At 37.8% G+C, this 576716-nt stretch overlaps 5 protein-coding genes and 2 non-coding genes across 20 annotated transcripts in view; 4 read left to right on the top strand and 3 right to left on the bottom strand.

The window, feature by feature from the left end:
- NIPBL (NIPBL cohesin loading factor) overlaps nt 1-101539 on the top strand; it is a 205463-nt gene extending 103924 nt beyond the window's left edge. Inside the window, exons 7-47 of one of the 4 annotated variants that reach the window (NM_001206584.2) lie at nt 1-28; nt 928-1024; nt 4330-4956; nt 10259-11884; nt 33146-33328; nt 37748-37945; nt 38189-38260; nt 38357-38446; nt 40032-40135; nt 42974-43060; nt 45360-45591; nt 46430-46581; nt 47143-47223; nt 47666-47766; nt 49126-49264; nt 52058-52140; nt 52730-52862; nt 53855-53998; nt 56123-56212; nt 57057-57271; nt 57382-57484; nt 58103-58201; nt 58303-58449; nt 60352-60486; nt 61657-61755; nt 62936-62989; nt 76841-76949; nt 78411-78547; nt 81819-81959; nt 82092-82185; nt 82661-82815; nt 83595-83685; nt 85483-85656; nt 86020-86210; nt 88085-88192; nt 88676-88876; nt 92251-92397; nt 94096-94370; nt 96203-96377; nt 99490-99678; nt 100239-101539. The exon at nt 1-28 is cut by the window's left edge and continues 133 nt beyond it. In NM_001206584.2, coding sequence (NP_001193513.1) covers nt 1-28; nt 928-1024; nt 4330-4956; nt 10259-11884; nt 33146-33328; nt 37748-37945; nt 38189-38260; nt 38357-38446; nt 40032-40135; nt 42974-43060; nt 45360-45591; nt 46430-46581; nt 47143-47223; nt 47666-47766; nt 49126-49264; nt 52058-52140; nt 52730-52862; nt 53855-53998; nt 56123-56212; nt 57057-57271; nt 57382-57484; nt 58103-58201; nt 58303-58449; nt 60352-60486; nt 61657-61755; nt 62936-62989; nt 76841-76949; nt 78411-78547; nt 81819-81959; nt 82092-82185; nt 82661-82815; nt 83595-83685; nt 85483-85656; nt 86020-86210; nt 88085-88192; nt 88676-88876; nt 92251-92397; nt 94096-94370; nt 96203-96377; nt 99490-99678; nt 100239-100604 — 7672 coding nt within the window. In that variant the 3' untranslated portion in view covers nt 100605-101539. The other 3 variants (XM_005221614.4, XM_015459095.3, XM_059878768.1) reach the window with 3 other exon arrangements.
- A 14449-nt stretch (nt 101540-115988) lies between these two features.
- Nucleotides 115989-224272, bottom strand: CPLANE1 (ciliogenesis and planar polarity effector complex subunit 1). 9 transcript variants are annotated; one of them, XM_059878889.1, is made up of 55 exons: nt 224221-224272; nt 223314-223548; nt 221224-221350; nt 219611-219746; nt 219373-219492; nt 218754-218986; nt 217589-217695; nt 216227-216383; nt 215698-215801; nt 212278-212460; nt 209795-210044; nt 209166-209321; nt 208216-208985; nt 207421-207629; nt 207137-207217; nt 204251-204415; nt 200450-200623; nt 199402-199630; nt 197625-197764; nt 195044-195261; nt 192709-192873; nt 186208-186346; nt 185415-185524; nt 185097-185255; nt 184889-184997; nt 182841-183141; nt 180463-181372; nt 179410-179558; nt 178655-178818; nt 178059-178150; nt 176775-176857; nt 175637-175714; nt 173676-173868; nt 170475-170768; nt 169520-170290; nt 167937-168103; nt 166540-166669; nt 165522-165576; nt 159668-159772; nt 158557-158622; nt 157494-157603; nt 156968-157163; nt 156599-156748; nt 153838-154091; nt 148723-148810; nt 139308-139430; nt 135287-135317; nt 134647-134778; nt 131988-132153; nt 130076-130134; nt 129263-129424; nt 128109-128236; nt 122524-122613; nt 117006-117178; nt 115989-116498 (listed from the first exon to the last, which is right to left on the bottom strand). In XM_059878889.1, the coding sequence occupies exons 3-55, from the start codon at nt 221302-221304 to the stop codon at nt 116325-116327; spliced, it is 9789 nt and encodes a 3262-aa protein (XP_059734872.1). In that variant the 5' UTR covers nt 221305-221350; nt 223314-223548; nt 224221-224272; the 3' UTR covers nt 115989-116324. The 9 variants fall into 9 exon arrangements, with proteins under 9 accessions (XP_059734872.1, XP_059734874.1, XP_059734875.1 ...); XM_059878891.1 differs by having other exon boundaries at nt 139308-139427; XM_059878892.1 differs by having other exon boundaries at nt 158557-158619.
- Nucleotides 223211-224993, top strand: LOC132343195 (uncharacterized). The gene is made up of 2 exons (XM_059878818.1): nt 223211-223263; nt 223843-224993. Exons 1-2 carry the CDS (start codon nt 223211-223213, stop codon nt 224708-224710), a joined length of 921 nt encoding a protein of 306 aa, XP_059734801.1. The 3' UTR covers nt 224711-224993.
- Nucleotides 224358-224427, top strand: MIR2360 (microRNA mir-2360). The gene has a single exon (NR_030946.1). It is a non-coding gene; the product is annotated as a microRNA mir-2360 (primary transcript).
- A 15287-nt stretch (nt 224994-240280) lies between the features above and the next one.
- On the bottom strand, nt 240281-291997 carry NUP155 (nucleoporin 155). 3 transcript variants are annotated; one of them, XM_024981235.2, is made up of 36 exons: nt 291714-291997; nt 288413-288550; nt 286753-286849; nt 284959-285029; nt 282908-283000; nt 281902-282068; nt 280075-280180; nt 279187-279260; nt 278804-278895; nt 276751-276848; nt 276124-276276; nt 273958-274058; nt 271263-271433; nt 269627-269737; nt 268360-268454; nt 267525-267613; nt 266779-266841; nt 266118-266265; nt 265019-265085; nt 263867-263982; nt 262280-262377; nt 260301-260431; nt 257643-257834; nt 256850-256988; nt 256058-256193; nt 255015-255168; nt 254703-254807; nt 253914-254068; nt 250885-251014; nt 249598-249711; nt 248805-248925; nt 248053-248163; nt 244974-245110; nt 243488-243594; nt 242714-242857; nt 240281-242167 (listed from the first exon to the last, which is right to left on the bottom strand). In XM_024981235.2, exons 1-35 carry the CDS (start codon nt 291868-291870, stop codon nt 242719-242721), a joined length of 4176 nt encoding a protein of 1391 aa, XP_024837003.2. In that variant the 5' UTR covers nt 291871-291997; the 3' UTR covers nt 240281-242167; nt 242714-242718. The 3 variants fall into 3 exon arrangements, with proteins under 3 accessions (XP_024837003.2, NP_001179036.1, XP_024837004.2); NM_001192107.3 differs by lacking the exon at nt 240281-242167 and having other exon boundaries at nt 242268-242857; nt 291714-291980; XM_024981236.2 differs by lacking the exons at nt 240281-242167; nt 248053-248163 and having other exon boundaries at nt 242314-242857.
- Nucleotides 291998-297523: 5526 nt separating this feature from the next.
- On the top strand, nt 297524-576062 carry WDR70 (WD repeat domain 70). Its single transcript, NM_001076238.2, is given in 18 exon segments — nt 297524-297604; nt 297711-297770; nt 302439-302522; nt 309726-309846; nt 314336-314531; nt 351271-351330; nt 355501-355634; nt 382834-382987; nt 403656-403732; nt 475857-476031; nt 527647-527746; nt 531103-531187; nt 533295-533433; nt 554128-554228; nt 555853-555932; nt 557701-557817; nt 559862-560024; nt 575887-576062. Coding segments are annotated over 18 exon segments (1959 nt in total). The 5' UTR covers nt 297524-297579; the 3' UTR covers nt 575975-576062.
- Nucleotides 385561-385632, bottom strand: TRNAG-UCC (transfer RNA glycine (anticodon UCC)). Its single transcript has one exon. It is a non-coding gene; the product is annotated as a tRNA-Gly (tRNA).
- Nucleotides 576063-576716: the final 654 nt, after the last annotated feature.

The raw sequence follows: 576716 nt of genomic DNA, 5'->3' as shown, positions 1-576716 counted from the left end.
ACACATGGTGCACAGGATAAGTAGTGACGTATGTAATCATATTAGTTACATTAAGGTAATGAAATAGTTCTAATATTTGTCACATAACCCAGTATTTCAATTCTATAATATAAAGGAAATCTGTCTTTTTTTTTGTGGGTTATACTACGTCTGAGAATTTAGCTGTACTCCTAGAGCTTAATCTAGAGAAGGGTTTGCTAAACTTGCCAGTAGTCTGATCCACAAACTAAGAATGATTTTCATAGTTTAAGAGAACAACAGCAACAAGTAACTTTATGTGACAAACTGTGTATGACCCAGAAAACTTGTGCATTATCTGTCTCTTTATAGAAAAAGTTTGCCAACCTGTGGTCTAGAGGTTTAGGTCCTTAATGAAATCACACTTCATCTTAAAGTATTTGCTCACAAAAAGATGTCTTCTTATGAGCCTTTATATATTAGTACTTAGCTCTTTTTCCCTCTAAGACTTGTAAAAACCATTTTTCCCTGAAATTTAATGTTACGTTAATGTTATTGAAATAATCCACATACTAGAGATTTGTTATTTGTTTGGTGGTATTATCACATGTTACACGTATTTAAGTTGAACAAAGATGACATTGGACTCTGCCTTCAAGACATTTATTTACATTTATGACCTAGTAGGATATTCAGAGCTCCTTTTGTAGAAAACAGTAAACAAAAATGGAGCATACCAGTAATACCAGTTCTCTTATTCATTGCCATGCTTAGGCTGTTGATTGTTTTGGATACAGTTTCAATTCTTCTAAGATATACCATGAAGAAAACAGGAAAGTGCAGAAGAATTATGCTTTTGAATACCAACACTTTACCTGTCAGTAATTTATGTCTTTTATTGGTTCTCTTTAAGATTTCTATAAAGCCTCATCCATTATTCCAGGTATAACTGTTATACTCTGTTCCTAGGATGGAGATTCTTCAACAATGAGGAATGCTGCGTCTTTTCCCTTGAGGTCTCCACAGCCAGTATGTTCCCCTGCTGGAAGTGATGGGACTCCAAAAGGTATCATTGTAACTAAAATTTCCTTAATTTTTCAGATTTCAAGTTGAGTAAAGAATTCAAACTTCTTAATGCAGGTACCAAAAAATTATTCTTTATGACTTTTCATTTATTGTAGGAAAAAAAGGAACCTGTACTTACTGTTTTCAGATATATATAGTATCATTCTTACTGATTATCCAATGGTCTTTTCAAACCATAATCCTTTTAATATTTCTTAAATATTTGAAATTATTGATCTTTCTCTCTTTGGCCTCCAAAACTTATTCTGTAGTGAATCCACCTGCTTTCCTTGTTTTTTCATTGTCATTTTTCCCTTCATTAGCTCTTTGTTCTCTCATTTCTCAAGATTTCTATCATTATATTTTTATCTTCTATTTTACTTTTTTCCTTGACTGTTTTACTCAGTTTTGGTAGTAGCATTAGTTATTTTTGTGAACAGGACACCAAAATCAATGTCTTTGCTTCCAGTTCTATCTCTCAAATTGTAATTTTTCATTCCAGACAAACCTCTTCACATCTAGCTGATATTTCAAATTCATGTTCAAAATTTTTCTTGATGTTCTTTCTGCCATTTTTGTTGGTCTTAATGATATTTCAATCCTGAATTGTCTTAATCTTCTCTCACTTCTTAGATAGTCATTTATCAAAATCTGGCCTGTTCTCTGTGAATTACTTCATTTGATCTCGTACATCTACTTTATTTCTGCTTATTAAAATCATATTAATTCTTCAAGTTCTAAGTTAAATGGCTGATCTTCTATGGACTCTCTCCTAGTGTCTCTAAGATGTTTATATTTTTTCTAATAACTTATTTATGAACATGAATTTCATTTTCTGTATCTTCTAATTCCCAAAGAACCTTGTGTGGTCTTGTGTGCATAGTAAAGTCACAAAATTCTGAGTTTAAATCCAGGTTTGAGCTATTTTAAAAAATACTTAAAACTGGGCTTCCTCAGTGGCTCAGTCTTGGAAGAATCTGCCTGCAAATGCAGGAGACACTGCATTGGCAGTGTTTGATCCCACATCTGGAAGATCCCACATACAGTGGGGCAGCTAAGCCCAAGCACCACACCTACTGAGCCCACACTCTATGGAGTCTGCAAGGTGTAACTGAGGCCTGTGTGTCCTAGAGGCCATGCTCTGCAACAGAAGACGTCTACACCACCACCGAAGAGTAGCCCCTGCTTGTCACAACCTCAGAAAAGCCTGTGCGACAAGAAGGAGCCAGCATGGTCAAAAATAAATAAGTCTTAGTTTAAAAAAAAGACTTAAAACTAAAGTCCAAACTTAAAAAGAAAAACTTAAAACGTCCGATTTTGTTGGAGAATATCATATCCACTTTAGAGAATTCGCTTTTAATTAATTGCAGTATAGCTGATAATAAATTTTAACTATTCATGAGAATTTCTAATTGTGGCCATCTAAAACATGGACTGGGCTGCCTCACTGTAAAAATTTCTTTTTCATAGTTTATGTTCCAGGTCTTTGATTTGGGATATCCTTCATGAGGTGAAAGCTGAACTTTTATGAGCCATTCTAATTCAATAATTCTAATTCAATAATTAGAATTTTGAGCCATTCTAATTCTTTAATTCTATGAATTTTCAGGGATTAAAATAACCGAGTTTGTGAAAAAGAGAACAACTTCCAACTCCGTTTGTAGGTTAGGTGTCAAAGTTAGGTACAAATCTTACAGGTATTTTCAGAGTGAGAAATATTTAGACTGCCAGGGAGGAGAGTAGCAGTGGAATAGCTGGTTATTCTGGATAATGAGACCATTTTCTCTGTAACTCTTGAGGGTGGATAGATGAATAAATGGATGGTTAGATGGATAGATAACTTTAGATAGAAAGAGAAGAAAACTAGAACAATTAAGCTCACGAACTTTCCTCCTCAGAAGCCTCTATTTCTGCTCATGCGGTTGTTTTCCAACTAGTTTTGAATGTTGAATGCATCTTCAGTAAGCCTAGTTTGATTTTTAGATTAATTGTTGGAATTTAAAGTTTGTTCTAAAATATATAATTTGACAGATAAATTTTAAGTGAAAAGACAATATGATGTATTATAATTCACACATTAGACAGATCTGGGTTTAAATTTTTGGTTTGCTAGCTATTTAATATTGGGAAAATTTCTTAATCTCTATAAATGTCGTGTTAGTTTCTGCAAAATAGTTATAATACTCATCAAGATTGTTGTAAATCATTTAAATGAATTGATGTGCAAAGTACTTTGCACAAGCTCTGGCACAAAATAAGTGGTCCCAGAGTGTTCGTTTCATTTCTTTTTAATGTCTCCATAAAAGCTCCACCTGAAATCAGTCTATCTTTGATGTAACTTCAAACTAACATTTGTAGTAAAAACACTGAAACAATTTAAGACAAGCCTAGGTTTAAGTTCATTCTATAAAGCACTTTTACCTTGACTGATTTTTATTATTTCTCATGGTCTTTTAAAATTTTTACAAGTAGTCTAATTGACAAGTAATGTATATACTATTCAGATGCAGTTATACATTTGTTTCTAAAGCATGTCAATACAATTTTTCACCATTGAAACTTGTTAACAAAAAATTTTCCCATTTGTTTAGCTTATTTTTAGCACTTCCTTATATAGTGTTTAATTTAATGGACTCTGGGCTGAACATGTTTTATTGAGCATTGAAATTTGCTCAACCTGCATATTTTTCTAATAAAAGGAGGATTAGCAAGCTGAAGAGAGTATGTAAATGGTGTTAAGTGAGGGAAAAAGAGACGACCTCATAAAGGTATAAGTTAATACTTTACCACCAATTTGTTAAATAAGTGAAGACTGATCCCTGTAATTTTTCCCACTTCCTTTTTCTTATACCATTAAGTATTCCTGTGAGCGTAGTCTCTAGGATTAATTTGTAACCTTTTTGTAATTTGACAGACTTATTCTTGCTTTAGACATGTCAGTTTTTCTAGATAATAAGTGAGAGTATAGAGATTATCATTCTTAAAATATTTGTGTTGCATCTTTAGAAATAGTGAACTCTTTTGATGTTTTCAAGCTAAGTACTTATACTTTTTAGGTGAAAAAATAAAGATAATACTGATCTGGAAGATGAAAACCCATTCTTTAATTCAGACCTGAGTCATCTGGCAACAAGCTGAAAGACCATGGGGACATATCGTTAGGCTTTCATACTCTGTAAATAAGTAGCCAGATGAAATACTTTACATTTTTTCTAGCAGTACTATATTGTTGCTTATTTAATGTATCACATGTCTGAAAATGTAAAACTAGCACAACTGTTCATTCCTGTTGAATTGTTTTTCTAGGATCAAGACCATCTTTAATCCTGCAGTCTCAGTCTCTACCTTGTTCATCACCTCGAGATGTTCCACCAGACATCTTGTTAGATTCTCCAGAAAGAAAGCAAAAGAAGCAAAAGAAAATGAAATTAGGCAAAGATGAAAAAGACCAGAATGAGAAGGCTGCAATGTATGATATCATTAGCTCTCCATCCAAGGACTCCACTAAACTTACGTTAAGACTTACTCGTGTAAGATCTTCAGACATGGACCAGCAAGAGGATATGCTTTCTGGTATGGAAAATAGCAATGTTTCAGAAAATGATATTCCTTTTAATGTGCAGTACCCAGGACAGACTTCAAAAACACCCATTACTCCACAGGATGTAAACCGCCCACTAAATGCTGCTCAGTGTTTGTCGCAGCAAGAACAAACAGCATTCCTTCCAGCAAATCAAGTGCCTGTTTTACAACAGAACACTTCAGTTGCTACAAAACAGCCCCAGACTTCTGTGGTACTGAATCAGCAACAGGTATCACAACAGGGACCTATATATGATGAAGTGGAATTGGATGCATTGGCTGAAATTGAGCGAATAGAGAGAGAATCAGCTATTGAAAGGGAGCGTTTTTCAAAAGAAGTTCAAGATAAAGGTAAAATAATCTCATTACTATCACTTCATACCCTTGGTGAATATATAATTATATAATGTCCTAACACGTTTTTAATATTATGTCTTTTTTCTTATTTTATGATTTTTAATGTTTCTCAATTGTGGTTTTGTTACTAATGCTCATCCTTCAGAATGAAATTCTTAATTTCATTTTTTATTTGAAAGAACTATCTGAGGTTTGGTAATTCTGTAAAACCAAATAGGTCTATCACCTATTATATATCAAATGATTTTATCTGTGCTCATCTTCCAAAGTGATTGTTTCCACAAGTTATGTTAACATAATTTTGCATCTTTACCTTTTTTCTACCTAATCAAGGTTAACCACTATAGATTATTTTGAATCAGTGCTTTTAAGGAAAAATTGTGTGTATGTTTGTTATGCAGTTAGATTTTTCCCTTGGTTTATAATTTGGTCATCTCAATGTGAATTTTTTTAAGTAAAAAAATGAAGAAAGAATTTTAAGTTAGTATTAAATAGCAATAAGAATTAAGAATCTTTTGTTGGTGATTATAGTTAAGTGTTCCCTTTTGTCTGACTGGTGTATTAGGATGAATTTACAAGACACCTGTTCTGTAAGTTTATGGACTTTCTTTTTGTGCTTTATAAAAAATTATAGTGAAAGTAAATCCTGTTAAGTTCTTAGTTGTTTGGTTTGGTGAACATTATGTTTAAAATCTCTTGAAAATTTGGAGAGAGACTAATAAATCAGTAGTTATAAAGTTAGTTATTTATAAATTTTATGTCTCTACAGTAGGTGCATATACATATTTGACCATCCAAACCAAAGAATACTTTGGTTTAATTTTATAGTTAAATATTCTAGATTTAGTTATAGTTCTTCTAGTTTCTCTTTGGTCATTATAAAACAAAACTTCTTGATGTTGACTTGAAGTCATTTTTATATATGATCTTGCTCATCATGTGACAGGATCACTTGTAGATCATTCTGTACCTATGTTGAGAAACATGCAAAAGATCATACTGTGTTTCCTGCCTATCATGACGGCTGTTTTAATGTTACTGGAAGAATAAACTGTACTTGGTAATTGTTACATTACCATCTTTGCTAAGTGCAGAAATCACAGGTAGATGCAGATAAAAAAATTGCTAGACGTCTTCATTTTATTGACTCAGAAACTTTTTTTTTAACTAGCAGATCATAGACATTAAAGATGAAATAAAGTGTCACTTGCCCTTTTTCTCTTTGCTTAGTAGTTTGGGGTTCAGGAAACAATTCTATAGGTTCCAAAATGTATCTTTTCCTCCAGCCTCTCATAAAAGTATATGCATATCAAGTGAAGAGAGCAATATTATTCAGCTACTCTTGATAATATTACCTTATTCCATTTCCTGAATCCTGTGACAGTTTTGTAAAAAAACATGTGCTGTTGTAATTTCTTTGCCAAGAAATATTAGTTGCCTTGAGAACTTTTGCATGACATTTTAATTTGTGTTTTTAAAAATTGCATTCTTTTAAAAAGAGTATGATTCTTTTTTAATGACTTAATTGTTGGAACGAAAGCAGAGAAAATGGTGAGCTTTTTTCCTTACTTTTTTGAACTTTTACTATATCCTATTTGTTGAAACCATAGTTTTTACGTTTAAAAACTGAATGGAAATAAGGATAGTAAAATACTAGTTGCATGTTAGCAAGTATTTTAGACTGCTAACTTTTCTTTGGGAAAATAAAAGAAAATCAAAAAACAGAATACTGTTCTTCCTAAAACTTGTTATGTATATTTAAATTTTTATTATCCATCTTCTCTGTCATCTGTGATGCTGTGACTAAAACAAAGATATTTGAAAAGCTGAGTGACCACAATTGACTTACAATTTGAAATAATGTAAGCTACCTTACAGAGGCAGCTGGTTCTGTAAGGATTTAAGGGAAAAGATGAACTGTCTGATTTTGTTTGATTTAGATGATTTTTCTCAAATTGGTTATGCAGATTTCACTGATCTTATATTAATGCTGTCATCTCTAGCCTTCTGAGAGCCATGTCCCCATGACTTTATTTGAAAAAGTTTGGAATTTAGGTACTAGCTGACACCTTTGATTTAAATCTCGTCATTTTGTATTCAATTTCTGAATTTTGTAATGAGATAGTGTTTTATATATAAACAGTTATATTGAGATTTTGAAAAGATTAAAGGTTTGGTATATTGCTCTAAGTTTGTAGTTGAGGTCATAAATTAAAGTTTTCTAAAGTGGTATCCCTTAAGAGATGAAATACTTCAAAGAAGTATTGAATGAATTTATCACTAGTTACTGCTACATCTTAGATATTGTAAAATTGGTATTTACTGTATTCTGAGGCTTGGCACTGAGTACTTTTTTATAACTTTTATTGCTGGTAGTAGGAACAAAGAAGACTACTTGTCTGGTCTACGTGGTTTTGCTCAGAGCTCTGCTCTAGGTTATGAGCTTGTTTCCCATCATATTTGTTTGTTATAAATGAATGAATGAAGCATTCCCCTCAGTTGACCAGAAGTCAGAAACCTTTACCTTATGAATAAGATTAGAAAGTTCAGCAAACAAGATTGTTTTGATAATTGTGGAATTCAAGAAAAGGGACAGAATACTCTTAGAAATATTTCACATAGGCTGTGGTATAACCTAATACACTGCTGTTCCACACACAGAAGATGCTTTCCTGGCTGCTGTATATTCATGTTCCTTTGGCCTGTTCTCTCTTCTTTGGATAGTTTTACATACACCGACAGGTTAATTCTGTGCAACCTAATATTTTATAATATTCCTAAAGGACCTTCTTCTCAATCTTTTGCTCAACCTTTTAACATCTTTAATTACATAAATTAATTTTAAAGGGCTATTTTTCTTTGCTTCTGGGATGAGCTGTCATAGACATTAATATCTCCATGTGCTGAAAATACCTGCTTTCTGTTGTTAAAGAGGGGGTTTCTTTGTTCATCTTTGCCTGTTTCATCTTTTCCGAAGGTCCACTTTCCATGTTAGCAAGTTTAAGGAATGGCCTAGCTTCACTAATGTTTTTTATGATGTTAAAATATTCTTGCACTGTAACCCTTATTAGAAGTAAATTATTACCCATTGCCATTTGAAATAAGAGACTGGGATTTGGGACAGGAATAGGACAGTCACTTAGCCTGTACTTTGGTTTAGGGATGGGATGTTTTCTTTTTTTTTATAATTAGCTACTCTGTGTACAGTTGCTCTGCTTGTTTTGCTTTAAGTGTTTTCAGTTATCACTTGTAGTAGACTTAGGCAGGTGATATAGTTTGTTTCTTATAAGCATAATTGAGTTTACCGTTTCTGTAAGGGTCAGATCTTATTTTCAAAATATCAGCATCAAGATGACAAATGTTGGTCTCAAAATTAAGATGTGTTTTCACATGCATTTTCTTCGGGAATACCTAAAGTTTAATACCATAACTTACTAATTCCAGTTCTTTAGAAAGCTTACAGGTGTTGCAAATATTAAAATTATTCTTAATAGAGATGGCTTTCATTCATTAGGTGAAGGTCATGTAGTGAAGACCAATAATGAAAGTGAATAGACAAAAGTGACCTGTGTGGATTCAGAGCCACTTTACAGGAATAAGTTCTTGGTGGAGCTGAATCAGATTGAGTGAATCAGAGTCTGCATGCTTTTAACATATCCAAGAATCTTTGCAGTAGTAATGGCATTGTTCTGGGTTTTACAGAAGAGGTGAAGTACCCTTCAATAGTTCAAAAATTAAAACTGTGTATTTAGCAATATTTTATGCATTGTAGAAAAAATTATAAGTTCTTCCCCAAACTTAACACATCACTCATGTGCAAATGCTTAAGTATTTTGTAATCTTTTAAAATTTAGCCTTAATGATATTTTAATGTTTTTCTAAAAGACAGATTGTTCATATTAGTAAAAGGATGAGCCACACATCTCTTGAGAGGTCTCCAGATGCTTGAGATCTATGTCAATAATTCTTAGATTCTTAGGTTACCATTTTAATGGCTTTCATAAAGCATATTTCATTGAAAAATATAAAAATCTTGGATTATGCTCATTTAAATTTCTAGATGCTTAGATTTTTTTTCTAAATGCTTATAAAAGTTTAAGGGATAAGTATAAGGTTATAAAGCATCCTGTTTTTGAGGTAATTATTTGGTGTGCCCTTTGACAAGATATAAAAGTTGTTTTGTATGGCAGAACAGTCAGACGCAAAATTCTTTAAATTAGTATTCTGAGTGCTTTTTTCCTTAGATACTGATACAAAAAGCTTCATACAAGTTTCTGCCAGGTTAGTTTTAACTAGGGAAAACAGTTTAATGATAACATAATTTATTATCATCATCATGTAGTTACTTTGCAAATGGAGGAAATGTAGTGATAGATTTGACTTCTGAATAACTGAAAAAGCAGAATGATTAGTTCTTTAAAAAAATTACTGGCAAACATCTAAAATAAATTTTAGTAATATTTGGTTAGATTATAAACTGTAAGTGGCTGCTGCTTCATGTTTTGAAAACAAAATGATGGAATTTTGATGTATAAAAGCATCATTACTATTAAAAATGTTCCCCCCCCCCAGAACTTGGTTCTGTCATATTTAAGGGGTTGCTTTTAGTGGTAATTTGGACTTTTCACTGTTTGATCCTCTTTTTCTTAAATAATACTTTATCATATTAATGAATACTATAAGAGAGTATAAAGATGGTCCTAAAAAAAATTAAAAATAACTGTTAAAATAGCCAGACAATTCAGCAAGTATCATTAAGGCAAAGTCTCAAGCTCTGTCATGTTATATATTTTATAAACTGTGCATTAGCTTTTAAATTACATTTGTGCTGTTGACACCTTGAAGAATTTGAATACTGGATCAAAGCTTAATACCTATTACGTTCTTTTTTTCCTCTCTTTCCTCATATACTTTTTTTTTTTTTCAGTGACATGATTTCTGTTTTCTTTTGGGTTTTATTCTTTTTCATACTTTCCTTACATGTGGCAAAAGCACCCTGTTTTGTATGTTGGCATTTTGGGGTTCTTTGTAGTTTTTATTAGATTAGCAGTTTAAATTATCTTTTTACTCTAGTCACAAAAATTTCTTGAGGTACAGCAGATGTGAATATTTCCTCAAACCTTGGTTTAAAAGTATTATGCCATTCATGCCTACTATTTTATATATGCATATTGACATTTGCATTCACCACATTTTTTTAAAGTGTGACTTTAAAATAGTCAAAGTCCATATGGTTTTTAATAAGATAAGAATATATGTCTATTACTGATACTGAATATTTATCTTTGAATTTCAGATAAGCCTTTGAAAAAAAGAAAACAAGATTCTTACCCACAGGAGGCTGGGGGTGCTACAGGAGGTAATAGACCAGCTTCTCAGGAGACGGGTTCTACGGGAAATGGGTCAAGGCCAGCATTAATGGTTAGCATTGATCTTCATCAGGCAGGAAGAGTGGACTCTCAGGCCTCTATAACTCAGGATTCAGACTCCATTAAAAAGCCTGAAGAAATCAAACAATGTAATGACACACCTATTTCTGTTCTTCAGGAAGATATTATTGGAAATCTTAAATCTACACCAGAAAACCATCCTGAGACTCCTAAAAAAAAGTCTGATCCTGAGCTTTTAAAGAGTGAAGTGAAACAGAATGAAAGTAGATTGGCAGAGTCTAAACCAAATGAAAACAGGTTGGTAGAGACAAAATCTAGTGAAACTAAGTTAGAAACTAAAATTGAGGTACCAACAGAAGAACCTAAACAGAATGAGAACAGAATGATTGAATCCAGACAAAATGAGAGCAGCACAGCCGAGCCTAAACAAAATGAAAATAGACTGCCGGACACAAAACCAAATGACAACAAACAAAATAATGGCAGATCAGAAACAACAAAATCAAGACCCGAAACCCCAAAGCAAAAGGGTGAAAGCCGACCTGAAACTCCAAAACAAAAGAGTGATGGGCGTCCTGAAACCCCCAAACAAAAGGGTGATGGACGGCCTGAAACTCCAAAGCAGAAAGGTGAGGGCCGACCTGAAACTCCAAAGCAAAAAAATGAAGGTCGGCCTGAAACACCGAAACATAGACATGAAAATAGGAGGGATTCTGGAAAGCCATCAACAGAGAAAAAACCTGAAGTGTCTAAACATAAACAGGACATTAAATCTGATTCACCTCGGTTAAAATCAGAAAGAGCTGAAGCCTTAAAGCAGAGACCTGATGGGCGATCCATCTCTGAGTCACTAAGACGTGATCATGACAGTAAACAAAAGTCAGATGACAGGAGTGAATCTGAACGACATCGAGGGGATCAATCTAGGGTTCGAAGACCAGAAACATTGAGATCCTCTAGTAGAAATGACCATGGCATTAAATCTGATGGTTCAAAACCTGATAAACTAGAAAGAAAACACAGACATGAATCAGGGGACTCAAGGGAAAGACCATCTTCTGGGGAACAAAAGTCAAGACCTGACAGTCCTCGTGTTAAACAAGGAGATTCTAATAAATCAAGACCTGATAAGCCTGGTTTTAAATCTCCAAATAGTAAGGATGACAGAAGGACAGAGGGTAACAAGAGTAAAGTAGACAGTAATAAAACGCACCCTGATAATAAGGCAGAATTTCCAAGTTATTTGCTGGGGGGCAGGTCTGGTGCGTTGAAAAATTTTGTCATTCCAAAAATCAAGAGGGATAAAGATGGCAATATTACTCAGGAGACAAAGAAAATGGAAATGAAAGGAGAGCAGAAAGACAAAGTAGAAAAAATGGGATTAGTTGAAGATCTAAATAAAGGAGCTAAGCCTGTAGTTGTCCTGCAAAAACTGTCTTTGGATGATGTTCAAAAACTTATTAAAGATAGAGAGGATAAATCAAGAAGTTCCCTTAAACCTATCAAGAATAAACCATCAAAGTCAAATAAAGGTAAGAATACTTACTCGATGTCATCTGTATTCTAGTGAGTTTTCTTTTAAGTTCTAGGTTTACTATGGATTTAAAAATGGAAATTTAGAAAAATTGAAACAGTACTGCATGAAAACAATATAAAACAGCAGTGAATTGTTTGTGGTAACATAGACAAAAAGTTCTCATTGAAAATTCTTTCTCTCCCACCTCTACTACTCACCATAGTTGTGACTTTTACTGTTGGTTCACAGAGAAAAGTTCCTTTTGCTGTTTAATTATTTCAGCAGTTGTGAAAGTTGCTTGCTAATCAAGTGAATGATTAGAATGCATGATTAACATAGGTGTATTTAACAACTTTTTAAAAAGTTATTTTGACTGTAGAGATAATCCATTCTGTAGTGAGGTAGTAAATTGACTGAATTTAATTTCTAAAGTCTCAGTAAAGCTATATCGTATACAAAAGTCTATATTACAAATTCTTTTAAGAATATTAAATGTCTTTTAATATATATTAATATATATTATCAGTTAATTATTAAAGATTATTAAAATTAATTATTCATTAATTAATGGTTTGAGTGTATATAGTTTAAAAAGTTGTGTAAAAGGTTATTTCATCTTTTTATGGAGAAGATGATTAGTTAATGAATGTTTTATTTTTTTAAATACAGAGCTTTGGTCTTTTCTATGGAAGAGTAATAGGGAATGGTGTTTATGTCTTAAATTGGGTTAAATCATCAGTTTTAAACATTTCTGGTGTTTTTAATTTGTTTGGATGTGTTTTTATTTTCTGTTCTGGGTTTTTTTGGGGGGTTTTTGCATGGTTTCTGAGTTAAATTCTCTAGTTACATAAATAGTATTGTTTCTAGGAGGAAAAGAAAAGTCAAGTGCTGAAAAAACAGCAGTTTGTACAGAAAATATAATTTTGTGGGTTTTGTATACTCTTTTGTATATTTATGTAAAATTTGATGATGCTATGTGGTTAGACTTATTTAGCCTGTACAATGTAAATAGGTTGGGATATAGTTTTTAAGGTAACAGAAGTGATTCTTTGTTTGATTTTTAAGTTCACATCCTGTGAAAGAAGGTCATTAAGAACCTAGATTTCTACTTATTAATAAATACATTAAACTCTATAGAATTGTGCTGTCCAATATGATAGTTAATAGCCTCTTTAGGCTATTTGCTTCAAACTATATAAAATTTAAAAATTTACATCCCCAGTAGCCAAATGTGGCAAGTGCTGATGTTATTAACACAGAGAGGACATTTGCATCATCACAGAATGTTGTGTTGTATAACTACATGTGATGTATTAGGAGATATAGAAGGTATATTGCTTATTATCTTTGTAAAATGCTGTTGTGTCTTTTCTACCAAAAAACGTTAATTGAAAACATAGTATTATTACTAAGAACTCTTTATTCAAAGAAATAACTTGTTAAGACTAATCTGTTTTTATTCTTGTCTTCTCGTATGTTTACCTTCTCACTGTCAGTTATTTGGTTTTGTCTTTCAAAAATGAAAAAAGATTGCCTCTGAATCACTAATATTTGTACTAGTTTAAGTGAAGCTTTCAAATTTTAAATTATGGCTGTGAGACCTATAAAAATTAAAGTCTTAGCTTTAATAAATGAATAGTCTTTAGTATTTAACTTGAATGCATCTTTTCAGAATTGTTTATGTAAAAGAGGTTGTTGCAGTATAGTGGCTAGCACCAAAATTGTTTTCTTTTAGATAGAGATTGTCTTTATTAATTTTCACTGAGAGTTTGAGAGTGGCTTATATATATAAACTAAAGAGTATAGTTATACAATTATAGAAGAGTCAGATGGAAAGATGGAAAGTGGTACCCTCTTGTCCCCTTGATCTGGACCATCTTTTTCTCCCTGCCCCTCTGTCAGCTTATTTATGCCAGCCTGCTTTTCTAAACTCTGTTCTAACAAAGAATCCTTACAACTAAATATCAAGAAATGAATATAGTTCCTAATTAGTAACTGCTGTATTATTTCTCTTGGTTTTTTCACGTGTAATTTCATTGCCTGTGAATATAAACTTTTAGTACTAATCCAATGTTTTTCCTAAGTATACCTTTAACACAAATGCATATACTTGATATGTTGATATTAGTAACTAATCTGGGTATGTCTGCCTGCTAAGAGTGTGGTGTCTGTGTGTATGCATGTGCATGTATGTGTATACACACACATATATCAATGCATATACAACTGAAAGTGAACCTTTTCATCAAATTTTAGATTCATTTCAGGATACTACGTGGATATCTTTTGGCTTTATTTATACCATACGTTTAATATCTGTTTTTCAGTAATGGACTAATTTTGGTTTTATTTTAGATCTCTGCTGTTAGGTTAGCAATAGCAGAGGTATATAATTGTGTATTTTTTAAATTACTTGCATAGGAATGCCAGTTGTGGATTACTGACCCTTTGTAGTATACATTATTTGGGATTTTATTTGGAGTCACAGAAAATCATTATCTGACATATTTATGTTTTCTGAGTAAAAACTGAGTATTGCTGGGATATTTTGTTGTTGATTCCTTGGGCCAAAATTCTTGGTAGGTTTTCTTTTCTTGAAAGAGCCATAAGCTTTAATGCGATATCCATACTTAAAATATTTATTCTTTAGGGTAATTTTAAATTCCATGAATATGCTTTGAGCTGATAAATTTTGAATGGTAGGGGTATAGGTTTATGACTCCCAGTATAGGTTACATATTTTTGTCTTTATGTGAACAATGTAAAGTGATGTTACATTTAAATTTATTTTTATGGGGATATGTGTATATTCCTGTTAATAGTGCCTCACATAATACCTAGTACATAAAAAGATCATGGTAAATACCTGTTAAGTAAATAGATTGTGTTGCTCACATCTTAGAAAAGTCTTTTGTGTGCAGTTTAAAATTGTGTATTCATCTTTTATGATCCCACCAGTAGACCCTAGCTCAAGAGCTATGTAATTTTCACATGTTACCTAAACTTTCCACCCTGTCAATTACCTGCTTTTTGTTAAGCTCCAAAGGAGACTGACTTATAGTCATGTCTGTTTAATCATTCTTTACCTTAATTTTGCTGTATACCTGTTACAAGATTGAATCCATTCTGTTCTCATTTCCTACTTCTGTTATCTTCCCCTTCTTTTTACCATCACCTTGTTTCTTCCTTGCCAAGAAGAGATGAGTGGTGAACCAATATAACCTTTGTAAAACCTTTAAATTAAAAAAAAAACTATTAAAATATACTTTAGACAGTATATTAAATTCCAAAATAATATCTTTATGGTTAAAGTATACCCTAAGGTACAATATGTCTCCAAATTAAAATAATAAATTGTACCATCTTTAGGCTTCCCAAGTGCTGCTACTGGTAAAGAACCTGCCTGCCAATGCAGGAGACATAAGAGACATGGGTTTGATCCCTGGTTCAGAACAATCCCCTGGAGAAGCAAATGATAACCCACTCCAGTATTCTTGGCTAGAGAATTCCATGGACAGAGGAGCCTGAAGGGCTGCAGTCCAGAGTCACAAAGAGTTGGACACAACTGAAGCGACTTAGCATGCACACACACATACCATCTCTAAGTCTAGGCATGATCCTCAACTAACATGAATTATGTTGCTGACAGCTTATTGTTAGTAATTACACTTTAACAGTTTGGTTTTGGCCTTTTGCAGTTCCAGTGTATCTCAAAATACTTTAGTTTCATATTCAAAGAAATCACTTTTTATTCTTGCTCCCCTGTTTCCTTCTAAATAGAATATTATTTTCCATCATTTGCACTTACTGCTTTCAAGAAATATCACGTGCTATCTGTTATTTGAGATCAAGGCCTTTAAAGAGTTATCTAACAGTTCTCATAGTCAGCAGTGTTTAAAATATAGTGCTCATTTGACCAGTTAATGATTGCAGTCATTATTAGAGGCAGTTATTTCATCTTAGTTACTACTGTAGTAAAAGATTGATCTCTAAAGTTGGGTTTTGCCTTTTATGTTGCATTAACCAATCTATTTGGATTGTGTTTAGGACTCTAGGTTTCTGTAGTTGTGAGAGAATGTACTGTTTCTAACTGAATTTTTGGCATAGTTTTTGAATTCCTAAGTTGAGAAATTCTCAGTAGTTATGATTGTCATATTCAGAATCCTTAATAATGCTGCAGTACAAATTTACTTTGGCTCATTTGAACAATATATAAAAAGTTTTTCTAAATAAATTTTTAATTTCCATAAAGACTTTATTATTGGCGATATCTTTGGGAAATTTTAGAGAATATTTGTTACAGAAATTGGCATAATACATACTTGGCTCTTATGATTTCAGAGCAATTCTTTGAAAATTTTTCTCCATGATTTCTATTCATAGAATTTCTCTGATCCAAGCATTGCTTAGTAGATAATGGAAATTAATATTGATTTAAAGAGATTCATTAAATATAATTTTTTCATAAAAGTTAAATGTATTAAAGTTTGCTAGTGGTAGTCTCTTTCATTCCCATTTATTATCTCAAACCAGCCAAGGACACAGCTTCTATAAGGTTTTGCTATCTATAGAAATAGATAACACGATTAAAGGGGCAAGAAACAAATGATTAATTTGAGAGAACTTACTCCAGTTTATAAGAGAATACTCATTATTCTAACACACTGAATTCCCTCTCATTCTAAAAAATGTTACTGAAATCCTCTCCTGTAAGAGCCTGATACAGATATTAAGATAATGGATACCTACTTGATACTGTAAGATAGTTAAGTATATCATAGCATTATATTACGTAGTTACTACAATATTTTAATATTATAGTATATAATTAATCTTATGTGTATAATGTATTATAGTATAATATCAAGTAGGTATTCATTATCTTAATATCTGTCTCAATTTCTTGTACAAGAAAGTTTTCAATAGCTTTTTTAAGAATAAAGGAATTCAGTATGTTAGCGTAATATGTATTAGAGTTAATGGTATATGTGTACTGTACTATGACATAATATGATACAATATAATCTGAATTTTTTAACATGGATCCTCTTCTCCACCCACAGAAACATTGCCTTTCTCTGGCTACTAACATACTAACTTAAAAATTCTCCATTAAACCCATTACACATTGTGTAGTTCAAAGATCACTGGTCTCAGAGCCTTCAACAAATCATAGCTATGATTTGTTCAAAGATATGATTCAAAGTTCATTCACTTTTAAAATGGAGAAACCAGTTTCCTTCCCACTTTATGCAGTCATGCAAACCAAAGTGAATCTAATTGTAAGAGTTAAAATTTGTCCAATTTTTTAATATAGAGAAATGCTTTCATCCTATTTTTAATTGAATTTATCCCATAAGAAAGTAATTTTGAAGATGTCTCATTTGTGTATACATACACTATGTATATCTGAAGGCATTGCTGTTACCATTTATGTCATTCAGTTTTATTGAGATAAAATTAACATATAGCATTATAGTCATTTAAGTGTATAAAATAATGATTTGATATGTAGCTGTTCCCTCAGTATCTGCAGGAGTTGGTGCCAGGACCCCTCCCAGATGCTTCCAAGCCCCTTATATATTGTAAAAGAGTATAGTACAGTAAGCTCTTTGAATCTGCAGATTGCTCATCCACAGATACGAAGGGTTGACTGTACGTGTTTATTGTGAAGTGATTACCACAGTGAGTTTCGTTAACATCCATCACCTCACACTGTACATTGCCTTCCCAGAACATATATCTGAAAAGTTTTACCTTTTGACTGCCTTTACCCATTTCACCCACCTCCTACTTGTGGCAAAGATCAATCTCTGCTTATGAATTTTGTCTTTTTTTTAGATTCTACATATAAGTGAAATTATATAGTATTTGTAACTTACATATCTTAGCATAATGCCCTTAAAGTCCAACCATATTGTTGCAAAAATGGCAGGGTTTCCTTTTTTTTTTTTCTGGTTGGATAATATTCCATTGTGTATATATACCACATGTTTTTTATCTGTTTACCCATCAATAGACGAATCAGAGAAGGCAATGGCACGCCACTCCAGTACTCTTGCCTAGAAAATCCCATGGACAGAGGAGCCTGGTGGCTGCAGTCCATGGGGTCGCTAAGAGTCGGACACAACTCAGCGACTTCACTTTCACTTTTCACTTTTGTGCACTGGAGGAGGAAATGGCAACCCACTCCAGTGTTCTTGCCTGGAGAATCCCAGGGACGAGGGAGCCTGGTGGGCTGCCATCTGTGGGGTCGCACAGAGTCAGACACGACTGAGGCGACTTAGCAGCAGCAGCAGACTAAATAACTTGTGTTTTTTTCCATGTCTTAGCTACCATAAATACTGTTACAGTGAAAGTGGAGGTGCATGTATCTTTGAGATGGTGGTTCTATGTCCTTTGGATATATAACCAAGAGTAGAATTGCCCAATATACCCTGAGAAAGCCATAATTGAAAAAGACACATGTATCCCAATGTTCATAACAGCACTGTTTACAATAGATAGGACATGAAAGCAACCAAGATGTCTACCAACAGTTGAATGAATAAAGAAGATGTGGTATATGTGTGTGTGTGTTTATACTGGAATATTACTCAGCCATAAAAAGAACAAATTTCAGTCAGTTTTAGTGAGGTGGATGAAGCTAGAACCTGTTATATACAGTAAAGTAAGTCTGAAACAGGAAAACAGATATATATTAATGCATATGTATATGGAATCTAGAAAAATGGTATTAATGAACCTGTTAGCAGGGAAGGAATGGAGATGCAGAGATAGAGAACAGACTTGTGCACACAGTGGCAGAAGGAAAGAGTGGGATGAATGGAGGAAGTAGCATCAACATATATATGCCACCACGGGTAAAAAAGATGGCTGGTGAGAATTTGCTGTATAACAGAGGGAGCCAGCTTGGTGTTCTGTGATGACCTAGAGGGGTGGGATGGTGAGAGTGGAGGGAGGTTTAAGAGAGAGGTGTTTTATGTGTAATTATGGCTCATTTGTGTCATTGTACAGCAGAAACCAACACAACATTGTTGTGTTGTAAAGCAGTTTTCCTCTAATTAAAAAGATAAGTTAAAAAATAAAAATTTTAAAAAAGTAGAATTGCCCAGTCATATGGTAGTTGTTAATTTTTGAGGAACCTCCATACCGTTTATCATAGTGGCCGTACCCATTTACATTCCCACCAACAGTGCACACAGGAGAGTGTGGACATTCACATCAGCACTTCTTATTTATTGTCTTTGTTATAGTAGTCCTTGTGGCAGGTATGAGGTGATATCTAATGGTTTGGGTTTACATTTCCCTCATGAATAGTAATGTTAAGTACCTTTTCATATACTTGCTGGCCATATGTATGTCTTCTCTGAAAAAATGTCTATTTAGATCCTCTGCCTATTTTTTAATTGGATTGTTTGGTTACTTTAGATACTGAGTTGTATCATTTCTTTATATGTTTTACATATTAGCCCTTTGTCAGATACTGGATTTGTAAATGTTTTCTCCCATTCAGTAGGTTGCCTTCTCATTTTGTTGATGGTTTCCTTTGCTGTGCGAAAGCTTTTGTTTGATGTAGTTCTATTTGTTTATTTTTGTTGCCTTCAGTTTTAGTATCAGCTCCAAAAAAAATCATTGTCAGGACCAGTGTCAAGATCCTTACTGCCTGTTTTCTCTTTTTAGGAATTTCATGGTTTGGGGTTTTACATTCAAATCTATAATCCATTTTGAGTTGATTTTTTAGTATTAGTGGTCCAGTTTCAGTCTTTTGCCCGTGGCTTTCCAGTTTGTCCAACACCATTTGATGGATTGACTGTCATTTTCCCATTGAATATTCTTGGCGCCTTTTTAGTAAATTAATTGACCATATATACATGAGTTTATTTCTGAACTCTCTGTTCTTGTCCATTGATCTTTGTGTCTGTTTTTATGCCAATCCATACCAATTTAATTCTATAGTTTTATAATGTAGTTTGAAATCAGGAGGTATGGTTTCCCCAGCTTTGTTCTTTCTCAAGATTGCTTTGACTATTTCGCTATTTTGTGATTCTGTACAAGTTTCAGGATTATTTCTCTGAAAAATGTCATTGGAATTTTGATAAAGATTGGATTGCAGTGCATCTGTAGATTACTTTGGCTTGTATGGATATTACCTGTATGCAGGTGAAAAAGCAACAGTTAGAACCAGACATGGAACAACGGACTGGTTCAAAATTGGGAAAGGAGTATGCTGAGGCTACAGATTGTCACCCTTCTTATTTAACTTATATGCAGAGTACATCATGTGAAATGGAATTGGATGAAGAACAAGTTTGAATCAAAATTGCTGGAAGAAATATCAGTAACCTCAGATATGCAGATGATACCACCCTACTGGCGAAAGCAGAAATGAAGAAAAGAGTCTCTTGATGAAGGAGAGTGGAAAAACTGGCTTAAAACTCAACATTCTGAAAACTAGGATCATGGCATCCGGTCCCATCACTTCATGGCAAATAGATGGGGAAACAATGAAAACAATGACAGGCTTTATTTTGGGGGGCTCCAAAATCATTGTGGATAGGGACTGCAGCCATGAAATTAAAAGACGCTTGCTCCTTGGGAAAAAAGCTATGATGAACTTAGTGTATTAAAAAGCAGAGACATCACCTTGAACATAAAGGTCCATATAGTCAAAGCTATGGGGATTGCCAAGATCCCCTGGAGAAGGGAATGGCAACCCACTCCAGTATTCTTGCCTGGAGAATTTCATGGACAGAGGATCCTGGCAGGCCACTGTCCATGGGGTTGCAAAGAGTTGGACATGACTGAGTGACTAACATATACAGTACACGCATCGTTTTTTGAATAGTCATGTACAGATGTGAGAGTTGGACCATAAAGAAGGCTGAGTGCTGAAGAGTTGGTGCTTTTGAATTATGGTGCTGGAGAAGACTCTTGAGAGTCCCTTGAACAGCAAGGAGATCTAACCAGTCAATCCTAAAGAAAATCAACACTGTATTTTCATTGGAAGGATTGATGCTGAACTGAAGCTCTAATACTTTGGCCACCTGATGTGAAGAGCCAACTCATTGGAAAAGACTTTGATGCTGGGAAAGATTGAGGGCAGGAGGAGAAGAGGGCAACAGAGGATGAGATGGTTGGATGGTATCACTGACTCAATGGACATGAGTTTGAGCAGACTCCAGGAGATAGTGAAGGACAGGAAATGTCCATGTGGTTGCAGTCAGCCACGATTGAGTGACTGAACAACAAAATTTTCCAGTCCAGCTGTGTCTTACAGTTTTTAGTATACATCTCTTTTATCTCTGTGGTTAAGTTTATTCCTAGGTATTTTATTATTTTTGTTACAGTTGTAAATGAGATTATCTTAATTTCTCTTTCTGATAGTTTATTGTTAGTGTATCAGAATACAACTGAATTTTGTGTATTGAATTTTTATCCTGCAACTTTTCTGAATTTGTTTATTAGTTCTAACAATTTTAGTGGAGTCTTTAGGGTTTTCTATATATAATATGTCATCTGCAAATACTGACAGTTGTCCTTCTTCCTTTCTGATTTAGATGTCTTTTATTTCTTTTTCTTGGCTAATTACTCTAGCTAGGATTTTCAGTACTGTGTTGTATAAAAGGGGCAAGAGTGGCCATCCTTATCTTCTTCCTGTGATCTCAGAGTGAAAGCTTTCAGCTTTTTGCCATTGAGTGTAATGTTATCTGTGGGCTTCTCTATGTTCATGTACATTCCCTCTACATCCAGTTTGTTGTGAGTTTTTATTGTGAATGGATGTTGAATTTTGTCAAATGTTTTTTCGGCATCTATTGAGATAATTATTTTTTATCATTCATTTTGTTAATTTGGTATATCATCCATTGTTTTTTGTATGTTGAACCATCCTTTCCTCCCTGTAATACATCACATTTGATCATAGTGTATGATCTTTTTATTGCTAATATTTTTTTGAAGACTTTTGGTTCCCTGTTCATCAGGGAATTTGCCCTGTGGTTTTTCTTGCAGTTTGTCTGCTTTTAGTATAGGGTAATGCTAGCTTTGTAAAACGAGCTTGGAGGTTTTTCCTCTTCTCTTTTTAGAAGAGTTTGAGAAGGATTGGTGTTTAAATGTGTGATAGAATTCACCAGTGAAGTCCTGGACTTTTCTTTGTTGGGCGGTTTTTGGGATCTGCCACCTAGTGATTGGTCTATTCAGATTTTGTATTTCTTCATGATTTAATCTCACTAGATTATGTTCCTAGGAATTTATTCATTCTTCCAGGTTGTCCAGTTTGTTTGTATAAAATTATTCATAGTAGTCTCTTACAGTCCTTTTTATGGTATTAGTTGTAATGTCTCCCCTTTACTTTTTAATTTTGAGTCTTTTTTTTTCTTGGTAAGCACCTAAAGTCTTGTTAATTCATCATTTCAGAAATCTAACTCTTACTTTCATTTATCTTTTCTGTTCTCTTTTTAGCCTCAGTTTCATTTATTTCTTTTATGGTCTTTGTTATTTCCTTGTACTAACTTTGGGTTTAGTTTATTCTTTCTGTAGTTCCTTGAGGCAAGTTAGGTTGTAGTTATGAAAGAGGAGAGTGAAAAAGCTGGTTTAAAGCTCAACATTCAGAAAACTAAGATCATGGCATCTGGTCCCATCACTTCATGGCACATAGATGGGGAAACAGTGGAAACAGTGTCAGACTTTATTTTGGGGGGCTCCAAAGTCACTGCAGGTGGTGATTGCAGCCATAAAATTAAAAGACGCTTACTCCTTGGAGGGAAAGTTATGACCAACCTAGATAGCATATTGAAAAGCGGAGACATTACTTTGCCAACAAAGGTCCGTCTAGTCAAGGCTGTGGTTTTTCCTGTGATCATGTATGGATGTGAGAGATGGACTGTGAAGAAAGCTGAGCACCGAAGAACGGATGCTTTTGAACTGTGATGTTGGAGAAGACTCTTGAGAGTCCCTTGGACTGCAAGGAGATCCAACCAGTCCATTCTAAAGGAGATCAGTCCTGGGTGTTCTTTGGAAGGAATGATGCTAAAGCTGAAACTCCAGTACTTTGGCCACCTCATGCGAAGAGTTGACTCATTGGAAAAGACTCTGATGCTGGGACGGATTGGGGGCAGGAGGAGAAGGGAACGACAGAGGATGAGATGGCTGGATGGCATCACTGACTCGATGGACATGAGTCTGAGTGAACTCCAGGAGTTTGTGGTGGACAGGGAGGCCTGGCGTACTGCAGTTCATGGGGTCACAAAGAGTCGGACACGACTGAGCAACTGAACTGAACTGAACTGATATACTGTTTATTTTTCTCACTGTGTGTATATATGAAAGAAGGGATCTTATGATCTCTGCTCCTTTCTATATTAGATAGTAGTAAATTATCATTTACATTATACACTTCCTAATATTAAAAAAAAATGTTTCTTTTTGTAATTTTTCCTCATAGTAGTTTGACAGCTACACACTGATGAAATCTTTGAGGTGCTAGTCAGTATCAATACATGATGCTTAAAGCAAGATTTTTCTTAAAATCTTTTCTTCTGCATACTTCATTTATAATAGTGTTCTTTCGGTTGCTATAAACCAATTTCTTGGCATTTTGTCTTCATTAAATAAACTGATTTGCAATGACCTAAACTATGTAGAATATAACTATATAGACTGCACTTGCAGAGTGAGTGGCACTTTGCCTCATATTGAGTAAAGTGTGTCATAATATCAACCAGGGGGCAGCAAACTTGTTGCATAAAGGTCAGATAGTAAATATGTTAGGCTTTGTGTCCCATTTAGATCTCTAATACTGTAGTAGAAAAGCAGCCCAAAACAATATGTGAATGAATGACTGTGTGTCACTGTATTTTAATGAAACCTTATGTACAAAAATGGGTGGTGAGGCAGATTTAACCCCACAGGCTTTAGTTGTTGAACATAATATAAATATAAAATTGAAGTTTTATATGGGTGGATATGATAGCTAGATTCCTTATTCTGTAGCCAATGAGACTCAAAATTTTAATGTGAATAAAAAGACTGATCTAGATTTGAATTATTTTCCTTTTTGTCTAAGATTTATAAATGTAATACGACATTAGCTAAGTACAGTATTTTTGCCAGGATATTTAATATTTGTATTTTTATGTAGTAGAATTATACATAAATTATTAATATATTAATATATAATTGATATATTTAAAACATTTAACAAGTGTGTACAGACTGAAATTACCTTTAAATATTTTACACTTGTTGCAAGTCAATTATGAAATCTTCTCTTCAGTCTCTTCTTTTTGTGGGTAGCTTCTCTATAATTGTCAAATAGAACAACTGACAACTGCTTTCAGGATATAAAAAAGAATTTTCAGCTGGAAAAATTTCTGGGAAGACCACAAACTTATTCTAATGATTACACTGCTGCTGCTCCTGCTAAGTCGCTTCAATCGTGTCCAACTCTGTGTGACCCCATACACAGCAGCCTACCAGGCTCCTCCGTCCCTGGGATTCTCCAGGCAAGAACACTGGAGTGGGTTGCCATTTCCTTCTCCAATGCATGAAAGTGAAAAGTGAAAGTGAAGTCGCTCAGTCGTGTCCGGCGCCTAGCGACCCCATGGACTGCAGCCTACCAGGCTCCTCCATCCATGGGATTTTCCAAGCAAGAGTACTGGAGTGGGGTGCCATTGCCTTCTCCGATCATCAGTAAATATTTATGGCCGTCTTCAACATCCCATGCACTCAGCTAGATTCTGCAACTGCAACACAGTCTTATGGCTTTATCAAGATTATGGTCTTATGGAGAATATGGATAACTAAAGATGTAGTGACAGTGTAATACTCTTTAAAAAAAGGTGCTCTGTAAATCCCAAGGAATATGATTCACATGTGTATTTAGCACAAGGGCAGTAGGAAAAAGCACTATAAGTTTAAAGAAGTTAAACATTTGGCTAATTAAGAGAACAATGTGGAAGAAGTAAGGTGAGAGTAGATTAGTTAAAATTAAAAATCGTTTTACAGCCATTGATAGTAATAACATAATCAGAAAATATGTCATTTCTAGTGTGTTAGAAAATGTCTTTGTAGAATGCTATAAAATAAATGTTGCTAATTCTCTACATATTTAGCCTAATGTAATAGTAATTAGTTGAGTAACTAATAACCTGATCAGATTGATTCAGATATCAATGTGTGAATTTTGTTTTGCTCGATTCCATATTTTCTGGTTTCTTCATGGTCTTAAACATGTTAAATAGTTGTTTTGAACTAAATATTCTATTCTGAAGTTTGGTTTGCTAAGTGTATACCAGTATCACTTTTCAAAAATGGTTAAATTCATAGCATCTACTTTCTCTTCTCTCTTACCTTTCACATGGTGGTTGTTCAATCGCTCAGTCATGTCCGACTCTTTGCGACCCCATGGACTGCAGCACACCAGGCTTTCCTGTCCTTCAACTCCTGGAGCTTACTCAAACTCATGTTTGAGTCGGTGATGCCATCCAACCATCTAATCCTCTGTTAGCCCCTTTTTTTGCCTTCCGTCTTTCCCAGCTTCAGGGTCTTCCAATGAGTTGGCTCTTTGTATCAGGTGGCCAAACTGTTGGGACCTTCAGCTTCAGCATCAGTCCTTCCAGTGAATATTCAGGATTGATTTCCTTTAGGATTGACTGGTTTGATCTCCTTGCTGTCCAAGGGACTCTCAGGTGTCTTCTCCAACACCATAGTTTGAAGGTACCTTTGACATAGACATAGTAACTATCTCTTAGAAGATTTTCTTTCTAGTGTCTTTCACCTTCCAGGCCATCCCACAAATCACTGCTACAGTAACTTTTCTAAAGTACATTCTGATTCTTTCCCTCCTTAAAAAGACTGTTACATCTGAACCTTACCTACTTTTTCTCCCTATTGAATATCATGCTCTGTCCAGAGCAGACACAGCTGGAATGCTCCTAAATGGCCTCCAACTCCTAGTTCTCGGCTCCTGTCCTCCATCCTCCACCTCACTCCACCACATTGCTGTGAAAACCTACTGTGTTCATGAAATATCTTCTAACCGCTCACAAATAATCATTGACCTTTTTCTTGTTTCCATAAAATGTAGCTTCTATTTCTTTAGGAAAATTCACCTCTTAAGTTAGTATAATGTTAGCATTTGTTTTGTTCAACTCCTGGTACAATTATCTTTTACAAACGTACAGTGTGTATAATTGTCATTTTGCATTCTCTTTTCTTTACATTCACTATCTCTCTGTACTAGCATCATTCATAATTATATCTAATGTGATTTACTGTGGTCCCCTATTGTTGGACATTTTAATGTTAAAATAGATAAAAGTGATCTAAACATCTTTCTTCATAGAGCTTTTTGTTGTGTTATATACAAATTTCCTTGGAATAAATTTCCAAGAGTCGTATAAATGGATTGAAGGATTTGAACAGTTTTCTGTGTTATATATTCTATACTATTAGCAGAATCTGAGTGTCCACCTTTCAACTAATTGCAAGCACACGTAAAGAATTCAGAAGAAAAGCATAAATCATTTTATATTATTTTAAAACAGCCTTATGCATAGCAGTTAACTCCTAAAGGCATTGCCATATAAATGTAGTAGAAAACTTGATCTTTTCAATAGCGATCATGAGTCAAAGTTATCTTGTTAAAAAATGATGGATATGATGCTTCCCCGATATCTTGGTTGATAAAAAAATCCATCTGCAATGCAGGATACCTGGATTCAATTCCTGAGTCGGGAAGATCCGCTGAAGGAATAGGCTACACTCCAGTATACTTGGGCTTCCCTGATGGCTCAGCTGGTAAAGAATCTGCCTGCAATGCAGGAGACCTGGATTGGGAAGATCCCCTGGAGAAGGGAAAAACTACCCACTCCAGTATTCTGGCCTGGAGAATTCCATGGCCTGTATATATAGTCCATGGGGTCACAGAGAGTTGGACATGACTTAGTGACTTTGACTTTCATGGTGCATTTTAGAAATATTTACATAAAAATAAATGTAATTTCTGAGTAATCCAAGATTTTATTGTAACGTGGCTTCAAAACAGTAACATGGGCTACTTTTATATCAGACTTATAAACATAGATAATTAAGCTCTCTGATACAAGATAGTGAATATTGTATCAACTTAGAATGGGTAAAATCAATTTAATTTGAGTATATTATTCAAATTATTGTTTATTTTTCACTGAACCTATAGTTTAAGAAACGATGGGCTAGGAATTCCTGAGCGGTCCAGTGGTTAGGACTCCATGCTTCCACTGCAGGGGGCATAGGTTTGATCTCTGGTCACGGAACTAAAATCCCACAAGCTGTAGCATGGCCAAAAAAAACTGGGTAGATTAACTTAGAAGAACCCTTTCCATCTGTATTTTTTCCTGTTTTTATAGTTTAAAAACTTTCAAACTCCTTTGATTGTGAACTAAGGCAAGAAAAAAAATGCATGTTGTGATCTAATACACTCATACATACACATAATAACATCTACCTTTACTACTGGCACGTTTTCTCTTTCATTTTAAGCACATTGCTAGTTAAGAGCTACAAAACTGACTCAACAACTTGCTTATGGGTCACAATAGGCAACTTGAAAATTGCCAGCTAAAATTTAAAGGGAGACTTACCAGTAATTAGTTTAACACAGTCTTTATGTAGTGATTATATAACAATTCACATTAGTTTCAGGATGGTCTTCTCAAATACCATCAGAAAGAGAATAGCTTCAGATTTGACCCTGATGACCCCCACAGTCACAAATGAATGGTCTTTCTTCATATATATATATATATATTTTTTTTTTTTTTAATTTTGTAATCCTGAACAAGTTTCTAGCTAATGCTTGGGATTTCTGCCTCTTTACCAAAATTATGACAACTTTAGACCTGATTATCTCATACTTTTTATCCTAAATCATTAAAAAAAGCAAACCCTTCAGTAGTGTCTTTCTCCTAGTTTGCTGTTACTCTCTCCAAATATTAATAAAATAAGTTCTTCCTCTAAGGTCAACTGTGACCACAAAACTTTTCCTCATCAGTGCCCCTACATTCGCTTTGAATTTTGGTTCCTAGCACACAATTTTTATCTTTACCCCTCTTCTGCATCAGGTTAGGTAACCTTGCAGCTGCCTCTGGAAGGAACATTTCATGTCCTGGTCTCATAGTTGAACCCCACATTTTTCTAGCTTCTCTTCACATTCATTGCCTCCCTTTGTTTCTACGGCCCAAGTGTTAACTTTTTTCAGGGATATGTCATCAGCATTTCATACTCTTTGGATGTATTTTCTATCAGTGGTGATTTCAAATTAAGAAGTTGGCTTGCATTTAGAAACCATTTGCACCAAAAAAATACGTCTTCAAACCATATTAACTACAGGATTCCAAGAGAGGCAGAGTGACAGCCTGCACTGCTCAACTTTTACTTTTTTTTTCTTTTTCTTCTTTTTACCCCTGATTGAAGTAAAAGATCCATTTATGGTTCAGTTCAGTTCAGTTCAGTCGCTCAGTCATGTCCGACTCTCTGTGACCCTGTGAACTGCAGAACACAAGGCCTCCCTGTCCATCACCAAACCCATGTCCATTGAGTTGGTGATGCCATTCAACCATCTCATCCTCTGTTATCCCCTTCTCCTCCTGCCCTCAGTCTTTCCCAACGTCAGGGTCTTTTCAAATGAGTCAGCTCTTTGCATGAGGTGGCCAAAGGACTGGAGTTTCAGCTTTAGCATCATTCCCTCCAAAGAAATCCCAGGGCTGATCTCCTTCAGAATGGACTGGTTGGATCTCCTTGCAGTCCAAGGGACTCTCAAGAGTCTTCTCCAACACCACAGTTCAAAAGCATCCATTCTTTGGCTCTCAGCTTTCTTTATAGTCCCAACTCTCACATCCATACATGACTACTGGAAAAACCATAGCTTTTACTAGACAGGCCTTTGTTGGCAAAGTAATGTCAGTGCTTTTTAATATGCTGTCTAGGTTGGTCATAACTTTCCTTCCAAGGAGTAAGTGTCTTTTAATTTCATGGCTGCAATCACCATCTGCAGTGATTTTGGAGCCCAAGAAAATATAGTCAGCCACTGTTTGCACTGTTTCCCCATCTATTTGCCATGAAGTGATGGGACTGGATGCCATGATCCTAGTTTTCTGAATGTTGAGCTTTAAGCCAACTTTTTCATTCTCCTCTTTCACTTTCATCAAGAGGCTCTTTAGTTCTTTTTCACTTTCTGCCATACAGGTGGTGTCATCTGCGTATCTGAGGTTATTGATACTTCTCCTGGCAATCTTGATTCCAGCTTGTGCTTCCTCCAGCCCAGCGTTTCTCATGATGTATTCTGCATATAAGTTAAATAAGCAGGGTGACAGTATACAGCCTTGATGTACCCCTTTTCCTATTTGGAACCAGTCTATTGTTCCATGTCCAGTTCTAACTGTTGCTTCCTGACCTGCATATAGGTTTCTCAAGAGGCAGGTCAGGTGGTCTGGTATTCCCATCTCTTGAAGAATTTTCCGCAGTTTATTGTCATCCACAGTCAAGGCTTTGGCGTAGTCAATAAAGCAGAAATAGATGTTTTTCTGGAACTCGCTTGCTTTTTCGATGATCCAGCAGATGTTGGCAATTTGATCTCTGGTTCCTCTGCCTTGCCTAAAACCAGCTTGAACATCTGGAAGTTCACAGTTCACTTATTGCTGAAGCCTGGCTTGGAGAATTTTGAGCATTAGTTTACTAGCGTGTGAGATGAGTGCAATTGTGTGGTAGTTTGAGCATTCTTTGGCATTGCCTTTCTTTGGAATTGGAATGAAAACTGACCTTTTCCAGTCCTTTGGCCACTGCTGAGTTTTCCAAATTTGCTGACATATTAAATGCAGCACCTTCACAGCATCAGTTTTTATGGTACTCCTCTGTAATATTGGTAGGTTACTGGAGCTACATTTTGCCTACCTAAAATGTTTTTTATGACATAAAATTTGGAGGTTTATGTGAGTTTCCTGGTTTGTTTCTACATGTAACCGGCTTCCATTCTCTGAAACTCCAATCCTAAAGAGTCCATTGATTGAGGTTGTTTATTTTAATCTCAGGATTGTTTCTCCATTTTAAAAAAACATACATAACACAGTGTTAGTTATTAAATTAGTGACTTTTGGGGACTTTTAATCATTTGATAACTTCTCATTTTAGTAATCCAGTAAGTGTCCTAGTGTGAGTGATTTATACTAGGAATTCAAGATTGCTAAAATGTAGCACACCTAGAAGTAAATTTATTCTTTAGCTTTAATAGAGCCAGAAAATAAAGATGCACTATATCCAATGGAATATCCATCTACAGAAGTGTGGTACCTCACCAAATTAACTACCTGGCACTATCCCTCAAGCCAGTAACTTAAAATTTTGTGGTGGTTCAAATAACCTAATTTAAAGCATAAAGTAGTTGGCATGAGAGAAAAGAGGTGAGAAAGATGATCATAAAGGATCTGCAGTCTCAGGGTTTTAAGAATAAATAACTCAACAAACAACAATAGTCTGTAAAATCATCAACATATTAAGATGTAGCCAGTGAAACATTGTTTTTGCATTATTTAAAGGATGGTTTTCTAATTCAGGTAAACGATCATAACCAAATATGTTCTAGTGATCATTTACAGTACTCACTGTTTATTCATTTCTGTTGAAACTGAGTCAGTTATCCAGTTTTCAGTGTGTTAAAGATTCTGACATAGTAATGTCAAGCATTTTATTGCTTACCCTACATAATCAAGGGGCCTTGCTGAGTCCATTTATAAAGTATTTGATGAAAACGAAGAAATACAGAAAATACATAAATCTGTGAAATAGATATATCTGTTCAAAATGAGGAGGTCCACTTTTGGAGGACAGTACATTGAGAGACATTAACCATTGCTGGACTTTCTTCTTTTAGTTGGATGATCTTTAGAAATGAAACACGAAGTCTTTAAATTGTGTTGCTGTAACTTTCAGCTTTATGCAGAAGTTAAAATGATGTACAGAATAGTAGAGGTCTTAAATCTGATAGTATTATTTTTAATTTAAGGAATTAGAAATGGTAAACTACAATGATAATCTTTGTTACCTGCTTTATCAGATATAAGGTATAAATTTTCCATGTTTGGCTATTGTGATTTTTTTTTTTTTTTTAAAGAAAAAATGAAGAGAGCAAAGTCCCTGTTCTTGGGATATAATGAACCATTGTAAAGAGAGAGCAAGTACCCATATATATCTTAACCCTTGATTATTTATTGTATATTTATCTGAAGAATAATTCTATGATATTTTATCAAGTCAGCATATCTTTATGAATGGAAATTTTAATCTTAAGTAGAACATAACAGGCAAATCTGCTTCTTCAGAAAATCTCATAGTGAAAAAAAAAAAAAAGAAAATCTCATGGTGAACTAAAAGCTAGATACTTTTTGGATTATCCATATTTATAAATCCCCAAAAGTTATAATGTTTCATGTAATACAAAAAGAAAGAATTTCCATCTTTAAAAAATTTGGAGCTATCTTCATTTGTATAAAATACAGCAATTCTGAAACTATACAGGTGGTACATCTGTAAGTGAACATAAGAAATTGTGAACCACAGAGTCAGAAATCACTTAACTGACCATTTCATATACATACTTAATATTATAGATGTAGAAAGGGGAAAGTATATACTAGAAGACATGATCCTTCCATCAAAAAACCACATATTTAGTTGGAGGTGTTAAGAGCATTAAGAATTTGTAAATGAGATGAAGAGTATGTTCACCTTGGCACTGAAGATGATCCAAAACTGAAATTGATTTTTTTTTTACCTCTACTAATATTCTAGAAAGTGAACCTCACTGATACAATACAGTTAAATTAAGAAAGAGCAAGGGAATATTACATGATTTGAAAATGACATATATAGATAAAGTTCAACATTAGTATGTCACAATTCTAAGCAATGAAGTCTTTGGGATTTTACTCATCATGAGTTTTATATCTTTGTTGGGTAAATTGTTGTTATTCGTGTATTTGGACGAATAGAGGTTAATCAGTTACCGAAATAACTCCTTCTTCATGATGAATAAAAGGATTATTTGTCATTTGAGACTGATAGTTTATGTCTCGTCATCTTAAATTATTAGTGTTGTATATTCTTGTGATGTTTAAATTGTCTTAACCAGTACCTATTTATTTTTGGGATGATTTATATTTAATCTTTACATAAGCACTATTATCATTTGAATGTTATGGTCTTAATGTTGATTATAGTTACTAATATTACTGCTGTAAACCACTAAGGTACTCTTCACTCCCAGTTCTTAAAATTTAGGTAAGACATCATTTTTATACTTCCAGTCAAAGATTTACATGGGTAAGTAAAGTAAGTTAAAATTGTCATCTTCAGTAGTCATCAAGGACAAATTATCCTGAGTAAATAACTTTTGCTAGTTCTACTTTATTTTTAAGCTCTCAACAGGATGTTAAGGATTGATTTCTTCTTAGCAGCTATTTGTATGTTTGTGTATATGTGTGTAGGATTAAATAGTAAATATTATGTTAATAGTTCTAATAGTATTCTGTATTCTTTCATGGAAAAATATGAGTTTATTTCATAACAGATTTGAATTTACCCTTTTCAGTTGACATTTATATTTTAAAATGCTTTTTTCTATTTATCTTGCCTTTCATGTTCCTGTTATCTTCAGTTAAACACATATTTTGGTTTAGCTGTTTGAGGAAATTTTCTGTAATAGTAAAGGTATTACTGTGCCTCTCATAGACAAAGATAGGTAAAAGCATATGAAATCTTGTCCCAGACACCATACACAACCACCAGGATCATATAGAAGAAAATGAGGTGACAGGTATCCTCTCCAACTCTTAACATTTATATTGAGGGATGTAATCACTTTCAAACTAACTGCTCCAGAACTCTAAAACAAATTTGAGTGCTACCAAGAATGTGAGGTATACACCCTACTACAGATACACCTGAAAATGCAAGTGGGTCTCAGTCAATGCAGAGAAACGAAGGCACTAATTATATCAAAAATTGATAATATAACTACCCTCTATTGCTATGATAGCAAGAATCTGTTTTTAAAGTTGTTTATGCCGATAATATGTATAAAAACTGCATTATCAGTTTAGGGTTAAGACTATAAATATGAATGTGTTTTGTTAAAATACAAATATAACTTAGAAAACTTACATAATATTTCATTTTGTGTTTTAACAGTTAAAATTTCCCTTTTATCTTCAGATTTATGTTTTTTCTTACCTTTTATTAATAGGTAGTATAGATCAATCAGTGTTAAAAGAATTACCCCCTGAACTCCTGGCAGAAATTGAATCCACCATGCCACTTTGTGAACGTGTGAAAATGAATAAACGCAAGCGTAGCACAGTTAATGAAAAACCAAAATATGCTGAAATCAGTTCAGATGAAGATAATGATAGTGATGAAACTTTTGAATGTAAGTATCACATGAGTTTATTATTACTTTAGAATTAAAAAGCAGATTGATGTATTTGTTTCATTTATAATTTTTTGGGTTAGCAAGAGAATAGTGATCTTAATAAATAGTATAGCAAGTTTTTACTTTATACTTAAAATATGTGTGAAAGATGAGATCAGTTGGCACCAAGAAAAGAATTTTTTAATGAGTTATAATAAGTGTCAGGTAACACAGGTATGTTTCTATATGCATTTAGCAAACATTTATTGAGCTCCCACTATATCTTAGGCAGTGAGAATAAAAATATAGCAAGTATGTGACCCCACCTTTGAAGAATCTTCAGTCTAATGGGGGAAATATGTAAACAGTTAAAGTACAGTGAGGCGTACAGCAATGATAATAGTAAATCCAGGGTGCTGTGGGAGCACATTGGATTAATTGGATTGGCATCAAAATTATACTGGGGTTCAGAGAGCGCTTACTGGAAGAGGTGACACTAGAGTTGAGTCTTGAAGGACACGTAGGAGATAGCCAGATGAAGAAATATTTTAAACCATACTATCACTAAATTATGAATGGATTAGCCACATTGCCAATTATCTGTGTGGTTTGGACCTGGCTTCTCCTTTTTGCCCAGCTGTGTCCTGGAATTCCTCCCTTGTTTCACTGTTTTCCAGAGCTGGCTTCTTCACTACACAGCTACCTCTCTACAACACTGTGATCACCTGTCTTTGCACTAGACTTGCTATTCCTCGCCTGTCTTCCTACTGGTCCACTGAAAAAGTTCTTCTCTTTTATCCCTATCTTCCTTCTACTGGAGCAAGAGAATTGAGCCTAGCCAAGAGGGGTCAGCAACCTTGTTTGACTTAAACGGCATTCAGTGGAAACAGACTATGGGAGATCTTCACTTGTGTGCCAACTGACTTAGTCATTATGACCAAAAGAAGTGGGAAGACCACCAGTGTGTTCTACCTTTTCCACCTAGTATCTGTAGATTGAGGTGTGACAAGCAAGGGCAGGAAGGACAGATGCATGCTGCCATTTTTAAATGTATTATTGTTGATGGAAGCCCTTCACCTCCAAAGTTTTTGATCAATGTTCATTTATTCTGATCTTCTCAATATTGTGAGCTCTTGAGCTATGAACAGTAGACTATGAATACTGAACAACTCTGAATACAGTTTTAAAATTGAAATAAAATGCAGCAAAATTAATCTGACATTTAATTATATGTATAATTGTTATTGTATTATAATGAGATGTATTTATATGCAGTATATTTCAATGGCTAAAGGTAATACGTTTTTATTATAATTAAATATTTTGTTTATATGGGAACATATGGTCTGGAAAGGGAGAGGAGAAAGGAGATCTGGTGGCCCAGAAACTCACTGCCCTTAATATACATACCTCTGCTTCACTTTCCCTCTCTTCCCCTAATACCCCATCTATTTCTAAAGGGAGTAACTAAGGAGTTCCTTAATTGCAGACTGGTTTCAAGTCACACTTCAACTCCAGTTAATTGAGAGTGGCTGCCTGCATTGCTAAGCTGGTGAGAATTCTGAAGCTACCTCACAGTCAAGTAAAAAGGGTAGCATAATCAGAAAAGCCCATCAAATGGAAAATAGAGGACAGAGCCTCACATGCCTCATGTTTGTTGTCATTGCAGCCTCTGTTCTCTTCTTTGCTTTCTGTGATGAGAGATGTTGTCTCATGGGAGCACATAATTTCATCTTAAAAGCCATGGATCTCATATATATGTCTGAGGATATTGAACCTAATATTAGTTAGGGAACCTGAGCTTCAACTTCTGCTTGGGAAAAGGGGAGTGTCTCTGGGTTTTTCAGGAGATCTTAGAATAGCTTCCTGGTTTTTTGGGTTTATTTCTATACAAGTAACTAGAAAAGTTGACTCTGTGGCCACTGATTTGAGTGATGAAAGAATTCCAATTCGTAGCTGTCATAAACAGTCAAATTGTCATCATTATACCATAGCAAAAAATTAGTGAAACGGAGTACAGTACAAAATGTGAAACTATTACGAGAACTTAAGTGGCAACCATTATGCTGCTTTGAGGGAGAGAGATGTTTATGAAACAAAATTTTATTGCAGTTCAATCAAATTGGTTTCCTAAAAATCTAAAACTAAGAAAATAATTTTGTTGAAAGATAGGGGGAACTATTAAGGGTTAACTTTAAAAGTTGGGCCACACAGATATGGATAGTCATGTACAATTATAAAGTCAACTTGGTTGCGGGGGAAGAAGGAGGGGAGATCTAAGATGCTAAAGGGGCACATAGGTGAAATTTAGAAAGGGAGCATGGAAAACGCCCAAGTCGTATTTTACACACCCTATTGAGTTATGCTGGGTTCTTCCCCTACTTTTTCCAAGATAACAAATGATATAAGAATGGACAGATTAATCATAATAAATTGGGATCTTGATAGAACCTTGTTTCTATATACACTGTTTCATAGAAGTTGAATTTTTCCCCTTAATTTGCCATTCTTTTTTTTTTTTCCCAACTTTCTTAGTTTAATGGATGTGAAACAGAAATTTCCAAGACCTATAAAAATTACCACCAATACAGCATATTATTGTTGTTGTTTAGTTAGTCATGTCCAACTCTTTGTGACCCCATGGAATGCTGCATACCGGGCTTCCCTGTCCTTCAGCATATTATATCTACTTGCTAACTATAAAGTTTTTCAAGCATTTCCTACTCATAGAATTGAAGGCTTGAAATAGATTTCTTATGAAATTATATAAAAACTCATAAGTCATATTTGAGATCAAAGAATACTACTTTCTGAATGAACTCACTTGTTAATTATCATTCTTCAAAGTAAGTATTTCAGTACTTTTTGAAAAAATATTTAATGAATGCTATATATAAGCAAAAGGCTTCCCAGGTGGCACTAGTGGTAAAGAACTCTCCTGCCAGTACAGGAGATATAAGAGACACGGGTTCGATCCCTGGGTCGGGAGCATCCCCTGGAGAAGAGCATAGCAGCCCACTCTGGTATTCTGGCCTGGAGAATCCCATGGACAGAGGAGCCTGGTGGGCTATAATCCATGGGGTCACAGAGTCGGACACTACTTGAAGTAACTGAGCACGCATAGACATTGCTTATCCACACATAAGACATTGGCACAAGTGTAGATTGAGTACATGAACCAAAGATTGGCATCCTTAAATATAAGCCAAGTAGAGGACTAGGGACTCAAGCAACAGTTTCTTGTGAAGAACTTGGGTATTGGTCATAGTTAGGATTTAAAATAGAAGCAAGTCACAAGATAAGCAAAGGAGTCAGGTTCAGGACTACAGACTAGAAAGTAATTCACTGTCAGCAACAAGTGGTCACTTCAACAACCAGTGTATGATCACAGGATGTAGAACACATCAGTTCTCTATCCTGGTTTTAACTTGATATTGTTATATCCTAGAACAGATGTGCTGAATATTTTTCACTTGTATTCCTTCCGAGTCTCGCTGGACAGACATTTTTAATCAGTCTTTCTTGCTGAAATATGGTGCTTTGTCTCAGGGCTCAGAATTATTCTCAACATTCTGCTCTGGGCAGCTACTACTGGTTGATCAGAGTTGATGTGTCAGATGAAATCTGTTTGCCAGTTCTGCCTAGAGGCTCCTGTCAGTACTGGTGATTTTAGCAGAATGCTTATACCTCTGGAAGGATGGGGAAGGGATTGAAGGTAACATACATAAATATGCTTATCTAGCATGCATAAACTTAAAAGCTGTCTTTTTGGGTTTAAGCAAGTATATTGTTGGAGAACTGAATTCAGTGTGTGGGTATTTACAACTATATAGGTTTATTGTGTCTTTGTATTGGTAGCTCGTGATGTTAGGTTATCAACTCTGTTGAATTTATAGCTATGTTGTGGGCTTAACTTGGCTGTTAATTGATAGTATACATGGTTACCCACAGTCTGTAACGGTTTCTCAAAAGTTTACTTTTCCTCCAAACCCCACTTCCCACCAGCAATCCAAATGTTTTAAAGTGTTTCTGGTTTTTATCAAATTCTAGATAAAGTTTGTTTTACATGCCTTAATTAATCCTGAGTTTTAGATATTATTGACTCACCAAATATCTCTTTAAAATGAACAGTGTGATTTAATTTCCACAATATTCCTATCTATATTCATTAGCAAACCAAGTTCATGTAAAATTTTCTAAATCTAGATAAATGCTAAAATAAGTGATACCATTTCTGTACCATAATTTATATTTCTGGTTAATCAGAATGACTCAGAATTTCCTAGTCTCACACAAATGAAGATTCTACCTCCCCATCCCGCCGCCGCCCGCCCCGCCCCCCCCCCCGCCCCCGCCCCATGTGGTTCATTTTTAAAGTACAAGTTTTAATAGTCTTTTAAGTGAGGTAAATTATTTGTCATGGGGATTTGCTTCTAGCCTCTAGGAAACGACATAAAAAAGATGATGATAAAGCTTGGGAATATGAAGAGCGTGACAGAAGAAGCTCTGGGGATCATAGGAGAAGTGGCCACTCTCATGAAGGAAGAAGAAGTTCAGGTGGTGGTCGTTATCGAAACCGAAGCCCATCAGATTCTGACATGGAAGATTATTCTCCTCCTCCCAGCCTTAGTGAGGGTAATTCATCAGTGTCAATGGATTTCTTACTTAAGCTGATGTTAAATTTAAGGTTTTAACTTCGAAGAATTTTTATACCTTTTTATGAGCTAATTAACAACTCCTAATTTTTAATGAAGACAAAATTTGTGTATTAGCAGTGATTATTGTTCAAGTTTTTAATTAATGTTCAGGAAGAAAGTAGACATAGAAGTATTTTAGGTTGTTATTACTGCATTTCAGTATTTCTTTTTGTTCATTTAGTCGCTAGAAAAATGAAGAAAAAAGAAAAACAGAAGAAGCGGAAAGCTTATGAACCAAAACTAACACCCGAAGGTAACATTTTAGTTTGTCTTTATTCATAGTCATCAATTTCAGTTTTCTACTTGGAGTGTGGATGATTAAGTTTTGGATTTTTTTCTTCCTTTGCAGAAATGATGGATTCTTCAACTTTTAAGAGATTCACAGCCTCAATAGAGAATATTTTGGATAACTTAGAAGATATGGATTTTACTGCATTTGGTAAAATCATTTAAAATATATTTATTTACCTCTAAATATAAACTCAATTTAAAATGTATTTACTTACCTGTGTGTTAAGATTTCTGCCAGTTATTCTAGTAGATTCAGAGGGATGATATGTGCTCTTAAGAAGTTGAAACCTAGTGTGGCATCAAATCTAGTCTGTGTTATCAAGTAACTGAAAATGTTGGTATAAAATTCAAGTGTTAAATTAGTTTAGTACTGATAGTGTTTTAAGAGTCCTGAGAGTACAGCTACCATAGTAGATTAGGGAAGCCTTTATGCAGATGAAACTTGAGTAGGTCCTAGAGAAGAAGGGTACTAATATGAGCAAAGATGCAGAAATGAGAACCTACCTAATTTATTCTAAAAGACAGTATTTATTGAATAATTACTGGTTGTCAGTAGTATGTTAAGTGCTAGAGATGCAAACATAAATACCCCAGCCCCAGGCTTTACGTATGTATTACATACATATTCCGTATCCAGTGTGGGAAACAAAATTGTAAAGCAATTAGAATACAATAGGGTTAATGTAATGTTGTGTTAAATTTATAATAATATATATGGGTCATACCTACAGATGTAAAAATGTTAGGTTTATTTTTTTAAAAAGCTGCTTACATTGTTTAAAGCTGCTCTCAACAATTTTATTCCACTTTCAGTAGATACAAACACTAGTGCCTAATTTATACAAAAGCTAGATGGAGTACAGTAATTCTAGTATGAGTACATCTGTTTAAAAATGCATTAAAAGGTATATTACCTTTATTTTAAAAGTATTTGTGACAGTTACTTGTGTAAGTATCATTAATTCTTTCCCTGATTACTTAGAATATCCACTTCATCATTTCCAAAACTTTAGAATTGTGTGCTGGAAAACTGTCTTCCATGTCATTTAAGATACCAACAAGAAGTCATATGGCATTCTCAAATTAAAATAATTTGAGTAGTTACTTACAAAGAGACCAAGATTACAAAGATAGGGGCAGAATAGAGCGGAAACCCAAAGTTAACAGACTTGGAACTGTTACCACCCCTGTACCCAAAGGAGCAAGGGTAAACAGAAGTCAATAGAACTCAGTCAATAAATAGGAAAAGAAAAAGTTTTAGAATAGGTTGCCCTGTAAAAACAAGTGTTCTTTTGGTCAGAGGACATGAGCAGCTTGAGGAGACCTTGCAAGGAAGGAGTCAGGAATAGAAATACCCTGACCTCACTCTCCTTCTCTTTGATCTTCTGACAGGGCATCCCACTGGCTGAACCCAAACAGAAGCCAGAGGGCATGGGAGACTGTTGATGTAGTCCATACAGGTCAGCCTGCTGGGGCAGAAAGTTTGCTTGAGAAGGGTCATAAAGTAGTAAAGATAAGATATCTATCTCCTCTTCCCATCTTAGTCAGAAGTCTAATTGTAATCTTTGTCCTCTTTTATTCAGGGTTTGCTTGAGGTTTATGGAGGCCTCCTAGGATATTATTTTTGTTTGTTTACATCTGTTTGTATATATGCAGAAATTTTATTAACTAAAGCTAACTATTTTGAGCTATTTATTTTACCTAAACTATGTATGTTTGAATTGGTTTTTCAGGTGATGATGATGAAATTCCTCAGGAACTGCTCTTAGGAAAACATCAGCTTAATGAACTTGGCAGTGAATCTGCTAAAATTAAAGCAATGGGTATAATGGATAAGGTATCTCACTAAAGTAAAATTTATAAATTTACTTACTATTTCATGTTTGAAATTAAAGTTTTAAAGGTAAATTGCAAAGTTTATATAAAGTAAGTAATGATGAAAAGACAATTCATTGTTTCTTTCTGAGAATCTGACAGAATTATTTCTTTAAAAAATGACAAGGCTTGAATCAAAGGCATATTCTGCAAACTATTCTAAAGAAAAATCATATTTTTGCATTCAAAGTGACACAGTCCTAGATTTTTTTGTCACTGTTTATTTTTTCATTGTCTCAAATATTTAAAGTATTTAAATACAGAAATACACTAAATTTTTCTTTAACATTTCCTTTAGTCATTTACATTGATTGAAAGAGTTAAGCCATGGTTTTAACACAGTAATTGTTGGGGGGTTTTTTTTGGTTTATTTTATTAAAATATAGTTGATTTACAATGTTGTGTTACTTTCTGCTGTACAACAGAGTGATTCAGTTACACATCTGTAAACATTCTTTTCCATTATGGTTTATCACAGGATATTGAAAATGGTTCCTGGTGCTATACCTTGTTCTTTATACGTCCTATATTAATAGCTTGCAACTGACAATCCCAAACTCCCAATCCTTCCCTCCCCTACCACCTCTCCCCCGTGGCAACCACAAATCTATTCTCTGTGTCTGTTAACACATTAATTGTTAATAAGTACAGAATCTCATTGTTGCAGGCTTCATAATAACTTCTATGGATTGTCTTTCCTGTGAGCTGTCTGTTGCCAAGTAGTCTCATTGCACTAATGGAATAACAGAAATTTTTTTCCTTAATAATACTTCAAACAATAGTGACAACATCAAGATTGGCTTCCCATGATCTTTATGATCCAGCAGTCACCTCCTAAACTACTGCATGATTACTATGCAAATACAGTTTCAAAAAAATCCTCTTCCCTCCTTATCAGGCTCCTCTTTTACAAAATTTTGTACTCTTAGTCTGTAATGTATAGATAATGATTTGTTCTTCAAGCATAGTAAAAGATTTAATGAAAGATTATATTTATCTGAAGAATTTGTTTTGTCAAAAATTAAACTTACTTAGTTTTAAAGTAGACTGGGAAATATTTTTATATTCTTTACAAAGTTAAAATATCAGTTATTCATTTTGTATTCATTTATATTAGTTTCAGGAGTTCAGTGTAACCAATCAATATTTGTGTGTATTGGAAAAGGATACAAAGTAAATCTAGTTAACATCATGGCCACACACAGTTACAGTTGCATTATTTTTTTTTATTATGAGAATAATAAGAATTAAGAGTTCTATTCTCTTGACAACTTGCAGATATAAATCATAGTATTGTTACCTATATTCATCATGCCTTGCATTACATTCCCAGGACTGACTTATAACTGGAAATTTGTACCTTTTAACCACCTTCATCTACTTCACCCACCCCCACTTCGCACCTTTAGCAACCACCAATCTGTTCTTTGTATTTATAAATTCTTTTTTTCTTAAGATTCCACATACAGGTGAGATCATATGGCATTTTTTTCCCTCTGTCTGACTTATTTCTGTTAGAATCATGCCATCAAGGTCCATGCATATTGTTGCAGATGACAAGATTTCATTCTTTTCATGGCTAAATATACACACACACACACATACCACATTTTCTTTATCCATTCATCTATGAATGGACACGGTTGCTTCCATGTCTTGACTATTATAAATAATGCTACAGTAAAAATGGGAATGCATATATTTTACGAAGTTAGTGCTTTTGTTTTCTTCAGATACGTACCTAGAGGTGGAATCACTTGATTATGACAGATTGGTTTTTTACTTTTTTAAGGACCCTCTATACTGGTTTTCCATAGTGGCAGCACCAATTCACATTCCCACTGAGAGTGCCAAAAGTTTTATGAGTTAGGATTTTAAAGCTATACAGACATTTCACATGATTACCCAAGAATTAATGTACTATTGGTTCACATTGATATTACTATGTGCAGTGAGGAATATATTGATTTCTTTTGTATATACAAATATGGCATCAGTTTTCCGAAATGCCAATGCCCCCTTTAGGTTTTATGTCATAAGTCCTATAGTGTTTCTATTTCAAAATATGTAGTGTTTCTGTTTCAAAAAAGTGCATTTACTGAGTATTTTCAAAGCATGGATAATTTACCAAAAGTTTCAGTAGTTTAATCTGTTGTGAAATTATCTAAAGCAATATATTTGGGGGAAATTTTTTCTATACACCAGTATAGAAATAATGAAAATATACCTGATGTCACTTTGATCCTCCCATATTACTTTTCTGACTGATTCCATTGAGAGTCCTAGCTACCTGATAGGGATCTAAAAGGAGACTTAGTCAAAGGAATGGGTAATGGTTGCTTCCTGGTAGAACCTCTACAATGACTACTAATTTTTTAAATACAGAAAACATTATTTGTAAGAAATTAAATAGGTGTTTTTAAAAATAAAAAATCAACAAAGGAAATATTTAGAGAGAGTGTGTGGGTGCCTCTGCGATCATATGCATGTTCAGTGTCACTTTCACAGAGCAGAGGGCCAGAACAAATGCAGTCTTAACTAGCTATATGGTGAGATTTGCCTTAGAAACGTACATATGTGCCCATTCCGTTTGCTGTTCTTTCAAAAATAAGTAATTAATTCTCTACATAATTCAGATCTGAGTGGAGGAGCTAAGTGAGAAAATTTTATTTTTCCACTCTGTGAGCGAATGTTAATGCTGTATAATCCATAAGCTAAGGGGAATAATTGTACAGAATATTTCTTGAGTAATTTATTATGTTTACCAATGATTGGTAAAAGAATTTTTGCTTCTGTTCAGCTTTCCACTGACAAAACTGTGAAAGTCCTAAATATCTTGGAAAAGAATATTCAAGATGGGTCAAAGCTCTCCACTTTGTTAAATCATGTAAGTTTAAAATCTGTATTGTTAATTTTACTCTATTAAATTATACAGTTTTTCATAAGGAACTTTGATTTATAGGGAAAATTCCAAATTTTATTAATTTGAACTTGTTGCCACTATTTACTAGTTCACATTTAGCCTTGCAGTTAGAATTTAATAGAACATTAAAATTAATGTTACACATTATCAGTTGACAGCTTTGATATAAATAAATATGATGACAGATGTAAATTCATTCAGTTCAAAGGATCATTCTTTAATCTTACATTATGCTCTTCCTTTTGTAAGTGGATGAGTCTTTAAAATGTCTTTTCATTTATAAAATGTTGGTAGGAAGTAATTATTTTTCTTGACCTTCCCTTGAGAACTAAATAGTTGGAAACCATATGGTGATTTCTTAATGTATTCTAAAATATTGATCCTTATGTGTTATTTTTATATCTAGCTCAAATGTTTGTTGGAGGGATGTTTCTTCAATTAATTCATGTAACCTGCTTAACAGTGTCTGGTACATTGTAAGTTCTCAATAAATGTTAACTGCAGCTGTCATTACATTTTAGTGTGCTTTATCAAAAGCGGTAGCAACATGGTATAATAATGGTTTATATAAACCAGGGTCTGCGTTTCTAACCTTTATAGCAGACTTTCAAAACCGTATGTGCATTTGAATTGATCCTGGTGTCTCTTTAACAATTAATAAATTCAAACACTAATGCTTATAGGAATTTAATGTAAAAGATAAGAATTTGGGAATATTTTGAGTGAATGAAATTTATTTTTAAATGACTGATAATAAAAATAGTATATTATAGAAAATTTTCGAAACAGAAAAAGGTCCAATTTTCATCCAACGAGAAGCACTGGTAGCAAGTATTATTGATAGATAATACTTCCATTCTCATATATACATACATAGTATATATGTTTAGCACATGAACTGGATTATATCTCAGAAAGGAAGTGTTCTTGATGTTTTCAAAAGGCACAGGAGTGCTAAGTGATTTACATGGAATTTAGAAAAGTAATCTCAGTTGGTATTTCTGTGGTTTATTAAATATATCCGTGTTTTTCCAATGCCCTTTTAAAATAATTCTTGAATCATATAAACCTAAGGGATTAGAGAAACTATAGTGACAGTATATTGGTTGGCCAAAAAGTTTGTTCGGGTTTTCCCATACGATATTACAAAAACCCAAACAAACCTTTGGGCCAACCCAATACTACATCTTTAGTCTTAAAAGGGGGGGGTGTGTGTGTGTGTGTGTGTGTGTGTTTAATATTTTAGCAAGAAACTGTGGTAAATAGCAAGAATCTAGAGTTCAAAGTTCTGGAGAACTTGCTGAGTCGCTTTTAATGAAATTATTTTTATTCCTGAAAACCTTAGCACTTTTTAGTGTGTTGCTTTTAAGCCTTAATGTTTGACATGAGTGATGAACCTCTGTAACTGACTATTCCAAATAAAAGTTTCAGTATCAAAGAAAAGTTATTTTGTGTTACTTTTTTAGTGGATGTATAAGTAGTAAAATGAAAGAAAGCTAGAGATGGAGTTTTTTGGCCTTAGTATAAAAGCCCTGCTCTGCTTTACATATATTATGCTTTTAGCATGCATATGAAAATATTCCTAGAATATAAAGTCGATATCTTATAACTAAGGATGTGATAGAAGGATTTTCACTTTAAAAGTAAGATTAAAGTCACTTTTTCCCAATTGTAATGCATATTGCTGATGTATAAATTAAAACGTAGTCTATCAGTTGTTGAGTTATCTATTTTAGAAAATAAAATATGTTTTTAGTAGTCTGCATAGTCACTTTTTAATCTCAGTTTCAAAAATACAGTGTTGTTGAAAAATAGATATTAGAAATGATTGAGTCAGTAACATTTTACTTACTTTTAAAATAAGTCTATCACAGAAGATAAACATAACTAAAACTTTGTTATTAGGATGTCACTTAATGGTGAAATTAGAAAGTAGAGTACATTATGTTTCAAAACATTAACACAAAAATCATACCTAATATAAGTATTTGTACTTCATTCCTGATATTCTTTAAATAGACACACATCAAAACTCTTACCAAGTTTTCCACTGTGCGTGCTCAGTCACTCAGTTATGTCCGACTCTGCAACCCCATGGCATTTTCCAGGCAAGAATATTGAAGTGGGTTGCCATTTCCTACTCTAGGGAATCTTCCCGACACAGAGTTTTACAGGGAAGGTCAAATATATTATAATATTTAAAAAATATTTTAACCTATAAATGTGTTTATTTCAGTTTCATTAACAGTGTGTTGTTTTACAGAATAATGATACTGAAGAAGAAGAAAGGTTATGGAGAGACCTTATTATGGAGAGAGTGACAAAATCAGCAGATGCCTGTCTTACAACTATAAACATCATGACATCCCCTAACATGCCAAAAGCTGTATATATTGAGGATGTAATCGAAAGAGTTATACAGTACACTAAATTTCATTTGCAGAATACACTTTATCCTCAGTATGATCCTGTTTACAGATTAGATCCTCATGGAGGTTGGTTTGCCCTTTTATACTGATAATTTTTTAGTTTAATATCAAAATTACCTGTAATATAATTTTGCCATGTTGGATGGGTCAGAATGCAGTGACTTCAAATGGCACCAAAATTACTAGATTATAAAATTGTAATAAACACTGCCCTTCATTTGACTGGAATATAGAAATTTTTCAGTCTGGTACTTGTTCAGTTATAATTTCTTTAGCAACTGTTTACATATAATAACAAGTAATTTTACTTATCTGGCAATCGTAGATAATGTTAATATTCACTTCTGGTTCTATTTAGCACTTCACCCTAATTTTGCCTAAAATATTATCTACAAAATGGGTTGATTAAAAATGTATATTCTTAGCAGTTATCCTTCAATAAAAAATAAATTAATTAAAAAATGTATATTCTTTCTCTTACTGATAATCTTTACAAATGAGTCAAGTATATTAACATGTTTACATTTGAAGAGAGGAGGGCAAACTTGAATCATGAATATCCTAAATTAATTATCTGTAGTTTAATTATTGCAAGTTGATTTAAGGGGAATATCATCTTACTATCCTGCTCCAGTCAATGGAAAAAAAAAAATGAAATAAATTTATACTTAAGATACAAGAATTTAATAGCCATTGAAAATCTGTTCTAACAGTGTCGACTTTCTGAGTATTCCGTAGAGAATAATTTTCTCTTCAATAAATAAATAGCTTTGTTTGCCAAGTTATATTTTTATATAGGGAAGAAAAAACAGATGTGTTCTTTTAATTCAGGAAGCAGTTTCATTGCTATAACAGATTATTAAAAGTTGACATAAGCCTTGTTTTGATTTTTTTTTCATTTTAGGAGGCTTACTAAGTTCAAAGGCAAAACGGGCTAAATGTTCTACCCATAAGCAGAGAGTAATAGTAATGCTTTATAATAAAGTTTGTGACATTGTTAGCAGCTTATCAGAACTACTAGAAATACAACTTCTAACAGACACAACAATCCTTCAGGTAAGTTTTTTTCAAGCATTTTCCATATTTCTAGATCAAATAATTTAAGGATAAAGGACCTAATTGGGTTCAGTTTAACCTTGAGCACTCAATAATAATACCAGCACTACGTTAATTTTTTTCATTCTGAGTATATTATATCTAAATGGAAGAAGTAAAAGTGTAGGGAAGTTTTAAAAAGAACCACTTGGGGCAGAAGAAAGGTAAATGTAGTGTAAATTCTAAAATCTAAATTATTTGAAAGTTATTATTTCCTTTAAAATATGTTAGGATATTTCTTCCAGAATAGTGAATTATGTTTTGTTTTTTTGCATTCCTGTGACATTTATCAGTCTAAAAGTTGGTAATTAGAGGAATGGCATCTGTGAAGGAAGGTATGTACTAATTTTCTTGAGGATGAAAGGGAACAAAGGGAAAACTAGATGTCGATTGATGAGGGAAAAGAAAATGCTCTCTCATTGTTTTTCAGTAAGTTTTTTAGTGTTTTGGGATTTAGTAAGGTAGAATGTTACTGAAATCTATTACAGATGTATCCTATCGTTACTCTCTGTGTCTGTGCAGGTATCTTCAATGGGAATAACACCATTTTTTGTGGAAAATGTCAGTGAACTACAATTGTGTGCCATTAAATTAGTTACTGCAGTAAGTATAATCAGTTCACATTTTTAGTTATCCCCCAGAAAAATAATATTGATATCGTTCAATACAAATTTGCAAAAACTAATGCAGATTTGAGTTTTCCACGAGGGCTATTTTATGCCTTAGATTTTAAGCACTTCTAAGTATTTAAAAATATTTAATAATTTCTTAATAAAATCAGGTATTTTAAATCATTTAAATCTTGTCTTACTTTCCATACCTAAAATACCATATTCCTCTGCATGAAACTAGTATACTATGACTTCTATAAGAATGTTACAATTAATGATAGAAAGGTTGAGTAAATTAAGTCATTACTGTTGAAGTTGTTGAAAACATTTTCATTCTAAATGGCAGATTAGGTTTTTATTACATAGTATAGTATCATTTTTGTTTGTTTTCGAATAATTATAACTTAAGTTGAAATCTTATAATTGCTAAATAGGTATTCTCAAGATATGAAAAACATAGGCAGTTAATTTTGGAAGAAATTTTTACTTCACTGGCAAGATTACCTACCAGCAAGAGGAGCTTAAGGAACTTCAGGTAACTAACTATAGCAAACACCAAGTTTATGATGAAGAACCCCATTATACTGTAGCCATCATATATTTATTCTTTATCATTTCTGACTTTTGTTTTAATCATCGAATAAAAGGCAGTTCTGTGTCAGAACAGCATGAAGAATAGCTTAAATGTGTGAAATAACAATACACTCTTGAGAGACTTAAAGGCTCAGTGATTGTCAAGTATAAAAATCTTTGGCAGGGAATTTCAGTCTTGGCATAACTGACATATTGAGCCAGATAATACTTTGCAGTGCTGGCCTGTACATTGTAAGATGCTTAGCAGCATCCTTGGCCCCCGCCTACTAGATAACCAAAAGAAATGTACGCTTTCCAATTATGATCACCAAAATTTTCACTAGACACGGGCAAAGGTCCCCTGAAGGGCAGAGTCATCCCTGTTTAAGAACCATTGGTCTGTGAGAAGAGCAGTAGGAAATACGGCTCCAAAGCGTCAGAGGCAGTTCAGGGATTTTACAAGGCTTATTAGGAACTTGAACTTAATCTTTTATACAGTAGTAAGTCATTATATAATATTTTTTAAGAGAGCTGAAAAATTGCTCTAATGGCAATATAGACAATAGACATGAGTTTAAATTACTAAGCACAGAGTAAGAAATGTTATCCACTATTGTTAGCAATATTGCCTTTGTTGGCATAGATCATCATCATAATTTCCATGACTATCATAATATTCCTGGGTGATTAAATGTGTTGACCTAGCATATAGGGTTATATTTAGATTGCTTTGAAGGTTGTCTTCTATAAAATAATTGTTTTTATCTTACTTTTTTTGGACCACTTGTGTTTTGATTAACATCTATTGTCTACTAAAACCTGAAGAAAAGCTACCAATATATAAAGGAATACTCTTTTAAACGAAAAGATTTAAAATCTGGTTTTTTACATTCTGTGTCACAGACCTCATACTCTTAACGTATGATCAAGAACTGACTATGGAGCAGATTTTAATAATAAAAGAAATATCAGAATGCCTCGGCATTGTGAAATCTTGAAGACTTGTCATTTTAAAAATCACTTTGAAAAATATTTGATGTTTTACATTACAGTTTTCAATCTTCAGTACATATAAAGTATAGAATTTTATATACTGCATTTTTCCTGTGATTATTTTAATGATCTATACATAGACATTTAGTTGGTATTTTTCCTAACTTCCCCAAAATAATTAACTTAAGGTCACTGTTATAAGCACTAAGGATAATACCTAGAAATTTTGGTAAATAAAGCATCCTGAAACTTGCAGATCATAAGTAACATGTAAAATGAAATTCTCTTCATATGCTGTATGATTAAAATATTTTCTTCTCCTTTAAAGGTTAAATAGTAGTGATATGGATGGAGAGCCTATGTATATTCAGATGGTTACAGCACTGGTTTTACAACTAATTCAGTGTGTAGTACACTTACCATCATCAGAGAAGGACTCTAATTCAGAAGAGGACTCAAATAAAAAAGTAAGGAATCATTTGTAAGTTTTAGAACTGTTTGCTTTTGTAGGAAGAAGTACCTGTATTCTCTGCCATTCTTATAAAACTGAAGGTGTTAATTAGGGTTTTGTGACTGGGCTTTCAGATCCTTGTCGAGCATTAGACTAAGTTTTAGGAGACTTGAGTTCTAGTATACACCATTCATGAAACATACAAATTGTTTTAATCTTGTTTCTTTATAAAATGGGAATGATAATACCTAACAAGCCTACTATTACAAATTGTAAGGTTCAAGTAAGATACTGAATTTGAAAATGAATATTATAGTATGCAGTATCTATAGTCACATGTAACAAATAATTTTAATGTAATTAATGTTTAATTCATGCTGAAAATGAATTTATGCCTTCTCTATTGAGTACTTGGGGGCTCCCCTGGTGGCTCAACAGTAGAGAATTCACCTGCCAATTCTTGAGTTCAGAAGATCCCTTAGAGAAGGAAACGGCAACCCACTCAGTATTCTTGCTTGGGAAATTCCATGGACAGATGAGCCTGGCAGCCTACAGTCCATGGGGTCGTAAAAGGGTCAGATACAACTTAGAGACTAAACAACAACAATTTGAGTAACTTACAGCTATGATTTGCTTTTGGTTTTGTAGCTTTTACCCATCAACACTTAACATTTTGCCAGGTTCTATAGTTTTACCTCCAAAAAATTCGAAAGAGGTTTAATTTTATTTCTTTATTATAATCAGAAAGGTGCAAAGTATAAAACAAATATCAAAAAGGTTGAGGTCCTATTCTCCGCTTCTTCTAACCTTGTTCTCTTTTCATAGTCTTTCCTTATCATTGTGAATGTTTATCTTCTTTCATTTAGTTATTTATCTGCATATTTGATAAAGTTTTAATTTACATAAATGATATAATGACATTTACAGCAAATTTCTTCACTCACCATTGTTTTTAATATGTGTAGCTAATGCTAGATTCTTTTTGACTTGGGTTAAATACATCATATGTGACACACAACTTGAAGCATAAGTTTCTCTAGGTATACTTAGAAGTAGAATATTAAATCATAATTTACATGCACTTTTAACTTAATGAAACTGGTCAGTTTGCTCTAAAGTGATATTCTAGTTTACATTCATACTTTTTGATTTTTGCCTAGTCTGGTTAGTGTAAAATGATACCATGTTTTATTTCTCATTCTTCTGGTTACTACTGAGTTTTTTTAATGTTTATTTGTGTATCAGGTTTCTACAACTTTGAATTAACTATATACTGATCTTTAAATTTCTAATGATGGAGTTGAATTTTATTTAGTATTATATTCCAGCATTTCATAAACTTTGAACCTGCAAATTTTTTTGAAATTCTTTTTGTATTTTTGATCAATATTGTTCTGACCTAGATCATGATAAACAACCATTGGTATTTCATTTGTTACACACGTTTCTCATTCTTAACATATGTTAAGAATGAAGCATATTGGATGAAGCACAAGCTGGTATCAAGATTACTGGGAGAAATATCAATAACCTCAGATGACACCACCCTAATGGCAGAAAGCAACGAGGAACTAAAGAGTCTCTTGATGAAGGTGAAAAGAGGAGAGTGAAAAAGCTGACTTAAAATTCTCCATTCAAAAAATGAAGATCATGGCATCCCGTCCTGTCATTTCGTGGCAAATAGGTGGGGAAGCAATGGAAACAATGACAGAATTTATTTTCTTGGGCTCCAGAATCACTGTGGATGGTGACTGCAGCCATGAAATTAAAAGACACTTGATCCTTGGAAGAAAAGCTATGACGAACCTAGACAGCCTATTAAAAAGCAGAGACACTACTTTGCCAACAAAGGTGCGTCTAGTCAAAGCTATGGTTTTTCCAGTAGTCGTGTATGGATGTGAGAGTTGGATCATAAAGAAGTCTGAGCTTCAAAGAATTGATACATTCAAACTGTGAGAAGACTCTTGAGAGTCCCTTGGACTGCAGGGAGATCAAACCAGCTAATCCTAAAGGAAATCAACACTGAATATTAATTGGAAGAACAGGTGCTGAAGCTGAAGCTCCAGTACTTTGGCCACTTGATGCAGAGAGCTGACTGATTGGAAAAGACCCCAATGCTGGGAAAGATTGAAGGCAGGAGGAGAAGGGGACGACAGGATGAGATGGTTGGATGGCATCACTGAGTCAGTGGACATAAGTTTGAACAAACTCCAGGAGCTAGTTAAGGAAATGCAACACTGGCGTGCTGCCTTACATGGAATCACAGAGTCAGACATGACTGAGGGACTGAACAACAACAATGCTAATTGTATCTTCTCTTACATATAAGAGTATAGTTAAAGTTTTAGTATTTTTAAAAATTATTTATTTTATTTTTGGTTGTGCTGGGTCTTCATTGCTGTGAGCAGGTTCTCTGTAGTTGTGAGAGTGCTCGCTACTCTCTAGTCACAGTGCGTAGGTTTCTCGTTGCGGTGTCTTCTCTTATTGCAGAGCACAAGCTCAAGGGTGTGCTGGCTTCAGTAGTTGGGATTCATAGGCACAGTAATTGTGACTCCCGGCCTCTATGGTGCCGGCTCTGTACTTGTGGTGCACAGGCTCCGTGGCATGTAGGGTCTTTCCAGATCAGGGATTGAACCTGTGTCCCCTACATTGACAGGCAGATTCTTATCCACTGTACCACCAGGGAAGTTCATAAAGTTTTAGTATTTAATTGTATTGCCCTTATAGTCAGTATTAACATGGTAGTAGCAACTGAAATAATTTGTTGGTTATTTCTTATATGTATATCCATTCATTTTTCTCAATCTAGGTTGATCAAGATGTTATCATTACCAATTCTTATGAAACAGCCATGCGAACAGCCCAAAACTTCCTTTCCATCTTCCTTAAAAAGTGAGTAAAGTTAACATAATCTGATTTTTATTTTCCCCATGGAGAGAATAGTTCATTTCTTTTATGTAAAAGATTAATCGAACTTCCTTCCATAATCTAAACCTGACTATATCTCCCTGACTCCTGATATCCTTATCTTTAAAATGAGGCAGTTGGAATATTATAAAATCTAAAGTTTCATGAACTTTCTTGTGTGTTGAATTCTAGAAGCTAAAGTACAAGATTGAAATTCTTTAATTTTTCATTGAATTTTCGGACATTCTGGTTGAATAGGAAAGTTTAGGGATAGAGGTTTACTTAGTTTTCAGAAGAATTTATAGTAATCTCATAGAAGAACAGTGGTCATTATTTAAAATGTATTATGCTTGCCAGAAAGTAATGTTAATATTAGTCAGTAAATGAATTTCCTGTAATAGGGGGGAAAATGAAATTTGAGAAATAGATTCATTTTAAACCATATTTTATTTAATGTGCTCTGTTACACCTTGTTTAGGTATACAAGTTGAGAAACTTAGTTAACAAAATTTCAGTCATATTGGTGAACATGTCACCTAAACTCACAGCTTTTTCATTATTTATCTTTGAACAGATGTGGTAGTAAGCAAGGTGAAGAAGATTACAGACCACTATTTGAAAATTTTGTTCAAGACCTTCTTTCAACAGTCAATAAGCCTGAATGGCCAGCTGCTGAACTACTCCTTAGTTTGTTAGGGAGACTGTTGGTAAGAGTATAGCATTTAAAGATTATTAGATTACTAGAAGACAACATAATGAGGATGTACTCTGATTCACAGATGATGAATTCTTTAAAAATGTGTAAGGAAATACGACCATTGCATCTCTATTTTTGCATGTGCATTACTGTACATAATACTGTCGGTACCTTGTATAAAATTTTGAAATGTTGTGACTTTTGGTGCTTTCGTTTCATTACATAAGATAACAGTGCTTTAAAAAACTCCTTTTATTTATTTGAAAGTATTATTAGTTAAAAGCATCTCAACACAGAGTCATGTTATTATAGTTAATTCATTTCAAAGCATGAAACTAATGAATATGAGCTCTGTCATCTTTAAGAGTACTTCTAAAAACATGACACATTTTAGTCCTCATGTAATACCGTATTAGGGAAATAAATACAACGAAATGCTATTGTGGTTTTTATTTTTAAACTGCATTTGGACTCGTGTAGTTGTTACAGAGCTTTGGGGGCCTTACTTTCTGTCAGTTGGAAAATATATTAATACTATTCTGAAGCCAAGATATTTTTTATAGACTTTGAAATTCCAGCCTAAGAAGTTCTTAGTCGGTTATAATCCCATTTTATACAGTTGAGCCTACATTTAAAGAAAGTGACTGTGTTCTTAGGAAGACTTAGTTATAATTTTTTTTTCTTTTTAATGAAAATGTTAAAATTCTGGAAACTCAAAAGGCAATTAATGGGAGTTCCGTGGTGGCCTAGTAGTTGGTATTCTGGGTTTTTACTGCCATGGCCCAGGTTTAGTCAATGGTCAGGGAACTGAGATCCTGCAAGCTGCAAGATGTGGCCAAAAAAATATACCAAAAAATTTTTAAAGGGTAATTACTTTGTGGGACAATACGACGGGAAAAAAATGTTTAAATTTCAAGTAAAACAGCATAGATACGGAATTTATGTAAATTGCTATTAAAAATATTTTAACTTGATTAAGTTAAAATTATTTTTCATATGCAGGTTCATCAGTTCAGTAATAAGTCAACAGAGATGGCTTTAAGAGTGGCATCCCTTGATTACCTTGGAACTGTCGCTGCACGACTGAGGAAAGATGCTGTTACAAGCAAAATGGATCAAGGGTCTATAGAACGAATTTTAAAACAGGTATTGAGATAAAGAGTTTACATTATGGGGATAAGTCATAAGTAGTTAAGAACTTTTTAAGGTATTCTTATGTTAGTGTTGCATTTCATTTTGTAGATTCAGAATAAAATCATCTGAAAGTGCCACAGAGCAAATATATACCTTAGAGTGAATTCTGTATAACAGGAACTTTCAAATGATTTATATAATTCTTAGTTGTGTGTGTGAACTTCTGTTATGAATGTATGATACTAGTTTCTATTTGGTTTAACTTTTATTTTAAACTGTGGAGGAGGTGATAGTAATACTAAGATAACTTAAGAAAATTGATAGGTAAATGATATGTGTAGGCTCAGTCACTTAGTTGTATCCAACTCTTTGTGACCCCATGGACTGTAGCCCGCCAGGCTGCTCTGTCCATGGGGATTCTCCAGGCACGAATACTGGAGTGGGTTACCATGCCCCCTTCCAGGGGATCTTCCTAAGCCAGGGATCGAACCCAGGTCTCCCACACTATAGGCGGATTCTTTACCGTCTCAGCCACCAAGTAGCCCAGATGATCTGTAATCCAACCATGTAAAGCTTTTTTCATTTTCTTTATACTCTTTTTTATTTTTTTAATGTCCATAACCATATCCATGCTGGCCGTGACAAATGCCTCTAACTTACAGAAGAGTTTGAAGAATAGCACAAAAAGCTCCCACAAATCTTTCATCCAGATTTCTTTAGTGGTTAGCATTTGCTTTATTATTCTCTTTTAGAATATACATACATATGTGTCTGTATATTCATTTTTATTTTCTTTTGAACCATTTTGAGCAGACAGGATGTCCCCATTACCCTAGAATTTCAAAATATGATTCCCTGGACAAGCAGCACCAACTTTTATATCACCTAGGAACTTGTTAGAAATGCAGATTCTCAGGACTCTCCCTAGAATTACTGAATCAGGTATACACAACTATATTTAAAATGGATAACCAACAAAGTCCCACTGTGTACTATAGAAACTTCTGCTCAGTGTTAATGTGGCAGCCTGTATGGAAGGGTAGTTTGGGCAGAAATGGATACATTTATATGTAGGCTGAGTCCTTTTGCTGTCTCCCTGACCCTGTCACAACACTGTTAATCAGCTATACTCCAATTGAAAATTGAAAATTTAAAAAAGAAAAATCGATATCCCAGATGCAACTAAATAAAAACCATTCTGAATATATCCATTTTACTACACTCTCAGAACATAGGTTATTCTTATCTTTGTTTTCTGCTTACATATAGTCTAAACCATATATTTGGCATTTCACACAGGTAAAACCAGAGTATAAGCTATAGACATGAATGTCAACTCAGAGTTAATTTCCTGCTCTGTATTGTTCTTGAAAGTGCTTCCCTGGTAGCTCAGTGGTAAAATATCTCCCTACCCAGTGCAGGAGCCAAAGGTTCAATCCCTAGGTCTAGAAGATTCCCTGGAGAAAGAAATGGCAACTCACTCCAGTATTCTTGCCTGAAAAATCCCATGAACAAAGGAACCTGACAGGCTACAGTTCATGGGGTCTCAAAAGAGTTGGACACAACTTAGCAACTAAACAACAACATTGTTCTTGACAGGACCTAAAGACTCGGTCTCTTTCTGCTTCCAGATCAAATGAACAGCTTAAATATACCTACTGTATATTTGATCTACATGACGTAAAGTATTTTGTATTAATTACAAATAAAAATATTTCCCTTTCAGAATGTTCTTTTTAAATAATATCTCAAAGATACCCATAATACATAATAATACAGGTAACAGTTTCCATTTACTAGATTAGAAGTTTGGAGGTTTCTCTTACCAAATAGAAAACCAGTGTTAGTAGGTTCCTACCTCTGAAGATTTACATACACATTTTTCTAATAATTATGTCAGCTCCCTATGAGCTTCTTTATAAAAAGTTAACATGTAATTCATAAAAGTAACCTGAGCTATCAGTATATAATGTTTTTCAAAAAACAGTATTCTTCTGTTTCTTCCTTTTACTTAACTATACCTATACATTTTTTATCATTTATAAGATTTTTTCCCTCAGATTTCTGTTTGTGAGTGGATGATTTATTAAAATATATTAGTAATATCTTTGTGTTATGACCTGGTTTGTTTTATAGGTTTCAGGAGGGGAAGATGAAATACAGCAATTACAAAAAGCATTGCTTGATTACTTGGATGAAAACACGGAGACTGATCCTTCACTGGTGGTAGGATTCTGTTCCTTATTTTGTAATGTTCACATGTTTATTTCAAATTTGGTCTGAAAGAAAACTGAGAATGTCATGAAGAGGAGAGTAGTATTGGAATATTAATTTTTGAAATAGAAATGTGTGGTAGTCAAATTCTGATACAGATATTGTTGTTTCCTAATATTATGTGACTTGGGTAATCCAAAATCTTGCAATGTTTTATCTTTGAGACAAAGATCATTGACCCCGGTAGTGTATGAGATAATCTATTAGCATATAAAAAGTGAATTTTTATAAAATGATTAGAATTTTATATGTATATTTTAAATATCCTTAATTCTGTTTTTTTTTTTAAATATATTATATATCCAAATATTAGTAAAATAAGCTTGTATGTAAAATTTATACACTATATTGGGGCACTTTTAATTTTTTTTAATTGATGGGATATGCATCTACAGAAGTTGGAGAATTAAATAAAAATAAAGAGGTTGGAGATAGCTAAAGCTCTTCAGCCAACTACTATAGGTTTTCAGTCTTTGTGGAAAGGAACAGACTCTACAATGATGTATGTCAATTATTTCTCAATAAACTGGAGGGGAAAAAACTCAGGAACAGATTATACATGTACCTCAGTGTTAATATAGTTCAGTAATAATTGGTTGTATATTTCTTGAAGAAATAAGGTAAAATTTTGAAAGTAACTATAGTCTTCTACCTTCAGCATTTTATCCATGTGTTCTAAACTCTTCTTTTTAAAGTAAACCTTGATAATTGTGTTTCTGATTGTAAACACTTTGTCAGTAGGTTGGAAATTTTGTTACTAATTTCATCAAACTCAAGTCTTAAAATTTCTTTCCAGTTTTCTCGTAAATTCTATATTGCCCAGTGGTTCCGTGATACAACACTGGAAACAGAAAAAGCAATGAAATCACAAAAAGATGAAGAATCATCTGAAGGATCACATCATGCAAAGGAAGTTGAGACAACTGGTCAAATTATGCATCGAGCTGAAAACCGGAAGAAGTTTCTTAGAAGCATTATCAAAACCACACCTTCTCAGTTCAGCACATTAAAGTAAGATCCAAAAACAAAAGATCCAGTGTTTTCAGTTGTCTCTTTGATATCTATTTACCTACTTTACAAAAAAATTTAATTAATTATAATTTAATGACCTTTCGTTGCAGAATGAACTCTGATACTGTGGACTATGATGATGCTTGTTTGATTGTTCGATACTTGGCCTCTATGAGGCCGTTTGCCCAGAGCTTTGATATTTATTTGACACAGGTAAACTGGACAAGAATTTCTTATACAGTGATACTGATTTTTCTAATTCTGGAAACTTGTGTGTGATGTCTGTTCATTGTTGAGAACAGATATTTTTAAAAAATGATGAAAATAACATTTGTTTCTTTGTTCCATATTTGTTAAAATGTTTGTTCTGCATGCCTTTACCTGTTGATTCTTGTTTTACAGATAAGTGGATATGTATCTGTATGGTACAGGTAGAGTGATGGTATAGTTAGAGTGATTGATGTTATAAAAACAAATTATTCAGTTATCAGAATTATTATTTAAATGATACTAAGTATCCTTGATTAAAGTTAGACATAGAAAGTTTTCAGTGGGCCTACAGTTTCTTGCAAATGAAGCATAGCAATAAAAAACAGGTTTAATTGAGAATGACAGAAGAAAGGAAAGGCCATAAAGTATAAAACACCATACCTTAATGTTTTAAGTGAAAACTTTGGATCAGTATGATAACAGATCTTTTTACTTACATATATAAAAATTGAAGGAAAGTAAATTCGATATTTCTATATTTTTTTGCATGTTTTCTTTCTGTGTTTTGTTAAAAAGCTATATGTTCTAAAGTTGATGAAAATGTTAATATTTGCTTGGCAGATCCTTCGAGTCCTTGGTGAAAATGCAATTGCCGTTCGAACAAAAGCCATGAAGTGTTTATCTGAGGTTGTTGCTGTAGACCCCAGTATTCTAGCAAGGGTAAAGAGGAACACAAATTATTCTTTTTATGTGACTTTTATATTCAAATTAAAATATTAGCTCTACTTAGTATAAGTTATAATTTCTTTATTTTTCTTCAGCTGGATATGCAGCGAGGAGTTCATGGACGATTAATGGATAACTCCACTAGTGTCAGAGAAGCAGCAGTGGAATTACTAGGTCGATTTGTCCTTTGTCGACCTCAGCTTGCTGAGCAGTATTATGATATGCTGATTGAAAGAATATTGGTATGCTTGTTTTGTCACTTTTATTATAATTTATGAATATAATTTTGCCTTCCTAATATCACTTTTTAAAAATGTTAAGATAGAAAGGTAGATATCAATTCTGTATTTTTATCTAACCTAATATATAAACTGTAGCAACTTTCTAAAGAAGAACATATTTCAAGAGGAGGGCTGCTTAATATTGTAAAGCACATCTTTGGTAAAAATTGGATTCCCTTTACCAGTTACTATTAGTTTTTGATTATGCTGGTATACAAAGAGTAAATGATAGGAGCTACATGACACAGTTAAGTATTTTGGATAGGATTCTAGAGTAATTATAAATATATATGTATATAAACAGGAAGAATTATTTCAGTGAGAGCTATATATGGAATTTTGGTGTCTGACAGTATTTTTGGTTATTATGTGTATTTGCATATTTCTTTAAAGCTGAATTATAACAGACTCAGATACCTGCAAGCTAAATAAAGTCATTTGAGTTTTAAGAGCAAACATAAGAAATGCTATTCTAAGATATTCTTTTCTTCTATGGCATTGAATTCTGTGGCCCTGAAGTATTTCCTTGGAAATGAAAGGAAACATTGGCATTACAAAATATCTGTTGAAATTCCATACCACCCACTGCAGGGTTATTGACTTCTTCTATAACTCAACAGAGATTCATTAGGTACAGGATTTCGGTATTCTTAAACTGACAAGAATTTATCACTTTTAGCCCAATATTTAAATACTGTGGGACTGAGAGTTACAGATAATTTCATCTCCAACTAGCATAAAATCTTGATGGAAACAAAGAATTTTAAGGAAAAAGTAGAAGAATTTTTTCACTTTTAATGTCTTACTCTTTTCAAGAGTGAAGGACAAACAACAGGATTTTCAGGTATAATGAACTCTGACAGCATCTACCTTAGCAATATATCCTAAAATATTTTCATGTTTGCTAAACTACAAAATGGAGATAATTTTGCACAATGGGTATTCAGTACTTCTTACTTAAAGATGATTTAGTTATGAAAATCTGTTAAGTTAAAAATAGTACAGTTAACATCCATGTATCCACCACAATATTTCATCTCTATTTTATTTAGAGTATTCTCTAACTCTTTCTTACACATGCCACCATGACAGAGAGATTTAAAAAGGCAAGCCAGTCTTGTTATTTTTTCATGGTTTTGTTTCCTTTGATCTGTTCCTTTTTTCCTTATATTTGCTATAAATTATAAAATAGTGATACTGGTTTGAAAGATTTGTTAAACATTTTTGTTATATATACTTCATATGCTGTTTAAGTGCCAAACAATATCCTCAAAGTTTCATGTTTGTTACTCCATTTAATTTTGGCAGGCTTATATGCTCCTCTTGTGTTCAGTGCGATTTAATATTTTCCATATGTTGGATATTACATTTTAAAAGCAAAGACAGCATAATAAAATAACTCATATTTATAATAAGATTAATATAAATGTGTTTTAAAATATATATATGGACCATGTTTATCATGTTAATCGGAGAAGGTAATGGCACCCCACTCCAGTACTCTTGCCTGGAAAATCCCATGGATGGAGGAGCCTGGTAGGTTGCAGTCCATGGGGTCGCTAAGAGTTGGACACGACTGAGCGACTTCACTTTCACTTTTCACTTTCATGCATTGGAGAAGGAAATGGCAACCCACTCCAGTGTTCTTGCCTGGAGAATCCCAGGGACGGGGAAGCCTGGTGGGCTGCCATCTATGGGGTCACACACAGTCGGACACGACTGAAGTGACTTAGCATAGCATAGCATATCATGTTAATAAATGTATGTATACTGTTTCTTGGTATTTTCTAATTTTATTTATCAAATTTCATACACCTTGGCATCTCAGTTTTTCTGACATTTAGAATATCTTTCTGTTCCTAGGATACTGGTATCAGTGTCAGAAAAAGGGTGATAAAGATTCTAAGAGACATCTGTATTGAACAACCGACATTTCCAAAAATTACAGAAATGTGTGTAAAAATGATTCGCAGGGTAAATGATGAAGAGGGCATTAAGGTAAGTTAAAAACATTGACTACTTTAAAAATTCATTTTTCATTAATGTTTTACATGTGTGTGCATGCTCAGTCACTTCAGTTGTGTCCAGCTCTTTGCAACTGTATGGACTGTAGCCCACCAGGCTCCTCTGTAGTCCATGGGATTCTCCAGGCAAGAATACTGGAGTGGGTTGCCATGACCTCCTCCGGGGGAATCTTCCCAACCTGGGGATCGAATCCAAGTCTCCTCTATCTCCTGCAGTGCAGGCAGATTCTTTACCGCTGAGCCACCAGGAAAGCCCAAGTAATTTAAATGTTTGCTTTATATATATAAGTTTTGTTAATTATGTATATATAAAATCTACACAAGTAAGTCAATATTATAGACTATAAATTGAAGAAAAAGACATGTTTAGGTATTTTTTTTCTAGGTCCTGCATTAGTTAATAAAATCTGATCTTATCAAACCAATTTGGCAATTGTAATATTTAATGTCATTGTAGAGATTACATTGTATATAGGAAATTTATTTCAAATTAAATTGATTTTCAAATGGTATGTGCTTGGTTTTCTAAATTAGTAAATACTTTGTTGAAAGTTAGAGTTCATTAGTGAATCTATGTATATGTGATTGTCCCTATATTTCTTTTTTGGGTTTTGATTTTGTTTAGTTTTTTAACAACTTCTACCAAAGCAGCAAAAGTATTTTTTAGTTTGATCAAAAGCATTTAAGTGCATTATATCCAGAAGTTCTATACTAGACATAGTATTGTGTTAAGTCGCTTCAGTCGTGTCCGACTCTTTGTGACCCTATGGACTGTAGCCCTCCAGGCTCCTCTGTCCATGGGATTCTTCAGGTAAGAATACTGAAGTGATCTCCTTCAGGGGATCTTCCTGACCCAAGGATCAAACCCAAGTCTTTCTTACATCTCCTGCATCGGCATATTATTAACCCATTTAAAATCTTTGCCAAACTGAAAAAAATTTATAATTTTTATAATTGATCTTTTTGAAACTGAGGATGTCATACCAGAAATTTCAGGGTTTTATATATATATGTGTGTGTGTGTGTTTGTATATATATATATACACACACATATACTTTCGCTTTGGGCTTTAATGAGAATTTGGGATTAAGAATTTTGCCACATTTATTGTACTTATTAGTTTGAAATTTTTCTTTCTTCTAGAAATTAGTAAATGAAACATTCCAAAAACTCTGGTTTACTCCAACTCCACACAATGACAAAGAAGCAATGACAAGGAAGATTTTAAATATCACTGATGTGGTAAGGAAGGACTGAAACAAGGGTGATTCCTGTGGGTACAAACCTCACTGAGGCCTGCCTTGTCTTATAAAGGGAGAGACAATAACAAGATATTTGGTTATCCTCTGATACTTCCCTTATTATATGTTTCTGGAGATAACTCAAGGGATGCAAATAAGATGAGAGTAGTATTTCTACCTATCCCCACTTTTTTTTTAGCATCCATTGTCTTAAGCACTGATATTAAAATTCTCCAGACTCTTCCAGTGATTGAAAATGGAAAGGGAAGTGAGAAGTAGATAAAAAGATACAATAACACATGAATAGCAGCCTGAAATGAGACTGTAATTTCTACTTTTTCCAGAATACATGAATTAAAATTAATTTCATTATGTTTTATTATACACATAAACTATAATTTTTTTTGACCCAGAATGCTTTTCATGTTTTAGACTTAAGAATTTTTATATTATGGATTACATGATCATCTCTGTTTTACTAATGTCTTTAAATCTTCTACCTAGAAGGAAAATAAGAAGCAAACATTTGCATTTTTATTGTTTTAGACCTTACAGATTTCCTGATAGTGTGTGATTCAATATACCATTCAGAATACCATTTTTAATTTTAATACATTAAGTGAATATTTTGAATGGCTTCTAATGTACTTTTGGAATAAAGTTCTTTAACATGGTAGATTATTGGCTCACTGAAAAAAATAGTTTATTTGAAAATAATTTTTTTTGAGTTCTAATCATTTAATCCACACTTTTTTTTAATTTTTCTTTTATTTTTCTTTTTATTTTTTATTGAAGCATAATTGCTTTACATAATTTTGTTTTCTGTCAAACCTCAACATGAATCTGCCATAGGTATACATATATCCCTTCCCTTTTGAACCTCCCTCTCATCTCCCACCCTATCCCACCCTCTAGATTGAAACAGAGCCCCTGTTTTAGTTTCCTGAGTCACACAGCAAATTCCCATTGGCTATCTATTTTACACATGGTAATGTAAGTTTCCACGTTACTCTTTCCATACATCTCACCCTCTCCTCCCCTCTCCCTATGTCCATAAGTATGAAAATAATTTTTTTAATTTAGAACTTTGAACATTTTTATTCTTGAGACTATAGCATAGCAAAAGTATGTTTTAATGTAAATTTCTAATTTTGATAGGTGCACCATATTTTTCCCCTTAGGTTGCAGCATGCAGAGATACTGGATATGACTGGTTTGAGCAGCTTCTTCAAAATGTGAGTGTTTGTAGACTTCATGATTTGAAAGAAATTTTTCAGTTTTTTTTTTTAAGTGTTTACTTTGTGGTAGGGAAAATTTATTTCAACATATTAGGGTGAATGTTTTGTTTAATACCCCTATTTAATCAGTTATTCAATTGCTTGCTACAAGTTTTCTGAATAAGTAATATTCTCTCTTCTCATCCTTCTAGATAATTTTTTAATCCCTTTAATCTAGATGATAGACATGAGATCTATAGATAGGTACATAGATTGCATTAAATATATGTTTACATTATTTGACATGTTTTAAAATATATAGAATGTCCTATAGAAGTATAGGATTAAACCACAATTAGTGTTCTTTAAAAATTTTATACATGGAAATATTTAGCTCCTTATGAATTTTTTTATTTAAGGATTTTCAAATAGAAGTACTCATTACCCAGCTTCAAAAGTTGTTAGTATTTTCCTAATATCCTGTTTATCTCTTTCCCACCCCCATATATTTTTTTTTTTAATTTAACTTTCTTTGGCTGTAACACTTTTAAAGAAAATCCCATACTTTATATCATTTCACTCATAAATACTTTAATGTCTGTCTCTAACAGAGATGACTTTTTTAAAAAAAACCAGAGTATCTTTGTCATCTGATTCAAAATAACTATTAATAAAATTATTTCCAAACATGTAATAATTATTCCATGTTCACATTTCCCTGATTGTCTCAAAAATGTGTTTTTATAGTTGAATTGCTGTTGCTTTGGTTGTCATGACTCTTAAGTCTTAGTCTATAAAAGTCAACTTTCACTGTTTCATTTCTCATGCTGCTTACGTTTTCCTGTGGAGTGTCCCATATTCTAGATATCATAGATCTCTTCTTTCTGGTGTCATTCTAGTGTTCCTCTGGCCACCATTTTTTTTTCTGTAAACTCTTAAGTTAGATTAGAGGTTTACTGATATTGAAGTTCAGTTTTCAGAAAACAGACAAGAATACTTCACAAGTGACGCTAAATATTGTTGCCTCACATCAAAAGGCACGTTATGTTTGGTTGTCCCATTTTCAGTGATTTTGACTGTGTTCTTAATCTTTCATAAAGTCTTTCATGATAGGTTTTGAATGATCATTACCTAGGTTCATTATTTTCATTACAAATTGCAAAATGCTGATTTTTTCCAAATTATTTTATTTATCCCATATTAATTGGCAGGGATTCTTCTTGAAAGAGGAATTTTGTCCTGAAAATTTAGTTACTGTGAAATACAGTTTGTACCAGAAAGGCAGGGAAAGTACTCTATTCTTTTCCGTTACTTACCAGTTTTCAGAATAATGAGTTTTCCCTTCAAATTGATTTTGTACCTTTTTGGTGTAACCTCATTGCTCTTTTGTAACCTGATTACTTTCTGTCTCTACAAGATTCCCCAGATTTGGCTTGTACATTTTCTGTCCCAAATCTGAACTCAGCCATTTTTTCCTAAGAGCCCTGATTGCCTTTTGTGGGAATAATCTGGATGCTGTGAATATTCATTGCTAATGGGTTATCATAGCTTTGGACTTTTTCAGAGGATAGAGCTAGAAATATATATATTTATTTAGAAAGAAAAAATAAATTAAGAATTAATATTTTTAATTCAAATTTAAGACTATGAGATTCTGCTCCTTTTATTTTATTATTTCTTTTAGGCTAAAAATCTTATTTCCAAAGATAATTTCCTATTGCTGCTGCTGCTAAGTCGCTTCAGTCATGTCCGACTCTGTGCAACCCCATAGTTGGCAGCCCACCAGGCTTCCCCGTCCCTGGGATCCTCCAGGCAAGAATACTGGAGTGGATTGCCATTTCCTTCTCTAATGCATGAAAGTGAAAAGTGAAAGTAAAGTCGCTCAGTCGTGTCCGACCCTTAGCGACCCCATGGACTGCAGCCTACCAGGCTCCTCTGTCCATGGGATTTTCCAGGCAAGAGTATTGGAGTGGGTTGTCATTGCCTTCTCCAAATTTCCTATTAGCTTTGCCCTATTATATTAACATTAAGATTACTAGATACAGTTTAAGACTTTTTTTACATTTCTTTTTATCTATAGCTCACTAAACACATACCATTAAAAGTCTATCGTGAAATAGTTTTTTCTGTTTGATATGCCAACAATTTACTATCTGTTCTGTTTGTTTACTTTTTAATTTTTAACAGTACTTTTAGTTAAACTATATTTAGCAATATTTTTAATAATCAACCAAATTATTTTATTGAAACATAATTTATATGCATAAATGTTAACCAATTTTAGGTGTGCAACTTGACTAATTTTAGTAATTATTTACAATGATGTAAATATTTAAACATAATTTATATGCATAAATGTTAACCAATTTTAGGTGTGCAACTTGACTAATTTTAGTAATTATTTACAATGATGTAAAGAATATCACTCTTAAAAAGTTTTCTTGTGCCTCTTTGTAGTAGTTGATCTTCTCCCCCAACCCTGGGAAACCACTCATTCACTTTTTGTCACTATATAGTTGTCCCCTTTGTAGAATTTCATGTCCAGAGAATCATACAGCATGTAGTCTTTTGTGTTTGACTTCTAGCAGAATGTTGCTGGTATATTGTTTTATTCCTTTTTATTGCTGAGTAGTAGCAATAGTATGGATGTATCATAATTTCTCTGTTAATTCACAAACTTACAGACTTACAAGTTGTTTCCAGTTCGGGCTGTAATGAATAATGCTGCTTGTGTGCATGTTCTTGTGAGGTTGGGTGTTTTCATTTCTTTTGGGTAAATTCCCATGGTTGTGATTACTGGGTCATGTGAGTGAGAAACTGCCAGGCTGTTTTTCCAAAATGGCTGAACCATTTTGCATTTCCACCAGCAATATTCCAGTTGATCCACATTCTCATCAATACTTGGTATTGTCAGTCTTTTTAAGTTTAACCCTTTGGTAGTGTTTAGTAATATGTTACCTTTAAAAAAATTTTAAGACACCTTTTTTAAGCACCCTCATGGTGTTTGCTTACGTTATCCAGTCTGTAACATCTTAGGCTCTCTTTATCAATCATCTTCCATTTTATAATTTTACATGATATATTTGATACCCTTTCCCCCATAAGTCAAATAATTAGCTGTATTATAGAGCCTTATGACCATCTTAGTTATGTCAACCATTCCAAAGGGGACACAATAATTTCTAGAAAGCTCTATACCCATGTTTCATATGATACTAGTATAGCTCTCAGAAATGTCCTTAGTAAAAAGAATCTAAGGTAATATTCCTATGTGTTATTGGCAGGTTGGAAGTAGATAAGTGAACACTAGATTTATAACTTCTTAGCTGTAGTTTTATACTCTTTATATCTTTACTCTCTAGTCCTCTTTTAAGCTCATTGCTCTTTCCATTCCTCCCTGTTTTTTGCTTTCCTACTTTAGTTTCTGCCAACAATTTAATTTACCAAAATGACATTGTGACTTTCTGGATATAGTCATTAAACTAGCAGAGTTTAGTTTTATGAAGTAAAGAACATTTTATTAAAATATTTATATAAATACACGATGGAGGTATAATCGCTCTTAGTGGTAATAAAAACACTGCATAAATTTGAAGAAAAGCTGAGGATACAAAGAAGGGACTACTGGAATTATCTTAAATCCTTGAATCAAAAATAATCAACATTCTTATTATTTCCACATGAGCTCATGTATACACATTGCCTTCTGTCCAATTTTAGATACGTCTCATTATTTTTGTGTTGGATCGACTTCATATAGATAGTGATTCCTAATTCATGGAATGTGATAGCCTTGGGAAGTTTTAAGTACTACATGAAATAACTTCATATTTACATAGGCATCAAACTCTGTCCGCTGACTACATAATGTTAGAATGTCACATATATATATAAAAGTATACACGCAAACATACACAAATTTTTTTAATGTATGGAAACTCATGTCCCTTTTAACTTTTAATGAATTCGTGGTTTCTTTTTAATTTTTTCAGTAGTGTGTGAAAAAGTTCAATCATGAAAGTCCTTCCATTTTTTTTTTTTTTTCTAAAAAGTGGTTCAGTCAGTGTAAATCACTATCATAGCCTATAGTGGGTACACAAAATTAATTTTGCAATGCCATTCATTTTCATTGCTTATGTTCTAAGACTACAGCCCCCACTTTTTTTTTTTAGTTTACAAGAAAATGCAGGCAATGAAAAAACTTAAATAGCCTACATTTCATCTTTTCCTGGCCTTTGTAATCCAAAATAAGATCTGCCTCTTGAAGTTTACAATCAAATACTCTTATTGCCATCAATCAGTGAATGAATAGAAAAATGACTGTATCAATATTCATATAATTTGATAGTGCTCCACATCGTAGAAGCACAGACTGCTAATACATACAGCAGTATAGACATTTATTAAAGCACTCTGCAGAATGAAGGAAGCCTTACACAGGAGAGTACATATTCTGATACCATTTATATGAAGTTTAAGGAGAGGCAAAACTAATTTGTATTGAAAAAATTCAGAAGAGTAATTTCAGGGGGCCAGGGATTTACTCAGAAAGGATATGTATCAGTCATCTCTTCTAGAATATTATATTCTTCATAGAAGCAGAACCAACCAAATACTGAAAAAGAGAGACAGAGAAAAGATTTATTGTAGGAACTGTCTTGTGTGATTGTTTTTGTCATTTAGTCACTAAGTGAAGCCTGACTCTTGTGCAACCATGGATTGTAGCCTGCCATCCCAGGCAAGAATACTGGAGTGGATTGCCATTTCTTTCCCAAGAAATCTTCCCAATGCAGCGACTGGAGCCATGTCTCCTCCATGCAGGCGGATTCTTTACTACTGAGCCACTAGGGAAGCCCCTCACATGATTATAGAGCCTCTTAAATCCCGCAATCTGTCGACAAACTGGAGACCCAGAAAAGCCCCTAGTGTGTAGTTTGTTCTGTGTCCTAAAGCCTGAACCACAGAAGCAGATAGTATAAATCCCAGTTCAAATGTGAAAGAAGACCAGTGGTCCCAGCTCAGGTAATCAGAGAATGGTAGGATTCTTCCTTCCTCTACCTTTTGTTCTTTTCAGGCCCACCCACATTGGAGAGGGCAATCTGCTATGCTGACTCCACCAATTCAAGTGCTAATCTCATTTAGAACTACCCTCACTCACCAACACATACAGTAAAAATGTTTAACCAGATAACTGGGCATCCTTTGGCCCAACCAAGTTAACGCTTAAAATTAATCATCACAGCTCTACCCTTTGTTAACTTGGCACCCGTATATTGATACATCTCCTTATACCATACTGAATCTCCAAATAAAGACAATAACAAAGTCATGATTCTATCTAACATGATACAGTTATCCTGCATACAACCAAAACTGCACTAACCCCTTTCCCAGAAGAAGTCCTTGAGTAATGTTTACTCTTCTCTTGACATCCTGTAATTTAATTACAACCATGTCAGTTTATAATAACATTTAAATACTTTGATATGAAATCAATATACTTTATGTTCTGTGGTAAGGAAATAGAAGGTGGGCGGGAAGAAACACATTTTCTCACTTTCCCTCCCTCAGTCTCTCTCTTCCTGTCCCTGTCCCCAACTTGCGTACACATAACACACACACGTATTTATGACAAAATAAGCAGGAAATACTCATGACAAAGTCCTTGTATCTATAACTGATGATGTGGTCATAGCTGGTATTTATTACTAAGGGATGGCCTGTGGGATCTCTTGCGTTCCAAACACACTCTTATGTACCTCCACTGTGGAATATTGCACTAGTTTCTTCTTGGTGCCTGCATGTTCAGTTGTTTCCAACTCTGTGGCCTTTTGGACTGTAGCCCACCAGGCTCCTCTGTCCAGGGCATTCTCTAGCAAGAATACTGAAGTGGTTGCCATGCCCTCCTCCAGGGAATCTTCCCGACCCAGGGATCAAACCTTCATCTTGTAGCTCTCTTGGATTGGCAGACAGTTCTTTACCACCTGGAAAGCCCAACTCCTTTCTTTACTTGTTGATTCAGAGGCATAAAGAGTGCATGGTAGTTGACTAACAGTCTTTCAGTTCAGTGGGATTTTTGTTATGTCTTCTGGTACAAAAATTCCTCTCTCTGGAACCTCTCTCTAGGCCAGCAGAGCATAAAGTCACTGGAATGGAAGCAAAAATTTTGCTAATCACTCATATTAGCAAATGATTGATTAGCAAATTTGAGTGAGTGATGCCTTTCAAATTTCCACCTTTTGATTCCTGGACCATGAATCCTGGCTATAGACAAAACAGCACCATGTATTGGATGCTGATTCAGAGCATAGGAGCCTGCTGGAGAATCTTGCCCCAGCCACAGCAAGATATTGCCCCCTATCTGATGCTGTAACTGAGTTTGTAAAAGGCTGTTTCCACCTTCTGTCAAGTCAGCTGTTTCAGAATGGTGGGAAACATGGAATATGAGCATGGGCTCACTGCTGTACTTCTTTTGCGCTGAAGTGCTTTTCTTAACCAAAGCAGTTTTGTGTGGAGTTATGGCAAGAGGAGAAGAGGATGACAGAGGATGAGATGGTTGGATGGCATCACTGACTCAGTGGACATGAGTTTGAGCAAAGTCAGGGAGGTAGTGATGGACAGAGAAGCCGAGAGTGCTGCAGTTACGGGGTCGCAGAGTCAGACGGCTTAGAGCCTGAACAACAAATATTATGGTAGATAAAGTGTCCTCTAAGTCCATAGGTGGTAGTTTTGGTAGAAGTATTGCATACAGAAAAGGCAAAAATATATCAAGAGTGCCTGTTTCAGTATGAACAAAATGCTGCCCCTTCCATGATGGAGGCAGCCTAATTGTAATCAACCTGCCACCAGGTTGCTGGCTGGTAATCCCTGGGAGTCATTCCATATCAGAAACTCAGTGTTGTTCTCTACTGCTGGCCGAGTGGACCATAGATAGTGTGGCCTTGGTGAGTAGAAGTCCATGTTGCTGAGCTTAAGTGTGACTTCCGTCTCTGCCACAACACATAGTCTGTTCATGAGCCCGTTGGGTGAGGACAGGAGTGGCTGCAGAAAGAGGCTGTTACCTTGGAGAAGGTATCTGCAGAGCAAGTCGTCTGCTGAGGCCACCCTTTGGTGAACATTCATATGGAATATAAATATTTTACCATTCAGAGATGCCTCTTTTCCAGATTCCCTTGTCACCAACTTTGATCATTTGTCTTTCCAAGCAAAGTGAATGAGATGCACATCTTGAAGTTCTGCCCAATGGGGAATTTTTTTTCACCACTGTCCTTCAGGGATGTCCCAGAAAGGGGCTGTATTGCTGCACTGTCCACTTTTGGGTGATCCCTGCATGTTGTGTAGACCAATCTGTAAACCAGGGATATTCCCTGTGGTCAACTGAGGCCAGAGGTGCAGGCTGAGAGAAGGCAGTGTAGCAGAATGGGAACCATAGGCATTTTGGCCACTTTTTCATGTAATTAACTTGTGCCCTTCAGCCTGCTCTGGCCTAATCGTGTATACACCGCTTCCCTTTGATGATATAATGCTGCTTTACACACCCAACTTTGTGGCTTGGTGAGGCAGCCACCCGGTTTATGATTGATAGCTCAGAATGCATGATGATTTTGGTGGCCCATGGGTAGGCATTCAGTATCGACTAAGGCCAAGTAGCGTGCCAAGAGCTGTTTCTCAAAAAGTAAGTGGTTGTTCCCAGAGGGTGGCAGGGCTTTGTTCCAAAATCCTGAGGACCTATGCTGCAGTTCATTTATAGAGGCTTGGCAGAGGCTCCAGTCAGCAGCCATATCTGCCACTGACACCTCAGTGCTGCTGGTCTGTGGCATGAGTGACAAAGCAGCTAGCACAGCAGCCTGGACCTGCCTTTCCAGAGCTGCCTTCTCTTCTATGCCCCATTCAGCACTGGCAGCTTCTCAGGTCACTCAGTAAATGGGCCAGAATCATATACCTAAATGAGGTATAATGAGAATAATATACCCAAATAAGCCTCCAAAATTCAAAGAAACTCTCTAAAGCATTGAGTTCTTTTTTGGTTATAGAAAGGACCAAGTGCAACATCTTCTTCTTTGCTTACAGTGGACATCACACCATGTCCCACACCACTAAGCCCCCAGGAATTTCTTCAAAGTAGAAGACCCCTAAATTTTTGTTGGATATATTCCCCACCCTTTCACATGCACATTCTACGAATAAGTCCAGTGTACTTGTTCCTTTTTGCTTACTATGTGCAGTTGGCATAATGTCATCAATGTAATGGGCCAGTGTGATGTCATGTTAAAGTGAAAGATAATCAGCGTCATACAAACTAAATTATAATGTAAGACTGGGGAGTTAAGATACCCCTGCGACAGTGCAATACATTTCTGGCCTTGCCAGTTAAAAGCAAACTGCTTCTGGGGGCTTTTGACAAGGATGAGGAAAAAAGGTATCTCCCAGATCATTAGCTGTACACCAGGTTCCAGAGGATGTTAATTTGTTCAAGCACTAACATCTCATCTGGTACAGGAGCTGCAGTTGGAGTCCTGACCTGGTTAAGCTTATGCTAATAATTCAGGGTCTTTTCTAATGAGTCGGTTCTTTACATCAGGTAGCCAAAGTATTGGAGCTTCAGCGTCAGTCCTTCCAATGATTTCTTTTAGGATTGACTGGTTTGATCTCCTTGCAGTCCAAGGGACTCAAGAGTCTTCTCCAACACCACAGTTCAAAAGCATCAATTCTTTGATGCTCAGCCTTCTTTATGGTCCAACTCTCACATCCATGCATGACTACTGGCAAAACCATAGCTTTGACTAGATGGACCTTTGTTGGCAAAGTGATGTCTCTGCCTTTTTTTTTTTTCCCTTTACTGTTATTTGCATTTATTTTTTGTGGCCTTTATTCCCGGGTCATAAGTTTTTGTTTCTTCACTTTCTTCTGGGATATCTTTTTCTTCTGTGCAACCTCCTCTTCTGGTTTAGGAACAATCTGTTCTTTTTCAGTAAGGATCATCTCAGTGTGGCAGGGAGAGCTCATGTAGGGGTTGATTGACTACGAGCTCTGTAAGTCCTGTGCCGCATCTCGTGGGCTTTGTTCACCTGGATGTGCTCAGTGACCAGAGATTCTGCGTCTAAGCCCTTAAGTTCCGCATGACTCTCTGCATTTTTGAGCATGTGCTGTAAAAATTCAGCACCCTTTTTGGGTCACTGATCCTGCATCCAGCCCTCCTGTTTGGCCTGTGCACACCTACCAACTCCACCACTGTAACAATGGAGTGGCACACATTGCTTCTTTAAAGTGACGTCCTTCAGATACTTGGAGGCTTTTCGGATATGCAAACCCTTTATGGCCTGGGCAATTTTCAGGAATGTTCTTAAAGTGAGCATGAAGATTTGAACCTCTTGATTTGGATGATTTTGTGGGGTTTTCTGGGTCGAGTGAATAGCGCATCACTTTTAGAGGTCACTGCAGCCTGCTTATCAGAAAAGTAATGTCTCTGCTTTTTAATACGCTGTCTAGGGTTGTCATAGCTTTTCTTCCAAGGAGCAAGCATCTTTTAATTTCATGGCTGCAGTCATCATAGGAAACCAAGAAAATAAAGTCTGTCACTGTTTCCTTTGTTTCCCCACCTATTCACCATGAATTGATGGGATCAGATTCCATGATCTTAGTTTTTTGAGAGTTTTAAGGCAGCTTTTTCAATCTCCTCTTTCACCTTCATTAGAAGTCTCTTCAAATTAGAGTCTCTTCAAAGCAAAGAGACTCTAATTGCTCTTTGCTTTCTGCCATAAGGGTGGTATCATCTGCATATCTGAGGTTATTGATATTTCTCCCAGCAATCTTGATTCCAGCTTGTGCTTCATCCAGCCTGGTATTTCGCATGATGTACTCTACATGTAAGTTAAATAAGCAGAGTGACAATATACAGCCTTGACGTACTACTCCTTTGCTAATGTGGAACCAGTCCATTGTTCCATGTCCATTTCTAACTGTTGCTTCTTGACCTGCCTACACATTTCTCAGGATGTATATAATCATGTACAAAATTTTGGTAAAATTATGGATGGTTAAAGGCTATTGTGATGTGGTCTCAGATGCAAATGAAGAAATGCTGTTGGACAACAGAGAAAAGTCTGTCCTCGTAATTTGACGAAGCACTTGGCTAAATTGTGTTCCTTTTCTAGTGTTTGGTGAAGGGAAGACTTCAAGTGATGAAATTGGATGTTTAGCTGAGGAGATTTCTAAGCAAAGGGTTGAAGGTGCAGCTTGATTTCTTGTGCCCGAGTTTACAGTCAAATAGTGTCTTTGTCTCCATCAACCAGTGAATGGCTAAAGAAAACCTGATGTATCTATATAGCTAAATAGTACAGCATGTCAAAAGGAACAAACTACTGATACTTAACAGCAAAGTAGGTAAATAATAAAAACATTACACAAAGTGACAAGAGTCTTATACAGAAGAGTACAGGTTATGATTCTATTTATACGAAGCTCTAGGAGAGGCTATACTAATCTGTATGGAAAAAAATCAGAAGAGTGGTTGCAGGGAGCCATGGATCGAATGGAAAGGAACATGAGGGAATTTTCAAAGGTGATGGTAATAATCTATATCAGTAGTTTTAAAAGTTAACAAGATTATCTGTGACTTGTTAGAAGTAAAATTTTAAGACTTTTGTCCAGATTTAATTAATCAGTAACTCTGAAGTTGGGGCCCACCATTCTATAGTTTAGCAGTCTCCAGATGATTCTAATGTAAGTTAAAGATGGAGAAAGTTTGTCCTCTATCTTGGTAGAGTGTTTGAGTTATAAAGGGTAATGCACTTAACAAAACTGGGCAACTGTAGATTTGTACATATCATTTCATGTAAATTTTATCTCAAAAGGAAAAGGTAGAGAGTATATTGATGTCTACAGCTTATTTACCCATCAAAAAGTTGGACAGAGATGTGTATATGTTTATACTATATATATTATATATGCATACATATATATGTACATCTGTGCATGCATATTGTGGGGCTGGTTTAGCATCAGCACGTGTGTGTATGATTTAACATTAAACAAAAAATAAGTAATCATATCAGAGGATACAAAAGAAATTGTTGATAAAATTTAATACCCTTGAATGAATAACGTCTAGTAAACTAGAAGTAAAATCTGACAGAGAATAAACTGTAAAACCTAAAGTAAAAATCATGCAAAATGGGAAGATGTTAAAAGAGATCTCATCAAAATCAAGAATAGAAAATATTTATCAAGCATGTCAAGGTGTTCTTAAACCATATATGGAAAAGTAAAGAGTTGAAAATAATCATCACTTCTGAAAATGCAGGAGCACTAATGTGTCTTAACAGGTACCAGGACTTATTAAAGATTGAGTAATTAAGATGGCTTGAACTTTTCAATAAATGGGACTGGAACAAGTGGCTACCCATAAGGGTTGTTTTTTACTTTTTTAAAAAATTCTTCAACTCAGCAAAGAGTCCGGGCATGACTGAGTGTGCACACACACAAACATGCATAGATTAAAGGAAATCTTTTAAACTTTTAGAAGACAGTATTTATGTGCGAGCTAAGTCGCTTCAGTTGTGTCCAACTCTGTGCAACTCTTTGGACTGTAGCCTGCTAGGCTACTTTGTCTATGGGATTCTCCAGGCAAGAATACTGGAGTAGGTTGCTATGCCCTCCACCAGGGTATCTTCCCGACCCAGGGATCAACCCGCGTCTCTTATGTCTCCTGCGTTGGCAGGCTGGTTCTTTATCTCTAGCGCCACCTGGGAAGCCCCAGAAGACAGTATATGTATTAATATATTTTTGACTTTTCTTAATGAAGGATTTCTTGAGTCCCAGAAAACCAATAACCTGAAAAGACTGATAAATTTCACTGCCTTAAAATGAAGAACACTTGTGAATCCAGAAAAAACACACTAAGTGGGACAGATATTTGATACACATACAACTGACAAAGGAATGTTGTTAAAAAATATAAAGAGCTGCTTTCCTACAAACCAGTATAAGGCAAGAGTCTCAGTAGGAAAACAGGAGAAAGTAATGAGTGGGCATTTCATAAAGAAAAAAACACATGTGACTTAAGGTATTCAGCCTCATTCATAATATGGGAAATGCAAATCAAGACTCTTTTTAAACTTAGCATTATTTCATAGAGTTGAACATTCATATTACCCATGACCCAGGAATTCCATGCCAAGGTACACACCCGAGAGAATCTTACATATGTGTACCAGGAGACAAATAAAAATGCTCATTATGCCACTAAAGTTATAATTAACTTGTCTTCAGTAGAATGGATGAATGAATTGCAGTACAGACACAACACCTATTTTATAGTAGCAAAAATGAGTTAAGTAACAGTTTCATGCAACAACCTGGATTACAGTTAGTGACATATTAAATGGAAAAGGCCAATCCCAGAAGACTGCATCCAGCATGATACCTTTTAGAAAATTGAAAATCCAGCAAAACTAGAATAACTTTTTTTTTTAAGTGAAGAAATGGAAAAAGTTCTGATAAGTGGTACTTTGAAAGTGAAACAGGAAGATGGGATAAAGGAAGGAGCACATTGAGAAATATAAGTTATTGGAGATACTCTTAAGTTAGGTTCATAATGCATCATTATATTTTATTTTATAAAATATTCATTATATTTTATAATCAAAGAAAAGGGCGTATAACCAGTACTGGCAGTGTGTCATAACCCAAAATTTATGGTTAATACTTTTGTGTGTACTTGATGTCTTGGAGAGCAAAAACAAGGGTAAAGAGCCTGTTTTCTACCCCTTCCCAAAAAAGAACAAGGTAGCATATAATATTAATAGCTGCTTAAGGTTGAGTTACAGAGCAGGACATGGAGAACTTGCTGTTTAGAGCTAAAACTGGGTAAATTGAAGTTACCTTGATTTGATTTATTTCTTTAAATTGGAAGGAGTAGGGGAAATGTGTGTGATAACGTTACTCTGATTGCTATCAGTTGTAGTCATCCACACATCTTGTAGTGAAAGTTTAAACTAAATCTTCTCTGTCCTATACTAGCCACGTGTGATTTTTCATTTCATTTGAATTTTTATTTATTTTTAATTCCTCAGTTATACTAGCTACATTTCAAGTGTTTAGTAGCTGCATGTGGCTTGTGGCAGCAATACTGTACAGCACAGATATAAAACATATCCATCATTGCAGAAAGTTATAATTGTACAGCGTTGGAACCCTTGACAGGAATTACACATTTTTAACTTCTTTAATAACCCAAGAATTGTATTAGCTATTCTTTATTAACAAAACAGATGTATCTTAGGTGACATTACCATTGACCTCTGATTATTAAAGATTGTATTTATTTTCCAGCTATAATTAGACTTATCTCTTTTCTCATATCATTATTTGTAGCACATCTCTATCAGTTGGTAAAAGATAACACAGGGAAGAAATCCAGCCTTGTGTTTTATAATTGCAGATTTTAAGGTGCAAGTCAGATGTAGTTACAGCTATTTTAAAAATGTCATTAACCCATAATAAACTTTTTTGAGAAATCAAGAACTTGAAATGATGAGGGATGAAATTCTAAGTCTTTAAAATCACTCAACTAGCATTGAGGGGTAATCTTAAGGGAAGGTCAGTGTTCTCATTTCTCTCATATTCTGCCTTAGGTTCTATACATAGCAATTTAAATAACTTCATACTAAAATTGTTTGGAATATCTTTAATTACTGGTTATATTTTAAAATATTTGTTCTATATTTTTTATTTGTGAATTTGCATTTTCAGTATTGTTAGTAACCAATTGAAAATCTTATTACTTATGGACACATTTTGATGCATTTATATTATTATTGTCTAATGAATTATACTGGGATTTTTTTTTTCATATATATACACTTATAGTTGTTGAAGTCTGAAGAGGATTCCTCATATAAACCTGTGAAGAAAGCTTGTACTCAACTTGTTGATAACCTAGTTGAGCACATTCTTAAATATGAGGAATCTCTAGCTGGTAAGACATTTTATATGTTGGTCATTAAGTTGATTTTATAAGATGTTAAAATACTTTGTGCACATTTCTTATTTTTGCCTCTCACTCTGCTTAGCCTAATAATTAACTACTTCACTTTTAAATGAACTCTGTTTTTTGTTGTGTTGAATCCCAGGTTATTGTTACGTTATAGTTGACTGGTATTATTTACAGCAATGTAATAGAAGCATGGGACTCATCTCTTTCACATATCTTTCAATAGAATATAATTTTAGATGTCATATGAGCAAGAATTAAAGTAAGTCCAGGGACTAATGTATGTAGGTAAATGTGCTTATCCAAAAACTGTTCAGTATCTTTCAAATTATATAAAAATTTCTATCAAAATGAAGTTAATTAGTATAAAAATGTTTTTAAAAGATTTATAGTGCCTTCCTAATACCATTTATAATTATATAAAATGTGCTTAACCTTGACCTAGAAAGATGTTAGTAATTTTTAAATTGACAAGTTTGTTAAATCTTTAATATTATATATTATCTATCAGTCACAAAATTGAAGTTATTAATGAAAATATAAATGATTATAAAATCATAAAAGTCATAATTGTTATCTATTGCTTGAAAGCACACAAGACTAACATTACTTCCCATCCCCTAATATATATTAATCAGGAACAACAGGCAGCCTCAGTCAATTTTCAGAATTGGGGGCCATTTACCTCTTACAGAGGTACCATTTATGGTAAAAATTGTTGATATTCTTTATATTTTAATGCAGTCTTTTTTATTTTTTCATTTTCCATGTTTACCTCTTTTTCTTTGTATCTTCTGTTCTGCTTCCCAGTTTTCCCCTTTCCTAGATTTTAAAGGTGATACTGTTGTCACTTAATGTTAAACAGTTGCTAATCTCCTCTAAAAATGCCCAGGAACTAAGACACATTGTATCTTCTAGCTAGCTACACTTTTCTCTTAGCTGAACAGCATTTACTTGTCTTAATACAGCACTGGTCCACTTATGCATCATTCCTGTCTTCTGACATTTTACCACAGCAGCATCTTTTTTCCCCAGTACCCTTAAACACAGTATCACCTCAGCTAAATTGTTTTTGTCCTCCTTTGCTAATTTCTTTCCCATTCTCATTTCCATGCATTTTTAGATACTAACCAATACTATGTTTATTCTCAGAATTCCATCTCTAAACTTCCCAACTTTGATTCTGCTTTTTACTTCAGTCCTCCTCCCCTTGATGTGAAACTTGCCTTCCAAAGTGCAGCCTTTTTGCCCTTTATCCTTAATACATGTAATTTTATATAAGATAGAAAGGCAAGAAGTCTAGTATCATAAGGAATGCTAATCTGTTGTATTGAGGCATGTACTGAATCTATTCAGAGGATAGTATTGAGTAATTTGAATAATATTCTGTATCATTTCCACTGCCTTGTCATATTTTAGTGTCTTATTTTCTGTTTGTTTTTCCAGACTCTGACAATAAAGGTGTGAATTCTGGAAGATTGGTAGCTTGCATAACCACTTTGTTCTTATTCAGCAAAATAAGACCCCAGCTCATGGTTAAACATGCCATGACTATGCAGCCATATCTTACCACTAAATGTAGTGTAAGTATAGAGCTGTCTGTCCTGTTTTTCTCTCTTATCTAAACCATGTAGTAACTATTTTAAATTTAGAGTTCGCATTGTGTCATCCACCTTTTCACTGACAGATGACAGTCATTTTCACTGAAAGATCAACTGGGTTATGTACTCAAATATAGGTTCTAATATTTGTAGCAAGTTATCTACAAACATCATTTTTCTGATGTATTATAAATAAATTTCAGGTTTCATCTCTCTGTAAGCTCCTCAAGTTAAACTCTCAGTAATGCTTAATAAATGTAACCATTATTAGGACTTAAACAGTGAGTGAGCAAAGTTCTTGTCACTGAGAAATTTACTGTCATTTGGATTCTGGTTTTGCTTTTCATTTGTTATTTTTGATGTATTTTATTTATATAATGTATTTATATACTGAATATGAAAAATAAAGGATCATCAGAGATGTTAGGTTTTTAAGTTAATATTACACTTGTTCTCCTAAAATCGAATGTGAAGATTAACTACTGCTTGAGTCAGATAATCCAGCAGTTTATATGACAGCATGGTAAATTCAATGGCTTATTACAACAGTAAATTTTAAAATACTCTAAAAATCTATGAATGTAGTTATTTTTTTACTTCCTATGTTCCAAGCTTCCTAAGGAGCTAATTTTAACTGTTTACTAAGTTTGTTTTGCTGCTATGGTCAGTTTTTTTGGTGATCTAAATTAATAAATTCTAGGTGAAAAACTTCAGGATGTCCTGAGGAATTTTAAAACCAGAGAAAAGTATCAGAAGATAAATACATTAAAAATAATATATAATACTTCTGAAACAAACATTTAAGACAACATATTTCTGTCTTTAGGGCTTGTGTTAGATGCAGATATAAACTGATTAATATGTAATCTGTGACTAATAATAATAGTTAATAGTTTTTGAGCACAGTGCCAAACACTAAAAAATTTTGCATGCAGCATCTCATTTACATTATGAAGTTAGTACCATTATTATCCTGGTTTTACAGATAAGGAAATGGAAGCTTAGAGAATATAAATAATTTGCCCAGTGTCATAGCTAATGAGTCCCAAAGCTAGAATTCAATACCATGTCTGTTTGCTTGAAGAATTTAAACAACAAAGGAGCCTTGATTATCCTCATTTAAATCGATATTTTTTAAAGCAAGGTTACTTGAAAACATTTTCTATAGTTTGTTATGCATACACACACTAATATAAAGTTTTATGTAAATAAGGTTATCTCATATATACGATAGACACCTTTTTTTTTTTTTTTAACGTTTTTTGTTGTTGTTTTTTATATCCTACCCTCGTTTCAGGATAAGCAATCTGGAGTGTCCTTGCACATTTTATCCATGTTTCTATAATTGCAGACACACATTATACAAATGGTTAACCAGATTTTTTAAAAATCACATCATGTTATATATGTATCTGTCAGGCATTTTTACTAATCTCAAAACAACTGATATATATTCATCCTTTTGAATAGCTGTATATTATTCATCTTATGGACATCTTATGATTTGTTTAACCATTTTCCCATCTAATTGAGTATTTATTTTTTATTTACATTGTTTCCTGTTGATAGCCACTACAACCAATTCCTTAATAGTCATTCCTATTCATATACTTTTAAATATTCATGCTTCTTTTTCTTTGACATAGTCTGAGGAATTGACTTCCCAGATTGAAGGAATGTTTTTGCAGTTTTGATTTTGTTTCTGAGTAGCTCTTGTCAAATTGCTGGTGGACATGTTTCATAGCCACTTTGGAAACCAGTGAATGATGCTCTGTGTCATTTTTGTACTCTTTGCCAGGCTAACAGATGTAAAAGAATGTAGTTGTTTGTTGCTTCAGCTTCTCTTCCTTGATTTCCAAGAGGTTTAGCATCTTTTTTATGGCATTAACCAGTTGAACTTCATTTTCCTTAATTTGACTGTTCTTATCCTTTGCTTATTTTACCTTTGAACTGTGGACCTTTTTTTGGTAAACTCTTTAAAAAATGTTTGAGATATTGACCTATCTTATGTATATTCATTCCAGATATTTCAGGTATTCTACAGCTCTTTTCCTTCATGATTTTCATCTTCATTTAAATTTTTCTTTTAGATTTTAAGATACTTTATTTACTTGATTTTTCAAGTCAGTTATGTTTCAAAAAATTTTTACTGCATTTTTAAAGTAAGATTCTGTCAGTGATTTTCAAATGAATTTATCTTGAGAAAAACTAATTTACCCCTTCACCCACTTTAATCACCTGTTGCCTACAATTTTTAATCAGTTTTAAAACCTCTAAAATTTAAAAAAATTGTAATGTTAACATTTTAAATTTTAAAATAAAGGAGACTTATACCTAATTCTGGGATTCTGTGTTTTCCTCTATCATAAAAGGGGTTAACACAGCACTATTGTTAGCACTCAACTTCAGCACTGTTGACACTCAGGACCTGGTTATTCTTTGTTTTCAAGAGCTTTTCTGCATGTTATAGGATGTTTGGCAATATCCTTGGCCTCTGTCCACTGGATGCGAGTAGTACCCTCATGCCAGTGTTATGACAACCAAAATTGTCTCCATATATTGCCAGATATCCATTGGGGACAAAGTGAAAGTGAAAATATCAGTTGCTCAGTTGTGTCCGACTCTGCCACCCCATGGACTATATAACCTGCCAGACTCCTCTGTCCATGGAATTCTCCAGGCAGGGATAATGGAGTGGGTTGCCATTTTCTCCAGGGGATCTTCCCAACCCAGGAATTAAACCTGGGTCTCCTGCATTGCAGGCAGATTCTTTACCATCTGAGCCACCAGGAAAGTCACCCTCAATTGAGAGATACTGCACTGTTATTATCCTAGTTTGAAAAATATTAATCTTAAAAATTGTACCAGTCTTTGGTAAAATACTCTGTTAAATATTTAAACACCATTGTTCAGAACTGTTAGTGCATATTAGGGAGAAAAACAGTAACTGTAGCATTATGACTAAGTGACTAAAAGATCACATGGTAAGTTAGTGACAGAGCTAGAATAAAATCCAGGTTCCTGTCACTATCTGCTCCTCTTCCCTTCATACTTTAAAAAAGCTCTTTCCTAATGCTGTTTTGGGTTTTTTTTTGGGGGGGAGGGGAAGCTATTATGTGTGTGTGTGTGTGTATATATATATATATGTATATAATATACCTATAAAATAATACCAAAACCTCAAATACACAAAGCTGCATATAGTTTCTTTTCAGATTTTGATATTCATAAAGCTTTGATTTTATCCTTATAGACACAAAATGATTTCATGGTTATCTGCAATGTTGCAAAAATTCTAGAACTAGTTGTACCACTGATGGAACATCCGAGTGAAACTTTCCTTGCCACTATTGAAGAAGATCTAATGAAGCTTATCATCAAATATGGCATGACTGTAAGCATTCACTTTACCACCTCTGTGTTGACCAATATGCAATTCACAAATCATGTGTTTTTAAATCACTTTATCATGCTTTTACCTTTGTTTTTAACTTTTATCTAAACAGTAATATTTTTTCTCTTTTAGGTAGTGCAACATTGTGTAAGCTGTCTTGGGGCTGTTGTAAATAAAGTGACACAAAATTTTAAATTTGTGTGGGCCTGTTTCAATAGATACTATGGTAAGTTCACTGCCTGGGCTTTAAAATTATTTTGCTAGATCCTGCAGTGTCCAGTTCCTTTTTAACATATCTGATAAAAGATAAGGGAATTATAAGAGGTTTGATTGTCCTCTGTAGTCCATTCTCAGAAGCAATACTTCCTGGTATCTTTTATATTCCCTCAATAACCCAATGTGATTACTTCAGAAATTTATCTTCTCATAAGTGAATGTTGATAAGTTTTTTGCCTACTATGTCAAATAAAATTTAAATACCATTTTTTTTCTTAGTTCTTTTAGGCTCACTTGGAATGTCCTCATATTTCTAGGCATGTTTAATACTTAGAAAAGTTTAATTTTAGTAAATTTTAATTGAATTTATATTAATTTTAGTAAAATTTAGTTTTAGTTTATTAGCAGTAATTATTTGAGCATAACAGTTTAAGAATAGAGGGTTTATTATAAATAATATAAATAAATGTTACTTATTTTACTAGGTGCCATTTCAAAATTAAAAAGTCAACACCAAGAGGACCCAAATAACACTTCACTGCTAACAAACAAACCAGCACTTTTGAGATCCCTATTCACTGTTGGGGCACTGTGTCGGCATTTTGATTTTGATCTGGAAGATTTTAAAGGCAACAGTAAGGTAAAGATCCTAATATTATTATTTAATATCCTGAAAAAATAGAACTGTGTGACCTGTGCATTAAAAAATGACTGTAATGACCCAGGATGAGCAGCATTAGAGTAGTCTGGGTTTTGGTGTTGTTTTGTTTTAATTTTATTGTATTTTATTTTCTATTTTTTGGATATGCGGCATGTGAAAGGGCTTTCCAGGTGGCACTCGTGGTAAAGAACCTGCCTGCTAATGCAGGAGATGTAAGAGACGCAGGATTGATCCCTGGGTCAGGAAGATCCCCTGGAAGAGGGCAGGGCAACCCACTCCAGTATTGCCTGGAGAATCCTATGGACAGAGGAGCCTCGCAGGCTGCAGTCCATAGGGTCGTACAGAGTCGGACACGACCAAAGCAACTTAGCATGCACACATGGAGTGTGGGATCTTCGTTCCCTAACCCAGGATTGAACCTGCACCCCCTCCATTGGAAGCATGTAGTCTTAACCACTGACAGACCAGGGAAGTCTCTAGAGTTGTCTGGTTTAATTCTAAAACAATGCTTTTCAAAACATGGTCTGTGAAGCCAATCGGTTAGTTACCAGTCTGATAAATTAATGCAAGTTATATCTGCAAACTGTCCCAATGAATGAGATTGTTCTAAAATTTATGGACTTATACATGTATTGGTGATTTATTCTTTAGTAAAGTTTACATGCAGAAGTTTGCTTTTAGATATTTTTTCCCTTCACAGTTGAAAGCGGATCTAAGCTACTCTTCCTTATACACTTTAATGTGTTTTTCCCCCTTAGGTTAACATAAAGGATAAAGTACTTGAACTATTGATGTATTTTACAAAGCATTCAGATGAAGAAGTGCAAACAAAAGCCATCATTGGTCTAGGTAAATTAAGTCTAGATTTCTTCCTAGTTCTTAGCTGTTTGAGAGGTTGAGGAAGTTTTAAAAATTTTGTGAGTCTAAAACATTGATTTACTTAAGTATGTTTCTGTTTAAAGTAGGATCTGGTGTCTAGAGTATACTTCTGGGGGTTAAAACAACGGGGTTCCATTTTTGGCTCATCCAGTGACTTCCTGGGTGACTTTCAGCAAGTCATGTAACTTGTATGTCAGTTTCCTCATTAGTAAAATAGAGGTGACAATACTTTTTTCAACCCCTACTTTATAGGGTTCAAAGTTCTTTAATTAAGAAAAGTGATGTAGAAAAATTTGTACTGTTGTGTATTTTTTTAATTGTTACTTTTCTTTGCAATGTTTTGTCAGTGTATGTGTCTGCCTCTTCTAAAGTCAAAACAGAGGGCAGTCTACAGACTTCTATTTATTAGTATATAGATAACACATAGTAACCAACCACATAGGAACAGCTGGATGTATACTTTTTCTCTATTATTTTTCCAAGAGCATTGATGTAATAAATACATGTGGTTAGGTTAGGTCTTTGAGGTTTATCTGGAAGGATATTGGAATATGGGCGAAATTTGAGAAGGATAGCCTTAAAGTCTTGATACCTGAACTAAATGCACTAAAAAAAATTAGAAGAGCACTCTCTTCATGTTTTTGTGCTGTTGTTTTTTTGTTGTTGTTGTTGTTTGTTTTGTTTTACTCTGTACAGATACAGAGTATCTTAATATCTTATTTCCTCTTCATCTCTTTCAGAAAATTACATATAGCAAATAGAGTAAAAATTCATATACCACTTACTAGGGAGTTGTATTGGTAGAGTATTACCTTTCAAGTCAAATATGTACTTCAGTCTGGACATACATTCTATAAAACAGCAAAAACTAATAGTGTTACATCTAATTCAGAGAACAAAGAATGTAAATTTTAATTTGAAGCAGTACTATGCAGAAAATAGTGCCTTTAGACCAGTTAATAAAAGTTGCCTGGGCCATTGTTATCCTGTGTCACCTTGGGCTAGTTATCTGATCACTCTATGCTTTGAATTTAGTTTGTTATTTGGCATCCATAATATTTGCTCTCATCAAAGATCTTCGTTTCATCTCATAAATAAGCATTTTGTATAAATAAACATGGGTAATACTATTTTGGGTAATAAATATGGGTAATTTGTGATTATAGAATTCAACATTGTGGCTTCATTATAACAACATATAGAAATAGATACAAGATTTTTAGCTTTATTTTAGAAGTACTTCATTTCATCAGATGAATATATTTTAATAGCACCAAGGTTAGTACCTTCCACTAGGGATCTAAAAAGGCACACATTACCTCTTAAATCCTGAAAATATCCCCTTGAGGTAGGTGGGTGGTAAATATTATTGTCCCCATTTTACAGATGGAGAATTGAGGCACAGAGAGATTATGTGACTCACCCAAGGTCACACTACAAGTCAGTGGTGGAGCCAGGAATAGAACCCAAGACTCCTGACTCCTAGTCCACTCCCTTAGCCACTAGGCCCTGCTCCCTCCTCAAGGTTTCCTCTTGAGTGAAATTCTCCTTTGAAATGCAATTTCTTGTTTTTAATTCATGGGGGAAGAAGTACCTGCTCTAATACTTCTCTAGGTAAGGCCACCAGCATATTCTTCCAGTCATTTTAAGTTTTAATTTTTGAAATAAGATACTCTTTATATACTTTATCAACATTTTCAATAAATGTTATATTTAATTTTAATATTAATATATCAAGAGAATTTTTGTTTTTTTCATCTTCTTTAGGATTTGCCTTTATTCAGCACCCAAGTCTAATGTTTGAGCAAGAGGTGAAAAATCTATACAATAATATTTTATCTGATAAAAACTCCTCAGTAAATTTAAAAATACAAGTGTTAAAAAACCTCCAGACCTACCTACAAGAAGAAGATACACGTATGCAGCAGGCAGATAGAGACTGTAAGTGAAAATATATTTTCAAAGTTCACAGTGGGGCTGCAGTTAGCATACTGTGTGACTCTTTTTTAATCCAGATACCTACTTAGCCTATATTAGATAAAGGAGTTGAGTTAAAGAAGATACTTCATAAACTCCCTAAAGTAGTTTATAAATTGAATGTGCATGCAGACTTTAACATTTTGACAGAGGGAAAGGGATTATACTTTCTCATCATGTTCTCCAAGGGGTCTCTAACAGACCTAAAAAAATTTAAAAATTAAGGACCAATGAGTCAGCTGTCACATTTTGTGCTTTTGTGACTTAATTTAGAATAGTTAGTAAAGTTAATATACATATTCTTAGTATGTTTACTTCCTTTTGTAGGGAAGAAGGTTGCAAAACAGGAAGATTTGAAAGAAATGGGTGATGTTTCCTCAGGGATGAGTAGTTCCATCATGCAGCTTTACCTCAAACAGGTGCTTGAGGCGTTTTTTCACACCCAATCAAGTGTACGCCACTTCGCCCTCAATGTCATTGCATTGACTCTAAACCAAGGTCTTATTCATCCAGTTCAGGTAAGTATGTTTTACAGCAATAGCACTTACGGAAGGAGCCAAGAATTTGTTGCCACTTGAAGACATTGTGATTAGAAAATAAGTAGTTCTTTATTCCTCTTAGTTGTCAATTTCGGGGGTGAGGGGGACCATCCAAAACTCTTAGGAATCCAAGTTTTAGTCCATCTTTTAGGTTGTTTTTAACTGCAAAGTACATATATATTCATAATGTTGATTCTATTATACAAACTTTATATTTGCACAGTATGTACTCAGTATTACTTCTTCTAAGTAGGGATAATAGATTTGATTTAATTCACGTTGACGCTTACCTCTAAAATCCAACAACAGCGTGTAATATAAATGGAGTTAAGGGTATAATCTATCTTAACAGTGTGGATTTTAGTCCACAGAAAAGTCACCTGTATAATCTGAACTCTGTTCCTTCATCTTTAATTGGAACTAAGATCAAGCACCAAATACCTTAAAACATGGATTTGTAGACTAGATGATGTACTCAAGACATATTTGTACTACAAGGGATTGGCAGCTAATGTTTATGTTGTAGTATTCACCATCTGACACATTCAGGAGAGTGCCATAGGCTGCAGAAGTGAATTTGTTAAATAACAGCCTGTACCCTTCAAGATTTTTATTTCGGCTGTTCTGTTTAACTTTTAAAAAATATATTCTTGATTATTATGCTGTGTTATTCTCTGTATCCTGAAACAAAACACACTAATGAATATTCAGTCTGTTCTTTGTGACTCAGGGCAGGATTACTTAATAAAATGTACAGTACTCTGTTGATACTCTTGACTATTTTAGATACTTAGGGCTCTTTGCTGATATGCTTAGTAGTCTTAGGTTTTGCTTTTATTGTATCTTTTTTTAAACTTTAAACTTCTATATTTATAAAAAATTGCAGGAGTGGCACATTAAGCCCTTCATACTCTTTACGTATATTTTGTTGCCATTTTGCCACATTTGCTTTCTCTCTGCATACACACATGAAACCATTTGATAGTAAGTTTGAGATATCATGATTCTTTACCTCTAAATACTCAACATACATTTTTTTAAGAACAGAAACATTCTCTTATAAAACCATAATGCAGTCAATCAAATTTAGGAAATTTAACATTGATACAATAATATGTAATGTATTTTCATATTTTACAAGTTAAGCTAATAATGTTTTTTGTGAGCCTCCCCCCACCCTGCAATTCAGGGTTTGATTCTTGATGACCCATTTCATTCAGTGCTATGTCTACTTTTTTATTTGTTTGTTGCTATTTTTCTGGCTTCCTCACCTCTAATTCAGAGTCACCTAACATAGTAGTGACTGGTGTTTCCTGACCAGTGAGTATGGCTGTTATCAGATTACTACCTATCCAGCTGTCAGACTACTGAAGCCGTATCTAAAATCAGCATAATAGGGAGGAAATTTATATTTTTCTGGTGTTGAGTATGGAAGACAAATTTTTTCACCCTTTATTTTCTTTACAAAGAAAATTCAGTCAGGCCTAAAAAATTATTGGATTATTAATTTGTAGTATATATCATACTTTTAAATGAATATTCTTAGTTTGGGAGCCCTTTTTTTTTTTTAATAAAAGAACTTTAAACTCACGTTGAAATTGCTTGAAGTTGACCACATCACTTTTTTTGTTTTTAATTTTTTGCTGATGCTCCAGTGCTTTTTTACTTTTAGCTAAATCTAAGGGCAGATTAATAAATTTTAAAAGAATACTAAAACATGGCATTCATTTATAGGAAAGCCAGTGAGCTAAATTCATATGTCCCAGATATATAGCAAGTTTTAATATACGTCAAGATACATACAGAGCTTTTACTACTATGATGTCTCATGAATTCTTTATTTTTATTTCCAGTGTGTGCCGTATTTAATTGCTATGGGCACAGACCCAGAACCAGCTATGCGGAACAAGGCTGATCAGCAGCTTGTGGAAATAGACAAAAAATATGCTGGATTCATTCACGTATGTATTTTTAAATTGTGCAGCCTAAATTTAAATATTGTTCTTTGGTAAACCATTTCTTTGGCAAATGTCCTACCCAGATTCATATTCGAATAAAATATTTTGCTTACTAATTACTTCTAAACATGAATCTAAGTTTGTCCCCCAAGGTGTTTATTCTTTTTAAAATTAACTCTCTAAGATTGAGCTGGAAGTAACAGTATAGCATGCACTCTGGATGAAACCAGGATGCATGGGTTCTAGGGCCTACTGTGTATCTTGGCAGTGATGGCTCCTCTGGGTCTCCACTTTTTTCTTCTATAAAAATGAGCAGATTACAATAGATGATCTCTAATATTCCTTCCAGTGCTTGCATTCTATGCTTTTTATTATTTTAAATAAAACCAAATTATAAACTTCACCTCTAACTATAATGCTCAAATTTATATTTTTAATTTGGCTCTTTTAATTTCTGTGACAAAAACAAGGCTTTATTGATTTCAGATGAAAGCAGTGGCTGGCATGAAGATGTCTTACCAGGTACAACAGGCAATCAACACGTGCCTAAAAGATCCTGTAAGGGGTTTCCGGCAGGACGAGTCCTCCAGTGCTTTGTGTTCACACCTTTACTCCATGATCCGTGGAAACCGCCAGCACAGACGCGCCTTTCTGATTTCTTTACTCAACCTCTTTGATGACACAGCAGTAAGCATTAAAAACTTCTTATTTTAAGAAGATAAATGTTCTATAAATTGTGTGCCTAAAGTAGTCAACATTTTAAAAATATTATCATTTTAATAAATAATAGTGACTATCTTAAATGTGTTTATTTAGGTCTATGTTAACTACATTGTATTGAAGAGGAAGTTTAGCATGAAAATAAAATGAGGGATAAAGTATAATTTTGTCTCCATACTGAGTATGTTACAGACTTGATGGCAGTTCCTTTAAGCATGCTTTCACATAAACTATGTTACTAAACTGTCACTTCTTGAGGTGGGTGGATGGATGGATAGATAGATAAAGTGAAATTCCACTTGTTTATATCAGACTCGAACCTTTTAGAGTAACTGTCCTGGGTTTTAGGCTGTTGAGATCCTTGCTTGTTCAACCTGACCTCGTTTAATGAAAAGCCCACTTTTGTGTAATTACAGTTTTGATCCTTTAGGAGCTATTGTACAAGTTGCATTGGCCAAGACTATAAGGCAGGAAAATAAAATATCCCATTCTTTAATTTTACCTCTGAATGTTTTCATTCATTTTACAACAGTATTCAGCATACGCGTTATGGTAGCCATTGTGCTAGAAGATGAAGATGTGGTATCTTTCCACATAGAACCAGTTCTTGTGTGAAGCTTTAAAAATAAAAATTTTTTTTCGTATTTTAATCACTTGACTTGACTTTGTTGCTGTTCCGACACCAGATTATTTCAGTGAAGTAAAATTAAAATTATGTGTTGGTCGCTCAGTCGTGTCCGACTCTTTGCAACCCCATAGACTGTAGCCCACCAGGCTCCTCTGTCCGTGGAATTCACCAGGCAAGAATACTGGAGTGGGTTGCCATGCCCTTCTCCAGGGGATCTAAAAGTTACCAGAATACAGATGCCTTATTAGACCTTTTCTTTTTAAATAGTACATGAAATTTTTGGTTGTATTATCTAACAAATAAATATAATACCCTTCTATTTTAGAAACGCTTGGAATATAATTTAATCATCATCAGGACTGTCACCAGTATTAAGCTTTCATTGTGTGTAAGAGGTTTAGATAGGAGTACATAATGATAAGATAAGGTGCTCTTGTCATCATTGGATCTTGCTTCCTGTAAGACAGCGGTTAACATTAGCATAGTCTGAGTCCCAGATGGTTTGTATTTGTATCGCCCTTTCTCTTGGGCTTCCCTGGTGGCTCAGATAGTAAAGCATCTGTCTACAACGTGGGAGACCCGGGTTCGATCCCTGGGTTGGAAAGATCCCCTGGAGAAGGAAATGGCAATCCAGTCCAGTCTTTCTCTTCTTCTTGAGCTTCATTCCTACATGATTTCATTGCTTGCTGTATGTCATTAGCTGGATGTTCTGTCACCCCAGCATGTAACATGCTAAATTGGAAATCTAGTTTTCATAATACAGTGCTTTCTTCTGACTACCTCCAACAGAAGATGTCAGAGGAGAAACAAATTACTGAAGATGTAGGGGAATAAGATGGATCTACTATTTAAGACAGAGCAGGTGTAAAAACATAAATAAAGGTACAAAGATAAGAATGGGTGGGAAATAATGAATAGATTCATTATTTAGACCAGCAAGGTCATAGTGAGACATGGTTTATGGAGGATCTTCGGTAATACCTCAGCTGGTAAAAAATCCGCCTGCAGTGCGGGAGCCTGTGTTCACACCGAAGGTAATAAGGGATTGAGTTCTTATGATGAGAGTTGGAAGGAAAAGAATGGATGGAAGGAAAGAAGAAACACTGAGGAAGGAATAAATTATATGAGACATTGTGAGAAGAGTCAAAGGATAACTGGAATATTTTTGTCCTGTTGTTGAGTCCCCTAGTCATGTCCACCTCTTTGCAGCCCCATGGACTACAGATGCCAGGCCTCTCTGTCCCTCACCATCTCCCGAATTTGCCCAAGTCCATGTCCATTGCATCGTTGATGCCATGCAGCCATCTCATCCTTTGATGCCCCTCCATCTTTCCCAGCATCAGGGACTTTTCCAATGAGTCAGCTGTTCACATCAGATGACAAAAATACAGCTTCAGCATCAGTCCTCCCAATGAGTATTTAGGATTGATTTCCCTTAAGATTGACTGGTTTGATCTCCTTGTAGTCCGAGGGACTCTCAGGGCTTCTAAGCACACAAAAAATAGAATGTTGCTAAAAGCAGTTTGAAAAGGAGTTGGTTTGAGAAGGAAATAGAAGAGGAATAGTCAAAGAGCTAGGAAGAGAAAACTAAGGAAAAAGGTTTCAGGGAGGCAAGGGTGGTTGTCTGTATTTTCCCAACTTTAACATGTACATATTGATACATATTTAAAAATAAAAAATAGAGTGGGAGTTTCATGAATACTAATAGCAAGTTCATTCCATCTGTCCTTTGGGATTTTTTGTTGTTTGCTACCACTGATATGGCATTTTATGTTGTTTGGGCAGCAGGATAAGGGAGATGGTAGGAAGGTGTGTTTGGGGAGGGATTTTAGGGAAGCGTTTGACCATGCTTCAGGCAATGCGGAATCTTAGTTCCCCAAACAGGGATTAAACCCCTGCCCCCTTGCAGTGTAAGCACAGTGTCTTAACCACCAAACCACCTGGGAAGTACCTGGAAGTAGTGTTTTTAATGGCCTGTTTTTTTTTTTTAAAGCTATAAGTATTTTTAAAGGAATTTAAATATTAATATGTCTTTCTGTTTATATTCCGTATGATCATGAAGTTCTGAAAAAAAGTCTCTGTTACTTCTTTTAAAAGCAAACAAGTATTAGTAACCATAATGTGCCAACATCAGAGTTTTTATGGTGTGAATCTTTGGCAACTCTGTCAGAATGACTCTGATATTTTAAATTATACACACACAGGAAACTGACAATTATTTTAAGAGTACATGAACTTGGATTTTTTTAATCCACATGTTTGAACTATAATTATTACCTCTTACTTTTGAAGACTGTGTGTAACTGATCTCTCCATATGGGTTAAACTTTTAGAGGCACAATGATAAATAATCATGAATTCATATGTGTACTTTCTGATGTGGTATGGATTTATCGTAAAGATTCTATATACTCTATAAGAAAACTTCCGGGACTTCCACTTGGGTGCACTGAAAAAACATTCACCTCTTCCCTTTTTAAGGTACCATGGTTTAAGTCATTAGGAAATCTGTTAAAATGGATTTAAGATTATTCTGTAAAATCCATTTCTCTTCTGCTTCCTCCTTCATCTTCCTTCTTTCTCTCCCTGTCCCTTCCTTTCTGAAACATTAGCTGAGGTGAAAGTACCCTGTAATATTTTTTCTAAAAAGGTTTTTATGATGGATTTCTGGATTATCTACTAAATGTGTACTTTTTTTTTTTTTAATTTACAGAAAACAGAAGTGAATATGCTCTTGTATATAGCAGACAATCTAGCCTGTTTTCCATACCAGACACAGGAAGAGCCGTTGTTTATAATGCATCATATAGACATTACACTCTCTGTTTCTGGTAGTAACCTACTGCAGTCATTCAAGGAGGTAAGTTACACACATTGCTATTCTTAATGCATCTTTCAGAATGCAGGCACGCTATTTTCACTGTTTTGTTTCTCATTGTTCTTTTTATTGTTTTCACAGGTATATAAAACCTTGGTAAATAAACTTACTGAAATCTAAATAGTGCTTGAGTTGGAGAGAGGAAATGAGTTGCCATTTCATTTCCATTAAGAAAGTTCTTAAAACCATTTCATTCCAGATCATTTAGGTGAAATTTATACATGCACATACTTACGTGCATGCACACGTGTGCACACACACACACATGCATGCATGCATGCATGCATACGTGGATTGTTCTGTTGATAAGCCATCCCATGTCTTTATTTCTCCCACTTTAAGCACTGACCTTAAATGTTCACTGTCCATTCATATATTCATTTAAACCTCATTTTAAAAACTCCTTGCTCTTTTATAAATCTGAAAATACGGTAGATAACACTAGTACACTTGAAGAGATACAGATATGAATATAAATAGCTTACTTACAAGGAACACAGAAAATTTATACTATTGATTTCCTTATCCCTGAACACCAGAATCATTGGTGTATTGTATGCCCAAAATCTTTACTAAGTTTTTTGTTGTGAACTTTATATCTTTTCTTTCATGGTTTTTAAGAAGAAAATATAGTTGGTTTAATTGTAAAAGCAACTGGTGTAGCCCTGGGAATACAGTAGGTGCACTCAGTAATTTACATTATTTTAAATTAGTTGGAATATTTTCATGTACCTGATGATACAAGTAAATATTCTCATTTTATAGTATCATTGTGCCCAAAACTCAGCCTGGTCAAACTCATAAATCAGGGAGATTATTTTAATACCTAAAAGTTAGAATTACAGAGGTATCTGAACCCTACTTGAAGTGCAGACCAGAACCAGTAGCACCAGCCTCACCTGAGAGCTTGTTAGACATGTAGAACCTTAGGTCCCACCCTAGACCTGCTGACACAGTGTTTGCATTGTTAATAAAATGCCTAGGTGTTTAATATGCACATTGAAGTTTAAGAGGTTAATAATTTCCCAGGAACTTGATCCATCATGTTATCTTATTTTACTTCATTAACTGTTGTAAATATACTTGTTCATGTTTCTCCTGTTTTATTTCTTAACAGCTATATTTTGAATATTGCTTTGTAATCTTTTCCACCTCTGGAAACCAGTTGGCTTTGTTTCTTTTAAAAAGCTAACGGTTTCGTAAAGTACAAAGAAACAATTTAATTTTTTAAGAAAAACTGCATGTTATCTTGCTGAAAAGTTCTTAAATGGGAGAGTTTAAAAGAAGGTGGGGGAATTCAAGACCTATTATATTTTCCTCAGTTAAATTATAATTACTTCTTTTCCTCTGTAATGGCTTACCTATATACCAAATTGTTACTTCTATAATTTATCTTTCATTGCTATCATATAAGAAAATTCTTTCCCTTGGAATGATATTCCAGAAGGGTTTAGGGAGGGTGGCACAGTAGTTGGAGGAGCGGATTTTATTTAGTCTTAGAACATTATTTTCTCCCTAAGGGTTACAACCCCAGTTGTTAACAGAAAGTCAGAGAGTTTTGATATATGAAACACTAAATTGCGGATACTTTTGAAGCTGTTGAAGGGAGCATATGTATAGTTCTTAGTGGTATTTTCATTTTATTATTTTTTAGACAGAATAATTTCCTCTTTTTTTCAGTCCATGGTAAAAGACAAAAGGAAAGAGAGAAAATCATCTCCTGGTAAGGAAAATGAGTCAAGCGAGAGTGAAGAAGAAGTCTCTAGGCCTCGAAAGTCACGGAAACGTGTAGATTCAGATTCAGATTCGGATTCAGAAGATGATATAAATTCGGTGATGAAATGTTTGCCAGAAAATTCAGCTCCTTTAATTGAGTTTGCAAATGTCTCCCAGGGTATTTTATTGCTTCTGATGTTAAAGCAACATTTGAAGAATCTCTGTGGATTTTCTGATAGGTAAGATTATATAAGCGGTGAAAGAAAAACTTGCTGTCTTCAAATAATGAAGAAATATGAAACTCAGTTTTGATTGCATGCTGAATATTAAAAATGCTCCTTTTTTATAAAAAGGAGTTTGTTCCTTTTAACTGCTATATAGTGTTTTTGTTGTACAATATACTATAATTTGTACATTCTGTTATTGAAGAGAGGAAAGCTATATTCTTCTATTTGGAGATAATGCATCATAAATTAAAAGACTTATTATGTTGGCTTCCCTAAAAAGATATTAGAGAATTAGGCTAACCCCAAAAATAGATGGCAGGGACTTCCCAGGTGGTCCAGTGGCTAAGACTCTGCACTCCCAATGCAGGAGGCCTGGGTTTGATCCTTTGTCAGGGAAGTAGATCCCACATGCCACAACCAAGACCCAGCACAGCAAAATAAATCAATAAAAGTAAATATTAAAAAAAATAGATGGCAAATTCAAGTTTTTAAAGAGCTATGAATGAAGAATAAATAGATGTAGACCAGCTAGGCTAAGTTCTAACAGGATCCAGTAGTCTTTAATGTACACTATCAAGGTAAGAGATAGAAAAGTACTAATAACTTTGAATGCGCTATAATTTTATTCATCATCAATCACTACACTGCTTGTACCCGTGGAATTTTGGACATTTTTCACATTCATTGAATCCTTATGAAGTTAAATGTTCATAGGGACAGATAACGAAATGAATAAAGTGGACCCGGGTAGGTCACTGGCAAAATGAACACATTTGGGGTTCAGATATTCATCAGCTTGTTGCCATGGGAGAAAGTGGGAACAATGTGGCCAGAGCTTCCATTTTTTTCAAGGGAAACTAGAAAATCCAGATTTTAATGAGAAATACCTTGATGTTAAATGTTGGCAACTGTAGGACCTACTGTGTTATATTGCGCTTCACAGATACTACATTTTATACAGATTGAAGGTTTGTGGCTGTCTCGCTTCACACAAGTCTGTTGGCTCCATTTTTCCAACAGCACTTGTTCCCTTTGTGTGTCTCACATTTTGTAGTTATTCAACAATATTTAAATATTTTTCATTGTTATTTTTATTGTGGTCTTTGATCAGTCATCTTCAATGTTATGATTGCCAAAAGATTACAATTCACTGAAGACTCAAGATACTTTTTAGCAATAAAGTATTTTTTAATTAAGATATATACGATTTTCAACATAATGCTGTTGCACACTTTAAATAGACTACAGTACGTTGTAAAGGTAACCTTTATATTCATTGGGAAACAAAAAATTGGGTTCACTTTATTGCAATAATTGCTTTATTGCAATGGTCTGGAACCAAACCCGTAATGTCTCCAAGGTATTGCCTGTAATTCAAAATAATTTAAAACCTTGTAAAATCTTGGGGCAGTGCTAAGGAGATGGAAAGATTTTGAAATAGAGTTGTTAATAATATGAAGCAGGTTTGTAAACAATCATTCTGGCTGTGTAGAGAATGAAAAATCTTAGAGAAGGTAAACCAGTTAGGTAGTACTGAGTAATTATATTAAAACTGCCCTACAGTCACAATCATGGTACTAAAAAATGGACATGAGAAGCTACTTTGATTTAAAGGATGCCTCGATTCAAGACAAGTACTGAGGAAAACAGGAGAATATTACTCTTTAATCTTTGATTTTGTGTCTTTACTTCCCTTTTAAAATTTATTTTGTATACAGTTTCACTGGTTAAAATCTATATGACAAAAAGTTTAATTATAAGTAAATAAAACTTAACTAGAATCCATTTAAATGTAAATGTCTGAAAAAAATTTTTACATTAATGGTTTTATTTTCCTAAAACAGTAAAATTCAGAAATACTCTCCATCCGAATCTGCAAAAGTGTATGATAAAGCGATAAACCGGAAAACAGGAGTTCATTTTCATCCCAAGCAAACACTGGACTTCCTGCGGAGTGATATGGCTAATTCCAAAATCACTGAAGATGTGAAGAGGAGTATAGTAAAACAGTACCTAGATGTGAGTAGTAAAACCAAAATATATTTCATTTTGATAATGACTTTTTTAAATGTGAATACTTTTGAGAGGGCTACCGTCTTTAGCCATTTCTGTTCCTCTTCCTTCTGGCAATCAATATCACAACTTTTTCATGTTTTCTTACAGAAGAAGTACAAGTATATAAATATACACACACATACGTATATATATGTATATATATACCCATTTAATAAGTGTGTATGTGAGTGTATTAATTATGCTTTTAAAATGTCTTTAAGAATAGGCAAATGCAGGGAATTCCCTGGTGGTCCAGTGGTTAAGACTCCACACCTTCACTGCTGAGGGCTCAGGGTTCGATCCCTGGTCAGGGAACTTAGATCCTGAAAGCCATGTGGAGCATCTGGGAAAAAAAATAAGGGGGGCAGATTCAGAAAATAGAACCGAAGTCTGCAGGGCCTGTGGGGAGGGAGGAATCAGATCAGACCAGTCGCTCAGTTGTGTCCAACTCTTTGCGACGCCATGAATCGCGCAACGCCAGGCCTCCCTGTCCATCACCAACTCCCAGAGTTCACTGAGACTCATATCCATCGAGTCAGTGATGCCATCCAGCCATCTCATCCTCTGTCGTCCCCTTCTCCTCCTGCCCCCAATCCCTCCCAGCATCAGAGTCTTTTCCAATAAGTCAACTCTTCTCATGAGGTGGCCAAAGTACTGGAGTTTCAGCTTTAGCATCATTCCTTCCAAAGAAATCCCAGGGCTGCTCTCCTTCAGAATGGACTGGTTGGATCTCCTTGCAGTCCAAGAGACTCTCAAGAGTCTTCTCCAACACCACAGTTCAAAAGCATCAATTCTTCGGTGCTCGGCCTTCTTCACAGTCCAACTCTCACGTCCATACATGACCACAGGAAAAACCATAGCCTTGACTAGATGAACCTTTGTTGGCAAAGTAATGTCTCTGCTTTTGAATATGCTATCTAGGTTGGTCATAACTTTCCTTCCAAGGAGTAAGCGTCTTTTAATTTCATGGCTGCAGTCACCATCTGCAGTGATTTTGGAGCCCAGAAAAATAAAGTTGGACACTGTTTCCACTGTTTCCCCATCTATTTCCCATGAAGTGATGGGACCTGATGCCATGATCTTCATTTTCTGAATGTTGAGCTTTAAGCCAACTTTTTCACTCTCCACTTTCATCTTCATCAAGAGGCTTTTTAGTTCCTCTTCACTGTCTGCCATGAGGGTGGTGTCATCTGCATATCTGAGGTTATTGATACTTCTCCCGGCAATCTTGATTCCAGCTGTGTTTCTTCCAGTCCAGCATTTCTCATGTTTGTACTCTGCATATAAGTTAAATAAACAGGGTGACAATATACAGCCTTGATGTACTCCTTTTCCTATTTGGAACCAGTCTGTTGTTCCATGTCCAGTTCTAACTGTTGCTTCCTGACCTGCATACAGGTTTCTCAAGAGGCAGATCAGATGGTCTGGTATTCCCATCTCTTTCAGAATTTTCCACAGATTATTGTGATCCACACAGTCAAAGGCTTTGGCATAGTCAATAAAGCAGAAATAGATGTTTTTCTGGAACTCTCTTGCTTTTTGCATGATCCAGCAGATGTTGGCAATTTGATCTCTGGTTCCTCTGCCTTTTCTAAAACCAACTTGAACATCAGAAAGTTCACGGTTCACGTGTTGCTGAAGCCTGGCTTGGAGAATTTTGAGCATTACTTTACTAGCGTGTGAGATGAGTACAATTGTGGGGTAGTTTGAGCATTCTTTGGCATTGCCTTTCTTTGGGATTGGAATGAAAACAGACCTTTTCCAGTCCTGTGGCCACTGCTGAGTTTTCCAAATTTGCTGGCATATTGAGTGCGACACTTTCACAGCATCATCTTTCAGGATTTGGAATAGCTCAACTGGAATTCTATCACCTCCACTAGATTTGTTCTAGTGATGCTTTCTAAGGCCCACTTGACTTCACATTCCAGGATGTCTGGCTCTAGGTCAGTGATCACACCATCGTGATTATCTGGGTCATGAAGATCTTTTTTGTACAGTTCTGTGTATTTTTGCCATCTCTTCTTAATATCTTCTGCTTCTGTTAGGTTCATACCATTTCTGTCCTTTATCGAGCCCATCCTTGCATGAAATGTTCCTTTGGTATCTCTGATTTTCTTGAAGAGATCTCTAGTCTTTCCCCTTCTGTTGTTTTCCTCTATTTCTTTGCATTGATCGCTGAAGAAGACTTTCTTATCTCTTCTTGCTATTCTTTGAAACTCTGCATTCAGATGTTTATATCTTTCCTTTTCTCCTTTGCTTTTGGCTTCTCTTCTTTTCACAGGTATTTGTAAGGGAGGAATGGGGAGTATTAAATGGGTACAGATTGAGTTTCTTTTGGGAATGATGTAAAAGTTTTAGAAATAATGGTAGTGATGGTTATGCAACATTTGAATATACTTCATGTGAATGACTTAAGGACTTTAAAATAAAGTGGTAAATTTTGTGTTTTACCACAATAAAATTTTTTTAATGTTTTAAAAAATGTTTTTCAAGATTGTCCTAAAAAGTAAAAATAAAGTCTTTAAATTTAATCTACTTAAAGCTGGTAGTTGAATATAACTACTCATGATTTTCTTGACTACAAATGTAAGCTACACAATGGTTTTCATATCATTCATAGACTGCAAACCTTATACTTTAAATTTAGCATTTATTTTAGTTCTTTAAAGTTGTTTGACATCTTTCATTTATTCTTATATCCTCTTGGTGGAAAGCAGAAGGAGCAGAAAATGTTTAAATGTCTGTCAGTAATTAGTAATCACTGGCTGCTTGATAATTTGGATCAGTGTCAGTGACATCTTGCTTGTAGGCGAAATCTGGTCAGCTGCCTGTTGGTGTAAAATAAAGTTTTATTGAAACAGCTATGCACATTCATTTCTGTATTGCATTTTAGCCTGCAGAGCCAAAAATACTTCCAATCTGGCTCTTTAGAAAAAACGTTTTCGAGCACCCAAGTTGGACAGTAGCTAAAGTCTTTCACCAAAATCAAACCACTGCCATGGAAAACATTTAGGAATTTGACAGTCTTGTTTGAAATGTTTACCTCAAATTCTAAGTTAATATCTAATTTTTGTAGTTCAAACTTCTCATGGAACATCTGGACCCTGATGAAGAGGAAGAAGAAGGGGAGGTGTCAGCCAGCACAAATGCTCGGAACAAAGCAATTACCTCGCTGCTTGGAGGAGGCAGCCCTAAAAATAATGCAGCAGCAGAGACAGAAGATGATGAAAGTGATGGGGAGGATAGAGGAGGAGGCACTTCAGGGGTGAGGCGGAGGAGGAGTCAACGTATTTCGCAGCGTATTACGTAAAATGATTTTTATGTGCTTATATATGTCAGTCTATTCAATGTACACCAAGTAATGTAATACTTATGAGAGAAAACATTTTGTAGATAGAAATTCTCTACTTAACCATTTATACATCTTTTTGTAGAAAGTTTAACATAAAAGACAATAAAAAAGAAAAAACAGAAATGAGATTTATCCAGCATAAAAGGTTATTAATTTTTCTTTGGATTGTATTAATGTGTGTTATCCTTTTTTATTGTTGCTAAATTTTATGTAGCTTTATGGTTCACATGTATATATAATTTTATATATCAATAAGAGTAAAGACACGGGTACAAATTAAGAGATACATGGTTTTACAAATATATGTTAACCCCTTGGCGCTGGCGGTCACGGTGCGTCTCATTGCCGGCAATGGAAGTGTGCTGGGATATCCCAACTCCCGGCGTCAAGGGATTAAAAGCAATAAAAACAATAATTTCACTAAAATTATTTTGTGTAACACTTGGTCTTTTTTCCCCCTCCCAATGTTTTAGTCATTGAGAAGGTCAAAACGAAATTCAGACTCTACGGAGTTGGCAGCACAGATGAATGAAAGTGTTGACGTCATGGATGTCATCGCTATTTGCTGTCCAAAGTACAAAGACCGACCACAGATTGCAAGAGTAGTACAGAAAACCAGCAGTGGCTTCAGTGTTCAGTGGATGGCAGGCTCCTACAGTGGCTCCTGGACTGAGGCTAAGCGCCGTGATGGCCGCAAACTGGTGCCTTGGGTAGACACTATTAAAGAGTCAGACATTATTTACAAAAAAATTGCTCTAACGAGTGCTAATAAGCTGACTAATAAAGTTGTTCAGACTTTACGATCCCTGTATGCCGCCAAGGATGGGACTTCCAGCTAATGAATTTGTACATGCAGCCAAATTTACAGGAGTTTTTTTTAAAGGCAGAAAAACTTGAATATCAACATTCTGGCAAAAAAAAAAAAAAAAAATCAGTTTTATGAAGAGTAAGAATGGAACCTGGGATGCAGGAACAAAAGAAGGAAATGTTGGGCAAACATTTTTGTGGGAGCTCCCTTCGCTGTTGTGCAGCAGAAACAGATTCTCAGTTCATTTTTACTCCCACTGTATTATAGTTTAACAAAAATTGTTTATATCTTGGAAAAAAAAACTTTCTGTTTAAAAATAAACAAGTGAATGTTGGAAATTAGTCTGTTAATGTTCTTAATAAAGTGTTCTTGGAGTTTAACCTAGCAGCGGATGGCTTTCTTTAGCTTAGCCCAGTTTCCAGGGAAGCATTGTTTTTTCCAGGCTGTAAAATGGCAGAATCTCCTGGATATATAATTTATTCTGTTGGAAAAAAAAAAAAGCATGCAGTATCTATGACCTATCTGCAGAAGGAGTTTTTGTAAATGTAGATTTTGATGTATTAGGTCACCCTGAAAACAATACAAGAAAAGGGATCCCCAGACTACCTGGTGGAGCGAATACTGCAATAAATTTTTTTACTTCTCTTTGTTACTTGTCTGTTTCCATTTGAATTTCTTATTGTAAAGATCTGTTTAAATCCATTTATATTATTTTGCAGTCTTTTATGTAAAATTTATTATATCACTGGTTTTCAAGACAAAACATAAAATATTGTTTATACAATTTGTATAGGCTGACTTCTGAATAATTGGTATCTATTATTTTCATTCCCATAAGAGGGTGTAAACAATTAACTCCAGGGTTTTATTGTATCCTACAATATTTAGTATTAACTATATATGATTTAGCACTGTGCCAAACACATTTTCAAGAGTACATTTTGATATAAAAAGAAACTATAGTTTGTTCCTTGTATGCTTCAATTTCTTTCTAGTGATGTCATGATGGTAATATTTATTTTTTAAACCTCGGGGGAAAAGTTACAGTTTTGGGAAAAGGTAACAATCATGCTATTTTGGGAAACTAGCATTTCTCTTAGTTAAAATTATGCCATGTGTTATTTTCAAAATAGAATTGAGATGCCTATAACACTTCATAATAACATTACATTTTTCACGAGTTATTTTTTAATGCTGAAAAAGGAGTAATTTTACTAGTTGAGATGTTTATTCATTTTCTATTCTAAATGTTTTATACATCTTTGGGGAGCAGTTGTCATTTATTTGTTTGTTATTACAGATGGGGAGGTGGGTATTTAATTAGTTGATTTGCATAGTTGATGCTCAGAAATAGTAATGCCTAAATTTACAGAGGATGAGGTCTGTTTCAGATTTAAATCTTTTTAAAAATATGTACTATTTTTTAAGTCAGCTTTTTAAAACTGACCTCTAGAATGTTAAGTTTTATGAAATTGGCCAATAAATGAAGATACTCAATTTGTGAGGAAGAGTGACATTGCCATAAAATACGTTTCTGTGAACTCCTATTAAACCACTATGAAAAGAACTTTACAGGATCTATTTCCTATGTGGGATTATTTCAGAACATTTTCTTGAAGGAAATGTTTTCTCATTCTTCTTTTTCTTCCACTTAATTGCATGTTTCCTCTTCCTTTTTACTGTGAAGTATGTGGGACAAAACTAGATTGGGTTTCCCCCCACCCCGCACCTTTGGAGTTTTATCAGCAAAAGGTTAAGGTGACTTTTGAAAACAATAATGATATATCAGTAAGAGTAAAATACCAGTTAGGAAAAATTGATAGAATATAAAGTCCAGCCTCTAGATTTCTAAGACTGAAGCTGTGGATTTAAAAAGCCAGTTTTGAATGCTGATGTTTAATGATGTATGCTGTCTTAATTTCTTTAAACACTCTGGTAGTTAAATGTGTTATCCCCATTTTGTAGATAAGAAAAACTGAGGCGCAACAGGGTTCAGTAATCTGCTTTTAAGTGTTATAATAGGGATTTAAATTTAGCATTGGAGTAATTGCATCTCACTACTCTATGCTGATTGCTCACCAGCATTAAAGATGATCCTTTTTGAAAGTGAACCAGTTCTTAAAAAGACGCTTGGAGTATACTTAGGGATCCTATTTACCCCAGTTAACCTCAGTTGGTCATAGATGAATTGTGTGTTTAGGAATTTTCCATATAGTCTAAGCTTCAATGTTTGAGCTGTTAATTAAAGAAATGTCGATGTAACGTGGGGCCTCCCAGGTAGGTGACTCAGTGTTAAAGAATCTGCCTGCCAAGGCCGAAGATGTCAGACTGACCAAACCTTCACTTTTTACATTAATATGAAACCTAGTATTTTCTTACTTATCTACTAATATTCTGATAAAGAATGGGTTTTTAAAAAACAAATTCATACCGAAGTACAGATACAGTAAACAGAATTTAGTAATCTCTAGTAGAAGAAGTAGTATAGTATATAGCTTATTCAGTTAATATGTCGAGTATTTGAATTGTTAGCAGGTAACTGAAGCACACAGCAGTTTTTTAACAACTGTAGTCCACTTCATGAAGACAGGTAAGTCAAGCTTTTTTGTCCAATGTTGGTTTCATGGCCAGGAAGCAAATTTATCCTGTGTTCATTTAGAAAGTGAACTTATCCAAGAAAGTATATGGTTCTCCCTCCCCACACACCATGCTTAGTTACATAAAGTACTCATCTTCGTCACTACCTTGATGTCTAGGTGGTCTGCATCTTCAGAACTATTGTATCAACCAGAATAAGATTACTTGGGCAAATATAAAATGCATCAGATTACCCATTTAAAATAATTTGAAACATTTTATAATTTTTGCTCTATAAAAGTTCTACTTATTTGAACCTTTCACTGTTTGCCTTGCTCATTCTAAAACTAAAGTTCAACTTATATAATTTTTCATCATAGGTATTAATTATACAAATGATGTGAATTCTTTTTTAATGGCACTGCCCTGTTGGTCTCATTTGAGTATAAATTTGGTATGATAGAAAGGTCACTGCCCAAATTCCAGTTTGTATAGTTTGTTGACCAAGTGGTCATAAAATCTCATGTTTTGCATTATAGCCAAGTAAAAACCACCACTCATCCTTCCTTCTTCAGACCAGTTGTGTATGGTTCCATTGCTCAGAGTGATGCTGTATGCACACAATTTTATTTTATCATAATTTTTTAAAACTTCTAATTTTTGTTATAGAACCAGCATGTACTAACTACTCAGTTTCAGTCGGTTCTGAATTTCTGATCAATCTTGTTTGAGCTATATCTGTATACTCCTCTCTCTCATTTTTCTGAAACAAATCCCAGGCATCATGTTACTTTACCTGTAAAGATATCTTTAAATACTAAATAACTTCTTGACCTCAAATATCCGGTAACTTTTCAGTTTTCTCAAAACATTTTTTGGTCTTAATGTTTCTTCATCTGTCTTTTACTCTGCAAATTTTTTATGATGAAACTTGTTTGTCCTTGGATACGTAAGAAAATAGTTAATTCTAAATAACATTTTCTGCTTTTTAATCCTTTTGCTTACCTTAATTTATTGTAGGCTTGAGAGGCATTAGGGTTGACTCATTGGAAAAGACTGATGCTGGGAGGGATTGGGGGCAGGAGGAGAAGGGGACGACAGAGGATGAGATGGCTGGATGGCATCACTGACTCGATGGACCTGAGTCTGGGTTAACTCTGGGAGTTGGTGATGGACAGGGAGTCCTGGCGTGCTGCAATTCATGGGGTCGCAAAGAGTCGGACATGACTGAGCAACTGAACTGAACTGAACTGAGAGGCATTGTCTCTCATTCATACTTGGGCCTGCATAACTAGAACAGAGGTACCAGTACAGAGGTAATGAACAAGGAGATAGGTCTAGTTTTCAGAAAGGTGGTGATAAACATCCTTTCCATTTTAGTTAGCAAATGCCAAGCAGGCAATTGGAGATGAAGACCTGAAGAAAGGAAACAAGTTTAAATAGATAACAGAGGATACTCTGGGATTATAGCTCCTCTGTTAGTCAGAAACTGTACTTAATTATTGCTTGAAATAAATGGATTCACAGGCTGTGTTATTGTGGTTCATTCGCTCAGTCATGTTCAACTGTGCAACCCCATGGACTGCAGCACACTAGGATTCCCTGTCCTTCACTATCTCCCAGAATTTGCTCAAACCCATGTCCATTGAGTCGATGATGCCACCTAACCATCTCATCCTCTGTCATCCCCTTCTCCTGCCTTCAGTCTTTCCCAAGTCTTTTCCAGTGAGTTAGCTCTTTGCATCAGGTGGCCAAAGTATTGGAGCTTCAGCATCAGTCCTTCCAATGAATATTCAGGGTTGATTTCCTTTAGGATTGACTGGCTTTATCTCTCTGCTGTCCAAGGGACTCTCAGAGAGTCTTCTCCAGCACCACAGTTTGAAAGCATCGATTCTTCAGCACTCAGCCTTCTTTATATCCAACTCGCACATCCGTACATGACCACTGGAAAAACCACAGCTTTGACTAGATGGACATTTGTCCACAAAATGATGTCTTTGCTTTTTAATATGCTGTCTAGGTTTGTCGTAGCTTTTCTTCCAAGGAGCAGTGAATTGTGAAAGTCGCTCAGTTGTGTCCAACTCTGTGACCCCGTGGACTATACAGTCCGTGGAATTCTCTAGGCCAGAATACTGGAGTCAAGTGTTTTAATTTTGTGGCTGCAATCACTGTCCTCAGTGATTTTGGAGCCCAAGAAAATAAATTCTGTCACTGTTTCCATTTTTTCCCCATCTGTTGCCATGAAGTGATGGGACTAGATGTCATGATCCTTGTGTTTTGAATGTTGAGTTCTAAGCCAGCCTTTTACTACTCTTGCACCTTTGTCAAGAGGCTCTTTTAGTTCCTCTTTCTTTTTTGGTGTTTAGGATGATGCCATCTACATATCTGAGGTTATTTATATTTCTTCCAGCTTGTGATTGATCCAGCCCAGAATTTCGCATGATGTACTCTACATGTAAGTTAAATAAGCAGGGTGACAATATACAGCCTTGACGTACTCCTTCCCAACTTGGAACTAGTCTGCTCATGTCTGGTTCTAACTGTTGCTTCTTGACCTGCATAGAGGTTTCTTAACAGGCAGGTAAGGTGGTCTGGTATTTGCAGCTCTTGAAGAATTTTCCACAGTTTATTTTAATCTACACAGTTAAAGGCTTTAGCATAGTCAGTGAAGCAGACGTAGGTGTTCTTTTGGAATTCCCTTTTTCTATGATCCAGTAGATGTTGCCGATTTGATCTCTGGTTCCTCTGCCTTTTCTAAATCTAGCTTGAACATCTGGAAGTTCTCAGTTCACGTTCTGTTGAAGCCTAGCTTGAAGGATTTTGAGCATTACCATGCTAGCTGTGAAATGAGTACAATTGTGTAGTAATTTGAACATTCTTTGGCATCGCCTTTCTTTGGGATTGGAATGAAAACTGACCTTTTCCAGTCCTGTGGCCACTGCTGAGTTTTCCAAATTTGCTGATATACTGAGCACTTTAACAGTATCATCTTTTAGGATTTGAAATAACTCAGCTGAAATTCTATCACCTCCACTAGCTTTGTTTGTAGTAATGCTTCCTAAGGCCCACTTGATGTCACATTCCAGGATGTCTGGCTCCAGGTGAGTGACCACACCATTGTTTGTTTGTTTCGTAAAAAAAAAATATATATATATATATTACTATATAATTGAAAGACATTACAGTTTTTGCTGAATGGAATTTTGTCTCCGTGTGACTTTTTTCAGTCATTATTTAATCTCAGTTATGCAGAACCTTAGAAATGAAAAGTTATTTGTGTTAATTTGTCAAATAGTTCTAAGGTCTTCATCTCTGAAATTAGCCTTTTTCTACTAAAATGTGTCAGTATAAGCTTTGCTTGATCATAACTCACCTAGAATTATAATTTAGGATTCTCCTCATTAGATTTAGATTGTGGAACAAAGAGAAAAGTAATTATAGTCTCCATTTGCCATAAAAACTAAAATGAACAGTGAATCTGCACATTGCATAGTTTTAAAAATATTTATATAGTTATAAAGGATCTGAGAAATCCTTTAAATGTTCTTAACTACTTTGTAATTCATAAACTTCTTTGAGAAGAACATGATGAAAACCATGAACTCTCTCCTTAGAAAACTGAACAAATTAATATCTGAATTTGTGCATGCAATTTCTAAAGATTCATGGTCATCCCACCTAGGTCAATGTACAAATTCCATGACTTGAAAATTCACAGATTATAAATTAGAAGATCTTTCTATTTCAAATTCTTCTTTTTAAGAAGGTGAAATTGAAACTCAAAAGAGGCGATGTGATTATAAGCTACACGCCTACTTAGAGCCAACCATGGGCAACACTTGGGGCTCTTATTTCCTAGGTCAGATAATGAGAAAGATTTCATCTGTAAGGTCATTCTTCTGTCACCCAGTAAGATCTGAATGTAGGCTTTTTGATGACTTAATAACTTTTGAGATGCCTACCATCCTGCTAGTTAAATGGATATAGTAAGATGTAATATTTTATGTGTTCTGTTTTTAATTACTTTTTGCATTACCTAGTGTGATGCAGAAGACTAAAACTTGGATTGGTGAGGAGTCAGAAAACATAGTCTGAAGCCATGCATGTTTGAAGTTTCATAAATAAAATCACTTAGCTAGGTTATGTGGAAACCTGAAGTGTGAGCATCACAGGGTGTTGATAGTAAAATATCAAAAGATGAAGTTAGAGAAATAGAGATAAGTGTACAATTTTGAGAATTTAAATGCACAGGCAGTGGAAGGACCTCAAGCTAGGGACTACTAAAAGCTCACTCTGGCTGCTACTAGAGGATAGATCTGAGGGTGTCAAGAAGAGGACACGCATGCAGTATCCTCTCAGTGACGGTGAGAGCCTGATGTAGGACAATGATGGTAGTAGGGATAAAGAAGACTGGAGAATGCAGATGTATTCAGGAACAAAAACAGCAAAACTCAACAGTTGACTGATGAGGTAAAGACAGCCATCTGGAATAGCTATCAGGGTTTCTACTTTAGATGACTAGGTTGATTTTAAATATGTTGTGAGTGAGTGCCTATCGGTTGTTCAGGTGATGTCCAGAAGGTGGGAATATACACAAGCAGGATACTTTCGGGGGAAAGTTTGGGCGGGGGCTATGTTTGGGACTCATCAGCCATGTGAGTCACAGTAAGCAGTGCACAGCCAAAGAAGAACCTTAGAGACTACCAACATATAAGATGCAGGGGGGGGAAAAAAATGCAGTTGAAATGGAGACAAGAAATGACCAGAGGAGTCTAGAAACAATCCAGAACTAGGGGATTAAGAGAGTTTCAGGAAGGTGGAGAGCAACACTTGAAATGCCACAGTAAAACAGACTGAAAAATGCTTGATCCCACCATTCAGCATGTAAATAGAAATCTTTAGGGAGAGTTGTTTCAGAGAGGATGAGAGCAAAGCCACATTGTGGTTGAGTTGAAAAACAAACGAGAAATGGGAAGAGCAGCAGTTTAAGAGTTTGGAAGGGCTTTAGAATAAATATCCTCAGGGTGGTAGTTCAGAAAGATACTCACTGGCTGCCACATGGAGGATTGTGAATATGCCAAACTGCATTATTTGTCTCCAGCAGTGCTCAGCTGCACAGCAAAAGTGATTAATCAATGAGCCAAGAGTGTGAGTTTGTTGGAGGTATAGTCGAAGAGCTAGGTTGAGAGAAAATGGATCAAAGTTCAGAGGTCTCCGTGAAGCAGAGGAGCAAGTAAAATGAGAGTGGCAGAGTGAAAGTGATGAAGTCAGAGGATATGGAGTAGCTCTGGAAACCAGGTACAGCGTGTGAATGTAGGAATGAATGAGTCAACTGAAGAGGGGCAGCTGGGTATTGGAGCGACGCAGGAATCACAGGTTACATTCTACACTCCTTTCCTGAACTTAAAACACTGGATTCTAACTTTCTTTCCTGTCATCCTGTTTGTCTCGGAGATAGCTTGGTATTGACACTGGTTCATTAGTTTTTGCTAATTCAGTCATTTGACAAGTATTTGCTGAGTGCCCTACTGCGAGCAATCAACTGTACTGGACCCACTGGCAACAAGCTTGTGTTCTAACGGGAGAAATAGGAAATGAACCGCAAAGCACACAATTGTACAGTCATTAAATTACAGTTGAAATGAGTGCTTAAAAGGAAAATAACAGAAATTATGAGAGTATGTAGCACTGAAATAATCTGGAGGGCTGGGGGAGACCAGAAAGTCTTCCTTCTCCAAGTGAAACTAATCCTTAGATAAAGCCTAATATGCAACTGGTATTATAGATACCAAATAATGTTGGGTGAACCGTTGATAAAAGGGAAATTTTTTTTTGTTTCCAGCAGTTCATTCCTTAGGGACATGATGGTTGAACTCTAAAGTCTGAGGAAAGGAAAAAAAAAAAAAAGCGTATGCAAGAAGAATTTATTACACAGCATATGCAAAGGGCCTGAAGAAAGCATATTGCTTTCAAAAGCTTCGCAGTTCTTGTGAATGACAGAGAAAAAATGAGAGTAGAATGATGATGCTAATGAAATAAATGGGACAAATCGTCCCTTTGTAGGCCATGTTAAGGATGTCCTGTGAGCAATGGGGAGCCATTAAGGTAGGTGGGAAGTGGAACAGGGATTAGCATTTGTGAAGTCAGACTTGCCTTTTCTAAAGAGCTCTGACAGTGATAAGAGGGGAGCCAAAATGCTCTGCAGAAGATGATGCCAACTCCAGCTGGGGTGGTGGCAGTGGAAGGAGTTGTTCAGCCGTTCAGTCGTGTCTGACTTTTTTGTGACCTAGGGGCTCATCAGTGTCATATCCTTTTGCCTTTTCATACTGTTTATGGGGCTCTCAAGGCAAGAATGCTGAAGTGATTTGCCATTCCCTTCTCCAATAGTGGAAGGAGAGAACTGGCCTAATGTATTTGTAGAATTGATTAGGATGTTTAAATTAATCATATAGCTTTGGTTGACTAAAATAGTGGCCAGTGCTTTAAATTGTAATGAGGAGAGAACAGGTGTGAATTTCCTTAGTAAGATTTAGTGAGTTGAAGGTAGAGAACCACATAAAAGACAACATGACTTACCCTGCTTCATCCGGAGGAAGCCCATGAGGAATCACCGTGATGTGAAGTGTGGAAAGGAGCCAAAGAAGAATAGTCTTGCATCTCTGCTTGGCTTAAAACTGTCCACTGAATCTTTAAAATCCTGCCTTTTATATAGTTTATAGTAATTCCAAGATAAAAATGTTATTGAGGCAGGCTTTTAATATAATAACATTTCTATTATTTAGGGGTTTTTTTCTAATTAAAGAAAGAATCCCTTGTTAATTCAGGCAACCATTCTGATCTCTGAATAGCTGAACATGTATTTCTAAAGAATATACTATTGTAATTTATTCATTCTACTCCTTAGATATTATATTATGATCTATTGATTTTTTATGATAAAGACTTGGCTCTCAGGCTTATTCCCTCTCGTCCCAATATGGATATCACTATATTTAATGAGCATTTCTGTAATATAAAACTAATTATAAAACTAATGTAAATATTATTGTATATAAAACTAATGTAAATATTATTCAATCAGAACTAATGTTTAGTTTACTATGAATGCATTTCCTTTATTTCCTTGTTTTCCCTTTAGTGAGGTTGCTTTGCTGTTCAACTTACATAATTTCCACAAAGAATGGTCTTTCAGATCACTCCTTTGGGTCTTCTCCTCACTGCCCCTCCCCTATATTTCCATCAAGAAATGCCTTCCTGGAGCTATTCTTACCTTTGCACCTATCTGGACTGATTTTTTAGGACTGCTACCAAAGTGTTCTACCTGGGGGTAGACTTTTCCTACCCCTGTTCTGGTTGGATCCAGGACCTGTGACTGGAACCTTAACTTTTCTCCTTTTTGCTTAAAAATGTTCGGTTTGCTTGAGTATATCCTGCAGTAGTTTCCTAAGAACAGACACACAGGAACAAAATTTTTGAATCATTGAATGTTTGAAAATATGTTTATCCTCACCTCGTGGTTGATAACTGGGTCTAAAATTCCAAATTGAAATTTTTCCCTTTGAAAATACTTTCGCTATAATCTAGCCTGTGTTGCTGTTAAGAGGGCTGCCACGATATTGATTTATTGTTCCTCTGCATATGATCTTTGCTTTCCCTTTCTAGAAACTTAGTTTCTGTATTTCTCATATTGTAAAATTTCACTGTGATGTTTCTTAGTGGATCTCTAAAAATTCATTTTTCAGGGTATGTTATAGACTTTTGATCCGTGTTCTTAGTTATGGAGAATTTTCTTTGATAATTTCTTTCCCTTTAGTTTCTTTCTCTGTAATTTGTTAGATATTATTCTTCCTGGACTCATCTCCTCAGTTATGTTTTTTGCTCTTTTCTTGGGTCTTTTGATGCTATATTTGAGAACTTTTCAACTTTATCTTCTAACTCTCCTATTAACTTTCTTTCAAAGAGCTTCTTCTTGTTCTCTGGTTGCCTCTTTCATACAGTAACTTGTTCTTATTTTGTGAATGCAACATCTCATATCAATCTATCAGATTAAAAAGTAAACTTCTCAGTTGCCATTTGGTGCCCTGAGCTCAAGCCACAGCCAATGCATCCTATGTTCAGATTTAAGGAGGTTGAAAAATCACATTCCCTCACTCCTTGGAATTCTGATAAGAATTACAAACTGAAGTCAGACAGATGGAGATAAAATTAACAGCTTTATTGTCAGCAGAGCCAGGGTAGAGGTACTGTAGCATGGACCTGCAATCACAATCAAGCTTGCTGCCATTTGCCCCAAATCTAGACATATATCCATCTGCTGGTGGAGTATTCTGCAAGGAAAATACATAATCTACTTAGCTTCCTGCCTGAATGAGAAACCACTATCCTTCACTCAAGAGTCAAGAGTAGGGACAATGGGAATGAAGCCACACATATACTTGGTAAATACATGTATACTCCTTTTTTAAATGGGAATCAATTGATGTTGAACTCCTACCACTCATCAGTTAGAAATATCAATCTGCTTTATTAACAAAAATAACCTCATAGGAATTCTCACAATAGGGATTCCTCTGTCATTGTTGGAGCCTTCCAATTCATTAGTTGTAAAAACCATTTCTTCTTTGGTTAACAAACCAGATCTCTCTGTTATTTTGCTCATTTAATTTGGACTGTCTCTTTCATGAAGAGGGTTTCTTCCTGCAAGTCAAGTGATGCCTAACTGTCCCTTCAGGTTTAAAGCAGGGTACTAGAAAGTTTATTGGAGCTCTGAATGTATAGGTGGATTTCATCTGGTGGGCTCAAGTCTACAGCAGTGATTCGCAAACTTTTTCTGTAAAGAATCAGAAAATAAGTATTTTAGGCTTTGCAAGTCACATGGTCTGTGTAGCAAAAATGCATCTCTGCCTCTGCTGTGCAAAAGCAGCACAGATAACATATAAATGGATGGGCAGGTTGTCTTTCAGTAAAACTTTATTTAAAAGAACAGAAAGCAGGCCAGATTCGCTGCTGTCTACTCTAAGGTGGGCTGCAGTCCATGGGGTCGCTAAGAGTTGGACACGACTGAGCGACTTCACTTTCACTTTCCACTTTCATGCATTGGAGAAGGAAATGGCAACCCACTCCAGTGTTCTTGCTTGGAGAATCCCAGGGACGGGGGAGCCTGGTGGGCTGCCGTCTATGGGGCCACACAGAGTCGGACATGACTGAAGCGACTTAGCAGCAGCAGCAGCTCTAAGGTCATCAGATGGGAAGCTGGACTCTTGCCTGGGGCATAGATGCTGGGAGTTCTATGCACAAGGGATAGAGAGATAAGGAGTTGCAACTGTTCTAATAAGACTTACACCATGATTGTCTCACCACATCTCCCTTTTTGTACTTGTCAGCTCTGAGTCTTAAGTACACTGTTTATCATTACCCTTTTCTGCACAAATTATATTATGGCTTCCTCCACCCTCTTAGACCTCCTGTGACTTCTCTTCTCCAGTAATATCTCCTGTCCAATTCTCTTAACTTGTGTTGATTTATACATTTTAATATTCCTTTATTATCCTTTCATTTAGGTCTTAGAAGAAATAAAAATAATTTATCAAATGGTAAAATATTTTATTTACCATTTTAAAGTTCTTAACACTGAAGTTATTTTAATTACCTTGTTCTTATATTTCCTGGATTTGAAAATAGTTTAAATAATTATTTTCAAATTAGTATCAATTTTATAAAATCCTATATAAAAACTTTCCCTTCAGCTAGGCAACTCCCCACAGAAGTTGGTCCTACGCCCCACATACATAGATTCATTCCCAACCTATACACCAACCTTACCTAACAAGGGTTCTTTTCTTCTCACATTCCCCAGATTCAATCTTCATGAAAATGAAAGCATTAGTTTCTGTTGCTGCTAAGTTGCTTCAGTCATGTCCGACTCTGTGCGACCCCATAGGCGGCAGCCCACCAGGCTCCCCCGTCCCTGGGATTCTCCAGGCAAGAACACTGGAGTGGGTTGCCATTTCCTTCTCCAGTGCAGGAAAGTGAAAAGCGAAAGGGAAGTTGCTCAGTCGTATCCGACTCTTCGCGACCCCACGGACTGCAGCCCACCAGGCTCCTCCGTCCATGGGATTTTCCAGGCAAGAGTGCTGGAGTGGGGTGCCATTGCCTTCTCTGTAGTTTCTGTTAGGGTCTCCTTAATGACACACAGTCACAGTCTGGATGCTGAAGACACACGAAGGGTCAGGATACGAGCAGTGCCTACAGGAAAGTGGAGTTCTGGAGGGCTACCAGTGTGACTGCTACACCATTCCTGTCTCTATTTCTTCAGTAAGATCCAAGGATTGGTTTCTTATAGAAAAGCTAAACAAGACACAAATAATTACTTGAATTGTTGGGAAATGAAAAAAGGTTTAAGCTATAATGGCTTTTCATGAAGCCATCAAATATGTGAGCATGTACTAGGGCTAGAAATAATAGGCTGAAGTCAGTGATATTCACCCAGGTCCATGGATGTAATTTCTTGGCAGAAGTCTTGTGTTTGAGCTTCCTTTGTTTACAGATTCCAAACTCAGCCAGAATAAAGAGTAGGACACTCAGATGTGGCTTTGGTTTAGTGCTGCATGCTATTAAATGCTGTATAACATATTTTCTAATAAAAATGTGAGTAAAATTATATTGTTTTGATAAGTTAGGAATCCTTTTGATAACTGTAACCGCAAGTATGGTAAGTGCCAAAATCTAGATGTGGAAACTGTTTCTTTTAACCTATGTTTGGAAGGTACACAGTCTAGACCGTTCCTTGGAAGGATGTTTTCTGTGTCAGGCACACAAATTATACTGCAGTTTTTTGAAGACCATAAGAACACATTCAAGCTAGATGCTGGAGACTGCCTAGGACCATCAGTCCTCTACTGACACGTTCTACCCCCTTCAGTCCTCTTTCAGGTTTGCAAAGTTCACCGAGACCAGAGAAGACTTCCGCTTCTAGCTATGACAGAATAATTGATACAGGACTAGCCTTGCTGCTTTAACCATAAAACTGGACGAAGTATATGTGAGGCAGCTGCTTTTAGACACTGGACAGCATACAAGAGATGGTGATCCCTGAGGGAAGAGAAGCTCGCAAGGTAAGTCTCACCGGTGCTTGGCTTTTTAAGTGTATCATCACGAGTCCAGCATAACAAGTTATGTCCAAGGAGACCACAGCAGTCCCGCTGAGGAGGCAGAAGTCGAAGTGTAGGGTGGTAACCATTGACCAGACTCTGTAAGGCCTCGTGTGGGGGCTCCCTGGGTGTCCTTGGACAAGAGTTGAGCTGCTCATATCCAGTTCTGTGCAAGAGTACAAGAGGCTTTACCAGAAAGCTGTTACTATAATAAAACGTTGAGAGACAACAGTCTCCGGGGGATGTTGGAGGCCCAGCTAAGCTACAACGTGGAGAGATCTTGCTGACAGCCTATTAACATTCCAGGCATCCAGTTTATACAACGGGAAGGCCCTCTTAGAAGTAAAGACCTGGCCCTAGAATAACTGCTGCAAAAATACCCTTAAAAAATGACAGTGAAAGATAATAGTTCGTCAGTGAAACCTGAGAGAATTGCCAGATCTTCACAAGAAGAAACACTAATGATCTTCAGTCAGAAGAGAAATACTACGCATAAATATGGATCTAAAGGGAGAAATGAAAAAACACTGGAGGCAATACCCTCAAAAGCCAACCGAATGTTTAAATCAGAACAGGAGTGAACAGGTGTAACTCCAGTTTATTGTGAAGTAGTGAGAGTGAAATGTCACTATTGACTCTATATAGTCTGAAAAGACCTTGATGCTGGGAAAGATTTAAGGCAGGAGAAGAAGGGGATGACAGAGAATGAGATGGAGATTGCATCACCAACTCAAAGAACATGAGTTTGAGCAAGCTCAGAGATGAACAGGGAAGTCTGGCGAGCTGCAGTCCACAGGGCACAGAGTCCGACATGACTGAGTTACTGAACAACAAAAGTCTGGTGGGCTCAGTTCACATTGTTAGTGCTAAAGCAGCAGTTCTTAAACTTTTTGTTCTCTTTATACTCAAGGTTATTGAGGAGCCCAAAGAGCTTTAACGTAGGTATATCTGTCAATATTTATGTCAGAAATGAAAACTGAGAAAAATGTTTAAATTACAATAACCCCCATTCAATGTTAACATGTGATGCATGGCAATGTTTGAAAGTTTTACAAGTATCTTCATTTCTGGTTTAACAGATGACTGCTGAATTCTCAAACCAGTTTCTGCATTGATGTCTTTTGAGTTGAAGTGTATGAAAAAAGTCTGGCATCACACAGGTAGGTAGTTGGAAAAGAAGGAATATTTAACATTCTTTTTCAGATAATATTCTTTGATACGGCACTAAATATGGACAAATATGTGAAGGTTTTTAGGTTTTTTCTCATAAAAAATTATTTCCAAGATTGTGACGCTGTTTGGGTGCAGCACCAGAATTACCCAGGTCTCTGCCCCTCGGTTCTCATGAAGTTAACATGCGCCTTCCAGAGTCAGGAGTCACGGTCTCTTTCTTCCCCACCCAAATCATCCATTTCCTTTTCTTCCTCCAAGTCTTTTTCAGCTGAGGACAGAGGACAGGAGATCTGGACGACATGAAATGTGGTTTATTTAGAAGTTCAGAATTGGTGGAAGGTGGTTAGTTCCTTTTTACTCCTAGGTCAAGCCCTATACAATTTTAGGATATGTTTTAAATGGAGTTCATTATAGAGTGTCTCAGGTGAGAGAGTGAACTTCACCTCAATGAAAGAATTTTTTTTTCTATCAGATTTACCCACATAAGGTTGTTTCTCAAAACTCAGGAGATAAAGGAAGATGCAAGATAGATTTTTATTGAAAGTAGCTTAAATATAAGTTTGGCTTGAAAGGTACTGTTTATTTCATCATTTAAAAAATTATACCTAAAGATAATAAGTCAAATGCAAAAACATATCATACGACTATAGTTAACCCTTTTCCTTTGAAGGTAAAATCATTGAGAAATGTTTATTTTCCTTATTAAAATGTCTAATCCAAGTAAGGGTGCCTACAGGTGGTAAATTCACATTGCTTCCTCCATTGCTTCTCTCCCTTAAACCCACAAAGTCTTGCTGAACTTCATCGCTGAGTTGTGGGCCTTCACGTGGAGGCAGAGCGGTGTTTGGGTCTTACAGGTCCAGGGCCCAGCGGACAGAGAGGCTCTTATCCTCCACGCCGGCCACCATGTCTTCCACAGCATCCCAGTCAAGCTTGCTCAGGATGCTGCCTGTGCTCTCGGACAAGCTCTCCGTGCCACCTACCCCCAAAGGAGCCTCTGACTTTTCTTCAGTTGGTGAGGAGTCCTATCAAATTAAGAAAAACAGTGAATTGTGGTCCTGAGGAAAAAAAAATAAATGGCACATGAGCTAAGTTTTCCAAAGGCCCTAGAGCTGCTCATCCACCAAAGAGTGACGGAAATGTGAAGAGAACCAGGGCTGTCGCTGCCCAGCACATCTGGACTGGCGATGGGACCACTTGACACAACGAGATGCTGGCACCAGGCCTGAGGAGTAGACAGCGGACTGTCGCACCTAGAGTACAATATTCTGTTCTTACATTTTTGTTGTGTTTTGTTTGGGTTGTGTTTTTGTTGTTAAAAAGAAAATACGCAGTCAAGGAAAATTCTGAAAGACAAATGCTGGAGTATTCAGCCCAAAGTGTAGATGCTTTGAATCACAACTTCAAACTGACCTAACAACCCTGAAGTATGTCTACATCCCACACACACACAAATAAGTAAATATGCAAAGACAAAATCCTTAAGAATACAAATAATCACCAGGCAAACTGCAACTTGGAGTAATGCATACCTGTAGCAGGGAACTGTGACTCTCGTGGAGAATCGCACGGATGTCTGAAGGTACCAACCACGGGCTCACCACAGTCTCTTCTCTCTCATACTCTATACACACCTCCTTGGTTTGAGGCGCGAGCCCAGCGCTTCTGTGACTTTTTATACAGTGCTGACAGGGAGCATTGGGGCCTTTCCAGGGAAAAGAACAAAGCATACTTTAGGACAGATTCATTGCTAAGTTTGTTCCTTATTGTGACTCTTACTGTCAAATCCAAGGCAGCCAATCTCATCTAATATTGGAATCACAAGGTCTGCTTGGCTTTAGGATTCTAGCAATTCCTGTTCTGTTGGTGTGAGAGAAGGAAACTGAATTCTGGCCAACTTTTTAACTTTTTATTTTACATTGGAGTATGGTTGATTAGGAAAGAAAAGTGAAATCGCTCAGTCATATCTGACTCTTTGTGCACCCATGGACTACCAGGCTCCTCTGTCCATGGGATTTTCCAGACAAGAGTACTGGAATGGGTTGCCATTTCCTTCTCCAGGTTGATTAACAATATTTGAGTAGCAGTTAACAATGTTTGATTAACAATATTGTGTTAGTTTTCAGGTGTATACCAAAGTGATTCAGTTGTACATATACATGTATCTCTCACATCCATACATGACCACTGGAAAAACCATAGCCTTGACTAGACGGACCTTTGTGGGCAAAGTAATGTCTCTGCTTTTTAATATGCTATCTAGGTTGGTCATAACTTTCCTTCCAAGGAGTAAGCATCTTTTAATTTCATGGCTGCAATCACCATCTGCAGTGATTTTGGAGCCCCCCAAAATAAAGTCTGACACTGTTTCCACTGTTTCCCCATCTATTTCCCACGAAGTGATGGGACCAGATGCCATGATCTTTGTTTTCTGAATATTGAGCTTTAAGCCAACTTTTTCACTCTCCTCTTCACTTTCTGCCATAAGGGTGGTGTCATCTGCATAATCTGAGCTATGGCTATGGTTTTTCCAGTAGTCATGTATGGATATGAGAGTCAGACTGTGAAGAAAGCTGAGCACCAAAGAATTGATGCTTTTGACCTGTGGTGCTGTGAAGACTCTTGAGAGTCCCTTGGACTATAAGGAAATCCAACCAGTCCATCCTAAAGGAGACCAGTCCTGGGTGTTCATTGGAAGGACTGATGGGTCAACAGTGGCCCATTGTGGGGACCAGGGCATTGGCAGCAGCAGTCCTGGGATATGTGTCTTGGCATAAGTCCTCTTGGAGGTCACCATTAGCCCTACCATAAAGCCAGGAGATCAAAAAGATCAAATTGCCAACATCCGCTGGATCAGAAAATCATCTATTTCTGCTTTATTGACTATGACAAAGCCTTTGACTGTGTGGATCACAATACACTGTGGAAAATTCTGAAAGAGATGGGCATACCAGACCACCTGACCTGCCTCTTGAGAAACCTGTATGCAGGTCAGGAAGCAACAGTTAGAAATGGACATGGAACAACAGACTGGCTCCAAATAGGAAAAGGATACTCAAGGCTGTATATTGTCACCCTACTTATTTAACTTATATGCAGAGTACATCATGAGAAATGCTGGGCTGGATGAAGCACAAGCTGCAATCAAGACTGCTGGGAGAAATATCAATAACCTCAGATATGCAGATGACACCACCCGTATGGCAGAAAGTGAAGAAGAACTAAAAAGCCTCTTGATGAAAGTGAAAGAGGAGAGTGAAAAAGTTGGCTTAAAGCTCAACATTCAGAAAACGAAGATCATGGTATCTGTCCCATCACGTCATGGGAAATAGATGGGGAAACAATGCAAACAGTGTCAGATTTTATTTTGGGGGGCTCCAAAATCACTGCAGATGGTGACTGCAGCCATGAAATTAAAAGACGCTTACTCCTTGGAAGGAAAGTTATGACCAACCTAGATAGCATATTGAAAAGCAGAGACTACTTTGCCAACAAAGGTCCATCTAGTCAAGGCTATGGTTTTTCCAGCGGTCATATATGTATGTGAGAGTTGGACTGTGAAGAAAGCTTAGCGCCAAAGAATTGATGCTTTTGAACTGTGGTGCTGGAGAAGACCCTTGAGTCCCTTGGACTGCAAGGAGATCTAACCAGTCCATCCTAAAGGAGACCAGTCCTGGGTGTTCATTGGAGGGACTCATGTTGAAGCTGAAACTCCAATACTTTGGTCACCTCATGCGAAGAGTTGACTCATTGGAAAAGACCCTGATGCTGGGAGGGATTGGGGGCAGGAGGAGAAGGGGACAGCAGAGGATGAGATGGCTGGATGGCATCACCAACTCAATGGACATGAGTCTGGGTAAACTCTGGGAGTTGGTGATGGACAGGGAGACCTGGCGTGCTGTGATTCATGGGGTCGCAAAGAGTCGGATACGACTGAGCGACTGAACTGAACTGAAAGCCAGGAGACTCCAGGATTGGGATGCCTTAGGCCAAACAACTAACCGGGAGGAAGCACAGCCCCACCCATCAGCAGACACTTGGATTGAAATTTTACTGAGCACAGCCCTGCCCACCAGAGCAAGACCCCCATTTTCCCCAGCAGCCAGTCCTTCCCATCCAGAAGCTGGCATAGGCCTCTTATCCTCATTCACCAGAGGGCAGACAGAAGAAACAAGAACTATAGCCTCCAAACCAAAAACTACAATCACGGAAAGCTAACCAAAATAAAAAGAAATAGGATTATGTCCCAGATGAAGGAACAAGGTAAATCTCCAGAAAAACAAATAAATTAAGTGCAGCTAGGCAACCTTCCATAAAAAGAATGTAGAATAATGATAGTGAAGATAATCTAGGATATTGGAAAAATAATGGAGAAGATGCAAGAAATGTTTACCAAAGACGTAGAAGAATGAACAGAAATGAACAGTAGACGAGAGGGAATCCATAGCAGAATAACTGAGGCAGAACAACAGGTAAGTGACATGAAAGACAGAATGGTGGAAATTACTGCTGCGAAACAGAATATAGAAAAAAGAATGAAAATAAATGAAGACAGCCTAAGAGACCTCTGGGACAACATTAAACACACCAATATTTGCATTATATGGGTCCCAGAAGGAGAAGAGAGAAAGGACCTGAGAAAATATTTGAAGAGATAATAGCTGAAAACATCCCTAAAAGGAAATAGTCAACCAAGTACAGGAGGCACAAAGTCCCAGGCAGGATAAACTCAAGGAAGAATACACTGAGACATGTAGTAATCAAACTGACAAAAATTAAAAACAAAGATAAAAATGTAAAAGCAAGAAGGGAAATAAAGACAACATACAATGGAAATCCCACAAGATTATCAGCTGATTTCTCAACAGAACCTCTACAAGCCAGAAGGGAATGGCATGATATATTTCAAGTGATGAAAGGGAAGAACTTTTAACCAAGAACACTCTACTCAGCAAGATTCTCGATCAGATTTGATGGGAGAAATCAAAAGCTTTCCATACAAGCAGAAGTTAAGAGAATTCAGCACCATTAAACCAGTTTTACAACAAATGCTAAGGGAAATTCTCTAGGCATGAAAAACCCTTGCATCCCTGGGATAAATCCCACTTGATCATGGTGTATGATCCTTTTAAGGTATTGCTAGTATTTTGTTGAGTATTTTTGCATCTATGTTCATTGGTGATATTGTCCTGTCATTTTCTTTTTTTGTGTGCCATCTTTGTCTGGTTTTGGTATCAGGGTGATGGTGGCTTCACAGAATGAGTTTGGGAGTATTCTTTCCATGGCACTCTTTTGGAATAGTTTCAGAAAGACAGTTTTGTTAACTCTTCTCCAATTGTTTGATACAACTCACCTGTGAAGCCATCTGGTCCTGGACTTGAGTTTGTTGGAAGTTTTAAAATCAGTTTCAATTCAGTACTTGTGATCGGTTTGTTCATATTTTCTATTTCCTGATTTAGTCTTCAGAGATTGTACTTTTCTAAGAATGTGTCCATTTCTTCTAGGTTGTCCATTTTATTGTCATATAGTTGCTTGTAGTAATCTCTTATGATCCTCTGTATTTCTGCAGTGTCCACTGTAACTTCTTTTTCATTTCAAATTTTATTGATTTAAGCCCTCTCCCTTTTTTTCTTGAGTCTGGTTTATCACTTTTGTTTATCTTTTCAAAGAACCAGCTTTTAGTTTCATTGATCTTTTTCAACTGTTTGCTTCATCTCTTTCATTTATTTCTGCTCTGATCTTTATGATTTCTTTCATTCTACTGACTTTGGATTTTGTTTGTTCTTCTGTCTGTAGTTGCTTTAGTTGTAAGGTTCGATTGTTATCTGAAACTTTTCTTATTTCCTGAGGTAGGACTGTATTTCTGGAAACCTCCCTCTTAGAACTGTGTCCCATGGGTTTGGATCACTGTGCCTTCACTGCCGTTTTTCTCTATGCCTTGGTTTCTTTAGTGACTCATTGGCTGTTTAGTAGCATACTGTTTAGCTTCCACATATTGGTGTTTTTTCCAGTTTTTTTTCCTTGTAGTTGATTTCTAATCTCATAGTGTTGTGGTCAGAAAAGATGCTTGATATAATTTCAATTTTCTTAAATTTACGAAGGCTTGCTTTGTAGCCCAGCATGTGATCAATCCTGGAGAATATTCCATGTGCACGTGAGAAGAATGTGTATTCTGCTGCTTTTGGATGGGATGCTCTGTAAATATTAGTTAAGTCCATCTGGTCTATGTGTCATTTAAGAACTGTGAGTCTTCATTGATTTTCTGTCTGGATGATCTATCCACTGATGAAAGTGGGGTGTTAGAATCCCCTACTATTATTGTGTTATTGTCAATTTCTCCTGTTATGGCTGCTAGTATTTGCCTTATATATTGAGGTGCTCCTATGTTTGCAATTGTTATATCTTATCTTGGATTATTATGTAGTGTTCTTCTCTCTTGTAATATTCTTTAAAGTTTGTCTGATATGTTAGGGTTAGGGTTCTATTTTGTCTGATATGAGTATTTCTACTCCACCTTTCTTTTGATTTCCATTTACAAGGAATATCTTTTTCCATCCCCTTACTTTCAGTCTGTAGCTGTTCTTTCTACTGTTCTAAGGCTATGTGAGGAGGCCACTTCTCTGCATTAGTTTGCTCAGCTTAAGATGGGGATAAGAGTTGCCCTACCAACCTGGCATTGTTAACAACCTGAGAGTTAAAATGAGGATGAATGTGAAACTGTGTTTTAAATTGTGAAAAGTAACAGCAGTTGAGGGATGGGCTGGAGGAGATGTCAGGAATTGAGATAATGAGTTATAATTTCCTTCTCTCTAGCTGATCAGACGAGAGCTAATTTGGCCATACTTATGGGTCTATGTGCTCTATGGCTATGTGAGCACAGCACCTTCCTGACTACTTGTTTTTATGTTGAGCAGTACGCTTATTAAGCCCATTACCACCATCCAGCCACACTCTTCATACTAAAATCTGTATTTGACATTTCTAAGAGTGATTTATGATTTAAAAATTTTTAGTATTAAGCCTCAGAACTTTCTATCCTTTATCCCATACCTTTTCGGATGATAACTGGAGATTGTACAACCTTTCTAACCACCATTTTGGCTGCACCAGCTTTTCTCTGTGTGGTAAAAGTAGCAGTTTCTACAAAGACAGGAAAACTCCTTCAACTTTCCGTATGTATGTGTAATTTTTCATCTTTCAAGTTGTAAATTCACTGAGGACAGAAATATGATTAGTAGAGGCCCAATGGCTCAGCAGTAAAAAGTCCACCTGCAATGCAGAAGACATGGGTTCAACCCCTAGATAGGGAAGATGCTCTGAAGGAGGGCATGGCAATCCACTCCAGTATTCTTGCCTGAAAAATCTCATGAATCTCATGGATAGAGGAGCCTGGTAGGCTACAGCTCATGGGGTTGAAAAGAGGTGGACATGACTTAAGCAACTGAGCACAGTAAAAGATGGCTGATTTGAACCAAGAAAGCAAAACAAGAGTGTAGCTGAAGGAAGGGAAAGTCTACTTTGAGGCTTGGTATCTCTATAGGACAACCACAGCCCTTTCTCATCTGGCACATGTGCCTCAACAACATCTCTGGCAACTGGAAAATCCAGGCATATAAGCCTATTCCCAGTGGAATACCTAGGCAAAATGCGAAGAGAAGGATCAATTAAGGGTTCTTAAATTCCAGGATTGGTAGCATCCATTTACTGTATATGTTATTGAAAATACTTTACTTGTAATCCTCAACAACTCTATGAGGTAGATTTTTAAAAACATATCTGATGACACAAAGTAAGCAAGGGAGCTGGGCTATGAACCTGGATAATTTCAAAGGCTAGACCCTATTATTTATGCCTATAATGCCTCTCAGATACTTATATAGTCTCTATATATTATTTTTGATAGAATTAACCATAAAACAAGGGGAAGAAAAGACGCTTACCTTTAACAGTTTGTACACAGGGCTGAATAAAATAGCCAAAAAAACCACTGTATACTGCTTTATAAAAGACAGATAGCAACATATATAGTCAAACCCACAAGTATTTTTAGGAAAATTTCTTTTACAGAAGAACTTCAGGGAATCGTTAAATCTTGATGGATCCAAACTTCTCATCTGTACAATGACTAAACTTGCCTCAGTGGGGTCAAGTTGACTGTTACACTGACTGGGTTTCTCCATTGCCTCTGAATGCTGCCAGGGGAACGGCTGGTTCTGGGTGTGGCAGAGGCAGTCAGGAAGGTCATTGTGTTCACAGTCCCTCAAGCTGCCTCTACTACCTTACCTTTAGAGATCTAGGGAAGCTAAGTGACAGGCCCTCGGATAACAGCTAGTCATATACTGTTCTATGATTACTGTGTAAGTACTATAATATCTACCCATTAATATACTTGAACAATAATTAGTTTATAAATAGCTATTTTTAGGCAAAAAACTAGATAGTTTTTTCCCCCATTTATCTAATTATTCAATTATGCTAAAGCTTTTGACTGTATGGATCAAACTGTGGAAAATTCTTCAAGAGATGGGAATACCAGACCACCTTACCTGCATCCTGAGAAACCTGCATGCAGGTCAAGAAGCAACAGTTAGAACTGGACATGGAACAATGGACTGGTTCCAAATTGGGAAAGGAATACATCAAGGCTGTATATTGTCACCCTGCTTATTTAACTTCTATGAAGAGTACATCATGCAAAATGCTGGGGTGGATGAAGCAGAAGCTGGAATCGAGATTTCCCGAAGTATCAGTAACCTCAGATATGCAGATGATACAATACCAGTGGCAGAAAGGGAAAGAAACTAGAGAGTCTCTTGATGAGGGTAAAAGAGCAGAGGGAAAAAGTTGGCTTAAACTCAATATCCAAAAAATGAAGATCATGGCATCCAGTCCCATCACTTCATTGCGGATAGATGGATAAAAAGTGGAAACGGTGACAGATTTTATTTTCTTGGGTTCCCAAATCACTGCAGACGGTGACTGCAGTCGTGAAAATAAAGGATGCTTGCTCCTTGTAAGGAAAACTATGACAAACCTAGACAGCATATTAAAAAGCAAAGACATCACTTTGCTGATAAAGGTCCATAGAGTCAAAGCTATGGTTTTTCCAGTAATCATGTATGGATGTAAGAGATCATAAAGAAGACTAAGCACCAAAGAATTGATGCTTTTGAACTGTGGTGCTGGAGAAGACTCTTGAGAGTCCCTTGGACACCAAGGAGATCAAACCCGTCAATCCTAAAGAAAATCAACCTTGAATATTCATTGGAAAGACTGATGCTAAAGCTCCAATAAGGTAGCTACCTTATTTGAAGAGATGACTCACTGGAAAACACCCTGATGCTGGGAAAGACCGAGGGCAGGAGGAGAAGGGGGTGCCTGAGGATGAGATGGTGAGATGGTATCATCGACAAAATGGACATGAGTTTGAGCAAACTCCAGGAGATAGTGAAGGACAGGGAAGCCTGGCGTGTAGCAGTCCATGGGTTTGCAAAGAGTAGGACATGACTTAGCAACTGAATACCACCACCACCACAAGATGAAGAGAGTCTTGCTACCCTCAAAACATTTAGTCTATAATGGGACAAAACCAACTTTATACATGACTACGACATAAGGCCCGTTGCAGTAGTGCCTCAGAAGGGGCAGAAACACTGGATTGAGGATTCAGAGAACAAATAAAAAAACCTGATTTGTTACCAGAGCTACTGTGCTACTGAGCTCAGTTGCTCAGTCATATCCAATTCTTTGTGACCACAGAGACTACAGCCCACCAGGCTCCTCTGTCCATGGGATCATCCCAGCAAGAATACTGGAGTGGGTTGCCATTTCCTCCTTCAGGGGATCTTCCCGATCCAGGGATCAAACCCACACCTCCTGCACTGGCAGGCAGGTTCTTTCCCACGGAGCCACCTTTGGGAGGTCCCCCCCAATGCTACTACTATTTGTCTCTACTGTTCACACCACTGTGCAAGTTAAGTATTAGCCAATTTAAAAATGAAAATAGATGTTAAAATCATTACATCAGGTTAGAACAGCTAAATAACTGAAATTAGGGATGTCTTCCAAGACACTGGAAGGGTATCATTACGGTAATAAGGGGAAATTTGAGTGCTGGAATGGGAGCACACAGCATGTGTTTGGAAAACAAGCCTGCAAGTGTCGTGGGTTATCTGGATGTTATGGAGGAAGGAGGCTAAGGAAACCGATGGGGAAGACACCTTGCAGGCTAGGGAGAGGGTCTGGACTTATCTGCACAGGCTGGGGGTTACTGAGGACTTCTGTGCGCCTCAGCAGCAGGAACACCTCCTCAAGCATAGCTCAGCAAGAGGGAGCACGTAATGGGTCCAAAGGGGGCCGAGGTCTCAGCCCAGTCAAGTGCAACGTAACAATACAAGCCTAACACTGGACAGGTCCAAGAAAAAAGACGTATTTCCACATAATCCAAGACTTTTCCATATGACGTTAAGAAACCATGATTCAAGTTTAAAATCCTCTCCAATTTTGGATATTTAATTTTTGTAAATTTATAAGGTATAAAATTTTTTTAAAAAGTTTTTAAAGGTTACTATTTTGAAATTCTAGTTTTAAAAAGAACAGTTTTCTTATTGTAATCTGTCAACCAAAATCAAGAGTTAACAAAATTATAAAATTTTATCTAAAGGATTGTGATTTATGGAAACTCCAATTTTCTCAACTGAGGCAGCATACTAAAGGTCACGTTTTAGATGTGGCCCTGACTGGGTTTGAATACAGACTCTACCACTTCCTAGATATCTGATCTTGGGGAGTTATTTCAACTTTCTCTGCCTTAGCTTTCTGATGCTTAAAATGGGAACACAGTACTACCTTTCTAACAGAGTTGTAGAGAAATAAAAATAAATGGGAGAAAATAATAGCAAATGAAGCAACTGACAAACAACTAATCTCAAAAATATACAAGCAACTCCTCCAGCTCAACTCCAGAAAAATAAATGACCCAATCAAAAAATGGGCCAAAGATCTAAATAGACATTTCTCCAAAGAAGACATACAGATGGCTAACAAACACATGAAAAGATGCTCAACATCACTCATTATCAGAGAAATGCAAATCAAAACCACTATGAGATACCATTTCACACCAGTCAGAATGGCTGCGATCCAAAAGTCTACAAATAATAAATGCTGGAGAGGGTGTGGAGAAAAGGGAACCCTCTTACACTGTTGGTGGGAATGCAAACTAGTACAGCCACTATGGAGAACAGTGTGGAGATTCCTTAAAAAACTGGAAATAGAACTGCCTTATGATCCAGCAATCCCACTGCTGGGCATACACACTGAGGAAACCAGAAGGGAAAGAGACACGTGTACCCCAATGTTCATCGCAGTACTGTTTATAATAGCCAGGACATGGAAGCAACCTAGATGCCCATCAGCAGATGAATGGATAAGAAAGCTGTGGTACATATACACAATGGAGTATTACTCAGCCATTAAAAAGAATACATTTGAATCAGTTCTAATGAGGTGGATGAAACTGGAGCCTATTATACAGAGTGAAGTAAGCCAGAAGGAAAAACACCAATACAGTATACTAACGCATATATATGGAATTTAGAAAGATGGTAACGATAACCCTGTATACGAGACAGCAAAAGAGACACTGATGTATAGAACAGGCTTATGGACTCTGTGGGAGAGGGAGAGGGTGGCAAGATTTGGGAGAATGGCATTGAAACATGTGAAATGTCATGTATGAAACGAGATGCCAGTCCAGGTTCAATGCACGATGCTGGATGCTTGGGACTGGTGCACTGGGACGACCCAGAGGGATGGTATGGGGAGGGAGGAGGGAGGAGGGTTCAGGATGGATTTTCAAAAAATTACCAAAAAAAAAAAAAAAGTTTTATTAAAGTATAACAGAGTTGTAATTCTAATAATTAAATAGAACCTGGCTCACTAGTTATTATTATACAGTCTTAGCTGTACATATTTATACTACATGTTAGCTATGATTATACATTTTTAAACAAATAAATATGTTTTACTTTAGTAACAAAAACCCAAATATGGCAAAATTAATTAAAGGATGGCTAGTCCAGGCCAGGACACTGGAGTGGGTACTCTTTCCCTTCTCCAGGGGATCTTACCAACCCAGGGATCGAACCCAGGTCTCCTGCATTGCAGGCAGATTCTTTACCAGCTGAGCTACCAGGGAAGCCCACCAATAAGTAAATAACAGATGTTATATGTTTAAATATGGAAAAGAATATTCAAAAATGGTAAAAACATTATTTCCATCTGAGCCTCTTCTATTCCTCCTCTTTGATATATCCATCCTGTAATCTATTAGAAGTTTATTGTAAAAATGCCTACATCTTTAACCAGACACATCAAAGAAACTGATTCCCAAATAAGTCATATCACACAGAATTAAAGGCCATTAGTTTATGTAGATTCCTAGGGTCTTCTCATTTCAAAGTAATAGAACAAAATTCCAGTACAGCTAAATCTTCATCAGTCTCTTGCATTCTGTTGAAATGGGAACTGCTTTTAACTGAGATTTAAAACTTTTCACTAATGAAAACACAACTCTGGAACCAAGAAAGAATAGGTCCAAATTACACAAGATAAAAGAAAGCTCTCAATCTTACCACGTGGCCAAGGTGAGCCTTGAGATTGCCCAAAAGGTCTCCCCTTTTGGGTATAACTTGGTTTGGTGGATGTATGTCTGACTTTTCCAGGTCTGTATATTGGAAAATTGTGACCATGTCGATTCTCTCTGAAGTAGAAATCACATAATTATATTCTAGACTCTTCTATCAGTGATATATTTCAAAAATCCAAATTTCAGCTCAGATTAATACATTCATTTGACTTGGCTTATTCTGCACCTCAGTGGTCATTTAGTGTATAGTAACTTATACCTCAAAGTTTACTCATTTTTTCCCAAAGAAATTGGTTTTTATTATCTCTCTAATCATTTCAAAAGCTGTATACATTTGCCAGTTATTTATGTATTAAATAGTGTGCATTATTCTAAGAAATATTCAAAGAGAATCTCTGCTATTTTGATTACACCTCAAATTACACACAAGTAATATGATTACATCTAGGTTTGCGTTGGGTAGCATTTCCTCTAGGTTCTTAAGTTACGAGATCATGTTTACAAACCTAATCAGTTATTTTGTCAAAGGTGGTAATTTTTAACAACATTAAACTGCTAATTCATTTCCTCCTTATGTGTCACTAACAAATTTTGTGTTTGTGTGCCATATGAGAAACTTTACTCTTGGGTGCTTTTCTTTAGCATCCATGTTTAATTAATCCTTGCCTACTGAACTCATATCCAAACTGAGTGCAGGTCATTAATTTAAGAAACATGACAGTATCTACAACTGAATCGGCAATAACTCGGAGGGGACAGCAGAAGAAGCAGTAAGCTGATGAGGACCATCGTTTTCCTACAAGAGTGGAACCAACTGGAGAAACAGGGAGAGCAGCTAGGAGGCAAATTACAGAAGGAATGTCACAAAAACTACAGAAAGGAAGAAAACAGGATTGAATGGATATAAAGACTGTATTAGGCACTCAGAAGTGCTTTGCTATGTCTTAATTAGATATTTAATGCCATTTTCGTCCTTTTCCTTGGTGATTCTATAAACTGATGAAAACTAACGATGGCACTGTTCCCCTTCACTTTATCACCACATTTCAGAGCGAACACATGGAACCCGAGTCACATCGGCGCTCCACACTATCACGCCTGGCGTTATCTTGCCAAGTGACACGCCAGACCTCGTCTTACCCTCTTGGAGAAGGAGAGAGTTGCCTTCTGGGAATGTGGGCTTTTCTGTTAGGCAATGGTTTCTGAGCAGCTGCTGGAAGTTGTACTGATTCAGATAACAGTTCATTCATCAGAGTGTATGCTTGTGAGATTCGACGACTATAATGGTCTGAGAGTAGCAATCTTTAAAATAAAAAATTAAATAACATTTAGTAAGAGAGTCCCTTTCACTTCATATTTCTAGAGGGAACACGGTGTTTGAAGACCACCTAGTACTGATTTTCTTCAATGCAGTTCAATGCAAATTCAAATGTCAGATTTCTGAAAATTAGGAGGTATTATTAAAGGCACCTGTAGGCTGCAATCCTTGGGGTCGCTAAGAGTCAGACACGACTGAGCGACTTCACTTTCACCTTTCACTTTCATGCATTGGAGAAGGATATGGCAACCCACTCCGGTGTTCTTGCCTGGAGAATCCCAGGGACGGGGGAGATTCTGGGGGATGCCGTCTATGGGGTCGCACAGAGTTGGACACGACTGAAGCGACTTAGCAGAGGCAGCAGTGGGGTGCTTAAAAAACACACACACGTATTTGGATTGGGAGAGGGAGAGGGATTTCAGAAATAAGTTATAAAAATTGAATGGAATAAACAACATTTGAAAGCAAATTCCTAAAAAGGATAGTGGAATCTAATTATTTTCCCTGCAGTTATCTCCCATACTTTTCTATTTATCAACAAAAAGGGACTACTGTGAAAACTAGAGTGCCTAAGGCATTACCTATGGTCTCGAGTGAGTGAGGGAGAATGATCAGGGTGTAACTACCAAACTCACCTGTCTTTTTCATGCTTCATCTTTTGTCTCAGCCTGATTTCCCTTGAAGTCATGTAAAACTGCACAAGAAATAACCAGTTAGTTCATTACCATTCAGTTCAAATAATTAAACCATTACAATCCACGGAAAACATGAAAATTCTACTAATAAATTTTAATAGGAAGCTAAAATATAATTTTGCTATTTAGGAACAGTATAAAACATTGTCATATTTGATGAATCTTGCCTACTCCAGCCCAAAACATGAAAATGTTAAAGCATCATGTAATTAAAATAAAATCCAATTTAATAAATAGAGTACAAAGTCTATTTTAGCAGCTAAATTCATATATTTTCTCAAAAGGAGAGATCCTTATCAGCTGCAACTTAAAATGGAGAACAGGCACATTTCAGGATGGAGACACCTATACTTGGTACTCTGTCTTGTGATTAATCTCACCAAGAGCTTGGTTGATAAAAGCAGAAATGAGTGAGGCATTCAAAACCATCATTTTAATGTTTTAAAATGTTTGCCAGAAACCTACTACAGTAGGTTTATTGTGACTTGTAAAGTCTTCAAAATGCACGCGACACAAGATAAACTGGCCAACATCAGCTATAAATATGTCTTATTCCGAAATACTGAGTTACTGTTGAATTACTAATGAGGGTAAGTCCTTTCACAGGGATGACTGTATATAAAAACATACACAGAGAAGTGAATTCACTTTCTCAAGGTCCTACATAGTAGTCAATAATAAACGCAATGTTATATTGATTTCTAATAAAAATGTAAATTTTAAATTACATTAATCCCTCACTAGTTCCATATCTTTACCCAAATAGAAACTAAAAATTTACCTGCAATACTGAAGGAGATGTCACAAAGTCTAAGAACAAAACAGTCCCAACACCCTCAGAGTTAATTTATTCTAAATTTGGATATAATTCTAACCATCTGGGGTATCTGTTTGGCTGATGGGAGGGTGATATGGGAACTCACCCTCCATGGGGTGGAAGAATACACATATACACACGCACTGTAAGATTCTGGTCTTCAAGCTCTGAAGGTCATTATCATGTCTCCAGAGCTATCAACAAAATGTCGTCTAGTGTTAGCATGCCTTCTCCAGACACAGGTAAATAAATGACATTAAGTAATAGTTCACCTACTTTTGCACATTTGGTGCTTAAATGTGATAATCTTTCTTGGAAGATTCACTTATTTTATAAAATGTGTTTCCCTAATGATGGTGAAAAAAATAAAGTATCATATTTATTTCAGATTACAAAGTAAAAGATACACTATAATCCAAATGTAATGTAAATGTGACTTTCATAGTTATATAATCATCCAAGTAATACTGCCTTATTTCATCTTCTGAAGCAGAACACTTCTGACCTAGCCATGGTGATATCCATAGTCAGGACTCGGTAAACAAAAGCTGACAGTTTAAAGGAAAGCTTTACACACACAGAAGTGCCACTGCTCTGTTGGCACACGACTGGACCATACTTTAAAAAGGTTTTCTTGTAGACAACTTACAGAGAGAAAACTGATTTTTAAAACGCCTTTACTACATACATAATCAAGTTGTTCGACTGCAACTGACTTTCATTGAAAATTAAGGGAGTGACTTCAGTTGGTCGCCCAATCCCTTGATCTCTTCATTCAATGGTTAAAATGTTAGAGCCATGATTAGCCTCATGGAGAAAAAATATTTAAGACAGTTTAATCAAACATGGTTTATAGTCCCTTGCTACATTTTGTTAAGGTAATTTCTTAATTTTCCCTGACTTAAGTAAAATGCTGACTTTTCTATCAAATAATAAATGATTCTGAATTATGTTCATCCTTCTCTTGAATACCTGCCAGGAAAAAGTTATGCATATTCTGTGATAATTCCATTACCCTTGATACTGCAGACTTACTGGGTTATTCCTGGGGCAGAAAGGATCGTGTTCTTGCCCTCTCTTCTCTGCCAGCTGATTTAAGTACTCTGCCATTCTTTCTTTTCGTTTTCTTTTCATCCAGACTTGAATCTCTCTTCTCTCCTTCTCAGTTCTTTGTGGACGTCTACCTGAGGGATGCTGCATCCTGAGAAATTTAACCAGCAGTGCATCACTTGATTTTAAATTTGTTATGGAGATAGTACACATACCCCAGTGTTCACTGCAGCACTATTTACAACTGCCAGGACATGGAAGCAACTTGAATGTCCACTGATAGATGAATGGATAAAGAAGATGTGGTACATACATACAATGGGATATTGCTGCTGCTGCTACTGCTGCTAAGTCGCTTCAGTCGTGTCCGACTGTGCGACCCTTAGACGGCAGCCCACCAGGCTCCCCAGTCCCTGGGATTCTCCAGGCAAGAACACTGGAGTGGGTTGCCATTTCCTTCTCCAATGCATGAAAGTGAAAAGTGAAAGTGAAGTCGCTCAGTTGTGTCCGACTCTTAGCGACCCCATAGACTGCAGCCTGCTAGGCTCCTCCATCCATGGGATTTTTCAGGCAAGAGTACTGGAGTGGGGTGCCATTGCCTTCTCCACCATGGGATATTACTCAGTCAGATATAAAGGAATTGAGTCAGTTGTAGTGATGTGAATGGATCCAGAGCCTTGTCATACAGAGTAAGTCAGAAAGTGAGAAACAAATATTGTATATTAATGAATATATGTGAAGTCTAGAAAAATGGTGCTGATGAACATATTTGCAGGTCAGGAACAGAGGTACCAATGTGGGGAATGGACCTGTGGACACAGCTGGGGAAGGAGAGATTAAGATGAATTGCGAAAGCAGCACTGATGGATACACACCACCATGAGTATGTCGGACAGCTGGTGGGAGACTGCTGTACAGCACAGGGAGCTCAGCTCAGTGCCCTGGGATGACCCAGAGGGGTGGAATCGGGGTTGGTGGGGGGGCAGGGGTGGGAGAGAGGCTCCAGAGAGAGGGAATACATGCATACATATGGGCTTCCCTGGTGGCTCAGACAGTAAAGAATCTGTCTGCAATGCAGGAAACCTGGGTTCAGTCCTTGGGTTGGGAAGATCCCCTGGAGGAGGGCATGACATCCCACTCCAGTATTCTTTTGGGTTTTCCTGGTGGCTCAGATGGTAAAGAATCCGCCTGCAATGTGGGAGACCTGGGTTGGATCTCTGGATTGGGAAGATCCCCTGGAGAAGGGAATGGCTACCCACTCCAGTCATATGCTTTGATGTCTAGTCAATTTGCTCCAACCTGTCTCCTGAAATCCACTGACAAAAATCTCAGGTCACCAAGAGCCTCTTCAGTCTTCCTCCTACTGGACTTCTCTATAGTATCTGGTGCAACTGGCTTCTCCTTTCTGCTTTAAACGCTCTCTTACCTGGGTCTTTTTCTCACTCTCAAAACACAACACAGCCTCTTATACTGGGCATCCTTCTCTGCTCACCACCAATATGAATGTTTCTAAAGGTTCTGGACTTCTTCATCGATCTATTCCTGGACCATCTCAATCACTCCCAAAACTTACTACACAGAGATGACCTCTAAACTGCAGCCCTCCTGGACCCGGATCTGGCCTCAGGTTCCTGCTCAGGCTGTACTTCCCAGGGTCCAACCTGAGCTAATGAGGAGCATGGCAGGGATGCTGTGGCTGGCCCTGACCTATAAGAGACAGGACTCCTCTGAAGTTGACTCTGGCTTGATGTCTCACCACTGACCCAGCTGAAGCTTTCCTAGAACCACACTGTACTCTGGACTTAACTGACTCAGCCTTCTCTCCTCCACAGGGAGGGGCCAGACTTGCACTGTGGTCTGATGCCTCACTTCTGATCTTCTTCCTCTCAGGAGTTTTCTCGATACAGCTTTTGTACATCTAATCCCATCCTGGCTTCTACACAAACAGCACTAACAGTGGCCCAAGAAACAAGGTGGTGTGAGACAGCGGTTCAGGGCCGACTCAAACACACAGCGTGGGAAGAAGACACCATCCTAACGTGAAGACGGGTTATGGACAGAGACAGTGTGGTTTCACACTAGACACCTGCTTTTCTTCTGGGAGTCTGGACTCTTGGGATGCTCCAGGCAGAGAGTACCCTATCCAACCAACCCCCAATGAATCAATGAGCCAAAAGGTGTATGTATCCCAAGGAAGCATCAATAGAAGAGGCAGCCTTTATTCTATCAAAAACCAGTTCATGGCCCAGGAAAGGCAACAAGGAAAAACATTTTAACATAATGTTCCAAGAAAAGCTATTTAAAATGTATTCTAAATGTTCATGTCTAGGGTAAAGTACTATGAACTAAATTATTAATTACTTTAAGAAGAAACAGGATTATATTTATGTTGTACTCAGAGCGATGAGACCTTCAGAAAACTCAGGATACAGACGTGCTGTATTAGTTACAGAAGCCAGTCTATGATTGTTGGAGGAAGGGAGGAATGACATATAAACATCACAAAATCTATTCACAGAGAAAAAAAATCTATGTAAGCTTTGAATCTGTTTTCTAAAAAATCACCAAAAATGGTCATTTTTTTTTAATACTCTTAAACCATAATCATTTAAAACAGGTTAAAAATGAATTATTCAATGATTACCTGGAGATGCTCCTAGCCTGTTGCTCTGTTAGGCCGAGCTCTTCACTGGAAACTCCATCTTTTGTTATAAGGTCATTGATAATGTCTGCAATATCAGTCAGTTCACTCATCTGGAGTGGATCTACCGAAGCACTTCATTCCCAAATGCAATATGAGAAATACAAATCAGTACCCACAACTTACTTATATTAAGCAAAAATAAGCATTTAAAACTACGCTCTCCAAGAGCATAAATGAACACAAAAAATGATAAGCATATAACTAATTTCATTCTATTGCTTTAATCTCATTAATCCTCAGTGGAAAAGCATAATCATCAGTAATTGACAACTTCATATGTACTCTCAAAGGAGCAAACGTAAGGCCTAGAAGACAGCTTCTAATCTGTCCTGCCTATTGCAATTTAATACATATGCAGTAGAAGAAAATGCAGCAGATACTCTACCTACCTACTCTAAAACAGTGAGATACAACATAACAATCATCAGTTTCTTAAAAGATCCCATTCCCAATGGGAATTACATTCCTTTAATCCACAAAAAATATTTAGTGTAAAGTTTACATACATATGAACAACAAAATTTCCAGAACATATGATTTGTACCTAACTGCAAGTAAAACTATGAATTAAGATAGTTACCTTTCAAATAATTCATCACTGTTGTTCACACCTTAAAAAAAAAGAAACATTACTATGAATTAAAATTTCAGGTCAGTTATTTTTTTCTATTTTAAATTATTAGCCTGATCTAGAAATTATATGTCCACAAACTGAAATATTTTTAAACCTCCATTTGGTGGTGAATAGTGTCCACATTTTAAGATTACTTGTCTATCCAGAGCACTCTGAACAATACATGTTAGGAGGTATAATCTACTTTGCTTCATACACGGTTTAGAATACTGGAGTGTGATTTACTTTTTAAAAAGAAAAGAAAACAAAAAAACTTTTGATGATCTGAAGTGAATACTGTGTAGAAAACATCTAATTTAATCCCAAAAGCCTTTACATGAAAGAACATGACTCAAAGAATGATTTTTAAACCTTGTCCAGTATTAATAACATGTCTTTAGAGCAAAACATAACCTTTTCAGCTTTCTGTGTTTAACCCTCAAAGAGAACTGAGTTAACAGAGAGAAAAGTGTCCTGACATCTCTTCTCAAAAACATTTCCTTAAGATTTTCTAATACTAAGATAAACCCACCTTGCCTCTATGACTGAGACATCCCCATGTTTTTAATATCAAATAATTTTGCTTTCTTAAGCACATTTTTTGTTTTTTAATCCTCACATCAAGAATTTCACATTATCTTTGGTCTCTGAGTCTGGTCATTTGTGAGTTCTTCAATAATGGTGTAAGTACAGACTTGTTTATATAGTTGCTAAGTCATGTCTGACCCCAAGAACTGTAACCCCCCTCCCAGGCTCCTCTGTCCATGGGATTTCCCAGGCAAGAATACTGGAGTGGGTGCCATTTCCTTCTCCTGGGACTCTTCCTGACCAGGGATCGAGCCTGCATCTACTGTAGCGGCAGGCCGACTCTCTAGCCCGCGACACCAGGGAAGCCCTAAGTGTAGACTAATCAGATATAAAAGATCTAAGAAATGAACGATTTTGATAAAATGATTCTTTTTATCAAAAGGCAGAAAAGTGTTATAGTCAAATAACTTTTAAAAGTAGTTACGCAGGAAGATTCTATCCTTCATTTTCAAACCACCTTTGGATTTCTTCTATGGGATGGCCTTTATAATTTACTAACACACGCAACAGATGAGCTTCATTCCTTGATGGTCACAGTTCCTTTTTGAAAAAATGCCAAACAGTGCACTCAGCCTGATCATCGACTTCACTTATTAGGAATACCGATAGGTCTTAAAGTGCTCAAAAAAACTCAGTCTTCTTTCTTAACTTTCTGGTGGCCTGTGAAACTGTCAGGGATTCACTGTTTCTTGAAAGTCCCTTCACCAGAGGCTGCTCATCCGCTTCCCTCACTGGGTGGGGTGGGCTCCTCCTGCTCTCTGATGGATGACATTTCTCAGGCTGGTCCTAAGCATTTCCCCATTTTCCATCAATATTAACTATATAATTAGGGAAAAGGCTCTTCTGTTTTTTAGCCTAAACCTCTCAGCAAGCTCTAATTGCTTATCAAAAGCTAGGTCCTAAATATGATATGAATATTGCCTGAAATGCTACATCTGGTTGAAGGTGCTCTAAGAGTTTGACATTAAGACCTGGTGATATCCTTGCTCTTAGTCTGACAATGCTAACCAGCCATTTGCGTTCTCCTTCTCCACCCATGCCATCCACTTAGTCAGTGAGTATCAGTTCAGTTCAGTCGCTCAGTCATTTCCGACTCTTGCGACGCCGTGAACCGCAGCATGCCAGGCTCCTAGTCCATCACCAACTCCCAGACTTTACCCAAACTCATGTCCATAGAGTCAGTGATGCCATCCAGCCATCTCATCCTCTGTTGTCCCCTTCTCCTCCTGCCCTCAATCTTTCCCAGCATCAGGGTCTTTTCCAATGAGTCAGCTCTTCACATCAGGTGGACAAAGTATTGGAGTTTCAACTTCAACATCAGTCCTTCCAATGAACACCCAGGACTGATCTCCTTTAGGATGGACTGATTGGATTTCCTTGCAGTCCAAGGGACTCTCAAGAGTCTTCTCCAACACCACAGTTCAAAAGCATCAATTCTTCAGTGCTCAGCTTTCTTTATAGTCCAATGCTCACATCCATACATGACCACTGGAAAAACCATAACCTTGACTAGATGGACCTTTGTTGGCAAAGTAATGTCTCTGCTTTCTAATATGCTGTCTAGGTTGGTCATAACTTTCCTTCCAAGCAGTAAGGGTCTTTTAATCTCATGACTACAATCACCATCTCCAGTGATTTTGGAGAAAATAAAGTCTGCCACTGTTTCCACTGTTTCCCCATCTATTCGCCATGAAGTGATGGGACCGGATGCCATGATCTTAGTTTTCTGAATGTTGAGCTTTAAGCCATCAGCTGCCTGTTCAGAATGTCTCATTTCTTCTCCTTTCCCACAACACTGCCCAGACCCTCATCACTGCCCAGGTCACATTAATTTAAAAGTTCACTAACTGACCTAGACCTCCATCCTAGTGTTCTTCCAAACCTCTCCTGCTCAAAATTTGTCAGTGATTCCCAAGTACCAAATGTAGTTTAAACTTCTCAGATACAATCAGAATCCACTAAGGCCTCTTTAACTACATTTCTCAATTCTCCCTTCCATAAGAGGAAAGAGGAAAGATACTGGTGAGCAAGAACCTATAGGAATCAAACAGATTCTCAGCTAAATGCTTTATATACAGTAATTAATCTTCGCAACAACTCAGTGAATAAAAATGATTATCTCCATATGATGATGACTGAAATATGAACAGAATCTAGAAAGAGTTTAGAGAAAAATACAAAGCTTAAAAACAGCTTAATAGTTTTTATTTAAACAACAGCAATGCCATTTAAAAATAGCATTTCTAACTGCTTATATAACTTTAATAATGGTAATAAAACATATTGCAAGCATTCAATAAAATCACCCTTATTGACCATAAGTATCTGAGGGCAAAAAAGGTATTTCAAGGCCACCATTAGAGTTCCAACTGTGATACGCAGTATGCCCTGCTATTACTATGACACAAAATATCACTTAGGACTAAGGAATAGCATTTTGAACTGTCAGCTCTAAAAGAAAAGAATGAACAATGGCCCTGAATTTCTCTAAGCCTCAATATTCTCAACTGTAAAATGGGAGAATGGTAGCTAGATCACAGGTCAGGCTTACACCAGAGTCAACACACATAAAACAGTGATGTCTGGCATGTGGAAGAGGCCCACAAAATCACAGTCATTATTTTGTTTCCAAATCAAAACTCTTAAAATTGACAGAGTTTTAATTCCTCAATTTTTATACAAATCAAACAGTATAGTAGTATAGTATAATATACCAGTGTAATACTGTAATGTTTCAGTTGCTATGTATTTAACGGGGCTTTCCAGGTGGCGCTCGTGGTAAAGAACCCAACTTGGGTTTGAGCCCTGGGTCGGGAAGATCCCCTGGAGGAGGGCATGGCAACTACTCTAGTATGCTTGCCTGGAGAATCCCATGGACAGAGGAGCCTGAATTACACAGAGATATGACACATCTTGTGGAGAAGGCAATGGCACCCCACTCCAGTACTCTTGCCTGGAAAATCCATGGACGGAGGAGCCTGGTGGGCTGCAGTCCATGAGGTCAGTAAGAGTCGGACACGACTGAGTGATTCACTTTGACTTTCACTTTCATGCACTGGAGAAGGAAATGGCAACCCACTCCAGTGTTCTTGCCTGGAGAATCCTAGGGACGGGGGAGCCTGGTGGGCTGCCGTCTATGGGGTCGCACAGAGTCAGACACGACTGAAGCGACTTAGCAGTAGCGGCAGCATGACACATCTTGTAGAGTATCTTATGAAAGTGACACGATAATGTAGTACTACATGTACATGGCACAATTTTTAACTTTCTTTTCCCTGAAACTTACGAATATTGCAATGGCTTCACAAATCCTTCACAACTATATTCCCAGTAAAGTAAGTACTCTTCAGTAACAGTATCTTGGAAAATAAGAGTAAAGGAAAAAAGTTAAGAGCAATACCAAGAGAAGTCACATTCTGGTCACTGGGAAGGCTGACGGCTGAGTGAGCCGAAGGAAGCACACAGGTCTTCTGGCGAGGGTAAGTTTCTGTTACTGAAATCTCTTCTTTGTCCCTCTGATCTTCTTTATTCATATAAGTCAGGAAGTGCATTAATCCAGAGAACATGTATTACAATAAAAAGAAAATAATGATAATGGGAAAAAAATCACATGGAAAAGACATTATTCTGGTAACTTTCTTACTGCATAATAAAATAATTTAATACAGTATTAAGTTTAAACTGTCTCATAGTAAGAAAATTTATTATCTACTACTAAATTTATTATCAACTTCAGAAAACACAACAGATGGAGCTGCAGTGAATAGGCCCATTACCTGTATAAAACACAGAAGAAATGGTGAATTAAAAAAAAAGCATACACAACCAATTAAACTTGTAAGTAAAATAAGTCTCCTGGTGTCGTAAAATAAAAAGGAATTCAAATCTGGGCACTAAATGGACAATGCTGCTGGTATAGCCCGAGGAGGAACAGGAGACCTGGTTCCTACAGACACAGTGAGAGGAAGTGAGAACGCTGAAGGACAGTTCTGTCCATAAAGTGGGGATAAGAAAAATTCTGCCCTAGAGAAACAGCAAACTTTTTTATCTCCCTGGGTAGTGGATGGGAAAAAAACAAAAGTTAACTCTGAGAAAACAGACACCCACCCTGTCTTGCTATACTACAGGCAGGTGTGGGATCTGAATGTACACTATCTATGTGGTACAGCAACTCCAAGCCAAAAAAAAGATCGTAAAACCATGTCCCCACTTTTTTCTACTTCAGTAACAGCAAGAAGAAAATAACAAAATCATGCCAAAGAAAAACATACACAACCTAGCAGAACTACCCCCTAAATAAGCTCCATATAAAAAATTACAACTCACACAAAAGAATAAGCAGCCCAGAGCATCAGTATACACATCTGACAATTGAAAATATGCACACACAAAATAAAATAATCTGAAAGGGCATAAAATATTACTAAAATGATTAAACTGATAAAATAAGGTATAGAAACCACAGTAAAAGAAAAGGACAGTACATCCAAAGAACAGAGAGATTTGAAAAAGAAAGAAATCTTCTGGACATTAAGAATGTAGTCACCAAAATTAAAATCCTACAGCAAAGAAGACACAGCAGTAGAGAGAATGAGTAGACTAAGAGAAAGAGTTCTGAGGAAATATCCTGGAGCACATCACTGAGAGAAAAGGGAGACCCTGAGGGTGGTTAGGAGACAGGGAATAGACTGAGAAGTCCCAGCACACCTCTAACAAGAGCTTTAGAAAAAGCAATACTCCAAAAGAAGCCAGGTAAGACTTCCCAGTGTTAAAACTGCAAATTAACAAGCCATCCCTACTCCCATATAGAATAAATAAAAGGAATTATACACCTAGACACACCGTTTCAACATGCAAAATAAACCCAAAATAAAGATGAAAACTGTAAAAGTGATCAGAGATAAAACAACAGCAATTTAGACATCACATGGGTATTATACACTCAGCAATTAGAAATGTCAATGGAAAAATGGAATAATATCTTAAAAGACTGAGGGAAGATAAGCAGCGACCTAGCATTCTGATCTCAGCTGTGAGCCATCACTCACACACTGCAGTAAAATCACAACTGTTCTCAAAGGCTGGGCGAGCTGGCTACTGACAGACTCTAGTCAACTAGAGAACTAATACAGGAAGGAGGAAGGAAACAGTCCTCAACGAAGTGGATGCAAGGAGCAACTCTGGCAATAACCGCACAAAAGAGAAAATGCCAGACTGCACCTTGGGGAATGACGACAAGTATTATTTGATGAAACCTGTGTTTTTGTCTAATATACTTATTTTTTACATATGTACATCATTCAGTTTACAATGTCTTTGAAAAAAAGAAGCAACTGAGGGGAAATAAACTGGCAAACATGCTGATAAATTCAAATTAGTACAGACATATAAAAATAAAAGACAAAGGAGACTAAGTGGGCAGGTTAAAAACAAGGTACAGATCTGAAATATTAGAAAACAGTATCAGAGAAGATGTGAAGAGGCATGTGTATATGTGTGCAGAGTCATGTGCAAATCTTTGCAAACCCATGGACTGCAGCACGCCAGGTTCCTCTGTCCAAGAAATTTTCCAGGCAGCAATACTAGAGTGGGTTGGCATTTCCTCCTCCAGGGGATCTTCCTAGCCAAGGATTGAACCTGCATCTCCAGTGTCCCCTGTATTAGCAGGCGGATTCTTTACCACTGAGCCCCTGGAATACCAGTGCTAAAAGCTCTAACATAAGACCTTATGTTGCTTGTGAGGTAAATATATTCATCTCAACACTCAATTCTGAATGTTGAAAATTGAAGAATATGTCCTAAGGGAATAAAAATAGAATGTATAATTTCTGAACAAATAGAGAGGGAAAGAGTGGATACAGAAAACTCAATCCAACAGAAGGAAAGAAAAAAGGACAAAAAGTAAACAAAAGAGAGAGTAAATAGGAAGCACAAAATAAGATAATAGAAGCAAGCACAAATGTATCAGTAATCACAATAAACAGCTGCTTATATCTTATAATTAAAACACAAAGTATGTAATTATTTGAAGAATGAAATCTAGCCATATTTGCTGAACACATCTATAACACAGTCACTCATCTTGAAAGTAAAGGGATGTCTAATGACAGGAAATAAAGGGAACAGAAGAACGTAAATGACACCACAGAGACACAATTAACAAAATGTAGACCCTGAAAAATACTTCAGGACAAACAACCAAGTTTCTTCAACAATAAACCAGAAGGGGAAAAAGAGAGAAAAAAAGAGGAACCCAGAAATTAAAAGAGAATTATAAGCCATCAACCAAATGCCATGTATGGACCTTATCTGGACTCCAACTGGACCAAATACACTATTTTTTAAAATGCGCCAAATGGCAATAGCTGAACACTTATTAGGTATGTGACAGTATCAAGACTTTTTAAAAAAAAGAGGTGATGATGTTGTTACTATTTTTAAAATAGACCTTGTCTTTTAGAGAATGTTAAAATATTTATGGATAAAATAATGTGCTGTCTGGAATTTGCTTTAAAATAATTCAGGAAAAGGTAGAAAGAGTGGGTGGGATATATAAAACAGGACTGGCCATGGGTTGATACTTGTAAAGGTGATTGTTGGGAACATGAAGGTTAATTATACTATTTTGTCTTCTACTGAACTATGCCTGAAACTTACCATTAAAATTTTTAATAAAAAGTATCAAAAAAGATATACCAGGCAAAAGCAAACAGAAATGGACATATTCAACAAAATTGACTTTGAGCCTAAACAACATTATTGAGAATAAAGATAGTCATTACTTAATAATATTTCACTCAATCATGTCCAACTCTTTGCGACTCCATGGACTGCAGCACGCCAGGCTTCCCTGTCCATCACTAACTCCAGGAACTTACTCAAACTCATGTCCATCGAGTCGGTGATGCCATCCAACCATCTCATCCTCTGTCGTCCCCTTCTCCTCCTGACCTCAATCTTTCCCAACATCAGTTCAGTTCAGTTCAGTTGCTCAGTCGTGTCCAACTCTTTGTGACCCTATGAATCGCAGCACGCCAGGCCTCCCTGTCCATCACCAACTCCCGGAGTCTACACAAACCCATGTCCATTGAGTAGGTGATGCCATCCAGCCATCTCATCCTCTGTCATCCCCTTCTTCTCCTGCCCCCAATCCTTCCCAGCATTAGGGTCTTTTCCAATGAGTCAACTCGTTGCATGAGGTGGCCAAAGTATTGGAGTTTCAGCTTCAACATCAGTTCTTCCAATGAACACCCAGGACTGATCTCCTTTGGGATGGACTGGTTGGATCTTCTTGCAGTCCAAGGGACTCTCAAGAGTCTTCACGGCACCACAGTTCAAAAGCATCAGTTCTTCAGTGCTCAGCTTTCTTTATAGTCCAACTCTCACATACATACGTGACTACTGGAAAAACCAGAGCTTTGACTAGACGGACCTTTGTTGGCAAAGTAATATCTCTGCTTTTTAATATGCTGTCTAGGCTGGTCCTAACTTTTCTTCCAAGGAGCAAGTGTCTTTTAATTTCCTGGCTGCAGTCACCATCTGCAGTGATTTTGGAGCCCCCCAAAATAAGGTCTCTCACTGTTTCCATTGTTTCCCCATCAATTTGCCATGAAGTGATGGGACCAGATGCCATGATCTCAGTTTTCTGAATGTTGAGTTTTAAGCCAACTTTTTGGAATGGGTGAATTTAACTCAGATGACCATTATATTCACTACTGTGGGCAAGAATCCCTTAGAAGAAATGGAGTAGCCATCATAGTCAACAAAAGAGTCCAAAATGAGGTACTTGGATGCAATCTCAAAAACAAAAGAAATGATCTCTGTTCATTTCCAAGGCAAACCATTCAATATCATAGTAATTCAAGTCTATGCCCCGACCAGTAACGCTGAAGAAGCCGAAGTTGAACGGTTCTATGAAGACCTATAAGACCTTCTAGAACTAATACCCAAAAAAGATGTTCTTTTCATTATAGGGAACTGGAATGCAAAAGTAGGAAGTCAAAAGATACCTGGAGAATCAGGCAAATCTGGCCTTGGAGTACAAAACGAAGCAGGTCAAAGGCTAACAAGAGTTTTGCCAAGAGAATACACTAGTCATAGCAAACACACTCTTCCAACAACACAAGGGAAGACTCTACACATGGACATCACCAGATGGTCAATACTAAAATCAGATTGATAATATTCTTTGCAGTCAAAGATGAAGAAGCTTTATACAGTCAGCAAAAACAAGACCGGGAGCTGACTGTGGCTCAGATCATGAACTCCTGATTGCCAAATTCAGACTTAAATTAAAGAAAGTAGGGAAAACCACTAGACCATTCAGGTATGACCTAAATCAAATCCCTTACGATTATACAATGAAAATGACAAATAGATTCAAGGGATTAGATCTGATAGACAGAGTGCCTGAAGAACTATGGACAGAGGTTTGTGACACTGTACAGGAGGCAGTGATCAAGACCATTCCCAAGAAAAAAGGAATGCAAAAAGGCAAAATGGTTGTCTGAGGAGGTGTTACAAATTGCTGAGAAAAGAAGAGAAGCTAAAGACAAAGGAGAAAAGGAAAGATATATCCATTTGAATACAGAGTTCCAAAGAACAGCAAGGAGAGATAAGAAAGCCTTCCTCAGTGATCAATGCAAAAAAATAGAGGAAAACAATAAAATGGGAAAGACTAGAGATCTCTTCAAGAAAATTATAGAGATACCAAGGGAATATTTCATGCAAAGATGGACACAATGAAGGACAGAAATGATATGGACCTAACAGAAGAAGAAGATATTAAGAAGAGGTGGCAAGAATACACAGAGAACTGTACAAAAAAGATCTTCATGACCCAGATAACCACGATGATGTGATCACTCACCTGGAGCCAGACATCCAGGAATGTGAAGTCAAGTGGGCCTTAGGAACATCACTACGAACAAAGCTAGTGGAGGTGATAGAATTCCAGTTGAGCTATTTCAAATCCTAAAAGATGATGCTGGGAAAGTGCTGCACTGAATATGCCAGCAAATTTGGGAAAACTCAGCAGTGGCCACAGGACTGGAAAAGGTCAGTTTTCATTCCAATCCCAAAGAAAGCCAATGCCAAAGTATGTTCAAACTACCACACAATTGTACTCATCTCACACGCTAGCAAAGTAATGCTCAAACTTCTCCAAGCCAGGATTCAAAAGTACGTGAACTGTGAACTTCCAGATGTTCAAGCTGGATTTAGAAAAGGCAGAGGAACCAGAGATCAAATTGCCAACATCCACTGGATCATCGAAAAAGAAACAGAGTTCCAAAAAACATTTACCTCTACTTTATTGACTATGCCAAAGCCTTTGACTTTGTGGATCACAACACACTGGAAAATTCTTAAAAAAGATGGGAATTCCAGACCACCTGACCTGCCTCCTAAGAAATCTGTATGCAGGTCAAGAAGCTACAGTTAGAACTAGACATGAAACAACAGACTGGTTCCAAATCAGGAAAGGAGTATGTCAAGGCTGTATACTTAATGATAAAACAGATAAAATTCAAGAAAAGTAATCATCATTAACTATATTCATTTTATAACATAGCCTAAACTACATAAGATATACCCATAGCCTGAACCACATAATATATACCCAATTGAATGCAGCGTTCCAAAGAATAGCTAGGAAAGATAAGAAAGCCTTTTTAAGTGAACAATGCAAAGAAATAATAGAACACAACTCAAAGGGAAAAACTAAAGATCTCTTCAAGAAAACTGGAGATACCAAGGGAACATTTCATGCAAGGATGGTCATGATAAAGGACAGAAGTTTTAAGGACCTAACAGAAGCAGAAGAGATTAAGAAGAGGTGCATAGAATACATAGAAGAACTGTACAAAAAAGGTCTTAATGACTTGAATTACCGCAAGGCTGTGGTCACTCACCTAGAGACAGACATCCTGTAGTGTGAAGTTAAATGAACCTTAGGAAGCATTAGTACAAACAAAACCAGTGGAGGTGATGGAATTCCAGCTGAGATATTTCAAATCCTAAAAGCTGATATTGTTAAAGTGATGCACTCAATATGTCAACAAATTTGGAAAAGCCAGCAGTGGCCACAGGACTGAAAAAGGTCAGTTTTTATTCCAAACCCAAAGAAAGGCAATCCCAAAGAATGTCCCAGCTACCAAACAGTTGCACTCATTTCACGTGCTAGCAAGGCAATTCTCAAAATCCTTCATGCTAGGCTTCAACAGTACGTGAACTGAGAACTTCCAGATGTATAAGCTGGATTTAGAAAAGGCAGAGGAACCAGAGATCAAGTTGCCAACATTCACTGGATCATAGAAAAAGTAAAGGATTTCCAGGAAAATATCTATTTCTGCTTCATTGACTACACTAAAGTCTTTGACTTTGTGGATCACAACAAACTGTGGAAAACTCTTAAAGAGATGGGAATACCAGACCACCTTATCTGTCTCCCTGAGAAACCTGTATGCAGGTCAAGAAGCAACAGTTAGAACTGGTTCCAAATTGGGAAAGGAGTATATCAAGGCTGTATATTGTCACCCTGCTTATTTAACTTATATGCAGAATGCATCATGTGAAATGTCAGGCTGGATGAAGCACAAGCTGGAATCAATAGCTGGGAGAAATATCAATAACCTCAGATATGCAGATACCACCACCCTTATGGCAGAAAGCAAAGAAGAACTAAAGAGCCTCTTGATGAAAGTGAAAGATGAGAGTGAAAAAGTTGGCTTAAAACTCAACATTCAGAAAACTAAGATAATGGCAACTGGTCCCAACACTTCATGGCAAATAGATGGAGAAACAATGGAAACAGTGAGAGCCTTTATTTTGGGGGGATCCAAAATTACTGCAGATGGTGACTGCAGCCATGAAATTAAAAGATGCTTGCTCCTTGGAAGAAAAGCTATGAGAAAGCTAGACAGCATATTCAAAAGCAGGGATATCACTTTGCTGACAAAGGTCTGCATAGTCAAAGCAATCGCTTTTCCAGCAGTCATATATGGATATGAAAGTTGGAGCATATAAGAAGGCTAAGTGCCAAAGAATTGACTCTTTTGATCATGGTGCTGGAGAAGACTCTTTGAGAGTCCCTTGGAAAGCAAGGAGATCAAACCAGTCAATCCTAAATGAAATCAAACTGAATATTCACTGAAAGGACTAATGCTGAAGCTGAAGTCTGAAAGTTTGGCCACCTGATATGAAGAGCCAACTCATTAGAAAAGACCCTGACACTAGGAAAGACTGAGGGCAGGAGGAGAAGGGGGTGACGACAGAGGATGAGATGGTTAGCATAATCAACTCAATGGACACGAGTCTGAGCTAACTCTGCATGATAGAGAAGAACAGGGATGCCTGGCATGCTGCAGTCCATGTGGTGGCAAAGAGTCAGACATGAGCTGGTGACTGAACAACAAAAAAACAAGTACATAAAGAAACATTTAACAGAATTACAAAGAGAAATAAACAATTCCAAATCATTGCAGGTAATTTTTAATGCGCCCTTCTGAACAGTGTAATTTAGAAGTCTGACTATGATATATGTGTATGTGACTACACACACACACATCTCCTACATAAACAGAAAATGCTCACTCTTTTCAAATAAACAGAATATTTACAAAAACTGACTATATATCCTAAGCCTCAACCGAAATTTTAACAAATATCTAAGAGTGATATAAATTGGAAGGACTGATGCTGAAGCTGAAGCTTCAATACTTTGGCCACCTGATGCGAAGAACTGACTCACTGGAAAAGACCTTGATGCTGGGAAAGATTGAAGGCAGGAGGAGAAGGGGATGCCAGAGGATAAGATGGCTGGATGGCACCACCGACTCAATGGACATGTGTTTGAGCAAGCTCCGGGAGTTGGTGATGGACAGGGAAGCCTGGTGTGCTGCAGTCCATGGGGTTACAAAAAGTCAGACACGACTGAGCAACTAAGCTGAACTGAAGAATGATATTATCATACACTCATCTAATCACAATACAATGAAAATGGAAATAAATTACAAAAATATAGCCCAAGCCCCATAATATTTGGAAGCTAAAAAGTCTTTTTACGAGCTGAAGAATAAATCTTAATATAAATTGAATACCACCAAAAGATATAACAGCAGCACCCTTATCTGGGTCCTTGAATAAACACATTCAGCCTCAAATGCATTTATTAGAAAAAAACAAAGTATGAAGTTAGGAAAAATCCCACAAAGTAAGCCTCCAAGAGCAGAAGAAATAATAAAGCTAAAGAGTAGAAATTTGTGAAAAAGAACATTAAGAAACAATAAAGAGAATCAATAAACCAAACCCCGTTTTCTGGCAAAATGCATTAAACTGCTGACTAGACTAAATGAAAGAAAGAATATAGATACTAACAATCATAGATATAGTAGACATTTAAAAAAATACCCAAATTCTCATTCTTAAAATAAGAAATGCCAAAGCTTAATAACTTCACCGTTGCCAGGCCACTGAACCTGAACTTCAGGCTCCGGCTCCTCTGATGACCGCAGGCAGACACCACCTCAGCACAAGATCTGTGATTCTCAGCGGTCACGCAGCCAGTGGTGCGGAGTCACATAACCGCGGTCCAGCCCACACTGCCTCATTCTGGGGCAAAGGCCAGAGGAGGTCACGGCATCAGCTTCTCAGGAAATAAACTGGCCTGAGGTGGGGGCCCATTATGTTATCACAAAATGAATCCTCATCTAAAAATAAGGGGACCGATGGCTTCAGCTCACATAAGAAGACTATTTCTGGCGCACACACATCCTTCCCAAGAAAGGCTTCAGTCCCACCCTGGACCCCTCACAAACCTTCTTCAGAAATGCTAATGGTTTTTGAAGGGAATGTTTTTTCAGATTCAGGGCCAGAAGACAGTTCAATGGGACCCACAGGTTCAACCTATAGAAAAACATACACCACAAAAAAATGGTTACAAATTTTATAGTCTGATTATTTCAAAATACCATAAATAATTTTACATAGGTTTTTCATATTTGCATTGGAAGAATGCAAATATGAAAGATGAAAGAAGAGGATTGAATCCAATACGAGTTAAATGGTGAGGTTTTTTTAAAGAGGAATAAATTTTTACTTATTTTGTATCTTAACCAATTTAACCTTTTAAGAAGCTCAGGAAAACTGCATCACAAATTTTAGAATGGGGAGGAATGTTAACTGCCATCAAGACAAAACTTTCCCTTTTATTTACACAGTTCACCTTTACTTTACTGATTTTTTAATTGAAGTATAATTGACTTACAATGTTATATTAGCTTCAGATGTATACTACAGTAATTCAATATTTTTATACACTACTCACCATATAAAGCTACACAACATTATTCACTATTCTCCCTGTGCTGTACATTGTATCACTGACTTATCTTTACAATTGGTAATTTGTACCTCTTAATCCCCTTCACCTATTTCACCCATCTCCCACCCACCTCTCTTCTGGCAACCACTGGTTTGTTCTCTGTGTCAATGAGTCTGTTTCTGTTTTGTGTTTCAGATAGTCTCTTCAGCAAAAAGTGTCGGGAAAACTGCTGCTGCTGCTGCTAAGTCGCTTCAGTCGTGTTCGACTCTGTGCGACCCCATAGATGGCAGCCCACCAGGCTTGTCCGTCCATGGGATCTCCAGGCAAGAACACTGGAGTGGGTTGCCATTTCCTCCTCCAAAGCATGAGAGTGGAAAGTGAAAGTGAAGTCGCTCAGTCGTGTCCGACTCTTAGCGACCCCATGGCCTGCAGCCTACCAGGCTCCTCCATCCATTGGATTTTCCAGGCAAGAGTACTGGAGTGGGGTGCCATTGCCTTCTCCTGTTGAGAAAACTAGACAGCTCCATTTTAAAGAAGAAAACTAGACCATTTTCTTACACCATACACAAAATAAACTAAAAACTGTCTGTTGCTGTTTTTCAGTTACTAAGTTGTGTCAAGGCTGTATATTGTCACCATGCTTATTTAACTTATATGCAGGGTACATCATGAGAAACGCTGGACTGGAAGAAGCACAAGCTGGAATCAAGATTGCCGGGAGAAATATCAGTAACCTCAGATATGCAGATGACACCACCCTTATGGCAGAAAGTGAAGAGGAACAGAGTGAAAAAGTTGGCTTAAAGCTCAACATTCAGAAAACAAAGATCATGGCATCTGGTCCCATCACTTCATGGGAAATAGATGGGGAAACAGTGGAAACAGTGGCAGACTTTATTTTTCTGGGCTCCAAAATCACTGCAGATGGTGACTGCAGCCATGAAATTAAAAGACGCTTACTCCTTGGAAGGAAAGTTATGGCCAACCTAGATAGCATATTCAAAAGCAGAGACATTACTTTGCCAACAAAGGTCCATCTAGTCAAGGCTATGGTTTTTCCTGTGGTCATGTATGGATGTGAGAGTTGGACTGTGAAGAAGGCTGAGCGCTGAAGAATTGATGCTTTTGAACTGTGGTGTTAGAGAAGACTCTTGAGAGTCCCTTGGACTGCAAGGAGATCCAACCAGTCCATTCTGAAGGAGATCAGCCCTGGGATTTCTTTGGAAGGAATGATGCTAAAGCTGAAACTCCAGTACTTTGGCCACCTCATGTGAAGAGTTGACTCATTGGAAAAGACTCTGATGCTGGGAGGGATTGGGGGCAAGAGGAGAAGGGGACGACAGAGGATGAGATGGCTGGATGGCATCACTGACTCGATGGACGTGAGTCTGAGTGAACTCTGGGAGTTGGTGATGGACAGGGAGGCCTGGCGTGCTGCGATTCATGGGGTCGCGAAGAGTCGGACACGACTGAGCGACTGAACTGACTGAAGTTGTCTGACTCTTCTCGACCTCGTGGATGGCAGCACACCAGGCTTCCCTGTTCTTCACTATTTCTCAGAATCTGCTCAAACTCACGTCCATTGAGTTGGTGACGCCATCCAACCATCTGATAAAGACTTAAAGGTAAGACCGGAAACTGTAAAACTCCTAGAGGAAAACTGAGGCAATAGGCTCTCACACTGGTCTCAGCAATATATTTTTGGATCTGTCTCCTCAGGCAAGTGTAACAACAGCAAAAATAAACAGAGACTACAACAAACCAGAAAGTTTTTGCACAGTGTAGGAAACCAACAACAAAATAGAAAGGCGACCTATAGACTGGGAGAAAATATTTGCAAATACTCTCTCTGATGAGGGAGTAATATCTAAAATATTAACAGAACTCATACAGCTAAATATTGGAAAAAAAAAAAACAAATTTAAAATTGGGTACAGGACATGAACAGACATTTTTTCCAAAGAAAACATACAAATAGCCAGTGGGCTTATGAAAAGATGGTCAACATCAGTAATCACCTAGGAAATGCAAATCAAAACCACAGTGAGCTATCATATGCCGGACAGATTGGCTATTATCAAAAAGACAAACAAATGTGTGGGGAAAAGGGAACACTGGAGCACCACTGGTGGGAAGTAAACTCATGCAGCCACTGTGGAAAACAGTATGGAAGTTCCTCAAAAAAACAACAGGTCTACCATACAGTCCAGAAATTCCAATTCTGGGTATTTATCTTTAGAAATCAAATCTTTCATTTTAAAGATGAGGAATGAGGACCAGAGAGATGCAGAGACTCTCAAATCCAGCACATGGACTTGAACAAATATTTTTAAAGCACCTGGTTGGGGTGTCCACAGTACCCCTCAGCTTCTTCCAGGCCGACAGGCCATTTTCTTAAACTAAAATGAGCAAAAAAAAAAAAATCTCCGTGTTTATGTGTGCATCAAATAGGATGAGAACATTTTAAACTAATATGCCAAACCTTTCATTTCAATCAGTTCTATTTCCTTCAAAGCAGTCACCTCGGAAGACTATATGCTTATTGAGTTTGATCAACAAATTTCAGAATTCTTTGTTTGAAACTGCCTCCCAAGCTTGGGCGACAATTATTAATAACTATTCCATTATTATTATATGAATGTGATTTTATTTCTGTCTGAATCTAAAAACGAGAGCACAAAAACAGCCATCAAATAAACATTTATCAGATGTCTGCCATCCACCAAGTAAAAGACAAATTCTTACTTTCCAGTGTGGAAAGGCTGGGGCCGAGAGGGGACCAGTATCAGAATTTGGAGGAACCTTTAAAACACACAAGAGCGTGACCTATGCCCTGCTCCTTGAGAAGCCACCTGCCCCTCCCGTCTCTTTCCCCGCCCCACCCTGGTCAACCTGAACCTGAAGTTGCTCAGTCGTGTCCGACTCTTTGCGACCCCATGGACTATAGCCTACCAGGCTTCTCCGTCCATGGGATTTTTCAGGCAAGAGTACTGGAGTGGGGTGCCATTTCCTTCTCCAGGGGATCTTCCCGACCCAGGGATTGAACCCAGGTCTCCTGCATTGTAGGCAGACGCTTTTATCCTCTGAGCCACCAGGGAAGCAGGGCTGGCATATTTACACAGTCACAAGAGGCCTTGTGTACCTGTGTGTCCTGACAGCACCCTGTTCACGTGTATTTTTGGTGCACACATCTATCTTCTTTTATTAGATTCTAAGTTCCTTGAGAGTAGGGACTATGCATTATTTGCTTTCCTATTCCTAGAACTTAGCACAGGGCCCAGCATGTGGTAAAAGCTTGATAAATGTTTGTTAAAGGAATGAATGACTCACCAGATCTGGTGAGTGTGAACAAGCCAGGATCAAGACTAGACTGAGGTGGAAGTAACATACCAGGCTTTACATAAACTAGGAGCTTAATAAACTGGAAGAGAAGGCAATTTTGAAAGTGATTCCTTGGAATATGGACTTCTAGGGACAATTTCAACACTCAACATTAATTTGGATGTAATAAATCTAAACCTGGATTAAAAACAAAAAGGAAAAACCAACTAAACACCATAATGTCATTACTTAATAGTAATCCTGAAACTGATACAACATTGTAAATCAACTACACTGCAATAAAATTTAAAAAACCAAAGCAGCAATCCTACTTCATATATTATTTTCACTGTAGTTTCACATATACTAAATCTTAACTTTTTAATAATTGCTAAACCTTTGGATTAAAGAAATGCCATAATCCTAATAAATACATCTTTTAAAATATCAACATTCTAGTAACCTGGAATATTTGTTAGGTATGTCACTGATGGAATTCTTTTTCTGCAAATTTGCATTTTCTGTAATTTGCATTTCCCAATATAAGGCTTTAATACATTCAAAATATTTTTACTATTTTTTAATTAATCTTTATTTTATAAAAATTTTATTTCCTAAAAAAATAGGATATTTGTATAAAATAAGTAATAGAGACTTCTTTTCTATTTGTCTAACTACCATTATATACCATATACATAAACATTAATCTCTTTATGATGCAAGCTTTTTAAAGATACAGAAAACTTCTAAGGACTACTAATCCTGTTCTATAAACTATTTGAAAGAAATTGAGAATTCAAAATGTAAGGACAACAATGTCTGTAGAGTTATAAAAATCTTGCTGAAGAAAATGATACTCAATTGAGAGCAGGATTTATCTAAAACCACATTCTGGTTTTGTAATTCATGTATTTATTTTCCTGGTAGAAGTTGAGGGTTCAGTTCTTAAAAGCTTAATGCTTAAGTGGAAGTGGTTCTCCACGGGGAGAATGCCCCTCAGAGGACATGTGTCAGTGCCTGGAGACATTTTTGGTTATTGAGGCTAAAGGGAACGCTACTGACAGCTAGAGGTCAAGACTAGGGGCGCTACTAAAATCCTACAACGCGTGGGGTAGATGTCCACAACAGAGAATTACCTGGCCCAAATGCCAACAATGCTGCAGGCTGAGAAACCTTAGCTTTTGAACCCATTTCTCATTACTTTGAAAAATCAAGAGTCTAAAATTATATCACACTACAAATCTAGTAAGTAGGTTAACAAACAAATTAACAAGTAAAGACAGTCTACCTTCATACAGTGTCGGTCTGGCGCTGTGTGTGGGGGGTAATTGTGCTCTATGTTTTCAGCGAGGTTCTGTATTGCTAAGAGCTGTTCATCAATTTTCTGAAGCTTTGCGGTGAGATGCTCCAGCCGGCGAGCTGCAGGGCTTGGCACAGGACGAGCGGTGGGGACTTCCTGTAGCACCTCCCACAGAAGATAGTCTTCTGTAGCATCTGACTTTGAGCTCGGTTCCTTGAAGTGAAAATCTGGCTTCGGAGTATCTAAATATTATTAAAGGTAATATCAGAACTGACTACAGTTAAGAAAAAAATTGTAATAGATGCTGACGATTTAATTTCTCAAAGACCTCACTTTAGGTCAACATAACATTCCCTTCTTTCAAATCAGTTTTAATTTAATATACTTAGAAATATCCTCAGCTTCTTGACTTCTGAGATTAGTCTTTGTTGTGAGATAGGATATATAACAGTGTTACCATTACCCCAAAGCACCATTACAATGAAATCTGAATGTTAATGTTACTTTTACTTTCTGCTACAAAAATACATTTCACCAAAAAGCAACTTTAAAGTCTTTATGACTTTTTAAAACTCTACCTGAAAACCAACATCACACAGTAAAAGCTAGGTCCAATGTAGGCCATTACTGCCTCTATGTGGGATCTCAGGCAAACATTAAGCCTCTCAAGACCAATATATATCAAAGTCAATGACTCTCTGTACTTTTGAACTCAGCTGATTCTTGTCCCTAATTTGAAACACTTCTGGCCTCTGGGTCTTCTCCTCCCTATCTCATGCTCCCTTCTTAGTCATCATCTTGGACTGTTTCTCTGCAACCCACACTCCTTTCACCCTTCAGTATTTCCAGGGCACCAGTCTCAGATCACGGCTCTTCTCACTCCACCCACCCTCTCTGGGTGAGGTCTCGGGCGCACTGCTGACTCTCACATCCAAACAACTCTTTGAGCTCCAGTTCTTAAATCTATCTGTGTCCTGAACATCTTATTCTGCTCTTACTCTGTTTATCAGTCACTAAGTCACGTCCGACCCTTTGCGAGCCCATGGACTGCAGCACGCCAGGCTCCTCTGTTCTCCACTATATCCCAAAGTTTGCTCAAATCCATGTCCATTGAGTTAGTGATGCTATCTAATCATCTCATCCTCTGTCGTTCCCCTCTCCTGCCTTCAGTCTTTCCCAGCATCAAGGTCTTTTCCAATGAGTCAGTCAGCTCTTCGCATCAGGTGGCCAAAGTATTGAAGCTTCAGCTTCAGCATCAGTCCTTCCAATGAATATTCAGGGTTGATTTCCTTTAGGATTGACTGGTGTGATCTCCTTGCAGTCCAAGGACTCTCAAGAGTCTTCTCCAGCACCACAGTTCAAAAGAATGAATTCTTCAGCTCTCAGCCTTTGTTATGGTTCCTCTCTCACATTCATACACAACTATTGGAAAAACCATAGCTCTGACTATCTGGACCTTTGTTGGCAAAGTGAAGTCTCTTATTTGGCAAAGTGATGTCATCTTATTCAGGTTGTCCCAAAGGCAGATCAAACCAAACTCACAGCTTTTGCCCTTCTACCCTGTTCCTCCTGATTCCCTAGCTCAGGGAACAGCACTATCATTCACCCAGTTTCCCATGCCAGCTGCCTGAAATGCATTCAAGATTGTCTTTCCTTCAGTTCCAACATGACACCAAAATACTAATGATCCCCCCTGCCAATCATCTCCTCATTCCTACCACCACAGCTTAGCCAAAGCTTTCACAACCCAAGGACACCAAACAGTATGAAAGAAAGTGAAAGTGAAGTCGCTAAATCGTGTCCGACTCTTTGTGACCCCATGGACTGTAGCCTACCAGGTTCCACCGTCCATGGGATTTTCCAGGCAAGAGTACTGGAGTGGGGTGCCATTTCCTTCTCCAGGAGATCTTCCCAAACCAGGGATTGAAGCTGGGTCTCCCACATTGTAGGCAGACACTTTACCATCTGAGCCACCAGGGAAATCCCAATCTCTAAATACTTCATTCCTCTCTAACCCAAATTCTACAAAGGCCCCAGAGAGATCTTTTAAAACATAAATCTTGTTTATGTTTTAAAACATAAAACATATTGTTCCTTTTCCACCTGAAATCCTTCAGCATTTCTCTAATGCCTTCACCTTAAAAGTTCAAATGTCTTCGAATGAAAGACAATGCCATTGTCTTTCCTAGGCCTTCCTATCCAGCTCTTCTCTTGCTATTTCTTTAAAACAGAAGAACACCAAGCACACTGAACTTTAATTTTCTCAGACTTGGCATCTGAGTCATCACAGGATCTATTCTATCTGTGTGATCTATTCTCTGCAGCTTTCTCTTGCTCAGTCCTACTGTTAAGATGCCATTTAGGTGCCTCTCCCCTACACAGCCTCAGTCCTTCCCAGAGATGGATTAGATGCTGTATGCCCCAACAATCTCATCCTTTTCACCACGATGGCACGCACCATGCCGTCAGGTGCTACGGTCATCTCTCCACTTCCCTGCTTTCCTTCCCCCCCATGTGGGCCCACAGCAGAGAGCCGGGTGGCACTCTCTTCTCTGGTCCCTACACGTTGCCCCTAACGTGGTGCTCAGTGAATGAAGAGATGGTCAGCTGAGGCTTACGATGCCTGTCCTACTTGCCTCCACAGAGATTTTGTGAAGATCAAATTATTCAACAAAAAACCCTAAAAAATGTGAATGACTAAACAAATATAAGTAATGATTATATTTCAGTCTCAGGGTAGGAAATTCACCTGTGTCCTGCCGTACGTCTGATGGTAGAGGTGAGATGACATGAGGCTCCTTCACTTCTGTACTGCCCGCTCTCCAGCTGCTTCCACCCAGACAGGAGGGAGACACTTTCGCAGGTTTGAAAAATAAATCCACAGCAGAATAGGCAGATTCTACCAAGAACATGAAAAGCATACAAAGACTGATTCTAAACTTATAAACAAGGTATTGAAAAGATTAACAGGACATTTCTAAATGTGAATATAAACATCTAAAGCTATAGTGGATTTGGAGGAGGAGAACTAAGAGACAAGAGTTGGGATAACAATGCTATATTAAAGAAGTTTTCAAAAATGTTTTAAATTTATTTTAAAAGTAGGACAAATTATTACCTTTACTCTTCAGATTGTCAAGAGCCGGGGGAATAGCATTAGTAACTGAAGCTGCCATGTAATGTAATTCTGCAGAAGACGGGACTTCTAGACAATCACTGGGTGGCTTGATATTATCTGAAGGCTCCTCCTTGACAGGTAATTCCTGTAGATCATCAGCTTCAATGTCAATCACATTTATGTAAGTGTGTCCAACCTGAGCCAAAACATATAAAATCAAAGAGGGTTACATTCCTTTTATTTACATGGCCATTCCACCCTACCCTTACCCAAAAAAAGGTTTAATTCTCAAGGCAGTAAGACCTTACATGAGCCTAACTTAGGGAAAACTGCAAGAATTATGTTATAGTCTTAGTTTACAATATCTGGAGGCATAACATTTAAATCTTAAACTAAATTTTGACCTTTCCAACAAATCTACGTAGGTGAGACTTTTTGGTCTTATTTCATCTATACAACTGAATAATGCAGATGACCATGATAAATTTTAGCACACAGGTATTATTAAAACTTTCAAATTTAGTACCATATCAGATGCTGAAGGTGACAGAGGTTTCTCTGATATTTCAGTGGGAAGTCTGAGATTTAGACATATATCTGGAGCCAAAAGTTGAGGAACATTCAAAGTTTCATGTTCTAAAAATCAAGATAGCAAAAAAAAATTCCTGTAATTAGTTCTACATCATTAACTTTGTAAGAACAAGTTAGCAACAAACAACATTAAAAGTATTTGTTGAAAATCTAAGTAGAAGTTTCTTTGTATAAATAAAGAAAATTCTATTCTACTCTAGTGGCAAGATTATATTTAATCTAGACTAATTCATAATTGAATGCAGACTGACTACAGTTTTTCTCATATGAATGATTCATAAGAATAAGGAAATATCTAAGTCTTACCAAGAAAATGCTATAATTTCCTTTTTCCATTTCAGATATATTGTCATTTTTGTTTAACATTTCAATAAAACCAGATTTTAGGAAATTAATCATAGCAAATTTTTTTCTTTCAACACTGCTTCTTGTTGTTTGTTCATTTGGTTAAACAGCTTTATTGAGACATAATTCACCTCCTTTAAAAATGTATAACATATATATATGTATGAGTGTATATATATGTATGTATGTATAAAAATGTATAACTCAAACGTATAACTCAGTGGTTCTTAGTATATATAGAGACCGTAGCTAAATCATACCACTTAAAAAGTTTAATATCTTAATTTTATAGAAGTCATTAGCTTCTTATTCAAAACAATAAAGAAGCCTATCACAATAGGCCAGCAGTCTAACTGTGCTTTTTGTCCTATGACTCTAATCTTATTTCCTAGTGCCATATTTTTAACAGAACATTACTTTCAAATTTCACAAGCAAAATCTAACTCGCTGCAGTACTGGGCACCAAAAACTTGGTGCCAAGGCTTGAATTTAAACCACATGACAAGCATAAAACTAGAAAAATGAAAAACCATGTTATCTCTATTAAATCAATTTTTGGTTTAACTGCTTTTTTATGGGGGGTGGTAACTCGTCATACAGACATAACCTTTAATTAGTCATGCTGTTCTTAGGAAAAAGAAAAGAAATCACACCTGATATGGAAGAAATGACTCGTTGATTTTTATGACATTCAGAAACAACTTCTTGAGAAGCAGCTTCTTGATATCAATGAGGAGATTTGTGACAAAAAGAGAAAACAGAAAAGGGACTTTACAACCACAGAAAAAATTAAATATACAAGCATAGATTTGTTTATATATTGTGCATAAAATGTCGTAGAAAACTAGACAGCTTAAGAATTTAATTTCTTAATTAATAATTTTAATTTTATTACTATTTATATTCTGGGCCTGATCACCTGGATGAATAACAAACTTCCAGCAAATAGCTGCTGACTTTAGAAGACAACAGAGCAGCAAAGTGCTTCTAGGCTTTCTCAAAGATCCATTCAAGAATGTTTCTCAAATGCACACTGAACATTTGTATCAAAAAACATCTTATTAAAAAAACAACCTTATATACACTCAACCTCATTCAGAAAAAAATAAAAATGAAAATAACAGATGCTTTTTATTTTAATCAACTGGATTGGTAAAGGGTAAAAGAGTTATTAGCTAAATCATAGTGATGACCAAAAGAGAGAAAAAAGGTTCTACGCAAGAAGTTACTCACAGAAGCATCATTTGTAGGAGAAAAATACTGGAGGCCACCTAATACATTCATTCATTACATTAATGAAGAAGCTTATCAGGCAACATTCCAAACATGAGTTCCTCCAACATTTATTCCCTCTATTTCTGGTCACAGTTACATATATTCTTCCCACACCAAACCCAGCCTAGTCCTCTTCTTCAAACTCAACTTCAGGAGCCACAAGTTCGGGCCTCTCAATCTTAGGCATGAAATTCTAGTAAAGTCAATTATGGCATAGAGAACCCAAACTAAAAATACTATTTCTACTGATTTATGATGTAGCCCATGGCATTTTTAAACAAGTATCTACTATATTTTAACAAAGCTATCATAAATTCAGTTTAAAATTTGTAAAGTATATACCAGGGTTAGGAACAAAAACCTGGGATGAGAAACTAATATCACATAATTTTAAATTCCCCTTAAATTATTGTTTTGAAAAAAAAGTAGGCATATATTAAAGGTTAAAAATATATGAATTTTAAAAATTAAAGTAAAATAGCATTTTACCTGGGTCTGTATTTGTACTTGCATCCTGACATTCTTTAGCTTTCTTTTTTACAGAGGCCATGAAATGCAATCCAGCAGAAGTATTAATGTCATCTTGGAGCTTTTCTTAAATATAACAACAGAACATTGGATACAAGCATTGAGAAGCCAATATATCACCAGGAGCCAAGAAACAGAGTACCTCCTTCAAGGGAGGTGAGGTACGCAGTGTCAAGATGTTATCAAAGTGGACTTTCTGAGTGAAGTGGTATCTAAGTTGACCCTCACAGACAGTTCAACGGAATCAAAATCAAAATTGTCGAAGACTCTGTATGCCCAGGCTAGACACCTATCATTCTGGCTGATGAAGATCCAGTAGAAGTTGTTTACGCAGGGAAATGATATGGTGAGACTGCTGCTGCTGCTGCGGACACGCTTCAGTCGGGTCTGACTCTGTGTGACCCCATAGACAGCAGCCCACTAGGCTCCCCCATCCCTGGGATTCTCCAGCAAGAATACTGGAGTGGACTGCCATTTCCTTCTAGACTAGCGCTCTAGAAAAACCACCCCAGCCAGTGTGTGAAAAATAATTTGAGTGGATAAAATTAAAGAAAGGCAATCTTTCTTTATTGAGGCTGCTGCAGCAGTTCAAATACACATCCAATAATGGTGAGGAATAACAGGGAGAGGATAAATTTAAGAATTATAAAGAAAGTAAAAAAATAAGGGAAAAAGTAAGAAAGAAAGAACTAGCTACTGACTGGATGAGATGGGGAGGGGAAAGCAGAATTCAGAACAGCGTGTGTTCTGGGGTTTAGTTGGCAGTGACACAAATGGAGACAGAGATCACAGGAGGACAAACCAGCTGGTGGGGGAGGGATAATGAATTCAGACTAGAGGTAATTTCTATCCTGGAGGAAAAGATCGACAGGAAGTAGAATCAAAGTCCGAACACTATTATGGAAGTCTTGGTTTAGAAGAGGATTTTCCTAGGACATCACCCAGGGAGTCTAAATAGAATGAAAGAGTATCAATGATGGCACATGGCAGTATAATGAAAAATATGTATATTCGGTCTTTGTCCTTGATTCCACACACGGAATTCCTTAAGCCCTTGGAAGTGCCAGAGCGGGAGGAGCATGTTTTGTTATTCATGATGAGCCCCTTTTGATTGTATCTGCCTTTGGGCTAATGAGGTGACCCTGCAGGCCCCTAGACAGTTTCAGGAAGGGTGCTGCTCACCACAGAAACGACCTATCAGCCCTGCCCCACACCCACCTCCAGGGAAGGGAGAGCAACTGGAGTCTGATCTTTCCATGTAGTGAGAGTTCAGGAAAAACCCTGAGACAACAAGGCTGAGGGGACTTCTAGGTTGATGAGTAAGTGGATGTGTAAGAAGGGTGGTGTACCAGAAAAGGAGTGGGACCTCTGTGTCCTCAAACCCCCATACCTTGCCCTAAGCATCTCTCCCATTTGGCTTTTCCCAAGTTGTAGCCTTTAAAATGAAACTGTAATCACAGATAAAGCGCTTTTCCAAGTTCTGGAGTTGTTCTAGAGAATTAGTAAACCTGTGGTGGGCGGGGGGGTGGCACGGCCATGGGAATTCCTGAACTTACATTTGATCAGACAAAACTGTAGGTTTTGGGGGAACCTTGTTTGCAGCTGACATCTAAAGAAAATAGGGAGTCTTTGGGGACTGATCCCCTGACCTGTGGGGTCTATGCGAACTCTTGGTTGTCAGTAGTCTCAGAATGGAATCGAATTATAGAACTTACAGCTGGTGTCAGAGAATTCTTGCTATGTGGCATAACATACTACATATTCACTGGAGTACTACAGTGAAAGTGAAAGCTGCTCAGTCTTTGCGACCCTATGGACTTAGTCCATAGAATTCTCCAGGCAGAATACTGTAGTGGGTAGCCTTTCCCTTCTCCAGGGTATCCTCCCAACCCAGGGATCCAACCCAGGTCTCCCACATTGCAGGCAGATTCTTTATCAGTTGAGCTACAGAGGAAGCCCAAGAATACTGGAGTGGGTAGCCTATCCCTTCTCCAGCAGATCTTCCTGACAGGAATCAAACTGTGGTTTCCTGCATCGCAGGAGGATTCTTCACCAACTGAGCTATAAGGGAAGCACTACAGTTTAGTTCAGTCTGACTCTTTGCCATCCCATGAATCGCAGCAGCCAGGCCTCCATGTCCATCACCAAATCCCGGAGTTCACTCAAACTCACGTCCATCGAGTCGGTGATGCCATCCAGCCGGTGATGCCATCCAGCCATCTCATCCTCTGTCGTCCCCTTTTCCTCCTGCCTCCTCCCAGCATCAGAGTCTTTTCCAATGAGTCAACTCTTCGCATGAGGTGGCCAAAGTACTGGAGTTTCAGCTTTAGCATCATTCCTTCCAAAGAAACCCCAGGGCTGATCTCCTTCAGAATGGACTGGTTGGATCTCCTTGCAGTCCAAGGGACTCTCAAGAGTCTTCTCCAACACCACAGTTCAAAAGCATCAATTCTTCAGCACTCAGCTTTCTTTACAGTCCAATTCTCACATCCATACATGACCACAGGAAAAACCATAGCCTTGACTAGACAGACCTTTGTTGGCAAAGTAATGTCTCTGCTTTTCAATATGCTATCTAGGTTGGTCATAACTTTTCTTCCAAGGAGTAAGCGTCTTTTAATTTCATGGCTGCAGTCACCATCTGCAGTGATTTTGGAGCCCAAAAAGATAAAGTCTGACACTGTTTCCACTGTTTCCCCATCTATTTCCCATGAAGTGATGGGACCAGATGCCATGATCTTCATTTTCTGAATGTTGAGCTTTAAGCCAACTTTTTCCACTCTCCTCTTTCACTTTCATCGAGAGGCTTTTCAGTTCCTCTTCACTTTCTGCCATAAGGGTGGTGTCATCTGCATATCTGAGGTTATTGATATTTCTCTTGGCAATCTTGATTCCAGCTTGTGCTTCTTCCAGCCCAGCGTTTCTCATGATGTACTCTGCATATAAGTTAAATAAGCAGGGTGACAATATACAGCCTTGACATACTCCTTTTCCTATTTGGAACCAGTCTGTTGTTCCATGTCCAGTTCTAACTGTTGCTTCCTGACCTGCATATAGGTTTCTCAAGAGGCAGGTTAGGTGGTCTGGTATTCCCATCTCTTTCAGAATTTTCCACAGTTTACTGTGATCCACATAGTCAAAGGCTTTGGCATAGTCAATAAAGTAGAAATAGATGTTCTTCTGGAACTCTCTTGCTTTTTCGATGATCCACCGGATGTTGGCTATTTGATCTCTGGTTCCTCTGCCTTTTCTAAAACCAGCTTGAACATCTGGAAGTTCACGGTTCATGTATTGCTGAAGCCTGGCTTGGAGAATTTTGAGCGTTACTTTACTAGCGTGTGAGATGAGTGCAATTGTGTGATAGTTTGAGCATTCTTTGGCATTGCCTTTCTTTGAGATTGGAATGAAAACTGACCTTTTCCAGTCCTGTGGCCACTGCTGAGTTTTCCAAATCTGCTGGCATATTGAGTGCAGCACTTTCACAGCATCATCTTTCAGGATTTGAAACAGCTCAACTGGAATTCCATCACCTCTACTAGCTTTGTTCATAATGATGCTTTCTAAGGCCCACTTGACTTCACATTCCAGGATGTCTGGCTCTAGGTGAGTGATCATACCATCATGATTATCTTGGTCATGAAGATCTTTTTTTGTACATTTCTTCTGTGTATTCTTGCCACCTCTTCTTAATATCTTCTGCTTCTGTTAGGTCCATACTGTTTCTGTCCTTTATCGAGCCCATGTTTGCATGAAGCTGTGGAAGAATATCTAGTGATATGGGAAGATATATACCTTAATGCTGTTTTTGTTTGGTCACTAAGTCATGTCTGACTCTTGTGACCCCATGTACTACAGCCCATCAGGCTCCTCTGTCCATAGGATTTCCCAGGCAAGAATACTGGAGTGGACAGCCATTCCCATCTCCAGGGGATCTTCGTGACCCAGGGATCATATCTGTGTCACCTGCATTTGCAGGCGGATTCTTTACCACTGAGCCGCCAGGGACGCCCAAATACCTTAATACTAGTATGTAAAAACAAGTAAGTTATAAACAACCAGAGGAGGTATTATTTATATATATAAAGATATATAGGGCTTCCCTGGTGGCTCAGTGATAAAGAATCTATCTGCAATGCAGGAAACCTGGATTCGATCCCTGGATCAGGAAGATCCCCTTGAAGAGGAAATGGCAATGCACTCCAGTATTCTTGCTTGGGAAATCCCATGGACAGGGGAGCCTGGTGGGCTAGGTCCATGGAGTTGCAAAAAAGTCAGACACGACTTAAGACACTAACACTGTCTTTTATATGGATAGATATAGATATATATTTATAGATACATGTGAGTACAGATATTTTGAAAATAAACCCCAAAGAATACTATTTGCATTTTCTAAATTTTCTCTGGTTAATACATAGTATTACCTTTGTAAAGACAAAGAATGTTATTAAGAATGAAAGAGAACAGGGTTTTAAGACAAGAGAATGGGGAGTAAGAACACCAGATGGATTGGGAAGCTGAGAGATGCAAGCCACGCAGGTAAGGAGATGACGGCTCAGCACACAGAGGCCTGATGCTGGGCTGAGGCACCGAGGAATGGAGGGAGCACCAGATCAAGGGTCAAGTGAAGGAATGGGCTAACAGACATGAGGTGACTTCCAAGGTAAAAATCTTGACCAATCAAATGAATGGTCATATCATTAATAGGAAAATGCCAGTTTAAAATCTGACTTTTTTGCTTTTTGCGTGGCTTGCAGGATCTCAGTTTGCAGTCAGGGACTGAAGTTGGCCATGGCAATGAAAGTTCAGAATCCTAACCATGAGGTCACCAGGTAATTCTTGCGGACACGCTAAATTTAAGGAGAAAGTAGCAAAGAAAGATGACACAGGGTAGGTGTGTATCTGAGTGTCACCAAAATAATTTAAAAGCTGAAGTTGTAACAGTGAATAAGCCTAGAGGCACAAGAGCATTTGTGTGTACATGTGTGAAAAACACTGGGGAGAAAGCCTTGGGGGAACACATACATTCAAAGGTAAGAAATGAATCGATCAATTCAAGAAGGAAAAGAATTTACAATGTATAAACAAGTCCTCTTCTCTGAACTAATTCCTTTAATGTATATGTATTTTCTATGATTAGTTTGACTCCAGGCATTTTCTCCCATAGTTTCCTTTTGGGCCTCATATATCAGTATCTTATTTGAGATTCTAACTAATTACATTGCTCTACTATAGGGGCTGATAAACTCTTTCTGTAAAGGGCCAGATAATAAATCTTTAGGCTTTGAAAACCATATAGTCCCTTTTGCAACAAATGAACCCTGCTGCAATGTGAAAGCTGTCATAGACAATATCTAAATAAATGGGCATCAATTAAACTTGATTTACAAAAACAAGTGTGGGCAACCCACAGTATTTTTGCCTAGAGAATTCCATGGACAGAGGAGCCTGGCGAGCTACAGTTCATGGGTTCTCAAAGAGTTGGACACGACTGAGCGAGTAACACACACACACACACCACGGAAACTAACACAACATTGTAAATCAACTGTAGTCCCACATAAAATAAAAGTTAAAAAAAAACAAAACAGGTGTGGTCCAGGTCTGGCCTTTGGGTCACAGTCTATCAACCACTGCGGTAATGGATAACACAGCAAAACACACACACACACACACACACACACACACACACACACACACAGACACCCCATCCTGTCAAAGACAACATGAAAATCACTTGGTCTCATAAACACATTTTTAGAAAGCTGATTTGAACTCTGAATGGAGACATAACATTAGTCATGCATATACATACCAAAAGGAATGTCAAAGTCTTCCAAAGGCCGGGAACCATCATGTTCTTGTTGCTCCTAAATGAACCCCAAATGATCAATTTATGACTAACTCAAAGACATATATTATTTTGAAAAAAATATTCAATAGCTATGAGGAATGTTGATTTGGGCGGGGGTGTTTAGTTTCAAATCTTATAACTCTAGAAATACTTATTCTATCAAAGTAATTCCACAGGTGTTCACAAAATTCACAGATCAAGCAACAAAAAAGAGCATTACCAATTTAATGCAGTTACTAAATTACAATATGCAATTTTCTCCTGCAGACTAGCTTTAACTCTCAAATAGTATCAAAACTATTCAAGGACTCAACACTTTACTAAGTGCACCAGACACGTTCTTGAGGACTTACTGAAAAAGGGTGCTAAGATTCAAGTAAACAAAACTATTTCTGTTGTATTTAATCTCTTGTTGCATATATAGGTAAACAGTCACCAAATTTAGAAGGAATGTTTGCAAAGATCTGACATAAAATAGAGGCTGTATAAAAAAACCTATGTTGGGGAAACCCTAGAGGCATCTAAAAGAGGTGGGTGAAGCTATCACAGGATAAACCCACAATATGCATTAAGATGTCCCAGAAAAAAGTCAGAGTGATTTAAAATACAAAGTCACATAAGCAGATGCTCTAAACTACAGTTTTTGATTTGCCAACAAGTTTCTTTTCATATTCATAACTTTGTTTCTATCCTGTATGGAGGGATACACTCAGGACTTTTGTACTTAATGATGTTAACACATTATTGACCAGGGGATTCTTGCAGAAACCAATGCCTGTGGCCAGCGACTTGTTATGTAAGTAAATATTCAAACGTCTCTGGTCAATAATGTTTGGGTAACATAAAAGTGTTAATACACCTCTGGTCAATATGTTGTTAAGATCCTCCCAGTCACAATCAGATGACTAAATAAACCAGAGACATTCTGAACTCTGTGTACACGCAGACCAGGGAAGAATGCATTGTAGTTTTTCTGTACCTTGGGTTTCACTACTTCTGAATCATTATCATTAATGATGATATTCTCCGGTTGGAAAGTCACACTTGGTTTTCTCCTTAGTTTCTCTGATCTTTCTTCTTGCAGTTCTTTTTCAGCTCGTCGTCTTTGTCTGTTAAAAATTACAGTGTAAAGCGTATTTTTACTATTTTAGGAACATCAGTTTTTCATCTGTATCATGCTATATAGGAAGACAGTTATGAAAATTATGTCAATAGATTATGTTCAGTGGCATTTAATTAAATTAGCAAGATATTCTGCTAGAATAAATACAAGCAAAAGTCAGGGACACAAGAAAGTTATTTCTAGTTCCTCTACTACTGAACTGACTTATCTGTTAGTCATGGGAAACTCAGGTTAGAGTTACACATTTCAGGTAATTTTCAAATTCTCTTTTTTGCAGATTTGAAGCTGGCCCTGGAAACCCTATTAGATACCACCATTGACCTATTTAAAGAAGTCAGGCAAACTCAGGCTCCAAGGAGGGAACCCCAGGGAGGAGAAACGAAGGCCCAAAAAGCTACAGGGAAAACTTACTTTGAAGAGGGTTTACTTAGAAAATATGGAAGGAAAGAACCATCTGGAAAGAGAGCGCTGGTAGTAGATTTTAGGGCCTGATAAACATGAAATTTTAAAGATTTCTACACTAAGTAAAAATCCACCATGAATACATGTCTTGAACATCCATTATGAATGAAACACTATATATGCTCTTCATGAAAAGTCACGGCCTTGCTTTTCACATGCACATTTCTTAGTGCCCTGAAACAATTCACACCACTGTGCTCTGTATGAGTCTGTATGGTAAGATGAATAACAATAAACGTTATGTCAGTGTATTGAATAGTACATAGAATATTTCATGATACCAAATATTTGCTGCAAAAGATGACTGCCCATCCTATTAAAGAAAAAGGTAAAAGAAACCTCCAGCCTATTGAATGCCAGGAAAGAATTCCTTCAGTTCAGTTCAGTCGCTCAGTCATGTCCGACTCTTTGTAACCCCATGAATCACAGCACGCCAGGTCTCCCTGTCCATCACCAACTCCCGGAGTTCACTCAGACTCACATCCATCGAGTCAGTGATGCCATCCAGTCATCTCATCCTCTGTCGTCCCCTTCTCCTCCTGCCCCCAATCCCTCCCAGCTAGCATGTAAAAAATACTAGTATTTGTCTCTCACATTATAGGAATTTTTCTCATCACAAGATGTATTCAAATGCATGATACTTGACAAGGAAACTGAATATGCAATTGTGCATAGGCTGAGAGGTTGAACCAGATAATTTCCATCTATTTAACTGTATTGTTGTCACTAATAATAAACTTGTCGGTATGTTTGCAGGTATATGCTCAAATAAAATTTCACTTAAAACTTGCCTTTTTCTACTGTCCTTCTCTTGTCTCAATTCAGATGATTCTATTTTGACCTTCAGAAGCTGGAGATGTCCAGGATCACCTTGTTCAAAGGAATTATGTGTCAAGTTCTGTTGCCTTTGTTTAAATGCAATGAGGTTTTCAAGTGGAATAAGTTGTGGTTTTTGGTACTATAGAAGAGAAACAAAAGGACAGTAATTTAAAATTACAAACATGTCAATTAGACAACATGTTAATAAAAACTGAGAGAAAAGTTTGTTTAAACTAAGATGTGCAAGTGACAGAACATGTCAGAGTTAACAAGTACAAGAAGTGTCCAGATCTTAACATATAAATGATTTTAGAAATCATTTCTGAAACTCTACTGAATCAGAAATCTTTCTAGAAGTCCTCATTTTCTTAATTTCTTTTTCATATTAAGAATCTTCTTACAATTACAAATTAAGTTAAATAATGCCTAGCTTGGGTTTAAAATTCTTTGGAACTGGGATGATGCACAGGGGTGGAAATTATGGATGGAACAAATAAGCGATACGTTGGTAACAACTGTTGCTGGGTGATGGTATAACTTGGGGGTTTATTATACTATTCTAATTTTTAAAAAAAGTCTTTAAAACCTTCCAAAAACATATACTTCTCTACTCCTTCAATTCTTTCCTTTTGTTCATAATATGTTCAGAAGAAAAGGAGGCATGATAACTATTTTTTCTAAGGAATGACCACTTCTTTTCCCACTGCCATTTTAGAATCTTAGAAGGGTACCAGAGAATGAATCACTCAACTATACTGACTTAACAGAAGTAGAATCCGAACAGTCTGAATCTCATTAATCAAAGGTTACAACTTTAAACAGGACTTGGTGGGTTTATAAAGATTTAATCTTTGTGTTTTTTAAGTATTTAAAAAAAGAAACATTTTTTTAATAAGTAAAACTACTTACAGATCTGGGTCTATTTAACAATTTTAACCTGTAATAGATTTGAAGGAAATCATATTACAATTGCTAGGAACCTCAAACAATGCTCTCTCTCACTCTAGACAGAAACACACTCATACATACACTCCCCTACATGTATAAATAAGAATACTGGTCATATTATTTTACTTATTTCTTCTCTGAGCAGGATTTCAGACTTATCTATGAAAGAGTCTAGAAAACTCTGGTACTGATGTACAAGAAAGACCTAAAACCTCTGTGCGTGCTTAATTGCTTCACCAGTGTCCAACTCTGCGATCTCATGGACTGTAGCCCACCAGGCTCCTCTGTCCGTGGAATTCTCCAGGCAAGAATACTGGAGTGGGTTGCCATTTCCTTCTCCAGGGGATCTTCCCGACCCAGGGATCAAACCCATGTGTCTTATGTCTCCTGCATTGGCAGGCAGGTTCTTTACCACTAGTGCTACCTGGGAAGCCCTAAAACCTTTAAGATATCCAATTATTAATTTAAATCAAATCTGTATACTATTTCCAATAACAAAAGCATTATTTTTTGAAAAATAAATGTGTTAGAACTTTTCATTGAGTATACATTTGTGCTATGAAAAATGCAGGAATGTGCTTTTGCAACACTCTGCAAAAATCATTACCATATTTTCTGGGCCTAGACATGAATGAAGTAGTGATAATCTTGGGCATTTTCTTTCTTCTGCCATGGTTCTAATAGGTATTGGTGGAATTGTAATGGATACTCTTGAGGCAGAAGAAAACATGTAAGGAGGTTTAAGTTGCAGGTGCAATAAAGGAAGTCCAGAGGAATTCTGAGAAGATATCTCAAAAGGTCCTGGTTTAACATCAAAAATTTTTTCTGGTTTCATAAATGTTGTAGAGTCCTGTTGAGGTGTCAAGTTTTCTTGTCCAACATACTGATCCAAGTTCATGTGCTTTGGGATTTCTTTAATTATTGTTTCTGCCCATTTTTTCGGCTCAACTGCTTTTTTTATGGCCTCAGTATTATACTGGCTCAGATTCAAATGGGACACTGAAGTAGTGGCCATTGCTGTCTTTGGCAAAGGAGGCTGTAAGAAATCAGATAATCCCCAAGCCTCTCTAGGCTGTGGCAGAGGACTGAAGGGAACTTGAGGAACTCTTTCTGTGTGGAAGGAAATGGGCTTAAATTCAGGCTTGGGCTGAAATTGAAGCAAAGGGAAACCATCACTAGGTCTGGAAGTATTTGCAGTGGGGATAAGTCTAGGTGTCTTTGGAATGGCAGAAGATGTGGACAAAAGGTGGAGGTGAGTGTTTCCAGCAGGGACTGGAGACAAAGAAGTGGTTGGTAAGCTATGAGATGCTGGAGTTAGTCCTCTGTTCTGCGGCTGACCTTCTGATTGACAAAAAGGAACACTCCCGTGTGGAACATTCTGGAAGAGAAAGGAAAAACTATGATGTAATTTTAAAATATATTACAAACTCCTTATTTTGTAAATTCTGTTCAATATGTTTTAGAGTGGGTAGAATATAATAACTACTAAATAACTCCTTTATTCAAATAACTAACCACTGAAACTACGAGGAAAACTTCAGTGGTATTTTAAAATGCATTACCTCGAAGTTTCCATTACTGTTTTCATTGGATTGCACAATTTCTTTATGGCAGTGTGGGATGTTCTTGCCAGGCTCTCTGGCACACTCTGCCATGGGTTGTGGTTTAATGAAAAATCTCTCCTTCAGATTTCTACTGGTGTCTCCAACATCATTACTCCCTCTCGTGGGGTTTGATGCTTGGCTTCCCACCAAATGCACAGACTGGGACTGTTGTAGAAGTTGATGCATATCTGGGAGGTTAGCAAAGGATGATCCTACTATTTGCATTAGGCTCATGAAATTGATCTGTTGCAGCTAGAATAAAATAAAAATTACAGAAACATCTTAAAATCTAATGAAAAGACCCAAAGAAGCAACAATTATCTGAGTATTCCAAAATAGTCATAGTTCCATCTTAGTATCTGTCACAACCACAAGTGCTGAGTATGAAGCATAGCTGGGAGAGATCTAAAAAAAAAGGAAAAGAAGAATAGCTTCCTGTCTTCAAGGAGGAGTCAGCTAGGACTATGAACTCATAATGCGACTTGAGACCATCTGTGAAGCAGTTTACATAAATATCCCAGGGATCATAAAGGAGTGAGCTGATGGAGCAGGTAAGGATAACTAGACTGCCTAAATTTTTTAAATTTTTATTTATTTTGTGGGTGAGGATAATTAAAGAAGAATTCCTAAATGGGTGTGTGAACAGGTTTTCAAGAATGAAAGAAGTAGAGATCAGGAAACAGGCGCAGAGTAAGGAATTCCTGTGAAAGGGCTATTGGAGTGAAAGGCAAAGGTATGCACAATGCTTGACAAATCTCGCACAACGGAATCACTTGAGGAGCAGTTAAAAAAGCCCCATGGCCAGGTCTCACCCCATGCCAATAAAATCAGAGCATCCCGGGGATGTGAGCCAGGATGAGTAGTTTTTAGGATGATGAGGTGACTTCAATGTGCAGAAAAGCTTTCGGATCACTAGTACACACACTGGCTTGGATGGAGCAGGAAATTTACAGCTAATGAGAAGAGAGGCTAGCATAGTGGTTCCCCAGCTGCAGCATGCGTCAGCGTCATCTGAGGACTTGCACTCTTTGATGAGCACCATCCCCAGAGTTTGATTCCAATCGGTCTGGGATGGAGGCCTGACAACCTGTGTGTCAAATATCTAAGTGATGCTGATGCTAAGGGTTCAGAGCCCACACTCTGAGAACCACTGGACTTGGGAGAGTATGGTGGGAAAACAGGGAAGAGAAAAGCTGTACTTTATAAAACAAGCCAAGAAGGAAACCCTGCAGGCCTTTTTTTTTTTTTTAATGTAGGTTCCCCAGACTTATAGACATGGGGCAGTTGGGGGAGGAAAGAGAGGGTGGGATGAATGGAGAGAGTAACACGGAAATATATACATTACCATAAGTAAACTAGATAGCCAATGGGAATTTGCTGTATGACCAGGGAACTCAAACCCAGGCTCTATAACAACCTAGGGGCGTGGAATGGGGTGGGAGGTTCAAGAGGAAGGAGACCTAGATATGTTGATTCATGGCTGATTCATGTTGATGTATGACAGAAACCAATACAATATTGTAAAGCAATTACCCTTCAATTAAAAACAAATTTAATAAAAAAAATGGAGGTTCCCTTCAATTATAAAAGAAATACATGCTTATTACAAAAAAAAGAAGCATAAGAAAGAAAATAAAAAATGATACATAATCCTAGTCCCAAAGATAACTAGTATTCATATTTTTAGCATGTCTCCTTTTACTGTTTGTATTTTAACACACGATTGATATCATAGAGTATATACATCTGTACCTGAAATTCATTGAAGATTTTTAGAACAGAAAAGTAACAGTATTAGAACAATATCTGGAGAAGAAGATCTCAGAAATGCATATTTAAGACAATAGAAGTGTGAAGTTCTAAGAATCTAAGGTTGGTGACAGTTACAGAAATAGCAAATATGGAGAAGGAAACAGCAACCCACTCCAGTATTCTTCCTTGGAAAAATGCACGGACAGAGAAGCCTGGCGGGCTGCAGTCTATGGGGTTACATGACTGAGCACTCACACATGAGGAGGATGGAGGGAGGCGGGTTGGTAGCAATAAACTGGTAAAACCAAAAGAAAAAGAAAAAGAAATAGACATACGACGTAGGCAAAAGAATGAAGAAAACACTGAACATGCACAGTGAAAGAGGGAAAGATGACTCTCTAAGACAGTGACTCTTAATCTTTTGTGTGTATCAGAATTACCTCGAGAATTTGTTAAATATACAGGGCAGTGACCAGCAAAGACTCTAGGTAATCCAGAAAACAAGTTTGACAAATGCCTCTAAAACTTTAAGCAGGGGACTTGCTGGCAGTCCAGTGGTTGGGGCTCTGTGCTTCCACTGCAGGGGGCATGGGTTCAAGCTCTGGTCAGGGATCTAAGATTCCACATGCAGTTTGGGCAATAAATAAAAAATAATATGTGAAAATCAGAAACAAAAAATTAAACTTTAACCTGGTAAAATAGGTGATGCTACTAAAAAGAAAAGGGAAATAAGAGACTCAGAAGAATAAGAATAAAATCAGTTTCAAGAAGTTCCATGGGATGGTGGAGCATGCTGAAAACGTCTGTTATTGGGGCCCATAAATTCAAAGAGAAAATTAGCGCCCAGAATTGCCAGTACAGAAATGATACACTGCATCACACAGAAAGGTATGAAAGTGAATGTAGAATACATGAAGAAAAGAAAAGACGTGAGGGGAATTAATGTATAAGGAATACAACAGAAAAGGGAAAGGGAAATAATTTTTAAATTGTTGGTAGAGAGAGAAAAGGATACCAGACGAGAAAAAGATGACGGAAGGCAAAGTGAACAACACTTTAAATGCAGGTGACAATTTCAAGCCAAATATGACGTGACAGGCTGTGTCAGAAAATAAGCTTCAGATAACTTTGAGCAGGGGTTGGCTGGTCTGCTCAGCCACCTCACTTTTGTCAGCAGCTCTGGATTCCCAAGAGCTCAGAAAAAAGAAGTCATCAGGAAAAGTAGGGAACACAGTGGAGACTCTAGGCCCTAGAATTAGGACTTCTGAATAACAAAGGAAAAGCGCCCAAAGCAGGGAAACCCTGTGATTTAATTTTAACTCGTCAGATTCCGGAAGTTTGTTCGTATTTTAAAACCTAATGTATATACCATGTGTGACTTGCTTGGTTAAACGGAGATGTGCTTACCTGAACTAATTTAAACATTTCATCTTGGAGCATCTGCCTAACAGAATCGGAAGACTGTGATAACTGAGCCCTGGGTTCGTTTCTCTGGGTTGGCTGAGCTGTTGGTCCAGGTGTTTGTGAAGCCACTGTGACTCCATTTGATGCCAAAGGTGGAGCTGAGGAAGATTTATCTTTACATGCAGAGACTGGAGTACTATGTGGAAGCATATAAATAAAAAGCACACGTTAATCAAGAAAAAAACCACATTAGGTGTTTATGAGCTGAGTATTTTGATCCTACTTGTTTTATTCTACTTTAAAAGCTTTCTGGAAGTTTTCAGGAAATTTAAACCCTAAAGCCTATCTCACTGTATCCCTCAGCCCCCAGACACATTTGTCATCAGCAGAGCTGTTCATCCGAATGCTGTAACTAAGGGACATGTGATGTCTAGCCAGCCACGGCCCCGCCCTGTGGTGGTACAATGCCCAGGACAGCTCACACATTTATTTTACTTGTCGGGTCCCTGTAGGCATCTGAGTTTGAGACCTGTGCAATCGTTCTGATTAGCTGGACAGACAATGTCATTTGACTTAGAATATATCTCTTGGATTAAATTTAAAGATCCAAAGTGGATTTAAAGAAAACTGTGGAAAGTATGGGTTAAGAAATACGTTTAATTCTGGGCTTCCCTGGTGGCTCAGTGGTAAAGAATCCACTTGCCAATGCAGGAGACACAGGTTCGAACCCTGACCCAGGAAGAGCCCACATGCCATGGAGCAACTGTGCCCGTGTGCCACATCCATCGAGCCTGTGCTCGAGAGCCTGGGAAGCACAACTTCCAAGCGCACGTGCCCTAGAGCCTGTGAAGTCAGCGCAATGCGAAGCCTGAGCGTCACAACCAAAGACTAGCCCCCACTTGCTGCACCTAGAGGAAAGTTCGCACAGCAACGAAGAACCAGCACAGCCAAAAATAGATAAATGTACTTCTAAAAATATGTTTAATTCTAACATGGGTAGGGCAAACTCCTGCTGTTCTTCAATAAATGTGAACCAATAGTATTGTGAATATTTCATTTCCAAACAAATCAGAGAGTTCACAGTAATAACTACATCCTAACAAAAAATGCTTATTTAGAAATAAAAATTAAAAGTCAAAGTAAGTTTTTGTTTTAATAAAATGATTATTTGAGGATGATTCCTTAAAACACAAGAGGTATTCAATGTTTTATAAGTAAATCAATGTAGGGAGCAGGTAATATCATGTCCAAATGAACTGATCACTGTCTCTAAAAAGAAAATAACATATTAAACTGTGTTTAGATTTATTTGGATTTACACTCATTCCCTTCCAGCAATAATATGAGCCTTTTTATTAAGCATGTGCTCGATAACAGAATTCTATTTGGGAGATCCATGAAGAACAGACATTACAACTTACTTGCCTGTTTTAACACAACTTTATTGGCCATTGCTTTTTAATAAATAGCAAGGAGATAAATTTTAATTATGGAGAATTTTTCTAAAGCAAATTTATGCTGTATCATTCTCTGATTTCAACACCATTTATACACTCCAACCATTGGAAAAGAAATTCAAAAGATAGAACTGGATGACTATTCTCTGAGAGAATTAAAGGCATTTGATATTTCATGAGAAATCTGCTGAAGGCTGAACATGAGCAAGAACTACCTCTTTCAATAACATACCCATGACTTCTCTTTTTCGGAAGAGACTTGTTCTAAAATAGTTCCTGCATATCTTTAAAACACAACTGTTACAGGAAAATCTTTCAATGAGAAAGGTAAAGTTGTCAGAAATGGATACCTATTTTGATCTTTCAAAGCGTAGTGTTGATTTCATTTTACTTAAGTTTTTGGTCAAGATGTTTAGTAACTGTTTCAAAATGGTACAGCAGGCAAAGTTTTTTTCTCTTTTCTATTTGTAATTATATCAGAATGGTACAGTATGCAAAAATGCTTACCTAGAAACTTCTGAATTTGTATCTACACAAAACGAATGAGGAATGATGTGTTCAAGATCTGTAGAGGCTTCGATCATACTGTAATTAAAGATTAATAATCAATTAGGAAGATACTCTTCACATTATCTAAGATACAGGTGATCTAAGGCTCAGCCATCTAAGAGTCTAAACATCCTCTAATCCTCTGTAATGCTTAGCTCATAATTACAATCTATTTACATTTGTCTCCATAGCAATAGTAAGAGATTCAAATAAAAGCAAAGAATTTGTCTGGATGGCTTTAATACATGACTTGAACATTATTAAATGTTTGACAACAGAAATAATATAATCCAAAATGAGTGGAAATGAAGTTAGCTGGGACCTCAAACTTTACCTGGGAAGAAGCAGACACTTTGCTCAGAACACTACAGAGCCCGTTATCACATCTGAAACTGCAATGACTAGTTTTTTATTAATAGAAACATTTATATTACTTGTAAAGACACAGGACATTAAATATATTCTTTTATTAATTATTCACAGACGGCCTGAACAAAATTTGTACATAAGAGAAAGAGAATTTAACTGAGTTGCCTTCCTTAGTCAAAATAATCCTAAAAATTCAAAACTTCAAAAATCCCAACAATTAAGAAATCATGCCCAAACTGCAACATATGAAAATTTGTCTTCAGCTATCCTTGAAGCAATAATAAGCTAGCAAGCAGAGTATGTGTCCACTGAAGCCCTGCAGACAGTGTACAATGATCACACCACAATAGTGAAAGATCATACGCATATGTTATGACTAATATGATTCTTTACTTTTACCCAATAAAAATGAAACTAGTAGGGACAGGGAGGGCCTTAATTAGCAGGTGAATAAACTCTGGGTATTTCTAGCTATATTTTAAGACTGATAGTGATAGGAGAACAAAAGGTATTTTAGACGTTATTATTTACCTCACTCTATCAAAATTGAGAAGTATAACATTTACTAAAAATCATCATTACCACTGCTATTAAACTGAAGTTACCATTTCACCAGGAACACAGTATCACTGTAAAACACATACTGTCAATTATGAGGAAAAAGACTCCTCTTCATCACGTGCATCCCAGGTGAGCCCTGAAAGCCCCTCAGACTTGTCTCCCTTACCCCTTCTGTTCAGTTGATTCTTCCTCCATACACGTCTCCCGTGGTTCTTCCCTTGGACACTGAGCCTCTCCTGTGGAATGCTGCTAAAATTAATAGTACCCAAAAAAGAAAAGAGGGGAAACAGGTATTGTTGTCTGTGGTATCTTGGGTTTCACATTAGCCACTCGCCTGAACAAAAACAGTCTGAAAGCAAGTGAGAAAGCAAACACTGAAGTGTCCTCCCAGCCCTGCTCTGACCAGATCTTCATCCTGTGATCCTCAAGCCCAGCACCTCAAGCTGCTGAGTGTATGAAACTGCAAAGACAAATGATGCCACTAGAAATCATTTACAATGTATTTATGACATATCTGTAAATTACACATGCATTACTACGGAAGTACAACGGAACTTTGAACAACTTGGGTTTGCACTGCGTAGGTACACTGATGTGCAGATTCGTTTTTTCCAATAAATACATTACTACACAATCTGGGGGTTGGCTGAATCCACACCAGGCCCAGGAACCAATCCTCTGTGAACACTAAGGGACGGCTGGACGTGCATTCTTGACTGCAGGGCGGGGTCGAAGCCTCTAAATGCCATGTTGTTTAAGGGCCAACTGTACACTGTGAAAACAACTAGAAAATGAGAAAAAAAAAAACCAAAAAAACACTAATCCCTCTTAAAGGAATTGTTTCAATAATTAGAAATGTCTTTGTCTTACCTGGAAATCTAGTGTATAGTGTTTTGAGAAAACAAATAATACATGAAAGTGCGTGTATGCGCAAAAGCTGCACACTACTGATGAACTTATACATTTTGAATAAGGAACACTTGCAGCACTCTTGGCTAAATTAATTTACTACAGCAATTTATGAAATTAACACTTCATTGCCTGAAAGTATTAGATCTTACTAGTAACACAATTTCTGTGAAAGAAAAATACTGCATGGCTATACTTTACGATTCACAGTATACTTTTAAGAGACAATAGCCTTGGTTGGGTATACTGAATAAAAACACTACAGTGTTACCATAGTATGATTTGAGTAACTTTATATTTACGAAGACTTCCCAGTGACTCAGTGGTAAAGAATCTGTCTGCCAACACAGGAGACATGAGTTCAATCCCTGGGTTGGGAAGATCCCCTGGAGAAGGAAATGGCAACCCATTCCAGTATTCTTGCCTGGGAAATTCCATGGATGGTTGAGCCTGGTGGGCTGCAGTCCACAGGGTCACAAAAGAGTCAGACACAACTGAGCAACTAAAAAACAACAACAACAATCCATATTTACACACTTACCTTATCTAAGTGCTGTGGTAAGGTCTGCATCTGCATGTAAATGGCAATATTGGGACTTTCAACAGGTTCTTTGGCAAATAATTTGGCATCCTCTATGGGGAAACAAGAGGAAAGAAAACACAGACCCTTTGAAAGTTAATCAATTTACTTTTCAGAAGGTTCAGGAATATTACAGGAAACATGATGGCAGAAACATTTCCTATCCTCCTTACAAAAATATTTTTTAACACCTAGAGACAAACCCTCTTCACCAAGTGAGTCCAGATACACCTTGAGAGGGCTTATATCAGTGTGTATAATTCCATATAAAGCTCTGAGAGTTGCTGTTTTAAAGAAGCCTGCCAAGGAAAGGTTCACAGGATTGGTTCACAGAAATGAAGAGACTCAAAATAATTAACACAGCAAGGCAAAAGACTCCAAACTCAGGTTACGAGTTAATATGCTTAACATTTCAAAAATATGAAATTCTCTTTAAACAATTGGATTTAGGCTATTTTATAAACATGCCAATTTAGATATAAGACTAAGTTATCTCTTAATCATTCACCCTATCAAATCAGTAAGGTCAAACAAAAAGATTAGCTAAATAAACTGACCTTCATGGTCTGATGGGTATACATCCATTTCCTCCTGTGTAAATGCTTCTACTTCTATAAGAGCCTCATCGATATCTACAAATTCTTTTTCAGTGTCATCAGTGACAGAAATAATCTCATCTTTGGTTCCTTTTATTTCAGGATTTTTTACATCTGTTGGCATTCTATTGACAAAAATGAAGCAGCTAAAATTGTAACTCATACTTGGGAACAAAGAGTTTACTTTCAACGGATTCAGTTAATTGAAAAACAAACTAAGCTTTCATACTTATGAGGTCTTTGTTTTAACCACATATGGCACATAGCAGAATATCAATAAAAGGTTAAAATGAAGAATAAAAAATGAATTTAAAAAGGTTCAATGAATAACTGAATATCCCATTTTTATTTACTCAGATTAGAATAATTTCAGCTTATCTAAATTTCCCATTCCCATAAAGGAATCTTCCTGTTACCAAGCCTTCAGCTTTAGTATTCAAGGATATATTCCTCATAGTGCCACATATTAAATAAAAATACAGGAAGTCAATGAACATAATAAAGGAATCTCTTGGGATGAATTTGCTCCTGTCTCAGAAGATATATGCTAAACATGGAAAGAAACAAAATTTGTAACGTATTATTAAAATATTTCAGAAAGCACTCCTTGCTGCTTCTCTAGTTTAAAGAAATGCTTGTTTCCGTAACTTTCAAGGGTTCAAGTCTCCTTCAAGACCAAACATCATCAAACAAGGTACCTATAATCAGCAACTTACTTCCAGATACTTTGACAGGATTCATTTTGATCATTTATTTCCTCAGTCCCACCTTGAGCGGATACTGCAACAGAACAGCCAGCATCTGTTTTACAATCACTCTCTATACTGGGTCCATTCTGAGGCCCAGGGGAATTATTCTCTAGCACCTAAAACAAACCATTTATAGTACTTAATATTCATTACTGAATCCCTTACTTTTCATTATATTTTTAGATTATTAATACTTTCTACAGAACTTCTGAGTAAGTCTCTTCCTCATTTATCGAGTATTCATTGCATTTCTCATACTCAGTTCTGATGCTAAAGCAATGGCTAACCCATTATTCCACCTAGAAAAACAAGCTTGACTACCGTGAGTATTCAAAAGAGATCAGCCTTATAAACTTGAAAGGTAAATCACCAATGTTTTCAGGTCATAGGACAACAGAAATAAAAATGTAAAGTTGCTTTCATTTCACTTTCTTTACTATTATAAAGACATTTAGTAATAATATAAATGTAATAACCACTTGTAATATCACTTAAAATTATCTCTCTTTTTATTCTGGCCATGCCATACAGCTTGCAGAATCTCAGTTCCCTGAACAGGGATGGAAGTGGGGCCATGCCATGGACACTGCCCAATTCTAACCACTAGTCCACCACGAAACTCCTTCTTTTTCTTTTTTATAAACACACATGGAACCTCAAAATCTCACAGCCTCTCTGAAAATACTTTAACCTTAATAAATCATTTCTAAGAATTAAACTGCTACTGCTACTGCTGTCACTTCAGTCATGTCCGACTCTGTGCGACCCCATAGACGGCAGCCCACCAGGCTCCTCCGTCCCTGGGATTCTCCAGGCAAGAATACTGGAGTGGGGTGCCATTGCCCTCTCCGAAGAATTAAAGGAACTACTTTAAAAAATTAGGTGGTAAAGATTATAATTAGCATTATCATCAATTCTGTTGCTTATTGATTCTTTATTAGGTAGGGAAGTACAAATACAGTTTCAATCTAAAATAAGAATTCTAATTTGTATCTAATCATAAGCAATTCAAGCATTTACCTTAACGATGGCATTTTTTGCCTCATATGTAGCAAAATAGGGTTGTTCCAAAAGCCAAAGTGACGTAAGAACGGCAGCTGTCGAGGTCTTTACACGAATGACAGGACTATACTCACAGGACGGCCCGGTGAGTCCAGAGTCGCAGAGCAGCCTTTTATCGGACCATCTTATCATCCATTCCAGAAGCCTTCTTGTACTGCCACATGTGTTATTTAGTGCTACAGGAAGATCTTCTTGCGGGTTAATATCATTGCACTGAATTGCTTTGAAAGCGCATCTTCTAGTTTCAGTGGATTGGGGAATGCACACACTATGGTTTGACAGTCTCTGTATTAAAGTTTTCTCTGCATTGTCATCTGGTATTCTATAAACTGACTTCTGTTTTAAACCAAACAACCCACTCTTCCCTTCATTTTTATTGACTTCATTCAGAGGGTTCTCAGAAAAATGCCTGATCCCTTGATTAGCTAGTACGGAAGCTGAAAGTGACTGGTTTTCTGATTTTTCACACTCATCTGACTCAGGAGCAACAACAAAGCAGGAGCCGGCTCTGAACACATTCTGGCTTTTGGTTCTGCTGTGACGTCGTTTTAATGTTGTATGTACATCAAAAAGTAAAGAATTAAGTTCACGTTCTCTAAGATGTCCAGAAAAACTAGTTAGAAATGGAATGCCAGCATCCTTGGAACCAAGTAGGTCTCTTTCAAGAACATAACTCAAGAAGAGTTCAAGGAATTTAATATATTCGTCATCGTCACGTTCAAATTCCCAAACACCTATTACAGGAAGTGCATTTTGTAATAACTTTTCACAATCTTCTTTTCTTTTAGGGTTTTCCTTTTGATTATATATTTTCTTTTTACCTTTGGGCTTACCAGTCAATGTTAATTCCATGTGATTTGGGGCACTTCTGTAGCAAAATTAAGTTTGAAAAGACAAATTAAAGATCATTTAATCACTAAAACTGATTGACAATAAAGACTCTCTCCACTGTTTAAGTCATACCTATCATTTTTTAATGCCTTGACTACCTGTCTTGTAAACGAGGGAGCTGGACTAAATGATCTCTAAACACTTGTTAGAACCGAACATTCAGAGTCCAAAAAATATAACAGTAATATCAAAAGAGAAATCTGATATTAAAAAAGACTAAAATGTGTTCAAGGAAATTTCACTATTAAAAAAAAGACTTTTTCTGGGCAAAAAAAAAAAAGTCCTCTAACAGGTCAGAATTTAGGAATACAAAATCAGTAACAATCACAAGCCACCAATACACATCTTAGTCTACGGTTTCCAGTTTCTCTCTTGCATCTGTCCCTTTCAGCTTCCCTGTGTGATGAGCAAGGAGGACTGCCCTCAGGATTCTTTAGCACACAAAAGCCAGGTATTTTTTTCTAAACACTTTCTGCTGCTATGAAACCTGTTGGGCAGGCACCTAACCATAATTACTCTTAAATCTGTTTCTTTTCAACATAGTTCTTAGGGAGAACACAAATTCCTAGTTCCCTCAATAAAATAAATAAAGGTTCCAGTTAGGCACCTGGGCTGAACCCACCATATCCCTTCTTATTAAGACTGCATAGCAAGCAGCCTCCGAGGTGTTCCTGTGCTAACACTGCAGCTGTCTGCTGGAGCAAGCACACCATTCGTGTTACTGCTAGCTACCGTCTAAGCAGATGTTTGAAGTAGACACCATTTCACCTAAACAAGGTAAGATTGACTATATAGCTCTTCAGTCATGAGAAGGATAAATTGCATTGTAGATACTGGAATTATAAAGGAAAAAAATCTGTTTAAATCAAAGTAAAAGAGGTTAAAATGATAAGCAAGAATTTCTTGACAATTTATAGACAAGCTTCAAAGATGAATGTGTTTAAAAAAAAAAAAAAAGGATGTACAAATTCTTGCCATGAAAACCCTAAGAACAATGGAGTGGGTTGCCATTTCCTTCTCCAGGGGATCTTCCCAACCCAGGAATCAAACCCAAGACTCCTGCATTGCAGGCAGATCCTTTACTGACTGAGCCACCAGGGAAGCCCCTAAAAACAATACAGCTAACCAAATAACTCTAAATTATTTAGGACTATGATTACTAAAAGAACAAAAAGTCCTCCAGTAAACTCTAGAATTTCATCTACTCATTTTATACCTTCAGATGGCAAAATCATTTAGTATCTCAGTAATACTTTAAGTGGATTTTCAAATGTAAGGTCTCATTTTACACTTCTGACATTCCTCTGAGTATGGCACTTATCATTCATTGTTAATAATACAGTCAGTGAGGTTGCTGGGAGTAGAAGTCAGGTCAGCAGTTGCATGAAAATACTTTTTTCTCCCAAAGGAAGTGAATGCTTTCTACTTAAAGATCTCAATTGTACCTTTGACAGAAATGTGTCCTGCTTTTTTCTTCAGCTGACAAAGCTTCTGAGAGGGTATCGGCCGTATCTGCATCACTGTGGGCCAGAGAACTGCCCAGTTCTGTGAGTGTGCTCCGGCTCAGACTCGTTCCCAAGGAAAACCTGTCAGAACCTGCAACCTCAGCTGGCTTTTCTTCTTCAACTGGCTCCCATATATTCATTTCAAAAGAACCTATATTTCTCTGCACACGTTTTAGAGCCTTCACCCTCACTTTATGGATAGAATGCATGATAACAGACATCATCTCCTCTGTTTGGGAACCTAGAAAGAAAAGAACAAAAGGCCTTAAAGTTCATTAAAATATTTCAACTCAAGACATAAGGGGATCCAACTCTGGTCCCCTGCTGGGAACATGAAATCTAACTGAGGGCTTAGTTTCACAGTCTTATAGATCATGCCTCCTTCAATATTTGTTAGAAAGTTATGATCCATAATTTTAAGGTAGAACTTCAGAAGCTAGAAAAAGTCCATTAAAGAAGAATAAATGGGACTCCACAAAAAAGTATGCCCTGGAAAATGAAAATGTTAGAAGTAATTTATTTCAAAAATCAGATAATTATAAAAAGAATCAGTAACATTTTTCTCATTCCCGCACAGTAGCAAACAAGAGAAAATAAGTACATTTTTATCCAAAGAACAAAAACACCTATTTGACTTCAGGTAACAAGAACAGGTCTATGGAATTGCAACAGTCAGATGCGACTTAGCCTTAGCGACTAAACCATAAACCATACAACAAGAAACCACAGGAAAGGGAGTTTTTCAAGACTGCCTACAGAAAACTTTTAAGTATCATTAATACATAAACAGGACATTTTAGAGATTTCAAAAATGTCTTAAAAATATAAATCACAAATAGAGTTTAAGTACACTAATGCAATGCCCAAGCATAGGATGTTACTAGACTTAAATGACTATAGTTCTACAGAGAGCAATTTGAATTCTTTAAAAATGTCCACATATTATGAATTTACAGAAATAGCTCATTTATTGTACTTCACAGATACTGTAATTTGTAAAAAATTGTAGGTAAAGGTTTGGGGAGATCCTTCATCAAGCAAGTCTACTGGCAGAATTTTTCCAACAGCATTTACTCACTTCATGTCTCTGTGTCACATTTTGCTAGTTCTCACAGTATTTCAAACTTTTTCATTATGATGATATTTGTTATGGTGATCTGTGATCAGTGATCTTTAACATTACTATTGCAAAAAGATTATGATTCACAATTATGATTATGACTCAGATAATGGTTAGCATGTTTTAGTAATAAGGTGCTTTTTAATTAAAGTTTTACATTAATGTATTGTCTTTTTCTAGGGCACACTTAATAGACTCTAGTACACTGTCAACATAACTTTTATACACACTAGGACCAAAAATATAAATGTGACTTGCTTTACTGCACTATTCACTTTATTCAGGTGGTCTGGAACCAAAGGTGTAATATCCCCAAGGTGTGCCTGTGCTTAATGCCACTGAACTGCACATTTAAAAACATTAAATTTGATATTGTTTATACTTTTCTACAATAAAATTTTTCCAAAGGTCATCTTGAATGCAAATAACTGTAAATTAGAAGCATAAATAACTGTTAAAAGGAAAAAACTAGTTTTCAATAAAATATCTGCATTTTATATATATATATACACACGAAACATTATATACTCATTTTATATATTTTATCTTGCTTAATCCTCTTTCAATATACATTCATAACACAGGTATTAATATACTCATTTTACAAATAAGGAAAAGAGGCTCAGAGATGCTGAGCAACTTGCCTATGGTCACACAGCTACTGACAGGCATGACATGAACTTAGTTTTGCATGGTTCTAAAACAACAGAATTGGTGATAGTGTAATGAGGAAGTACTTTTGCCTTATCATACTCTTCATCTCAAAAGAGAAATGCATAAAAACATAAGCATGAAAAAATAAATGCTTTCAAAACAAAATGAAAATCTTCAGCAATTTATCAGATGCCTAAGAAATGACAAAAATTACCTTTCACAACACAGTGTCTGAGTCTCTGCTGAAGAGAGTGATATTTTTCTCTTAAAGAAACTCTTATGTCCTCAGGATTGGGAAATGCCTTCACAAAAATTTCTGCTACCTTCAGAAAAATTTTAAAATGAGTTTTATAAGCAACATCATTCTTAATTAAAACAAAATTAAAATTCTTTAAAGTTTCTGATTTAATTTTTTCACCTACCTTTCTGATTGGTGGCAGTTCTGCAATGAGGCTCAAAATCAGATCCTGAATAAGCTCTTCAATATTAGAAAACCGAGAGAAGGGCAACATTCTGTAAGCCCATTCCACCGCACTAAGACAGTGCTCAACCAGACAGGGGTCAAACTTCGCTTCAAGGTCCTATATGGATATTGAAAGGATCATTTGCTTTTCGCTTTACACAGACTATAATGATTCAATGATTTAATGGAATGTAGTAACAAACAGTAAAATATTCTATCAAGCAATAATTTCCCAAGTAATATTTATGCATTTTTCTTACTCTTGTGCAGTTAATACCTTTTTTTCCTCCACATTTTCTCTTGCCTTCTGATATTGCCTGCAACTACAGGATAACTTATCACGGACATGCAGCATCCAACACAAAGCACAAAGCTCTCTGAAGCAACCTAAATCAAGAATGGAAATACGAGAGAAGGGTGTATGAGTATATACATTACAAAACTTCACCTTTGCTGGCTTGTTCCAAAATAAATGTTTTTATATTGTTGATTATAAAAGAAACATGCTCACCCTCAATCCTTTGTATAAAAGTTGTGGAGATCCTTACAGAATTTTTACACATATTATTACAGAATGTTTCATACATGTCAGTTACATGAAAATATTAAAAACACTATACAGTATAAAAACTACTCTATTTACTAGTAGTTTACTTGCTTTAAACTTATAGTATGTTGTGGATATTTTTCAAAGTCAATACATATAGTTCTACTTAATATTGTATTGTTTTTATTTGAAAAATCATTTATTGATAGGCGTTTAAGTTTAAAATTTTTCAATACTAGAAATATAATTTCCAATACAAAACAATTTTTTATCAAAAGTAATACAAGTACACAAAAATATACAAAATTATACTATCTATACAGTTTTGCAACTATCCCTCTTCCCCCCGCCACCCCAAATAATGTATCTTGGATATATTTCCATGGTGGCAACATACACACACATTCTTTTCCTTATCAGTATAGTATTCCATTACATGGAAACGTCCCAAAATCAAATGCAAAATATATCATTATTAATATTTAGGCCAAATTTCCAAGCAAGAAGTTCATTCTGGACAAACCTATGGCTTTAATGGACGCTTCATCAAGCTTCCGGTCTCCAGCTGCTCCAGGTCGAAAGAATGCTACACCTCCTTTACAGTAATTAAGTAACGACTCAGGGAAAGGACTCAATGAAGGAAGGGACCCTTTCATGCGAATCTGTAAAGACAGACAGAATATGTTAATTACCAGTTATAGCAGTCAGTTTCTAAGGAAATTATATAACAAACAAGACATGAAAGATAAACCATAAAGAATGGAAAACACCGCATTGCTCCTATACTACGTAAGAAAGTAACACGGAAGCCACTCACACTTACACAACTTAGTGGGCAAACTCAACAGATTCACTGGCCAAATCTTAAAAGAAAGTTCTAACCAAATTAACCTCTCTTGTCACTCAGTTTTTACCTAAGAAGTTTTGTATGAAAAGAACTTAATGCTATTTATCCTGGCTTTCCCCAAAGAAATAATAAAGAAAATAAATTTAAGTATCTATGTGCAGAAAAAAAGTATATTTTCATATGGCAACTCCTGATAAAATAATAACTCTAGAAAGGATCAGTAGATGCCAAATTAGGTAAAATGTTGATGGACAATGCATGGAACATGAGCCAGACTCACCGATTCATCTCACTGTCCTGAGAAGTGAAAGAAAAAAGACACAGGTGCCACACGATACGCTGCAACAGGGGAGCACACAGCACCACTACTGAAGGACTGAACTCTAAGATGTGCACCTGAGTCTAATCAAAACTGGCTACCTTGATGAGGAGAGATTAATTACTGGCTTGTAAGAAATAAAAGGAAACAGGAACACGTTAAATGATGCTAAATGAAAAGATAACAGACAAATCCAAAGTATGGTTCAGAAATAATTCCCGAGTCTAACAAATCTGGGGAAAAAAAAAAAGCCAAAGGAAACTGACAGAATAAAACAAAAAGGATCTGAGACACATAAACCTGGGAAGAAAAGAGTTAGCAGCAGGCTTGTAATCTATTTTCTCCCTCTACTGTTCACTTGCAGAAAGACGTGATCTAGTCAAGTCCCCTTGTAAGCATGCTAAGCATGCCTTCTTGTTAAACAAATTAATGGTATTTACCAGAGGTAGAGAGTCTGTCTAGGCTGGTTATTAGAAATAAATTTAGAATATACAAATTTATGGATTATGACCCCATGAAAAAGACAAGCTATATAATTAAAAAGATATAAAAAGGAGATGTTAAATAACTGAAATAGCTCCCTTCTGTGTCATGGTGTTAAACAAAGGCCAGGACACATTCTTCTGCAGTGAGAAAAGACTTGGAACAGCATATACAATTCCATCTTTCCAGGTAGGTCAGTAGTAAAGAAACTGCCTAACAACACAGGAGATGCAAGAGATGCAGGTTTGAGCCCTGGGTTGGGGAGATCTCCCAGAGTAGGAAATGGCAACCCATTCCAGTATTCTTGCCTGGAAAATTCCATGGGCGGAGGAGGCTGGTGGGCTGCAGTCCATGAGATCACAGTCAGACACAACCGAGTACAGCACAGCACAGCAGCAACAGTGTGTGCAATTCCAGATTTCTCTACGTTTCATCTGTACCTTCTGGCTACCTATATCCTTGAAATTATGGGTAAACTTTGATCCATGGATGAAAACATGTGTCTATACCAAAACTTACACATAAACGTTCATAGCAGCATTATCATAATAGCCAAAGTGGAAGCAATCCAAGTATCCATCAATGGATGAACCGATAAAACAAAATGTTATATATCCATACAATGGAATGTTACTCAGCCACAAAAAGGAATAAAGTACTAATTGACACTACAATATTGATGAATCTTAAAACCATTAAGCTACGTGAAAGAAGCCAGTCACAAAAGGACATGTATTGTATGATTTTATATATATAAAATATCACAATAGGCCAATTCATAGAGACAACAGATTAACGGTTGCTGGGGGGAAAGAAAAGGAAGCGGGAAATTCGTACTAATGTGTTTCTTTTTTGAGGTGATGAAAATATTCTGGAATTAAACAGTGGTGATGGTTGCACAACTCTGTGAATATACTAAAAACCAAGGGAGTGTACATGTTTAAAAGGTTAACTTTATGGAATACAAACTGCATATCAATTTTAAATTGGTAAAATCAGCTAAAATAAAGACTTTGGACTATATTAGTTTTCTATTATGGCCCTAACAAATTATCAGAAATTTTGTGGCTGAAACCAACACCAATTCACTATCTCACCGTTTTGGTGGATCAGAAGTCTACAAAAAGCTCCGCAGGTTCTCTGCTGAGTCTCACAAGGCCAAAGTAACAGCAGGACTGCCTCCCTTCTCAGAGGTTATGTTGTGCTTGTTCCATCGCTAAGTCGTGTCTGCTCTTTGCAACCCCATGGACTGCAGCACACCAGGCTTCCCTGTCCTCCACTACATCCCAGGGTTTGCTCAAACTCATGTCCACTGAGTGAGTGATACCATCCAAACACTGCATCCTCTGTCACCCTCCTCTCTTCCTGCCCTCAACCTTTCCCAGCATCAGGGTCTTTTCCAATGATCTGGCTCTTCACGTCAGGTGGCCAATGTACTGGAGCTTCAACTTCAGCATCAGTCCTTCCAATGAATATTCAGAGTTGATTTCCTTTAGGATTGACTGGTTTGATTTCCTTGCTGTCCAAGGGACTCTCAAGAGTCTTCTCTGGCACCAAATTCGAAAGCATCAATTTTTCAGCACTCAGCCTTCTTTTTGGTCCGACTCTCATATCCATACATGACATTAGTATGGGAAAAACTCCGGGAAAAACTTTGACTGTATGGAGGATTGTTGGCAAAGAGATGTCTCTGCTTTTCAATACTCTAAGTTTATCACAGCTTTCCTTCCAAAGAGCAAGCATCTTTTAATTTCATGGCTACAGTCACCATTCACAGTGCTTTTGGAGCCCCCCAAAATAAAATCTGTCACTGTTTTCACTTCTTCCCCTTCTATTTGCCATGAAATGCTAGGACTGGATACCATGATCTTAGTTTTTTGAATGTTGAGTTTTAAGCCAGCTACTTCACTCTCCTCTTTCACGTTCATTGAGGCTCTTTGCTTTCTATATTAGAGTGGTATCATCTCATACCACTGATATTTCTCCTGGAAATCTTTATTCTAGCTTGTGATTCATCCAGCCTGGCATTTTGCATGATGTACTCTGCATATAAGTTAAATAAGCAGGAAGATAATATACAGCCTTGACGTACTCCTTTCCCAATTTTAAACCAGTCCGTTGTTCTATGTCTGGTTCTGTTGCTTCTTGATCTGTATACAGGTTTTTCAGGAGACAGGCAGGGTGGTCTGGTATTCCCATCTCTAAGTTTTCCACAGTTTACTGTGACCCACATAGTCAAAGGCTTTTGCGTAGCCAACAAGGCAGAACTAAATATTTTTCTCGAATTCCCTTGCCTTTTGTATGATCCAATGAATGCTGGCAATTTGATCTCTGGTTCCTCTGCCTTTTCTAATTCCAGCTTGAACATGTGGAAGTTCTCAGTTCACGTACTATTGAAGCCTAGCTTGGAGGATTTTGAGCATTACTTTGCTAGCATGTGAGATGAGTGCAATTGTACAATAGTTTGAACATTCTTCAGTATTGCCCTTCTTTGGGAATGGAATGAAAACTGACCTTCTCCTGAAGCCACTGCTGAGTTTTCCAAATTTGGTGATATATTGGTGTGGCACTTTAACAGCATCCTCTTTTAGGATTTGAAATAACTCAGTTGGAATTCCATTACCTCCACTAGCTTTGTTCATAATAATGCTTCCTAAGGCCCACTTGACTTCACACATTCACTGGCTCTAAGTGAATGACCACACCATCGTGGTTATCAGTTCATTAAGACCTTTACTGTACAGTTCTTCTGTGTATTCTTGCGACCTTTTCTTAATCTCTTCTGCTTCTGTTAGGTCCTTGTCACTTCTGTCCTTCACTGTGCCCACCCTTGCAAGAAATGTTCCCTTGGTATCTCCAATCGTCTTGAAGAGATCTCTAGTCAGATGTTCTAAGTGAAAGTGAAAGTGAAGTCGCTCAGTCGTGTCTGACTCTTTGCAACCCCGTGGACTATAGCCTACCAGGCTCTGAGGAGCCTCTCAGTCCATGGAATTTTCCAGGCAAGAGTACGGGAGTGGGTTGCCATTTCCTTCTCCAGGGGATCTTCCCAACCCAGGGATCGAACCCAGGTCTCCTGTACTGCAGGCAGACACTTTACCATCTGAGCCAACTTTATTTCTAGGCTCTTTTAGGTTGTTTGCAGAATTCTGTTCTATGTGGTTACAGGACTCAGGTCCCCCATTTCCCGGCTGGCTACAGGCAGGGAGACCATGAGAAGTTTCCAAAAGCTGAGTTTATTCCTTGGATATTGGCCCTCTTCAAAGCCAGCAAGGCTGAAATGAGTCCTCGTCACTCTTCTAATCTTCCCTTGCGCGGCTTTTCTCCCGTCTTCCTTTTCCACCTTTCACTGACTGACTCCTCCGCCTCTCTTTTTTGCTTCTAAGAGGTTATCTGATTACACTGGGTCCATCAAGATAAACCAGGATAATGTCTCTATTTTAAAATCAGCTTATTAATACCATCTGAAAAATCCCTCAAGCCAAATTAAATCAGTATCTAGATTTATGTTTGAATAGCCAGAAGACAGGAATCTTGCAGCTATCTTTAGAATTCTGCCTACTACTTGTACTATGCTTTAACCTTATACAGTTAGCTGATTACTTGTAAAGATCTTCACAAGGAAGAATATCTTCAGCAGAGTGGCTAATTTTAAGAGAATCTATAGTCTTTATCTGCTAGTTAAGTTCATTAAAACTAGGTTAAGTGAGATTATTCTCAGAAGTTTGTAAGACCAAACATAACATAACTTAGAACTTTAAACAGTTTTCTACAGTAAGCAACTTAAGTTTGCTATAAAAAATAAAGTTTCCTATAACAAACACTCAGGCTCAACAGATCTTAAAACTATCAAAAACAATCTTTCATTAAACGCTTTGCCTTTCTTAGTAAATATACTTAAAAACTGAACTTTCACAAATATTTCTCTCTAAAAACAGGATAATTTTTAAAAACTTGATAAACTTCTCAGGGTCTCTTAGGGTTTCTACTAGAAAAGAAGCCATAAACTCTTGGCACATTTAGTAATTTAACCAACAGCAAAATTTAAGGTATTTGGGGCTAATAATATTTATTTCTACATTTTACAGAGACAGATGACTGGCCTACAAAAGAACTGGATCTGGATAAGGAACACAGAAGTAGACGTCCCATCTGGCTGCACATCAGATAAGAAGGCAGCTACATCTCAGCTGAACTCAGTGTAGAAGAAGACAATAGCCCCCAAATCAAAGTGAACTGCACACCTCAGAAGACAGGAAGGGAGAGACTGACTGGTGGAGCCTACTGCAAAGAAACACTTAGCCGAGAACTAACTTTCCATGGTTTGACCCCACAGAGGCCCCCAGAGAACAGAGAGAACATCTCGGGAAGAAGTGGGATAATCCCTGAACTGAATTTAAATCTTTAATGATGGTGGGGGAGAAAAGTAATTGGAAAAAAAAAAAAGTAACTGAAATTTCCTGGCACTAACCAACTAGATTATACTTCCTATCGTCAGACAGGGAGGAGCTAACATAGAGCTCCAGTTCAGAGTCCTTATCTTTCAGCAGAAACTTTGTCTGTCCAGATTTCATACGGTAAGCAAGTCTGAAATTTATGGATTTATGGGGCAGGACTCCTTGGAAAAATATCACAATTATAAATACTAATAAGTATTAGTATATTTAAATTGTTCATGCCAAGTTGCTTCAGTTGTGTCTGACTCTGTGTGACCCTGTAGACTGTAGCCTGCCAAGCTCCTCTTGGGATTCTCCACAGACGAATATTAGAGGGGGTTGCCATGCCCTCCTCCAGGGGGATCTTCCCAACGCAGGGATTGAACCTGAGTCTCTAAAGTCTCCTGCACTAGCAGGCGGGTTCTTTACCACAAGCGTCACCTGGGAAGCTCTTTAAATTGTTTACCACAGTGTTACCAAGTCTAAGCTTGTACTGCTTGCCTCACAACAGGCCAAAAATTGACAGATGAATTGTTGCGGCAAGGAACGACGACTTTATTTAGAAAGCCAGCAAACCGAGAAGACGGTGGGCTTGTGCCTCAAAGAACCATCTTGCCTGAGTTAGAATCCGGGCTCCTTTTGTACTAAAAGGAAAGGGAATAAAATCAAACACTTACTGTTCCCATCAGCCTCTGGAGAGCATGTGTTAATTTCTCCCTTCCCGTGGTTATTCACAGGTAGGCCTGGTCAGGATGTTTCCCATGAACTAAACAAAGGTATTTTAGCTTAATGCTCATGACCAGGGAAGCAAGGTTACCAGAGATAGGCCATTATGTATAATTTAAGCTATAGGCAACATCCCTATAGTGATTAACTCATAACAGAATACAGAAGGTTCTTTCCTATTGCAATAGCACACAAGTGACTAAGACATTTCCACACCTTTTGCATGACTTTTCTTGCCCATCTCAACTGCAAGATGTACCACTGTGCTACAGGAAAAGAACACCGAGCTGCCCGGAAAAGCAAGAGAATACGCTGAAGGATTCCAGACACCTTTTGGCGATTATCTTTTTCAGCTTTTAAAAGAAGATCATCACCATCTTCCTAAAAAAAAAAAAAAAAGAAAAAAGAAAAAACATCAGTAGCCAGGAAAACAGAAACTTAAAATGTTACAGTAAAAATAAAGATAGTGCTTCTCAAACTAGACTATTCCTGGAGATTCACAAAGAAAGTTTTGAGGCATGGCCTCAGAGATTAACTATAGCTATTTCCAGGGTCAAGGAAACACCCGTCTCACCTCAGTGTAAAGGGATAAATCAATTCTAATCCCAAGCCTTCAGTTGTAATAGTTAAAGCCCACCATCCCTGACTTTACTGGGGGAACATTACAGAGATCTTTCCTTTCAAAAAGAATGCCTCTTCCCTTCCTCTGCCTAGAAAAATCCAATTATATTTCAGTGTCACCTCTTCTGTGAAACTCTTCCATTCTGTGGTATTATGGCAATTTGCTCAGATTTTCATTGTAGCTTTTACTGATTTATTCTTGCTAATTTATGTATCTGTTTCCCACACTGTTGAGACTGGTCAAGAGCAAAGGCCTTGTCATCTACTACACAAAATCCAACATGTGGTGGGATCCAATAAATGTTTCTTGATTCAACATATGATTACAGATTAATTTTCCAGAAATGAGATAATGCAAATATTATGAACATTTGCTTCCCTAACATTTTTCTACCACTGCCATTTCTTAAAAATACTCAGTTATTTTGGCGGGGGCAGGGGGGGAATCTGCCCCTTTTTTACACAGCTAAATGATTCAGGGAGAGCTGTTCCTATGTCCCCAGCTGCCAGGGAAGGCCCTAATCAATTGTCAAGCAACACTGTGCATTTAGCCCTAGCCAAGGTGTGTGATTCCAGGACTGGCCAGTGACCTTGATGGGTCTCGCAAGAGTAACTCTCAGTACTCCTGTTTGGATGCTGGGAGAGAAATACATTTACTGCTTTTCTCTCTCCCCTTCCCACTCCTTTTGGGCATGGACAAGGTATCCTGAGAAGCTGCTGGTAGTCATCCGGCTCCCACAAAGGGAGCCAGCCTTAAACTGAAGCTGATAGAAAACAAACTAGGGAGAAAGAGCCCAAGTCTTTGGAAACATAACTGGGCTTCTCAATTATGCCAGTCAATACTTACCAAGTTTTCTGTTACTTTCAATCCCAGGGGTTCTAATTGGTACAGAGTGACATTTAAGAGAAATCCTACCATTCTGGCTTATTTTAATAAAAAATAATAAAACGAAGTACTACTAAGGATTGCTAGTACTCAAACAAGTATCAGCACAGCATATCCAGAAATATATTAAATGTTATTTCTAATCCCTAAACCAATATACTAAAGACTCAGACATGAGAGGAAAGAGGAATTACTGAGAAATACCATGGATTACTTATTCCTTCCATGTGCAATATATCACATGTGAAATATCAACAAATAAAATATTTTAACATATTGAAACATAACTCGAAACATAACAAATAAGAATACAACAAATAACTGAAAAAAAAAAGACAGAAGACAGATTTAATAGATAAAGATAGAAGCTGTCAATTCTGAAACAGTAAGAAACAATACCAGAATTGATTTAAACTGTTAATCAAATATTAAAACAATTCAAATGTAAACAGTTCACATTAACACTGTAAACCTTAAAACCAGCTAATTGTAATGTTACTATTTTCAAAAAGAGCAGAGGAAAAGGTCCTGAGAGGAATACAGTAATTGCGTTTTATAAGACAGAACTATCAATTGAAAAGTACAGAAGAAAACAATGATCTTTCCAATCAAAGAAAATCAAACTAAGTCTTTCAAAAGAGGCAAAGACAATGAGATGAATGATTTCTAAATTCTGACACTCATTATTTTTCTATGGTAAACAAATGTTTATTTTTAAACTAATACCTGGATACCGAGAAATATCTATTAATTTTGTTTTATTATCAAAATAATTTTAACATTTACAGAATGTTTACTATGTGTCAGGATGTCTCGTGTAGTACTCACAACAACGCTATCAGAGGTACTATCACCGTCTTCATTTTACAGATAAGGAAATTTAACATCAGTTGCGTGCAACGCCCAAGAAAACTATTCAGTTAATAAACAGCAAAGCTGGAATCCAGAAGTGGGCTTCAGAGCTTGCATTTTTAACTTGATGATTATTATCAGGTTGATTATTTTAAAAAGTGGACAAAATAAATGTTAAAAGGTTAAGCTTACTTCACTAAGAACAGCTGGCTGAGGACAATATAATGGAGGAGCTGGAAGATACAAGCCGACGGGCACTAAGCCCCACAGTCTCTTACTGAAGTCCTTGGCAGAGTTTATCAGAAGCTGAAAAGTCCCTGAGAGAATATCTGCGTCAGCCATAACTGCTGCTTTCAGTATTTCCTGCACAGAAGCAAACAGCAGATCCGCATCTTCTTCTTCAATGGGATCTGCCAAACACAGAATTAGGTAAAGCAGTTACAATTTATATTATACTTTTCCTTCTATTTTGTAGTTTAAAGCTTCATATCTGAAAAAGTTGACTGCCAAAAATAAACATATTGGTCAAAATGCAAAACACTCAAACTTCTGGACAGAAATTTAAGATTTTGTTACTTTTAAGATTATAAAAGTAGTAGAGCACAAAGACTTCCCGAAATTATACAAGATACTGTAACACAACTACATAATAAAAACGTGCTTGGAATATAATCATGACTCAAAAAATAATAATAAAAGGAAAACATTAATGGGAAAAATAGAATGTAAGAAACACAAAAAAAGAATATAAAGCATTATGTGGAGGCAGTGAAACAGTAATTTTCATTTCCTTAATAGTCAATCACAGTACTTTTATATAAAAGGACTTGTGAAGCTAAAGAAGCAAAAAAACAAAAATATATGAAATAGCCATACAGTAGGCTTCAGTTTTATAAATATCTGTAAAAATGGAGAAATGTTCTGGAACAAAATGCAAACAGATGCAGGTGGCAGAACTGTAGACTTACGGACTTTTACATTAGGAATTCTCTTAAAGCACACTTTAGGGAATAGACTACGAAAACACTCGTGTACTGACTTTTCATCCCTGCCTGATATTCACGTTTTCTATATCCAATTTAGGTAAAAAATAAAATGTTATAGCTACAGTTGAAATTCCTTAGGTACCAACCCTATTTCACTTCCTACTTCCAGAGGTCGTCACCATCCAGAATTTAGTGTGGCTCTATTGGAACTCCTACTAAATATATGTTGCGTCTTCTTGTTCAATACAAAGTTTAACCTCTCTTTCATATTTTCCAAATGTTTTCTTTTTATCTATATATGGATATATTTTATCTTTCTATATATTTTGTGTATGTATATAGAGTTCAAATCTATTTTCTAGTTTACTAACCATCTGCTGAGCTTTTTGTTTTTAAATCAATTTGTAAAGGTATAATTTACATACACTAAAATTATCCTTTTATGTACACAGTTCACCCTGGTGGTCCAGTGGCTAGGACTCCTCGCTCCCAGTGCAAAGGGCCTGGGTTCAATCCCTGGTCAGGGGACTAGATCTCACAGGCCTCAACTCAGAGTTTGCATGCCAAAACTAAGATAGAAGATCTTGCATGCTGCAACTAAGGATGGGAGCAGTCAAATAAATAAATAAACATTTTTTAAAAATACACAATTCAATGAGTTTTGGCAAATCGTATAGGCTATGAGAACGTTTGTATCACTCCAAAAAGCTCTCTCATACCTCTTTGTTGTCAATTCCGCCCTTGCTGCTGCTGCTGCTGAGTCACTTCAGCCGTGTCCGACTCTGTATGACCCCAGAGATGGCAGCCCACCAGGCTCCACCGTCCCTGGAGTTATCCAGGCAAGAACACTGGAGTGGGTTGCCATTTCCTTCTCCAATGCATGAAAGTGAAAAGTGAAAGTGAAGCCGCTCAGTCGTGTCCGACTCTTAGCCACCCCATGGACTGCAGCCTACCAGGCTCCTCCGTCCCTGGGGTTCTCCAGGCAAGAGTACTGGAGTGGGTTGCCATTTCCTTCTCTAATGCATGAAAGTGAAAAGCAAAAGTGAAGCCGCTCAGTCGTGTCCGACTCTTAGCCACCCCATGGACTGCAGCCCACCAGGCTCCTCCGTCCATGGGATTTTCCAGGTAAGAGTACTGGAGTGGGGTGCCATTGCCTTCTCCTCAATTCCCCCCTTACTTCTAGGTAAACATTGATCTGTTTCCTGTCCCTGTAGCGTTGCTTTTTATGAAATGTTATATAAATGGAATCATATAGTGGGTAGTTTTATTTATAAGTTCTTTCATTCAGCATAATGGTTCTGTGATTCATCCATGTGGTTGCATGTTATCAGCGGTTTCCTCCTCTTTATTATTTATTATTACACATTACAGATAAATTACAATTTGTTTATGTATCCACAAGTTAGTAAGCATTTGGGTTGTTTCAAGTTTTTTTGGCTGTTATGAAAAAGCTATGCACATTCACATACAGGTTTTTCAGTGAACCTAGATTTTTATTTTTCTTGGGTAAATACCTAAGAAAATCTTTAAAATGTTAAATCTGAGCCTTTAAATGCATATTTTTATATTTTATCTAGAAACACATTGTATCTATGTATTTATTGTGTGAAAATTTTCAGATCATCAAAAAGACATTGCCAGAACTAGAAGTTCAGACTGGGAATTTTTTAGTCTTATTTTTTTCCCCCCAAAATATTCACAAATGTGTGCGTACTTAAAAGCTTTTTAAAATACCATAAGCTTTGTATTAAGCTGATACACAGGTTGACCATACATAGGTAACTCACCTGTAAACTGTTTGCATTTTGAGTTCATTTCATTTTTTGCTTCCAAAGAGGCTGGCTGACCTAGGAAACACTGTAGTTTTTCCTGAAAAATCTGTGCTGGAGTCATATTTAATGGTAGATTCAGACTCTTTTCCTTGGATCTGAAATCACACCAAATTAGGGGGAAATAATTACAATTTTTTAAAAAAGGAAACATATACACATCAAGAACTAAACATGAAATTTTTAAGAACCAGAGAAGTCCATGTTATTCATCTTGTGTTTAGAAAAGAAGTAATTGAGGAAATGCTGTATTGAGGAGAGTACTGAGGCCCTCCACAATTACAGTCCTGATATAGCTCCCCATGCTTAACCGCCCACTGCTGCCCTACATACAGACTCTCTAGATGAAACCTTAAGTGCTCTGGGCCACGTGCCTCTGCTTCTGCTTGGAATGTTCTCTCTCCCTACAGCTACTTGCTTTGTCAAGATTCCATCTTCTCTTCATCGCCCATCACAAATGACATCTCCCATATAAAGTATTTCCTGGCTTTCCCTCACTTGATATTATTGCTCTCCCTACCATACCATGGATGGGCTTCCCTGGTGGCTCAGATGGTAAAGAATCCACCTGCAATGCAGGAGACCCGGGTTCAATCCCTCAGTTGGGAAGATCCCCTAGAGAAGGGAAAGGCTACCCACTCTGATATTCTGTCCTAGAGAATTCAAAGACACAGCAATGCCATAATATTCATAAGAGTTAAAATGCAGGGATTAGTTTGATTAGCTTAAAATGTAAATCCTGTTTGGGAAGGAGAAAACTCTCCCATTGACTATAGGCCCTTTGAGGGTGCTGCTGCTGCTAAGTCACTTCAGTCATGTCCAACTCTGTGCGACCCCAGAGACGGCAGCCCACCAGGCTCCCCAGTCCCTGGGATTCTCCAGGCAAGAACACTGGAGTGGGTTGCCACTTCCTTCTCCAATGCATGAAAGTGAAAAGTGAAAGTGAAGTCGCTCAGTCAGGTCCGACTCTTAGCGACCCCACGGACTGCAGCCTACCAGGCTCCTCAGTCCATGGGATTTTCCAGGCAAGAGTACTGGAGTGGGGTGCCATTGCCTTCTCCTACTAACAAGTAAAAGTGCTAAATAGATATTTAAATACAGTAAGTAAACCTCTGAGCTGTCTAACACAGTTGACACTAGCTGCATGTAGCTCTCTAAATTTAAATTAGATTGAAAATCCAGTTCCTTGGTCTTATCAGCCACCTTTCAAGGGCTTAATAAATACATGTAGCTAGTAGCTATCAGACTGGACAGCACATACAGAATATTTCCATCACCAAAGAAAATTCTATTGGACAATGCTGAACTAAGGATTCCACAAAATGTGTAAATATCAGCAATGAGTGAAATAAGAAACACTTTAGATAACACCATCGTACTTTTTTAACTTCAGTTCAGTTGCTCAGTTGTGTCCCACTCTTTGCAACCCCATGAGTCGCATGCCAGGCCTCCCTGTCCATCACCAACTCCCTGAATTCACTCAAACTCATGCGCATGGAGTCAGTGATGCCATCCAGCCATCTCATCCTCTGTCGTCCCCTTCTCCTCCTGCCCCCAATCCCTCCCAGCATCAGGGTCTTTTCCAATGAGTCAACTCTTCGAATGAGGTGGCCAAACTACTGGAGTTTCAGCCTCAGCATCAGTCCTTCCAATGAACACCCAGAACTGACCTCCTTTAGGATGGATGGGTTGGACTTCCTTGCAGTCCAACTTAGATGTGCCTAAAAATACATACCTCGTGAATTTGCTACCATGCTTACAGAAGAGTTGAAAAGCCACACCAACAGAAACAGATGTCTTCCAGTCTCCAAGTTTATGTGCCAACCACACGGCTTCTGGAACCAGGCCACCAATCAATAATAATTCAAGGGCATATTCAACGGTCCACACATCAGAAAGATTCTGCTCTCTGACGGCACTGGCCACCTTAGAGTGTTGCAGAGGAATGAGCCGAAAGGGCTGCTCTGTGAGTAGATAAAAGAAAATGGATTAACTACAGTTATACATAGGAACTCATTCTTCCCTACACACATCTCCTTAATCAATACTTTCTACACAAAACCACAAGGAAGATACATACAAAATGGCCTAAGATAATACTTAACACACTCTAGAATAGCTTTTTTTTTTTTTAAACACTGAAGAATGTGTCTCTTTCAGTGGGTCATGCAGCAAATGTTGGCACTTCTAAAAAAATGAAACTGAGCAGACAAAGAAACAGAAGAAATAGTATCAAAGTGCATTATACAAAATAAAGGTAAATACATACAGTTTGATCAGATAATATAAGGACATGATTAAATAGAGCAAAGAAAAAATGACCCAAATAAAATAATAAAAGTAAAATGTCCAAAAATTAAATTCTACATTAGAATGAGTTTGAGTAAACTCGGGGAGTTGGTGATGGACAGGGAGGCCTGGTGTGCTGCAGTCCATGGGGTTGCAAAGAGTCGGACACAACTGAGTGACTGAACTGAACTGAAATTAGAATACTCAGAATTTGTTCAATTACCACATTTTTATAGCTCTTTTACTTAAAAAAAAAAAGGAAACTGTATAAACACCAATGTGTCCAAAATTTGCAATTAAAAAAATACATATTCAATAAAAACAAGTTCAAAGCAATTACCTTTCTCAGATTATATTCATTCGTAAACAGTCACCTACATGTCAGGCACTAGGCTAGACAGTATTATTTCCACAGATCAATGATCACTGTGTAAAATTGTTTTAAATATTCTGTGCAAAAACAAGGTGAGAAAATTATTTGTTTATTCTATTACCTGTTTTAATATGAAGGGGAGGAAGAACATTCACACTGTGAGGTGGCAAAATGCACAGCAGCTGATTGGTGAAGTAGGCAGCCATGAAGCGAGCCATGGACTGGACCACCCTCACCGCGGCTTCGGGATGAACACTTCCAGTCACCCCAGACTCACAAGGAGACTTCTCAGGAACTGCAGGATACACCAAATGAGCAAAGGAGATTCCGATCAAACTAGCAAAAGTAGGAATATTTAAGCTCCTAACATGATGCAAGAAGAAAATTATAATTAAAACTTTTTTCTGAGATCAACACCCCTGGCCTATACAAGGTAACTTGTAACAGGTATCTACATTTCTTAAAGACAATAGAACAAAAATAAAATAATAAGCTCAAAATTATCAGCACATACACTTAGGAACTCTTTTATGACTTCAAGTTACCAGTTTTTTCTAAAAATGTGGAAGGATCTATAAAAACAATCCAGCTATAATGGACTTGCAAGCTTATCATTTCTTTGTTTTCCTTTCTTCCTCCTCTTTCTCATTTTCTTTCTTTAGTTCAAGGAGGCAGAGTTTACTACAAAGAGCCAGAACAGTGATTCTTCATGTCTGTTTCTGTATTATAGTATACTCCCATAACATTAACTCTTTACTATTAAGATTCTTTTGGGAGGTATGGACAAGGGGAACGTGTAGAATGGAGGGAAAAGGCAGAGGAGAGAGTTACATTATGATTTCTAGAGTGCTTCTGACATAAACTAGAGCAAACATGCCATCCCTATTTAAAAATTGAAACTTAATAATATAAACTGGATTCAGATATTTGAAAATAAATAGCTAAAAACTACGGAGTGAGTGAAAGTCGCTCAGTTGTGTCCAACTCTGCGACCCTATGGACTATACAGTCCACGGAATTCTCCAGGCCAGAATACTGGAGTGGGTAGCCATTCCCTTCTCCAGGGGATCTTCCCAACCCAGGGATTGAAGCCAGGTCCCCAGCACTGTAAGCAGATTCTTTACCAGCTGAGCCACCAGGGAAGCCCATACAAGATAAATATTAAATTAAGATTAATTTTTATGACATTTATGGCCCCAACAAAGGCAAAGTATCTTTCTTTCTCAGAAGTCACTTGAGGCGATTTACAGGTGGTCCAGAGGTTAGGGCTCTATGCTTCCACAGCAGGGGGCCCGGGTTCAATATATACAGAGGCCTGTGCATTCTCCCTGTGAATCACTGAACCTGGGGAGTAGTCCTGGGGACTCCTGACCAAGAGAGGATATGCTTAAAATACTCTAAACAACTAGCATTAAAAATTAAATATATTACTATAGGTTCAACTTATCTTGACAGTTATATCATATCATGACAATACTGCTGGAAAAAAAATCCAGTCAGTTAAAAAGTCACACATAAGAAAAAAAAGTCACACATAAATGTCTTCCACTCATACACAGCTAACAGTCCTTTCGGAGGGCAATCTAACACTAGGCATCAGAAGTCTTGACTCTGTAACCTCATTTCTCAAGATTTAACATGTAGACATTAGTAATGCTCACAAAAATTTATGTTCACTGCAACATTATTTAAAATAGTAAGTAGGTGGTAACAATCTAAAATATCCAATAATAAGGAAAAAGCTTACTAGGTTTTTTAAAAGAATATTATTTACATTGGAAAATATTCACAATATTAAATTTAAAAGATTGCAAAACAAAATATTAGCTCTGGTAATAAACATATATGAATGCACATAGACAAAAATGGTAGCATTAAAAGTGATTTTATTTCTTTAAACCTTTCCATATTTCAAAACTGTCTAAAATGAACCTATATTACTACTAAATAAACACAAATTTAAAAAGACAAATATCAAAGTAGGAAATCCATAAACAGTGGTTGCATACGGTATCACTTATATATGGAATCTAAAAAGATAATACAAACGAACTTATTCACAAAACAGAAACAGACTCACAGACTTTGAAAACAAACCTACAGTCACCGAAGAGGAAAGGTGGGGTGGGGAGGGATAAATTAAGAGTTTAGGAGTAAAACATACACTCTACTGTATATAAAATAAGATAATCAACAAGGGCCTACTGTATAGCATGGAGAACTCTACTCAGTATTCTGTAATAACCTATATGGGAAAAGAGTCTGAAACAGAATGGATATATGTAAATGTATAACTGAATCATTCTGCAGTACACCTGAAACGCAATATTGTAAATCAGCTACACCCCAATATAAAACAAAAATTAAATTTAAAAAATGCAGAGAAAATATGAGTCCCAGAATAAAATTTCATAGTATTCTACCACCTGTCCTTAGCCGCTCAGTTGTGTCCGACTCTTTGCGATCCTTATGGACTGTAGCCTGCCAGGTTCTTTTGTCCATGGGGATTCTCCAGGCAAGAATACTGGAATGGGTTGCCATGCCCTCCTCCAGGGGATCTTCCCAACCCAGGGATCGAACCCAGGTCTCCCACATTGCAGGTGGATTCTTTATTGTCTGAGCCACCAGGGAAACTGAAGAATACTAGACCTTCTCCAGGAGATCTTCCTGACCCAGGAATCAAACTGGGGTCTCCTACATTGCAGGTGGATTCTTCACTGGCTGAGCTACCCAGGAAGCCCATTCTACTATCTATCTCACTTTAAAATTAAAAAAAAAAAAAAAAAGAAAGAAAGAAACCACAGTGGCTGAAACCAAACAAACAAACTAATACTGTTCTGGACAAAAATGATAAACTGGTAAAAATCACAGAAAGGGTTTTACAAACCTTCTCAATCTATTTTTCAAAGCCTTTTGTAAACTAATTTCTTTTGATCTCTACTTTCCATCAGTAAATGATTTTTAAACCAATAAATAATCAGTTATTAGTAAAAAAAAAAAAACAAATACTCCATCTAGAGTCATGAACTCCATTTAGAAAGTACTGACACACTGGCCTTTCTGACACACTCATATGCAAAGTAGACTTCTCATGGTCTACCACTGTAAAGCAGCATTATAAATACATTATGTGCTCATTCATATAGATGTCTTGCACTCTGTTGCTATTGCTTAGTCACTAAGTTATGTTCGACTCTTTGTGACCCCATGGACTGCAGCTTACCAGGCTCCTCTGTCCATGGGATTTCCCAGGAAAGAATACTGGAATAGGTTACCATTTCCTTTCCTAGGGGATCTCCCTCATCCTGGAACTGAACCGGTGTCTCCTGTGTCTCCTGCAGTGACAGGCTGATTCTTTACCACTGAGCTACCAGGGAAGCCTGTCTTTCACTTTGGTTATTGCTTAATTTAAATACACCTTTTTTAAAAAAGGACAATCCAAATATTCTACAATCTCTTAAACAGATTTTAAAAAGGCCCTGAATATGTCAGAAAGTGATTTTGATCACTTTAGCAAACCACCTTAGCAATCATTAGAGAAAATACAAACATGTTAAGGGAAAGTACCTGACATTGGGTACCTGACATTGTGTCTAACAAACAGGGCTGTGAGACTTGAGACAACAATTATAACAGTTCAGCAGGCAAGTGCCGCTAAGCTGAGAGACTCAAAGGTTAAAAACAAGCAAAAACATGATCCTTGCTGCTAAGAAGCTGACAGTCCCAAAATTCACCACAATGCAACAGAGCAACCAACTTTTATGTATAAGCAATTTCATAGCTAAACCTGTAAATACAAATTGCTAACATTAAACATACTGATTTTATATTGATGAACCAAAATACATTAAACTCAACAGATGGCATTAAAAGACAAAGAAGCAAACAAACAAACAAAAATACTGATTTTTGAAAAGCATACCTGAACAATCTTCATTTTCTTTTACAGGAAGGTGGGACCATCTCAGTATTTCTCTTACTAGCTGATCACATAATCCTTGAGCATCATTTAAATTATAGTTATAGAGGTGGCAGTATAAAAGAGAAAGATAATAGCGAAGCTGAAGAAAACATGTCCTTCTTCCTCCTTCAATAGGGCACAATTACACTTACATTAAAAAACATGTTAGCTAGGTAACGTTCTTGATCTGAGTGCTGGATAGACGGAAATGCTCAGTGTATAAAAATTCATCAACTGTACACTCGTGTCATGTGAACTTTTCTGTACCTGTTTCACAACTGAGTAAAAAAAACAGGTCAGCAATATTTTGTTCTTTTTCATTGTAAATTCTGAATAATTTTATTTTCTGTGGTCAGGTCCTAAGATGACTAAGAATTTATCCAAAAAGAGGTGCAAATGCTCATCTCAGTACTAACCGAGGTCCGCTAACAACATCTCTCTCAAGTACACAAGCTATGAAACAGAAGGGCACATGCTAAAAACACAAATTAAAAAAACACACATACATATATCAAACAGACGGTCAAAGAGACTTTCCAGAGAAGAAATACTGTCGAATAAGATTGGATCCCTTGACCACTGTCTTCAAGTATCTAAAAGGTGTTTAGGACTGAGACTGCCGGTTACCTGCCCCTTATCCACCATTCTGAGTAAAAGAATTCTAATTTTATTTGGGGTTCCAATGCACTCAGATCACAATTTCTTGCTAAATGTGGCCATGAGAAAATATGATAAAGTTCTTAGCCAAGAGATAATATAGTGTACAGCTGCCAGACAAGCTGTGTAAAGAGGCATCTCAGCCAGGAGGTGTGCCTTCTCTTGCCCCTCCTGCCTGCCTCCTTTCTGTTACCTGGATTGTGCACGTGATGGCTGGGACTCCAGCATCCATGTTAATTCATGCAACAGCCTTAAGAGTAGAAGCAATGCACTAAGGACGATGGAGCAGAAACACTAAATAAGCTTGAGTCCTTGATGAGACCCCCGAAATACCAAATCAGCCCCAGACTGTCAACTCCTCACCTCCTTTCCTAAGAGAAATAAACTTCTTGTTGAAGCCACTGTTACTTTCAGTCTCCACTACAAGAAACCATTTCAATTGGATACAAATGGAAATGAAATTAAAAGGCCCAGAATAAAACTCATTATGAAAACTTTTCTTCATGAGAACTTCTCATCACACTGGACGCCACTCTTCTTCATCCAGCTGTACAATCTCCAAATCTGAGAAGTGCACGAGACTTCTTTCTCTACTCAGTCACAAGTTCACTTGATCAAACCTATTAAACATCTGACAAATGTGACTTTTGTTCCCCAGTACTCTTGACATTGCTTTGCTTCAGGACCTCTTCAACTGACTAATTTTCTTGCTTCTAGGTAAAACCCACATCTCTATACCACACTCCAACAAATGGCCCTCTGTAATGTACCAAAGTGATCTTTCCAAATGGCCTATACTTATTTGAAAAGTACTCTTTCTGTATCTTAACAGATCCCACTATCTTCAGGATAAAACCTTAATCCCATGGCACTGCATAGTATCTTCCCTTATCATCTATTCTCTCCTCTCACTTCAGCGCTCACCACCCTATCCTCAATATTACATATGTTTCAAATAACCTGGTCAACTACTCGCAATTTACCAAACTGCCATAGTTTCTCATGTCTTCTTGCTTCTAGAGTGCTATATCCTATGTTACACCATTTCCACTCCTTCACCTGAACAATTTTCACTCAGTTTTACATGTCTGTTCCTCCAGGTTTTCTCCAGATTGATGTTTGCACTCCAGTTCAGACCATGCCCTCTCCCAACAAATACCATAAAGCATAATGAGAAACATGCCAGTTGTTCATGCAATCTATCCTCCACACTATGGGCAATTTGAGGGTAAACTTGTTTATTTCAGTTATTCTTATTGTCTAACACACATAGCAGGCCCTCAATACATAGCCACAGCAGCCAGAAAATAAATTTAATAATTAGCTAAACCTGACCAGTAGTGGAAGTCAAGGTTAGCTTCACAGCCACTGGCTAAAAACCTCTATCATCTTATACCCTCAGCCCTATATCATAAAAGCTATCACCAGTTTCTAGAATCCACATCCCTACTGTCTCATCAAAAACTCCATGTAGCCCCATAATAAGTCTAACTCACAGGAAATTCTTAAAGTTGAATTACTTAAGGGCAGAGAGCCTTAGCTCAAAGTTTCTATAAGTTGGTATTAGAACCTTATTTGACTCATAGTTTCTCTTGTAGATGCTGCTGCTGCTGCTAAGTCACTTCAGTCATGTCCAACTCTGTGCAACCCCAGAGACGGCAGCCCACCAGGCTCCCCCGTCCCTGGGATTCTCCAGGCAAGAACACTGGAGTGGGTTGCCATTTCCTTCTCCAATGCATGAAAGTGAAAAGTGAAAGTGAAGTCGCTGAGTCTTGTCCAACTCTTAGCGACCCCATGGACTGCGGCTCACCAGGCTCCTCCGTCCATGGGATTTTCCAGGCAAGAGTACTGGAGTGGGATACCACTAAATAACACTTTTTTTTAATTTAGGATTTAAGTCTCTTTTTTACCCATTACCAATCAATCACAGGTTCCATCACTAACCAAAAAAAGGACAGAGGAGTCTTATCTACAGATAGGATAAAAATTTCTTGGTGCTACAAATTCCAAGACTAAGAATAATTTTAAATAACTATTTCTAACACACAAGGTACCTACAGTATGTATTTTATTTAGGCATTAAGAAATTGTCAGTTCTCGGAAATCTGAAATTATTTTTAATTAGAGCAGCATGCTAAAATATGGTCCCATGAACATCATGGCAAGTAATATTATTTTAACACCCCCTACCTTTCTCACAGGTTTCTTGTAGAGCTTTCTTCCATATTTGAACAGATTTTTCATATGATCCTAATAGGAAACACTCTTCCCCTACAAAATTTTTAACCAACAGTTAGTCCTGGTTAATTAAATTACTTTATGAAAATTTACTTGTTTTAAAATTTAGTGGATATAGTGCAGCCAGAAATTATTTTGAAAAAAAAACAAATAATTACAACCAATCAATAAACTCAAAGCCCAACAACCTACTATTGCTTACGCCTGGGGTTAGAAATTGTTTATAAGATACTGACCATTGATAGATTTAAGTTCTAAGGTCTGGTTCAAGCGAACTCCAGCAGTCTGCAGTTCAGCCTGTATATGGCATAACAGGGACTTGACAGCTGACGTTTCACGTGTCATCTTTTCAGTTAACTGCACGCCATCTTCAGGAACTCTTTGACTTAATTGCATTTGATACCATAAAGTCTTTCTGTACAATATTCTCCAGAGAACAATCAATCTGCACACAGAATGAGGTAATCATAAAAATCAAATTTCAGACTAGGGATAAGAATGAGTATAGCCTTTTTTTAGCCTTTACGAAGAGTATAGCTAATGAATATAGCCTCCTCATTAGTCTTTTTCTCTCCACGTATTCTTCCCTGAGGTAATAATATGCATATAACTGATCAGGTTCAAAGATAGCAAAAAGTCAAAAAAAAATGCACATTTTTTAAACTTTCATAAATGCTTTAGATACCTGAGGTCATTTTTTCTATAGTGCTTATTTAAATCAAAATCTTTCAACAGTATCATGATTGCCCATGACTAATAAAATAATGTGTGCTGAAAAATGTTTGGCATAAATCCTAAAATACTTTTAAATAACATAAAATCTATGACACTGAGAACTAACAGTACAAGATTTCTTTTGGGAGTGATAAAAATATTCTGGAATTTGTGCTACTCGTTCTACAACCTTGTGACTATAATAGAAATGACTGAATTGTAGCCTTTAAAATAATGAATTTTACAGTATGGGAATTATATCTCAATTTTGAAGAATCTACAATGCTGATGGTCTCCTAACAGTGAAGTCATTGTACCTGTGTCCTGGCTGTTGCACAAAATTTAATACTTGAGGATGAATCTTGAAAGATGAGTTCCAAGACCAGTTTTCCCAAGATTCACTGTCTTGAAACATTTGAAAAATGGGTAACACCAATGAGTCTTGCTTTGCTCTTCTACTTCCATCAGCTGATGCTGAAATAACTTCAGGCTGAAGACTGTACACACCATTTAAATGATCAGCTACCATTCTGAGTAAATGAAAACAGGCTAAAAGCTTCTCTGAGAATAACTGATCCTGTTGTTGCTGTGTTAGCAAAAGCTTTATAGTATTTGAGGTCAGCTTCACCAAATGTCCTACATCTTGCTTGTATCTCATATCCCAATACTGGATTGATAAACACTGATGAAAAAGTTGAAAGATACAAAGTACCCATGTATTATGTTTTGAGCTCTTGCTTAAAAAAAGATCAAGTTTGGGAAAAGGACATTTTATAAACTGAAGAATATACAAAAAATGAGTGATACAAACTACTGTGTAGTTTAACATTAAATTTTTTTCTGCCACATTTTTTGAAATTCCTATAGTCCATGCTGCAAGGAGATTTTTCTGGACAGAGTGCAGTTCTATAACAGTTTTATCTGTCTCCTCAGTATTATCTTTTGCATGTACTGTATCAAACATAGAAGCAAATTCCAATCTTCCCTCCTCAACACTACTAAATAACAGATCATTTTTTTGGTTCCAAAAAGAGAATAAGTTGTTTGGAAAACATCTGCCATCATCAGTTTCTTCTGCTTCAAAATCCTAAAACATGAGAGAGAAAAAATTATTATTAATATTAATATAGTTTAATTCCTTACAAGTAGAATCAGTTTAGTGCTATCAAATTTCTCTTCTCTTTAATAACAGGAAAACAAAATTTGTTTCTTGGAATAAAATCAGTACATAACTGTTCAAAATAAATAAAACATTGCTAACAAGTACCTGCAGATCTGCTGTTTCTTCATTTAACTTCAATGTTTCTTCTGCTTGCAAGAATTTGGGAACAGTAGAATCAGCTACATTTTCATTTCTTTGGTGCTTTAACAAGCTAGATCTTAGGGAATTCAGTGATCGCAAGTTCAGACCTTTGCCTTTTGGCTATAGAAAAAGATTTCCAAGAGCAAAGTTTTATCTATAGTGAAGTGAAGTTGCTCAGTCGTGTCCAACTGTTTTCAACCCCATGGACTGTAGCCTACCAGACTTCTCAGTCCATGGGATTTTCCAGGCAAGAGTACTGGAGTGGGTTGCTATTCCCTTCCCCAGGGGATCTTCCCGACCCAGGGATTGAACCTGCGTCTCCCGCGTTGTAGGCAGACGCTTTACCCTCTGAGCCACCATGGAAGCTTTATCCATAACTGTACTACAATTATAACTTCTACAGACAAGTGTATGCAATCCAAGGACACCACTGTCAGTACAGTTTTAAATTTAAAAAGACCGAGAATGTTGACATTCAGTAGGAAACAACACAATACTGAAAAGCAATTATCCTTCAATTAAAAATAAATAAATTAAAAAAAAAAAAAGACTGAGAAGCCAGCTTTTATTGATGGTACCAAAAAGCACCATACCTTACACAGTATCACACTTTCGTATGTTTTCTCAAGCCTCTGCGTTGAATCAAGTAGAAGGGATCTCATGAGCACTGATGGAGACAGATTATCAAGAAATCGAAGGGTTGTGACCATGTATCCATCAGAAATAATGAGGTAGGGTAATCGTGAGTGTGCTTTTATAGAGAATCTCTGTCTCATAGGGTCACTATCTGAAGCTGATGAATCTACAGAATTATTTGAATCTTGAAGTGTAAACTGCTGTGGTCTAGCAAACAAACATCAAAATTCAAGAATTAGTGAGAGGAAAATCTTTTAAAAAAACAATTACATTATTCCAAAGGAAAAAAAAAACACAAACATTTCAGAATGATGAAAAAGCAAGCAAATTAAACAGAAAAATATTAAATGTGCACAGATCTGTGAGGAAAACATAAGTAATTAAATAATACAGAGGTTGGTGGGGTTTTTTTAATTTTCCCAGAATTGTGACATTTACTCTATTGTCTGTAATATTGCTTGTAATCCAGTTTTATATCTCTTTTTGAAAAAAACTGAGGCAGTTATTTTTACTATTAAAGACAGTTTAGCTGTTAACTTTCTTTCTTATCATATATTTAAATATCCTTGTAAGAATATAAATAGGAGCTGTGAGTATTCTTGTTATTAAGAAACATTTGGAGAGGATGGTGATGAGTAAAATTTTATCAGCTTAAGGTTAAATTTGACTGAGTTTCCATATAAATGTAGTTATTTATTGTTATAGTGGTATACCTAATTCTGAATACTTAATATCAACTGATTACTTAACATCACTAATTATTAACTTTGGGGCTTTATAAGTATATACTTAGTATCATTAATTATTAACTTTGGGGCTTTATAAGTATAAAGAGAACAGAGAACCAAAATATATTTTTTTCTGGTTAGGAAAATAATTAACTACAGATTATATGAACCAAATGGCCCACAACAGAAGGTTGGTTTTAGAAGGTACAGTCTACAAAATTTATAAAACCATTAAAAAGTGACTCCATGGAAAGATGTATAAGACATACTGTCAAATCAAAAAAGCAAAACAGTAAACGGCATATATCATATAATTTATTTTGCTTTAAAAAATAAATTAATACTGTTATTGCACATGTTATACAAAATTTTCAAATTAAGAGGACAACACACTAAAATGCTAATAATTGTTATCTCTAAGGAATAGGATTACAAGTCTTTCACTTTCGATAGTATTTAGTTTTGTGACATTTGATTAAGCTTTTAAAAATAATGAATATGTATTACTTTTGTAATCAGAAAAAAAAATCCATTCTGAAAGATCCTAAATACTAATTTTTAAGGAAAATGTGAGGAAAATTTAAGTCAATTAGGAATCAGACCATAATAAGGAAAAACACTTTCACTGCAGGAAGTGACAAGTTTTCCCATCATAATTATCTATTGCTAGAAATAAGGTAAAATTTTTGTTAAATATAACCAAGGACACATCCCTCCTCAGTTTTCCTTCTGTAAAGCAAAGGTAATGGATTAATTTCAAAGACCTTTTCCAATTTTTTATTTTGTAAACAGCTATCTTATGTGTCTACCCAACATCAATAAAAACAAATATTTACTGAGCTCTTACGTTATGCCAGAACTGTGCTAAAGCAATTTAAAATTATTTATTATCTTGCTTCATTCCTTCAAGTCTAAGAGACAATTACTGCCATCTTCGTTTCACAGTAGAAGAAAATGAGGCTCAAAGAGTAACTTACCCAAACTCACACAACCAATAAGTAGAAGAACCAAGATTTGATTCTTGATCTGACTCCAAAGCCAAACTGCTACGTGATCTCACAATTTAAAATTTAAATATGGCTGAATTCTAAAGTCTACTATCCATTTCCAACAACTTTCCCCTTTTTTCCCTTTGGGAAAAAAGTAGATACATCCATGGGTGCTCAGTCGCTTCAGTCAAGTCTGACTCTCTGCGACCCCATGGACTGTAGCCCGCCAGGCTCCTCTGTCCATGGGATCCTCCAGGCAAGAATACTGGAGTGGGTTGCCATGCCCTCCTCCAGGGGATCTTCCTGACCCAGGGATCAAATCCATGTCTCCTACATTCCTGCACTGGCAGCTGGGTTCTTTACCACTAGAACCACCTGGGAAGCCAGATACAGCCACATGCCAAGTTAATTTTTATCTAAGTGCTCTGCTTTTAAACAATAAAAGACATCACATTTTTATTAATTTTTATATCAAAGAAGTTACATTTTTAATGCTGTTAAATATTTAAATAACATATACTTACATAGTCACATTGTCAAATTTTCACCAGGATTAAGCAACAAAAAGAAATAGAAGAAAACTATAAATAAACAGATATTGAGATGACAGACTCAAAGAAAGGATGTTTGAAACATGAAATTATATTTTAAAAAAATACACAGTAAAGTAATACCAAAAGAGAAAAACTTCTGTAAATAAATTAAGTGATTCAAATATCTCACCTATATGTTATTAGTGGGTGAAGAGGAATAAATTCTGCTGGCCCAAATTCTATAGAGCAGCCAAATGTAATTAACGTTAGCAATTCACCGTGGCAGGTCAATAAAACCAGGGAGCCACGTTTTAACACACAAGCCAGAAGAAGACTATCGTGAGTCCAGCTGACATCACCTACCCAGTATGACCTAGAAAAAGCAAAACAAGATGTTTAGAAAGGACCCTCTACAATGTCTCTAACAATTTATAATGGCCAAGAAGGGGTGAGATACTTCAAAAAATAAGGGCAAAAGAATGAATAGTAGGCAAATGTCACATACATTTTGTGTATCTTACTTCCCAAGAAATAAGTAAGAAGAAAGGAGTTTGCTCATAAACATCTAGTTCATCAGTTCAGTAGTTCAGTCGTGTCCGACTCTTTGCGACCCCATGAACTGCAGCATTCCAGGCCTCCCTGTCCATCACCAACTCCCGGAGTTCACTCAAACTCACGTCCATCGAGTCAGTGATGCCATCCAGCCATCTCATCCTCTGTTGTCCCCTTTTCCTCCTGCCCCCAATTCCTCCCAGCATCAGAGTCTTTTCCAATGATTCACCTCTTCGCATGAGGTGGCCAAAGTACTGGAGTTTCAGCTTCAGCATCATTCCTTCCAAAGAACACCCAGGACCAATCTCCTTTAGAATGGACTGATTGGATCTCCTTGCAGTCCAAGGGACTCTCAAGAGTCTTCTCCAACACCCTAGTTCAAAAGCACCAATTCTTCGGCACTCAGCTTTCTTCACAGTCCAACTCTCACATCCATACATGACCATTGGAAAAACCATAGCCTTGACTAGACGGACCTTTGTTGGCAAAGTAATGTCTCTGCTTTACAATATGCTATCTAGGTTGGTCATAACTTTCCTTCCAAGGAGTAAACGTCTTTTAATTTCATGGATGCAATCACCATCTGCAGTGATTTTAGAGCCCCCAAAAAACAAAAGTCTGACACTGTTTCCACTGTTTCCCCATCTATTTCCCATGAAGTGATGGGACCAGATGCCATGATCTTAGTTTTCTGAACGTTGAGCTTTAAGCCAACTTTTTCACTCTCCACTTTCACTTTCATCAAGAGGCTTTTTAGTTCCTCTTCACTTTCTGCCATAAGGGTGGTGTCATCTGCATATCTGAGGTTACTGATATTTCTCCCGGCTATCTTGATTCCAGCTTGTGCTTCTTCCAGCCCAGCATTTCTCATGATGTACTTTGCCTATAAGTTAAGCATCTAGTTCACACAACATACCAAGCAGAAATTTACTTACATTCATAAACAAATCATAAGATGAAAATACTACCTAAAAATGTAAAGCTTTTAATTCACTTACATTATAGTCAGAACAACTTCTAATCCTAGTGATATCCATTACTAACATCTATCAGTAGATTTTGAAGGTCAATACCATGCCTGTCTCTCAGGAGCCTGCCAGGGCTCCACTCAAGAGCAGATTCCCTCTTGCCAAAGCCATCTTTACCACTCCTTAACTGTCTGAAATATTAATATTTCTTTCATGGGGACAGAAAATAGCTCCTTCTCATTTAAATGATGGACACCCTAAGTCAAACAGACCACTGAATTGAGACCAGAAAGGAAATTTGGGGAAGAGAAAGAAAATAAAAATGTACGGCTGGATGAACCTGAAAACTCTGAAAAGTCAGAGAACAGCAGAGAAGTGTTCAGAAAAGGAAATTAGAAGAATCCAAGAGGAAGAGGAAATCTTCCTACCCTATAATCCTGCATAGGTCCCTTGCCATCCAAAATCACCACTTACGGTGCTGTCCACCCATATGCAGAGAATGCCAACTTTGTTTAAAAGGCTAAAAACACCCCAGCCTGAGTATATAAAATGATCTTCCCAACCCAGGATTCTTCATTTCAGTCTAAGTCCAGTATTTCTCTACCTAATCATAATCCTACTCTTCCTAAGAAAACATAGAAAGAAATAAACGAGAAAAGAAAATGTGTTCAAGTATCTTCCACCCTATCAGACCCTTCCTGAAAGGACTGAAGGCTTTCCTTATATAAAGTGAAGTTGCTCCGTGGTGCTGACTCTCTGTGAATCCATGGATAGTAGCCTGCCAGGCTCCCTTGTCCGTGGGATTTTCCAGGCAAGAATACTGGAATGGGTTGCCATTTCCTTCTCTAGGGGAAAGTGAAATTGCTCAGTTGTGTCCAACATATAAAACAAACTTTAAAGTCTATCAAGCACAAATGCTAAAAGCTGCATTATCTATCTAAATATCTATTTGTTGTTGTTGTCTCTCAGTCATGTCCAACTCTTTGCAACCCCATGGACTGCAGCACGCCAGGCTTCCCTGTCCTTCACCATTCCCGGATTTTGCTCAAACTCATGTCCATTCAGTCAGTGATGCCATCCAACCATCTCATCCTCTTTCAACCCCTTCTCCTCCTGCCTTCAATCTTTCCTGGCATCAGGGTCTTTTCTAATGAGTCAAGTCTTTGTATCACATGGCCAAAGTATTGGAGCTTCTGTATCAGTCCTTTCAATGAATACTTAGGATTGATTTCCTTTAGGATTGACTGGTTTAATGTCCTTGCTGTACAAGGGACTCCAACATCACAGTTTAAAAGCATCAATTCTTCGGCGCTCAGCCTTCTTTATGTTCCAATTCTCACATCCATACATGACTACTGGAAAAACCATAGCTTTGACTATATGGACTTTTGTCAGCAAAGTAAAGTTGCTGCTTTTTAATATGCTGTCTAGGTTGGTCATAGTTTTTCTTCCAAGGAGTAGGTAGATTTCATGGCTGCAGTCACCATCTGCAGTGATTTTGGAGTCCAAGAAAACAGTGTGTCACTGTTTCCATTGTTTCTCCATCAATTTGCCATGAAGTCATGGGACCAGATACAATGATCTTAGTTTTTTGAACATTGAGTTTTCAGCCAGCTTTTTCACTCTCCTCTTTCACTTTCATCAAGAGGCTCTTTAGTTCCTCTTTGCTTTCTGCCATAAGGGTGGTGTCATCTGCATATTTGAGGTTATTCATATTTCTCTCTGTAATCTTGATTCTAACTTATGCTTCATTCAGCCTGGTATTTCGCATATACTCTGCATGTGAGTTAAATAAGCAAGGTGACAATATACAGCCTTGATGTACTCCTTTCCCAATTTTGAACCAGTCCATTGTTCCATGTCCAGTTCTAACTGTTGCTTTTTGACCTGCATACAGGTTTCTCAGGAGACAGGTAAGGTGGTCTGGTATTCCCATCTCTTGAAGAATTTCCCATCTCTTAAAGAATTCTTTTTAAGAATATTTGTTGTGAAAATATCTATTTAGACACTACTTATCATAGCCTTAAACTTATTAAACTATTAAAAAAGTAAAAGAAAAACACTATTTAGAAATAAAAACAAATCCTTACCTGACAAGAGTAGCTGGAACCACAGGATTCTTATTACTACATCCTTTAAGGCTACCATAGAGAGTAACAAAATTCAGTGTGTTTATAAATAATACCTGAGTTGCCTAGAAAGAGAAAAAAAAGACAACAAAACAATTAAAATCATTTTACTTATATTTCTGAAGACCTAGAGATCTATTATATCAACAAACTATCTTGTCTTTCCCAACTGGCAAGACAATACCAACCATCCGTAACTCTTTTCCCTTTCACACTACATTTTAAGAATATCAGTCACCACTTTGCCCCTCTTTCTTCCTTTTCCATTATCCTCTTTTTGCTTCTGAAGGTCAAATTTTGAGAATTATGGCACCTAATGTAAATAATGTTACCAATTTACAAAGTGAAGTTAGATCAGAATATACCAATGTAAAGAACATAAAGTAGTATTAAAAAAAAAACAAACATATTCAAGGGGGAAAAAAATCTCTAAACTGAACTATACTCTCTCTTTTACAGCTTACTCCCAAGAGAGATCACATTTACTGACCTTTGGGTCTTTCTGATTAAGTGTTACTGCCAGGGTAAGTCCATCTCTTGAAAATGCAGAAATCAGAGCTCCCCTTGACTTCACTGACTCACATTTAGGGATCAGACTGCACAGAAGGCAATCCTGCTGAGCCCACTGAACATGATATGACAGTGATCTAAGAAAGGAATGAAATAATTGAAAACAGGAAGTATAGTAACTTTCATATTAATACATATTTCATTACAGAAAATTGATGGGTCCAGCTATATTCCTTCATATGCATATATATTTGGGGTCTCTTAGCAACTGCTCACAAGTTTTATCCAGGGCACAAAAGAGCAACTGCTAACTAAACAAGGTAAGTCCATATCAGAGTTTTGTATTAATGGCATGTCCTACGCCAACCCCAAACACATGTGCATCCACTAAAAGTTTAGATACACATATTTCTACATTATTACAAATATTTCTGGGCTTCCCTCATAACTCAGTCGGTAAAGAATATGCCTGCAATGCAGGAGAACCAGGTTCAATTCTTGGGTCAGGAAGATCCCCTGGAGAAGGGAATGTCAACCCTCTCCAGTATTCTTGCCTAGAGGATCCCATGGACAGAGAAGCCAGGCAGGCTACTGTCCATTGGTTCAAAAGAGTCAGACACAATTTAGCAACTAAACCACCAAACCTAGTTGTACATTTAAGATTTGTTCATTTGACTTTATATAAATTACACCTGAATAAAGTACTGCTAGCATAAGAAATAAAGAAAATAAACAGAAAAAAAAAATCTCACTATTTTAGTAAATCTTAAGTCATTATATGCTTTTAAATGCATTCTATTTCATTGGGCTTTTTAAAATAAATAAAACTTTTAATTAAAAAAAAAACAAGAGAATTTAAAAGGTATGGTAATAAATTCAAGTAAGTTACATCCTTTTCAAAATTCAACTGAATTAGTTTTCAAAGGAGTTTTTTATAGTCTTAAGATAAGACCATAGCCAGCCTTACCTTTTATGTGTTCTCAATTCCAAGAAGGAAAACAAAATAAAAACAAGAAAAACTTTCTGTAATAAACAAGTAAAATGAAAAGTAAAGAAACAGAACAATACTTATAGGGACAAACGATTTGTAAAGTCTCAAAGGTCAATGTTCACATTTCATTTACTGATCTTATTATGTATTTATGGGCCAAAAGATATTATAATAATGTTTCAAAAGGGACAGAAGAACTTCCCTGGCAGTCCAGTGGTTACGACTCTGCACTTGCAATGCAGGGACTGTGGGTTCAATTCCCTGTGGGGGAACTAAGAAGATTCCATGTGCTGTTCAGAATGGTCAAAAAAAAAAGATAGAAAACAAGAAAGAAGGAAACATTTACCTCACCTTACAGGTGTAAATACATTTTCATGCCACCGAATTGCTAGAAATGTTAACTTCAGGCATTCCCCGGAATAGAAAGTAAATGAACACAAGCAGCAGTCTCCAAATAACTGTAGATAAATTTCATATACTTTAGTATATAATAAATCTGAAAATAAATCAAGAGGATCTAGAAACTGTCATACTGAGTGAAGTCAGAGAAAGAGGAATATCGTATGATATCGTTTTTATGCGGAATCTAAAAAAAAGTGATACAAATGAACTTGTTCATAAAACAGATTCACAGACTTAGAGAATGAATTTATGGTTACCAGGGGGAAGAATGATGGGATAGTTAGGGAGTTTGGGATTAACATGTACACACTGCTATGTTTAAAATAAATAACCAGCAAGGAAAATAGAAAATAAACTCATGCATGAAAGAACAGAAAAACAAGCAAAAAAACAGCCCCACATTTTCTCATAAGTAAGACAAATGAAATATATCAAGAACCTGCTTATACTTTTATTCTTAACATATAGCTTAACATTAAGCTAAACACTAAGAAATTTATTTCTGAGCCAGAAGCATATCTCAAATGGGAAATCAAGGTGCAGTTACTCTCTTAAGAAAACACTGCCATTTACTCTGGCTATATAACTGGGAATATTCTTATATATTTATTTTTCTCTTCTTTTATGGTTGCATATTATTTAAACTAGGGCATATTCATGGGGTAAATAACAGAAGTTCAAAACACAATTTTTAACAATAGCAAAGTGGGTAAAAACATATGCGTCAACACATACAAAGTGTATCACACAGCTATTTAACATGTCTTTTAGTTAATAAATGTGTTATTTACTGGGAATGGGCTACTTAATATCACCAATTCTAGTTTCTTTTTTTTATTATCAAGCTAGTTATATTCTAAAACTAAGGAAAAGTAAAACTAGGGAAAGACCAAGGAAACTCAAAGTTCAAACCACTTTTAATAAAATCTTTTAAAATGGGACCAAGAAATATAAAAATACCTTTTCCACGATAATTTCACCATTACTACAATTAATGATGACTGGAGATATACAGCTATCATTACACATTCTGCTCAACAGCTTCCCAGAAAGTGTCTGCTCTTAGAGTCTGAGGTCTCCACTTCAAGAACACCCTGTCTGATTTGGAATTTACCTCATTTTTTATAAAAACAGCATGCACTACCGCTTCTTTATCTTCAGTGGAAGGCAAAGGAACTGCTTCTTCAGGCATGATCTGGGACCACTGGCCCACCAAGGAAAGGCTTTTGGAAGATAAACCATTCTTGAATTCCAAATGTTCCCAAAGGAATATGCATCCAGAAGGAGTCATAAGCAGAACTCTTTTCCCATTGCCAGATACATACAAGTACAGTCTGGAAGAGCTTGCTAAAAAAACAACAACAAAGTTACTAAACCTCTGAAGTCAGAATTCCTGCAAAAAAGTACAAATTTTATCTATTCTGACAACAAGGAACCTAAATGAGGTTTCCATTCAGAAAGAAAAACTAAGGCATTAATAATAAAAGTACAAATAATATTAACACTTAATCATGTACTCATGTGTGATACTAGGAACCCACTTCTATCACAGGTATGTTAGGTATGCCAGATTTTTCTTCCTCAAGATGAACCTTAGTGTTACAAATAACCAACATCAAAAAATACTTACAGATACATGGAAATACATACAGATATTTACAAAAGCAGAGGTATATTTCTTTTCCTTCTATATATCAAGTTAAATCAATTTAAACAAACAAAAAAACTCCCACCTACTGCAGCTTTAATCATGTCCTTAGGCTTTTCAGTTGCTGGTATAGTTTTCAAACAATCTTGATCTTTGTTCCAGAGGAAAACCTCCCCTGTGGTGAGTACCCCAGCCAGCCAGGCATCTGTTTTCAAAACGGAAACACAATGCTTACAGTCTAACAAATTCCTTAATATTACCCCAAAAATTATTTTTAAAAGCACAGTTAATCTAGCCCTTTGACAATATCAGTACTACTCAACCGTTACTGGACGTTGTTAGGAGTGTAACATCCTTCAACAAAGGCTGAAGACTGGGGATTTTCTTCTTTGTCCTTCCTGAGAGCAAATTAATTTCATTTACGGATTTATCATCCAAAAGAAAAACAGCTTCATTTTCCTAGGAGAAGAAATACATGGAAACTTAAGAGATGCCAAAGTTAATTCAGCCACCTACGTAAGTTATCACAGAAAGGAAAAGAAAGTGACATCTAAGAAAGATGGTATATTTGTACTACACACCATAAAATGAACAATAAGGGCTTTTGTAAAAAACAGTTTTATTTATTTATTGGCTGCACTGGGTCTTCACTGTGGCTCAAGGGCTTCTCTAGTTGTGGCACGGGGGCTTAGCTGCCCAGTGGCAAGTGGGATCTTAGTTCCCTGACCAGGACTCGAATCCACATCCCCTAAACTGGAAAGTAGATTACTGATCACCTGACCATCAGAGGTCCCAACAATAAGGCTAATTATGTACCCTGAAGATGTTTTCATTCTATCTTAAAAGTATGTCTTATTAGAATTACTAGGTAGGATGACCTAGTACTCACACTGAGATTTATTTGAACTTTAAAATTATAGGAGTGTCTTCCAATTCTGCTAGCCCAAACTGAGATATCTGCTGTTAGCTCACCGATCTGAAGAGTAGTATGGGCAAGTTTTAAATTATTTACTTAAATAGACATGGCTTCTCATTTCTGAAGCAGTAGCATGTGCTCGTAGACTTCAGTTTTAGAAAACATCCAGAAAATGTTCTGAGCTTCCTGGAAACCTTCCAGGCTGCTTCATCACCTGCGTGGGTATTCCAAGATTCACCAGGACATGAAACTCCCCAAACATGTGCCCTTGCTCAAAAAAGACTCTGTAGATGCGAAAGCCATGCTCATTTTCAACAACGGCAGAGAGGTTTTCTGGCTGGGCAATCTCAAAAACTGGGACTTGCAGGGTGAAGAAACTGTGTCCCAGAATTCCCAGGAGAGCCCAGAAGATGAGAGTGAGGATGATACACCATCCCAGAACACCAACAGCAAAGCAACAAAGGATGGTGAAGAAGATGAAGCAGGTGATGGAGAAAAGGAGCAAGAAAGTGATGAGAGAGGTGACAAATGTGATCAGACCACAGAAAGACTGATGCTCCCTCCCCACCTCTGCCAGCCTCCTACCATGCAAATACACAAAGTCCTGTTCAGTGGGCAAGTGATCCTTCTGCAGATGCTATTTTATTTTTTAAAGGCTATTCTTCAATCTTCGGAGAAGGCAATCGCACCCCACTCCAGTACTCTTGCCTGGAAAATCCCATGGACGGAGGAACCTGGGGGGCTGCAGTCCATGGGGTCGCTAGGAATCGGACACAACTGAGTGACTTCACTTTCACTTTTCACTTTCATGCATTGGAGAAGGAAATGGCAACCCACTCCAGTGTTCTTGCCTGGAGAATCCCAGGGACGGGGGAGCCTGGTGGGCTGCTGTCTATGGGGTCGCACAGAGTCTGATACAACTGAAGCGACTTAGCAGCAGCAGCATTCTTCAATCTTAGAGGCAAAGCACACATGTAACACATATTACAACTGATACTGTACAACTGAAGAAAAACTTACCTGTCCCAACCAGGAGACTCGTGGCCAGGGTTTTTTGTGCTTGATACTGGTTGAAGTCAAAACTTCTAATCTTATCTCCATGCTTGTTAAGATATCAAAGACCAATTAAGTCAAAAGTCACAAGATGCTGTAAAAATCAAAACAACAAAAAAATGATAAGACCCCATAATATTTACTGAAGATTTTAAGAGTTTTCATAAAGTTTTAGTAAATGACTTTTTCATTAGCTCAAGTTAACTCTCTTTTTAAGGTAAAATGCTGACACTTTATTCAGTATCTAATCTTGAATAGTCAGGCAAAAGGTGTTTGCTTTTTTGATAAGTTATTCCTCAGACTATGAAAATAAACACAAACTTGAAGAATATCTTGACAATATAGTTTCTATGTGATTACTTTCTCATCTTTCCAAAGATGACCACAAAAATACCCCCTACCCCATACACTCTTCTTACACTATGACTTTAACACTCCTCTCTCTCACTGAGAGCTCTGGTCTATGCCTCATCCCTTGAAATTGGGTGGTTTTTTACTACTTTGACTAAGACTAAAATGGAAGTGAGGCTATGCATTTCACAACGCTAGCTCATACAAGGCAATACATCATCTACCTTGTGTGTGTGCGCTTATTAGCTCAGTTGTGTCTGACTCTCTGCAACCTCTACAGCCTGGCCAACTATAGTCCGTCAGGCTCCTCTGCCCATGGGATTTTCCAGGCAAGAATACTGGAGTGGGTTACCATTTCCTTCTTCGGGGGATCTTCCCAACACAGGGACAGAACCCACATCTCCTACATCTCCTGCATTGGCAGGCAGATTCTTTATCTCTGAGCCACCTAGACCGCCCCACACCTTCTACCTTACTCCTGGAATAATTACTGTTGAAGCCTTCAATCACCACATAAGCAGTCAAACTACCCTAAGCCACCGAGCTCTAAGAAAGTCCAAACTAGACCACACAGAAGCGAAGCCCTGAAATAATATGATGTAAAGATGTCCAGCAAGGCTCCATGCTGGGTATGGGGATGGTTTCAATAGAGGCCATGACTCGTTTGTCAGAGCTCTACTGGGGTGACAGGAACATAATCTTGGGTGAATGGTCCATTCTTGAGTGAATCTTGGGAGGATGATCACTGAGGGAATGTGACACAGTGATGTGGAGCCAAAGTGAGGACACAGAAGCCATAATGAAAGGGATCCCACAGAAGAAACTGAGGACACTTTGAGCATCAGAACAAATTACAGTAATGGATTTAAAAATCCATGGACTAAAACGGGAAACCATGAATCCATATAATCATAAAAAAGTAAATTATTAAATTGAATATTTGATGCAAAATGGTATATTTACATTGTTTCAAAATATCCCTATAAAATACTCATTAATTACAAAAGACAAAAGAGTAACTTCACAATGAAGAAACTGGGCAGATTCCATTGTATCTAAGGATCACAATGAAAATAATCAGAATGGGACAAAAGGAAATCACCTGCCACCTAACAGTTAAAAGGAGAAAAACATCTGTGATGACATATGTACAAAGGAACATAATCTGAATCTAATCACAAGTAAATATCAGGCAAACCCAAACCAAGGGACATTTTACAAAATAACTGATCGGTAACGTTCAAAAGTTTTAAGGTTATGAAAGTTGGGAAAAGATTGAAAAACTAGTCCCAAAGAGAAAAACCTGACAACTACACGCAGTCAGTAAATTGTACACTTTATGTTTGCACTATAAAGGGCAATATGGGAGAAACGGAAAAACCTGAATAGAAAGAGAAACTGAGGATTAGATGACTGTGACAGATGAATGTTGATTTTCTGATTTTGCTGGTTGTCTTGCACAGGCCACGGGTATGATGCGGGCAGGGGGGCGGGTGGGGGAGGAGTCTAAGACACTGCATGCTGCGCGGCAAAAAGTAAAGGATAAAAAACTAGTTCATCATTTCAAGAAGTAAAGACAGAGCCCTACAGAATTTGATGATGGATGGCCTTCTGTCTCTTAAAGCTCCGAAAATCACCTCCTGTTATAGAGCGAAGGTTATTTGTGCTGTATACCGACTGGCACTAAAATCACTAATGGTACCTACAGATGTGTGTGCTTGGAAGCTCAGTCCTGGCTGACTCTTTGCGACCCCATGGACTGTAGCCTCGGAGGCTCCTCTGTCCATGGAATTTTCCAGGCAAGAATACTGGAGTGGGTTGCCATTCTCTCCTCCAGGGGATCTTCCCAACCCAGGGATCAAACTTGGGTCTCTTAGGTCTCCTGCATGGGCAGGCGGGTTCTTTACCACTAGCGCCACCTGTGAAGCCTCCAGACGGATACTAATAAACACCACGAAACACGTCAAATTAGTTACTGGACGACAGAGATAAACTCGACCACACAAAATATGTGAGGAGGAGAAATAGGTTAAGTTTTACCGCACCCCGCTCCCCGTATCTTAATTTAAAACACACTGGCAAAAGCAATTTCCAGAGGAATAATCCAAGTTGTTCGGTGGTTTGCACCACAGACGAGCCTAAGAAATCACGTCCATTCCCCGGCGCTCAACTTATCCCCCACCAATGTCACACACAGGAGTTGGCCCACGACCACCTCTCATGAGGCATCCCCAGGGACCCCTCTGAGATTCCCTACCGGACCGTGCGGGGCAGCGCGGGCCTCCACCCCCGCGAGCTGCCACCGCGGCGCCCACCGGGGACCGGGCAGGAGCTGGAGGACACCGGGCCGAGGTGGAGCCCGAACCGGACTTCGTTCCCAGCCAGCCGAGGGCGACCCCGCACCTCCGTGAGGCTGAGGATGCTGCGGCCGGAGAACGACGCCGGGGTAGCGGGTAGGGGGCTGGGTGGGGCGGGGGATGGCGGGGCAGGGGAGGTAGCGGGCGCGCCAAGACTCGAGAGAGTGAGGGGGCGGAGGAGCCCGAGGACGCGGCGGGCCGGAGGGCAAGGGGAGGAGGCTGGGGCCGTGCGAGACGGGACTCTGCGGGAAGTTACCTCCGCCAGGGCCTGGCCCGTCCGGGGCAGGAAGGCACGGCGAGGCCGAGATGAAGGAGGGCGACGGAGACGGGCGGAGCTGCCCGCCCCGACGCAAGCCTGCGCCTTGGCGACGGCGGAGGGCGGGGAAGGGACGCGGGCGAGCGCCGCCAGTGCGCCTGCTCCGCGCCGGCAGGGAGCGCGGGCAGGAGGCTGGAGGCGTTCCCCAGTCTTTCTCTCCGCCGGGTCTCCCGGGGTTCCCGCCCTCGTCCTCCCAGCGGTCCTGCGCCTCCGCTGCCTCCCCGCCTGCGTCTCCTCTGTCCCGCCGCCCGTCCTTCTGCTCAGGGTCTCATCCTGGGCTGCTGGGGTCGTTCTGTTTCACCTCCACGATGTTGCGTTCGTTCCTCTGACACACACCTTTGAGTGCGCAGGCTGTGTGTGGCGCTCTCCAGAAAACCGTTTCAGTTCACTTCACTCGCTCAGTCGTGTCCGACTCTTTGCGACCCCATGAGTCGCAGCATGCCAGGCCTCCCTGTCCATCACCAACTCCCGGAGTTCACTCAAACTCACGTCCATCGAGTCAGTGATGCCATCCAGCCATCTCATCCTCTGTCGTCCTCTTCTCCTGCCCCCAATTCCTCCCAGCATCAGAGTCTTTTCCAATAAGTCAACTCTTCGCATGAGGTGGCCAAAGTACTGGAGTTTCAGCTTCAGTATCATTCCCTCCAAAGAAATCCCAGGGGTGATCTCCTTCAGAATGGACTGATTGGATCTCCTTACAGTCCAAGGGACTCTCAAGAGTTCTCCAACACCACAGTTCAAAAGCATCAATTCGTCGGCACGCAGCCTTCTTCACAGTCCAACTCTCATATCCATACATGACCACAGGAAAAACCATAGCCTTGACTAGACGGACTACTTCTTCACAGTCCAACTCTCACATCCATACATGACCACAGGAAAAACCATAGCCTTGACTAGACGGACTTTTGTTGGCAAAGTAATGTCTCTGCTTTTCAATATGCTATCTAGGTTGGTCATAACTTTCCTTCCAAGGAGTAAGCGTCTTTTAATTTCATGGCTGCAGTTAACATCTGCAGTGATTTTGGAGCCCAGAAAAATAAAGTCTGACACTGTTTCCACTGTTTCCCCATCTATTTCCCATGATGTGATGGGACCAGATGCCATGATCTTCATTTTCTGAATGTTGAGCTTTAAGCCAGCTTTTTCACTCTCCTCTTTCACTTTCATCGAGAGGCTTTTTAGTTCCTCTTCACTTTCTGCCATAAGGGTGGTGTCATCTGCATATCTGAGGTTATTGGTATTTCTCCCAGCAATCTTGATTCCAGCTTGTGCTTCTTCCAGCCCAGCGTTTCTCATGATGTACTCTGCATATAAGTTAAATAAGCAGGGTGACAATATGCAGCCTTGACATACTCCTTTTCCTATTTGGAACCAGTCTGTTGTTCCATGTCCAGTTCTAACTGTTGCTTCCTGACCTGCATATAGGTTTCTCAAGAGGCAGGTCAGGTGGTCTGGTATTCCCATCTCTTGAAGAATTTTCCACATAACCGGCTAATATGTAAACTGTGAAAGTGCTGCACTCGATATGCCAGCAAATTTGGAAAACTCAGCAGTGCTCACAGGGCTGGAAAAGGTCAGTTTTCATTCCAGTCCCAAAGAAAGGCAATGCCAAAGAATGCTTGAACTACCGCACAGTTGCACTCATCTCACACGCTAGCAAAGTCATGTTCAAAATTCTCCAATCCAGGCTTCAACAGTACCTGAACTATGAACTTCCAGGTGTTCAAGCTGGATTTAGAAAAGGCAGAGGAACCGGAGATCAAATTGCCAACATTCGTTGGATCATCAAAAAAGCGAGAGTTCCAGAAAAACATCTATTTCTGCTTTATTCACTATACCAAAGCCTTTGACTGTGTGGATCACAATAAACTGTGGAAAATTCTGAACGAGATGGGCATACCAGACCACCTGACCTGCCTCTTGAGAAACCTGTATGCAGGTCAGGAAGCAACAGTTAGAACTGGACATGGAACAACAGACTGGTTCCAAATAGGGAAAGGATTTTGTCAAGGCTGTATATTGTCACCCTGCTTATTTAACTTACATGCAGAGTACATCATGAGAAACCCTGGGCTGAATGAAGCACAAGCTGGAATCAAGATTGCTGGAAGAAATATCAATAACCTCAGATATGCAGATGGCACCACCTTTATGGCAGAAAGTAAAGAAGAACTAAAGAGCCTCTTGATGAAAGTGAAAGAGGAGAGTGAAAAAGCTGGCTTAAAACTCAACATTCAGAAAACGAAGATCATGGCGTCTGGTCCCATCACTTCACGGCAAATAGATGGGGAAACAGTGTCAGACTTTATTTTTCTAGGCTCCAAAATCACTGCAGATGTTGACTGCAGCCAAGAAATTAAAAGATGCTTGCTGCTTGGAAGAAAAACTATGACAAATCTAGACAGCATATTAAAAAGCAGAGACATTACTTTGCCAACAAAGGCCCAGTCTAGTCAAAGCTATGGTTTTTCCAGTAATCATGTATGGATGTGAGAGTTGGACTATAAAGAAAGCTGAGCACTGAAGAATTGATGCTTTTTAACTGTGGTGTTGGAGAAGACTCTTGAGAGTCCCTTGGACTGCAAGGTGATCCAACCAGTCCATCCTAAAGGAAATCAGTCCTGAATATTCATTGCAAGGACTGATGCTGAAGCTGAAACTCCAATCCTTTGGCCACCTGATGCTAGCAACTGACTCATTTGAAAAGACCTTGATGCTGAGAAAGATTGAGACAGGAGAAGAAGGGGACGACAGAGGATGAGATGGTTGGATGGCATCACCGACTCAATGGACACGAGTTTGAGTAAACTCAGGGAGTTGGTGATGGACAGGGAGGCTTGTCGTGCTGGCAGTCCATGGGGTCGCAAGGAGTCGGACATGACTGAGCGACTGAACTGACTGAATGTGTAAACCTTGAATATTCATTGGAAGAATTGATGCTGAAGCTCCAGTACTTTGGCCACCTGATGCAAAGAGCCTACTCATTGGAAAAGACCCTGATGCTGGGCAAGATTGAAGGCAGGAGGAGATGGGAACAACCAAAGATGAGATGATTGGATGGCATCACCCAGTCAGTGGACCTGAGTTTGAGCAAGCTCCAGGAGATGGTGAAGAACAGGGAAGCCTTGCCTACTACAGTCCATGGAGTTGCAAAGAGTTGGAGATGACTGAGCACCTGAACAAGAACAACAAAAACTGGTAATTCTGACAGTAAATCCTTATTTTCCTACAGCAAATCCTTATTTTCCTTTTTTGCAAACGCATATGATAAAGTCCAAAATCAACATTTTAAAGATGTCCTAAACAGTCTACTGCATTAACATTCCGGTTGATTCCAAAATGTAGAGCACCGGTAACTTAGTTTTGGTTTGGTTTTCTGATGGCAACATAGACCACACTGCCAAACTGAAATTCTGGGACTCTAAACAACCCTCCTGATAATGTGAGTTTTTTGCAGATCTAAAGTATTACATGTCAGGACATAAGAACATAAAATGAAGCTAATGCAACTGAGACCCTGAATTTTTTATTTTGATTAAATTCAAATAGCTACGTGTGGCTAGTGGCTCCTGTATCATGCAGTGCAGCTTTGCTGTTGCTGCTGCTAAGTCGCTTCAGTCGTGTCTGACTCTGTGCGACCCCAGGGACGGCAGCCCACCAGGCTCCCCCGTGCCTGGGATTCTCCAGGCAAGAATACTGGAGTGGGTTGCCATCTCCTTCTCCAGTGCATGAAAGTGAAAAGTGAAAGTGAAGTCGCTCAGTCGTGTCTGACTCTCAGTGACCCCATGGACCGCAGCCCACCAGGCTCCTCCATCCATGGGATTCTCCAGGCAAAAGTACTGGAGTGGGGTGCCATTGCCTTCTCCGCAGTGCAGCTTTAAATCCTTGTTAATAAACTTGACTCAGCTCCAGTTTTTCTCAGCCTCAGTTCAGAATTGGAAATCTCTTGGAGGGAAAATTCAAGTGGTGCAGTTTGGATATGGGATTTACTCTTGGATCAGTCAGCTATGGCTGGGATCATATAGTGCAGAAATTGCTGCTGAGGACTTGCTTGTCTGTGTGTATTTGAGGCCATTCTCCCCCACAAAGGAAATTATTATAAGCTGAGGTCTATTATAAGATGGAGTGGTGGCTTCCCTGATGGCTCAGTGGTAAAGAATCTACCTGTCCATACAGGAAACACGGGTTTGATCCCTGATCCAGGAAGATCCCATATGTGGTGGAGCAACTAAGCCCCTGTGCCACAACCATTGAGCCTTTGCTCTAGAGCAACTCCTGAAGCCCGCACACCCTAGAGCCAGGGCTCCACGACAAGAGAAGCCACTTCAATAAGAAGCCCAAGTAGCACAACTAGAGAGTAGCCCCCACTCGAGGCAACTAGACAGAAGCTAGTGCAGCAACAAAGAATTATTTTAAAAAGATGGAGTGGTGAGTTATTTAGGATAGACTAGGGAACCATATCAAAAGGCCTCTACCAAAAATTAGTGACCTAGAGAACAAGGGCAATTATTTCTTACTTGTGTATCTATTACAGGTGATTTAGTTTGTTAGGTTTGCTCTGCTCAACACAATTATTCAGAGATCTAGGTACCTTCGAGATACTCATCCTGTAATTCTCCAATGTCTTGTTGCAAAATCAAGACTGATGTCCAAGTGGGATTCAAGTCAAAGGAAAGGGGGAAAAGGAGCAAGCATCCCCACAGTCTTGAGATCTGGGTCCAGGGCGGTGGTACACAGTATTTCTGGTTCTGTTGTATTGGAGAGAATTTCATCATCTGTTCACACCTAGCCACAAAGCAGGCTGGGAAATACAGATTAGCAGTGTACCCAGTGAGATTGATAGAATAATTTTGGTGGATGATTAGCGGTCTTCATCACAAGTGCTTAGAATATTAAAAATAGTAATACATATTTTCTGTCTTCAAGGCTATCACAGGTTTGGTGAGGAGATAGAAGACTAGGTAATTAGCGATGAATAAGGAACATGCTGTATGAACCCAAAGAAAAGAATGACTTAAAACAGTATTTCTCAAACTTTAATGTACCCACGAATCACCTGGGAATATTGTTAAAAATGTAGGTTCTGATTCAGTAGGTCTGGGGTAGGTGGGGCCCTAAGACTGACTCTCCTAACAAGCTCCCAGGTGACATCAATTCTGTCGGTCCTTGGACCAGTCCTTAAGTAGCAAGTGGTTGCAGTTGCAGCAAAGGGAATAACAGTTGAGTTTTGTATTATGGTACAGTGATCAAGAGTCCGGTTTTGGATGTTAGACATCTTATGTTCAATTCCCAACTTCAATTTACTGGCTGATTTATTAATACATTGCTTATCTTTAAACCTAATAAAGATCGTAAGTAATAGAGAACCACACACAAACTGGATTTAGCAAAAAGATAAATTGATTGGCTCATTAACCCAGGGGTTCAGCAGGTAGTTTGTAAGTTTTGATCAGGCAGGGCTCTTCCGTTTTTCTTCTCGTCACTCTGCTCTTTGCCTTCAGGCCAGCTTCTTTTGTGGTAAAGTGAGAAGATGGTACATATACACCTATTTTACAAGGCAAATGTAGTTTAAATTTTTTTCTTTAATTAAGGATTCTTCTTGAGCCGCCAACCCAATATGTAGCAGGGAAAGTCTTTACCTTGACAAGTAATGGTACTTTCATTTCTTTTTTGATAAATCTCCTTCAAATAAATGCTGTGCCTTGCAGATGGTCTTTTTCTCATTCTACTCAGTCTACAAGGTGGATTCATAATGAGAGTGGGAGGAGGGGTTATGTGCTCTAAAGGCATTGAGAGAGAGAGTGTTTGCATTCAAATTTTATTTTTTGTATTCTTAGCCATCCTTTCTTCAGGATGTCTGATGTTGGCTCCTGGGTCTATCACATTGGTGTCTATAACCTCCTCTTGTTGTTTAGTCCCAATTCATGTCCGACTCTTGTGCGCCTCCTATGGACTTGTAGTCCACCAGGCTTCTCTGCCCGTGAGATTTCCCAGGCTACTCTGTCCGTGAGATTTCCTAGGCTCCTCTGTCCATGAGATTTCCCAGGCAAGAATACTGGAGTGGGTTGCTATTTCCTTCTCCAAGGGATCTTCTGGACTCAGGGATTGAACCTTCAATTCCTATGTTGGCAGGTGGATTTTTTACCACTGAACCACCTGGGAAGCCCAATGTCTATAGCTAGAGTCTCTAATTTCTCTCTTGATGATGCAATCACACCCCCTAAGACTCAGCCATCCCCTTCATCTCTGTATTCTGTTGCCTTTACAGGGGGGTCTCCTTGCTCTCAAGTTCCCCAGAGCATGTGAGAATGTTCTGTGCCTTGAACTAAACATAAGAGCTGAGAGCAGGTCAGGAATAATGACTCAGCTCTTTCCTCTAATTATAACATGTCACCATGTTTTATTCTGTTGGGATCACCCCCATATTGGGAGAGAGAGAGCATTCTAAAGGACAGTCTTTTCCAATAATTTAGAAAAGCTACTTTGCTCTCAACTTTCTCTTCAACCCTGTCTCCATGAGATTTTGAGACAGAGGCATATCTGACTTTGTTTCCACTAAGCCAGAGGGGTTTTCTTCTTCCTCTTGGATAGTATCCCTCTTGTGTATATTCTGAGTCCTCTCTGGATTGTCCCTGAATTGTGGCAAAAGCCCATATTCATGCTTTAATGCTTTGAATTTGATATAACAGGAAATGTGGAGAGTCCCTCTCTCTGTGAATACGGGTGTCATCAAGAGTAGAAACCATTCTCTGATTTCTCTTCCGAGGCTCTGCTTCGGAAAAGTGGACCCATCATACCTGTAACCTGGCAGATAAGGGCTGTGCAGGTGTATGCCCACAGCTTTCCCAGCCGTGGTTTGGACCTTATTTTTAGATAAGTGTAACAGTAATTGTCATAACATGCATCCTTTTAATTTTCAAGTCCTGAATTCTCTACTGTTTAAATGGCAATTGAAGTTGTTCTACTTTCAGAAAACCCATCAGAAGGAAAAAGATGACCAATACAGAAAGAAAAAGAAAGTCAAATACCAAGACCTGGGCTGTCAGGACAGAACACAGGAAAGCACAGGAAAAAACATGTGCTTTTAGGTAAGGTTCTGTATTTTGCATGAGGTGGTAGCTAAACAGGTATGTTCACTTTAAGAAAACATTATTATATGATTTGTGTACTTCTCTGTATTTTATTTCAAGTAAAGTTTTGTTTAAAAACATATTGAAAGCTACCATTTAAACAAAGAGTCAAACAGGACTGAGTGACTAACACATACACACACACACCATTTAAATAAAGATAAAAGCAAAAGCGGTCATCTATTGGGTTCCAAACAGATTCACCTTTAAAGGATGACTAGGGTTGTGATAGCATATTCAAAAGCAGAGACATTACTTTGCCAACAAAGGTCCATCTAGTCAAGGCTATGGTTTTTCCTGTGGTCATGTATGGATGTGAGAGTTGGACTGTGAAGAAGGCTGAGCGCCGAAGAATTGATGCTTTTGAACTGTGGTGTTGGAGAAGACTCTTGAGAGTCCCTTGGCCTGCAAGGAGATCCAACCAGTCCATTCTGAAGGAGATCAGCCCTGGGATTTCTTTGGAAGGAATGATGCTAAAGCTGAAACTCCAGTACTTTGGCCACCTCATGCGAAGAGTTGACTCATTGGAAAAGACTCTGATGTTGGGAGGGATTGGGGGCGGGAGGAGAAGGGGACGACAGAGGATGAGATGGCTGGATGGCATCACTGACTCGATGGACGGGAGTCTGAGTGAACTCTGGGAGTTGGTGATGGACAGGGAGGCCTGGCGTGCTGCGATTCATGGGGTCGCAGAGTCAGACACGACTGAGCGACTGAACTGAACTGAGGTTTGTGATAGAGAAGTGGAGAAAGATTATGATTTTAGATACATCATATGGAATAATTGTAGGACATATCCAGGGGATGTAAAGTAAGCTCCTGTTTCAGAGCCTACACACAAGATATTGGGTGCTAGCTCAGCAGACTCTCTCTTTGACAACTGCTGTTCTACACACTCAAGAGGTGAATCTCAGCGGCTCATTAATAGTACATAACCCTGTCCATTAATAGTACGTAATGCTGTCGTCTCATGTTGTACTATCCCCAGCTAACTAATCGGCCAGATAGGACTTAAAGCAGTGGAGACAGGTAAATATTTGACAACCTGCTTTACAAGATAGAAGAGATACCATGATTTACAGTATTCGCCAGTTTCTGTGGTGCATTTTCTCACCATGATGTTTTCCAATCATGATGTTTTCATCAGTCAGCTCAAAAATTCCCTGAAAATTTAACAGTCAGCTCTCAAAACCCAGTCCCCAGGGGCCCCAGCACACCAATGACTTAAGACAAAAGTGAAAGTCGCTCAGTCGTGTCCCACTCTTTGAGACCCCATGGGCTGTCCATGGAATTCTCCATGCCAGAATACTGGAGTGGGTAGCCTTTCCCTTCTCCAGGGGACCTTCCCAACCCAGGGATCAAACCCAGGTCTCCCGCATTGCAGGTGGATTCTTTACCAGCTGAGCCACAAGGGAAGCCCTGACTTAAGATGGGCAAGCCACAATCACCCTGAGAGGGAGAGCAATTCTTCTGATGAATTTATCATAAGGGTGAAGAAGTGTCTTTTCCATAAGTGCACCTCCCCTCATCTAGACTGAGGTCACAGGAGCCCTGAATATAATGTAGAACACTTTTAAGAAATACTTCACCACCAACATTTTTATGGACATAAATTGATATTTTCAGGGTTGGTGAAGATTGGAATTTTAGCCTACTCACAAGCTAACAAACTCTTCTGTTACTATTTCATGGTCTTGAGAGAAAACATCAGACGCCTGCAGTTAGAGAAAAGGACTTTGTTTCTTAAGGCAAAAGCAGTAGGCAGAGTGTTAGTATGATGTTTATGAGGTTCCCTGTGACTCAGTTCCCACACCAGCAGCACAGGTGCCTAGGTGGATGAAGGGGTTTTTTTATTTTTTATTTTTGGATATAGGTGAGGAACATTGAGCTGGGCGGTTTCTCACTTTTATTGTGAGTGCCAAGTGGACTAGCTCGTTGTTTGGGATGTTACCTCTGCAAAACTCCTCAGAAATGGCTGGTAAGAGCAGTCTGGGTTTTACATTCTTGGCATATCCTGCAAAGGTGTGGGACATAAAGGATCCTGGCGGATTGTGTATCCCATCAGTGAGTCCAAAAATAATTCATAAGAATTGATCTGATAATGAAAAAGAATCTAAAAAGGAATATATACATATATGGATAACTGAATGACTTTGCAGTACACCTGAAAGTAACACATTATAAATCAACTATATTTCAATAATTTAAAAAAACCCTTCCCTGTCCAAAAAGTTGGTCTATCAGTGTAAAATCATGTGAGGAAGACCTTAACCAATTTATTTAGCTTCTGCTTTATTTTCATGAATGAACGAAAATGATATAAAACTCTGTCTTTAAAATCTAAATATATCTTTCAATAAATATAAAATAAAAATTCTAAGTGATGAGTCCATTATGTCAGTTTAATTGGCAACATTTTTTTTCTTGGTAGTACATGAAAAAATGGTTAATTGATGGCACTTGAAACTAAATGAAATATTTAATATTTCTCATCATTAGGCATGTGATTCCTCTTATTACAAACTCTGATTTTTATTACTGGAGTGTGAAAATACACTATGGTCAATTTAGCCTGCTATGTTACTAGCCAGGAGAAGGAAATGGCAACCCACTCCAGTGTTCTTGCCTGGAGAATCCCAGGGACGGGGGAGCCTGGTGGGCTTCTGTCAATGGGGTCGCACAGAGTCAGACATGACTGAAGCGACTTAGCAGCAGCAGCAGCAGTTACTAGCCATCCTATTTTCTTGTAAAAATTTTTTTTTCAAATTGTTTTGTGATTCACTTGGTTTTTTAAGATATGTAATCATGTTGCCTTCGTATGGAAACATTTTGAGATTTTTACTTATATTTATCCTTTTACATTATAAAGTTTATAGCATTTTGGGGTGTATTTTGTAATTGCTGGCATCTGAATTATTTTGTTCACTAAAAATGGTGTTAAGAGGGATGGACTCTAGTCCTTTTCTTTCAGGATATGAATTATACAGGAGAACAAATACACTGACAAAAACTTTAAGTGTGACAATATGTGAAAACAATGGATATTTGATTTTTTAAAAATTATTTATTTTGGCTGCACTGGATCTCCGTTGCTGCATGGGCTTCTAGTTGTGGAGAGCGTGGGCTATTCCTTGCAGTGGCTTCTCTTGTTGCTGAGCACAAGCTTTAGGGTGACAGGCTGCAGCAGTTGTGACCTGAGGGCTCAGTTTTTGCAGCTCCCAGTGTTTGATCCCTGGGTCAGGAAAATCTCCTGGAAGAAAAAATGGCAACCCACTCCAGTATTCTTGCCTGGGAAATCCCATGGAGAAAGCAGCCTGGCGGGCTATAGTCTATGGAGTCACAAGAGTTGAACACGACTTAGCAACTAAACCACCACTACCAGATAGTCCGTGGTTCTAGCGCCGCTTATTGAAAAGACTATTCTTTCTCCTACTGAATTACCTTGGCACCTGGTTGAAGATGCATTGTCCATATACGTGTGCATCTATTTCTGTGCCCTTTTGTTCTATTGATATACCAATGCCACATTATCATAATTACAGTAGCTTTATACCAAAATCTTGAAATCAGTATTCTCAGATTTTATCTTTTCAAATCTGTTTTCAGTATCCCAGGACCTCTGATTTCCATATAAATTTTAGAATCAGCTTGTAAATTTCTACAAGTGTGCTGTAAATCTGGTTGGCAATTCACTGACTCATGTATACATTTAATGAGAATTCATGGTTAATATTCCTGTTTATTCTTCCAATCCACGAGTGTTGCATATTTCTCATTTACTTTCTTCCAGGACTATCTCAGTTTCCAATGTATAGGTCTTATATATAGTTAAAATTAATCTTATTCTATGGTTTTTAATGTTATTTTAAATGAGTATTTAGAAGTTTTTGACTTGCTGCTAGTATATTGGAATGCAGTTTTTTAAAAATGTAATGTATTTATATATTCATTGACTGTGCTGAATCTTCATTGCTGCAGATTTTTCTCTAGCTGTGGAGAGTGGGGGCTTCTCTCCAGTTGGGGTGCACAGACTTCTCATTGCAGTGGCTTCTTTTTGCTCTAGGGTTGCAGACTTCAGTAGTTGCAGCTCCCAAGCTCTAGAGCACAGGCTCAATAGTCTCAGCTCACAGGCTTAGTTGCTCCATGGCATGTGGGATCTTCCTGGACCAGGGAGAGAACCCATGTCTCCTGCATTGGCAGGCAGATCCTTTACCACTGAGCCACTAAGGAAGCCCTGGAATTGGATTATATACATTCACCTTATATCCTGTGATCTTGCTAAACTTACTAGTTCTAGCAATTTGTTGTGTTTAATAGTTCTACTATTTTCTGTATATTCTTTAGGATCTTCTACGTAATTATGTTCTGAATAACTCTGTTTCTGCTTTTCCAATTTGAATGTCTTTTATTTCTCTTGCCAAATTGCACTGATCAGGACCTCCAATCCTCGTTGAAGAGAAACCGTCTTATTTTTAACTTTAAGGAGAGTGTTTAGTCTTCCACCATTAAGTACAATTTTAGCTGTACTTTTTTCACAGACACCTTTTATCAGGCTGAGGAAGTTCTTTTAGTTCCTAGTTTGCTGAGAATTTGTTGATGTCATGCTTTGGTATGATTTTGTGTCTTTCCTGCTCTGGGTTCACTGAGTTTCTTGGATCTATGGGTTTAGAGTTTTCATCAAAGCACAAGGAGCTTAGTGGTAAGGTACCTACCTTACCACTAAGATAGAAACGGTGGACTGAGGTGTGCCCAACATGCAGTTTTTTTTGGAAGCACTTCCTTCCTCTTCTGTATTGTTTGGAGAATGATTCTGAACCCCACAACTGAGTCTGTAACTGAAGCTGGGTTAATCAGTGCCCTTCCTGGGACTTGTCTGTTGAATTTACCTCTGGGTTAGAGCAAACAAAAATGAAGAAACTTGACGCTGCCTGCACTCTCCCAGGACTTATGGAGCAAACTGCAGGAGACAAAAAGTAAATTCAAAGGAGGACAGAACCAACCTAGAGAAAGCCCTGAAAATACTGAAGTTCTGGATCTAGCCATGTGGAGGCTTCTCTATTATTTGGACTTCTTAGTTTTGAAGGGCAATAAATTCTGCTTTTGCTTAAACTAACTTGAGATTCAACAGACTGGTTCCAAATAGGAAAAGGAGTACGTTAAGGCTGTATATCGTCACCCTGCTTATTTAACTTATATGCAGAGTACATCATGAGAAACCCTGGGCTGGAGGAAACACAAGCTGGAATCAAGATTGCTGGGAGAAATATCAATAACCTCAGATATGCAGATGACACCACCCTTATGGCAGAAAGTGAAGAAGAACTAAAGAGCCTCTTGATGAAAGTGAAAGAGGAGAGTGAAAAAGCTGGCTTAAAGCTCAACATTCAGAAAATGAAGATCATGGCATCTGGTCCCATCACTTCATGGCAAATAGATGGGGAAACAGTGGAAACAGTGGCTGACTTTATTTTTCTGGGCTCCAAAATCACTGCAGATGGTGACTGCAGCCATGAAATTAAAAGATGCTTGCTCCTTGGAAGAAAAACTATGACAAACCTAGACAGCATATTAAAAAGCAGAGACATTACTTTGACAACAAAGGTCTGTCTAGTCAAGGCTATGGTTTTTCCAGTGGTCATGTATGGATATGAGAGTTGGACTATAAAAGCTGAGTGCTGAACAATTGATGCTTTTGAACTGTGGTGTTAGAGAAGACTCTTGAGAGTCCCTTGGACTGCAAGGAGATCCAACCAGTCCATCCTAAAGGAGATCAGTCCTGGGTGTTCATTGGAAGGACTGATGCTGAAGCTGAAACTCCAATACTTTGGCCACCTCATGTGAAGAGCTGACTCATTGGAAAAGACCCTAATGCTGGGAGGGATTGGGGGCAGGAGGAGAAGGGGATGACAGAGGATGAGATTGTTGGATGGCATCACCGACTTAATTGATGTGGATTTGGGTGGACTCCGGCAGTTGGTGATGGACAGGGAGGCCTGGTGTGCCGCGGTTCATGGAGTCGCAGAGTTGGACACGACTGAGTGACTGAACTGAACTTGAGATTCTGATTTTTACTTTTGTAAACTTCAGTAGCATCCTCATGTCACACCAGGAATCTGAAATTTCTTCTGAATGAAAAGGAAGGGGTTAATATATTTAGGTTTACATTCTTGAAAACTGACTTTAGTGTGGGGGGAAAAATGAAGGTGTCCAATGAGAGGGAGGAAAACTACAGACTATTGTTATGTGTATTAATGAAGTAGGATACCTGATTAAACTCTAAAAACCTAAACTACTGAGGTAATTGAAGAGATATTTCATTAAATAAATAGATTTGCCTAGAATTTGGTGACTGAGACTTCCTTGGAGGTCCAGTGGCTAAGAATCCTTGCTTCCACTGCAGGGGGAGTGGGTTTGATCCCTGGTCTGGGAACTAAGATCCCACATACCATATGGGGAAAAAAATTCGTGACTAATTAGATTTGGAGGGAAGGGAAAGAATTTAAAGATGAGATCCGAATGTCTGACTTGAATCATTAGATGATAAAGACTGAGGTAGAAAAGAGGAACAGAAGGAGGCAGGGGCCAGGGAGAGAGGAATGAGTGCTTTACTCATGTTTTGAATGAGGAGCTTCAGCAGTCATTCAACTGGAAATGTTCATTACAAAGGCAGGCACTCCGGTGCGGGCTGGAGATATGATACAATAGTCCTGGCTTCCACATGGCAAACTGGTTAAGGTTTAAAATTTATTATCTATTTATTTTGTCTATTTACTATCTATTTTTTATTTATTAGTTATTATCTATTTATAAAAGACAGAAATGGTATGGATCTAACAGAAGCAGAATATATTAAGATGTGGTAAGAAAACACAGAACTATACAAAAAGATCTTAATGATCTGGATTACAATGATGGTGTGATCACTCTACTTAGAGCCAGACATTCTGGAGTGTGAAGTCAAGTGGGCCTTTGGAAGCATCAATATGAATAAAGCTAATGGAGGTGATGGAATCCAGCTGAGCTATTTCAAATCCTAAGAGAGGATGCTGTCAAAACTGATGCACTCAATATGCCAACAAATTTGGAAAACTCAGCAGTGGTTACAGGATTGGAAAAGGTCAGTTTTCATTCCAATCCCAAGGAAGGGCAATGCCAAAGAATGTTTAAACTATTGCACAACTGCACTCATTTCACACACTAGCAGAGTGATGCTCAAGATCCTCCAAGTTAGGCTTCAATAGTACGTGAACTGAGAATTTCCAGCTATTCAAGCTGGATATAGCAAAGGCAGAGGAACCAGAGATCAAATTGCCAACATCCACTGGATCATAGAAAAAGCAAAAGAATTCCAGAACATCTACTGCTGCTTCATTGACTATGCTAAAGTCTTTGACTGTGTGGATCACAACAAACTGTGGAAAATTCTTAAAAGAGATTGGAATACCAGACCACCTTACCTGCCTGCTGAGAAACCTGTAAGCAGGTCAAGAAACAAGTTAGAACAGGACATGGAACAATGGACTGGTTGTAAATTGGGAAAGGAGCACATCAAGGCTATACATTGTAACCCTGTTTATTTAACTTATATGCAGAATACATCATGTGAAATGTTGGGATGGATGAAGCACAAGCTGGAATCAAAATTGCTGGGAGAAATATCAGTAACCTCAGATATGCAGATGACACCATCCTTATGGCAGAACATTGAAAATTGTGATAGACTTTATTTTCTTGGGCTCCTAAATCACTGAAGATGGTGATTGCAGCCATGAAATTAAGACGCTTGCTCTTTGGAAGAAAAACTGACAAACCTAGATAGTGTATTAAAAAAACAGAGGTCTGTATAGTCAAAGCTATGGTTTTTCTGGTAGTCATGTATGGATATAAGAATTGGACCATAAAGAAGGCTAAATGCTCAAGAATTGATGCTTTTGAAATGTGGTGTTGGAGAAGACTCTGAGAGTCCTGAATATTCATTGAAAGGACTGATGCTGAAGCTCCAATACTTTGGCCACCTGATACAAAGAGCTGACTCACTGGAAAAGACCCCGATGCTGGTAAAGACTAAACGCGGGAGAAGGGGATGACAGAGGATGAGATGGTTGGATAGCATCACCAACTCAATGGACATGAGTTTGAGCAAGCTCCAGAAGATAGTGAAGGACAGGGAAGCCTGGTGTGCTATGGTCCCTGGGGTGGCAGAGAGTCAGACATGACTGAGCAACTGAACAGCAACAATTTTTGGCTGCACTGGGTCTTCACTGCTGAGTGTGGGCTTTCTGTATTTGCAGCAAACAAGGGGCTACTCTTTCTTATTGTGCATAGGCTTCTCACTGCATGGGCTCTTGTTGCTGAGCACGGGCTCTTGGCTCATGTGCTTCAGTTACTCAGTGCAATGTGGGATCTTCCTGGAGCAGGGATTGAACTAGTATTCCCTGCATTGGCAGGTGGTTTCTTAACCACTGGACGATCAGGGAAGTCCCCTTGATTAATCTTAAAAAGAGTTATTCTTCCATAGCTAAGTTCTAAAATAAATGTTTAATTTCTAACATAATACAGTAGGTATGTTCATCCAAAAGGAAGAAGAGTAAAAACAATAGTATTTTAACTAATATGTGAAGCAGAACAACAAAATAATAAAAATAGATTACATAAGCTCTTACAAATTTTTGGATTTAAAAAAGTCTTATCACTTGGCTTCAACCTCCTTATGAGGAAACTTTCCTGATAAGCAAAATAAAACTTTCAAGAGTTTAAATGATTTATCAGAAGACTCAAAAATATTCTGAAAAAAATTATTAAGGGAATTTAAATGAAAAAACTGATAAAAAATGGAAGGAAAGCATATGCCTTTCAAGACATTTAGATTCAGTGTTCTATTTCTTTATTTCCTTGATACAACTGTATCCCTATCATATTTTCCCCCTCATGAATAAGAGGAAAAAGGATGGAGGAGGGAAGTATCCTGAGAAGAGAATGAGGAATCTGTGAGCCCTGAGATGAAGTCAACTATAAAACATAAAAGATGAGAGCAGAGAGGTTTTCAACAAACAAGTCACTAGTAAGTCAGATGTATTATACTAAAGAAATGCTGAACATACATTTCAGGACTAATATCCCATACCTTGTACAGTTAAAAAACATTTCTCTTAAAAAATTTTTTTGTATTTATTTAGCTGCACTGGGTCTTAGTTGTGGCACGTGGGACCTTCTTTGCCACATGCAGAATCTCTAGTTGCAGCCAGCATGTGGGATCTAGTTTCCTGACCAGGGATGGAACCTACCCCTGCACTGGGGGCTTGGAGTCTTAACCATTGGTCTACCAGGAAGTCCCCCAAACAGCCCTTTCTCTTTCTTAACCATTTTGCTACACTAAAATGATCTATTTAGAAATCTGTGTCACAATCAGGACTTTCAATGACTCCTCACTGCTTACAATGAATGCACTGTTTCATATATTCCACTTATCATTCATTGTCTATAGATGTTTAATATTTAATAGTCACTATAAATAATGTGTTGAATGAAAACCAGATATAAAGTATATAAACCAAGTTGATAAATGTGATACAACGCTACTTCAAGTTTGATCCACTTACTACCAGTATCATTATCACATTGAAGGTGGAATATCTGTTTTGAACAGGTTATTGAAGTGATTCTTACGAATGTTAAGGTTTTACAGTCTCCCAGATGATTAAAGAGGAGAAGAGGATCTTAATTTCTCTTAGTACTCTTACCCTCCAAAGGATATTGAAAACATTCGCTATGTGGCTAGAGTTCTTAAAGGTGTTATGTAAGGTGTTACATAAACAAAAGAAATGGTTCAGATTTCTGGATTCTTAAAGACCATTTAGCCACATTAGCTTACATTCCTTATGAAAGATGTAGCTTCATTATTTTGAGTTCCATAAACTTAACATACATATTAATGTTCTTGTGAGTAAATGTGCTTGTAGCAGAACTGGAATCACGGCTAAATATAGCCTTTAAGCCAAGACTTTCATTTTAAGTAGACATGATAGAATTTTAAATTTACAGAATTAACAATGTGTAGCATACATTCATTTTACATATTAAAAAAAATCTAAACTTAAGGAACTGAAAAGCTGAAAAATGAGAGGTGGTGGGGCCTAATAAGAAGGTATTAACATCCTATTAAATATTATAAATAAGGAGACTATAGGAGAAAGGGAGCTAAATTCTAAGAGAATAACTGTGGAGATGGGAAAACCGTTAGACATACATTAGTGACAACAGGTAGAAGGTCATTACTCTGGTAACGAAAGGTAAGAGGAAAGGAGTCCATGTTCTTGTTTTTCTGTGAGTCCTTGTCACTCGCCAGACTTTTCTCTTTTGTTGCCATGACTTTGGGCACTTGGTTTTGCCATCCTAATTCTGCTGGAATATTAGGAACTATATTATGAACAGTTTTGCTTCATATATGGTGTGTCTTGGGTAAACCTCAGGTGTTGTGGTTACTGATGAGCAAGGGAGGAGGCATCAGATGGGAAGCTCCATCCTGAACTGGTTATATCTTCTAACACAGTGGTCCTCAACCTGACATGTACTGGAACATCATGAAGGGCATTAAAACAGAGTGCTGGGCTGGAGAATCGGAATTTCTAACAAATGTCCAGATGCTGCTGATGTGCTGGTCTGGTGCACACACTTTGAGAACCACCAGTTTAAAGGAATCAGTAGTCCCACGACAAAGAAGAGTTAGGTGGATGATGAGGGAAAACAGCATCTCCCTGGAGGGGAGACAGGACATAGACCATTAATTACAAGTTTATCACTTGCTCAGAAAAAACAACCAGGTGTGTACTACAAGGACTGAAACTGACAAAATCAGTAGTTAGAAGAAATTTTTTTCCAAAGATGAACCCAAAAATTTAAAAAACTTTTAAAAAGAGACTGTTTATTTGCTTATTTAAGAACTGTTGTAGAATCTACTATTACGGAACTGGACCTATTCAGCTAGCCTATTTAAGTTTCGATACTTGAACTAACTTGACAATGAGCATATAAATTCAAAACAAGAGTTTTTTACTTGTTTATCCTTGTATTAAAATCATAAATAATCTTATTTGTTTTTAACTTGATTATTAAAAAGCAAAATAGTATTATGTAGTAAAAAAGAATTCACCTGCAAATGTACTCTGCTGATACCAGCCATTTATTAAAAACGCATTTCTACTAAAATTGTTCTTAAATTCTTAGATTTAGAGTATGTGATAGCTGGACCCAGCTGAGTTTTTATTTTACAGATTAAAAACGCAGGGATGAAAATACATTACAATAATTAATGTAGCCGTTCTAGTTTAGCCTGAAGAGATTTAAAGTTTCCAGTGATGGCTTGTACTGCTGCTGAGGAGCTCATTGACTGGAGCTCGACCAGATAACCACAAACAGCATCCAGGCAGAGATTTGTGAATCTTCTCCTGTAAAGAAAAAGACACCCATTCAGCCATCTACAGATTCAGAAACATTTCCTCCTACAGGACTTCCCTTCAACTTCTGCTAATCTTACTCAGTAAAGGCCCGCAGAAGAGGAAGGATCATGTGATTAAGTAAATGGCAAATAAATGAAAACAGAGAAAGACACTCGGGGGGTAGGTGGATTACCACATACCACCATTTTCCTCTCGAAGATTGTTACAATGAGAAGGAAGGCAGTAAGGAATGACTCCTTAAATTAGTATTAAATATTTACATTCATTTGGTCTCCTCAAACAAATGTATTTTGAAACGGCCAATAATATCACAAAAGACACAATGGCACTTCCTAAGCTGCTCATTCAAGATGGAAGGCGTTTAGCAGTAATTCATTAATTTTATCCTTTCATTTACAGGGAGAAATCAGGACAAGGGCTGGAAAATGGAAAAACTCTCACCTTTTATATGTGCTAACTGATATCAAATAGTTTCTGCAAACATACACGAGTTTAAATCTCGCATACTTCTTTGAGTCTCTGTATTGTGCCCCACAATCTCCAAATTTGTTACCCAGATATTTATTCAATGCATTTAAAAACCTTTGGTATACAACACAGTATCTAATTCATAGTTACCTCTCACAATTTAAAACTTGGCTAGGATTTTCAACATATCTTGTCAATAGTACATGTATACAATCCAAAAGGTGTAGTGGCTTCTTCATTCTGTTCCAGAATGGATCCTATAAAGAAAAAACACATAGTCAGTTTTAAGGTGAATTGTGTCCACTCATTTTCCCCTCACTTACGTTAGTTAAAATACTCATCAGAGTTCAGTGCACTGAACACTGCACTGTGAAGTCATTTAGGAAGAATATTTGATGTATCATTGCACTTTGCAGAGCATATGAATTTGCTGTTTAGGAACCTGAGACAACAGGAAAAAAAAGAATCCATTTCTTCCTATTGACTGTGACACGATTCTTACCTGGAACCTATGCAGATTTAATCTGGTAGTGTGAATAAGAGACTAAACCAAAAAAAAGACTAAACCAGTAGTCAGAGAATCTTAATTCTAGTTCTGACTCCACCATTACTAGCCATGTGACTTGAATAGGTTATTTAACATCTCTGCTCTTGTCAGATGTAAATGGGATATTATTAGTTGTTCATTTTTGTGAAAGGCTCAGTGTGAGTTTTAATGAGATAAGTAAGTGCCTTGGAAAGCACTGTATGAAATGTTCTGATGAAGCTACTATAATCACGACTAGTATTAAACACAAGCCAGTTCAACAGGTTTCGTTTAGTTCTTTCATCTTAGGATAAAAATTACACAACTTAAGTCCAATAAGGTTAAATATGGTGAGGAAGATCTTTTTTAAAAAAACTGAGGTATAACTGACATGTAACATTGTACTAGTTTCAGAGTGATTTGCTGAATAGAGTGATTTGCTGTTTGCGTTCAAAATGATGCAATATGATCACCATAATAAGCCTAGTTATCCTCTGTCACCATATAGTTAAATTTTCCTTTTCTTGTGGAGAGAAAGATCTTTAAGCACTGATATTTTACATGAGGTTACAAGGACTGAGAACAAATATTTTGTTTTTACAGTGAATGATATTTTGTTCTTTATTAATTTACTTTTCTTTTTTGGCTGTGCTGCGTTTTCATTGTGCACTCAGGCTCTCTAGCTGTGGTGTGTGGGCTCATCTGCCCTGTGGCACGTGGGATCTCAGTTCCCCGGCCAGGGATCAAACCTACATGTCCTGTGTTGGGAGGTGGATTCTTAATCTCTGGACCACCAGGAAAGGCTCTATTCCTTTACAGTAAGTAATTCTTAATGTATTTAGCCTATTTGGCTAAAAGTAAAGCATATGTAATTATGCTTTATTGATACTGAAAAATATTTGATTTTTATCATGGTATATAACAAAGCAACTCTCATTACTGGTATCAAAAGTCTGAAGCATGATAATTTCTGATACTCAACAAAGGAAGCAAATTTCTGATGCAACTCTATTATATGATACTTGTAAGCACACAACCAAAAAAATCCGCTCCTGTATCTAGAAAATTAAATTGATTTAACTAAATTATTTTATTTAATATTTTCCTTACCCGTGACTTGAACAAGTGATCATATACTTCCAGTAGTCTAGGTAATGGCACTCCAATTTCATTCATTGTCTGTATCACAAAACCCACATCCCAGTTCAAAGTACAAACTTGCTGCTCTAAGAACTGCACGATAAAATCTGGGGAGAGAAAAAGATCAGTGGGGATTGTTAACTTTACTTTTGCCCAGTGTTGCCAAGATAGAATTGACATATAGCACTGTGTAAGTTTAAGGTGTAAATGTGATGATCTAAAACATATTGCCAAATGTTTTCCACGATCAAATTAGTTAACATGTCCTTCACTTCATAGAATCACTAATTTTTGTTGTTCTAGATTTGTTAACACTTGATACTAAAAAGTAGGTCTTATTCATAACTGAGAAGCTTCTAGAGGGAAATTTTTTAAAAAACAATTTTCAAAACAAATAATTCTTTGAATATAAAATAAGGCATATACCAAAACAGGCAAACCTATAGAGACAGAAAGGAGATTAGCGGGTGCTTAAGGCTGAGGGTGGATATTTCTTTTTGATGAAAATGGTGATGAAAATGGTCTAAATTTAACTGTGATGGTTGCACAACTCTGCAAATATGCTAAAACCATTCGCTTACACACTTCAAAGCTATTAGGGAAAAAACTATTAGAGTGAATGTAGAAAAAAGCAAAAGGTACAAGTGGAGAACAGAGATCATTGACAATCACACTTTTAGAGAGGGCCTGCTTATATATATATTTTTTTAATTTATTCAATTATTCATTTATTTATTTCTTGGCTGTGCAGAGTCTCAGTTGCGGCACACAGGAACTTTGACCTTTATTGTGGCATGAAAGATGTGTAGTTGCACCATGAGGAATCTTTAGTTGTGGCATGTGGGATCTAGTTCCCCCATCAGAATCAAACCCAGGCCCCCTGCTCGGGGAGCATGGAATCTTAAATGCTGGACCACCAGGGAAGTCTCATGATAAGAGTTCCTTACTATCTTGAAACACTGGATCTTAACAGCTTTTCAGAAAAAGAAGGGGTGCTGTATCTTGATTTTAGAAATATTAAATATAATATTCATAAGATTCTTCTTTATTTTGGTGACTCTAATTGTGGTCCCACTCTCACTTTTTACTACCTGTTATATCAGAAATAAGCTCTTAACAGAAGCAATCAAATTCATATTTATGGTACCTAAAATCTGAGACTGACCAATGTGAATAGCCATGGGCAAGAAGAATCACTAAAGATTGAACAGTTAACTACAGTTAACAGGTAACTACAAGTTACCACACAGAAATTCTGGAGAGGTAATAGAAATTCTAAAGTCTCAATTTGTTCCAGCTTGAAGTCTCTTGTTTGCCTTTGACAGAGTGATAGAAAAAGGAAGTTCTCTTCTATTCTAAATTTTATTGGGCTGCACAACTAACAATCTTAAGCCAGAGAAGAAATACCCTCAAAAGGTACTGTGCACAACGTGGTCATTTTGCTATTAAAATTGTCAAGCTTCACATACTCATATGGTTGCTCTTTATTTTATCAATCAATGGAAACAGTGACAGACTATTTTGGGGGGCTCCAAAATCACTGCAGATGGTGAATGCAGCCATGAAATTAAAAGATGATTGCTCCTTGGAAGAAAAGCTATGACCAATCTAGACAGCATATTAAAAGAAAAGATAGGTGCACTGGGATGACCCAGAGGGATGGTACGGGGAGGGAGGTGGGAGGGGGGTTCAGAATGGGGAGCACGTGTACACCTGTGGCAGATTCATGTTGATGTATGGCAAAACCAATACAATATTGTAAAGTAATTAGCCTCCAATTAAAATGAATAAATTAAAAAAAAGAAAAGACATTACTTTGCCAATAAAGGTCCGTCTAGTCAAAGCTATGGTTTTTCCAGAAGTCATGTATGGATGTGAGAGTTGGGACTATAAACAAAGCTGAGCGCTGAAGAATTGATGCTTTTGAACTGTGGTGTTGGAGAAGACTCTTGAGAGTCCCTTGGACTGCAAGGAGATCCAACCAGTCCATCCTAAAGGAGATCAGTCCTGGGTGTTCACTGGAAGGACTGATGTTGAAGCTGAAACTCCAATACTTTGGCCACTTGATGCGAAGAACTGACTCATTTGAAAAGACCCTGATGCTGGGAAAGATTGAAGGCAGGACGAGAAGGGGACGACAGAGGATGATGGTTGGATGGCATCACCGACTCGATGGACATGAGTTTGAGCAAGCTCTGGGAGTTGGTGATGGACAGGGAAGCGTGGCGTGGTGCAGTCCATGGAGTCGCAAAGAGTCGGACACGACTGAGCAATTGAACTGAACTGAAAGGGCACAGGCAGTTTTTAATACTGTACTTATAAGAAATAAGGATATGATTGTAACAGTTTTATTTCTTACCATGTCCAGGGAATAAATCCTAAATCAGAGAAGACCTGTAAACAAGTCTGTATCTTTATATTTTAAAAACAATATAAGGTTATAAGTATCTTCATGTTTCTCATCACTTTTCGAAAGCACAAAGTGCTTATTTAACATTCTACTGTATGAATGTATTTATGTTGAGTCTATTGTTTTACGACCGAAGAAGACATTACAAGTTGGCAAATGGCTCATAATAGAGTTTCCTACCTTACAAATTTGGTTAAGAAAGGGATTCACAGAAATTACATTTTTAACACAACTACTTGCTATTTTAAAGAAAAATATGTCCTCAATATTCAGGGAGCAGTTAAACCAATCACAGATCATCAACACATGAAAACATCAGCTATTTTTCCCTTCTCTTCAAACTTGTATAACGTTGCCAATAATATAACACTGTGGTCTGTTAGTACTATTTCAACATAGCTATATAAACCTGGAAGGTCAAGCAAAGAAAGTTTCACATCCAAAACTATTCATCAACAGATCCTACTAGTCTTTGGAAGTGTTTTTTTCTGGAGAGGTAGAATTAACTGCAAAGCTGATAAATTGCAACAACAAAATGATTTTGCTCTAAAAACCATTATTTCTCCATGTCAATGAAGAACACCATCAAAACAAAGAGAAGACAAAAGCCCCATGACTGCAGCTGAAGTTATGGCTCACCGAGAGGAAAGAAGCGAGGCGTGCCGGCATATATCTTGCCCAGGAGCACAATCTTGAGACTAAGAGCATGCATCCTGTCTGGGGAGCTCAACGTCACACTTTCATTTAGTTCTGTAAAAAGAGGTCATGAGAAACCCAAAGTAGTTTTTTTTTTTTTTTTTAATTTTTGGCCTTGTGGCATGGGACGTAGTTCCCTGAAAGTGAAATTGTTAGTCACTCAGTCAAATCCTACTCCTTGTAGACCCCATGGACTGTAGCCCACCAGGCTCCTCTGTCCATGGGATTTCCCAGGCAAGAATACTGGAGTGGGTTGCCATTTCCTTCTCCTCAAAGTGTTTTTAATGTGAAAAGTTTAAACTATTTTACTGTGTCTCAAGGGACAAAATACGATAGAGCTTTGTGTATTCACATTAATATAATGAGCAGATTCTATGTTTCCGTTAGTGTCTGATATACTTTCATCTTAGAAGGGGACTGGTTATGGGATTCTGAGCTAAGTTTCTCAGAATTCCTTACTAAGCAGTACAAACCACAAAAATCACAATCTTTTCTGAGGGTCCTCTCAAACATTCACTGGAATCCTTCTCTAGAGGATCACCTTCAACCATATCCAGGTACCTGTCACTTACCCTCTGCTTAGATATATACAATTTTCATGAGCCCTTAATATATGATCACTCACAGTGTACATTCACTCTTCTACCAAGTCATTAAATAATGTGTAGCTAACAGACCTAGCTGTGAACACTTACCTTTTTCTATGATATCTTGCCAAAGTGTCTGCACCAGTATAGGGTCTGAATAACCAGCACAGTGAATTATTGCAAGTTTACATTCTGCAAGTTTAAATGGGTCAGCAAACTCCCCATAAAGCTGTAGGAGAAAATGCCAACATCCATCAAGAGGTTAGTATTCAGAAATTAACAATAAAGAACCCACTGAAAGTCAAAAGTAACCAAAGATGTTATCTGAAGTTCCTAAGATATGATATAAATATGTGATGGTGTGTAGGTTGTCATAATGCCAGATTAAGAATGGTTAACGCATTTAAACAGATTTCAATAGGTGTGCCTTTTTTTCCCCCCTTGGCTAAGAGCAAGATGCCGCAGTGACACTTCTTTTAGAACTAGTATTGTCCAAACTAAGGTTTGAAAAGATCATGGATAAACTGACAAATCTAAGGGTGCTTCTGGGTACTCAGAGAAATGTCCAGTAATAACTGAAAAAGAAACTGTTCCAGAGGGTACAGAGTGGGAGAGGCTTGGCAAGTTGGGCAAATATAAATTATTCTTTCAAGACAAGAAGCAGTCCATAAATTAGACGGCAGGAGTTTTAACAAAGCCCCATTTGAGGTTCATAGATTCTTGACAGAAAGTGGCCTGGAAAGAGAAACATGCTCTAAGGGTGAGGTAACACGGTGGTTTCAGCCCAGTGACGAGCTCCCAAAGATGGCTCAACTGCTTTCTTAAAGGAAAATGCAAAAGAAACAAGGAATTTGTAGATAATAGCTGATTATCATAGGGATTTCATTTGCCTTTTTGTTACCTTAGTTATGTCCATTAGTTCAGAATCCAGCTGAGAAATTGCATCCTGTACAGAAGAATGATGGGAATATTGCCTTTGTAGTGTCTCTTGTATCTGAAGTTGGATCCTGGCAACCTGGTTTGGGTAGAAAAAAGCAAATCGTAAGTTCTTCATGATAAATCACCAGGTATTTGGAGAAATGACTCCTAGTATCTGACTTTAAGTTTGTTTGCTAAATAACAAATTTTAAGTTTGTTAAAATAATAGCATAGTAACTATAGTTAATGATACTGTATTGCATATTTAGAAAGTTGCCTAGAGAGTAGATATTAAAAAGATCTCATCACAAGAAAAAAAAATTTTTGTAATCATTTATGGTGACAAATGCTCACCAGACTTATTGTGATCCTTTTACAATATATAGAAAAATTTAATCATTATGTTGTACACCTGAGCAATTGTTATATGTCAATTCTACCTCGATAAAAAAAATGTATAAAGGCTTTTATTAGAACAGACTATCAACCCTTCATTACAACAAAGAGGATTACATAGGGACTGGGCTGTGCCTGAGAGCCTTTGCTGCCCACCAACACCAGTTTCTCCCATGATTACAGCCAGACAAAATGGCCAGAACTCTACTTCACAGCCTCCTTTGCATGGAGTCTGGCCCTAAGACTAAGTTCTCTTCAAGGCAATGTGAACATAAGTATGCCACTTCAGGGCTGAGGTTTTTAAGAGTGAATGTGCTTCTGACATGCTCTCTTCACACTTCTTCCCTCTGATCAAAAAAAAAAAAAAAAAAAAGGTAAGACTATTGGAATGGTAGAACCAGAAAATAGAATTTGGGAAGTGACATCAACCAAGTGGAAGGAAGCCACATGCCAATCAGGAACACCAACTCTGGATTTTTGTGAATGAGGAATAAGCTTTTGTATATGGACCACTACATATACATTAGTGTGTCTCTTAGTAAAGGCTTTAGCCCACTCTACTTCACACATCTATTAATAATCTCTGGAATTAATGGTGAATGCAATATAATCTGCTTAGTGTTAGAAGAGTTAGAATTAACCTTTAGAAATGTCACAGAGAAAACTTTTAGATTATAGCAATGCCCTAGGACCCAAGTGCTGTATTGTTAAAATCTTTTATTTATATATAAATATGAAAAGAAAGAAAGAAGGCAGAAGAGATTAAAATTAATACTGACTGCTACAGACCTACTATTTATTAGAGGAAGAGAGAAGTGGACTAACACGTGGCTAATCATCAGTGTGGACAGGCTGAAGTATTGTTAGCACTTACTTCCATTTTTTCCTCTAATTCGTGAAGGAATTCACCGTCTGCAGCTGTTGATGAAATGGCAGTGGAACTTTTGGCACTAAGAATGGCCCGAGCAATGTATTCGAGTCGCTGCTGAAGTGAAATTTCTGTGCTGGAGGAGGAAAATCCTTACTTTTATTTATGTGAATTCTTCAGGAGCCTATATATCAGTTATGATGTACTATTTTATACCAAATTAACATAAAAGGCCATTTGAAACTTGAAAAAGTAGAGGATTTCTAACAAAAGAGATCCACAATTTCAGTGAACACATAAAGAAATACTTATATCCAAAAAATTATCTATTTTAAAACTTCACTATATTAAAACTTGGAACCTTCTAAAGTTAAAGAAAACTTTTTATTATTCCTCATATTCTTCATTTCTCTACCTTAATGTGGCCAAATCCAAATTGATACCCAAAATACAGAAACTTCTTAATTGAGAAGAAATTATATGCTCAGGTTTAAGGAAGCAAAAATTCTGAAAAAGTACAAAGACCACAAAAATGTATTGTTGATTACTCACAAAACATGCAACAGAACAGTTAAAGACTGTGATAAAAGGAGACGCTTTCTGTCAGCACTGAAGAGCAATCCTAGCACTCTTACAAGTAAATAGCTTGAAGAACCCAGAAAGACTCTTAAGTTCTGCAAACCTAAACCATGGTTTATCTCGTCCAAAGGCAAGAAGAGCCCAACACTGATCTTCAGAACACCTACATCTGGACAGTTAACCCCCATCTGCTCCTCAGAGAACGTGAGCGAAACAAAGAAACACCTCTCAGCTAAGTGTTGCTTAGTCAGAGTGACTGGGAAGAATCCAAGGGTGAACTTTAGAAATGTCTCCTGTGTAAAGGGTGAGCTATGAAAGTAAAAAAGGTTTAATGCAATTTCTGAAACTTAGGAAAAAAACCTGTATTTATTCTTAAAATACATGGAAACTGGGGTCTAAGAACAAACTCTTCCTGGCATTCTTCAGTGTTTAATGGAGAAAAATACCTTGTTAGAATGAAAAACTGAAATCTGCCTCCCTAACAGGGTGATTATGAGGGTCAAAAATATATAAAAGGTCCTTGTAAGTAGTAAAGATATACATGGACAAAGAAAACAAGACTGTACCTTCAGGAGCCTTGTTTCATAAAGGCTTTATTTCCCCCTCTCATCTCTTAAAAAAAAATAACAAAAAAACCCCACTTGAAACAAACATTTTGAAAGTGGATAACATTTCCAAATTACTTAAAGTAGAATATTCCATAGCCACCAACTTATTTGGTACAGCTTACATATATAGAAAAAGAGTATAGTGAGAAAGAGTAACATAATAGTTGAAAAATATTTTATTGTGGAAAGAGATGGATGCTAAGTTACGAGCTAAAGACTAGACGTACAGGGTCCTCACATGAAGGGAAAATTAGGTTGTATGCATGTGTGAAGTAGAAATGGACAATGGGCACTGTCCTTAAAAGAGGATTTCCAAATATTTTATAACAAGAACGTAGTAATTGTGATAACAAGGAAAAAGGTCCAAAAGTTCAAATGAAAAGGCAATTAAGGGCCACTCTAACAGTGCAAGCAATGACCGAAATGACTTACAAAGATTTGTACAGTAATGGTACTTGGATGTACAAAGAGGAATGACAAGAGTAATCCAGAAATGAGATTCTGAAGGCCTGGATAAGGTCACAGTCCATATGTGCCTCTGAGGGCAGAAAATATACTGGATAAAGAAATGAATTACAGAACCTTAAGACAGAGCTATAGTGAATTAAATATTTAATAATGCCGTCATTTCGTCTTTTGGTTTTTTTTTTTTTGGTCAATTCTTGGTTATACAAAAACTATGACTTGACCAAGGCCTTTACTCTGAAATACATTTTAGGTCTTTACTAGCTCAAATTCCTTTTCTTTCCTTTTATTAAACCAAAGACAAATTGAAGTCACTACGATATATGTCATTTTCTGTATGTGAGGGGAATTTATGAAAATCAAGTGATTATTGTGACCAAAGAGGGCAAGAAGATAAAAAATGCCTTGGGTCCACACACGCAGTAATTACAACTGCGTGACTGCACAGACACACACTCTCCCACCTGCTGTCAGCCACAGCTGGATGCTTGACGTAACCGTTCTGATTAACATGGTTTAACCACAGCTTTGCCTCAAACACCTCCTCTTCCTAACATAACCAATCTTTATGTTTTAAAAATAGCACCATATTCTTTTGGCAACATTTCAAATGAAGAGGGTCAAATTAATAATCTTTCCAAAATTGTATTGTCTTGATATGACAATCTAATTGGATATATCAATGCCTTCTGTAACAGAATTCTTAACCCTCCTTAATATATATGCTGTAAGACCTTGTCAGGAGCTTAAACCAATGTAAGAGTTGAGGAAATTGGTCTGGAATTTGTTAAACGTTTAAAATTATAACGCCTTTGAAAAGCATTTTTTGTCCTTTTAATTAATAATAGTAGTGATTTGCCATCAGTAGAAAAGAATCTAAAGACATAGTTTAAAGAAAAAGGGTTTAGAAAATAGTTTGAATAGAGTCTGTTTAGTAGAAGTTATTTGGTACCTTTACACATTATTAAAAATGAAACAAACAAAAAGAAAAACTATAAACTTCAGGTAAATCCAGGGCTTCCCATGTAGTTCAAATGGTAAAGAATCTGTCTACAATGTTGGAGACCTAGGTTCAATCTCTGGGTCAGGAAGGTCCCCTGGAGAAGGGCATGGCAACCCCTCCAGTATTCTTGCCTGGAGAATCCCCATGGACAGAGGAGCCTGGCGGGCTACAGTCCATGGAGTCACAAACAATCAGACATGACTGAGCGACCAACACTTTCACTTTAGGTAAATCCAAGTAAACTCATACAAATTCTATATATGTATAACCTGAATAAAGTTTTCTTAAAATCTTAAAATTTAAAAATTAAAGTCTGGGTGCAGTAACTAGATATGGTCCAGTTATCAATTGCTCATCACAGTGAGAATATGAGGCCATACCTATGCATGTCAGCCAATTTGGACAGGACACGAGCTGCACTGCTAAAACTTCTGTTCTTCTCGTAATACCTCCAGAGTAGATCCATATAACGAACTTTGTTTTGATCAACTTTGGCCATTCGTACTAGATGTGGCTCCAGAAATGGAGAAGCAATCTGGAAATTGTACAGTTGTTCAGAGACATTTTCTGACCACCCACTTGCTCTTTACATAATAAATATATCATCATTTTATAGGTGTGCCTTGTTTTATGAATACATAAGCAATATTATAATCCAGTAACAGATAAGAAAGGGGCAATTTTTCTCATTATAAATTATCAAAGAACTGCTATGATAGTCGTATTATGTTGATAAAAATAATTTATTACAACCCAATTGCAAGTCTTTTAATAAACTTTGAGAACACAGTTACTGATTTCTAGCCTCTGAGCTCAAAGACATCCTTGCCACAATCTGTTGCCATTTTACAGGGTGAGGAACACTGACACTTAGGGTAGTGAAAGGACATTTGTGAAGCAGCTTAATGGCAGAGTTAAGACAAAGTTCAGGTCTCCAAATTCATGATCCATTGATTTTCATGCCACAATATAAACAATCCCAATCAGCTTCTAAATAACAAGAAAATTAGAGCAACAGGATATCTTGCTCACTAGAAAAAAGTATTATATTATTTGGCTTTTCACTAATACCTAACGGTTGGTATTTCCTAATAACCATATATACTAACCCACTGAGTTAATGCTACTTAAAAATATAAATTAACACTATTGGTATAAAAAATATTTACCTGTAGCAGTTTATCTGCAAGGTCTGCTTGTATTAGCCAATTATAAAGGGCAATACTAAAGAGTTCATCTTTGGATCGCTGAGACAATTTAAGCATTTGTTCAAACTAAAAAAACAAAACAGTAAAAATTAGCACAGTTAAACGCTTGACCTGACCTTCAACCTTTTAAACCTCTTGCAAGAAATCAAGAATCCTTAAATGGTAAGTTCTGAGAGCTATCACCTTTCCCTAGATGACTATACCACCGCCACCACCATGCAGAACTTCTAAATGCAGTGCATTTTCAGAATGAAAATACACTGTGTCCCTTACATGATGTCCTGCTTCTTCATTACTCAGCATGTTGGGATCAGATGACAACACCGGAGGCCCGGGCTTCTTGGGGACGCTGGGAGACTGAGGAGCAGCCTTACTTTGATTTACCAGTTCTTGAAGTGTATCTGTAATACACTTGTAACTGTTTAATCTGAAAAAGCATGAAAGAGGAACGGTTACATGATTTAGTTAGCAACTGGTTAACAATTGAAATACAAACTAAAGGTAATTTTGAATACACACACAATTTGGTATTAAAAATAATACAAATCATACACTTTTCCTGTAGGTTTGAGAAGCATTTGTTTAGAAGGGTGAACTCATAAAAATTAAACGCATGTCTAAGATTGGTTATATATTTCCCTTATGAATATCCATTGTTTTTTAGCAGTCTCTAAACATTTAAAAATCATCCTTTAAAATACTAAAACAAAACAATTAATCTTCATTTAGAACAAGACACTGAGGGCTGGACAGGTGAGGCAGCACTTTTGTTTCCAAAAATGTCATCACATTTAAAACGGACATTAACATGTATACACTGCTGTATTCAAAATGGATAACCAACAAGGACGTGCTGTATAGTACATGGAACTCAGTGTTGTGTGCCAGCCTGGATGGAAGCGGGGTCTGGGGGGAAGGATACATGTATGTGTACAGCTCAGTCCCTTCGCTGTTCACCTGAAACTACCACAATATTGTTAATCAGCTATAACCCAATACAAAATAAAGTTTAAAGTTTGGGGGAAAAAAAAAAACAAACCAGAAACAAAAAACTGACAGTAATACAATTTCAGAAAAACCACAGAGGTAGTTCAAAATATTCCTTAAGAATTCCCAACAGACTATAATTTCATCCCTAGGCAAAGAATTATAATATTGATTTACACCTTTGATAAAAAGGGCATTTTTAGGAAAAGCATAATTCAATTTCATAAGGGTTGTACTTGAAACATTATTTTCCTAATACTGCCAAACTTTTCACAAAGAAAAGTCCTATATCCATAAAGCTGAGATTCTGCTAAGGTGATAAAACTCACCTTTCCTGGAAAGCCTGAAGTCCTACGATGTCCTCTTCTGGTTCTCCGTGTTTATAGAAATGAAGTCCAAGACCCTGAGGATCTTTTTTTTCTGCAGCAGTGAGAGAGAGCTCCACCACACCCTCATAAAAACGCACTAATGGGAAAGAGTTAAGGCATATTATTAAGTGGATACATTTTTCCTTAGCTGGCTTATAAAGACGCTGATCAAGGTTATTATGTTCACTATTTTAAGGGTTCTACTGTGTATTAGTTACCTAGATGACAATATCATATAAATTACTTCTGATGAGTCTATCGAAGAACTAGGTTCTAAAAACATGCCGAAAAGGCAGCATTAATATATTTCCTTCACTGTTAAAAAAATTTCGTATTTAAAATAACAAAGAGAAGGACTACAGTTCCTTGATTGAAAAAAAAAAACCCATCTAAGGATTCATAGTACTACCTGTTCTAACAGAACATCATGTTAGATTTGATTTCAAGTAATTTTAAACTGAGCAGACAGGTAAAAAAATTAGTCAAAAGAATCAAAAGTACCTGAAAAATAAATGTAACCCAGAAAGCAATCTAATACAGATGGTAGTTTAACCAGAACAGGACTGACACTACAATGTTAAAAAGTTATACATTTCAAGATAAGAGCACTATTGCTCTTCTAGAAGCTGGTACAGTCATCAAACACTAAGACACAGAAATTTATTTTGTATGTCTTATCACTTGGGCCACTGAAAATCAAAGGAAGACGTGCCTCTGAGTTGAGCAGAAGGTATGAAACATTTCGTTTCTCACCTTGCCTATACTGAGCACAAACACTGGATAGGTCCACCTGATTGCTGATTTTCTGATACTCCTTTAAGGATTCCCTTAACATTCGTTCCTTTTCAATCTTATTTTGAACTTGTCGGGAATGCTGGAGAAGCTCATTTGCCTAGACGTAGAGATGGTAAGAACTTAGGAAGATATGAAATCAAGCACACAGATGATGCTGTCAATACAGGTTTTAATTTATGTCTAAATTTACATCTGGTTTATGACCATCAAAGATAAAAACAACTCTGCAAACTTACTTCTTCTTAATTTTAGGCAGAAAAGTTTTTGACCAAAATATCCTAGCTATTCTTAATTCCTCTCTCAAATATGTTAAGTAAGACAGCTTTTGACTGGTAAATCTCTTGCCTAGTAAATACATTATTGGTCAGCAGGCAGTCCGGGAAACACTGATTTTTTAAGGTTTTTTCACCTGTAGGAAAGGATCAATAAAAATTGCCCAATTAACTCTAATTTATTATACACAAATTTTAGTGATTTTAAAAAAATATTTTAAAGAAAGGCATATTTAACCATTTTTTCCATATAGTCTAGAAGTACTATCAAAGATTCTTTATGAAAAATTTATATATGTATTTTAAGAAATAATATATTCCAACTTCCTTCTTACACAGAGGAGAATTCTGAGGTCATGAAAGGCTAAGAGACCTACCCCCAGGTCATATGTCAAGGAAAAAAGAGAATTTCTGATTATAGTACCACTGTGCTCTTAGCACACTGCAAAAAACACCAAACAGGTGACAGAACATCATACCTTAGAACAAATTGCATCATCAGTGCTATAAAGAAGTGGGCAGATGTCCTGTAAGTGTAAACTAATGCCATCAACAGCAGCATTATCTCTGATGTAGCAGTTGATCAGAGAAGCAATTAATGCCCCGGTCAGTTCCTTGTCCCTGATTACCAGGTCTTTAAAGGTGGTGATTTTTAACTGTTCTTGAAATTCCTAGGAGTATAAGAGAAAATTATTCCTTTGATCAAAAATATAGGAATATCGTATTTCTGCACAGAATGAAATTTCTTCAATAATTTAAAATAATTAAAACATTAATAGCCTCTATAACTTAAAAAATAAAATATACTGAAGTATAAAAATAATAAAATTTTACAAATTTTCATACATCATAGAGAACTGGAAAAGAGCCCATAGTATGCCTATTCCAAATCTCTCACTTTACAAACAGAAAGCAAAGCCCAAGTATGAGCCAAAATTGGAGGCAGGCCTCCTGACTTTAGTTATAACTAGGAAAAAACAATTATCTACATTAAAAAATCTTTGGCTTACATTTATCTATCCAAAATAATGTGTCTCCTGCTTGCTCAGTTGTGTCCATCACTTTGCAACTATAGCCTGACAGGGTCCTCTGTCCGTGGGACTGTTCAGGCAAGAAGACTGGAGTGGGTTGCCATTTCCTACTCTCAGGGATCTTCCCAACCCTGGGATTAAACCTGTGTCTCCAGTATTGCAGGTGGATTCTTTACCACTAAACCATCAGGAAAGCCAAAAATAATGTTCAACTTCTATTATTCAAGAACTTCTAACACTGGAGTTTGATCTCATTTTGTACAAATCAGGTTACTAAAATGGAGTTCTAAAGTATTGGGGTGATTTATATTACAGTAACATTCGGTTTAGTGATTTGACTACTATCTTTTCCTAAATTTCAGCAAATACACAATCAATGCCCAATTTTTTGATTTATATTTAATTTGCATTCCATGAGCATGTCGGGAAGGAAGCTTTGAAGATGAATCACAAAAAAAAATAATACCTAGGCTACAAGTTGACCTAGATTATGCTTACCAGCCAATAAAACTAGAAATGATTATTCTAGCTGTCATGGAAAAGAAAACAGCTTTCATAATTAAGCATATTCATTTGAATCTTTAAAAAGATAACAGAAAATACGTCTTTAAAAGGAACAAAACAACTCACTGGACAGTACTGGAAAGAACACAAAGATTGTCTTTTAACTTCAAAAACTGGTACTTAAAAGTCAAGAATCAAAACATTTTTGGGTAACCAAACAGCCCTAGAGGATAAGGAATAGAACTACAGTTAATAAATATGGAAGAAACCACAGACTTAGAAAATTACCATTCTGTAATCCTAAATGAAATAACTGATTCAGGTAATGATTATCAATTGATGTGATGAAAGCTTGATGAAAGTTCAATGAAGAATTTCACAACAGCAGGACTAGACTTAACTTTTGAATCCAATAATCAATGTCAATATGACTAAAAGTGGGACAATCAAATCTTTTATGTCTCCTAATAAAATTTAATTAATACATTAGTTAATAATAAACATAATAAATTACTATCTATGAAGTATTCTCTTCTTTCTCAAATAAATGGACCTGAACTTATCAAGCTTCTATAGACTTGATTTCCATTTCACAGAAAATGCAAGAAACAGGCAAACAAGTTCACTACAAGTATATAAATTTGCTACAATGCAACAGCAGAGAGACAGAATGAATTACTCTAGACTGAGAGACTAAAGAGAAATAACAACCAAAAGCAATGAGTGAATCAACTGTTCAGATTCTAATTAGAATAAACCAATCTTACAAAAAGATATTTTTAAGACAGTAATTTCACTATTTCAGATGCTACCAAAGAATTGATAATATTGCTAAATGTAATAATAAAATTGGTGTTCAAGAAAATGGCCACCTTTTTAAAGGAATACATACTAAAGTACATAGAAATGAAAAACCATGTCAGAGATCTACTTTTAAATAATTCAGTAAAAAAGAAAATAAGGGGATTAAGCAAAAGGGGTAAAATGAAAATGCTGAATACAAATGAACTGTGTATTTAAAAATATCTTTAGTAAAGTAAGATTTCATCCACATATCAGAAACTTGTGGTTTTGACAATGAATCCCTCATGTTATCAGGGTAGCTCAGACAGTAAAGAATTTGCCTGCAATGTGGGAGACCCAGGTTTGATTCGGAGAAGGCAATGGCACCCCACTCCAGTGTTCTTGCCTGGAGAATCCCAGGGATGGGGGAGCCTGGTGGGCTGCCATCTATGGGGTCGCACAGAGTCGGACACGACTGAAGCGACTTAGTAGCAGCAGCAGGTTTGATTCCTGCATCAGGAAGATCCCCTGGAGAAGGGAATGGCAGTCTACTCCAGTATTCTTGCCTGGAGAATTCCATGGACAGAGGAGCCTGGCAGGCTATAGTCTGTGGGCTTGCTAAGAGTCAGACATGACTGAGCGAATCTCAGTCTTCAAGTTATCATGCTTTAGTTCAATTTTCTCATTACATACTAATTTATCATAACCTAAATGCTTCCCAAAAGAATCCCTCCTGAATCTAAGTGCAAGATTAAAGCTTACTCAAAACAAGTTAACCACAATATTAATAGTATGATTTTAAGGAAAAAAATTTCCTACCTTCTGAAGTTCTCCTACAATAACAGTGAATTGATGTTCACAAAGAAGTTTCCATAAAGCCAGAGCCTGGTATGATTTTCGAACCAACTGCTGGATTGCCTGAAGTGAAATCTTTTCACTCAGTTGAGCCTCTAATTACAAAACACAACCAATGAAGTTTGCAAAATTTTATTTCAAGTAAGACAACACTTCATCTCAAATAAAGACAACCATAGTTAAGGGTGAGATCCTTATCGTTCTTCTGCAGATCACAGGGAATGATGATCATGAGTTGCTGAATTCATGGCTTTATCCTCTCACTATATGTAAGTGCTTCTGTGTGTGTGCATACATAAATAGTAAAAATGTTGCCATTTTGGACAACTTACACCATTGTTTTTTTCTGCTCAATTATATTTTCACAGGCTACTCATATTGATAAATGTAAGTCCAGTGCATTTATTTTAATTGCTGAGTATTCCACTATGTAGATTTTACTACAATTAGGTCCATTTTCCACCTGAAGGACATTTCTATTGTTTCCAATGTTTTGCTACTAAAACAGTAATGCTATAAATATCCTTAAAAAAGTTCTCCTTGAAAACACAGTCAGGTTTTGATGGGACTACTTTTCATATTAAGATGCACTAGAGAATCATGAAATCAATTCAGTCAGTCATGATAGCTTTTTTTCCCCTCCCCCTTAAAAAAGGAAATAGAATGAAAAAGGGGGAAAAGAATAGAGTACAAAATAGTCTTAGTTGTTGCTTAAAATTGTGTTCAGTTGTGTGTGTATGCTTTTCAACATCTGGGTCGTAATGTAAAAATTATTTCTTACTGTGAGGAAAAACGTCTGATAAAGACTACTCTTGCATATATACTAAGAAGTGAAACTGCTGGCTTTGAATACATATGCATTTTTAGCTTTTATTATGTATGATCAAATTGCTCACCAAAGAGATATTTCAGTGTATATGGCCAGCAATTTGAATGCTCCCCTTTGTAAAAATTCTTACTATTGCTTGTATTTTATCAAGCTTACCTGAAAAGAAGTACTAAAAAAAAATTTGCAAATACTGAACAGAAAACTGGATCTGGCATGAAGGAAAGAAAGTCCGTTGAGACAAAAGTAAATGGCTGTGTCTTAATTGGCAAAGTTCTATAAGCCAGAATAACTGGCTTAAACAACACAAGGCAAAGAACTTTAAAAAGATAATTAAATGGCAGACAAAACTTAAACAATATTTTATTACTATTCCAGGTCACATCTGGAATAATTAATGGTTACAAGAACTTTTCAGTTCCTTTGCTCCTTCCTTAGCTGTTACTTTTTATAACTGATTTAAAAAAAACACACAAAAACGTAACACTTGATTCATATCGTAAGCGATGTAACAAATACCATTTCACACACATAAGGATAGATATTTAAAAAAAGAAAAAGAAAAATTACTGGTGATAATGTGGAGAAAACTGGAATGCTTTGTGTACTAGTGGTATAAATGTACAATGGTATAGTTGTTATGAAAAAGTTATGGTGGTTACTCAAAAAATTAAAAATAGAACTACACATAATCCAGCAACTGCAATTCTGGATACATAAGAAAATAATTGAACGTGGGAAGTCAAATTTCTATTTGTATACCATATTCATAGCAGAATTATAAAAATACCCCGAAGGGTGAAGGCAACCTAACTGGGATCCCACAAGCCGTGTGGTTTGTCAAAAAAAATAAATTAATTAAAAAGTAAAAAAAAAAAAAGGTACATATCATCATGTTTTCTGGTGGAAGAAAGGAAAAAAAATTATGAGCTGAAAGTTATGGAAATACAAGATGTCCATATTATACTTATGCAAATAACACTAATATTATTTTAATAAAAATATTCATTAACGCAAATGACCTTATCAAGAGATACCCACTGTTTTCTATTCAACTAATAAGACTCTTTACTCGAGTCATCAACATTTAACTGATCAATCAGAAGCAATAATTTACCATGCAACTTCCTCTGCAGCTCCTGTTGCATCTGCTGAGTATTTCCATTTTCAGGACGCATGAATCCTATCAGCCTCTGCTGTACTTTGGCAGCAGTACTGAAACAGAAATTCCAGAAAACATATTAAAAAGGTTGTGCAACTATTACCATCACCTAATTTTAAAGCATTTTTACCCACTTTCCATTTGCAATTCTTTTTTTTAAAATATACATTTATTTAATTGGAGGCTAATTACTTTACAATATGTTGTTCAAAATTATAAATAGCATTATGCTACTAATAGCTTGACTATAATGGAATACCATATAGCCAATACACGTGGCAATAGGTAAAGAACCCGCCTCCCAGTGCAGGAGATGTAAGAGATGTGGATTTGATCCCTGGGATGGGAAGATCCCTTGGAGGAGGGCATATAATTAAAAGTTTACACTGTCACTTCAAATTAATTCACTGGGGGAGTGATGTGAATTTTTTACAAGTTTATATCATTTTATAACAACAAAAACTGTGCATCCTAAACATGTGTCCACACAAAAACTTCTACAGGAAAGTTCATATCAGCATCATTCATAATAGTCAAAAGCTGAAACACACAACACAGTAAATCAACTAAACTTCAAAAAACAAAAACATTTACAAAAAAGATAAAAGCTGAAACAAGTTAAATGTGTATCAAATGATAAACGGAAAAATGAAACCAAGGACTAACACACACTACATGTGACAATATTACACTAAGAGAAAGAACCCAAAACAAAAGGTCACATGTTGTCTATTTTCATTTACATAAAACATCCAAAATATGGCAGGTCCACAGAGGCAGAGAAGACTAGTATTTGTAGGAACTGGGGGACGGGCAACTTGGAGTGCCATGGACTCCACATGTTTGCACCACCAGATTCATATAGTGAAACTCAAATATCCAAGTGAAACAAAGTTAAAGTCCCTCAGTGGTGTCCAACTCTTTGTGACCCCACGGTCTGTCCAAGGAATTCTCCAGGCAATAGAGGAGTGGGTTGCCATTCCCTTCTCCAGGGGATCTTCCCAACCCAGGGATTGAACCCAGGTCTCCTGTATTGCATGCAGATTCTTTTACTTGGTGGTGGAGCCTTTGGAAGGTAATTAGGTCTGGATGAGGTCATGAGGGTGTAGCCCCATGATGAGATTACCACCCTTAGAAGAAGAAAGCAGAGAACCTTGGGTCTGGTTCTCTCTCTGCCACATAAGACACAGAAAGAAAGCAGCTGTCTGCAAACCAGGAAGAAGGTCCTCACCGGAACTTAACCATGCTGACACTCTATCTCAGACTTCCAGCCTCCAGAACTATAAAAAATAAACGTTTGTCATCTAAGGCAGTTTATGGTATTTTTGTTACTTCAGCTTGTTATTAAGATAGGAAATGACTGATAATGGGTATAAGGTTTCTTTTTGGTGTGATACAGCTGTTCTGGAATTAGATAATAGTTATGAAATTTTAACTTTATGAATATACTAAAAACCATGAAACTTTTTTAAAAGGACAAATTTTATAATATGTAAATTAAATCTCAGGGACAAAAGGGAAATAAATTTTACTTATTCTTACTTTGGATTTCCTAATGGTCCTCCAGTAAATTGGGAGTTTCTGTCTAGAAATTCTTGTAAGCCTTTCAGTTCTAGTAGCACTGACTCCAGCAGCTGGGAGGGAACACTACTTTCAATCTGAAAAAGAAGAAATATTTTCAAAAATGTAAAAACAATGAAAAAGAGTATCCATAAAAAACATATACTCTATATTCCCATAATTGAATATTGAATTTTAATTTTGAGGTACCTTATCTTCACAAACAGAAAAGTTATTCCTTATATTAATTTATACTTGGTGACCAAAATAAAGGGCTAGACACCCACATTCCACCCTTGCTGCTTTGGTTAATCAGGTATAACTTACAGACAGTAAAATGTACAAATCTTAAGTGAACACCTTGATAGCTTTTTTACATCTTAAGAGTCACCACCCAGACTACAATACTGAATATTTCCAACACCCAAGAAAGTTCTCTATTGCCCTTTTCTAGTCATTAGTCATTCTATCTTCTAGGTAAGAAACCACTTTTCTTACCTCTACCAAAAAAAGTACAGATTGATTTTGCCTGTTCAAAATTCACATAAATGGAATCATATATTAAGTAAATACACTCTGATTTTTAGAACTGTGAATTTTAAAAGTATCACAGCTAAAAATATATTTGATATCTCTACATTGGAAAAAGAAAAAAGCTTAAAATAAGTTGCACACATACTTCATATTAAAAAATTTTTATTATTTGAATTTATGATGATACAAATTTCTGTTTCTTCACTCTGGAAAGTATGCCAATGCTTGGAATTTAGTGCTATGTTCATGGAGTTTGTAGGCATATAAGCAAAATATTAAACAGTAATTTTGAGCAATATTAAGTATTGGGACTGACTCTATTTAGCCCTATAACAATGTTACAAGGAAGATACACTCTCATTTTACTTTAAGTTATCAGGCTCTGATTGTCAAATTTACTCATCAGTTAACAAGTGACAGAGCTTGAGATGTAATTCAGGGGGTGAACAGTTTACTGAACACCTACACAAACACATACATGAAGGAATAATCATTGCATGCTGTTTATAACATTAAGAAATATGAGACCATCTACTTATCCACTGAAAATATAAACTGGTTACATAGAGATGATGGAATACTACCACACAACACACTTACTGCAGTGATCTCTCTGTTGCCACTCTTAAATACTCTCTCCACAACTAAACTAGCATCCCATATGTTTCTGGAAAAAAAAATGTTTTAATGATTATGCTATAGATGAATAAAAACATTACAATATGTAGTAAATCCTTTTGCTGTGTGTTTATTTAGTTTTTAAAGTGTGGCAATGACTTCATTTAACATTTCACTAAGTTATCTGAAAGAATAACAATAACAACAAAGAAAAAACAGGAAAACTTCCAAACTTGATGTCATTTCACATAATGAAATACTGCTGAGGAAAAATCAAAGACTCTGGGTAATAAGTTGTAAACAAGGAAGTTCTGAGTTATGAGTTCTGCACTGTTTCACATTTTTAAGCAAAATGATTCATATGAAAGCATACGTCTCAAATTTAAGAAAAACATAACCAGACATAATTACTTGGCTACAGCAGAATGATTGCAAAATGGCTGTAATTCTATACCTACTCCTGACACCTAGCCTCTTTACAATATGACTCTGATGCCTGTTTTATAACGAGGAGTCTACTTCCCATCTTTTGAACCTGGGGTGGCTCGGAGATGTCTCCTTGACAAGTAAACGAAGTGGAAATGATAGGCCAGTTCTGAGCCTAGGCATCAGGAGGCTCTGCAAGTTTCTACTCTCTCATCGAACCTTGCTACCACCAAGTCAATGATCTTTGACTAACCTGCTAGAGAATAAGAGAACAATCCAGCTGTCCCAGCTGAGGCCACTCTAGACCAACACACAAACAAAACCCTGAACATGTGCCAGAGAGTTCTGAGTAGAACTCTCTTCTACCTCAAGGCCGATTTCATATTATGGAGTGCTTTGTTACACTCCATGTTAATATACATAGATATATTTTGAAGACACATATACATATGTGAAACATAGTAACAAATATAACTTGATGGTTAGATAATAGAAAAGCTGAATGACAGAAAACCATCTTATTAACAGACAAGTGAGCTTAAACTATAAGTAAAATTTAGCAGGAATACGATGTTCCAAATTTGAAGCTAAAAATGTTCAACCGTACAAAATAGAGCAAGGTGAGCAATAGTTAATTATTCTATGAAAAACTTACCCCATGATTCGAGAAAAGTAAATGCAAATACCATTGTGTTTTCCAGAGTACACGATCTCTGGTCCAGCCATACAACTCATACTTGTGGCCTGAGTTGCCGGGCTTCCCAAAGCACACACTGGAGTAGACACGGCAGGAGGGTGAACACCTTGTACACACATAGGAAAATCAAATCTCAAAATTTAACCATAAAAGTTCAGAATTCTCAAAAACCCAAGTCAGTTGTACCTGAGCCCATAGGAAAAAACAGTTACAAAAATACTGAAATAAATAGTAATTTAATTTGATTTTCCTTGACAAGAAGTGAGACTTAGACTTGGTTAGGAACTCCCAAGTTGGCTTTCAAGTGTGGCAATGCAGGATGAAAAGGAAAGCAAGCTTGCAATCACTGCATCTTAATGGTGGGAGTGAAACAGGCCAGTTAGTTCAGTGCTGGTGATTAAATCCTGCTACTCACAAAGGGGCCTTTCTAGGTAGGCTAGGTAAAGGCATTCACAGCCAAATGCCAATGCTTGTTTGGATGCCACTTCTATTAAATCACATTATTTTCAGGGGAATAGGACAAGTTAATCTTCCCCACTCTAAGTGTTAAGAATAATAATTCATAATGATGGCTCCAGAAAGAATAGTAATAGCATCCTAAAACAGAGAAAAGAGGTACCTTGAGATGGTGTCCCTAAGAAGGATGGATTTGGATACAGAGTACCACTAGGAACAGGAGAACCTGAAAAGAAAGCAATATAAAGACTGATAAAATTATCTCCCAGTTTTTTGAATCTGATCAAAATCAGACACAGAAACTGCTTCTAAGTTTAAGAGTAAGGAGGGGCACCACTCATAATATATTCAAGAATTAGGGACCCATTTCCTAGCAATTTTCTAACAATTCCCACTTTGAAAAACACTGAGGAGGGAGTTTGTTATTAAATCACTCAACTTTTTCCTGCTGAATAAGTAACAAATGAGTTCTGTAAATATTACTGCTTACATCTTATTTTGTTTCCCAGTATACACTAAGGATTCACTATATATAATTCTAATCAGAAATCTATAGAATTATTCCCTAACAATCCAGTAGCAGAAAAGAAAACATAACAAAATTTTTTATCCATTAAAATATGTTACTGTGTGTGCTCAGTGTTTGACTCTTTGTGACCCCATGGACTGTAGCCCACCAGGCTTCTCTGTCCATGGTATTTTCCAGGCAAGAATACTGGGGCAGGCTGACATTTCCCACTCTTAGAGGATCTTCCAGACCCAGGGATCAAACTCACATCTCCTGTGTCTCCTGCCTTGGCATGCAGATTCTTTACCACTGAGCCACCTGGGAAGCCCTAAAATATGCTACAAAGCTTTTAAAATTCAAGCTCTGTTAGAAATAGTTTCATTTCAGTGTTTCATACTCACTAGAGTAGACAGGAGAGCCCAGGATGGGACCGACATTACTCGGAGTGGGGAGAGTGGTTGGAAATCTCATCTGTGCTTCACCACCGTACCTATTTTTATGACAACAGGGGCTGAGTTTATTCAGTGAAACTATCCATCTTAAAAGCTGGACTTGTTTCAAGTCCTGCTTAGCTTCAGGATAAATGCTTTAAACGTTAGTGACTTCAATGCATCATGCTGACAGTGAAATACACACATAGATACCTAATAAAATACTTATTTAGTAAATGTTGACTTGAAACTGCTACCAAGAAGAATTATAAGGAACTCTGGAAATTTCTAAAAAAGGGTCTGTGAAGCATAGAATTTATTTAATGAGTGTATGGTACTATAATTCCCACACTAGAATTATGGTTAGACTACTCAAAAATTCTTTTAAAAAAAATTGCATTTTAAATTTATTCTTAGCTAAATATTTTCCAAACAATATCTCTTTGATACCCAAGTTTTCTTGAAGTGATGCAGAATCTCTCCATGCAAATGATACACATAGAGCAGAATTGGTATAGTCTTAGAGGAAGTAGAAAAGACAAATGAGAGTAACTGAGGTAGAAAGAAGATCAGACAAAAGAAGTTGGAGAATCCAGAGAAAGGGTTACAATGCATAAATTATGCTCAAGGTGCTTCCAGGTGTATTATCACCTTTCCAGATTTCATCTTTTTGCAAATAAATTTTACTAACTTGTCTATATGGTCACTTAAATGTTTACTTTAAAGTTAATGTGTAACGACCACATTAGCCAATGCATCCATTAAAAAAAAGTGGCCAAAAACAAGAGAAAAGGGACACACATACCTGAAGAAAGCCCGAGTAGCCCAAGCAGATACTTCTCTGTCACAGGCAGCAGTGGAACAAGCAAGAATAAGGCAAGTTGCACAAGCTTGGTCTTCCTGTAAAAAAAAAAATTATCTTCCCTTAGAATAAACATAAACATTTTGAATGAAGTTTTGTTTACTGCTGTATCCAGTGTTTAAATCTGTGTACAGAGCAGGTACTTGATAAATATTTACTGAATGAATCAAAGCAGCGGGTATGAAAAAGGAGAAGTAAACACTATTGGTCTTAAAGTTTCTCATAGGCACCACTATTAAAGGATGTTCTCTTTTTCTTTTTATCTAGATTCTATTTTAGTTTCTGGTGTAGTCACCTCCTTTTTTTCTCAAGGTGTTTTAATCTTTTAGAAAACAACAACAGCTAACATTTATTAAGTACCTGCTATCTGCCAGGCACTATTTTAAGAGTTTAGAGCATATTAATCTCCACGTTACATATTATAATTTAATACATATTTTACACATGAGGAAATGGAAGTCAGAGAACTCAAGTAATCCACTCGGATGGTGGAGCTGGTTTGAATCTAGAGTGTGTATATTTAACTTTGGTCTGATATTCCTGACTTTAAGCATTCCCAGTATTACCTCATCACTTCTAGTTAAGGTTTTAAAATACTAAAGTCCCCATCACTGTTACCCCAAACTTTTTCCTCATGTCATTAAGAAAAAAAAAAAAATTAAAAGTTATTTATCTGTAAATGTCTTATCCTTTATTTTACTTTTTTAGAAAACTTTCTATTAATATTTTGTATTGTGGTATAGCCGATTAACAAAGTTGTGATAAATTCAGGTAAAGAGCAAAGGTACTCAGCCATACATATACATGTATCCACTCTCCTCCAAACTCCCCTCCCATCCAGGCTGCCACATAACACTGAGCAGAGTTCCATATGCTATAATGCAGGTCCTTGTTGGTTACCATTTTATCCGTATTTATCTATAAATGTCTTGTCCTTTAATAAAAATACATTTGTCATATAATTCAACCATCACGCTCTTACTAGTACATTTTAATAAGAATTTATCAACAGAATAGAAAATATGAGCATTTACCATAATAAACCTTATAGCGTATTAATCCTATTCCCAAACACCAGTACATATATGATTAAAGCAAAGAAGGAAGACTAGTATTAATCCCAGCATTTTGATCCTAACTTATATAAAAGGTAGCTATCATTCTCATTGTTTAAAATATCAGCACATTAAAAAAAATTGCAAATAATTACCTGATGTAATTTAAAGAATCTTTCAATCTCTTCTCCATCTCCACCCACATTACTCACAAGTAGATGCCTCAGTTGATCCACAGGTCTAAGTTTATGAAACATAAGACTCCCCTAAGAAGTTAGATAAAAAGATGAATAATAGATTTACTAAGAATGGCTAGCAGCAACGGACCCTATGTTAAAAAAAACAAAACAAAAAAACTTCAAGAACACAAAGTCCACTGGTCAAAAAGATCATCTCATCTACATTTCAACTCCCAAGCCACCCTAGATCTATATGTATCCATATGGAAAATTTAAAAAGTGAAGCTTTATAGACCTTTAGCTAATGCACAGTACTACTACATGAATAGTCAGATAAGTGGAACAAAGTAGAAAGTTCTGATACAAGCTCAAGTAAATACTAGAATTTAATATATAATAAAAGCTGCCCCTCAAACTAAAGGATCAAAATTAGATTATCCATTAATCACAAAGGCACAAGTACATCCACTTCAGAAAACACTGAAGCTGAATCCATATTCATACCTAAACCAGGATAAATTCCAAACAGAAAGGACAAAATAAAACTACAACAGAATAGTACTAAAAGAAACTATGGGTGAATGACTTCATGAACTTAGAGTGTGGAAGCTTTTAAAAAAAAAAACAAAAAACTGTAGCAGAAATCCCCCAAAATAACAGAATATTTCAACTACTTATAAACCTATTCATATGGGGAAAAAAAAACCTCAATAAAGAAAATCAAATGACAAACCAGGAAAAATGTTTGAGCCTAAATCACAAAAAGTTCCCTTAAATATATAAAGAGTTTCTATAAATCAAAAAGACAAACTTAATAGAGAAGTAGGTATAGAATCGGAACAGACAATTCACAGAAAAATAAACACTAGAAAAGACCGACAACCTCACTCTTAATAGGATGGAGTACTGTACTTGTATAGGATGTAAGGAAATAGGCACTCAACAGTCACCGATGGTGACTGTATGTATACAGGGAAACCAGAAACATCTTTCAAACTGATAAATACTTTTTAACCCAGAAGATGCAATTCTATAGCTCTACTCACACATGTGAAATTATATATGCACAAGTTTGTAGCATTAACAGCAAAAGATGATCCATTAACAGGGACCTAGTTAAATATGGTACATCCATTAAAAAGGAATGCCTTTTAAATATAAAACAGAATGAGAAAGTCCTAATATCAATATGGAAAGATGTCTAAAATATTTCTTTGAAACATAAAAAGCAGCACATATGCCATTATTTGTTTATAAATATATTTGTATCGTTGGTATATCTATAACGTATCTCTAGAAAGATACAAACTCTGATGACATGGGAGTCTGTAAGGAGGGGACCCAAACCAGAAGGGAGATTTTATTGTGTATACCCCTCGGTTTACCACTGGAATTCTGTCAATGCATTAGTACTCAAAAAATAAATACTAAAAAATGTTGTATACTACTTTGCATTTTTGGTATTTATAACTATTCCTGAAGAATATTTTAAGAGTAAACATTCCTAAGTGCTTAAGTAAATGACTCTATTAAGCAACTATCACAGAATACTTGGACAAAAACGTTAAATATGGCTTCTTTTTGTCTCTGCCTTAACAGGATATGCACGTACCTGTGCTGAGAGGAGAACAAACTTCTTGGGAGGCAACATATGCTGCTGTACAACAACTGGTGAGTCAGTTATTGGAATATGATCCTTATTTAAGGGTGTGATAATCTTATCTACTTTCAACTCATCTATTGCAGAAAGAGCCCAGGAATGACCATCAACACGAGTAGTCATCTATGTAGAAGAAATAAATTTTTGTATACATATAATTAAAGTTACATAAAGCAAAATCTTCTAAAAAGGATAGTCTTTGAATAAATGTAGGATTTAATAAATTAATAATAAATTAGGATGAATATTCTCAAAAGTCAGTATTTAATTTTTTAATACCTATTATTTTGATTGAGCATCTTCTATGATAGTAAATAATCTTTTCATACCAGAAGAAAAAGGCAAATTTTTCTTAAGATAAACTAGATATAGTATATACTATAACTACAATTTTTTCAGTAACCAAAGACTATATACCTTCTACCTTCTTTCCAGGGTGAACTGATCTACACTGGTAGGGTTCAGTGCTCAAATTTCCTGACACATGGTTTTGCTCTCTTCTGAAGGTATATTTGCTTTCTAAACTAAGATATTCTTTTTAAAAAAGTATCTTGGTCTTCTAAAATACTTTATTATAAAAAATTTAAAGCATCAATAAAATGTTGAAAGTACACTGTATGTCCATATGCCTGATACCCAGATTCAACAACTGATAGCATTTTGCCATATTTGGTTTCTTCTTCCTATATTTTTTGAATAACTATTTGAAAGTTATGAATATCATGTCACCATTAAATATTAATATATTTGCATGCATCTCTTAAAAATAAGGATGTCCTCTTACAAAACCATAAAACTATTCTTACATGTAAGAATATTAACATTTCTCTAATACAATCTAATGCCCAGTCAATACAGAATTTTTCCACGTCCTAATGTCTTTTATAGCTGTATTGGGGAGACCAGAATTTGATTATTAATGTTCATGAGCTATATTTACATTTGTTTTTTAAGTCCACATTTGTTTGAGAACTCAAGTATACAGATGAAGTGATATGATGTACTGACATTGAAGTCGCTCAGTCATGTCCGACTCTTTGCAACCCCATGGACTGTAGCCTACCAGGCTCCTCCGTCCATGGAATTTTCTAGGCAAGAGTACTGGAGTGGGGTGCCATTTCCTTCTCCAGATCTTCCTGACCCAGGGATCGAACCCGGGTCTCCAGCACTGTAGGCAGACGCTTTACCATCTGAGCCACTATGATGTATAGTACCTATTTTAAAAACAAAAGCAAATAATAGCTAACATTTATCGAGTACTTCCTACGTGCCAGGTAGTATTTTGAGCACCCTGAACACATGAACTCATTTAATCCCACTCTCACCCCACAGAGGTAGGTACTATTAATATTAAAACTACTACAGATGAGGAAATTGAGGGCCAGAGACATTTAAATCCTTTGAGTCACTGCCCTGAGAAAATGGAGCCAGATTTCAAACCTGCACCCTCGAACACTGTGCTCCCATCAAGACATGGTTTATATCCTGAGTTCTGAATCCTTACAGTCTATCACAGAATGAGGCATACACTATGTGCTCAGTAAACCCTAAAGGATAAAGAAAAGAATTTGAGAAAGGTGCTCCTTGTCGCTATACCTACCTGCCTTTACCCCAGTTGCTTAGGCCACATCAGAAACTTGGAAGAGCCCATTCAAACCATGTTCCCCCTTCCCAGGATTGGGGTCTTCCTCCATCCACCTACACACACATTCTCCTACTTCCCCTGACAAGAAGATTCAGTTTTAGAATAACCAAAAGCAGGCAGTAACAACTAGAGCCAAAATGCCTTTAAAGAGATGGCTCCAAAGAGACTCTCAGACATTCAGACCCTAGTGGGGGTTGGTTGATCTGCCTTGATCAGCAGCCTCCAGGTACAGGTAACAGGAGATATGTGAGGGCATCTAGGAGGACAGATGGAAGTGGAACAGGGGACACTCAGAGGAGTGAGCATCTCTGGCCTCTTCTCAGCGCCTTCAGGGCTGGGATGAGTGGCCCAGATGTGGGGCTGGGCCAGGATGTGGCCGCTGGGCCAGGCGGGGGCCACATCTTTCTCCCAGGACCTCTCCATTGACTTCATGGAGTATGTGCTAATATTTACTTTTAAAACACAATTATGTGTTTGTGTATATACATTTGTATATGCGGGAAAAAGAGATCCACAAGATGGAGTGAAGGGTAATTCCTTAATGTGGGATTCAGTTTACCATTCTATTCTCGCATATGTTTGAAATTTTCTATAATTAAAAGAAAAAAGTTAAATATTTAGATGGAACTACAAATTAAAGAGATCATAAGAATAAAATTCTAAGTCATAACTAAAATAGATGGCCTCATAATAACTAAAAATATATTCAAATGGGACAAAGATAATGTCAGAAAGATGTAGTTATTTTCAGGTACCTTATGAAAATATTCTAAACGGGTTCCAATGTTTTCTTTAAAGATTTTTTTACTGAGTACCATACTGACTTCTCATCTTAGGAAAAACAAAGAACTAACAGTATATACTTCTTTTCAGTAAGACTGCTAACCATATAAGATTATTAGAAGCAAACAGTAATAAATCAGAAGATAAAAGCTTCTCATAATTTTGGTTTTCATTTAAAATTATGTAAAAAATTCTTTAAAATCTCTCAAGATAACTCACCTGAGTTTCCATCATTGGCTTTTGGAAAGGAAATGTATCATGGTTGACACACCACAAAATATCATTATCTTCATTTTCTGAGGCTGCCATCAGCAGAATACCTAAAAGTTTAATACATAAAATCTCATTATAGGATGTCAAATACACCTCCACAATAATCGTAATAATGTTAGTAACATTATATGGATACATAAATATACATATTAATCTTTATAAGTAAATAAGTTGCAAAATAAACAAAAAATAAATCCTCTAAAAGGACATATAATCACTGCTAGGGTAGCATCACTAAATGTTCTAGACTGTAAACATTATTTCTTTCAGATAAATACAACTCATTTGTACATTTCTAAAGTTAGTATATGTTTACAATAAGCTTATTAATTTAATTACTATATTTTAAAAAGTATTTAGTACATAAAAAATTGTTGACTTACAATCAATGGTATGTAATATTCAGTGAAAGAGAGTTCATGTACTGTTTAATTTAAATACTCCATGAATAAAAATGATGAAGTTACTAGTGGAATGGCAGAGATAAATGTACTATGAAAGAATTACCTAAGCAATATTAGCTGACATTATAGTTTGGTTTTGAAATATGCTTTCCTAAGCTCAGTTCCAATTCCTCCCATTGATTTGCTCCCTTCATTCTGATTTTAGTGATATTAACCTTGAGTCCATTGGCTGACTATAAGTGATGGGATCCTAATTAATTATTAAGTTATATAACTAGCTTGTAAGAAATTGAGAATAGTTTATATCAAGTAGCAAGAAAATGTTTTCTTAAAATTAGTGTATAAAGTTTGAAAAACTGAAATTTGATTGTATCATGCACATAACTGAAACCACCATATTTTCCCTCACTAGATTTCTAGCTTTAAAACTTAATTCTATTTATGATGGCATCAAAAATAATACTTAGAAATACAGTGAAGAAATGCAAAATTTATAGTTTCTTACATATTACTATAAAAAATTAAAGGGGTTATAACAGAAAGATATCCCACATTTATGGATTTGAAGGCAATATTTATAGGATGGGAATACCCCTCAAATTCATCTATATTTTCAACAATCAAAATCCCATCTGCTTTTTTTTAGTTGCAGAATTGACAGACTGATTCTAAAATTTATATGACAATTAAAGAGTTCTAGAATAGTCAAAAGAATCTTGGAAAAAAAATGTTGAAATGGGAATTTTAAAACTTATGACAAAGCAATAGTAATCACAGTGGGATATTGGCATAAGGATGGCAAAAGGACTTCTTATTAGGAACTCTTTACCCGTTAGCAGCTGAGTGACTGCTAATGATGAAACATTAGGAGTGATGAAAACATTCCGAAATTAGGTAACAGTGATGGTTATACAACTCTGTGAATAATCTAAACACTACCAGAATGTACACTTTAGAAGGCTAAATTTTATGGTATGTAAAAACTGTATCTCAATTATATGCTGTGAAGCTGCATGTTACAATGTATTTGAAAAAATTCCATTTGTAAAGGCAAGTTTCATTTGGGTGTTGAAAAATAAAACATTAGAAGTCATAGTAGAATAAGTACAGAAAAGGCTTTAAAATTATTATAAAATCAAAATAAGCTAACAGATGCTTTCTCACATTGGAGAAAAGCACACACAGGTTTTTCTAGTTTTGATGTTTAACTAGAATCTCATTTTTTAAAGTTAATTATGAATCCAAGAGTTCATCATCAAACTTTCATACTCCTGGATGCAAAATTCTCCATATCCATGAAGACATGGACAAATGGTATCAGAAAAGTCATTCAAGTTTTCCGGTTATAACCATCCTGAAAAAACAAAGTTCAAAGTCTGTCTCAATGGATAACACTGATTTTGACCAGTGAGTTCATATACAAGTACTTTTTAAGTTCAAAACAACTTAAAAAGTACTTAGATATTAAAAACTACAGTATTTATATATATATTATATATATATGAATATCATATGTCAATGAAAAAATTGACATTTAAAAAATTTGAAAAGCTAAAAAAAAAAACAGATAAAAAAACTGGATAAAAAAATCCAAAATTTTCTGAATTTTATTGGAAGTTTCCTTGTTATTTTCAAATGCCTCACAAGGCAATCTAATTTTAAAACTTTAAACATCTAATATTCCATCTGACAGTATTTTCGAATTTACCTTTACTATAAAGAGCTTTATGTACTTTTGAAGGCTTTTCCACAGTTGAAGATGCAGAGAATCCAGGAGGCAGGCGGACGTGGACCAGTGTCAGTGTATTAGGCCGTGCCAATGGCTGTCTGAACGGACAAGTGCTGAAATACAGCCTTACACCTGATCATGGAATAAAATTATCTGTCATTAACAGCAAATAAAAGATACAAGGTACATATGGTATTGAAGCAACTCCACAGAAAAACAGAGAATTCTGTTAAAGTCACATCTCATTTTCCTGACTGATCTTAAATCACCACGTACTGTACTAGCTGGAGTGGTTTCTAAGACAACACCACTTGAACCGGGAGATAAATCAACACATTTCACCAGAAAGAGTCTACAACTTTAAGACCAGACTCTGTCACTAAATATTGGCCACTTCACCTTTCAGGCCTGGTTTTACATCCATAAAATCAGAAGACAGAGCCTGAGGAATCTTTTGATTTTTCAAAAGCCTTCATTTTATGAATTATAAATATAGCTTGACAAAACAGATACAGAAATAGAAACACATTTCCAGTCATACATTTCCAAACCTGAAGATTATAAAGTTATCACAGTAATAGCACACAAATAAATAAAACAACATACCTGCATGTGTGACAGCCAGTAATTGACAGTCCAGTGATTCGGAGTTTTCAATCACTGCTATTTGAACAATTGGTTTAAAAACAGAACGATCTATGGTCCTAGAAGAAAGAAAAGCTGAACTTTATGTTTTAAATGTATCTACTAAATTATTACCAGGAACACATTCCACCAGGATTCTTACATGTTTAAATATGCTAAAATAGTTTAAGACTAGTTTTTAGAAAGCAATGCAACAGCAGCAAGACCTAACAAAACCCCTCGATTCTGTGTTTTTCATACTAACAATGTTAAGAGTAATCCTTTTTTCAAAGACCATAAGAGAAGGCTACGTCCATTGGGTAAGCAGGTCAACAAGTTGTTCTAGAACATTAAAATATCATTGCAAAGATTAAGAAGGGGAACAAGTGAACCTTTATAATGGAGAGCTCTGGTGAATACCATCTTAATCAAGTGTTAATCAATCAATAGGAAAATTGGAAAAAAAAAAAAAGAAAACTGGTATTATGTGCCTCAATGTAAGGCTCTATGAAGCTCACATCATGTAATACTAGTTAAAATAGTATTACCCTGAATCTATAAATAAGGGGAAAATAAGACAGATTCAGAAACTGGGATATGCTACTAATAACTTTCCTGTCCCGCCCTCCTAAATGTTAACATTTGAAAAGGGCAATAAGACGTCTTTTTTATATTAAAGAGACAAACTAATGACAAATGTAGCTCATGAGCTATGACTGAATGTGGAGAAAAATGTAAAGAAAAACAGCTATGAAAGATGTGGGAGACAATAATTTTAATATGGACTATACAATTAGAACATTATAAAATTATTCATTTTTTAGATGTGGTAATGATAATACAGTATATAAGAGCTTAGGATATGGAAAGTGAAGGACATAAGGATAAAAGTCATATGGTCATGTGTATGTGTGTGTTTGTGTGTGTGTGCACATGCTCAGTCCTATCTGACTCTTTGCAACCCCATGGACCGTAGTCCACCAGGTTCCTCTGCCCATGGGACGCTCCAGGCAAGAATACTGGAGTAGGTTGCCATTTCCTCCTCCAGGGAATCTTCCCTACCCAAGGATCGAACTTGCGTCTCCTACGTCTCCTGCATTGGCAGGTGGGTTCTTTACTACTAGTGCTATCTGGGAAGCCCCCATATAGGTCAAAACAGTGAGCAAATGAAGCAAAATGTTAACAGCTGGTAAATTTAGATAAAGGGTATATCAGTGTTCATTATGCTATTTTTTTATTTTTCTGTGGATGTGAAAAACTCTCCCAAAAAAAACTGGGGGAAGAAAAGAAAACTCTTCCTTTTAAATTATCTGCCTCAAGAATTTCTTGGTCATTGAGGAGCAAAGAAACCATGCTATCACTAGGATATCTGACCACAGCAGTGACCCAGACACACAGACAACAGAAGCTGAAAAGTCGGGTGTTATGTGAAGAAAATTTCTGCAGCTAAGTCAATTGTGACATATGCAAACAGCAGTGCACAGTGTCTGAAGACTTGGCTTTTAGGCTGAGTCTCAGCACTTATTTAGGAGTTTAGACCTCAGGCAAATTGTAACAGCTCTTAGTTTCAATTTCCCCAAGAAGACAGTGAGAATAATACAATTCTGAAATTCTGTGTTCCCAAATGGAACTTGTGTCACTTATCAGACCAACGAAATTACTATGTAGATGTGTTAAAAGGGTGGAGTATTTACAAACAGGGACACACTTTGAGATTTCTGGTTTCCTAGTCATAATATCTGTAATGCCTGCACAGACCATTCAGAGCATAATTTAAAACTCCAAGGAAAAACACAGGTCAAGGTGTCCTTTTCACTGAAAAACCAGTCAGTCCGCCTTATATTTCAAACCATCCAACTTAAGAACAAAAGGAAACATCTCTAAGAACTGTTTCCAACATAAAATAGAATGTCATTTCCTCCAACATTCCTTACCTTCTAGAGATATTTTGAAGGGGGAGTAGTTTTAGTATACTGCATATAACTAATATAATTATGCCCGTAAATAAAATGTCTGACAATAAGTTATATATTACCTAGCAATATTACCAGCAGCAGAGACAATAGAATTCTGTGACACTGAGGCAACTCTGTTCATTCCTTGTCCATCATGGCCCAAATCATACACCTGTGAATAAAAAATTATACCCACTTAAACATGATTATAAACTGTATACATTTTACAAATGATCTTTTAAATAAACTTTTCCTTTTTACAAGTCTTTTAATTCTGATACTTCATATAGGTAGGAAAACATTCAGAGATTTACAATTTCATAAAATTAGTGCCATAAGAAGTGGTTTGGGATTTTGTTTTAAAGCACAGACTTCATAAGAAAAGCCAAGAGTGACTAGGTCTTCTTTCTTAAAAACAGGGATATTCTTCCACTTTTATATGGTGGCAAAATATTAGTCTTACCTGTATTACTCCTTTCTCAGATCGTGTATATAAAATATTTCTTGAATTATCAACTGCAATTTGAACAATAGGATCTAAAAAAAAAAAATCCAAGCAATTAACAAATCAAACACAGTAGCTGCTTATAGCAAATTAAAACTGCTATTTTGTAGTTAAATCTTAGGAAAGTTGCACCAGAACAAAGCTAGGAAGCATTTAGGTCAGACATCATGTGAAAAAAAAAAAAAGGCAAAGATCAAATACTGTGACTGGGCTAATAGCATCATAAATAAGTTTTTCTGTCTTCTAAATTAATTGTTTAAGCCAAACCAAAACCAGGTTTCAAATTATTCCTTCTTTTAACAAACATTTAATGAACATTTAGTTTACTATATGCTAAAAACATGTAAAATAGTTCTACCTGGTCTAGTCCTTCAAGAAACTTCTAATATATCATTGTTTAAAATAAATAATTTAAAAATTCAGTCATATTAACATTTTTAGGTGCTTCTATCTTACCTTACTGAAGCATTTAAAAATTACTTTACCTGACTATATCTCTCATTAAAAACTCAGATATATTCATTTTATGCTGGGAATTTCTTTTAGAGGGGGCAAAACATGTATTAAATCTCTGTAAGTCTAACTCTCTCATATACAGACATGGTTGGTTTAAGTACACAGAGCTATAGTAGACACACGTTCTAAGGTGCTACATTTATAGGAATTTGGGAATAAAACTCACGCTGTCTCTATGTTTTATCATCCCTTCTCCCTTTAAAAGACCATATAAATATACAACAAATTCTATTTAATACGGACTGTTTCAATTAAGAATAAGAATTTAAGAAAATGTTAGGTCAATAATTTGTTAAAATCTTTTGTTTACCAAATTTATTTTCTACTTACCATCTTCTGAGAATGTGAACTGTAGTAATGAAGGAACAAGGAAAGAAAGCGGGCTCTTTGAGTGGTTTATTTTCCTACATCTCTGGCTAAACCAACCTGCTTCTGCCTTAAAAGAAAAAAATGAAAGAAGACTTGTAAATGTAGGTAGGTACCCCCATCACAGCAACTACTATATACCCGTTTACAAGCATTCTCAAATTTTAGTGAAATGCCAATAATTGTAAATAAAGACATACTACTCAAAGTAAGTACTGAGCTTAGTCCTGTAATTAAAATTTTAAAAATGTGTTTAACTAAAATCACTGCTGTCAATTAAACCAGCTATGTCTATTCCAGCAACCTCAACACTGCTATGTTAATAAATTCACTTTATCTTAAAAATTTCTATTTGAAAGCAAGCAAGGAAATAATAGCCATAGTTTGTAAGTGTCAAAAGTACATAGGATAGAGGTATTTTTAACTCTTCACACTACTGCTAAATGGAAATTTAAAAAATAGTAGCCATCACCATCATAATCTACAGTCAGCCCCTCAATCATTGAGTTTTGCCATACTTAAATCGGTAACAGAACCTTTTTATAAAGTGAACAAAATCAAGAGAAATTGGGTAAGGAAGAGATACAATGTAACATAAAAAACTAACCTCAGTTCTAAACCTATCTCTGCCATGAATTCCTTGTATGACTATGAGAACATTTGTCTTGTCAGTTTCTTACCCCTTAACTTATGAAAAAGGCAACAATATAGTTAAAGGGCGGGGAAAAAAGCAACTGGAGCAAAGGTATTTCAGAGTAGAGAGAACAGGAATGACCAAAAACACACGAAAAGATGCTCAACCCAGCTAGTAATAAAAAAACAAAACACTTTTCTTCTGATAGGTCAAAGTTAGTAAGTTTGAAAACGCCAGTGTTACAGTGAGGAGAGAGGGGAAAGGGATATGATCACAGAGTCTACAACTTGTAATAGGGAATAAGGAAAACATACAAGTTGAAATACATATACATGACAACACAACTATTAGAATTCTAAGTCTCCACACTAGAAAATATCTACACATGTGTTCAAGGAGGCTTGCAGAAGAACACTTATACCACTATTTGTGAAACATGCAATAAAAACCTAGAAGTCCATCAAGAAAAGAGCTGTTAAATAAATCATGTACATTCATTTTATGGACAATCATGCACCAATCACAAAGCGTAATATCTATCTATCTACCAGATACTGACAAGGAAAGACTTTCAAGACAAAATTAAATTAAAAAAGCCAATTATGGGGAATTCCCAGGGCAGTAGTTAGAACTCGGGCACTTTCACTGCTGGGGTTGGTTTCAATCCCTGACTGGGGAACTAAGATCCTGCAAGCCATGTGACTTGGCAAAAAAAACAACAAAGAAAAAAAGAAAAATGTCAATTAGGAAACAAAACATAAGCAATAATCCAAGTAAAAACATACACAGAAGTACACTATATGTTTATATATAAGTATACACACACACAAATACATACGCATAGATATTTAAAAACATATTTATAGGTATTCAAACAGAGAAGGCAATGCCAACCCACTCCAGTACTCAAAGATGTTTTATATCATGTTCTACAAAAACATATAAAGAATCAATAATGGCTGTTACCTCTGGGGAGAGGACTGGGTTTTATAAGTATAGTGTAGCCATGAAGGACTACAACTTAAACTGTATGTTTGACCACTTTCCATAAGAATATATTAATGTACTTATATAATTAGAAAATAAAGACAAAAACTTACCAATCCATACCCCATCAAGAGGGAGGAAAAAAAAATGTTTATAAATGCCATACTTACTTGATATGCTACTTCATATAAACAGCCATCCTTTCCAGCCAAGAAAATTCTGCCATTATCGGTGGAAGTTATTGTTAAAAGGTAAGTATTATCAGTAGGAAGAGAATATAAGGGATCTGGAAGCAACTGCATTCCACCACACATACTGTCATTGAGAACTCCTGAACCTAAAAGGAAGAATATAGGAATCACTTTACTAACTCTTTAAAAGTTTAACACAATCAGTGTATTGTCTTCAGAATTGATGTTCTTACTGAATTCATGATATGCTAAAAAATTTCAAAAATGTATGTAAAATGTACATTTTAAAATTACTATAGTCTGCTATAAACAATTTTATAATTCATGTTAAAATAGAATCTTCAGTATGTATGTATAACATATATAAAATATATAGCATATATATAGAAAACATAGTAAAACATCAAACAAAAAAACTAAACCAAAGTATTAAATTTTGCAAAAAAAAAAAAAGCCTAGGGATATGGCAGTAATAATCATTAATTATTTTTTTTAATCTCTTACCCTCCCAATATTCATTCATTGGAGTCTCCGAAATTCAATATTATCTTACCTAAAATGGTACTAGAATGCAAAAGAAACCACTGAATGTTTTTGCAATAAATTGATTGATAGCATCTTACTTTAAGGGAAAGAATAATGTATATTTCTGTGTTCCGTATGTTAAAATGGCCACTTAAAAAAAAAAAAAAAAAAAGACATTGAAGGCATTATTGAAAAATTACTAGTGGCAACTATTTCTTTTCTATTACCCTTGTTTTACATTGGACATTTTAGAAAGGTACATTAACATGGCAAATAATCCAAAATAATTCTTTTGTGGAGTTACTAATCTGAAAGATATTATATCTATAGGAAAGTATTATTTTCCTAAGAGCAAAGAGCTCAGAAAGTTAACTTACTGAAAAAAAATAATTTTCAATTATAATATTAAATTGGGCAACATATTTTTATTTAAAAAAACACAACATGTGAGTTGCTATACCTGTTTGCAAATTAGTATAGCTGAGTCCAAGAATCACTATATCCACAGGGGTTGCCAAAACCAGGAGGTGTCGTACGTGAGGTTGGAAGATGCCTAAGATAAAGTAAACATGAGTTAGGCTCTATTTTCTGGAAAATACCCAACATTTAAGTATTAACAGAATATGGTCACTTTTAATATGAGCAAAGAATTGGACACAACTCAGTGACAAAATAACACAATAGATTAACTGGTATATGAAAAGTGTCAACCTAATTTAATGTTGATGTTAAAACATTACTGCGTTCATTTAAATAAGCAAATAGAAGTTAAAAAAAAAACTTGAAACAAACACTATAGCATTTAATGATATTTAAATGAGGGTTACATTATAAAACAGTTTAGGTTTATTAAAATTAAACTTCACTTCTATATTCATGTTCATAATCCTATTCACAAAACCCAAATGGTAGAAACAACTCAAGTTACTGTCAATTGATAAATGGGTAAACAAAATGTAGTATGTAATATATAGTGGAATATTACTAGGCCTTAAAAAGGAGATTCTGACATATGCTCCAATAGTCATGAACCTTGAGGACATCATACTAAGTGAAACAAGCCAGTCACAAAAAGATAATACTACATAATTCCACCCATATGAAGTTCATGGAATAGTCAAACTCACAGACACAGAAATGAGTTTATAGATGAAATAAGTTTCAGGATCACAGCCAGATAAATTCACAGATTCAGAGAAGGCAGTAAACCAAGTACAAAATATTAAAATGTTAATTCATGCTAAACTTCTGTTTAAATTTTAAATTTTAAAAGTCTGGAGTGGTATGAAATGGTACATGTACTCCATACTATAATATCCAGAAATTAGTGTGTCACGGATAAGAATAAAAGCAAATGTATCTTATGATAATGGACATCTTTTTGTATGTATTCATTTGGGTATTAAATGTCAGAAAACATAACAAAGCTTCTACCATCACTTGGTTTTACTTTCACTGATGAATACCAAGCGGGACAAAGGTCACAATTTTGTGTTTCAAGATTCACATCAATAAAGCTGAAGGACAGACATTTTACTAAATGACTTCAAAATATACCCAATATTTCAGAATTTGACTTAAAGGAGCTTGACATTTATGAAAATTTATCAAAGATAACACCTTTATTGTCCTATCAAAGACCTCCCATTTCAATTTTGTACTGAAAATTACTTTTGAGGAGAACAAAGTTTAACTATTTAAGATGGACAATTAGTATTTATTATGATAGCGGGCAGGAACAGCTATTGACTTTCATATGAACAAGCTCTTCAATGAAGAAACAAAATACAGAAACATACAGCACAGTAAAGGCTGCTATAAAATTCTATGTAAGGGAAATATATGTCCAATGCAATCACATAAAAACAGTGCATAAAACTGCACGTTTATATTTATGTGAATTAGTATAATTTCAAAATGGCTATATTTCAAATGACTACACTTCAAAAATTCCTACTAAGGTCTTGTAAACAAGTGAATCTCATCTATTATTTCCTTCTATAGGGAGATGTATTTTAAAGAGATGTATATTAAATTTAAATCAATCAATTCTGCTTGTCAGTAGCCATGATTAAACACCTAGCGTACTGAAGATGAAATCTGTTTTAGGTTATACAATGCTTGTGAATTCTCTTAGGATTTATTCTGTACTCTGTTCTCATGTCCATGGGCTACCGGGACTAAGAAAACACACAGACTAAAAATGGTTTTTACATTATATTCAGGAATTATTGGAAAATGTATAATGCAAGAAACTTCAGGTAAATCAAGAAAGACTAATAAAAAGCAAGATAAAATTCAAGAATTTAACAATTTTGAAGGCAGACTCACTTATACTATAGTGAGTAAACTGTTAAATATTCCTAATCACTTTTTATATTTCTAATTAAAATTCAGAACAAAACTTCAACAGGAAATTTAGTACCTAAAATATGATCTCCAACAGTCCTAAAATATTTGGAATCCATGGATATACAAACATAATTTCATCTTTCTATTTTTAATTCTTACCAGGTTTTGGTTTCACAAGCCCCACAGCAAGAATAGTCTCACTAAGCCCATCAAAATAGGCAAGGTCTCCTCTGTCGATATTAGAAGGAAAACATGTTATACATACAGAAAAGCTTTTATCTTATACTACTCTTTAAAACTGTAGAATATGTACATACACAAAAAAGACTATAGAACCAGCAAACAGAACTGTTTCAGTGTCAAGAGCGAGGCACAAGGTCTGCTTAAAGCTACACATAAACCATGAAAAGGGGGAATGCTGGTTTCCACTCCAAATATCCTCCCCAGGTTTGCAAGTCTCCAGTGACAGCAATCCACTGCTGTGGCAGGTCCAAGAAGACCCTCTCAGAAGAATACACAGTAAGGCTGAACCAGACTTTCCACATGGGCAGGGACTACGCTTATCTTATTCAATACTGTTCAAGCACTCAATGGCCTCTGATCCATGATAAGCTCAATGTAGCTGTTAAATGGGTATGTTAGATGCCAACAGAAATATAAAAATTTTCATTAACATGGAAACCCTCTTTAACTAAATTATTCTCACATCTATATATTTCGTAATTTTTTTTTTTAGGTTTTCTTGAAGAGATCAATGCCTAAATTAAAAGGTTCTATTCTTTAGTGCAAAAATGAATACATATGTGTAATACAGCAAACTGGGGCAACGTGCATGATACATGAAGAATAATCACAATATTATATCACTGCTATTATGACATATACCATTTCAACAATAAAAATAGCTAGGAAAAGTTTAAAGAAGAAAAAAAAAAAAAAAACCCCAGCCAACAAAATTGGTTAACTTTCAAGTTCTCAAGTAGTATCAGTTTTGATTCAATGAGACTGTATGTGTGTTTCTAACAAGTACATTAATTACTTAGGAGCAAGAGTAACAACTATATATACAGAACTTTCTCTAGTTATCTCGCCCCTCACCTAAAGATAATGTGATGGAGAAACGGAAGACAAAAATTTTTTCCAAATAGCCAAGAGTAAAACCATCAGATCAGGGCTTTCCTGGTGGCTCAGTGGTAAAGAATCCATCAGCCAATGCAGGAGACACATGGAGCAACAAAGCCCAAGCGCCACAATGATTGAGCCTGTGCTCTGAGCCTGGGAGTGGCAACTACTGCAGCCCGCATGCACCAGAGCCCCTGCTCTGCAACAAGAGGAGCCACTGCAATGAGAAGCCCGCATACCGTAACTAAAGAAGGCCCTGTTCCTCGCAACTAAAGAAAAGGCCCTTGAAGCAATAGACCCAGCACAGCCAAAAAAAAATGCAGCAGATCAATAAACTTTAATCAAGAATGCTTTGGGCCTTCACTCAGACCCTTTTATATACATTTAATTTACACAAGGTCAAGCCCACAGAATAACAACACACTGCTAAGATAAACTAACAACCTGCCACTCCACATAGATATGCAGGGAAAACAGGTCTTTCAAAATGTCAAATCAAAAAAAAAAAAAGGAAGTCATACTATCTCTCAAAGAATCACTGATAGACTCTCTTTACTACAGGGTATCAGTTTGGGAAACAGACTCCTACTCAGAGTGGTACCCGGATCCCCAGCATCACCTGGGAGTTTGTTACATGCAGGTCCCTAGGTCTTCCTCAGAATGACCATAACATAATCCACATTTTAACCCCATCCCCAGGGAGTATGTATACTGAGAAGTACTGACTTGGATGAAAGATAAGCCAGGCAGCTTCTAATGAGTAGACTACTTGTTACAAGAAAGATAATTTAAATCTAATCATGCTAAAGCAAACCAGCCATAAATACATACCCATCTTCGTAGTTCCACATGAATATGTCACTGTCGATGGTGAGCCAAGCTCTACTGATGGGAGGGAACACGCCCATCATGCAGTTACACTGCATGTCTGAGGTGGTATGGATGTAAGGCAGAATGATTTCAACCCCTCTTCCTTAAACTTGTTTCAAAAGATTTTTTAAAAAATCATATAAAACCACATAATTAAAAAACCATGACCTATTCATTCTTCAGTAGAAAGAGCAAATGAAACATCTTTATTTCCAAAGAGTTTAATGAAAGCCATAGTGTATGACCAAAACACTTACAATTTATTGTTTCTAAATAGGCTACCTAACCATTTAAAATATACACAAAATAACAAATGTAATGTTTTTGCCATTACTAACTTAAAAAAAAAATCTTGATTCTGAGTAATACTGAGCTGACATTTAACACTGTTTTACTGGACCAGTTTTTCCAACTGTATGAGAGAGTGATAAAAACAAAAACCACTTGGTAAGCTAAAGTCATAGCTAGGTGATAATCTATATATAATCCTCATAGAAACTGAAAAATAGACCAAGATTTATGTAATTATATGACAATTAAACAACTGTGAAAACAAAATCATTTTCTAATTAAAGGAAATATTTCTTGTATTAACAGAGGATTAAAGAATATTAAGAAACTATGCAAGAGAAGAGTGAAAGATAAGATGTATTATGTATTTAGTAACACTATTTTACAAAGTCTCAAAGAGACAATGAAAATTAAAGGGAAAATATCAATTAGATTTTACTCTATTTACTTATTTATTTATATTGATTTTTCTATTTATTTTTACATTTTCCAAAGTTTTCCATTTCTTTTCTATGTCACATTATATTGAAGCATGAAACCCTTTCACCCTCAATAGATTAACATAGTTTTGAAAGTCTTAAATTTTTCATATAGGATCTTGATGTCTTAATCATGAGAGTTACAGATTGATTTTTATAAAAGCTTCCTAGCAAATACCTCTATAGTCCTTTTATAGGGTATGCCACACTTTAAGAAAAGCAAATAAAATCTTACTTTTAGAAGATAAGAAATCTCCTCTAACTTCTCAGTCTATGAAGAGGGCATTAGTACTTCAGTTTCTTATACCCTTAGGTGTAGATTTTTATTGTAATCCTTGGAAATGCAATCACTAATAAACTAAGACACCCGTAAGTGTGAAAACACACCAAAAACTTTTTGGGGGGTATTTTCAGAAGGAAATACCTAGAATTTTTTGCTTAAATATTTTCAGAGCCACTTCCCAGTTTTAAATGTTAAAATAGGGGGGAAAAAAAAAACCATCGGCCTTTGAACTGAAAAAGCATGGTAGGAAAAACTTCCTTTCCCCACCCTACTTAATAGGAAAGTATCACCTTACCATACGTCATTCAAAAATGCAGAATTAATTGTAAACAATTCACTCTCCTCAATGTCCCTGAACAATTAAAATATGACTCAATTTTCAACATTCAATTTTATTATGAAATTTTCTAGGCACATGGCAAACTACCCATGTACTTAAAAGTATTTTAAATAAAATCCTTACATGAACTTGTACACAAAACACTAATTAGACACAAAACAAATACTGTAATAATGAAAACACTAAGTTTTAAATATTTTAAATAGTTAACACAAAGGAACAGGATACGTCCAAACTGTTCAACAAGTTCAGGTGGGAGAGGAACTCTTCGGATGGAACTGATGTCTGGAAGGTTGGGTACTGACAGCAAGCCAGGTCCTTGCAGGGGATAATCCATATCTGACATGCCAGAAACAGTGGGATTATCTACAAAAAATAAAATGAGAAACAAAGCATTTATTTAAAATAACCATGTCCTGGGCATCAAATGGGCAAGCAGAAGTACTGCAGGCTACAAAAATAAACTTGTGTGCCTGGTGGTTCTAAAGGCATATAGAGAAAAAAGAAGTTCTAATCTGACACAAAGGAGGCCTGAGGAATTCTAGTGTTGAGATGGGGTGCAATTCCTGGTTTCAACACTGAAAAGGCTTTAACAAAGACTTGTCTCCGCAAGAAAAGAAATGGTTAGTTCAATAATTTATAGTGTTTTTCTATTATTTTACTAATCTGAAATGGGAAAAAAATCATAAAACTGCTTTAGAGATAAAAACAACTGTGGACAAACAAAATACTGACTGAGGAAAAAACAGCATTTCCTTTCCCACTTAAAAACAACCCATGCCTTTTCCCATCACACATTCCCCCATCCCCTCATGCGTGCATGCTCAGCTGCATCTGACTCTGTAACCCCATAGACTGTAACGTGCCAGGATCCTCTGTCCATGGGATTCTCCCTGCAAGAATACTGGAGTGGGTTGTCATGCCTTCCTCCAGGGGATCTTCCCAACCAAGAAATCGAACCCAAGTCTCCTGTCATTGCAGGTGGATTTTTTATCCACTGAGCCACCTGGGAAGCCCCACCCCCTTCACCAATACAGGCACACTTCAGAAATGTTGTGGGTTTGGTTCCAGACCACTGCAATAAAATGAACATCCCCAGAAGGCGAGTCTCATAAATTTTTTTTGATTTTCCAGTGCATGTAAGTTATGTTTACACTATACTGAAGCTGAAGCATGTGACAGTATTGTTAAAAAAAAAAAAAAATGTATACACCATAACTTAAAAATACTCTATTACTAAAAAATGCTAACCATCATCTGATTAAGGCAGAGTTGTCACAAACCAATTGTAAAAACACAAAAACAAAAATCCGGTATCTGCAAAGTGTAATAAAACAAACAGCAATAAAATGAGGTATGTCTGTAATACCACAAAAGCAGTATTTTATTGGGGAGGGTGGAGAGGAATCAGACTACTCTATAAAGTGTTCTCAACTGGCAACTTTTCTCTTCCGCTAAAGCCTAGACACTAAGGGCAAGAATGGGATGGTCTAGTCCCTCCTAGTCCTGAACAAGGTGTTTTAGATCTAACTAATCATCTATTTTCTGCCTCTCTAAAGTACAAAGATGTTGGGGGAAAATGACATACAAAACAATTTTATGAAAAATTTAAAAAGTTATACAACTAGAGAACAAATTCAGTCAATCCCTATGTATTGAGTATCCAGCTTCAAAAATTACCAGTAATGTGCCGTCTCATGTTTTATATATATCAGTCCTATCCACTTCTTCCCTAACGTATTTTTTGAAGCAAATTGCAGACATTCTATTTAATATTAAAATATAATTTTTGGAGACACTTCACTATTTTTTAATTTAAAAAGTTTTTTTTTTTTTGAACACCAAAAACATTTTGTAATTGGGGTGTAGCCAATTAACAAGGTTGTGATAGCTTCAGGTGAACAGTGAAGGGACTCAGCTATACATTTCCTGTAGAACACTGTGCTTGTTAAATGGCAGTGGGAAAACAATGGAATCACGAAAGCCTACAGAAAGAAAGTGATATTTAATGGAGCCTGGAAGAACAGCTTATTAGGCAAAGAAGAACATTCTAGAAATGAAGACGAATACATGAAAAATCAAAGAGGGGGGTCTCTTGTTATAGTAAACGTGTTAAATTCAGTGTAACTGGAACAAGGATGTAAAGAATAGGATGGAAGAAGGAAAAGATTTGGTTAGCGAGGCAGCTGTATGTAAAGGTGGACAGGTTGAACTGGGGTGAGATATGAAGAGAAGACAGAAGATATGGACTGTTTTCAGTTTGCTTTCAGAAATAAGGAGGTCAAAGGGAGTGGTGCTGTTCAAAATGAGAGCTGCTAACAGGTCACTCAGTTCTTACAAGACAAGCCCACGGGTGAGTAGCTGTCAGGAATAAATACTCCTTGCTTTGTTCCTGTCTTTTCTCTGATTTTAAGTCAATGAATTTTATTAAACTGCAGGAGCTGTCTTTTAGGTTTACATTGCAAATACTGTCGTCGTTTAGTTGCTAAGCCAGGTCTGTCTCCTTTGTTAACCCCATTGACTGTAGCCTGCCAGGCTCCTCTGTCCATGGGATTTCTCAAGCAAGAGCACTGTAGCCGGTGGCTATTTCCTTCTCCAGAGGATCTGCCCAATCCAGAGATCAAACCCTCATCTCCTGCACTGGCAGGTGGATTCTTCACCACTGAGCCACCTGGGAATCCTCCTGCTTAAAATATCTTGGTTCATGCTTGCCAAAACCTTGTGCTTTTCTTATTTACTCTCCTCAACTTTTCTCCAATTTCCACCTCACACAGGGGTCACTTCTTTTCTAGCAACTTGTGTGATTCTATGTGCTATGAGGAGCCTGACCTTAATTTAAAACCATTAAACAGAATATTGTACTGACACCTGTCTTTTGTTGGCACAAAATCTGCCCTACCCTCCCTGTTAACCCATCATCATTTGTTTCCCTGTTCCCTTCCTTCATTCCGCTTGTAGTTCTTTTTCATACCCTTCAGCATTTCATATTACAGTAACGCTACACATAACAAGGCATATCTTTCAGCGAACATAGTAAATTTCCAAATTAACTTCGTTTACTCTTCGGTTTTACTCCGATAGTAACACGAGATATTAACAAAGATGAAACTTGGATCAGGTGATCCTCCTCATCCAGTCTTAGCGATAAACACCTGGAGGTAGTGAGAAGCTCATTAAGGTTAAAATATTTGCCTCTTTCTGCCTCAAATGGGGGCTTGCTCCTCATTCCCAGCCTCTCAATTGCCTGTGATGAAGGGTGAGAGAAGGAAAAAATAGAAAATGGGCTCTTTTCCCCTTTAGGGCTTCTCTTGTGGCTCAGACGGTACTGAGTCTGTCTGCAATGAGGGAGACCCAGGTTTGAGTCCTGGGTTGGGAAGATCCCCTGGAGAAGGGAATGGCAACCCACACGAGCGCCCTAAATTCTCAGGATGTCTTCGTCCATTCACCCTGGGGATGAGACCTATTTATGGAGTCAGATGAGAGTCCTTTGGGTTGAGAAACAGTCACCAACTGGGCAACGATCACTCACTTGGAGCAGACACCATGAGCAGCTCGGAAAGGTCCGGGTACATGCGGTCTTCTTGCAACTGACGGTCGATGAGCCGCCCCGCATTTTCCAAAGCTTCCTGCAGGGCTGCGGCCGACGTGGAGGCCGGCATCGCCGACCCCAGCAAAGAAGACGGCATATCCAAAATCGAAGACAACAGCGACCGGAGAAAGTCAAAAAGCAAGGAGAAATAAGACAAAACCCAAGACGCTAGCTCAAGCCCAAAGCTTAGAGCGCGCGCGCCAAAGGACCGCCCCGGCGCCACTGCATGACGCACTTCCGGTTCATCGGGTGGGGAATTTGAAGCTTGCATCTAATTTGGCAGCTGGGAAGGGGAACTTGAGGGGGTGGACGTTAGGGGTGGAGCTAAGTGAGAGGGAGGTGGCTGTTTGGGGAGGGGTGGGGAAGTCGGTGTTGTCTTGGAGGAAGGGAGAGACGGAGGTGGAAGGGAAAAGGGGTGGGGCCAAGGGAAGGGGAGGGACGGGACGGGGGTCTGTAGGGGTGGAGAGGAAGGAGGGGTGGAGGGGCCGGGTGAGTGGGAGCCGGTTACTGCGGGTATTGCGCAGACTTGCTCGTGTTCTGGTGGGTTCAGCGCGCGCTTGGATCCGGGTGCCTCGAGCTTCGGGTAGCGGAAACCCGCAACAGCACCTATTTGAGTCTCGTGTCAATTTGTTTGATGCTCCAAGTAACTTCGGACTTCTCTGGTGGCTCAGACGGTAAAAGCGTCTGCCTATAATGCGGGTTCGATCCCTGGGTTGGGAAGATTCCCCTGGAGAAGGAAATGGCAACCCACTCCACTACTCTTGCCTGGAAAATCCCGTGGACGGAGGAGCCTGGTAGGCTACAGTCCATGGGGTCGCAAAGAGTCTGCAAAGAGCGACTGCACTACCAAATAACTTCTGAGAGTGTATAGGAATTGGTAACAGAAAAAGTTGACACATAAACCAAAATATCGGTGTAAATCAGGCTTTCTAGTTCCGTGTCGCCACCAGTTGATTTTGTGGTACGTTTAGGAGAAGGCAATGGCACCCCACTCCAGTACTCTTGCCTGGAAAATCCCACGGACGGAGGAGCCTGGTAGGCTGTAGTCCATGGGGTCGCTAAGAGTCGGACCTGACTGAGCGACTTCACTTTCACTTTTCACTTTCATGCACTGGAGAAGGAAATGGCCACCCACTCCAGTGTTCTTGCCTGGAGAATCCCAGGGACGGGGGAGCCTGGTGGGCTGCCGTCTATGGGGTCGCACAGAGTCGGACACGACTGAAGCGACTTAGCAGCAGCAGCAGCACAGTGAAAATTTATGTTTACGAAATCTTAACTGGGTGCAGAGATCTAATGCCTTGTTTTATTTCTCATTGCAGAGGGGAAGCAGATGATTCTAATTCACTGTTTCATCCCCAGCGCATAGTAGAAGGACTGGTATAGAATAGGCCACCCAACATGCTTTCCTAGTAGCTCAGATGGTAAAGCATCCGGCTGCAATGCAGGAGACCTGGGTTCGATCCCCGGATTGCTGGGGAAGGAAATGGCAACCCACTCCATTATTCTTGCTTGGAGAATCCAACGCACAGAGGAGCCTGACTGGCTACAGTAAATGGGGTCGCAAAGAGTCTGACACGATGGGGCGAGTAACACATACACCCAACATGTCATCAGATGTTGTGGGATTCTTAATTTGCATCAGGCATACCTGTGCTGGGAAGATGGGGCGAGTAACACATACACCCAACATGTCATCAGATGTTGTGGGATTCTTAATTTGCATCAGGCATACCTGTGCTGGGAATATCAAACTGAAACAACGTTCGTGTTCTCATGGAAACTCTCCTGTCCTCATGCAAGGACACAGAGGCAAAAAGCCTGAGTGTATCACTTTGTTTTCTATAGAATATGTAGTAACTGAAGTAGAAGGGTAGAAAAGGAAAAATAAACCCATCTGAATATAGAATGCCAAAGAATAGCAAGGAGAGAGAAAAAAGCCCTCATAACTGAACTATGCCAAGAAATGGAGGAAAACAATAGAATGGGAAAGACTAGAGATGTCTTCAAGAAAATTACAGATAGCAAGGGAACATTTCATACAAAGATGGGCACAATGAAGGACAGAACCTGTATGGACCTAACAGAAGCAGAAGATATTAAGAAGAGGTGGCAAGAATACACAAAAGAACTATATTAAAAAGGTCTTACTGATCCAGATGACCACAGTGGTGTAATCACTCACCTAGAGTCAGACATCCTGGAATGTGAAGTCAAGTGGGCCTTAGGAAGCATCACTATGAACAAAGCTTGTGGAGCTGATGGAATGCCAGCGGAGCCATTTCAAATCCTAAAAGATGATGCTGTAAAAGTGCTGCACTCAATATGCCAGCAAATTTGGAAAACTCAGCAGTGGCCACAGGACTGGAAAAATGTCAGTTTTCATTCCAATCCCAAAGAATGTTCAAAGTACTGCATAGTTGCACTCATTTCCCACGCTAGCAAAGTAATGCTCAAAATCCTTCAAGCATTGGAGAAGGAAATGGCAACCCACTCCAGTGGCTTCTGTCTATGGGGTCGCACAGAGTGGGACATGACTGAAGCGACTTAGCAGCAGCAGAAGCAGGCTTCAACAGTATGTGAACTGAGAACCTCTAGATGTAAAAGCTGGATTTAGAAAAGGCAGAGGAACCAGAGATCAAATTGCCAACATCCAGTTGGATCATAGAAAAAACAAGGGAATTCCAGAAAAACACTTCTGCTGCATTGACTACACTAAAGCCTTTGACTGTGTGGATCACAAAGTGATGGGATTACCAGCCCACCTTACCTGCCTCCTGAGAAACCTGTTTGCAGGTCGAGAAGCAACAGTTAGAACTGAACATGGAACAATGGACTGGTTCCAAATTGGGAAGGAGCGTGTCAAAGCTATATATTGTCACCCTGCTTATTTAACTTCTATGCAGAGTCAGTTGAGTTCAGTCGCTCAGTCATGTCCCACTCTTTGTGACCCCATGACTTGCAGCACGCCAGGCCTCCCTGTCCATTACCAACTCCCGGAGTTCACTCAGACTCATGTCCATCGAGTCAGTGATGCCATCCAGCCATCTCATCCTCTGTCGTCCCCTTCTCCTCCTGCCCCCAATCCCTCCCAGCATCAGAGTCTTTTCCAATGAGTCAACTCTTCACATGAGGTGGCCAAAGTACTGGAGTTTCAGCTTTAGCATCATTCCTTCCAAAGAAATCCCAGGGCTGATCTCCTTCAGGATGGACTGGTTGGATCTCCTTGCAGTCCAAGGGACTCTTTAGAATCTTCTCCAACACCACAGTTCAAAAGCATCAATTCGTCGGCGCTCAGCTTTATTCACAGTCCAACTCTCACATCCATACATGACCACTGGAAAAAAACATAGCCTTCACTAGATGGACCTTTGTTGGCAAAGTACTGTCTCTGCTTTTCAATATGCTATCTAGGTTGGTCATAACTTTCCTTCCAAGGAGTAAGCGTCTTTTAATTTCATGGCTGCAGTCACCGTCTGCAGTGATTTTGGAGCCCCCCAAAATAAAGTCTGCCACTGTTTCCACTGTTTCCCCATCTATTTCCCATGAAGTGATGGGACCTGATGCCATGATCTTCATTTTCTGAATGTTGAGCTTTAAGCCAGCTTCTTCACTCTCCTCTTTCACTTTCAGCAAGAGGCTTTTTAGTTCCTCTTCACTTTGTGCCATAAGGGTGGTGTCATCTGAGGCATATCTGAGGTTATTGATATTTCTCCCGGCAATCTTGATTCCAGCTTGTGCTTCTTCTAGCCCAGCGTTTCTCATGATATACTCTGCATATAAGTTAAATAAGCAAGGTGACAGTATACAGCCTTGATGTACTCCTTTTCCTATTTGGAACCACTCTGTTGTTCCATGTCCAGTTCTAACTGTTGCTTCCTGACCTGCATATAGGTTTCTCAAGAGGCAGGTCAGTACATCATGACAAATGTTGTGGGCTGAACGAAGCAAAAGCTGGAATCAAGATTGCTGGGAGAAGTATCAATAACCTCAGATATGCAGATGACACTATTCTTATGGCAGAAAGTGAAGAGGAACTAAACAGCCTCTTGATCAAGGTGCAAGAGGAGAGAGAAAAAACTGACTTAAAACTCAACATTCAATAAAACTAAGATCATGGCATCTGGTCCCATCACTTCATGGCAAATAGATGGGGAAACGATGGAAACATTGTTTCTTTATTTTCTTTATTCTTTATTTTCTTGGGCTCCAAAGTAGTTTTGGAAGGTGACTGCAACCAGGAAATTAAAATGCTTGATCCTTGGAAAAAAGCTATAACAGACCTAGACAGCATATTAAAAATAACTTTGCCAGCTAAGGTCCGTCTAGTCAAAGCTATGGTTTTTCCAGTAGTCATGTAAGCATGTGAGAGTTGGACCATAAAGAAAGCTGAGTGCTGAAACTGATGCTTTTGAACAGTGTTACTGGGTCTTTCCCAATAAGTCCGCTTTTTGCATCAGGTGGCCAAATTATTGGAGCTCAACTTCAGCATCAGTCTTTCCAATGAATATTCAGGGTTGATTTCCTTTAGGATTGACTGGTTTGATCTCCTTGCAGTCCAAGTGACTTTCTAGAGTATTTTCCAACACTGCAGTTTGAAAGCATCAATACTTTGGTGCTCACCGTTCCTCCTGGTCCAACTCGCACATCCATACATGACTACTGGAAAAACCATAACTTTGACTAGACGGACCTTTGTCAGCAAAGTGATGTCTCTGCTTTTCAATATGATGTCTAAGTTCGTCATAGCTTTTCTTCCAAGGAGCAAGTATCTTTTAATTTCCTGGTTGCAGTTATGGGGAAGATTGAGAGCAGGAGGAAAAGGGGGCAACAGAGGATGAGATGGTTGGATAGCTAAATGGACACGAGTTTGAGGAAACTCCAGGAGATGGTAAAGTACAGGGAAGCTTGGAGTCCTGCAGTTCATAGGCTTGCAAAGAGTCGGACAAGACTTAGCGACTGAACAACAAAGGGATTTATTTCTCATTGGCAAAAATGTGTAGATTGTAATTGTTCTTATTTTGATTATAAAGATGTGTTAGAGCCTAGTTATGATTTCAAATTCATGGTCCCAAATCACAGTTATATTTGCACCAACTCAATAAGCGTTCATCCTGCATGCCACACTAAAGACTGCACATGCCACAACTAGAAGACCCAGGGCAGCCAAATAAATAAAAATTAGAAATTTAAAAGTAACTTACTTAAAAGAATAATGTCTAATCCTTGTTACTGTAAAGAACACATTTTATGAAAAATTTGATCTCCTTAAAGGTTAGTTGTGATGTGAAGTTTGAAGCCATTCTGGTGGCTCAGAGGTTAAAGCGTCTGCCTAGGATGCGGGAGACCCGGGTTCGATCCCTGGGTCGGGAAGATCCGGCGGAGAAGGAAATGGCAACCCCTTCCAGTACTCTTGCCTGGAGAATCCCACGGATGGAGGAGACTGGTAGGCTACAGTCCATGGGGTCACAAAGAATCGGACACGACTTAACTTTCACTTTAGAATTCTGAGGATTAAGTGTCACTTGGTCGGTAAATGCATTTTAGGAAGTAAAAAGAGTTCATAGAAACCCCAGATAATCCCTTTATAACGGGTTTAATTGGACACCCGGCTCTGTGGCGCCTATACCTCGCCAGCCCGCTAGGGCGGCGCAGCCCAGGGAGGCCTGTGTCCCTCCGCGCAAGGCGCCTCTCTTGGCCTTGGCGGCGACGCTGACGCTTGAAGGCGTTACTTCCTGCCCGGTTTGCCGGGTCTTCGGCAGCTGTTTTGTGCTGCGGTTGTTGCTGGTTTCTTGGAGGGTGGCCGAGCATGGAGCGCCCGGGGCCCAGCGATGGTGGGTTCAGTGAGGCGAGCACCTGTAGGATGGGTCGGGCAGGGCGGGCGGCGCTGGTTTCGCCCTCTGACAAGGCCTTTTCCCTTTTCTCTTTCTCAAATGACAGGCTCAGACGCCTCGGGACCAGACCCGCAGCTGGCGGTCACCATGGGCTTCACGGGGTTCGGTGAGTGACTGCCCTAGACATGGTCTCCTTTTGCAGAGGTTTTAAGAGTCGCAGGTTGGGAGAGACATCCGAGCTGTCCCTTGTGTTCCGACGTTCCGCTGTGCCTAGTCCTCTTTATTAATACTTTTAGCTCTAGTGTGGGTATCTTGCAATTTTCAAGTCACACTCTTCCCCCATCTGTTTTCTAACTCCTCTCTGTCTCCTGAGACCAGCCCAGGTGACACTTTTTACGGGACGGTTAGTGAAAAAAAAGATTGCTGCCTGACCCACGAGGTGGAAGGTGTTAGTTAATGGAGAGAGTTGTTTCTCTGCGTCCTGAGGATAAGAGCCAACCACTGATTTTGGTCTGTAATAAGATGGCCCTTTTGGCATCAAGTGGGCTATTAAGTGATGTTATAATAGTTAAATCTCTTATTTTGTTGAAGTATTGGTGGTTTGGTCGCAAAGTCCTGTCTGGCTCTTGTGACACCATGGGCTGTAGGCCACCAGCCTCCTCTGTTCATGGGATTCTCCAGACAAGAATACTGGAGTGGGTTGCCATTTCCTTTTCCAGGGGATCTTCCCAACCCAGGGATGGAACCCAGGTCTCCTGCATTGCAGGCAGATTCTTTACCAATTGAGCTAAGGGGAAATATAGTTGATTTATAATGTCATGTTAATTTCAGGTGTACAGCGCAGTGATTCATTTACACACACACATACATATTAATATATTCTTTTCCCTTATAAGGTATTGAAAACTGTTGAATATAGTTCCCTGTGCTATACAGTGGGTCTTTGTAGGTTAGTCTTCTTTCCTACTCCGAAGTCTTCACTTTGGAGTCTCTTGTTTGTTCGTTCATACATTCATTTATTTGGTTAATGTCTTGAACGACATATTTATTATCTCCTAGGAGGTCATGTCTACAAAAGTGCTGTATGCTTCTGTAGTATTCAGTTCAGTGCAGTCAGTCGTGTCCGACTCTTTTTGACCCCATGGACTGCAGCATGCCAGGCCTCCATGTCCATCACCAACTCCTGGAGTTTACTCAAACTCACGTCCATTGAGTTGGTGATGCCATCCAGCCATCTTATTCTGTCATCACCTTTTCCTCCTGCCTTCAATCTTTCCCAGCATCAGGGTCTTTTCAAATGAGTAAGTTTTCACATCAGGTGGCCAAAGTATTGGAGTTTCAGCTTCAGCATCAGTCCTTCCAGTGAATGTTCAGGACTGGTTTCCTTTAGAATGGACTGGTTGGATCTCCTTGCAGTCCAAGGGACTCTCAAGAGTCTTTTCCAACCCCACAGTTCAGAAGCATCAATTCTTTGGCGCTCAGCTTACATGACTATTGGAAAAACCATGGCTTTGACTGGATGGGCCTTTGTTGGCAAAGTAATGTCTCTGCTTTTTAATACGATGTCTAGGTTTGTCAAAACTTTTCTTCCAAGGTGTAAGTGTCTTTTAATATCATGGCTGCAATCATCATCTGCAGTGATTTTGGAGCCCCCCCCGAAATAAAGTCTGTCACTGTTTCTACTGTTCCACCATCTGTTTGTCATGAAGTAATGGGACCAGATGCCATGATCTTAGTTTTCTGAATGTTGAATTTTAAGCCAACTTTTTCACTTTGATTAGGAGGCTCTTTAGTTCTTTGATTTCTTCCATCAGGGTTATGTCATCTGCATATCTGAGGTTACTGGTATTTCTCCCAGCAGTCTTGATTCCAGCTTGTGCTTCATCCAGTCCAGCATTTCTCATGATGTACTCTGCATATAAGTTAAATAAGCAGGGTAACAACATACAGTCTTGATGTACTCCTTTCCCTATTTGGAACCAGTCTGTTGTTCCGTATCCAGTTCTAACTGTTGCTTCCTAACCTGCATACAGATTTCTCAAGAGGCAGATCAGGTGGTCTGGTATTCCCATCTTTTGAAGAATTTGCCATAGTTTGGTGTGGTCCACATAGTCAAAGGCTTTGGCATAGTCAATAAAGCAGAAATAGATGTTTTTCTGGAACTCTTGGTTTTTCAATGATCCAGCGGATGTTGGTAATTTGATTTCTGGTTCGTCTGCCTTTTCTAAAACCAGCTTGAACATCTGGAACTTCTCGCTTCACATACTGTTGAAGCCTGGCTTGGAGAATTTTGAGCATAACTTTACTAGCATGTGAGATGAGTGCAATTGTGCAGTAGTTCGAACATTCTTTGGCATTGCCTTTCTTTGGGATTGGAATGAAAACTGACCTTTTCCAGTCCTGTGGGCACTGCTGAGTTTTCTAAATTTGCTGACATATTGAGTGGAACACTTTCACAGCATCATCTTTTAGGATTTGAAATAGCTCAGCTGGAATTCCATCATCTCCACTGTTGCTGCTGCTGCTGCTCAGTCAATTCAGTCATGTCCAACTCTGTGCGACCCCATAGACGGAAGCCCACTAGGCTCCCCTGTCCCTGGGATTCTCCAGGCAAGAACACTGGAGTGGGTTGCTATTTCCTTCTCCAATGCATCAAAGTGAAAAGTGAAAGGGAAGTCGCTCAGTCGGGTCCGACTGTTAGCGACCCCATGGACTACAGCCCACCAGGCTCCTCCATCCATGGGATTTTCCAGGCAACAGTACTGGAGTGGGGTGCCATTGCCTTCTCCATCACCTCCACTAGCTTTGTTCATAGTGATGCTTCCTAAGGCCCACTTGAGTTCTCATTCCAGGATGTCTGGCTCTAAGTGAGTGATCTTACCACTGTGATTATCTGGGTTGTGATGATGCTTTTTGTATAGTTTTTCTGTGTATTTTTGCCACCTCTTCTTAATATCTTCTGCTTCTGTTAGGTCCATACCATTTCTGTCCTTTATTGTGCCCATCTCTGCATGAAATGTAGTATTATGTACGTATTTTTGTACACAGTATTATGTTACTTATTTTTGTTGCATTTCCTTTTAATAGCTTTCTCCCTAATATAAATAACCCAATAAATGAGAAGGAAGAAAGTAAAATCATTCATAATTTCATGAGCTAAAAATCAAGGCATAAAAATTTGTTTGCTTTCCAGTTTTTTTCTGTTGTGTATTAATAACATTAAGATCATATGTATGTATGTACAATTTTATTCTTAATTATATGGAATTTAATTCGTAATATTTTGAGGATTTTTCCATTTTATAAAAATGCTCTTCCAAAGCATGTCTTCTGATGGGTTGAATAGTAGATAGAAGTGCTATAATGTGTAACATTTTAAGGTTTCTCTCACATAGTTCTTTTCTTTTATCAGTAATACTGAAATAAACATTTTTATAAATAATTCTTTTATCTCCTTTTGTAAAAGGAGTTTTATGTATACTTCCATAGGGTAGATTTCTACAGGAGGGACTATTTTGATAAAATATATAGATATTAAAAAGTAACAAAAAATTGAGTATATAGCTTTTAAAACTTCTTGGTATTTGTTGTCATAATGCTCTTCAGAAAGGTGCTTTCAGTTTATATCAATCAGTAGTGTATAAGAAACGGAGAAGGCAATGGCACCTGCCTCCAGTATTCTTGCCTGGAAAATCCCATGGACGGAGGAGCCTGGTAGGCTGCAGTCCATGGGGTCGCTAGAGTTGGACACGACTGAGCGACTTCCCTTTCACTTTTCACTTTCATGCATTGGAGAAGGAAATGGCAACCCGCTCCAGTGTTCTTGCCTGGAGAATCCCGGGGACGGGGGAGCCTGGTGGGCTGCCGTCTATGGGGTCGCACAGAGTCGGACACGACTGAAGCGACTTAGCAGCAGCAGCAGTGTGTAAGGAAAGCATTTTTACCACATTCTAACTAACACAGAATAGGTATTAGTAATTTAAAAAAAAAAAAAAAACTAGTAAAATCAAATAGAACGTTGCTTCCAAGCAGATCCAGGTCATCAGAATGCCAGTTCCTGGTGGTTTTAGGATTGAGACCCCTGTTTGCTTACTGGCTTTCAAGTGGGAGTTTCTTACCTCTTTCTGATACCTGCATTGCTTGTCTTCTTGCCCCTTTCATCTTCAAATGCACTGCGATCCATCTCAAGTCTCTCTGACTTCTGCCATATCTATTCTGCATCTATTCTACATTTTCTTGTAAGACCTTCTATGATTAGACTGGGCTTGCCAGGATAATCTCTCAGTCTTTGAGTCTATAACCTTAATTAATGTACATAGTCCCTGTAAATGTAATGTATTCACAGGTTTCAGGAATTATGATATGAACATTCTCTATTCTGCCTAGTACCCCATGTTGAAGTTTCAAAGAGTGGAGTCTAGATAAATTACAGGAGGATGAGAAAGTTGGCTGGTTAATGTTATTTAGTGATGAGATTGTAATTAAGTTTCCCTGGGGAGTTGGGACTTCCCTGGTGATCCAGTGGCTAAGACTCTGAGCTCCCAATACAGGGGGCCTGGGTTGCATCCCTGGTCAGGGCACTAGATCCTGCATGTTGCAAATAAACATCCAGAGTGCCACAGCTTAGATCCAGTGCAGCCAAATAAATAATAAATATTTAAAAAAAAATTCCCTGGCAGTAAACGTTTTCTTCATTGATATTTTATGGTTATTTGGTAGCTGTGCTATAAATTAGATAGACTTTAAGTGGTTATTAATACATCAGTATGTAAGTATTGAACATTGGCCAACTTAGTTCAAGAAACTCACAGTCTGCTACTTACTCCTGTTTTAGGAAAAAAAGCTCGCACATTTGATTTGGAAGCAATGTTTGAACAAACTCGAAGAACAGCAGTGGAAAGAAGTCGGAAAACACTGGGTAAGAAGTTCAGTTACTTGCTTTCTTATTTATGTAGATACCATATCCAATTTACACAAGTGTGTTACCAGTTGTAAAATTATAAGACTGAAAAAAAAATTCAAAATTGTTAAAAGTTCACATGTGCTGGTTCCTTTGGAAGCAGTTTTTTTTTTTTAGTCTCATTTTTTAAATATGATAAAAGTTGTATGTAAGTAGGGTAAGAGAGTCTGAGTTCTAAAACCTGTCATAAGTGTGAGCTATGAACCAACAAGGATTCAAAATTAATTTATAAGAATCAGAATAGGGACTTTCTTGGTGGCCCAGTGGTGGGGAATCCACCTTGCAATGCGAGGGCTGCAGGTTCAGTCCCTGGTCTGGGAAGATTGCACATGTTTCAGGGCAGTTAAACCCTTGAGCCCCAACTAAGACCTAATGCAGCCAAATAAATAAATATTAAAAAAAAAAAGAATCAGAATAGTGGTTTCTTTTCTTCTTCACCCTCTATCTGATTCTCATTTCGTTTTTTCTTTCCTGCTTACAGTGGAACCAGTATTTGGAAGGCTGAGCGAGAGGTGGCTCTCAGAGTTGTGTACACCACTGATGGTTGACCCAGACAGTATAGAAAATTGAGCCATCCAGTGAATGGGGCTGGCGCTGTTGAATCCCTGCATTCATGAGTCGTATCAGACATTTAATGAAGGCCTTAACTTCCAGACTGTCTCGTTTGATGCCAGGTGGTTGGCAGTTCTAGCTACTACCTCAGGATCTTTGGAGCTGACTGTCTCCTCTACTGCTTTCTTTAGATCTGATTCAGATCATTCTTCTACTAGAGAAGGGATAGATGTAAACTGATAGAGCAGAAGGCACTCGGAACCAGAGACAGGACTCCTGGAAGAATTTAAGTGAATGTTGCTCCAGTACTTATCATTGTTTTAAAATGATAAATTATATAGCAGTAATATCTCACATTTGAGAAATGAGCATGATTTTTGGAATTTGGAAGAATAATAGTTTTTGATTTGTGTGTGTGTGTGTTTGTGGTAAAAAGACAGCTATCTACATATAATGTGTATTGTTTAAAAAAGCTTCAACTATTACCTGAAGTTTCAATTACACACGAAGTATAAGAATGAACTCCTGTATTCCTATCACACAGATTTAACTATTGTATGGCCAGTGTTATTTCCATTTACTTCTCCTTTCAGATTGCTTTGACAAAAATCCTGGATACATTACTTCACCCATAAATATTTTTGTATGTCTTTAAGTGATAAGGATTTTGAAAAATCTTAACTAAAATCCTATTACTATACCTAAAAATATTAAATAATTTGGTATCATCAAACAACATGTAGAGACATGCTCTCTGTAGCATACGTACAAATGTATTTCGCACTTCATCATTGAATGTTTCAGTGAACCTTTGTACTGTTCCAGTTTAGCTCTCCAGTGTGTGATACCAAATGCTTTGAATAGTGATTGTCTTATTTCCCTGCCTAAGTTTTATAGTCCGCATTATCATGCCTCGAAAGATAGGTTCTCAGTGTTTATTTATGCAGATTGAATTGAATTTAAAACTGCAATATTGTCTTTAAAAAAATAAATCCTGCATCTTTGGAGAATGTGTGTGTGTTTCTTCTGGCCATGCTGAGTGGCATGCAGGATGTTCGTTTCCTGACCAGGAATTGAATCCTTCATCACTGTATTGGGAGCTCAGAGTCTTAACCACTGGACCACCAGGGAAGCCCCTGGAGAATTTTTTTAAATGGCATGATGATTGTAAAGAGTTTGAAATTTGAAGTTGGAGGACCCAGCTTTAAGGGTTAGACCCACATTCTACTAGATGAATAACATCGGATGGATCTTCAAATTTCAGATCCTTAATTTCCCCATCGGTTTGTTGACAATGATAAGGTCTCCTTTATTTATTATAAGCTCCCTTGAGGTTTCTTGAAGGGATTAAGATGTTGGGCATGGTACTTTTTAAACAGTAATGTTGTAAATATCACTTTTAATTCCTATCATTTTTTTAGTAAAATATGCATTCATGTAGCACTTAGGTGGAATTCAAATATTAGAGTTCTAAAATTTTGAAAAATTATCTCAGGGCCTTGTTTTCCTATTGTTATTTGTGGATGAATTAAATGGGTTGAACTTTCTTGACTTCATGTTACATTCTTGGGCTTAGACTCCTGTTTATACCCTTGCATCTAAATATAAGAAGCCAAAGTTTGCCTTTTCTTAAAAGTTAACAAATTCTGATATGGGCCTTAATGATAGGTATTGGAGTCTTCTTGAACTTTGACATCAGACTTGAGGAAAATAAGAACTTTTGGTCCCTTTTAGTGGCAGATTTAACTGTGTATGCAGATGTGAAGTTTTGGTTTTTAAGTGCTCTAATGGAAAGGATGAATTATACTATAAAGCCTGAGTAAAATCCGTGTTACCAAAAATGTTAGAAAATAGTGTGACAAATTGTTTTTGAAGTATTTTTTATGTTTATGAAAGCTGTTAGTAGGTTTTGGACATGTGAAAGACATAGACTTTTAGAACTAATATACTGGGAGGACATAGATGGGGAAGAAAATGTCTTTTATTCAAATGCGTATTTTGAGTGTGGCCATGGTTTCAATGGATTATGAACCTTCTGTTACCTGACTGGAAAAAAGTTCCTTGAGAAGATATTGAGATAGGATTTTAAGATGATTTCAATGGATGATTTAATTATCTTGGAAAGAATAATTGTCCCAGAGGTTTTAGAAATTAGAAAAGCTTAAAATTTTTTTTTAACTTGAAATTGTCTTCCTACTTAGCTAAATCCTACCTTATCCTTTAAGGCCTCACCTCATATTTTACCTTTTCTAGGTATTCAAAACTCTTCTGGACGTAATTGTTCCCTACATTTTTTTAATAATACTTTATTATAAATTTATTTTAGTATTATTCATGTCTTGATAACCTTGTTTTTCATATTTATACTTACAGTAGCTTAACGCAGAACTTGATATATAGTAGTTACATCTCTAAATAGTTAATAAAGAATTGTAACTAATGTCAGATAATCCTGATCTTATTTTTTTATTTGTAGTCATTTTTACACTAAACATTTAAAGTTAAATATAATTTTTCATGAAATCAGTAGCCTACTGAATCGTTTTAGAATGGCAGAAACATTTAGCAAGTGGGTGCCCTGGTGGCCCAGACGGTGAGGAATCTGCCTGCAATGGGTGAGACCCAGGTTCCATCCCTGGGTCGGGAAGTGGCAACCCATTCCAGTATTCTTACCTGGAGAATCCCCTCGGACAGAGGAGCCTGGTGGGCTACAGTTCATGGGGTCACAAAGAGTTGGACACAACTGAGCAACTAGAAAAAAAGAATATGATTAAAACATCATTCTAGCTTGTTTCTATTAGTTTGATTTCCTTTGCATGTTATTTTAACACTCATTTCTTCCTGTAATGCTTAAGACATAATGAAAGTGAGATTTTTCAGCTGCTAAATTACATTCACGTGAATCTGCAATTTGTGCGAATCAGCCCAGTAGGGACATGGTAGTTTTGGATAGTTTGCTGTTATCCTGGATGAATTGCATACAGCTGGGATGCTTTTGCAGAATGGCTCTCCAAAACTATTAGCTACCTGAGAGTAGAGAGATACCAATAAATTGAGATACTTAAAATAATAAAATGAGGTGTTGGGGAGTAAGTTAATTCACTTTTGCCAATAGAACATACAGAGCATCTTTACAGTATTTACAGAATACATGGATTCCTGTACGTTTTACAGTGTACAGTGAGCTTGGTCCTACTCTTGGTAAAATACACAAAAATGATCCCCTTGGTCAGGGAGCTGCAGTTTATTGAATTAGTCTCATTTTGGTTTGTCCTTAGTAGACAGTGAGTAAAAAAATACTTTTTTTCCTCACAAATGTCTTTGCTTTTTTTTTTTTTTTCTTCTCGTTTTAATGAAGCAGCAGGTGATGACAGGAACCTCTCAGGGTAGAAAATCCTTACTATTGTAAAAAATGAAAAAGTTAAAATTTAAATTAAAAAGTTAGAGACTTCCTTTGTGGTCCAGTGGTTAAGACTCAGTGCTTCCAATGGAGGGGGTACAGGTTCGATCCCTAGCCAGGGAACTAAGATCATGCATGCTGCCCAACATGGCTAAAAAATAAATAAAATTAGAACATCTAAATTAAAAAGATAATTCACCTGGATGGGGCAAGTAGTTTGGAACATTCATCCACTGGGGAGGAACTCTAGATAGGTGGGTGGGTCATAGTTTCCAAATAGTCTGGGGACAGGTAAGCAAATAAAGGGCTGTACTTTATGGCCCTTTGGGGAGAGAGGCAGGGTCACTGCTTTATAAAGTGGGTGGTACTCACTGGATAATTTTACAGGCTTCAGAAAGTCTGGTTACATCAAGGAAAGAAAAATTGTGGAGCCTCAGTTGACTACTTTGCTCTAACTGTAGCTGTTACTTCTCTGCTTTGGATTCCTAAACTATTAAGTGAAGATAGTAGTATTTACTTCAGCTGTATTGGATATAGTTGAAATTTGCTAAAATAGTAGAACTTAATTTTTTCTTACCAAAAAAAAAAAAAAAGAAACACGGGATAAATATGTGGGGTGATGGTTGTGTTCATTGACTCCATGGGAAGAATTCTTTTTCAGTGTGTATTTGTACCAAATCATCACATTGTACACTTTACCTATCTTACAGTTTTGTCAATTATACCCCATTCAAGCTGAAGTAAAAAAGTTTCTGCTTCAGGGATTGTTAGAAAGATTGTTGTTGTTGTCGTTCAGTCGCGTAGTCGTGTCCAACTCTTTGCGACCCCATGGACTGCAGCACACCAGGCTTCTCTGTCCTTCACCATCTCCTGGAGTTTGCTCAAGTTCATGTCCATCGAGTTGGTGATGGAGTCCTGATGCCATCCAGCCATCTTGTTCTGTGTTGTCCCCTTCTCCTCCTGCCTTCAATCTTTGCCAGCCTCAGGGTCTTTACCAGTGAGTCAGCTCTTTGCATCAGGTGGCCAAAGTACTGGAGCTTCAACTTCAGCATCAGTCCTTCCAATGAATATTCAGGGTTGATTTCCTTTAGGATTAACTGATTTGATCTCCTTGCAGTACAAGGGATTCTCAAGAGTCTTCTCCAACACCACAGTTCTAAAGTATGAATTCTTTGACACTCAGCCTTCTTGATAGTCCAACTCTCACATCCATGCATGGCTTCTGGAAAAACCATAGCTTTAACTATTCAGACCTTTGTTGGCAAAGTGATGTCTCTGCTTTTTAATACGATGTAGGTTTGTCATAGCTTTCCTTCAAGGAGCAAGCATCTTTAATTTCATGACTGCAGTCACCGCCTGCAGTGATTTTGGAGCCACGAAAATAAAGTCTGTCACTGTTTTCATTCCAAAGAAGTCATAGGAGACCTAATAAAAATTGGCTTAAATAAGAAAAGTTTAGTATCACCATGACAAGAGCTCTGGAATGGGACTCTTACATCTTCTGAATCCTGATATAAAGGACTTAAAGATTTTCTCCCTTTTTTCTGCTTTGGCAGCTATAGAGTGTTGTCTTATCCTAAGCTCACTGTCCCCATGACTCAAAATTTTGTTAACGTACAGATGATCACATCCACAGGCTGAAAGACTTTTGTGTAACTCTTCAGGAGTAAGAAAACCTTTCTCAAATGTACCTCTAGCTGACTTCCTCTCATATGTTATTAGCCGGTATTAGTGTGGTACATCAGTTGCAAAAACAGCCCTTGCAGGTTCACTATGGTTCACTTGAAGTCAAACTTTACTTCTTCTAGACAGGAATGGGCCCAGGATCAGGAGAATTGTGGTTTCCTTTGCAAGGAAAAAGGGAGAAGTGGCTGCTAATAGGTGACTAATGATGTGTGCCTTAGGGTTGATTCCTGATCGGTGTCAGAACTGCCCCTAAGACCTGAGTCTGCAGTCCACAAGTGTGGCCTCCTCGCCTTACTCCCCAGCCTCTCTCAGCTTCTCCGCCCTCCCTCACCCTGGAGGGTACAGAGGGAATTACTGGGGAGGCAGGATGAAGGTACGAGCCCAGCAGGCTCACTCTTAAATTTGGGCATTATCCTTATCTTACTGTTTTCAACCTCCCCAGCATCAGAGTGCAGAACTGTTAACTCCTGACCCACCTCAGCCCAGAGGAGAGCACAAAAAAATTAATGTGACTGTGCCTTACATCTTCCTGGAGAGTTTTTTAATCTTCCATGTTTGAAATGAATGACTAGTTGTTGACGCTTGCTGCCTATTTCCTAGTTACGCACTCTGTCTATCCTAGCAACAAAAGACCCTAAATAGTGCAGCATTCCAGTAAGTCCCCTTTGATATTGCTTAACTTTGAGTGTATTATTCTTCATTATTAAATTTTTTAAAAAGTGTTAAAGATTATCTCAGGTTATTGAGGATGGTAGCAATCAAGAACAAGCCTTATTCGTATAATTAATTTCCTTCCTATGTTCCCTCCAGTTGCTGAATGAAATTATCAGAGGAGAAAGATTAGATTTCCTTGGATAAATTTGTTTTGTTTTTCCAAGGTAAAAACTCTGGAAACTTGATGTAACTCAGTTTTTCTCATAATTATGGTGTCAAGTCTCTGGCCAAAAATCCAGTTTGGAAAAGTCAGAAAAGAAGGGAGTGCTGAATTTATAGTTTAAAATATTTAAAAGTGAGGTTACCTAAAATCTTATGTTTGAACACTTTCTTGTCACTTGCCACATCTTTTTACATACTGCACTCATGGTTCATATACTCTTCACATGGTAATTTTGCTTAGCTTGTCTGTTAATATTTCCCCAGATTTGCATATTTTCTATATATATATATAGAAAAAAAAAATATATATATATTTTTTTGGCCACTCCATGTGGCTGTGGCTTGCAGGATCTTAATTCCCCAACAAGGGATTAAACTTGGGCCAACGCAGTGAAAACACCAAGTCCTAACCATGGGACAACAAGGAATTCCCCTCTATCATTATTCTTATTGGCTGTATTTTTATACTGTGTTGATATACAGTAAACTCAATGGTTTTCTCATTGTTGGGCATTTAGAGTGATAGTCTTTTGCTATTACTGGTAGCACTTCTGTGTTATATCTTTTGTAATTTTGTTAGTTTTCAACATTTTAAATAAGAAATTTTGAAGTCTAACTGTTGAAAAAAATTATTATGATCTTTTCAGAAGCAAGAGAAAGAGAGGAAGAAATGAACAGAGAGAAAGAATTAAGAAGGCAAAATGAAGATCTTGAACCGACATCTTCAGGCTCGAATGTGGCCAGAGCTTGCTCTAAATCATCTTCCAGGTGCTTGTCTTCACTGTCATTTTCTAAGTGTTAGTAACACAATTTAGGCAGAGTTCCTCATACTAAAAAGCTTGCATGATTTCTCCCATTTCAAGCAGTTGTAGATTTCTAGGACCACAACAAAGTCCTTTGTCACATTGTGAATCAATCAAATTTTTCTAAAGTATTCCAGATGTAGCATTAAAATCTATGCTTTTTGACTGCAGAGTATAACTGTGTAAAGTTGGAAAGATTGACAAGTTGGTTATTTTTTTCATGTTCATTTTGTCATTCACGTCTTTTGTCCCTTTCCCCAAACTCTGTATTCATGATAACTTTTTTTGATAGGATCCTTTATAACTGAGAAGGAATTTAAACAGTGGCACATTGTAAAGTTTACTGAGTGATAGGAGAAAGCAGCCATTAAAATTAAAATTACTTTAAAGTGAAATTTAATACTATATAACATAATTACTGAGAACTTCAAGCAGTATAAATAGGTATCAGATCAGATCAGTCGCTCAGTCGTGTCCAACTCTTTGTGACCCCATGAATTGCAGCACACCAGGCCTCCCTGTCCATCACCAGCTCCTGGAGTTCACTTAGACTCACGTCCATCGAGTCAGGGATGCCATCCAGCCATCTCATCCTCTGTCGTCCCCTTCTCCTGCCCCCGATCCCTCCCAGCATCAGAGTCTTTTGCAATGAGTCAACTCTTCGCATGAGGTGGCCAAAGTACTGGAGTTTCAGCTTCAGCATCATTCCTTCCAAAGAAATCCCAGGGCTGATCTCCTTCAGAATGGACTGGTTGGATCTCCTTGCAGTCCAAGGGACTCTCAAGAGTCTTCTCCAACACCACAGTTCAAAAGCATCAATTCGTCGGCACTCAGCCTTCTTCACAGTCCAACTCTCACATCCATACATGATCACAGGAAAAACCATAGCCTTGACTAGACGAACCTTTGTTGGCAAAGTACTGTCTCTGCTTTTGAATATGCTATCTAGGTTGGTCATAACTTTCCTTCCAAGGAGTAAGCAAGCGTCTTTTAATTTCATGGCTGCAGTCACCATCTGTAGTGATTTTGGAGCCCAGAAAAATAAAGTCTGACCCTGTTTCCACTGTTTCCCCATCTATTTCCCATGAAGTGGTGGGACCGGATGCCATGATCTTTTGTTTTCTGAATGTTGAGCTTTAAGCCAACTTTTTCAGTCTCCACTTTCACTTTCATCAAGAGGCTCCAAATCTGGGTGGAATAATACAAGAATTCTGTTGTTGAGGTATGTTTTAAATTGTCAAATGGGTTATATAGACTGTTTTTTGAGAATTCACTCTTTGGTTGCTCTGGGCCTTCGTTGCTGTGTGTGGGCTTTCTCCAGGTGCAGTGAGCAGGGGCTGCTCTCTGGTTGCAGTGTGTGGGCTTCTCATTACAGTGGCTCCCTTGTTGCAGGGCACAGGCTCTAGGTTTGGGGCTCAGTAGTTGGGGTGCACAGGCTTAGTTGCCCCGAAGCACGTGGGATCTTCCCAGACCAGGGATCAAATTTGTCTCCTGCATTGGCGGGCAGATTCTTAACCACTGAACTGTCAGGGAAGCCCAGTGTTTTACGTTTCTCTTTATCCTGTACTTGTTTTCAGCTTTCTCTGTGTCCAGCACAAAATCTTGCTTATGGCAGATGTTCCATATATTTCTTTAGTTCGCTAATTAAGGGGAGAAAAGAAAGGAAGATGCTGCTGTACTAGTTTGTAATGGCCTTCATCACAAACTAGCGCAGACTGGGTGGCAGAAACAGAAGTTTTTTTCCCCCACAGTTCGAGAGGCTAGAAGTCCAGGATCAACATGAAGGTGGGGTTCACTGGCCTCTCTTCTTGGCTTGTAGATGGCCGTCTTCTCCCTATTTTTTCATGTTGTCTTCTGCCTAAGTTTTGTTCAAGTTTTCTCTTTTTATAAGGACACCAGTTATAATAGGGCCCATCCCTACAGACATCATTTAACTTAATCATTTCTTTGAAGCTCTGTCTTTAAATACAGTCATACTCTGAGGTACTGCGAGTTAGGGCTTCAGTATATGAATATTTTGAGGACACAATTCAGTCTGTAATAAAAACTGTAGTACTGGTGCCAGAAAAGGCCCCACAGCCCAGCCAAAAGCTGATCATATTCAGCCTGTGTTCCCAAGAGCAGCATGGGGGCACCGAACTCAAAAGAGAAAAACAATGAGGCAGAGAGAGAGGGGTGGCGAGAGAGAGTGAAAGCCAGTGAAGAACACCTGTCATCTCATAGGAAAACTGCTTAGAAATCTCTTTTGCCCTACTTTCTGATTAGTGGGTAAGATTGGTGAGACAACTGGGGACTTGGGAAACAAAATAGTAAGGTAAATCTTTTTACATCTGTAACCAAGGAGTCAGTACTGTGTTATATGGAAATCCTTGGTGACTCAGTGGTAAAAAACCCTCATGCAATGTACGAGACTGGGGTTTGGTCCCTGGGTCGGGAAGATCCCCTGGAGAAGGAAATAGCAACACACCCCAGTATTCTTGCCTGGGAAATGCCATGGACAGAGGAGCCTGGTGGGCTACAGTCCATGGGGTCACAAGAGTCAGATACGACTTAGTGAATAAACCACCAGTACAAGCACGTGGGATCTTAATTCCCTGACGATCGATTGAACCTGTGCCCTTTCTGCAGTGGAAGCATAGAGTCTTAACCACTAGACTGGCAGGGAAGTTCCTTTTCAGTTGTTATTGATATCAAGCATCATTTAGCTGATAGAGCACATCAGGGAACACAACAGACTTGAAATTCCTGCCTTCATGGAACTTATATAGTGAAGATACTTCATTAGATGGCAAAGACACTTTGACTCCTGTAAAATTATTTGATAGATTAATTGTTAAAATTGCAATTCTCAATCTTCTGGGAAGGGGTAGGCAGTAGGGGATGGTGGATGGTGGTTGCTACAGAATGTGTAGAGGTGTTTGATAAAGACTTTAATGAGAGTGTATAATAGTCCCTGTTGGATTCCCTGTGGCTCAGACTGTGAAGAATCTGACTGCAATGCAGAAGACTCAGGTTCGATCCCTGGGTCAGGAATATCCCCTGGAGAAGGGAATGGCAACCCACTCTAGTATTCTTGCCTGGAGAATCCCATGGACAGAGAAGCGGTGGGCTACAGTCCATGGGGTTGCAAAGAATCTGACACGACTGAGTGACTGACACTTTCACCTCATTTATGACAGTCCTCTGATGTGTTGTTGGAGAAGGAAATGGCAACCCACTCCAGTATTCTTGCCTGAAGAATCCCAGAGACGGAGGAGCCTGGTGGGCTGCCATCTATGGGGTCGCAAAGAGTCAGACACGACTGACGCAACTTAGCAGCAGCAGCAGCAGCTGATGTATTGGGTAGAAAAATAGTTGAGATTCAATAGGATACTGCCTAGAATAAGGTATCTTTTACAGTCCAAGGAAGCTACATTTAACAATTTTAGCAACTCAGCATACTTGGATTAGCACTGAGAAATAATTTGTATTTCAGACAATGTATTGAAACCTTTTGCGGTAATACTCATTTCTTACTTTATTTGCTCCTGTGACAGGGATTGTATTCACACACAGTGAATAGAGGCGTTGGTTCTCTCTGTGGTTTTCTTTGTTACAGTGTAGTATTCTGTAGTTTTTCTTCCACAGTTGTTCTGCTGGTTCATGAGGATTATCTGATGGGCCTCTAACATACAATTGCTCTGAGTTTTTGTCTTTGACTTTTAACTGTATTTAGATAGGATAGATAAGAGAAGTTTTTTAGTTTCTTAAGATTAAATGGTATTTGAAGGCAGTTCTTGAGAAACACATGGTAATCCTGAATGTGCATCTCCTAGCATTAGAGCTTTGAAACATCTGAAGCAGAAAGGGAAAGAGCTGAAAGGAGAAATAGGCATGTCTGCATTTAGTGTGAGATATCAGTGTTCATGTCTGTGACTGATGGACAGTGAGCTATGAGTCAGCAAGGAGAGAAAGGACCTTAAGGATGCCTTCACCCAATACCTTTGATTGACGTCTACAGAACACTCAGCTCGACAATGGGAATTCTTATTTTTTTCAAGTTTACATAAAATATGCAAGACTGACCATATCGTGGACCATAATACACAACTCACAAAATTTCAAAGAAAAAACTCATACAAAACATGTCCTCAAACAATAATAGATGAAAGAATATTACTCTGCCTGAAAAAAATGAATATGTTTGAAAAATATAATCAAAATTTTTTTATTTTTTAATCATACAATTAACAATTAAAATGTGTTTTTTGACATTACTTAAGAAAGAAATATATATATAATTCAAAAGATAAATATTTGAGCCACACAATTAATGTTTGGATTACAAATTTAAAAATATTTTAAAAAACTCAGTGTTAAAAGGAAAAACAGAGCTTCCTGAGAAATCAATACTATCTCCAGAGTATGTTCTTTTTTGCAGCAAAGGCAATGAGTTTCTGTTTCTGTATTTTCAGGGATACAAGTAGCAGTGAAAGTGACGAGAGTTCTGACTCTTCTGATGATGAATTAATTGGCCCCCCTTTACCCCTTAAAATGGTGGAAGAACCAGTTAATCCTATGGAGGAAGGTGTTCTTGGTCCTTTACCTCCACCTCTTGCAGAAGATGTGGAAGAAGAAGATGATGATGATGGGGATTCAGAAGAGGAGGAAGTAAGTATTTCAGTGGTAATTTAAGAAATTGCTTATACGTGGAATCTTAAAAAATGGGACAAATGAACTTATTTGAAAAACAGAAAGAGAGTCACAGATGTAGAAAACAAACTTAGGGTTACCGAGGGGGAAAGGTTGGGGAGGGATAAATTGGGAGATTGGGATTGACATATGCAAACTACTATATATAAAATTGATAACTAATAAGAACCTACTGTATAGCACAGGGAACTCTGCTTAGTACTCTGTAATGATTTATATACTCATGTTCCCTCATATCTCAGTTGGTAAAGAATCTTCCTGCAATGCAGGAGACCTGGGTTTGATTCCTGAGTTGGTAAGATTCCCCTAGAGACAGGAAAAAAATCTTCAATAGAAACCAAGTTTTCTGGCATGTTGGTTGTGGAGTTCTAGCCTTCAGAACTGTGAGAAAATAACTTTCTGATCTTTAAGCCACCCAGTCTATGGTGTTTTGTTATGGTGGCCTCAGCTGACTAATGCAGGTTCGTGTGGCTGACAATGGGCTGAGGAAGAGAGAACAGAAAAGTCAGACGGGTGTTTTGAGGAGAAATGATGTTGCCATAGTGAGGCCCTAAACGTGTGCAAGTACATGATATCATGGGCTTCCCTGGTGGCGCAGTTGGTAAAGAATTTGCCTGCTGTTTCAGGAGACGTAAAAGACATAGGTTCAACCCTTGGGTCAGGAAGATTCCCTGGAGTAGGCACTGGCAACCTACTCCAGTGTTCTTGCCTAGAAAATTCCATGGACAGTGGAGCCTGGCAGGCTACAGTCCATGGGGTCACAAAGAGTTGGACATGATTGAGCATGCATATACAGTTGATATTGTGGTGAAATTGTCATGTGATTTATGTGTAGCTGAGTTTTCTTACTAGAGGGAAATGGAAAGATGAGGCTAATGAGATCAGATCCAGAGAAGAAATACAGCAGTCCCCCCTTATTCAGGGGGGGTATGTTTCAAGACCCCAGTAGATTTCTGAAACTGTGGATGGTACCTAACCTTATGTATGCTGTGTTTTTCCTATACATGCATACCTATGATAAAGTTTAATTTATAAATTAGGTACATTGAGAGACTAACAACAGTAACTTAGAACATATATATCAATATATTGTAATAAAAGTTACTGGCATACTTTGGAGATAAATGCTGGTTGGATTCCAGACCACCATAATGAAGCAAATGTTGCAATACAGCAGGTTACAAGAACTTCTTGGTTTCCCAGTGAAGATAAAAGTATGTTTGCACTATAGTCTGTTAAGTGTGCAGTGCAGCATTATATTTAAAACAAGGTACATATGTTAATTTAAAAATACATTATTGCTAAAAACCCTTAACTACTGTCTGAGCCTTCAGTGAATTGTAATCTCTTTACTGGTGGAGGGTTTGAAATATTGTGAAATTTACCAAAACATGACATGGAGACATGAATTGAGAAAAAGTATTGGAAAAATTGTGCCAATAGACTTGTTCCAAGCAGAGCTGACACAAAATCTTCAATTTTTAAAAACTCAATAAAGGACATTAATACAAGGTATGCCTGTATGTGAATGTGGTCTTTCCTTCTCTCCCAAAATATGCTATTGTGCAGATACAATGTTTTTTTCCATCTTAACTAAGCATTTTTCATGCACTATGGCTATAACTTGGCGTTTGAGGCACGACAGCAAAACTAGCATGAGTTTCTTTTGGTTTCTTCACAGTTTCACAGATAGATTGGTTCTTACTGTAGATCTTAGCAACCTCCACATACCGTTTTTTTTCCTTTCAAGTTGAGTACTTTTTAACTTTTCACCTGTTGTAGGAAGCGGGACCCCCTCTAAGGCCTCAGGAGTGGGTTCTTGTCTAACACTCAGAAAAGAATTATCTGAGGAAGACATGTGCTGACAAAGCAAGAGACTTTATTGGAAAGGGCGCCCAGGCAGAGAGCATCTGGGAGAACTGCTCTGCCTGGTGTCTCCCAGTCTCGGTTTTATGGTGATGGGATTAGTTTCCGGGTTGTCTTTGGCTAATCAGTCTGACTCGTCCTTCCTGGTTGGCATACTCATTGCTCAGCCAAGACGGATGCCAGCAAGAAGGGTTTGGGGACATGGTCAGAAACATGGCGTCTCCCTTTGACCTTTCCCAGACTCTTCTGGTTGTTGGTGGCTTATTAGTTCAGTGTTCCTTACTAGGACCTTCTATCATAAAATAACTCACACAAATGGTTGCTATGGTGCCTGGCCAGGGTGGGCAGTTTCAGTCAGTGTGCTTCTCCTAAGACTCCCCTGAGAGACTTCATACAGAAGATACTTCTTGGGAATTGGGGCAGAGGTCTCTTTCTTCTGTAACTTCTTTCTGCTGTGCATGGGCGTAGTCCTGCCTAGCAGAGCAGAAGTCTCGCTCTACTTGATCTAAACTGAGGTATTACATATCTGAAAGCAGCTTCCACCCTTGTAGTAACATCAGTTTGGTTTGGAACTCTTGGAGCCTCCTGGAGATAAACTTTGTAAGGAGTTGGAGTATACAAGGGCCAAATAGGAGGCCTTTAATAAGATAAGTGATCGCTGGACCCAGAAACGGCAGGAGCCAAGAAGGGAAAGGAAAACTCCATACACCTGTTGAACTCAAATCCCAGATCTTTGTTGCCTGTTCCAAGCAAGCACTTTATAGCTTCTCTTAGGCATATGCAAATTGCCAGCATCCCTCTTGCACTTTGGGGCCATTATTAAGTAAAATGAGAATTACTTGAACACAAACAGTGATACCTTGACAGACTACTAAAGTGACTGATGGTAGGATATGTCCTACAAAGGAATGGTGTACTTGCTGGGCAGGAAGGAAAAGGATAGCTTGAGATTTTGTCTTGTTGCTCAGGAAGGCATACAATTTAAAACTCACAAATTGTTTGTTTCTGGAACTTTCCATCTAATAGTATTTTCATACCAAGGGGAACTGAAATTGAGGAAAACAAAAACCAAGGATAAAAGGGAATGCCTGTACTTTCTGAAGGATGTGGAATTTGAACGAGCCTTGTAGAGGGTAACGTTTTGATGGGTGAGGTGGGAGGAGCCCACCTCCAATCTAGGAAGAGTGAATGTTTGAAACAAGGGCACAGTGCACAAGATTAGATTCGGGAAGATGGGAAAGTCAACTTGTCTAGAATATAGTGTTAGTGAAGACGGAACCTTTAACTTGGAACTGATATGTGAGTAAACCCAAAGTGCAGCTAGGCAGAGAAGGGAAAACATGCTTGGGTCTGGGTCTCAGAAGCCTGATTGGAAGCTTTAGTTTCTCATGGCTGTAACTGAAGTGTATCAGGAGACTGAATGACAGCTTTCTGTTTTTTTTGTAAGATTATGTATTGGTTCTTTTTGGTAGTAAAACTTTTTATGGTGTGCCTTTCCTCTTGTAAACGTAGTAAACAGAAAATGCTGATTGAATAACGTGTGGGTCACAGCAAGGCTGTTGGTGATTTGTGCCAGTACAGCTTCAGTTTTAAAGTATGCACTGTCTGATAATGGTGGCTCAGACAGTAAAGCATCTGCCTGCAATGTGGGAGACCCGGGTTTGATTCCTGGGTCGGGAAGATCCCTTGGAGAAGGAAATGGCAGTCCACTCTAGCACTCTTGCCTGGAAAATCCCATGGATGGAGGAGCTTGATAGGCTACAGTCCATGGGGTCGCAGAGTTGGACACGACTGAGCGACTTCATAGCTAAGTCAGTAAAGCCAGTAAAGAATCTGCCTGCAATGCAGGATACCCAGGTTCGATCCTTGGGTCAGAAAGATCCTCTAGAGAACGAAATGGCAACCCACTGCAGTATTCTTGCCTGGAAAATTCCATGGACAGAGGAGCCTGGTGGGCTACAATCCATGGGGTTGCAAAAGTCAGACTTGACTTAGTGACTAAACCACCAGCAGTTGATAATGGAGTACTTGTTAGCATTGTGAATGGATTAAGTCTGAAGCTTTAGATTGGAGATAAAATAAAAGTGGGAGGTTTCTTGTTTCCATTTCTCCTATTTTTCTTTGCAATATATATCACAACCAACATTTTAAAGACTAAGACAGAGATGGTAGGTGAAGCAGATAGCTTGGATATTTGGAAACATTGTGAATGTGGCTTTGCAGTGGCCTTCCTAGATTCAGGTAAATTATATTGGTCTTGAATTGAGGTCTTCGGTTTTCAGACATAATGAGTGGCAACCTCAGTCTCTTTTTTAAGTTCTGAGTGACAACAAAGTTTTATACTGTATTATATTTGATAAGTGGGTTATTGGCAGCCTTCTAGATCAAGCAATAGTAATGGCACCCCACTCCAGTACTCTTGCCTGGAAAATCCCATGGACGGAGGAGCCTGGAAGGCTGCAGTCCATGGGGTCGCTGAGGGTTGGACACGACTGAGCGACTTCACTTTCACTTTTCACTTTCATGCATTGGAGAAGGAAATGGCAACCCACTCCAGTGTTCTTGCCTGGAGAATCCCGGGGACGGGGGAGCCTGGTGGGCTGCCGTCTCTGGGGTTGCACATAGTCGGACACGACTGAAGTGACTCAGCAGCAGCAGGCAAAGGAAATCTACTGAATACTATCTCGACTATGAATGTTATTGTGGGATTTAGACAGACAAATTCGGAGAAGGCAATGGCACCCCACTCCAGTACTCTTGCCTGGAAAATCCCATGGATGGAGGAGCCTGGAAGGCTGCAGTCCATGGGGTCACTGAGGGTTGGACACGACTGAGCGACTTCACTTTGACTTTTCACTTTCATGCACTGGAGAAGGAAATGGCAACCCACTCCAGTATTCTTGCCTGGAGAATCCCAGGGACGGGAGAGCCTGGTGGGCTGCCGTCTATGGGGTCGCACAGAGTTGGACACGACTGAAGCGATTTAGCAGCAGCAGCAGCAGACAGACAAATTAGCATGATTCATTGTAGGTAGTTTACATAGCAGTGTTGGGCTGACGTTTTAATGTTGAGTTCAAATGTTTCTGGCCTTTTAAAGAATTTTGTTTTTGTGGTTGGTTGGACTTAGAGTCTGGTAATTCTTTGCTTGTTGATTCAGAAACTGAATTTAGTTCCTTCAGGAAATCAGTTTGAGGTAATACTAAACAAAATTATAGGAGAATGTTTTATACAGCAGAATGCTAGCTATATTTTTTACAACTTGAAATATATCAGAATTGTCCTGTCTGCTTACTGAGGCTGTTAACCATTCTATGGGTGCCCTTGACTTCCTCTCCTTTTTTTTTATCACCATCACCCTTTTGTATCTTTTGTTTCACGCTTTTGTCTCTCTACTTGCTCTTGGCTCTTAACCTGCAAGCATGCAGTTTCCCCTCCAACCTCTTTTCCAGTTTGCTCCTTTGCCACGTTTACTGTGTCACTCCACAGTTTCTCCTTGTCTTTGTTCTCAGTTTCTGCCCTTACCGTTTCACAGAGATGACAAAATCCAAATATCCAAAGACCCTTTCTCAGGTCTCATTCTGTATCTACCTCTGCATTATTGGACAATGTTAACTTCTTCCTTGAAACTCTTCCCTTGCTATTTCTCTGTTGGTTGCTGCCTATCTCTGACTATTGTTTCAACAGATATTTGTTGGGCACACATCTTCTGAGTCACATATTTTCTAGATGTTAGGGATATAGCAGAAAAAATGCAGACAAATCCCTGCTTTGATGGTGCTTACATTTCTGCTAGGGCCTCTTTTACAACTTAATATTTCCTTATGTTTCTCCAGTCATAAGCATTCCCTGAGAGTATACATCCTTATCTCCCTTAACATTTCATATGCAGCCTGGGGGGAGTTTCTTACATCTTCTTATACTCATGACTCCTATTCATTCAGAGCAACTGGAAGCATTACTTCATTTCATTTGAACTTTGGATCCAGTTTTCTAATCACTCATGACACATGTCCATATTTAATCTCCAGAGGTGAAGAGGTAAGGTGAAGTCTCTCAGTCATGTCCAACTCTTTGAGACCCTGTGGACTGTAGCCCACCAGGCTCCTCCGTCCATGGGATTCTTCAGGCAAGAATACTGGAGTGGGTGGCCATTTCCTTCTCCAGGGGATCTTCCCGACCCAGGGATCGAACCCAGGTTTCCCGCATTGGAGGCAGACTCTTTAACCTCTGAGCCACCAGGGAAGCCCTAAATTCAACATCTAAGATCACTCAGGCTTTTGTTTTCTCCTATTAAAGTTTTGCTGTTGTCACTTGTCTTTTGCCTCTGATTTTCAGTCCCTTCCCTGCTGCAGGATTAAACTCCTGGTAATACACGTCATATTGCCAGTAATAGTACTCGTTCCCTAGATGAGGAAAAATAAACTACTACAGCAAGCAGGTGCGACTCCTGGGAATTCCTGAATGCAACTCGATTTTTTTGTTGTTCAGAAACTTGCAAAGCAGTGTGGCTTTTTAGAGAGACATTCTATTATATTTGTAGGAAAGTAACCACATTTACACACTTGAATGGTTAAATATTTCAGCAAGTGTTATTGAAATTAAGGATAAGTATTTTTAATGGCTCAATGATTCTTAATCTGAATGTAAGAATCATATTTGGTACAATTTAAAAAATGTATATTTATAGGTTCTATAATTCAGAGGTCAGGTCAGTAGGACTAGGGTGAACCGGCCCCAGCTCCTGCAATCTGTGTTACAACAAAAGTCTTCATAGTACCCCAGTGTTCATCACAGCATTGTTTACAATAGTTAGGACATGGAAGCAACCTAGATGTCCATCGGCAGATGAATGGATAAGAAAGCTGTGGTACATACACACAATGGAATATTACTCAGCTATTAAAAAGAATGCATTTGAATCAGTTCTAATGAGGTAGATGAAACTGGAGCCTATTATACAGAGTGAAATAAGTCAGAAAGAAAAACACCAATACAGTATATTAATGCATATATATGGAATTTAGAAAGATAGTAATGATGACCCTACATGCGAGACAGCATAAGAGACACAGATATAAAAACAGACTTTTGGACTCTGAGGGAGAAGGTGAGGGTGGGATGATTTGAGAGAATAGCACTGAAACATGTGTATTACCGTATATGAAACAGATCGCCCGTCCAGGTTCGATGCATGAGACAGGGCGCTCAGGGCCTGTGTACTGGGACGACCCTGAGGGATGGGATGGGGAGGGAGGTGGGAGGGGGATTCAGGGTGGGGAACACATGTACATCCATGGCTGATTCATGTGAATGTATGGCAAAAATCCCTACAATATTGTAAAGTGATTAACCTCCAATTAAAATAAATTTTTTAAAAAAGTCTTTTTACAAAAAAAAGGCTTCTACCAAAAAAAAAATTTACCAAAAAAACGTCTTCATAGGTTATTCTGATGTACCTCTTCCCAAACCATTTGTGACTTCTCACTTACATAGTCACAGTTGGGGTCATAGGTTAACTAAATTAGGTTACCTTCATAGGTTCTGATCAGTATCATGCTTCATGGATACTTATGGATATGGGTTATTGCTTACAAAATGATATTTTCTTAAAAGAAGGATATGGAATTGCTGCCCTGCTTCTCTGTGCTAATGAAGCCCCTTTGAAGTGTCCATATAACACTTACTTAAGAACATTCTTTCTCCCAAATAGCTTAGAGGTAACATTTATTTTGATTTTTATTTTGTGAAAAACGTTTCTTTAATGACATGTGAAGGTCGGTGTCTCTAAGTGTTTGTGTTTAATTGCTTCCGAAGATGACTTGGGAGAGATGGTAAACTCCTGTCCTTTTGAATCTTACTCATTTTTACATTCTTTTGTGCCTATCTTGAATTACACTTATTATAACTGTCAAATTTTGTGAAGCGCTGTGACCAGGTAGATACTCTAGAAATTGAGGCAGTAGCACTGATAGTTACTGAGACTATTATTACTAAATATCGGGAGGCTTCAGTTCAGTTCAGTTCAGTCGCTCAGTCGTGTCCGACTCTTTGCGACCCCGTGAATCGCAGCACACCAGGCCTCCCTGTCCATCACCAACTCCTGGAGTTCACCCAGACTCATGTCCATCGAGTCAGTGATGCCATCCAGCCATCTCATCCTCTGTCGTCCCCTTCTCCTCCTGCCCCCGATCCCTCCCAGCATCAGAGTCTTTTCCAGTGACTCAGCTCTTCGCATGAGGTGGCCAAAGTATTGGAGTTTCAGCTTCAGCATCATTCCTTCCAAAGAAATCCCAGGGCTGGTCTCCTTCAGAATGGACTGGTTGGATCTCCTTGCAGTCCAAGGGACTCTCAAGAGTCTTCTCCAACACCACAGTTCAAAAGCATCAATTCTTCGGCGCTCAGCCTTCTTCACAGTCCAACTCTCACATCCATACATGACCACAGGGAAAACCATAGCCTTGACTAGATGGACCTTTGTTGGCAAAGTAATGTCTCTGCTTTTGAATATGCTATCTAGGTTGGTCATAACTTTCTTTCCAAGGAGTAAGCGTCTTTTAATTTCATGGCTGCAGTCACCATCTGCAGTGATTTTGGAGCCCAGAAAAATAAAGTCTGACACTGTTTCCACTGTTTCCCCATCTATTTCCCATGAAGTGATGGGACCAGATGCCATGATCTTCATTTTCTGAATGTTGAGCTTTAAGCCAACTTTTTCACTCTCCACTTTGACTTTTATCAAGAGGCTTTTTAGTTCCTCTTCACTTTCTGCCATAAGGGTGGTGTCATCTGCATATCTGAGGTTATTGATATTTCTCCCAGCAATCTTGATTCCAGCTTGTGTTTTTTCCAGTCCAGCGTTTCTCATGATGTACTCTGCATATAAGTTAAATAAGCAGGGTGACAATATACAGCCTTGACGTACTCCTTTTCCTATTTGGAACCAGTCTATTGTTCCATGTCCAGTTCTAACTGTTGCTTCCTGACCTGCATACAAATTTCTCAAGAGGCAGATCAGGTGGTCTGGTATTCCCATCTCTTTCAGAATTTCCCACAGTTGATTGTGATCCACACAGTCAAAGGCTTTGGCATAGTCAATAAAGCAGAAATAGATGTTTTTCTGGAACTCTCTTGCTTTTTCCATGATCCAGTGGATATCGGCAATTTGATCTCTGGTTCCTCTGCCTTTTCTAAAACCAGCTTGAACATCAGAAAGTTCACGGTTCATGTATTGCTGAAGCCTGGCTTGGAGAATTTTGAGCATTACTTTACTAGCGTGTGAGATGAGTGCAATTGTGCTGTAGTTTGAGCATTCTTTGGCATTGCCTTTCTTTGGGATTGGAATGAAAACGGACCTTTTCCAGTCCTGTGGCCAGTGCTTAGTTTTCCAAATTTGCTGGCATATTGAGTGCGACACTTTCACAGCATCATCTTTCAGGATTTGAAATAGCTCAACTGGAATTCCATCACCTCCACTAACTTTGTTCATAGTGATGCTTTCTAAGGCCCACTTGACTTGACATTCCAGGATGTCTGGCTCTAGGTCAGTGATCACACCATCGTGATTATCTGGGTCGTGAAGATCTTTTTTGTACAGTTCTTCTGTGTATTCTTGCCATCTCTTCTTAATATCTTCTGCTTCTGTTAGGTCCATACCATTTCTGTCCTTTATTGTGCCCATCTTTGCATGAAATGTTCACTTGGTAGCTTAAAGATGTTTATTTATTTTTTTTAACTTAGTACCATGACTTCTGGGATTCTAGCCTCAGGAAATTTGGAAAAAGCTTTATGCACAAAGATGTTTATCACAGCACTGCATGTTGTAGTGGTTTTCAGAATGTGTTCCGCGGAACACAATTGAAGAGGGTTTTGGTGGGGTTGGGCCCTTCCCCTATATTCAACAAGGCTAGCTCTTTTTTATATTAGGCTTGCTCAGAGCTTTCTCTTGGCAGAAAGTTTCCATATCTAAAAAACCTGAAAATAACTGAAATATTGGAATAATTAAAAATAATGTAAATAAATACCTGATAATGGGGGAAGGACCAGCAAACTGTTATGTAGTCATATGAAAGTATTATGTAGTCTTTAGGCATGTTAAGCGTTTTCAGTAGCGCTACGGAGAGGACATAAAACTATATGGACATTATGATTTTAAAATTTTAAATATTACACGTGTATGGTAAAAAGTCCTCCCATTGCTTCCTTCTATATTATAGGAGTGAGAATAATGTTTATTTCTGCCGTCTATTTTTCTGTTCTTTTCCAGTTTCCACATTGATCATAAACTGTGCCTGTCATTAGAAACAAATGATGGGATTACAAAAATAAGGCAATTGTGATCTTAATTTAAAAATTTAGGTCAGGGACTTCCCTGATGGTCAAGTGGCCAAGACTCCAACCTCCCAAAGCAGGTGGCCCGGGTTTGATCCCTGGTATGGGAACTGGATCCCACAGGCCACAACTAAGAGTTCATATGTTGCAACTAAGACCCAGTGCAGCTCCCCCCGCAGCCCCCATCCCACCACCCCCATAAAAAGAAAAATCTAGGACGGGTATAGAACAAACCCAAAGGGAACAGTACTGGATATAAAATGTCTTTTAAGTATTTGTGAATAAACTTGTTTTTGTATGTTTTACCTTGTTCCAAAAAAGATTTAGAGATGACATGCTATAAGAAAGCATACATTAGGAAGAATGAATGATAAAAGGGAAACCAAGGTACACAAATAAGATTAATATAAAAAAACAGGAAACAAGGTTCTCAGTACTTACTAAGGATAAGCCACAACCTAGTCACCATTGTTTATTCCTTTCCTTCCTTATTACTCTACATCCAATCTCTTAATTCTTTAACTAGTCTTACTAGCTCTGTCTCCAAACTATATACCATTTCTGTCTCCATTACTACCACCTTAGTCTAATCTTATATCACTTCAATGTGATTAGCTATGTTAAGTCATCTCTCAATTTCCACTGTTGACTGGACTTCTATGATTGTAGTCTCGTCAATAAAATACAGATACAGGGAGGCAATATAGAGTAGTGATTAGAGAAATGGACTTTAAAGCCAGATGGAGGTCTTTAACTTTCAAGCTGTGTGACTTTGGGAATTACTTATAATTGTACAAAAAAGATCTTCACGACCCAGATAATGATGATGATGTGATCACTGACCTAGAGCCAGACACCCTGGAATGTCGAGTCAAGTGGGCCTTAGAAAGCATCACTATGAACAAAATTAGTGGAGGTGATAGAATTCCAATTGAGCTATTTCAAATTCTGAAAGATGATGCTGTGAAAGTGTCGCACTCAATATGCCAGCAAATTTGGAAAACTAAGCACTGGCCACAGGACTGGAAAAGGTCCGTTTTCATTCCAATCCCAAAGAAAGGCAATGCCAAAGAATGCTCAAACTACAGCACAATTGCACTCATCTCACACGCTAGTGAAGTCATGCTCAAAATTCTCCAAGCCAGGCTTCAGCAATACATGAACCGTGAACTTTCTGATGTTCAAGCTGGTTTTAGAAAAGGCAGAGGAACCAGAGATCAAATTGCCGATATCCACTGGATCATGGAAAAAGCAAGAGAGTTCCAGAAAAACATCTATTTCTGCTTTATTGACTATGCCAAAGCCTTTGACTGTGTAGATCACAATCAACTGTGGGAAATTCTGAAAGAGATGGGAATACCAGACCACCTGACCTGCCTCTTGAGAAATTTGTATGCAGGTCAGGAAGCAACAGTTAGAACTGGACATGGAACAACAGACTGGTTCCAAATAGGAAAAGAAGTACATCAAGGCTATATATTGTCACCCTGCTTATTTAACTTATATGCAGAGTACATCATGAGAAACGCTGGACTGGAAAAAACACAAGCTGGAATCAAGATTGCTGGGAGAAATATCAATAACCTCAGATATGCAGATGACACCACCCTTATGGCAGAAAGTGAAGAAGAACTAAAAAGCCTCTTGATGAAGGTGAAAGTGGAGAGTGAAAAAGTTGGCTTAAAGCTCAACATTCAGAAAATGAAGATCATGGCATCTGGTCCCATCACTTCATGGGAAATAGATGGGGAAACAGTGGAAACAATGTCAGACTTTATTTTTCTGGGCTCCAAAATCACTACAGATGGTGACTGCAGCCATGAAATTAAAAGATGCTTACTTCTTGGAAGGAAAGTTACAACCAACCTAGATAGCATATTAAAAAGCAGAGACATTACTTTGCCAACAAAGGTTCGTCTAGTTAAGGCTATGGTTTTTCCAGTGGTCATGTATGGATGTGAGAGTTGGACTGTGAAGAAGGCTGATTGCTGACGAATTGATGGCTTTGAACTGTGGTGTTGGAGAAGACTCTTGAGAGTCCCTTGGACTGCAAGGAGATCCAACCAGTCCATTCTGAAGGAGATCAGCCCTGGGATTTCTTTGGAAGGAATAATGCTAAAGCTGAAACTCCAGTACTTTGTCCACCTCATGCGAAGAGTTGAGTCATTGGAAAAGACTCTGATGCTGGGAGGGATTGGGAGCAGGAGGAGAAGGGGATGACAGAGGATGAGATGGCTGGATGGCATCACTGACTCGATGGACGTGAGTCTGGGTGAACTCCAGGAGTTGGTGATGGACAGGGAGGCCTGGTGTGCTGCGATTCATGGGGTCGCAAAGATTAGACATGACTGAGCGACTGAACTGAACTGAACTGACTTCTCTAACCTCTCTGTCTTTCTTTCCTCCTTTGTAAAACAGAGCTAATAAAACACCTAATTCGGTGGTCTGGATGGTTGAGTAAATGAACAAATATATATATATAAAGCCCTTAGAATGGTGCCTGGTATTTATCATTACGATCCTCTCTTTTAATATATAACAAAAATGGAATTTAAAATAGTTAACATGATTCCTAAGAAAATATTTTAAAATGAAACTAAAAGGAAACTTTAATATTGTATTAAATGATTCATTCATGCTTCACACCACCAGTCAGTGTTATACATAATTAAGGAGCACTAGAGGTATTCCCTTTAACATTAAGAATAAAAGGTGGTAACTGTCACATTATTATATTATTCCAGACATTTTTGCTAAACAAACTGAAATAATCAAGACTATATATTAGAAAAAAGTGAGAATATTATTGTATTTGATATGAAGCTACCTAAAACAAAAAGGGACTAATCAAAGCAGAATTGATAGTGTCTAAGTTTAAAGGGTTAAAATTGAAAAACCCGTTTTACAACAGGAATAGCAGCAACAAAACATAACAACGTTCAGATGAGAGAATATAAATAACACTGTAACGTTTTTCGGTACAAAGAAGAATTGAATAAGAACCACTGAACAAACAGTAATTACTAATTTTTTTTTCCCACAAAGGTTAGTTTGCCCTATTTATTTAATTTTTATAACATACTTATGGCTGTGCTGGATCTTTGATGCTGCTCAGGGTTTTCTCTAGTTATGGCAAGTGGAGGCTATTCCGTAGTTGCAGTGCTCGGGCTTGTTATTGCAGTGGCTTCTCTTGTTGCGGAGCACAGGCGCTTGGACCTTAGAGCTCAGTAGTTGTGGTGCGTGGACCTAGATGCTATGTGGCATGTGGGATCTTCCTGGACCAGGGATCGAACTTGTGTCCCCTGCATTGACAGGCAGATTCTTAACCACTAGACCACCAGGGAAGCCCTAGATTTCTTTTTAACTTTACAAAAGCATTCTGAAGAAGAGATCTTAACAAAAAAAGTATATTTTAAGTGCTTTTGTTACTGAATTTCAAGCCCGTGTGCCTGACACCCAGTGAGGCCCATCAATACTAAACAATAGAGTTTGGAACAGAGAAAATTTTATTACAGATTTGTACAAGGAGATTGGTGGCTCATGCCCTAAGAACCCCGAAGTAACTGAAAGCTTCCGGCAAGTCCCTTTAAAAGCAAAAGGTGATGGATGGGTGTGGTTAGTTGTTGCAGACTTCTCGGTGTCAGATCCTTTGTTCTTGAGGTCCAGTCATGGTCAGGTCATGATGTTCCTGTAAATCTGTATCAGATGAATTTTATTCTCTGTCCTGACAAGAAAGGGCAAAGTCCCAAGGCACAGCTTTCACTATCCAAAGTCCCACTTCTGGGTAAGAGGAGGCAGATCTACGTTGGCAGCTCCTTCAGGGCCAGGTTCCTATAACCTGCCCAGCTGTCATCCCTGAGGGAGCTCGGCACCCAACCCACCTGGCTCTCAGTCTCCTCAGGCCACCCAAATGGGGAGACCAGGTCTTACAGACTGTGACCAAGCAGATGGCCACTGCTGTTAGGTTGCAGAGACAGGGAGAGGTTCACCTTGCTGCCTCAAGGCCTGGGCCATGGCTAGTGGAGAGCCTTAGTGAGAGCTCTGGAGTCCTCAGGACGTAGTCTCCAGTCTGTTCCCTGGGCCGTCCAGCTCATCTGCTGGCCCAAGGCTGGGTGAGCTGGAGGGCCTCCAGGAGGAGGCCTGAATCTGCCTCTTACCTCACTCTCCACCTGATGACCATCACACCGCTATCCGTTGACGGTATCACTTCTGCAGTGATCACTCATTGACAATTACCAGTGGTCAGGGCCCACTGCGGTGCTGCCTAATAGCTGAGCAGGACAACTAAGTGTCGCTCATTGGCAGTTGGCTGCTTATAGGTGGGGCCTACTGAGACACCGACTAATCGCTGAGCAATACGTGTTGCCTAGTAGCAGGATGCAGAATACTGAGGCCCAGCAATGGCTGCCTGCTAAGGGCTGTGCTCATCCTGCTCTGTTACACTTTAACTTTAGAAGAATGTGCCTTAAAAAAAATTATTTTTTATGTTATTTATGGCTGCACTGGGTCTTCGTTGTTGTACGTAGGCCTTCTCCAGTTGCAGTGAGCAGGGGCTGTTCTCCAGTTGCAGTACACAGGCTTGCAGTGGTTTTCCCTTATTGCCGAATACAGGGTCTAGGCACCTGGGCTCAGTAGTTGCGGCTCACGGGCTGTAGAGCACAGGCTCAACAGTTGTGGCACACGGGCTTAGTTGTACTGCACTGTGTGGGATTTCCCTGGCCCAGGAATCGAACCTTTTTCTCCTGCATTGGCAGGAGGATTCTTTACCACTGAGCTGCCAGTGAAGCCCAGAATGCTCTTCTTTAGTGAAACAAGTTATAACTGTAAGCAAAGTAAGCAATTTTCCCTTAATTGAATTGATGCTTATAATTTTTTTAAAAAAGGAGTTTTGCTTCCTCTCTGATCTCTTTTATTTTCACAAGTGACATATATTTCATTCCTCATTTAGCACTGGTTCTATAAGTAATTCAGTAATTCAAGGTTTTTTTTTTTTTTTTTTAAAGGAAGGACTTGTCTAATGTCTCATTAGAACAGGCTGATGTAGAGAAGGTCTGATTTGTAAATGTGTTGCTGCTGCTGCTGCTGCTGCTGCTAAATCGCTTTAGTCGTGTCCGACTCTGTGCGACCCCATAGACGGCAGCCCACCAGGCTCACCCATCCCAGGGCTTCTCCAGGCAAGAACACTGGAGTGGGTTGCCATTTCCTTCTCCAATGCATGAAAGTGAAAAGTGAAAGTGAAGTCACTCAGTTGTTTCCGACTCTTCGCGACCCCATGGACTGCAGCCTACCAGGCTCCTCCATCCGTGGGATTTTCCAGGCAAGAGTACTGGAGTGGGGTGCCATTGCCTTCTCCGTAAATGTGTTAGACCTCAGCAATTCCTATTTGCCCATTAATTCTCTCTTACAAAGAAGTCAGCTAGTTCTGAGGGGACACTGATCAAAACTTTAATGCTTCTTTCCCATTCCTCCCATTTCTGCTTGTTAATATTCTCTCTAGCCTTTGGAGACCATTTCAAATGTGATTTCCTTCAAGCAGCCTCTCTAGATGCCAGCTCATGTGCTACTACTTCCCAGTCCTGTTTTCAGCCTTCTGTAGCAAACTGTTTTTTCTTGTAAAATCAGTACTTGATTCTTATGTTAACTACTGTGCCTTGCCTTTGCAATCCAATGTGATGACCTCAGGTGCAGGGATTTGTATATAAATAGTACAGTAGTTTTTAAAAACCTTTGAAACCTCTAGTATAGTGCCTTTAATATACTACAGAGAGTAAATGTTTGTCAATTGGAATTGAATGTATTTGGTTTTTATAATTGAAAATGTCATTTTATGACATTTGAGAGTATTTTCTATTTTTGACATATCAATCTCTAGTTTTTACGTGGAAAATGGAAGCAGGGATAGAGGACTGAACAGAAGAAATGTGAGCACGAAAATGCAAATAGACACCTGTTCTTGTAAGAGCCATTATATATACCTTGTCCTAAGCTTAAAATTTAGTTACCTGATAGTTTATTAATTGTAAGAACTGCCCCACAGTTGAATGAGATTAATTAGTTAATTTAATTGTATAGACTAATAGTCTATACAATTATGAACCTACCTTTTAAATGAGGCAAAAAAAAAGTTATAATTTTCTCTTCTTAAAGCAGTCCCACAAAACTTAAAATGTGATTGTTTTGATTGAGGTGTAATTATATATAGTAATTTGCACAGATCTTACGGTTTCAGTTTGAACAGTTTTGAGAATTCTGTATATATCAGTTGCTGTCGCTATCCTAAATAATATATGGGACATTCCTGTCACCGTAATAGTTCTTTGTGCTCTCTTCTAGGCACAGACTTCTAAAAATTGAGTTATTGATAGCACTAGAATTGAAAGGAAAATTACCAGAGAACATGTTGATGGTTTTACATTAAGCATACTGATTGTGATTAATTTTTTTAATATGCATCTTCCTTCAGTTGCTGGTTAGTAAGTACTTTAGTGTTACTGTTGAAATCACTGGATTGGAAGTGTTAATGTTGTACATCATAATTTCTTTTGATGACAAGCTTCCTTTTCACTTATTTTTCCTTTGATCCATTTTACTTATCTACAATGGTAATAAAATTGTCCTTTCAAATAGAATGCAAATGAAAATGATATCACACCATTGTAGAACTTTGTCAGACTACACCAACTTTTAAATAATTAGAAGTACATAGTGAGTATCTGAAGGCATGATATCTTCCTTTGAACTGAATAGTGAATAAAAATTCAAGGGAGTCAGGAAAGAGGTGAAAAATGATTTTTAAACCATATCTATTACATGTGCACAATTCTGATTTTTATTTTAAAGGTAAAGAAGTTTGTAACATAATCAAATGGAAACTTTGGGATTATTGAGGATTTTCAGTATCCCTGCTATCCTGTTTCCCATTACTACAGAAAACTGAAAGTTACTTTTTTATGACTGTAACTAAAGGCTAGATGTAACAGTGACTTTTTAGTTGTGAGCACCTGTTTTCCATGAACTTTCTCTGACTCCCTGGTTGGCACGTTCTGTGGTGAAGAGTCCAAGTTGGGGCCACCACTATGCTTCCCTGACTTCTGGTCTGAGGCTTCTCATCCTTTGGCCTTAGTCATTGCCAACCACCTGTATCAGTCAGTCTCTTTCCCTCATGCATAAGGAAAGGTTGAAGAATTGAGAGTGGGAAAAAAACTCTCTTTTAGTTCTCAGGAATTGATTACTACGAGAAATGAGATGATTGATGTAAACATTTAACATACAGATTGACACATACTAAGTAGTCAAAATTGCTGGATTTTATCATTATTTTCATCATCATTACCAGTGTTTGATTAATAACCAGTTTTAATGTAATTGCAGCTGACTGGAAAGAAAGTTTTTAAAAAACAATATGAGAAAACTTAATAATTTTAACTTCAGAGGAAAATTAGTGTTCTTTAAAACAGAAAGCAGTTTAATTTCACCTGCAAGATTCTGTCAGCAGAGGATGCTAGAAGCTCTATTCCAAAACTTGCATGTGTTCATTACTATTTCCAGACTAATGTGGGAAGGTCTTTATTCTTTAAGATGGGCACTAGAGGGCAATCAAAGCGTTTTGGCTTTTGGCGTGAGTCCCTTTTTTTTCAACTCTCTTGTCTAGAGTGGCAGGAAAAAAAAGAATCTTAAGAACAGTGCCTTCTAAAACTTGGAACAGGTGAGGTTTAGATTGAGATCAGTTGCTTTTTTTTGAAAAATAATGCAGAAGAATTCTTTATTCTTTTGTGTTTTGTGACAGTAATATATTCAAAGCTTGTTTGTTTTTTATCTTTAAGCCTTTAAAATCAGCAACAGATTCCTATATAGAATAAGGCTTAATGGCAGGGATTTTAAGGTTAGCCTGTTTATAATTTAAGCCTGTAAGGTCAAATAAGAGGGATTATTTCTCTGTTCACCAGAGTAATCCAGACTTTAAAAAGCACGTTTCAGATCTTGTCACTTTCCTGCTTTCTTGGTTACTTTCCTGTCAGTAAGCTCTGCAGTTTCTTCCTATCACATGGTTAGGAAATCCTAGTTCTTGCCTTGCCTTCTAAGGCCCTGCATGATTTGGCCTCTGCAAGTCTCTCTGACTCGATCTCCTTCCATTTCTGTCTTACTCACTTTTCTCTACCCACATTGACTTTTCTGCTTTTCTTTGAACAGCTATGCTTATCCATAACCTCATGTTGTTTAGTCGCTAAATTGTGTCTAGCTCTTTTGCAACTCCATGGACTGCAACCTGCCAAGCTCCTCTTTTCATGGTATTTCCCAGGCAAGAATACTAGAGTGGGTTGCCATTTCCTTCTCCAGGGGATCTTCCCAACCCAGGTATAGAACCCGAGTTTCCTGCTTGGTAGGCAGATTCTTTATCACTGAGCCACCAGGGAAGCCATATTCCCTCATAGATATTTTCTATTTTGTCTTTCCTTGAAATAACATTCAGAACTTCACGTGACTCCCTCATTTCATTTGGATTTTTTGGTTCAAATGTTACCTGACTACCTTATATAAGTTCTCTACCTCTGTTCCATTACTTTATGGTGTTCCATTATCTGACATTTTTGTTTATTGGTTCCTTGTCTTTCTCCTCACAGTAACTGAAGTTCCCTGAGAGCAGTAACATTGTCTCTTTTACTGTCGTATCCCCAGGGGTTTGAGCTGTATGTGGCACCTAATAGATACTCATGGAATATTTGTTGAGTGAATGGCCATCTTTGACTCTGGTTACAGTTACTCTCTTACTCCTAGACTTTTCATGGAATCAAAGCCAAATGATGATCTAGTCACAGTTAACCTTTAGAAACTCAGGAGCAATGCTCTACTCACACATTTCCAGGCTAGTCCTACCACAGTTCCCTTGTCAAAGCTCTGCAGACTTTTTTAAGCTCCCATTTCTAGGTTGGCTTTTGTATCCTCTCAGGTGGCTACCAGGAATGGTCCCTAATATGGGTCCTTTCTGCCTCTAATCAGGGGTTTTTATTTTGTGCACCTGCAATGTGAATGACTGCTGGTATGGACAGTTTATTTTCAGTAATTAGTGTATGATGGGGAAGATACAGACAATACAAAGCATATTGAGAGCACTGAGGAAGGCAGAGTACTTTTTAACTGACTGTAGTCTCTTCAGTTACAAGTTATTTTAACATATTAGTATGCAGCATTAAATTCTGGTAAACTTCGATTAGTATAATGAGTATATAGTGAATTACAAATCTTGCAGATATAAAATTTCTTTAAGTCCATGGAAGTGGTGTTAAAAATGTCCCTCATTGAAACCCATTGTAATGAATATCTAGTTAAGTTAGACCAGGTCTTAATTGAAAAAGAAAAAATTGACAAGGATAATAAATTATTTGAATATCATGGGATTAGGAGCCTTGGAGAAAATTCACGAAGGTTTTGAATTTTTTTTTGCAAAAGCAGCCCTCTTAATAATGTTGTCAAAGTTGATCCTATATAGTCTAATGTGCCATTTTATGCTAACTAAATTTTAGTTGGAAAAATTACTCCCTACTTCTCATAAAATAATGCCTGATTCATTTTTGTTGTTTATAAGATTCAGTGTATTCTAAGATTTGATGAAGTTATGACAACTTTTGTTAAAGATTAAATTAACTATCTAAAAATTTAAATTTCTTTTTAAGAAATTTTATATTAAGAAAGGTTTTAATCAAACCTTTTAATGCCCCTCTTTTATGAACATTTAGATATTCCTTTCAATTGACTACTTCTATTGTAATCATGAAAAAAAGTTGTTCTTCCTTGTATCCTTTGTTATTTATTATAGCTATATACTTATCTTCTGAATTCACAGAACCCCTGTTCATTTCTCCAAATACTCTGTTGGACATCTCGTCCTTCCTCAAAATGATTTTTTCCCCTTTACCCAAGGATTTTTTCTACTATCAGTACTTTATGTGAAATAATGAAATCTTTTTTTATTCCTCCCCGACTGTCTCTTATAATGCTGTGACTTTTTCACACTTTATATTTTTGATTAATATAAAATATAGGTTCAGTGTGTTGCATGTTTATACTTTATAGTTCTATTAATACTACTGTAATTAATGCTCCCAAAGTCCTTCACTTGTTATTTATCTATGTGTAATCTTCCTCTTTTTTATCTTTCACTTTCGTTTTTCTTTTTTTCCAATTCCTCATGTGTTCCTGCATATGACTTACCTTTTGGCTCTGTTTCACATATGTTTCATTTTACTGTAAAATTAAGAAATTGTTTTCAATAAAACAAATTGTTTTCAATGTAATTCCCCCCCTCCCCATTTTATTTTTTTATTTATTTTTGGTTTCATTTTATTTATTTATTTTTTTAAATTTTATTTTATTTTTAAACTGTACAATATTGTATTAGTTTTGCCAAATATCGAAATGAATCTGCCACAGGTATACATGTGTTCCCCATCCTGAACCCTCCTCCCTCCTCCCTCCCCATACCATCCCTCTGGGTTGTCCCAGTGCACCAGCCCCAAGCATCCAGTATCGTGCATTGAACCTGGACTGGCAACTCATTTCATACATGATGTTATACATGTTTCAATGCCATTCTCCCAAATCTTCCCACCCTCTCCCTTTCCAACAGAGTCCATAAGACTGTTCTATACATCAGTGTCTCTTTTGCTGTCTCGTACACAGGGTTATTGTTACCATCTTTCTAAATTCCATATATATGCGTTAGTATACTGTGTTGGTGTTTTTCTTTCTGGCTTACTTCACTCTGTATGATAGGCTCCAGTTTCATCCACCTCATTAGAACTGATTCAAATGTATTCTTTTTAATGGCTGAGTAATACTCCATTGTGTATATGTACCACAGCTTTCTTATCCATTCATCTGCTGATGGACATCTAGGTTGCTTCCATGTCCTGGCTATTATAAACATGCTGCGATGAACATTGGGGTACACGTGTCTCTTTCCCTTCTGGTTTCCTCAGTGTGTATGCCCAGCAGTGGGATTGCTGGATCATAAGGCAGTTCTATTTCCAGTTTTTTAAGGAATCTCCACACTGTTCTCCATAGTGGCTGTACTAGTTTGCATTCCCACCAACAGTGTAAGAGGGTTCCCTTTTCTCCACACCCTCTCCAGCATTTATTATTTGTAGACTTTTGGATCGCAGCCATTCTGACTGGCGTGAAATGGAACCTCATAGTGGTTTTGATTTGCATTTCTCTGATAATGAGTGATGTTGAGCATCTTTTCATGTGTTTGTTAGCCATCTGTATGTCTTCTTTGGAGAAATGTCTATTTAGTTCTTTGGCCCATTTTTTGATTGGGTCATTTATTTTTCTGGAGTTGAGCTGTAGGAGTTGCTTGTATATTTTTGAGATTAGTTGTTTGTCAGTTGCTTAATTTGCTATTATTTTCTCCCATTCTGAAGGCTGTCTTTTCACCTTGCTAATAGTTTCCTTTGATGTGTAGAAGCTTTTAGGTTTAATTAGGTCCCGTTTGTTTATTTTTGCTTTTATTTCCAATATTCTGGGAGGTGGGTCATAGAGGATCCTGCTGTGATGTATGTCAGAGAGTGTTTTGCCTATGTTCTCCTCTAGGAGTTTTATAGTTTCTGGTCTTACATTGAGATCTTTAATCCATTTTGAGTTTATTTTCATGTATGGTGTTAGAAAGTGTTCTAGTTTCATTCTTTCACAAGTGGTTGACCAGATTTCCCAGCACCACTTGTTAAAGAGATTGTCTTTAATCCATTGTATATTCTTGGCCTCCTTTGTCTATATTTCTGTCTTTGTGCCAGTACCATACTGTCTTGATAACTGTGGCTTTGTAGTAGAGCCTGAATTTCCTCTAAAATCAGGAACAAGACAAGGGTGCCTGCTTTCACCATTACTATTCAACATAGTTTGGGAAGTTTTGGCCACAGCAATCAGAGCAGAAAAAGAAATAAAAGGAATCCAAATTGGAAAAGAAGAAGTAAAACTCTCACTATTTGCAGATGACATGATCCTCTACATAGAAAACCCTAAAGACTCCACCAGAAAATTACTAGAACTAATCAATGATTATAGTAAAGTTACAGGATATAAAATCAACACACAGAAATTCCTTGCATTCCTATACACTAATAATGAGAAAACAGAAAGAGAAATTAAGAAAACAATTCCATTCACCATTGCAATGGAAAGAATAAAATACTTAGGAATATATCTACCTAAAGAAACTAAAGATCTATATATAGAAAACTATAAAACACTGGTGAAAGAAATCAAAGAGGACACTAATAGATAGAGAAATATATACCATGTTCATGGATTGGAAGAATCAATATAGTGAAAATGAGTATACTACCCAAAGCAATTTATAGATTCAATGCAATCCCTATCAAGCTACAAACGGTATTCTTCACAGAGCTAGAACAAATAATTTCACAATTTGTATGGAAATACGAAAAACCCCCTCCCCATTTTAACCTCTCTGTGTTAAAGTAGTTGAGTTATAGTCTTTTTTTTTAATCGATCTCACTTTGTTTTCTTCTGTCTTTCCTACTAGTAAGTATTCTTAAGGACAAGCGTTATGTAATTATATTTTACACTTTTATAGATGTTAAAGAAGCTATAAAAACAGCTATAAAATCAGTTTTTCAGATTAGTAGGTATAAACACAGTGTTTGCAAATAAAATACCTCTGTTGATCTTTCACTCCTTTTTACGTGGGTAAAAGTGGAAGATTTGCATATGTCAATTTTGAAAATGATTTCTTAGTACTTTTAAAGAATTTTTACAAAATCATTAACATTTACTGAAATTGATTTGTCTTTTAGTAGAATCAGGTACTTGCCTGTTACCAAGATTATAAAGTTTGCACTTGAATGCATTTTGTATTTTTAAGTGCCAAATTGATAGAATAGCCTGAAGGTACACATGGAAAAAGCACCAACAGAACTTACTTAAAAGGAGTTCTCCTATAGACTTTGATCCTTATTTGGAGGGACGTTTTGTTCATACTCTTGGTGCTGAGTGCTGGAAGTGCAGCTAATTGTGAATTTGAAATAACATCAAGACCACCAAGTTGATTTACATAGTCTAACCAGGCAGCTGTTGGGTGGTAATTTTGCCATTTTACCACTGTTTTCTGTTGGAATCAGGGAGTCTTTATTCACTTTTGCATTTCACAAAGCTTTGAAGACTACAGATGGGTTAAATTTTTTTTTTTTAATTAAATGAAGGGAGTTAATGGCACAGTCTTAATACTTTTTACTGTCATAAAATGTGTTGCTCAGAACTTCCCTGGTAGCCTGGTGGTTAAGACCCTGCACTTCCACTGCAGGAAGCATGAGTTCAATCCCCAGTCAGGGACATTCTACATGCCAAGCAGTGCAGCCCCAAAAGTGATGCCCCAAGAAACCAGGAATTCACTGTTAACTCACAGTTCAGTGTCTGCAGTTCCTTTTGTTTGGTTTATGATAACGAGATAAACATATGCTTAAATCTAGAACCCAAAACAGTAGTGCAGTAAGTGGTGGTACTTCCCTTGTGCTGCAAAGTTCTAAGTATTAAAGGTGAAATAACTTGTTTAATCCTCCTACTTCTATTATCCTCTTTTGACAGATGAGTAAACTGAAACTCAGAGGCACTAACTGACCCAAAGCCATAGTAAACGGTGGAGTCAGTTTTCATATCTAGGGGAATCTACCCCTGAACACCTGTACTTAACCATTATGCCTTCCTTTACCACTAGTCGTGGCCTGTTCTGCTTTTCAGGGTCATCCCTTGTCTCCCCTAGACTTGTCTCATGCCCGCTTCGTACCAACTAGGAACTGTCTTTTAATATGACTACTCTTTCATGCATTCCCACATGCTTTTTCTTCTGTGTGGACCCCGGTCAGGATTTCGCACCTCCATTCTCTTGGTAGTCTGTGTAAGTAGTGACCCTGTGGGTGACATTGTGACAGACCTGTCTCTATCAGTGAAGAACCATTTAATTTTTTCGTATCCAACTTTTCTCCTTGTGAAAGGAGAGTGTTTTGTCCTTTTAAAAACATTAACTGACGTTTGAATACCTCGTTTTTTGTGCTACTTGTGTGGCACCAGTATATTCCTTTGTTATTTAAAAAATTTTGTAATAGCTTTATTGAGATGTAATTGATATCCTAAAATTCATAATTTTCAGATACACAATTTAGTGATTTTTAGTATAACCATAGAGTTGTGCAACTATCACCACTATCCACTTTTAAAATATTTTTATCCTTCTGAAAAGTCACCTTGTAGCCTTTTACTTTCACTCCCTATTCTCCCTCCACTAGTCTGCTTCCAGCTCTTGGCAGCCACTAATCTGCTTTCTGTCTCAATGGACCTGCCTATTCTGGACATTTCCTATCAATGGAATAATACAATAGGCGGTCTTTGGGACTGATTTCTTTCACTTAACATAAGTTTTCAAGGTTCATCCATGTTACATAGCATGTACTTCATTCCTTTTTGTTGCCAAATAATGCTCTTTTATATGGACTTATCACATTAAAAAAATGCATTCATTAGTTGATGGACATCAGATGTTTATACTTTTTGACTATTATGAATAATATTACTATGAATATTTGTCTAGAAGTAGTTATATGGATGTATGTTTTGGGGTTTTTGGGGATGTGTATCTAGGAGTGGAATTGCTAGGTCATATGATAATTATGTGTTTAACAGGAACTGCTAAACTGTTTTCCCAAGTGGTTATGCCACTTTACAATCCCATCAGTAGTCTCTGAGGGTTCAGTTTCTCCGTATCCTCACCAATACGTAACTGTCTTTTTGGTTATGACCATCCTAGTGGATGTGATGTGGTATCTCACTGTGGTTTTGGTTTATATTTCCCATAGAGTAATGATGTTGAACACTGTTTCATGTGCTTATCAGCCATGGGTATGTCCTGTTTGGAAAAAGATCTCTTTAGATCTTCTGCCTGTTTTATTTGGGTTATTTGTCTATTTTTTATTAAGTTATAGGGGTTCTTTATGTATTCTGGACACAAATTCCTTCTCAGATATATGTTTTGCAAATATTTTATTTTGTTCTATGGGTTGTTCTGTTACCTTCTTTGATGGTATACTTTCAAGTATAATAATTTAAAATTTTGGTGAAGTCTGAGTTTATCTGTTTTTTCTGTTGTTGCTTGTGCTTTTGGTGTCATATCTAAGTGGCCTAACTCAAGGTTGTGAAGATTTACTCCTATGTTTGTTTATTTGTTTTTTTTTTTCTGTGAGTTTTATAGTTTTAGTTCTTACATTTAGGTCTTTGGTACATACTGAGTTAATTTTTGTATATGATTTGACATAGGACACTCTTCAATTATTGTGCTTGTCACAACTGTGATAAAATGATCATTGTTGTGATAGTTATTCTTTACAAGTGTGCACCTTCTTTAGTTTCTGAGCTCTATGAAGACAGGGCCTATGTCTTCCTTATTAGGGGATTCCTGGCGTTTAGCAGAGTACCTGGCACTTGGGCTTTATTAGGTATTCCTTATAGTAATTCTGTCTGTGGCTTTGAATGTTTTATCTTGAAGGTACAGAGAAAAAATTTTAAGAGTAGATACAGAATATAGATAGTTAATACATATGTCCTCATATTTTAGAAAGGATAGATAAACATAGTATAATAAATACAAACCCTGATTGTCTATTTTTTCTCATGATTTCATGTTTATTTTCTTTAAATAGACTGTCATTGCTAAGTAATTTATATCTTTAGTTAGAATGAATATATTTGAGCAAGTACTATATGTCAGACACTGTGCTAAGTACTGAAGATGCAAATAAAATAAGGCTTAGCACCTGTCATCAAAGATTTTACATACTAGAAAAGAGATGGGAAGTAAACAGTCTGCTTCTCTTCTTTAAATGGAAATGCCCAAGAGCAGTTTAAAATATTTTGTTGTAGTAGTGCTATGGAAAGTAGGAAGAAGTATTAATAATGTGTCTGTTCCATATTTGATGGGATGAATAGGGTATATAATTGCTAGTGCAAGAATTATAGAATGAATATGAGAACCTATATAGATTGGCTTTTGGGATGTCTTTAATTTTCACTACCTTTTACAGTTGTATGCAGAGTTACATTAAATCAGATATGGTATCTGTTCTCTAGTGTTGGGTTTGGCGTGCTGCAATTCATGGGGTCTCAAAGAGTCGGACACGACTGAGTGACTGATCTGATCTGATCTGATCTGATGTAGAGAAGGATTAAGATATATTTTTTCTCAGTACCAGGTAAATTTGATGAAAATTTATTATGTCTTAAGTTTCTCTTATTTTCCTAAGTAAATTAATTCTCACTGATTTGACTGATACCTTGATAATTTTTGTAGTTAAAATTAGTACCATCTGTGTATCTTTAACTAAATATAAAAAGATTGCCTAAGTAATAACTCAATTTTTATAAAAGACAGTTATGAAATCTTAAATGTAACTCATACTATTACAGTATATAACCCATGCTGAACTAATTTTGCTCTTTCTGTCTCATGGCATTTTATACCTGGTCTCAAATGATTTCTCAAATATGTATTTTTAGAATAGAACCTTTATGGCCCCAGGCCTGTACTAATGTCTTTCTTATAATGGGCTTGCAGTTGGAAAGTGTTTTGGCATATTAACTCTCTTCGTCATTGTACTCTGTGACGCTCACAGGGTGAGTATTACTACAGAGAAGGCAGTATGTCATAATGATTATATGCACAGACTTTGGGACCAGACGTCTAAGTTCACTTTTGTGACCTTGGACAAATTATTTAACCTCTCTTTGCCTCAGTTTCCTCATCTTTCAAATAAGGTGAAAGTAGGACCAAAGTTGTTGCTGAGGTTGAATGGCTTTGTATATATGTGGTGCCCTGAGCAGTGCTTGGTTATAGTATGCATGTATGTGCTCACTGTTACTATTATTATTTATATCCAGTAGATGGTTAAGGAAATAGAGGCTCTATGAAGGAGGGATTTTTTCTTACCACTAATTACCACTAATAAGTAGCAGAAACCAGATTCTTATCCTGTTTTTGCCTTGACTCTTTAAAGCAATAGGATTTTTATTAAGTAACTGTTGAATGAATGTTTGCATGAATCGGGGGGGGAAAAATCCTATGTTACCTGCAGTTTGGAAGATTGAATTATAGAGTAGGAGTTTTGCTAAATTGAAAGTTAAATTTGACTTCCAAGATTTTCCAATCAAAGAGAAAGATAATTGCTATATTATATCACTTCTGTGTGGAACCTAAAAAATAAAACAAATGAGTGGATATGCAAAAGAGAAACAGACTCAGAGATATAGAAAATAAACTTGTGGTACCAAAGGACAGAGAGAAAAGGGGCGGGGCAAACAAGAGGTATTAGATTAACAAATACAAACTGCTATATATAAAATAAACAAGATTATACTGTATAGCACAGATTATTATACCTATTATCTTGTAATAACCTATAATGGAGTATAATCTATAGAAATATTAAATTGCTATGTGTGTGCTCAGTTGCTCAGTCATGTCCTATTTTTTGTGACCCCATGGATGGTAGCCATCCAGGCTTCTCTGTCCATGGGATTCTTCAGGCAAGAATCCTGGAGTGGGTAGCCATTCCCTTCTCCAGGGGACCTTCCTGACTCAGGGATCAAACTTGGGTCTCCTGCTTTGCAGGTGGATTCTTTACCATCTGAGCCACCAGGGAGGCCCCAGATATTGGCATTGTTGAGCCACAAATCATGGAATGCCCTGGAAATCCTATGAACAGAGGAGCCTGGGGCGCTACAGTCCATGGGGTTACAAAGGGTTTGTACGACTTTGCAACTGAGCACATACACATGTGAGAACATTTAAGCTCTACTCTTTTAGCAAGTTTCAAGTATACAACACAGTGTTATTAACTGTAGTTACCATGCTGAGAATTTGATTCTCAGAAGTCATTTATCTTATAACTAAAAAGTTTATACCCTTTGACCAGAAACTTCTTTAAAAACGTTAGTTTTTCTAAATTTAACCCACAGTAACATTCTACTAATAAAGAAAATTACTAAAACAAATTATGTGATTCTATGACAAGTTACAGTTGTGACTAATGTTATTAGAGAGACATTGAAGGTTCTCTGTTTACCCTCAATCTTTCCCAGCATCAAGGTCCTTTCCAGTGAGTCGGCTCTTTGCATCAGGTGGCCAAATTACTGGAGCTTCAGCTTTAGCATCAGTCCTTCCAATGAATATTCAGGACTAATTTCCTTTAGGATTGACTGGTTTGATCTCCTTGCAGTCCAAGGGACTCTCAAGAGTCTTCTCCAGCACCACATTTCAAAAGCATAAATTCTTTGGCACTCAGCCTTCTTTATGGTCCAACTCTCACATCCACACATGACTACTGGAAAAACCATAGTTTTGACTATACAGACCTTTGTTGGCAGAGTGATGTGTCTGCTTTTTAATACACTGTCTAGGTTTGTCATAACTTTTCTTCCGAGGAACAAGCGTCTTTTAATTTCATGGCTGCAGTCACCATCCACATAAGAGCTGAAAATATTCATAAAATTTTGGAGTGTTAGGAAATGATACAGTATATGTCCATGGTAGCTTTGAAAATAAATGTCATTTGATATAAATTCTGTTGGCTAATTACCTGCCATTTTTGTATGATAAACATAAAGAGTATTTGTCATCTTTGTGTTTATTGCTAATATCATATTTTTTAAAATGTGACTTCTGATAAAATATAAGAATGAACTATCCTTTTTAAGTTTCTCAGCCCTACAAGTACAAAGAGTTATTTAACAATGTACTTTTAAGTCATGTTACTAAGAAATGTTCTCCAAGATTGCAGCTTGCAATAGGGCATAGATGGTTTGAAGGTAATTTAGAAATGGTTTGGGAATACTGCTAATTGAAGGATTGGAACCAGCTGTGAGATTTAGATAGGAAATTGTCTTTCCTTCCTGCAGTATTTTAAACATGTAACTTTACATTTTTGAAGGAAGATTGTAAATATTTGATAAATGATTCATTTTGAAGCTTACCTAGCATTTGTTAGCATATTGAGAAGTATTCCAGCTTAATAGTATGCATCATTTAATCTTTTTTGGTTTGTTGTATCTAGTATAAGGTTTTTTTGGTAAATTGCACATAATATAAAATTTGCAGTCTTACTCATTTTTAGATGTACAGCTATCTTGCTAACATTTATGTAGTTTTTCTTTCTTTTTCCTCATTAAATATTAGTATTGCATTGAGTGTGAAGTGGTATCTCATTGTGGTTTTGATTTGGATTTCCCTAAGGATTACTCTGGTCCCATCACTTCATGGGAAATAAATGGGGAAACAGTGGAAACAGTGTCAAACTTTATTTTTTTGGGCTCCAAAATCACTGCAGATGGTGACTGCAGCCATGAAATTAAAAGACGCTTACTCCTTGGAAGGAAAGTTATGACCAACCTAGATAGCATATTCAAAAGCAGAGACATTACTTTGCCAACAAAGGTCTGTCTAGTCAAGGCCATGGTTTTTCCTGTGGTCATGTATGGATGTGAGAGTTGGACTGTGAAGAAAGCTGAGCGCCGAAGAATTGATGCTTTTGAACTGTGATGCTGGAGAAGACTCTTGAGAGTCCCTTGGACTGCAAGGAGATCCAACCAGTCCATCCTAAAGGAGACCAGTCCTGGGTGTTCATTGGAAGGACTGATGCTGAGGCTGAAACTCCAGTACTTTGGCCACCTCATGCGAAGAGTTGACTCATTGGAAAAGACCCTGATGCTGGGAGGGATTGGGGGCAGGAGGAGAAGGGGGTGACAGAGCTTGAGATAGCTGGATGGCATCACTGACTCAATGGACATGAGTTTGGGTGAGCTCTGGGAGTTGGTGATGGACAGGGAGGCCTGGCATGCTGTGATTCATGGGGTCGCAAGGAGTCGGACACGACTGAGTGACTGAACTGAACTGAACTGAAGGATTAGTGATATTGAATATCTTCTCATATGCTTGTTGGTCATTTGTGTATCTTCTTTGGAAAAAATAACTATTCAACTCCTTTGCCATATTTTGAAATGAGCTTTTTTGTTGTTGTTTTTGAGTCATAGAAGTTTTTAATTTATTCTAAATATTGATACCATATCAGATATATGTATTGCAAATATTTTCTCCCATTCTGTATGTTACCTTTTCACTGTGTTAACTGTCTCTTTTGATGCCTTGGTGATTTTTTTTGAAATCTCAAATCTTGTTATATTACTCTACGTGTCTTAGAACTTGAATTTCAAATTCTTGGCATTGTATACAGTTTGGCTCATAACTGACTCTCTGGGCTAACTAACTTTCTGGGTTAACAGTAACTAACACACGCACACACACACACATCCTTTCCCTTTTTCTTGCCCAGAAATTTAAACTCCAGCCAGGCAAAACTATTTGCAGTTGAGAAAGTGTCAAGAGTCATCTTATTCTATCCTAGATGTCCTCCGCTTTTACCTAGGGAACTTCTGTTTTTCCAAAGGCATCTCAAACATCTCTTGCATGAAACCTTTTCTAATCACTCTCTACTTTCCTAGGCACGTGGAATTCCTAGGCGTAATGCAATTGAGTGCTGAACCCTGTGTATCCTTCTGCCATAGCCTCTGAAAGATTTTAGTTTGCTTATTTGTTTACCTATTTGTTTTATTTTGTTAGACTGGCAGTTCTTTGTGAGCAAAGTCTTTGTTATTGGTCTTTTTATCTTTAACTTAGTTCCTGGTATGTTGTATATGATTAAACACTCAATAAATGTTGTTAAGTGAATGTGTGATTAGTAAGTGAATGAGTAAATGAATGAATTCTAAGAGTTACAACAGAATGGACTCTAATTGGACTCTGGTTGCTTTTGATAATTCAAGCTAGGTTTCAACAGTACATGAAACTGGAACTTCCAGATGTATAAGCTGGATTTAGGAAAAGCAGAGTAACCAGAGATCAAATTGCCAACATCCTTTGGATCATAGAAAAAGCAAGAGAATTCCAGAAAAACGTCTAATTCTGCTTCATTGACTACACTAAAGCCTTTGACTATGTGGATCACAACAAACTGGAAAATTCTTCAAGAGATGGGAATACCAGACCACCTTACCTGCCTCCTGTGAATCCTGTTTGCAGGTCAAGAAGCAACAGTTAGAACTGGACATGGAATAATGGACTGGCTGCAAATTGGGAAAGGAGTATGTCAAGGCTGTATGTTGTCACCCTGCTTATTTAACTTATATGCAGAGTACATCATGTGAAATGTTGGACTGGATGAAGCACAAGCTGGAATCAAGGTTACAGGGAGAAATAACAATAACCTCAGATATGCAGATGACACCACCCTTATGGGAGAAAGCAAAGAAGAACTAAAGAGCCTGTTGATCAAAGTGAAAGAAGAGAGTGAAAAAACTAGCTTAAAACTCTTAATATTCAGAAAACTAATATCATGGCATCTGGTCCCATCACTTCGTGGCAAATAGATGGGGCAACAGTGGAAATAGTGACAGACTTTATGTTCCTGGACTCCAAAATCACTCTGGACAGTGGCTGCAGCCATGAAATTAAAAGATGCTTGTTCTTTGGAAGAAGAGCTATGACCAACCTAGACAGTGTATTAAAAAGTAGAGACATCACTTTGCTGACAAAGGTCTCTACAATGAAAATTATAGTTTTTCATGTAAGGATGTAGTTGTGTTTGGATGTGAGAGTTGGACCATAAAGAAAGCTGAGCACTGAAGAATTGATGCTTTCAAATTGGGGTGTTGGAGAAGACTCTTGGAAGTCCCTTGCACTTCAAGGAGAGTCAACCAGTCAATCCTAAAGGAAATCAGTCCTGAATATTCTCTGGAACGATGGGTACTGAAGCTGAAGCTGCAGTACTTTGGCCACCTGATAATAAGAACTGGGAAAGACCCTGATGCTGGGAAAAACTGAAGGCAGGAGGAGGAGGGGACAACGGATGATGAGATGGTTGGATGGCATTACTGACCCAATGGACATGAATTTGAGCAAGCTCTGGGAGTTGGTGAAGGACAGGAAAGCCTGGCATGCTGCATTTCATGGGGTCACAAAGAGTCAGACATGACTGAGTGACTAAACAGCGAACAACAACCAATGATACTACACTGGTAACTATTTCCAGAGTGGTTTCTGGGAGAAAGTAGCACTCATTTTCAAGCTCCTTTATGGAAATCTCCATTTTCTGCCACAACTACTAGCTGCTTTGTGGTAGACATTTATTACTGAGTAGACTTTTTACTCCTTGGAAGAAAAGTTATGACCAACCTAGATAGCATATTCAAAAGCAGAGACGTTACTTTGCCAACAAAGGTCCGTCTAGTCGTGGTCATGTATGGATGTGAGAGTTGGACTGTGAAGAAGGCTGAGCACCGAAGAACTGATGCTTTTGCACTGTGGTGTTGGAGAAGACTCTTGAGAGTCCCTTGGACTGCAAGGAGATCCAACCAGTCCATTCTAAAGGAGATCAGTCCTGGGTGTTCTTTGGAAGGACTAATGCTAAAGCTGAAACTTCAATACTTCGGCCACCTCATGCAAAGAGTTGACTCATTGGAAAAGACCCTGATGCTGGGAGGGATTGGGGGCAGAAGTAGAAGGGGACGACAGAGGATGAGATGGCTGGATGGCATCACCGACTTGATGGACATGAGTCTGGGTGAACTCCAGGAGTTGGTGATGGACAGGGAGGCCTGGCGTGCTGGAATTCATGGGGTCACAAAGAGTCGGACATGACTGAGTGACTGAACTGAACTGAGACTTTTTTATTTTGGCTCAAAGTACTACACATATCTAACTTTTAAAATTTATGACAAATTTATTCCAGAAAGGTTATTAATGATTTTCAGTTCTTTTGAAAACACTGTAAGGATGTATGTACATCAGATGGAATTGCTCATGTTATTCCAGATATGTTTGCTATCATTGTTCTTATTGAGGTAAACAAAAGAGCCTGGGAAATAATCCTTTGGTTGGCATTTAAAATCAACCAAAACAGAAACTGGTATCTTTTCCCATCTTCCATTAAGAGTGTAGCTCTTGTTACGAATTTTGGCAGTAAATGACTTCATTGAGGTCTTGTAGTTTATGATGTCCTCTGGCAGGGAAATCTTGAAAATGTTTTACTGTTATAGCAAATTTCACACTAAGCCATATTTCAAAAAGTCATTAGTAAAAGTTCTGGACAAAGAACAGTCACCATCAAGTGATATGCTACCAAAAGATGGATAGCTACTATTTTAGATGATTTAGTTGTGCCAATTATATGGGCTTTTTATGAGTTATGCCCTACATGATTTCCAGTAAAACTTTGATTTTAAATGTAAACAATATTTATTTAAATATTTAATTTACTCCTAATGTAAATACTAAGTTGTTCTGTGTTCTTGCAAGTTTTTTCTTTAAATGTCAAAAATTGTCTATATATAGGCACATTCTGCATTGAACTCAGTGAAATAATTTTCATCCTTCCTTTTGGTGACAGTGTTTCTCTTTCCTGAGTGATAAAATAGTCATTGGTTATGAAATGATAGTAATAGATTCTTCTCAAAGTAAAACAATTGAACTGTTCTCTTGTTTCTTTTAGGAGTACTTAGCACCTTTACATGAGTTTTTATTACTTACAAATATTGTCAACTGCAAAGGAAGCAGTGGTTTACATAATTAATATAGAGGCAGTCCAGAATTCATTTGTTCAACTTTTAAATTATTTTGAAATTTGTGTTGGAATATTGGTATATCTGAAATGGGTGTGTGTGGGACTTTCTAAGAGATCGTGAACCATTCTGTAATATCTTTGTCTTGAAATAAACTGCAAGCTCTCCTGCAGTTCCTTGGGTTACTGTGAGGTCAGTGTTTTTGTGCAGTGCCTCTGGGTTCCTGATCTTTACTGATCTGTGGTGCTAATGAACTATAGCCACTTTCAGAGGCAAACAAGTCTAAAACAAAACCACCTTTATTTCTCTATACTTGCAAGTTTATATGTGCTTTTTTAGTCTGGGACAGGATCATTTGGTCTTTAAAGGTTTTTACTTTTGGGAAATTGCCAGTTATCTTTGACTGTCACTCAGCAGACTCACCTGATGGATAGCACCTACCTGCTCTTCTTTATAGACATAAACACTAATGTTTGAGGTAAATTAAAGATTATCTAATGTGATTTACAAGGTAGACATTGTTAACAGCCATTAATTCACTCTAAAAACTTTTGTGTGCCTGCATTATACCAGGTGTTTTATAGATTAGGGACCTAGAGACAATATGTGTGTGTGTATGTGTGTGTACTCACAGTCTTTGAGAAGTATCTCTTTTGCCGTTTGGTTAGGGAACGGTGTGGAGACAGAGAGGTAAAAAACAACGATGTTTTATGATAGGTTCTGTGGGGCTTCCCTGGTGGCTCAGTGGGTACAGAATCCACCTGCAATGCAGGAGATGCACCCAGACATGGGTTTGATCCCTGGATTGGGAAGACCCCGGGAAGAGGGTATGGCAACCCACTCCTGTATTCTTGCCTGGAGAATCCCATAGACAGAGAAGCCTGGTGGGCTACAGTCCATGGGGTCACAAAGAGTCGGACACGACCAAAGCGAATGAGCATACACACACGAGACAAGGTGAAGTTGTTATGAGAGTACGGTATTCTTGCCTGGAGAATCCCCATGGACAGAGGAGCCTGGCAGGCTACAGTCCATGAGGTAGCAAAGAGTTGGACATGATTGACTGACTAAGCATAGCACAGCACAGAAGGGAGTAGGTCACATCTGAATTGAGTCTTAAAGGGTGAGTAGAAATTAGCCAAATATAGAGGAGGCGAAGCCTAGAAATAGACTAATATGACCAGAGAGACAGACAGGAGCTATGCCTTAGAATAAATGATGGCTGTCACTTATTTAGCAACTACTTTGTGCCAGACTCTGTATTATGACCTTTACAACACTTAATTCACAATAACCTACGGGACAGATGTTGTTATCCTCTTTGCAAATAAGGAAACTGAAAGTCATTACTCTTCTGAGGTTATGACAGGGTTAATGAGTATCAGAGCTTGATTTTAAAACCCTAGATTTTCTGGCTTTTTGTCAAGGCTGATTCCTCCCAAGAAGGAACATTTTTCAAGGTGGAGGAAATAGTTACAAAGCTATCATGCTGATGAAAGGTCAGATGTGCCGGTTAAGGTCTGTGAAGTGTCCTGGGGCATTAATAATATTTATTCATTCAACAAATATTTACTAAGGGTCCCTTAAGTGCTAAAAACTCTGCTAGACATTAGGAATTAAATGACAAATGCTTAAATGGTAGAGGTAGAAGGTGAAAGAAAGTAGAGGCACTGAGTGTAAATGTAGTGTGAGGAAAGAAAAAATAAAGAAAAGATAATGATACAGCAGTAAACATAGGGGGAAGTTAGTGTTTGCGTGCTTTAATATGGGAAGTACTTTAATTGTTCATATGCTGAGAAGAGAGAGCCATAGTAGGGGAAAGATTTAAGATAAACTAGAATGAACTGGTGATTGATTCGTTCATCAATGATCCTGAAGAAGGAGGAAAGTCAGAAACCAGTCTGTAGATTGCACATGTTTAATTAAGTAGATTGCAAGATAATCCTAGCATGAAGTTGTAATGACTGTATAATTTTAGTATAGTAACCCTACACTTGGATAACGGAGACTTGATTAAACAATGAAACATCTTACGTAAATGATCGCTGTGACCTCTTATGTCTGGTTTATGCATCCATCGCCTCTGTCCCTCCATTGTTCTGTCCATACCCTTTTTAACATAACATGCAGAGTTATTGGTGTTCCCTCTTGGGAGGGGAGATGAGTAGAGGCTGTGTCTAATGCTACTTAGCATCTGGTATAATCCCACTTTAATAAAGGCTTTTTGAATTGATCAGTCACTGAATTCCGTATTTGTACCATTTGAATATTAGCTTTTTGTTTTTTAATCTTTTATGGGTTAAAAGGTATATATCCTGTGCAAATTCTAAGATAAATGTGTTGTCTATTATAAGTTAAGTGCATAAATACTTTAAGGTATGCCCAAGTACCAATGAAAAGAGGACTTTAAGAATTTTCTGTATGGAGAGGATCTTAAAGTTTCATACAACCTAAAGAATTTCTTAGGTTTAGCTTTTTAGAGATATAAGATAAATTTATTATCAGCTCAGAGTGACCAATTGTAATCTATCTAGAAGTTGAGAAATGATATACTCACACTTTTTATTTCCAGTTTTTTAAAGTTTTGTGTTAAAAAGCCAGTGATGCAATTTTTAAAAATTAAATTTCCTGTGAATGTATGTAGTTCCTCTCAAATATGGTATATTACTTTTTTTTAATTTTTATTTTATTTTTAAACTTTGCAATATTGTATTGGTTTTGCCAAATATCAAAATGAATCCACCACAGGTATACATGTGTTCCCCATCCTGAACCCTCCTCCCTCCTCCCTCCCCGGTATATTACTTTTTAATGTCATGGAATTTTCTTTTTTCAGAATCCTGTCCGAAAGATCCCTGACTCACATGAAATAACGCTAAAGCATGGCACTAAGACAGTAAGTTTTAAAAATTTAATTATTTTCCCTCAATGACAGGCTCTCATGGAAAAGTGAACTAAAATGATATACTTATATTAAGGCCATTATACAATCAACTGATATCACAAAGAAATTGTGATAGACATTTCCTTAATGATGGACATTAAGGAAAACAGATTACCTTTCTGTTCAGTCAAAATAGCCATTGCATTTCATTTAAAATAGGAACACTTATTCATTAAGGAAATTGTTATTGTTATTGTTAAGGAAATTTTCATGGTTATTGTTGGCTTTAAAACCTCTTTCTTCAATATAGGAACACTGTAAATGAAAGAAAGAAATGAAACTCAAATACTTTTTTGTATTATAGTGTGGGAAAATTTCTCATTACTGTTAACTTCATTTCTGTATCAGTAAGAGGCCTGAGTTCATTTTTTAGGTGGAAGTTGAGATAAGAAATGAACATAAGCTTAGTATGACTCTAAAGATTACATTCCTTAGATTTATGGATTATATTTTATAATTGTCACATTTATTTATGTTATTTAAAAATTCAGTTCAGTTCAGTCGCTCAGTCGTGTCTGACTCTTTGTGACACCATGAACTGCAGCACACCAAGCCTCCCTATCCATCACCAACTCCCAGAGTCCACCCAAACCCATGTCCATTGAGTCAGTGATGCCATCCAACCATCTTATCCTCTGTCGTCCCCTTCTCCTCCTGCCCTCAATCTTTCCCAGCATCAGGGTCTTTTCAGATGAGTCAGCTCTTTGCATGAGGTGGCCAAAGTATTGGAGTTTCAGCTTCAACATCAGTCCTTCCAATAAACACCCAGGACTGATTTCCTTTAGGATGGACTGGTTGGATCTCCTTGCAGTCCAAGGGACTCTCAAGAGTCTTCTCCAACACCACAGTTCAAAAGCATTTACATTTTTAATTTAAAAATTAAAGCACTGTAAAAATTTTGAGGTGTAAGATGAAATCATTTTGCCAAGTCACTTCAGTCATGTCCAACTCTTTGTGAACTCATGGACTGTGCGACCTCATGGGCCGGAGCCCACCAGGCTCCTCTGTCCTTCAGATTTCCCAGCAAGAATTCTGGAGTGGGTTGCCGTTTCCTTCTCTAGGGAATCTTCCTGACCCAGGGATGGAATCCATGTTTCTTAAGTTTCCTGCATTGGCAGATGTGTTCTTTATCCCTAGTGCCACCTATCTTATTGTAAAAAAAAAAAGATTTAATAGTATTTTATTAAAAATGATAGTTGAGTGAATGAAACTTGCTTGTGAATGAATAAAAGAATAAAATTATCTTGGTTTCCCTTTATAATGAAGCAACCTTTTTTTCTAATAGATGTCTGACATGTAAAGAAGTAAAATCCCATAACGAGGCAGAAAAATATCAATCAATAGAAATAGATCCAGAAATAATGCAAATGATAGAATTAATAGCCATGTATGCTAAAATAATGATATTTTCCCCACTGAAATTTTTACTTTTGAAAATATTGTTTCCATAAAATGGTTATAAAGTACAGTGGGTTTATTATTATTTTAAATGAAGTAAACAGTAAATATTATAAATGTCCTAATTTTGATTTTTGCTATGGTAAATATTGACACATAACTTGCATAAACAGACATTTTTAGGGGTTCTCAAAAGATTTTGAGTGTAAAAGGTCTTGAAACCAAAATATCTGAGAATTGCTGCCTTTCATTGTTGCCATTTCGATCTAGTTCTTCATACTATACCTACTTTTTATTAAATCACATTTTTATATTTTTATTCTGAAATCATGAAAGAATTTTACCAATTTTCAATTTCAGTAAATAAAAAAAATTATAGACTACTAGTACTTAAAAAGGAAGCTTTCCTGTCATTTAGAGATTTTTGCAACAGGTAGTTCTGTTAATAACAGATAAATAATACATTTTATTTAAATATTCATATATATTTTTTCCTTTTAACATTTTAAAAAATTTTATTTATTTTAATTGGAGGCTAATTACTTTACAATATTGTATTGGTTTTGCCATACATCAACATGAATCCACCACGGGTATACACATGTTCCCTATCCTGAACCCCCCTCCCACCTCCCTTCCTGTACCATCCCTCTGAGTCATCCCAGTACACCAGCCCCAAGCATCCAGTATCATGCATCGAACCTGGACTGGCGATTTGTTTCATATATGATATTATACATATTTCAATGCCATTCTCCCAAATCATCCCCTCCCACCTCTCCCACAGAGTCCGAAAGACTGTTCTATACATCTGTGTCTCTTTTGCTGTCTCGCATACTGGGTTATCATTACCATCTTTCTAAATTATATATATGAGTAAATATTCATATTTTTTCAAAGCAAATTTTATCTTTAAAAATGCATAAATTAAAATTAAAAAATAAAATAAATGTATACAATTTAAACAATACTTTGTTATTTTACACATTAAAAATCAGAGCTTCTCGTTGTACTGTTAGGTTAACTATTTTTTTGGGGGGGGGGGCAGTCCTGCCTTTGCATATGTATTTCAATTTCTTGGAAATAGGTCTTTTTTTACATGTCTATTTCTTTATATGTCTGTTTTTTTTTAAACTAGTTTTTGTAAAACTGTTTACCCATTCACAGAATTATAGAGAATACTGAAAGGAATTCCCATATATGTGTATCTGAGCCTTACCAGTTGTTGACATAAGGCCCATCTTGTTTCCTGTATACTTTACATTTCTAATAAACCTCCTTTCCCCCATGCCATCTGCCTACCTTGTGGGATTGTTTTAAGCAAATTCCAGATTTCATATGATTTCTTCTGTAACTTAACTTTTCATGTCTATTTAGAGAATTGATTTATAGTAACTTTCTGTATGGCCTTCCCTTTCTTTATTTCAAACTGTGATCCTTTTTCTGTCTTCTATGTGACAATCACGTTTAATGTGCAGTCCAAATGCAGTTCTTTCCTTCTGAGAGGCAGTAGATCCAGGGACTAACTACTTTGATGAGAATGTTAAATACAGCTCAAGAACAGTGAGCTACACATTGGATATTTGTATGTGAGTTGGACCTCAGAAAGTTAACAGGGAAAGCAAATAGTTTATGGAACCAGTATAAGTGATATTATAATGTGGCTAGTTACTTATAAACTCATGTTTAAAAATAATTATTTAAGGTGACTATACTTAGAGTCATTTAGCCATATTCACAAGATAATAATTTCCACTTTGTTTTGTTAAATTGATTTATGGTTTCTACTCACATGACTCATTTTGGTAATTTTAGATTCATGTGTTCTTCATTTAGTAACAGTCAATCTTAAAAGGCTTTCTCAAAATCTTTTACTGAAAAAGTGGATTGTTTTTAAGATACCTACTTATATTCCAAGGCAACTTAGTGTATCACATGAAATTGCAGTGATAGTTAGCTATTCAGAGTACACGGTAGAGAAGCTGGGATGAAGCTGGTGATTCGATTAAATTAAAATAGATAGCCAGTGGGAGTTTGATGTATGACTCAGGGAGCCCAAACCTGGTGCTCTGTGACAACCTGGAGGGATGGGGTGGGGAGGGAAGTCAGAGTGGGGTTCAGGAGGAAGGGGACAAATGTATGCCTGTGGCTGATTCATGTTGATGTATGGCAAAACCCATCACAATATTATAATTATCCTCCAATTAAAATAAATAAAAAAAATTTTCTTGTATTTCAAGGAAATAATATAATAACAAAGTCAAATGATTTAGAAGGTGCTGTCCATTTTTACTTTTCATAAGTAATAGCAGTTAGTGATCTATATTTTCAGCACCTATAAGGTAGGAAGTAGGGTTAGAGAGGAGAAGGGAATGGCAACCCACTCCAGTATTCTTGCCTAGAGAATCCCATGGACAGGGGAGCCTGGTGGGCTGCTGTCCATAGGGTCGCACAGAGTTGGACATGACTGAAGCGACTTAGCATGCATGCATGCATGCATGCATTGGAGAAGGAAATGGCAACCCACTCCAGTATTCTTGCCTGGAAAATCCCAGGGACAGAGGAGCCTGGTGGGCTGCCATCTATGGGGTCACACAGAGTCAGACACGACTGAAGCGACTTAGCAGCAGCAGCAGCAGCAGGGTTCGACAAAGGAAATGGGGGTTATAATAGGCTATAAATAGTTTCTCTCCGTTTAATTTTTTATTTTTTTTTAAATAACAGGTTTCTGCTTTGGGTCTGGATCCCTCAGGTGCCCGTTTGGTGACTGGAGGATATGACTATGATGTTAAATTTTGGGATTTTGCTGGAATGGATGCTTCTTTTAAGGCATTTCGATCCCTTCAGCCCTGTGAATGGTATGTATTATGCAACTTAATATCTTCATTTTTGAAGACAGAGTCTCTGGTCATTTGAATTCCATTTATGGTAAGTTTTATCAGAATACAGTAAGTTTACATGACTGTATTCTACCTTCGTTATTCAGATGAAAGGAAAGTGTACCTTTTATTAAGTTCCCTTTAGTTACAGGAATCTGTTCTAAAAACATTTTCTGTTTTTTGTTGTGTTTTTAAAAAATATTTGTATTTAGAAATTGTTACTTTGTCTAGTTTAAAACACTTCAGTAGCTACTGTGTAATATTATATATATGTGTATAGCATATGTTAAGCCAATAGCCAAGTGCTAGTGGGTGCTGCACTGTGCAGGTATGGTCAGCTAGCATTGTATCATAAAGGGCTTTACGTGTTGCTACTGTAAGCCACCCTCTTGTTTCTGTTTTTGACCACCTTTGATCTTTTAGCTTATTGAATATCAGAAATGGATTTTACTGGTGAAACTTGTTAACTTGCTGATACAACATGATATATATTGTAAATGAGCTTTCAATGATGAGATTTAAAAATATTCAAGATATGTGGATTAGCTGAAGTTATTCAGACCCAGTTTCACTCTTATGTGAATGGGGTATAAATCTAGTTTTGTCTTCAACCTGAACTTGTAGGCTTAATGTCTTTTTGCTTAATCTCCACTTGTAAACTCTGGGTTCCATTAACTGTATAAACAAAGTTCCTGTCTCTGGACTGTTGAGCGTTTGCTTCCGTGACCCTTTTGTGGTGAAAGTGATGGTTAAGGCATCTAAACGAGATGCTGGGATTTTTCTGCAGCCTGTCTGAAGTAAAAATTTGAAAATTCGCTAAATAGATCATGTCAAATAAATAATCAATTGGAAAGGAAAAGACAAAAAAACAAAAACAAAAAAATACAAAAAGCCCTCCAGTATCTCCAATGATGGCTGTATTTAAAATAGCTCTGATGATTTAAAATAGTGATGTTCATCTTGAGTTACTATGATGACCTTTTGAAAATGTACATAAAATATGTTGTTTATATCCCTTTTCCCCACATGATAGTCTCTCGATACATAAAGGGATTATGCTTTCCTTCTATCTTTGCAGCTGTAACGTGACTTGTTCAGGACTATCCAGTGCTTTTTTTTTTAATTTGTATGTACCAGGTCTTAGTTGCAGCATGTGGGATCAGTTCCCTGGGTTCCCCAGGTCGCCTGCATTGAGAGCATGGAGTCTTAGCCACTGGACCACCAGGGAAGTCCCTATTCAGTGCTTTGTTAATAATCAGCTCTGAAGAGAATACATGTCTCATGAGTTTCAAGCCAGTGCTCTATTATTTATTAAAATGTGTCATTTGCTACACTGTTATAATTGAAAATGCTGGAAAAAACCAAGAATAAGCTTATTTTCTCTTCTACAATTAAATTGTTGCATCCTGTATGTAATTGTGAGCTATCAAAGGTTTAGACGGGAAGAAATAGAATTCTTGACAACATATAAAATTAATATAAAACTCTAAAATTGCAAATGTTACGTGAATATTACTCCTTTAAATCATGACAACTATTTAACTTTGCTATCACTTGCTCCTGATCTCTAAGTAATGTGACTCTCTCTGCTTTTTATGATTTTTTTTTTGACTCGTGCGTATATGGTAAGTTGCTTCAGTCATGTCCAACTCTGTGTGATCCTGTGGACTGTAGCCTGCCAGGCTCCTCTGTTCATGGGGTTCTCCAGGCAAGAATCCTCCATGAGATTCTCCAGGCAAGAATATTGGAGTGGGTTGCCATTTCCTCCTCCAGGAGATCTTCCCAACCCAGGGATCAAATCCTTGTTTCCTGTGGTTCCTGGCATTGGCAGGCAGATTATCTACTGCTGAACCACTGGGGAAGCCTTTTATTGGCTCAGTGTATATTTTATATCTATTTACCTATTCATCTATAATTCACTTTTTACTGTAAACAATTTCAAATGGAGAGTCAAATAGAGGGATTAGTACAATAGCCATCTACTCTTTACCTAGATTTAGCAGTTATGCTGCTGCAGCAGCAGCAGTTACAAATATGTTTTTATTTATTTCAGCTCATTTTTGTAATTTTTGAATTATTTAAAAGTGAAGACACTGTTAAATAATCCATGAGTTATAGACTCATGGATGGGGAGACTCAACCAGTGGTTACCAGTGAGGAGTGGGGAGAGGGGTGACATAGGGGTATGGGATTAAGGGGATACAGACCACTGTGTATAAGATAAATAGACAACAGAGGTATATTGTATAACAAAAGGAAATATAGGCATTAGTTTGTAGTAATTTTAAATGGAGTATAATCCATAAAATATTGAATTGCTCTGTTATACACCTAAAACTAATATTATAAATCAACTATAATATTAAAAAAATCACAGACCTTTCACTTTGAAATACTTCAGTGTGTTCCCTTTAAAATGACAGATGCTTTCTATGTAAATGTAGTTCTATTATTACTTTTAACAAAATTCTTTAGAATTCCTCAATATTTCTAATTAACATTCCATATTTAAATTTCCTCATTTGCTCTCAAAATGTGTTTTAATGCTGGTTTGTCAGACATGGATCCAATCAAGTAATACACAACACATCTATTTTGTACCTCTCTTACTTATCTTTTAATCTACAGTGACCCTTCCTTAACCATTTCTTTCCCATAACTTTGTTAAAAGACAGGTCTAGTTGTCCTCTATGAGATTTTTCCTTCCTGATTTTCTAATTGCTTCCTTTTGATATCATCTAAGTGATGATATCTCCCATATTTTCTATAGAAGATCCAAAGGCTTGATTATAATCCATATTGTCTAATATCAGGTGGCATGTATTATCTGGTTGTTGTCAGTATTAGTGACTAGAAATTAAGACTGATCCCTGGGGTAAGTTGGAATATCTGATTCCTCCATTGTAAAGTTAATATTACATACTTGAAATAGGCAAAAACTTTGTGGGAAAATACCTTGGTACCACGTTAATATCCAGATTCTATTTATCCTTTCAATTAATAAATTTAGCATCCATTGATTATTCATACCTGAATCATTTATTTTGTTCCATTGAGTATTGCAAGATAGTGGTTTTCTAAATCTGCTATTTCATCTACTTTTACTTGTTGGCATTCTTCTAAAAGAAGTACTTTTTCTTCATTAACTGATATTAATTGATTCCCCTGAAATACAATTCCTGCTGAAGAGTCAGGATAAATGCTTAGTTATTACCCTTTTATTACTCATTTTTAGCTTACAGATTAGTGTTGTTAAATGAGTTGTTGCTATTGGTGATGATGATTGTGTTTTTTTTCTTTTGCAATTACCAGTATTTATGATTTTAAAATTTTCCTGTGTTTCAGTCAGTTGGAGTCATTATTTTTTTTGTTGTTGTTTTTGATTTTTAAGTTGTCCATGATTTGGCCAGTGGGAGTCCCTGATTGCTGTGTTTTGACATGACCTTATTTGTCTTTAAAAGCTTACTTATTATCCTAGTACATGCCTTTCCAAGTCCCAGAGTAAGGATTTTTCCACAGACAGCTGTTTTGTTATGGGAGTGGTATTCAAAGACTAAATCTGGTTGCTGCACATGTTCACTGATATTGGGGTATCATTACTTCTTGACCTTTTCAGTTGAAAGAGGTGAAAAATATAGGTATGTGTGCTCAAATAAAGAGGTCATTTGATATTTCCGGTTCAAAATTTTAGTAAACTTTTAATTTCAGAATATTTTTTAATTTACAGAAAAGCTATAAGGTAGTTCAAGTACCCAGTTCCTCTTGTTATTAACATTTTACATTACCACATCACATTACACTTGTGACAATTAAGCCAAGGTTGGTGCATTACCATTAGCTCAACTCTAACCTTTATTTGGGTTTCACTTTTAAAAAAGCAATATCCCAAGATACTACATTACATTTAGTCTTCAGGTCTGTCTAGTATCCTCTGGTTTATAATAGTATCTCAGTCTTTCCTTGTTTTTCATGACCTGGACAGTTTTGAGGTGTACAGGACAGGTATTTTGTAGAATATCCTTTGATTTATTATTATTTTTTAAATGATGTTTTTCTCATGGTTAGACTGAAGCTATGGGTTTTTGGGCTGAATATCACAGAGGGGAAGTGCCCTTCTTAACACATTTCAGAGGTACATGCTATCGTGTTTGTAAGATTTCTTCACTATAGAGTTACTTTTTCCTCACTTTTCCATATGCCATTCTTTGGAAGCAAATCAATAAATGCCGCTCACATTTGGGAGAGTGGAAAAATTAAGCTCTTCCTCCTGGAGGGGATGATAATTACATAAAACTTCTGTAATGGTCAGATCTTTGAGTTTTGCTAATTGCAAATTTGGTAAATGTGCAATAAGTTCTTATTCAGTTAATAACTTGATACATATTGCAAGAGGCAGACTTTGGTGTGCCATTAGAAACCCTTTTTTTTTTGACATTGATTTGCTAAACAACTTTTTAGATTAAGTTGTTCACTTATATGAGAATCTATGCATACCAGTTACTCAGCTGAATTCTTTTGTCACTCATCTGCATTATTTCTATTTTATCTGCCAAGAAAACTTGAGGGAATCTGTTTTCAAGATATAAAAGCACAGTGTGCTGTTTTTAGACCATCTCCTCACCTGTAATAAAAGATGTCAGAATTTGGCTGATATCCAAGAAGCAGCATTATGATGAATAAGTGGGTGTCAAAGATGTATTCACACCCAGAGGAGCCCCAGAGCCATTCAGGAGGGGAGGCAGAAGTTCTCAGTTTAGGGGTGAGACTGAGGCAAGGTGTGCTGGATTTGGGGCACCTCTGATGAATTTTGCCAAAGGACTAATGCTGTAATATTCTTAGCCTCATTCTCACTCTCCTGGGACACCTTGAAAAGAGTGATGTTAAATGTTTTCTTGATCTGCCAATATAAAAATCAAGTTAAAAACCGCTTTTGTTGGTTTACCTTCTTTTTGAGACATTCTTTGGTACCTTGAAGTCTTATTTAACTTTGTTTTGGACTTTTGCCCCTTATCAATATTAGGTTAATGGATCTCTGGTTTCTAATGTCTTCTTTTGTCATTTAGTGAAAATCAGTATCACATTTTCTCTGATTCAGTCTGCTGCTGCTGCTAAGTCGCTTCAGTCGTGTTCGACTCTGTGTGACCCCATAGACGGCAGCCCACCGGGCTCCGCCATGCCTGGGATTCTCCAGGCAAGAAGATCCAATCTGCCAGTCACTTTTTACTTTCTTTGTTTCCTCACAGATTCTCAATAATTATGTATTTATATAGATTTAAAAATTATTGATTGAATCCTTGAGATCACAAACCCTTCTGTTGTATTCTCTATGCAAAAAATGTAGATGAAGTAAAAACTTTTCATAAAATATTGAGAATTTTTGAATCATTTAGATAGCTCAAAATAAGAATTTTTTTAAAAATTTCTTATCTTCAGTCCACTTAAAGATGACTACTCTCTGTTCTCTTCTTTTGAAAACATTTTAATTAATGAAGTACTACATAAAGTTATTTTTTCATTCAGAAATTAAAACATTTCAGATAAAACTAAAGTTCTGTCTTTATCATCTTCATTTTAATCTTTTCCCCAGGTTTTATCATTGTTTTCATTGTGTTAAATTCTTTGAGGTTTTTTCATGCAGTTATCAACAAATATCAAATGTATATATCAAAAAACAAGTACATTTTATATTTATTTTCATAAATAGTATAAGGTGGTTGTTATTCCATAATTTTTTCCACAGTATTGCTTGGAGATTTTTTATATCATGACATGTATACTGCTATATTCTTTCTAAATGCTACATAGCATATTATGTATAATTTGCCATAGTTAAGTGGTTTTAAAGCTTTAATTGGTATCAGAACCATATGAAGGGCTTGTTAAAGTATTAAGTGCTATGCCTTACCTTTAGAGTTTCAAATTCTTTAGGTTTGGGGAGGCTAAGAATTTATATCTCTAACAAGTTCCCACTTGCCACCTTGATCTGGGGACATACTTTGAACACCACTACACTGATTAGCTATTCTCCCCTTGATGGACTTTATGGTCGCGGCAACTTTTTTACTATTCCAAATAAATGATGAAATGATTACCTCTATACCTTATTGGTCGTATGTGTAAATTGAGTGTTTCTCAAGATCAGATAGCAAGAAATGAAATGCCTTTTGTTTACATTTTAAAATGTTGACATTGTCGCATAACCCTCTTTTGGTTACCCATTTTGTGAAATGTGACAGGGGTTTATCCCTGGGAGACAAGGAGGCAATACAACTGTGTATTTTGTTGTCTGTGCATAAATTAAGTAACATACGTGCAGTGACCAATCAGTGACAGACTTTGAAACAAGTGCTGTGATTGGCAATTGAAGAGGATGCCCAGTTCTATTTGTATAGTGATTTTTGGACTGACATGCTAGTAGCAAAGTTTGTGCTTTATGCGGTTACTCACGGTTAGTATACCATAGTAACTGAAATTTGAGCTGTGTTGTTGGGATCTGGTATTATTTATCTGAACCATGGCAACTGAAATTCATGCATATCAGAACCATGCAAAACAAGGGTTGCCTGTATTTGATATGAAAAAGAAACTCAATGGGACGTACGGAATGAGTTTTTTTTTGTTGTTGTTGAAAATAAATTATATCCCTCTACTATGATCTTCTTGTCTGCTAATGATTAACAAGTTAATGATTCATTTGGAAACTTGTAAGCCTGGTGTCTTGCTTTAAGTTCTGGGATAATAGTCAATAAAGTGTTTTTTAGTCAGATGAAACATAATTAATAGTATTGATTTAAGTGATTATGCATTTACATTCACTGTTGAGAAAATTTTTTGCAGTTTTTTTTACTGTACCATAATGGTTTTCAAGAGTTCATCATTTGTGTCAGATGTTCAGCCTTTTCAAGTGGATACATTCTACTATTTTTCATCAGGTGATTATTGTTTTAAATTTTCTGTTTTAACAGATGTTAAAATAAATTTCCACTTAGAAAGTCCACCAAAGACTCATAACTGAAAACACAGTTGTTTTTGGCCATGCATTATAGAGACTTTCTTCCCAAAGCATTTTGTGAATGGACGCTTACTGCTGCTGCTGTTGCTAAGTCACGTCAGTCGTGTCCGACTCTGTGCGACCCCATAGACGGCAGCCCACCAGGCTCCCCTGTCCCTGGGATTCTCCAGGCAAGAACACTGGAGTGGGTTGCCATTTCCTTCTCCAATGCATAAAAGTGAAAAGTGAAAGTGAAGTCGCTCAGTTATGTCCGACTTTTAGCAACCCCATGGACTGCAGCCTACCAGGCTCCTCCGTCCATGGGATTTTCCAGGCAAGAGTACTGGAGTGGGGTGCCATTGCCTTCTCCGAGTGTATTCCAATTATGTTTTAGGTTCGTTTAATAATAAAAATGGTCTAACACAGTGGCCCCAACCTTTTGGCACCAGGGACTGGTTTCATGGAAGACAGTTTTTCCACAGACCCAAGGAGGAGGGGTGTGAAGGATGATTCAGGCACATTACCTTTGTTGTGGACTTTCTGTCATTATTACGTCAGCTCCACCCCCGACCATCAAGCATTAGAGCCACTCAATTGTATGAACATTCAGTGTGAAGTGACACAGCCCTGCATACTTCAGTAATTTCCCAGACTTTGCATAATTACAGATTTCTCAAACTGGGGTTTATGGGTGTATTTTCAGAGGCTCATGAATTCTTTTCATTAATTTAAAAATTTTGTTTTTTTCCTGTTGATAATCATTTAGCACAACCCTAATGCCTTCATTTGTTTACCTGTGTGTTTAAAGTAATCTGGGCTCAAATGCTACTTTCACTTTCAGTTGCCTTGGCCTCCTGAGAAAGGAGCAGAGACATCCTTCATAATATAAATGATAAAAGCGAAGTGAAAACTTGTTTTGTCATAAAATGTTATATGAACAAAGTTTCAAAGTAGTTATAATAGAGACAATTGGTGGGAAGATTGAGTCACCACCATAACTCAGTACAACAGTGATGTGCTGTGCAGGCAGCAAGCATTCATTAACTTGTTTATCTGATGGCAGATGAGAGGACTATGGCAGAGGAATATAGTCAGTTTATCTCACAATAGAGAAGTTGTTTCATTCTTTATAATATTGTTTCAGCAAACAGCATCTTAAAATTAATTTGAATTTCTTTGGTTCTTTTGTTTTAGTATTTACTTTAAAAAATTCACTTTATTGAGGTTTAATTTATATACCATAAAATTCACTCATTTTAAGCATGCAGTTCAGTAGTTTCTAACAATGGGGTTGTGCAACCACAATCTAATTATCATCACTCTAAAAACAAACCTCATTCCTGTTTGTGGTCACTGTCCATTTCCACCTCCAGCCTTAGGCAGCCACTCATCTGCTTTTTAGGTGTGCCTTTTCTGGATGTCTCAGATAAATGGAACCATATGTGATCTTTTATGTGATCTAATATGTGATCTTTTGCATCTGGCCTCTTTTCCTTAGCAGAATATTTCTGAAGTTCACCCATGTTGTAGCATACATCAGGACTTTTGTTCCTTCTTATGGCTGACTAGCATTCTTCATATATATATGTGTGTGTGTGTATACATATGTGTGTGTATATATATATATATAGAGAGAGAGAGAGAGAGAGAAAGCATATTTTGTTTGTCCACTCACCATTTGGTGGATGTTTGGGTTGTTTCCCGTTTTTGGCTATTACGAATAGTGCTGCTATTCAACATTTGTGTAACAAGTCTTTTAATGGGCATATGTTTTCATTTCTTTTAACATAAATTGGGAATTGCTAGGTCATAATGTAAGTCTATATTTAACATATTAATAACTTGAAAACTGTTTTCCGAAGTGGCTATACCATTTTAAATTCCCACAAGCAAAATAGAAGGTTCCAGTCTTTCTACATTCTCACCAGCCATCCTCCCCACCCCCATGCTATGCAGCTTGTGGGATCTTAGTTCCCTGAAAGTGAAGTTGTGCAGTCGTGTCAGACTCTTTGTGACCTCATGGACTATATAGCCTACCAGGCTTCTCCATCCATGGGATTTCCCAGGCAAGAGTACTGGAGTGGGTTGCCATTTCCTTCTGCAGGGGATCTTCCCAACCCAGGGATCGAACCCAGGTCTCCAGCATTGCAGGCAGACGCTTTATCCTCTGAGCCACCAGGGAAGCCCCTGACTGGTGATGAAACCTGGGGCCATGGGCAGTGAGTCCTTAACCATTGGACTAACCATTGGTCACCAGCATTTGTATTTGTCTTTTTGATGATAATCATTCCTGTGGGTGTGGAGTGACCAGTATTTACTTTTAAATTCATTGCAAATCTATACTTTGATAAGAGTTGTTAGAAAAAGGAGCCTCATTATATATTCACACTCAGTCTTGCATAGCAAGCTTTTATTTATTTGCAACTAATCTTGGGTATCATCAATAGAAAAGAAAAAGTTACAAGATAACGTCATTTGTTGAGTCAGTGCATGTGTGTGTGCTCAGTCACTTAGTCGTGTCCTGCTCTTTGTGACCCCATGGACTATGCCTGCCAGGCTCCTCGGTCCATGGGGGTTCTCCAGGCAAGAATACTGGAGTGGGTTGCTGTACCCTCCTCCAGGGGATCTTCCTGACCCAGGGACTGAACCTGCGTCACGTGCATTGCGGGCGGATTCTTTACTAATGAGTCGAGAGTTAGTAGGTTAGTCAAATCACGAAAGTTATTCTTGGTATGTCAGGATAGTCCTGGGAATGGCAGAACTTTCTTGTGGTTTACTAATTAGAAAGGAGGTTGTTGACATGATCTGTGTAGAGGTCAATATGGGATTGTGTGCATCACCAAAAGCTTTACTATGAGGTGGAAGATGTGTGGGAAAGCACAGTTAATATTCTTTTGTACCTGAATATATTGATATTTTCAGATATTTTCATTGTAATAATATATAAGCTTAAGGAATTTTTTTTTTGCTTAATTTCCTGGGTTTCTGTTAACCCTCTCTGTCATCAAGTTACACAATTTGTGTATTTTATTTCATTGACTAAAAACTAGTGACCTCTTGAGTTGTGTGTCAGATGTCAGCAGCTCTTCAAAAAGACCTTTCCTAATAATCCTATTAAAAGTAGCTGATCTCCCCACCTCTGTACCACCACCCACTCTATGCACTGTTCTGATTTGTTTTCTTTATAGCACTTACCATTAGCAGAAATGACCTGTTTTTTATATTTGTTTACTTGTATTCCAATACCTGGAATAGTGCTTGGCATATAGTAGGAACTAATTATTCATTAAATAAGTGGTAAATAATGGAATGCTTTCATATTTTTCTCCAAAAATTTCTTTTTGCTTAGAATAAGAAGGCATTTCCACCAAGATGTGCCCTCCTTTTTTTTTTCCAAAAAGAAAGGAAGTATAAAACTGCCTTTTCCGGCAAAATTGAAAATTTTTAACTTAAACCATATCAGTTTAGGGTAAATAAGGAATTGGCAGTTTTTGAAATCTCTGGCTCTGCACTGTTATGATGCATTGGGCTTCAGGTCTCGGGTTGGTATGTTTCGCTCTTTACGAGCTAAATAATATGATATGTAATCTCAAGGTAACTGCTTAATGAATTTTATTGCATCTTACCATTTCCATTCATTTTATATTAAAAGTGACTGCCACTGAGCTGTGATTTCTGCTTTTTAAAATGGCATTTGTAGTCCTTGGCATATATCTATTAGTTTCTTCTTTTGATTAAATAGTTCCAGAGTTCAAAGAAAAAAAAAATCCACCATTAACTCATATTTCGTCTTCCTGAGTAAATGCTTGATTCAGCAATGTAAAAATTTCTGTTACAAGAAATCATAATGGATGAGTCATTGCTCTAGCCATTGGGCTTGGTACTCTGCCTAAGTAGCTGACCTTGTGTCCTGTCTGTCAGTGATTGTGGAGGTAGAAGGAAGTTTCATTACTCTCCCAGACTTCCGTCGAAATGGCCCCTCCCTCTTTCTTTTCTATAGCAAGCTGATTTATATTAAATTCACTTCTTCAACTAGTCTACAGTCAATGTGCATGATGGATAAGAACAAAGATTCAGTGTCATAGAAATCTGCATTTGAATTCTGCTTTTACCAATTCATTTTCTGTGTGACTAGGCAGGTGTGATCACTTTGACCCTTGCTTTCTTTCCCTGCAAAACAGAATGAGTAATTCTATTTCTTTGGGTTGTGATAATAATTAATGAATAATGTATGCAAAATGTGTGGCTCAGTGCTTGGTGCTTAGTAATGCAGTGTAAATATTAGCTCTTATTATCTTGGTATTGTTTAGCATGAAGGAATTTCAGTACACAGATTCACACATTGTTATCTTTTATGTTTACTTCCCATTACTAAGATTTTGTTAGTATCCTAAGATTGGATTGTATCTCTAAACATTTAGGCTATTGTTTAAGCTATTGTCTGTCCTAATTTTCTTTCTGGATACTGGCTATCCAGATCTATTATTTCTTCTCCATTTCCTTTTTCTTCTTTCTGACCTAGTTCTCTTTATCTTCTTTTTTTTTGCAACAGTCTGAGAATCTTTTAAATCAGTCTGTGAATTTCTTACTGTTTTGCTTTAGTTTTTTATGGCTTTTAATGAACTTTTAAAGTTCATTAGCTTTTTAAAAATCACATTTATTGGGGTGTAATTTATATACACCAAAATTCATCTTTTTTAAGTGTATAGTTTTATGAGTTTGGGGAGATGCATGGTCATATTATTACCACACCACGTGGTAGTGGTGATAATATGACTAAGCACAAGTTATAGAACGTTTTTGTTATCCCAGAGAGTTCCTTCTAGCGACTTTGCAGTCTTTCCTGTCTCCTGACCCTTAGAAAACCACTGATCTGATTTTGTTGTTGCCTCAATCAATAGGGTTTCCCCCATTTTATTGTTTTGTAGTATTCTGTTGTATGAATATACAACAGACAGATTATCTGTTCACCGGCTGATAGACATTTGGATTGCTTCTAGTTTCTAGGTATTATGAATCAGTCTGCTATAAATATTTCCATATAGATCTTTTTGTAGGCAGATGTTTTCATTTTCTTGGGTAAATACCTAAGAGAGAATTGCTGGACCATACGCATTTTGTGTGTTAACTCTATAAGAAATTGCTTAACTTTTCCAAAGTGCTGAATCATTTTTACTTTCTTAGGAGCAGCGTATAAGGATTCTAGTCATTTCATGCTTACCTACACTTGGTATTATCAATATTTTTAAATTTAGCCATTCTTTCCCACTTTTGTGTAGTGTTATATGCATGCATGCATGCTTGGTTGCTTCATTCGTGTCCAACTCTTTGCGACCCTATGGACTGTAGCTCGCCAGGCTCCTCTGTCCATGGGATTCTCCAGGCAAAAATCCTGGAGTGGATTCCCATGCCCTCCTCCAGGGGATCTTCCCCACCAAGGGATCAAACCCATGTCTCCTGGATTGCAGGCAGATTTGTTACCGCTGAATCACCTAGGAAACCTGTTGGTGTTGTATGCTGCTGCTGCTGCTGCTAAGTCACGGCAGTCGTGTCCGACTCTGTGCGACCCCATAGACGGCAGCCCACCAGGCTCCCCCGTCCCTGGGATTCTCCAGGCAAGAACACTGGAGTGGGTTGCCATTTCCTTCTCCAATGCATAAAAGTGAAAAGTGAAAGTGAAGTCGCTCAGTTGTATCTGATTCTTAGCGACCCCATGGACTGCAGCCTACCAGGCTCCTCCATCCATGGGATTTTCCAGGCAAGAGTACTGGAGTGGGGTGCCATTGAGTTGGGTTTTAACTTAAATTTTCCTGATGACTGGTTGAGCATCCTTTTATGTTCTTATTTGTGTTATTTTCTTTGGTGAAAGTGTCCAAATCTTTTGTCCATTTCTAAATGGACATTTCTAAATGTCCATTTCTAAATTCAGTTGCTTGTCTTGGATTGGTTGATAAAGTTCTTTATAAGATATGTTTATCACAAATATTTCCTCTCAGTCTGTATCTTGCTTTTCATTTTCAGGATAGTGTCTTTTGAAGAACTGCTTTAATTTGCTTTTAAATATCTGTGCTTTAATTTGCTTTTAAATATCTGTCCTTGCCTATTTTCTGCCTTTGTTAGTATAAACCATATTTTCTTGAAACTTTTTTAGATAGGAAGATTTCCACAAATATTTATTAAATGAAAAATAGTATTCAAACAAATCTGATTTTTGTAATATATAGCTTATATATTTCTGTCTTTCTGTTACAAAGGAAAGTTTAAGAGATTCCTTCTTGGGAATGGACATAAAATTACATAGGAGTAATGAAGAACTTCTGCTTTCTCTAATATGGCAAAACAGCATGAATTGCTTTTATAATTAAAAAGGTATGTTATACTTTAGAAAACAAAAGCTAACATAGGCAAAATTAAATGACAAATTATAAGCTCATAAAAAGTTGACATACATTTTGAAAGCATTGGACTGCTACCTATACATAATACATGAGTTTCTACAAATCAATAAAGAGAAGTATTTGAAAAGTAAAATTTTCAAAGAAAACAACAGATAACCTCAGAAGAAATGCAACTGACCAATAAACATATACTCAACTTCACTAACAATTGAAGGAAAAAAATGAAAATTTTTCATCTTTGCCCATCCCCTGTTTCATCTTTGCCCTGTAAGATGGGCAAAGATGAAACAGATCTCTATTATCCTATGTAGCAAGAAGACAAATTTGGGGAGAAAGAAAGAGTGGGCTATCAGTTATTAAGCTGTTTTTCTAAAGAACAATTTGATAATATCTGTCAAGATGTAAAATGTAAACTGTGTTGATAAGATCTGGAGAAATAAGCACTTTCAGGCATTGTTGCCTGGAGTGTAAGTTAGTTCCATTCTATGGAGGGCAATTTGGTGTTATCTTCCAAATTATAAACATGGATACATACTCTTTGACCCAGGACCCAATTTAAGGAGCTTCTCTGACAGATATATCCACACATGGAAATGACCAAGGAACCCTGTCCCTGCTTAGTCGCTCAGTCATGTCTGACTCTTTGTGACCCCATGGATGGTAGCCTGCTAGGGATTCTCCAGGCAAGAATACAGGAGTGGTTGCCATTTCCTCCTCCAGAGGATCTTCCTGACCCAGGGATTGAACCCCCATCTCCTGTGTCTCCTGTATTGCAGGCAGATTTTTTACCCACTCAGCCATTAGGGGAGCACAGGGACAAGTTTATTTATTGCAGCATTGTATACAATAGCCACAGATATGCTTTCTTGAATTTTATTTTTACAATGAAGCAATGACAGTCTGAATATGTGCTCATTTTCCATAAAAATTTTTATTTGTAGGTATGTTCTTTGTCTTTCATGCTATACAACAGCTGTTAGCAAACTGTGGTTATGAGAAGTCGCTTCAGTCATGTCTGACTCTTTGTGACCCTGTGGACTGTAGCCTGCCAGATTCCTCTGTCCATGGGATTCTCCAGTCAAGAATCTTGGAGTGGGTGCCATGCCCTCCTCCAGGGGATCTTCCTGACCCAGGAATTGAACCCATATCTGTTAAGTCTCCTGTATTGGCAGGCAAATCTGCCTGCCAAATTTGATTGAAGGGCCAGATCTAGTTCCTGGCTGGTTTGTTTTCGTGTTTTTTTTTTTTTTTTTGTATAGACTGGTATATAGGTGGTTTCCCAGGTGGCACTAGTGGTGAAGAACCCGCCTGCCACTGCACGAGACATAAGCAACACGGGTTTCATCCCTGGGTGGGGAAGATCCCTTGGAGAAGGAAATGGCAACCCACTCCAGTATTCTTGCCTGGGGAATCCCATGGACAGAGAAGCCTGGTGGGCTTCAGTCCATAGGGTCTCAAAAGAGTCGGACACGACTGAAGCAACAGCACAGCACACACCCAGGCTTCCCTGGTGGCTCAGACAGTAAAGAATTTGCCTGCAATGCAGGAGACCAGATTGGATCCCCACCTCAGGAAGATCTCCTGGAGAAAGGAATGGCTACCCATTCTAGTATTGTTGCCTGGAGAATTCCATGGAGGAGCCTAGTGGGCTATACTTCATGGAGTCGCAAAGAGTTAAACACGACTGAGAGACTAAATACAAGAGTTGGTTTTGGCCTTTTTTTTTTTTTTTGGTGGGGCGGGACTTGAACTAAAAATTATACTGTTAAAAGATTAGAAAACAGAATTCAACAAGAAAGAATACGTGACAAAGATTGTATATGGCCTACAGAGCTTAACATATTTTCAGTCTGACCCTTGACAGTGAAAGTTTGCGATCTCGTGTCTAGAATCTCTTCCTTGTTATTTTACTTCCCTTGCCTGGTGACAGAGAGGCTGTGAATAGATTCATCTTGAGTCTCCTCACTTCCTTAAAGAATAGCTTGTAGCTGGTGGAACAAACCTATGGTCCAAGGGAGTTTCAAGGGGCTTGGGGAGTAATCCTCTCAAGGAAGTTTCCACTTGACGTGTTGTATATTCTGTTTTCCGGGAAGCTATTTTGTTAGAGTTCTGACTAGTTGGTCCATTTTTGTTTTGTCAAGCCCTGTGTCATCTCTTGAGCATCCTTTTTAGCTGCTAGCGGCCTAATGTGATAACTGTTTTCATAAGGGCAGCCTTTCTACTTTGAGAATGTATTTCCCTGTGAATTCTTGGTTTGTGGGATATTTTCATATAAGGCTGTGTACTCTTTGGGGGAGGTATTTTTCTAATCACTCTAGTCCTTTTCTGTAAAAATTTCTGGGTAGTTTGTATCTTTCAGGTCTTTCGGTTTCTAATTCTGATATTTCTACCTATTGTTATGTTTTTTGAGGTTATTTCTTTTGATATTTGGACTAGGGAAATCTAATGCGTAACTTGGTAGCTATTATTTGTACAAATCTTCTATAGTTCTAAGGAGGACCTTCCTTTTTTTTTTTTTTTTTTTAGTATTTAGTGATGTATTTAGCTGTTCCAGGGCTTAGTTGCCCATGTGGGATCTTCAGTCTTCGTTGTGTGATGCAGAGCATCTTTTTTTTTTTGAGTTGTGGCATGTAGAATTTTTATTTGCAGCATGCAAGATCTTTTACTGTGGTTTGTTGGATCCGGTTTCTGGACCAGGGTCGGAACCCTGGCCCCCTGCAAGGGGAGCATGGAGTCTTAGCCGCTGGACCACCAGGGAAGTCCCAAGGACCCTGTCTTTATATTCTTTTTGCTCTGTCTTCAGGTTCTCCCCTACACTGACATTTTAACATTCTTGGGTGATCTTTCAAAAATCCTTAATTTCTAGTCTTATGTTTTTATTCTTCTCCTAAACTTCGAAGGGCTTTATAGTTGTCATTATCTTTCTGCCTGACTTCACAGCATGAAGTTTTGTTGCAGTTAGTTCATTGTCCCCACTTTCTCCCTTCCTTCCCCTGTCCTTGGTCCTTTCTTCATCCTCACCTATACTCCATGTGCTTCCTGCCTCTCCAATTTCTTCCAGATCCCTCCTTCAGGGTTCAACTCAGACATCTTCCTTGCTTAAATCTCACTTAGAGCACTGCAGCAGTCTCTTCCCCCACTATACCTGCCAAACTGCTTAATACAGTCCTGACGCATTTTTACTGAAACTTATGAATGCTTTGCCGTGATTTGTAAAATCCTATGTGATCTGGCCCCTGCCCACTTCTCTTTTTTCAGTTTGCTTCAACAAAATGGCTGCGGGATTTTACACAAGACTTATTTCCTGCTTAGAATGCTCTCTCTATGGCTTGCTGCTGCTAAGTCACTTCAGTCGTGTCCAACTCTGTGTGACCCCATAGATAGCAGCCCACCAGGCTCCCCCGTCCCTGGGATTCTTCAGGCAAGAACACTGGAGTGGGTTGCCATTTCCTACTTGCTCCCTACTCACAAACATCGTTAGCTTCTTTGTATGCTTAGGTTCCACCAAAATGTTGCATTTCTAGAGAGGCTGTCTGAACTAGGGCTCTCCCACTGTTGCTCCCTCAACACCTTTTATTCTTTGTTAAATGCTGAGCTCCTGATGTTCTGCTATTAGAATTAAGACTTGAATTTTTCTTAACATATCATAAAGAAAGCTGTTAGGAATAATTAGAGCAAGGACTTAGTTTTTGCTAATCCTTCTCATTGGTTGGCTGTTCTTGATCATATTTCTGTAATCCTCAGAAGATACGAAAATGTACTGTTTAAATATTTAGGTTCGTTGTCTTTTACCATGGAGCTTGCTTGTGAAATCATATAAAATCATGAAACTTATAATCTGCACTTGAGTGACAGAGTAATTTTATCACATGTATAAGTAAGAATATGCATTTTAATGGGAGAGTTATTGATTAGCTTTAGTGTTTATTCCTGGATAGAAGTTTTCTGTGGCCTTAGTTTTGTTTGACAGATATATTATTTTGTAAAGTTACTACTGGCTTCCTAACATTTAGTATATTAAGCCAATAGGTGATATATTCCTAATTAATTTTGCATTGGAAATCTCTTCTTAAGTATAAAAGCTAAAATGTTGAAGTAGCTGGAGATTTATTTCAGCATGGAATAAATCAGTGTTTTTTGATATTCTCATACAGAAACCTTTGATAGTCTGTCTCGTGTTTCTCACTTTCTTGTCCTGTTCCAAGCACTAGATAATATATTTTACATACCTGGAAGGAACAGACAATTTCATCAAATTCTGTAGGAAGATGGCATGCCAATCTGAAACTACATTTTCTCTGTTATTGCCTTACATTTTCAAGAATATAGTAGTAGTTATATTTGGCATTGCGCTTGAGTTTTGTGAGTGGGTGCAAAAAATGAAAAAAGATTTAAGGATATTGCTCTTGAACATTTAGGTTAATAGTAATTAAAACACGTGCTAAACTTATACTAACTTGTTTTGTAATGAATTTGAAATATTCCATGTATTTGATTCAAATGTATTCATTACGATTGGCTATCAAGATTTTGTACCCCTCAAATAATCTTAAAGAGCCCTTGGAAGTAAAGAAGTAGTAAAAATAGCAACTACTTATTTCATATACTGTGCTAGCAGCACATAAATGTGTCTTATTTTTAATCTTCATCTCAATCCTGTAAGTGTTATTTCTCAAGGTTTTTCAGTGGAGGAAACCAGGACTCCGCAGCGGTATAAAGCCCGTACATGAACGCTATCTCTGGAGCTTCTCTGCATAGCGCTGTCATCTAGTTCCATCTACTAATTTGGAAAGAAATGGGGAGACTGAGTCTTGCAAAGCCAAAGGGCTTGCTCATCATCACACAGCTAGTTAGCAACAGAGTGAGGACTTGGATCGCTGGCCTCCTGACTCACATTCCGGTGCGCTTTTCACTATATCAGGACACCTTGGCTCCTGAGCCCCAAGTGACAGCCCCAGACAGCTGTGTTTATCTGTCTTGCATGTCCCAGCTTGTTTTGCTAGCAGAGCAAAAACTACTTAAAAGGATCCTCAATCTTCACCTCCCCACTCCCCTCCACTTATACTCGTATATTCCCACTTGCCCCATGAATAACTTCACAGAAAGAATTGTGCAATGTCACTAAGCCTTCCTCTGGTGTCAGAGTTACTCCCTGAGAGAACATTCACTTCCTCATGACTCCAGTTTACTGTCAGATTGCCTTTCCCTGTCTTCTCTTTGATCGGAATCTTAGTTGTTTAGGCAGGAATTTGAGGAGCAGATGTTACGCCCCTTGAACAAGCCCTTTAATTCTCCTTAGTACTGTGTCTAATGACTCTTAATCCTGTCCTTTTAACTCTATGGCTAGCAGAATTAAGAGCAAAGTGGGCCAGGAATGGTGAGCTTGATGCTGAACATTTCATTTCAGTGTTGGCAAAGAGAGCACATAAGATGAGACAGAGGGAAAATGTTAGGCTTTCCTGTGAAACTAAGATGAATATCAGTGTGGAATTGATAGGATTTTGTATTTCCCTCCAAATGTGAATAGAGCAATTTGGTAGAGTTGATAGCCAGAGAAATGGAGCCACTGAACTGTTTCTACTACCCTGTCTTAAATTTTGCTGTGTTCTTAAGATTTTCGTTTCCCTTTGAAAACAAAAATGGTTCACCAGAAAAAAGCAAAGTTATTGCTTAAAGTACTTGATCTTTCATGGTTCTTGAAGAAAATTTACTTTCTCCAAATGGGAATCCTGTTAAGAAAGATAACACCCTGTGATCTAATTGGTTCATTCTATTCTCTTTATAGACTTTGGTTTAGCAGTCTCGGCTCACTAATCATCAAAATTCTGATCTGTTTGTTCATATATTTTAAAAAATTGGACTAAATGGCCTATAGCTTTCTCAGTTCCTGATTAATCACTTCAGATTTTGGTAAGTCAGAGGCTGATTAAGAGAGAGAAATCACAGTAATTTGAACAGGGAAAGCGTACTATAAAGAAATACTAACTGTATCATGGGATTGGTGTAATGAGGGATTGGCTACTAAAAAGTAAAGTGAACTCTGGAGAATATAGGAATAGCAAATAAGAGAAGCAGTCTTACTCATAGGATAGTTAAGGAAGAGGCTTCCAGGATTGAGATTTAGATCTTACTTGAGAGGGCAAGGTTGTGGCTCACTAAATGATAAAGAAGTTTCTGTGACAGGAGTACTTGCCAGAAACTCGGTTCACCTGATCACTCTGATACAAAACTGTCTGAGGGAAGTACCGGGGAATCTATTGGGTGCTGCTGTCTACTGATTGCTGTGCACTTCACAAGCCTGGTCTTGGAGCAGCTGCATCAGTGGCAGGGGTTGGAGACTGGAGAAGCCATGTGTGATGTAGGAACCCACCAAGAGGAATAGACAAGCTCCAGGGAGGAAAATCCCTTTCTCCTGCAATGCCTTTCCAGCACTCTCTAAGGACAAGACTTAGCATCATGCCAACTGGCATAGGGAAAATATTTAAAGGGCCCAAATCCCTTTTTGCAGAGCAAGCAGTGAAGGGTGAATTTGGAGCTGAGGGAGTAAATGAACGACTGGCACATTTGGTCAAACAAGTGACCTTATATTTTATTACTATTTTTATTTTATTTTATTTTTTTTAATTTAAATTTTATTTTTATTTTATTTTTTTATTTTATTACTATTGATGCCTACTTACGGACTTAATTTGAATTTGGGACTCTGGTCAGAATTTTGCTGAGAACCTCATTTTTTCCCAATATTTCAGAAAGGATGTCATGAGGCCAGAGAGACTTTTCTTTTATAGGAAGGAGGGACCCTGGGAGTAGCTTCACCTTCGCTTTTGTAGGTCCCTTTATCATGAGCATCTGGTTTGGGTACTTCAATTTCTCATCTGCTTTGATACACTGATCTTGGGGATTGTGGTGAAATTCCTGACATTGTCACATATATAACCTCAGAGCTCACTCACATCTTTGTTTGAATTATCTTTGCCATTGGAATCAGTACTCTGAATTTGTACATTAAGAATGACTTTTTGAAGAATAAATATTTCAGAAACTATCAGCTAGCATTTCATCATTTTACGTGAAACAGCATAAATTTTGAGCAGCAGTATCTAGTCAGTGATGGCTGTGGCTAAAAGCAGTTTCATTGGTAAATATCTGATTTGGATTTGGTAACCAACCGGGAGGAATAACCTTACGCAGGCTTAACTAGACATACAGGAATTCTAACTTTTTGTGTATATTGTGTTTTTAGAAGACATAGTTATCACGGGTTAATAGTTTTTTTAAATGAAATACCTATTTATTTCACAGCCTTAATATTATAGACTTAGACTGTTTTATACATCAGTGTCTCTTAACAGTCTTATGGACTCTGGGAGAGGGAGAGGGTGGGAAGATTTGGGAGAATGGCATTGAAACATGTAAAATATCATATATGAAATGAGATGCCAGTCCAGGTTCGATGCACAATACTGGATGCTTGGGGCTAGTGCACTGGGAAGACCCAGAGGGATGGTATGGGGAGGGAGGAGGGAGGAGGGTTCAGGATGGGGAACACATGTATACCTGTGGTGGATTCATTTTGATATTTGACAAAACTAATACAATTGTGTAAAGTTTAAAAATAAAATAAAATTAAAAAAAAATTATAGACTTAGAAAGTAAATTGGACTAAATGACCTAACGTTTTGTTAAAATTGTTTTACTGTTGAAGCTGATTTTATTTTGAGTTTGGCCTGTTAGGATAAATCAAGGAATTTAATTAATTTTCTGACAATAGAATTACATTCATAGAGGACACTATAGCTGAATACAGCTTTAAAGAAAAGGTGATCATTTTTATCTTTGATAGAGAAATTTTATATTTTGGGCTTTGATTATTAATTTGATTCTCTACCTGTTTTTTAAAATTAAAATATAGTTGATTTATAATATTAGTTTCAGTTTTATTAGATAGTGATTCAATATTTTCATAGATTATATACCATTTAAAGTTATTATAAAGTATTGGTACTCTTCTCTGTGCTGTGCAATATATATATATAGTACATATATCCTCATATCTTATTTATTTTATAGACAGTAGTTTGTATCTCTTTATCCTCTGCCCCTATCTTGCCTGTCTCCTCATCCCTCTTCCCACTGGTAACCATGAGTTTGTTCTTTATATCTCTTAGTCTGTTGCATTATATTTATTTGTTTTATTTTTAGATTCCAAATACAAGTGATAACATATAATATTTGTCTTTCTCTGTCTGACTTATGTCAGTAAGCATAGTACCCTCTTGGTCTCTTCATGTTGTTGCAAATGGCAAAATTTTCTTCTTTTTTATGGTTGAGTACTGTGCGTGTGTGTGTGTGTGTGTGTGTGTGTGTGTGTATACACTCCAGAATTCTTTGAGAATTATTTCTACTAGGCTTCCCTGATGGCTCAGTAGTAAAGAATCCACCTGCCAATGCAGAAGATGCAGGTTCGATCTCTGGGTTAGAAAAATCCACAGGAGAAGGAAATGGCAACCCTGTCCAGTATTCTTATCTGGGAAATTGCATAGACAGGGGAACCTGGTGGGCTGTAGTCCATGGGGTCACAAAAGACCTCATGGTTTATGTTGAGTCCATGGGGTTACATAACTTAGCAACTAAATAACACAACAATTATAAAATTTTACCTTGTCATTTAATTTATTAATAATCAGATCAGATCAGATCAGTTGCTCAGTCGTGTCCGACTCTTTGCGACCCCATGAATCGCAGCACGCCAGGCCTCCCTGTCCATCACCAACTCTCGGAGTTCACTCAGACTCATGTCCATCGAGTCAGTGATGCCATCCAGCCATCTCATCCTCTGTCGTCCCCTTCTCCTCCTGCCCCCAATTCCTCCCAGCATCAGAGTCTTTTCCAATGAGTCAACTCTTCGCATGAGGTGGCCAAAGTACTGGAGTTTCAGCTTTAGTATCATTCCTTCCAAAGAAATCCCAGGGCTGATCTCCTTCAGGATGGACTGGTTGGATCTCCTTGCAGTCCAAGGGACTCTCAAGAGTCTTCTCCAACACCACAGTTCAAAAGCATCAATTCTTTGGCACTCAGCCTTCTTCAGAGTCCAACTCTCACATCCATACATGACCACAGGAAAAACCATAGCCTTGACTAGACAAACCTTTGTTGGCAAAGGAGCATCTCTGCTTTTGAATATGCTATCTAGGTTGGTCATAACTTTCCTTTCCAAGGAGTAAGCGTCTTTTAATTTCATGGCTGCAGTCACCATCTGTAGTGATTTTGGAGCCCAGAAAAATAAACTCTGACACTGTTTCCCCATCTATTTCCCATGAAGTGGTGGGACTGGATGCCATGATCTTCCTTTTCTGAATGTTGAGCTTTAAGCCAACTTTTTCATTCTCCACTTTCACTTTCATCAAGAGGCTTTTTAGTTCCTCTTCACTTTGTGCCATAAGGGTGGTGTCATCTGCATATCTGAGGTTATTGATATTTCTCCCGGCAATCTTGATTCCAGCTTGTGTTTCTTCCAGTCCAGCGTTTCTCATGATGTACTCTGCATATAAGTTAAAGAAAGCCTTCTTCAGTGATCGATGCAAAGAAATAGAGGAAAACAACAGAAAGGGAAAGACTAGGGATCTTTTCAAGAAAATCAGAGATACCAAAGGAACATTTCATGCAAAGATGAGCTCGATAAAGGACAGAAATGGTATGGACCTAACAGAAGCAGAAGATATTAAGAAGAGATGGCAAGAATACACAGAAGAACTGTACAAAAAAGATCTTCACGACCCAGATAATCACAATGGTGTGATCACTGACCTAGAGCCAGACATCCTGGAATGTGAAGTCAAGTGGGCCTTAGAAAGCATCACTACGAACAAAGCTAGTGGAGGTGATGGAATTCCAGTTGAGCTATTCCAAATCCTGAAAGATGATGCTATGAAAGTGCTGCACTCAATATGCCAGCAAATTTGGAAAACTCAGCAGGGGCCACAGGACTGGAAGAGATCAGTTTTCATTCCAGTCCCAAAGAAAGGCAATGCCAAAGAGTGCTCAAACTACCGCACAATTGCACTCATCTCACACGCTAGTAAAGTAATGCTCAAAATTCTCCAAGCCAGGCTTCAGCAATATGTGAACTGTGAACTTCCTGATGTTCAAGCTGGTTTTAGAAAAGAATCAAATTGCCAACATCCGCTGGATCATGGAAAAAGCAAGAGAGTTCCAGTAAAACATCTACTTCTGCTTTATTGACTATGCCAAAGCCTTTGACTGTGTGGATCACAGTAAACTGTGGAAAATTCTGAAAGAGATGGGAATACCAGACCACCTGATCTGCCTCTTGAGAAATTTGTATGCAGGTCAGGAAGCAACAGTTAGAACTGGACATGGAACAACAGACTGGTTCCAAATAGAAAAAGGAGTTCGTCAAGGCTGTATATTGTCACCCTGTTATTAATAATAGTTATTTATAATTCTATGGCTTGGCCTAGGCGTTCAGTATCTGGTTCTCCCAATTTCTGTGAACCTAAATAATAATTTCTTTCCTCTCATTAACCTCTAGCTGAAATTTAGCACTTCCTTTAATTGTGAAAGTAGACAACAAAGTCACAGGTATTTTCGTAACACATTACCATTCTTACAGATGCTTCCTTGGTTGCTCAGATGGTGAAGAATCTGCCTGCAGTGTGGGAGACTCGGTTTCGATCCCTGGGTAGGGAAGATCCCCTGGAGAAGGGAACAGCTACCCACTCCAGTATCCTTGCCTGGAGATTTCCATGGACGGAGGCTGTAGTTGCCTCTGGGGTTGCAAAGAGTTGGACGTGACTGAGCGACTAACATTTCACTTTTACTTTCATGCTCATCACTGCTTTGAAATTACAGTAGTTATTAGACCTGCCTCTAGGCATAGTTACTTGATACGTTAGTCTAGAAGCTCACATATTATGTCACAAATTAAAAAAAATATTTTTATAGTTCTTCAAAAATGATTTCCATGGTGTGTGTGGTGTATTTTTTTAAATGTGTTTAAAAAACGTGCTAAGAAGGGCCCCGTAGACCTCAGACTATGAAATGGTCCAGGCACAAAAAAGTGGTTCTGTACAGTGTAGGTCAGATTGTGTCATTTCTCACCTCGAAATGCTCTGCTGGATTTCCTCTCATTTCTTCCAAAGAGAGTGAAACCAAGGTCCTTTTGGTGGCTTACATGGCTCTCTGCACCAGCCTACTTGCTGCCTTCTGACCTTGTCTCCAACTTTGGTTTTTTTGCTCTCTTTGTTACAGCCACATTGGCAATATTCCAAGTATTCTTTTGCTGCAGATCCTTTCTAGTAATTTCCTGATAATATCTATGTAACTTACTCCCTCAGTTACCTGATAGACACTTCAGTCATTTACTTCCTGACCACTCGATTTAAAACATTTATTCTTGCTCCCTTGGTACCTACTCTGTCTTCCCCACTGTTTTTCCCTGTACACTTATTGTAATTTTTCATATTTTCCATGTCAATTAGCCTAGTATTGATTTTGGGTGGGGGCTTATCATAGTCCTTTTGCTGGCAGGTTGGCCCTTCAGCAGTAGTTAGGCTAACTTCGAGAGCTGTTGTCCTTCCCGTGCATGACTTGCATCCCTTCTACCACCACCACTGGTTCACTTATGAGCCTACTGCATTCAGAGTAGAGTGGATGATGACAAAAGCTAGCTAACTGAACTGGCCAACTCACTTTGTCTGCATGGTGGTTCATTGCCTCTTTTAAGTTTGATGCGTTCTGGGATTAACATGTGATATAAAGAGCTTCATTTTTGATTTCTACTTTTGTTTGTCTGTCTACATGGATCATCCCCATATCTTCTTTTCACTGTCTCCTGATCTTTTCTACCTTTTACCTCTCATCTCCTGGAGAGCTTGTCTAACCAATGTAGTTGATACATTTTACTCATCCGATACAGTTAACATGCTATCATGGAGATCTGGGACCAGCATGAATTTCTTTGTATTGTCCAGGTCATCCAGGTCTCTTGGGACTATATTAAGACAGAGGACTAGAAAATTAACATAGCTCTGGTTCAAGCATGTAAATGTATGCTGCTGTTGATTTACATGTGAATGTCCAGTGCTTTTGGTCTTCCTTCCTAATAGAGGTAGAAACACCTGCTTTGCAGGATCAGTGACTGCACAGCACTTACCTGAGAGAGCAATAACCCTGTCTTTATGTGCTGCCAGATAGACCCTCCAGCTTCCCCACTGTAGTCTTTAGTTGGTGATGACCATCCTCAGTCTTTCGCTTACTTTTTCCATTGTATTTACTGCTCCTAGCAATAGCTGCCTAGTTCCATAGTCCTTTCAATTAATTCTTTTCCTGTACTCTCATATGCCTGAAATATTGCACCAGCCAGTGCCTTCCCTCTCACCAACAGTTTTAGCAATGCAGTTGCACTGCTACAGCCCATCAGGGACTAGGTGCTACCAGAGAAGGGGTCCTCATTGCTAACCAGTCCATGATCGACATCACTCTAAAACCTTATTTTGGAATAGCTCCATAGGTCTACTTTTGATATCAACCCTCTCAGGTTTGATTCTCCCAAGACACACTTTGAAGCTTCAGGATTTGCATGTAGGAGGTTTGTTGAGGAATGCTTCTGGAATGAGCCTCTGAGAGAAAAGCTGTGAGGAAAACAGCATTAGGAAGATGGAGGAACTGAATTGCCAGGTGGTTGCAACAGCAACTTCAGCTGATTTCCACAGAGAGATCTGAAGCTGGAATAACCCTTCTGGGGTATTCCCAGTTGAACCAGAGGGCTGGGCCATTTTACCGTACATTGACCAGTCCTTAAATGTGGGCTGCTTTGGGGTAGTAACATAACCTTGGATGAGGGAGTTCTCTGCAACTCAGAAAAATTCCTGAGACTTCAGTTGTAAGCCACCAGCAGGCCAAATCCTGGAAGCTGGCGAATGAGTACTTCAGTCCTGAAAGGATTGATGTGGGTGGTCACCACAGCGTCCACTATAGCCACAATGGCAGGATCACTTTCAGTGGGGTGGTGAGGGTGAAAAGGATACTCTTTGTGTGTGTATGTGTATGCTCAGTTGTGTCCAGCTCTTTGTGACTCATGGACTGTAGCCTGCCAGGCTCCTCTCGCCTTGGAATTTTCCAGGCAAGAATACTGGAGTGGGTTACCATGCCCTTCTCCAGGGGATCTTCCTGGCCCAGGGATTGAACTCACGTCTCTTGTATCTCCTGGATTGCACTAGCGCCACCTGGGTGCTAGAGAAATAAGGGAGGAGATGAAAACTTGTTTAGATAGCTTAGCTGAGAAGGGGAGGAGGGAGAGGTTAGTCATAGGTTCCCCAGGAGACTGGAAGGGGTGGGATCCAGAATATAGGTAGTAGATATGCCTTGGGCAGGAAGAGGTTCATTTTCATCATTGTAATCAAAGAGAAGAAGCAAGAGAAGAGTTCAGAAGCAAATACATTTATAACAGTAATGAGAGCACACCAGGCAGTCCTTATATGTGTCTTCTGGGACAAATCAGGAAGAATCAAGAACTGGAGAGGGGAGTTGTTTGGGTTGAAGATTTAAAGTGAGTAGAGAAGTTTTTAATAGATTGCTGTGGAGAGTGGGAGGAGAGCTTAATAGGATAGCCACTGGTGGTGAGGGCCCTTTTGAGGTTGATGCTCCTGATTTTATAAATTGTCAATTTGTATAGTTGAATGACTTTTTTTTTCTGACAGTGCTTAATGAATGAAAGTATAAACATACTCTGTGACTTACCAGAATTTTTTTTTTTTTTTTTGCATAGCCATCAGATCAAGTCATTACAGTACAGTAACACGGGAGACATGATACTTGTCGTATCTGGAAGCTCTCAGGCCAAAGTGATTGACAGAGATGGTTTTGAAGTAATGGAATGTATAAAAGGAGACCAGTATATTGTGGATATGGCCAATACCAAAGTAAGTGTGACCCAGAATATTTTAGTGAATTTAATTAATTCCATGCACATTTACTCACAGCTTATTGTTGCTGCCATAATTTCTGCTATAAATTAATACAGTGTATTTCAAACTGCCCTCTGCTGAAGTCTACTGAAATACCCCTCAGTCCTACTGAGGCTTGCAGTCTCATGCCTTTCCTTTTGTTTATTGGCTGTTCATTGAGTGTCCAGTGTGTGTTAGATGGTTCAAACAGCATTCAGATATAACTTAAACATAACACTATATGCAATTGTATTGAAATGGTGGCTTGAATAGTGGTTTTTTTCCCTTCGTTTATTCCACTAGAGTTTCTCTCCCCTCATCTTAAAATCACCTCCCTAAAGATTCTACCAAAGATGTTTTTTTTAGGGTGATGGTGATAAAGAAATAAAGCAGATGGTGCTCCAGATCAGCCTCTCTGTCTTACACGCAAATCGTTCTGTTTTTATCTGTTTGATTTGAAGCTTTTTGGGCATCCCAAACTTTATTTAAACAGTGAGTTTGTAGAAATGAAAGCTTTAAAAACTCTTATTTAACTTATTCTTTTTTAGTTTACGGTTACCACAGACAATTTTTCTTTAAAAATGGTGAGGAAAAGATGTTTTTTTTTGCTAGTTTGTAAGCTCTTACTAATGATTTCAGCTGTTCAGGGCTTCTTACATTATAAAAACTAAGACTTTATCAACTTAGGTTTTAGCCAAGAAAGTTTCAAGAAGAAAGGGATCTGGTGGTTCTGTATCTGGCTATTTCTGCGGTTTCAGTTTCACACACATGCACGCACTTGCATGTGGGCTTATTTTGTGGCTCAGTGGGAAAGAATCCACCTGCAGCTCAGGAGTCGCAGGAGACACAGATTCAATCCCTAGATTGGGAAGATCCCCTGGAGAAGGACATGGCAACCCCACTCTAGTATTCTTGCATGGAATATCCCAGGGACAGAGGAGCTTGGAGGGCTACAGTCCATAGTCTCACAGAGTCGGACACGACTGAGTGACTTAGCATGCAGGCACACGCATAGGTGGCTCAGTGGTAAAGAATCTGCCTGCAAAGCAAGAAATGTGGGTTCTACTCCTGGGTCAAGAAGATCCCCTGAAGAAGGAAATGGCAACCAAGTCCGGTATTCTTGCCTAGAAAATCCCGTGGACTGAAACCTGGTGAGCTACATATAGTCCATGCGGTCAAAAGGGTCAGGCATGACTTAGTGACTGAACATATATATATATACACATACACACACATACACATATATGTGTATATATATAAAAGTATATACATATATATAGTACATATAGTAAGATTATTCAGAAAGTAGAGTGAAGGTAGATAAATCTATGTAGATATATAGGAAATTAAAATATTAAGTTAATTACCAATATGTGAAAAACAACTATATATTATAACTTAATACTGTAACTCTCCCAATCTTGTCTAATGTTATCTCTATTTTGATTTCAAAATCATGGTTAATACTTACTCTCTCCATTTCTCAGAAGCAAATATAATTGACTACTTATTTAGGAAATACTATTTTTAGCTTAATTGTACTTGAGTGATGGGTTTTAGAAATGCAAGTATTATTATTTGAAGGGAGCAGATTTCATGGGACACTTTTTCTTAACTTTTAAAACTTTTTTCTGATTCAAAGAGTAATTAATAACTTGTCGCTTTACTGGTAAGTTCAACCAATAGAGCATTAAAAGAAACTATTAAATATATCTGATCTGTTATGATAAAATATTATGTACTTCAAATATAAACAGCCCTTTCTAATTATGTTATTAAACTGTTATATTGTTAGATTTTTATCTCTTTATATCTTTATGTGAATGTATGTATTTTTGGGGGGGTGTACTTCTAGTGGTGTGTGAGTGTATATATATGTATATATATATTTCTGCTACATACTACATTATAGGGAGAGTATTTATATTTATACCTTTAAAAACTAGTTTATTGAGTTTTTAACAGTAATTTTTATTGACTGTTACAAATTTGAAAAGGAAAAATTACTCATATTTTTACAACCCAAATATAATCACAATTAAGATTTCAGTTTTTGTATACCTTTTTTCCTTTATGCATCTGAGAAGCATTTTTTTCTGATCGCACGAGAACCTTTACATAAGGTATTGTTTGGAGCTAGTCAAGTGGAATTCGAGGCCTCAGAGTGGGAGTGAGGGGCAGGGGGCCTCCTTCAGCCACAGAGATTCCAGTTTTGTCTGTTTTCTGTATTGGAGCTCTTTATAAGATATTCTTTGAAAATCAGGTTCTGTTGTTTCTTTAAAATATGAAGATCACTGATCTCATATTTATTGCTTATATTATCTGAGAAAATGGGACATTACTTCTTCAGGTTTAAATCATTAGGAAGGTAGGACAAGGATAAACAAGAATCAACCCTTAAACCATTCAAAAGCATACCTTAAAAACTGTAGTTATATTATCATCTAAAACTCATTTATTCTAAACCAGAATTTTAGTATATTACTTCCAGTCGGAGAGTGTTTTTCTTTTCTTTTTTTTTTGGCCCTCCACAGCATGTGGGATATTACTTCTCTGACTAGGGATTGAACCCAGGCCTCTGCAGAGGAAGTGCAGAGTCTTAACCACTGGACCACCAGGGAAGTCCCAGAGAATGTTTTTCTCTATTCTTTTAAACTCGTAGACCCATACTTTACCTTCAGCCATTTAAAACGGTTCTGTGCCATTTATTTCATAATTACTTGGCTAAAGTGGGAGAGGACAGGCTCAGGGGACCCTTTAATGTTTGGACTTTTTAGTGGGCCATTTCTCTATGATTGTACTTTAATTACGGAGATTAGAAGTTTTATAAGGAATTTTGGAGAAAAGGTACTTTCAAATGCTTTATTTATGTTTGAATAGTACATGTAGTTATTCTGATATAAAACCTCTCCAAAAAATTGCCCTTATTATTTGGAAATGAAATATTTTAGTCATGTCCTTTTAATGGTAAATATTGTTTCTTAGGAGTAAAATATTATAAACTGTGAATTTTAGGTATATTTTATTTCCTCAAGCAGTTGTAACTGGTGGTTTTAACTGCAAGTATAACTCTAAAAAGTGAATTCATTTAAAATACATTGTGTTTCTTTCCAAATTCTGAATATTTACAGAGCTTTTTCTCTAATAGAAACTCCATAACACTGGTTTCTATCCTTTTGACATATCCCCATCATTTCGGGGGTACTTTCTTACATTCTGGCACAACAAAATGTTCCTGGCTCACCTTGTACTATTCTGTTCTGATTTTTCTAGCATTCCATGGTTCTCTTGAACTGAAAATTCTATTTACAAATCAAGATCTAGGGCACTGCTTATGTTCATTGTTCAGTTCAGTCGCTCAGTCGTGTCCGACTCTTTGCGACCCCATGAATCACAGCATGCCAGGCCTCCCTGTCCATCACCAACTCCCGGAGATTACCCAGACTCATGTCCATTGAGTCAGTGATGCCATCCAGCCATCTCATCCTCTGTCGTCCCCTTCTCCTCCCGCCCCCAATCCCTCCCAGCATCAGAGTCTTTTCCAATGAGTCAACTCTTCACATGAGGTGGCCAAAGTACTGGAGTTTCAGCTTTAGCGTCATTCCTTCTAAAGAAATCCTAGGGCTGATCTCCTTCAGAATGGACTGGTTGGATCTCCTTGCAGTCCAAGGGACTCTCAAGAGTCTTCTCCAACACCACAGTTCAAAAGCATCAATTCTTCGGCATTCAGCCTTCTTCACGGTCCAACTCTCACATCCATACATGACCACAGGAAAAACCATAGCCTTGACTAGATGGACCTTTGTTGGCAAAGTAATGTCTCTGCTTTTCAATATGCTATCTAGGTTGGTCATAACTTTCCTTCCAAGGAGTAAGCGTCTTTTAATTTCATGGCTGCAGTCACCATGTGCAGTGATTTTGGAGCCCAAAAAAATAAAGTCTGACACTGTTTCCACTGTTTCCCATCTATTTGCCATGAAGTGATGGGACTGGATGCCATGATCTTCCTTTTCTGAATGTTGAGCTTTAAGCCAACTTTTTCACTCTCCACTTTCACTTTCATTAAGACGCTTTTTAGTTCCTCTTCACTTTCTGCCATAAGGGTGGTGTCATCTGCATATCTGAGGTGATTGATATTTCTCCTGGCAATCTTGATTCCAGCTGTGTTTCTTCCAGTCCAGTGTTTCTCATGATGTACTCTGCATATAAGTTAAATAAGCAGGGTGACAATATACAGCCTTGACGTACTCCTTTTCCTATTTGGAACCAGTCTGTTGTTCCATGTTGCTGAAGTGTTAATCTTCTACACTGTTTCAGAAGACAGAGTTGGGGCTGGAGGGATAAACCAACCAACCAAAAAATAAGCAAAATGTATTAAAAAAATCATGAGTTCACTGTGATACACCCAATTTGAATCCAGCTTCCTAGCCTTTCCCCACTGAGTATTTGTATTTCACTTCTCCAGTGAAAAACTTGTCCTCTAGCATCACCAGCATTTACTCATTTGTTCAGAGTCCATATAGTCAAAGCTATGGTTTTTCCTAGGCATGTACAGACGTGAGAGTTAGACCATAATGAATGCAGAGTGCTGAAGAATTGATGCTTTTGAATTGTGGTGCTGGGGAAGGCTTTTAAGAGTCCCTTGGACAACAAGGAGGTCAAATCAGTCAGTCCTAAAGGAAATCAACCGTGAATAGTCATTGGAAGGACTGATGCTCAAGCTGAAGCTCTGATTCTTTGGCCACCTGATGTGAAGAGCTGACTCATTAGAAAAGATCCTGATGCTGGGAAAGATTGAGGGCAGGAGGAGGAGGAGGCGACAGAGGATGAGATGGTTGGATGGCGTCATCGATCGACACAGTGGACATGAGTTTGAGCAAACTCTGGGAGATAGTGAAGGACAGGGAAGCCTGGTGTGCTGCTAGTCCATGGGATCTCAAAGAGTTGGACATGACTTAGTGACTGAACAACACCTCCTATAGTACATAGAAAGTAATTTCAAAATTGCTACATAATAGTCCCTATAGGGAGAATTCTGATGTGGCACCCAAAATTCCCTGCCCCTCTCCTTGAGTGTGGATGTGACCCATGAGTATAATGAGATCCTTCTGCAATTAGATTATATTGTCTTCACAGTTAACTTTAAGAAAGAAAGATTATCCTCAGTGGATCCTGCCTAATCAGATGAGCCCTTCTTCCTGGCAAAAAAGATTTTAAAATTTGAGGGATTTGACTCGAGAGGGATTCTCTTTTCCGGCTTTGAATATGCAAGCAGAACCTGAATGATGACGTTGGATAGATAGCTATAGCCAAGGAGATCTCCAGCCAAAATGTTGGAAGTACTGCCTGGTTTTTTCTTGCTACTTATAGTAAAAAATGAGAACAAAAGGTAAATTGAGAAAAGTCTTGTTAAACAGAAACGAATACTAGATGATTGAGTGAATTTTGAGCCTATCCATATGGCAAAGAATGTTAAAGTGAAGAAATTGCTTCTGAAAGTGTGACACAGACAAAAAGCCCAGGGTGTGCTGTATAACCTTTTGCTAAAACTTCAGAAAGATCAAAAGGTCAGAATATTCCGTTATACTAAAGGCTCCTTCAAGAAATGAAGCATGTGCCTCACAGATTTTATTTTCACAATCAAACCAGTTGACTTCTAGGAAGCTTAAGGATTTTGTTTCTTAGCTGTTTCAGCAAGAGATATATATCAAGAAGGGATTTCCCACCCCCCTATTGTTTTTTTAAAAAAATTTTATTGGAGTAGAGTTGATTTACAATGTTCTGTCTGTTTCAGGTATACAGCAAAGTGAATCAGTTATACATATACATGTATCCAACTCTTTTTTAGTTTCTTTCCCCATATAGGCCATTACAGAGTACTGAGTGGAGTTCCCTGTGCTGTATAAGTAGGTCCTTAATTAGTAAATCTCTTGTATATATAGTAGGGTGTATATGTCAAGAAGGGATTGTTTTGCAAAGGTTTTTGGAAGTGGCTTTGTCTAATTCAGGTTCAAGAAGAGAAGTTTCACGTTTGTTGGCTTTGAAGGTGGAGGAATCCATGTAGCAAGGAAGGCATCCAGCTTCTAGATGCTGTGAGCAGCTCCCAGCTGACGGAGGCAATGAAATAGGCATCTTAGTCCTGCCACCACAGGAAGTTGGGTTCTGCCAGCAGCCTGAATGAGCTTGGAAATGAATGCTCCCTTGAGCCTCCACAAAGGAATGTGGCCCTCCGAACATCCTGATTTCAGTCTCTGAGACCCCAAGCAGAAAATTCAACCTTCTGGATTGTGACTGGCCTTCTGACCTCCCAAACTGTTAGCTAATAAACTAAGAGTTGTTTTAAGCCCCTAAGTTTGTGGTAATTTGTTACACAGAAATAGGAAAGTAATACAGTCTTGCAAATACCAAACATACTAGGTAATAATGAAAGTCCCCAAGGAGGTGGTAGAGTGGGAGATCAAACATAAGAGCAAGACTTAGCTTTGAGTGGGAGAAGGAAATTTATTTACATTGGAAATAGAGGGATGCGACTGGGCTCATATGCAGGTACGATTACAAGTGGTTGGCCTTAGATAAAAAGTTGAAGGTGTCACCATGTAGCCACTGAATCATTTCCTAGTTTTGTGTTGGGAAAAGTTGGAATGAGACCTTATGTAGAATAGTAAAGGCTTAGAATAGATATTGATAGTGTGAGAGAAAAATTGCTAAGACTTGTGGGAGCATTCAGGGTTACAAAATCTTAAGTTATAAGAGAGAGTCTTTGGCATATTCATATGATATTCTTGGGCTTCCCTTGTGGCTCAGCTGGTAAAGAATCTGCCTGCAACGCAGGAGACCTGGGTTCAATCCCTGGGTTGGGAAGATCCCCTGGAGAGGGAAAAGGCTACCTACTCCAGTATTCTTGCCTGGAGAATTCCATGGACTGTATAGTCCATGGGATCACAAAGAGTCAGACAAAACCTTTTTTTAAGGCTTCTCTGGTGGCTCAGACAGTAAAGAATCTGCCTGCAATGTAGGAGACCCAGGTTCGATCCCTGGGTAGGGAAGATCCCCTGGAGAAGGAAATGGGAACCCACTCCAGTATTCTTGCCTGCAGAATTCCATGGGCAAAGGAGCCTGGCGGGTTGCAGTCCATGGGGTCACAAAGGGCTGGACATGACTGAGTGACTTAGTATGTGCGCATGCTATGATCCTCTTGAGTCTGTTCAGGAGCCTGAGGTGTTTGAAGGGAATACAATGCTGAGGAAGAGGGATTTATTCCAGAATAAAAGTTGTTCATTATAAGTACAGCAAAAGGACACTCAGGTTTATGTTGAGTGATTGGTTGAAATTTAGGATGTTGAAAAGAACATTCGTGATTCCAGAAAAGGAACCATCTGTGGACAGAGTTAGCTATAGTTGGAGCTACTGCAGTATCTTATAGACGAGGTCATTGAAGTTGAGTTGATCAAAGAAGAATGAATCTATCTCTTTGGTATCTTCAAATGTATTTTTAAATTGCTCAGTAGTTAGAAAGATTTGAATTTCAGAGTCCTTGATTCATAGAAGGGAATGACTAAGAGCGTGATGGATTACACAGGGTTCGGCAGACCGCAATCCGTGGTCCAAATCCAGCCTGCACTGTTTCTGTAAATAAAAGTTTTACTGGAACACAGCCATGCCTGTTCATTTATTGTTGTCTGTGATTGCTTTTGTGCTTACAGTGGTAGAGTTTGAGTAGTTCTCTCAAAGACCATGTGACCCAGAAAGCCTAAAATAGTTACTATCTATTCCATCCTAAAGGATTTCAATCTTGAATATTCATTGGAAAGACAGTGTTGAAGCTGAAGCTCCAGTACTTCAGCCACCTGATGCAAAGAGCCGACTCATTAGAAAAGACCCTGATGCTGGGAAAGATTGAAGGCAGGAAGCAAAGGGGATGACAGAGGACGAGATGGTTGGATGGCATCACCAACTCAATGAACATGAGTTTGAGCAAGCTCTGGGAGAAGGTGAACAACAGGGAAGGCTGGTGTGTTGCAGGCCATGGGGTCGCAAAGAGTTGGGTATGACTGAGTGACTGAAAAACAAGTCCATTAGAGAAGAAGGTTGCCAACCCCCAAAATTAGGCTATGAACATTTTCTCCAGCAAAATATACCGACACAAAATTTTGCTGACAATTTTAGGAAGTTTGAAGATTCCTGAAGCCATGAATGGACTCCAGTTAAGAAGAACTTTTGGATTAAAGCTGATAGTATATTCCCTGAGGCATTTCCTCTCTTCGTAGGAGTTGCCTCTGCTAGTTAACTCACTATGCCAAAAACATGGGTACTTTCATTTTATGGGTCACAGAGCCTCACCTCATTCAGTGACTGCAAATGGCACTGTGGTGGGGCAGTGGTCACAGCTTTTGTCACGAGGCTGCCACAGGGGTACGGATTGATAACTGTAGATCAGCACACCTCTGTGCACGGGAGAGCATGAGTGCATGTGAATTAGAGGAAACCAATAGTGGTCATGGCTTGATAACGTCCTCTCTGTATGCACAGTCTAGCAGATTATGAGAAGTAAATAGATGCTTCATTCTTTCTACTAGGCTCTTTCCAGACTTAAATAAAGGAAGGAAATTTTTTTTCCCCCTAGGAGTGCCTATGTTTAAATAAAGGAGAAAGAGAGAAAACCTAGTTTATTTGATGAAAAAGTGTTTTAGTCACTGACTGTTCTTTAATAGGTGTCACTTAAAATTTTTTTTCCACTAATGTGAGCCATGATACTGAATCTGTTTAGATTCATTTAAGAATCCTCAGTTGAACTTCATTTTCTATTATGACTAATTTTGGTCACTGTTTTAACACAAGGGTACTTAACATTCCCATTGCCTTTGTCATACTCTTGTCTTTACAAACAAGAAACAGCATTCATAGTCTTTTAGTATTTCTTCAGTTAGCTTACTATTTGTGTTCATATTCTGTGTACTCAACAACTAAGGTGATTGTGTTTTATGTTAATGTCCTCTGTAGTAGGGATCATCTTCTTTTGGTCCTGTTAGAAATATACTTTATATTTGTAGATGATATTTCAACTCTAATCAATAAGTATCAGTAAAAGACCTCTCTTCTGGAGCCTGCCTTCAAGACCTGCATAGGCTGGGTTTCTGTTAGGACAAAGCATAGGAAGTGAGATTCCAAACTGGAGGAGAAATAGATAGACAGATAGATAGCTGATTGGCATTGATGTATGGCAGAGAACACCACAGCATTCTAAAGCAATTATCCTCCAATTTAGAAAAAAGCCACCCCCCCAAAGCTATACTGCAAAAAAAGAACTGGACTGAGTTATGCCCGTTGTGCTCAGAAGCAGTGACTCCTGAGTCTGGGAGTAGAAGAAGATGGTAAGCTAGGAACTGACTGGGAGGGAAGCCCGCTACACATTAGATTAAGGGGCCAGGAAGAGCTGTCAGTGGAAGTGGAGCTGAGTTACACTGAGAGGGAGAATGAAAGTGTGAAGTCGTGTGCAAGATTGAGGAAGCCAAGGCAGTTTAGGATCGAAGTCCCTGAACGCAGGGCATGTCTCATGGATATTGAGGTGTTCCTTTTGTTGCAAATGATGAGCTATTTTCTGGGGCCAGAGGTTAACTAGATCAGATACTTATTTACTTCTTGGCCCTAGAAGTTCTTCTTCTTTTTTTTTTTCTTAAATAAGACAAGACAGACAAATTTCTGTTTTGGAAAGAGATGAATAGGATCTCTGACAATTCTACAGATTTTAATCTATTATCAGTCAGTTTAATTACTATCTTTTAGTACCTTAGGTGCACAGGGTCAGATGGTAAAGAATCCACCTGCAGTGTGGGAGACCTGGGTTCGACCCCTGGGTTAGGAAGATCCTCTGGAGAAGGGAATGCCTATGCCCTCCAGTATTCTTGCTTGACGAATTCCATGGACAGGGAGCTTGGCAGGCTACAGTCCATGGGTTCGCAAAGAGTCGGACAGAAGTGAGCAACTAACACACACTTCAACACTAAGTCACTTATCTGTTCACGCCACCCCACAGTCATGTGATTCATAACTGTTGGTCAGTTCTCAATTCTCCTAACACTGTAACTCTCAGCAGTGTTTGACACAGTTGATTATTCTCTCCTTCTTGAAACATTTTCTTTATTTCCTTCTTTCCCTCTCACTGAACATCTGTCCCATTGGCAAAATGTGTTTTGCCAACAAAGCTTTATGCATAAAGCTGCTACTAACATTAACATGTAATTAATTTTGAAAAATGGAAAAGTGTGAGTCTTCCAACTTTGTTCTTTCTTTTCACCAATATCCTTGAGTTAAAATTTCTTGAAATAATAAACCAATAAGAATTAAAATAAGAATAAAATAATAGTAAAAATCTTCTTGAAATAATAAGATAATTCTTGAAATTTTTTATTTTTTAATAAAGTTTCCAAATGAATTATATGACCAGTTTTTCACTTTGTGGTAGCATTTTATTTTTTAAAAAATAAAACAGTTTGGCCATGCTGTAAGGCTTGTGGTATCTTGGTTCCCCGATTAGGGATCACACCTGGCCTCTGGCGGTGAAAGAGCCAAGTCCTAACTGCTGGGCTGCCAGGAAATTCCCCCTGTAGCATTTCTTTTTAAGCAGGTCTACTGGTGACAAGTTCTCTTAGTTTTCTTTCATCTTAGGATGTCTCTGTTTCACCTTTGCTTCTAAAGTACATTTTCTGTACACTTAACTTGGCAATAACCCCAGATACGCAGATGACACCACCCTTATGGCAGAAAGTGAAAAAGAACTAAAGAGCCTTTTGGTGAAAGTGAAAGAGAAGAGTGAAAAAGCTGGTTTAAAACTCAACATTCAAAAAATGAAGATTATGGCATCCGGTCCCATGATTTCATGGCAAATAGATAGGGAAACAATGGAAACAGTGACAGACTTTACTTTCTTGGGCTCCAAAATCACTGGAGATGGTGACTGCAGCCATGAAATTAAGACACTTGCTCCTTGGAAGAAAAGTTATGACCAACCTAGACAGCATATTAAAAAGCAGAGATGTTACTTTGCCAACAAATGTCTGTCTAGTTAAAGCTATGGTTTTTCTAGTAGTCATGTATGGATATGAGAATTGAACCATAAAGGTGGCTTAATGCCAAAGAATTGATGGTTTTGAACTGTGGTGTTAAAGAAGACTCTTGAGAGTCCCCTGGACTGCAAAGAGATCCAACCAGTCCATCCAAAAGGAAATCAATCCTGACTATTCATTGGAAGGACCGATGCTGAAGCTCAAGCTCTAATACTTTGGCCACCTGATATGAAGAGCTGACTCATTAGAAAAGACCCTAATGCTGGGAAAGATTGAAGGCAGGAGGAGAAGGGGACGACAGAAAGGTGTTTGGATGGCATTAGTTGAGCAAGCTCCGGGAGATGGTGAATGACAGGGAAGCCTGGTGTGCTTCAGTCCACGGGGTCGTGAAGAGTCGGACATGACTGAGCAACTGAACAATAACAACAGTTTTTCTCTTAGTGCTTAAAAAATATCTTTCATTAAAAATTTTTGTTGTTAGTTCATTTTGTTTGGTTTTCACTGGGATTCTTAAATCTGTATGTTTACTTTTTTCACCACACTTTGGAAATTTTTAGGCATTATTTCTTCAAATATTTTTCTGCATCTAAGAGTCTTATATAACAGGAATACTAAATCTTTTTATATAGTCTCAAACATCTTTTGGAGAAGGCAAAGGCACCCCATTCCAGCATCCCATGGGTGGAGGAGCCTGGTAGGCTGCAGTCCATGGGGTCTCTAAGAGTCGGACACGACTGAGCGACGTCCCTTTCACTTTTCACTTTCATGAATTGGAGAAGGAAATGGCAACCCACTCCAGTGTTCTTGCCTGGAGAATCCCAGGGACGGGGGAGCCTGGTGGGCTGCCGTCTATGGGGTCACACAGAGTCGGACACGACTAAAGTGACTTAGCAGCAGCAGCAGCAAACATCTTTATGATTCTGCTCATTTTCTCCCTATTTTTTTTTCTTCTATTGTTTGAATTGAATTATCTGTCTTCAAGTTCACTGACTGTGTCCTCTAATGTATCCATTCTACTGTTAAGCCCCTCTAGTGAATTTTAACTTCCATTATTATGTTTTTCAGTACAAATTTCCATTCTGAAAAAGTAGTTAGTTTTTCTTTGCTGAGCATGTCTGTCTTTGCCTTTGTTTCAAAACTGTCTGCTTTCCCTTTTTGTATCATGATTGTAAACACTGATTTAAAGTATTTTTCTGAGAATTCCAACTTTTAGGTCATCTTGTGGTTGGCATCTTTCATCTTACTTCCTGGGGCTTCCCAGGTGACACTAGTGGTAAAGAACTTGCCTGCCAGTTCAGGAGACATAAGTGACATGGGTGTGATCCCTGGGTCGGGAAGATACCCTGGAGGGAGCATGGCAGCCCACACCAGTGTTCTTGCCTGGAGTAACCCCAGGGACAGAAGAGCCTGGAGGGCTACAGTCCAAAGGGTCTCAAAGAGTCAGACATGACTGAAATGACTTAGCATATCTTATTCCTTGAGGGCTCGTTAGGTTTTCCTGATTTTTTTATATGTTTAATTTTGGATTGTATTCTTGACACTTTGAATATTGTGTTATGAGATGCAGGCTCCTGTCTAAAACTTCTGGAGAATGCTAGAAGTTTTTTTTTTTTTTGCTTTTGTGAATATGTGGTTTCTTTTTAGCTGACAGTCAACCTGATTAGTTTTAGACTGTACGTCCTGACCTGCCTTATGTTAGCTGTTTTTACTTCCGATGTAAGTTTAATTTCCAAAGTCTTTATGCCTTTGTATGCTATTCTGGTTTGTCTCGTGTGCATGTTACCCAGGAGATGATGTGGAACCTCGGTGGTAGTCTGCGGTGTTTTGAGATCTCAGTGCTTTTCTTAAGTTGCTTCTGACAGGTTTCACATATTACACGTATGAGCTCACCTCAGCAGTGAGCTCAGTACTGTTTATACAGATTTAAATGATATTTTTGTCCTAGCTTTCTTACTTCTTAAGCCCTTAATTTCCCCTTTGCCCTCTGTTGTCAGAGGTTTATTGTTCTGATGTTCTTGCTGGAAAACCAGAAGCTTACTCTTTTTATGTTGTGTAGTAGTTCCTGTAACTGGGTATGCCTCTGGGCAAAGCTGGAGTGGGAACACAGCAGTGGGACACAGCAGCTGTGTCTGTGAGTTGGTGGGAAAGGGAGTGCTGCTACTCCATGCTGGCATTAATCCCAATGTAAAGCACAGACTATCAGGAACGTTCTGTCCTACAGATGCTGCTGTGTGGTGAGAAGCCTTAGGTGAGGGATCGGCTTAGTCGCTAACGTTAGCCTGGTAGAGGCAGGAACGTCAAGTGTTCCACCTCACTGGGGCTGCTGTCTCTGCTGCTCTGGGGTCCAGGGAGGAGGCGCGGTGCCTCTTTGTTACTGGCCTTTCCCTGGTGTAGGGCCAGGGAAGCCAATATTCCTCTTTTGTTTTTGCAACAGACTTTTCAGAGAGCAGCCAGAACATATATATTTTTTCAAGTATTTATTTTGGTGTAATTTCAAATTTACAGAAAAGTTGTAAAATATAGTACACAGAGCTGCTTTATACTCTTTTTTTCAGAATCACCAATTGCTGACATTTTGTCCCACTGCTTTATCCCCCCATCTCTTCCTCCCTTTCTCCCATAACTAACACAAACACTGTCCCTCCTTCTCCTCTCTCTCCCTTCTTCCTCCCTACTTATACATCCCCCAGGCACTCAGGCATATATGCATATACACATACATAAAAATTATGTATGTGTGTTTAATTTCACCCAACTTTTGAAAATAAGTTGCAAACATCATGCTCCTTTGTTCTTAATTCTTTAGTTTGGTTTTCCTAATAACGTTTCATCTTCTTATATAATCATGAATTTAATATTGATAAAATACTGTTATTTAATCCATAATCAATAGTTTCATCAGTTAGCTCCATGATCTCCTTCATAATTATTTTCTCACCAGTTTGATCCTCATACCCTTTGTCTCCTTTAATTGGGAGTAGTTCCTATACCTCCCCACCCCGCCAACTTCTTTTACTTTGATTTTTTTTGAAGACTACAACCCACATTATTTTGTAAAATGTAAAATTCAGTTTTGTCTGTTTTTCCTCATAATTAGAGTCAGGGTATGCATTTCTAGAAGGACTTACCCCAAAATAATATTTTACTCTCCTTGCTTCTTCATATCAGAAAGTACCTTATACCTACCAAATTTTTTTAGTACAAAGTTGCTATTACCTTTTTGTAATTGCTATGTAATTTGCAGGGAAATCTTGAGACCATGGCATTATCCTGTTCATTATCAGACTTTCCTCCATTGGTTTTAGAGTCCATTGATGGTTTTGTTTGAATCAGTTATTGAATATTACTCTGATGATTGCAAAATTGTGCAAAAATTTTTCTATCATTTATCTTATATTTATTAATCAGCATTCTGTAAGGAAGAACTTTCTCTTATTTATTTCTTTATTAATATGCTTTCAAAGGTTCTTAGACAATGGTTTACAATCATTATTTTCATTATTTATTTTGATACCCTAATTGTCCCAGGTTTAACTTGTGAAAGGCCCCTCCAATTTGCATTTTATCTTTTTAGCATATCCTCATCATGTTTGCAACACTCTCTTATTTTTTTAAGATAACCAAATATTTTGTATTCATCTTGTACTTTTCCTACCTCAGCCCCAGAAAGAATCATTTCTCCAAGGAGCCCTGGTTCCTTTAGGGGAGAATATTTGGCAACCAGGATCTCTTCACTAGGTTTGCTGAGATGTTATTGTTTCTAGATATTTCCATCATGTAAAGTGAGAGAATAATTTAGAAATGCACATTTATCCCTGTATTTACATTTACCTATTAAAAACCATGAGTTTGTATTGATATCCCCAGTTTCATTCAAACACCACAGAGTTCATTCTAATCTTCCCCTTTTTGCACTTTAGTAACTTCCTTCTCCAACAGCTAGAAACTCAACTCCTGTTATCTCCAACATATTTCCTCATTTGCTTAAATCTTCATTTATATTGAAAGCAGTTTTAGAATTGTTAATGCATACCATTTGCAAAAAAGGAACAAATATATTAACTGGAATGCAGTACTCATTTGCAGTTCTTTTGGTCTTGAGACTGAGTATGTATTAGTAGTTTTCTGGGACTGCTGTGGGCTTCCCAGGTGGCTCAGTGAGTAAAGAATCCACCTGCAATGCAGGAGATGCAGGCAGACACGAGTTCAATCCCTGGGTTGGGAAGATTCCCTGAAGGAGGTCATGGCAACCCACTCCAGTATTCTTACCTGGAGAATCTCATGAACAGAGGAGCCTGGTAGGCTACAGCCAGTCGGGTTGCGAAGAGTCAGACATGACTGAAGGCGACTTAGCATGCATGTACACCGCAATACTGTAGGGCTTCCCTGGTGGCTCAGTCAGTTCAGTCACTCAGTTGTTTCTGACTCTTTGCAACCCTATGGACTGCAGCACGCCAGGCTTCCCTGTCCATCACCAACTCCCGGAGCTGACTCAAACTCATGCCTGTCAAGTTGGTGATGCTATCCAACCATCTCATCCTCTGTCATCCGCTTCTCCTCCCTCCTTCAATCTTTCCCAACATTGGTCTTTTCCAATGACTCAGTTCTTTGCTTCAGGTGGCCAAAGTATTACAGCTTCAGCATCAGTCCTTCCAATGAATATTCAGGGCTGATTTCCTTTAGGATTCACTGGTTTGATCTCCTTGCACTCCAAGGGACTCTGAAGAGTCTTCTCTAGCACCATAGTTCAAAAGCAATTCTTCAGCACTCAGCTTTCTTTATAGTCCAACTCTCTCATCCGTACATGACTACTGGAAAACCATAGCTTTGACTAGACGGACCTTCGTTGGCAAAGTAATGTCTCTGCTTTTTAATATGCTGTCTAGGTTGGTCATAATTTTTCTTCCAAGGAGCAAACATCTTTTAATTTCATGGCTGCAGTCACCATCTGTAGTGATTTTGGAGCCCCCAAAACTAGTTTCTCACCGTTTCCATTGTTTTCCCATCTATTTGCCATGAAATGATGGGACCAGATGCCATGATCTTAGTTTTCTGAATGTTGAGTTTTAAGCCAGCTTTTTCACTCTCCTCTTTCACTTTCATTAAGAGGCTCTTTAGTTCTTCTTCACTTTCTGCCATAAGAGTGGTGTCATCTGCATATCTGAGGTTATTGATACTTCTCCCAGCAATCCTGATTCCAGCTTGTCTTCATCCAGCCTGGCATTTTGCATGATATACTCTGCATATAAGTTAAATAAGCAGGGTGACAATATATAGCCTTGACGTACTCCTTTGGATTTGGAACCAGTCTGTTGTTTCATGTCCAGTTCTAACTGTTGCTTCTTGACCTGTATACAGATTTCTCAGGAGGCAGGTCAGGTGGTCTGGTATTCCCATCCCTTTCAGAATTTTCCACAGTTTGTTGTGATCCACACAGTCAAAGGCTTTGGCATAGTCAGTGAAGCAGAAGTAGATGTTTTTCTGGAACTCTCTTGCTGTTTCAATGATCCAATGAATGCTGGCAATTTGATCTTTGGTTCCTCTGCCTTTTCTGTATCCAGCTTGAACATCTGGAAGTTCATGGTTCACATACTGTTGAAGCCTTGCTTGAAGAATTTTGAGCATTACTTTGCTAGCGTGTGAGATGAGTGCAATTGTGTGGTAGTTTGAGCACTCTTTGGCATTGCCTTTCTTTGGGATTGGAATGAAAACTGACCTTTTCCAGCCCTGTGGCCACTGCTGAGTTTTCCAAATTTGCTGGCATGTTGAGTGCAGCACTTTCACAGCATCATCATTCAGGATTTGAAATAGCTCAACTGGAATTCCATCATCTCCACTAGCTTTGTTAGTAGTGATGCTTCCTAAGGCCCACTTGACTTTGCATTCCAGGATGTCTGTCTCTAGATGAGTGATCACACCATTGTGATCACACCTGGTGGCTCAGTGGTAAAGAATCTGCCTGCCAATGCAGGAGACCCCGGTTCCATTCCTGGGTTTGAAAGATCACCCAGAGAAGGAAATGGCAACCCATTCCAGTATTCTTGCCTAGAAAATCCCACGGATAGAGGAGCCTGGCAAGCTACAGTCTATGGGATCACAAAGAGTCGGACACGACTTAACAACTAAAATAACAACAGCAAGGACTACTGTAACAGATTACCACACAGTTGCTCGCTTAAAACAGTAGAAATTTGTTCTTTAAAAATTTTGAAGGCCAGAAGCCTGAAATCAAGGTATTGGATGGCCACGTTCCCTCCAGTGGCTTTGGGAGAATTGTTTCTTGCCTTTTTTAGCCTCTGGTGACTCTAGGCATTCCTTGGCATGTGGCTGTGAAACTGCAGTCTCTGCTTCCATCTTCTCCTCTTTGTTTCTTCTCTTCTTTCTGTGTCTTATAAGGATACTTGAGGATACTTTTTACCAGATTTAGGGCTGACCCAGACAATCCAGAGATTCTTAATTATATCTGAAAGTGTTATTTTTCCAAATAAGGTCCATTCACAGGTTCCAGCTATTAGGATGTAGACATATATTTTTTTGGGGGGGCACCATTCAACCCACTACAGGGTTTATAGTTTCTTGGGTTATTACCTTCTTTTTGTCTTTTCAGTGTATTTGTTATTCATTTGAAATGCAGTGGTGTTCACTTGTTTCTGTTTATTTTGCTTTAGATTTCTTCCATCCTTATTTTTTGAATATGTAAAACATTAACACAGTGTCAAGAATCAAGAAGTTAATAGATATAGCATTACAAATTATGGTGAGTGTTATCAAGGAAATGGACAGGTGGTCTGGTCGAGAAGAGTGGAGCGAGCCATACTCACTTAGCTAGAGGGCCAGACAGTACTTACTTGTATAAGTGGCATGTAAACTGAGATTGAAAGAGTGAGGAGAAGCCAGTCACGTAGAAGCAGAAAAAGAGCTTTCTAGTGGACAGAAAAGCAGGTTTAAAGGCTCTGCTGTGGGGAAAGAGCTTCATGTATCAGAGGAAATGAAAAACCAGTGAGGTGTAGTGAGTTCTGGCAAGAAGGAGCACAAAGTAAGTGAAGTTGTAAAGAAAGCTGGGGTGGAAAATGTCAGTTATTGTACACTATGTAAAGAGGTTGAAAAGCCAGTGGAGGATAAAAAGCAGTGGCAGTTTAAAAAACATATTTTTAAAGGACTGTATTGATTGTTTTGTGGAGCACATTAGACAAGAGTAAAAGTAGAAAGACTAGTAACAGGTCTATCATACTGCATAATAACTGATGTAGAGACATATTGGTTCATATAAGAGTTGTAGTAGTGGAAAAGGAAAAAAGTGGATAGATTTGAGATGTGTTTGGGGCTGAACTGACAGGACTAGCTAGTGGATTGGATCTGGGTGTATATAGAGAGGAGGGTTTAGGGGTTATGGTTATTGGACTATTTAAGGATTACTTCCCAGTTTATGGCTTCCCTGGTGGCTCAGATGGTAAAGAATCTGTTTGCAATGTGGGAGACCTGTGTTTGATTCCTGGGTTGGGAAGATCCTCTGAAGAAGGAAGTGGCAACCCTCTCCAGTATTCTTGCCAGGGGAATTCTGTAGACAGAGGAGCCTGGTGGACTACAGTCCATGGGGTGGCAAAGAGTCGGGCATTTCTTTCCAAGCTTGTAGCTTTAGCAACTAGGAAAGAAGTTTATTGCAAATGAAGTGGGCAATAAGAATCAAGACTCTGCCCAATGCTATGTAACAGCCTGGATGAGAGGAGATTTTAGGGGAGAATGGATATATGTATATGTATGGCTGGATCCCTTTCCTATTCACCTGCAACTATCACAGCATTGTTAACCAGCTCTACTCCAATATAAAAGAAAAAGTTTTTTTTATATTGTAAAGTAAAAAAAAAATGAATAAAATACATTGCACTACAGAAAAAAAATCAAAACAAAAAAATATTAAAATAAAAAAAAAGTATCAAGATTACTTTGCTGAACCTGTTATGTTTGAAATGCCTCTTACATGGAAATATCAAAGTTGATAGTAGACTATATATATATTCAGCTGAGAAAGGGAAAGTGGAATCTCAAACTTTCTAGCTAGTCCCTCACTTCTTCAGTCCTTTTTTTCCTACTGCAGGACGAGATCCAGATCCCTGGTCGCTATTTGTACCTTGTTGACATGAGCAGAAAGTCAGGAGTTGGCCAGATACTATTGAGGCTTGAACTAGAGATGATCTCCAGGCCCATGTGTGGGTACTCCAGTTCTAGTTCAGTGTTTCCAGAGAGGTACAGTTATTTTCCTTCTAAGTCATTTAGATATGCACATTTTACTGGTTTGAGTTTAGCTTTGTTTTGGACCCTTTCAGAATAAGAGGCCTTGCAATTATTACACTAAAAAGTATTAGGCTCTTTTCTGCCCCATTTGAACCTGAATTATTATTATTATTATTTTTTTTGCTGGATCATGTTATTAGCTTTATTTATTATTTTTTTAAATTTTATTTTATTTTTAAACTTTACATAACTGTATTAGTTTTGCCAAATATCGAAATGAATCCGCCACAGGTATACCCGTGTTCCCCGTCCTGAACCCTCCACCCTCCTCCCTCCCCTCCCCTCCCTCTGGGTCGTCCCAGTGCACCAGCCCCAAGCATCCAGTACCCTGCGTGGAACCTGGACTGGTGACTCGTTTCAAACATGATATTATACATGTTTCAATGCTATTTTCCCAAATCTCCCCACCCTCTCCCTCTCCCACAGAGTCCATAAGACTGATCTATACATCGGTGTCTCTTTTGCTGTCTCGTACACAGGGTTATTGTTTCCATCTTTCTAAATACCATATATATGCGTTAGTATATTGTATTGGTGTTTTTCTTTCTGGCTTACTTCACTGTGTATAATAGGTTCCAGTTTCATCCATCCAGAACTGAACCTGAATTATTGTATAAGACCGCTCTAACTTTGCTACCTAAGGAGGGAAATGTGTGAGTGCACGTATGTGTGTTTTGTGTTTGAAATATATATTCTATGATGGATTTTGTAAGAATGTCAGTTTTTATACCAACATCACATTGTTTTATTTACAGTGTTTTTATATCATGCTCCATGCTTAGTTGGGCTAATCTTCCTGAATCATTTTAAAGATGCTTTTTCTTTTTTCACATACACATTTTAAAGAAGTGGGAATTTCCCACCCCACCCCCATCCTCTTGCTTTTGTCTTGTTTACCTTTAATACTTCCTATTCTCCTTAATTCTTTCCCACTGACTTTTTCCCATTGTCTTTCTTGTTGTGAATTTTCTTTTTACTTCTTTCTTAAAAAGAAGCTGTCATTTTCCCCTCTCTTTCCTTTCTTTCTAAGCATCTGTTATATATAAGCACTGTACTGAATCCTGGGCAGAAGGGGTTACATGGTGAATTAAAATGAAAATAAACAAAATGAAATAAACAAAACATTATGAAATAAAACTGAAAATAATATCAGTTTGTAATTAAAATAGTGTGCCTTGGAGAGGACTAAAAAGTGTTACTTTTAAGCAGAATATGTCAACTTTTGGTCAGTTTGTTTATTTTTACATTTTTTAAGGATTTTTTCCCCTTTTTTGTATTTTTTTTTTAAGGGTCACACAGCAATGCTTCATACTGGGTCATGGCATCCCAAAATAAAGGGAGAATTTATGACTTGCTCAAATGATGCGTGAGTATTGTTGATGATTCATCTGATACATTTTTGTATTTCAGTATTTTCTTTAACATTTGTATTGTAGTAGTTTTGCCAGTAAAGTAAGAGATGGGATATTAAGAATCCTTATGTTTATATGTTCTTGTTCTCAACTTTGCTTTGAATTGAGCTGACATACAAGGTTTGCTTAAATAAGTATGAAAGCTGTAAAAATGAGAGTTGGTATGAATTCCAGTAGAGTTTATTAGGGAGCACAGTGGATCAGATTGATGCTATTAAGTGGACTCAAATGACTCTAATGTTTGTTACTTTTTATAGTAAAGGCTGATTTCCATCTGAATCTAATAGCTTATATAAATTTGTTGCTTAAATGATGGTTTTTTGGTAGTAATAACTGAAAAAATTGATTAAATGGTTATTAAGATTCTTTTGAATTATATTTGTTGGCTTAGGATTCAAGAAAATTACAGGGAATATTTGAACAGCTTTTTCCTATATTGTTATGTTGTATGGTTCATTTTTAGTATTGAGTAATTTATAAGAATGAGTTATTTGTAATACTACAGAGAAAATTGCAGTGAAAAAATCTTTAAAATAAAAACATTTATATGGTGTTATTTAGGTGAAACACTATTATATTTTAGATAAAAAAGAATGTCTTTGTTTTTAGGTTATTTTGGTTTTCATCCTTTTATTTTCTGATATTTGTAATTTACTTCATTGCCTTTCACAACTGCTATTCATATTCTTTGATATTTTATGTTTCCTAGAGTTAATCTTTAAAATAATAGACAAAAGATATAATTTTGCATTCATTGTGCAGTTTAGAAAATAAGTTGATCTAAAATGAACTAAAAATTGAGACTATACAGAATATGACTGAAACAGGATAGTATATTTGGTTAAAATTTATGGTAAATAGAATTATATAGTTTTTTCTTTTATCTTTGTCTTACTATCTTTCCAAATACTTAAATTATATGTGTTTATAGTCATATTTTTTACTTTAGCTTTAGGAAAACAAATATAGCAGCTAATCTGAATTAATAGTGTTCCATGGCCCAGTAAGGTTTATCCTAGGAATCCAAGGATATTTTACAATTAGGAAATTTTACCATTAAGAAATTTTCAATATAATTCAATATTTAAAAAAATTAAAGATGAAGAATCATATGATTTTGTTATATAATAAAATTGAGATTTGATAGGATTTAGTAATCTTTGCCAGTAAAAGTTCTAGGAATAGGAAGAAATTACTGAAGACTGATAAAAGCTGTTTACCAAAATTTAAAGTAAATATTTTATTATACATTGGTGTATACTTTGCATTTAAATAGGAAGCAAGACAGAGATTCCTATAACTATTTAGAGACTTTATACAGTATATAAGAAAAGAAAATATGTAGATTTATGTTAATGTTGGAAGAAAATAAAAAAACAGAAGATCTAAGCTACTCTGGTTAAAAACTTGAGCTGAATAAAAGCCGTTGGAAAAACAGAAAACATCTTGTTCTCAGAACTATTAAGGATGAGGCTGAGTGGTGGCTCTAATAGTTGCTAACACAGTAATTTTTATGAGGGCTACAGAAGCTTTCCCCAAATGGATTTTGAGTATACATAAATTACTCATCTGAAGAAAGACATCCATGATCAACACAGTTTGAGAAACTTTGAATGTTATATGTTCTGAGGCCAGCAATTCACAATAAACCTTTAAATGATTTTGAATAGGGTGTAAAGAAACCTGAAACCTATTTAACTTTGTTTTATCCTCTACATGGTTTGGGTAAAGTTCTAGGGCATGACATTATTATACTGGGTGTAAAATGTAGTTTGTCTCATTCGTTGGAAGAACAATTCTTTCGTCCCCTGCCCAAGTCAGTGATTTACCGGTATATTTTACATTTGAAAATGTGCTCCAATTTCTTTTTACACTGTACAAATTGGGCTTTCTTTGTCAAAAAAGCTGTATACAAGGATAAGTGGGCTTTACTCTTAGGGACCTCCAATTATACAGATTCTTTACTACTTTTTAGAGAAACCTGTCACTAATACATTCAGATGGTTTTCAGTTAGATCGCCTTCTCCTTGGCGTTTGAGGATAGTAATTAGCAGCGGAGTAAGCTGCAGGAGATGAGTCCAGATCCCTGAATCAGTCAGCAAATGTCGTGTGTGCACTGTGTGTCCGGGACCCTGTGTGACCCAGGTCTCTGCCTTCACAGGACTCCCATTCAGTGGAGGTGAGTGCTGGGAGGCAGACACGGTATAGATATGCTAGTAAGTTAATATTGTTTTACATAGTAATAACTGTGAAGAATAAAAAATAAAGTAAAAGGACAGAGAATAGAAGGGTGTAAAATACGTGGAGAAAGCCTTGGAAGAGGTGATATTTTTTTAGTTGAGATACCGTGCACATAAGGCATCCTGAGGGAAAAGAGCTTTCCAGCCCAAAATAGCAGCATATTTCAAGACCTTAAGAAGAGAATGTAATACAGCATATTTGGGGGACAGAAAGTCCGGTTGGACTGACATTTTGTTGGTTGTTAGGAAAGGTGAGAATGATATGAATTGAATTTGGAGAGGAAGGCAGATTCTACACCATATAAGGTGTTGAGGCTAAGGTATAATGGGCTAATATTTTAATGTAGTCACAAGGGAAGTCATCAAAGAGTATGACATCTGTACCATAACATTATTGAAAGTCAAAATCAATAGGAATGTTTTAACGCCAGGCTGTTCTGTCAGTGGGATTTTCCTGGCAAGAATACTAGAGTGGGTTACCATGCTTTCCTTCAGGGGATCTTCCCGACCCAGGGAGCGAACCTGTGACTCTTGCTTCTGCTACACTGCAAGCAGATTCTTTACCTCTGAGCTACTGGGGAAGCCCCATATTGTGAGCAGGACAAAGAGATAAAATATCAACTGCACATCTTTCAAGCTTCACTCTCTTTCATTAAGGATTATTTAGGATTTAAACTAGGATCATTTCATCAGACTTCACTGAGCTCGTATCAGTAATATCCTCTTCTCCTCCCTTTTCCCCATTCACCTTTTATTTCTCCTTCCTTCTCATTTTGGGCATCTGGGAGAATACCTTTATGGATAGTATAGCCATGGTGTAGAGAGCCTCTCGATACAGTTATCCACCTCAGCACCTGTGTGCTGTCACAGTTTTATGTATTTAGTGTGGGCACACAGTGAATGTTTGCCAGGCTGTGGCTGTCAGCAGTGTAGGAGGATGGGGAGCCCTGGCGAGCCAGTCCCAGCCATTCACATAAAAAGCACAAGTTATAAATATGTTTAGATCCAGTAGGAGTGAGGCATCAGCATTTTTGAGAAACTATTCCAAGGGGGCACTCAGTATTTTGTTCTGGCCTCATACACCAAATTAAATTATGGATGTTTCTTCTGAATGTGAGTTGGAAATGCTAGTGCTTTTACTTCTGAGTTTTATGAGTTTCAGTGTGAAACATGATCCCAGGATCGTGTTCTGGGATTTCATTTAGAAATGAAATAGAGTAATATGGCAGTCTTTTCGGTTTTCCCAAGTTTACCGGAATGAAACACAGACAATAAAGCAGAGCTTACTACATTATGCTTGGAAGTAAATGTTAACAAAAACCAGATGGTAATGAAGATGAAAATGCTTTACTTATCCAGAGGAAGTCATTTCTCTTTGTGAATTTATATAATCTGATAGGGGAGCGTTTTATAATTGGAGTTGTAGTAGTGTACAGAGTGAGAATACAAGCAATGAAAGTGTACAGAATTCGTATTAAGCAAGTTGCAGCTCAGCAATGAATCAGATGCTTCCACCTTGCAAGTTTTCCATTGCTTACTCAGGACTTTGTATCACAGAGGAATTTGTTCAAATCTGTTGTGATTTGTTATCTCCATATCTAAGTATAGGCTTCTTAAGAGTACTTTACACTTGCACTCGCCTGAAACCATGGCATTGCTGTCTGATCAAGCTCTTACCCTACTGGAGGATGAAGGATCTGGTGGAGGCAAGTTGAGGTGTCCCAGCTGAGGCTATCCTAGATCAGCTTACAGTCAGCCAAGCCCCAGATTTGTGAGAGACCCCAACCTAGATTAGCAGAACTGATCACAGACACATGAGGTAACTCAGGTAGGACAGAACCACCCCTCTAAACTGGTAGACGCATAAACAGTCATACATGTCTACTGTTGCTTTTTCTTTAACTTTCAGAAACTCTGCTTATCTGTTTTTTTGAAATACAGTTGATACACAATGTTGTGTTAGTTTCTGATGTACATCAAAGTGATTCAGTTATACATGTATGTATGTGTGTGTGTGTGTGTGTATGCTCTTTTTCAGATTCTTTTCTGGTACAGTTTATCACAAGATATTAAATATGATTTCCTATGCTAAATAGTAGGAACTTGTTGTTTATCTGTCTTTTATGTAGTAGTTTGTATCTGCTAATCCAAAACTCCCAATTTATCCCTCCTTATCCTCCCCTTTCCTCTTTGGTAACCATACCCTTGTTTTCCACATCTGTGAGTCTGTTTTTTTTTTTTTTTTTTTTAATTTTGTTTATTAAATTTGGCTGCACCTCAGTGGGATCTTTAGTCACAGCATGTGGGATTTAGTTCCCTGATCAGGAATGGAACCTGGACCCCCTTCATTGGGAGCACTGAGTCTTAGCCACTGGACCACTATGGAAGTCCCTTTTTCTGTTTTGTAAATAAGTTCATTTGTATCATTTTTAGATTCCACATGTAAGGGACATCACATGATATTTGTCTTTCTCTGTTTGATTTACTTGACCTAGTATGATAATCTCTAAATCTGTCCATGTTATTAATACTGCAAATGGCATTATTTTGTTCTTTTTTAATAGCTGAGTCATATTCCACTGCAGAGAAGGCAATGGCAACCCACTCCAGTACTCTTGCCTGGAAAATCCCAGGGATGGTGGAGCCTGGTGGGCTGCCGTCTATGGGGTCACATAGAGTTGGACACGACTGAAGTGACTTAGCAGCAGCAGCAGCATATTCCATTGTGTATATATACCATATCTTCTTTATCCATTCATATATCAATGGATACTTATGTTGCTGCCATGTCTTGGCTATTGTAAACAGTGCTGCTGTGACATTGGGGTACGTGTAATTTTTCAAGTTAGAGTCTTCTTTGGATTTATTCCAGAAATGGGATTGTTGGATCATTTGATGACTCTATTTTTAGTTTTTTTAAGGAACATCCATGTTGTTTTCCATAGTGACTGCACCAGTTTACATTCCCACCAACAGTGTAGGAGGGTTTCCTTTTCTCCACACCGTCTCCAGCATTTATTACTTTTAGACTTATTGATGGTGTCTATTCTGACCGACATGAGGTAGTATCTCATAGTAGTTTTGATTTGCGTTTCTCTAACATTCAGAAAACTAAGATCATGGCATCTGGTCCCATCACTTCATGGCAAATAGATGGGGAAACAGTGGAAACAGTGGCTGAGTTTATTTTTCTGGGCTTCAAAATCACTGTAGATGGTGATTGCAGCCATGAAATTAAAAGATGCTTACTCCTTGGAAGGAAAGTTATGATCAACATAGACAGCATATTAAAAAGCAGAGACATTACTTTGCCAACAAAGGTTCATCTAGTCAAGGGTATGGTTTTTCCAGTGGTCATGTATGGATGTGAGAGTTGGACTATAAAGAAAACTGAGCACCGAAGAATTGATGCTTTTGAACTGTGGTATTGGAGAAGACTCTTGAGAGTCCCTTGGACTGCAAGGAGATCCAACCAGTCTATCCTAAAGGAGATCAGTCCTGGGTATTCATTGAAAGGACTGATGCTGAAGCTGAAACTCCAATACTTTGGCCACCTGATGCGAAGAGCTGACTCATTTGAAAGACCCTGATGCTGGGAGGGATTGGGGGCAGGAGGAGAAGGGAACGGCAGAGGATGCGATAGTTGGATGGCATCACCGACTCAATGGACATGGGTTTGGGTGGACTCCGGGAGTTGGTGATGGACAGGAAGGCCTGGCGTGCTGCGATTCATGGGGTCGCAAAGAGTCAGACACGACTGAGTGACTGAACTGAACTGAACTGAACTGAATAATTAACGATGGTGAATATCTTTTCATGTGCCTATTGGCCATCTCTATGTCTTCTTTGGAGAAATCTCTACATTTAGGTTTACTACCACTTTTTGATTTGTTTTTTGTTTGTTTAATACTGAGCTGTATGAACTCTGTAAGTTTTGGAAATTAAGACTTTGTTGGTTCCATCATTTGCAAATATTTTCTTCCTGTCTATAGGTTGTCTTTTCATTTTGTTTATGGTTTTCTTTGCTGTGCAAAAGCTTATAAGTTTAATTAACTCCCACTTATTTATTATTGATTTTACTTCTTTTGCCTTGGGGGACTGACCTAAGAAAACGGTGGTACAATTTATGTCAGAGGATGCTTTGCCTATGTTCCTTTTTAGGAGTTCTATGGTGTCTTGTCTTATATTTAAGTCTTTAAGCCATTTTGAGTTTATTTTTATGTATGGTGTGAGTGAGTATTGTAACTTCATTGACTTACATGCAATTGTCCAGCTTTTCCAATACCACTTACTGAAGAGATGGTCTTTTCTCCATTGTATATTCTTGCCTCCTTTGTTGACAATTAATTGACTGTAGGCATGAGTTTATTTCTGGGCTCTCTCTTCAGTTCCCTCAATCTATATGTCTGTTTCCTGCCAGTACCACACTGCAGCTTTATAGTATTGTTTGAAGTCTGAAAGACTTATACCTCCAACCTTGTTCTTTTTTCTCAATATTGCTTGGTATGCCTGCTGTTTTAAGTCATTAAATTTTGAAAATGTTTTATTATATATCATCAATAAAATGAGAATGTTTTCTTATATATATTGGTTGTTAACTGATACAGATGATATTATTGCTTCATGTTACATAAAATCATGATTATTTAGAAGAATATCTTTGTTCTTAGAAGATACCAGCTGATGAATTTAGATGCCTTGTGTCTTGAGATATGCAACTTACTTTTAAATGGTATAGCAGAAATAGTGTATTTGTGTATATTTGTATGTGTGTGTGTGTATGTATATATGAATGTGTATATATATATATACATATATATGTGTATAAGAGAGAGATTGAGAATATAGATATGACAAAATGAATGTTGTTGGAAAAGGTATATGGATGTTTATTGTACTACTTTTAACTTTTTTGTAGCTTTCAAGCTTTTCAAGATAAAAATACTGGTAAAGACCCTGAGAAATGCACTAACAAAGAAACCAGCATTTTTTTAGACATAGTGGTGCAACTCCCTCTCTCTCCTACAGCCAACAACACCTGTTACAATCTGGGCATAATGTTCCCAGGAATAGACTTTGGGAAAGAAGATTGCCACTAGTAAATGATTTTTACAGTGGGATTCAGTAAATTATAATTATTTTTAAAATTTGGTTGCAGCTTGTAATGATGCACTTTACCAATTAAATTTTTGTAGTCAATTTTGGCAAGGCATAATAGAAAGAGCATGCACTTTCCAGACCAAGAGGAACATTAGTACTCTACCACTCATCATAACCTTGAGCTGGTAATATACCCCTGAATTTTACAGGCTTTTGCTGGAAGGCTGCTAGGCATATTTGACTTTATTTTTATCCTCAATAACATAAATATAATAATAGTTTTCCAAAGAATGATGATTTATATAAATGGATCTCAGAAAATTAAACTTTTCTGTAATTCAAAGAGTTTTTTTCTATTTAAATTTTTTTTGGAAACGTAAAAAATATATTAGCTTTCTTTATGAATTATATTTAAAACACTTATGAATGCATAAGTGTTAACATCTTCATAATCTATAAGATGCTACATCATGGTATATAATATAAGTTAGAAAAGTCTTGGTACCTGCAGGCCTATTTTATAGCTTTTTGAGTTCTTTGACTGCTATTTTTACTTTGTTAATTTCCCCTTTCTATTACATTGTTATTCTCGCTAATGTTGGTATGGTGATCCAAGTACCTCAGTTTCTTGCTTCTGTTAAGCTGTGTGCTGGTGCTGGGGTAGCTTTTTAGAATTTGCGTAGAAGGAACAAGCAGTTGGTGTAACATATGAGTTTTATCTTTTAAGCACATTAATTTTTGCCATCTGTGGCTACTAGGAGACTTTTTCTTGCTTACTTTCTGATTCTGGGCAGAGTTTTGTATTGTCCATGCTGCGAAATAAGTAAGGTGGTGTTTATATTCCTATTGGTTCTTTTTTGGTGACCCCCTTATAGAAACAAAATAATATTGTTTTCAGATGTTAACTGGAGTTATTGTGGTGATCACTTTGCAATATATACAAATATTGAATCATTATGTTGTACACCTGAAGCTAACATTTTATGTTAGTTACTCCTCATAATGGTTCAAGATCTTAAACCATTTAGATCTTGTGTCTACACAATCTGACTTTGTTTTTACCTGATTAAATTATTTGATCCTTCTATCTAATGCTTTTTAAACTTTTTTTGAACAGCTACCAGCATTTGTAAAATTAATACCTTTGATTTTATTTTCACTGTGTGTAATTTAAAATGTCTATATATTTTAAAGCATTTAGTAGAAATTTTACATGAAACATAACTTCATTAAAAAATTAATTAGAGGAACTTTCTTGGTGGTCCAGTGTTTAAGACTCCGTGCTCCCAATGCAGGGGGCCTGGGTTCAAACTCTGGTCAGAAAACTAAGATTCCCACAGGCTGCATCACACAGCCAAAATACAAAAAAACAAAACAAACAAAAAAAAACCAACCCTGAATTAGTTAGGATTTTGGTGTAAGTAGAACCTTCAAGCTAGTTTTCGAAAAGGCAGAGGAACCAGAGATCAAATTGCCAACATCTGCTGGATCATCGAAAAAGCAAGAGAGTTCCAGGAAAACATCTATTTCTGCTTTATTGACTACGCCAAAGCCTTTGACTGTGTGGATCACAATAAACTGCGGAAAATTCTGAAAGAGATGGGAATACCAGACCACCTGACCTGCCTCTTGAGAAACCTATATGCAGGTCAGGAAGCAACAGTTAGAACTGGACATGGACCAACAGACTGGTTCCAAATAGGAAAAGGAGTACATCAAGGCTGTATATTGTCACCCTGCTTATTTAACTTATATGCAGGGTACATCTTGAGAAACGCTGGGCTGGAAGAAGCACAAGCTGGAATCAAGATTGCCGGGAGAAATATCAGTAACCTCAGATATGCAGATGACACCACCCTTATGGCAGAAAGTGGAGAAGAACTAAAAAGCCTCTTGATGAAAGTGAAAGAAGAGAGTGAAAAGGTTGGCTTAAAGCTCAACATTCAGAAAATGAAGATCATGGCATCTGGTCCCATCACTTCATGGGAAATAATGGGGAAACAGTGGAAACAGTGTCAGACTATTTTTCTGGGCTCCGAAATCACTACAGATGGTGACTGCAGCCATGAAATTAAAAGATGCTTACTCCTTGGAAGGAAAGTTATGACCAACCTAGATAGCATATTCAAAAGCAAAGACATTACTTTGCCAACAAAGGTCCGTCTAGTCAATGCTATGGTTTTTCCAGTGGTCATGTATGGATGTGAGAGTTGGACTGTGAAGAAAGCTGAGCGCCAAAGAATTGGTGCTTTTGAACTGTGATGCTGGAGAAGACCCCCTTGAGAGTCCCTTGGAACTGCAAGGAGATCCAACCAGTCCATTCTAAAGAAGATCAGTCCTGGGTGTTCTTTGGAAGGAATGATGCTAAAGCTGAAACTCCAGTACTTTGGCCACCTCATGAGAAGAGTTGACTCATTGGAAAAGACTGATGCTGGGAGAGATTGGGGGCAGGAGGAGAAGGGGACGACAGAGGATGAGATGACTGGATGGCATCACCGACTCGATGGACATGAGTTTGATTGAACTCCGGGAGTTGGTGATGGACAGGGAGGCCTGGCATGCTGTAATTCATGGGGTCACAAAGAGCTGGACACGACTCAGCAACTGAACTGAACTGAGACTCTAAATTCTGAAAATATTTTTACTCAGACTTGCTGGTGATTTTGGTGAAATATGCTTATAATAGAAGACATAATTTACTCATACACATTTTAAATCTCTTTTTCTTTATAAGTTCTGAGAGTGATGAGAATTTATTTTCAAACTGCTGCTTAATTGAGATGTGCACATTTTGGTGTTAGTTTGATTTAGTTTCTATTGACAGTCTTTTTCTGTAGGCTTGAATGGAAAAAAAAATAGAGATCTTCTTTTAATTTTATCATACATTCATTTGGTTCATACAAATTCATTACTCTCAAAATAATTTCCTTTTACTCAACTCTATTTTATTTCTATTGAGAAGCACACAGTAGGTAAAACTTCTGTAGATTTTAAAATAGTGATAATAGCTCTGCAATGAGCTAATCATTTTAAATATTTATTATCAATAATGTGTTAATTAGTAATATAATCATTAATCAATTAATATATTAATTAATAACCCCAATTATGAAAAGTTATTGCTGTTAATTTAATATAATTATTAATATTAAGAATTTCTAAGAATACACATTCTTTAAAAGATTAGGTTTGAACTTAAATTAGGGTTTATGATTGTGGTTGCCCTCTAAATATCACCATTCATCATTTTATGTGAGTTAATTTGTTACACAGACTGAGGTTGGATTTTTGTTTTTTGTTTGTGATCTATTTTATTTTAAATGGAAAATATCAGTGTTCTCAGTTCCTGTCATGAAATGTGATACAGTGAAACTCAAAATCCTGGAATGTGTCTTATTTGGAAAACGAAATGAATAGTTATTGAGGACTATGCATTATTTGGGGCTCTAGAACTAGTTTTCCCTTAGAAATTGTTAAGAGCCTAAAATAAAATAGGGCATTATTTAATCAGTTTTTTTTTAATTACTTGAAAGCAACACATCAAAAACAGTCCAGATAATTTTTGATTTCATGGTGACTGAAAGTAATTGGGTGGTGATCTTAAATAGTTACCACTAGACGCAGAGGAGAAATTTCATATTTTACCTATGACTTTATGGATAAATTATGTATTTATTACTCTGCTAACTAGTGATGATGTGGTTTGACTCACTAGTAAACCTTATTTTAAAAAAGCAGATTAAAAAAAATTTAAAAACTGTAGCACAGTTTTTTAGTGTTATTAATTAAACAGATGTAGAACTGGTCTTTTATATTCTTTTTTTAAGTTGAGATATAATATCATTTATGTTTTGTAACTGAAAATATGCTAATAAAGTATTACCAAGAGAGTTGAACTTACTGAACAGGTGAGAGTTATATACAGTTTAGCATTTTAATTTTATATACATTTTAATTTTTAAGCTCCTACTTTGCTTGAATAGCATTTGTTTGATTATAATTTTCCTAGTACTTTCAACTTAGGTATATTTTTGTCATGTGTTTACACTATAATACTTAATCTTATGCCTCTAGGAATTATACAAAAATTTAATGTCACATTATCCTTGATTTTTGTTGTTGTTGTTCAGTCGCTAAGTTGTGTCCCACTCTTTGCCACCCCTGCAGCTTGCAAGGCTGTCCTTCACTGTCTCCCTGAGTTCGCTCAAATTCAGTGATGCCTTCTACCATCTCATCCTGCGTCGTCCCCTTCTCCTCTCACCCTCAGTCTTTCTTAGCATCAGGGTCTTTTCCAGTGAGTTGGCTCTTTACATCAGGAGGCCAAAGTATTGGAGCTTCAGTCCTTCTGATGAATATTGAGAGTTGATTTCCTATAGGATTGACTTGCTGCTAAGGAACTCTCAAGAGTCTTCTACAGCACCACAGTTGGAAAGCATCAGTTTTTTGGTGCTTAGCCTTCTTGTGGTCCAACTCTTATATCCATACGTAACTTCTGGGAAAACCATAGCTTTGACTAGACAGACCTTTGTTCTGATGTCTCTGCTTTTCAATACACTGTTTAGGTTTGTCATAGCTTCTCTTCCAAGGAGCAAGTGTCTGTTAATTTTGTGGCTGCAGTTACCACCTGCAGTGATTTTGGAGCCCAAGAAAATAAAATCTGTCATTGTTTCTACTTTTTCCCCATCTATTTGTCATGAAGTGATGGGACCGGATGCCATGATCTTCATTTTTTGAATGTTCAGTTTTAAGCCAGCTTTTTTAACTCTCTCTTTCACCTTCATCAAGAGACTCTTTAGTTCCTCTTCACTTCTTGCCATTAGGGTGGTATCATCTGCATATCTGAGGTTGTTGATATTTCTTCTGGCAGTCTTGATTCCAGCTTGTGATTCATCCAGCCCACCATTTCTCATTATGCACTCTGCGTATAAGTTAAATAAGGATGACAGCATACAGCCTTGAGTGCTTCTTTCCCAATTTTGAACTAGTCCATTGTTCCATGTCTAGTTCAAACTGTTGCTTCTTGACCTGCATACAGGTTTCTCAAGAGACAGGTAAGGTAATCTAGTATTCCCATCTCTTGAAGAATTTTCCAGTTTGTTGTGATCCATACAGTCAAATGCTTTAGCATAGTCAATGAAGCATTTAAATTTTAGGTAATTTTTATACAAAATGTTGTTCACTTGTACTATATTGCCATATGTAACAAGAGTAAGGTTGAGAGAAACTGAGATGAAGTTCAGATTTATGTTTTACTTTATTTGCACACTTTTCATAGTTGTTAATCAGTAGCAGGGGAGCCTGGTAGGCTGCTGTTTATAGGGTTGCACAGAGTCGGATACGACTGAAGCGACTTAGCAGCAGCAGCAGCAGCAGCAGCAGCAGCTTGTTTTGGCTGTGGGAATATACGTGCTGAACAATAATTTCTATCTAGGGATTAAAAATGGTGGAAGATGCTTTTTAGTATTTTATCTTAAAATCCATAAGAAAAACATCATTAATTTCATCAGTATGTCTCTTATATCAGTTCAATTTATACAATACTTATTCATTCATTTCTGTGTTTAGTTTTAAAGGGAATGTGGTTGTCTCCAAATGTTGATGAGTATACTTGTTTACTGGGATCCCTAGATTAACCAAGGATTTGATAGAAGGTGGTTTGAATTTCCTGCAGGGATTTCTGGGCCGGGCAAAGTAGCTTCAGTACAGCTGGTCTACTCCATGCGTGACTGAATGGATATGTATGTATGACTAATATACCAATGCTGTTATGGTGTGTGGTGGCCCTCTTGGCCATTTATGAAGTAGTTGTTTATGAAGAAGAATATTGTTATGGTGAAAGTTGTTGAATTGAATTTAGTTGCAGGAATGGGAATAAAAGATGTTTCCATATCTTGCATTTTTGCCATTCTTGAAACACATAATTCAAATTCAAATGTTTCTTTGTTTTTAATGTCAGTTTTTGAATGTTTTAGCTATAATAAGTGATTTTTCCTCTTCATCTTACCCTTTACATTTCTCTCCTAAGTTTCTGTGACTACATGGCAAATGTAGATGTATACTGTTTCTGAATTCCTTGTTTTCCATTGTGTTAAAACTGTTGAATCCATTACCAACTTTGAAAAAATTGTCATCTCATCTTTTCAGTTTCATATTTACAGAGTTGATGAAGTTAGGGCCACAGATTATCAGGCACTTTGCTACAAAGTGTGAATAATGAGTTGCCCTTTTCCATTGCTTCTTTTTAACTTCTAAGTTTATATGACTTGTAAAACTATTTGTGTCTTATAAACTATCCTTTCTTGTGATGGTACTTCTAAAACTTGTCTTGAGGAAAACGTTAAATTTTGTTACTGCTTTTAAGAAAGGCTCCAAGTGAAAACTGTTTATTCTTTTCCTGATAATATTTTTCCGTTTTTATAATAGTAATAAAATCAAGTAGACTATAAAGTAGAAATATCTCATAAATTGTTAATTACAAGCTTCCCTTTGATACATGTTTCCTTAATGGGCTGTGTTCTCTTAATCTGAATAAAACAAATGATATTTTTGGAAAGCTGTACTAAGTTATCTATAAATAGAACGAACAGACTTTTTTAACAACACTTCATATGGTCACTTACATCTTACAATAACAGTCTGTGTTTTCATGAAGGGAATAAGGCTCACTGATGACATTTTCTGCAACAAAAATGTGGTTACATAGCTTTATCTCTACATAGAATAACTGAAGAGTAGAGTAGCTTCTGGTTTATATCACATAACTATGTTGTAGTTAGCATTCCGTATCTTTCTTAGGCAGTTTTACTTATAGGTCCCAAATAGGCCAAAGATTAGCATACTTGTTCATAACCCGTTACATAATTTATTTTTCTACAGAAAAATATACCCTTTGCAAACACACAGCTTTGAACATACTTAATTCCATTCTGTTCTTGTAAAATCATTTTGTTTATCAGCCAGCAAATATTTATTGACAACCCACTGGGTGCTCTGGCTTAGCTAACTTTGTGGATAAATAAAGCAGTTCTTCCTCTCATAGAATTTAAAAGACAGCAGGGAGATAGACATTTGAAAATGCTTGTGAATAGCAGTGTAAATGATGTTGAGTGTAAATGCCATGAAGGAACAATACACGAAAGACGTAAAGTATACTAGAGAGTTAGTAAAAGGTTTTTGAGGATGTGATGTTTAAGCTGGGATGTGAACGATGAGTGATTATTGGTCAGCAGAGAAGGGGGTGCCATCCCAGACAGAGGAAACATCGTATTAAAATGCCTGTTGCAGGAAAGGAGAGACATCCACTGTCACTAAAACCCAGTGAGCAAGACGGAGAGCAGCATGCAATGAATTTACTTAGGTAGATGGGGGCCAAAGCATGCAGGCCTTACAGACCATGTGGAACACAATTGGATTTTATTCCAAGGACAACTGCAAGAGCTAAAAAGGTTTTTAAGCAGGGGAGTGACACAGATTTACATTAAAATGAATTACTCTAGCATCTCTGTGGAATAAATTGAATGAGTGGAGGATGAGATGGTTGTAACCACTATTCCAAGAACTTTATAGTGAGTGGCTTTCATTCTGTTAGGTCAGTGATTCTTTTTTTCTGCTTGTAGGGTTTTCATAAATGGAACACTCCCATCAGTAACACTACTCAACATTTGTAGTAAATCTAATCTCCATCCATATGCTACCCACACCTCAGGTGAGAATCACTGAGCTAGTCCAGCCCTTATCTAATTTTACTGATAGGAAAATCGATGTTGAGAGAAGTGATTTAGCCAAGGTCACAGAGCAAGCACTTCAAATGGCCATTGAGAAAATCTTCCAGAGCCCCTTTCACAAAATTTCTGTTAGATTTACAAAATTAGCATCATCAGTTAGAATGTATTTACTATGTACTGTGGATTGGCTATTCAGTTCAGTTCAAGTGAGTCGCTCAGTCATGTCCGACTCTTTGCGACCCCATGAATCACAGCATGCCAGGCCTCCCTGTCCATCACCAACTCCCGGAGTTCACTGAGACTCACGTCCATCAAGTCAGCGATGCCATCCAGCCATCTCATTCTCTGTCGTCCTCTTCTCCTCCTGCCCCCAATTCCTCCGAGCATCAGAGTCTTTTCCAATGAGTCAACTCTTTGCATGAGGTGGCCAAAGTACTGGACTTTCAGCTTTAGCATCATTCCTTCCAAAGAAATCCCAGGGCTGATATCCTTCAGAATGGACTGGTTGGATCTCCTTGCAGTCCAAGGGACTCTCAAGAGTCTTCTCCAACACCACAGTTCAGAAGCATCAATTCTTCGGCGCTCAGCCTTCTTCACAGTCCAACTCTCACATCCATACATGACCACAGGAAAAAACATAGCCTTGACTAGACAGACCTTTGTTAGCAAAGTAATGTCTCTGCTTTTGAATATGCTATCTAGGTCGGTCATAACTTTTCTTCCAAGGAGTAAGCGTCTTTTAATTTCATGGCTGCAGTCACCATCTGCAGTGATTTTGGAGCCCAAAAACATAAAGTCTGACACTGTTTCCACTGTTTCCTCATCTATTTCCCATGAAGTGATGGGACCGGATGCCATGATCTTCATTTTCTGAATGTTGAGCTTTAAGCCAACTTTTTCACTCTCTACTTTCACTTTCATCAAGAGGCTTTTTAGTTCCTCTCCACTTTCTGCCATAAGGGTGGTGTCATCTGCATATCTGAGGTTATTGGTATTTCTCCCAGAAATTTTGATTCTAGCTTGTGCTTCTTCCAGCCCAGCGTTTCTCATGATGTACTCTGCATATGAGTTAAATAATCAGGGTGACAATATACAGCCTTGACATACTCCTTTTCCTATTTGGAACTACTGGCTCTGGCTATTAGAAAGTATTAAATGTTTGTAGGAAATTCTGTAATGTGAAGGTCCAGTATAGGAGATGATGAATGAAACTGATTGGCAGCAGCAGGTCTCAAAGTATGATCCAGGGACCTGGGGAGGTCTTTCATCAAAATGGTAACTCATAAAAAATAGCTTTTTTTTTTTTTTTCTTTTTTTACTGTGTTGACATTTGCACTGATGATACCAAAGCAGTGGAGGTAAAGACCCTGGTATCTTGGCCTTAGTCAAGGCAATGGTATCAAACTGCAGGAGTGTAATTATTGTATCTACTGCCACAGAGTTATAATTTTTTTTAATGCCAGTTTTCCTTAAGGATGTCTTTGATGAAGCAGTAGAAATCATTAGTTTTGTGAGATCTTAACCCTTGAGTACATGTCTTTACTGTTCTGTATGACAGCATGGGAATGGCATATAAAGCACTTCTGCTGCTGCTGCTGCTGCTAAGTCGCTTCAGTTGTGTTCGACTCTGTGCGACCTCATAGACGGCAGCCTACCAGGCTTCCCGTTCCTGGGATTCTCCGGGCAAGAACACTGGAGTGGGTTGCCCTTGCCTTCCCCAGTGCATGAAAGTGAAAAGTGAAAGTGAAGTCGCTCAGTTGTGTCAGACTCTAGTGACCCCATGGACTGCAGCCTACCAGGCTCCTCCGTCCATGGGATTTTCTAGGCAAAAGTACTGGAGTGGGGTTCTGCTGCATACCAAAATATGATGGCTGTCTGAAGGAAAAGCACTTGAATGGTTGAGTTGTGAGCCAACTTTGTTTTCATGGAACATTTTTTTTACTTGTAAGAAATATCAGCAGACAAATTATGATTATTCAGACTAGATATTTGAAAGACATTTTACTTTAAAAAATGAACAAAGTCACTGTCATTTTAACAAAAACAGTTGGTAGGTTCATGTCCCATCGTGAAATCTGAATTTTCGGGTAAAATATTTGTTGTTCAGTCGTTCAGTCATGTCCAACTCATTGTGACTCTAGGGACTGCAGCACACCAGGCTCCCCTGTCCTTCACTATCTCTCGGAGTTTGCATGAAATCATGTCCATTGAGTTGATGATGGCATCCAACCATCTCATCCTCTGTCATCCCCTTCTCCTGTCCTCAATGTTTCCCAGCATCAAGGTTTTTTACAGTGAGTCGGCTCTTCAAAGTATTGGAGTTTCAGCTTCAGCATCAGTCATTCCAGGGAACATTCAGGGTTGATTTCCTTTAGGATTTACTGGTTTGATGTCCTTGCTGTTCAAGGGACTCTAAAGAGTCTTCACCAGCACAATTGTTTAATGAAACATATCAACATTTTGAAGATTTGCATAGCTCAGTGACCAACATTTTTCAAGTGACCAGTGCATGATGTTACAGAAAGGATCTCTGTGAAGTTTAAGATAAACCTATAGATTTTAATATAAGAGTATATAGAGTGTATGATTCCAGCTTCCACATTGCAACTAACTTTAAGGAACTACCACTGGTTGAATTTTAGTGCAGTGTTGAAGCACATCAACAACTGAAAAGGCTATGAAAACACTCCTTTGTGTGTTTTCATACCTGTGTGATGGATATCCCTCCATGTGGTTTAACAAGAATGACATATTGTAACAGATTGAATACAGAGGTACTAAGTACTGTCCTCTACTAAGCCACACTTCAAAGCGATTTGCAAAATGCAGAACAGTGCTAAATTCTTACTATTTTTGTTTGTTTTGGAAAATAATTGTTATATTTTCATGAGACATTTTTGTTTATATTTTTATAAAGACATACTGACCTGCCTCTTGAGAAACCTATATGCAGGTCAGGAAGCAACTGTTAGAACTGGACATGAAACAACAGACTGGTTCCAAATAGGAAAAGGAATGCGTCAAGGCTGTATATTGTCACCCTGCTTATTTAACTTACTTGCAGAGTACATCATGAGAAACGCTGGGCTGGAGGAAGCACAAGCTGGAATCAAGATTTCCAGGAGAAATATCAGTAACCTCAGATATGCAGATGACACCACCCTTATGGCAGAAAGTGGAGAGGAACTAAAAAGCCTCTCGAGGAAAGTGAAAGAGGAGAGTGAAAAAGTTGGCTTAAAGCTCAACATTCAGAAAACAAAGATCATGGCATCTGGTCCCATCACTTCATGGCAAATAGGTGGGGAAACAGTGTCAGACTTTATGTTTTTGGGCTCCAAAATCACTGCAGATGGTGACTGCAGCCATGAAATTAAAAGACGCTTACTCCTTGGAAGAAAAGTTATGACCAACCTAGATAGCATATTCAAAAGCAGAGGCATTACTTTGCCAACAAAGGTCTGTCTAGTCAAGGCTATGGTTTTTCCTGTGGTCATGTATGGATGTGAGAGTTGGACTGTAAAGAAAGCTGAGTGCTGAAAAATTGATGCTTTTGAACTGTGGTGTTGGAGAAGACTCTTGAGAGTCCCTTGGACTGCAAGGAGATCCAACCAGTCCATCCTAAAGGAGATCAGTCCTGGGTGTTTTTTGGAAGAAATGATGCTGAGGCTGAAACTCCAATACTTTAGCCACCTGATGTGAAGAGTTGACTCATTGGAAAAGACCCTGATGCTGGGAGGGATTGGGGGCAGGAGGAGAAGGGGACGACAGAGGATGAGATGGCTGGATGGCATCACTGACTCGATGCACATGAGTTTGGGTGAACTCCGGGAGTTGGTGATGGACAGGGAGGCCTGGCGTGCTGTAATTCATGGGGTTGCAAAGAGTCGGACACAACTGAGCGACTGAACTGAACTGAACTAAAAGACATACTAATACATGAGTGTGTTAATATTCTTGGCCATGCAGCTTGTGGGATCTCAGTTTCCCAACCACAGATTGAACCCAGGCCATGGCAGTAAAAGCTTTGAATTAGAAAATCTCCAAGTTTGTTAATGTTCTTAACTGAGTCAGTAAATATTTTAAAATTTTGTACTGTTGTGGTAAACATCTATAGATACAGATATATATAGACAAAAGCTCCTTGGGTGTGTGTGAACATTTTAGTGTCTATTACTGCATTTTGCTAAATTCCCATCTATGTCAGCTTTTAAAAGATTTATTTGTCATAACATTTAATTCCACTTTTAATTCTACTTGTGACGTGCATTTAAAAGTTCTGTGTTTACTATATTTCTTTAAATATGTAACTCAGCATTTTTAGCAGCTCATATTAAGCTTCTCCAGTGAGTACAGTCTAGCGAGGTTAGTATATAAGCATTGGCAGAGAAAGCTATATGTATCTTCAAAGCTCTGTGTTTTTCCATGTCACCCAGAGAATTTGCAAGATACATATTTGTACAATTTTGTAGTTCTGTTGCAAGTTTTAAATGTGGTAGTATATGGAAAGCCTAGTTCTTGGCACATAGTTGGTGCTCAGTATAAGTTTACTTCTATTCTGAGTTTTTTATTTTCTTCAACCAAATGTGTTTAAAATATACAAGGCCAAGTTTGCTGTTACTGTAATGCAAAACTTGGACTATAAATTAATTCAGCATCTGTCATCTACTACCTGTGAGAGCTTGAGCAACATACTTGTCCTTCTTGGAGCAGTGTCTTTATCTGTAAAATTAAAGTTTAGACAACCTTGATTTAATTCTGTCCTTTGAAGAAAAACTGGTTATCCTTGTGAAGAACAATTCTAAAACTAAATTACAGAGAAGTGAGCCACTACTAAATAGGCTTTGATTAGGAAAGAGGAGTGAAAGCAGTGGGTAGTTTTAAGAATAGTTACCAAGAGGACTGTCTCCTAAAAAAAAAAAAAGGACTCTCTCCTATGAGAGTGCACAGAGAAGAGGCAAAAAGGGAGTCATACAGAAATGAGACAGATGATACAGATTTGCATTCAGAGGACCTTTTCTCCACAGGCTAGAGCTAAGACGTTTTCTTCAATGAAGATCAGCAAAAATGTATTTTATATCTGTTGTTGTGGGTTAGGCCCTGCATTAAGCATCATGCTTTGAGCTAAATGTACAGAGATGAATACAACATGGTCCTTACTCTCCAGGGCGCTTCCCAGACTCCTGGAGTCACTAGGCACCCATCACACTGTAGTTGGCAGCAAGGATATAGGAGTGGCTCATTCTGGATTGTTTCTTTAGAGGAACATGAAGTCCTGTTTGCCAGGAGACACGGATCCCATAATGGAAGACCATAGTTTTCCTCTAGTTACTTTTCAGCCTGGGAGTGAGTTCAGACACCTAGGGAGGAGAAAGTTCTTTCCCAGGTAGGATGGTGCTTGTCTTCAGTAAGTCTTAGTATCAGTTACTGGATCATTTCCTGTTTCAAAATAGCCTCTGCTGCTGCTGCTGCAAAGTCACTTCAGTCGTGTCCGACTCTGTGCGACCCCATAGACAGCAGCCCACCAGGCTCCCCTATCCCTGGGATTCTCCAGACAAGAACACTGGAGTGGGTTGCCATTTCCTTCTCCAATGCATGAAAGTGAAAAGTGAAAGTGAAGTCGCTCAGTCATGTCTGACCCTTAGCATGGACTGCAGCCTACCGGGTTCCTCCGTCCATGGGATTTTCCAGGCAAGAGTGCTGGAGTAGGGTGCCATTGCCTTCAACCTCTGCTTTTATGAAAGCTGCTTCAAACAAACAGAGTAAACCTCAAGAGTTGGTGTTTCTTTGTATGTGTAATGGGCAAAGAGCTTTATATACTCTGTCTCACTTAATGCTTACGGCGTTGGCTTGAAGAAGGAAGTGACTTTCTAGATCACACATCTGTTTGGGGTGGAGTAGGGATTGGAACTCATGTCTGGCTCCACTATATCACATCTCTTGCTGCTGCTGCTATTGCTGCTAAGTCACTTCAGTCGTGTCCCACTGTGTGCGACCCCATAGATGGCAGCCCACCAGGCTCCCCCGTCCCTGGGATTTTCCAGGCAAGAGTACTGGAGTGGGGTACCATTGCCTTCTCCTATACAAAAGAAAGTCAAGTAGAAATTGTTATACTGTATACTGTTTCTTGAAAGGTTTGTTTCAGTTGTGGGTGTTGGAGGGTGAGTGGGCATGTGCCGGGCCCTAGAGTGTGATGTGTTTCCTGCTACGAGAAAGTCACTCTCTGTCAGTATAGGACATGATCACAGCTTCACCGTTGTGTCTTTTCTCCAGTCTTTGGAAATATTTCATATTCCTTCTAGTTACAAGGCAATGAAATGAAATGAAATGTAGTTCTCGGCTTGGACCCTGGAGCCAGACTCTGCAGGTTTGAATCCAAACTCTGCCATGTACAGTGACGTTTAGCAAGTTATTTCTTGTCTCTGTGCCTCTGCTTTGTCTTCTGTGAAATGGGGTTGTGTGAGCATTTGATGAATTTATATACCTGAAGTGCTTAGGGTAGTATTCGTTTCAAAGTAGCACTCTGTAAGTTATTTGCTGTTATTGTTGTGGTTAATGTTGTTGAAATGTTTGTATCTCTCTCAACGGGATTATGGAAATAATGATTTAGCAACAGCTTTCCATAGCAGATGGGCTTCCCTTGTGGCTCAACTGGTAAAGAATCTGCCAGCAATGAGGGAGACCTGGGTTTGATCCCTGAGCTGGGAAGATCCTCTGGAGAAGAGAAAGGCTACCTACTCCAATATTCTGGCCTGGAGAATTCCATGGACTGTATAGTCCATGGGGTTGCAAAGAGTCAGACACGACTGAGCAACTTTCACTTTCACTTTTCACAGCAGACAGTTGATTCAGTTGATTCTATTTAGTTAATTAGGTTATTTCACATTTTTCATGTGTTGCAAGAATGATAACCCTGTCATTGTTTTAGTGCAGTACTCCTTTTGTTTATACGCTTAGATTGTTTTTATTTAGCCAACACCGCCAAAGATAGCTAATAGGTCATGTACCTGTTCCAGAGTTATTGTGGAAAATAGTGAGCATGACTTTACCAGGTCTTGGCCTGTGAAAAGCTGGCTGTCTTTACAGGCTGATTTAATACTGGTCATAGTCCAGCATTGCTGACTCATAAAATGCATGTGTATGCCTTGGCCCACTGTATTCAGTTCTTCAGTTCAGTTGTTCAGTTGTGTCCAACTGTTTGCGACCCCATGAACTGCAGCACGCCAGGCCTCCTTGTCCAACACCAGCTCCTGGAGTTTACTCAAACCCATGTCCCATCGAGTCGTTGATGCCATCCAACCATCTCATCCTTTGTCATCCCCTTCTCCTCCTGCCCTCAATCTTTCCCAGCATCAGGGTCTTTTCAAATGAGTCAGCTCTTCGCATCAGGTAGCCAAAGTATTGGAGTTTCAGCTTCAACATCAGTCCTTCCAGTGAACACCCAGGACTGATCTCCTTTAGGATGGACTGGTTGGATCTCCTTGCAGTCCAGAGGACTCTCAAGAGTCTTCTCCAGCACCACAGTTCAAAAGCATCAATTCTTCTGTGCTCAGCTTTCTTCATAGTCCACCTCTCACATCCATACATGACTACTGGAAAAACCATAGCCTTGACTAGACGGACCTTTGTTGGCAAAGTAATGTCTCTGCTTTTTAATTTGCTGTCTAGGTTGGTCATAATTTTCCTAAAATGCATGTTTATGCCCTGGCCCACTGTATTGTGGAGAGCTAAATAAGTACTATACCTGGGTCCACCCGCCTCAGGCTCTGTGGCAGTTTGGAGTATGATGTTACCATGATCAGGGAAATGTTCACAAAGGAAATAATGTTTGATTTGAGGGTTACTGTTTGAGTTGAAGTCTTCTAGGAAATTTAGTTGAAGGAAAATAATTACAGCCACCAGTAAGATTTAATACCAAACTCCAAGGCCCACAAGTCTTCAAATGGTCACAGACAGGGAGAATAAGCAGAAGCAATGAACAGAAGAAGCTCTAGGTTGTTGTCTTCTAGGTTATCAGTTACAGATTTTTATAAAAACTTACTGGAAAAAATAACCAAATACATGTTATAGAATTATTTGTATTATTTAAAATTATATTTTTATATAACCAACCTTATAGTGCATAGTTAGCAGCATTTTATTATGGTGATCATTGACAGAATATTCTTTTATTTATAGAATTGTGTGCTTTGCCTCTTTGCTTCTTAGCTTCCATTAGCAGGCACCACCTAATGGCAGCTGGTAGAATTGCAGGCAATAAATGCATTGGAGAAATTCATGACTTACTTTTTCAAATCCTGAAAGATGATGCTGTGAAAGTACTGCACTCAATATGTCAGCAAATTTGGAAAACTCAGCAGTGGTCACAGCACTGGAAAAGGTCTGTTTTCATTCCAGTCCCAAAGAAAGGCAATGCCAAAGAATGCTCAAACTACCACACAATTGCACTCATCTCACACGCTACTAAAGTAATGCTTAAAATTCTCCAAGCCAGGCTTCAGCAATACATGAACCATGAACTTCCAGATGTTCAAGCTGGTTTTAGAAAAGGCAGAGGAAACAGAAATAAAATTGCCAACATCTGCTGGATCATCGAAAAAGCAAGAGAGTTCCAGAAAAACATCTATTTCTGCTTTATTGACTACGCCAAAGCCTTTGACTGTGTGGATCACAATAAACTGTGGAAAATTCTGAACGAGATGGGAATACCAGACTACCTGACCTGCCTCTTGAGAAACCTGTATGCAGGTCAGGAAGCAACAGTTAGAACTGGACATGGACCAACAGACTGGTTCCAAATAGGAAAAGGAGTACGTCAAGGCTGTATATTGTCACCCTGCCTATTAAACATATATGCAGAGTACATCATGAGAAACGCTGGGCTGGAGGAAGCACAAGCTGGAATCAAGATTGCCGGGAGAAATATCAATAACCTCAGATATGCAGATGATACCACCCTTATGGCAGAAAGTGAAGAAGAACTAAAGAGTCTCTTGATGAAAGTGAAAGAGGAGAGTGAAAAAGTTGGCTTAAAGCTCAACATTCAGAAAATGAAGATCATGGCATCTAGTCCTATCACTTCATGGGAAATAGATGGGGAAACAGTGGAAACAATGGCTGACTTTATTTTTCTGGGCTCCAAAATCACTGCAGGTGGTGATTGTAGCCATGAAATTAAAAGATGCTTATTCCTTGGAAGGAAAGTTATGATCAACATAGACAGCATATTCAAAAGCAGAGATATTACTTTGCCAACATAGGTCTGTCTAGTCAAGGCTATGGTTTTTCCAGTGGTCATGTATGGACGTGAGAGTTGGACTATAAAGAAAGCTGAGTGCCGAAGAATTGATGCTTTTGAACTGTAATGCTGGAGAAGACTCTTGAGAGTCCCTTGGACTGCAAGGAGATCCAACCAGTCCATCCTTAAGGAGATCAGTCCTGGGTGTTCACTGAAGGACTGAGGTTGAAGCTGAAATTCCAATACTTTGGCCACCTCATGCGAAGAGCTGACTCATTGGAAAAGACCCTGATGCTGGTAGGGATTGGGGACAGGAGGATAAGGGGACAACAGAGGATGAGATGGCTGGATGGCATCACTGACTTGATGGACATGGGTTTGGGTAGACTCCAGGAGTTGGTGATGGACAGGGAGTCCTGGCGTGCTGTGGTTCATGGGGTCGCAAAGAGTCGGACACGACTGAACGACTGAACTGAACTGAACTGAACTACCACGAAAACCCCAGTCCGGTTCACAGAGGAACTTAGTGGTATGAGTTAGTCTTTTTTCGTAGATTCGTGGAGTGAGCATGTTGTAGAGGATGGGAGTCAACAGCCAGTTGCTTTATATCCAAATTAGTGTTATATTAGGAAGTGTGTATTGTTGGGATGTTACACAAGATTTAATATTTTTACTCTCTTCTTGAAATGGAGTTATATATGAGAAATGAAATTATTGAGGTTTGGTTTTTAGATACAACCTGACTAAGCTTCCAAAAGAAAAGATTAGTTAACTTAAATTGATTCTATCTCCTGCTGCTAAATCACTTTAGTCGTGTCCGACTCTGTGCGACCCCATAGATGGCAGCCCACCAGGCTCCCCCGTCCCTGGGATTCTCCAGGCAAGAACACTGGAGTGGGTTGCCATTTCCTTCTCCAATGCATAAAAGTGAAAAATGAAAGTGAAGTTGCTCAGTCGTGTCCGACTCCTAATGACCCCATGGACTGCAGCCTACCAGGCTCCTCCGTCCATGGGATTCTCCAGGCAAGAGTCCTGGAGTGGGTGCCGTTGCCTTCTCCTGACTCTATCTGATAGTGCATAATACTTTTAATTGTGGAATGAAATGTATGATTAGCCAGCATGATAAGAAGTTAGTTGTTGTTTCAAAATAGCAGAACTGATGCTTGACATTTTATAAAGTTCATTTAGAAGCTTAACAGAATCACTCATGTTAATGACCACCCAAGTAGCTGTTATAATTAATGCTGATGGGCCTTGAAGAGCCTTGGCAAGGCACTGACCCTGAAGATCAACCATGAGTTTACCAAATAAGGGCTATTTATTCTTCCTAGATAGTTTACAAAGACTAGGACTTCTGTAAAACACTGTTTTTGTATGAGAGTAATAGTCAGTGTTACTGAATGCTTGCTGTGTGCCAGATGCACTCTTCTAAACACTCTTTATGTATTAACTCATTTAATTCTCTTGCAGCAAGACAAGTTGGGCAGTTACAAGATCCTTCTTCCTTTTTTCCTTCTCTTCCTCATCTCTTTCTGAGGAATATGAAATCATTGCTTTGTTCTGGAGATGTACTTTGACACAGACTGAGAGATACTATAGTCTTAGTGGTAAGAGGAGTGGTTTAAAGCTGTAAGAGTATGAGGCATGTTTATATGTCTTATAATGCTGTTATATGTTATCAATGTCAATATTGGTGGTTATATGGTTTCAAATTTTGGCATCTTCTAATAAGAATTTTATTTTGGTTTATGCTAATTCTAAGTATTATATTAAATATATTCTCTTGAGTAATCCATACATCAGATAATCTACCCCACAAAAGTTGACTATATGATAAAAAATGAATTATTTATATTTTCCTTGTGTGAGCATTTAGAGTCTTCTTGGAATTTGTTATGAAATATGTATATTAACTTGTAAGTATAATTTATTTCTTAATAATAATATTCTTAATACAATTTCTACAAGAACTCACATGACCACTGTGTTTCACTCTAAAAATGTCAAATGCATTGGCTATTCAAGTTTCATTAATACTAATGTTCTATAAGAGTTTCAGTCATTCTTCAGTGGAAAGATAGCCCTTTTGAATGTTAAATTTCAAAAAGATATTAGACATTTAGGAGTATTTACTATGATGTAATCTATCTAAATTTTCTGACAGCTTGCAATTTACTTTTTAAAGGTACATGTTGCCATGTTAATATCTGCTGGCTTTAAATTTTTTTGTTTTGAACTCAGCATATTTAATGTTTTCGTTTGATTCTTTAATATACCCTTCTTGGTGAAAGTTCATTTCTCTGTTCTTCCTTATGTTATTTGTAGAGGTAAGTTTAAATTCCTCTGTTGAGAAAAGCAAGTGACTCTGCAACAATCTCATTCTTAAGCTACTAAGCCTAATTTTGTTGCCCCTTTTCCCCTTATATCTACTGCCACCCTATCTTTAGCTAGAATATTAATAATTTGTCTTCCTTTGATACATGTAAATATGTGTGTTGTCACCATGTCTTTAAGCAAGACATATTGAGCTTGGATGTGACATCTCTTATTCTTCCCCCTTCTCTCTTCCTCTCTCTTCCTCTTCCTACTCCTCCTTCCCTTTCTTCCCTTGATCTTCTTCCTTCACATATCCTCCTCCTCTTTCACCTCTCCACAACAAGTGTTAATTCAAAGCATAATCTTGTAAAGTTGTATAGAAATACTGACTTACTTGGGTGTTTCTTCATTGCTGCTGCTGCCGCTGCTGCTGCTAAGTCGCTTCAGTCGTCTCCGACTCTGTGCGACCCCATAGACGGCAGCCCATCAGGCTCCCCTGTCCCTGGGATTCTCCAGGCAAGAACACTGGAGTGGGTTGCCATTTCCTTCTCCAATGCATGAAAGTGAAAGTGAAGTCGCTCAATCGTGTCCGACTCCTAGCGACCCCATGGACTGCAGCCTACCAGGCTCCTCCGTCCATGGGATTTTCCAGGCAAGAGTACTGGAGTGGGGTGCCATCGCCTTCTCCATACTTAATTGCTAAAAGCGTGCTAATCAGTAGCAGCAGAGAAGACTTTTAGAAAGCCTTGGAAGATTATGGATTGACTCTCATTACCCTCCAATAACACTAAGCTCCTTTTGTTTTTCTTACATTATAATAAACTTTCACTTCTTTCAGTTATGTGTTTTGTTTTGCTTTGGCTGATGTACCTCTCTCTCACTGTATTTATTGCTTATGTTCATAGCTTTTTAGAAGATAACTTTTTTCAATTTTTTTAGTACCTCCCTTTTGATAGCAGAACAAAATTTTGTTATTTTAATTAGCCAATTTAAGCAAAGCTCATTATGGGGAGAATTTAGAACCCAGAAAAGCCATTTATAGTTGAGTGTTGTCAAAGTAGCTTGAATTAGGAGTCTGTATAATTCAAGATGTAGAGGTACAGACCCTGCATTTGTTTTTGATATGATTATTGTAAAATACTAACATTGTAGTGGTTTGTTGGACCAGATCAGAGTCAGATATTCTTCAGAATCATTATGGATTCAGCACTGCCTTGATGAATTATTTTCTTTCTGCTGTATTCAAAGGCATCTCTCTGACCTATTGTGCTATTATGTATTTTCTCTTGGTTAAAGTTATACAGTTTTAATGACAGCTAGATCATCTGGTTCAGCTCCTTTGGTTAAGATGTGTTTAAGCTACAGTTATATCTCCTTCCCTAGAATTCTCAATTTAAAGTCAAATATGAGAGAGTGTCTGGTAAGCTAAATATGTGCTGTTGTCTATCTATATTAACACCTTTCTTTTTTTACCTCTTCTCTTCTTTCAAATCTTCAAAATACATGCCCTTTGACAGAACATGCAGTTGTATTTCTTAGTTATTTTTTGATTGCTATAGTATTTATTCAAACCAGACTGCAGCATATCTCAAATTTAAAAAATGAACCTGTCTGAGGTGCTTTAATAGTTTGTCATAAAAAAAATAGAAACTAGTCCTATATGTTTGTGACAGCTGGAGTCATTGAGTCTTCCCAGGACACCCCCCAACCCCCACCTCCCCGTGCCCAGCTATTCATCATTTAGTTTATTACATGACTAAGGCTTACAGAAGTCAGTCTTAAGGAAAAAAAAATACAGGTCAAAGCAATTTATCTAGTCAGGCAGTGACTTTAGCTGAGTCACCCATGTGGTATATTGGTATCCTTGATTGGCAGGCTCATGCTGTGTTCACTGTTACTGTATCAACCTCATACTTCCTTTAATTTCATGAGGCAAGTAGTCTATTGTACATACCTTTGGGGAGATCTGCTAAGCAGGATGGCTGTGATTGATGGCTACAGACTTAACCATGTCTCACTTCATGGGTATTGCAGAAAGACCATTAGGAAGTACAGTCTGTCGTACCATCCACTTAAGTGTTTTCTCATTATTTTCAACTCTGTTTTAGTATCTCTTTAATATTGCTTTAAGTGCCATGAAAGCAGGAATATCTTGTACTTCTTTTATCCTCCGTAAGCTCTCCCGAAGTTTTAGAAAAACAGAAATAACCAATATAGAGAACAGAGAGATAAAATTATTTTGTTGTGGTGGTGGTTTAGTCACTAAGTCATGTCTGACTCTTTGCGACCCCATGGATTGTAGTCTGCCAGGGTCCTCTGTCCATGGGATTTCCCAGGCAAGAATACTGGAGTGGGTTGCCATTTCTTTTTCCAAGGGATCCTCCTGACCCAGAGATCGAATCCACATCTCCTGCACTGACAGGTGGATTCTACACCACTGAGCCACCAGGGAAGCCCAAGATTATTTTGGTCATAAAGATGATCATATTTTTGGATTCTTTTAGAAATAAAGTCTTTTTCACTAATTGACATCATAGAAATGGCATACACAGGGCTAACAAAACAACTATTTAAAGTTGTATAAAATGTTTGTATAAGTTATATAGTCAAAATACTGGTCACAAAAGATAAGGAAGGTTAGCTACCTTGGTTGGACAATGGAGTGACAGTTCTCCAGAATCAGGAAGAATTCATTGTTGGCAGCTGTTATGTTGGCATGGTGCTAAGGCTTGTTTTGTCCCCAACAAGGACAGGATCTACTGTAGGAGGGTCTCGGCAACAGGCCATATCATTATGAGGGTTATTTTTATAAAGTAAGTCTCATTGTATTGGCAGAGCTTAATCCTCTGATGGGTAGAATTCTTTTTACTATAGTTTATATTATGACATATTGGTTTTTTTTAGTAAAAGCTAGAAAAGTTCTCTCTGTTGATTTAACATAAAGATAGCATCTGAAGCTGTAAGTGCATTTGCTGTTTACATCTTTAAAAATTGTTTAATGGATTAGTGTGAAAACAGAAAAGAGGACATGAGTTTAGAGAGTTAAGACTGAAAGGAACATTGTCAAGGAAGAAAGAGATATTTGAAGGAAACAGATTAGGGCAAGCCCTCTGGATACCCCTTGTACTGTTGGTACCCAAGATGCACTTATAGTCCTGGAGTCTGCATATGAATAGATGATACCAAATGCCAAATTGAATTTTGTGTGCAAAAGTGGGAGATTTTCTTTGTTTTTTTATAATGACATTCTAGAAAAATGAGAAGACAGGTTTGAAACCTGCAAGCTGCTCAGTATAGCTTTGAGGCTCAGTTTCCTCGTCAACCGTTATGGGGGCATGTTAGATAGTTTTGGAGGAAGCTTAAATGAAGATAGGAAAAAAGTTCCTTTTCCTCTCTTTTAGTGAAATTGTGAGGCTACAATTGGTATGACAACTATATGAGATCTAATGCTAAAATTTATGATATGATAAAGATAGAGTTATCTGTTTTTTCTGCTAGATATATATATATATATATATATTTACTTATAACCTTTTACCTTTTTTCATTGGAGTGTTTCTGAATTAATGGTTTCAGAAGAGTTTTTTTTCTAATGACATTGATATCTTTCTAATTGTGTCTGTTTTATTTCAAAGGCAATGTAAGTGCAGCTCATTTTTTTATGCATAAACACTTGCAGTAACTCATGCAGTTAACATTTAAATACAAAATAAGCTATTTTAGCCTTTTAGAAATAACATCACCACAAAATGAACTGCTCTATGTGACATTAGTGTGATACGGTAGCAGAGAAGATAATCTTACAGATCTTGCTCTTTCTTGATATACCAGTTATGGCAAATTAGCTCTGATATTATGTTATAAGGTAGCAATGAGAAGGAACTGTTAATATAGGTCAAGTTTGGTGGATTTGAAATATCTGCAGAGAGCTTACAAGTTAAGGAAAAATTTATTGTATTCCCAGCACAATTCTGATACTTTCATCTGGATACATAAAAGTCTTAATGTCTAAATAAAAATTGCAAAGCAGTTTACAGCCTTAACAAATCAGATCTTTTGAGAATCCCTTCTTTCTTCTTTTTGCTGCTACATGCAAGACTGCTTTTGTGTCATTAGTAACTGAGCTGGTGAAATAGCTTAGCTGTTAGGCATATTTTGCTGCAAAAGTCATTCCCTTTTGATCTTAACAAGATGAGCTGTAGTCATTTACCATTAGAGTCTGTTATCTTGTTGAAAGAAGAACCTTGAGTAGATTTATTTTATTACACATCAGCTTGATGTGTGAAATTACTTATGTTGTCTGTATTTACAACTGTTAATTCCCAGGAAAACAGGTGTCCTTATATTATGTAGCCCACTGGAATTTAAACCCTTAAAAAAAAAGGTATTTGTCAGGATGTTAAAATCTTCAATGTTTAGTGTCATTTCTATGATTTGAAGAGTTGTTTAGAAGCCGATGGATATTTAGAGCATCAGAGTAACCCCTTCAGGGAGATAATTCCCTAGGAAATAATAGGCAAAGAAGTTTACAGATAGGAGATTTGAATATACTCAGTATATTACCCTGGAATAAATAAATATTTTATTTTTAGGAATTCACATAGGTAATAAAAATGTTTAGCATTATTTGTTTTTTATGAAAAATGTGTTTTTAGTATATATTTGAAGAGTTGGGCAACCATTTTTCTAATTTTTGAGTATTTTTCATTGCTCCAAAGTGAAACCCCATAAACATTGGCAGTTACTGTCCCAGTTTTCCCATCCCTCAACGTGTGACAACCACTAATCTACTTTTTGTTACTTCTTGACTAAAATGTTGCATTGACATTCTCATAAATAATAGTTTAATACCACTGATCTTTTATATTAGTGATACTGTGTGATTAAGTTCTACATTATTAAATATTTGTAGAAATGTGTTACTAAGGTTTTACTTCTTTTATGTTGTAAACAATAGTTTATCACCATATGTTTTCATTAAGCATAGTAGTACATCATTACCTTCAATTATTTAGTAAAATTTTTCTGAGTCTACCTCTTTTTTTGTTTTTATTTTTGCAAATTTGAGATAAGTGTTTCTTTCCTTCAACCCACAAATTGAGATAAGTAAAATGACCTCGATTGTATTTATCTTTGCTTAGAATATCTTTCTTTCACAGTAAAAAAAAGTATTTACATAGCAGTTATAATAGAATTTCTATTTAAAATACTTTAAGATAAACTTTGCGTTCTTTTTAGTCTTAGCAACAATCCTTTTTTGCACACAAACAGTTGACATTCTTTACAGATCATACTCATTTCTTCACTCATGCCAAACTCTTGAGGTCCTTACTAACTATGTGACTTTAGGCACCTGATTGTATGAACAACTAGTGGATTAATAATCATAAATATGTGCCTATCCCACAACATTAATCTAGTTTTACTTGGCTGAAATCGTGGCTTGATATGGTAAAGGGAATAGTTTTTGAAGTTGGCAGGTATGATGAGGATTTTGTTCATGTAGAGATCTGCTTTATAGTTCATCTAGGATTTAGTTCAGCTGAGAACTGTCAGATTCATCCAAAGACTTTTATTGTATAAAACTTCAACATATATGTGCAGTGAAAAGATGTTCTGAAGTTGATTACATAATAATTCTGAGAAAAAGACCTGTTTTAGAAATATCACTATAGACTTCTCTGACTCTTCTTAGGAAGCAATGACAGAACCTGGGTCTGCAAGAGCAAATGATGGTAGTTTACTGTGACTTTTCCTTTGGTAGCTGTTTTGCACTGTTTTGCACCGTCTGTAGGAATAAGCAATGGCAAATACCTTCAACAAATGGCTGAGATACTAGAAGAACCCACAGGCCAACCACGTACTCCCTTCTTGAATTCATGCTTTAGGTTTCTCCTCTGAGGAGAAAATCAAAACATCGTTTTTTCATTTTTAAATAAATAAGAGGACTAAAACATTGCCACTGTTGAATATTGACAGGAGATGCTTGGAACCTAGTAGATCAACTGGGCAGGTGGAAAATGAGGACATTGTAAAAGTGGACATCACACTACAACTTTTATTGTGGTGCACAAAAATATAACCTAAATCCATGGTCTCAGGAGCATGTTTATATATAGATACACATGTTGGATTTTATAATAGCTCTCAGAGGAAGAATGGGTTTCACTTTACAAAATTTTGTTCTGCCTACAGATTTTTAAGAATAAATTTCTTGTATAACTTGATTCTCTTATGTAAAATTTAAATTATGAAAATCTATGCTATTTAAATATTATAAAATATGTCCTCACAAGAAATGCTAATATAATTAGGTTCTAAGTTTTTTGTTTTATATTAAAATTTTTTGTTTTCATGCTAAGTTAGGTACACCCTGTGTAGCCCCCCAAAGATGCATTTTATCATTGTGTCTCATGCGTTTTTTTTACTGAGCTTGAACAAGCGGTTTTGTCCATGTCTGTAGAAGACTTCTTTCACTGTTCCCGGTTATCATGCCTGGCTTGTGTAATTGGGTAGTCATCAGAAAAGGGGGGCGGATTTTTTTAACCTTTGAAAGTGATATCCTTTTCAGCCTTGGCAGGTCTCAGTGTTCTATCTTTGTCTCTAAAATCCACATCGGAAATGCTAAGAGTTCCCATGCTGGAGTTAGGAGAGGTCGTTGTCAGGAGGATCCTGTAGCACTTTTCAGAAATTGGAGGGTCATCCAGCAAAAGTAGGCCACATATCCTAAGGATCAAGTGCACCCAGTAATATCTTTGGATTTGAAGATCTGCATGCTTTCAAGCTTATCTGTAATTTGGTCTGGTTTCTATTTACCTATTCATGGCCAGCATAGTTTTTGCGGTTGCTGAAAAATACCTTACTGCCATCAGTTTGCACATATGAAAGTATTTTTTTGTTTTAATCTAATTTTCTTTCTGATAGCTTTCAAAGTTTATGTGAATTTGTCATAGGAACTCCTCATTTATCCCCACCCACCTGATCACCTGACTCCTTATGGTACTAGACTCTAGTGAATTATTTCATCAGTATGTTTAGAGAATTTTATCTCTGTGCAGGTGTTTAGGAATTCCTCTTCCTGACTTATGTAGGTATACAGTTTTCTCTCTATTAAATCTGGCTTGGGCTTTAGCCCTTGTTTACTTTAATTGAATCTTTTCACCGGTAGTACAGTGGACTGTTCTATTACTTTGTCAAGTCTGTGGATCACACTCACTGTGAACAAACTGCACTGCAGTAAAAGCACTGTTCTCTGGAAGCAATGGGGAATGACACCGCAGTAAGTGAGTTACCTAGTATAAATCTTCTAACCTTCATTCTGATCAGGAAAACCCTTTTACAATAAACTGCTCTGCCTTGTAATATATTAAGGGTTATTTAACTCCTTGCTGAATCAAAGTCATCATTATGAATATAATATACTGAACTGTACCAAGCATAGGTAGATACGTATATAGGGCCAAATAGTGTGTGGGAGATCGATTGCAAAAATGACCTTGATTTTTCTCTCTGTCTATCCCCTTGCAGTGTAACTCTGTACAGGTAGTTTTTTTTTTTTTTTTTTTTACTTACTTCTTGAATCTGGACTGGTCTTGTAGCTTGCTTTGGCTAGTGCATGTAGCAGAGGTGATGGTATATCAGTTATGAAGCTTAGCCTCAAGAGACCTTGTGCATTTCTGCTCATGGAATCCTGTCTAGGTGTTACAAGAATTAACTTGGCCTACCCTGCAGGATGTGTCCCCATCAGCCTGCACTCCCTTCATGAGCCAGCCAACCACACAATGTGTGAGGGAAGCCATTCTATATAAGCCAGTCTAAGCTAATTTATCAGACTTATCAAAATCATGAGAGAGCACAGCCAAGATGGAATTGCCTTCTGACCTGTGGATTTAAGAGCAAGAAATACTGTTTTAAGCCCCTGGATTTGGGGTAGTTTATTATGCAGCAGTGTCTAACTTCTGTGCAATGATTGGTCTTAGAACATGTTTCTTTGGCGGGGAAAAAAGCTTCAGACATAAGCTTGCTTTTTGGTCAGTTGTTGCTTTCTTGGAAAATCATCCTGAATGATATTTCTGCAAAATCAGTGAATCAAAGACAAAAGCAGCTCATTTCTGTTGTACCTCCAAGTGTTTGTTGAATTGAATTGCCATCTTTCACGTAATCTTTTTCAGTGTCTTTGGTGTCCTTTTACAATAGTATCTCATATATTATTTGTTCTGTTGACCTTATTAGAAGGGGAACCACAGGAAGTCCCCTGTCATCCTGTACCCATTCTTTAATCTTATGTGTTTTGATGAAATGTGTTAAGGATTTCCTCATCATTTGTTTAGCCATAGCACAAATAGTTTTTGAGCTCTTATGGTATGCACAGGCACTGTGCCAAGGACTCTTGTGAGCTTACAGTCTGGGAAGATACTGACAAGCAAACATCAAATTAAATTATGGTGGGATAGGAACACCTATGATAGGAACACATAAAAGGAAGCAGTTGGACAGGTACAGTAAAAGTTGCACAACCTCACTAATCACCAGGGAAATGCAAATCAAACCACAGTACAACATCACCTCACACCTGTTAGGATGTCTGTTAGACAAGAGATGACAAATGTTGGCAGGGATGTGGAGCAGAGGGAACCCTTGTGCTCGGTTGGTGGGAATGTAAATTGTAGCCTCTATCTAAAACTATGTGGAGGTTCCTCAAGAAATTAAAAAAAACAAGACCACCATAGTATCCGACCACTTCTGGTTATAGATCCAAAGGCAGTGAAATCCTTACTGTGAAGGATATCTGTACTCCCATGTTCATTGCAGCATTATTCACGAGAGCCAAGGTCTGTCAACAGATGAATGTATGAAGAAAATGTGAGATAAAAAAATATATATCTCATATTTATATATATATTTATCACATGTATATCTCATATATATATCACATTCATATATACACACAAACACAGTAGACCCTTATTCAGCCTTAAAAAGGTAGAGAATCTTGGTATTTGTGACAACATAGATGAACCTGGGAAGACATTGCTAAGTGAAATGAGCCAGACAGAAAAAGACAAATACTACATGGTATCACTTATATGTGGACTCTGGAAAAAAAGAAAAAGAAAGAAAAACAGACAGTAAAATCATGGTTGCCCAGGGATGGGGGTAGGAAAAATAGGGAGAGGTTGGTAAAAGGGCATAAACTTACAGTTCCAAGATGAATAAAGTCTGAGGATCTAATGTATAATGTGGTGACTATAGTTGATAATATTATATTGTAGAGAACTTGTGTCCTCTCTCTGATACAGACACACACACACTTAGTGTGTGGGATGATAATTAATTAATTCCATGGTGGGAGTCTTTTTACAGTGTGTATTTGCATCAAAGCATCAATCATATTGTACACTTTATATTACAGTTATATTTGTCAGTTATACCTCAATGAAAAAAAGAAACATAAAACCTATTCAAAAAAGAAAGAAAAAAGAGAGAAGCAGTTGAGAGGTCAGTGGCTCTCTTGAAGAAATAAGTTTAGATCTAAAGGGTGAGTGGAAATTAGGGAGAAAATGAGAATAGAAATAGCATTTTATGCATGGGCGATGTATATAGTAAGATGTAAAGGCAAAAGAAATGTTTGAATGTGGCTGGAAATATGGACTGCGTGGAGGCTTGTGGCAAGAGTTAAGTCCAGAATGTAATTAGGAACTGTATCACACAAGGTAATCAAGGAAGACCAGAGGCAAGGGGGTCTAGTTAGAAGGATTTACAATAATTCATGTAAGAGATGATGGGACCATAAATCAGAACAGTATCTCTGGGGTGAAGAGAAGTAAGTGAATTCAAGTAAAAGGCAAAAGTCACAGGGCATAGTGACTGATAAATGGTGAGTGTGATGGAGAGAGAGGAGTCAAGGATAATGTCCAAGTTTTTGGCTTGGACAATGGACCAGCCAGTTCACTGGAGTAAAAGGACATAACAGGAAGAGCAGGGGGTTTGGGAGAAAGACAGTTTCATTTTGAAAGTTTGAAGTCTGAGGTACTTGTGAAACTTTAAAGAAGTATCCAGAAGACAGCAGTCATTTGGCTCTCAGACTCAAGACTGAGCTGTTCTGGAGATGCAGCTTTGAGGGTCATGGGTATACAGTAATTGAAAGCCTGGGAGAGATGAGGCAGCCAGACAGGTAGCTTTTCATTTGTGAAGAAAAAGAGCCTAGGACTAAACTCTGAGGAAATGACACTGTTTAAGAGACAGAGAGAAGTCTTCAAAGACTACTGAGTGAGATTAACCAAGGTATGTGGGAAACAAAGAGAGTGCAGTGTCACAGAACTAGGAGAGTGTGTCAAGGATACAAGAACAGTCATCAGGATCAAAAGTTGCTTTGAGATCAGCTCAGTTGGTAAAGAGTCCACCTGCAATGCAGGAGACCCGGTTTGATTCCTGGGTCAGGAAGATTCCCCCGGAGAAGGGATAGGCTACCCATTCCAGTATTCTTCCCTTGTGGCTCAGCTGGTAAAGAGTCTGCCTGCAATGTGGGAGACCTGGGTTTGATCCCTGGGTTGGGAAGATCCCTTGGAGAAGGGAAAGGTTACCCATTCCAGTATTCTGGCTTGGAGATTCCAGGGACTGTATAGTCCATGGGGTTCCAAAGAGTCAGACATGACTGAGTGACTTTCACAAGGTGAGGTCTGAAGAATTGTCCTTTAGGACAGTTAGGAGCATGGCCTTTGTTTCTAAGCACAAGTTGTTCCTTCCATTTAAAATCTTTTTTTTTTTTTTTTTTTTTGTATTGGAGTTTTATTGAGCTCAGTCTTCTTTCAAGATGTTTCTTAAATGCGCCCTCTTCTGTGAAGTCTCCTCCCAGCTAAATTATTCCCTTGCTATAATTTCACAGCTGGTGTAGTGTATTTGAGCATCCTCAAATTGTGAATTCATCAGTGTACTTTGCCAGATAGTCAATTCCTGAACTCACCAAATTTGTATTGTTTCTGTTAGGACTGGGGTCCTGTATTACTCATCTTTTTCTTCTTAGCCCTCCTCACAGTGCCTAGCAGATACATATTGCTTGATAAATGTTTGTGGATTTGAATGCTTGATTTTGAATGTAATCCTAGGCAAAAGCAACATTTAAACAGTCACTTTAAAGCCAACATTTCTAAGTAGTGCTGCCTGTTGGATCAATTTTGTCATACAGTCTTTTCTCTGATAATATGATACAATTGTTCTCTTGAAAAAGCCCCTGGATCCAAAGTGGTCTTTCAGGACAATACCAAAATATGTAAGAGTTAGTGTAATAGTCTGTTCTTTTTTCCTTCTTTTTTTTTTTTTGGCCACACCATGTAGCTAGCAGAATCTCAGTTCGCCAAGCCAGGGATTGAGCTCAGGCTACTGGCAGTGACATCCAGGAATCCTAACCACTAGGCCACCAAGGAACTCCTTGGAGTAGTCTGTTCTTTCCTAGAGGTGGTAATAAATTTGGTAACTTCTAGTGGGCCTATTTTAAGCCCACGTGTCCACTTGGTATAAGTACATTGAATCATTTCCTGCTGAATAATTAAACTACCCTATGGGTTTACTTCAGAAGAGTATACTGGGGTAATAGTTGCTTTTGACTCAGCATGCAACACTTATAATATTTCATATATTTTTATATGCATGAAACATTTTTGGTTATCACTTTGAAAACTGGTTCCATCCCTTCCTTCCTTCCTTTTGGTAATTTAGGTATATTTAATTTACTGAGATGATTCTTTTCTGTACTTTTTCTGATTTTTTACGGGGATAATAGAGGCTTGACACAATGTCACAAATGTGTCCTGTGTCTTTGTAAAGGATATTCAGAGCTATAGGAGCAAAAACGAATGACTTCTGCAATTAAAAAGAAAAATGGCTCAGGAGTGTTAACATCTAGTTTACGGAGTTTAGTGGTTGTTTTATATAAAAAAGAGAAAGGACCAGCTCATGTTAAGCATGGATTTCTAATTCCCAGGAAAAGCCAAATGGAGAAGCCAGTGATAACAGCTTCAAAAATGACTCATAAATAAGTTGCTGGTCTGAGGGATTATGGCCTGTTCCTGAAGTATGTGTAAAATTACATGTAAAGGTCAAGAGAGCATCGTTAATATGTATGACTGGATTCTGGCTCTAGTAGACAATCCATTCCCTCAGGCATAAAATGAGGTAGTTGCGCACTGAAGGAGACACATGCTGTGTACACCTGTGTCGTGTAATGGGAATGTGTTACACAGTTGTATATTTGGTGTTATGATTATTTGGGTGGGATGGGAAAGACTTGGTGTACCACCAAAAACTAGATACATCTGATCTGGGGGCCCCTGAGAAGTGGGGCTACTGGATACATCTGGTCTGGGGGACCCCTGAGAAGTTGGTGTACCTCTGCTGGGCATCATAGCCAGTTCTGCTCAGTTGGTTGAGCCAGAGTCCTAGGAATTATTTTTGATAACTCCTCTTCTTTGAACCCCATTTTCACCAGTTTTGTAGATTCTGCCTCTGAAAATCCATATTGAATCCATTTGCCTCTCTCATTTATCAAATATTATTTGAATGAATGAATGCACTCAGATGCCCAAGTTCAAATCACTGTTAGCTGTCTCAGGTATAGCGAATTGACTTTACTGTACAGCAGAAACTAATACAACTTTGTAAAGCAACTATACCTAATAAAATTAATTTAAAAACGGAAAATAAAAGTCAAAAATAAAAAAAAACAAATCACCATCAGCTCTCAACAGGTTGTTCACTTCTGTTTTTTTCCCTGTTGCAAACATAGTGATATGTTTTTAAAATCACAAATAAAGTCCCAGCTTAAAATGTCTAGGCTTTAGACTAAGATCTGAAATATTTATCACTTCCTACATGACCCTGCTTAACCTGGTCCTGGCTGTCTTTATATCATCCACAGCAACTGGTTTTCTGGTTGTCTAGTAACTCAAACTCTCTCCCACTCCTTGGCTTTAGCACCTGCTCTTCCCTCTTCCGGGAATGTTCTTCTTTCTAGTATTGTGGTAAACTGTACTTCCTCAGATACACCTTCCCCCATCTAAATTAGATTCCCCTGTTACACTTTTTAAAATCCTAGTACTATTCTTGCAGAGCACTTGTTATATAGCTGGGAATTATATAAACAAAACTTCAGAGAGAAAGAGTCCGGTTATCTGTCGTCTTTGCTCTGCCCTCGAGGAGCTGTCATTTACCCCGCAGCCTGTTCCAGTTCAGTTTTGATTCCCGCTGCTCCTCTGAAAATGCCCTCTTCAGGATGCTCAATGACTGTCACTTTGCCCCATTCACAGGTAGTTCTCTCTCCTTTCCTCGTTTGATTTCTCAGCAAACCTCATCACAGTGGACCATTTCCTTCTCGGGACATTCTTCCTTCTTGGTTTTTGTCACTGTTTAATGTGGTCGTCTGGGATGCAGGTGCTGAGATGGAGAGAGGTGTGCCAGAGGCTTGTTGGTCGGAGGGGCTTGCCAGTGGAAGAGTTAAGAGGAAGGGAGCAAGATGGATAGGTCAGGGCTTCAGAAGGAAAGGAAGGAAGTGGGAAAGAGGCAGAATTGGGCAGGGAAAACTTCAGACTGTGGTGTAGATTGAATAGACTCCATGGCAACCCTACCAGGAGCTCTGCAGCAAAGGTTCTCATTAGAAGAGACCTGAATTAGGCAGAGTTGGCCTAGCCATGCTACCTGTAGTGTGCTCAGTGATTAGCTGGGGTGACCTGGGAGGAATGTGGCTTTGGCTTAAAGGCTGAGCGGATTCTGAGCCTGTTAACAGCTGGAGGTTGTCAGATAAGTGCACTCCTTACAACTGAATGATAAGTGGTTTGTCCCTGGGAGATCCTGGCAGCATACATCCACTGCTACAGAGACACTGTACATTTCTTCACTATCTCTCCCTAATCACTTCTTCTCAATAGTCTTTGCTTTTTTGCTTTCTTTGCTCAACCCCTCAAAGGTTGATCCTAGCTGTTCTCCTTGTTTGAACTCTTTCCCTAAATTATATGTCTTTGAATACCACCTCTATGCTACGTTCTGTAGCTTGAGTTCTACCCTCTCCACCACACTTTAGGCTCCTAAACTCAACAGCCTTCTGGATAGCTCCTCTTCGGACGTCTGATAGGCCCCTCACTCTTTCTCATCAAGCTAGATCTCTTGATCTTGCTCCCTAGATGTGTGCCTCTTCTATTTTCCTCTATTCTAGTAATTACATCTAGTAATTTTAACATTACAACCATCACTGCAAGATGTGAGAGTCATTCCCAGTTTCCCTTTCCTTTACCTTTCTAGTCCTATCTGTTGTACCTCTGAAATATAATTTGTATTTGTCCATTTCTTCTCCCTGTCTTGTCCAAGTCATCATAATCCCTCATGTGGACACTGCAGTGGTCTCTTAACTGGATTCTTTGCTCCGTTTTTGCCTTCACAGAATACTCTAGAATAAAAGCCCTATGAAGGCAAAGGCTTTACTTCTCTTGTTCACTGCTATATCCATGTTGCCCAGAACAGTGTCTGGTAAACAGATGACACTAAATATTCGTTGACTGAAGGAATGAATGAGTGAATGAATGGATCAGTTCTCCACTTGGAATTTTTAAGATAAATCAGATGATGCCCTTTTCCTTCTTATAATCATCCAGTGGTTTAGCAGTTCAGAATGGAATCCAGACTAGAAGACTGTGCAGGCTGGCCCTTGCCTACTTCACTGACTTTATCTCACGGCACACTCTGCTGCAGCCACAGCATCCTTCTCTCCACCCCCCACGCCAAGCTCTTGCTCACATGAAGGCCTTTCACCTGTGGTTCTTCTTCATGATAAGACATAGCTCTTATCACTCACATCTAAGTCCAGAAAGACGTAGTCTTCAAGATGCCTTTCCTGGCCCTTGTGTGTAACCTAGTAACCGCCCCTGGTCCCCAGTCTCCATCCCATTTCTGTCACACAGCTATATTTTAGTTCTTTATACCACTTAATTCTTCTGTTTAGTTTTTAAACTTTATTTTGACATCGGGTATTAGAAAAATTAGGTTCTTTTTAATTTTTAAGGAGTTGCTAGCTAGCCCTTCCTTCTGACCCTGTCTACCAAACAATCCTTTCTCACCCTCCAGTGTATCTAATGTAAAGCAGCCAAAATAACTGGACCAGAGCCTAGAAAGTGGAGTTTAGATTGTGATCACTTTAAGAAGGCTCTTGGGTGCTATCTGGAACTTTTTTCTGTAACCTTCTGATCTTTTAGGTTTCCCTCAGAACAGACTTACCCACCTTCCTGAAAAAAAGCTTCATTTTTATGTCAAGGTAGAGAGAGCTGAGCTAAAGACAGAGAGCTTGGTCCCAAGGTTAGTTCTAGAGTGTGGACAGTAGGTTATAATGGTCCAGTCCAGGGCACTGGTGACAGTTTGGTGGAAACAAGGGAACAAATGTGAGGCATGCTCAGAATGAGATTCTTTAGAGTGTATCATCTGATACAGCTCTCTGTCTTTAGTTCAGCTCTCTCTACCCTGACATAAAAATGACTCTCAAGAGTCTTCTCCAAGATAGTACATTCTAATTTTGACATGCTAAGTCCCAGATGCTGACAGGAAAACCACATGTCTGGTTGGTAGTTGGATATATAGAATTGGAACCCAGGCAATAGGTGGATATGTGGATAGTAAGCTTAGGTCTGAATCTGTCTTACACATGGTAGTGTATATATGTTGATGTTACTTTCTCCATTTGTCTCACTCTCTCCTTCCCTGACTGTGGCCATGAGTCCATTCTCTATGTCTGCGTCTCCATTCCTTCCCTGCAGGTAGGCTCATCAATACCATTTTTCTAGATGCCATATATATGTGTTAATATACTATATTTGTTTTTCTCTTTCTGACGTACTTCACTCTGTATAACAGGCTCTAGGTTCATCTACCTCACTAGAACTGACTCAAATTCATTTTTTTCTGGGCTGAGTAATATTCCATTGCATATATGTACCACATTTTTTTTAATCCATTTAACTGTTAATAGACATCCAATTTGCTTCCATATCCTGGCTACTATAAATAGTGGTGCTACGAGCATTGGGGTACATGTGTCTTTTTTTCAGTTATGGTTTTCTCAGGATATAAGCAATAGGGTTTTGTATAGTTCCCTCAGAACCCTGACAGACGCTATTTAAAAAAATTTTTTTTATGTTGTATATAATGTTAAAGTTACTTTCCATTTATAGTTATTATAAAACATTGGCTATATTCCCTGTGGTGTACAGTATGTCTTTGAGCATATCTTCACCTATAGTTTATACCTCCCACTCCCCACCCCTGGATTGTTCACTCCCCACCGCCCCCGCAAACCATGGTAACCACTAGTTTGTTTCTGTAGCTGTGAGTCTGCTTCTTTTCGTTATATTCACTAGTTTGTTGTATTTTTTAGATTCCACATGTGAGCGCTAGCACAGTTTCGGTCTTCCTCTGACTTATAATGCCCTCCAAGTAGTCCATCTGTGTTGCTTCAAATGGCGCAATTGTCAAACCCTGACTCTTTAAAGGCAGAGGTCAAATGTGGTTCAGCAGAAGAGATAGGAAAACTTCAGGGCAGAGAAGAAAAAACTTCAAAGAAAAGATAGATGTGTTAAGTATTGTATGTGACAGCCAAGGAGTTACTGCTGGTCTCACAGAATTTCATTTCAGAATCGTGGCAGAACCGCTCACCGCAGTGAAGTGTAGACCCCGCTTGCTGCAACTAGAGAAAAGTCTGCACAAAAGCAACAAAGACCCAGCACGGCCAAAAATAAGTTAAAAAAAAAAAAAAAAAAGAATAGTGACAGAGACAAGAAAGTGACGTTGCATGAAAAATGTGAAAGAGGTGTTGGTGGAGAAGCAAAGAGGCTCAGAGAGGTGGAATTAGGGGAAGTATCAGTAAGGGTGGTGCATTGATTGATACAGGCAGTGTGGAGAGGAATAATGATGCTAATGATTTGAATAATTGTAAACATATCAATATTTTTGTTTTGCCCATTTTTCAGGCTCTGAACCAGACCATTGTCATTTTATTTTCTGGCTTTAACTGACAAACCCACTGTTAGTGGAGACCATATGAATGTCAGAATGTTGCAGGGTAACAATGTAATCAACATGTGGAAGTAGTCTTCCAGCAGTTAACCATTCAGCTCAAATTATACCCTATGTATGAAATTTTAATAACTTACTGATTTCTTGGCTGTGTATCTCATGGTTCTTAGTTTTCAGTTCAGTTCAGTCCAGTCGCTCAGTCGTGTCCAACTCTTTGTGACCCCATGAATCGCAGCATGCCAGGCCTCCCTGTCCATCACCAAGTCCCGGAGTTCACTCAAACTCATGTCCATCAAGTTGGTGATGCCATCCAACCATCTCATCCTCTGTCGTCCCCTTCTCCTCCTGCCCAAAATCTCTCCCAGCATCAGAGTCTTTTCCAATGAGTCAACTCTTTGCATGAGGTGGCCAAAGTACTGGAGTTTCAGCTTTAGCGTCATTCCTTCCAAAGAAATCCCAGGGCTGATCTCCTTCAGAATGGACTGGTTGGATCTCCTTGCAGTCCAAGGGACTCTCAAGAGTCTTCTCCAACACCACAGTTCAAAAGCATCAATTCTTCGGCACTCAGCTTTCTTCACAGTCCAACTCTCACATCCATACATGACCACAGGAAAAACCATAGCCTTGACTAGACAGACCTGTCTTGGCAAAGTAATGTCTCTGCTTTTAAATATGCTATCTAGGTTAGTCATAACTTTCCTTCCAAGGAGTAAGCGTCTTTTAATTTCATGGCTGCAGTCACCATCTGCAGTGATTTTGGAGCCCCCAAAAATAAAGTCTGACACTGTTTCCACTGTTTCCCCATCTATTTCCCATGAAGTGATGGGACCAGATGCCATGATCTTTGTTTTCTGAATGTTGAGCTTTAAGCCAACTTTTTCACTCTCCTCTTTCACCTTCATCAAGAGGCTTTTTAGTTCTTCTTCGCTTTCTGCCATAAGGGTGGTGTCATCTGCATATCTGAGGTTATTGATATTTTAGTTTTATTGAAGATCAAAGTAAGTTTGACTGTTTTTGTAATGAGGATACAACATTTTAGGTATTACCTTTCTGAATTATGTGCCGTAAATTCAGTAATTGTATTTGAACTCATTTGCAAGGCACAGGTCTGGGTGCTGGGGACACAAAGATGTACAAAATTGGACTCTGTCTTCAAGGAGATCTAATGTGGGGGAAAAGAATGCTTGGTAGAAAATGTAATGCGATATGACAAGTTTTATACAAGATGTGTAACATACTCAACTCTTAGAGGCATATAAAAAGTGATAAATTTAGCCTGGAGAAGTGAGGGAATGCTTCCACAGGTGGGCTCTGATCTGAATCTGAAGCAAGTCTCTTCCACACATTGTATTCTCATTTAAATAGTATATTTGAAGTTTTAATTTTCCTTGTGTAGTCTTAACCTTGATGCTGCTATTTGCTTTTGTTTCTCTAATTCCTGGTGTGTTTCTTCAAACCTATGTTCCTTGAGGGCACACAATAAAGAGATATTGAAATGAGAAAATTAAAAAATGAATCAATGTATATAACTAGACTAATAGCTTCACAAAGACAATGATGTTTGTCTGTTTTGTTCAGTGCTGTATTTCTTGCACTGAGAAGTGCTTAGTCTATCAGTTTCCCGACTGTGGCTGACTGTGGCTCAAATCATGAACCCTTATTGCAAAATTCAGACTTAAATTGAAGAAAGTAGGGAAAACCACTAGACCATTCAGGTGTGACCTAAATCAAATACCTTACGATTACACAGTGGAAATGACAAGTAGATTCAAGGGATTAGATCTAATAGACACTAGACCATTCAGATATGACCTAAATCTAGATCTAATTAGATCTAATAGACAGAGTGCCTGAACAGCTATGGATGGAGGTTCGTGGCACTGTATAGGAGGCAGTGATCAAACTATCCCCAAGAAAAAGAAATGCAAAAAGGCAAAATGATTGTCTGAGGAGGCCTTACAAATAAATAGCTGAGGAAAGAAGAGAAGCAAAAGGCAAAGGAGAAAAGGAATGATATATCCATCTGAATGCAGAGTTCCAAAGAATAGCAAGAAGACAAGAAAGCCTTCCTAAGTGATCAGTTTGAAGAAATAGAGGAAAACAATAAAATGGAGAAGACTAGAGATCTCTTCAAGAAAATTAGAGATACCAAGGGAACATTTCATGCAAAGATGGGCTCAATAAAAAACAGGAATGGTATGGATGTAACAGAAGCAGAAGATATTAAGAAGAGGTGGCAAGAATACACAGAACTATATAAAAAGGATCTTCACGACCCAGATAACCACAGTGGTATGATCATTCACCTAGAGCCAGACATCCTGTGGGCCTTAGGAAGCAACACTAAGAACAAAGCTAGTGGAGGTGATGGAATTCCAGTTGAGCTATTTCAAATCCTAAAAGATGATGCTGTGAAAGTGTTGCGTTCAATATGCCAGCAAATTTGGAAAACTCAGCAGTGGCCACAGGACTGGAAAAGGTCAGTTTTCATTCCAATCCCAAAGAAAGGCAATGCCAAAGAATGTTCAAACTACTGCACAACTGCACTCATCTCACACACTAGCAATATAATGTTCAAAATTCTCCAAGCAAAGTTTCAATAGTACATGAACCGAGAACTTTCAGATGTTCAAGCTGGATTTAGAAAAGACAAAGGAATCAGAGATGAAATTGCCAGCATCCGTTGGATCATTGAAAAAGCAAGAGAATTCCAGAAAATGTTTACTTCTGCTTTACTGACTACGCTAAAGCCTTTGACTGTGTGGATCACAGCAAACTGTGGAAAATTCGTAAAGAGATGAGAATACAAGACCACCTGACCTGCCTCCTGAGAAATCCTACAGGTCAAGAAGCAACTGTTAGAACCAGACCTAGAACAACAGACTGTTTGCAAATTGAGAAAGTACGTCAAGGCTGTATATTGTCACTCTGCTTATTTAACTTCTATGCAGAGTACATCATATGAAATGCTGGGCTGGAAGAAGCACAAGCTGGAATCGAGATTGCCAGGAGAAATATCAATAACCTCAGATATGCAGATGACACCACCCTTATGGCAGAAAGCAAAGAGGAACTAAAGAGCCTCTTGATGAAAGTGAAAACAAATGAAAAAGCTAGCTTAAAACTCAACATTCAAAAAACTAAGATCATGGCATCTAGTCCCATCACTTCATGGCAAATAGATCAGGAAACCATGGAAACAGTGACAAATTTTATTTTTGGGGGCTCCAAAATCACTGCAGATGATGACTGCAGCCATGAAATTAAAAGATGCTTGCTCCTTGGAAGAAAAGCTATGAGCAGCCTAGAAAGCATATTAAAAAGCATAGACATTACTTTGCTGACAAAGATCCATGTTAGGCAAAGCTATGGTTTTTCCAGTAGTCGTGTATGATGTGAGAGTTGGACTGTGAAGAAAGCTGAGTGCCAAAGAATCAATGTTTTTGTAGTATGGTGTTGGAGAAGACTCTTGAGAGTCTCTTGGACTGCAAGGAGATCCAACCAGTCAGTCCTAAAGGAAATCAACCCTAAATATTCATTGGAAGGACTGAGGCTAAAGTTGAAGCTCCAATACTTTGGCCACCCGATGCAAAGAACTGACTCATTAGAAAAGACCTTGATCCTGGGAAAGATTGAAGGCAGCAGAAGGGGACGAGAGAGGATGAGACGGTAGGATGGCATCACCGAATTGATGGACATGAGTTTGAGCAAGCTCGGGGAGTTGGTGATGGACAGGGAAGCCTGGTGTGCTGCAGTCCATGGGGTTGCAAAGAGTCGGACACGACTAAACGACTGAACTGACTGACTGTTCTGTCAGTAGGTCCATAAATCCTCTTTGACTGAATAGAAGGAGAAGGAAGGGACGGAGAGAAGAAAGGAAGGAAAATTTAAAATACATTCACTTCTACTGATGAACTTACTTGCAGGGAAGGAAGACGCAGACTGAGAGAATGGACTTGTGGACACAACAGGGAAAGGAGAGGGCAGGACGAATCAAGAAAGTAACCTTGACATAGATACTATCATGTGTAAAACCAACAGCTAGTGGGAAGCTGCCGGATAGCATGGGAAGCTCAGCTTAGTGCTCTGTGATGACCTAGAGGGGTGTGATGGGAGTGGGCGAGGGAGACTGAACAGGGAGGCGATATATATAATTATGGGTGATCTGCCTTGTTTTATGATGCTGAAGCTGAAGCTCCCACACTTTGGCCACCTGATACGAAGAGCTGACTCATTGGAAAAGACCCTAATGTTGGGGAAAATTGAGGGCAAGAGGAGAAGGGGGTGACAGGATGAGATGGTTGGATGTCATCACTGACTCAGTGGACATGAGTTTGAGCAAACTCAGAGAGGTAGTGATGGACAGAGAAGCCTGGCGTGCTGTGGTTCATGGGATTGCAAAGAGTCAGATATGACTTAGAGGCTGAACAACAGTAGAAACCAATACAATATTGTAAAGCAATTATCCGCCAGTTAAAAAAATAAAATATGTTCACCTCTAGAAGAGCAAAGAAAAAAGACAAAATATCCAACTCTAACAACAATTTTGGAAAAATTAAATGTTAGTACCCTCAGAGATTTGATTATAGTCTGAAAGAAATTTGAATTTTACTGTATTAACTTATTTGTTTCATTGTTGTGACTAATTCAACAGTTTCATTTTCTTTCTTATAGCTTTCAATAGATTGGGCACAAAAAAGGAGATTTTGTAATAGACAACAGCTCCTACAAACAAGAAGTTGCCTAAAGATTTTATACTACATTTTTTTTTTTTTTTTGACGTTCATCTCTACTTTGTCTTCATAGTTTCTTCTCTTTTGTATAGCCCTGTGGTGTTCTAGTGGTGGTGGTTTAGCCACTAAGCCATGGCTGACTCTTGTGACCCAATGGACTGTAGCCCACCAGGCTCCCCTGTCCATGTGATTTCCCAGGCAAGAATACTGGAGTGGGTTGCCATTCCCTTTTCCAGGGGATCTTCCCGACCCAGGGATCAAACCCATGTCTCCTGTACTACAGGTAGATTCTTTACCAACTGAGCCACCAGGGAAGCCCAGATAATGTGCTACTTTAAAATGATTGGCTTTTATTCTGTCGTATTGATTCTTTAAGAGGTCATACTTTTCTTCTTGGGAAAACATTTGCTTCTCAAAAATTAGTATCTTATGTTTTGTATGCCTGAGACAATGTGACTTCTTAAAGATATGGCAAATACAGTTTCTGATATCAACATATGTAGTAGTGAAACTGCTTTATAATTTTATCTATTTAATGAATTCATTTAATTTTTTTCACTGTCCTGTTTTTAATTTTCCACTCATCACATGTGAATTAAATTAAGATAGTTTATTTAGAAGCTGTATTGCCAAGGAGCTATGGAAAACTTCTTTGGCTTAAATTTTGAATTTTTCTCCCATTTGTCTTTGGCCAACAGCTCAGCCCCTTTGGTGTCCCATCTGCTTAACACACGACATCTATGGCACATTTCCATTCATCTGGGTAAGAAAATAAAGAGACCTTTAAGTCAGCCTGGATATTACCTGCCATTGCCATGGGTCCAATACAGTTAAAGATGGGAAGCTTTTGTTTTCATTTTCCTCAGAAGTTGATACCACCAAGCCCATTACTGTGAATTTGTGGCTTCTTTTTCAAATGTCCCTCATTGAATTCTAGAACATAATTAACTTTGAGAGAAACGTTCACCAACACCTCAGCATGTTGCCATACTCCTTCAGTACTTACTCTTCATATGAAGTTCTCATCACCATCCCAGTGATTTGACTGATGACTCTTGATTCAGCTCTCTTTAGGAGAGTCTAAAAACCGGTCTAAGGCAGATTCTACTTTGGAAAGTCCGAAGAACTAAATTTTTCTCCTGACTCTAGTCGGTATACCCATGAATTAGGAAAGTAGCTTTTAAATTTAACCCAAATTATCATCAACGCCAAAATAGAACTATTTATTTTTTCTATTGGCTTGTTAATTAATTTATTTTTAGGCATCTCTTACCTCATTCCAAGAAAGAATTCAGAGAAGCTCAAAATAACAGTAGTAACACAACGTTATAAAAAATAAACTATTCAGGGCCATGGGAAAGTAAGGGTGAAGGTTTAAAGTTAGTTCACAAAAAATTGCTAGTAGGTTCTGGCTGCACAGAAGGCAAAGTTAAGTTGTAGATTCAGCTGTAAACTTGCTGGCGGCCAGAGCAAAGATGGAGACCTGCTCAGTAAAGAGTCCCAGGATCCTCAAGGTGAAAACATCGAGCTTTTCCTTTCAAAGGAGTATACAAGACAGGTGTTTCCTGCGGACCCTCCTATAGAGAGCGCTGACTGATGTAGACAGTCTCCACACTCTATATTTATAATAGTTGAGCATTTACTATGGATGAGGAATAAGTCCTTTATGTCTATTTTCTCATTCAGTTCTTTACAATAACTCTGTGAAGTAATTATTTGCAGATTAGGAAACTTAGGCCCCAAGAGGTTAAGTGACTTGTCCAAAATCACATAGTAAGTGGGAGAAAGGATTTAAAAATGGGCAAATCTATCTGGCTTCATTGTCCTCGCCCTTAATCATTTTTCTTTACTAGATTCCTGTTACTATTTTTTGTTGCACCTCTCAATGTAAGTTAAGGGCATAACCAAAAAATGAAATTCAAGAGAAACCATTCTAAGAGGGGATCAAAGCAATGCAGTCTAAATATACAGCCAGCTCTCTGAAGATTTTATTTGGGCCAGGGGTAAAATTTAGTTAACCTAGAGCTGTGTTCTTAATCTTTGTTGGATCTCTTTGATGATCTAGGGTAAGCTACAGACTTTTTCTTCAAAAAGTATGCATGTGTTTTAGGCAAACCATGGACCTCCTCTACCTCTCACCCCTCCCCCCCAAAAAATTCATCCTCCAAAACTATACATAGATGGAGAGTTGGGCAGCAGAGAGTCTAAGGCAATAAACTAATAAATAGTAGCTGTGTCAAATGGGGACAGATCCTTTTGCATTAACTGGCGGTTGGATATTAGTTGGCTTCTCCCTTCTTAAGTCACAGCAAGGAGATATTTCACTAGATTCCAAATCCCTGATCTCACAGGACTTTAGAGAGCTCCCAGGGGTGGGGGAAGTGTATGCAAACTTTTATTATTTAAATTTATTAAAGCAGTTATCTTGTCTTATTAGGACCTGTGATAGTCTCGCTACTTAGTTTTAGGATGGGTCATTTTAGCTATTGTATTCTGGTCCTTATTTCTCCTGGAGTAAATTTAAGTGTGCTGACCATTGTATTCAGACTAATTAACTGAGGGGACAGGAGAACATCAAACTATAAAATCAAACCTTTTAATATTTTAGGAAGTCATGAGTAGTGATTGTCCCTGGGAACTAGACTAATAATACTATAAATAGTACTTTTCAAAGTCCCTTTATCAGGCACCTAGCAATATAACCTAAGAATTCTCCACTGGCTTTAGTAGTATCTAGCACAATTTTATACAGTGATTATGCAATCAAAGGTCTACACACAGTTATCCTTTAGGTATCAAGTTTCTTTTACAAGCCAGGTGACCTAGATTAAAATCTTAACTCTGCCACTAACTGTAAGATTATGGACAGAGGACACAACTTCACATACCTCATATCTAAACTAAGAGTGGTAAAGGTACCTGTTTCAGTATTTGAATTTAAAATGCAATAACAAGTGAAAAGCCCTTAGCCTAGTGGTAGTACAATGCAGACCTGAGAAGTGTTTAGCTTTTATTAATTATACTTAGTGGTAGTGCTACAGATGGTGAGCATCTTTATTTTTTTGAGAGGGTGGGGGCTGAACCACAGTATCTTGCAGGATCCCTGATTTTCTTACCTGGGATTGAACCCTGGCCCTCGTCAGTGAAAGTGCCAAGTCCTAACCACTGGACTGCCAGGGAGTTCCTGTGAACATCTCTTTAATTCACTGTAAAGTCCTTAGGTCTGGAGAGTGTTTGGAGAGTTTGCTGAGTTTCAGCCTGTTCTTGTCATGGGCTGTCCTTGTGTATAGTACTTCTTTAGCAGGGCTCCACCAGTGTCTTTTCTCCAAGGACCGATTTCTGATGGTAAAATGCTACTTGGATGGCTCCTCTGCTCTGTTGATTTTAGTAGTTCATAGCCTCTGTGCAGGGCTTTAAGCTCTGTGTGCTGAGTTTTAAAACTTCTCCTGGCTTCATCTTGTTTTTTTCCCCATTTGAACTGAGTGCATCAGTGGCTGCTGAGTCTTCTCCAGGCTGTTCCTCCTCCCTTACACACAGAAAATTTATTTCCCTAAAGATATTTTTAAAGCATGTCTAACAGAACTTATTCAGGAGGGAAATGCCTGGCTTATGAACAAATGTACTATGAGTCTGGGAGGATGGGAAAGTGTGAGGGGTGGGGGACAGAGAGAGGCAGTGATAATAATCGGAATCTCTTATCCTTGTATCCTTTTCAAAGTGTTTTCTCATTGATTTCTTTCTTCATTGAAAGAGAAAAGTTGGTGTTTATTTTGTTGATAGGGACTGCATTTCTGTAATACAATATACTTTATAGACTTTCAGAGTCACTGCTTATTCTTAAAAGATGCAAAATACAAATAATATTCAACTTTATTTGGCAGTGGTTTTATAGGTATGGAAAATTTTCAGTATTCTTTCTCAAGAAAAATGATTACTTGAACCATCAAGATTTATGGCATATTAATCCAGAGTTAATGTGAGACCTTACCTGTCTTCAGTGGATCCATATAGACAACACTATATAAGACATGAACGAGCAGTACGTATAGTAGTTGGTTTTTTCAGTTATCTGAATATCGACATTATTACGTAATCCTTTTGTGCCTTAGTTGTCCTCTGTAAAACAGGTAATAATAGCACCTTCTTCATATCATAGGGTTGTGAGGATTAAGTGATAAAGTGTTTAGCACAGTGCTTGCTTTGTAATGAGCACATAAATGTCTATTATGATTATTAGTCCAATTCTTAGGTTTTATGCAGGTTATTAATTCAGTATTCTGAGTTCATTATCAAACACATTTTGGCATTCCTGATTTCTGGAAGTAATTCTCCAAGTGGTGGAGATCTGTTATGGATTAATTTATTAGAAATATTGAAAAGGTTACTCTTTTCACTGTAAACTTCTAAAGTAACATTGACTTCACTGCTTTGCAACTTGAGTAAGCATTGTTTCAGTCGGGAAAAACCATCCATTCCGTTTCAAAAGAAGAATATCTCATTTTCAAATTTGCACTGAATCACTCTTTGGCGCATAAATTGTTATCTTTAGAATCTGTTTTGCAGATGTGGAGGCTGCTGCTTTAAAATGTGGTTGGTTGAGTGAAATTTTCATATATGTATTATATTTCAGAAGCATTAAAAAAATAAAGTATAATGGCTATAATCATGAAGTATAATAGTTCCTTACTGCAGTGGCTGGTTGGAAAGCCTGCCTGCACCTGCTCATGTTCAGGGAGAAGTTGGTCTAGAAACTGTTGAGCCCTGGCAGCATCAGAGTAGGTGGGTGGAGGCAGATTTTTGTAAGATTTGTCATACCCACTTTATCTGTGCTGGCTGCAATATTCTCTTTACTCTTCTCCCATATCTCCTCATTCTCCACCCCCACCCACTGTGCTGTGTATTGTTTTTATTGGGAGGTAGTAATTTTTGACATAAACAATCATTTATAATTATAGGCACCTACATATTTCTCTACATTTTAAGGCCAAATCCACATATGAGTTCTTATTTTGATGCATGAGAGTAATTATTAGTGACTAACACTGAGTGACTTGTATTATGCTCCAAGTGGATTTATTGTGAATTTCCCCTGATCAAGTACATAGAAATACATAGGTGGGAGGATGAGAGAATTTGTCTGTTCCCTCTCCAAGAGTTGGTTTTCTTCAGTGAGCTCCTTGTGTTCATTTCCAATTGATCAGAAACATATATTGTTAGAAGCACTGGATCCTTATTTAATATTTTAATTTTCTTTTCTTCTCAAATTCTCCATTTATGTTGATAACAGCCATCATTTTCCTTTGTCCAGGACCTTTGTCAGGGACATTGTCTTCATTCCTTGGCTCCACACTTTGCAGCCATGGTTCAGCCCTGTGGTCGGAGGACCAGTCCATGCAGACTTTGGGGTATGCTGCTTGTCTAGGAGAGGAGGTCAGGCCTGCACTTCATGATCCCCAAACCCTACTGAATCTCTATTTCCCAAAGTTTACAGAATGCTCTTTGTTGTTGTTCAGTTGCCAGGTCATACCCAACTCTTTGCGATCCCATGGACTACATACAGCATGCCCGGCTCCTCTGTCTTCTGCTGTCTCTCAGAGTTTGCTCAGATTCGTGTCCGTTGAGTCAGTGATGCTGTCTAACCGCCTAATCCTCTGCTGCCCCCTTCTCCTTTTCAGTCTTTTCCAGCATCAGGGACTTGCCCAGTGAGTCAGCTCTGCATCAGGTGGGCAAACTATTGAAACTTAAGCATCAATCCTTCCAGTGAATATTCAGGGTTGGTTTCCTTTAGGATTGACTGATTTGATCTCCTTGCAGTCCACAGGACTGTCAAGAATCTCTAGCACCACAGTTCAAAAGCATTAGTATTTTAGTACTCTGCCTTCTTTGTGGTCCAACTCTCATATCCATACATGACTAGTTTAACAGAGTTTGCAGGATCTTTCCCAATCCAGTCCTAGCCTGTTTCCGTCCTCATCTAGACATGTGTACAACCTGCACCACCCCCCGACAAGACACACAATACACACATACTGTAACTATATCAGACTGTATTAACTATTCCTCTCAAGGTCCTTTCCCATGGTATTCCTTCTGCCATAAATGCCCTCATATGAAATTTGCCCCACAACGCCTTCTTCCCATTTGGGAGTCAGATCAGTTATATCCTCTCCTCTGCCTGTCTTCCTCAGTTTTGTTCCTTTTCATCCGAAGCAAGTTCAGTTGCTCAGCCATGTCTGATTCTTTGTGACCCCATGGACTACAGCACGCCAGGCTTCCCTGTCCATCACCAGCTCCCGGAGCTTGCTCAAACTCATGTCCATCTAGTCGGTAATGCCCTCCAACCATCTCATCCTCTGTCAATCCCCTTCTCCTCCTGCCTTCAGTCTTTCCCAGCATCAGGGTCTTTTCCAGTGAATCAGTTCTTCACATCAGGTGGCCAAATTATTGGAGTTTCAGCTTTAGCATCAGTCCTCCCAAAGAATATTCAGGACTGATTTCTTTTAGGATCAACTGGTTGGATCTCCTTGCAGTCCAAGAGACTCTCAAGAGTCTTCTCCAACACCACAGTTCAGAAGCATCAATTGATGCTTTTGATGCTTTTTCATCCTAGTCAAGTTTTATCAATTCCTATCTATATTTTTTATTTCTAATTTGTAAATTTTATTATATTTTAATTGAAGCATAGTGTACTTATTTTATTAGTTTCAGGTGTTCAGTAAAGTGATTTGGTTATATTTATATTTAGGTGTGTATATATTTTTCCAGATTATTTTCCACTATAGGTTATTACAAGATGTTGAATATAGTTCCATGTGCTACACAGTAAATCCATATCACTTACTTATTTTATGTATAGGAGTTGTATCTGTTAACCCCATGCTTGTAATTTATCCTTCCCTACCCCTAGATTCCTATCCAAATTTAAATAGCATTTTTAGGGGGAGTGCTCTCTGCCTATTATCTCTGCCTTATCACTTCCTGCTCATAATTCCAGAGCATTCTGACCTCTGCCCCATCAGTCTACTAAAATTTCTCTTGCAGGCCTCATGTATGACTCCTGTTACATCCAGTGAAGGCCTTCTAGTCCTTAATTTTACTTAGGATCTTAATATCTCTGTGGAGTTGACATTCTTGATCATACTTCCTTTTAAACTTTCTCCTTTGTCTTTACCGACACTGTCCTCTCCTGCCTCTCATACTTTTTTCTTGTCTCCTGTCATACTCCTTTCCCATCTTGCTGCCTATTTTTAAGTGTCTGTTGCGCGGCGGGGGTCTGCCTTCTACAGTTCCCACAGCTGTGTCTCTGCCTTCTAATGAGTCTTAATTATATTCCTTTCACCTGTGTGGTTCCCCACCTGATTGCCGCACAGTTGTCTCACCTGAACTCATCTCCTTCACTGTTACTACCTTTTGTCTTATACTGCTGCTCCACAACTCTGTCTCACTGAATGAACGGCACCACCTCCTTTCCCCTCCTCGAAGTTATTTTTCTTTTACACCCTCCTGCTTCATTGCCGTAGCCCAGGCCTTGATCATCTCTCACCTGGCCTATGCAACCTACAGACTTGGCCTCTCCAAGCAGTCCTTCCCACTACCACCCAAGTGGGTTTCTAAAACAGGGTACTGATTATATAACTTAAGTCATTCCTCTATTTAGTGGCTCCATGGTCTCCATAAGTGTAAAGCCTATAATCCCAGTACAGCTTATAGGATCCCCTTTATAGTCTAATAATTGCCAATGATTATTGACGATCTCGTCTTCTACATATGGCCAGAGCAGACTATCAATACTTGTTCCTAGAATAAGCTATGCTTTTGCAAGTCACTTTATCTTTGCATATTCTATATCAATTTCTAGGATTCACCCCTCTCCCCACAACTGTGAATTTCACTTATAGTATTTCAACTCTTCTTCAAAAAGCACACCTCTGAGGAATCCTTTCTAGATCTTTTCCAATGAGCTACCTGTTTCCCTTCTCTGGATGTTGCCTTATAGTGTGATGATGTCTTTCCCCAGTTTTTCTCCTCCAGTAGATTATATGTGCTTGGAGAACAGGCACCTGAGTATTCCCAGGTATCTAGCCTATGTTGAACTATTGACCTGTGGTTTATTGCTTTTACATTATATCCACTTGCCCAGCTGTGATTTCCATGAAGGCAAAGGCCTCATCCAATTCTTGCTTCTTCAATGAGAAGCAGTGCTCACATCTCAGCAAAAGTTAATTGAAGCAAGTTGTGTTGAAGGAGATTTAAGGGAATTCAAGTTAAACAATGAAAGTTAACAATGAATGTACTATTTCTAAATTAAAAAAAAAGAAAACTCAAACATAGAGTAGTACTGAAATATAATGACAATATCTATTGTAAATATGTGCATATTTTATTATATAAATATATATTACTTAGATATATCTGCCATAGGATTTTAATTTTATTGAAAGCCTATGATATGTACAATGTGATGCTAGATATTAAGAGAATAAAAGGAGTTGAAATGAGTATCTATTTAGAAGATTTTAATTTGGCATATTAGAAGGTGTAGGAAAATCTCCATATATTCTTTTGAAATAACCTGTGAAACATTTTTGTCATAACTCTGAACAGAACAGTTCTCAGCATCTACCTGTGGGTGTTCTCTTAAAACACTACACTACTTTTCTCATGAGTTTCTTGATAGGTTAAAATAAAAGGACTTGAGAAAAAAAAAGGAACCTACTGCCTTAACATATTTGGGTATACATCTGAATATATAGTTTTCTTTTCCTTTTTCCCTTCCCTTTTTCTCCTTCCCTATTATTATATTTAGTATTACATATTGAGAAAAAGGTGGACTTCCCTGGTGGCTCAGACAGTAAAGCGTCTGCCTATAATGTGGAAGACCTGGGTTCGATCCCTGGGTCGGGAAGATCTCCTGGAGAAGGAAATGGCAAGCCACTCTAGTATTCTTGCCTGGAAAATCCCATGGATGGAGGAGCCTGACAGGCTACAGTCCATGGGGTCGCAAAGAGTTGGACATGACTGAGCTACTTCTCTTCACTTCACATTGAGAAATAGACGTGAACTTCTCAATATATATTATATATAAAATATTGATATATATTTTATATCTGTATTTTCTTTTATTTATTTATTTAACTGAAGGATAATTGCTTTACAGAATTTTGTTGTTTTCTGTCAAACCTCAACATGAATCAGCCATATGTAATGCATATATCCCCTCCCTCCCATCTCCCTCTCTATTCTACCCCTCTTGGTTGATACAGAGCCCCTGTTTGAGTTTCTGGAGACATATTGTATATCTGTAGTTTCTATTGGTACACAAACTTCTGAGCAGCTGAACATTTGATATTTGATATTTATACGGTTTTAATTTAACATCAGTGGGAAGCTCTTGAGTACTACTTCACCCACAGTGATCTGGCAGTGCACTTGAACTAGAACTCTGTATAATTCAGGATCCTTTGCTTCTTAACCTACATATTAGACCCTGATCTCTCTTGTTGTTTGATTTAATGAAAGATTTTAGAAGTGCTTTGTAAAGAGCTTCTGAGTTCTTATTTGATGTTTAATAGCATGGCCTAATTTTTGCCTAATAAGTATTTGGTACATATATATATTAATTTATTTTTTTATTGAAGGATAATTGCTTTACAGTTTGGCATTTATTTTAAATTGAGACTCTCTTCCAATGAGGAAGACTCTCTTCCTCATCTGAGATTTATGAAAGTGGTTCTCAGAAATGTTTGATTGTTGGTGGTGGTTCTAGGAATTTAATGAGACATTAAGCACCTGAAACTCAAAGAGGATGGGGCCATTAAGTGATTTTTAGTGCATTTATAGAGTTGGGTAACCACCATGACATTCTAATGTATAATATTTCCATCTCGCTTAAGAGAATCCACGTTTAGTCATTCACCATTCATACCTCTAGCTCTGTGTTTGCTCGTGCTCAGTCATGTTGGCTGTCTGCGACCCCATGGACTGTAGCCCACCAAGCTCCTCTGTCCATGGGATTCTCCAGGCAAGAAAACTGGTGAGGGTTCTTACTTCCTCTTCTAGGGGATCTTCCCAATCCAGGGATCAAACCTGCATCTCTTGCGTCTCCTGCATTGGCAGACAGATTCTATACCACTAGAGCCACTTGGGAAGCCCAGTTATTGTTAATGGAAACCTCGAGAAAATCATGTACTATAGTATGTATCACTCCTTTTTATTTTTTTTATTGCCAAACAAGTAATTTTCCATTGTATGACAGTTTTACATTTTGTTTATCCATTCATTAGTTGATGGACATTAGGGTTGTTTCCATTTTTGGGCTGTTAAAAATAATGCTTCTGTGAAGATTCATGTGAAAGTTTTTGGATAGGATATGTTTTCAGTTCCCAGGAGTGAAATTGCTGAGTTAGGTGGTAAATCTGTTTACTATTTTACAATATGGCAAACTGTTTTTCAAACTGACTCCACCCATTTTACATTCCTACCAGTAAATATGAAGGTTCCAGTTTCTTTGCTTCATCAGCAACACTTATTATTATATGTCTTTTAATTATGGAATATAAAGTGGTATCTTGTGATTTTGATTTGCGTTTTCCTAATAAATGATGTCAGGCTTCTTTTTATGTGCTTATTGGACATTTGTATATATTCTTTAGTGAAATATGTATTCACATCTTTTACCCATTTAAAAAAAAGATCACTCATCTTTCTTTTTTTTTGGTAGGCTATACATTTTATCAGTTACACCGAATTGTCGCCCAAACATTGTACATGAGGGTCATTCATTTTTTTTTATTGTATTGTAAAAATTCATTAAGTATTCTCAACACCAGTCTCTTATCAGATATATGATCTACAGATAATTTCTCTAAGTTTATGTCTTGTCTTACACTTTGTTCATAGTATCTTTTGAAGCTTGTAAATTTTTAATTTTGATGATGTTAATTTATCTTTTTATTTCCTTTTATCATTCATGCTTTTGGTGTATCTGAGAAACCACACCCTAATCTAATGTCATGTTTGTTATAGTTTTACATTTATGTCTATGATCCATTTTAAGTTAGTTTTTGTATGATGTGACGTGAAGGTCCTCAGTTATCTTTTTTGCATGTGGGTATTTAGCTGTTTCAGCATCAATTTTTGAAAAGACCATTCTTTTCCCCTGAAATTGTTTAGCATATTTGTTGAAAATCAATTGGTCATAAATGTAAGGGTGTAAGTGGTTATTTATTACTGTATTTACTCCTTATTCTAAGTCTAGATTTCATAAGGCCTAATTTTAATAATTATAAGTATAGAACATTAACACAAATACATTTCTTCTAAATGCAGCTGTATTTTTATTGCAATTACTTTGTGTGCATAATGTGACTTATGTGTAGTTTATAAAGATTATCATGGGTTTATATAGAAGTTAAAACATTTTCCCCATTTCTGTGGGATAATACCTTAAAAAAAAAGAAGGTTTTTCTTGTTGGATTTGTTCTGCCAAGAGAGCCCACAAGTTTCAGACTCTTACATCACTCAAGTAGTTGCTTGTGTAGTCTTTTGAGAAAAATTAAACCAAGATATCTTAAGTGATTTCCATGCAAAATTAATGCTTCCCTTGATTTCTGCCAAATGCTGTGATGCATTTATGCAGCAGATGCCAGAAAGTTTAGAACTTGTATTTGGAAAGGATTCAGAATTTTAAGATAGAAAGCATTTGTGCCTGGGGCAGTGTAATGACCCCACCTGTGTCTTTTTCTTGTCTTCTGGGTGTTTTCATTTTGTGTCCAGAAAGGCCCATGCAGATCCTTCTTCTATTTTTAAATCTATTTTTATGAAACACAGTTTTAATTTTACAAGACCAGATCTCACTCCAAGTTTCAAATATGTGTTCTTCAGCATAGAATGTTTTGACAGATACCTAATGGCCTAGCACTTTAACATCCATTTTTTCAGGCATAGATTCAGAGAATCAGAGCCATAAAACCATACTGTAATTAGTCACCATCAGATGCTGTGTAAATTTATTTTTCATATATCTATATGCTAGGTTAGCTGCTTTTTTGTTCTGTTATTTTAATGACTAGCTCAAACTGTTAATAAACCACTGAAATAAATGGAACATACTTAGTTGTGGGGTTTATTAGCTTAAGGCTTTATTTATGGTCTAAGAGGAAGAGCAGAAACAAACCAGTATTTATTGAGTGCCTACTGTATTCCAAATACTGTCCCAGATAACGTTTACATCCCTAATCTCATTTAATCCTCACAGCCCCTCATTGTTGGTATTATTATCCCAGTTTTAGAGATGAACTTTAAACAAGCCAGATAATGATACTTTATAGTATTTGTGTGGGGTCTTTCATATCACAGTTCTAAATGATCATCTGACTTTTGGAGATGTTCAGTTATTAAAAAAAGAGAAACTGTCATAATTTATCCCTAGTGTTGAAGAGTTTAGGGTAGAAAGAAAAGGCACACCAGATATTTCTCAACTTTTTGTACATATTAACTGTGGTAAACATACTGAACAGAGATAGGTAAACAATACAGAATACATTCATGTGGAGGTGAAGGTATTATAATGCTCAGATAAAAATGGTATTGGAATAATTAGATATCCATGTGTTAAAAAAAGAGCCTTGACTTCATCCCACATGTAAAAATAATTCAAATAGATCATAGACTAATTGTAAAACTTAAAACTGTAAAATTTCTAGGAGAAAACAGAATTTCTATGACCTTGGGTTAGGCAAAGATTTTTTAGATGTAATATTTAAAAATTGCTAAATAGGAGTTCATCAGAATTTAAAACACCTATATTTGAAAGACTTTTAAAATGAAAAAGCAAGCAGCAGACTTGAAAAATATTTGCCAAACATATGTCTGATAAAGAACTTATATCCGGAATATCTAAACACACACACACACACAGAAGTCGCTCAGTCGTGTCCGACTCTTTGCGACCCCATGGACTGTAGCCCACCAGGCTCCTCGTTCCATGAGATTTTCCAGGCATGAATACTGGAGTGGGTTGCCGTTTCCTTCTCTAGGGGATCTTCCAAGAATATCTAAAGAACTCTCAAAAAAGAAAGTAGTAGAAAATAAACAACTAAGTAAGAGACACTTCACTGAAGAAGAGACATGGAAGGCAAATAGTACATGGAAAGAGCTTCAATATCATTAGTCATTTAGGGAATGGAAATTAAAGTCACAGTTCCAGTGCATACCTGTTAGAATGGCTTAAAAAAAAGCTGATACTACAATTGCTGTCAAGAATATGAAGTGATTGGAACTCTTATACATGCTGATAGGAGTGCAGAATGGAACAACCACTTTGTAAACAGTTTTGCAGTTTCTTATAAAGTTAAGCATACATTTCCCAATTTCATTTTTAAGTATTTAGCCAAGAGAAATAATGACTTATTTTTACCAACACAAAAAAAGCCAGAAATCCACAAAGCAATATTTGTAGTGCTTTATTTATAATCACCTCGAACTGGAAACAACTCACTATCCTGAATTTGGCAAGTGGATAAACAAAATGTGGTATATCCATATAGTGGAATGTTATTCAGCAACAAAAAGGAATGGACTACTGACATATACAGGCTTCCCTGGTGGCTCAGTGGTAAAGTATCCACCTACCAATGCAGGAGACACGGGTTTGATACCTGGGTCAGGAAGATCCCCTGAAGAAGGAAGTGGCAACCCACTCCACTGTTCTTGCCCAGAGAATCCCTCAGACAGAGGAGTCTGGCCGCCTACAATCCACGGGGTCACAAAAGAGTTGGATACAACTTAGTGACTAAACAACAACAGCAACAACAGCTGATACATACAACAACTTAGATACAACAACTTAGATTCTAAGTTAAAGAAGCAAGGCTCAAAAGGCTTCGTACGGTATGCATGTGTGCTAAGTGCATTCAGTCGTGTCCAGCTCTTTGAGACCCCATGCTCTGTAGCCCACCAGGCTCCTCTGTCCATGGGATTCTCTGGGCAAGAATAATGGAGTGGGTTGCCATTTGCCCTCTTCCAGGGGATCTTCCTGACAGAAGGATCGAACCCATGTCTCTTAAGTCTCCTGCATTGACAGGCAGGTTCTTTACCACTGTAGTACTGGAAAAGCTTAACTATCGGGAAGTAAAAGCAGTTAATAGTTGCCAGTTGTTGAAGTTGGGATTGTGAAGCATTTTCTATAAAGAGGCAACACAAGATAAGTTTTGGAGTGGTCGAACTATTCATTTGTCAAAAGTCACAGTACTGCACATTTAAAAAGAAGAATTTCATTGTAAGTATGTTAGGCCCCAGTAAACTTTACCTATCTTACTGCCTATCTACCCATCAGAAGTCTAGACATAGGCACTCCAGTGTTGATGTGGTGTCTCTAATGTCATCAAGGACCAGGGCCTTCTGTTTGTTGCTTTAAGATGCTCTTGAGCCCAGAATCATATCCTCTCTGGCAGAGGAAGGAGTAAACAAGAAGAGGTGAAGAAGGGTCTGCAACCTTCCTTTAGAGACTTTTCCAGAATTCTTTAATACCCTTCCATTTACACCGTGTTGGTCAAAGTATAATTGCCATATTTCATCACATGTATCTACAAGAGGCTGGAAATTGCAGACTTGGAGAAGAAAAGAGAATGAATGGATGTTGGATTATGTATCTAACAGTATCAGTCACACTGCTGATAGCTTCTAGCTGTTGCAGTGTTTTGTAACACTAAAGTTAAGTATCCTGGATCTTCCTCTGGGTTGCTTTATATCCTGAAGTTGCAGAGTGCCTTTCTATTGTTCCCTGTGTACTGTTCCCAAACTCTTATTTGAGCTTACATTTTGCTGATTGGTAGTTCCTAAAATTTAGTGGATGCAGTCTTATTTTAGGCACTGGGTTCAACAACTCTGAAAACTAGGGTTTGGTAATGCTAAATAGTTAATTAAGTTCCCAAGAAACTCTTAGGGAGAAGACATGCATAGGTTATTAAAAAAAAAACAAAAAACTTTATTTGGAATAAATCATAAATATTTGACAGTAAATGCTGGCTACTTGAAACCTATACAAATGTCAGTTACATTTCATTGTATATTGGTTATACCTCGATTAAAATTGATGCCTGAAATGCTTAGATAGGGAGTGAATTTCTTACATTAATTATTGAGGACCTGCTATGGATTATGTTCCTGTTGTGTTCAAGATATTTGATAGAACCTAGACATTTGTTTGGAGAAGGAAATGGCAACCCTTATGGATTATGTTCCTGTTGTGTTCAAGATATTTGACAGAACCTAGACATTTGTTTGGAGAAGGAAATGGCAACCTACTCCAGTATTCTTTCCTGGGAAATCCCATGGACAGAGGAACCTGGTGGGCTGTAGTCCATGGGGTCATAAAGAATTGGGCAGGACTGGGCTTCCCTGGTGGTGCAGAGGTTAAAGCATCTGCCTGCAATGAGGGAGACCTGGGTTCGATCCCTGGGTCGGGAAGATCCCCTGGAGAAGGAAATGGCAACCCACTCCAGTATTCTTGCCTGGAGAATCCCATGGACAGAGGAGCTTTGTGGGCTACAGTCCACAGGTCGCAAAGAGTTGGATACGACTGAGCGACTTCACTTTCACTTTAGCAAGTAAGCGACAAAGAAAGACAAGACGTAAAAAGATTTAAAACAAACAAAGAAAAAACAGAGCCTTTACTCTAAAGGAGCTCTTCTTGGATAAAAAATAGATGGCAATGAAACATGTAAAATATCATGTAGGAAACGAGTTGCCAGTCCAGGTTCGATGCACGATGCTGGATGCTTGGGGCTGGTGCACTGGGACGGCCCAGAGGGATGGTATGGGGAGGGAGGAGGGAGGAGGGTTCGGGATGGGGAACACATGTATACCTGTGGCGGATTCATTTTGATATTTGGCAAAACTAATACAATTATGTAAAGTTGAAAAATAAAATAAAATTAGAAAAAAAAATAGATGTCAATATGTGTAATTGCAACTTATGTGATTGGTGTTATAATGTGGGAATTAGAATTAGAAGGCAATGTGTGAATCTGGGTAGAATTAGTTTACATCTTTTTCAAAATTGTTGGGGATGTTCCAAGTTGTTTACATTTCCATGTAAGTTTTAGAGTCAGCTTACTCAGTTTCTAATTCCAAGGAGACTCTGCTGGAATTTTAATTGAGATTGTATTGAATTTAAAAATTAATTTGGGCACAAATGAAATCTGAACAGTGTTGACTCCGTTAATACAGTGTATCTTCTCGTTTGTGTTGATCTTGTTTCTCTCAGAAATGTTTTATGGTTTTTAGTGTACAGATACTACACATTCTTGACAGATTCCATATTTATTCTTGCTGTTATAAATATTATGTCATAATTTCAGTATCCAGTTGTTTGTTGCTAGTCAATAGAAATAAAATTGATTTATGATTATTTATCTTGTATCCTGTGACACTGTTAAACTCACTTATTAGTTCTAGTAGCAATTTTGTGGAGAAGGCAATGGCAACCCACTCCAGTACTCTTGCCTGAGAAATCCCATGGACGGAGGAGCCTGGTGGGCTACAGTCCATGGGGTCTCGAAGAATCAGCCACGACTGAGCGACTTCACTTTCACTTTTCACTTTCCTGCATTGGAGAAGGAAATGGCAACCCATTCCAGTGTTCTTGCCTGGAGAATCCCAGGGACGGGGGAGCCTGGTGGGCTGCCATCTATGGGGTCGCACAGAATCAGACACAACTGATGTGACTTAGCAGCAGCATTTTTGTAGATTCTTTGGATTATCTATATAGATGATCATGTGATATCCTAATAAAGACAGTTTTATTTCTTGTTTCCAGTCTGTAAGCCTTTAATTTCTTTTATCTACCTTATTGCACTGGCAGGCAACTCTAGGATAAAGAAATGGTGAGGGTTTGAGATCACTGCTTTGTTCTCCAGCCTTTCCCCATGAAGTATATTAACCTGTGAAAGTGAAAGTAAAAGTGTTAGTTGCGCTGCCCTGTCTGTCTCTTTGCAACCCCATGGACTGTAGCCCACCAGGCTCCTCTGTCCATGGAATTCTCCAGGCAAGAATACTGGAGTGGGCAGCTATTCCCTTCTCTAGGGGATCTTCCTAACCCAGGGATCAAACCCAGGTCTCCTGCATTGCAGGCAGATTATTTACCACCTGAACTACCAGGGAAGCATATTATCTATAAGTTTTTCATAAATGTCCTCTCTCAGGTTGAGCAAGTTCCATTCTATTTCTAGATTACTGAGAGGTTCTTTTTTCTTTTGTTTTATCACAAGTGGATGTTGAATTTTTATGGCAAAACCACTATAATGTTGTAATTAGCCTCCAATTAAAGTAAATACATTTTAAAAAACAATAGAAAATAAATAAAAAGGAAAAAAAGCTTATTTTACATCAGTTGGGATGATCTGATATCTTTTTCTTAGTCTTTTGATATGTGTATTATATGGTTTAATTTTCAGTCCTTACCATCTTCCTTTTCATTCTGGGTTAAATAACACTTAATCATGACATGATATTAGTTTTGTACACTGCTGTTTTGTTAAGGATTTTTGTGTCTGTGTTCACTGGGGATCTATAGTTTTCTTGTAATGACTTTGGTTTTGGCATCAGGGCCATATAGAGTGAGTTGAGAAGTGTTCCCTTTTCTGTTTTCTGGAAGAGTTTATATAGAGTTGGCTTCCTTCTTCCCTCCTTCTCTCCCTCCCTCCCTCCCTCCCTCTCTCCCTCTTTGGCTCAATATCAGATTTTTTTTTTTCAGTTTTGAGATACAATTGATACGAAACACTGTGTAAGTCTGAGGAATACAGCATGTTGATTTGACTTACATGTGTCATGAAATGATTACTACAGTAAGTTTAGTGAATATTCATCATCTCATGTAGATGCAAAATTAAATAAATAGAAAATACTTTTTTTCCTTGTGACGAGAACACTTAGAATTTACTCTCTTAACAACCACAGTTTTAATTGTATACATCATCTTGTACACTGCCTCCCTAGAGCTTAGTTTATCTTACAGCTGAAAGTTTGTACCTTTTGACTGTCTTCATCCAGTTTCTCCATCCACTCCTCCCCACCCTTCTAGCTCTATTAGTTTGTTTATTTTTTAAATATAATTTGCTACAACATTATATTAGTTCCTGCTACACAATGTAGTGATTTAATATTTCTTTATATTTCAAAATGATCATCAGGATAAGTCTAGTGAACATCTGTCGCCATACAATGATATTGTCTAATTATTGACTGTATTACCTAGACTGCACATTTCATACTCGTGATTCATTTATTTTGCAACTGGAAGTGTGTATCTTTGAAAATTTTTTTAGATTTATTTTATTGAAGTATAGTTGATTTACAGTGTTAATTTCTGCTGTACAGCAACATGATTCAGTTTTACACATATATACATACTTACTCTTTTCCGTTATAGTTTATCATAGGATATTGAATATAGTTCCCCGTCCTATACAGCAGACCTTGTTGTTTATCTGTTCTCTGTATAGTAGTTTGCGTCTGCTCATCCGTCAACCACGAGTCTGTTGGCTGTGCCTGTGAGTCTGTTTCTGTTCTGTAGGTAAGTGCATTTGTGTCATATTTTAGATCCCACATAAAATGATGCATACGGTATATTTCTTCCTCTTTCTGACTTAGGACGTTTGTATCTCTTAACCTCCCCCACCTCTTTGTCTCCTACCCCCACTTCCTCCCCTCTGGCAAACACCCGGTTTCTTCTCTGTATTATGACTCTGTTTCTGTTTTGTTGCGTTTGTTCATTTGTTTTGCTTTTTAAGTTGCACATGTAAGTGAAATCATACAGTGTTTGTCTTTCTCTAACTTATTTCACTTAGTATAATGTCCTCTAGATCCATTCACGCTGTTGCAAATGGCAAGATTTCTTTTTTTTTTTCATGGCTGAGTAATGTTCCCGTTGTATGTATATGTGTGTGTGTGTGTGTGTGTAATGTTCCACTGTATGTATGTTTGTGTATATATCTGTGAGTATGTGTGTAATGTTCCATTGTATGTATGTATGTATATGTGTGTATACACATATCTTCTTCATCCATTCATCTGTTGATGGGCACTTGGGTTGTTTCCATATCTTGTCAATTGTAGATAATGCTGCAGTGAACATTGTTGCTGTTCAGTCACCCAGTTGTGTCCAGTTCTTTGTGACCCATGGACTGCAGCACACAAGGCCTCCCTGTCCCTGACCATCTCCCGAAGTCTGCCCAAGTTCATGTCCATTGTATTGGTGATGCCATACACCCTCTTCTCTTTCTGCCCTCAATTGTTCCCAGCATCAGGGATTTCCCAGTGAGTTGGGTGTTTGCATCAGATGAACAAAATACTGTAGGTTCAGCTTTAGCATCAGTCCTTCCAAGGAATATTCAGGGTTGATTTCCCTTTAGATTGACTGGTTTGATCTCTTTGCTGTCCAAGGAACCTTCAGGAGTCTTCAACACCACAGTTGGAAGGCATCAGTTCATTGGTGCTCTGACTGCTTTACAGTTCAGCTCTCACAACCATACGTGACCAATGGGAACATGCTGCTGCTGCTGCTAAGTTGCTTCAGTTGTGTCCGACTCTGTGCGACCCCAGAGACGGCAGCCCACCAGGCTCCCCCGTCCCTGGGATTCTCCAGGCAAGAACACTGGAGTGGGTTGCCATTTCCTTCTCCAATGCATGAAAGTGAAAAGTGAAAGTGAAGTCGCTCAGGTTGTCTACTTGAAAGTTATACAGTCGTGTCTGACTCCTAGCGACCCCATGGACTGCAGTCTACCAGGCTTCTCCGTCCATGGGATTTTCCAGGCAAGAGTACTGGAGTGGGGTGCCATTGCCTTCTCCGAATGGGAACGTAAGAGTGCGTATATCTTTTCAAGTTAGGGTTTTCTTTTTCTTCAGATAAATACCCAGGAGTGGAATTGATGGATTCTATGGTAGTTCTGTTTTTAATGTTTTGAGGAATCTCCATACTGTTTTCCACAGTGGCTGCACCAGTGTACATTCCCACCAACACTGCAAAAGGATTCCTTTTTCTCTACATCCTTGCCAACACTTGTTGTTATTATTTCTTTTAATGTTCACTTATCTTTGGCTGTGCTGGGTCTTCATCTCGTTGTTGTGTGGGCTTTCTCTAGTTGCAGCGAGTGGGGGCTATTCTCTAGTTGTGATGTGCAGCTTCCTGTTGCAGTGGCTTTTTTTTTGTGAAACACAGGCCCTAGGGCTTGTGGGCTCCGTAGTTGCTACTCCCAGACTGTAGCACACAGGCTCAGTAGTTGTGGCACACAGGCTTAGTAGTCCTGTGTCATGTGGGATCTTCCTGGATCCGGGATTGAACCTGCGTCTCCTGCATTGGCAGACAGCTTCTTTACCACTGAGCCACCAGGGAAGCCCTTGTTGTCTTTTTGATAATAGCCATTCTGACAGGTGTGAGGTAGTATCTTATTGTGGTTTTGATTTGCATTTCCCTGATGTTGAGCATCTCTTCATTTCTCTGTTGGACATCTATATTTCTTTGGAAAAATGTCTATTCATATCTTCTTCCCATTTTTTAATCAGGTTATTTGTTTTTTCAGGATTGAGTTGCATGAGTTCTTTGTGTATTTTGAATATTAATCCCTTATCAGATACATCTTTGCAAAAACTTTTTCCTATTCAGTAGGTGGCCTTTTCTTTAAGGTGTTAATGTCTTTCTTAAATGTTTGATAGAATTCAACAGTGAAGTCATTCTTAGTGCAAAGATTTTCAGCTATGTACTTAGTTTTTTTTAATCATATAGGAATATTCTAGATATTATTTCTTGAGTGAACTTTTCTGGTTTGTCTTTTAAGGAAATTTGTCCATTTGATCTAAATTATTGAATTTATTTATGTAAATTCATTCATAAAATTTCCCTATTATTCTTTGAATGTGGATAAGTTCTACAGTTATATCTTTTCTTTCATTCAAGATGCTGGTGTTTGAGGTTGTCTCCAATTTCTGCTTTTTAATCATTCCACCTAGAAATTCTTTAATTTTACTAATCTTCTCAAATAACCAGCTTTTGGTTTCTCTCCTGATTTGTGGTTTTCTGTTTTATTCATTTGTATTCTCATTTCCTCCCTTCTGCTAGTTTTAGTTTTAATATTCTCTCCTTTTATCTAGTTTGAATTTTAGGTCATTGATTTGAGGCACGTCTTTTTTTCTTTTCCTCTGTGCTCAGTCTTAGTCAAATACCATGAATTTCGATATATTGTATTTTCATGTTTTTTGAAGTCAGAGTATTATCTAATACTCCTTATGAAATTTTGACTCATGGATTATTTAGAATTGTATTTATTAATTTCAGATACAGTTCTGTATTGATCATTTATTTAGATTCATTTTTTGGACAGTGTGTATACTTTTATGGTTTCTTTCATTTTAGTGTATTTAGATTTGTTTTAACGGCTCAGAATGTGGTCTATCTTAGTGAATGTTCAGTGTGTAAAAGGTGTAAAAGAATACACGTCCAGTTGTCGGGTGAAGTGTTATATAAATGTTAATTAGCTCAACTTGCCTGGTAGAATTTCTGAGGTCTTCTGTGCTGCTGCTGCTAAGTCGCTTCAGTCGTGTCTGACTCTGTGCGACCCCATGGACTGCAGCTCACCAGGCTTCTCCGTCCATGGGATTCTCCAGGCAAGAACACCGGAGTGGGTTGCCATTTCCTTCTCCAATGCATGAAAGTGGAAAGTGAAAGTGAAGTCGCTCAGTCGTGTCTGACTCTTAGCGACCCCATGGACTTCAGCCTACCAGGCTCCTCCATCCATGGGATTTTCCGGGCAACAGTACTGGAGCGGGGTGCCATTGCCTTCTCCAGGTCTTCTGTAGTCTTACTGGTTTTTTCTTTCTGAGGTGGGGGGAGGTCTACTTGTTCTATTAGTCACTGAGAGGAGTGTTGAAGTGTTCAGCTGTTAAGTATGGATTTGGTACTTCTTTTATTTCTATTAAGTTTGCTTTCACATTATACAGAGTGAAGTAAGCCAGAAAGAAAAACACCAACACAGTATACTAATGCATATATATGGAATTTAGAAAGATGGTAACAATAACCCTGTGTACGAGACAGCAAAAGAGACACTGATGTATAGAACAGTCTTATGGACTCTGTTGGAGAGGGAAAGGGTGGGAAGATTTGGGAGAATGGCATTGAAACATGTATAAGATCATGTATGAAATGAATTGCCAGTCCAGGTTCGATGCACGATACTGGATGCTTGGGGCTGGTGCACTGGGACGACCCAGAGGGATGGTATGGGGAGGGAGGAGGGAGGAGGGTTCAGGATGGGGAACACATGTATACCTGTGGCGGATTCATTTTGATATTTGGCAAAACTAATACAATTTTGTAAAGTTTAAAAAAAAAAAAAAAAGGTATGATTGACCCAGCAAAAAAAAAAATAATAAAGCTCTGTTATTAGGGACATATGCATTTAGGATTCTTATATCTTCTTAATATTTCATATCTTACATTTTCTTAATATTTTATATTTTATATCTTCTTGATCTTTTGACTCTTTCTCATAATGAAAATTTCCTCTTTGTCTCTAGTTTTATTCATTGTTTTCAAGTTCACTTTGACATTAATATACTCATTCTAGCTTGTTTTGATTATGTTATGGCACATCTTTTTCCATCCTTTTACTGTTAAATGATTAATGCTGCTGCTGCTAAGTTGTTTCAGTCGAGTCCAACTGTGCGACCCCATAGACGGCAGCCCACCAGGCTCCCCCGTCCCTGGGATTCTCCAGGCAAGAATACTGGAGTGGGTTGCCATTTCCTTCTCCAATGCATGAAAGTGAAAAGTGAAAGTGAAGTTGCTCAGTTGTGTCCGACTCTTAGCGACCCCATGGACTGCAGCCTACCAGGCTCCTCCATCCATGGGATTTTCCAGGCAAGAGTACTGGAGTGGGGTGCCATTGCCTTCTCCAACATGGTTAATAAGACTTTATATTTAAAGATTTTTGTGTGTTTTTTATATATAAACACACATTTTTATATATTTCTATATATAAAAATATAGACTCTGCTGAATTTTGATTTTATCTAATCCAATCTGACAGTCTTTTCCTTTTAATTAGAGTTTTTATGCCATTTCCAATTAATGTGATGGAATTTCTAGTTATTGATGAGGTTGGATTTAAACCCACCATGTTGTATTTGTTTTTATATTTATATTTATCCCACTGTTCTTTTAAATTATCTTTTACTGTTTTGGCCAGGGAAGTCCCACATCATTCTTTTTTACTGACCAGTTTTTTTCAGTATATTTTCTGGTGTGTGTTAAATAACAATATATTACCACATGTAATTTAGAAATTAACTTGCATATGTAGTGGGTATATAATGTTCAACAGTTGTGCTGATCAGAGTGTATAGTCAGTTGTTTGGAAACTACTGCTTTAGAGGGTCAGAACTAAGAACTTTGACATTTGAAGTCGAATTTGCACTTGCGCTTTGATTTCATGACAGCACAATTTGGATGGTTGACTTTATTGCAGTGGGAAAACTCATTTACATACCACACATTTTATTTAAAAAATGTAAAAAACATTAATTAGATTTATATGCTTAAAAGGTCAAACAGTCTTTGTGAACTCTTTTGTATTTTAAAATCCTTTCTTTTTTATAAATGAAAATCTCCCTTTTTTTCTTTTTTTAAGGACTGTGAGGACCTGGGAAGTTGAAAATCCAAAGAAGCAAAAAAGCGTGTTTAAACCGCGGACAATGCAGGGTAAAAAAGTAATTCCTACCACGTGCACATATAGTAGAGACGGAAGCCTCATAGCAGCTGCTTGTCAGAATGGAAGCATACAGATCTGGGACCGTAATTTGACAGTAAGTCAAGGATATTTAAGTCCTCTTTTCTGAGAAGAAAGCCACCTTAAAAAGACAAACATCATGTTAAAATATTATGAAGGTCAATTTCCTGAGTTTAGCCCTAATTTAAACTTCAGTGTTAGTTGATAAAACATTGGGCCTCTGCAGTAAACAGCATTTTAGCAAACATTCCAACTCAGTATTTTCCAATTTGTATTATATTTTGTTTTTAACATAAACTCAATCTTTTGGTATAAAATATAAAAAATATAGTATAGTTTATTTTATGACATTTCAATATACTTGGATTTGAAAGTGAAGAATTTGACAGTGATGTAAAACAAGACTAAGCAGAGAACTAGAAATACCCTTTAAAAGAGGTGAGAAAACCATGAAATAACCAGGGTGATCCATAAGTTGTTGAGCAGTTACTTCTGTAGTAATTTAAATAATAGTTTGACATTCCATGACATTCCATTTGAATAAGTTTCAGATTTTTTTTTTCCATTTTAAGTCATTATTAGAATAAAATAAATTTTGGAATTGAAAGGGATCATAGAATTCTATAACCACAGAAAGAATGAATAAAATAATGAATAGTCTTTGGTTAATTCTGTGTATTACCAATAAGCTTTGAAAAGGGGTTTGTTGCATGTATAGATGGTAAAACAAGGATTTTTAACTGGAGTTATTCTAGATTACCAATGTTAAAATGAAAATCTACACTAATGTTAAGTAAAAGTTGATTATCTTATTTTAATAAAAGGTGCTGGTAAAATTATTAATTCAATAAATATTTATTATCTGTGCTATATTCAGGCACTATTCTGAAGACTGGAACTACTGTAGATGATCCAAAATTCCTGCCTTCATAGAGTTTACATTCTTTTTATTTTTAACAATTATAAAAATAATATTCTTTCAAATAAAATTGCCCATCAAGCACTTTCATTTTGAAAGGGACCCCAAGAAACAGTTGTCTTTTCAGGCAGATGGAGTTAAAGTCAGTTTTTTGGGAATAGGTAAAAAGTAACGATAGAGAAAAAAGAATCCATGTTGATAATGCTGGAAATATCTTTGGCATTTTCTGTTTGTCAGATCTTTTTATTTCTGTTTTCATCTCCACTATAAACCCCATAAAGCTTCATAACAGCTCAGAGATTTTAAAAATCCTTTGAATTGTAAACTGAGTTTTAACTAAGCAATAAATTTTTTAGTAACTGGCTTTCATCGTCTCTGAGTGCTGTTAACATAGAAAATGTAAAAGTTTTCTGGACTAGCTTTAATAGTGATGTGTTTAGTATGTGTGTATGTATATATGCATACATACACATATATGTGTGTATACATATATACATGCTTTTCATGGGCTTCTCTGGTGGCTCAGACATTAAAGAATCTGCCTGCAATGTGGGAGACCTGGGTTCGATCCTGGAGTTGGGAAGATCCCCTGGAAGAGGGCATGGCAACCAGCTCTAGTATTCTTGCCTAGAGAATCTCCATGGACAGAGGAGCCTGGAGAGCTACAGTCCACGGGGTTGCAAAGAGTCAGACACAACTGAGCGACTAAGCGTAGTACGTGCCTTTTTTTTAGAAACCATAGTTTCTAAGTTGAATATAGTTTTTAAAGGTTAGCCTTGCATCTCTCTTAAAATAATTAGTATATCTCATGTTCCCTATTTTGTAGAAAAGAAAATCTTTTAAGCCATTGTTCTAATCAGAATCTTTGATTCTGTTTAGTCAAACTTTAATAATACATTGAATATAGAGCTTATTTTACCACATTATATTCATTACATTTCTTCATATTCTTAAATTTGCATGTGTATGTGTCACCTGAAGAAAAATCAAATTAAGAGGAAAAAAACTTGTTAGGAAACCCAGTTCGATTAAAAATAGATTTTAAAAATTCTTAATTATTACTTCAGCAATAATAAATCATGTAGAGGGAAACACTAAAGCTGAGATAAGAAAAGCTAATAACAGTAATTTTTCCCACACAGTAGCCAAAGAATTACATGGCAAATAATGCTTCATACATATGTTTTGTGACAAGTAAAGCTATCATAATTGCTATATTTTATCATGGAATTCTCATTAGACCAACTTGAACTTCAGCAAATTAAATGAAATGTATCTCTTTTCTTAGAAGTAAAGTGTCTGTCAGTGATAAATTTCTGTATTCCCAAGGCCTACCTTTATTCTAGAAATTTGCTGGCTGCTAGTATAGCCACTAGCTACATTTGACTATTTCAATTTAAAAATAATTAAAATAGGACAAAATTAAAATTTCAGTTCCTCAGCCATACTAGCCATTTACTGGACAGCACAGATAGAGAACATTCTCATCATTGCAGAAAGTTCTGTTGGACATTGTTGCTCAAGAGGAGTGTTTGTTTGCCCGGCATCGCTCTCAAGTCATTTGATGCTGGGTTGTTTTTGAATTGAGAGGAAGGCCACTTCAGAGGAGCTTCTCCTGGTCTGTGCTGCCTCCCCAGTTCCTCACTCTCCATTCACCAGCTTGCATGTGAGCAGCAGCAAGGAGGCCAGTGTTCAGTTGGCAGGAAGTGAGAGAAGTGCAGAGTATGGGGAGATGGTGTTGGAGAGGTAACAGCATGCCGCCAGACTCAGGACCCCTGCAGATGCTGAACCTCCAGGCTCCACATTCTTCTCTTAGGTGTTCACATGACTTTCACCCTTCACCTTTTTCAGCACTTTGGTCAAATGCTGTCTTTTCAGCAAGGCCTTCCTTGACTCCACACTATATACAATTGCAGCCTTCACCCCACCAGTGGCACTCTCTCCCTCTTATTTTCTTCCATAGTGCTGATCATCACCTGGCATACTTATACAGTATATAAAAATATAAAATATACAGTACTTATACAGTATATAAATATACATATACAGTATATAAATATATATTTTTTACTTGTTTATTGACATTGTCAGTTTATTTCTAAGAAGTCTTAAAAATAGTAGCATAAAGAACTATCTATGTTATATGAAAACCTAGTAAGTCAGAGATATGAGAGGGAGAATGGGAGCTATTGAGGTCCACAAATACATAATTTTAGATGTATCTTTAATGATGTAGAAACACATAATCTGTATTAATATAGATGGATTTTAAAACGATGTTTCATGTCTCTCTCAAGTATAATTTCTGGCGTTTAAAATATTCCAGCTTGGATAGTCTTATGAATACCCAGTGATGACTTCCATTCACATAAAAAAACCTACTGAACTCTTGGGACATATTTTGCTAGAAACAGTGTTAGTGCTCTTTAGTATGAATCAAGAATTGACACTATGCCAAATTCTTTACCAAAAGAACATGGTGTGCTTCCTTGTATTGCAACCATTATTTGTAGACTAAGATTGTAGCAGGAAAATGAGGACCCATTATATTCATGGAGTTTTGCCTTCCCTAGAACAGGTGATGGGAGGGAATAATATTTGAAGTTTGGTTTGGCAATAGGGTACTACCAGAAACTTGACCCACTCTCCATCTGACTACCTCCTACTGCTCCTTTGGCCTGCAACCCCAGTCCGGATTCTGGGGCTATCCCTTTTAGAAACATGACCACACACTACAACCCCTTACCAGGAAAGCCTCAAGCCTGTGAGACACTGCAGAGACATTTCTCCAGCTTTTCTCTGGAAATGTCTCCAGACATTTCTCTCAGCCATGCTAGAGAAAGTTGGTTTGGTTCAGAGAAAGGTGGGGCAAGGACTAGTGATCACACCAGGAGATAAGCTTCTGAGCAAATAAGCCCCTGGTGAGTAAGAGAACAGATGTGAAGGAGAAAGAATATGAAAAATAAAGTCACCAGTAGTGGCTTGAGTCCAGTGTTCCACAAATCTTTAAATGTCTCCAATCACCTTCAGGGCTTCCCAGGTGGCTCAGTGGACAAAGACTATGCTGGCAGTGCAGGAAACGTGGGTTCGACACTCCAGTATTCTTGCTGGGAAAATCCCTTGCACAGAGGAGCTGGCAAGCTGCTGTCTGTGGGGTCACAGAGAGTTGGACACGACTGAAGTGACTGAGCATGCAAACATGCGGTCACCTTCAGATGACCCAAGTTAAGATTAGGTTGACATTTGGCCTTCTACACCTTCCCCTTTATTAATATATTATATATACATACACACACAGAGTAAAACATTTTGTTTTTATAATAGAGAATTTACAGTTTCCTTTTTTTTTTAATTTGGTAAAGAATCCGCCTGCAGTGCGGGGGACCTGGGTTCGATCCCTGGGCTGGGAAGATCCCCTGGAGAAGGGGACGGCTACCTACTCCAGTATTCTGGCCTGGAGAATTCCTTGGACTACAGTCCATGGGGTCGCAAAGAGTTGGACATGATTGTGCGACTTTCACTTTCACTTTTTAAATTTGAGAGTATAACATGGACAACCTTGTAATAATAGATATGGTTCTAATTGGATTTTTCAAAATTTCTTTATTAACGGGAAGCATAATTTTACAAAAATAAAATATATACTTTTCAAAAAATTGTTACTACTATTATGAGTAGTTGTATCTCTACTCTCATTAGCCTATTCCTACCCATTATGCTTATAAATTGGGCTTCCCTGGCTTATAAATTACCTGCAGTGTATCCTTCTGTAGTTTTCTCCATAGCTCTATTTCTGTTGGTTTGTCTAGCTAGATGTGGCTCTGTAAAAAATATAAAGAAAGTCTTATTAAAAATTCAAATATAGATTTTTTGTCTTTTCAATTAGGCCTAATAGTTGGAGTTTAGAAAATAATATGGATACCTAGAAGTCTACTGTGTAGTTCTATAGCATATTTTGTAAATGACACCCGAGACATACAATTACTCTGCACATTACCTGGGACTTTCTGTCCATCAGTCCTGAGTTTCCTAAGCTCTCTATACCCTCCTTTTCCTTATTCATGAAATGAGGGCATGATCCCCACCTTGTCCAGTTATTTTGAGGATTGTATTAGGTATATATTTAAAGCATCCAGAACAGGGCTTGCACATAGCAGGTTTTAATAACTGTTTGTCTTATTCTTTCTTTTTTAGCTCCTAGGGGATTTGCAGTTTTTGTAGAATTGGCATAGTTAGATCTCAGGGTGCAGTTTAACAATGTCTGGGAAGTGTCATGAATTTGAGCATAGCAGACGCTTTGGTGGTTAAAAGTATGGTTTAGGAAGATAAGAATATAGATCCCTGCTAGAACCAGTCATTCAATGTATGGAAATAAAATCACCATCAATAAACAAAAACTTTATGTATCCAGTGATTAGTGTGCTTTGGTAGTTATGAATTATAATTATTTTTAAAATAAACATTCAAGAGAAAGCATATGACTTACAACTTATGCCATAGTGTTTTTAACATGCATATTTTTTCAAAGCTCACTTTTCAAAAAATGTGTCATTGATTCAAAACACAAACCATCAATACTGTGAAATTACTTGCAAGCCCTAAAGTTAAGCTGTAATTTGTCAATTATTTTAATGGAAGCTTTAAAGTTTTACTTATAATGCTCTTGTAAAATGTCACATATTTGGGGGAGCAGTATTAATAAAAATGAGAATATGCTAGTTTTGAAAAAGTTAGGTTAAAATTATCCTTATTTTTTGAAGTCAGGAGAATGATTGAATTTAAGACTTCTAGTTAAATATGGTAAGTTAAACAGATTCATTCAGTTCTGTTTCTTCCTAAAACCCCTTTAAAATGACAGAAAAGGTATTTTTAAAGCATAAACCCATACAATCAACGAGAATTAGAGATGACAGCCAAAAAGAGAAGTCAAGACACTTTTGGAAACTAGAAACCAAATGTGTGAGTGGTCACTGACTTGGCCAACTGGAGAAAGCTGAAACCTTAGCTGGGCTTGGGAAAGCCTATAAAAGATGAACTGGCTTATCCTGCAGTTCTCTTCCTACCCTAGACTGAAGAGTTACTTTTAGGGTGGTCTGTCAGAGAGACTTCATACTCCAAGCAAAGCTGAGATAAGGTGTAAATCTTCATAGAAGGCTGTGTTTCATCTCCTCCTCTGTTGTTATTGCCATTGTTATTATTATAGCATTTACTGAATACTTACTTTGAGTTAGGTAATATTTTAAGTACTTTACATGTTTTACTTCATTTAATCCTTACAAAAATCCTTACAAAAGTACTATTACTGTCATTATTTTACAGATGAGGAAACCAATACAAAAAGAAAGTTGTGCTGCCTAGCCAAAATTGCAGCTTGTAAGTGGCAGAACTAGGATCCAGTGCTAGGCAGTCTGGAGCAAGTGCTTATACCAAAGGTCAGCAAACTGTGGCCCACGTGCCACATCTATTTTTGTATGACCTGCAAGCTAAGAAAGATTTTTTTTTGTTTGTTTTTAAATGGTTGTGTTGTTTTTCTGTGGTTATTGTAACAAATTTACCAAAAACTTAGTGGCTTGAAATAGCACAGACTTCTTATGTCAGTTAGAAGTCTCATTGATGAGTCAGTTCTAATGATGTAGATGAACCTAGAGCCTATTATACAGAATGAAGTAAGTCAGAAAGAGAAAGACAAATACTGTATATTGACATATATATATGGAATCGAGAAAGATGGTCCCGATGATCCTATTTGCAGGGCAGCAAAGGAGACGCAGACATAAAGGACAGACTTTTGGACACAGTGGAGGAAGGAGAGGGTAGGATGATTTGAGAGAGTAGCATTGAAACATTATACATTACCATATGTAAAATAGATAGCCAGTGAGCATTTGGTGTGTGACTCAGGAAACCAAAAGCTGATGCTCTGTGACAACCTAGAGGGGTGGAAAGTGAGAGGAAGGTTTAAGAGGGAGGGGATATATGTATACCTATGGCTGATTCATGTTGATATATGGCAGAAACCATCACAATATTGTAAAGAAATTATCCTCCAATTAAATATAAAATGAAATTTTTAAAAAAGTTATATTAAAAAAGAGTTTCATTGAACTCAAAATCAGGGTGTTGGCAGGACTGTATTCTCTTTTGGCTGCTTTAGGGGAGAATCCATTTCCTTGCCCTTTCCAGCTTCTAGAAGCTACCCATATTCCTTGGTTCATGGCTGCCTTCCTCCATCTTCAAGGTCAACAATAGTGAGTTTGAGTCTTTTTCACATCACAAAACCATGACCTTCTCTTTCGCTTCCCTCTTCCACTTTTAAAAACTCTTGTGCTTACATTATATCTCCTTGAATAATTGCCATGTTTTAAGATCAGTTGATTATCAACATTAATTCAGTTTGAAATCTTGATTCCCCTTTGCCTGGTATGATAACATATTCACAGGTTCCAGGGATTACGGGGTGGAAATCTTTGTGGGGGACATTGCTCTGCCTGCCACATGGTTCATAAGAAAAACAAAATAAAAATATTTCATGACACATGAAAATTATGTGAAATTCAAATTTCAGTGTCCATGAATAAAGCTTAATTAGAACATCCTTGCTCATTCATTTTTATATTATCTGTGGCTGCTTTTACACTGTAATAGCAGAGTTGAGTAGTTATAGCAGACTACATGCCCCTCAAAGCCTAAAATATTTACTGTCTGGTCCTTTATTGAAGAAGATTTTGACCCCTACAGTGTTTCTAGTCAGGTTTTTAGTATCTTACTCATATTTTAATGAATAGACAAGGATCACCAGATATTTTAAGAAATCAGCTAACAAGAAATGCAGACACTAAAGCAATCTCAGAGGGGCGAGAGACAAGGTAGGAAACAGAAGATTATTCGATAAAAAGTTCCTATATTTAATATTCTCAGAGAGAATATTACAGCCTTGAAACTTAAAGGATAATATTGCAAAAAGCCTTTGTACACTTGGAGTTCAAGGAAAAACTCTTAGAAAACAGGGTAAAGCCATGGTAGTACTGAAGTGAAGTGAAGTGGCTCAGTCGTGTCTGACTCTTTGTGACCCCACGGACTTTAACCTACCAGGCTCCCCCATCCATGGGATTTTCCAGGCAAGAATACTGGAGTGGGTTGCCATTTCCTTCTCCAGATAGTATTGAAAGATATAGTCAAAGAAATCTAGAAAAGAGTGTAAAATAGAGAGAAAGAAAAGATAGACTTAAGGGTCAGTTCAAGGCTCAATATTTGACCAGAAAGTTTTAGAAAGAGAAAATATAGAGGAGAGAGGATGGATGCAATTAGGTAAGAAATAATAATTACTGGCCTTCTCCTACCCTGCCCCCTGTGCCCTCCACCAAAGTTTCAGAACTGAAAGTAATTTTTTTTTTTCTGGGTAAGAATTGTTCATCAAGTGCTCACCACAGTGAATGAAGACTCGCATCAAACCAGGCATCATGAAATTTCAAGACACCAGGTTAATAGAGAAGATCCTAAAAATTCACAGAGTTAGAAATAGGAAACATGTAAGAGAAGAATATTGGGGCCGGATTATTTAGGATGTTGATAAGACAGTTGGTCAACATGTGTGAGATCCTGGCCTCTTAGCTCAGTAGGGAAGAAATGAAGAGCTCAAGGGGGTGATACATGGAGGGAAGATTGAGAGGTCACATCATTCATTCCACAAAAGTTATCCACTCCTCCTCTGGCCCAACTACTAGTCTAGGTTCTGGGGGTACCACAGTGAACAAAACAGACATTCCATCCAGTTTGCTTTCAAAGGCCCTGAAGAAGCTGGAAAATTGGTATTTTGAAGATATATCAGAGAACATTGTACACTCTCTTTTTAAAGAATTTTTTTTAAAACGACTATCTAAGCACCAAATTCAGCTGTCTTTTTCACAGTCTGTGTTGTCCTTATTGACAGTATCACTCTTTGCAACAAACTTTTCTCCTGCTAACTTCCCTCTTGCTCAGGTGACAAGGCAACCTTGACACGTGTGACAGTCACCACCTTCTGGTTCTTATTATCCTCCGCCTCCTTCATGGGCTGTGTTTCCCAAAGAGGACATCATCTTTCCTAGTCTCCTGTCAGGCAGATGACCTGTTTCAAGTTCAGTTGTCATTACTTGCTGTGACTCCAGTCTGTCTCTTAGTTCCATCCTATACATTCTTCTGTACTCTGAAGGCACACACCTCCCCTTGTCTGTGAGACAATCCCACCAAGAATTAAGCTCAAAATACCCTGAACACTACTCCTCTTCTCCTTTAGAAGTCACCCTTCCTTTTGACTTTGCTATTTTTCTTAATTTGTATTTCCATTTAGAACTTCAAAATATTCTGTCTCCTATATATTCTATGTTTTAATGTACCTCACATCTGCCACCCCCCCCCCTTTTTTCTCCTTTGCCTTCACTCTACTTCAGACTTTCATCACCTCTCACCTGCATTGCTGGATATCCTTTCGCTTCTCTGTCCATCCTCTCTGGTTTGCTTAGCCCCAGTTTAAATAACGTTCAATATAATACTCACTCCTTGGCTGCTTGCTGCATAGTGAATATAGTTCATGTATCTGCAGACTGACACCTTCAGTCTTTCCATTTGTCTTTATCCTGCCTTAGAGTAACTCCCGCAACTCTCTCCATAAATAGTAAAACTTCTTTTTAAAATCAGATTAGGTTCCCTCCTGATCGTCCTTTACCTTCCTGCTTTGGTGCCTTACTATATACTGACCGCTCTGCCCTGTCTGTCTCTCCTGGCAGCTCCCCACGACTGGAGATCTCACCCAGTGAAGAAGGTAGATCAGTTGCCATTCTCTATGTGGTGCTGTTGCATAGTCATGCTGCTGTATTTGTGGACTAGAAGATTATCCTAGGAATGTAAATCCTAAAGACATTCAAATAACAGAATTAGGTAAAAGGTGTGTTTTTTTTTTTTTTAATTAAGCTTCCACTTAAAAAAAAAATCTCATCTTTTTAATAAGCGAAGAGTGCTTTGGCATAGTTTAACCCATGGTGATGGTGAGTTTCCCTAGGCTGCAGAAATGTCCAGTTATTAACCTAATATCACCTCAAGCTATTGAATAGGAAAGGGGTGATTCAAATAGTGGAATAAAGCAGGAGTCTGGTGTTTACCTACCTCTTCAATGGCATCTTCTATCATTGTCCTTCATGTTCAGTGAACTCCAAGCTAGCTGGCCTCTTTCTGCTCTTCAAGTCTTGTTTGGCCTTGTTCACCTTGCAGCCTTTGTGCTTGTTATCTTTGCTGCCTCTGCCATGGTTATAGCTCTGGGTGGGGTTGCTAACCTCTCATTCTGGCCTCTGCTGAAATGTCATCTCAAAGAATCATAAAACCCTGCAGTAGTTGAGAATATAGATTAAGAAGGCTGGTTCTAAAGCCAGTCTAGACTGCTGACTAAAGTAGTAACCCTGGCTTTGTTCTGTACCTGTTTCTCCGCCCGGTTGCCTTGTTTTATTGTCTTTATAGCACTTAACACTGTGTAATTACCTTGTTTTATTTTTCATGTGCCTGCTCATTCACTTTTTTTCCTCTTAAGCTTCATAAGGTCAGGGACTTTTTGTCTTATTTGCTGTTTCCCAGTTAATATTGTGCTCCCAGTTAATATTTGGGTGAATGTATGTGCTCCCAGTTAATATTTGTTGAATAAATAGGTGAATAGATGCTATCAGAGCATCATAGGTTTTATTTATTTATTTTTAATTTTCATTGAAATATAGTTGCTTTACAATGTTGTTAGTTTCTACTGTACAGCTAAGTGAATCAGCTATATGTATATGTATACCCCCCATTTTTGGAGTTCCTTCCCATTTAGGTTATTGGCACTGAGTAGAATTCCTTGTGCTACACAGTAGGTTCTCATGAGCATCATGGATTTTATCTTGGATTAATTTTGTTTTCAGTTGCTATTATTCTTGCTTCTAAATTTTAAGTTACTGTCAGTCGGGCTTCATTGTTATCAAATGAATGTCTTGTTATAGGTCATTTGATTTAGTCTTCAGTATGGAATGTGCTTATTTGCCTATTGCTTTCAAATAAGTAGATTTTAAAGTGTTTGATATTAATAATAGCTAATATTTACTGATGGGACTTCCCTGGTGGCTCAGATGGTAAAGCGTCTGCCTACAATGCAGGAGACCCAGGTCCAATCCCTGGGTTGGGCAGACCTCCTGGAGAAGGAAATGGCAATCCACTCCAGTATTCTTGCCTGGGAAATCCCATGAACAGAAGAGCTTGGTAAGCTATAGTCCATGGGGTTGCAAAGAGTTGAACACAACTGAGCGACTTCACTTTCACTTGAATACTTAATTTGTGCCGGCTACTGTTTTAAGTGCTTTATATATATGTTAATTCAGTTGACCCTGAGAACAGTACTGTGAGGTTGGTACTGTCAATAACCAAATATTTTAGATAAGAAAACTAATGCACCTCAAAGAAAGGGATAACAACTTGTCAGGCTCATGCAGCTGGTAAATTGTGGAGCCCGGCAATCTGCACTAGAATCTGTACTCCTGATTGCTGTGTTGCACAGCGTTATGGTTCAAAAATGAATCATCCTGATGGAAATATTCTAAACTAAATTATGGTGATGGTTGCACAACTCTGTAAATTTACTAAAAATTGTTGAATTGCATACTTAAAATGGGTGAATTTTATAGTATTAAATTATGCTTTGATATAGCTGTTTAAAAAGCAAATAATTCTTACTCTTACTGTTAAAATGGATTATAATTTTTTAAAAACTGTATCTACAGTTGAACTTTAAACCCTACATTCTCTTGCCACTGGAAATGGGAGTAGATTAAGAAGGAAAACTTTCACTCTGCCTAAGTTGACCAAGGATGAAAAAATTCGTGTGTCACTGTCCTGCGCTTTTTGTAGGCAAGGATTTTTTTTCTTCCTTTCCTTTGGTATACAAAGTATATATAAGTACTGTTGAATTAACTTTCAATGGTTTAATTTACCTGCACCCTCGGCATTTATATCTAAAAGATCCTTGCTTTCATACTCTAATTTGGAAATATAGACCTTGTGCAATATCCTTGGAAAGGCAAAACTTACACACTACCTCAATGCATAGACATTAACATAAAGAAGGAAAAAAATGTAACCGATGAGAATGTGTGAAAAAATTCTTAAGGACAGCTATTGATCAAAGTTGCTCAGGGAAGCTTGACTGAAAATTTAAATTGAGTTAACACAAAATTTACTTATAAAGACTTGTATGTATTTTTAAAACATTTCAACTTGTAAGTAAAAATAGAAGAGTCTTCTCCTGAATGTGATAGAAGAAAACGTACATGAATATTTATGGTTGTGTGTTGATATTTAGAAAAAGAAATCAGTCATGAACCAAAAACCTCCAGTTTAAAATATAAGAGCTGCTATTACTGAGTCAAATGTCTACACATTATAAGTAAGTAGTTAATATAATCTTTCTTTAAAAGTTGTATTTATTTACTTATGGCTGTGCTGGATCTTTGTTGCTGCCAGAGCTTTTCTCTAGTTGCAGCAAACAGGGTCTACTCTCTGGTTCTGGCCCACGGGCTTCTCACTGCGGTGGCTTCTCCTGTTGCAGAGCCTGGGCTCTAGGGCACTTGGGCTTTAGTAGGTGCATCACATGCGCTCATTAGTTGCAGCTCCCATCCTCTAGAGCGTAGGCTCAATAATTGTGGCGCACAGGCTTAGTTGCTCCATGGCACGTGGCATCTTCCTGGACCAGGGATTGAACTCATGTCTCCTGCATTGGCAGGTGGATTCTTTAACACTGAGCCAGCAGAGAAGACCCTGATATAATCCTGTATTGAATAAATAGACCAGAGGGGCTATGTAGATTCAAGTGAAAGCGAAAGTCACTTAGTCATGTCCGACTCTTTGTGACCCCATGGACTGTACAGTCCATGGAATTCTCCAGTCTAGAATACTGGAATGGGAAGCCTTTTTCTTCTCCAGGGGATCTTCCTAACCCAGGGATCGAACCCAGGTCTCCCCCGTTGCAGGCAGATTCTTTACCAGCTGAGCCACAAGGGAAGATTCAAGAGAATGACGTAAATTTTGTCACTACTTGGTAACTTGAATTTAACCAAAATAGTAAAGTGAAAGTAATTATAAAATGTCTGTAAAAAAGGTAAGACATTTTTATTTTCTAATTATGTAATCTTGATTAGAGAAAGTCGTTTTGTAACTTCAGTTTTATTAGACATGTGTTCAACATAGTTCATAGTTTGCTCTGAAAACTTGATACCAGGAACCTCCTTAATTGCCCCCAAAGAAAGTATATTTTGGTTAATTTTTTTCTGATTTAAGAAAGTAATCCATAGTTATTATAAAAATATTCACCTAAAATAGAAAAGCATATAAAGAAAGAAAGACGCCTATAACTATACTACCCAGAGATGACTGTTTCTAGATTCTTTTCTGTATTCCTGTATGAGGTATGCCTTGTATGTGTTTGTTTCTGTTGGTATGTTGGAGATTTTGGTAGCCCTAGTAATTAGTATTCCTTCTCCTTACATGGGTTCTAAAGAAATTAAGAAATAAGACTAATCGCTAAAATATGACAGATGAAGGCCAGAATCCACCTTTGCTTCACATGGTAGAAGAGGATGAAAACCAAAAGCTCCTGCTGACTAACTCCTGGAATTGGACATATTTGCCCAGCTAGGCTTACCCCAGGAAGGCTCAGGATGTGGAGATGCAAAGAATGCTCTAAGGATAGCTTATAGCTAGGAAGGAAGAGGAGAGTACTAAGTCAAGCGCTCTCAACTAGTTCTTTCCACATTCATGAGTCAGTAAACTATCTCCCTTTCTAGGGAAGAGTGAATGAGAAGTGGGCATAGATTGGGGTGAGAGACTCTCAGACCAAGTAGGGGCTTGGAGGCTGTGTCAAGGAGCTTGAACACTCTTTGGAGGGTAATGGGAAGCCATTAGATTGGAGGAGAAGAATGACATCATCTAAGTTACATTTTCTGAAACATCACCTCTCCGTGCAGTTACCCCCTGCATGGAGAATAACTATAGGGTGGAAGGTAGAGACAAGGAGACTGGTTGGGGGCTGGCGGTTGCAGATGTCCAGGTCATTTCTTGGACCAGGGTGGTAGTGGTGAGGTGATGTTTGGATTCTGAAGGTTTTTTGAAACTAGAATTAACAAATGGGTAAAATTTAATGTAAAAGTAATTTTTCACAGTATTTTTCAAAGATACCTTTTTAAGTAGTTGTACTCTGATATAATAGAACTAATTTGGAAAATGATTCCATAAAATACATTTGATCATTTCATTTCGTGGTGCCCGATTTTCTAGTGATAAGTAGGTTATTTGAAAGTTGAGAGTTTGGATTGCATGAAAACCTGTCCTGGTTTTGCGTTATTTTAGCAAATTTTGAACAGCTGATTTTACTTTTATTATTATCTTGTATCAATTGGCAATATGGTAAAATGCTCCCTAGTTCTTAAAAGAAAAAGAAAAAAAATATTTTTAGTGTTTTCTGTTGTACAAGCTTCCCAGGTGGCGCTAATGGTAAAAAACCCACCTGCCAATGCAGGAGATGTAACAGATACAGGTTTGATCCCTGGGTCAGAAAGATCCACTGGAGGAGGGCATGGCAAACCACTCCAGTATTCTTGCCTGAAGAATCCCATGGATAGGAGCCTGGTGGGCTACAGTACATGGGGTCACAGAGAGTTGGACACAACTGAAGTGACTTAGCATGCATTGTACAAGCAAAGCCCTTTGCAGTTGTCTAGGTAGGGCTGCTATGTCGTCTAAAATGGTCAGACTCTCTGCAGGGTGACCATACTCTCTAGAAAGCCTATATAAGGGATGCCTCTCTCTAGGAGAGAGATTTCCTGAGCCATGTTTCCCAGCTACAAGACAGCTCTGATTTATTTTGTAAGCTGACAAGGCCAAACATTACTGTTTTAACCATTATAAACAAGATAGTAAATGTTAGATGTTCACTCAATAGAGCCGCTAGTAGTGCTTTTATATACAGAAAATAGTGTCTGAGCCAAAAATGTAAAACAGTGCTCTGGTCTGCATGTGTCCTCTTTTAACTTACTCTTTGATTCATTGCAACTGGAGAAATGATGTAACTAGTGATGATTTGAGCTCCAAAACCCTTGGTGATACAGTGATTCTTCCTGTTTTATCTTTTTTCCCGTCCTCTTTCTTCTGTTACTTACCCAAGCCTTACCACATTTCTTACAACTCCTCAGAAACTTTTGTTTTTTAGTGTGAGACCCAAATTAAAGAGCACTGCAAGATTCTTTTAAATCTCAGCAATTAAGAATTGCTTTAAATATTTACCAGTTTTGTCCCATATCCGGGTTTTTGTGGCTTTCAGCTCTATCCTGCAAAGTAATGCAAGGATCCAATCTTAATTCAGAAGTATTTTTAAACTTATTGCTCAAATTTATTTATATTTAATTTCTAAAGACTTATTCTCAATCTAAACTGTCTGGTGAAGAATTTGACTTTTTGCTGTAGACGTTTTACCTTGGGTAGAAAACACAGATACTCATGGGACAGGTGGTCAGGGAGCCAGTTGCTGTGTACATCATGTGGTAACCCTGTTTTATTATGAGAAACCGTGTTTATACTCTCTCAGTCAGAAAACAGAGAAGGGACTTACTTGTCTTGTAAAGCTGTGTAGGCTTTATGCACAGTAAGTTACATTTTACATTGTGACTGACTACATGCATGTCTTGGCATAGACTCACACACATGCGCACGCACACACACACACACACACATGGAACACCTGAAGTACTACACCATAACAGTTCCTAATCTTGCGGTGTACAGTGCACTCTGATTTTTTTCATTCCACTTGATTTCATTTTTAAAAAATACTGATCATAATCTCTTGAATTGACTTTATGACCCACTAATGAGTTAGAATCCAGAGTTTGCAAAACACTTCTAAATCATGTCCCCGGTATCATTTGGTCTTCACAGGTGAGGTAGGCGAGGCTAATATCCTTTAAAAACCTAGTTAAAGCCTACACTTAAAAAACAGAAGGTTTGACTGAAGAAGAAGAAATGGTTTGAGGCATTGAATGACCAGAGGTCATAATAAACAGTAGGCACTTGAATGATGGGGAGAAAGGAGAGCTGTAGAATCTAGATCAGGAGGCAGACAGATGCAAAAGATTCTTTCCCTGCCTTCCATGGCTCCCTAAGCCCCTGAAGACATCTGATGTGTCTACCAGAATCACCTGTTGTTAGAGTGTACTTAGGTACTGGTAGCTTGAAAAGCTACCACAATTAGTTTGCAAGGCTCTCCCTCTCAGATTTCTGTAGTTCAGCCCCCAGAATGTCATCTGTACTGATCCAGTCTAGTTCCTCTAGTTAAGTCTGTTTCCCTGATTTTGTTTGTATACTCTCATAATTCTTTTCTTATCTACTCCGTACCTTACTGTTTACTTAGTTAAAATTGATTTATTTTAAAATTACACTTTTAAAATTGAGGTAAAAATCCACATAACATACAGTTAACTATTTTAAAATATTCAGTTAATTCAGTGGATTTAGTAGTCACAATGTTGTGCAACCACCAGCTCTCTCTAGTTTCAAAACTTTTTCATCACCCCATAAAAACACTCTGTGTCCATTAAGTAATCATTTGTCATTCACTGAAGGAAATAATTCATTCTCTGCTATCTTAATGCTTTATGTATTGGATTGGCTGCAAATTTCATTCACGTTTTTTCATAACATTGTATAGAAAAACCCAAATGAACTTTTGGGCCAACCCAATATTGTATTACTGTTTTTGTGAATCAAGATTATAGAAATGTCCTACAATTAAAACATTTTGCTAAGTTTCAGTGACCATAGCTTAAATAGAATTTTTCGTCATTGACTAGATCCAGTAGCCAGATGACATTTTGCTGTTTTATTTTTAAAGCGAGGAAGATTTGCCTATAAACCATTTAGTAGCAGAGCAGACTTTCCAAATGCTGAGTTAAAACATATGGAGATACTAAAGATATTTGCATGAGGCTTGAATGTTTTCCCACACATAAAATGTGTTATCTCAGAGAGGAAGAGATATTTTAGACATTGCATCAAAATACTAGTTTAAGATTATAGCAAAATACATGGTAGTTTTATTTTTATATTGGTAAATTAAGTCTGCTTTTGTTTAATAAGATATGATAAGCCAAAAACAAAAAATTCTCTGCTGTATTCCTAAATCCGCATTCTTAGAGAAAGTGACCCTCCTGTATAAATCTGAGACTATTACAAGTGTGTGTGTGTGAGCTTGATAGCAATTGTGTATATATGGGGTTTCCCTGGGCTTTCCTGATAGCTCAGTTGGTAAAGAATCCGCCTGCAATGCAGGAGACCTGGTTTCAATCCCTGGGTTGGGAAGATCCCCTGGAGAAGGGAAAGGTTACCCACTCCAGTATTCTGGCCTGGAGAATTCCATGGACTGTATGATCCTTGGAGTCACAAAGAATTGGACACAGCCGAGCCACTTTCACACATACATACACAGGGTTTTCCATTTACAAAGGTAGACTTTGACCAAATGCTTCTGTTTTATATTACAGGAAAGCATTTTTTTAATATTTTGAAAACCAGTACATATTCAGTCTTTTTTAGTTAGCTAAGAACATTTGCTAAGCTTTACTTCCGGTTCTCTATGTATTACAGAAACAGGTCATTTCAGTTCAGTTCAGTTGCTCAGTTGTGTCTGACTCTTTGCAACCCCATGAACCACAGCACGCCAGGTCTCCCTGTCCATCACCAACTGCCAGAGTCTACCCAAACCCATGTCCATACAGAAACAGTGGATAGAGTGAGTATGCTGTTTAAAGAGAATCTATACCTTACCCTGCACAGTGGCTTGCCATGCCCCTCTTGGTGGCATTGAAGTGGGGCAATCTTGAGACGGAGGCTTGTTATTTCTCTTTGAGTAAATGGCTGTAGGGCTTCCCAGGTGGCTCAGTGGTAAAGAACCCACCTGCCAATGCAGGAGACTCAGGTTTGATTCCTGGGTTGGGAAGATCCCCTGGAGGAGGAAATGGCAACCCACTCCAGTATTCTTGCCTGGAGGATCCCATGGACAGAGGAGCCTGGCAGGCTATACAGTCCATGGGGTCACAAGAGTTGGACATGACTTAGCAACTGAACACACAAATGGCTATAAGCAAGAAAAATGTATGACCAGACTTAAGTTTTTGAAAAGTCACTTTGTTGTCTATACAGAAGACAAATCAGAGGAAATTAAGGCAAGAAACAGTTAACTTAAGGTGAGGGGGTCAGTTAAAAGGTCTCAAGTAAGTCCAGTCCCAAATGAGCGATGATAAGGAACTCAACCCAGTCTCTGGAGGAGAATGGAGACCAAGCCTGAGAAGTGAATCACAGAGGGATTTAGGATGTGTGGGACACACATGACTTTAAATGTTTGTGCATGAGGCATGAGGGCTAAGTGACTGGCTAGAGTAACTGAAGACCCATGCCATCCGTCAGAGCAGGGAGGTTTGCCTGAGGAAGTGGAGGGAGAAGGAAAGGCTGTAAGGAGTTCAGTTTGGGGTGTGTTAAGTCACAAAATCCTAATGTCCACATCCAACTTAGTTGAATAAATGAATGAATTTGCTAATTCTTGGGGGTAGTTTACTGATATCCGTGTCCATTACTCTCTTTCCCTATATTTTAAATAATGCCTTAAATTTTGGCCTGGGGCTGGATTTCTGTTTCCAAAACCTCACTGAGATCTGATCCTTTCCTCTATGATCTAGCCTAATTTCCTTGTTTCTGCTGATTGAATTTCTGTGAAGCCTTCTGTACCTGTATGACCACTTTGTTTAGCACCTCTGACCCAAGTGTAACTATGATCCTTACCAGTTCCCTCCCTGCCTTATTCTCCTTTGGCTCAGAATCCCTTCTGGATGCATATCCATGAGAGAGATGGCACAATAATCCTTATTACTGATGTATTTTCTCAATTAAAAAAACCTGAGATGTATTTTCTCAGAGTCCCTATGCACTGATTTTGAGAATCTCAAGGATGGAGGAGCCTGGTGGGCTACCGTCTATGGGGTCACACAGAGTTGGACACGAATGAAGCGACTTAGTAGCAGCAGCAGCAGGAGAGGACACAGCGCTGTGGCACACAGCAGGAGTCCTATATTAGGCTCTGTGCCACTGCTGTTTCAGAATCAGCTGCTTAAAGTCTGTCATTCAACCCCTCCATGCCTCAGCCTCTTTTTCTGGAAACTCAGGAGATTGGGCTAAAGGACCTTTTAAATTCTACCTTCAAACGTAAAAATTTGTTACAAAATTTACATCTGTAATATTTGACTCCATAGAATTGGATTTGACACAACAGTGCATCAAGTCCAGAGTATTTTAAAGAATAAATTAAATATTTTGGTTCTAAAAGTTGAATGGGAAAATAAATCTCAGTGAAAATTATTTCAGTAAAAATAAATTGAAAAGGGGAAAATCCTGAAAATGTTTTATTTGTGCTGAAAAGATAACTGATAAAGGAATTAAAAATGATGGAGACATTTCAGAAGAACAAAGGAGCCAAATTGAAGTTGCTCCTAATGTCCAAATCTGAGACAAGTCTGGGATAAGTCTGTAAACTTGAATCCATAGAATAAATTAAGCATCCAGGAATATATGTGTGTGTGTATCTGTATGTGTACATATATATACACACAAGTGCACACACGCACAAACACATGCATACATAATTTCTCACATTCTAGTTAATGTAAAAGGAATGACAAATAGGAAATCATCTTGAGGCAAACACCACAATAATAATTATTGCAAGCAAGAATCATCAATGAATGATGCTAAAATTAGTGGGCAACAGTATGATTGAGAAACAGGATATTTACATAATTTCAAGGTATTTCCTCCCAAGGTACCAACTACAAAGGGAGTGTCAGTGACTTTACATTGAAGAAACTTGGTAGACACCACCTTAACCAAGTGATTAAAGACCATATTACCTGTAATAAGACACTGATATTGTATAAATCCTGATATGCACAAGAAGGTATAATGTCATTACTGTTTTATTCTTATTAAAAATATACATGTAACTTGTCTAATAACGAAGAAACATCAGATAAATCCAGATGGAGGGATAGTCTGTAAAGTAACTGGCCAGTGCTTTCCCCAAGTATCAAGATAAACTGTCCCAGGTTGGAGGAGACCAAGAAAACAGGACAGTGGTGTGCAGTGTGGGAGCCTGATTTTAGTCTGAACCAGAAAGCAAAACAGTAGTGGGAAAACTGGTAGAATTGGAATAAGTCTATAGGTTAATTAATAGTGTTCTGTCAGTGTTAATATCTTGCTTTTTAAATAACTACCATGGTTATGATAGATGATAACATTAGGGAAAGCTGGGTAAAGGGCATATAGATATAGGTAATATTTCTGTAATTTTTCATTAGGTTTAGAATTATTTTTTAAAAAAAGAGCTTAAAACATGTATTTTAAGCTTAAAGTGATTTTGAAACAGCCTTGGTGTCAACATGACAAGGCTCTGGGGTTACTCTTCCATACAACAGGAAAAGAGCCCTTGGCTATGTTTTGAAGGGCTCTTGGGTTCTCTGAATGATGAACCAAGAGAGGCTTCAGCTTCATATCACCAGAAACATTGCCATCAAACAACAGAGTTAGCCTATATTTTGCTGCCTGGCATCAACTTTTTCCTGCTTACTGATGTAACTTGGGTCTGGCATCCTCTTCCAGGACAGTCCTGTCTCATCCACATTAAAACCCTGCTCAGGTAAATACGTGCCTTCATCTATAATTTCTTGAAGTGTTTCAGGCAATTCCCAGGCAGCTACTGTATCTGCACTTGTGGCCTCACCACTTTCTTTTATGTTGTGAAGGTTGGCTCTAGCAAACCTTGGACATGTGAACCAATAAACCAGCCATGACTGGCATTAAAGGATGCACCCTCTGATTCTTCGCCATGTTTCTTCTTCAAGTCTTCATAAAAGCTTTTCGTTTTCTCTTGCATCAGCATTCAGCTGAGTGGGAGTTGACGCTGATCCCACATCTACACGCTGACGAATTTCTCCATCGTCTCCATCACTTTTCCACGCTTCTTCGATGTTACTCTTGCCATCTTTGGTGCAGCAGACTTCACGTGTTCCTTGTTCTTTAGAATCACGCTGATGGTTGAACAATGCATGTATTAAGACCCAGCAGTGTCTACCATCTTTTCACCGTGCTCCATTCTTTCAATTATTTTCATTTGTGTTTCTGTTGTTATCTCTTGACACTTCCTAGCAGTACCGGGTACATTACCACTGCTTTTTACACTTACTTCTGAACATCCTGGGCTTGAAATAAAGATACTGCACTACTGTAATCTATGGAGTACTGTACAGTAAAGTATGCAAAAGCACGACCACTTGCAGAGGAGGCACACATGTGACAGTGTGCTCCAGACACGTGAATTAACTTCTGTGATTGCACATGTGAACACAGGTTTGCATCTTTGAGAGTTCCCAACTTGAATGTTTGTATTTAGAAGACTTAACTGTACTCAAACTAGGCTTGACCAGTCCACGTCACCCACTGTGGCCTTTGATTCAGGAGCTAATGACTGGGTAGGGTTCATTCTTACGAGGGAGGGGAGTAGTGGCAACCACCCTCAGGGGTAGCAGTGACACTGGTGGAGTCGGCACAACATTCTGAAGCGGTAATGGTGTCGTCTAGGCTTCTGGGTCCTGAGTCTGGGCGGGACCTTGCCTGTGCAAGGCCTATCAATTCCCACACATTTTCTGAGCTAGTTCTGTAGCCTCGCCGGGATTCTTAGGATATACTTTTCTGTTCTTTCAGTAAATTAATTTTCTGCTCTTAATTGAGAGCTCTCATGATGTACAGATCTACAATGTTTTTCAGGATATCAAGGGTAAGAAAGAGCCCTTTAGTGTATGATTTTAATGGATTTAATAACTTTGATTAGTTATTTTATACCTTTGACTAGTAGAGAGCTATCTGGAACTTTGGGCTTCCCTGGTGACTCAGTGGTAAAGAATCCACCTGCCAATGCAGGAGACACAGGTTCAATTCCTGGGTCAAGAAGATCCCTTGGAGAAGGAAATGGCAACCCACTCCAGTATTCTTGAGCCCGGGTAGTCCCATGGACAGACGAGCCTGGCAGGCTACAGTCCATGAAGTTGCAAAGAAGTCAGACGCGACTTAATGACTAAACAGTCTGTAAGTTTAAACTGTCTCCATCTTATTTTTTTTAGGACACTGAAAGAATGTTTATGTTGCAAGAGTTGTTTTCAAGGCATGTGTATCTTTCAACATGCTTTTATATGTGTTATTTTGAGCTAGTCAGTTGAGTTTGAGAGTCACTATAATGTACTGGTTAACTGTGTAGACTGGAAGTATGCTTGGATTCAAATCCAGGGTCGTCACTTATTAAAAACAGTTTCTCCAGTATAAGATGAGACAGTAATAGCACCTGCTGCTTGACTTGTTAGGGGGACTAAATGACTCTGTGTGTGTGTGTGTGTGTGTGAATATATGTGTATATATGTGTAGTGTGTGTGTGTGTGTGTGTGTGTGTGTGTAAATATATGTGTATATATGTGTGTGTGTGTGTGTGTGTATGCTTAGAGCAGTACCTGGGGGGCAGAAAGCTCTCTGTTTAGCTGTTGTTACTTTTGATTCTCATATCAGCTCAGAAATTTATTTATATTTGTTATGTCAAGTCTCAAACTCTTTTGTGTTTGTAGTCCCTTTTCCTCTTGGTGAGCCTCTCTAGTATGTGTCTTACAGGAGGAGCTTCACACTGATGCTGAGATCTGAGACCAGATTTTGTGAATTGCTATTTTACAAAATCAACTCAGTTCTTGACAGTTGTTAGAATCTGTTTCCCTGATTTGCTTCCAAGGGAAAGTGATAACTGACATCCCAACTTTAGAAGGAAGACCTGACATCCCAACTTTAGAAGGAAGTGAATTTGTTGTTTCCAAGACCATGACTAAAATATTAACTTCAATTAACTGTCTTTAAGTCTTTCTTATATAGTTTGATATACATAACACTTAAAAGAAAAAAAATGTGTCTAACTTAAATTAATGGATTTTTATAAGCCAAATGAACAAAATTAAGCTATTCACTGACTGCCCAAGGGATGAGTAAATTAGAACATTGGGAAGAAATGGAGAACATAAAAGCAACCCCAGAGAGAGTATTCATTTGAATAAGGAACAACAGCATCATTGTGTCAAGCCTTTGAAATTCTTTCCCTCATTGCCTTTTGGACTAATTTTCCCTTAAAGGATTATCATACCAAGATAATGGCGGGGGGGGGGGGGCGAATCTGAAAAACTTCCCTACAATTTCATGCTTTCTGATCATGATTAAGACTTACCAACACAATTTTAATCCTTATAATATGACTACGATTCTTTCCTAGTGGATACGGACACCATTATCCACCTCTGAAGACTTATCAGAATTTCCTCAAAGTTTTCTTGTGGTCACTTAGCAGTCTATTAAAGGAAAGCTGGGGTGCTCATGGGGGCTGCTGGTGAGACAGGAGGAAGTTAAAAAATTACTCTCAAAATACCTTTCCTGCCTCTCATGCGGATCTAGGAACTCTGATCTTATGCATGAATGTTGTAAAGCTTAATTCCTTCACTTTCTTGGCTCTTAAGCCCTTTTCTGGTCTGAGTTTGTTGTGCAGTTCTCTGTCAGTGGCTCTGGCCTTTTACATGTTCAATGGTGCCAGTGTCATCTGTTCTGGATTATAAGCTCCTTGAGGGCAGTTATTGTCTTTTGGCTTGGGTTCTACAGCATTCTTTGATGGTGACCATGATGATGAAGTGGCTTTTTCCTTTGATTTGAAATATACTCTTGAATTCTGTTAGCATATTCTAAAAACTAATACTGTTGCAACCATTTCTCAATATTTATCTGCTTTCCAATTGCCTGTGTCATATCAAGTCAAAATTATAGCTACTTTTGGTTTATCACTTTCTGGGTACCAGAAATGTGTTTGGGCACTTTATATTTATTATTTCATCTAATTTCTCACCACAACTTGCTGAAGTTGCTATTATTTCTCCATTTTACACACAAGAAAACCAAGACTTAAAGAAGTTAAATAATTTGCATGTTTTATAAAACTAGAAATGTTAAAGCCTAGAAACCCAGGTCTGTCTTAGCTCCAAAGGCACTGCCTTTGGAGTTAAAACACTGTATCATGGTTCTCTAGAGACATTTGTATGTGATATTGATCCTTCCATGTCTCTGAAATGTATATTTAAAATTTTTCTTTTAGAATACTGGGCTTCTCTGGTGGCTCAGCTGGTAAAGAATCTGCCTGCAATGCAGGAGACCTGGATTTGATCCCTGGTTTGGGAAGATTCCCTGGAGAAGGGAATGGCTACCCACTCCAATATTCTGACCTGGAGAATTCCATGGACTGTATAGTCCATGGGATCGCAAAGACTTGGACACAATTGAGTGACTTTTTATTATTACTATATTATTATAGAGAGTTGGGATTATAGTGGCATATCTTTGAAAAACAAGAATTTTTTCTCTCTTTTTTTTTTTTTTACTGATTTGTCTTTATTAGGGGAAGAAAATTCTAAAAATGTCTTAAACATCGATTCCATTTATCTTACATTCAAAAGCCTGTTATTTCAATCTTTAATGCTATTTAGAGTATGGGAGCGAACATTCCTCATGGTAGCTGTCAGTGTGGATACATTTTATGTTTTCATGATAATTCTCCTATAGCTATGTGTTAGCCTCTCTGATGTGGTATTCGCTAGTCTTTGATAAATAGACTGTATTGTGTGGTTTTTTTCATTGAGAGAACGATGGAGTTAAAAATAATCACAATAATAATTTTAAAAGAGCTTGCTGACATTTAGATCTAAAGACTTTTTCCTCTGGGCTATGAAGTCTTAAAAGTAGGTCACACTTTGGATTTAAACTCTGAATAGATACTTGCTCTCTGTATTAGCTTACCATTTGATCCTAAAGCAGCACTTATTCTTGACTTCAGTAAATTTTAAATTGTCCTAAATTTGGAAATATTTGTGAAATGAAGAATCACCATTTAAAGGAGACAATCAGATAAACAAGTTGGTACTTTTATGTTCTGTCCCCTTGAAGAATTAGAACTTTTTTTCAATCAGTGATTTAATATGAGAAATATTAGGCATTGTAAAAGTCTGGAAGTTCATGCTTCACATGAATAAATGAAGTATAGGGTATATTCTTTTGAATATATGAAATCCTTAAAATTCTCTGTAATGTTCCCTTTCATTAAACAGAGGACAGTAGACTGAGAGTGTTTGTAGGCTGTACCCTAAGCTTAGCCTGTTTCACTGAGCTAGCATAATTGGCGATTCACTTGTTTCCCAATAAGCTATTCATTACAGCAGAATTGCTGTGGGTCTTTTGAACTATTTGTCTGCAGTTCTACCACCACCACAAACCACTGAAGAACGTGGCCTCCAGCCTTTTTTCGTTTCTCTGATTTGTTCTGTACTTTCGTAGAATTTCTGTTCTAGATTCACTTCCGTATACTGCCTGGCCCAGTAAGTATAACCTCACACTCACTTCTCTGCTACAGGTACTGATCATTGAAACACTTGCTTTTGAAAACTGACTTCTCTTGTTCTATAGTAGCATTTAGATGTCGGTTATGTTAAAAAGGCGTATTTAATGGTAAGAGCAGATTAATATGGCTGGAGGTATAATTAAATTTTGAATGTTCTAGATAGATCTAGTAACTCAATGTGATACTTGATTTAAATATACTTCGAAAGCATGATTGCTGAAAGTGTGCTACCTGTCTACTTGGAGTAGGTATGCTGTGCTGTGCTTAGTTGCTCAGTCGTGTCTGACTCTTTGCAACCCCGTGGGCTGTAGTCCACCAGGCTCCTTTGTCCATGGGGATTCTCCAGGCAAGAATAATGGAGTGGTTTGCCATGCCCTCCTCCAGGGGACCTTCCCAACCCAGGAATAAAACTCAGGTCTCCCATGTTGCAGGTGGATTCTTTACCTTCTGAGCCACCAGGGAAGCCCAAGAATACTTGGGCAGCCTATCCTTTCTCTAGGGGATCTTCCCAACCCAAGAATCAAACTGGGGACTCCTGCATTGCAGGTGGATTCTTTACCAGCTGAGCTACCATGGAAGCCCTTGGAGTAGGTATCCCTTATTATAAACTCCCTATAGTTATATAAAGGTAACAAATTTTTCTTTCATGTTCACCTACCTGGTAATGACTTATTTCACAGTTCGCTTCTGCTGGTAGTGTTACTGTCTCTTCATAGTGTTACTCGATCTAGTTTTCTGTTCCCCTTTATATTAACTCTAGTTTACCTTCCCAAATGAGTTCTTTCTTTCCTTTCCTTTTCCATCTCTTCATTGTCTTATTATGAAAAATAATATTAATAGTTAACTAAGTGAATTTCAGAAAATCAGAATTGTATTCTTCATCTTGGATTATTTATACTTGACATTATAATCTTGATTTACTTTGCAAGATTTAAAATAGGAGCACTGAGACAGTTGAAAATGAGCATGTAGGTTACAATCCTATATCCAGATATTTAAGGGGTACCATTTAAGATGATCTAAAAGAGAATATTTTTAGCATGAAACTGTCCAGAGAAGACACATATACCAGGTGTTTAAGACAACCAGGAAATGGAGGAAATATAATTAGAAAAGAGAATCCTATTGGAGGCACAGTGCCTGGGTGTATACAGTGAGCATGTATGTTATACAGATTCACAGGTTACTGAAAGTAAAAAGGCTTTATCCTCCTTATCTCAGAATGCAAAGGAAGTAAAATGAAGAGTAGCATAAGGAAACGAAGAGCATAAAAAGAAAGAAAAATAAAAGGTCAACCTGTAGATGTCTTTATGTCTCCAGTTTTTTTTTTTTTTTTTTAACTGTGAGCTTCTGGTTAATTTCATCAGATTTTCATGAATAGTGAAAATAACCCAATGTTCTCAACTCGACTAGTATTTATTGCATAAATATATTGCTGGGTCCATTATTCCATAACATTATGATCTAGCACAAAGTATGAAAACAATTCAACCGTAAAAAGAGAAAACAACCCAGCATCCTCAGTTCAACTAATGATTATTACATAAGTACTCTTACTTCATAAGATTTCATAAGATTACAGTCCACATAAAAGAATGAAAATAATTCAAAGCTGACCAGAATTATGTATATGCATTTTTTAGGTTTGTTTGTTTGTTTTCTTGGTGAGCAATAAGTAAGTGGTGTATTTTCCTAAAGAGAATGAAACTTCATTTGCCAGCGAATTAGTAAACCCTGAAGTATTTTGAACTTCTCATGACAGTTCTTACTTCTATTAAACATAGATTAGATAAGTGGTAAAGCATTATTGTTCCACAGGAAATGAACATTTTACTTTCAAAAAAATTATCAAGTTTCAATTTTCATAGCTTCCTTGGGCATTTAGGGAAGTAATTTTTAGATTTTCTAAAATATTTTAACCTTTACTCAAAAAGATGAAATAAGAAATAATTCCTTTCTCACTCTTTAAACTTATGACCCTAAGGACTGTAGCCTGCCAGGCTCCTGTGTCCGTGGGATTTTCCAGGCAAGAATACTGGAGCGAGTTGTCATGCCCTGCTCCAGGGGATCTTTTGGATTCAGGGATCAAACTTGCATCTCTCATGTCTCCTGCATTGGCAAGCAGATTCTCTACCACTACCACCACCTGGGAAGCCCAATAGAAAAACTAGAGCTTTGTTATTGTGTTTGTTGCTCCTAAACAGTTGCAGAAAATATACTGAAATAGGTGGCATCTTTCCTAACAGCACTTTATAGAATGTGATTATCATGATGCTATACATACTGTAACCAGATATGTCCAGCAGAAGGCCACCTGAATCTTGTGAAATTTCTCTGAAATCTGAGCTGATTCTTGTTCATCTAGGTAGCTCATGATTTATAAGAGTAAAACAACAGTTCTGATTTTTGATAACCTCTGATATTTCTGGCTTTACTAAACTGTGGCCGAGGTTAACATGAATTTAGGCACAACTGAAATTTATTTTAAAAACCTTGTTGATCAGTAGAATAAATATATTGTCTTTTCTTCTGCATTGTGTGTGTGCTACTCTTGAACTCATTTGGCCATTTTTCCTAGTTCACTTTTCTATAGCAACAGTGTCCAAAAGTCTATATGTTAACTGTGTGACGTGAAATTGTATCAGTGCTTGTCTCATGAAAAGAGATTATATTTTAGCTCTGAGTGCCTCAGACACAAGAGACACTTAATAAATATTATTGACAGACTGAAATATGTATAAAAGAGAGGAGGTTTCAAAAATATAAAACAGTTGTATCATGGGAACACACTAGTTTTCCAGTCAACCTGGAATTATTTTTCTTCCCTCAACCTGTCAACTCCCAATACAAAACAGAACAAAATCTTACTAGTAAATATATAGAAAGATCAAGTGAAAAATGTTTATTGTGAGGGGCTTCCCTGGTTTCTCACTGTAATGAATCTGCCTGCAATGCAGGTGATCCAGGTTCAATCTCTGGGTTGGAAAGATCTGCTGGAGAAGGAAAATAGTAACCCATTCCAGTATTTTTGCCTGGGAAATCCAATGGACAGAGGAGTGTGGCAGGCTACAGTCCATGGGGTAGCAAGAGTCAGACATGAATTAGTGACTAAACAACCACCACCACCTAATAAAAAGTATTCTTCAGTATCTGTGTTTCCTTTACTTGCTTGACCTAGGTGGTAATAATGACTTCAATGTATGAAGAACCCTTGGGTTCTACTCCAAAAAGACCATGTCTTTCAGGCATGTTGGATTTCCTTCTGTTTTCATTTAAATTTATGAAGCCACTCCACTATAAACTGGGATGCCATAATTTAGAAACTCACTGTGATTAACCCTGATATTGATTAGAACTAGTAAATAGCATTTTAAAAAAAGAATAATATTTTTTAGAGAGAGAAAAATATTTTATTCCTACTAATCTGTCAGTAGCTAAATTGTCACAAGTCATTATAAAACAGGATATCAACAAACCAAACATGCTTGGTACTCTTCACCAATTTTTTTTTAATTGAAATGTAGTTGATTTACAGTGTTCTCTTCAATTCTTTCTCATCTGAAATTTATGGACAAAAATAGTGGTTTGTGATATTTCTTTGGCTTTGAGCAAAGTGACACAGTGAAATTGAGGACTTCTTACCTTGTAGTTTGCTATTCATGGGATTTTCAGTTAGAGCTCAAATAAATGTGTTTTCTTAATGAAGAGAAAATAAGTGAATTTTTCAAATACTAAGATTTTTCATATATTTTATTTTTTAATAAAGAAATTGTGGTGTATATATGAAATGGAATATTATTCACCCATAGATAAGAAGGAAATCTTGACATTTGCAACAACTGCATGGTCCTCAGTTCATTTCATTCACTTAGTCCTGTCTGACTTTTTGCAATCCCATGAACTGCAGCATGCCAGGCTTCCCTGTCCGTCACCAACTCCCCGAGGTTGCTCAAACTCAAGTCCATTGAGTTGGTGATGGAGTCGTGATGCCATCCAGCCATCTCATCCTCTGTTGTCCCCTTCTCTTCCTGCCTTCAATCTTTCCCAGCATCAGGGTCTTTTCAAATGAGTCAGTTCTTCGCATCAGATGGCCAAAGTACTGGAGCTTCAGCTTCAGCATCATTCCTTCCAGTGAATATTCAAAACTGATTTCCTTTGGGATGGACTGGTTGGATCTCCTTGCTGTCCAAGGGACTCTCAAGAGTCTTCTCCAACACCACAGTTCAAAAGCATCAATTCTTCAGCTCTCAGCTTTCTTTATGGTCCAACTCTCACATCCATACATGACTACTGGAAAAACCATAGCTTTGACTAGACGGACCTTTGTCAGCAAAGTAATGTCTCTGCTTTCTAATATGCTGTCTAGGTTGGTCATAGCTTTTCTTCCAAGGAGCAAGAGTTTTTTTAATTTCATAGCTGTAGTCACCACATGCAGTGATTTTGGAGCCCAGGAAAATAAAGTCTGTTACTATTTCCATTGTGTCCCCAATATTTGCCATGAAGTGATGGCACCAGATGCCATGATCTTAGTTTTTTGAATGTTGAGTTTCAGGCCAGCTTTTTCACTCTCAGTTTCATTAAGAGGCTTCTCAGTTCCTCTTTGCTTTCTGCCATAAGGGTGGTGTCATCTGCATATCTGAGGCTATTGATATTTCTCCTCACAGTCTTGATTCCAGCTTGTGCTTCATCCAGCTCAGCATTTCCCATGATATACTCTGTATGTCAGTTACATAAGCAAGGTGACAATATAAAGCCTTGACGTACTCCTTTCCCAGTTTGGAACCAGTCCAGTGTTCCATGTCCGGTTCTAACTGTTGCTTCTTGACCTGCATACAGATTTCTCAGAAGACAAGTAAGGTAGTCTGGTATTCCCGTCTCTTGAAGAATTTTCCACAGTTTATTGTGATCCACACAGTCAAAGGCTTTAGCATAGTCAATGAAGCAGAAGTAAATGTTCTTCTGGAATTCTCTTGCTTTTTCTGTGATCCAGTGGATATTGGCAATTTGATCTCTAGTTCCTCTGCCTTTTCTTTTTTTTTTTTAATTTTATTTTATTTTTAAACTTTACATAATTGTATTAGTTTTGCCAAATATCAAAATGAATCCACCACAGGTATACATGTGTTCCCCATCCTGAACCCTCCTCCCTCCCCATACCATCCCTCTGGGTCGTCCCAGTGCACTAGCCCCAAGCATCCAGTATCGTGTATCGAACCTGGACTGGCAACTCGTTTCTTACATGATATTTTACATGTTTCAATGTCATTCTCCCAAGTCTTCCCACCCTCTCCCTCTCCCACAGAGTCCATAAGACTGTTCTATACATCAGTGTCTCTTTTGCTGTCTCGTACACAGGGTTATTGTTACCATCTTTCTAAATTCCATATATATGCGTTAGTATACTGTATTTATGTTTTTCCTTCTGGCTTACTTCACTCTGTATAATAGGCTCTAGTTTCATCCACCTCATTAGAACTGATTCAAATGTATTCTTTTTAATGGCTGAGTAATACTCCACTGTGTATATGTACCACAGCTTTCTTATCCATTCATCTGCTGATGGACATCTAGGTTGCTTCCATGTCCTGGCTATTATAAACAGTGCTGCGATGAACATTGGGGTACACGTGTCTCCTCTGCCTTTTCTAAATCCAGCTTGAACATCTGGAAGTTCTCAGTTCACATACTGTTAAAGCCTCGGAGAATTTTGAGCATTATTTGCTAGCATATGAGATGAGTACAATTGTGTGGTAGTTTGAACATTCTTTGGCGTTGCCTTTCTTTGGGATTGGAATGAAAACTGACCTTTTCCAGTCCTGTGGCCACTAATGAGTTTTCCAGATTTGCTTGTATATTGAGTGCAGCACTCTCACAGCATCATCTTTTAGGACTTGAAATAGCTCAACTGGAATTCCATCACCTCCACTAGCTTTGTTCATGGTGATGCTTCCTAAGGCCCACTCGACTTTGGACTCCAGGATGTCTGGCTCTAGGTGAGTGATCACACCATCGTGGTTATCTGGGTCATGAAGAATTTTTTTGTATAGTTCTTCCATGTATTCTTGCCACCTCTTCTTAATATCTTCTGCTTCTGTTAGGTCCATACTGTTTCTGTCCTTTATTGTGCCCATCTTTGCATGAAATGTTCCCTTGGTATGTCTGATTTTCTTGAAGAGATTTCTGCTGCTGCTGCTGCTAAGTCGCTTCAGTCGTGTCCGACTCTGTGCGACCCCATAGACAGCAGCCCACCAGGCTCCCCCGTCCCTGGGATTCTCCAGGCAAGAACACTGGAGTGGGTTGCCATTTCCTTCTCCAATGCATGAAAGTGAAAAGTGAAAGTGAAGTCGCTCAATCGTGTCTGACTCGTAGCGACCCCATGGACTACAACCCACCAGGCCCCTCCGTCCATGAGATTTTCCAGGCAAGAGTACTGGAGTGGGTTGCCATAGATTAGGTTAGTACTTCTAATTCCCAAGGAGTTATGAAATGCTCAAAGAGACTGAAAAGTTTGACCGAGAAAGGAGAGTTCAGTCCACACGCTTTGCCCATTTCTGGTCGGTTCCCGAAGGAGACATTGGGTGCCTCTTGGCATTGGCAGGTCGGTATAACCCCTGACAGGTTTCTGCCATAAGCCATATAAGATCACCGTGGAACCGCAGAGCAGGGCTCCTTACTTGCTTCACGCAGGGCATGTTATTCATTCACACAAGCACACCATAGAGTTAGTAAAGCACAGCAGAAAACGTGTTTGCTAAGAGAACAAAGAACTAGAGCTCCAAGCATCCTTACCTTGTCCTGAAGGATCCCAGACGAGCCCCCAAGATGAAAGGTTGTTGTTGAATCACGCGAAGACACCGGGATTCTTGGCCCCCGGAGGAGAAGAATTCAATCCGGGGCCAGAGACTAGGCTTGATCGCTCAGAGCTTTTGTGTAATAAAGTTTTATTAAAGTATAAAGGAGATAAAGAAAGCTTCTGACATAGGCATCAGAAGGGGGCAGAAAGAGTACCCTAGTTGTTTACTAGAAGAGATCTCTAGTAAACATATTTCTTGATCTCAGCAGCCGCATGTGGCAAGTGACTTCCGTGTTAGACAGTTTGGATCTAGAACACGGGCAAGTTTCCTTCCTTTGACTTCATAACAAACCAGACACTACTTTGTGTCTTAAGGGGTGTTGGGTCTGGCAGGTGATCTGTCCTTCACGTTTCTCTGTGATGTATGACCTTTGCGTAGAAGGGCTGGGGCCAGGAGGTAGGAGGGTTCCCTGCTCTGTCGGCAGTTGATTATTTTTGCCTAGGACCAAAGCTCATCATCTGTGCCTGCCACCTGCAGGTGGTGGGAAGCATCTTAGAAGTAGATGCACTTATAGATAGCCCTTCAGAATTTGACATACTGATGAACAGCAGATCCTCAATATTTTTCCATTAAAACTCAGGTGAAAAGGATCATTTAAGAAAATATTTTGAGCTTATGGAGATAGCACAGTTTAGATAAGTAAATGTTTTACAAGGTAAAGGTAAATGCTAATAAATACTTTGAATATTTTTCTTGGATCTCAGTATTGGATCCCAAAAAAGATTGGTTTGTGTCCATTCCCAAAACATATCTGTCTGCTCGAAGGAGGAAACATTCTGCCTTGATTAAAATATTCAGTGCACCAAATAACAAAAATGCTGGAAAAAATTCTAAGCACTTAATAAATTATAGCTATTGGCCAAAAAAAAAAAAAAAAAGTTCAGTGCATCCCTATGCTTATGTTTAATAATATCTTACTGTTAAATGTTACATCTTCTTTACTTCAAATTAAGACAACTTCTTTTGTCATGTTACCTTAATGCAGTCTTTTTTCCCCCCTCTATGATATTGTGATTTATAAGAAATACATATATTTGGTCTTCATCTCCAATCCGTGACACAGGGTTTCTAAAACGCTTGTAAATTCCTATGTGATGAGAATACTGGGAGCAGCTTTTGTTCCAGTCTGGTGACTCGGATGGCTCTTAGATGGGGGCTGGTCACCACAAGGACCACATGATTAGAAGCCTGGAATTATCAGCCCTGTTCCCCACTTCTCTAGAGAAGGAAGCCTCCATAAAAATCCCTGAAGCATGGAGTTGGGAGAGCTTCCAGGTTAGTGAACACGTCCATGTACTGAGAGGGTGATGTACTCCAACTCCATGGGACAGAAGCCAGACCTCACCCTGTGTATCTGTATTCTTTATCACATTCTGTAATAAATTAATCAATGCACATAAGTATTTGTTAGGGTTCAGTGAGTTGCTCTAGCAAATTAGTTGAACCCAAGGAGGCTGGGGATCTCCCGCTTGTGATTGGCACCTGAAGTGGGAGTGGGGTGGTGCAGACTTGTAGGGCTGAACTTTGCCCTCCGTAGGGTCAGAATTGAGCTCCACTGGAGGACTCTGTGCTGATGTCTTGGATAACTGCTTGGTGTGGGGGAAAACCCCCCACACATTTGGTAACCAGAAGTGTCAGAAGTGAAGTATTCTGTGTGAATAGTGATGGAAAACTACAGATGAAAACTGGTTTTTTCCACATACATATCCTCCATCAGCCTGTTGTTGTAATGTGGAAATAAGGGCTGTAATGTCTTTTAGTTTATTCGGAAAAGCTGGAAATCCCTAATTTCTTGAGTGCATATAGATTTTTATAAATTTCTATTCATTTCTTCTCTCTTATTTGAATTAAAAAATAAATGAAGATACTTTTCTAAAATGTATTTTATTGAAATATAGTTGATTTAAAATGTTGTGTTAATTTCTGCCGTACAGCAAAGTGGTTCCGTTTTATATGAGTGTGTGTGTATTTTTTCATATTCTTTTCCATTATGGTTTATCACAGGATTGTGAATATAGTTCCCTGTACATGTAGTAGGACCTGTGGTTTGCATTCTCTGTACAGTGGTTTGCATCCGCTAGCCCCTTCTTCCTCAGCCCCTTGACAACCACAGGTCCGTTCTCTGTATCTGAGAGTCTGTCTTGTAGACAAGTTCACTTATGTCGTATTTTAGATCCCACATACACGTGCTATCATGTGGTTGAAAATACTTTCTAAGAAAACCTTTTTCTCTGATAGTTACTACTTGATCAGTGTCCATTTTTGTGGTTTTAGTGAGAGTCACGTCGCCAGGATCATGAACAAATTTAATGAGTGAGGAGATTTTTGACAGATAAAAGAAAGTTATTTAAGTACTTAGAAGGTGAGTTAAAGCATCATCATCTTGAAGATAGCATTGTGTTTTTGTGTCTGTTCCTACAAGCACAGCAAAATGGCAGGGTCCTTGAAGGCAACCAGTAAGTATTTCCTTCACATTGATTTCTTAAGTGAGTGTCATTGGAACTCCTGATTTTTAAAAAATAAGTTAATGCTGTGCTCAGAATGGGCTTCCCTGGTGGATCAGACAGTAAAGAATCTGCCTGCAATGGGGGAGACCTGAGTTCAGTCCCTGGATAGGGAAGATCCCCTGGAGAAGGGAATGGCAACCTAGTCCAGTATTCTTGCCTGGAGAATCCCAGAATAAGTAAAACTACCATTTTTAGTTGTTGTGAAGGCATTTTCTTTAATAAAGTGTACATTTTTTAAAAGTTTTATTTTTATAATTGAGCTACCAAGTTAAAGTTGCATTACATTGATCTTAACTTTGATCTGGAGGTGCAAAACACAAATTTAAGCCAGTTAACCCTGGGCTGTAGTCCTTGGAGAAAAGGTCATTTGACTTCTGCAGTATACATTTTACTGAGATTGTTAGCTGTTCTTTATTTTTTGTTTACTGCCTATTAGCCCCAGAAGTGTGGTTCCTTTGCTTCCTCAGTCTAGCTCCAGTCCAGCCTGATAAAAGTCAGTTTTTCAGGTTGCTACCATTCCAGGTTTATGATATATGTTTTCTCCTTGGCCCTCATTGCCTTTGGTAATCTCTTCTTTTTTCCTATTCAGTTATCTCTGTCATTTCATCTCATTGGGTATTTTCAAACATTCCCTGCTCTTCTCTGGTCCATTTTATAGTCCCTTGCTCCCTACTCAGTCAACTCTCCTTCACATGGGAAAGTAAGGATACTAGGTTGGACTTTTGTCAGATTTTTCACCCTCTTATGTATAAATGTGTCTCTGTGATCAGACTTTCTGGTCTCTCAGCCTCCTTCCTTGAAGTCTCCAAGGAAGAGGTCTTTCTCTTCTAGTTCCTGACTAATCCTTCCACCTGTGCACTTGATCACATTCTTCCTGCTTCCTCTGAGACTTAATTCTATCAGTTACTCCCTTTCCTGTATTTTTATCCTTTTTATCCCTACTGGCTCCTAGAAAATATGCTGAAGCTTCTGCTTCTTATTTAGCTGATTTAACAAAAGCCTTATTCAACTCTTCCTTCTTTCGTTGTCAGGTTCCTACCCAAGGTACACAGTATTTGCCGTGTCCACTTCACTTATGCGTGGAAAACTGCCCGTATCACAGTTAATGATACAACTTAAGCTGATGGACGTACTCCTCCATCACTCAACTGCAAGCCCCACCTGCTCCTACTTGGACCGCTGCAGGTGTTTCTTAACTTTTCTGCCTGTCCTCAGTCTTCCCTTTTCCAGTTTATCTTTCCTACAACTGCAGAGTAATCTTTCGAAATACAGATATGATCATATTACCCTTCTCTCCTCAAAACCCTTCAGAGGCTCAGCGTTGCCCATGGGTACAGATAAACTCTTCATAACGCATATGAAGCCACTAATGATTTGACCTCCTGCTCTCCAGTCTTACAGGCTACAGATTCGTTTGTAGTACCTCCTGTGGTTCCAAAAGCTACGTGCTGTGTCACAGTTCTGAGTCTTATGTATTCTGAGCCCTCTAGGGGAGTAAAAAACTTTTTTGTATTCCTAGTGATCTCCTCCTTAACCTTGAGCACAGTCAAGCCTCCTACCAGACTTTCCCCGATTTCTCTTTCCTCCACCTCCAACCTATCACCAGTATACTGCCATGGAAGAGTTAACCACTATTTTGTGGATTTTTATATAACTAGGGGATACTACCATTTTTTATTGCACAACGCAGTCTAAATATTTGTCTTTATGTTTGCCTCCCTTTCTGGCCAGATCTCCTGGAGAGAAAGGAGCCATTTCATTAATACTAATGTGTTACCTGCAGTACCTGGCATAGTGCCCTGCACGTGGCAAGGATTCCATACATATTTGTAGAATAAGTGAAAAAAGTTGGACTGATTTCAGCAAATATTAATTGGTGCTCCTTCTGTAGGCTTAGTGTTATTACTTTTAAAGTCAGATAATACGTTTTGGATTGTTTCTTTTTTGTGATTTTTATTTATTATTTCTGGCTGTTCTGGATCTTCGTTGCGGTGCAGGCTTTTCTCTAGTTGCGCAAGCAGGGGCTGCTCTCTAGTTGCGGTGCTTGGGTTTTCTCACTGTGGTGGCTTCTCTTCTTGCAGAGCACTGGCTCCAAGATATCTAGGCTTCAGCAGTTGCAGGTCCTGGACTCTCGAGCACAGGCTCGATAGTTGTGGCCCACGGGCTTAGTTGCTGCACGGCATGTGGGGTCTTCCCGGACCAGGGATCAAACCTGTGTCTCTTGCATTGGCAGGCAGATTCTTATCCAGTGTACCACCAGGGAAGTCCTGGATTGTGTCTCTTTGATATCATTACACTTAATGCTGGGCTGCTGTGTCATACAGTTTTAAAGACATCTAAAGAGCAGGGAGGAGGATGTGTTTGTAGCTAGTGACTTAATACAGTAGTCTATGTGAGTACTTAGGTCTTTCCCTCATGTTGTCATGGTGCTCAGTACAAGCTTGTCCTTGCATGTCTTTCCTAACCAAATTGTACAAAGCTAGAGGAAAGGCTTCATGAAATTGATCATCATTTTTACTCTGGCTTCCAGTCTTCCTCTCTTCCTCTCCAGGTGGCTTCCAGAGGGCTCCATCTGAAATGCAGATCTAATAATTGACTCCTCCGTTCATGATGCTTCGGTTCTTTGGTTTCCATTTTTCTGTATGTCTGTCACTTTCGTAGCCTCCCACTTTACCAAACAGAAGATCTGGTTCTTAGATAGACTTCTTCTGAAAGTTCGCTGTCACCAGTAGGGCTGTTCTGTATCCCTTTTGCACCTGCAGCTGACAACACACACAGTCCCCTGTTTCAAGCATATGGTTCCAGAGGATAAACGTACCAACACACTGGTGATGTTTATGTTCTACGCGTCAGTCTTCTCCAAGCATCTGCCACACAGGCCCAGAAACAGAGAAGTGGTTTCAGCTACTGGCTGCCAGGGGAACAGAAGGGTTGCCACAACAAACTGGGCAAACAACCCCAAAAGTCCCCAAGAAGCATAAACTCACAATGCTGGAAAATCAAAATTAGTAAAGGATGGTGCATTTTTGATTCTCGACCTGAACTTTGTCCCCTGTGCCCCTATGTCAAGCGTGGACTGCTTTCTGCAGCAACTGGGGCATCTGTAGGAGAGTGCATTTGAGATTCACTCAGCTTTTGAAGGATGAAGTATTTGAAATTTCTGTGCTTACCCAGTAGTTGCTTTGTAGTGGCGCTGGACTGGGCTCCCCTTGGAAGCTTGGTCTTTTGACTGACATTGATAAAGTTGGCTCCAAGGGGACCCAGCATCCTCTTTGCCCTGGCGCCACTGGGCCCGCCACCCTCCACCAACCCCCCCCCCACTCACTCTTCCTCCCACTCCCTCCCGCACCACCTCTCTATCCCTCACTTGAACTGGCTGCCAGAGTTCACAGACAGCTGGGCAGAGAGTGGCTAAATCTGCTCAGCTGCCCGGGAAGCTTGGCGGCCAGGCTGAGGGAAGGAAGCATCGGCTCTCTTTGAAGGTCGGCTGCCAGTGAATCTCAGGCAGCTGGACTTCAAAGGGGGGACCGCCGGGCTTTCCCTCCTGTCTAGGCAGGTCATTCCACGGCACCGTGCTTCCGGTGTTGGCATAGTGGCTTTCAAGTTCCTCTTCAATTAAAGAGCTGAATTGAAAGCTGCGCTTGTGTCCACATTTGTGTTTTTTATGTGCTGTTGCCAGTCTAAGATCCTAACTCCTGTTACTCCAAGCTTAGGAGTAAAGATGGATGCAAAAAGGTAGCAGCATCGCACAAGGGCAGCTCAGGAGATCCACAACAGTCAGTAGGATCTCCTCATTGCTAGCTGTGTCCTGTGTTATTTACCAAGCTTTAAATTACTTCAGGGACTCTCAGTATGATCTTCTTGAGTAAAGGCTTGTCAGCGTATGCTTATGGGCTGAGTTGAGCTAGTGACCTGGAATTGGGTCTGGTCATGGACAGTGACTTTATCTGTTACCAAAAACTGTTGTGTTTGCTCACCCACTAGCCCGCCTTCACTGTCTTGCTGCACTTTCCCACCTTTCACCTTCAAATTCCCTTGGTGATTGAGGAGAGGACTGGCTTAATACGGAAAGAGCAAGGGTGCTACAGAGTCCAGGTCCACCTTAGTTGCAAATGGGGGTCCGAGCTGAGGGAGACTCAAGTCAGAAGAGCCATGAGGATGTATGAGTACAGTGGTGGTTAAAGGTGCAGGTCCCAGAGCCAGGCTGCTTGGGTTCAAATCCTGGCCCTGCCACTGACTGACCACATGACCTTACCTTTCTGCACCACCATGCTCTCCCTGAAAAACAAAGATATAATAGTACTTATTTCATAAGGCTCTTGAAGGATTTTAAGAGGTTAATACCACACACCTAGGACAGTGTCTGCTGCTGCTGCTACTGCTGCGTCACTTCAGTCGTGTCTGACTCTGTGCGATCCCATGGACTGCAGCCTACCAGGCTTCTCTGTCCATGGGATTCTCCAGGCAAGAACACTGGAGTGGGTTGCCATTTCCTTCTCCAGTGCATGAAAGTGGAAAGTGAAAGTGAAGTCACTCAGTCGTGTCCGACTCTTAGCAACCCCATGGACTGCAGCCCACCAGGCTCCTCCATCCATGGGATTTTCCAGACAACAGTACTGGAGTGGGGTGCCATTGCCTTCTCCCAGGACAGTGTCTAGCTCAGAGTAAATGCTATAAATTTAGCATTTACTGTATTAGCTGTATTATCATGTGCCACATCCCATTGACCGGGGCTAGAGGAGCTGAAAAATGACTGGTTTGTGATTTTCACTGCCCCTGTATGGATGAAAGGCTGGTAGCTTCTGCCTTAGATGGAATTTGTAATAACATTTTTTCCCAGAAATCCCTAATAGTGTAAAAAAAAAAAAATGAGGTTTGAAGAAGAAAAAAGTTACTTTATGTTATCCATCTCTCTCCTTGCATTGCCTTTCCTGGGAGTACAAGGAGATGCAGTTCATTTAGAGCTATTATAGTAATAATCTGTGCAAACCCAAAACCAGCCTAGTTTAAAACACGGCTGCAAATGTAAATATAGATACATAAATAAGTAAAAAAAAAATGGTGTTTTAGTAAGGAGTACAGTTTCTAGAGTTAGATTCAGGGTTCCAATTTTTGCTCTATTTATTAGTCATATTCTTTGGGTAAGTTACCTCTCTAAGCCTCAGTTTTCTTGGTTGTTAAATGAGATGATAATTACAGGAGGCTTGTTTTAAGAATGAAATTAGGAAATTTTATGTTGCATCAAGTAGCAGTATGTTCAGTAAATGTACCTGTTGTTATTATTACTATTGCCATCACCATTAGTGTTACAAGCTAAAATTATTGTTGAATCACAAGGAAGCCTTTTTAGTTTATATAACAATGATTTTTACAAATAGAGTGCCTCTCCCAAAGATTTTTCTTCTCTGTAGATCCAAGGTCAGCAAACTACAGGCCGAATCCAGCCTGCCACCTCTTTTTATAAATAAGGTTTTATTGGACCACAGCCTCATCCACTTGTTTACCGTCTGTGGCTGCTTTCATACTGTCACAGCACAAGTGAATAGTTGCAACAGAGACTTTACAGTCCCCAAAGCCTAAAATATTTACTGTCTGGCCTTTTCCAGAAAAAGTTTACTAACCCTTGCTCTAAATATATAGTTCCCCAATTAAGATCCAGAGAATGTTAATTCTGTTCATGTTAGTAAGTACTTTCTGAAAAGAAGGAGGGAAAAAAAAATGGTTCCATAGTGAAATAAGCTTTGGAAATGTTAGAGAAGTTGATTTATTCTAGGACTACTGCTTAAAAGACCCTGGCTTTTAATCTACTAATGTGCATTGTGAATCTTCAAGACAAGGCCATGGTATGCAAATAAACTCTGGTTTCCCAGGCTTTCTTGGCTATAGAATGACCCCCATCCCATCCCCCACCCCTACATCTGATGATGTTAAGCACAACATCTTTTGGGAAACCCTGCTTTGAGACTTCTCTTTAGAAGGACTTTCTTCTTAAATCTTTCCTTTTGGTGACATAGGTGTATCCTCATTTAGAGAGCCACAAAATATCATATGAGATTCTGTATTACCTCATTTTTTCCCCCAGTAAACTTATACTTTGCTTAAAATTATAATAGTAAAATATACCAGATATTTAAAAGCTCTAATAAGGTAACGGCCCCATCTTTAAATGAGTCTATATGATGTCTCAGAGGTTAGAAATGGAGTCTCCAAGTCCAAAGTTTGATTTCATGCTTTCTTGCAATCCTAAAAGCAGGAGTTTTTTGTAGGGCTCTAACCTTTATTTGCATCCAGATTTCTGAAGCATAAATCTCGAGTGCCTAACTGGGATACCAGCTGATCTCAGCTCGGGTTTATAAGAAGGGAGATTAATGTGAAGGTAACTTGTGCCCGAGCCATAAGGGGTTTGTTTTATAGACTAAAGTAAACACCTTGAATTTCAAGTTGCAAGCACATGGGGAGCCAGAAGATTCCAGAGCAGTGGCATCATGTTCTGCCTGTGACTCACAGAGCTCGTGGCTGAGCCTTCTGCAGCTGCAGCTTCCAGCTGGTCATCAGACAGAGCCCTAGGTAGTGGCACACTGCGTTCACCTGGTCCGAGATGACCAAACACATGAAATTGCAACATTGTCCAGTGACGAATGAAGGCTGGGCTATCTCGTTGCCAAATACAGTTGAAGAATAAATGCTATGGTCATAACTGTTTTCTGAAATCACAGGGGTTGCAGCAGTGAACCTGGACTGAGAGTGGAGAGTCCTGCTGACAAGTTCAGCTCTGGTCATACGCGCTCCCTCTCACTTCCTCCCGCCCTCCCCTCACCCCTCCTGTGAGTGTCCTTATTATGGCAGAAGTCAGTTCTTAGTCATTTTGATGCCCTTTAAACCTGGCTTACGTTTGATGCAGGAAATGTTTTATGAAAGAATAAGAGGTCTTAAGTGTTTCTTCTCCTTTCCCAACTTGTGAATCATTGTAAGAAGATTCTACACTGTCTCTTCATTTGTCATCTCTATGTTGTGTGTATAATGGGTCCTCAGTAAATGTGATTGATGTTGTAAATATGGATCCTAAAAATTTTATTATTACACTATTTTATGAGAGATGATAAATGGACTTTCCAGAAACCTTTGTCAGATATCATTGTCTTTGTCTTTATTTTTAAAAAATAAAGGAAGAGAGGTAGAGAGTGGAAAGGAATGAGGAAAGGGGACAACATCTTGGCTGGAATATAATTATCTATTTTAAAAAAAGTTAGGAGCTTGGAAACTGTCAACTTGGTATGAAATATGTTGTTTCCTTGAAACATGCTCAAAAGTTCAGAGTTTCATTTGCTATATTTTTTATGTTCATCTTGTAAGCACCATGATATGTGATACATTACATATTATGCTGTGCTCTAAGACTCATTGGGGTTCTTAGAGTTCAGATGATGAGCCTGGGAAAGAAATAATCTGAGGCTGACCTACTTGAAAGAAAGGATCAGAAATGTTATTCATCTGGTAACATAAAGAAAAGCAATTTAAGCACACAACCCTCCCTTCTGTGTTTTCCATGAATGAGCTATTTCCAAGTATTCACCTCTCTTACTCAAATATTGTCTTCTGGAATCATTGTCTTAGTGTCAAAGAATATATAGAAGAAATGGCTGCAACTGGATGAAAACACTCTACAACTATCTAGAGACAATAATTATCTCAAGCAATGCCAGCAAAGATTAAGAAACATTACTAGAGAGAACTTTTATTCTCACAGGCAGATGCAAAAAGGTGAAAGCGGAGTGTAATGATTATATAAAGTACAGACATGATACAGTTGAATTAATTTTAATTGTTGGTTTGTACAGTACTCTTGCCTGGAAAATCCCATGGATGGAGGAGCCTGGTGGGCTACAGTCCATGGGGTTGCTAAGAGTCGGACACGACTGAAGCGACTTTGCAGCAGTAGCAGCAGCGGGACTAGTTTATGATGAACATTATTTGGTAGAGTGCTAAGGTAGGGGAGCAAGAATTAACCTTCTTAAAACTTTATTAATGCTCCTGTAGTATCACCTGACCCATAATAATGTTAGACACATATAATGCTTACGATCTGCTCCACCTTGTTCACATCCTTCATGTGTTGTATTAGTTAGCTTTTGCTGCATAAGAAACTCCCCTAGAACTTAGTAGCTTAAAACAACAAGCAGTAATTATTTCTCACAATTCTCTGGGTCGGGGGCAGATCTGGTCTGAACTGGCTTGGCTTCTCTACTGCATCTGCACTTAACTAACCGCTCCGTCAAGGCTGGGTACTCTAGACTGGCCTCACCAGCATGTCTGGCTATTGGCTAGTTGTCCGCTGGTGCTGTGGGATGACTGGACACATGTCCGTGGTCATCCAGAAAGCATCTTGTAATTTTTCACAAGGGTTCCAAAAGCAGCAAGAAAGAAAGTCCCTACATATATGCCTTTACAATTCTCTGCTTGTGTCTTGTTTGCTGATGTCCTCTGTTAGTTAGGGTTCTCAGAGAAGCAAATGTTAAGGCAGCATTAGATGCATAAAAGATTTGTTGCCAAATCTCCTGTAAGGGAAAAGTGTGTGGAGAGCTGGAGAGTATCAGGTGGTGATGCAGATCTGACTCCTGTGAAGGAGAGAGGGAGGCAACAAAGGAGGGCTGGCTAAGAAGAATCTCAGACTGCAGTACAGTTCTTTGAAAACTTTGGCCAGGCCAATGCGAACTCCTTGAGTCCAAGTCAACCCAAGGCTTGTTAGTCTGCTCTAGCTATACTGATATCCCAGTTAGCATGGTGGCTACAGTTGAGACTACTACTTTATTCAGTCTATAGTCAACAATCCATTTTTGGAAGGACGAGAATTACTGCCCCACTGAGGAGCACTGTCCGTCCTCTTAGGAATCTGGCTACCTCTATAGTCAATTGGTTTCTGATCTGAAAATAGGGTCAGATATAGGAACAGAGCAAGAGATCATGATTTTTTTTAATTGAAATTACCATCTTTAGCCTCCTGCTTCTCTATTTCTCTCTCTTTTTGATTGTAGATATTAAGCAGTATCTTTGTTGTCTGCCCATCTCTTCTATCTCTAGGAATGCCATGTTCATACAGTATATTAATTTGACTATTGCAGAATCTTTTGGAGAGGTTTTATTGTCTAATTTTCTGTAATTGAAATGACTTTGTGGGAATAGCGAATTGAAAAGTACTTTTATATGACAGTTCCTATACTTTTGTATACATTATTCTCATAATCCTTACTATATATCTCCAAAGTCAGAGAAACAGGAGGAAATTATATTCAGTCTAGGCCTGTATTTTGGGGGTTCCCTGGTGGCTCAGAGGGTAAAGAATCTGCATGCAGTGCAGGAGACTGAGTTTGATCCCTGGGTGGGGAAGATCCCCTGGAGAAGGGAATGGCTGCCCACTCTAGTATTCTTGCCTAGAGAATCCCATGGACAGAGGAGCCCGGTGGGCTACAGTCCATGGGGTTGAGAGAGTCGGACACACCTGAACAACTAAGCGTGCGTGCGTGCACGCACCCATCTATACTCATTCTGTTGTTTACTCTTGGCGTTTAAAAGAATCCTGGAACATTTTTAATACTGGTGGTATAGCAAGTAACCCTAACATGTGATTGAAAATATAGAATTGATTGGAATTGCTTGATTATCAGTTCAGTCACTCAGTTGTGTCTGACTCTTTGCGACCCCGTGGACTGCAGCACGCCAGGCTTCCCTCTCCATCACCAACTCCTGGAGCTTGCCCAAACTCATGTCCACTGAGTCCATGATACAGTCAGTGATGCCATCAAACCATCTTATCCTCTGTCATCCCCTTCACCTCCTGCCCTCAATCTTTCCCAGTCTTTTCCTTGGGGTTTTTTTTTTTACCATCTTAATTATTTTTAATGTACAGTTCAGTGGTATTAAATACAGTATTGCTTTTAAACTCTGTTTTAAAGACGATACAACATATTTTCACAGTTTTTCTTTATCAAGCAATTTCAAGGTAAAGAAATATGATTTTGAGAGTCAACCAAGGTGGCATGAGTCCTGCTACTGACCTTAAGCCTAGAATGATTATTCATCCTCTCTGAATCTATTCCCTTATCTATGAAATGAAAAATGTACCTACTTTGCAAGGATTTACATGATGAATAAAAATAGTCTATGTAATACACCTAGCACAGTACTTGGAACACAGCAGGTTCACAATACCATTATTATCGGCCAACACTTATTGATTGTTAGTCTCCTTTCTAAGGACTTGACCTAAACTTTCTCATTTTATCTTTACAATAACCCTATGAGGTAGGTAGTGTTATTGATCCTCCTTTTTCCCGACTGTTAAGATAGCTAATAAGTGGTAGAGCTAGAATTCATACACTTGAGTAGTCTCACACCAGACTGTGAGACTAACCACTTTGCTTCCCTGCCTCTATTGCAAATGGTTTTTATCCTTGATCAAGGAATTAATGGACTAGGCTTTGGTGCTCAGAAATTAAGAAGTAGGAGCACATGTTAAATTGACTGACCGTCATATGCAGGCACTAGGCTAGCCATTTCAAAAAGACTTTCCCATTTCAGTTACTATTTAATCACTGTCTTTATCACTTCTAAGAATTCATGAAATTTTCTAGAACCCTACAGATAGAAGCTGCTTTATTTTGTTAATAGTGCAGCTCTAGTTTCCCAGGATTTTTTAATTGCAGCTCTCCTTCTGGAAGGTAGGTAATCACATTGTTATTTATAGAAGAAACACTAATGAGATGCTAGGTTGACAGATGATACAAGATACGTGGTACCTTTGCTTCAGTTCAGTTCAGTTCAGTTGCTCAGTTGTGTCTGACTCTTTGCCACCCCATGGACTGCAGCACACCAGGCTTCCCTATCCATCACCAGCTCCCAGTTCAGTTCAGTTCAGTCACTCAGTCAGGTCCGTCTTTTTGTGACCCCATGAACCGCAGCATGCCAGGCCTCCCTGTCCATCACCAACTCCCAGAGTCTACCCAAACCCACGTCCATCGAGTCGATGATGCCATCCAGCCATCTCATCCTCTATTGTCCCCTTCTCCTCCTGCCTTCAATCTTTCCCAGCATCAGGGTCTTTTCCAATGAGTTAGCTCTTTGCATCAGGTGGCCAAGGTATTGGAGTTTCAGCCTCAACATCAGTCCTTCCAATGAACACCCAGGACTGATCTCCTTTAGGATGGACTGGTTGGATCTCTTTGCAGTCCAAGGGACTCTCAGGAGTCTTCTCCAACACCACAGTTCACAAGCATCAATTCTTCAGTGCTCAGCTTTCTTTATAGTCCAACTCTCACACCCATAGATGACCACTGGAAAAACCATAGCCTTGACTAGACGGACCTTGTTGGCAAAGTAATGTCTCTGCGTTTTAATATGCTCTCTAAGTTGGTCATAACTTTCCTTCCAAGGAGTAAGCGTCTTTTAATTTCATGGCTGCAGTCACCATGTGCAGTGATATTGGAGCCCAGAAAAATAAAGTCAGCCACTGTTTCCACTGTTTCCCCATCTGCCATGAAGTGATAGGACTGGATGCCATGATCTTAGTTTTCTGAATGTTGAGCTTTAAGCCAACTTTTTCACTCTCCTCTTTGACTTTCATCAAGAGGCTCTTAAGTTTTTCTTCACTTTCTGCCATAAGGGTGGTGTCATCTGTATATCTGAGATTATTGATATTTCTCCTGGCAATCTTGATTCCAGCTTGTGCTTCCTCCAGCCCAGGGTTTCTCATGATGTACTCTGCATATAAGTTAAATAAGCAGGGTGACAATATACAGCCTTGACGCACCCCTTTTCCTATTTGGAACCAGTCTGTTGTTCCATGTCCAGTTCTAACTATTGCTTCCTGACCTGCGTACAGGTTTCTCAAGAGGCAGGTCAGGTGGTCTGCTATGCCCATCTCTTTCAGAATTTCCCACTGTTTCTTGTGATCCACACAGTCAAAGGCTTTGGCATAGTCAATAAAGCAGAAATAGATGTTTTTCGGGAACTCTTTTGCTTTTTCGATGATCCATCAGATGTTGGCAATTTGATCTCTGGTTCCTCTGCCTTTTCTAAATCCAGCTTGAACTTCTGGAAGTTCACGGTTCACATATTGCTCCCACAGCCTACTCAACCTCATGTCCATCGCATTCGTGATGCCATCCAACCATCTCATCCTCCTTTGTCCCCATCTCCTCCCATCTTCAGTCTTTCCCAGCATCAGGGTCTTTTCAAATGAGTCAGTTCTTCGCATCACGTGGCCAAAGTTTTGGAACTCCAGCTTCAGCATTAATCCTTCCAGTGAATATTCAGGACTGATATCCTTTAGGATTGACTGGTTTGATCTCCTTGCAGTCCAGGGGAATCTCAAGAGCCTTTCCAACACCACAGTTCAAAAGCATCAATTCTTCAGCACTCAACTTTCTTTATGGTCCAACTCTCACATCCGTACATGACTACTGGAAAAACCAGAGCTTTGACTAGATGGACCTTTGTTGGCAAAGTAATGTCTCTGCTTTTTATATGCTGTCAAGGTTGGTCATAGCTTTTCTTCCAAGGAGCAAGTGTTTTTTAAATTTTATGGCTGCAGTCACTATCTGCAATGATTTTGGAGCCCAAGAAAATAAATTCTCTCACTATTTCCCCATTTATTTGCCATGAAGTGATGGGACCAGATTCCGTGATCTTAGTTTTTTGAATGCTGAGTTTTAAGCCAGCTTTTTCACTGTCCTCTTTCACTTTCATCAAGAGGTTCTTTAGTTCCTCTTTGCGTTCTGCCATAAGGGTGGTATCATCTGCATATCTGAGGCTGTCGATATTTTTCCTGGCAGTCTTGATTCTAGCTTGTGCTTCATCCAGCCCAGCATTTTGCATGATGTACTCTGCATATAAGTTAAATAAGCAAAGTAACAATATACAGCCTTGATGTACTCCTTTCCCAATTTTGAACCAGTCCGTTGTTCCATGTCCAGTTCTAACTGTTGTTTCTTGACCTGCATACAGATTTCTCAGGAGGCAGGTAGTGTGGTCTGGCATTCTCATCTCTTGAAGAATTTTCCAGTATGTTGTGATCCACATAGTCGAAGGCTTTAGCGTAGTCAATGAAGCAGAAATAGATGTTCTTCCGGAATTCTCTTGCTTTTTCTATGTTCCAGTGGATGTTGACAATTCAGTCTCTGGTTCTTCTGCCTTTTCTAAATCCAGTTTGAACATCTGGAAGTTCTCAGTTCATGTACTGTTGAAGCCTAGCTTGGAGGATTTTGAGCATTACTTTGCTAATGTGTGAGATGAGTGCAATTGTGTGGTAGTTTGAGCATTATTTGGCATTGCCTTTCTTTGGGATTGGAATGAAAAGTGACCTTTTCCAGTCCTGTGGCCACTACTGAGTTTTCCAAATTTGCTGGCATATTGAGTGCAGCACTTTAACAGCATCCTCTTTTAGAATTTGAAATAGCTCAACTGGAATTCTATCACCTCCACTCGCTTTGTTTGTGGTGATGCTTCCTAATGCCCACTTGACTTCGCACTCCAGCTATTTTTAAGCTTGATTATAACTAAGCTTAAAAATAGATTCTCAGTGAATCTGTTGAATCCCCTGTCTATTTAGGGGGACCTAGGGGTAGATTTGTGGAGAAGGAAATGGCAACCCACTCCAGTGTTCTTGCCTGGAGAATCCCAGAGACAGAGGAGCCTGGTGGGCTGCCGTCTATGGGTCTGCACAGAGTTGGACATGACTGAAGTGACTTAGCAGCAGCAGCAGCAGGGGTAGATTTGAGAGGACAGTTAGATGTTAGTACACCTAGTTTGTTAGATAGCCTAGCATTTGTCTCATCTTGCTCTCAGAGTTTGATTTTTGGTAGCATAGTTGCATTTCAGCAACTTTCTAAGAGGAGGTGCCGACTACAGACTGAATAAATGTGTGCTGTGGACACAAGGCAGGGAGATAGTAGGTTAAATGCAACTCAGTCACTTTGGGAATTGGAGGGAAAGAGTAAGAGTGAAAGGAAGATGTGTAGGGCATGTTATTTGCAAGATTAATAAACTATTTAATATGGAACAGAAAAATTAAGCCTGTTGACCACTGTCAAACTAAAATGTAGTAAGCAGAAATTTTAGGTCAGGTTGACTTGGCTCTAGGACCAGTTTTCTTTCTACTGAATTTCCCCCAGTTTTCAGCCTAGCAATTTATTTAAATTCTCTCATTTAAGATAGTTTATTCCACTGTTTTTATTAATTACAAAGCATGTTTTGATGCTTTTCAGGGTGGTCTTTCCTCTTGCACTGATAGTTACATATTAGTGTGATAGAAAGTTATTGGAATCTGCTGGATGTAAACTCATGGTTTACTCTATGGTTACTACCGTAGAGTATTTGGATTATTTAGAAATTACAGAAAATGGTATATTTTTAAGACTTTGAGGAAGACGTCGTATTTTTCTTTGAGATTTTGACAGTCTCTGTTAGAGAGGAAAAACTAGGATTAGCATAGCCAAAAGAAGGCAGGACCGACTCACAAGGAGATGTTAGAAGGAAGGGAGTCTTGGATCCAGTTTAAGAAAGGTGTTACAATTAGAGCCACCCAGACAAATGCACTCATGTTGCTTGTGTCGTAATGAGTTCCTCACTGCTGGAGGCTCTGTGACCATCTGCTCAGAAAGGGTGACTTTACCAGTTAGAAGTTTGTACTTTGTGATCTCAGAAAGGGCCTTTAAAACTAGGTTTTTGTGCTTGCATTTCCCATCTGTGAGTATTTGAAACTTGATGTTGTCCAAGTCTAAGATAAGGCACTTCTAAGAATCGGAAGCCTATGTAAAGGAGCTAACAATCTCAACTTCCTTAAAGAATGATGTACTTTGCCTGTGATGATTATAAAAGGTGTTAAAGGAGAAGTTGTAGCTTTAGATTTCCCATATTATGCCAGAAGTGTTTTTCAATCACATTGACTTTTTTTTCAAAATGTGGGTGTATTTTTCATTGCAGATTGTCCATATGATGTTTTATGCAAATTTAAGATCTCTTCTGGTTATCCAGTTTATTTCATGGAACAAAACTTTTGTTATTGGTTAAAGTGAAGTAAATGGGTATTTTAAAAGCCTTTTGAAATTTTTTCCAGAATAAAAAAAACTATATTCAGGTAAATTAAGATTTTACATATGGCTATTATATATCATTTCTGTATGATGAAATAAAATATTCATGCTACAACTATTCTTGTCTGGATTCAGATGAGATGTTAACACTTTGCTTGTCTTTGCAAACAGGTTCATCCTAAATTCTTCTATAAACAGGGTGGCAGAGGTTGAGATGTTTAGATAGTATCACGGAATCAATGGACATGAACTTGAGCAAACTCTGGGAGATAGTGGAGGACAGAGAAGTCTGGCATGCTGTAGTCCATGGGGTCGCCGAGTTGGACATACTTAGTGACTGAAAAAAATGAAGTTAATAATTGAAGAGCAGATTTGATATAAAAATCTCAATCAAAATGAAACTGCCTGCTTGCTCTTGGGTTCATGCTGAAGTTTCTATGATATGACTACTGTGGGTTCTGTACCTTTTAATGTTCTGTATCCCACCTGATTGGTGTATTATATGTGCATATTCAGTCGCTTCAGTTGTGTCCAACTCTTTGCAACCCTATGGACTATAACTTGCCAGGCTCTTGTGTCCGTAGGATTTCCCAGGCAAGAATACTGGAGTGGGTTGTCATTTCCTACTCCAGGGGATCTTCCTGACCCAGTGATCAAACCCATCACTTGCATGCAAGATCAAACCCATCCATCACTTGCATGCAAGATCAAACCTGTCTCTTGCGTCTCCTGCGTTGGCAGGCAGATTCCTTAGCAACTGCGCCACCTGGTAAGCTGTTAACAGTAACCAAGTCTCTGGGTCACCTACCTGTCTTACTAGTCTTTTATAGTCCAGGAAAAATATTTCTTCTTGTTTCTTCTTCCTATATCTAGAGTTACATTATTACAATCATTGATCTCATATAGAACTACATATCTGACTAAATGCTTCAAGTTGCTTAATCATCATTATTTTTGCCAGAGGCCCAGTCACACATTTGCTGATACAAGAAATAACAGTTTTGTAAAATAGGTGATATATAAACAATATAGTTAGCAGTATGAGTAAGGTCATAAGTAAGAATTTAAGTCAAGAACTTCCATTAGGTACAGGTACTTAAGGTACTAAATTCTCTGTGCTTAGTTTTCTAATCTGTACAATGAAGGGAATCTTGCAGAGTAATTGAGAACACCATAGGCAAAAGGTAGCAAAGGATATAGTGCCTGGGATACAGTAAGCACTGAGTAAGGTTAGCTCTCATCATTATCAACAGCCTTATCCTACATGTGCACCAAAGAGGGTTCAGTACTTATAGCTGTGTGCACAGTGTCTGACATATACTAGGAACACGATGATATTTTTGCGTTAATAATATATTCATTAGTCATTTTTATTTATATTTATTCATTCAGATAACTATAGAAAATGGTTCCTAAAACTTTACAAGTATAAGAAGAAGAACTAAGTGTGGGGCTAATCTTGTGTTGCTCAGAGCTTGCTGAGGCAGTCTGAAAAATACCTCCTAACACTAGAACTTTAACCTTGTCTCTTCCTTTCTCTTATTAAAGCAAATAGATGTTTTAAAAGCCCTTTGAATTTTTCCAGAATTAAAAAAAAAACTATATTCAGGTGAAATTATAGCTGTTATGTACCATTTTCTGGATGATAACATAATTCTTGCCACAAAACTGTTCTGATTGGGATTCAGATGAGAAGTTAGCACTTTGCTTGTCTTTGCAAACAGGTTCATCCGAAATTCCACTATAAACAAGCTCATGACCCAGGCACAGATACTTCTTGCGTGACTTTTTCCTATGATGGTACTGTCCTTGCTTCTCGTGGAGGTAGGTTAAAAGCTTTCTTCTTGATGTGTTTCTATATGTAAAATGATCATATTTAGCGCTAACAAGTATCACACTAATATCTTAGCACTTAGTAAAGCTAGCTGTGCTTTTGTTAATGGCCTTTGCCAGTCTAGTTTTTTTCATTACAGTGTATTTTCAGCATGGCAGTATTCTTTTATTGGAAATTACCAAGTAAAATTTAGAAAATATGTACTTTTTGGCCAAAGTTTCGATTTTACCTCCAAATTTCATCAGTGTTTGGAACCTCTGAGGATGACCTCTGCTTCTATAGTATGGAATTTTGTAGATGATATTCTATATTCTTTCTATATTATTTTATAGTTCTGGGTCTGGTATTTCAAACTCTTCTATTTGCCGACCATTGATTTTTTTTTCAGTTTAAACACTAACTCAATTTAGTTAATACAACGTTGTATATCTGGATGTTACTTTTTAAATAGTTACATAATCCTGTGATCGTATTGTATTGACAAGTTGACTTATCCATACTCGTATGGTTGAATGTAGGTTGTTTCTAACTTTTTGCTAAATCTTTCTCAAATGAATAAGTGGTATACAAGCAAATAAGAGAATAGTAAGGGTAGCTTATGAACAAAGCGTTACAGGGATGTGTGGAGTGTGCCTGAGAATCTTCTAGTAGGCTTATTTTTGGGGAGAGGAAAGAATCAGGCTTCAGTAGGTTGGAGCCATGTTATAGATGGCCTTAAATATCACATAAAGGATTCAGTGTTTATTCCATAGAGCAAATGAATCTAGCAATGTTATATTTATTCTCTCACATAGTTTATTCACATCATTCATTTTCACTTAACTACTGTATGTTGAGTAACCACTCTGAGCTAAGCATTATGCTAGGTGCTTGGTATAAACTGTGGACATCACAGCAGAGTTCCTTTCCTGAAAGAAGAAAAGACCCTGGTGCTGGGAAAGATTGAGGGCAGGAGGAGAAGGGGGACGACAGAGGGTGAGATGGTTGGATGGCATCACTGACTCGATGGACATGAGTCTGAGTAAACTCTGGGAGTTGGTGATGGACAGGGAGGCCTGGCCTGCTGCTGTCCATGGGGTCACAAAGGTTTGGACATGACTGAGACACTGAACTGAACTGATAGGGTTTAGTGAAAGCGAGGAAGACAGACGTAGCACGGCTTTCCCCTTGGTTTAACTGGTCCGTGTTCCTTTACCCTTGGGGAATCCATTCCAATTCTTTCTTCCAAAGAAGTCTTATATATTTTACCCTCACATAATTTTAAAAATCAGAGCACATGTACATGTATTTTCTATTTATGGTATACATGGCAAAATGGATATGCATAAAAATGTATATTTTGGTTTGGCAATTCTAACCTATTTTTTGTTTTGTTTTAAAAAAGTTTTTGTTTCATATTGGAATATAACCAATTAGCAATGTTGTAATAGTTTCAGGTGGATGACAAAGGGACTCAACCATACATGTACATGTAACCATTCTCCCCCAAACTCCCCTCCCATCCAGGCTGCCACATAACATTCAGCAGAGTTCCCTGTGCTATACAGTAGGATCTTGTTGTCTAACCTGCTCTCTGAGTCCTCAGATGACTCTTACTTAATACCATATACTGTATTCTTTGTGGGTTTCCCAGGTGGCATTAGTGGTAAAGAACCCACCTGCCAGTGCAGGAGTCATAAGTGATGTGGGTTCTATCCCTGGGTTGGGAAGATCCCGTGGAGGAGGGCATGGCAACCCATTCCAGTATTCTTGCCTAGAGAATCCCATGGATAGGAAGCCTGGGGGACTATGGTCCATAGGGTCACAAAGAGTCAGACACGACTGAAGTAGCTTAGCACGTATGCACACGCTATACTCTTTACTTATAAGCAGTGATTTTTAGCCCAAGAGTATATCTGAATCTCCAGGAGGGTTTTTAAAATGCTAAGTGCACTACTTGAAAATTCTCACAGTCACTCATTCTTACATCTCTAGAGTGGTACATCCAAATCTCCTGGGTAGAGTGGGGAGAGACAAGGGGAATAAGAGAGGAGCATACTTTAAAAATTCTTCCTGTAGGGTTTGAAATAGGTCAGCCCTACCCAGTTGGCTATTACTGCCTTAGAAGTATGAGATTAATTCCATTTCAGTCAAAGACATTTTAGTGATAATTTTCCTTTCCCCTTCCATCCTATACTAGCTATTGGGTAACATGTCATCAGCAGAACATGTCTGCTGTAGTCCATCATTTTCTTTCCTGGATGTATAGAATATGCCAGATGGACATTTCTCTGTTCAGCAAAGTCCCCAGGGTGTCGTGAGGTGCTCCTGCTAGCTTCAGAACCTGCCAGGCTAGCTAAACTGTTTAATACAGATTAATGTTTTCTTTTTGTTTGAGGATTGTGAGGATGGGTAAGCTTTTTTAAAAAGGCTGAAAGCAAAAACGTTCTTCCAGTATAAGCAGGTCTCTAATCCAGCCAGTTGTGGATTAGTGCACCTGCCAAAAGTTGGATTTCAGAGGCAGGGTCACAGGAGAGAGAATGGGGATTTTTTATTGAACTCTCCACTCACCTCACTTGCATCTGATACTAATTCCTTATTGGACCCCAGGGATGGAGGCAGGTCTCAGCTGTGGACACTGGGGAGCAAGAACAGCAAAGGTATTACTTATAAGAGTTCTGGCTTTCATTATGGACAGGAATTAGTTAGTAGCCTTATAGAAATATTTCAAAAGTGATTCTTTAAAGAATATTCATTATATTTTAAATGGCTTGGAAAAGCTGTACTCCCCAGCAAGGTGAAGAATGAGAGACAGAGATTGAGTTACCCTGCAGGGAACAGAATCACGTGGCTCACCCTCATTAATGTTAATGGATATTTTCACCCACACACAAGTGGGAAAAAGAATCTGTTGTGAATTGCACTATTTTCAGTCCTGATGGTTGTTAAATTAATATCTTCTTAAGAAGTCAAGTTTTGCACAAATACACCACAGGGAAACTACCATCTGCTCTGCAGACAGTCACTCTTTAGAGATTCTCCAGGGTTCCTCCTAGCCTACAGATGCTACATCAATCTGGAAAGTCACTTCTAGGAGGCTAGTTCATTATCCTGTACCTTTCTACTGTTCTCAGGCTCCCCAGTTAAACAGTAAAACATGTTATGTGCATCTGCTTCCTTCTTCCTTCCCTCCTGCCTCTTTCCTTTCTTTCTCCCTCCCTCCCTCCTTCCCCCACCTCCTCTCATCCGTCCTATTCTTAAAGTTATATACTAAGTTTAGCAAATTCTAAACATGGAACTGGTTCTTTTTTGTTTGTTTGTTTTTGCAAAATTTATTTTCTGTCTTTTTTTCTCATTCCTTTATCAGGTGATGATACATTAAAACTATGGGACATCCGACAGTTTAATAAGCCACTCTTTTCTGCCTCAGGTCTTCCCACAATGTTCCCAATGTAAGTAGCATATTTTTAATATTTGATAAGCACAGGAGAATTGTAAAGTAACTTCTTCATCTTTATGTTAATTTATAGTATATGTCTTAGATCATCTAGAATAGGGACTAGAGAGTGATTGAAATAGGTTTTTTGAAAGATGCATTTTATTTTTCCTTTCATTTTGTACGTTCTTCAGAATATAAGATTTTATTTTTGAAGTTGAAATGATATATGTTCATGTGTTTGTGTGTGTGAATATATACATTGTGTGCACACATAGGGTCTTGAGATAGTAAAAACATTTTCAAGGATTGTTCTTTTGATAGTGTATAAATGACAGAGTAGGCCTGTCTTTATTTTAAAATTTGAATCCTCATACCATTAAACATTCAAAAAACTAAAATCATGGCATCTGGTCCCATCATTTCATGGCAAATAGATGGGGAAAAAGTAGAAACAGTGACAGATTTTATTTTGGGGGGCTCCAAAATCGCTGCAGACAATGACTGCAGCCATGAAATTAAAAGTTGCTTGCTCCTTGGAAGAAAAACTATGACAGACCTAGGCAGCATATTAAAAAGCAGAGACATCACTTTGCTGACAAAGGTCCATCTAGTCAAAGCTGTGGTTTTTCCAGTAGTCATATATGGATATAAGAGTTGGACCATAAAGAAGGCTGAGCACCAAAGAATCGATGCTTTTGAACTGTGGTGCTGGAGAAGACTCTTGAGAGTCCTTTGGACTGCAAGGAGATCAAGCCAGTCAATCCTAAAGGAAATCAACCCTGAATATTCATTAGAAAGACTGATGCTAAAGATGAAGCTCCATTATTTGGGCCACCTGATGTGAAGAGCTGATTCATTGGAAAAGACCCTGATGCTGGGAAAGATTGAGGTCAAGAGGAGAAATGGGTGACAGAGGACAAGATGGTTGGATAGCATCACCGACTCCATGGACATGAGTCTGAGCAAACTCTGGGAGATAGTGAAGGACAGGGAAGCCTAGCGTGCTGCAGGCCATGCGATCTCAAACAACCAGACATGACTTAGTGACTGAACAACAACAACCATGAAAGCAATTTTTCATAGTTACTGAACCTTTATATATTATTTCCTCAATTTTTCTTATCATCGTTCCAATCAATAATTTGGTAACCTTCCATTATTCAGACTGTCTTGCTCTGGGTAGGTGAACACTGTAATCTCCATTCTGCTAAGTTGATAACTGAAGCTTTAAAGATTTTTCTGAAAGCAGCTGAGGTTGGGATTTGATCTCTAAGTCCCACAGTTGGTACCTAAGCAAAATTTTCTATTTTGGTTGAAATAAAATTTCACATCTGTATTAAATGATGACCAGCAAGGAGAGCACAATGGTAATAGAAGCAGCAAATGGAGGAAGCTGTATAATATCAGAGCACTAACTCCAACATGGCCTGTGGCCCATGGTGTTTATCTGTTAAAACAAACAGATGGACAAACAAACGTGAATTTATAGCCAATATGAATGTTTTGAGCCTAGTGCCTGCTACAAGTAATGCTAACTGCATAATGTCTTTGGCTCATGTCTTAGGTCTCATGTCTTATTCACAGTCAGATGGCTGGACCTGTCATCCTCAAGAGCTGTTGAATCATAGCCATCAGTTAGGTTCCAGTGGTGCAGGCTGCTCCTCATTGCTCGGTGCTTGACTTGACAAAACTCAAATAATGTGAGAGGTAGTGCTAATGAAAATAGTTCTCAAACTGGTCAAAATCATCACCACTTAGACATTAGTTGTGTATAGACAGGATCGATGTCAATATTGAGTTTTTTCCCACACTCTATTTACAGTAGAAGATATTATAATATTTAGAAATTAGAGCACAGATTCTGGAGTCAGACTAAATTCAAACCCCAGCTGCACCACTTTCTTTTGTGATCTTGGACAAGATTCATTTAACTTCTTTCCGCCTCAGTTTCCTCATCAGTAAAATGGGGATATTAATGTAAGTGCCTGATGTATTATAAACCCTGTATAAGAGTTGTCTCTTATTACAGTGATGTTGTTTATGTTTTATTTAGCTCACTCGTTGCTGCTGCTTTGTTGTGGGGTCATAATCCTAACCTTATAAACTTCTGTTGTCTGTAGGACTGACTGCTGTTTCAGTCCAGATGATAAACTCATAGTCACTGGGACATCTGTTCAAAGAGGATGTGGCAGCGGCAAACTTGTTTTTTTCGAGCGCAGGACTTTCCAAAGGGTGTATGAAATAGACATCACAGATGCGGTATGTATTTTCTTTCCTCCCAGCCTTGGGAAGAAAGTGAAGCTTGCCTCTTAGCCATCTTTGGTTTTGGTTTTGAAACAGAACATAAGCTCTTGCCCTTCCAGTGCAGTGGTAGCTGCTTTTTTTTCTCCAATACAGGAATTATTAGTGAGCACATTGCAGAGTGGCTTACCTACACTTTCCCCATTCCTGACCCAGTATTTCCTATGGGCGCACACCATAGTCAGAATTTCAGCTGCGCCTGGGATGTTTACCCTCTCTACCAACCAATTTCAGAAGAGGAGAGGCAGATCGTCATGTAGCATACAGAAAGAAGCTTCCCACAGTGTGCGTGTTTATAAGGATTCAGGGATTATGGACAGAGTGAAAAGTTATACCCTCAGAATGTGATGAAGCATATCATTATTTGAAGTCTTTTTCAGAATTTTCCTTGTCAGAGTTGTCATTGAGGTAAGGTGCGGCTTCCACTGAGTTTAATTTCTGTTTAGTTATTGGAAGTTTAAAACATTTCAGATTTAACTACCAAATCCCCACCCCCTTAAGTTTCTTTACATATGTATGTAAGTAGTAAAACACCACCACGTGGGCATGCAGGCATTCATTCATTCATTGATATTTAGAGACTGGAGACGTATGTAATACAGTAATAGTGAAGACTCCCAGAAGAAAATCTGAGTTCCTTTAAAGTCTTTTAAAGTATGTATTATTATTTAGATGGGAAGGCAAATCATTGTTATTTTTTGAGTACAAAACAGGCTGATTAATGTCTGTGTGGATTTTCTTTGGCTCACTATCAGATCCTTTTCATAATATCCTCTGTCTTAAGCATTGCTCTTCTATAGGTTTCTCCAGTTGTTTCAGCTCGTTGTAAACAGTTGAGACATACCATGTACTTACATGATTCAGACCATCGGACCACTGTTTTTAAATCGCCAGCTAAAAATTCCTATCTCTAATATTGTAGTATTACTATGGAGGCTTAAATTGTAGGCCCTAAATTTGAGTTAGTTAGAGACAGTGAACTGACAATGAGACTAATTCTAGATGAGTGCCTAAGTTTATTCTAATCTCATGACATAATTTGAAATATGCCAGCACAAATAATACTTTGTTGGGGTGCATCCTGAAGCCAACTGAAACACTGGAATCAAAGAAAAACACTCTTTTTTAAAAATTTTTATTTATTTATTTTAATTGGAGGCTAATTACTTTACAGTATTGTAGTGGTTTTTGCCATGCATTGACATGAATCAGCCATGGGTGTACATGTGTCCCCCATCCTGAACCCCCTTCCCACCTCCCTCCCCATCTCATCCCTCAGGGTCGTCCCAGTGCACCGGCCCTGGGCGCCTTGTCTCATGCATCGAACCTGGACTTAAATGAAGTCTTAATTTAATTAAGTCTTCAACTTTAATCTCAAAATATGAAATTATTATGATTATTAAGATGTTTATTTTTTTAATGGCTCTCAATGACTATACCTCTCAATATTATTCATGGGGTTATATTTTTAAAATAAAATTTAAATGTAAATGTAAATAAATTAAGGGATATAGAAGTACGATTATACTTTTAAAGACATGTGGATTGGATGTCTTAAGTTTACAGATCATGCTGTTTGTTGTGTTGCTCTGAATTGCTTTTCTAGCTAGATCTTTTTCTCCATAGCACTTACCACCACTTCACCTATTATATATTTGTTTTTTGTCTGTCTGCTTCCACCAGGATGTAAGCCCATGAGGGCAGAAACTTTGTCTGTTTTGTTCACTGCAAACCCCAGTGCTTAGAACAGGCCTAGCACATAGATTGCGCTTGTTTATCGAATGAGTGAGTGGTGTACCTGGGAAGTGCGAGTAATGCATGTTGTAGACCGCAGGTGTGTCTTTGAGGAGTAAGGCAGGAGAGAAATATCTGGAGATGGAAATGTAAACTGACCTTGTATACCATGATAAGAAAGTGACTTTATCTTATGGCCTTTTTTTTTTAGCAAAGGAATAACAGAACCAGGTTTTAGAAGTTAATTTTTATTGAAGTGTGAAGGTGAGATTTCCAAGATATAGTATTTATTTATAGTAATATAGTAATTTAGGAGACTGGGTCGGTGTTCCCTATGATTTAAAAAAAAGGTTTTAGAAGAAAGACACTGAGTCTGTCGGTGGTATGTTGAATTTAAAGCACCTTTAGGATGTCTGGGTAGAGATGTTCAGTAGACACACGAGTAGATAACTTTGGTGCTTTCGAAGAAAGAAAGCACAGTTTTGGGGAGAAGTATTTATGGTTCACACTTGAAATGTTGGTTGCTGATTAGTTTGATCACAGAAAAGGGCATAAAGGTCAGAGGAGATGAGCCCTGGGAAACCAGAGCATTTCAGGGATGAGCAAGTGAAAAGAAACAAACAGAAGAGTGAGTTCATCAAGGAAATAGAATTTACCATATATTGAATTATCTTCAGAAAGTCAGATAACAGATTTTGAGATCCATTTTAATAGACGGATGAAGAGAGAGCTTCAAATAGGGACAAAACCATACACATTAAAGTGGCCTTTTAAATTATTGATTTAGGATTTGTCTGGGTTTTTTTTTTTTCTGGTTGTTAACATCAGACAGCATTGTTTTCTGTTTATATTGTAAAATGGTCTGCTAAAGGGACTTTAAACTGCCCCTTTGATCTTTTTTCTCAAGTTTTAAATCTTCTTGGAATGTAAGAACATAAACAAATTCATTCTTTGGATTGGATAAAGAGGCTGGACACTTTGCTAGAGGGGCCAAAACCCACCTCTTTTATTTAATTGTATTTTTGTCATTAAAAGCCAGGTATGGATACCATGATGTTGAGGGGGTGGAATGAATTGGGAAATTGAGATTGACATGTAACACTACCATGTATAAAATAGATAACTAATGACAACCTGCTATATAGCTCTAACTCTGAAGTGCTCTGTGGTGACTGAAATTGGAAGGAAATCCAAAAAAGAGAGTATATATGTATACAGATAGCTGATTCACTTTGCTGTACAGCAGAAACTAACATAACATTGTAAAGCAACTATACTCCAATAAAAATTAATTTAATAAAATAAATAAAAACCTGGTTCTCAAATCCCTGTTGTAAGGAATGTCAATATAACTATTAAAGAACAAAAACACCAGAATTGTCATTTCTTTGGAAATGCCACACACTGGTAAAATAAGGTACTTATTACTCTATTGAATTTTAATTTAGATAGAAGACAGCATCTCATATTCTTAACATCAGCATTTAGTTGTTTGCTTTTTTGACCTGGCACAGGCAGTGGTTGTGTTAGGTCTGTCCTGAAGCCATTTACTTCCATGAAGTATGATTTTCTCACAGTCTTTTTAAAAACTAAATAAATCCCTAGATAGTTATATACTGGACTGCCAAGCACACAATGTATATAGGGAACCAAACACTGTTTTCAGTTAGAGAATGTTAATCTGTATAATTAATTTCCTAATAACTAAAAACTGCCCTGTAATCTTCACAGTAAATAACTTTAAAAAATATAACAATTATATTTTCCATATTTATTTTTGAAACAAATTTTTAAAAAATGTTTTAGTTACACACTGCATTGTCATATTTTTTGAAAAATTTTCTTTCTCTCTTCAGTGTAGAGAATATCAACACTCTTCAACTAGCAGAGGACAAATGTCTAATATTTACTAATTTTACTCTGTGCTGTTTGTAGACATTTTACAGTTCTGAAATTATTTTTAGATGTTTCCTTTGTCGTCTAATTTTGTTTCTTCAAGTTGAAAAAAATGCATATCCTCATTTATCATCTAATTCTTTGTAATTTGAATAATGTGCATAGCCTCTTTTTTAAGATAAATTCCAGAGTATAATTTGATCTTAAGTTTATAAGCTTGCTTTTGTGTTTGTGTGAGAGGGGACCCAAGAGTTTTTATATATTGTGTAAACAGCGTTCATTACTCCATTTTATGTGAGGGAAAAGCATTGGAGAAAAGGGATGGACAAAATGTAATTTGAGATGACCTATCATTTTTTTTTTAAGTAATTACATTTAGAAGAAACAGGAAATTTTGTCTTTTCAAAGTTCCAAGTATTTCGGGAAATGCTTTGAAATACATTTTAAACTATTAGCTTAGTGATTTTTCATCAAACTATACTTTGTTGCAGAATAACTAATAGAATTTCCTTATAAACAAATCAAGGGACATGGTGTATGCAATTGTGCTGGCATATTCCCACTGACACTCTTTCACCCAAGCATAGTGAAATAAAGCTGGTTTGACCTGGCATTATTGAAATGGGGCCTCTTTTCCTCAGTTACTTTGGACACTAATTTAAGAGATACTTACTTCCCTTAAGTAAGGAGGAAAAAAGAAATTTCCCACTTGATCCTGACTTTTCTTCTAGTTTGTTTGTTTGCTTAAGTCTTTTTTTGAGGAACCTCAATGTCTGTGAATGCTGACCGAACAAAGTGAGGAAAAGAAAGAGAAAAACTAAACCTTTGTTTTTAAAACATAGCTATAGCATCTAGCACAGCTGAGCTAGCATTTGGCTGCTGAACAGAAGGGAAGGTTAGAGAAATTTGATTTGGCATTTTCAACTAGACTGCCTTAGGCATTTCAAAGTTGATTGAGAATCCTAGTACCTGTATAAGAAAGATTATAGTAAAGGTCTTTTAAGGAAGACAAAAATTCATTTGTGATTATTTAAAGAGTTGACTCATTGGAAAAGACCCTCATGCTGGGAGAGATTGGGGGCAGGAGGAGAAGGGGACGACAGAGGATGAGATGGCTGGATGGCATCACCCGACTCGACGGACATGCGTTTAAATAAGCTCCGGGAGTTGGTGATGGACAGAGAGGCCTGGCGTGCCGCGATTCATGGGGTGGCAAAGAGTCGGACATGACTGAGCGACTGAACTGAACTGAACTGAAAGAATGTTTGATTATCTTTAGGAAAATTTTTTAATCATTGAAGAGACCAGATGGCAAAGAACAAGGATTATCGTAGAGTTTTGTTTCTTTCTACCCTTGTTTGTTCTCTGGAATCTTTTCCTTGGAGGGATGAAATTTGGATTCTACACACTTACTTACTTAATGCCTACCTATCTACAGGCTATTGTCTCTACCCCTTAATTATCATGATTGCAAAATACATGATTATTGTTAAAAATATGTTAATTATTAAGTAATAGTTTATATATTTACCAAAAGGTGGGAAAGTTTCTTATTTCAGACCTATTTATCTGACTTATAAAGATAGCCTACTGCATAAGAAGGTAAGGTCCATATTGTGTAAAAAAAAAAGTTTGCTTTAAGAAAACAAAAGTTTCCATAAAAATACCAACTGTGTTTCCTTCTTTAATTTAGGTGAAGTTCTGAAGAGAACTTGCATTCACATTATTTTTCTTCACCTTGTAAGATCTGATTCTTCATGTGTACATACATTCTTCCTATATACATTGCAATGAGGACTATATCAGATTAGCCTTTTCTTTTTTTTTTTTAATATTATTTATTTATTTTTGGCTGTGCTGGATCTTTGTTGCTGGCAAGTGGGGAGCAGGGGCTCCTCTCTAGTTGCGGTGGGTGCGTGGACTTCTTATTGCAGTGGCTTCCCCCGTTGCAGAGCACAGGCTCTAGGGCGCCAGCTTCAGTACCTGCAGCTCCCTGACGTTAGAGCACAGGCTCAGCAGATACGGCACATGGGCTTAGTTGCTCCGTGACATGTGGGATCTTTCCAGATCAGGGATCGAACCCTTATCTCATGCATTGACAGGCAGATTCTTCACCATTGAGCCACCAGGGAAACCTCAGATTAGCTTTATTTTGAGTTTTTCTGGTTATAAAAGTAGTATAATAATATAGAAGGGATCACTGAGAAGGTATCATATCTTATCATATTACCCATAGACTATACCAAATATGACATTTACATGAATACATTTTGATGTCCAAAAAATTGCTATATGTGCTAATATATAATATGACATGTAACATATAAAATGAAAGGATTACCACTTCCATTTCATATAAAAGTTTTTGTGTTCTTATTAGAAAAGAATATTGTTTTCTTAAATCCAAAGAGATTGAAGAGAGATAAATGGATATAATGGGGCCATGAAGTAATAGGCCCTTCATGAATCTAGCTGTTTGTCTTATTAAGTGTAAGGGACATGCTGACTCTTCACACTGCAGTTACCCCATGTTATTTGTACATGTGAAGGAGAGCAGAAAGGCCATTCAAATGAATGGATATTCCAGGGAGTCCTCAGAATTGGCTTTGGAATGTGTGTTTGTTCTCGTATTTGAATACAGATATAGCTAGTCTGGGAATTTACTCCGAATTTAATGAATTAATGAAGCTGTACCTGTGAACGCTTGTCTCTGAAGGAGCTGAAGAACTCCTCTGTTCTTCCAATTTGTACTGGGAATAGACTAATGATCTGTCTTATTAGTCCCAGCTCGGGCCGAATCACACCTCTTTAAATGTTTTCTAGAAATAGACAAGTCAAGCGGTCTCTTTGCCCAATCAGGAACTTAAGGAAAATAGTACACAGAGGGAACTTGAGCGATAGGCAGTTAAAATGCCAACTGAAAATGAAAGAAAGACTATATTTGGCATTTATCTGCTTTCTAAAATACAGTGAAACCTTTTTTAATATGAAGCACAAGGGAATGGGAAAAAATGGGCTCTGAGTTAAACTAGCTTTCCATTATCTGATTTTTATTAAAGAGCAATCAGGCTGCTTGGTTGGCTAGGAAATAGCAGTTGCTTTGAATTATGTATTATTTTGAGTAAAGCAATATCAGCTTAATGAAATTCACTTTCTTGGGAAGATTAAACAATGTAAATTCTAGATGGATCCTGATCAGTATGTTTGTATTTAGTAAAATGTGTCTCTTCTGCCATTGCCAAATGATATGACAGTATACTCAACCTAGGTTCATTGAGCATTTGCTCACTGGGAACAGAAAAGGGTGTGTGTGCACTGTGTATTTCCCGGCCTCCTGAGGTATATTCATATTTGTAGGGAACCCAGGAGTAAATAGAGGATGATGGAGTTTCAGTGTCGGTTTGCCAGCACAGCAATTACATGGTTCTTTTTCTAGTACTGCCTTTTTCCCGGGTCCTGAGCTAACTTCCAGCCTGGTAACTGTGGTAGTGCTTTATGGTAAAGCACAGTGATCAGTCAGGGCCACTTTAATTAGCGATGAAAAGAGATGCCATTGGGCTAGAATGGAAAAACAACACTGCGATTTTACTTCTTTTGTGATTTGACTTACTAAACCCTTTCTTGAAATTTCCTGAAGGAGGCAGCATACAAACCAGAGTTCAATTTAAACAGTGACTGAAACTCAGCTGGAATCTCCTGCTAAGTTAACTCACAGTGTACAGGACACTGTGCTGTCTGTAAGGTGTGATTAAATTACTTCTCATTGCACCTAACAGTATTATGCTATGGATGTTCCAGCACAGCAGTTCTCAGGATTTAAAGAGTGCAGCTGAGTGTTCATCTGTAGGCATATGAGAGTAGAAAGGAAAGAAATCACCATTCATCTGTAGGCATATGAGAGTAGAAAGGAAAGAAATCACCAATTTCATGGCGGTTTAACTGTTAATGTCTACCTTAGCGGTGGTGGTGGTTTAGTCGCTCAGTCATGTCTGCTTATTTGCGACGGACTGTAGTCCACCAGGCTGTCTCTCCTTGGAATTTTCCAGGCAAGAATACTGGAGTGGGTTGCCATTTTCTACTCCAGGGCAACTTCCCGACCCAGGGATTGAACCTGAGTCTCCTGCATTGCAGGTGGATTCTTTACTTGCTGAGCCACTAGGGAAGCCCAATATCTACCTTATCAAATCTTAAAATGTTTTACATAAGGAAAATGAAAGGAACAAGTTTAGTAGTACTGATTATTATTTTTAAAGTGATTTTTGGCCTCTATAGGGTCCTGTAGTCACAGCAGTACAATCAGGATACAGAACAGTTCCGTCTCCCCAAACACTCCTTTGTGCCATCCCTCTGCAGGCACACTCACACCCCCTCCCACTCTCAGCTCCTTATCCCTGGTATTCATTGGTCTGTTCTTTATCCCTTTAGTGTTGACTTTTCAAGAATGTCATGTACATGGACTCATAGTGTGTGTAACCTTTTTAGATCAACTTCTTTCAGCTGCATCCTTTGAGATTCACCTAGGTCAGTTGTGCGTATCACTGACTTGTTAACATTTTATTGCTAGGTGGTATTCCACTGTATGAATATAGCACAGTTTGTTTATCTGTTAAAGGACATTTGATTATTTTTAATTTGGGGAGATTTTGGATAGAGCTGTTATAAGCATTCGTTTGTGGGCTTCCCTGGTGGCTCAGCCCTAAAAAATCTGCCTGTAATGCAGGAGACACCGGTTAGATCCCTAGGTCAGGAAGATCTCCTGGAGAAGGAAATGACAACCCACTCGAGTATTCTTGCCTGGGAAATCCCATGGACAGAGAAACCTGGAAGACTTGCAAGTCCATGGGGTTGCAAAAGAGTTGGACATGACTTAACAACTAAACCACAACAATAACAGTCATTCATGTGTGAACATAATTTTTCATTTCTCCAGGGCAAATACCTAATAGGCTTGCTGGGTCATATGATGAATGTATATTTATTTTTATAAGAAACTTCCAAGCCATCTTCAGATAAGCAATATTATTTTGGATTCCCACCAATCATATATGTGTTTTTTACTTGCTCTGCATCCTCACCAACATTGTATTGTAACATTTTTATCTTATACATTCAAACAGGTATTTGAAATGCTTTCTCATCATAGTTATAATTTGTGTTTTCCTAATGACCAGTGAGGGCTTCCCTGGTAGCTCAGCTGGTAAAGAATCTGCCTGCAATGCAGGAGACCCTGGTTCAATTCCTGGGTCGGGAAGATCCCCTGAAGAAAGGATAGGCTACCCACTCCAGCATTCATGGACTGGTGGCTCAGTCGGTAAAGAATCCGCCTGCAACGTGGGAGACTTGAATATCTTCATGTGTTCGTTTTCTATGATTATGTCATCCTGGGTGAAGTGCCTGTTCAAGTCTTTTGCCCAGTTTTAAATCAGGTTTGTTTCTTATTTTTAATTTTGAGAGTCTTTTATATATTCTAGATACCAAGTTCTTGGGATATTTTCTCCTGGTCTGTTGCTTGTTTTGTCTTAATAGAGTCCCTCAAAGGAAATTAATTTTGATAAAGTCTAAATTATCAGTTTTTCTTCTTTTATAGAATGTAGTTTTGCTGTCATAGCTAGGAACTCCTTGACTGACCCCAGCTCATGCAGATTTTCCTCTGTGTTTTCTTGTAAAAGTTTTATGGTTTACTGTGGTTCTTTTTGGGTGTGTGGTTTATTTTGAGCTAATTTTTGTGTTATAGAATGTGCTATGGGTTGAGGCAGGGCCAGGACTAGAGTCAGACTCAAGCACAAAATAGAAGAAGGTATCAAAAAACTCAGTAATCAAAAAAAATTAGCATTTTAATGTAACATAAAAAATAAAATTAATGCAAAAAAATCATGATGAGTAAAATTCCAATATTCTAAGTAAAAATGGAAACAGTAACAGTGCTATGTCAAGCCATATTGAGTGAAACAAAAGGAAAAGTAAGTTGAACTGAGGCTGTCTTAATTTAAAATTTTGATATTTTGTTCATCACATTTTTTTTAGGGGGCCAGGAGGTAGAGTGAAGTACCAGAGTTGGGGGAAATAGTAAACTAGATGCTGCTTCAGTGGTAGTTTGAGTTCTGGACTAATTTCCCAGTCCACCTACTCCTATTTACTTTTCAAAATCCTCAAATCTGGGTTTTATAACTGCATTCAAAGAGAGAGACTGAGTGGAATGTGATCCCTCTATTTCACCCAGCACCAGGAAATTTTTTTTATTAAACAATGATGGAAAGCACTGTATGAAATACAGTGTTTAAATAGTGTTTAAATAATTAAATAGTACAAATTGCAGCAGATGTGCCTAGGAGGAATTGTCTAACATCACCGCACATTTGCAGGGACATTCATATTATAGGAAATAAATTAATCTCTTTGGTCCTAGTGCAAGTCCCTCTCCTATGCTGGTGATAAGTTCCCTTCATGTAACTGCCACAGGCAAAGCTGCTGGCTTTTGCTTCATTAGCTGGGGCATCAGGCATGTTGTGACTTTGCTTTGTGCTTAGTTACTCAGTTGTGTCCAAGTCTTTGTGACACCCTGGACTGTAGCCTGCCAGGCTCTTCTGTCCATGGGGATTCTCCAGGCAAGAATACTGGAGTAGGTTGCAATGCCTTCCTCCAGGAGATCTTCCCAATCCAGGGATCAAACCAGGTCTCCCACATTGCAGGTAGATTCTTTACCATCTGAGCCACCAGGGAAGCCCATGAATACTGGAGTGGGTGGCCTATCCCCTCTCCACAGGATCTTCCTGACCCAGGAATCAAACCAGGGTCTCCTGCATTGCAGGCAGATTCTTTTCACTTAGTGTCTCAATATTGTTGTCCAGAGCCCATCTTCTTGCCTACCTGAGAACTACGACTCAGCTCTCTTAAATGAAAATTAGACTTTTAACAGAAGATTTTACAACCTCCCTGAAGAGTTCATTTCTGTTTATAAAAACTCTTATTACCATCAGCTCTTTTTTTCCCCTTTACTTTTAGCCTACATTCTCATGCTTAGAGCCCACATCCTTTACTCTGGTCCTTAAGGAATTGGAGAACAGCTGGTCAACATCCTGTGTTTCCTTGAAGATTATAAAGTTACTGTTCTGTCTTCTCTTGTCTAAGTGAACCAAACTCAGTTGATATTGTTATTTTAACATTTTCTTGTGAGTTGTATTTTCTCAACACTTCTGTTTTACCTTTGATACGCTTTTCTCAACCATTTCTAGATTCTCCAGTGAGCAAATTGGAGTACAGGGGCTCCTTGGTGCCATGTGATCAGGCAGAACATTATATTCCAAAGGGTTAGAACAGTGGCACATAGTAGGTGTTTGGTGAACATGTATTTGTTAATTTTGCTTTACCTTTTATTATATTTTATTTTAGTATATTCTTATTGGGACTTACTATCATAGCCTATTCCATGCCAGCTTCTCTTCCTTTTGTTTTTTGTTAATAGTTTTTTCTAATTAATTTGAAATTTTAGAACATAAATATGTTTTCTTTTAGATTCAATGAAAGAAGTACAGATTTTGTCTGCTTCTTTAAAACTTGAGATGATCCTTTTTCAGACTTACTAAAAATAGCTATGTTTTGAGTTCAGTAGAGGAAGCACATTTACTGTGGATGCTTAAAATACTGGTAATCTAAAACTCTAATGAATATTTGTTTTAGTTGTTATACTGTTAATGAGTATGATCTGTTTCCTGGGTCTATTTTGTAGAACACACTCTGCTTTGAAGTAAAAATTATTTGTTGGAATTTGTCACTGTATTTTATCAAAAGTCCAGTCATTATTCTTCCTTAGAAGAGAAGACAAATTCTGATATGCTTATCACCTCATTTCTGTTCTTATTTCCAGTCTCTTTTCAAAGAACAGTTAATAAATTTAACCAATAGACTCTTAGTTCAGGAGCAGTTATTTAGATTTTCTATTCAACATTCTCTTCTTTGAAATAATGTTTACTGTAGGAATCCAGTTTCAAAGCCTATAGTGAGTTGTCTTTTCCTATAGTTATCTATTTGACAATGATCTCATTTCAGTTCAGTTCAGTTGCTCAGTCGTGTCCGACTCTTTGTGACCCCGTGGACTATAGCATGCCAGGCTACCCTGTCCAACACCAACTCCTGGAGCTTGCTCAAACTCTAGTCCATCGAGTCGGTGATGCCATCCAACCATCTCATCCTCTGTCATCCCCTTCTCCTCCTGCCTTTCATCTTTACCAGCATCAGGGTCTTTTCTAAGGAGTCAGTTCTTCGCATCAGGTGGCCAAAGTACTGGAGCTTCAACTTCAGCATCAGTCCTTCAATGAATACTCAGGACTGATTTCCTTTAAGATTGATGGGTCTGATCTCATGAAGAGCCTATCAGATCCTCCTTCAGGCTTCATAAATCACTGAAGAATGAGGCGTCAAAGAAGGTCTTGTTCAGTTTAATAGTTTATTCATTTTCTAGTGTCATTCAACTCTGCAACATATTGTATTAAAAGGCATCTTCTACTTACTTGGTGTCAGTAGTCTCAAGGAAATGTTTGTGTACTGTTTTACTTCTATTTATAATCCTTCAAAATAAGAGAAGTATTCGGTATTTCCCTTTTGATTAATTAGAAACTTTTTATTTTCCATCTCTACACAAGAGTTTGGTGTTTTATATAATTGGCATTTAAGCAGATCTATATACTTCCTTGTATAGATGGGATTGCCATAAATGACAAACCCGGATGAAGACTCACCTAATAGATAACACAACCCTGAAGGAGAAACATACTGGACTCCATAAAATGTCAAAAAAAGAGAGAGGTTGATTTTGTAGATAGGTCAATTTTGTCAATGTTCAAAACGACACACTATTCTTTATAAAATGTATAAACATATAATCCAGTAACGACAGTGCTCTGTTGTCCAACTCCAGCACCACACCACACCCCACTGAGAGAAGACCAAGGAGAGGACTTTGTGTCTTGTAGGATTTTCTATGGCAGACTTCCCTCTCCCAATCAGAATTTGATGAGTGCTCTTTGGTAACAAGTTTTCCAGCTGTTCTATCAGAATTCTGGCCAGACTTTCACAATTTATATTAGTGTGGGAAACAAAGAGTTCTATAATTAACTCAGAGTCCCAGGATAGTGTTTTCCCCTTTTCTGGAGTGCTAGATCATCTTGTATGATGAGGGTTTTGAGACCCCCCCCACCACCACCAAAGGGCTCAATAAAAGAGTATACTGTGTAACACTTATTTACCTATACTATATTAAAACAAATAGTGCTTTACATATCCTGTATAGTTAGTTCATCTCTGAAGACTCAGGTTCTCCTACAGGTTTTTGGTTTTACATGCTTGATGATTTCTAAGATCTGATCATATATATCTTCTGTCTAGTAGTTAGGGACTTAAAGCTTTATCCATTTGTGCTTTGTTTATTTACATAAAGAAAAGATTTATCCTTATTATCTTTATGCCCATCTCAAACTATTGACACATGAAGAAGGGTAGAGTGGTCTGGGTCTGTGTAGATTAGATCGAGAGAGATGGCCTTAGGCAGTGCTTCCCAAGCTTTTTCACAGCCTGGTGCTCATAACAGAGGATACTGTGTGATATTACAGACAGACCCACTCTTTGCTGGTGCTGACTTGCCTGAAGCTGTAGTGCTCTAGGCCCCTCACAACCGCCCAGGACTCCATATCTTGGCACACTTGATCCGTCCTGTGCCCACCAGTAGGGAGTTCTGTGAGAATTTTGGGAATGCGCCTGCAGTAAGTGCTGCTTCTAGGTGGGTGTTTGCCTTGACCCACCGCTGGTGTCACTCACCCTGGGGACTCTAACTTCCCTCCACCTATTTGTTTCCTGCTCCCAGACTGTCATTAATCAAAATAATTATCAGATTTCTTCAGTTATTATTTGTGCTTTTTTTTTTTTCCTGCCTTTGTAAGTTCTTCTCAAATAGCAGACTGGAGCAAACTGACATTTAGTGTTTTGAATTAGATGAAGAAGATTGTATTTAATTTTCTTACCCAAGAGACCTTCCATTTTCTCTGAGAACTTTTTCTCGTGATGAAATTCTTTAGGCGAATTTATTATCAGCTACAGATGTGATTCATTTTGTGCCAAGGACAATTACCAGGTTCCAGATTTTTACTGCTCTAACAGTTACCTTAATTTTAGAGCAGAGTCTGTAAATAAACTGACTTTAATAAATGCATTTTCCATGAGTTTTATAGGACTTAATTTGATAATTAGATGCCAGTTTTCAAAAAGTTTTCACCAGGGCTTCCCTGGTGGCTCAGATGGTAAAGAATCTCCCTGCAATGCAGGCAACCCGGGTTTGATCCCTGGGAAGATCCCCTGGAGAAGGAAATGGCAACCCACTCCAGTATTCTTGCCTAGAGAATTCCATGGACAGAGGAGGCTGGCTGCAGTCCATGGGGTCACAAAGAGTCAGACACAACTGAGCTACTGACATTTTCACTTTCTTTTCAAAAAGCATAATCTGTGCATCTGTGCCAGATATTTATGGCAGGTGTAGAGCAACGCTTTTCCTTGTTTGCTTGTTTTCAACAACCCCTACATTTATAAAAGTGCCACAACATTTTGTCTTTTCACCATTGGGCTTCTGTCTGGTTTATCAGAGAGAGAATTGTTTGGGGCAGGGAAGAAGGGAGATTAAGAAGATTTCCAGCAAAGAGTGACAATTGCTACCTGCCTGGCCCTCTGATGGAACTTCCTTAGAGTTGGATTAATGTGGAGGGGAAAAAATGGATAGGCACATGCTCACTTAGAAGAGCAGAGAAAATGTCTTTAATCATTTTTGTTCGAGGGGTGTCTCCGTGAAGATCAGGTGGGTGTTGAGGAGTCTTATTTATTGTAGACAAAGGTTTACTCAGCAGGTTTGCTTCCTGAACTTGAAAGGAGTGGAACTAAGCCCTATGGCCCAAGCATACTGCAGAATAATCCAAGTTTGGGAAAAGCAAGGCTTTGGGAGGACAAGACAAATAACCTGGAAGAGTTTAAAGCTTTCCTGCCTGACGCTTCTACCTACCTGGTTCAGTATTTTAATGTGGAAAGCAATTTTCCTTTCTCTGAAATGAAGCTTGGGTTTGTGCAAATCCAAAGAAAATGTTTTCACCAGTACCTTTGCATTTTCATCTGCCTTCCTTTTCTTCATTGTGGACTCACATCTCCATCTGTGTTCTTAAACTTGGGCATCAGCATATACATGGCCTTTCAGATGTATTGGGCAGTCCTGGGCAGTCCTGAGGGTGTGCACGGCCATGAGACTGCCTCTACACACATGTGCAAAACTGTGTGACAGTCTCCTTCACAGAAATGTGTGAGGCTCTTACCTTTGAAAATTTTGGAAAATACTTCTCCCAAGGAATCTCTGAGTTAGCTTATCCATTCTTGTACTATATGACAAAAACCAAACATGAAAAAACCAGATGGAGTTTCTTTTACAGTGTGGGGCAGCAGCTGGGAAGGATCAGGAAAGGGTGTTTCATCATAATCATGTTTAAGATATAAAATTAGGAAGGGTGCTGGGCTTCTTTTAGCATGTGAAGTCAAATGAGGGCGGTGTTTGGATATGTGCATTACTGACGCCTGAGATGTTCTGCAGGCATCGATTTCTTTTATAGTAACATTTGTGAACTGGGCAGTAGCTGGCTTTTTCTTTTATGATTTTAGTGATATCATCTGCTTTTTAGTATAAACTTGCTAGGACTTCTTCTGGGTTAGGTAGGTTTGGAGATGATTTAAAGTCTGCAGTGACTGTTCATTCCCATCTTCTGAAACAGAGCTTTGCATAATTAGGAGGTATAAAGGAATGACCATGGGAGTCGGGAAAACCTCCCTGAGCATCCCAGCTCCTCTGTGTACAAGTTTTCTGTGACCTTGAGAATGTTACCCCTCCTCTTGCAAGCCTCAATTTCTTCTTCTTGTGAAATCAAGGTGAGCTCATTAGTTTTGTAGTGTTGTGAGGAGTCAGCTACTTTTATAACATAAAGTTACAGATAACCCAATAGTTCCTTTCCTCCCATGTCCTAAAATACAAATTCATTTCTCTCATTGATTTCTTCCTCTTCTCCTTGTTTGCTTCCATCACATCAAGTAAACCAAAAAACCACAGCAATAAATTATTTGGGGTTTTTATGGCTTTCTTACTTTTGCAGAGGGGTAATTCCAAAGTTCCTGTTTTGGAATCTTGACACTGCTTTTTGTACACAGTGTTTTCTTCTTCTCTGCTCCACCCCCTCTCTTTTCTTTGGTCTCTGCAGAGAAGAAAGCTCTCTGTGTTGAGCACTTTAAAGTCTGGTTACTGCCTTGTCATCTTGCTTACGGTCTCTAGCACCAGTTACTGTCTCTCTCTGGCTGCTGCTAGAGCTGAGTACTTTGGGGGCAGACTGTGGTTCCTCTGCACTGCCAAATTATCTAAAATGACAGTAGCTTTTGGTTCAAAAAGCTAAACTTAATTTTATGGTGACATGGAGTTCAGTTTAAGCAGCTCGGGGAAGCCAGTGGTGTTTCCACAATGCTTTAGTAAGATGAAGTGGATCAGTGTAAGAATAAAATCCTTTATCAATTTAATAAAGCAAATCATTATATTTGAAATGTGCAGACTAACTTCAGAATCTAGTTCTTGGCAGTTCAGTGCTTTCTCTTTGCTCCGTGTAGATCTCCTGTCATGATGGTTCCCTCTGGTCCTTTAATTCAGATGTGTTCTCTGCCCTCCCTTCGCTGTCTCACTCAGTAAATCTGTCCATCTGAATGTGGCAAGCCCCCAGCCGCAGAAGTACCTCTTCAAGAACAGAGGATGGAGGCTGACTTTGTGGATGGTGGATGAAGTGAATGCACTCTTTTTAAGTAGCTGTAGCTCATTTGTCTTGTGATAGCTCCTTGGGCTTCTAGCAGGCACGTGTCCCATTGTTGTTATGTAAAACCCAGTATGTGTGTGTTTGACAAGTTAGCAGCGGGGAGCTCTGCTTGCTCCCCATCCTCGCTGCTGCTGCCGCCACCGCCGTCTCAGCAATTGTTTGGTTTGGCAGATGGCCAGCTCTCTCTGCTATAAGATGCATTTCCTTGACAGGACAAAGTGTGGAGCCGCATTAGCTGCAAAGTTTATGAAGGTTAGCTAAACACACACAATAAATATTAATAAACAAAAAAAAAGCCCACCCACCTTTGACTTTGAATTCTGTTTCTTCATTCCATGTTTTGGAATCCGGGTAGTGTTTGATTAATAACCAGTCTTAGGGTAATTGAGCCTTAAGTATCTTTTGCCTAACTCAGACTGCTCCCAGCGCCCTCATCGGATGCTTGGTGACTCGCCACCGCAGTGGATGGTGCTCCGGAATGACTGTTTAGTTCCAGGGGGCTCACTTGCCTTCTCCTTCCTTCCGTGTAAAAAGGAGGGTAAACGAGCTTCTCCATGAGAGCTTGTGCTGCCCAGTCACGTGTGTGTGAGGGCGTAGGAGGGAAAGACTGTGAGCGGGAATAGAGGTGCAGTGCCCTGACCTTGGACTCCCTGGAAAGCAGTCAGACGTTGGTCTGTTGGCCCGGCCATTGCCTCTCTCTAACATTTAAACCCTCAGCGTAGACGGAGAGGGTAACAGTAACCTGCTGCCCCTGGAAACTGCCTGTTTGGCTGGTGTCTTGGAATTTATCAGGCCTACGTTGTGGATCTTTTCCAATTCTGTACCCTGCTCGCTTGACAACATATTTGAGAACCAGTAATCTTAGACTGCTTAGCCAGACCTCTAGAGAACCAAGGAAGGGAAATAACTTTAGTACTATGTCCTTAAAATTGTCCTGGTTCCAATTGTGGGCAGCTGAGATTTCTGAAGACCCTTGAGAGCTCCTCTCAGTGTCTTCCCTTGCCCCTCTGGCTCTTGTTCATCCTTCTTTTCTGGCCCACATTGGGAGGGAACTAACCCTCTGTGTTTGTATGATACTTGAGTGTAATAAAAATCTGGAGGAATCAAATTATTTCTCATAGGCAGTAATGATTTTAACTTGAAAATTGTCTGTCTCCAACCCCACCTAGCAAAGCAATCTATTGAGGCTGGATGAGTTGTAACTTTTAATTTGTTCCTGCAGCAAATATTTATTAAGTATCAGACACTAATCTAGGCACTTGAGATCCTTGGCCACACAAAACAGACCAAGAGCAGCCTGTGTAGAACATTTATTCTAGTAGGGGAGGCAGACAGTAAGCGTGTGTGTGTGTGCATGCTTAGTCTCTTCAGTGTGTCTGACCCTGTGCGACCCCAGGGACCATAGCCTGCCAGGCTCCTCTTCTCTGTGGGGTTCCCCAGGCAAGAGTGCTGGAGTGGGTTGCTGTGCCCTCCTTCAGTGGATCTTCCCGACCAAGGGATCGAACCCATATCTCTTGGGTCTCCTGCATTGACAGGTTCTTTACACTAGTGCCACCTGGGAAGCCCAGACAATAAGCATAATTAACAGTACGTTATTTATTATGTTAGAAGCATGATTAACAGTAAGTTGTATATTATGTTAAAAGGTGACACATGCTATGAAAGCAAGGAAAATAAGGGGAGTTGTGTGGTGCAGTTTCAAATAGGGTGGTCTGAATAGTGATGACAGTTAAGCCAGGACTTGAAGGAGATGAGTATTGGCTTGGATGAGCTTATTCTAGCTTTGATGTGAAGTTGTTTGTGACTCTTTTCAAGTTTCCACATACCTGACCTTCATCGTCTAGAGATTTCCAGTGGTCTAGGCATGGTTCTCACATTAGTCTCAGTGACGGGGCACCTTGTAGTCAGGCTGTGCTTTGCAGACCATGAACTATTGATAAGCTTAATTCCATCTTACCAACAAGGCAGTTTTGTTAGGAGAAAAGTGTGACTTTTTCTACACATGCATGTAAAGTAAGTCTCATGAGCACACGCACAAAGGTGACAGTAACCTCACCCCCTAGTTGGTAAACTTTGATTTACTGCTTTCACATTTTACTGAAAAATATGATTTACTATTTTCAAGTTTTTCTATTAATATTCACTCACCATTGTATATGTTTTATCATCTTTTAGCACTTGCTAGTAGGCATTGAGTAGCAGATACTATAGGTTTAAAAAAAATCGTGGGACGAAAACTTAAAATTGTACAAACCTGCCTGTTTAACTTAATTTTCCCCCTGATGATAGGATAAACACAGCCACTTGGTTTGATTTTCTCAACCCTGTTCAGCAGTGCTGGAACCACTATTCTGGAATATTGTCAGACGTGAATTAGAAGTTCTGCAGACACTTTTACATATCTTCCATTTCTTCCTTAGTTTCTCAGGAATCTCAGAGTGGGCTTTGTAGCCATTTAACTACGTGCATTTTTTTTTTTTAACCAGTCAAGAGGAACCCAGAATTTCTATCAAAAGGGATTGCATCAGACAATCCCCTGGTATTTTGAGCATATAGTTGATCTCTGTTTTATTTTTTTAAATCAAATCAAACTTAATAACATGATAAATATAATTAACATTGCTGTATGTCATGTGACAGCTGTTAAGACAGTGTATCTTAAGAGTTCTCATCACAAGACAATAATTTTTTTTCTATTTGTTTAATTTTATATCTATATGAGATGAATGTTCAGTAAACTTATTGTCATAATCATTTCATGATATAAGTCAGATCATTATACCTTAAACTTACACAGTGCTATATGTCAATTATATCTCAATAAAACTGGAAGAAAAAAAATAAAAACCACACATGTCAACAAAAAAATAAAATAAAAGTCTAGAGGGATGATATGGGGAGGGAGGTGGGAGGGAGGTTCAGGATTGGGAACACATGTACACCCGTGGCAGATTCATGTTGATGTATGGCAAAACCAATATGATATTGTAAAATAATTAGCCTCTAATTAAAATAAATAAATTTAAATTAAAAAGCAAAAAAAAAAAAAAGGGATTGCAAAAATTACCAGATATTCTATCTTAACAAAAGAACTAGATGGTTGGGGAGAAGTAGCCCCCCCCCCCAAAAAAAAATTCAGCCCAAGGTAGATTTAGAAGACAGAAATTCCATGATTTACATTTTAATATTAGAACGTAAGATGGCAATATCTAATTGTACCCTTTCCTATTAGTCCTTGTACGTTGCTTGGCACATGAGAGATTCCTAATAATCACTGAATTAATGTTTCCACTCATTTCTTGTTCTATCAGAGTGAGAGTGACATCTGCAGAACCCAACATATGGTATTTCTGCCTACCAACCTTAGCCTCCTTCCCCCACCTTAATTCTATCCCTGCCATCTCTTCCACCTCTGCCCTCTTATTTCAGCAAAAATTAAAAACAGGTTGTAGTTCTCACTGGGAACTTGCAGTTCTTTCTGACCCCAAAACAGCACTTATTTTCCTCACCAGTAATGATTCACAGGATCATAGCTTCTTCCAGTGAACCTTCTCCTAACCTGCTTTTTGTTCAGGTTAACATCACATCTTTATATTCCATATCTCTGTTTTACTTCTGCTATTGTCCTGCTGGTTAATCTCACAGATAGGGAGATATTATTCATAGTTCACAAATGTGTGTTGTTCCTGAGAAAGCTTTATGAGATTTGGATCTCTGTTAAACTAAAAATAGTAACCACCTGGCCTCAATATGCTGTCCAGAGGGGCATACTGTGTGCATAAAAGCATGAATCGCTGAGATCTAAATCTGCTTCATTGGTAAAATGAACCAAGTTATGTGGGTTCAGCATTCCAAGATGCCAGCCTCACATGACAGCAGAGCTGGGAAGGCCCAGCTTCGTGGTTTTGATGCTATCAGAACAGGAGAGGAGACAAGGCAGGAAGGGGGTATTTTTTATATTTTTATAGAGTGTCACAGAGATAATATGTGATAGAACAGAACTCAGTGGTTTGGAAGAAAATGCCCTAAAAGCTACAAGTCATCATCAGGGTGACATTCAGTTTAGTAAACTAGCCATCCAAGTACCAGCAGAGTTTTCTTTCCCTTTTATTTGTGCCCCATTTAGATGATTCCCATGTCTTTTCCTTTTTAGAGTGTTGTCCGCTGCCTGTGGCACCCAAAGCTGAACCAGATCATGGTGGGGACTGGAAACGGGTTGGCTAAAGTCTACTATGACCCCAACAAGAGTCAGAGGTATTTCATAAGTGTTGCCTGTTTGAGATGGATGACAACAACTGGGGGGAGGGCTTTTTTTTCACCCCTGCTTTTATTTATTTCCTTCTTTGATGGGGATCCACCCTTTTAGAAAATGCAGCTGGCCCAGAGCAAAGCCTCAAACTCCTCATATTGTGCTTTAAAGAGGATTTAGATAGCTCCTTGATCCATACAGAATTCAAAGTGAAAGTTTCCTGGGGATTTGCAGTTCTTTAGCTGAAATGTTGAGTGCAAAGACGGGGGGAAGGCCTGCCCACTCTGCATACCACCCTGGACAGTGGCATTAGTAGTGATGCATGTAAGGGATTAACAGAGCAGGGAACGAACCACTCACAGGAAATGGAACCGGCTTGTCTGTTTTGTTCCCTTTCTGTTTGGGCTTTTCTCAGGTACCATTTGGATGTTTGGTGGAGTTGTTCTCTGCCAGCAGAGGACAGCACAGACAGTTTCCCCTTCTACCCCACATCTGCCCAATTGTCAAATTTAAGCATACCAGTGTGTTTCAAGGACCTAAAAAACTCACTGGAGGCTCAGTCAGTCCCTCAGTTATTTCTCTTTTCCTCGGGCACAAAGGTAAACGTGTCACCGTCCAAAAGAGATGCTCTGTTTCTCTCTATTAAGATACAGTAAGTGATTAGCTGTTTCTTTAGAATATCTATTACAAAATTCCACATGCTAAATTTACTGGGGTCCCCCATAAACCTGTTGTGAGGTCCCACAGTCTTCTGGGGGGAAAGGAAGCCTGTCCTCTATTAGTGAATATTTATTGACTATAGTTTGGCTCGGAATAGAAGCAGACAGTCCTATTTCCTTCAGAATTTTCTGAAATTGGAATCTTTGCCCTATAAAATAAAATTATATATTGTGGTCTTTAAGAACAAATAGGATTTTTTTGTTATTTAATAAAGAAATTTAAAATACTAATGTAAGTAGGATGAAAGGAAGGGGGCCATTTTACTTGAGAAAATGATGAGCCCCATTTGATAGCACCCTTTAGAAGGCACTATCTTTGGACTCTTTTTAAAAATTTACTTATTTGTATTTGTCTCTCCTGAAAGGGATACTCATTATTGCTAAGGAGAGTGAAACATTCTAAGCACACTTTTGGTTAATCCCACACATTCTTGGGCTGTAGCCCCTTGGCAGTCCTGCCAAGCTGACTTGGATCCAGACACTTGTACTCTTGTATTTGAGATGTGGACAAATGCCACTTGGGCTGTAGACCACCCAGGTTGCTTTCATCTGAGCCATAAACTAAAATTTGAACCCTGTGACCTTTAGGGTGAAAAGGTTGATTAATGTTAATATCTCTTTAAGATCTTAATTTTAGGTTATTTCTATAGATTTTTAAACTAGCCTTTTGTTTTCCGGTTACCTTTCTAACCCTCTCACACAGTAGTAACCACTGATGCACAGACTTGCCTTCCCATATGTTTAATCTGTTATCACCAAGGGCTCCATCTGTGGCCAGTCCTTAGAAAGCCAAGGACTTGGTGAGTTGGTGTGTACAGAGTGTGTTCCTGAAAAGTGTCTAATGCTTTTGACATCGACTTTCTGTTTCTAAGACCAAATAAAGGAAATAATTTGCTTTAACTCCTCTCAGGGGAGCGAAATTATGTGTAGTTAAAACCCAGCGGAAGGCGAAGCAAGCAGAGACTCTAACCCAGGACTACATCATCACCCGTAAGTTGTTAGCATGGTCTCTCTGTCATGCATCTGTCTTCTGTTCTAGTGTGCTGTTGATCTCATGGCTTTAGAGACAGAAAAAGCCCTCCAAGTTCAGGCATATATTAAAAAATACCCTATTCATGTGTTTAGGATGGGAGTCATGTAATCGCAAACTCCTTCATCTTCTGTGACTCATCCCAGAGACAGGGTTACTTCATGTAACTTTCAACCCCAAAAGGAAGAGCCTAAATTCTGTGACCCTGTGACAGATTGATCCAGAGACCTTCAGATATAAAATGAACTACCTGAGGTACAATCAGAAATCTTATCAGGACAGAGCAGCGTCTCAGCTTTGTCACACAACTTTGTTAATCTGATAGATTTTCGTTTCCCAGAGTCACAGTCTCAGACCTGCCAAGGGTAGCGGCTAGAAAGATCTCAGATGCAGTAGCAATTGCCATTAGCAGGTGTCCTGTGGACTTGCTCGGTGGCTCAGTCTCAAGCCCAGGGGGCGCTGCACTGCTGGGTTTTCTCCCTGGGGGTGGGTCTTATATAAAACCAAGTCCCTTGGAGTTGGTGATGAGTAAAAAGATCCCATGGCATTTTTTTGCAAGAGTAGAAGTGTTAAAGTCAGTGTCAGAAGCAGACTAGCTCATGTAATTACACGTGGCCTACTTAAATTCCTGCAGTCGTTTGAAGTGAAAAGCTATTTTTCCCTCTCCTAAAAATACTATTGTGTCATGTTGCCCAGCAGAGTGATGGGTGGCTGTGTTTCTCAGCTCCCCTAACTCAAGGCAGGCATGTTACTGGTGAGTGACATGGTCCTGGCCCAGCTGGCGGTGTGCATTAAGGATGGCAGGCACTAGAAGTGGTTTTCAGGTGTTACAGCCATTTCTGTCATTCACATCATAAATTTCCTTTAAACCCTTATTATCCTTTTAATTCTCTCCCACTTTTCTCTTTTAAAGAAGTTTTAATTTTCACCTAAACATTCAAAGACATTATTCTGGTACTTTTTGTGGTCATAAATAGATACTTAATTCTTTCCCCAGTAGTCTTCCCCCTCTCCACCAGAATATGACAGTTTCCCTTATAAATTTGTATTTTCTTTTATATTCTGAAACTTAATTCTGACATTGAGTGAACAACCAAGAGCAATTGGACAGATGTTACTCTCTGATTTTTATTCTTTTGTTGACCACATTGAAAAAGGAATAAGTCCCTGTTAAGTCACCACATCAGGAGATTCAGTCACCTCTGTGCCTCTATCCCAGTTTCTGTGGGATAAGTTTCCCTCCCTTCTGGTTGCTCAGTGTTGTCAACCATTCCTGAGAGGTTCACACATTTCAGAAATGTGTGAAGTGATTCCAGTGTTTATGAGGCCTCTGAGGACACCGAGGCTGACAGCTAGCTGTTGGCATTATTCACATTTGGGTCCTGTAAGAAAAAAAGTAAGCGGCAGTCCCATTAAGTGTTTCTTGTCAAAACCACAGAAGTTAAGTTTAACTGCTGCCCACAGTCTGGTTCATGGGGAGCCTCATCAGTGTTTCCGTGACGGTATTTGACAGTATTTCCTGAGCGCCATTAGTTGCCAGGAGAGGTGAACAACGTGTCTGGTCTCAAACGAAATTGGCTAATTGGTTGCAGTAAGACTGTCTTTTATTATTAGATGAAGGCCGTCATTATGACTTCCATTTCATCTACATTTAGTCATGCTCTAGCTATGTTTTTGGATGGAAGGGTTATTATCATAATGAAATTTTTCAACTGTGACTTCTCCTAGCTCATGCCTTGCCTATGTTCCGCGAACCTCGCCAACGGAGTACAAGGAAACAGCTGGAGAAGGACAGACTGGATCCCCTGAAGTCTCACAAACCCGAGCCTCCTGTCGCAGGCCCAGGTGACTGATCTAGCTAGTGACCTGCAGAGGGGGTCATTGAGGGCCAGGGTAGGGTAATCAGGACAGAACTTGGAAGATCTTTTGGGCCTGGATACCCGTCTTCAGAGATTTTTACTAAATAGGATTTTTCAAACACCTTCTTCAAGCCTCAGAACTTTTTGCTTAAAGAACTGATGCAGAAGCCCAGTGCATAAAACTGATGGAAATGGAGCTGCTGTGCTGAAGCAGAGAGGAAGCCCAGAGCCATTTCTTCTTGGTCTCCAAGTCCTTTAGGGGACCTCACTGGAGCTCTGGGGCTCCTTGGAACTCAGTGTTTAAATCACTGCTCACCATACTGGCTTAAAATTCAACATTGAATACTTTGGCCGAAATTTAGGCTGGATTAGAGTTCACAAAAGTCAGAAAGGGGCCATCATTTAGTTCTGCGTTATTAAAATAGAGCTACCCATTTCCCTAGAAGATGAATAAAAATCCTTAGAGTTTCTAAGAAAGTAAGGCCAGAAGAAAGCAAGGCAGAATCGGCCATCATACAGCCGCGCCTTTGCTAGAATCCCTTTCTCTGTTATCAGCTGCACAGTCTCCATTTATTCTAGGTTCACAAGCTTATATCATTTATGACTTGTTAATTCATCTGAACCTGACTTCTGGACCTCTATCTCTTTGGCCTGCCCCTTTAGCATTGAAAAAAATCTCATATACCAGTCTCAGTTTTTTCCCCATTTTCTCTGCCATCGTCCTCTAATCAGAGTTCCTGTATAATATTCTTGCCTGGATTATTAAAAAGCTCTTGTAACTAGGTACTCTCTCAACGCTCTCTCCTCACTACTCCCTTCATTCATCTTACAGCTTTTATTCCCAATTCCTGTAGTTTTCATATTGCTGCTGCCCCCACATCTTCAGAAGCTGTGCACTGTCCAGTTGCATGCACAGAGATTCAGAGTTCTCTGCAGTCTGACTCTCAGCCGTGTTTGAGCTCTACACCTCACCTCTCTCCTACTCTAATCTTCTGATATGACTGTTGGTTCATCCCTGCCCCCAAATGCCCATTGAACTTACCTCTTTCTATACTTTTGTATTTAAACTATTCAGTTCACTGAAAATAACCTTCTCTGTCTTCTGACTTCTCCCAAACTGGATGTATTTCTTCCTATAGATTCCCTTCCCACATCAGCTTGAAGAGCTCTTTTCTTCTAAGTGCTACTAATATAATAGTTGCTAGCCATACAAATTCTCTGGCAATCATTTCCTGCCTAATAAAATTAATCTTTTAGTGCTACTTGACTTTTCATGTGGTGTTTTGTCTTTTTTTTTTTCTCTTTAACCTGCTTGAGAAGTCATATGTCTTTTGAGTACTGGGAACCAGGCTAGCAGTTGAGGATTCAGTGGGGAACAAATTCCTGAACAGGTGAAGCTTCCTGTCGAGAGCCATTACATATAGTAAAATAAGTCTATTATTCTATTATTGACTTATTAAAATAAGTCAATCAGTCTATTCACCTTGTTTTCTTTCCTACAAGGTCCTTGGAAGATGGCAAGCCCTAAGATATTCTTGTTTAAAACTAAAATAGCATCTAATGATGATTGGTTATTTTTATTAATTGAATTTCATGTATTCATGCCTGAAGAATTTTTTAAGGCATATACATGGCAAACTATTTATATTTCTTCCTACATTGCTGTCATTGTGTAAACTGGCAACTAAAGCATAATAAAAACATGTCTATATTTTAAAATACTATGGGGAAGTTGAGCTTTGGTGATGTTCCACTTTGGTTGTGATTACCTTAAATGAAAGCAGAAAGGACAATACTCAAGTACTCTTAAGTGTGCTTCAAACTAAAGGCTATAGAAGCCCCAGAATGCTTAAAACCTTGATTCTTTGCGGAATGACAAAAATCAGGTCAATCTGAACCCCTGACCCTACCCTGTCATTCACTGAACCTGTAGCCTGGGCAGCCAGCAGTGAAGGATTTTCAGCCTTGTCAGATAAGCCCAGACTGTATGCTCACTCTGTTCCTGATTTGTTTTTTTCCCTTTGGAACAGGTCGTGGTGGCCGGGTTGGAACCCATGGAGGCACTCTGTCTTCATACATTGTGAAGAACATCGCTTTGGACAAAACCGACGACAGCAATCCCCGGGAAGCCATTTTGCGGCATGCCAAGGCGGCCGAGGACAACCCGTACTGGGTTTCTCCAGCATACTCCAAGTAAGGAACCAGCCTTTTAAAATAGAACATTTCTTATGTTAACAAATTGGGTAGAACATAGCTTTGGGGTTCTAACTTCTCCCTTTCTTTTTTATTCTTAAGCATGAGAAATAGGCCAGGTACTAAAGGTCCAGAAACATACGCATTTGTTTATATCTGAGGACTCTAAACTTCTAAGTTTCTAAACTAGGCCACTTCCATCAGAGTTATACCAGTATTCTTGCCTGGAAAATTCCTTGGACAGAGGAGCCTAGCAGGCTGCAGTCTATGAGGTCACAAGAGTCAGACATGACTGAGCACTCACACAAACCCATTGTGGGGGTTCCCTGGTGGCTCAATGGTATAGAATCCACCTGCCACTGTAGGAGACGTGGGTTTGATCCCTGGTGGGGATGATCTCCTGGAGGAGGAAATGGCACCCCACTCCAGTATTCTTGCCTGGGAAGTCCCATGGACAGAGGAGCCTGGGCGATTTGAGGGCCCCTGGTGGGGAGCATCATATCCTCTACTGCATGTGTTGTAGCAGAGCAGACTTTACTGTATGACATCAGTGGTGGATGTTCACAACATGTATGAGTAACCAGACAACACAGATGGAACGTCTCTGAACGGTTAGTTGGATAATATCACAACAGCTAAGAGGGTCATATCAAGGCTGGCCAGCTAAATAGTTTGCATTTAGCCTTCATTTGTATCAAATCTGTGTGCTATAAACTAATATGTGTCAACACATCCTTGGCATTCAGATATGCTTGTGGGTTTATGGATTATGCCTCTGTTGACACTTCTGTTTCTAATGGAATCGTTATTGCCTATTACCATTAGGGATTTTTTATGCTTCAAAAATTTGTTTAGAAGCATACCAAAAATTATCTGAGGAAAGGAAGAGTAAACAGAGCCATAGTTTAAAATTTGCCAAACATAGTTAAGTAACATTTTGATAGTGAACTGCTCCAAACAGATGTACATACATTTGTACACAGAGTAGATTGTTGCAGTGTCTCCACAAATATTGAAAAAATGTCATTTGCTGATTAATGATTGGTATTAGCAACATGAGCTTCCCAGGTGGTGCTAGTGGTAAAGAACCCACCTGGCCAGTCCAGAAGATGTAAAAGTTGTGGGCTTGATCCCTGGGTTGGGAAGATCCCCTGGAGGAGGGCATGGCAACCCACTCCAGTTTCTTGCCTGGAGAATCCCATGGACCGAGCTTGGTGGTCTACAGCCTGTAGGTTGGACAAAGAGTTGGACATAGCTGAAGTGACTTAGCACGCATGCATATGTTAAAATCTTCTTTTTTTTTTTCCTGTGAACTTTCTGTTTATGTCTTTTGCCCTTTTGTCTATTTGTCTTTATATTAAGGAGCTTAACCCTTTGTGTGTCATGTATTGCAAGTATTTCTACTAGTCAGTTGTCTTTATTTTTACTTGGTTTATGATATTTTCCCCCCAAGTAAAAAACTTTATTAAATGTGGTCAGATTTAGAGGGGTTTGTTGTTGTAGTTGTTTAGTCGCTAAGTCATGCCTCACTTGTTGGCGACCCCCATGGATTGTAGCCCACCAGGCTCCTCTGTCCATGGGATTTCCCAGGCAAGAATATTGGATTGGGTTGCCGTTTCCTTCTCCAGGGGATCTTCCCAACCCAGGGATCAAACCCAGGTCTCCTGCATTGGCAGGCGGATTCTTTACTATTGAGTCACCTGGGAAGCCCCTGAAAAATTATATCACACACAAATAATTTCCAACATTTGTACCTGCTATTTCTTTATCTTATCTAATTGTACTGACTAGTACTTCCAGAACAGTATTAAATAATAAAACCAATAGTGCACATCCTTTTCTTAAAGCTTGTGTAATTGCCCTTTTTGTAGATGAAAAAAAGTCGACATTGGCAATTTCATATTGTTCAATTAATGGTATCTCTCCATAAAGCATGACAACTTTTGAAAACACCCACATGCAAGATGTTAGAGAAGATTCAACAAAGATTTATGGAACACCTACAATGTGTCAGATATTGTTTTAAGTTGTGGTTTATGGAGCTTATATTCTGGTAGACAGAGACAGACAATAAATAAATCCATAAATGTTAGATGGTAGCAAGTGCAATGAAGAAAGATAAAATAGGGATAAAGGGGCATAGAGTAATCGGGGAGAGAGAGGGGCACTATTTTCAGATACAACAATCAGGATAGAACCTCTGCTAAAGTGGTCGTGGACTTGAGTGGAATGAGGGAATGAACCATGCAGGGATCCAAGGGAAGAGCATCCTAGGCGAAGAAAACACGGCGTGGAGACAAGAGGCATGTTGCTTTGAAATAGATGCTGAGTTTTATTGAATTCCTTTGTCATGTCTCTATGAATTTCTACTTGTTGTGTTTTTGTTTTGGTGGGAGGTTTTTCTGGCCACACTGTGTGGTTTATGGGATCTTAGTTCCCCAACCAGGGGACCAGAGATGGAACCCTTGACCTCTGCAGTGGAAGCTCAGAATCCTAACCACAGGACTACCAGGGAGTTCCCTGTGTACTTCTACTTTGATCAATGAATATGATTCATCATATTACAAAATTCCTAATAGTGGATCATCCTAGCATCTGTGATATGACCCTCACATGCTTGTGGTTTGTTCTTTGTCAGGTGTTAGGCTGCCTTCCTAAAAACTTCATGTGCTTTCCTTTTCTGTGTATACTCTTGAACTGCCTTGTGTACCATGAAATCTATTTGTAAAAATCGGAGAGATGGTGAAACTGTTGAAGTCAGGTGCTTTTGTAGAGGAGAGAGTGAGTAGTAATTCCTTAATCTTTCTCTTGGTTGTCTATCCCCTCATGGGAAGTAGACTCTTTGGATTTTCTGACTTTTCTGAGGCTGCTTGGTAATTAATATTTTCTTGGAAAAAAACACCCTCTTCCAACAACACAAGAGAAGACTCTACACATGGATATCACCAGATGGTCAACACCAAAATCAGATTGATTATATTCTTTGCAGCCAAAGATGGAGAAGCTCTATACAGTCAGCAAAAACAAGACCTGGAGCTGACTGTGGCTCAAATCATGACCTCCTTATTGCCAGATTCAGACTTAAATTGAAGAAAGTGGGGAAAACCACTAGACCATTCAGGTATGACCTCAATCAAATCCCTTATGATTATACAGTGGAAGTGAGAAATAGATTTAAGGGACTAGATCTGATAGAGTGCCTGATGAACTATGGACTGAGGTTTGTGACATTGTACAGGAGATAGGGATCAAGACCATCCCCGTGGAAAAGAAATGCAAAAAAGCAAAATGGCTGTCTGGGGAGGCCTTACAAATAGCTGTGAAAAGAAGAGAAGTGAAAAGCAGAGGAGAAAAGGAAAGATATACCCATTTGAATGCAGAGTTCCAAAGAATAGCAAGAAGAGATAAGAAAGCCTTCTTCAGCGATCAATGCAAAGAAAAAGAGGAAAACAACAGAATGGGGATGACTAGAGATCTCTTCAAGAAAATTAGAGATACCAAGGGAACATTTCATGCAAAGATAGGCTCGATAAAAGACAGAAATGGTATGGACCTAACGGAAGCAGATGATATTAAGAAGAGGTGGCAAGAATACACAGAAGAACTGTACAAAAAAGATCTTCATGCCCCAGATAATCACGATGGTATGATCACTCACCTAGAGCCAGACATCCTGGAATGTGAAGTCAAGTGGGCCCTAGAAAGCATCACTATGAACAAAGCTAGTGGAGGTGATGGAATTCCAGTTGAGCTGTTTCAAATCCTGAAAGATGATGCTGTGAAAGTGCAGCACTCAATATGCCAACAAATTTGGAAAACTCAGCAGTGGCCACAGGACTGGAAAAGGTCCGTTTTCATTCTAATCCCAAAGAAAGGCAATGCCAAAGAATGCTCAAACTACCGCATAATTGCACTCATCTCACATGCTAGTAAAGTAATGCTCAAAATTCTCCAAGCCAGGCTTCAGCAATATGTGAACCATGAACTTCCAGATGTTCAAGCTGGTTTTAGAAAAGGCAGGAGAACCAGAAATCAAATTGCCAACATCCGCAGGATCATGAAAAAAGCAAGAGAGTTCCAGGAAAACATCTATTTCTGCTTTATTGACTATGCCAAAGCCTTTGACTGTGTGGATCACAATAAACTGTGGAAAATTCTGAAAGAGATGGGAATATCAGACCACCTGACCTGCCTCTTGAGAAACCTATATGCAGGTCAGGAAGCAACAGTTAGAACTGGACATGGAACAACAGACTGGTTCCAAATAGGAAAAGGAGTACATCAAGACTGTACATTGTCAACCTGCTTATTTAACTTCTATGCAGAGTACATCATGAGAAACGCTGGGCTGGAAGAAGCACAAGCTGGAATCAAGATTGCTGGGAGAAATATCAATAACCTCAGATATGCAGATGACATCACCCTTATGGCAGAAAGTGAAGAGGAACTAAAAAGCCTCTTGATGAAAGTGAAAGAAGAGAGTGAAAAAGTTGGCCTAAAGCTCAACATTCAGAAAATGAAGATCATGGCATCCGGTCCCATTACTTCATGGCAAATAGATGGGGAAACAGTGGAAACAGTGTCAGACTTTATTTTTCTGGGCTCCAAAATCACTGCAGATGGTGACTGCAGCCATGAAATTAAAAGACGCTTACTCCTTGGAAGGAAAGTTATGACCAACCTAGGTAGCATATTCAAAAGCAGAGACATTACTTTGCCAACAAAGGTCTGTCTAGTCAAGGCTATGGTTTTTCCAGTGGTCATGTATATATATGAGAGTTGGACTGTAAAGAAGGCTGAGTGCCGAAGAATTGATGTTTTGAACTGTGGTGTTGGAGAAGCCTCCTGAGAGTCCCTTGGACTGACTGCAAGGAGATCCAACCAGTCCATTCTAAAGGAATCAGCCCTGGGTGTTCTTTGGAAGGAATGATGCTAAAGCTGAAACTCCAGTACTTTGGCCACTTCATGCGAAGAGTTGACTCATTGGAAAAGACTCTGATGCTGGGAGGGATTGGGGGCAGGAGGAAAAGGGGACGACAGAGGATGAGATGGCTGGATGGCATCACTGACTTGATGGACATGAGTTTGAGTAAACTCCGGGAGTTAGTAATGGACAGGGAGGCCTGGCGTGCTGCGATTCATGGGGTCACAAAGAGTCGGACATGACTGAGCGACTGAACTGAACTGAACTGGAAAAAAAATTCATCCACATTTTCAACTTTCTTATATAGAGTTAATTGAAGCAGAAATTGATTTTGTTCATTGGTTACTCTTACCCAGTGTCATTTTCCTGCGTCATAGGTGGTTTAGTATTATTTACAATTGAATAATATGCTAGTCTCATAGCAGTTCTGCAAAATGGGTTGAATAGATACTGTCATATCCTTACCTTACATGTGAGGAGACTAACAATTTACAATTGAAACTAGAATTAGACTTCATTTCTCTTAATCCCTTGTAGGGCTTCCTTTGTAGCTCAGTTGGTAAAGAATCTGCCTGCAATGCGGGAGACCTGGGTTTGATCCCTGGGTTGAGAAGATCCCCTGGAAAAGGGTAAGGCTTCCCACTCCAGTATTCTGGCCTGGAGAATTCCATGGACATGTGTAGTCCACAGGGTCACAAAGAGTCAGACCCAACTGAGTGACTTTCACTTTCCCTTTCTCTTGATGCCTAAGTTAATGAGCTCCTCAGAGGTCTGTGGTCTCTCTCAATATACACCTTCCTAATGCTACGTTTTGCTCCCATCTCTTTCCTTCCATTCAGTTTTGTCACTTTACGTTTATTGCTTATGAAATTCATGGAACTGTCTGTGGCATGTGATTTGTTAGCCTGTATTGCAGTGCAGTTTCTCCTGTGCTCACCTGCTAGAGTGTACTATTTTACTGCCAAAGAGCAGAGTGTTTGAAGGGAAGCTAATATTTAAAAGGATCTTTTCATAAAGGTGAGAATGTGTGTCTGATTGTTCTTCTTCACTGCAATTGATTTGTGTCAGTGATGAAGTGATGAAGTGGAAATTTACTCTGTCTTGCATTATCCCAGAAAAACACAATTATTGACAGATATTGCACAAATCTGCCTGCTTGCAGATGACATATACTCACCTTTTCTCTCCAGTGATAAGAACAAAGAGCCTTTGAACCCTTTACCTTTATTTTTGAGTACTGAAGTTTCATTCCTGGCACTCGCAGTCTAATGGCCCTGAAAGTTTTAAAACACAGCAGGATCACAGAGGACTCTGGTTTAGCTACACATGGGCAGATTCAATTACAGTTTCTTGTCAAAAGATGTTGCTGTAGGGAGGGGAGGGGAGCGGGCTAGGGAGGGGACAGGATAAAGATCCAGAATGCTATTAGCTTGCACATCCCCACGGATAGTTGTGTGTGGGAGTCTGAACCCTGGCCAGTAGCCTGACAGCCTGACAGCTCTGTCAGCCATGATCGCTTTTCTTGCCAGTTAAGTTGCCAATATTGCTGGTTCAGTCAATTTAATTTTCAATGTGCATGTCTCAATTGATACAGGATACATGGATATGTGTGTGAGCATTAATTTTTATATTGTAATATTAATTTTATATTAATATAATCTATATCAATTAATAAATATATTAATATATCATTACCATCTATAAAGGATCCACTGAAGTCATGTTGAGTTACTAGGCAATATTTCAAGAGGTCAGTCTTTGAGTGAGTAAAGATTTGTGTCAGGAAGAGACATAAACCCATAGAGAGAAGTATAACTTTTTTTCCCCTGAGTTATGGTTGCCTGACTGATATCACTGAGCAGTATATTCCTATGTAAAGGCCAGTGTTTCTCAAAGTGATTTTGTGGACTGTCTGTGTCAGAGTCGAGGGTGGGAGTGGGAAGGTTAATAATGCAGATTTCTAGACTTCACCCCAACTCAGTTAGACTGAGAGAATGGGGCTGGGAATCTGCATCTTAAGAAGTTCTCCAGGTGATTATTTTCCCCACTAAAGTCTGGTAATAATTTTTAAAAGTAATTATGTAAAATAAACCACAAGTTATTCACCTTCTAAAACTTCAAATGTATGAAATAGATTATTTTGATTCTAGAAATTCATACTGAAGACAAGTTACTTACATAGAAGAACATTTCCCCCAGGGTTTTTTTTTTTTAAATAGTAAGCTGCTGTGTTGTATTTAATAGTAAATTATTTTATCAGATACATTCTACATATAGCTTTTGAAAGTATAAATTGGGGAATAAAGGATGTGGTAATAATGACACTGCTGTTATACCATGCCAGTCATGTTTAAAATTCATATATATATGTATAATTCTTTTAATCCTCACAACAATCCTATGAGGAAGGGGTATTATTTTTCCAATTTTGCATATTAGGAAACATATAACTTGACCAAAGCCATAGAGGTAGCAAGAGGCCGAATTGGGATTTGAACACAGGTGGTCTGGCTCCAAAGCCAAACTTCCACTTTTGAGTACTACAGCGTACTGCTTCTCATCACAAAGCAACTGGAAGTAGTTATTGGAAGAGTTGAATAATAGTGAAGCCGAAAAGATTACCGTGTGTGCCAGCATGGCTAGTGGAAGAATGCTAGCTAGGAATCAGAAGTCCTGGGGTTTAGTTCCTGCTCCAGGCTCACTTAACCTTCATGAGACTCTTTCCCCGTGTATGAAGTAAGAGATTAGGCTACACTAATGCCCAGCTTTCGTGCATGTTTTCAAATAGAATCTGTGGCACACCGTTTCATACATTTTATAAACGTGAGCTTAGGGAGGGCATTGAAGTTACCTGAGCTGCCTCAGGCTGTGTGCTCTTCAAAGATTTAATCATTCTAACTTGTTTACCCACTTACTGATAGTGGTTTTAGAAGATTCTTTTTGTTTTGTCCTCTATTTTTTCCCCCAGTTTCCACAGGTTTCACGTATGTCCCTTTTCCCACTCACCCAGTCTTGGAACTCTCACACAAGCCTTACGAGTTAGTGTATCCTGTTTAATGAGTCTGAGATGTGTTTAGGTATTTTCCAAAATATTCTGTCTTCATTTTCTGAAAAAGAACATTCTTTTTCTTGTTTCCTCTCATCTTATGCTTCCCTAGTGTTTTTTATGTGTAACTAAATTACCTCACTGTATACCTGAAACAACATTGTTAATCAACTATGCTCCAATATAAAATAAATATTTTTAATAAATAAATAATAAAAATTATCTTTGCTTAGCTCTTCACCCAAAAGAAGGGACCATTTCAAATGGAATCTTTTGGTCAAGGCTTTATTTAATCTTCATAATTGTGCAATTGTGATGACTGGGTCAGGGTTCATCTGTACCGTATTCATTCTAACAGGGTTAACAAGTGTGTCAGATTGTCAAGTCATGGCTATAATTGACTTTGGCTTTGAGGTTTTTGCTTCATAATAAACAATGGGCCTTGAGCCAAAAAAGCTTGTGGTTTACAGTCACATACTGATGACTAAATATTACAAATGATTTCCCCTCATACTCGTTCTATTACTCTGGAGCTCGCTTTATGCTCTTTGACTGAATCATATCAGGAGAATATCCATAACTAAAAAGAATTTGACCTGTCAACTTCCCATTGCAGCCAGAGACACTTTGAGACTTCTCTGTGGCCTGAGCACTTGAGGAGGAGTGTAGAAAGCCTAGGTTAGAGCTTAGTCAGAAGAGACAGCCTTTGAATCTTTGAAAGGGCACTTTGAATCTCTTACATAAACACTATATCCAAAAAAATGCCCTTTTGGAAGATTACAGGGAGAATTTTTATTCATTACTGACTGTTCTACGCAAAATTCCTCTGGATGGAAAAACTGAAGATGCTTTGAGAAGCACTGCTTCAGGTGTGGCCCCAAGTTGGAGGCTAAGGTTTTTCTAAGGTGCCGCCTTTTTATCCCAGGAAGGGGGTTTGTTCTTCCTCGTTCTCAAAGTGGAAATGAGGTGGGACTCAGCTTCTGCTGGGCTTCTGTCATTGTTCTATGCACGCTATTGCTGGAAGAAGACTCACTCTGTGCAAATAACTTTGAGAATTCAGTTTAAAAAACGTTCCAAGAGGAACATTAATCAGCAAGAAGTTTCAGCTATTCAGAATTTATAGATTTGAGAAAGGCATTTGCTTAAGCTTTTATATTTACTTCATGAAATATTAACTATTAGCAAGTGCAGAATGTTACTGAAGCTAAATCAAAGCAAAAAACCCATCACCCCTCCTCTGATTAGTTTATTTAACTGTTAGCGGTAATAACTATATTGCTGTCTAATCTGCTCTCCTTTTCTTGGTAACTCTAATAAACAAGATGACACATATAGTCAAGTGAAAAATGTTTACTATTTGCCAAATGAGTTAATCACACTGGAAAATAAAATTTTCACATCAGCCTTCTCTAAGTTTATTTTCAGTTAACACTTAGAAAAATGGGTAAGTGTGGACAGTAAACCAGTGAAACAAAGAGTCTGGATAAAGTTGGACACTTCACTACTTCCTAGTGAGGCTTATTAGCTCATCCCCCCTCACCTATTGAGTATATGTGATGCTTGGGCTTAATGGAATGTTCCCCTTACTTCCTTTTTCTTCAGATCAGTCCTTTTATAGGATTTTGTTTGGGGCACCTGAGGTAAATCTGCTATGAGACTGTAAGTTTGAGTTGACCTGTCTCTTGAGAATTCTAGAGGAGCTGATTAAATAGTAGACGGGAAATGAGTGGTTATAAAATGCCTTCTTGAAGCAGTAGAGTATTTTTCTTGCACATTGTTTATTTATATGTGTATTTCCCTAGTTGCTGCCATGTCTTCAGTGCCCCTTTGGTATAGTTTTTCTACTTTTTCCTCATGGAAGCACCCAAAAGAGTCTGTGTTAAGACCAGTGTATGACTTCCATTTCTTCAAGCTGTCCAGAAAAGAATCCACTTTATGTGGCCGGTGACAAGGTTAGAAGGGGCTTAGAGGGTTTTCTGTTGTTTATGTGTTGGTTTCCTATTGGTTTTAAAAGTAGGAATTTCTGGACCAGCTTTTAAGTGTTTTCAAAACATTTTATCTTTTTGCTTGTGTCATTTTGCTCTTGCTTGACACTCTTGATTTATTTTTATAAATGTTTTCTATGCCAAGGGCAAATTAGGCCACCCCCAGGGAAGAAATCTCCTGGTTATGTTCCTGACTCTGCTGGAAGTTGCCTAATCACTTCTGTTCTTCATTGTCTTGAAAAGTGACTAAAGAAGTCTGTTTTAAATGCCCTAAATTATCCTGAATTGATTTTTTTTTTTTTTTTTTGGTCTTCCCTTTGTATGTATTTCCAAAAAATCTCAAAAGAAAAGCTGCTAGAAATAAATTTAAAGATAAAAATCGCTGGCAAGAAAGAATAGCTGCAAGATTTAAAGCTCTAATTCTCTCATTTTGCTTCTATAAAACCGTGGCATTCTCTAGACTGGACAGATACACTCATTGCGCCAAGTCTAGTAATATGTTTTGAAGAACCTGGTCTTTCTTCAGCAGACAACATACAGCTCTTATGGACGGTGCTGGCCTGTGTGTAAGAATGTTGGTTTTGTCGGGGCGGGATGGATTGGCTCGAGGGAAACTTGCTTCCATGGGCCAGATCTCCCTTCACCTCCCCATCCCATTCTCCTGAGAATTAGAGACTGCTCCTTAAAGGGTGGCCCTGTGAGAATGCAACCTCAGACTTCCTTCACCGAGCCCACACAGGGCCAGCTTCTCTAGATGTGAGAATACTTTCCTGCAGTTGGAGTAAACTCGTCATGTGTAGCAGTCTGTGTTAAGAACACAGATTCTCTGCCTTCAGAGCCTTTCTTTCCCAAGCACAGGGAGGGAGGGGGCGGCCAGCGCACGCTCCTCCCAGTGTGCTCCACCTGCCAGTGCCGACAAGATAAGCTTAGGAAATTATATAGCGATTGGAGATTTTTATTGAATCTAATAAAACATTTGGATCTGTGTTTGGTAGTCTTTTAATTTTTTTCTAGAAATATTTATCTGCAAGCATCAGAAATTAGAAAACAGAGTCTGCCCTTGCGCCACAGAGGGTCTGAGAAGCACTGCTGCAGGCGTGGCCTTGGGTTGGAGGCTAAGGCTTTCCTAAGGTGCCTCCTTTTTTCTCAGGAAGGGGATTTGTTCTTCCTCATTGCCAAGTTCAGGAGCCTAGTCTTTTCTTTTTTTAATTTTGGTAAAATACACATAACATGAAATTGACCATCTTAACTATTTGATGGTATTAAATACATTCATACTGTTGTGCGACCAGTCCCCAGAACTCGTTTCATCTCGCAGTACTAAGTTCCGTGCCCACTGCACAGCAGCTCTTCGTTTTACTCTGTTGATACTGTCCTTTGATGTACAGTTTTAATTGTGATGCAGTCCAGTTTACCTATTTTTGCTCTTGCCTGTGTTTTTGGTGTCATATCAAAAAATCATGACAAAATCCAATGTCCTAAAACTTTCCCCTGTGTTTTCTTCTTAAGACTTTATCATTTTTGCTCTTAGGTTTAGGTCTTTGATAGATGCTGAGTTAATTTTTGTACATGGTATAAGGTAAGGGTCCAGTTTCATTGCATATGGATATACAGTTTTCCCAATGTTTTTTGTTGAAAAGAGCCCAGTTTTATACTCAGCTACTATCTACCTGGACAGCAAAATGAAAAAATGGTAAGCAAGCATTGCTGGGAAAATTTGAACACTGGTTTATGCCTTGATTTTGGCAATTTGGGGAAGGGGAACATGGCTATTGAATGCTTAGTGGAACATGAGAGCTCAGTGTCATGATTTGATGTGTACATATAATATGGCTATTTTGCTGACAACATTTTTATTAGTTCAAAAGTGGCATTTAAAATAAATTCATGGAGTTTGACAAATAAGACCTTCCAACCTTCCAAACAAGTTGATACCCCTTGAGTTAAAATACCTGGAGAGGAAAAGAAAACTGTTGCGGTCTGGTAATTGAAAGTGACGGTCTTAGTGACCCTCATGTGAAAATTTACTCAGTGAATTTTGCTGAGTTCGATTATAGGGAATGGGAAGGTTATCGCCTTTGAAAAACTAAACTCTTTTTCTTTTGTCTTGGCTTCAGGAAATTTAGTGCTAAGTTTTATGCTTGGTTATATATCTTTTTGTCTTTTTGTTCTTGACCTTCTACTTATTTGTTTTGTTTGGATTTTCTTTTTAATTCAGTTTTATTGAGGTATAGTTTATTCACAATAAAATACAGGATGCACCCTTTTCAAATTTTGACAAACGTATACACCTGTAATCACCACTTCAGTCAAGATTATACAACGTCTCCTTCACACAAAGCGCTCCCACGCCTCTTTGCCATCATTACTGCTTTTCTGCCCCTTGTTAAATAGATCCATTGATTCTATGCCCTTCAGTGTTTGCCACTAACCTACTAAAAATACTTCTGGAAGTAGGTGGATTATAAGGGGGAAAAAAGTGACTACGTAAATGAAATAGCCTTTTCAAGCTCTAGGTTTTCTTCCTGTGACCTGTCATTCAGTTTCTTTTTTTGTATCCCAAAAAAGCGACACTACAACTTCATAAGGACTTTTCTCATTGCAGCTAACTCTGATGAGCTATGAAGCATTCCCAGCTATCTTTAGAAGACCTTGTTCTGTTTAATCTCATAGAAATTAAATAGCTAGTTCTAAGGATTTATTTTTAAACTTCCAGCACATTTTATTACAAAGTAGATAGAAGAGCATTATCTCAACATAAAGGATATTTCACTTAAACACATTTTAACTCATGGTAAAATTCACAGTATTGCCTTCATTTTGTGTGTGTGCGTGCATTTTTTGGAATATATTGTTGCAAACATCCTCAGTATACATTGCACCATGAAAGAAAGTAAAAGAGAAAGTTGCTCATTCGTGTCCGACTCTTTGTGAACCCATGGACTGTAGCCTACCAGGCTCCTCTGTCCATGAAATTCTCCAGGCCAGAATACTGGAGTGGGTTGCCATTCCCTCCTCCAAGGGATCTTCCCAACCCAGGGATCAAACCCAGGTCTCCTGCATTGCAGGTGGATTCTTTACTGTCTGACCACCGTGAAAGTGAAGTCATGTCCAACTCTTTGCTACCCCATGGACTATAGCCTGGGGCTTCTCTGTCCTTGGGATATTCCAAACAGGAGTAACGGAGTAGGTTGCCATTTCCTTCTCCAGGGGATCTTCCCAACCCAGGGATAGAATCCAGGTCTCCTGCTTTGCAGGTGGATGCTTTACCTTCTGAGCTACCAGGGAAGCTCCTGAGCACCATGGATGGTGCTAAATAGAGAAAACCAGGCACAAAATAATGCACACTCTAGGCATCCTACAGAGACAGGATGGACACAGGTGAGGCTGCTCTGTGAGACCAGGAGTCAGGATACGGTGACCCTGGGTGGGGGTTAGTGACTCGAAGGGAATATGAGGGGCTTGGGAGCTAGTCATGCTGTTTCTTCTTCAGGGTGTTGGTTTCATGGCACACAGAGTTTGTGAAAATCCAGAGAACTGTACATGTATGAAATAATGCACTTCTCTATTTGTATTATACTTGAGTTAATGTTAAAAACACACACCTCATCATCATCCACCCTGGGCCTTTAGCCCTTTGGGACCCACTAATCAAGTTCAACCTCCACATTTAGTGGAGTAGGAAACCAAGCCCCTGAGAGGGGAAACACCTGTTCCAGGTGACAAAGCAAGTCAGGGGCCAAACTGGGGATGAATCCCCAGCCCGAGGCTTAGCTCGAGGGCTCCTCACCACTCCAGGCTTCCAGAGGATTTTTTTCAGCCAGACAAATTTGTTCCTGTACGGGTTTGTCTATACCCAGAGGAGCAACATCTTTGCCAGAAAGATGAAATATGTCATGAGCACCAGTTGCCTTGTTGTAGCGTGTTAGAAAGTCAGTGGCCCTGCTTTCTAGTAACTCAGCAACTCATGACCTATGAAAGTCTGCAGCTGGTTTTGGAAATGTCAGAGTTATGACTTGTTTATAGATGTCACAACCGTGTCTTGAAGTGACAACAAGAAATGTAACCAACTGGATTGTGTATGGGGACAGTGTGGGCTCTAGGCAGGTGACTGGAAAGATAGGAACTGTGCCTAATTGTGCATGAGGAATTCTGGTGTATGCCTTGCATCGAAACAGTGTCTGCAGGGAAAGTGGATGGTTTATGCTTCTTCCCCAGGATAATAAAGCAGCAGCGAACAGTAATAATAAGGGTTGGTTTTTTCCTTCCAGTCTTATTGATATAATTGACATATAGCACTGTATAAGTTTAAAGTATCATAGTGATATGATTTACATACATCATGAAGTGATTACCACAGTGTTTAATGAGCATCTGTCATCGCATACAGACACACAATTAAATAGAAAAAAAAATTTTTTTCCTTGTGATGAAAACCCTTAGGATTTATCCTCTTAACAACTTTCATATATAGCCTAAGGCAGTTTTAATTCTATTTATCATGGGATAAATTGCATCCCTAATATTTATTTGTCTTCTAACTTGTTTATTCGACCTGAAGTTAATTTGAAGTTTTGAACTTTTAACTTGAAGTTTTCGACTGCCTTCTTCCAGTTTCTCCTCCTCCATCCCCACCTCTGATAACCACAAATCTCATCTCTTTTTCTGTGAATTTGTTTGTTTTGAAATATAATTGACCTAAAACACTGTGTTGGTTTCTGGTACCCTGCACAGTGATTTGATATTTCTGTGCATATCACAGTGATCATCACGATAAGTCTAGTTACCATCTCTCGTCATATGAAGGTGTTACATAATTATTGACCCTGTTCCCCACTCATTTCATACCAGTGACTCTTACTTTATAACTCTAAGTTTGTACCTCTTCATCTCCCTCACCTCTTTCTCTCCTCTCTATACCCCCTCCCCTCTGGCAACCACTTGGTTAGTAATATAAGGTTTTGACCCTGTTTCACTTGCCAGATAAAGGGGATTTTGACATTAGTTTACCATTCTGCAATGACCTTCCTATTATGAACTGAACTCTAAATGAAGATGTAAGCTGAAGTACGTCATCTGCAGATAGCATGCTTTAATGTTCCCTCATAATGCAGTAGAGCTGCTTTTAAAAGGAAGCCAGCATTACTGAGAAGGGCATAAATTATGACCGTCTGATATTTTCCTGCAATTATTTTCTGTGTGAACGATGTAAAGAGGAATGACATTGAACCCGGTATGTTTACGAAGCACAACAGGCCCTGATGCAAAGACTGCTTGATGCACTGCGTGTCAGTATTACACCAGTGATGCTCAGTGGTAGATCCTACAATGCTGGCTATTTGCACGCATTGATCTGGGTGTTTGGTGGAAGGAATGTTCATTTGTTTTGTTTTTTACTTTTGCTGACATGTCCAAGTTACCATATATGTTACCTGTTATTTTAAACTCGTGAGATAAGAAAACTCTTGCCTCAGATTCTACTGTTTGAGTGCACTCTAATCAAGTGCATTTGGACTAAAGTCTAGGAACAGCCCACAGAGTTATAAATAAAGACTGTGTAGATTCTTGCTTGGTGACTATAGTTTGGCCTCCCAAACAGTCCTGGTTATTTAGCCCAAGTTTGAGGTGGAGGGTGGTTATGGATGTGTGAGTTTCCACTGAATTTGATACATTTTCATTTTATTTAAGGAAAGGACAACATACATAGTCTGCCACAGAAGGAAAACCTTTAAAAGAATCTGAACATAATTAAATTTCCATTTTCCTTTTCTTTGCCAGAAGGTTAATGATTCTCTAATAATTGAGATGTAATTGATCCCCCAAATGTGCTTCCACTTGATGAAAGTAGCAAAGTCCAATACACACTTGCTGACTAAATTTTTCCTCTCCTCTTTAACTCTCTTTTAGGACTCAGCCCAAAACCATGTTTGCCCAAGTTGAGTCTGATGATGAGGAAACAAAGAATGAGCCAGAATGGAAAAAACGTAAAATTTGAAGAATCCCCTATGAGAGCTGTTTGCATGAGGGGGAGGGATATTGAACAGGTTTGTTTTTTTTAAGGAATAAAAACCCATTTTTATGAACAGGTTTTGTCCTTTGCATTATTGAGTCATTCAAAAGGCTGGTAGCTACCCTTCACTAAACTTGTGTTTACATTTTCTTAGCTATGACTATTAAACTGTATTGTAAGTAAATAAGAAGTAGATTCTTAGCCTGTTACCAAGTACTTTCAGTATTTGAAGACTTTATTCAACAGCTGTTGGTCTTACACGGATCGTTATAGCCTTGGGGGAGGGAGCGTACACTGAGATCTGTTGTGAGCAGTTTTAAGAGCACGGTGTGCACATGAACGTCAAAACGGTTAATATCGCTGTATAATTTCACAACAGTTGTTTACATGACTGTAAATAATTTGGCTGAGTTCACACTGAAAGTTTGAACCATTGCCATACTAGGAAACAATGTGTATCTGATTATCCTAGAACAGCAGAAAGCAGTGATCAGGAGTTAGGAAGTGGGCTTAGAAATAAGACCAGTGTGGGTTCAAATCCTGGCTCTGCTCTTTACTCTCTGGGTCACTTTAGGAGAGTTATTAAGCTTCTCTCTTCTGGACCAGAAGTCCCCAACCGCCAGGCCACGGACTGGTACCCCTGTCAGATCAGTGGCAGCATTCGATTGGAATAAAGTGCACAGTGAATGCAGAACACCCGAATCATCCTGAAACCATCTGCCCCAGT

This window comes from Bos taurus, chromosome 20 (genome assembly GCF_002263795.3).
Source record: "Bos taurus isolate L1 Dominette 01449 registration number 42190680 breed Hereford chromosome 20, ARS-UCD2.0, whole genome shotgun sequence".
Lineage (NCBI taxonomy): Eukaryota > Metazoa > Chordata > Mammalia > Artiodactyla > Bovidae > Bos > Bos taurus.
The sequence above is the reverse complement of the archived record's forward strand: the minus strand, read 5'-3'. Positions and strand labels throughout refer to the sequence as shown.

Bases quoted from the DNA above. Each gene is read 5' to 3' on its own strand.
- CPLANE1 (XM_059878896.1), bottom strand. From the start codon at position 221,304: ATGGAGATAAGATTAGAAGTTTTGACTTCAACCAGTATCAAGCACAAA. The intron at 200,624-204,250 runs GTATGCTTTTCA...TGTATCCTGCAG, and splicing joins AGAAAATGAAGATTGTTCAG to TTCCTGAGAAGTCTCCTTGT. The intron at 179,559-180,462 runs GTAAATGCTTGA...GGTTTGTTTTAG, and splicing joins CAAAAAATGCCATCGTTAAG to GTGCTAGAGAATAATTCCCC.
- LOC132343195 (XM_059878818.1), top strand. From the start codon at position 223,211: ATGGCCTTCTGTCTCTTAAAGCTCCGAAAATCACCTCCTGTTATAGAG. The intron at 223,264-223,842 runs GTTATTTGTGCT...AGGCATCCCCAG, and splicing joins CCTCCTGTTATAGAGCGAAG to GGACCCCTCTGAGATTCCCT.
- NUP155 (XM_024981235.2), bottom strand. From the start codon at position 291,870: ATGCCGTCTTCTTTGCTGGGGTCGGCGATGCCGGCCTCCACGTCGGCC. The intron at 283,001-284,958 runs GTAAGAATTAAA...ACTTTATCTTAG, and splicing joins GCTTGTGAAACCAAAACCTG to GCATCTTCCAACCTCACGTA. The intron at 262,378-263,866 runs GTAAGAATAAGT...TTTCTGTTTCAG, and splicing joins GGACCATTAGGAAATCCAAA to TACTGCTGCCAAAGTACAGC.